The sequence below is a fragment of the Bos grunniens genome, chromosome 7 (genome assembly GCF_055505025.1).
Source record: "Bos grunniens cultivar Pamir isolate PY7600 chromosome 7, Bosgru_T2T1.0, whole genome shotgun sequence".
NCBI classification, from domain to species: Eukaryota; Metazoa; Chordata; class Mammalia; order Artiodactyla; family Bovidae; genus Bos; species Bos grunniens.
The window spans coordinates 109,453,144-110,029,859 of NC_141171.1; the positions used below are offsets into that span (position 1 = coordinate 109,453,144).

Sequence of the window (576,716 nt, forward strand, 5' to 3'; positions counted from 1 at the left end):
GAGGCGTCCATCCAGCCCCTTCCTTGCAGAAGCTGCAATGGCATCTCTGGGTCACCCTGGATAAAGAGGATGAGGAGTCTTCCTGAGGGCCCGCATCCTTCCTGTCCAGCCCAGGGCAGCTCGCCCTGGCGCTCAGGGCTCTTTCCGTACCCCTCCCACACGTTCATGTCAGGACACATCCCCACAGAAGAAACAAGAACACCTGGATTGACCTCTTTACAGAAGAAACAGAACACCTGGATTGACCTCTTTACAGAAGAAACAGAACACCTGGATTGACCTCTTTACAGAAGAAACAGAACACCTGGATTGACCTCTTTTCATATCAATGCTTTTCTTTTTCTTTTCCACCTTTTCCAGGGGTTGGTGGTGTAATGTCGACTTTCTTCCTTTTTCTATCAGTAAGAGGCATCCCCTTTCTTTTTCCTTCTTGACTTGATATTCAGCACGTTGTATATAGCGGTAGACATTTGGAGTCCAGAGGGGCTTCCTGGGTAACTAAAAGGGTAAAGAACCCGCCTGCAATGCAGGAGACCTGGGTTTAATCCCTGGGTCGGGAAGACCGCCTGGAGAAGGGAATGGCAACCTACCCCGGTATTCTTTCCTGGAGAATCCCATGGACGGAGGAGCCTGGTGGGCTACAGTCATTTATACACAGAGCCCAGAATTTACCATCTTTATCATTATAAGCATACAGTACAGGAATGTTAAGTATATGCACTGTTGTTCAACAAATCTCAGGGAGTTTTTCATCTTACAAAACGAAATCTCTGTACACAGGAAACAACAGCTCCCTATCTTTCCCTCCCCTCCGGCCTTGGCAAACACCATTCTGCTGTTCCTATGAATCTAATTAATTTTCTTGGTCTCACATATGTGAAATCATACAGCATTTGTCTTCGTGTCTGACTTCTTCACTTAGCATAACGTCTTCAAGGTTCATCCGTGCTGTAGCATCTGACAGAATCCCTTCCCTTTTCAATCCTGAATGCTCTTCCACCAGATGATTAAGCCTCAGTTACTCATCATCAATAGACAGCTGGGCTGCCTTCACCTTTCTGCCATTGTGAATAATGCTGGTATAGACGAGAGCGTTCCCTCTTCTCTTTGAGTGCCATGCTATTTAGATGATGACAAAGGAACATGGTATGTAGGGGAGAATGAAATCCACAATCTGTATTAGTTGAAAACGTTCAAAATATTATTCTTGTTACATCTTGTGTCCCACCTCCTTAGTGCTTTGATCTCAGAGACACAGAAAGAAGTTGTCAAAACATACTCAGTTTTCAAGGATATTCATGCATACATGAGAAAGAATGGTATCTGTCAATTCCTCCCACAGAGGAATATGATTTTAACATTAAAAACACAAGTCAATAGAAGAACTAATTACATTTGATGCCGGAAACATTGTTTTATACTTTTTCTTACAGCAGGAAGTAATTGGGAATTCAACCCTGAACAATCCCATCTCTTGAAAATATTATAAGAGGAAAACTGCTGCCAAATCTAATCAAACCTATTTTCCTTGCCGCTGATACGGCAGCTACAAACGAATGGGAACTGCCGAAACACCTACACGGATACACTGTAAGAGCTCCGCAGGGCCCTTACTCCAATTTCCACATCTCTGCTGGGGCTGAAGCAATCGTGGCCACTGACATGTTGAGCATATGCTTTTTATTGAGGAAAAAAAAAAATATCAAGGCTGCTGTATCAGATTCAAAATAAAAATAAAGTGGCCAAACTTTTTTCTGAACAGAACAAGAAGAGTATCTTTCTGTAGCATAAAGCTCTGCATATTTTTATTTATAGAGCACCCTTTGCTAACAAAATTTTAACACAGCTGAGTAAATTTTAATAAGTTTTTATTAAAGTTTCTTTTAATTTTACTTTTGACAAGTTAGTGTCATACTTTCCATAAATTCCTGAATGTTTCCAATGGAAAGATACTTAGATCCATTCTTGTTTTGTGTTATAAAGTATTCAAGGTATAAAGTTGAACCCCTTTCAGCTCCTAAATCACAGTTGTATCATTTGTTAAGTTCTAATCAAAGCATATTAAACTTCTGGCACATAGAGTATCAATTCAAAAGAAAGATGTCATCACGTTTTTAACATAAGTTTCAAAGCACCACAGATTAGGCTAAGAGTGCTGGGTGTTCCATCATCCCCTAGTTTCCATCATCCCCTAGTTTCCATCATCCCCTAGTTTCCATCATCCCCTAGTTTCCCATCATCCCCTAGTTTCCATCATCCCTTAGTTTCCCATCATCCCCTAGTTTCCCATCATCCCCTAGTTTCCATCATCCCCTAGTTTCCCATCATCCCCTAGTTTCCCATCATCCCCTAGTTTCCCATCATCCCCTAGTTTCCATCATCCCCTAGTTTCCCATCATCCCCTAGTTTCCCATCACCCCCTAGTTTCCATCATCCCCTAGTTTCCCATCATCCCCTAGTTTCCCATCACCCCCTAGTTTCCATCACCCCCTAGTTTCCCATCACCCCCTAGTTTCCCATCATCCCTTAGTTTCCCATCACGCCCATAGAAAGTCCAAGTCTGGAACCATAGCTCACATACTTCTACCTCATCTGGTCCCCATTCACCCATTATCTCCTTCTTATCCCTCTGGGATCATCTCTTTTCCAGCCCCATGGATGACTAAACTCACTTCTATCACACAGGATAGGCTGTTATTCTGTAGTAACAAATTAACTCCAAGTCTCAAATGCTTAAACCTAAAGGCTTTGTCTTCTTGGTTCCATCATTTTTATTGAAAGCCAAGGGAGATAGAAGACTCAATAATTTTTTTGTTGTTTTTAAAATTTTGTTTATTTGTTTTAGGCTAAGGGTGTTCTTAAGGTTGGGCTTTTCTTTATAGCCACCTTTTGATTTGGTCTTTCCCTAGGGACTGGTAAAACAGCCATTTATAAAGGGAGTTCTTTAAAATTTTCCAGTTTAGAAGTTTTTCCAATTTAAAGGATCCTTCATTTGGCCACTGATGACTAGCATCTTTTCCTAAAATTTTTACTTTATATTGAGATATAATTGATTAAATTGTTGTGTTCAGGTGTACAGCAGAGTGATTCTGTTTCAAATTCTTTTCCCATTTAGGTTATTAGCATATTGAGCAGAGTTTCCTGTTCTATACAGTAGGTCCCTGTTGGTTATCTATTTTTTTTTTAATTATTGAAGTACAGTTGCTTTAAACTGTTGCATTAGTTTGGCTCTTTATTTTAAATATAGTAGTGTGTGCAGGTCAACCCCAAACTCCCAATTTATCCCTCACTCTGCCTTTCCCTTTTGGTAACCATAATTTTGTTTTCTAAGCGTGTAAGTCTTTCTGTTTGTAAATAAGTTCATTTGTATAATTTTTTTTAGATTCCTCTTAAAAGTGACGTCATATATTTGTCTCTCTCTGTATCATATGCATTGTCTTAATATTGAGGTGCTCATATGTTGGGTCCATAAACATTTACAGACTTTACATCTTCTTCTTGGATTGACCCCTTGATCACTGTGTAGCGCCTTCTTTGTCCTGTGTAATAGTCTTTCTTTTAAAGCCTATTTCCTCTAGGAGTATTGCTACTCCAGCTTTCTTGCAATTTCCATTTGCATGAAATACTGTTTTCCATCCTTTCACTTTAAGTGCGTATGTGTCCCTGGGTCTGAAGGCGATCTCTTACGGACAGCATGTATACGGGTCTTTTGTTTCTGTATCCATTCAGTCAGTATATATCTTTTGGTTGGAGCGTTTAGTCCACTTATGCTTAACATAACTATTGATATGTACGTTCTTATTGCCATCTTCTTGTTTTGCGTTTGTTTTTGCAGGCATTTTTACCTTCCCTTTTTCATCTGTTCTCGTGTGATTTGGTGACTAAACTTAGTGTTGCGTTTGGATTCCTCTTTCTCTTTGTGTGTCTGTCTATTGTATATTTTCAGTTTGTGGTTCCCATGAAGTTTTGAAATAGTGGTCTGCAAATAAACAAGACTGTTTTAAGTTGGTGGTCTTTTCATTCCAAATGCATTTCCAAAATCTTGCATTTGTCCTCGTCTCTTCTTGGACAAGACCCTGATGCTGAGGAAGATTGAAGGTGGGAGGAGAAGGGGATGACAGAGGACGAGGTGGTTGGCTGGCATCACCGACTCCATGGACATGAGTTTGAGTAAACTCTGGGAGTTGGTGATGGACAGGGAGGCCTGGCGTGCTGCAGTCTGTGGGGTGGGAGAGTCAGATATGACTGAGTGACTGAACTGAACTGAACTTCTTATACTTGCTGGTTTTGATATCATATTTGTGTGTGGATGGTTTCCTCCCATTTGTCTAGTTGTGGCCTTCTGTTTTCTGCCTAGAGAAGTTCTTTTAACATTTGTAACAAAGCTGATCTGGTGGTGCTGGATTTTCTTAGCTTTTGCTTGCCTATAAACTTTTTGATTTCTCCACTGAATCTCAGTTAGAGCCTTGCTGAGTAGAGTATTCTTGGTTGTAGGTTCCCTTCCATCACTTTAAATATATGATGCCTTTGCCTTCCAGCCTGCAGAGTTTCTGCTGAGAAATCAGCTGAAAACCTTTTGGGGGTTCCCTTGTATATTATTTGTTGCTTTTAATATTTTTTAATTTATCTTTAGAATTTATCATTTTGATTACTACGTGTCTCGGCATGTCCCTCCTTGGATACGTCCTGCCTGGGACTTTCTGTGCTTCCTGGACTTAGGTGACTGCCTCCTTTCCCATGTGAGGGAAGGATTCCCACGATCTCCAAATATTTTCTCAGGTTCTTTCTCTTTCTCTTTTCCTTCTAGAGTCTTGAAAGTGTTAGTTGCTCAGTCGTGTCTGACTCTTTGCAACCCCATGGACTGTAGTCCGCCAGGCTCCTCTGTCCATAGGATTCTCCAGGCAAGAATACTGGAGTGGGTAGCTGTTCCCTTTTCCAAGGGCTCTCCCCATCCCAGGGATCAAACCCAGGTCTCCCGCATTGTAGGCAGATTCTCTGTGGTCTGAGCCATGAGGGAAGACTTTTCCTTCGAGAACTCCTATAATATAAATGTTGGTTCATTGAATGTTTTCCCAGGGGTCTCTGAGACTGTCCTTATTTCTTTTCATCCTTTTATTATTATTATTATTCTGTTCCATGGCAGTGACCTCCACCATTCTGTCTTCCAGCTCACTTATTCATCCTTCCGCCTCAGTTATTCTATTACTGACTTTTTCCAGTGTGTATTTCATTTCCATTATTGTATTGTTCATCTCTTGTTTGTACCTCATTCCAATTTTGCTGAAATCCCTAGAAGGATCATCCCTATTAACCCTTCCTAAAACAGTCCTTTCCTCCTTACTCCTGCTTTATTTTTATCCTTCACTTACCCCTATCTGAAATTATATTGTGTTGTTGATTTTATGCACACAGACACACACATTATTATTATTTTTAATGTGTAGAATGCTATCTTTTCTGTCATGTTCATTGTTTCATTGATATATCCCCAGTGCCTAATAGAGTTTCTGGAACTCAGCAGGAAGTCAATAAATGTTAGTTCAATGAGTGAATAAATGAAGGCATATATCAGGATGATGAAGAGCTGTTTAGACTACCTCTCCATCAATATCTATGTGTTGAAGTGTCTATTTCATATCAGTGCTACAGGATATAAATTTTGTTTTATACAACATTTAATTTAAAAGTTTAGTTTTTGAGGCTGTATAAATCCACTTGTATCTGTTTCATTAAGCCTCCTCTACTGGTTATCTTGGGACAGGGCAAAGAAAAAGCTCATTGCTGTTCAGTTGCTGAGTCGTGTCCAACTGTTTGCAAACCCATGGACTGCAGTCTGTCAGGCCTCCCTGTCCATCACCAACTCCCGGAGCTTATCCAAACTCATGTCCATTGAGTCGAAGATGCCATCCAACCACCTCATCCTCTGTTAAGCCCTTCTCCTCCTGCCTTCAATCTTTCTCAGCATCAGGGTCTTTTCAAATGAGTAGGCTCTTCGCATCAGGTGGCCAAATTATTGGAGCTTCACCTTCAGCATCAGTCCTTCCAATGAATATTCAGGACCGATCTCCTTTGGGATGAACTGGTTGGATCTCCCTGCAGTCCAAGGGACTCTCAAGAGTCTTCTCCAACACCGCAATTGTGTGTTAGTCTCTCAGTCGTGTCTGACTCTTTGTGACTCCATGGACTGTAGCCCACCAGGCTTCCCTGTTTATAGAATTCTTCAGGCAAGAACACTGGAGTGGATTGCCATTCCTTTCTCCAAGAGGAACTTTACAACCCAGGGATCAAACCCTGGTCTCCTGCCTTGCAGGCAGATTCTTTACCACTTGAGTGACAGGGAATTCTTCAGTGCTCAGCCTTCTTTAGGTCCAGCTCTCACATCCATACCGCAACAGCTGGAGTGGTATTATTTGCACATCTGAGGTTGTTGATGTTTCTCCCAACAATCTTGATTAAAGCTTGTGAGTCATTCAAGTCAGCATTTCACATGATGTACTCTGCATAGACGTTAAATAAGCAGGGTGACAATGTGCATCCTTGATATACTCCTTACTCAGTTTTGAACCAGTCTGTTGTTTCATGTCTGATTCTAACTGTTGCTTCTTGACCTGCATACAGGTTTCTCAGGAGGCAGGTAAGGTGATCTGGTATTCCCATCTAAGAATTTTCCACAGTCTGTTGTGATTCAAACAGTCAAAGGCTTTAACATAGCCAATGATGCAGAATTACATGTTTTTCTGGAATTCTCTTGCTTTTTCTATGATCCAAGGAATGTTGGCAATTTGATCTCTGGTTCTTCTACCTTTTCTAAATCCAGCTTGAACATCTGGAAGTTCTTAGTTTCCGTACTATTGAAGCCTATCTTGAAGGATTTTGAGCATTACCCTGCTAGAATGTAATGAGCTAGCAACTGTATGGTAATTTGAGCATCCTCTGGCATTGCCTTTCTTTGGGTTTGGAATGAAAACTGACCTTTTCCAGTTCTGTGATCACTGCTGAGTTTTCCTAATTTGCTGGCATATTGAGTGCAGCACTTTTGTAGCATCATCTTTCAGGATTTGAAATAGCTCAACTGGAATTCCATCACCTCCACTAGCTTTGTTTATAGTAATGCTTCCTAAGGTCCACTTGAGTTCATAGTCTATGATGCCTGGCTCTAAATGAGTGACCACACCATCATCATTATCCAGGTTATTAAGACCTTTTTTGTACAGTTCTTCTGTGTGTTCCTGCCACCTCTTCTTAATCTTTTCTGCTTCTGTTAGATCCTTGCCATTTCTGTCCTTTATTTTGACCATCTTTAGATGAAATATTCCCTTGGTATTTCTAACTTTCTTGAAGAGATCTCTCAGTTCAGCTCAGTCAGTCAGTCGTGTCTGACTCTTGTGACCCCATAGACTGCAGCACACCAGGCCTCCCTGTCCATCACCAACTCCTGAGCTTGCTCAAACTCATGTCCATCGAGTTGGTGATGCCATCCAACCATCTCATCCTCTTCCCCTTCTCCTGCCTTCAATCTTTCTCAGCATCAGGGCCTTTTCAGGGTCAGCTCTTGGCATCAGGGGAACAAGTATGCAGCTTCAGCTTATGCTTGATGCTGACTTATTGACAAAGACCCTGATGCTGGGAAAGATTGAATACAGGAGGAGAATATAATCAATCTGATTTCGGTATTGACCATCTGGTGCTGTCCATGTGTAGAGTCATCTCTTGTGTTGTTGGAAAAGGGTGTTTGCTATGACCAGCATGTTCTCTTGGCAAAACTCTGTTAGCCTTTGCCATGCTTCCTTTTGTACTCCTATTATTCCAGGTATCTCTTGAATCCCTACTTTATTTCAACTTGATTTTAAAATTCTCCAAATCTTGGAAATCAAGAGAGTATTTAAATGTTAATTGGTTTCTTTTTGATAATTGCTCTGAATTACAGTTGCCCCCATCTCCAATTCTCTTTTCTCAGATGCTATTTGATGTGGAGGATAGAGAGGTATGACCTATGTAAAGCCACAGAGGGAAGACTGGGTCCTCAGATCTCCCCAGTGTCCTCTGGATCCTCCGCGGCTTCTCCTGTAGGTGGATGAAAAGGTGTGCTTGCTGCATTAACGTGCCTGAGGTTGATTTAATCGTCTCTAGCAATTTGGACTTGGTGTACTAACTCCAGATGCCTGCTTTCCCACTCAGCGCATGCCTGCATGTGTCCTTAGAGATAACTGCGTAACCTCCCCTCCATCTTGCTGGCTGAACAGTCCTGGAGCCATGCAGGACTTCATGCCCCTGACCTGGTGTGTGTGGGCTCTTCATCTCTCAGGATGCTTATAACCACTGCCTTATAACCCTTATAACCACTGCCACCCCTCGATCAAGCACCCTTAACTCTATCCCGTCTAACTCTCTTGGGAGCCTACAGTCTCTGCTTGAAATAGGGTTGGGCCTTCTCTTTCTCGAGATCCTTCTTTCCTCTTCTCTAGGGACGTACAAATTGCCAACATCCGCTGGATCATTGAAAAAGTAAGAGTTCCAGAAAAACATCTATTTCTGCTTTACTGACTATGCCAAAGCCTTTGACTGTGTGGATGACAATAAACTGTGGCAATTCTGAAAGAGAGGGGAATACCAGACCACCTGACCTGCCTCTTGAGAAATCTGTATGCAGGTCAGGAAGCAACAGTTAGAACTGGACATGGAACAACAGACTGGTTCTAAATAGGAAAAGGAGTACGTCAAGGCTGTATATTGTCACCCTGCTTATTTAACTTATATGCAGAGTACATCATGAGAAACACTGGGCTGGAAGATGCACAAGCTGGAATCAAGATTGCTGGGAGAAATATCAATAACCTCAGATATGCAGATGACACCACCCTTATGGCAGAAAGTGAAGAGGAACTCAAAAGCCTCTTGATGAAAGTGAAAGTGGAGAGTGAAAAAGTTGGCTTAAAACTCAACATTCAGAAAACAAAGATCATGGCATCTGGTCCCATCACTTCATGGGAAATAGATGGGGAAACAGTGGAAACAGTGTCAGACTTTATTTTTTTGGGCTCCCAAATCACTGCAGATGGTGACTGCAGCCATGAAATTAAAAGACTCTTACTCCTTGGAAGGAAAGTTATGACCAACTTAGATAGCATATTCAAAAGCAGAGACATTACTTTGCCAACAAAGGTCCGTCTAGTCAAGGCTATGGTTTTTCCAGTGGGCATGTATGGATGTGAGAGTTGGACTGTGAAGAAAGCTCAGCGCCAAAGAATGGATGCTTTTGAACTGTGGTGTTGGAGAAGACTCTTGAGAGTCCCTTGGACTGCAAGGAGAGCCAACCAGTCCATTCTGAAGGAGATCAGCCCTGAGATTTCTTTGGAAGGAATGATGCTAAAGCTGAAACTCCAGTACTTTGGCCACCTCATGTGAAGAGTTGACTCACTGGAAAAGACTCTGATGCTGGGAGGGATTGGGGGCTGGAGGAGAAGGGGACGACAGAGGATGAGATGGCTGGATGGCATCACTGACTCGATGGACGTGAGTCTGAGTGAACTCCAGGAGTTGGTGATGGACAGGGAGGCCTGGCATGCTGCGATTCATGGGGTTGCAAAGAGTTGGACACGACTGAGCGACTGAACTGAACTGAACTGAGGGACATAAGTCTCATGACCGAGGGATCATGTTGGAGTGTGTAATTAATGTATGTGTCTTCTAGCCTTTGCTTTTGATTAGGAAGCTTTTGGGTTGGAAAGTCAAATGACAAATGAGAACTAGAGATGGATGGGATTTAGTATATCAATATAAAAAATATATGCCAAAATATGCCATTACTTACAATCCCTATAAAAATTCATTTTCTAAAGGTTTTAGTATGCTCACAAAATAATTTATATGTAAAGAAAAAGCATAGCAGACTCTGTTAATGAAGCTGAGGTCAGGCAACCTGTGAGTTGCATTGTTTTCTAGATAACCCAGATGTGTCTTCTTTCTCATAACATTTTCCCCACCCCTGCCCTGACTCCAGTATTATAAACACTGGCTTTTATGCCAGTTACAATGAGGCTAAAGTATGCTTTATTTTGCATATGTTATGTATGATATGCAAGCCTTTTGAACCTATAATAGCTATTAAAGCAGTGAGCAGATGGTAATCCCCATGAGAGTAGGCTCACCTTTACAACCACAGCACAACAAAAGGAACCCGCTCCTTTAAAACCCAGTTTCTATTTTTGTACAAATATCTTGAGTACTTTCTAAGGTCATTCATTCACCCATTCATTTCATTATTGCAGAAACACGATGTTGAGGACTTGCTGTGGACTGGACGCTGTTTTAAGTTCTGAGCAATACACAATTGAGTAACACACATTCTTTGCTCTTAAGAAGTTTAGTCTCATTCTGTTCATCATCCTCGTGACTGTTACCATTTTCAATCTTAGCTAAACATGCTGATACAATTGCATACTCACTGCAGCACAGCGCTCAGGAGGGCATGCCTGGGAGTTAGACAAGGGCGCTTCAAAAAGGTCTACTTGCGAGCTGTTTATCTTGAACGAGTTCACTGGCTCTCTAAGCACTGGCTCATCTGTACAGTCCATGGGATTCTCCAGGCCAGAATACTGGAGTTGGAAGCCTTTCCCTTCTCCAGGGGATCTTCCCAACCCAGGGATCAAACCCAGGTCTCCCACATTACAGGCGGATTCTTTACCAGCTGAGCCACAAGGGAGGTAAGGGGGTGTTAAAAATTATGAGTTACATTCATGCAGAAAGGTTACAGATGTAAGAATAGGAGTTTGGAAAGCTAAGTTAAAATCCTAGACGTGCCTTTTAAATCTGGGGGGCCTCATATCTAACTGCAACTGTTACCAACGCCCTCTTTAAACCTGATTTTCTCCAAGGTTCAAATGCTGTCTAGTCGACAGATACCGTGTGTCAGTGACACAGACTCAAGGAGCAGGAAATGGCCTCCCTTTGCCTGAACTGGGCGACCCTGCAAGACTCAGAAGTGGCACAACCAAAACTTTCCTCACTGGCTACACCTCTGCTTCCCGGGCATAACTCACTCTTACCAAACCATCAGAGGCCTCGCTGTGCAGTTGAATGGACAGAGAGGAGCATCTTATTATGCACTCCTGAATGATCTCTAAAATCAATCACGATTTCATATTTCATAAATTGTCAGACTTGTTAAGAACTTTTCAATTCTTTTGAGTGCTCATCTAAAACTGCACTATCAATTCAACTTCATATACTTCCATTTTCACTTTGGTATTGTTGAACGTGAAAATGCTCAGTTGTGTCTGACTCTTTGAGACCCCATGGACTGCCCGTGGAATTTTCCAAGCCAGAATACTGGAGTGGGTAGCTATTCCCTTCTCCAGGATATCTTCCCAACCCAGGGATCAAATGCAGGTCTCCTGGATTTCTGGCAGATTCTTTACCAGCTGAGCCACCAGGGATACCCCCTGTGTTGTTACTGTATGTTCATAAATGGCATTACATGTTTGGACAAAGAGAGTCTCAGAGTGGCATCATGGTATTGTTAGCAGAATGCCAAGCTAGGGCCCTGAGTTCCATTCCTGATTGCTACTATGTTGCAAGTCTCTGAGGGACCTTAGTGTGGTGGGTAAGAACCACAGGCCTGCATTGTTCCTTACCTGACATTGTAACACACCGTGCACCCTCAGCTGCTGGATCATGTCCTTCTCTTTGTGACCCCACGGACTGCAGCCCATCAGCCTCCTCTGTCCATGGAATTTTCCAGGCAAAAATAATGGAGTGGGTTGCCGTTTCCTACTCCAGGGAATCTGCTCGACCTAGGGATTGAATCCATGTCTCCTGCCTTGGCAGGTGGATTCTTTACCACTGCAGCACCTGGGCAGCCCTGGTTTACTTAACTTCTAAAAGTCTCTGTTTCCCTGTGATTCAGCAGAAATAACTATACCTAAGTCACAGTTTAGCTGTATTGAATAAATGAATATTTCATGTTTCGCTTGGTGAATTGGAAGTGCTCGATATTCTCATCTGTAAAATGAAAGCATTAGATGATTTATTCTAAGAACTCTTCAAGGACTGACATCTAAGGAGCTATCTTATTCCTCTCGTCATCTCCCTATTTTCGTAAGAAAGGGCTCCCCCAGGGTGGTATTAAATGATTGACTTTCAAGCTCTTCTTCAAGGGACTTCAAACATTTATTATTTGGTAATTAAGAATAATTAGGTTTTAATTTTCTTTTCACCCTCCTCCCACAACCAGGTCAGGGGAATGATTGATAGTTGTTTAACTTAACTGAAAGACTATTTCTGAGAGTTGCATTTTTCTTTCTTTGACTTGTGACTGAAGTGACTCTACCAGGAGCTATCTATGGTCAGTCTTCCTGAGAACTTAGCACTTATTCAAATTCAGTTTTCCAATGAAATAAAGTTATGAACGTCCTGAAAAAGAAACTTGAAAGTAGACAGTTGAAGCATCACTGGATTTCTAATAGGATGACTGTGTATTTTAAAAGTTGCACTTGTGATTCTAAAATGTTTAGCATCTGTCCTGTTCATTAATTCATAAAAGGGGATCTCCTTTTCCAAAACAGAGTCAACTTGGGAAAATTCACTGGAAAGGTGGATACCACAATGATCTTCCAACTAAAAAATGCTTTGGAAATTCATTTATTTTTGTTTATTTTTGGCTTTGCAATGAAGCAGGAATTAAAAAAAAAACAAAACTAGGCACTAGGTATTATGTAAACTGCTCCCTTAGCTAGAACGATTGGAGGAAAAAGTGAGACTGAGTAACACTAAAGCCAAATTATCCTTGGAATCTATGTCACCATGAAAAATGCATGTAGCTCAGAAGTAACCAAATCAACGAAATTCACAAAACTGTAAGTATATGAATCTGTGTTATAGAAGATGATAATTCAAAAGGAGTTTTACTCTAAGTTTCCAAACACACACTGCATGTCAGAGAAAGTGGCTAGAATTAGTATAAGGAGCCTTACAAACACTTCGGTCTCAAGTGGCCAGCCTAAGGCTGGAGAACCCAGTGTGGGCTGAATTCATTACTAGGCATGTCTTTCCTACACAGGCATTGGCAGAGCAGGTTTTCATAACTTCCTGTCATTGTTTATACTTAGCCTGCGGGCAAGATGGTGAATATCGTTGATTAATCACATAGGAAACAAACAGGGATGCTCTTTTCCAAGTTGCCAATTCAGCAAACGGAGAAGTAAGGAGGGATAAAGAGGCTTCATGAGACCCATGGTGATTCTGAGAGTCACTGGCTGACCAGAAGCAAGCGCTCAATGTGCGAGGAGTGGGATGAAATCTGGAAGCAACCGGGAAACATCACTAAGAAATTAAGCTGCAAATAGGGAAGTCAAGCTTGATGAGAGGACAGAGCCTTCAGTCTCCATCAAGAGCAGTGTTGCCCCTCGGGGCACTCTTGGCTGTCAGGACTCACAGCGGACGAGGGATGGGCTGCTATTGCTATCTGGAGCTTGCAGACCAGGGGTGCTACCAAACATGTTTTAAACGCCCCAAATGCCGCCATATTAAATAGTTCTCCAGCCCCCAGTATTAAAAGTCCGACTGTGGTAGAAACCCTGCTATAGACGCTTGTGGAATGAACTCAGTGAGATGGATGCGATGTTATATGGGAAGAACGGCCTGTATTTACTAATTAAGGAGTTTAAGCAATTCAAGAATTTATAGATGATACACTGTTACTTTCTTTGGATTTTTTTTGAAGTATAATTGATTTAAAATATTGTGTTAATTTCAGGCTCACATCCAAGTGTTTCAATTACATATATATATGTATATATGTGTGCATATTTGTACATATATTTAATTATTCTTCATTATAGCTTATCACTTGAAGAGCCTGACCAGAGTTCCCCGTGCTAAAGAGTAAATCCTTGTTGCTTATGTATTTTACATATAGTAGTTTTTGTCTGTTATACCCGTACTCCCACTGTCCCTTTCCCACTTGGTAACCATAAGCTTGTTTTCTATGTCTGTGAGACTATTTCTGTTTCGTATATAGATACATTTGTGTTTTTTTAAGTATAGTTCATTTGCAATGCTGGGTTAGTTTCAAGTGTACAGTAGAGTGAATCAGTCGTACATATACATATTTGCACTCTTTTTTAGATTCCTTTCCCAAATAGGTCAGTACAGAGTACTGAGTAGCGTTCCCCGTGCTATACAGCAGGCCCTTATTAGCTGGTGGTGCTAGTGGCGAAGAACCTGCCTCCAGTGCAGGAGACACAAGAGACCGGGTTCGGTTCCTGGGCTGGCAGATCCCCTGGAGAAGGGCACGGCCATCCACTCCAGTATTCTCGCCTGGAGAATCGGCAGGGTGACAGTATACAGCCTTGTCGTACTCCTTTCGCAGTTTGGAACCAGTCCATTCTTCCATGCCTGGTTCTAACTGCTGCTTCTTGACCTGCATACAAATTTCTCAAGAGGCGAGTCAGGTGGTTTGGTATTCCCATCTCTTGAGGAATTTTCCAGTTTGTTGTGATCCACACAAAGGCTTTGGCACACAAATAAAGACACACACTAAAGCAGCCATAGATGTTTTTCTGGAACTCTCTAGCTTTTTCTATGATCCAACAGATGTTGGCAATTTGATCTCTGGTTCCTCTGCCTTTTCTAAATTCAGCTTGAACATCTGGAAGTTCTCAGTTCACATACTGTTGAAGCCTGGCTTGGAGAATTTTGAGTGTTACTTTGCTAGCGTGCGATATGAGTGCAATTGTGCGGTAGTTGGAGCATTCTTTGACATTGACTTTCTTTGGGATTAGAATGAAAACTGACCTTTTCCAGTCCTGTGTGGCCACTGCTGAGTTTTCCAAATTTGCTGGCATATTGAGTGCAGCACTTTCACAGCATCATCTTTTAGGATTTGAGATAGCTCAACTGGAATTCCGTCACTTCCACTAGCTTTGTTCATAGTGATGCTTCCTTTCAGCATATACGTCTTTTGGTTAAGTTTATTCCTAAGTATTTTTTAAATGTGACTTTTAATGGGAGTTTTTTAAAATTTATCTTTCTGACATTTCATTGCTAATATAAATAAATACAACAGATTTCTGTATATTGATCTTGTCTCCCAATGCCTTACTGACATCATCTATTAGTTCTAATAACATCTGTGTGGAGACTTTAGGGTTCTCTCTAAACAGTATCAAGTCATCTGCAAATAGGGTAATGTTACCTCTTTCCTTTCAATTTGGATGCCTTCTTCCTTTTCTTGTCTGGTTGCTGTGGCTAGGACTTCCAATACTATGTTGAATAGATGTGGTGAGAGTGGGCATCCTTGTATTGTTCCTGAATTTAGCAGGGAAGGCTTTCAGCTTTTCACCTTTTAGTATTATGTTGGCTGTGAGTTTGTCATAAATGGTTTTTGTTATGTTGACATAATGTTCCTTCTATTCCCATTTTGGTGAGAGTTTTTATCATGAAAATATACTGACTTTTGTCAGATGCTTTTTCTTCATCTGTTAAGATGACTATGTGGTTTTGGTCTTTTCTTTTGTTAATGAATCACATTGATTGATTTGTGTACATTGAACCATCCTTGTGACCTTGGAATGAATTTAACTGGATCATGGTCAATGATGCTTTTTTATGTATTGCGTTCAGTTTGCTTATTTTTATTGAGAATTTTGCATCTTATATTCATCAAAGTATTGGCCTGTAGTTTTCTTTTTTGTAAGAAAAAATCTGGCTTTTGCATCAGGATGATGGTGGCTTCAAAGAATCCCTTTGAGAGTGTTCCTTTTTCTTCAGTCTTTTGGAATAGTTGAGAAGATGAGGCATAAATTCTTCTTTGTATGTTTGGTAGAATTATCTGGCAAAGCCATCCAGTACTGGATTTTGTTTGCAAAAAAAAAGATTTTTTACAGATTCTATTTCAATTCTAGTGATCAGTCTGTTCAAATTATCTATTTTTTAATTCAGTTTTGGCAGGCAGTATGTTTCTTGAAACTTGTCCATTCATTTTAGTTTTTCCAATATGTTGGTTGTAACTGTTCATAGTATTCTCTTAGGATTTACAATTTTCTCTGGTATTAGTTATTTCTGCTCTTTCATTTCTTATTTTGTTTATTTGGATTCTCCCTCTCTTTCCTTTTTGGTGAACCTGGATAGTATTCTGTATAAATTTATTTACAAATAAAATTTTATATTTAATAATTGATAAATATATTTATATCACAATATAATTATTATTTATTAATTTATTTATGTTATCATTTACATTATAAATACAGTGAATAGTTAATAGAAATATTTAATTTATAAATAATATATATTATTATATAAATATTATTTATATAAAAATAAATTTCTTCATTTTATAACTAAAGTATAAATTTTATCTATACTTAAAAAAATCAGCTCTTAGTTTTATTGGTATTTCTTATTGTTTTCTATCTATATTTTATTTTCTTTCTAATCCTTAATATTTTCTCCTTTCTGCTGAATTTAAGTTTTGGTTGTTCTTCTCATTCTTTTAGGTGGTAAGTTAGATTGTTAATTTGAGATTTTTCTTTGTCTTTTTAATTCATATTAAGCACTTGTTTTTAATTGAACTATGGTTGGCTTACACTGCTGTGTTAATTTCAGGTGTATAGCAAAGTGCTTATATACATGTAATTATAGGTGTGTATTTATATCTTTTATTGTGGTTCTTCATGCTTACTATTTATTGTACCTATTAATTGTACTTATAATTGCATTTACAATTTTTGATGGTTTTTAAAGATTTTTTACTGTTTTGTTAAGCGGTCTTCAATCCTTTTACATATTTGCCTCTCCTATTCTGATTTTCCCTTCTCTATAGATTCTTGTTTCTTTTCTGTACAGAGAACCTTATTTCTCTTAGGGTGGGACTAGTATTGCTGAATCACTTTGGTTTCGATGGGAAGCCCTGTGTAGACTGTGTGGGCCCAGAGTTTTTGGCCTTTTCTAATTATTTACCCTCCTTCTATTCTAAATGGTAATCTTTCTGAGTAGAGTATCCTAGGTTGCAAGTTGTTCTCTTTCAAGACTTTGAATATATTTTGCCACTCCCTTCTGGCCTGCCATAATTTCTTTAAATGTATTTTCAGTTCTCCTCTGTCTCTCTTCTCCTTCTGAAAACACATTATGTGTAGGTTGGCATGTTTTACACTACCCCACAGAACTCTTACGTTATTCTCCTTTTCATCTGTCTGTCTGCTGTTCTGACTGGGTACTTTCCATTATTCTGTCTTCCAGGTCACTTATCCTTCTGTGTCATTTAGTCTGCTATTCATTGCTTCTAAATTGGTTTTTATCTTAACAACTGAATTGTCTCATTTTGATTGGTTCCTTCATAGTTCTACTTCTGTTATATTTATTTGCATTTCCATCAATAATTTTCCTTAATTCATTTAGCATTTTTAGTACCTTCTTTTTGAACTAAGGATCTAATAGACTGATGAGGTTAGTTGTTCTTTCAGGGGATTTCTCTTATTCTTTTAATTTGGTGTAGTTCCTCTGCTTTTTAATTTTATTTCAGTTCCTCTGCCTCTATCAATTAGGAGAAACATTTATCTACTGAAGTCCTGAATGGATGGTTTATATGGGAACATCCCTGTGCAGACTGTGTGAGTCCAGTATTTTGGGCTCAAGGGCTGGTTTCTGTACGGATACCAGCAACACCTTTCCCCAGAGCGCCCTGGCCATTATCTCCATGATAGGGGGTGTGGTTGGATGTCTAGATCTGACACTGGAAGTGGGGTACCCTTGACAGCACACCCTGCCCCACAGGAGGTGACCACTGAAGCCTGCGAGGCCCATGTGGTCAGTGAATATCTGAGCCACCTGTGTGGGTGTCCACAGTTCCACCCAGACAGCCCGAGGCTGCATCTCTCTTTCCGGCGTGTTCATCCCAGACCTTGTGCTGAGCTGTGGCCACAGGAGCTGCAGTGGCTGTGCCGCTGTCGGGGAGCTGGACTGCTCTGGGGCAGACCTTGCCCAGAATCTGTCCATCCTGGATCAGCACAGAGTGGGCAGAGCTCGAGGGCTCCTACTGGGGAAGGAAATGTTGCACACTCCTGCCCAGGGTGGGTCCAGCCAAGACTTGGCGCCCAGAGGTTGTGTTTCTGTGGTGCCCTGGCTGCATGTGCTGACAGCGTCTGCTGCAGCTGCCCGCCACCCCATGCCTGCTGCTGTGTCCACTGCAGGGGTCTCCACACCGCCCAAGGACCACACTCCACGCCCTCTGGGCTGCTCTCAGGCTCCTAGATTGAGTCAGCCAGGTCTACCTGCCTGAGACTCAGAGCTTAACTGCTGCATGTCCTGTTGATGCTACTGGTGTGCAGGCTGACAAGCCTGCCCCGTTCACTCAGTCACTCCCATGTGTGAGCTGACTGTGGTCTCCATGGTCTGGCCAGGATCATACTCAGGGGCTCTGGTCCGTCTGCAAGTAGACGGCTTCTCCACTCTGATTTCATGCCAAGCTGCAACGTGGAGCACGCGGGGCTGCATTTCCCAGTCCAGGGGTTTCTCCTCTTGGGATCTGGGAAATGTGTCAAGACGCCAGTTTCCCTCTGCCCTGCATGGGCACACTCCCTGAGAACAGAGTCTAGGTTTCTCCAGACCCTCCATCTGCCCAGAGGATTTCCCAGCAGGATAGGGTACTTCCCAGGTCGAGGGTCTGCCCGCGTGAACCTTCTCTCCCTTACAGATCCTTCCCAGGGGACACCAGTCCCGTCCTGACCCTATTTTATTTTCTGTTCTACCTGGATTCATGGAGATCGGTCTTGCAGCTTTGGTTGTATAGGAGGAGATCTTCTGCCCTTTTCCAGACAGTGTTCTGTGAGAACGGTTCCACATGCAGATGCATTTTTGGCGTGCTTGTGGGGGGAGGTGAGCCCCACACCCTCCAAGTCCATCATCCTTCTGATCTCTGTGTCCTTTGAATTTTTTGATATGATAATTATTTTAATTAGGAAGGTCATTCAAAATCACCTAGTGGACAATTACAGTCATATGTCCCAGAGAGGATTTTTTTCTGGTAAAACCAGAAGAATCCATTACTTGAATGGTAATTGTAAACATACTACAGAGTTTTCCAAATTGTTGCTGTCGATTTCCTTTTAAATTATTATTAAATTACCTCTATATACCCCTCTTTCCCAAACAACCACTCACTAATGTCAAAATTAGTGACATTAGTGAAATTAAATATTTGTTCTGCATATTTTCTTCCTTAAACTTTCTGTCATGCCCTAAAAACCCTGTAAATCTTTTTATTTTCCTTTTTTAAATGCACTAAAAGAAGTGCTTATTTTTATGTTTCTGTTACTGAAAGTTTACTATTCCTCTTTTCTGTCTCCTCCCCAATATGTCTTTTAATTTCAAACACCCTGGTGAGACTAGCTAACATTCCTATAAATATTTCATTCTCTATAAGGTAAAAGGCCTACGGGTAGTTTGTGTGATAAAGAAGTTGCTTTGGTGGTTGCTAAGAGAAATCCTTTAGAGAATTCATAATAAATGAATGCAGGAAGACTTAAATTTGTTCTTTCAAAATAAAAGTCTGCAAAGAGTATAGAGCAGCATAGGAAAGAGGCTAAAATGGAAATTCTGAGCTAAGATAGGTTAACACTTCCAAATGGTAGCCTCAGAGATAAATGAGAGTTGTAAGAGATGTAAAGGGAAGTAGAGTGGAGTACCTTTCTTGTTCTCTTCCTCTTTCTCAAAGTGGGAAGACTAGGAAAATAAACCACTAAGACTGAGCAACACAAGAGGAGCTGGAATAATCCACCTGCTGTAAAACCCATCCTGAAACTCACAGAACCCTTTGTGAATGCGGAGACAGAGTTAATATTGAGCAAATTACAAAGAACCGGTTCAGTCAGTTCAGTTCAATTCAGTCGCTCAGTCGTGTCCAACTCTTTGCGACCCCATGAATCTCAGCACACCAGGCCTCCCTGTCCATCACCAACTCCCGGAGTTCACTCAGACTCATGTCCATCGAGTCAGTGATGCCATCCAGCCATCTCATCCTCTGTCGTCCCCTTCTCCTCCTGCCCCCAATCCCTCCCAGCATCACAGTCTTTTCCAATGAGTCAACTCTTCACATGAGGTGGCCAAAGTACTGGAGTTTCAGCTTTAGCATCATTCCTTCCAAAGAAATCCCAGGGCTGATCTCCTTTAGAATGGACTGGTTGGATCTCCTTGCAGTCCAAGGGACTCTCAAGAGTCTTTTCCAACACCACAGTTCAAAAACATTAATTCTCTCGTGCTCAGCTTTCTTCACAGTCCAACTCTCGCATCCATACACAACCACTGGAAAAACCGTAGCCTTAACTAGATGGACCTTTGTTGGCGAAGTAATGTCTCTACTTTTCAATATGCTATTTATGTTGGTCATAACTTTTCTTCCAAGGAGTAAAGAAAGAAAGTGAAGTGAAGTGAATTCGCTCAGTTGTGTCCAACTCTTTGTGACCCCATGGATTGTAGCCTACCAGGTTTCTCCATCCATGGGATTTCCCAGGCAAGAGTACTGGAGTGGGTTGCCATTTTCTTCTCCAGGGGATCTTCCCAACCCAGGGATTGAACCCAGGTCTCCCACACTGTAGGCAGACACTTTTACCATATGAGCCACCAGGGAAGTTGCTCTTCTCAAGGAGTAAGCATCTTTTAATTTCATGGCTGCAATCACCATCTGCAGTGATCTGGGAGCCCAAAAAAATAAAGTCTGACACTTTCCACTGTTTCCCCATCTATTTGCCATGAAGTGATAGGACCAGATGCCATGATCTTAGTTTTCTGAACGTTGACTTTTAAGCCAGTTTTTTCACTGTCCTCTTTAACTTTCATCAACAGGCTCTTTAGTTCTTCTTCACTTTCTGTGATAAACGTGGTGTCATCTGCATATCTGAGGTTATTGATATTTCTCCCAGCAATCTTGATTCCAGCTTGTGCTCCTCCAGCCCAGCATTTCTCATGATGTACTCTGCATAGAAGTTAAATAAGCAAGGTGACAATATACAGTCTTGACGTACTCCTTTTCCTATTTGGAACCAGTCTGTTGTTCCATGTCCAGTTCTAGCTGTTGCTTCCTGACCTGCATAGTTAAATTTGTTTAAATGAAGTACTTATTGAAAGAACTAAAGGTTTGTAATAAAGATGATGTTATTCAGTCACTAAGTCATGTCTGACTCTTTGCCAACCCATGAATTGCAGGATGCCAGGCTTCCCTGTCCTTCACTACGTCCCAGAGCTTGCTCAAACTCATGTCCATTGTGTCAATGATGCCATCCAACCATCTTATCCTTTGTCACCCCCTTCTCCTTCTGCTCTCAATCTTTCCTAGCACCAGACTCTTTTTTAATGAGTTGGCTTTTTGTATCAGGTGGCCAAAGTATTGGAGCTTCAGCTTCAGCATCAGCCCTTCCAATGAGTATTTGGGGTTGATTTCCTTTAGGATTGACTTATTGGATATCCTTGCAGTCCAAGGGTCTCTAAAGAGTCTTCTCCAACACCATCATTCAAAGGCATCCATTCTTCAGTGCTTAGCCTTCTTTATGATCCAACTCTCACATCCATACATGACTACCGGAAAAACCATAGCTTGACTATATGGACCTGTGTTGGCAAAGTGATGTCTCTGCTTTTTAATATGCTGTCTAGGTTTGTCATCAAGAATGCCAGGAGAAATATCAATAACCTCAGATATGCAGATGACACCACCCTTATGGCAGAAAGTGAAGAAGAACTAAAGAGCCTCTTGAAAGTGAAAGAGGAGAGTGAAAAATTTGGCTTAAAACTCAACATTCAGAAAACTAAGATCATGGCCTCCAGTCCCATCACTTCATGGGAAATAGATGGGGAAACAGTGGAAACAGTGGCTGACTTTATTTTTCCGGGCTTCAAAATCACTTCAGGTGGTGACCACAGCCATGAAATTAAAAGACGCTTACTCCTTGGAAGGAAAGTTATAACCAACCTAGATAGCATATTGAAAAGCAGAGACATTACTTTGCCAACAAAGGTCCGTCTAGTCAAAGGTATGGTTTTTCCAGTAGTCATGTATGGATGTGAGAGTTGGACTATAAAGAAAGCTGAGCACCAAAGAATTGATGCTTTTGAACTGTGGTGTTGGAGAAGACCCTTGAGAGTCCCTTGGACTGCAAGGAGATCCAACCAGTCCATCCTAAAGGAGATCAGTCCTGAATATTCATTGGAAGGACTGATGTTGAAGCTGAGACTCCAATACTTTGGCCACCTCATGCGAAGACCTGACTCATTGGAAAAGACCCTGATGCTGGGAAAGATTGAAGGTGGGAGAAGGGGACGACAGAGGATGAGATGGCTGGATGGCATCACCAACTCAATGGACATGGGTTTGGGTGGACTCTGGAAGTTGGTGATGGACAGGGAGGCCTGGCGTGCTGTGGTCTATGGGGTTGCAAAGAGTCGGACATGACTGAGCGACTGGACTGAAATAGGTTTGTCATAACTTCTCTTCCAAAGACCAAGCATCTTTTAATTTCATGGCTATAGTCACCATCCACATTGTTTTAGGAGCCCAAGAAAATAAAATATGTCACTGTTTCCAGTTCTTCCCCTTCTATTTGCCATGAAGTGATGGGACTGGATGCCATGTTGAGTTTTAAACCAGCTGTTTTACTCGCCTCTTTCACTTTCTGTTAGAGTGGTATCATTTGCATATCTAAGGTTTTTGATATTTCTCCCAGCAATCTTTGGAGAAGGCAATGGCACCCTACTCCAGTATTCTTGCCTGGGAAATCCCATGGACATAGGAGCCTGGTTGTCTACAGTCCATGGTGTTGCAAAGAGTCGGACACAATTGAGCAACTAAGCACACAGCATCAGCAATCTTGGCAAAGAATAAATGTAGCAAAAGTTTCTTTTAAAGTAACTTACCTTAACTTAAAAGGGAAAACTAGGAGAAAAAAAAAACACCAGAAAAGAGGACCTGACATGCCAAAGAGAAGCAAGGAATAATTTCATTGTTGGCCCAACTGGCTCTTGGCATTGAGTTACACACGTTTTCCCCACCATTTAGCTCTTGCCCTCCAGCTCCTTTCGTCCTTCCCTCTGCTCTCTGATGCTGGAGCCTGGTGCGCTCAGGGAGGGCTCTAGGGAGCGGAAGGAGGGGCTCACCCCTGTCCTGCTCCTCCTGGCGGCCTGGATCAGCGGCCAACAGTTAGCCCAGTGTCCTTTTCACCCCTGTGGGTCCCCAGAGCTACTTCCCTGTCCCGCTCAGAGGGAGCGGCCAGAGCAGGCTGGGCTCTCCTCAGAGGGCTGAGCCCCGCCGTGCGTCCCCTCACGCTTCGAGAGTCGGTCATCCAGCCCTCTCCTCTGGTCCTCTGGCTCTGGAGCTGGTAGTAGCCTCCTATTTCTGTGTCATTTTATGTTGCCTTCACTTTCTTAGTTCTGTAACACCATTTAAAACAGTGCCTTACGTTAAATTCTCTCTGTTCAAAATGACTAAGAGGTCTATGTCTTCCTGATTATCTTCTGAATGATACTACTCTTTGCATGAATTAAGTTGTAAATTAATTTTTCTTAATAAATAACTGAAGCTCAATTAGGTTCAGTCATGTGCTCAGTGTTTCACAGCTGCCAGGAGGCGTTGCCAGAAGGTGAACCCAGAGCTACAAGCTCCAGTCTGTCCTCATATTCTAGGACGCAGGGGGAAAACCATGAGAGATGTGTGCTCCTGAATTTTAAGGAATAACTTAAGTATAAAAAATTTAGAGAATAATTTAAGAATATAGGTATTTACCTATCTACCTGGGTGATTAATCCCAATCCTTCTTATACCTTTATTTATATATTCTTAAATTTATATATTCTTCATTTATTTATGCAAGTGTATATGCATATTCTTTTTAAGTTCCTTTCCAAATTTCCACCACTGTGATAGAAAAAGGGTTTTCTTAAAAGATATGAATCCTTAAGGAGGGTAGATAAAAAGCACCCTGGAATACTAAGACAACCGTGGATGTCAGAAAGCAGGAGAACAAGTGGGAAGAGATGAGCAGAACAGGAAAGAAACACCCAAGCCTGCAGTTCAGAAGGCAGGTTCGCTCTTGCCTCAGAACACAAGAGTGGCGCAGAAATTGCTGGCTCTGGGCTTCTCAAAGGTGATTGTGATAGGGCAGGATTTTATAAAATTCTTACAGGTAGCCATTGGATCTCCAGAATCCTTTCCCCACAATTTCCAGCCCAGTGACTCCATCTCTTTAGAACCCAGAGGAAAGATTAGAACTCTAAATGGCACTTAGAGCTCGGTAACGCTGAGCACAGTGCGGAGAGCAGGGTCGTGGAAAACCGAGGCCTTCATCGGTAGCAGCGAGCAACCTCAGTGAGTGCGCGTGCTCAGCAGCGCAGTCGTGTCCGAGTCTTTACGACCCCGTGGACTGCAGCCCGCCAGGCTCCTCTGTCCGTGGGATTTCCCAGGCAAGAACACTGGAGTGGGCTGCCCTGCTCTCCTCCAGGGGTTCTTCCCGACCCAGGGACTGAGCCGTGTCTCGTGTACTGGCAGGCAGACTCTTTATTGCCAGTGCCGCCTGGGAAGCCCGAGAGACTTCTGGGGAGACAGCAAACGGCGGAGGAAGAGTTTCCATGGGACAGGATTCCGGGAAGAGGGCTGGCTGGCCTCCAGGGAAGGGACTGAAGAGATTTCTTCCTCACACGTGAGAAAAGCAAAGCTTGATGAGAGTATTTGGAAAGCTGCCTTGGGAGATATTATTTCTGAGAACTTACATATTCTCTGTGTGAGGAGAGAAGGATGAGGAGCAACATAAGTTTGAATCCACTTTGAAGGAAATCAAAAGAGGAACACCCTTCCCCGCATCCATTTCTACCACACGTTATTGTTACCTTAAAGGATGATTTTATAAATTCACATAATGCAGGTCACAGACTTATGACCCATGTGTCAAATTCACCTCAAAGGGATGTGATTTTTTTTTAATTGGCTGCCAACATTTTGAAATTTAGTAACTTATTTTTAAAAAGACCGAGGGCATCTTTTTTAAAGAACAGATGATCCTACAACATGTTGCAGAGTCCAGTGAGGTGGTGGCAAGTTTCTTAGATGGAGTAGATATTCTATAGTCCGTCACTAAATATGTGACCTTTCTGACCTGGAAGCCATTTGAGTTTGACATCCTGATAAAACATCTGTCTTTTGAGCATGACTAAGTCACTTGTGCAAAACTGTGGTAGGGTTATTTATCATTTTTAGATAAGTAGTGTAATGCATCATAAAAGCCCCACTCTGTTACTCTACCCATAGCCTGGGAGTGTTGGAAGAAGTGAAACGACATTTAGAAATGACTCCTGACGGGATGAATCCCTCCAGTTAGTGCTTCTAGGACCATGCAAGTCCATTCTCATAGCCTCACCTGGCAAAGTAAAATCACCATCACGCAGAAGGCTCCCGTGGTATCTCTTAGAGATTATGTTGTCCTGATTGCATCCAAGCTCCCCAGGTGGCAGTAGTGGTAAAGAGCCTGCCTGACAGTGCAGGAGACATAAGAGACGTGGGTTCCATCCCTGGGTCGGGAAGATCCCCTACAGGAGGGCATGGCAACCTACTCCAGTATTCTTGCCCGGAGAATCCCATAGACAGAGGTGGCTGGCGGGCTATGGTCCATAGGGTTGCAGAGTCTGACACAAATGAAGCGACTTAATATGCATATAACACAAGCTTCTGACACGTGGTTTGACTTGGCATAGATTGACTATGAAATACAAACCCAAGCAGGAGCCTTACATATTTTATTAGTGTTATAGTCATTATAGGAGTACTGATTGATGTTCATCCCATTTTAAGAAATAGTTCTTATTTGTGACTCATTAATAATTTGCATAATCATTATATGCAATATATGATTATATGCAATAATCGTGTCTATCTAACTCTTCAGTGAATTTCAATACTCTGAGAATCATTATGTGTATGATCATGAGGTAAGAGTCAATTAGCTCTAGCCACATTCTTGAAAACATTTAACTAGGAAAACATGTCACTCGAATGTGATCAAGCGCTAACTGTTCTTTTAGGACTAAGCTATGACTATTAAAGAACCTGCACCAGGATAAACTCCTTTCTAAGAAATTACATTTAATTAAGAACTTTTTTCCTAATCTGTAGCTTTCTTGGTCTCTTTCATGCAACGAATTCTGGCATATGGACCTCAGTTGCAGGGTCATTTTCTTTCCTAAGGAAACGTCTTAATCCTAGGAGGAAGCTCGTAAGGTTTGGTTTGCTTGTGTAGCTTCTCTTCTCTTCTCTTCATTATTTCTCTCAAGCGATTTTGCTCCTGTAACTCCTTATCTTTCCGTTCTTCAGCCTCACATATTGCGTCTTCTTCCTGCCGCATCTTTTGCTCTTCCTGCCACTGTTAGAGAGAAGGTGTCGTTTACATATGATTTCCCATGAAAAAGGCCTATCAGTTCACTCAGGTGTTCAGTCACCGCACTGCAGAGCGGCAGCAGCGTGCAAGGTACCTGCGTGTCTGCTCAGCAGTTCAGGATCTGTCCTGTGCCTTGCACATCAGGGACACTTGATAAAATTCAGCGGGCTCGGCAGGACACTTACTGCAGCAGCTGTGTGCTTCGGTTTATTGTCAGTTCTACGGACTCCACCTTCCCTCCCCTATTCACGTTTGTAATTTTAAGACAAGAAATTGAGCAATTATGAAAAATTGACCAGAAAAGTATAGTCCAGAGATCTCGATTTGTATGTAGACTCAGTCATTTACTATCTTTAAACCTTGAACAACTAACTGAATCATAAAGCTACATTCTTCTTATTGGTAAATGTTTTACAGACTTGTTGTAAGGATTAAATTAACTACTGTAAGAGCATTTGTAAAGCTTGAGATATTAGTACAAAGCACTATAGTTATAGCTATTCATAGGAAATGTATATTGATGAATACTTTTAAAAGATGTGATATTCGGAGAAACTTCGATAAACCTCTACAAGTTAGTACTACCAAACTACTATTTGATTAGGCCAGCCACAGATCAAACAATCTGGACCCTATCCATTCTCAAACATGTTTTCCAGAAAGGATGGCTTTGCCTGTCTATAGAAAAATTGATGGCAGTGAATGCTTAGATACTGCTTATACCCTTGGAAGGAAGAAAAGATGATGGCTCTTAGGAGGCATTTCCTAGCCTCCTCTCTATCACTCAAAACAGTGTCCTCTGCCTCTTTAGGTCAATGTGTTTAATCACAGAGTGATTAAAGTCTTTTGACTCTTTCAAGGGTACAGAACGATAAGGCAAAAGATTTTTATTCTGTTATTAAACCTACACTATATATGTGTGTATATATACATTGGCAACCTGCTATCTTCTGTAGTACAGTCCAGATAATTTAATTTAAGTGAATGGTAAAATTATAGCTGTTGCAATTGATGAGCTATTAGGAATTTTTGATAATGCCTTGTACATATGATATATTTGTTTAGCATAAATGTTATTAGTGAATAAAACAGCAATACTATAGCTCTCATTTTGTAATTCTAGGATATCATTCAGTTTCCAAACCCCAATACTTGTGGCTGTTGCTACAGTGGCTTCAGTATTGACTCTGTGAATAAATAACTATTTAGTGGGATCAGTATATGAAATAATCACTTATTCTTTCTCAAAATATCACTAATAAAAGGAATGTAAAAAGTAAACCATGGGAATATAAACACAATCTGAGAAATAATATACAACTGGTGATAAAATTAATTTAAGCACATTCTACATAGTATTGAATCCCTATTATATTAAAAGAAAAAACAAAATATAAGTATTCTACTTATATAAGTAACTTATAAGTATATAAGTAACTCTATTCCTAAAAAGAAGCAGTCATAAATGATTTGGCAAGAAATCACTGATTATATATAGTTCAGTAGATTAAAACCTGTTCAGTGGCCTTGCCTTGTTACTGCTTGTTTAACTGATACCAAGAACAGAATGATTAAAGTCTTTCTAATACTTCAGGAGTAAAGAATGGTCACTGAAAAAACTGAGTCAAAAGATTTTTGTTCTTTCATTAAAAATACACTACAGAAGAAATCAGTGTTCAGTGTTCAACATCAGATTCCTATCACACACTCACAAAAATCGGTACTAACTCAGGAAACAGAATAAGGCTAGTATTTTATAAATGAAAGAAAGCCAAACCTTCTGTACCCCAATGAAGGCACTGAAGTATATAGACAGTACAGTGAGATATAATTCAATTTGGCAAATCTCAATCAAAACGCAATCTACTTTTGAGTTCCATGATCAGTGTTTCCATCTCAGAACTACACTTTCTGATTAAAAATGCCTTTAAAGAACAAAGCTTTTCCTGCTCCTTTAAGAAAATCAAACTTACGTGATGGTCAACGATTCTTGCCAACTCTCTGTCCGCCCTGGTGAAAAAATCTGGATATGGAAACAAAGGCGCTTCTGCCACAGAAGAATATTCCCTTCAAAAGAGCACAAGAACAGATCCAACGTCAGGTACAGACACTCTTCCTCCCGGGAGACACAGATGTGCAAATTTCCATTGTTAAGCATTTTGATTCTATATTGCTAACATGGAAGACTTAATCTGTAGAGAAAATTAAATGTTAGTTTTTAGTTTCTGTAAACCATTTGGGTTATTAAAACTGACAATTTTGAGGGTAAGGTATGGCATACAGAATGAGAACAAGAAGATAATAAAAAGGCAACCGCTCCTAGGAGATATAAATACTTTAGCTAGTCAGTAGTGAATGAGATATCCACTCCAGTGTTCTTGCCTGGAGAACCCAAGGGACAGGGGAGCCTGGTGGGCTGCCGTCTCTGGGGTCGCACAGAGTCGGACACGACTGAAGTGACTCAGCAGCAGCAGCAGTGAATGAGATGCTATGAAAGGCTTCAGGAAGCCTGAAGTAGACTGTGCCCACTGGGGAGATGAAAATGCCCATCCCTGTACACAGCCCCATGACCCTGAAAGTTTTGGTGGAATTCTAAGCCTAAGAATTTGATCATAGAGCTACTAAAAAAAAAAAAAAGCTATAACTTCAATATTTCTTTCAAGTCTTTGTATTACTAAGGGTAGAACTGTAGTAGACTTTAGCAACAACTCAGTGGAAGTGCTGGCAGTACAAAGCTGGGCCCTCGACTGGTGGAGATTTCACATTAAACATTCCACATCATAATTATATTATTGAATTTATTATCAAAAAACTATTGTGAGTGCAGAAATATGTTATGCAACAAAATGGTGGTAGAGAATATGGTTTGGAAGGAGAGAAAGTAGGTTTAAAGGAGAAGCTCTTAGGAAAGGGTCTACGGAGAGATATAGCTGGTGAAAATTTCCATATTCAAAACGCCTGACCAGTTTTTAAGACTATAATGTCTAGTAAGCACTTTTTCAAGTTGTTGCCTCTACCCTTTGTGGCATCCTTCTCTCCTACCTGGGTTGCTTGATGCCGCACTAGACGTTTCTCAAATCCTTCCATTTATCTTCAGCTCCACTATTATTTTCCTTATCTAAGCACTTATGTCTTACCTGGATTAAGACCTCCTTGTTTATAATCTCTACATCCACCATGCCTTACTCTTTTTATTCTTGTCTCTATAAAGTAGCCAGAATTTTTTTTCCAAAATACAAAATGGATCACGTCAATCCCTGGCTTCAAACTCTTCAGTAAATCCCCAGTAGCTTTAGAACGAAGATTACATCTCTTGGGACTTCCTGGTGGTCCGGTGGCTAAGACTCGATGCCCCCAGTGCAGGGGACCCGGGCTCAATCCCTGGTTGGGGAACTAGATCCCACATGCCGCAACTAAAAATAAGATCCTGCATGCTGCAACGAAGACCTGGCACAGCAAAATAAAACTAATTTTATATTTTTTAAAGATTGTATTTCTTGTTGAAGAAGGCTGAAGCAGACTGTGCGTTTGTTTCAGTGGCTTGCATGGCTTCTCCAGACTTACTTCTCTCCCTTCTTGGCCGAGGTCCATGTGTTCCTAACACATGGGCTTTCTTTCAGTTGCTGCAATGTGTTCTGCTCCACCCGACTACTGTTCACTTGTACATGCTGTCGCCCCTTTCTGCAAAGTCCTTTCCCTCCTCTTCCTCTCTGCTGCAGTGCTCAGTTCAGTTCAGTCGCTCAGTTGTGTCCGACTCTTTGTGACCCCATGGACTGCAGCACACCAAGCTTCCCTGTCCATCACCAACTCCCAGAGTCCACCCAAACCCATGTCCATTGAGTCAGTGATGCCATCCAACCATCTCATCCTCTGTCGTCCCCTTCTCCTCCTGCCCTCAATCTTTCCCAGCATCAGGGTCTTTTCCAGTGAGTCAGGTCTTCACATCAGGTGGCCAAAGTATTGGAGTTTCAGCTTCAGCATCAGTCCTTCCAAGGAACACTCAGACTGATCTCCTTTAGCATGCACTGGTTGGATCTCCTTGCAGTCCAAGGGACTCTCAACAGTCTTCTCCAACACCACAGTTCAAAAGCATCAATTCTTCAGCGCTCAGCTTTCTTTATGGTCCAACTTTCACATCCATACATGACCACTGGAAAAACCATAGCCTTGACTAGACAGACCTTTGTTGGCAAAGTAATGTATCTGCTTTTTAATATGCTCTCTAGGTTGGTCGTAATTTTCCTTCCAAGAAGTAAGCATCTTTTAATTTCATGGCTGAAATCACCATCTGCCATGATTTTGGAGCCCCAAAAATAAAGTCTGCCACTAATTCTCCATCTATTTGCCATGAAGAGATGGGACCAAATGTCATGATCTTAGTTTTCTGAATGTAGAGCTTTAAGCCAACTCTTTCACTCTCCTCTTTCACTTTCATCAAGAGGCTCTTTAGTTCTTCTTCACCTTCTGCCATAAGGGTGGTGTCATCTGCATATTTGAGGTTATTGATATTTCTCCCGGCAATCTTGATTCCAGCTTGTGCTTCATCCAGCCCAGTGTTTCTCATGATGTACTCTGCATATAAGTTAAATAAGCAGGGTGACAGTATACAGCCTTGACATACTTCTTTGCCTATTTGGAACCAGTCTGTTGTTCCATGTCCAGTTCCAACTGTTGCTTCCTGACCTGCATATAGGTTTCTCAAGAGGCACATCAGATGGTCTGATATTCCCATCTCTTTCAGAATTTTCCACAGTTTATAGTGATCCACACAGTCAAAGGCTTTGGCGTAGTCAATAAAACAGAAATAGATGTTTTTCTGGAACTCTCTTGCTTTTTCCACGATCCAGCAGATGTTGGCAATTTGACCTCTGGATCCTCTGCCTTTTCTAAATCCAGCTTGAACATCTGGAAGTCCACAGTTCATGTATTGCTGAAGCCAATTTGGAGAATTTTGAGCATTACTTTACCAGCATGTGAGATGAGTGCATTAACTAGCTGCAGTGCTAGTTAATGCTTACTTATCCTTCATCTTCTCAGTTCAAGCCCAGTAACCACAGCTGTCAATCCACCATGGGCCTCTCCTTCATCATACTGATCTCAGTTGTAACTTCACATTTATCTGTGTGCCTCTATGAGTTTTATTTTCTTGACTAAATATGAGCTGCATGATTGTGGACACTATTGCTTGCTAATCATTGTCTCCACAGTGCCCAACCCAGGCCATAAAGATGAGTCTACCACACAACACTCTATGTTGGCAGAACAGTGCCCAGTACAGCGAGAAGATGGCAATCTCAGGAGGTAAGGCATCAGAGTAGAGCTAATAACAGGGATTCATAGGAAGACAACTAATGTGACAGGTGACCAGGGAAAATATATGGAAACCTCTCCAAACTCATAAGATTCACAAGTATTGTGGAGCAGAAGAGCAGAGAGCTTCGCACTTCCTGTAGGATAGAGGTCCTCATCATTCTATTGAAATATTAAAGGAAAATGTGATTCTAGAATACTGGTGAGTTAGAGGGAACCTGGGGGCTGAGACGTGGGTTAACTATATATATCCAGTAAAATCTGGGCACTTCAGATATTCAAAGAATTGTGGTAAATGCTGTGAAGACATAAATGAGACAAAACTTTTTAAATCATTAAATGTACTCAAGTAAGTTGCCTCAAATTCCTTCTTGGATTATAACAGTTTAAAGAGATGCATAACAATATAGGCAATGTTAGAAAGTCTTTAAAATGGGAAGATTAGATGAATAGGCTTGTGCATCTGTGGTTTCTAGTTACCTCAGTTGAATAGTTTGTACTGGAAAAGAAAAATGCATAAAAAACTATAATACAGCATGAGACAATACAATGCAAGTCAACATGAGAGATAAGAGAGATAAATATTCAATGATATAAACAGAAGAATCCAGTAAAATTGTTAAGAAACAGGTTCTGCACTCAGATCTCTAGGCAAATTTTCATCTTGCCACTTAGTATTATTTAATCACTGTTCCTCAGTGTCTCCATTTTTAACATAAAAAAATAGTGCCTTCTTTTTATGTATTATTAAGATTAAAATGGAATAATGCATAAAGCACCTATGACAGAGAAAATACTAAACATGTTTTGGCTATACCATTCTCTGGTAATGTCATTATCAGAAAAATTGAGGGGACTAAGCCATGGTTTTTCGATGATACTGAAAGAGAAGAGAATAAAATAAGAGAAAAAGTAATGGAAGGTAAAACAATTAGTTCACTTCAGTTCAATCACTCAGTTGTGTCCAACTCTTTGTGACTCCATGGATTGCAGCATGCCAGGCCTCCCTGTCCATCACCAACTCCTGGAGTTTACTCAAACTCATGTCCATTGAGTCAGTGATGCCATCCAGCCATCTCATGCTCTGTCGTCCCCTTCTCCTCCCACCTTCAATCTTTCCCAGCATCAGGGTCTTTTCAAATGAGTCAGCTCTTTGCATCAGGTGGCCAAAGCACTGGAGCTTCAGCTTCAGCATCAGTCCTTTCAAAGAATATTCAGAACTGATTTCCTTTATGACTGACAGGTTTTATCTCCTTGCAGTCCAAGGGACTCTCAAGAGACTTACCAACACCACAGTTCAAAAGCATCAATTCTTTGGTGCTCAGCTTTCTTTATGGTCCAACTCTCATGTCCCTACATGACTACTAGAAAAACCATAGCCTTGACTACACGGACCTTTGTTAGCAAAACAATGTCTCTGCTTTTTAATATGCTGTCTAGGTTGGTCATAGCTTTTCTTCCAAGGAGCAAGCATCTTTTAATTTCAAGGCTTCATTCAGTCACCATCTGCAGTGATTTTGGAACACCCCATAATAAAGTTTCTCACTGTTTCCATTGTTTCCCCATCTATTTGCCATGAAGTGATGGGACCAGGTGCCATGATCTTCATTTTTTGAATGTTGAGTTTTAAGCCAATTTTTTCACTCTCCTCTTTCACTTTCATCAAGAGGCTCTTTAATTCCTTTTCACTTTCTGCCATAAGGGTGGTGTCCTCTGCATATCTGAGGTTATTGATCTATCTCCTGGCAATCTTGATTCCAGCTTGTGCTACATCTAGCCCGGCATTTCACATAATGTACTCTGCATATAAGTTAAATAAGCAGGGTGACAATATACAGCTTTGAAGTACTCCTTTCCTATTTGGAACCAGTCCATTGTTCCATGTCCAGTTCTAACTGTTGCTTCTTGACCTGCATATAGGTTTATAGATGGCAGGTCAGGTGGTCTGGTATTCCCATCTCTTTCAGAATTTCCCACAGTTTGTTGTGATCCACACAGTCAAATGTTTAGCATAGTCAATGAAGCAGAAGTAGATGTTTTTCTGGAACTCTCTTGCTTTTTTTCCATGATCCAACAGATATCGGCAATTTGATCTCTGATTTCCCTGCCTTTTCTAAAACCAGGTTGAACATCTGGAAGTTCACGGTTCATGTACTGCTGAAGCCTGGCTTAGAGAATTTTGAGCATTACTTTACTAGTGTGTGAGATGAGTGCAATTGTGTGGTAGTTTGAGCATTCTTTGGCATTGCCTTTCTTTGGGATTTGAATGAAAACTGACCTTTTCCAGTCCTGTGGCCACTGCTGAGTTTTCCAAATTTGCTGGCATATTGAGTGCAGCACTTTCACAGCATCATCTTTCAGGATTCGAAATGCTTAACTGGAATTCCATCACCTCCACTAGCTTTGTTCGTAGTGATGCTTTCTAAGGCCCACTTGACTTCACATTCCAGGATGTCTGGCTCTAGGTGAGTGATCACACCATTGTGATTATCTGGGTCATGAAGATCACTTTTGTATAGTTCTTCTGTATATTCCTGCTACCTCTTAATATCTTCTGCTTCTGTTAGATTCAAAATGCTTCTGTCCTTTATTGTGCTCATCTTTGCATGAAATGTTTCCTTGGTATTCTAATTTTAAGATTATACAGTGGAAGTGACAAATAGATCCAAATGATTAGATCTTGTGGACAGAGTGCCTGAAGAACTATGGATGGAAGTTCATAACATTGTACAGGTGGCTGTGATCAAAACCATCCCCAAGAAAAAGAATGCAAAATGGTGAAATGGTTGTCTGAGGAAGCCTTAGAAATAGCTGGGAAAAGAAGAAAAGTTAAAGGCAAAGGAGAAAAGGAAAGATATATCCATGTGGATGCAGAGTTCCAAAGAGTAGCAAGGAAAGATAAGAAAGCCTTCCACAGTGATCAATGCAACAAAATACAGGAAAACAATAGAATGGCAAAGACTAGAGGTCTCTTCAAGGAAATTAGAGATGCCAAGGGAACATTTCATGCAAAGATGGGCTCAATAAAGGACAGAAAACAATTAAGATGAGGCTTAAATGAGATGCACACTTCAAATGTTTGGAATTTAATGGGAAGTACTGAAAACCCTATCTGGAAAGATGGTGTCCTGAAATCCTAAGCTTGTCAAAACAAAGTGGAGTAAATTGGCAGTCTTAAAATTGGCATTTTCCCTGGTATACTTCATGACATCTGGTCCCATCACTTCATGGCAAATAGATGGGGAAACAGTGGAAACAGTGACAGACTTTATTATTTTGGACTCCAAGATCACTGCAGATGATGACTGCAGCCATGAAATTAAAAGACATTTGCTCCTTGGAAGTAAAGTTATGACCAACCTAGATATCATATTAAAAAGCAGAGACATTACTTTGTCAACAAAGGTCCATCTAGTCAAAGCTTTTGTTTTTCCAGTAGTCATGTATGGAAGTGAGAGTTGGACTATAAAGAAAGCTGAGCACCGAAGAACTGATGCTTTTGAACTGTTGCTTGTGTGATGTTGGCGAAGACTCCTGAGAGTCTCTTGGACATCAAGGAGATCCAACCAGTCCATCCTAAAGGAAATCAGTCCTGAATATTCATTGGAAGGACTGATGCTGTAGCTGAAACTCCAATACTTTGGCCACCTCATGTGAAGAACTGACTCATTTGAAAAGAGCCTGATGCTGGGAAAGACTGAGGGCAGGAGGAGAAGGGGATGACAGAGCATGAGATGGTTGGATAGCATCACTGACTCATAGGACTTGAGTTTGAGTAAACTCCAGGAGTTGGTGATGAACAGAGAGGCCTGGCATGCTGTGGTCCATGGGGTCCCAAAGAGTCGGACATGACTGAGTGACTGAACTGAACTGAACTGGTATACTTTATTTTCATTTTGATGTTCAGCCTGGATAATGATCTTCAAAAAAGGCATGGATATATGACCTTTCACTGATTCCAAACTTGTCCCAGTAATTCTATATTTTTTCTTTTTGGAAGTTGAAAGTTTCATTATTTGATTACTAGAATACTCTTTAAGCCGTTCCTTCCTCAAAGACTTCCTCGGTTCCACTGCAGTTTCTTCTTTCTCTTTCAGCTTTATTGAGATATAACTGACATATAACATTGTATAAATTTAAGTTGTACCACATAATTTAAGACAAATTATATTACAAAATGATTACCAAAATAAGGTTAATTAACACCTCCATTATTTCACATACCTAACTCTTTTGTATGTGGGTAATGAGAACATGTAAGATCTACTCTCTTGGCAAGGTTCAAGTATTTAATACAATATTGTTAACTACAGTCACCAATGTGCACCTTAGAGCCTCAGGACGGGGGCATGTTAAAATTGGACGTTTGTACCTTTGACTAACACGTCCCATCTCTCCCTTCCCCAACCCTCAACAAGCTCCTCTGTTTCTGTGAGTTCTGCTTTTAAGAGTACACATATAAATGGAGTGATACAGTGCTTGTCTTCCTCTGTCTGACTTATTTGACTAGGCATAATATTCTCTAGGTCTATAAACCCTGCTGCAGATGGTAATATTTTATTTATTATTATTATTATTATTTGATTTATTTTTGTGGCTGAGTGCTATTCTGTTATCCATTATTTTGCTGAAGTTCAGTTAGGTTGTTTTCATGTCTTGGCTATTGTAAGCGATACTGCAATAACCACGGGAGTGCAGATATCTTTTCAAGATGTTTATTTTGTTTCCTTTGGATATATACCCAGAATTCGAACTGCTATTTACATGTTAGCTCTATTTTTCATTTTTGCAGACCCTCCATACTGCTTTCCATAGTGGCTTCACCAATTTCCATTTCTACCAACAGTGCACAAAGGTTCCCCTTTCTTGACATCATTGCCAACACTTCTCTCTTTTGCTTTTTGATAATAACCATTCTAACAGGAGTGAGGTGATGGCTTATTGTGCTGATTATATGCATTTCCCTGATGATTAGCAATATTGAGCACTTTTTGTACCTGTCAGCTGTTGTATATCTTTGAAATAATGTCTATTCCAGTCCTTTGCCATTTTCTAATTTGATTATTTGAATATTTGCTGTCAACATGTAAGAATTCCTTATATATTTTGAACATTAACTCTTATCTCATAGACGGTTTGGGAATATTTAACTCCGTTCCGTAGGCTGCCTTTTCATATCTGTTTCTTTTGCTGTGGAGAAGCTTTTTAGTTTCATGTACTCCTGCTTGCCGATTTTAGTGTCAACTTCATAAAATCATTGCTAAGACCAATGTCAAGATGCCTTTCCCTTATGCTTTCCTCTAGGAATTTTATAGTTTCAGTTCTTACATCTAAGACTTAAGTCCATTTCAGGTTAACTCTTGTGAGTGGTATGAGATAGGAGAACAGATTGCATTCTTTTACAAGTGAATGTTCAGTTTTCCTAGCACCAATTATTGAAGACACTGTCTGCTCCCCAGTGAGTGTTCCTGGCTCCCTTGTCAAATGTCAGTTACCCACATACACATGAATCTGTTTCTGGCTCTTTACTCTGCTCCACTGGTCTGTGTGTCTGTTTTATGCCATCACCATGCTGTTTTGATTACTCTGATTACTGCGTGTTAGTCGCTCAGTCGTATCTGACTCTTTCCAACCCAACTGACTGTTGCCCACAAGGCTCTTCTGTCCATGGAATTCTCCAAGTGAGAATACTTGAGTGGGTTGTCATTTCCTTCTCCAGGGGAACTTCCCAACCCAGGGATTGAATCCAGGTCTCCTACATTATAGGCAGATTCTTTACTGTGTGAGCCACCAGGGAAGCTTGATTACTACAGCTTGATTATACATTTTGATATTGGGAATGTGATGCCTGCAGTTTCTTTCTTTCTTGGGACTGCTTGAACTAATTGAGGTCTTTTGGGGTTTTATACAAATTTTAGAATTGTTTTTTCTATTTATGTGAAAAATGTCATTGAAATTTTGATAGGGATTGCACTGAATGTATAGATCATGTTAGCTTGTGGGAACACTTTAACAATATTAAAATCTTCTGATTTATGAGCATAGAATATCTTTCAGTTTATTTGTATATCCAATTTCTTTCATCACTAAATTCAAGTGATGACAGCACGGAACTGTCATCTCCTTAGTTAAATTTATTCCTACGTATTTTATTCTTTTTGACAGTATTATTAAAAGATTGCTTGCTTTATTTAAGTTAGATCATTGTCAGTGTCTAGAAAAGCAGCTGATTTTTATATGTTGATTTTTTTTTTTTAATCCTGCAACTGTACTGAATTCATTTAACAGTTTTAACTTGGTGGGCTCTTTTGAGTTCTCTGTATGTAAAATCACATCATTTGCAAAACCATTAAAGTCTTTCTACTACTTGCTATCACTAGGAATTTCAGTACTATGTTAAGTATGAACAGTGAGGGGGGCAACTTTCTCTTATTTCTAATATCAAAGAGAAAACTTTCAGCTTTTCACCACTGAGTAAAATGTTAGCTGTGGGCATATTATTTATGTCCTTTGTTATGCTGAAGCATGTCCCTTCCATACCTAATTTGTTGAGCGTTTCTAATCATGAAGATGTAATATAATCACATCTACTGAAATAATATGGTTTTCATCTTTCATTCTATTAACGTGGTGTATCACATTTATTGATTTATGTATTTTGAACCACACTTGCATTCAAGGGGTAAATCCCACATGATCATGGTGTGTGATCCTTCTAAAGTATCCATTTTTTGAAAATTTGTATTTTTAAATTAAAAAATTTATTGATATATTTGATGCACAATATTATATAATAGGTTATAATAGATTTATAATTTTAAAGGTTATACTCCATTTATAAATATTGATATTTCATTTATTAGATAATATATCCTTGCTACTTATTTTATACAAATTAGTTTATACCTCTTTATCCCCTATTCCTGTCCTGCTCCTCCCCTTCCTATGGTAATGACTAGTTCATTCTCTGTATCTGTAAGTCTCTTTCTGTTTTGTTATATACACTAGTTTATTGTATTTTTTAGATTCCACATATAAGTGATATCGTAAAGTATTTGTCTTCCTCTGTCTGACTTGTTTCACTTAGGATAAGATCCTCCAAGTCAATCCATATTGCAAATGGAAAAGTTTCATTCTTTTTATGGCTGAGTAGTGTTCCATTGTACATCTATACCACACTTTCTTTATCCATTCACCTGTTAATGAACATTTAGGTTGCTTCCATATCCTGGCAATTGTAAATAACACTGCAACGAACATTGGGGTGCACGTTTTTTAATTAGTGCTTTTTCTTGTTTGGATATGTACCTGGGAGTGGAGCTGCTAGGGCATACGGGAGTTCCATTTTCAATTTTTTGAGAAATTTCCAGAGTTTTCCACAGTGGCTGCACCAGTTTACATCCTCAACAAAGGTGACAGCACTGTATGAGGGCCCTTTCCCCACACGCCTGCTCACACTTGTTATGTGACAGCACTGTATGAGGGCCCTTTCCCCACACGCCTGCTCACACTTGTTATGTGACAGCACTGTATGAGGGCCCTTTCCCCACACGCCTGCTCACACTTGTTATGTGACAGCACTGTATGAGGGCCCTTTCCCCACACGCCTGCTCACACTTGTTATGTGACAGCAGAGTATGAGGGCCCTTTCCCCACACGCCTGCTCACACTTGTTATGTGACAGCACTGTATGAGGGCCCTTTCCCCACACGCCTGCTCACACTTGTTATGTGACAGCACTGTATGAGGGCCCTTTCCCCACACGCCTGCTCACACTTGTTATGTGACAGCACTGTATGAGGGCCCTTTCCCCACACGCCTGCTCACACTTGTTATGTGACAGCACTGTATGAGGGCCCTTTCCCCACACGCCTGCTCACACTTGTTATGTGACAGCAGTGTATGAGGGCCCTTTCCCCACACGCCTGCTCACACTTGTTATGTGACAGCACTGTATGAGGGCCCTTTCCCCACACGCCTGCTCACACTTGTTATGTGACAGCAGAGTATGAGGGCCCTTTCCCCACACGCCTGCTCACACTTGTTATGTGACAGCACTGTATGAGGGCCCTTTCCCCACACGCCTGCTCACACTTGTTATGTGACAGCACTGTATGAGGGCCCTTTCCCCACACGCCTGCTCACACTTGTTATGTGACAGCACTGTATGAGGGCCCTTTCCCCACACGCCTGCTCACACTTGTTATGTGACAGCACTGTATGAGGGCCCTTTCCCCACACGCCTGCTCACACTTGTTATGTGACAGCACTGTATGAGGGCCCTTTCCCCACACGCCTGCTCACACTTGTTATGTGACAGCAGAGTATGAGGGCCCTTTCCCCACACGCCTGCTCACACTTGTTATGTGTCAGCAGTGTATGAGGGCCCTTTTCTCCACATTCCTGCTCACACTTGTTATGTGTGTTCTTTTTGGAGAAAGCCATTCTGGCAAGGCTGAGGTGATATCTCATTGTCATTTCAATTTGCATTTTCCATATGATAATTGATGTTCATCATCTTTTCATCTGCCTGTTGGTCATCTGCGTGTCCTTTTTGTAAAAAAACATCTACTCAGATCTTCTGCCCTTTTTAGAAACAGAGCTGTTTATTGTTTTTGATGTTGAGTTGCATGAGCTGTTTATAGATTCTGGATGTTAACCTGTTATTGGTCATACCATTTACAGATATTTTTCCCCATTTAGCAGGGGTTTTTTGTTTTGTTTTGTTGATGGTTGCCTTTTTTTGTGCAACAACTATTAAATAGGTCATAGTTGTTTATTTCTTTTACTATAGCAGAAAGAGCCTCCCAGAATGTCAAAACAGGTTAGCCTATGCATTGCCCTAGGAGTTTTTGGTCTTACATTTAGAACTTCAATTTTTACACTTAGGTGTTTAATCCATTTCGAGTTTATTTTTGTAGGTAGTGTTAGAGAATGTTCTGCTGTCTTTCTTTTACATGTAGCTGTCCATCTATCCCAGCACTACTTTTTAAAGATACTTTATTGTATACCAATGCTCCTTGTCATAGATTAATCTACTATAAGTGTGTAAACATTTCTGGATTCTCTTCTGTTCCATGCAGCTGTGTGTCTGTTTTGGGGCCAGTACCATACTGATTTTCTTACGAGGCAAAGCTTCTTCTTTTCTCAAGATTGTTTTACCTTTGGGGTCTTTTGTGTTTCTGTATACATTTTAAAATTATTTGTTCTAGTTATGTGAAAAATGCCCTTAGTATTTTGATAGGGATTGCCCTGAATCTGTGGACTGCCTTGGGTAATTTGGCCATTGTAACAAATTTCTTACAATCCAAGAACACGGTTTATCTTTCCATCGCTTTATGCTGTCTTCAGTTTCTATCATTGCCTTAAACAGTTTTCTGGCTATAGGTCTTTTACCTCGTTAGGTAGGTTTCCGTCTTGGTATTTTATTACTCTGATGCAGTGGTAAATGGGATGGTTTCCTTAATTTCTCTGATAGTTGTTAGTGTATAGCAATGCATCATATTTCTGTGTATTAATTTTGTATTCTGCAACGTTTATCAAATTCACTGACGAGCTGTGGTGACTTCAGAATTTTCGATGTGTAGTATCATGTCATCTGCAAACAGTGATGGTTTCACTTTCAAATGTGGATTCCAATGTGGATTCCTTTTGTATCCTTTTTCCCTCCAATTACTGTGGCTAGGGCTTATCTTTTGTGTATCTACTGAAGGTTTTTGCTTTGTGGTTTCCATGGGACTTGTATAAAGCATATCATTACTATAATAATCTATTATAATAATCTATAATATCTATTATTATTATAATAACCTTACCTCAATTGCATACAAAAATTGGCTCTTAAATAGAACTGTCCATTAATACTCCAGGAGCATTTTTCCCCAATTCCATTTTAATCCATTCTTAGGAAACATAAATCATTTTTTTAGGAAACATGCATCATTCTGGAAACTGAATGTATCATGTCCTCAGAGATACATTTAAACATAATTTTCATACTCACAACCCAACTTCGTCATATTAAATCTGCCATACATCTTTAAAGCAGGAGGTTTAAAAGTAATTTTCTGGGCACATGAATGAAAAAATTTTAACTCAATGTTAATTTTTCATTTTGGAAGAGTGATTGTTTCAAGTAGCAAATTGCATCTGAGTATGCTTGCACCATTATTTTTATTTTCTTTCACTATAATTACTTTGCCCAAATAACAGAGCCTCAAGATCACAGCTTCCTAGAAGGGACAGGATTTAAAGCACAGATATTTACAAGAAAGTTTTCCAAAATTAAAAGAAAAAAAAACAACTAACATCAAATAAATCTCCTTGGCTACTTTTAAAAAGTAGGTTAGTAAAGAAAGAGTTTGTTTTCAACTTGACTATAACCATTACTTGGGCCCACATTAAAAATATTTGGAACCTATTGAATTGCTATTGCTTTGTAGTTCCTGAATTTTAAAATACCCCATGGATATTGTCTGCTCAGTGACAGTTAAAAAATTGTTCTGCTCTCACCCATCCAACACCTTCATCCTGGGTAGTGATCCTGTTTCTTCCAGGCATGAAGAACTGCCAGTCAGTGAAGGCTCCAGGGTCTAGGCTTCTGCCATTCCCAGTGATATCGTCTGTCTCAGACATCAGACTCTACCGTTTCAGTCTCACTTTCCCTCGTCAGCCAGACTATTGATCTAGTGGGTCCCCTACACACTGCACGCTGGGAAGTTTTAGGTGTCACTTTCACACTGAACAGAGATTACAGTGCAACTGAGGAGCTCAAAGTCATGGATTGTTCACTTCTTTTCAGTCCATTGAGTGAAAACGGACGTGTACACTAAAACAGTTCTTCCTGCATTTCCAGATACAGTATTTGGTAGGATATTGAGCCATGGATGGCCCGCTGGTACCCCAGCGTTGTGGAACCATCTTCTATTTCAACTTGTCTACAATCTCCTAAATATTTGGTAGGATACTGAGCCACGGACGGCCCACTGATACCCCAGCGTTGTGGAACCATCTTCTATTTCAACTTGTCTACAATCTCCTACATCAATTTAGTCACTAGAGCCTGGAGTCTGGTCATTAATCTAGTTTTAAACACTTAATCTGTGTGGTTATCACAACAGGATTGTGATGTGATTGAAAGTTGCCAAAAGACATAGCAAAACAAGATTAAAATTCTTTAAGGACAGCTTATGGAAACTTATGGAGTTGATTTCATGAAGCAGGGGAAAGCACAACATGCCCCAAGGCAGAGGGAGATTCCAGAAAACTTTAAAACCAATCTGGAAGGATGAGTATGAGGTAGTGTAGTGTGATTTAGAATAAAGTTTCCTAAAACTTAACTGAGTCTCATAGAGCCCTTTCAGGGACATAGGTTGGATGGAGAATAAGTGAGGACTTCAGTTTTGAACATGTTACATTTAAGTGTCTTCTTACACCAGCTGGAACCTGGTAGGCTCCCATCACAGTCATCCTGGGAATACTCCTGACCACTGGTCTCTGTTAGGGCCAGTGTTTTCTGAATTCATTGTTGACTGTTTCTTACCCTTGATTTATCCCTTCATTTGGGAGGAGACTCTTAAGAAGATGATGATTAAAAGGTAAATAATATGAAAATGCATTTATTCTACCCTTATATTTAATAATGTAACCTCATGGACCGTAGCCTGCCAAGCTCCTCTGTCCAGGAAATTCTTGCCAGAATACTGGAGTGGGTAGCCTTTCCCTTCTCCAGGGGATCTTCCCAACCCAGGGATCGAACCCAGGTCTCCCGCATTGCAGGCAGATTCTTTAACATCTGAGCCACCAGGGAAGCCCATATATTTAATAAGTTGAGGCAGGGATAAATTCATGTCATTTGTTATTTGAACTCTACCCAAACTAAATAACAGCATGCAGTTAGATAAAGTTTTATATGAAATCTTATCTGTTTCCAAACATTATAAACCAAATATATTTAAATACCAACAGATACTTATCATTCTAGAGTAGGTATCGTTGTCCCTCAGTGCACTGGGGGAACTGCTCTGCTGCCTTCTAGGTTCTGAGGCTGGCTTTCATGGCATCTGATGCCATCCAGATTCCCAGGCATTTGTGTAGACTGTTTATTCTTTCTGAAACTGTATGATTTATTTATTGCTAATTTTCTCAATAGACAAATGCTGAAATCAGAACTAACAAAACAAATGTTTACTTCTTGCTTCCATAAACTCTGATATAATTCATTAGGAATTCTCCATCTGGTGACCTGGGAACTCAGGGTCTTTCCGTCGTGTAATGCCACCATTTCAATACGTGGCTTTCAAGTTCACTTTGACAGAGAAAGACTTGAGAGGAAAGACGCTAGTTTTTAACTGCTTTGGCAATTAAATTAAATCGTGTCACTTCTGCTCATGGTACTCGGCAAAAAACAAGTCATTCAAACCCAGGGTTTCTAAATTTCGACCATATTGACATGTGGACTAGATACATTATTCTGCTGGGCTGGGGTGGGGGGAGGCCGTGGGGGGTGGTTGTCTTACACATTGTGGGATATTTAGCAACATGTCTGGCTTTGTCCACTAGATAGCGGTGACACCCTCGACTGTGACAAATGTCTGTTAGCACTGCCAGGGTCTCCTGGGAGGCAGAATCACTCCTGGTTAAGAATTACTACTCATCTAACTGCAAGAAAGTCTTCTGGGAAAAATAAAGAAGCACATGAAATGTTTTATGACTGCTAATGGTTCTCTCTATCACAGGAAGTTTTAAGCTTCCTTTTTCCCTAGTTTTTCAATTTTCACAAAGAGTGTGACAGATTTTCAAGAAGGTCCCCAGTAGCCCCCACCTCCTAGCACTCATGCCCCATGTACATCTCTCTTGAGGATGCAGCTGATGCAATGACTTGTTTCTAAGCAACAGAATATGACAAAGGTAATGGGTATCACTCCTATGATTAGATGTGATTTTTGTCTTACTGGAAAATTCTCTTTTACCTTCTTGGCATTTATGCTTTGGCAAATCATGTTGCCATATTGCAGAGGTCTACAAGACAAGAGCTAAGGATGGGCTGTATCCAGAAGGCTGCAAGTTGTTGAGATGCTAGTCTCGTAACCACAAGGAACTAAATCCTGCCTAATTTGTGAGTAATCTTAGAAGATGAGCCTTCCCTGCTTTGCCTGCAGATGAGACCCTAGTTTTAACCAACACTTTGATTGCAGCCTTGTGAGAGATTCTGAAACAGTAGGCCCAACTAAGTTATTAATATGTTTGGATTCTTGACCCAATGAAACTGTAAGATAATGTATAGTTTTGTTTTCTTTTTTTTTTAATTTAATTTAATTTTATTTTTTTAACTTTCCAATATTGTATTGGTTTTGCCATATATCAAAATGAATCCGCCACAGGTATACATGTGTTCCCTATCCTGAGCCCTTCTCCCTCCTCCCTCCCCATACCATCCCTCTGGGTTGTCCCAGTGTACCAGCCCCAAGCATCCAGTATCGTGCATCGAACCTGGACTGGCAACTCGTTTCATATATGATATTATGCATGTGTCAATGCCATTCTCCCAAATCTCCCCACCCTCTCCTGTTTTGTTTTCTTCAGAGTCATTTATTACAGAGCAATGGTAACTAACGGGCTTCCCGGGTGGTGCTAGCGGTAAGGAATCTGCCTGACAATGCAGGGGACATAAGAGACACTGGTATGATCCCTGGGTCAGGAAGATCTCTTGGAGGAGGAAATGGCAAGATGGCTGAGTGGGTACTCAGACATTCTTGCCTGGGAAATCCCATGAACAGAAGCCTGGAGGGCTACAGTCCACGGGTCGCGGAGTCGGGCACGCTGAGCACCAGCGGTAACTAACACAGGCTCCCCAGGTGGCGCTGGTGGTGAAGAGCCCACCTGCCAGTGCAGGAGACAAGAGAGGGGCAGGCTCTACCCCTGCGTCAGGAAGATGCGCTTGGAGGACGTGGCAGCCACTCCAGTATTCTTGCACGGAATCCCATGGACAGAAGTCTGGTGGGCTATAGTGCATAGGGTTGCAGAGGGTCAGACATGACTTAAGCGACTTAGCATGCGAGCAATGATAACTAATACAAAATGCCTTATGGTAAGTCTTTTCAAATTTATTTTTTGAGCACTATTTGGGCCACTTAAATGTATAAATGTGGGTTTAATTTTTCAAATTTCATTGATAAATAACTCCCCTTTGTCTTCTTTATATCTCCTCCATGCTCAGGACTCCCTTTATTCAAATGTTAGACCTCCTGAATTGTGTCTTTAATTTTATCTTTTTGTTCCCATTTTTCCTTTGTCTTTATTATACTTTCTAGAGATCCCATGAACTTTATCTTCCAAACCTTCTGTTGCATTTTTAGCTTCCATTATTACATTTTTAGTTTCTGAGAATAGTTTCTTTCTCACACTGCTCTTTTTCTATAGCCTCCCTTTTTCATGGATGAAAACATTTTCATTTATTTCTCAGAAGATAATTATTATAGATTAAAAAAATTCCTTCTATCATTTTGCACTGTTTCAGTATTCTTTGAGTTTTATTTCTTTACATTTTATTTTTACATTATTTTTTTACATTTCATTCCGTGTCTATTATACTGGAGTTTGTTTTTCAAATTTTGGTTTATCCTATATATCTGTCATATTTTAACAGCTTTATTGAGGTATAAATAGCAAATAATAAGGTATGTGTGCTGTGTGTGTGCTAAGTCACTTCAGTTGTGTCTGACTTTTTGCAACCCCATGGACTCTAGCCCGCCAGGCTCCTCTGTCCACGGTGATTCTCCAGGAAAGAATACTGGGGTGGGTTGCCATTTCCTTCTCCAAAATAATTTAATACACTATGATATATATATTATGCTCATGGAACCATCACTATTTTTGAGAAAATTAACCATCATTCCCCAAATAGTCTTCATGCCCCTTCTCAATTATTCATGACAAAAGGCAAAAGAGTAAAAAGGCGAGGGGAAGCCACGGATGGGTTGTTGGGGCTTATTAATTAATGGGCCTCATCTTGGAGAGATTGGGAAGTGATTATATTAATGATGTTACTGAATAACACAGTACCCCTAAACAAGCAGCTTAAAGCAACAAACACCCATCATTTCCGTTTTTCTAGGTCAGGGATTTGGGCCTGGCCTTTGGCTCAGGGTCTCTCAACGCGCCGCTGATCAAGACGCTGGCAGAGTCTGCAGAAAGTTCCTGCAGGGGGAGGGTCCAAGCAGATTCTGGTGAGCGTGGGTGAGCCCCAGGCCTCACTGCTGTTGCCTGCTTGACATTCAAGACGCGCACTGGGAAAACGCGGTAGTTCATTCCCCTCAGGGTTGCTGAGCGTGAGAGAGAGTCTCTAAGACAGAAGCCCCTGTCCTTTGTAACCTAATCTTGGAAATGACATCTCCTTACTTCTGCCGTACTCTGTTCGTTGCAAGTGCATCACTAAGTCTAGTCCACACTCAAGAAAAAAGAAGCAGGCACACTCACGGGCTCTGACGGCGGGGGCTGGCCGCCACTGCGGCTGCGTGGGACTGCGGAGGCCGCGTCCGCCCCTCGGCGGCCGGCAGGAAGCCGAAGGTCAGTTTGCGGGCTCCAGGCACGTGAACCGGAAGCCTCTGGAGGGCTGCTGTTCGGCCTTGCGCGCTAGGTGACCCTGGATTAAAATTACCATGCGGGAAAATACGAGGAGGCAGGAGACAAGAGGCGTAGAAGGACTCAGAGCAGGCGATGGCACCCCACTCCAGTACTCTTGCCTGGAAAATCCCATGGACGGAGGAGCCTCGTGGGCTGCAGTCCATGGGGTCACTAACAGTCGGGCCCGACTGAGCGACTTCACTTTCACTTTTCACTTTCATGCATTGGAGAAGGAAATGGCAACCCACTCCAGTGTTCTTGCCTGGAGAATCCCAGGGACGGGGGAGCGTGGTGGGCTGCCGTCTGTGGGGTCGCACAGAGTCAGACACGACTGAAGCGACTTAGCAGCAGCAGCAGCGGCAGAAGGACTCGAGTGAACCTCCTCTCAGGAAAACGCCAACCTCACGACTAACTTTTGAGGAGCCACTGACAACTAAAAAAAAAGAAAGACTCAAAACTACCTAAAAAGGCATTCTACGCCCAAGGAGAAGCCCCGATGAGTCAGAGGAGCGCTCTGAGCCCCACGTCAGGCCCCTCAGCCGGGCATCTGATGTCAGAAGGAGGAGGAGCCCCCGAGCATCTGGCTATGAAGGCCATGGGGCTCCAGGGGGAGCTCCAGGGATTGGGGGACAGAGACTCCACTCTGGGGGAGCGCACAGATGTTACACACGCCGAGACCCAGGGCAAAGCACTGGGACTCCTGAGGAGTCACGGCTGAGCCGACCGCAGAGCTCGGGGGTTTCTCCAGGGGAGGCAGGCGTCCGCGGTGGCTCACTGCAGAGGCAAGGAGACCAGTGACGAGGCTCCCAAAGCATTCACCTGCTTGAGCTCTCCTGAGGTCACCACTTGGGCCCCACCCAAAGCATGCAAGCTCCAGTGCTGGGATGCCTCAGGCCGAACAATGAACAGGGTGGAACCACAGCCCCATCTATCAGCAGACATGAAGCTGTCCTGACCCCACAGCCACCTATAAACACCTCGCTTGACATGGCCTGCCAGCAAAGGTATGCTCTCGTGCCTCTGCACATCCATCAGTAAGTGGGCAGCCACTAGTCCCTCCCGCCAGGACGCCTTCACAAGCCTCTGGACCAGCTTCACACACCAGGGGGCAGACCCTGGAAACAAGAACTGCAGTTCCCTGCGGAGTGGAGACCACAAACAAAGAAAGTTACACAAAAGGATGGCAGAGAAATATGTTCCAGATGAAGGACAAAGGCGGAACCCCCAAAGAACAGCTAAGTGAAGTGGAGATGGACATCTATCTGAAGAAGAATTCAGAGTAATAATACTGAAGATGATCCAAGATCTTGGAAAAATAATAGAGGCACAGACTAAGAGGATACAAGAAATGTCAAAGTCCCTGGTTCAATCCCAGGTTTTAGCAGCTGTGTTTGGGCATCTCTTGTGGCTCAGATAGTAAAGAACCTACCTGCAATGCAGGAGACCTGGGTTCCATCCCCGGGTTGGGAAGATCCCCTGGAGAAGGGAATGGCTACCCACTTCAGTATTCTTGGCTAGGAAATCTCATGCATGGAGGAATCTGGAGGGCTAGTCTATGGGGTCACAAAGAGTTGGACACGACTGAGTGACTCACACACACAGAAGCTTTAAAGAACAAACAGAGATAAACAATAACTGAAATGAAAAATACACTAGAAGAAATCAATAGCAGAATAAATGAAGCAGAAGAACAAATAAGTGAGCTGAAAATAGATTGATAGAAATCACTGCTGCAGGACACAATAAAGAAAGAAGAATGAAAAGGAATGAGGACAGTCTTAGAGACCTCTGGAACAACATTAAACTCACCAGCATTTGCATTATAAGGGTCCCAGAAAGAGGCAAGAGAGAGAAAGAACCTAAGAAAATATTTGAAGAGCTACTAGAGGAAAAGCTTCCTAACATGGGAAGGGAAACACTTGCAAGTCTGGGATGCGTGAGAGTGCCATACTGGATAAACCCAACACACCTGTTAATCAAACAGACACATGTTATCAGATTGACAAAAATTAAAAACAAAGGCAAAGCATTAAGTAACATACAAGGGAATCTCCATAAGGTTATCAACTGATTTTCAACAGAAACTCTGCAGGCCAGAAGGGTGTGGCACAATATATATTTCAAGTGATGAAAGGGGAAAACCTATAACCATGAATACACCTACCCAGCAAGGTTCTCATTCAGATTTGATGGAGAAATCAAAAGCTTTACAGACAAGCAAAAGCTAAGAAAATTCGGCAGCACCCAACCAGCTCTACAAGAAATCCTAAAGGAACTTCTTTAGGTGGAAAAGAAAAGGCCACGACTAGAAACAGGAAAATTAAAAGTGATAAAGGAAACAGAAAGTAAAGTTGGGAAATCATTCAGAAACAAATATGATACCATATTTAGCATACAGTGAAGTAAGAGAGAAGGACAAATATCTAAAGAAATGACACAAACTTATTTACAAAATAGAAACAGACTCACAGATTTCAAAAACAACCTTATGGTCATGAAAGGGGAACGATGGTGCAGAGGGAAAAATTAGGAGGTTGGGATTAACATATACACATTACTATGTAAAGTATATATTCAGTAAAGATCTACTGTATAGCTCAGGGAGGTCTACATAATACTCTGTAATAACCTAAATGGGAAAATAATCTGAAAAAGAATGGATATGTATACATGCATAACCGAATCACTTCACTGTACACACAAAACTAACACAGCATTGTAAATCAACTACAACATAAAAATTAAATTTATAAAAACAGTAAAAAAAAAGGGGGGGGGAGTATACAAGGGCATAAACATCAAGAAGCAGGGACCACTGGAGGCTTTTTAGGCTCTGTCTAGCACAAAAGTAAAGTCATTTCCTTGGGGAACCCCCAGATATCTATAGGCCTTTTCCTTAGTATCAGACAGGGACATAGCCCGGACTCCTACCTGAGGTGTCATTCTGGCTCCTAGAGAGAGAAAGGAGATAACAGGTGGAAAATAAGGACTCTGAATTTTACCGTTCTGTGTGAAGACATTACCTTCATTCATTACAACATCCTTGCAGTCTTTGAAGGTCTTTAAGCGGTGAAATAGTATGATCAAAATTCTGTTTCAAAGGTATTACTCTGACAATTGTGCAGACTGAACAAGAAATACTTAATGATGTGGGACTATTTCAATAGGTATTGAAACAGAATAGTCAGAGAATATCAAAGACTGGAAGAGGTGTCTTACCAGAGGAGCAATTGATTTCCATAGCAACATACAGATATGGGGATGGGCTAATGGGGACATATAAGATAATATATTTTTTCCCTCACTTTTCTACCTCTGAATGACTCAACCGTTGCTGGTTAGAAAAGATAATAGGATAGGACTTTAGGCTTGAGGCTAAACTACTGAAAGTGAGAGGCGCTCAGTTGTGTCCGACTGTGACCCCATGGACTATACAGTCCGTGGAATTCTCCAGGCCAGAATACTGGAGTGGGTAGCCTTTCCCTTTTCCAGGGGATCTTCCCAACCCAAGGATAGAACCCAGGTCTCCTGCATTGCAGGCAGATTCTTTACTACCTGAGCCACAAGGGAAGCCTATTCTATTCTAGTTCTCAACTATGGTTTCTTAACATGCTGGCATGTTTACATAATTGTGAGGTATATTACAAATAATTTGGTCTTCAGTCAGTTCAGTTGATCAATTGTGTCTGACTCTTTGTGACCCCAGGGACTGCAGCACACCATGCCTCCTTGTCCATTACCAACTCCTGGAGTTTACTCAAACTCATGTTCATTGAGTCAGTGATGCCATCCAACCATCTCATCCTCTGTTGTTCCCTTCTCCTCCTGCTGTCAATCTTTCGCAGCATCAGGGTCTTTTCCAATGAGTCATCTCTTTGCATCAAGTGGCCAAGGCATTGGAGTTTCAGCTTCAACATCACTCCTTCCAATGAATATTCAGGACTGATTTCCTTTAGGATGGACTGGTTGGATCTCCTTGAAGTCCAAGGGACTCTCAAGAGTCTCCTCCAACACCACAGTTCAAAAGCATCAATTCTTTGTCACTCAGCTTTCTTTATAGTCCAACTCTCACATTCATACATGACTACTGGAAAAACCATAGCCTTGATTAGATGGACCTTTGTTGGCAATGTAATGTCTCTGCTTTTTAATATGCTATCTAGGTTGGTCATAACTCTTCTTCCAAGAAGTAAACGTCTTTTAACTTCACGGCTGCAGTCACCATCTGCAGTGATTTTGGAGCCCCCAAAAATAAAGTCTGCCACTATTTCCACTGTTTCCCCCTCTATTTGCTACGAAGTGATGGGACCAGATGCCATGATCTTAGTTTTCTGAATGTTGAGTTTTAAGCCAACTGTTTCACTCTCCTCTTTCACTTTTATCAAGCGGCTCTTTAAGTCTTCTTCACTTTCTGCTATAAGGGTGGTATCATCTACATATCTGAAATTGTTGATATTTCTCCTGGAAATCTTGATTCCAGCTTGTGGTTTATCCAGCCCAGTGTTTCTCATCATGTATTCTGCATACAAGTTAAATAAGCAGGGTGACAATATACAGCCTTGACATACTCCTTGTCCTATTTGGAAACAGTCTGTTGTTCCATGTCCAGTTCTAACTGTTGCTTCCTGACCTGCACACAGATTTCTCAAGAGGCAGGTCAGGTGGTCTGGTATTCCCATCTCTTTCAGAATTTTCTACAGTTTATTGTGATCCACACAGTCAAAGGCTTTGGCATAGTCAATAAAGCAGAAACAGATGTTTTTCTGAAACTCTCTTGCTTTTCCAATGATCCAGCGGATGTTGGCAATTTGGTCTCTGGTTCCTCTGCCTTTTCTAAAAACCAGCTTAAACATCTGAAAGTTCACGGTTCATGTATTGTTGAAGCCTGGCTTGGAGAATTTTGAGCATTACTTTACTGGTGTGTGAGATAAGTGCAATTGTGCAGTAGTTTGAGCATTCTTTGGCATTGCCTTTCTTTGGAATTTGTTGTTAATAATAGCTAAAAGGACCAAATTCTGAAAATGATTCATATCTTTAAAATACACTAATACTAGGTTTGCAGTATCCCTAAGCACCAAAGAATTGATGCCATCGAATTGTGATGCTGGAGAAGATTCTTGAGAATACCCTGGACTGCAAGAAGACCAAACCAGTCAAGAAATCAGCCCTAAACATTCATTGGAAGGACTGATGCTAAAGCTCCAATTACTTTGGTCACCTGATGCAAGGAACCAGCTCGTTGGAAAAGATCCTGATGCTGGGAAAGGTTGAAGGCAGGAAGACAAGGTGGGGAGGGGCAGGGGACAGAGAATGAGATGTTTGGATGGCATCACTAACTCAACAGATGCTAGTTTGAGCAAACTTCAGGAGATAGTGAAGGATAGGGAAGACTGGTGTGCTGCAATCCATGGGGTCACAGAGTTGGACACAACTGAGTGACTGAACAGGAACACTCTCACTCTAATCAATTATAATATATTCTTGATTGGGATATGATTGGGGAGGACACAGAAAAGTGGAGCATAACCCAGAATCTATATTACCATGAGGCAAGCTTTGGTGACATACGAGTCATTGGAATTGGATTTCAAAATGCAAGTGAGGACCCACCAGTACGGTTCAAATGGAAACAGATGGAAATGCTCACATGGGAGGAGACAGTCCTGATTCTATAACAATTTGCTCCCAAGGTCTTTACCAGCCATCAATGCTGCTGCTGCTAAGTCGCTTCAGTCATGTCCGACTCTGCGACCCAAGAGATGACAGCCCACCAGACTCCCCTGTCCCTGGGATTCTCCAGGCAAGAACACTGGAGTGGGTTGCCATTTCCTTCTCCAATGCATGAAAGTGAAAAGTGAAAGGGAAGTTGCTCAGTTGTGTCTGACTCTTAGCGACCCCATGGACTGCAGCCTACCAGGCTTCTCCGTCCATGGGATTTTCTAGGCAAGAGTGCTGGAGTGGGGTGCCATTGCCTTCTCCAGCCATGAATACAAGCACTGATTTTTGCAGCACTTAGAGAAAGGCACTTTCCCTCTCCCATTATCATCTCTCCCATACATACAGTTAGCTCCTGTAGATCACAAAAAAATAATTTAAAAATTGGTGGGCAGGATTATATCATATCCTACAAAGGTTACTTACCACAAATGAAATTCTACTGGGGGCAAGGGTAGCGGAATCTTGCAGATTTGGGAAGGGCCCTGCTTCCCAAACAGACTGAGGATAACAGCACTGTTTAGAGTTTAGAGATCTAGGTAGAATGGATAGGAAAATAAGCTCCTCACATTCCAATGTAGCCACATTAGAAAAAAGCCTGGTGGAGACTGGGAACCATGCTGGCACTCTGGCTATCAGTGTGCCACCAGGCTGTGGATCTCAGTGAGGCTTCCACTAGCATGCGGATGTGTAAAGAGGGACACCAGGATCATCTGTAAATCCAGTCTGTTTGGAAATACTAGTCCTATATAGAACTCTCTTTAATACATGGCAAGTTGAAGAGAACTTCCAAAAGAATCTCTAAACTGTTGGGAGGCAAGAAGAATGATACACCATCCCGTATATGCAGAAGAAACAAAACTTAAAAAGCTGACAGCTTTCCCTCTAAGATCAGGAACAGACAAGGATATCCACTACTGTCACGTTTATGCAACATAGTTTTGGGTCCCAGCCATGACAATCAGAGAAGAAAAGGAAATACAAGGAATTCAAACTGGAAAAGAAGAAGTCAAACTGTCACTGTTTACAGATGACATGATACTATACATAGAAGATTGTAAAGAAGCTACCAGAAAACTACTAGAGCTAATCCATGAATCTTGTAAAATTACAGGGTACAAAATTTATACACAGAAATCTCTTGCATTCCTATATAGGAACAATGAAAAATCAGAAAGAAAAATCAGAAATTCCATTCACCATTGCAACAAAAAGGAAAAAATACCTAGGAATAAACCTACCTAAGGAGGCAGAAGACCTGTACTTTGAAAAGTATAAGACACTGATGAAAGAAATCAAAGATAACTCAAACAGATGGAGAGACACAGCATGATCTTGGATCAGAAGAATCAATACTGTCAAAATGACTATACTTCCCAAGGCAATCTACACATTCAATGCAATCCCTATCAAATTGCCAATGGCATTTTTTAACAGAACCAGAACAAAAAAAAATGTTTTAATTCGTATGGAAACACAAATGACCCCAAAGAGCTAAAGCAATCCTGAGAATAAAAAGCAGAACTGGAAGAATCCCGCTCTCTGACTTCAAAAACTGGAACAACACCGTAAATCAACTATACGCATATAAAGTTTTTTTAAAGTTAGATAGGGACGTCTCTGGTGGTCCAGAGGTTAAAGATCTGCCTGGCAATGCAGGGGACACAGGTTCAGTCCCTAGCTGGGGTTCCAGGATCCTGTGTGCTGAGTAGCAGCTGAGCCCTCCACCACCATCAGCGTCTACGTGCCCTGGTGAGAGACCCCGTGTCACAACACAGATCTCGTGTACCACAGCAAGACCCACTGTAGCTAATAAATGAATGCCAATTAGTTTTAAAAGTTGGATAAAATTAGAATGCTGCTTTAAGAGAAAATATTTAGTAAATTTAAATACTATTATGAAAGTGAAAGTCAGTCAGTTGTGTCTGACTCTTTGTGACCCCCATGGACTATATGGTCCATGGAATTCTCCAGAACACTGGAGTGGGTAGCCTTTCCCTTCTCCAGGGGATCTTCCCAACCCAGGGATTGAGCCCAGATCTCCTGCATTGCAGGCGGATTCTTTACCAGCTGAGCCACCAGGGAAGTATTATATGGATCTCAAAATACACATTATAGTTTTAAAATGTGAGAAAGCTGAGTAAAAAGAAGTAAATGTGTGTTACATTCTCCCTCTCATATGGAGTGGGGAAATGATCAAAAGGGAGATATGGTGCAAAACATATATTTTACTATTGCCTTTGGTAACCTTTGACATGTAGCATTTCTTGAGAACTGTGAATGTACTCATGAGAATAATTAAAGCCAGAATACGTGCCTTCCTAATAATTGAGGCAAATCAAAAGAGAAATAACAAACTCTAAATAGTATATAAAACAAAGAGAAGGCAAGACACCCAAACTGTAGCAATAAAAGTAAAGGCCACTAGTTCTACAGAAGCCAAAGAAAAAACTAAATGTTGCTTACAAGAGACTATTGAAACAAAATGATGTTAAAATTAAAAGGAATAAGAATGATTTGTTAGGAAAATCCAAGCATTAAAATATCAGGAGTTTCAGTCCTGTTTTCAGACAAAGTGGAATTTAAGGCAAAAACCATTATATAGCTTAACAAAGGTAATTTTATATTGCCAAACGGTGCATTTGACAACTGATGCATTTTCCACTGACTAGTTCCAAATAGTTAAAGTAACCTTAAGGAAATATGCCAAATTTAGCAGCAGTTATTTCAAAGAGATGTGATCATAGACAATTTGTACTTTTATAATATATACTGTTTTATTTCCATGTCCCTAAAGTTTCATAAATAAAGTAAAAACCATTTACAAAATTGTTAAAAATACAACTGTTTTTTAATCTTTAATTGTAAAGTGAAATGATTATTTTTTGTTCTTAACAAGTCCATGTCACAGAATGTGCCTAACTAGCCCTTTTTAAAAATTCTCTATTTGGAGACATTTTTTTCTATCTTCTGAGACTTTTTTTTTCTTTCCATTTTCCCTCTTCCATCTGCTGTGTTTATGCTTTCTCTGAATTTTCTTTCCCTCTAACTAAAGGGATTGTTCCAGAGTTTTCTCTGCTTGCCATCACTCTGTTCACTGTAATCATGGAGACTTAATGACACTTCTCCCTAAGAGGATTTGCAACTAATAAGTGGACATCTCTACTTGCATATTTTAGTGACACTAAAAGCTCGGTATATCTAAAACTGAAATAATTTTTAAAATTTGTCATTAATTAAATGAATATTTCTGGAGCACTTACCAAGTACTCAACTCTTATCAGATTCTGGAACTACAAAGCAGATTCTTGCTTTCAAAAGGCTAATGAGCCTTCTAAAATGTGTCCCTTTCCCTTGTTCCCTGTTTTCATAAAAGCGCCATCAACCTCTGAACCACCTAGACTCAGCATCCCCGGCTTGCTCTAGTTACTTTCCTTCCTCTCTTGCTCTTCACGTCCAAATAGCTTCCTGAAGCTGTGTTTCCAGGTTTTTGCTTGGTTTTCATCTCCGTTGTCTACGCTCTAATCACGTTTGACACACTCACATGTACTTTTTATTACCCCCAAACCTCTGAACTTTTGGTCCATCTTGTAACCTGTCGCTTGTTCAATCTCGCTAAAGTAGATCTCCTGGATTCACCCTCGCGGTTTACCCTCACAAGTGCAGGTGGAAACTAATCACAAGATTCAACAACAATTTAACACAAGCCCTAGCCAATGAGAACAGGTGTCAGACAGGTTCTAACTGAGAAGATGGAAGCAAGGAAACCCGGCTATACCAGGCTCTCCCACGTTCGCGGGGCTCCGCACCCCAGCCCCGAGCCAGACTGGTTCTCTGGCAGAGGCTCCTTCGCGTCCAGCGGCGCTCACTGCGTGGTCTCGGACACACAGCCCACAGGCCCATCCTCTTGGTTCTCATCTGACTACGGGGTGCGGGAGCCGAGTCGGGAGACCCTGCCTCCCCGGGACCACCGCACCAGGGCAGTGAGCTGGGGGGCCCGGGGCAAGAGTGCCTGCGCGGGTCACCTGGGAAGGGGCCACAGCTGGAACTGATGAAACAGGAGAGAAGGGCCACTGGTAATTCTAGATCTTCTTGTTTCTGGAGCTGAAAGTGTCCTCTGACATCATTTTCCCCTCTGTTTCCTTCCTACCCTGCTCTGTCAACCTTCACAGGCTTTTTATTTGCACATCAAACGGCAACCCACTCCAGCATTCTTGCCTGGAGAATCCCATGGACGGAGGAGCCTGGTAGGCTACAGCCCCACCGGCTCACACAGAGTCGGACACGGCTGAGTGATTTCACTTTCTTTTCTTTCTATCTCTTCCTTTAAACTCAAAATCCCTTGAAAGCAAAGATACTCCCTTTTATCTCCAGAACATAGCATATTTTCCTGAAGTTAAAGACATTCTGAAAATATACCTTTTAGATAACGCTTTTATGACTAAATCCTGTTATTTAATGATGTGTTTCCATAGCCCTAAAACGATGGCTCCTCGTAGCTTAAAAAGCAAAGCTGGGGAGGGGGGCGGTCTGCAGGGGTCACCATTATCTGGCCATAGCAGTCCTGTTCCACCTCATCTTTCATTGTTTCCTCATGCAGTGAGTGCCTAAATTTTCTAGTCACTGTTTTCAAAATTTCCCGTAATCCTCTCCTTCAATGAACTTGTTTATACTGTTCTTTTCACATATAATTTTTTTCCCATGTGCAAAATCTATTTCCTCCTTAAGGCCTAAGTTAAGTGACTTACTATCAATTAAACACTTCCTAATTTCTTCCAGCATGAATTTTGCTTTCCCTTCTAGGAACTCATATCCCTTTACCTTGTTAACAGTATTACTATATTAATACTTAATATTATAAGCATTTATGAACAGCATTTATTGCACATTTGGTATTTAAAAAGCTTAATAATATATTTCCAAGTATGAGATCTTTTTCTAAATACAATGAGAAATATACCTTTTTATAGTTCAGCAATTTACTTAAGGGAAAATGTGTTTACAAGCAAGTGCTGAAATACTGAGAGAAGTTCCAACCGCTATTTTTGTTGAATCTGGCTAAATAGCACAGCATGTTCTAGCAAAGTAAACTACTATAGACCTCTATTCAATTTAGATTGATTCTTTCACCTCTTACTTCTAAAGTAAAGCTGGCTACAGAATTTTGGCTCTAAGAAATAATTTGCTACAACCTTTACAACTGGAGTAGAATAACAACTGTCCCTCTTGCCACAAAAAAACAACATATACTTAAAAGAAATATAATGCTATTTGATTTGATTTTTTGGCAATCACTGCAGATGGTAAAAAATAATAATTAGACATTAGGTGGGGCAAAATGTATCTTGCATCACAGACAACTGATGCAACTCTTGACTAGTTGGTGGGTTGAACTCTTCCAGCTTCTTCGTTGCGCCTCAGTGCCCCTCTCAATTTTGAACAGTACAACCCTGAGTACACTTTTATTTGAAGAACCCATCCAGGTTGCTTAAATCCCCTTGGGATTGATTTTGCAGTATCTGAAGCACAGGTAGTAGTCGGTTCTGTGTGCACACAGAAAAAAATCTTGAATTGATTTAAAATAAACCAGGTCAGTGTAGATCAATTTAAGCCATGACAACCCATGAGGAGATGTAAATTAGGATTCTCCTACTGAGACGGAAAAAGATTCCATCAAATCTTCTCTGAGAAGATTCTGAAAATGTATCTTAAAAGGGATAGCTGTAAAAAATCTCAAGATTCCTGTAGCATTTTGAATAAGAGGAAATGAAAGAAAGGGTAGGGGATAAAAAAACATTTCAGCAACGGATTTCCCAGTATGTAGCCTGGCGTCTTCATTTTCTGTATTAGTCTGTTTAGGGGGAAAGCAGCACTGGAAAAGCGAATTTAAAAAGCAGTGTACTGTGACTTTACGACAACTGCATTTGTCAATCATAATTTCCCCTCCCAAAGTGATAGAGGACAGTGTTCATTTCCAAAAAGGGTGGAAAGTACTGTACTTGAATTCACACATATACTCTTTTCAATGTGTGACATGCTTACTAGACAGCTTGTTAGTCAAACCTGGAAAACCATAAAGTAACAGCAAATCCATGAAGCCAGTGTCCCAAAACCTGGAGCTGTCTCTGGGGGCCCCACTGCTCCTGAAAAGTGACTGCTTCACTGATGGCATAAGAAATCGCTGTGCCTTGTCAACAATCTCATCTTAGAGAATATGGACACTGACTTTACGACTTCCTTTGATCCACTTCCCTGCAGCACAATGAGCTGTTCCCTATAATTTCTCTTACCAAACAAAAGTGAATTCCCCATTCTGAGGACCTCAGGAATAAGCGACCTGACTTTATAACTCTACTGTATAAGTTTAGGACCATTAGATTGTAAGGAGCTCATTCAGGGCAGATCCATTGGCAGGCTGCTTTTCACTTTCGTGGAACTAGGGATTACCCAGGGTGAGGACGCTAGCCTGGCTCTGCCACTAACCAGCTGGGTGTCATACGGCTTCCCGGGCCTCAGTTTCCTCATCTCAGCCTCACATTTGAGCCTCTGTTGCCTGGTCTGAACTCACTAAGCCCTGGTTTCCTTACTTGAATTATTCATCATAATCAGCCTGCTCAGTTCTTCAACTGTTTCACTTTATAACAACTAACACAGTTTTAATTCCATAAGCCAAGAAATAAAGGCCAATTATAAAACATAAATACCTCAGGCAATGTGACATAGACTTCAGAACAAGGAATATTATGAGAGCCAAAAATAACATTCAATTCACGAAGAATAAAAAACAATCCTAAGTGTCCATGGACCTAAGAATACATGAAGCAAACAATAATGGAACTGAAAAGAGAAAAAAGATAAATCCATAATTTGGGTTTGAAGTGCCCATAATACCTAGGCATTTCAGCAATTCTTTTTCAGTAATTATTATGACAAGTAGACAGAAAATCAATAAGGATATCAGAGCCTAAAACAGCACTATCAACCAACTCTATATAATTAACACATTTTCAGATGATACCACTCTAATGGAAAGCAAAGAGGAATTAAAGAGCATCTTGATGAAGGTGAAAGAGAAGACTGAAAAAGTTGGCTTAAAACTCAACATTCAAAACACTAAAATCATGAAATCCCATTCCATCACTTCATGGCAAATAGATGGGGAAAAAGTGGAAGCAGTGACAGATTTTTTTCTTGGGCTCCAAAATCACTGCAGACGATAACTGCAACCATGAAATTAAAAGATGCTTGCTCCTTGGAAGAAAAGCTATGACCAACCTAGACAGCATATTAAAGAGCAGAGACATCACTTTGCCAAGAAAGGTCTGTATCAGTTCAGTTCAGTTGCTCAGTCCTGTCCGACTCTTTGCGACCCCATGAATCACAGCACACCAGGCCTCCCTGTCCATCACCAACTCCCGGAGTTCACCCAGACTCACGTCCATCAAGTCAGGGATGCCATCCAGCCATCTCATCCTCTGTCGTCCCCTTCTCCTTCTGCCCCCAATCCCTCCCAGCATCAGTCTTTTCCAATGAGTCAACTCTTCACATGAGGTGGCCAAAGTACTGGAGTTTCAGCTTTAGCATCATTCCTTCCAAAGAAATCCCAGGGCTGATCTCCTTCAGAATGGACTGGGTGGATCTCCTTGCAGTCCAAGGGACTCTCAAGAGTCTTCTCCAACACCACAGTTCAAAAGCATCAATTCTTCGGTGCTCAGCCTTCTTCACAGTCCAACTCTCACATCCATACATGACCACAGGAAAAACCATAGCCTTGGCTAGCTGGACCTTTGTTGGCAAAGTAATGTCTCTGCTTTTGAATATGCTATCTAGGTTTGTCATAACTTTCCTTCCAAGGAGTAAGCGTATTTTAATTTCATGGCTGCAGTCACCATCTGCAGTGATTTTGGAGCCCAGAAAAATAAAGTCTGACACTGTTTCCACTGTTTCCCCATCTATTTCCCATGAAGTGATGGCACTAGATGCCATGATCTTCGTTTTCTGAATGTTGAGCTTTAAGCCAACTTTTTCACTCTCCACTTTCACTTTCATCAAGAGGCTTTTTAGTTCCCCTTCACTTTGTGCCATAAGGGTGGTGTCATCTGCATATCTGAGGTTATTGATATTTCTCCCGCCAATCTTGATTCCAGCTTGTGCTTCATCCAGTCCAGCATTTCTCATGATGTATGTACTCTGCATAAAAGTTAAATAAGCAGGGTGACAATATACAGCCTTGACGTACTCCTTTTCCTATTTGGAACCAGTCTGTTGCTCCATGTCCAGTTCTAACTGTTGCTTCCTGACCTGCATACTGATTTCTCAAGAGGCAGGTCAGGTGGTCTGGTATTCCCATCTCTTTCAGAATTTTCCAAAGTTTATTGTGATCCACACTGTCAAAGGCTTTGGCTATAGTTTTTCCAGTAGCCATGTGTGGATGTGAGAGCTAGTCCATAAAAAAGGCTGAGTGCCGAAGAATTGATGCTTTTGAACTGTGATGTTGGAGAAGACTCTTGAGAGTCCCTTGGACTGCAAGGGGATCAAGCCAGCCAATCCTAAAGGAAATCAACCATGAACATTCATTGGAAGGACTGATGCTGAAGCTCAATACTTTGACCAAGTGATGCAAAGAGCTGACCCATTGGAATAGACCCTGATGCTCGGAAGGATTGAGGGCAGGAGGACAAGGGGGCGACTGAGGGTGAAATGGTTGGATGGCATCACTGACGCAATGAACATGAATTTGAGCACACTTCTGGAGATAGTATAGGGCAAGGAGGCCTGGAGCACTGCAATCCATGGAATTGCAAAGAGTCAGATGCGACAGTGATTGAACAACAACAAGATTGTAAAAATCATAAATAGCTTATTCTAAGTTAAATCACTCAGTCGTGTCTGACTCTGCAACCCCATGGACTGTAGCCTAGGGATCCTCCATCTAAGACTACCAAAGTAACCCTTAAATTAGAAAGCAGCAGCAAGGATATTAAACTATATACTCTAAAGAACCCATGGGTCAAAAGAGGTAGTCACATGGGTAATTTCAATTGAAAACAAATAAAATGTGTAGAATGCAGTTAAAGCAGAGCTTAGAGGGAAATGTGTAACATTAAGTGCTTATATCAGAAAGCAAAATGTCTCAAATTGATGAGCTAAGCTTCCACTTTAAGAAACAGGTAAAAGAAAGGAAAAATTAAACCCTAACAGGTAAAAGAAAGTATAAGTATATGCACAATAATCAATGAAATTGAAAGTGGAAATAACACAAGAGTAAATGGAAACCAAATGCCTTGTGTTCTTTGCAAAGATCAATAAAAATGATGAACCTCTAGACAGACTCACCCAACAAAAATTAAAACAAAAAATGGAAGATACAAATTGGTAACATCAGAATGAAAATGGAAATATCACAGATTCTACAGCAATAAAAAGGTAATAATCAAGTAATACAAAAAATTTAATGCTCATAAATTCAACAGCTTAGATGCAAAAGGCAAATTCCTTGAAGTCAAAAACAGTAAATATCAAAGTTCATTCAAGAAGAAATGAGTACAATATGACTACTCAAATAAACGCAAAGGAATGGAATTTCATAGTTAAATCTTTTCCAAGAAAGGAAATACCCCATGAATTCATTAATTAATTCTCTCCAACCTTTATGGAAGAAATAATGCCAGTTCTACAGAACTTCTTCATGAAGTTATCATTTCCCCATGTATATGACAATGCTATGGCAGTGAGCCTGGATATGACACCCAGCTCATGTAGGCTGTTTTTATTCCTTGATATCCCCAGTGTAACCAATCCCATGGAGTCTCTACCATGCTGAGCCTCACTAACTTCTACTCATTTCTTTTGTGGTTTTGACTTATGAATATGTTTTTCTTGTTTTTTTTTTTTTTTGGTTTGAGTATAAATTTTTTATTTTAAAAACTATTTTTATATCCTTCCTATGTGTTTGGAGCAGTTAGAAGAGATGACATGCTCTGGATCTTAAAACATGACCTTGCTGTACTGGCTTGGTTAGAAGTCTTGTATATAAAAAACTCTAAATAAACATTTGCTAGACTGACTTGCATAAAGTTGCATCTGATGTGAAACACTATAGTTATTCTACTGAGTTCTTTTTTCCCCCCTTACTTTCAGCTTTATGTTCTGCATCGAATCAAAACGCATCTCTCTGTGAGAGTAATAATTAATTTAGAGGCAGGATCTTCAGGCATCTTTGAGTAGACAAAATTTCATGGCATTTTGGAAACTGATCTTGGCACATTTCTTTTCCAGTCTTGTTATTTTGTTTACATACGTCCCTGTATCAAATACACATATTAAAGACCACAATTTATGCCATGGCCTTGTAAATATCAACTTTCTCCTGTTCTCAACTGGATCAGTTGCATTTCTTGCCTCCTGCTGCTAGGCGAGGTAAAACTCTCTTTAGACTATATGAGCCAACCCTTATTTGCACTAAATAAAGCTTTTATTCTCTGATCCTTTAAAAGATTGATGTCTCTTAAGGGAAAAGGTGCAAAAAGCTTCAAAATATATAGCACGGAGTTTGATCTTAAAAATATAAAATCAAAGTATTTTTAAATCTTAGAAATAAGTCCCGCTTTTTATCTAATATCAGTAATTTAAAATATTACCAGCTCATGCCTCCCCGCCACTGATACTAAAAATAAGTAGCTGTGAAGTAGGACTCCCAGATGTCTTTCAAAGTACTTTTCTTGGTAATACCCCATGAGTCCTTGATTTCTTAATGGTTTCTAAAGATAATTTTCCACTAAAAAAAGACAGGGTTCCTTGAATAAATAGTTAACTTCAGAAATGGGGCTGGAAAGATGTAAGATGAGAGTATTTTGTTCCAGAAAGTATGGAAACACTTTTTTAAGAATCAGGATTATAAGAATGACATAGACGCCTAACTGAAGGGGCTCCTATTGGCAATGCTGGGGCTGGGCAGTGTTGAGGGTGGTGCTAATAGATTAAAACTGAAGAGAAACGCGAATCAGTGAAACCACAGCGACACAAATAAATGAATAAGTAAATCAGTAAACAAGGAGGTGGGGGAGGCTTTTTTGGAAGAATGCTGACTCATAAATGTGGTAGAAATGACAGAGGTAGAAAATCACAATTTTGCAGCAGAGTAGCTAGGCAAGTAATATCAATGGATACTTAAACTAGTGGGTAAAGGTTTAAAAGGGAACAAGACATTTGGATAGTATCAAAATGTTTTCCCATAACTTAAATAATTCCTAACAGAATGTAGTCTAGTCAAGGCTATGGTTTTTCCAGTGGTCATGTATGAATGTGAGAGTTGGACTATAAAGAAAGCTGAGTGCAGAAGAATTGATGGGTTTGAACTGTGGTGTTGGAGAAGACTCTTGAGAGTCCCATGGACTACCAGGAGATCCAACCAGTCCATCCTAAAGGAGGTCAGTCCTGGGTGTTCTTTGGAAGGACTGATGCTGAAGCTGAAACTCCAATACTTTGGCCACCTGATGCGAAGAGCTGACTCATTGGAAAAGACCCTGATGCTGGGAAAGATTGAGGGCAGGAGGAGAAGGGGACAATAGAGGATGAGATGGCTGGATGGCATCGACTCGATGGACATGGGTTTGAGTGGACTCCAGGAGTTGGTGATGGACAGGGAGGCCTGGCGTGCTGCAGCCCATAGCATCACAGAGAGTTGGACACGACTGAGTGACTGAACTGAACGGAACTGAACAGAATGTAGAGTAACTCTGTGGTGGAGAAATCTATTAGACACTCCCTTCACCAGCAGATGAAAATTAAGATCACCAGTAATGGAATAAACCAATATCATCCTTAACATGACACACTGAGAAGCACACGTCACGTCTGTGCTATTCTTGCCAAAGAACAAACAACCTGAAGCTGATCATGAGGAAAAAGTCAACTCAAGTTGAGTTTGGTTGTTCCACAGTGTAATTTCCTGGAGTCTGTAAAAATGTTAAGATAAAGAAACAAAGAATGGTTCCAGACTAAGTCAGACAAAAGAGACATGACAGCTAAATGCAACGCGTGAACCTGGACTGGATCCTGGATCTAGGGGGAAAATAGCTATAAAAGAAATTACCAGGACAACTGGAGAAATTTGACTATGAATTGGGAATTATAAAATAGCATTGTATCACTTTCAACTTCCTGATTTTGATCATTGTTCTATGTTTATATAAGAGAATGTTCTTGTTTGGGAGATACACTGAAGTGTTTAGGGATAAAGGGGCATGATGTCTGAAGTGGTCTCTCAAATGGTTTGGTAAAAATATATATGTATGTGTAACATATGTACATCATATGAGTGTTCATTTGTGTGAGTAGATGGATGGATGGATAATAGTAGGGACTGAATGATCTGTGATCTAGAAAAAGGATACATGGTTCCTTTTGTACTACCCTTGCAAATTTTCTTATATTTGAAATTGTATCAAAACAAAAAGCTAACCCCCAAAGTACCTGCATTAGGAGGATAAACCTTTATTCCAAAATATTACAAAAAAATCATTATTTTTGCTTGAATCATTTTCTAAATATTTAAAAATTTCTCTTTAAGGTTATTTTGCCACTTCTCTCCCACACACAAAGGCCACTGTGCATGTCGTGACTGAGCGTTTAGTAGACACCTTACGTTTGTATGTCCCAAGCATATTATTCTTGCCCATTTAGCCCCATCTTTTCCCTGATCTCACTCCAAACCATTCTTATTCTGGTTAAATGACAGAATTCTTCCTGTTGCTGAGTTCAGACCCGTGGGACTCATTTCAAAGCCCTCTTTCCTCCGCCTGTTGTGTCTCCGATTCACTGGTGGACACTGTCAGTCCTGCTGTCAGAACATGCCGCACTGTCTCCTCCCAGCTCCTGGCCCACGGCTGCAGCAGCCGTGAAGAAAGGCCCCGCGTCCAAGGGGGAGAAACCCAGGTAAGACGGTGGCACTGAGAGAGGGGATTACGGGGCAGACAGACTGAAACTACAGTCACGACAACTAGCCAATCTGATCACATGGACCACAGGCTTGTCTAATTCAGTGAAACTAAGCCATGCCATGTGACGTCACCCAAGATGGATGGGTCATGGTGGAGAGTTCTGACAGAATGTGGTCCACTGGAGAAGGGAACGGCAAACCACTTCAATATCCTTGCCTTGAGAACCCCATGAACAGTATGAAAAGAAATAAGATAGGACACTGAAAGATGAACTCCCCAGGTCAATAGGTGCCCAATATGCTACTGGAGATCAGTGGAGAAATAACTCCAGAAAGAATGAAGGGATGGAGCCAAAGCAAAAGCAATACCCAGTTGTGGATGTGACTGGTGATGGAAGCAAGATTCGCTGTAAAGAGCAATATTGCATAGGAACCTGGAATGTCAGGTCCATGAATCCAGGCAAATTGGAAGTGGTCAAACAAGAAATGGCAAGAGTGAATGTTGACATTCTAGGAATCAGTGAACTGAAATGGACTGGAATGGGTGAATTTAACTCAGATGACCATTATATCTACTACTGTGGGCAGGAATCCCTTAGAAGAAATGGAGTACCCATCATGGTCAAAAAAAGAGTCTGAAATGCAGTACTTGGATGCAATATCAAAAATGACAGAATGATCTCTGTTTGTTTCCAAAGCAAACCATTCAATATCACGGTAATTTAAGTCTATGCCCCGACCAGTAACCCTGAAGAAGATGAAGTTGAACAGTTCTATGAAGACCTACAAGACCTTCTAGAACTAACACCCAAAAAGATGTCCTTTTCATTACAGGAGACTGGAATGCAAAAGTAGGAAATCAAGAAACATCTGGAGTAACAGGAAAATTTGGCCTTGGAATACGGAATTAAGCAGGGCAAAGGCAAATAGAGTTTTGCCAAGAGAACACACTGGTCATAGCAAACACCCTCTTCCAAAAACACGAGAGAACATTCTACACATGGACATTACCAACACCAAAATCAGATTGATTATATTCTTTGCAGCCAAAGATGGAAAAGATCTATACAGTCAGCAAAAACAAGACTGTGAGCTGACTGTGGCTCGGATCATGAACACCTTATTGCCAAATTCAGACTGAAACTGAAGAAAGTGGAGAAAACCACTAGACCATTCAGGTATGACCTAAATCAAATCCCTTATGACTATACAGAGGAAGTGAGAAATAGATTTAAGGGACTAAATCTGATAGAGTGCCTGATGAACTATGGATGGAGGTTCGTAACATTGTACAGGAGACAGGAATTTAGACCATCCCCAAGAAAAAGAAATGCAAAAAAGAAAAGTGGCTGTCTGAGGAGACCATAGAAATAGCTGTGAAAAGACGTGAAGCAAAAAGCAAAGGAGAAAAGGAAAGATATACCCATTTGAATGCAGAGTTCCAAAGAATAGCAAGGAGAGATAAGAAAGCCTTTCTCAGCGATTAATACAAAGAAATAGAGGAAAATAATAGAATGGGAAAGACTAGAGATCTCTTCAAGAAAATCAGAGATACCAAGGGAACATTTCATGCAAAGATGGGCTCAATAAAGGACAGAAATGGTAGGGACCTAACAGAAGCAGAAGATATTAAGAAGACAAGAATATACAGAAGAACTGTACAGAAAAGATCTTCATGACCCAGATAATCATGATGGTGTGATCACTCACCTAGAGCCAGACATACTGGAATGTGAAGTCAAGTGGGCCTTAGAAAGCATCACTACGAACAAAGCTAATGGAGGTGATGGAATTCCAGTTGAGCTGTTTCAAATCCTGAAAGATGATGCTGTGAAAGTGCTGCACTCAATATGCCAGCAAATTTGGAAAACTCAGCAGTGGCCACGGAACTGGAAAAGGTCAGTTTTCATTCCAATCCCAAAGAAAGGCAATGCCAAAGAATGCTCAAACTACCACACAATTGCACTCATCTCACACACTAGCAAAGTAATGCTCAAAATTCTCCAAGCCAGGCTTCAGCAATACACGAACTGTGAACTTCCTGATGTTCAAGCTGGTTTTAGAAAAGGCAGAGGAACCAGAGATCAAATTGCCAACATCCAATGGATCATGGAAAAAGCAAAAAAGTTCCAGAAAAACATCTATTTCTGCTTTATTGACTATGCCAAAGCCTTTGACTGTGTGGATCACAATAAACTGTGGAAAATTCTGAAAGAGATGGGAATGCCAGACCACCTGACCTGCCTCTTGAGAAACCTGTATGCAGGTCAGGAAGCAACAGTTAGAACTGGGCATGGAACAACAGACTGGTTCCAAATAGGAAAAGGAGTTCGTAAAGGCTGTATATTGTCACCCTGTTTATTTAACTTATATGCAGAGTACATCATGAGAAACGCTGGACTGGAAGAAGCACAAGGTAGAATCAAGATTGCCGGGAGAAATATCAATAACCTCAGATATGCAGATGACACCACCCTTATGGCAGAAAGTGAAGAGGAACTAAAGAGTCTCTTGATGAAAGTGAAAGTAGAGAGTGAAAAAGTTGGCTTAAAGCTCAACATTCAGAAAATGAAGATCATGGCATCCTGTCCCATCACTTCATGGATACAGATGGGGAAACAGTGGAAACAGTGTCAGACTTTTTTTGGGTGTGCTCCAAAATCACTGCAGATGGCGACTGCAGCAATGAAATTAAAAGATGCTTACTCCTCAGATGGAGAAGGCAATGGCACCCCACTCTAGTACTCTTGCCTGGAAAATCCCATGGATGGAGGAGCCTGGTGGGCTACAGTCCATGGGGTCGCTAAGAGTCGGACACGACTGAAGCGACTTAGCAGTAGTAGTAGTACTCCTCAGAAGGAAAGTTATGACCAACCTAGACAGCATATTAGAAAGCAGAGACATTACTTTTCCAACAAAAGTCCAGCTAGCCAAGGCTGGTTTTTCCAGTGGTCATGTATGGATGTGAAAGTTGGAGTATAAAGAAAGCTGAGTGCTGAAGATTTGATGCTTTTAAACTGTGGTGTTGGAGAAGACTCTTGAGAGTCCCTTGAACTGCAAGGAGATCCAAGCAGTCCATCCTAAAGGAGATCAGTCCTGGGTGTTCATTGGAAGGACTGATGTTGAGGCTGAAACTCCAATCCTTTGGCCATGTCATGCGAAGAGCTGACTCATTGGAAAAGACCCTGATGCTGGGAAAGATTGAGAGCAGGAGGAGAAGGGGATGACAGAGGATGAGATGGCTGGATGGCATCACCAACTCCACAGATATGAGTTTGAGTGAACTCTGGGAGTTGGTGACGGACAGGGAGGCCTGGCGTGCCGCGGTTCATGGAGTCGCGGAGAGTCGGACAGGACTGAGCGACTGAACTGAACTGAACTGTACCTGGCCCACTGTTTCCTCCCGACTCCTGTTTCCTCCCAGCCCGTCGCGCTCCATCAGCCCCGCAGTTCCTTCCCTCCACCCACCTTGCCCGCGTCTCCTCTCATCTCAAGTTCTCCAGTCACCTGGCCTTCCTTCCGCCCCTCTCACGGGCCAGGCCGCCCAGTCCTCACCCAGGGCCTTGGCGCTTGCACTCCGAAGCAGGCATCCTCCAGGCCTTAGCTCCATTGATACCTCTCCTGACCACGCTCCACAAGGAGGGAAGCCCCAGTCTGACCAATTTTCCAGGGCAGTATTTGAACTCTATTCGTGGAACTTAGGACTTCCCTGGTGGCTCAGACTGTTCGCAATGCAGGAGACCTGGGTTTGACCCCTGGGTCGGGAAGATCTTCTGGAGAAGGAAATGGCAGCCCACTCCAGTACTCTTGCCTGGAAAATCCCATTGACAGACGGAGCATGGTAGGCTACAGTCCATGGGGTAGTAAAGAGTCAGACACGACTGAGTGACTTCACTCACTCACTCATGGAACTTAACTACACAGTGACTTAACGATAATATAGATACTTTTATCCCCCCATTAAAAGAGCCATAGAGGAGACAGTTGCCTCTTTAATCCGTCTCAACAGAGTACAGTGCCTGCTGAATTGTACGTGCTCAGTAAGAATTTATTAAACAGGTGACAAATGAACAAAAAACTACACAGGAAATACAGTCTTGTAATGTCGTTTCTACTCAACAGTGCTATCCTACTACTCAGCGCGTGTGACGATGTTGATGCTGACTGAATTGTGAAAGAGCCAGGGAGAGGAGTGCAAGGGGAAACGCTCAAGGCCGGGTGAGCCGTCACTCGACCAGACTGAGTCTGGGGTCTGGACTTGCACTGCCAGTTTGCTCCAAATGCTGTTCACTGACAGGCGGCTGCAAACGGAAGCCTGCGGCAAATGATTTTAAACAGACGCCTGGGAGTCCAGCCCTCCTAGTGCCCGGGATGACCCTTAAGCTCGGATGTATGCAGGTGAACCTCAAGCATCAGTCAGGATATACAGTTCTCACATTTAGGGACATCATCTTTATACAAGAGAAATCATTCCATATAAAAATAATTGAATAAAAAAAGTAATGAGATCATACGAATCACCATACCATTTGGAAACACCTGGGAGTTGAACCTGTATATGCCAGGAACTAACCGAATATTATATACCATGAACCTACTCTAAAATCCCTTGCTTCCAAGAGAACTAAACTGCAAGTGTTTGCCAAGGACCTTGGCATGACACAGCAAAAGCGGAGCCTACTGGTGCCTGTCTGGGTAATGCTCACGCGGGAAGCCAGCAAAAGCCTGGGACTGGCTGGCCCAGGTCAGCACATCCTTATAAGCAGACAGCTTTCCTGAAGAAAAGTGAGGCCATCCAACAGATCACACCAAGGAAAGCAGTACCAATGCAGATGCAGAGTGAAAAGCTGTCTTCTTTTTTTCCGTGACTGCATTAGCACATTGTCAAATAATAGCAAAGACGGGCAAATCTGGGTCAAGATCGGCCTGCTGGGGAAGCTGTCTTGATAAAATGTTATATCAGTGAGGCATCAAACTGGGAGTTCCTTGGAGCTGTGGTGTTGTCCAGCTTTCTATTTGTCACTGGGACCTCCACCTGACAGCTGTCACATTCAGCTTCTTAAGCCACTCTGTCAGGGTCATCTGTGATGGGTGGTTAATGTTATATGACAAAGCAGAGTCCATGAGAGGGCGGTCTGGAGCCCAGTCCCTTTTCCAGCCCTGAAGTCAGCCTGCCAAGCATTGCAGATGGGTCCAGTTTCAGTATAGGGGTCTGCATGTACCAGAATATTATGTTATAAGCCTCCCTAGTATATCGTTTATTTAATGAAATAGAGGTGGTGGTTGTGCTTTAGTCACTAAGTCGTGTCCGACTCTTGTGACCCCATGGACTGTAGCCTGCCAGGCTCCTCTGTCCATGGGATTTTCCAGCCAAGAATTTAATGAAGACTTTCATATTATTCATTTATTATTGACTAGCATCTCAGTATTCTGGCATGTAAATAAAATTTTAAACTTCTGCTTCAGCAGTCTGACAATCCAAACAATTTAACACATACACACAACCATTAACTTAGTAACTTGAACTAAATAAAAAAATAAAATGTGTCCAATCATGTATCTACAAATTCATTCATTACTGCACTATTAATGAAAGTAAAACATTTGGAAATTAACTGAATGACCAATGATAGCGAATTGATTAAATGAGCCATGATTCCTATATGCCATATGATACTCAATACTATTTATTGATTACAAAAAGAATAGTTCACTTATTGACACATTTCCCCAATATTTACTGCATCAGCTTTTGCTCTAGTAACGCAATAGGCCAAACAACAGACAGAAAAATCCCTGCTCTCATGACGTTTTTATTTATTTATTTTTTTTGACGTTTTCATTCTAGAGGGGTTTGATAAGTTGGGAGAAAATTTCACATTATATAAATAACCAAAAAGAGAAGATCAAAAAATATATATACAAAATAATCTCAGTTATGTAGAATAAAAATCTACTTAGTAAGTGAATACTGCTATTTGAATAGAAAGCATTTGTGGAGAGATTGGGTGTTCCCTGAGACAACACAATAGTTCCTGACAGACCGCCACAGTTTTGTTACCTCAAGGCTTCCCTCATAGCTCCATTGGTAAATGGAGCCATGGTAAATGGAGCAATGCAGGAGACCCCCGTTTGATTCTTGGATCAGGAAGATCCACTGGAGAAGGGATAGGCTACCCACTCCAGTATTCTTGGGCTTCCCTTGTGGCTCGGCTGGTAAAGAATCCGCCTGCAATGTGGGAGACCTGGGTTTGATCCCTGGGTTGGGAAGGTCCCCTGGAGAAGGGAAAGGCTACTCCCTCCAGTATTCTGACCTGGAGAATTCCATGGACTGTATAGTCCATGGGGTCACATAGAGTTGGACACGACTGAGCGACTTTCACTTTCACTTTCTTTCACTTTCAGTATGTCTGAGACACTGCAGGTTACATCTCTGAAGGAAAGTTGATCACTCTCTCATATAAACTCATACAAGCCAAATTTTTAAAAAATAGATGTACGAAACAAAACGCCAAGATGTTGATTTAAAAAGAAAACTAATTTAGCAATATAATCTCTCTTTTTTGGCAAATCCACACATGAAATCAGTTTTTTTAAGTGTGTATATGAGCAAAAGATCAGAGGAAAGGAAAATAGAAGACAGTTGATTTCTTTAGTGCTAAGTTTTATCTACTTCCACTAGGGATGATTGGCCTCCTAAATTTATATCTTTTTTTCAGTTGAAGTATAGTTGATGTATAACAAGTGTACAATATAGTGATTCACAATTTTTAAACATTACACTCCATTTATAGCTATAAAATATGGGCTGCAACCCCATGTTGTGTACTATATCCTTGTAGCTTATTTTATACCTAATAGTGTGACCTCTCAGTAGAGGGATGGGGATTAAGAGGTACACGCTTTTTTCTTTTTTTTAATTTTATTATTTTTTAAAATATAAACTTATTTTAATTGGAGGTTAATTACTTTACAATATTGTATTGGTTTTGCCATATATCAACATGAATCCGCCACAGGTATACACATGTTCCCCATCCTAACATGTTTTTTCTTTAGATGAGTTTATTCACTCAGAGTTAAATAACTTGATTGAATGAGGACCTTTTGGTATGCATAATGTCTCTCCGTATCCATTAATGGACTTATTTCTAGGTTTTGAAGCTTGTGGGACAGTGATGGCATCTGAGTGCTGGTTAAGGTGTGGTGTATGTGTCGTTACTGGATACACTACCCCCAGAAAATAGATCTGAGGGGAACGTACTAAAGTAGTGATAAAGATTACCTAAGGTTGATAGGAAAAGCGGTAACTGAGGGCTTACTTCCTTTTCCCAATTTTTATGAAAAATATATATTATGTTTATAACTAGAGTAACAGTTAAAGAAGGTAAGTGACAGAACAATATTCTCAGCACGAAGTTGGGGAAAACTAGCTTAAATCGTTCACCTAGTGCTGCTAAAACAACGGAGACCGGGAAAGAAAGAACAGGCCCACAGGGAGGTGGGCTGACACTGTGCATACGCCATTTGTCCAGGGAACTTGCCAATTCTGAGCACAGATGTAGAGACTAAAAATCTAGGTTTTGCCTGGGTAGAGGCCTACTGGTGGGGTGGGGGGAGGTAGGCAGGGGCAGAAAAATGAGGGGAACTTTTGGTGGTCTTCTAAGACTGGAGAGAGAAAACAGAATAACTGATGGGCTTCGAAGTCCAGCCCGTTTTTCTGTAGAGGTGTGGCCAAATGCCGGAGCTTTGCAGCAGGCGACGCTCGCACACCAGCAGAAAGCCCGCAAAGTCGGAGCAGCATTTGTAGCCTGGTTTCAAACTAGGAAAGCCCTCAGTTCCACACCTCATGAAATATTTCAAAAAGCTTGCAAACAAAAGTAAGGTAAATACAAGGAAAATAATACACAGGCATATCATGTTAAACCTGGTGAAAACAAAAGATGAAAATCTCCAAACAAGATCCGTATTTGTTTGCTGGGGTTGCTATAAAAACATCATTGCCTCTAAGTGGCTTGAACAATCTGAGTTTATTGTCTCACAGTTTGGGAGGTTAAAGACAAATCGAGGTGTCAGTGGGATTGTTTTCTTCTGAGAGCCACGAGGGAGGCGTGTGCTCTGTGGCGCTTGCTGAGCTTCGGTGGCGTTCTGGCCATCTCCAGAGCTCCTTGGATTCGGCTGCATCATGTGATAGCTGCCTTTATCTTCACATGGCATTCTCCCCGTGTGTGCATACGTGACCACATTCTCCCTTTTTATAAAACCATTAGCTATACTGGATTACAGGCCCACTCTACTTCAGTATGAACTTATCCTATCTGATTCTGTCTGCAATATCCCCATTTTAAAATAAAATACTTAGTACTCACATTCTGAGCACTAAGGGATAGGGCTTTACAACATTAACTTGGGGGAGAAACAAGTGAACTTGCACTTCACAGGTGCTGCAAGTGGTAAAGAGTGCATTAGCCAATGCAGGAAACGTAGAGACATAAGAGACTCGGGTTCAATCCCTAGGTTGGGAAGATTTCCTGGAGGAGGACACGGCAACCCGTTTCAGTATCCTTGCCTGGAGAGTCCCACGGACAGAGGAGTCTGGTGAGCTATAGTCCACAGGACCACAAAGAGCTGGCCACAACTGCAGCGACTCAGCACTCACGCACAAATGAACTCATAACAAATGATGCCTTGCTGCTAAGTCACTGCTGCTAAGTCACTTCAGTCATGTCCGACTCTGTGCGACCCCATAGACAGCAGCCCACAAGGCTCCCCCGTCCCTGGGATTCTCCAGGCAAGGACACTGGAGTGGGTTGCCATTTCCTTCTCCAATGCATGAAAGTGCAAAGTGAAAGTCAAGTCACTCAGTCGTATCTGACTCTTAGTGACCCCATGGACTGCAGCCCACCAGGCTTCTCCGTCCATAGGATTTTCCAGGCAAAAGTACTGGACTGGGGTGCCACTGCCTTCTCCGTAATGATGCCTTAAATAAATTTATATCTTTAAACATCAATGTAGCAAACAAAGACTAATAATAACAACATTCTTTATGAACAAGGATATAATAATGCTAGTGAAACATTAGCAAATCTATTTGAGTGATATATAAGAACCAAAATATATTGTGGTCATATGGGTGTAATATCAGAAATATACAAGTTTAATTGATTAGAAGTCAAAAGTCAGTTTAACTCAATTCAACGGAAAAGAGGAAACTATATGATTGTTTTGATACATGCATTACATGTTTGAGAAAGCCCAAGATCTTTTCATAATGAAAAAAAGAAGTCTTAGCAAATTAGGAATAACAGTTACTTCTTAACTTGATAAAGATGATTTTCTAAAACCTGCAGCAAGTCCTACACTTAATGGTGATTTACTGACACCTTTATCCATGGAACTGGGAAAGATTCAGGAAATGCATACTATCATCACTTCTATTCAGGGATAAATTGGAGGTCCTAGCCAATGTAATGAGAAGAGACAAGTGCATAAAAACCATCAGAGCTGGGATGGAGGAAAGAAGAAAAGCGGCATTATCCTTAGTAACTTTTTTTTGGCCGCACCGCATGACTTGCTTATGACTTGCCTGACCAGGGATTGAACCCAGACCCACAGCATTGAAAGTGCCAAGTCTAACCACTGGGCCACCAGGGAACTCCCTCTCGGTGACTTTTACACACGGAAGATAAAGATATCCACAGATAAGTTTTAGACTTAATATCTATATTTAACTAGCCAGCTGTATACACAGCCAATGTACAAAAGCACTGTCATTTATTTAGAACAAATAGCCAATGAAATTTTGAAAAGATACCATTTACAAATATAAAAAAATCAAATGTCTAGACATGATGCTAAGAAAAAATATTTCAGACTTCTATACTGAATATTATCGGAAATTAGGGAACATCTCAATAAATTCAGGAACATAGTATGCTCATTCTCTAGTTAATTCCTATGTTCAGCATTCATAAACTGATGCTAAGACTTGTGCAGAAATTAAAAGGACCTGAAGAGACTTCAGGCAATCCTGAAGTAGAAGAATAAACCTTTTAATCAAGGTGTTACAGAAATTAAAAAGTTATAGAATTTAAAAAGATATTAGTTAAAGATAGTAAGGTAGACCAATGGGATGAAACACAGTATGAAGATGACCACTATCCACAGGTATTTGATTTATGACAAAAGTGGTCCCACAGGCAATGAGCAAAGGCTGCCGTTTTTCTCCTTTTTTCAATCACTGGCTGGATTCATTCATGTACAAAGAAAAGTTTCGATACTTATGACACTATTCACACCACTCAAAATTCCTCTCCTTATAGATTGTAGCTTTAATAAGAATGACAGCTTCCAGGCAAGACGAAGTAACAGCCCTTCATTTACACTCTTACCTAAAAATTGTTTTTTTAAGGCAGAAGAAAAAATAGATATTTTTAAAACATGAGCGTCAAACTACGACGGACAGTCATACCCAACGACAGGAAGGGACGAGGCCAAGCGATCTAACTTACTGCCCAGCGAAAGTCAGCAGACGGTGGCGTCGGAGAGCAGAACCCAGACAGGACTCGGCGGCCTGCTGAATTGAGGAGAGGGACCGGGGTATCGTGAAGACCAAAACCGTTGGAGTTCACAGGGCAAGACACCAGAGAGGAGAGAGCGAACAGAGACAGAGCTCTGGGGACCTCCCGGGGACCCCTCAGGCGAAGGCGGATCAGCACGTGCATTTGAGGGCACCGCAGGGACTGGAAATGAATTAGAGACACCAATCCTATTAGAGACACCAATCCTTGGTGCTCACGCTGGGTCAGAGGTAGAAAAACACTCGTATTTCACGAGCTTCACATCAAGTCCTTTTGCCTCAGTAGTGGGAAAAAATTAGCCCCAGTTTAAAAGCAGGTTAAACGTCTTCCCTGACAAAGCTTAAAACTGAGACACAAGGGCTTCCCTGGGGGCCCAGTGCAGACTTGCGTTCTCGCCCTGATCCTGGAAGACCGCACGTGCCACGGAACAGCCGAGACCAAGCACCGGAACTGAGCCGGGGCTCTAGCGCCGGGAGCCCCGGCCACCGCAGGCCACACGCCCAGGGCCCGGGCGCTGCGCCGGAAGGAGCGGCCACCGTGAGAAGTCCACGCGCCACAGCAGACGGCAGCCTCCGCCGCCGCACCGAGAGGAGACTGTGCGGCAGCAAGGGCCCAGCACAGCCCCAAACAAATCATTTAAAAGATAGAATAAGGCTGAGACCCCAGAGGATCAAACTCCAAGTCACTTCACTATGTACCAGAATAAAACTTAACAATAAAATAAAATTTACCATTTCTGGCATCAAATAAAAAAAAATTATGAGGTATGTAAACAAGCAGGAAACTGCATCCCATTATAAGGAGAAAAATCAATCAAAACTGATCCAATGACGACATAGGTTATAGAATTAGTAGACAAGGACAGTAAACGTTATTGTGAGCATACCCCATACATTCAAGTTGCTGAGGGAAAGAATGGACATACTACAAAGAAACCTGGAGGACAAAAGTGACCGAAATCAAGCTTCTGGAAATAAAAAGTCCAGGGATCTGAAAAGCCATTTTCTGGGATTAATGGGATAATAAACACTCCAAAAGAGAAGGTCTAGTAAATTTAAAGATTTATCAATAGAAACTTAACACAGAAACACAGAGGGGAAAAAAGCCAAGATGAGCATACCTTCATTTCAGGACACTGTGGAAAATTTTCAAATGGCTGAACATGGAGAAAAGGAGAAACGGAGGGGAAATAAAAATAAATAAATAATGGCCAGATTTTTTTTCAAATTGTTGAAAACTACTAATCCAGAAATCCAATAAGCTCAAGAAAGCCTAAGCAAAGAAATAGAAAATTCACCAAGGCATAACAAAATTACGCCAAGGCGCAACACCTTTGCAAATCACCTTGCAAATGCGATACGCACGACATGCAAATACCTAACACACCTGGCGATATGCCTTGCAAATCACCAAGCGTAACGAAATTACTGAGAAGCAAGTGATAACGAGAAAGATAATAAAAGCGAAGAAAAAAATATAGAGTATGTACAGAGAAACAAAGGCAATGACGACAGCGGGCCTTACCTAAGCTACACAGCTCGAGCAACACAGAAAAAAATGAAAGATGGAGGTCAGGGGAACATGTTTAAAGTCCTGAAACGAAAAACCAACACAAAAAAAGCCCTGTCAGCAAAGACTTCTTTACCCACAGAAAATATCTTTCAAAGTTCAAGACAGAATAAATAATTTTCCAGACTTAAGAAACGTTAAAGAATTCATCACCAGAAGGCCTGCCTATTTTGCATCACAAGAGATATAAAAAGAACTTCTTCAGGTAAAAGGAAAAGGGTGCCAGACAGAACCCTGGATTTCACGAAGGAATTCAGAGCACCAGAAACTGCAGCAGCACGGGCAAATGCGAAATCTGGCTGTCCTCGGTGGGAGAAACCACCAGCCTGTGGCTGGGCACCACGGTCGCCAGAAAGCCTAACGTCCAGACAAAGGTCAGTGTGAGCAGGGCGCCAGATGGGAGCGCATCACCACGTTCTCCTCTCCTCCTTTTCATTACTCTGCTTTCATGGTTGGACCTGCAGCAAGCAGTGATCGTGTTTTCATCTTTTGTTACAACCTACATTATATTTCAGCTACTGTGTAGAAAGAGCTTTTACCACTGATGGGGCAGGATGCTCAGAACCGAGGTTCAAGAGGCCACAGTCTCCACAGTAGCATCTAGTCTGGCCGCACCCAACCCACTCTATGTCAAACGATGATCCAAATATAACAAGACGCTGACATTTTACCAGGTCAGTACCTGTCTGTAAACTATAACGTGCACTCTTTCAGGAGTGAAGAGTCTGCCTGCCAACGCAGGAGCCTCAGGAGACCCGGATTCCATCCCTGGGTCAGTAAGACCCCCTGGAGGAGGAAATGGCAACCCACTCCAGTATTCGTGCCTGGATAATCTGATGGACAGAGGAGCCTGGCGGGCTACAGTCCATGGGGCTGCAGACAGTTGAACACCACTGAAGCTGCTGAGCATGCATGCAGGCAAGCACTCTTTCCACAGCCTTACCTGGGAGCAGAGAAAGAGGCTACTGTTACAGTTGTTGTTGTAATTAAATTCCTTTATCTTGATGATTGTCAGAAGGCCTAGTTAGCGCATCAAAGGATGCTTGAAAGCAAGTTTCTTAGAAGAAAGGTGCTTTTATTTAGAAAATACATGTCAGGACTTGACCTTTTATTTTCGAATAAGAATTTGAAATTATTAAAATGAAATTGGCTCTTGAGGTAAAGAATTATTTTTCTCTAGTAATGCTATTGAGTGTATAAATGCCTTAATGATAGGCACTATTTCACGAAACTCTTATGTGGAACACATAAGGCAGACAGCATTACTCCGATTTCATATTAAGAAATTGAGGCTCTGAGGTAACAGGCCCACTGCTTAAACATACATAGCTAATAAGTGATTGAACCAAAACTGGAACTCAAGTTTTTCAATAATAATTAAAGTATCATTAATGCTATATTGCAGCTACTACATGACATATACTGCTAATGAATTTAACCTGAACAATTGACTCTTATGTGAAAATCATTTTAAAAATTATAATTCTTTAAATTTAAAGGGGAGTAACAGAGAAAAATGTTGGCTTATTCAGTATTGATTTTAATGTCAGAATCATGGTCTCTATTTAACTATCAAACTATTTCAGTTTTCCAGACATGTTAACCTAATTGAGTTGCCGTTCGTTAAATTTAATCAAAAGCACTGGGGAAAACATTTTTCATTCTTGTAAAGACTGAAATCATGATTCAGTGGCTCACTCTTTCAAACAAATTTGCTCCAGTATGATATGTCTCCTACTTTTTCAAAATAATTTAAAGTACTTCAAATTATAATTACTTGTATCCTTAAAGGAATCATTTTTGCCAGGAGTCCCAATTTAGCCCTATTAATAAATCAATTAGAATGCTTGTTGAACATTTATTTCCAGATTAATGCATAAAACATAGGAATAAAATATATTATCCTAGGTTTTAACAGACTGACAATCTAAAGTTGGATATAACACAAGGGAAATATTGGCTTAAAAGGATAAGGCGATGATAAAGAAAAATTAACTTTTAACAATAAGGAGTAATAACAAAAGGTAATAAAATTATCAGCATACAAGCCATATTAAAACATTCTAGGTCTAAACTATAGAACATGCATGGACATGAATTTGAGCAAACTCCTAGAGATCGTGGAGGCCAGAGGAGGTTGGCATGCTGCAGTCCACCGGATCAGAGAGTCAGAGACGACTAGCAACTGAACAGTAGCAACAGAACTACAGAGCTACTCTGTAGTAGTAAGTGCTAAAGGCTAAAGGCAAGTGCTAAAGGCAAGTGCTGTGAGGCTCCTGAGTTGGGAAAATTATGGGGGCTAGGATGTCCAGCAGCCATCATGGACTCCAGGAATTACTATTCAAATGGACATTGCCTGGGTGACGGATAAATTAGGGCTTTTTTAACCCTTGGATAGAGATATTCTTATTATCATTGTAGAGATCCATAATATGTCAAGATCCCCTCTACTTCTCTACTCAGGAAGAAAGGGTCTCCTCATCGGTAAATCATTCATTCAGTGAGGTAAAATATTAGGTTAACAGTAAAGCATAGTCTGGATTGATTACCAGGATGAAAGATGATGATGACTTGGGAATAACAGTAGGGATGGACATATATGGATGTACACTAGTGTATTTTGTATAGAAGTCTGCTACTGAATTGAATATACTGCTAAGGAGAAAACTTGAAGAGGAAAATCAACATATACTATTTAGCTGTATTGTTCATTTGAGTAATTCAAGTTTCATAGCTTCAAATAGCAAAGACCTTCCTTTGTATATTTCTTCATTTTTCCCCTTCCATTTGATTTATAAGTAAAGAAGAGTGTTAATTATTAGCAGTTTGGACCAGAGACAAAGTTTTAAATATCTTTTCATTAAGGAAGCTACAGAATACCAAAGTTAGGATTTGGAATGTACTCAAAAAGAGGAGAATAAAAAAGGGGGAAAGACTCAGGATCAATAATCGATCAAATAAAATTCATAAAACCTAAAGTTAATTTTAAATAATTTTAAGGTACTTATTGGAGAAGGAAATGGCAGTCCACTCCAGTATTCTTGGCTGGAAAATTCCATGGACAGAGGAGCCTGGCGGGCTATAGCCATGGGGTCGCAAGCGTTGAACACAACTTAGCGACTAAACCACTGCCAAGACACTTATAAAAATCAATATAGAAACGTTAAGATAATTATTACAGCTCAGTTCAGTCACTCGGTCGGGTCACTCTCTGTGACCCCATGGACTGCAGCATGCCAGGCCTCCCCATCCATCACCAACTCCTGGAGTTTACCCAGACTTATGTCCATCGAGTTGGTGATGCCATCCAACCATCTCATCCTCTGTCACCCCCTTCTCCTCTTGCCCTCAATCTTTCCCAGCATCAGCGTCTTTTCAAATGAGTCAGCTATTCACATCAAGTGGCCAAAGTATTGGAGTTTCAGCTTCAACATCTGTCTTTCCAATGAATATTCAAGACTGATCTCCTTTAGGATGGACTGGTTGGATCTCCTTCCAGTCCAAGGGACCGTCAAGAGTCTTCTCCAACACCAGAGTTCAAAAGCATCAATTCTTCGGTGCTCAGCTTTCTTTGTAGTTCAACTCTCACATCGATACATGACACTGGAGAAACCATAGCTTTGTCTAGACAGACCTTTGTTGGCAAAGTAATGTCTCTGCTTTTTAATATGCTGTCTAGGTTGGTCATAGCTTTTCTTCCAAGAAGCAAGCATCTTTTAATTTCATGGCTGCAGTCACCATCTGCAGTGATTTGGGAGCCCAAGAAAAAAAGTCTGTCACTGTTTCCACTGTTTCCCCATCTATTTGCCATGAAGTGATAGAACTGGATGCCATGACCTTAGTTTTCTGAGTGTTGAGCTGTAAGCCAGCTTTTTCACTCTCCAAGTCTTTCACTTTCAGCAAGAGGCTCTTTAGTTCTTCTTCTCTTTCTGCCTTAAGGGTGGTGTCATCTGCATATCAAGGTTATTCTAAAATAATTATTTAGAAAAACTAAAATTATGTGAACATTATACAATCTATGATCGATTTTGCTGTGAATCTAAAACTTTTCTAAAAATGTATTATGAAAAAAATTAATAGCATGACCCAGAATCTAAATAATCAGTTTACTCCTAACAAAAATATGGGAGGAGTGTTTGGAGAGGAAAAAAATTAAAATAATTTAATTTTTAAATTATATTAAGTTACAAATAAGATAGGTAATAGGTATTTAAAACAGCTATTATTTATTGAGCATTTATTATATAGCAGGAACTATTTTAAATACTTAAACTTCTTAAGTAGTAACCTGTTTTAAATGTTCTTCAAAAAAATTAAAGGAAAAGGTTTTAAACACTATAAAACTAAAAAATCACTTAAACAATTTGGCTTAAAAAATTAATAAAATAATAAGTAAAAGATCATATTTGATTCTCCTAAAGAAAAAAAATATGCAGGTTACTAAGTTTTTCTGTCTCTCTCATGTATAAACATTATTATATTTTTTGTGTTATTTCCTCCTATTAATTTGTCTAATGTCATTTAATCCTTAGGCCAGCCAGAAGAACCTGGAATGGAAGAGGAAAATTTTTTTCTTTCCCCAGCTGGTGATGAGGATGGGATCAAGTTTACTGCTTGGACAGCACCTGCCCCAAGCCTGGTGCTGTTAAAAGATCCTGGGACCTCTGACAAAAGCAGAAGGTGAGAATTCTTATCAAATCCATCTCCAGGACCTCTGCCTGCAGGGTACGTTGAAAACAAGATGGCAGGAGTTCTTCTTCCCTTTTCTCAGTTTAGGTTGGCAGGAGAAAAGGTTTGTGGGGCTAGCTCCTAGAGTAAGCAACTCTTGGGGAATTTGGTGGCGCACTCTTGGTCTGTTGCTCTTTTACTTCTCAGAAATGGTTCTTACTTTTCTTGTCTCTATCTATTGTGTCATTTGTTGTAGAAGGAAATTCCACAGGGTAAGATGCATGCACAGGTTTAAAAGCCTGTTGTCTGTGCCAACCCCACAGGCTGGTGAGTTTGTGAGGGTCAGATACCAGTTTGCTGTGGTTAGCATAGCATGAGGTACAAAGTTTTTCCTAAGGGATATGCTGGAAGCCACAATCACACCATCAATGGGCACAGATGAAGGATTTAACAGTCACTGGAGCACTTGCCACCTTAAAAAGGCACCTATGAAAGGACAGAGTGGTCACAGAACACGGTAGATCACACTAGGTCACTCACCAACCTCAAAATTCCATGCCATGAGGTACTCTATAAAACAACACACAAGCATCAACCTCATAGCACAACCCTCTTAGGTATTCATTTAGCTGAAAGGAACCCAGAGTCGGGGTAGTTTGTCATAAGGGAATAAATCCTTAAGGGGGCTTTTCTGTCTTAGTCTTCATTGCTTCTGCCCATTCACTGACAACCTTTCTTTCCGAGACCATCACTGGGAGTGAACTCTCTGGATCTGGTGAGGGCTGCACCCTTTGCCTTCTCTTGCAGGGATGCCTTTGGCATCTGATTCATTAGAATGCTATTAAGGTCCTACTTGTCAATACCCAGATGATGGATCCTTTGAAGTGGAAAAACTTCTAACTTATTGAGGCAAATTTTGAGAGAACTCTCATCCTAAACAATTGTAACCACTTTAACTGGTAGGCAGAAGCCCCAGACAGTTTTAAATTCCAAAACAGCTTCATTGAAGAATGTCGGGAAAGCCTATGAAAAATTAAAAATATGAAGTGTACCTAAGCACAGCAACATAAGGCTGATGTATCTCCTATTGCTCTACTCTATCCTCCTTCATTTGGGTGCTCATTCTAGTAACCTGTTTGGATTTCCTTTAAATTCTGAAGCGACAATTAAACTATTGACTTTGGAAATGGGATCACCTGAGGTTATGTCCTATTCTCTTCATACTGAAGGCCCAACCGAGGTGATAATTTTTAAATCTCCTGGATTCAGCTGGCAAGACGATGGAGTAGAAAGATGTGCGCTCACCTCTTCTTACAAAAACACCAAAACCACAAAAGTGGAAGTGAAAGTTGCTCAGTCGTGTCCGACTCTTTGCAACCCCATGGACTGTCCATGGAATTCTCCAGGCCAGAATACTGGAGTGGGTGGCCTTGCCCTTCTCCAGAGGATCTGCCCAACCCAGGGTTTGAACCCAAGTCTCCTGCATTGTAGGTGGATTCTTTACCAGCTGAGCCACCAGGGAAGCCCAAGAACACTGGAGTGGGTAGCCTATCTCTTCTTCAGTGGATTTCCCAACCCAGGAATCGAACCGGGGTCTCCTGCATTGCAGGCAGATTCTTTACCAACTGCACTATCAGGGGAGCCCTCCAAAAACCCAACTTACTGCTAAACAACCAACAAGAGCAGGAGCAGCAAAAAACCATGCTGGAACCCACCAGAAAGAGACCCTACATCCAAAGACAAAGAAGAAGCCAAATGAGACAGTCAGAAGGGCACAATCGTGATAAAATCAAATCCTGTACATGTCAGGAGGGCAATGCACAGACTGGAAAATAATTACACCACAGAAGTTCTCCCAGTCTGGAGCCCCACATCAGGCTTCCCAGATCGGGGTTCGGAAATGGAGGAGGAGCCTCCAGAGGATCTGGCTTTGAAGACCAGCAAGGTGTGACTGCAGGAATCCCATAGGACTGGGAGAAATGGAAACTCTACTCTTGGAGGGTGCACACAAGGTCTTGTGCACACCAGAACCCAAGAAAAAAAGCAGGGACCTCATAGGAGCCGAGGGCGGCATTAGAGGGTCTCCTGTGGAGGCAACACACAGCTGCGGCTCACTGCAGGTCAGACTCTGGCAGCAGCAGTTCTGGTGATTACTCTGGTGTGAACCCTGCTGAGATCAGTATTTCCTTGCCGAGACCTAGGCCCATCCAACAGCCTGTAGGCTCCAGTGCTAGGACACCTCAGACCAAACATCCGACAGGGCAGGAACACAGCCCTGCCATCAGCAGGCAGACTACGTAAAGTCTTCCTGAACATGGCCCTGCCCACTGAGGGACAAGACCAGCTCCACCCGCCCGTGGGCAGAAACTCCCATCAGGAAGCCTGCACAAGCCTCTTAGACAGCCTCATCCACCAGAAGGCAGATAGAGGAAGCAGGAACTACAACTTGGCAGCCTGTAGAATAGAAAACATGCTCTCAGAAAGTTAAGACAAAATAAGATGGCAGAGGAGTATGTCTGAGATAAAGGAACAAGATAAAACCCCAGAAGAAAAACTAAGTGAAGTGGAGACTGGCAATCTACTGGAAAACGAATTCAGAGTAATGATGGTAAGGATGATCCTGAGTCTTGGAAAATAGAGGCAAGGATCAAGAAGAGGCAAGAAATGTTTAACAAAGGACTGGAAGAAATAAAGAACAGAGATGAAAAATACAGTAACTGAAATGAAAAATACATTAGATGGAATCAGTAGCAAAGTAACTGAGGCAGAAAAACAGATAAGTTAACTGAAAGACAGAACAGTGAAAATCACTGCTGTGGAACAGAATAAAGAATCAAAAGAATACATTTGAATCAGTTCTAATGAGGTGGATGAAACTGGAGCCTATTACACAGAGTGAAGTAAGCCAGAAGGAAAAACACCAATACAGTATACTAACGCATATATATGGAATTTAGAAAGATGGTAACAATAACCCTGTGTACGAGACAGCAAAAGAGACAATGATGTATAGAACAGTCTTATGGACTCTGTGGGAGAGGGAGAGGGTGGGAAGATTTGGGAGAATGACATTGAAACATGTAAAATATCATGTATGAAACGAGATGCCAGTCCAGGTTCGATGCACGATACTGGATGCTTGGGGCTAGAGCACTGGGAGGCCCCAGAGGGATGGTATGGGGAGGGAGGAGGGAGGAGGGTTCAGGATGGGGAACACATGTATACCTGTGGCGGATTCATTTTGATATTTGGCAAAACTAATACAATTATGTAAAGTTTAAAAATAAAAATTAAAAGAAAAAAAATTAAAAAAAAAAGAATCAAAAGAAATGAAGACAGTCTAAGATACTTCTGGGACAACATAAAGTACACCAACATTCCAATAACAGGAGTCCCAGAAGGAGAAGAGAGAGAGAGAGAGGAGAGAGAGAGAGAAAGGACCTGAAAAAATATTTGAAAAGGTAATAGCTAAAAACTTCCCTAACATGAGGAAGGACTCCTGCAGGTGCTGGATATAAATAAACCCACGGATGAACACACCCAAATACACAGGAATCAAACTGACAAAAATTAAAAAAAAAAAAACATTAAAAGCAGCAAGGGAAAAGAAACAAATAATATACAAGGGCACTCCCATAAGGTTATCAGTTGATTTTTTCAGCATAAATTCTGCAGGCCAGAAGGGAGTGGCACAATATACTTCAAGTGATGAAAGGGAAGAACCTACAGCCAGCAATCTTCTACCCAGCAAGATTCTCATTGAAATTTGACAGAAATCAAAAGCTCAACAGAAAATCAAAAGTTAACAGAATTCAGCATCACCAGACCAGCTTTCAACAAATGCTAAAGGAACATCTCTAGGCAGAAAAGGCCACTACTAGAAAAAAGGAAAATTATGAATGGAAAAGCTTACCTATAAAGACAAACATAAAGGAAATGTAGGGAATCACCTGCATACAAATATGATACCAAAACCAGCAATTGTGAGGAGAGCACAAATGCAGGATACTGGAAATGCATTTGAAATTAAAGGGCCAGCAATTAAAACTATTTTTTAATATAGACTAATACGGAGCTTGTTCTTTAACTCAGGAAACTATCAGTCCAAAATGGCATCAAAAAAATAAACGTAATACTGAGACTTTAGAAGAAATCTCCTTCTGTTTTTGAGAAAAAGGTAAGATCTCATTATCCTAACTTTTTTCCAAGATAACCTAGACATCCTAGTCTAGACATAGGTAAAGAAATAGGTATATATTTATAATATTGTTATTTATAGGTTACATGATGTATACCTAGACACAACAAGAGAATCTACCATCTATCAAGACTATTAAGAGAGTTTAAATATTTTATGGGAAACAATATTAATACAGAGGGATCAATAGTTTGATGCAGTATCTAGCAAGAAGTGCTTTAAGAAATTTATATAATTTCATTGAAGAATGAAAAATCTAGATAAAATAGAGACTTATCATGGAGATCAAAAATATTCTTAATTGATTGACAAACCCATTACAAGTCAAATAAAATTTCCAGCAAGACTATTTGTAACCTAAACAGACATTTCTCCAAAGAAGACACACAGATACCCAACAAACACATAAAAAGATGCTCAACATCACTCAGTATTAGAGAAATGCAAATCAAAACTACAATGAGGTATTCTCTCACATCGGTCAGAATGGCCATCATCAATAAGTCTACAAATAATAAATGCTGGAGAGGATGTGGAGAAAAGGGAACCCTCTTCTACTGTTGGTGGAAATGTAAATTAACATAGCCACTATGGATAACAATCTGGAGGTTCCTTAAAAAACTAGGAATAAATCATACATATGATCCAGCAATTCTCCCACCAGACATATACCCTAAGAAAACCAAAATTCAGAGAGACACATGTACCTCATTGTTCACTGCAGCACTATTTACAAAAAGCAGGACATGGAAACAACCTAGATGTCCATCAACAGACGAATGGATAAAGAAGATGTCGTATGTGTATACAATGGGATATTACCCAGCCATAAAAAGGAACAAATTTGAGTGAGTTGAACTGAGGTGGGTGAGCTAGAGCCTGTGATACAGAGTGAAGTAAGTCAGAAAGAGAAAAATAAATACTGCATATCAACACCTATATATGGAATCTAGAAAAATGCTGCTGATGAATGTATTTGCAGGGCAGGACTAGAGATGGAAATGTAGGCAACAGACCTGCAGACACAGGGGTGGCAGGAGAAGGCAGGGTGGATCGAGGGAGCAGCATCAGCATACACACACCGCTACGTGTAAAGCAGTGGCCAGCGGGGAGGGAAGCCTCTGCACAACGCAGGGAGCCAGCCTGGCGCTCCGTGAGATGGGAGTGGGGAGGCATGGGAGGAGGCTCGAGAGGGAGGCAATGTGCACACTCATGGCTGATTCATGTTTGTGCACAGCAGGAACCAACACGGCATTGTAAAGCAATTATCCTCCAGTCTCAAAAATAGACTATTTGTAGGACTGGACACATTGATCCTAAGATCCATGAAAGAAGTGAAGAATCAAGAAAAGGTAAAATGTTCTACAAGAAAAACTAGAGAAGAGGATTTGTCCTATATACTCAAAGACTCATTACTAAGCTATTAGTATGATCGTTAAAGCAGTGAGTATTTCGGAAAGAAACAGAAAAACAAAGCACTAAATAGATAAACAAACCATATGTGTATGGTGTATGACAGACACAAATCTGTTGCAAAAGAATAGACTATTCAATAAAACGAGGCCAAGATGATTTGCATTCCATAAGGAAAAATGATGAAAATAGATCCCTTATACTGTGCACAAAAATAAAATATTCCAGATGGGTTAAAGACCAAAATGTGAAAAACAAAACTGTGAACATTTCTCAAGAAGATATGGGAGAATATTCTTAGGATATCAAGATAGGGAGGGATTTTTTGAATAAGATACAAAAATGCAGAATTATAAATTGAATTGAATTATAAATTATAAGCTGAATACACTAAACTTAGAAAATTTAATACATGAAAAGATATTCTAAAAACATTACCAAAAAATGTATATTTTTGTGAACTATCCGAGCAACATTTAAATTTAAAAATTGCATTAATGAAAACAATTTCAAACAACGGTAGAAAAATGACACAGGCTGTGGTCATGGTTTTCACTGAAGAGGATTCCAAGTAGCTAATCAACCTATTAAGAGCTGCACAACTGAAGGAATAGCAGGAGAATGCAAAGCAGAGCGGCACTGGGACACCATTCATCACACCGGTGGTGAAATTTGAATCTCTTTTACTTAGGTTTTGGCAAAAATTTGGATTAGCATGAATTCTTACACACCGTTCTGTAAATTATACAATCACTTTGGAGAATAATTTGGCAATAGCTGGCAAGGCTTAATAAAGCACGCTTGTGAAAGTGTTGGTTGCTTGGTCATGCCCAATTCTTTGCGACCCCATGGACTGTAGCCCACCAGGCTACCGTGTCCATGGAATTCTCCAGGCATGAATATGGGAGTGGGTAGCCTTTCCTTCTCCAGGGGACCTTCCCAACCCAGTGATCGAACCCCGGTCTCTTGCATTGCAGGCAGATTCTTTACCATCTGGGCCTCCAGGGAAGCTTCCTTCCCCGGGTGGGCAGAAGACAAAGGAGCCTGGTGGGCTCTAATCCATGGGGTCACAAAGAGTCGGACACAACTGAAAAAGCCACACTTGTGTGACTCAACAACTCCTCTTCTACCTGTGCTCTTACTCAGGGAAGCTCTGACTCATGTTCCCAGAAAGCGTGAGCTAGAAAATTCATCCTAACTTTAGTTGGAGTTGAAAAATAAAAAAGTTGGAATTACCTAAATATTCATTTTTAATAGAAGAGATGATCTAAGGTTTAGTCACACATCTGTATACTAGACAGCGGTTAAAATGAATGAACTAGATCTATGAACAACAGCATGCTGCTGCTGCTGCTGCTAAGTCGCTTCAGTCGTGTTCGACTCTGTGCGACCCCATAGACGGCAGCCCACCAGGCTCCCCCGTCCCTGGGATTCTCCAGGCAAGAACACTGGAGTGGGTTGCCATTTCTTTCTCCAATGCATGAAAATGAAAAGTGAAAGTTAAGTTGTTCAGTCATGTCCAACTCTTAGCAACACCATGGACTGCAGCCTACCAGACTCCTCTGTCCACGGGAGTTTCCAGGCAAGAGTGCTGGAGTGGGGTGCCACTGCCTTCTCCAACAGCATAGGTAGTTCTAAAGTTTATAATGTTAGGGGAAAAAAATCCCCATGTTAGTGAATTTCAAAAACACAATATTGAGTAAAAAAGCATATTGAAAATACATAGACATATTAGAAAAATTTTAATAAAAATTTAAAGCCCTACAGAAAGGCAGTAGATTGCTTATTGACATCTAGGATAAGTAATAGACACTTGGACATGAATAATGCCCTGAAACAGAATAGTGATTAGTTCTGAAGAAAAACGGAAGGTAAATAGATGGAGAATGTACTTGCAACTATACATTTTGTTAAAGAGAAAGAAATAATATGAACAAAGAGAATAAAATGCAGAAAGAGCTCAGGTGTCCTCAAGCTGGGCACACTCGTGCGCGTGTTCTATTATCTTTGATACTTAGTTCATGTTTGGCAATTTTTTTTACATATATATTTTTTACTCTTTCAATAGGCTGCTTTATTTCATTAAATCAATTTTACTTTTCTTTTTTAAATTGAAGTTGGTTTATAATGTTAATTTCTGCTATACAGCAAAATGATTCAGTTATCCGTATATATACTTTTTAATATTCTTTTCCATTCTGGCTTATCTCAGGATATTGAATATAGTTCCTTGTGCTATACAGTAGGGCCTTGTTGCAATGCTTTAATTACATTTAGATATAAGATTTAAATATATTAATAAATATAATTGTATAAATGTAAAAAGAGCCTTCTAATTTTGATACCAAAGACAGAGAAAAATGCAGGGTAATGATGACTCGTTTGACTAGAGAAAAACTGAAAATTAACTGTCTGTATGGGTAATACAACAAGAAAGACATTTAAATATACAGTTGATCCTTGAACAGCTCAGGTCTGAACCGCACGCACCCACTTATACACGGGCTTCTTTCAGCAGCAAATCCTCCAGTGCTGCATGGTGACGCAGGGAGTTGGATCCTTGCGTGTGGGACCGAGCATATGGGGAAATCACACACAGGGAAGGCTGACTATAAGTTACACAGAATGTTTGACTTCAAGGGGGGTCAGTGTTCCTACCCCCCTCGTTGTTCAAGGGTCAGATGTAAATGTTTATCAGAGGAATATAATATCAACATATGGGACAGTTTAGAATTTTTAACGTATCAAAAGAATTGTGAATCATTAGAAAAAGATATATAAATAGACTATCTTTTAAAAAATGGCCAAAAGACAGGAGGCCAGTAAATTAGAAAATGAAAATGTCATCATGCAAATCAATTAGCAAAAACGTCACACTTGCAGCTCCATAGTAATCAGAGATACGCAAATTTCAGCAATCATTATGCCATGCTTTGTACTTTAATTTTGGAAAACAATAACACTGTGCATTAAAAGTTAATAATGCAGAGAGTGTGGGGAATGGCACATGATTTACTACTGGTGGGAAGGACAAACTGGTTAAAGATTTCTGAATGGTGGTTTGGAAGTACTTAACAACTATTAAAATACACGCCCTCTGGGAACCCTCCTACACTGTTGGCGGGAATGTAAACTGATGCAACCACTATGGAGGTTCCTTAAAATAATAAAAATAGAATTACCATGTAATCCAGCAATTCCACTCCTGGGCATATCCTGGAAAAAGATAAAAACTCTAATTTGAAAAGATACATACATCCCAGTGTTCATAGCAGCACTGTTTGCAATAGCTAAGATATGAAAGCAACCTTAATGTCCATCGATGGATGAATGGATAAAAAGATTCAGCTTATATATACAATTATACAACATGTGTACATTACCCAGACATAAGGTGGAAGGAAATAATGCCATTTGCAGCAACATGGATTTATACCAAGTGACGGGTGTCAGATACAAATATCATATAATCTATATGTGGAATCGAAGATCATGGCATCCAGTCCCATCACTTCATGGGAAATAGATGGGGAAAGAGTGGAAACAGTGTCAGACTTTATTTTTCTGGGCTCCAAAATCACTGCAGATGATGACTGCAGCCATGAAATTAAAAGACGCTTACTCCTTGGAAGGAAAGTTATGACCAACCTAGACAGGATATTCAAAAGCAGAGACATTACTTTGCCAACAAACGTTCGTCTAGTCAAGGTTATGGTTTTTCCTGTGGTCATGTATGGATGTGAGAGTTGGACTGTGAAGAAGGCTGAGCACCGAAGAATTGATGCTTTTGAACTGTGGTGTTGGAGAAGACTCTTGAGAGTCCCTTGGACTGCAAGGAGATCCAACCAGTCCATTCTGAAGGAGATCAGCCCTGGGATTTCTTTGGAAGGAATGATGCTAAAGCTGAAACTCCAGTACTTTGGCCACCTCATGCGAAGAGTTGACTCATTGGAAAAGACTGATGCTGGGAGGGATTGGGAACAAGAGGAGAAGGGGACGACAGAGGATGAGATGGCTGGATGGCATCACTGACTCGATGGACGTGAGTCTGGGTGAACTCTGGGAGTTGGTGACCGACAGGGAGGCCTGGCGTGCTGCGATTCATGGGGTGGCAAAGAGTCGGACACGACTGAGCAACTGATCTGATCTGATATGTGGAATCTAAAATATGATACAAATGAACTTATTTACAAGACAGAGAAAGACTCACAGGCAGAGAAAACAAGCTTATGGTTACCAAAGGAGGAAGGAGGGAGGGGAAATTGGGAGCTTGAGATGAACAGATGCAGTCTACTGATAAACAAGAATCTGACTGTACAGCACAGAACTCTATGCTCAGTATCTTGTAATAACCTATAATGGGAAAGAATCTGAAAAAGAATATATATAAAATGGATTCACTTGGCAATAAACCTGAAACACTGTAAATCAACTATACTTCATTAAATTCTTCTTAACTGTGCATCTCTGTGACCACAAGTCCATGCTTATTACACTCTTGTTCTAAGTAATAAAGAAAGACGCTCACTACTTATTCATTATAAGGATATAACTTTAGCAAACACTAATTTAAACATGTATGAATTTAACAAAATATAAATGGCCAGCAAGAGGGAAATAGTCAAATGAAATGAGTAACTAATCAAGGGTTTTTTGAAGTAATTACAAATAATGCTGCAGAAAAAAAATACTTGATCATGATATGCTGCTAAGTCACCTCAGTCGTGTCTGACTCTGTGTGACCCCATAGATGGCAGCCCACCAGGCTCCCCCATCCCTGGGATTCCTCAGGCAAGAACACTGGAGTGGGTTGCCATTTCCTTCTCCAATGCAGGAAAGTGAAAAGTGAAAGGGAAGTCGCTCAGTCGTGTCCAACCCTCAGTGACCCCATGGACTTCAGCCTTCCAGGCACCTCCTTCCATGGGATTTTCCAGGCAAGAGTACTGGAGTGGAGTGCCATTGCCTTCTCCAGATCATGGTATATAGATAAATGAAAAATGCACATATACATGCTCAGTCATGTCTGACTCTGCGACCCCATAGACTGTATGTAGCCCACCAAGTTCCTCTGTCCATGGTATTTTCCAGGCAAGAATACTGGAATAGGTTGCCTACTCCAGGGGATCTTCCCCACTCAGGGATCGAACCTGCGTTTCTTGCATCTCCTGCATTGGCAGGCTGATTCTTTACCACTGCACCACCAAGAAGGCAAGCTGTAAAACTCTAAAACAGTGTGTCAAATACAGCCCCACTTTTTATATGTACAGACTTCATGGTGAGTGTAATTCATTGTGTATATTTAATAGTGTGTTATATTTGGTTCGTGTGTGGGTATTTGTATACATAATGTTGAAAGAACAGAATTCTGCAGTGTATAAAAAATATATCACTTTAATTCCCTCCAGGCTCTCCTTTCCAACTGGTTTTTAGCTGGATCTAGATCTCTCCAGTATCTTAGATCAGGCCAGGCCAGGCCAGATCTAGTGCTTTATGATCACTTTAGAAAAAATATTTCTTCAATCACTTTAGTTTTAGCTTCAGTTATTAAAATAGTCAAATTTAATGGGCAAACTTCATTAGATCACTATTGCTTAGCTTGGAAGCCGCTAAGGATGGTGGGCACAAATGACTTCTTTCTCTCCAGAAGCCTTCGCTTGCTGACCCTGGCTCCCTCCCAGGGTGGGCGGACGGAAGTAGCGGAAGTGGGGAGAGGAGGGGAAGGTCAGAACGATTGCTGTTGCCCGAGCTACCCTGCCGCGGCACAGCTGCCCTCGGAGCCTGTCCGACTCTTTGCGACCCCGTGGACCGTAGCCCGCCAGGCTCCTCCGTCCATGGGATTCTCCAGGCAGGAACCCTGGAGTGAGGAGCCATGCCCTCCTCCAGAGAATCTTCCTGACCCAAGGATCGAACCCCGGACTCCCGCGTTGCAGGCGGTGCTTTCACTGTCTGAGCCGGCAGGGACGCTCCCTCGGAGCCACAGGCCTTAAACGTGCTTCCTGGAGATCCTCGGAGGGCAGGACCTCCACGTGGCTCCTCTAGCTCCCGAGACCATCGCTGCGCCGCTCAGCCGCTGCCTTCCTGCAGTCCTGCCCGCTGAACGCCTCACTCCTGGACGGCCCTTCTCTCGACCCTGAAAAACACTGTGTGTCCTCCCGGCCTGACGCCTTTCACAAAGTGCCGAGAACGCTAAATGAGCCCCCTGCCCTGCCCTCGCGATGACGCCAGAGCAGACTCTCCCGAGAGGGCGGACACAGACCGCAGCCTCCTCCAAAGGCGTCGCGCCCCCCGAACCCCTCGTGGCTGCTGTTCAGTCACTACGTCGGTCCGACTCTGTGCGACCCCGCGGACTGTAGCCCTCCAGGCTCCTCTGCCCATGGGACTTCCCGGGGAAGAACACTGAGTGGGTTGCCATGCCCTCCTCCAGGGGACCTTCCTGACCCCCCGGGACCGAACTGGCATCTCCTGCACTGCAGGCGGATTCTTTACCGCTGAGCCACCGGGGAAGTCCAGTCATTGGCGACTAGTAATCAACCTTACCTTTAGCTAGTTCTCAAGAAGCCCTGCATAGTAGTTCATTTCAGCATGTACATCCTTTTGGAGCCTTGCTGAATCTGAGATAGACTTACCTTCATATTTATATGGATTTAATATACACACATATTTAAATATACCTAAATGTTAGCAGGCTTATTTTACAAATGTTGTTGCCAGTTATCACCAGGAAGCAAAATTAGGACTGTTGCTTGGATATTTAAAATTTTTCTTGTTAAGCTGAAGATATAGGTATTTCTTGGTGATGGGTAAAACAATCCTAAAGAAGGAGAAATTTATGTTCAGAGAACTACGGTGCAGAAAGTGAATAATATAAACACACCTCCTGGCTTGCACACCCAACTACTGAGAATTTACAGTCTATTTGGAACTAAGTATATGTCAAATGTTCATAGCTCTTCCTTTGCCTCTGAAACTCAGATAGGAAACAAGATAGATGTTTAATGAGAAAGAATGTGCAAAACTCCACCTGGATTTCAAGACAGTATAATTTTATTTCCTTTCTATTTTCTGCTCAATGGTTTTGGCTGGTCGCCATGTAATAAAATCTTTCTTAAATCTGTTTGGCAGTCATATTTTAAGATCTAGTTTTATGTACACTAAAGAATAATATTCCTAAGGTGTCTCTTGTCATAATCGAGAGTATTTCTCATTAGCAATAATCTCAGGTATAAAATATCTAAATCACAGCTCTAAATGTACAAGTGACTTGCAAATTATTTCGTCCGTCCATCCATCCAACTATCACTTCCTTAATATTTATCGAGTGCCTAGGCCCTGTGGTAGGTTTGAGGTGTAATACATACTTACATGAAACATGGTATCTTTTCTCGAGAAACTTATTCCTCGTAGGAAAGATAAGAACTAGCATAGAAGGCATTCAGTTCTCAGAGAAATACTTCGTCAACGTACTGTCACACCACGACGATGCACTTGGGGCTGTGGACAAAGCTTCCGAAGAATGAAGATGACAGAGCCCTCTCGACACAAACTCTTTTTTCCACGCTTTTTAAAAGCTCATATATTATTACGGTTTTCTAGCTTCAGTTTTCTTTTTATGTGTAATACTAAAATTCAAGAGAAATCTTATTAATATGTGTTATGAACCAAACTGTGTCCCCCACGTTCATATACTGCAGCCCTAAGCCACAGCAACTCACAATGTGACTGTATTTGGAGATAGAGCCTTGAAGAGGTAAATAAGATGAAAAAGAGGTCACATAAAGTGAAAGGCACTCAGTCGTGTCTGACTCTTTGCGACCCCATGGACTATACAGCCCATGGAATTCTCCAGGTCAGAATACTGGAGTGGGTAGCCTATCCGCTTCTCCAGGGGATCTTCCCAACCCAGGGATCAAACCCAGGTCTCCTGCATTGCAGGCTGATTCTTTATCAGCTGAGCTACCAGGGAAGCCCAGAGGTCACATGGATGAGCCCTAATCCAATCCGAAAAAATTCCAACACACTAAGAGACATCAGACATAGAAGCCCACGTGAGGTCATAGTAAGAAGGCAGCAGCCTACAAGCCACGGAGAAGACACGCCTTGCTGAGCTCTTCATCGTGGCCCTGAAGTCTCTGGAACTGCCCCCTCCCAATCTGTGGTCTTTTGTGATAGCAGCCCTACGTGGTATGTGATCATAAAAAATAGACTTCATAATAAAATGACCATAAAAAGCAGATTTGTGATTAACGTAGAAGAAATATGGTTGTGATGATTCCCGATCTTTTCACACAAAGAACTGAGAATGGATGGCCTGTGATGCAGTGAACAGCCTAATGACAAGGGTATGACAAGGGTCATGAAAGAGTGTCTTGGGCTTCCCTGGTGGCTCAGTGGGAAAGAATCCGCCTGCCAGTGCAGGAGACACAGACAGGTTGGATCCCGGATCTGGGAAGATCCCTCATGCCGCAGAGCAGCTAAGCCTGTGCACAACGGCTGAGCCGGTGTTCCAGAGCCCAGGGGCTCAGCTACGGAAGGCCCTGCGCCTGGGGCCCGTGCTCTGCAAAAGAGAAGCCGCATTGTGAGAAGCCTGAGCACTGCAGCTAGAGAGGAGGCCCTGCTCATTGCAGCTGGAGAAAGCCCGCGCACAAAACCGAAGACCCGGGGCAACCAAACATAAATAAGCAAATAAATGAATAAATGTTTGAAATGCTAAAAAAAAAGAGAGTATCTCAACTCCGTGAGCATTTTCCAGATGTCACTCTTATCCCACTTTGGCCATGTTGATATTTTTCCTTAATGGCCTTTCCTTCTATGGGCTAGATGATTTGCATTTTTATGAAAAAGAATAGCTTTTAGCTTTTTAAGTTACCTTGCTTGCTGTATTTTGAAGATGAAGCTTTTAATTTTCAGATTTGTGGGCCTTATACCACCAAGAGACAGACAGTGGGAACATAGATGGCCTTCAGTTCAGTTCAGTTCATTCGCTCAGTTGTGTCCGACTCTTTATGACCCCACGGACTGTAGCATCAGAGAAGGCGATGGCACCCCACTCCAGTACTCTTGCCTGGAAAATCCCATGGATGGAGGAGCCTGGTAGGCTGCAGTCCATGGGGTCGCTAAGAGTCGGGCACGACTGAGCCACTTCCCTTTTACTTTTCACTTTCATGCATTGGAGAAGGAAATGGCAACCCACTCCAGTGTTCTTGCCTGGAGAATCCCAGGGACTGGGGAGCCTGGTGAGATGCCATCTATGGGGTCGCACAGAGTCAGACACAGCTGAGGCGACTTAGCAGCAGCAGCAGCAGCAGCAGCAGGACTGTAGCACACCAGGATTCCCTGTCCATCACCAACTCCAGGAGCTTACTCAGACTCATGTCCTTTGAGTTGGTGATACCATCCAACCACCTCATCCTCTGTCATCCCCTTCTCTTCCTGCCTTCAATCTTTCCCAGCATCAGGGTCTTTTCAAATGACTCAGTTCTTCCCATCAGATGACCAAAGTATTGGAGTTTCAGCTTCAGCATCAGTCCTTCCAATGAATATTGAGGACTGATTTCCTTTAGGATGGACTGGTTGGATCTCCTTGCAGTCCAAGGGACTCTCAAAAGTCTTCTCCAACACCACAGTTCAAAAGCATCAATCCTTCTGCACTCAGCTTTCTTTATAGTCCAACTCTCACATTTATACACGACTACTGGAAAAACCATAGTCTTGACTAGATGGGCCTTAGATGGCAAAATAATGTCTCTGCTTTGTAATATGCTGTCTAGGTTGGTCATAGTTTTTCTTCCAAGAAGGAAGCGTCTTTTAATTTCATGGCTGCAGTCACCATCTGCAGTGATTTTGGAGCCCAGAAAAATAAAGTCTCTCACTGTCCCCGCTGTTTCCCACTTATTTGCCACAGTCTTGTCTGAGTCTGTTCAACCCTAAGGACTGTAGCCTGTCAGGCTCCTCCGTCCATGGGATTCTCCAGCCAAAAATACTAGAGCAGGTTGCCATGCCTTCCTTCATGGGCTCTTCCTGACCCAGGGATTGAATCTTGGTCTCCTGCATTGCAGGCAGATTCTTTACCACTAAACCACCAGAGAAGTCCCATAGATGGCCTCAGAAATACAAAATGGACCTATTTTAAGATAGTCAATAAACATAAAAAGGCAAGTGAAATCAGATCTACCTTTGAGAACAGTAAATTAACTGCAGTGGTTTGGGTTCATTAAAAAAACTGGAAAAGGTTCTCAAAGCAAACTTGAGGCCTCTTTCAGATATAAGGAACAAATACTTCTATATGGAATATAATATTCTAAACACAGTCAATGGAATAGATCCAACTGTTTTGTCATTATGTATTTTCAAAGAGAAGAAACAAGAAATTAGTTTTCATTTTCCATTGGGAATAATGCTTGGTTTGGCTTAGATGGTTAAGCTTCCATAAGAACCTTTAACCTATCCTGCACAATGGGCCTTTGTTGTATTATATAGCAGTACTTAGAAATACAGAATGGTACTGTTATCTAAAGACGTCAGCTGTTTTGCAGTAATCATTATTCAAAGTAACAAAGATAGTTTTGTAAATGACTTAGTAAAGCATTCTGAGCAGAAATTCAAATTTCGATGTGTCATTGTGATTTTTTTGCTCAAATAATTTTATTTAATTACTATGTTTTACTTGTCAGCAAATTGAAATGTGGAACTATGCTATTAACAGTATTATTACACAAACCTTTTTTGAGTAAGTCAATCATACTGTCCCTCTTTTGTTATATTAACTATTACTTTCTTAGGGAAAACCAATCTCCAGCTAGTCAGAAATTTCTATTACCCCTGAACCTGAAAGTTGTTTCCTAAAACATTTATATTTTCTTTGATAAATTGCCTTCAAGGATAAAACAATTTCATAATGATGATAAACCACTGTCAATTTACAACATCAACATACATCAAGTGAACTGATTAAATCTACATGCTCATTTTATATAATAGAAATACAATCACTGCAATAAAACACTGTCATGGGATTAATGTCTTCTACTCTGAAAATGTAAGTCTTGCCTTTGGCTTGGTATTTTATGAAGCAGCAGGAGACCATTATCCTGTGACAACATTTTATTTCATTGACATCTCAAATATATTCTTAATATCCTTTATATTTATGTTCAGTTTAAAATGAGAGGATTAGACTAGGTATTATTATCCTGGAAAGGCATTCATTATTATATTCTGAATAGCATTACCATGTGACAAGTCTCAGCCATAAGATTCTCTTGGCAAGCATTGCATCTTTTATCCTTACGTATTCAAAGCAAAGCTGACTATATTCCATGCTATGAATTTTTCCTGTGTTAATCATCAGTATTCACCCACCTTTGCTGCTATATGGTACTCAAATTATGGAAATCAATCTGATCAATAAAATGTTCAGTTCAGTATCTCAGTCATGTCCAGTTCTTTGTGACCCCAAGGACTGCAGCACGCCAGGCCTCCCTGTCCATCACCAACTCCTAGAGTTTACCCAAACTCATATCCATTAAGTTGGTGATGACATCCAACCATCTCATCATCTGCCGTCTCCTTCTCCTCCCACCTTCTATCTTTCCCAGCATCAGGGTCTTTTCAAATGAGACAGTTCCTCCCCTCAGGTGGCCAAAGGATTGGAGTTTCAGCTTCAGCATCAGCTCTTTCTTCAGCATCAGCCCTTCCAATGAATATTCAGGACTGATTTCCTTTAGGATGGACTGGTTGGATCTCCTTGCAGTCTAAGGGACTCTCAAAAGTCTTCTCCAACACCACAGTTCAAAAGCGTCAATTCTTTGGTGCTCAGCTTTCTTTATAGTCCAACTCTCACATCCATACATGACTACTGGGAAAACCAAAGGTTTGACTAGATGGACCTTTGTTGGCAAAGTAATGTCTCTGCTTTTTAATATGCTGTCTAGGTTGGGCATAGCTTTACTTCCAGGGGTTAAGTGTCTTTAATTTCACATCTGTATTCACCATCTGCAGTGATTTTGGAGCCCAGAAAAATAAAGTCTGTCACTGTTTGCATTTTTTCCCCATCTATTTGCCATGAAGTGATGGGATTGGATGCCATGATCTTAGTTTTCTGAATGTTGAGTTTTAAGACAACTTTTTCACTCTCCTCTTTTACTTTCATCAAGAGGCTCTTTAGTTCTTCTTTGCTTTCTGCCATAAGGGTGGTGTAATCTGCATGTCTGAGGTTATTGATATTTCTCCCAGCAATCTTGATTCCAGCTTGTGCTTCTTCCAGCCCAGCGTTTCTCATGATGTACTCTGCATATAAGTTAAATAAGCAGGGTGACAATATACAACCTCGATGTACTCCTTTCCTGATTTGGAACCAGTCCATTGTTCCATGTTCAGTTCTAACTGTTGCTTCCTGACCTGCACACAGATTTTTCAGGAGGCAGGTCAAGTGGTCTGGTATGCCCATCTCTTGAAGAATTTTCCACAGTTTGTTGTGATCTACACAGTCAAAGGCTTTGGCATAATCAATAAAGCAGAAGTAAATATTTTTCTGGAACTCTCTTGCTTTTTCGATGATCCAATGGATGTTGGCAATTTGATCTCTGGTTCCTCTGCCTTTTCTAAAACCAGCTTGAACATCTGGAAGTTCATGGTTCATGTTCTGTTGAAGCCTAGCTTGGAGAATTTTGAGCATTATTTTGCCAGCATGTGAGATGAGTGCGATAGTGCAGTCGTTTGAACATTCTTTGCATTGCCTTTCTTTGGGCTTGGAATGAAAATTGACCTTTTCCAGTCCCATGGCCACAGCTGAATTTTCCAAATTTGCTGGCGTATTGAGTGCAGCACTTTCACAGCATCACCTTTTAGTATTTGAAATAGTTCAACTGGAATTCCATCACCTCTACTAGCTTTGTTCATAGTGATGCTTCCTAAGGCCCACTTGCCTTCTGTTCCAGGATGTCTGGCTCAAGGTTAGTGATCACACCATCATGATTATTTGGGTCCTGATGATCTTTTTTGTATAGTTCTTCTGTATATTCTTGCCACCTCTTCTTAATATCTTCTGCGTCTGTTGCTGCTGCTAAGTTGCTTCAGTCGTGTCTGACTCTGTATGACCCCAGAGACAGCAGCCTACCAGGCTCCCCCTTCCCTGGGATTCTCCAGGCAAGAACACTGGAGTGGGTTGCCATTTTCTTCTCCAATGCATGAAAGTGAAAAGTGAAAGGGAAGTCACTCAATCGTGTCCAACTCTTAGCGACCCCATGTACTGCAGCCTTCCAGGCTCCTCAGTTCATGGGATTTTCCAGGCAAGAGTACTGGAGTGGGGTGCCATTGCCTTCTGCTTCTGTTAGGTCCATACAATTTCTTTCCTTTATTGTGCCCATCTTTAGATGAAAAAATCTGAGTTAAATTCCCACATTCCAGTCCATTTTAGTTCACTGATTCCTAAAATGTCAACATTCACTCTTGCCATCTCCTGTTTGACCGCTTCCAATTTGCCTTGATTCATGGACCTAACATTCCAAGTTCCTATGCAATATTGCCCTTTACAGCATCGGACCTTGCTTCTATCACCAGTCACATCCACAACTGGGTGTTGTTTTTATTTTGGCTCCATCCCTTCATTCTTTCTGGAGTTATTTCTCCACTGAGCTCCAGTAGCATATTGAGCACTTGCTGACCTGGGAGTTCATCTTTCACTGTTCCACCTTTTTGCCTTTTCATACTGTTCATGGGACTCTCAAGGCAAGAGTACTGCAGTGGTTTGCCATTCCCTTCTCCAGTGGGCCACATTCTGTCAGACCCCTCCACCATGACCCATCTGTCTTGAGTTCCATCTTGGGTTCCAAATAGGAAAAGGAGTATGTCAAGGCTGTATATTGTCACCCTGCTAATTTAACTTTTAAGCAAAGTACATCATGAGAAACTCTGGGCTGGATGAATCATAAGCTGGAATCAAGATTGCCGGGAGAAATATCAATAACCTCAGATATGCAGATGACACCACCTTTATGGCAGAAAGTGAAGAAGAACTAAAGAGCCTTGATGAAAGTGAAAAAGTTGGCTTAAAGCTCAGCATTCAGAAAACTAAGGTCATGTCATCCAATCCCATCACTTCATGGCAAATAGATGGGGGAACAGTGGAAATAGTGGCTGACTTTATTTTTCTGGGCTCCAAAATAACTGCAGATGGTGACGGCAGCCATGAAATTAAAAGATGCTTACTCCTTGGCAGAAAAGTTATGACCAACCTAGACAGCATATTAAAAAGCAAAGATATTACTTTGTCAACAAAGGTCCATCTAGTCAAGGCTATGGTTTTTCCATAGTCATGTATGGATGTGAGAGTTGGACTTTAAAGAAAGCTGAGCACCAAAGAATTGATGCTTTTGAACTGTGGTGTTGGAGAAGACTCTTGAGAGTCCCTTGTACAGCAAGGAGATCCAACTTGTCCATCCTAAAGGAAATCAGTCCTGAGCGTTCATTGGAGGGACTGATGTTGAAGCTGAAACTTCAATACTTTGGCCATCTGTTGCAAAGAGCTGACTCATTTGAAAAGACCCTGATGCTGGGAAAGATTGAAGGTGGGAAGAGAAGGGGACGACAGAGGATGAGATGGTTGGATGGCATCACCGACTCAACAGACATGAGTTTGGGTAAACTCTGGGAGTTGGTGATGTACAGGGAGGCCTGGCGTGCTGCGGTTCATGGGATCATGAAGAGCTGGACGTGACTGAGTGACTGAACTGAACTGAACTGAACCTGATGACATGTTCCCTGGCATCACTAATTTTCTTGAAGGGATCTTTAGATCTCTAGATCACTAAAATGTTAATGAAATATTAAAAAGAGAAAGTTTTCTGACTTTAAGCCAAAATTATAACCATAAATTCAAATTCTTACTGCACTTTAAAATAGATTCCTTCCTTTCATTTTGAAATCACTGCCCTCAGCACTTTCCCACACTCTGAATTCTAAGGATTTGCCTGTGCACATCAAATACAGAACTATAATAATTATCCTAAAACTCAAACTAAGAGAAATACAACTTCATCTGAAATATGTAGGAGCTGAGGCCACTAATTTGGTTTGGATTATCCAGAAAAATGACTTCAATTCTCTACCATGTTTTGCATGTGTAAATATGGAAGCAGATTCAGGTAATAAAATGCAGAGCAATAAATGCAAAGTGCAAGACAGATAAGACCTACTGAAAATTCATTTGGGGGCCTCAGTGTTGAAAGTCTGTAAGCAGAACACAGCAAGTTAACACAATTTTCAAGATGTTAATATCACAAGACAGTGGTTTGAATTTATTGAGCTTTAAAGGTGCCAAATTTGCCTTGTCTGTGTTAGAGCACCCCTGTAACCGCATTTCTTCCAGCTAATGGTATTCTAAACACTGTAACCGTATTTCTTCTAGCTAATGGTATTCTAAACACTGTAACCGTATTTCTTCTAGCTAATGGTATTCTAAACACTGTTTTGTCCATGTATTTTATAGACATAGAAGTGTTTTGATTAAGAGCAGATGAAGGTGTTGATTTTGTTTTCTCTTTGCGGTTCAAGAATAAGATAGTAAAAACCCATAGATGATATCCTTAGTTCAGACTCTAACTGCCAATAAGTCTATGGTTAGGGCTATAAAACTGTGCTAGAACTAGAAATTCTGAAAAACATTAACTGACTCTAATACACCATGGTCAAACTGCATGGCTCTGTGACTTCCCTTTTCCCCTAAAATATACAAGAATTCATGAGTCATAGCAATTTCTTTAAAGCCTAAGGTATTAATTTAACTGATTTATTTTTTAATTTAAAAAATCATCATTTTCTTTAGCTCAACATTATTTTGCATGCAATAATATTCCTTTCATTTTTATCATTATATAACATTTGATTATTAATGACTATACCAGAGCTTACTTGTCTGATCTCCTAGCAATGAGTATTTTGGATTTTTTTTATATTCAGTTCTTATTGGAATAGTCTACCAGTGTATTTTGTCATCCTTTATTTAGATCCAAATGCAAGCCTCTGAGCAACTCACCCTACTAGTGTGAATAATTTAGAGATATTTCTTCTCCAAAGAAAGTAGAGTGTGATAATGAAAATGAAAAGTTACAGAATTCATATTAAGCTACTGACCACACCTAAGTAGAAGATTCGAGTTATGTTTTGTTCACTTGTTTTTTAAGAGAGTACATGGGAAGCGCTTCTCCCAGTTCCCACATTTGCCTAAGGAGTATAATGCTTTTAATGCAATAGCAGTTGTCTCTCACTCATTTTGTTTGGTATTTATAAACTCGCCTTTAACTGGTTCTCTGAAGTATGGTGCGACATGCAAAAAATAATCAACCTATTTCACAGTAGCATATACACTGCGAGTGAAGTGAAAATCGCTCAGTAGTGTCGTATTCTTTGAGATCCCCTGAACTGTAAGCCTACCAGGCTCCTCTGTCCATGGAATTCTCCAGGCAAGAATACTGGAGTGGGTAGCCTTTCACTTCTCCAGCAGATCTTCCCAACCCAGGGATCGAACCCAGGTCTCCTGCATTGCAAGTGGATTCTTTACCATCTGAGCCCCCAGGGAAGCCACTGTACTTGCATGCAAAGTCTCTTCAGTCCTGTCTGACTCTGTGCAACCCTATGGGCTGTAGCCTGCCAGGCTCCTCTGTCCAGGGAATTCTACAGGCAAGAATACTGGAGTGGGTTGCCATGCCCTCCTCCAGGGAATCTTTTTCTGACCCAGGGATCGAACCCAGGCCTCTTAGGTCTCCAGCATTGACAGGCATGTTCTTTACCACTAGCGCCACCTGGAAAGCCCAGCATATACACTAAGAAGTGTCTTTTCTCTAGCACTGAAGATTGGTCAGTATGGCAAGTTAATTAACAGTTTATTTTTCATTCAAATACCTTTGATTTATACTTGTTTTATACTTGAAATTAAAAGGTTGCTATATGCCATTTTGTCTTATGTAACTAATTAATATGCATTTAGTAGCTGTTACCTTTTAATTACTAATAAATAACTCATAATTATTTAGTAAATACATACATCTGTTCTAAGTTGGCACATGGGACTTAATTAATAGTGAATCTTAGACCTTGTATTTGTATGCAAAATTATATCCTTCATGTGATTTCAACTGTGGATTTAAAGTGTTTTTAGAAATTCATTAGAACTTCCTATTTTGCTTATAATATAAGCCTTCCAATGTTAAATTTCATTGTTCTATATATGAATGGAAAAAAAAAAAACCTTTCCAGATTATTGTTTCATTGGAAAGACCAACATATACCTGGGGGAAAGCAACAGAAGTCAAGAAAAAACCCACCTGCAATGCAGGTGACTCAGGAGACACAGATTTAATCCCTGGGTTGGGAAGATCCCCTGGAGGTGGAAATGGCAACCCACTGCAGTATTCTTGCCTGGAGAATCCTATGCACGAAGGAGCCTTGCCAGCTACCGTCCACAGGGTCACAAAGAGGCAGATATGACTGATCACAGCACAGAACACAGAAGTCAGAAAAATCAAATTTCCCTTCTTAGACCTCTTACCAAAAAGCTAAACATTCTTATATAAAACACTTTTCTTTCAGCTATAGATTTTATATTTATAATGAAGACATTGCCCACCGGTTTATGGTGGTAAGATAAGGTACAGTCTTCCTCTTCCCTCTTTCTTGCCAAACCCACGAAAATATATAATAGCCCCTACTACACACACATGCACACAATAAATATGTAATTTTACGATTTTGAAAACAAAACGGGATGCATTTTGATCAGTCTATGAACTGTGAAAGTAGACATTAGCAGACTGAAGCAGAAAGCCAGCCAAAGTCCTACGTCACTGGAGTACACTTTCTTCAGAAGAAGGGACTAGCGCCTGGTGCGACTGCATATGAGAGTGAGCGAGAGATGGTCCCCGAATAACGCCTGCCAGTGGCACCCACTCCAGTACTCTTGCCTGGAAAATCCCATGAATGGAGGAGCCTGGTGGGCTGCAGTCCATGGGGTTGTTAAGAGTCGGACACACCTGAGCGACTTCACTTTCTCTTTTTACTTTCATGCATTGGAGAAGGAAATGGCAACACGCTCCAGTGTTCTTGCCTGGAGAATCCCAGGGACCGGGGAGCTTGGTGGGCTGCTGTCTATGGGGTCGTACAGAGTCGGACACGACTGAAGCGACTTAGCAGCAGACATACTTTTCCTTAAAATACTGTAAAGTCATTATTTATCAATTATAAATGAAATAATATGATGTTAGGATTTTGCCTCAAAATAGACTGGGGTTGGCAGGAGAGAATGTGCAGTAGGATACATAAAGCAAGATTACCAAAATTAACAGCTACTGAGGCTAGAGGTTGTGTAAAAGGGGACTAATTATACTATTCTCTCCACTTTTCTATATGTTTTAAATTTTTCATAATGATAGTTTGTAAAACTATATCCACAATAGTAAAAAAAAAAGTCTAGAATTAAAGCCAACAGAAGATGAAGCAATATTTATGCTAGAAATTTCAAGACTTTTTGAAAATTATTTTGAAATCCCTGATTAAATGAAAATGTATACTATATTCATAAAGGGTATACTTAGTATCATAAAGGAATAAAATTCCCCAAATTGATTGATAAACATAAAAATCTAAAGCAAAATCCCTAGAAACTAACCAACTTAATTCTAAAATTTACACAGAAGACTACAGCAAAAGCAAAAACATTGCTAAAGAAGAAAGTAGGAGGAATTGGCTCAAAAAATGTAAACACTGGCTGAATTTGTAGTAAGTAACTAAAATGACATATTAACAAAGGGATAAATTCACAAATGGAATAGATCAAAAGGCCCACATAAATTTATTGTCTACATGGAAAACTGATATCTGTTTAACATACATTGGAGAAGGCACTGGCACCCCACTCCAGTACTCTTGCCTGGAAAATCCCATGGATGGAGGAGCCTGGTGGGCTGCAGTCCATGGGGTTGAGAAGAGTCGGACACGACTGAGCAACTTCACTAATATACAGCAGAGCTGATAGTGTGAACGGAACAGCATTTTTGATAAATGGTGTATGAATATTGGCTATCCAAATGGGAAAAAATCTCTAGATTCCTACCCCACACCATAACCACAAATTCTTTAATGACTTAAATACAAGACTTTTTAAACCTTTGGTAGAAAATACAGCAGCATAATTTTTATTATATAGGTGTGGGGAAGCATGCTTTATTATAAGGAATAAATTCAAGCTCAATAAAATTAAGAATTTATGTTAATTACTAAATAACATAACAAGTATGAAAAAGCAAACTACAATTCAGCCAACAAAATGTATACACCAAAAGAAAAATGGGCAAATGATAAGAATAGCCATTTCAGAAGTTATCCAATAGATAAATACACAAAAATAAGTTAAAATTAAACCCATTAACAATTACTATAGTGAACTTCTGTCATCTGTTGGTGGTGGTGCTAGTTTGGTCGCTAAGTCATGTTCAACTCGTGGACTGCAGCCCATCAGGCTCCTCTGTCCATAGGACTTCCCAGGCAAGAATACTGGAGTGGGTTGCCATTCCCTTCTCCAGGGGCTTTTCCAGATCCAGAGACTGAACCCAGGTCTCCTGCATTGCAGGCAGATTCTTTTCCAACTGAGTCACCAGGGAAGTTCATTTACTAGACTGCCCAAAATAAAGAAGTCTGAGAGTAGTTAAGTGTTGGTGAGAATGTAAAGCAGGGGGGAGTCTTACAACTGAGTACAAGTCAGCACAACCACTGGGGAGCAGGGAGGCAAACAGCAGTATCCTTAAAATGAGACATGCACATTATCCCATGACCTACTCCTAGTCACACCCTAGAAAACCAGGCCCATGTGTGCACCAGGAGACGGTGCAAAAGTGTGCACAGCATCTTCATTTGTAATAGGAAGAATTAAAAAGAAGGAATCCTGAATGTCTACTGACAGAGGCATTGAAAAATGCACACTGTCATATTCTATCATTCCATGAAACATAATGCTGTGAGCTCCGGGAAATCAGTACAGACACTGCTGAGCTACTACAGGGATACACAAAATGAACATCATTCATTTAATGCCAGATTTGCAACCATTATATTTACTTCGTTGTTGTTCAGTCGCTTAGTCACGTCCGACTCTTTCACAAACCCATGAACTGTAGCTCACCAGGTTCCTCTGTCTATGGGATTTCCCAAGCAAGAAACATTACAATGGGTTGCCATTTCCTTCTCCAGGGAATCTTCCTGACCCAGGGATCAAACCCACGTCTCCTGCATTGCAGGCAGATTCTTTACAATCCGAGCCACCGGGGAAGCCCATCATATTTATTAGCACCAAAATAAAAGTAGGCTGGTCTTTTTGAAAGAGTGATGACTCTATTATTAAGTATCAATTGAATGAAATAAATAGTTGGTCAATTTTTTAAAAGGACAAACATATGTTCTCTTCGCTAGTAAAGACACAGCAAATTATAAAGGGAATTAAACATTTCAAGCACAGAGGGAGCTATCTTTTTGGCATTATTTTTGAAGTCAGATATAATTATTTGCAATTTAATGCTGTGATTTCTTAATAATACTGCACTGAAAACACAAAGATACAACAAAATATTTTTATTTACCAATTGCTATTGGAAATTTAAGAGGTTTTGTTAAAAAAAAAAAAACATTTATATCACCTTGATAATTTTGTTTTGTAGTTCAATTTCATTCTTTTCTTTTTTTGGCCATGCCATGTGGCTTGTGGGATCTTAGCTTCCTGACCAAGGGTCAAATCCAGGGCCCCAGGAGTGAGAAGGCAGAGTCCTAACCACTGGACCACCAGGGAATCCTCCAAGACTTTCGTTTTTAATATACTAAAAATTAGATGAATACATTTCATTTACTTGCAGTGTAAATATTTAAGCTCTTTAACCATTTAAATTGATGATGAATACAATTTTATTTCATAAAAACAATTGCTACCTTTTTCATATCAGGTACTGAAAAAAGAAGGTACAAATAATTTTCATGAACTGAAGCTTATCATAATATAATTCATCTAGGTCTTTGGATTAGACAAGCTTAGGCTTTATATATGCAGAGCCTTATGCTTTTACTTCAGCATAGACTCACAGAAATTGATTTAGGATGCCATCCTGTGGTATAATGACTAAGTCAAAAGGCAACTGCATACTAGAGTGTAATATTTATCTATTATAGCATTGCTACAATCATCTTAATAAAATTCAATTCTGCTTAAGAATTTAAGACAGAACAGATAGCTCAGATTATAGGAAAATTCTATTCTTTCACAACCAGGATACTTCCCTGTCTTTCAGGCTCATAAGAGGAAAAAGGTACTTTAAAATACAAGCTGACTAATAATATTCCTCTTTTCCAAACTTAAGGAATTGGATGAGGCTATCAGACACTCCCAATCTCAGGGGAAAGATATTTTTATCTCTGGAGCTGAAGAATCTGATTCCATGTCACTCTGCCAGTCTAAGAAGAAGAACATAGAGGAAGAAACAAACAAAAAATGCATCTGTGAGAGTGAATGGGAAAGTACCTTTTCCTAAATCTATTGAACGTAGTGTCTTTGGCGGAAAGAGAAACATACAGGTGGTTTAGACTCCTGAGACTTGGCCATTAGCTTACACACTCCATCACTTTTAACTAACTGAGCTTTAGTTTCCTCACCTGTCAACTAAAGGGCTTGGATTGAATATATCTATGATCTCCTCCAAATCAATAATTCTCCTAAGTTTCACCTTCCCTCACAGTTTTTTAAAATGAATTAATTTATTTATTTGGCCACAGGGCATGTGGGATCTTAGTCCTCAACCAGGGATCGAACCCACGACCCACTCCCACACTGGAGGCACAGAGCCTTAACCACTGGGCAAATGGGGAAGTCCCGCCCTCACACTTCTAAAAATCTCAGGGCCCACTGTTAATCAACTATGAAGGTGAAAGTGTTAGTCACTCAGTTGTGTCTGACTCTGCGACCCCAGGGACTGTAGCCCACCAGGCTCCTCTGTCCGTGGGCTTCTCCAGGCAAGAATACTGGAGTGGGTTGCATTCCCTTCTCCAGGGGATCTTCCCGACCCAGGGATCAAACCCAGGTCTCCTGCACTGGAAGCAGATTCTTTACCATCTGAGCCACCAATCAACTATGCTGTGCTATGTGCTATGCTTAGTTGCTCAGTCGTGTCCAACTCTTTGCGACCCCATGGACTATACAGCCTGCCAGGCTCCTCTCTGTCCATGGGCTTCTCCAGGCAAGAATACTGGAGTGGGTTGCCATGCCCTTTTTCCAGGGGATCCTCCCAACCCAGGGATCAAACCCAGGTCTCCTGTATGGCAGGTGGATTCGTTACTGTCCGAGCCACCAGGGAAGCCCAAGAATACTGGAGTGGGTGGCCTATCCCCTTCTCCAGGGGAATCTTCCCAACCGAGGAATAGAACCAGGGTCTCCTGCATTGCCGGTGGATTCTTTACCAGCTGAGCTGCCAGGAAGCCCCTGGTAAATTGGTACCAGGGGAGCCCAATAAACGATACTCCAATAAAAAATGAAAAGTTCCATTGATGGATGAATGGATAAACATGTGGTTGTGTATTGTATAAATAATGGGATACTACTCAGCCATAAAAATAACAATATTTTGCCATTTTCAGCCACATGGATGGACTTGGAGGATATTATGCTAAGTGAAATAAGTCAGAGAAAGAAAATTAATGTACGATATCACTTGTATATGAAGTCTAAAAAATACAACAAATTTGTGAATATAGCAAAAAAGAAGCAGACTCACAGATACAGAGAACAAACCAGTGGTTGCCTGTGTGGAGGGGCGATTTAGGCTTGGGGAGTGGGAAGTACAAATTGCTGGGTGTAAGACAGGCTCAAGGACGTGCTGTGCAACACAGTGAAGATAGCCAATATTTTGTAATGCCTGTAAGTTGAAAGTAACCTTTAAAAAGTGTACAAAAAAAGAAAAAGGGTAAAGAACAAGAAAAAAGCATGTGCATCAACACCAACCATAAATTATAAAATTAAATTGAAAAACTATGGGAGAAATAAAAGACACTGGGAATTGAAGCACAACTCCTAGGGTACAAAGACAGCAAAATTAAGTCGTAAAATGTTTTCTAAGACTGTAAATACATAGACTTCTCATCAGGGGAAATGAACAACAAAGACTGAAGACTCGCAGCAGCTCTATGAGGAGAGGGGACTTGAACTGAGCGTAGACAAACAGGTCTGGGTAGGTGGGCCTGGGGCAGCATTCTGAGGGCGCGAGGGGGAGTGTGCCAGTGCAAGAAGAGCCAGCCTTGGAAACAAACAAGCAGGGAGAGACAAGCCTCTGCACAGGCATCGCTGTGGACTGAACGTCTGCGCCCTCCCCTAATCCACACAGTGGCATCCGCAGCGGGGTGACATTTGGGGACGGGACCTCTTGGGGGCGGTTAGGTCATAAGGCCAGAGCCCGCGTGAATGGGATCTGTTCTCTTGCATAAGAAACCACACAGGGAACCTTGCCCTTTCTGCCACGTAAGGACACAGTGAGGACCTCGCTGGCTATGAACCAGGAAGCAGGCCCTCACTATACTCTGAATTTGCAGGCTTCTTGATCCTGGACATCTTAGCTTCCAGAATCATAAGAAATAAATGTTTGTTGTTTAAGCCACTCAGTCTCTGTGGCACTATTACAGCAGTCCAAACTAAGACACCAATCAAACATGTTTGATTTGACCTGAAGGCTATGTTAATAACCAGGAAATTTCACATAGAAATTCATATTTACAGTTTCTCTTAAAAGTGGAAGTTCTGGCAATGCTGCTCCATAGACTTCCTACATCACAAAAGCTTTTAAGTTTGACCTTTCAGATAATGCATGCCTTCTTCAATTTGCCTCATTCTCTAAAATTCTCTAATGTTTCCCCATGTTGGCCTAATTCACACATCAATTTTATTTTTCTAGGCCTGCAGGCATTAATTGGTTGACTATGTAACTCCTGGATATAGAGTCATATAAGCCACCATGGAGGGGAAAAGAACAAAGGATAATCAGAAAATAAGTGAAGAGTGGGTACTTTTGGTGTTTAGTAACTATTTAAATGTAACTATTTTATGAAACCTAAGTTAAAGAATCTTGAAATAAGCATGGGAAATTATGTAGAGTAGATATAAAATAAGATATCCCCAAATCTGGAAACTTTTAAACTCCCTAATCTGATAAAATAGATTTCATATTAAAGCAAGAAAAAAACAATCATGTCTGCTTTACTCAATAAGCTATGTCTCTATAGCCACATCATTTGATTCAACATAAGAATAAGGAAGCTAAGGATGGAACTGATTTAAAAAGACAGGCTGATCATCTCAGTGTACAGAATTTGTGTATATCTAAATCATATGACTTGCCAAGCCATGTGTGGCTCAGAATCTACCTGGACTATTTTTATAAGGAAGCCAAAAAAGAATCATTTTTCCAATTCCAGTTCTGAGAATAATGGAGTAGTTTAATCTGAATTCCTCTCCCAAGGTGACAATCATAATAAACTCTGGATAAAATTTAAAATCCTATTTAAAGCCCTAGAGACCAATCAAAAGCAGGCAACTGAAAGAGTTCAACTTTCAAAGGAAAGGGAATAAAACTGGATGGTAGAAATACTATGTTTCTTCTCTTGAGGGCACATTCCAGTTTTCCCAGAGTCAGAATGACTAATGCTCAAGCAGAAACCTTTACTAGTATTGCTGAAGGTGTCAGAGGATGGTGTCCGAGGCTCCAGAGGGGCTGGGAGGTAACAGAGGAAATCTCAGGAGGCAGCACCATAAAGGACAAAGCAGAAAATCTGCACAAACCTCCCTGCACTCCTTGGGCTCCCCGGGCTCAGCTGGTAAAGAATCCACCTGCAATGCGGGAGACCTGGGTTTGATCCCTGGGTTGGGAGGGACTGACCCTGGAGGAGGGAATAACTACCCACTCCAGTATCCTGGCCTGGAGAATTCCATGGGCTGTATAATCCACGGGTCGCAGAGAGTCGGACACGACTGAGTGACTTTCACTTTCACTTTGGATGGCCTGTATGCATGTGGAAGAGATTCTGTAGAACAGAATGAGAAGCAGCAGCTGGCAGGCTAGCGAGCTAAGCAGAAAGGCGTGCTGGTGAGCACTGCAGGAAAGAGAGTCTGGGATTTACATCCTGCTAAATCTGAGGAACTTGGTGCAAACTGTTAAACTCCATTAAATTCCAAAAAGCACACTTTAGAAGTGAAGAATACATCCCAGGACTAAAGAATTTTTCTTAAGACTCAGGCCAAAATGAAACAGTCCCTCCTAATAGTGAAAACCAAACCTTCTCAAGTTCAATGTGATCAGTCAACAACTAAATCGCTAACAATCACAAAAATAAAAACTCTTTGCAGGCAGTTTCCAGAATGCTCTTCCATTTCACAGTAAGTGACACAATACTAAGGAGATTTTGATACATTGAAAAGGCATATTAAAGCACCTTAAACAACCACCAAATCGTATAAAATAAAACTGTGACCCCAAAATGGCCAATAGATGATATAAAATTAAATAAAAAAACATATTTCATTAACCCAAAATAAGACTGGAAGGGACAAACAGAAGGGGAGAGCAGTATGCAGCATGTGGAAAAAAACAAATAAAAAATTAGTAGCTCTAAATGCAACAATAACATGTTTACATTAAATTAAAGTGGATGAAAGATTTCAATTAAAAGACAAAGAATGCTGAACCAGAAGTTTTTAAATGACCTAACTATATGCTGTATGCAAAAGATTATTTAAATGAAAAAACAGGAAGATGAAAGGAAAAGAGTAGGAAAAAATACAGAAATATATATATGAAAAAGCCAAGCATTAGAAAATGTTGTGGAAATATTACTATTAGACAATTCAAATTTTCCAGATAAGAATGATTAACCAGAAGTAAAGAGGAATATTTCATAATATTAAAAGGGTCAATTCCTCAGGAAAACTTTAAAATGATAAATGTATGTGTGCTTAATAGGAGAAAGTCTATCAAAATAAAGCAAAATTTGGCAATGAAAAGGTGATACAGTCACACCTGCAAGTATACTTGGAGACTTTTACACCCCTCTCTCACTACAGGTAGAAAAAAAAAAAAACAGTGAAAAAAATTTGTAAAGATGAAAAAGATTTTAATTATATCGAAACCATGTTGAGCTAATTTTTCATTTACAGAACACAACACTACAACTCCAGAATTCATACTATTTTCAAGTGCTCTGGAGTGTTTAATAATATAGACCAAGTACTCAATCAAGTCTTAGTAATTTTTAAAAATTCAAAATATAAATTACCTTCTGTAAAATACAGTCAGTGAGAACTTGCTGTATGACACAGGGAGGTCAAAGCCGGGGCTCTGTGACAGCCTTCAGGGGCAGGATGTGGTGGGAGGTGGGAGGGAGGGTCAAGAGGGAGGGGACTTATGTACGCCCACGGTTGGTTCATGCTGACGTGTGGCAGAAACCAACACAGCATTGTAAAGCAATTGTCCTCCAGTTAAAGATATAATAGAAAAAATTTTGAAAAAAATCAAATTTTACAAAGTATGACCTCTGTTAATAAAGTTAAGTTCTGTATGAATAAAATGATGGTTATAAATTCTCCCACATATTTGGAAATTAAAATCATAGTTCTAAATAACCATGATTCAAAGAAGAGATTACAAAAACAAGAAGGAAACATTTTGTACTGAGTCAGAATAAAAACACAACTTGTCCTCTCAACGCACTGTACAAAGGAAATTCATAGTTTTTAAGACATATCTTGTAAAAGAAGAAGAGTTTTAAAATCAATGATTGAAGTCTCCACCTACAAAAAGCTTTTAAAAAAGGAAACAAAATAAATACAGAGAGAAAAAATAAAATCGACAATAATCTAAGAAAAACAAACCAAAAAAACCAACAGTAAAAGGATTATGACACCAGATCATCATAGGAAGTACTCTGAAAGAGAAAGGACAGGCTAGAGTAGAATCTCTATTCAATTTGAGCATAGCAGGTTCACCGCCCCATCCTGGCGCTGAAAAGGCCACCTGGGGAGCTGAAACCCCCAGATAAACGGTGTTGTGAAAATGCGAGGGTTTCTAGACATATAAGTACTTCTTATATGTGCAAACAACTTTTGACCACTTTACTAAATCCTCATGAACTGGTCAAAACACAAGATACGGAGTGGTGTCATTTATTTACAAATCTTCCTCACCTGTTTTACAGGAATATGCATTTTATTTCTGAAATAAATCTACTTATTATGCACAAATTGGTGTAATAAGTGATTCCAAACACCTTTTACTTGGTCACTGTGGAACAGAAGAGAAAAATATCTGCCTTCTCTTGTACTCTGCTGTCTCAAATTAAAATGCTAAAGAAGCACTAGAGCTAAAAATAAATCATAATCTAAAGCATTAAACTCTTTGAAGACAAAATATTGACATCTAATCTATTAATTAGCTTCTGTTTGTAAAGGTTTTGTGAGAGAAAAGTAGGATGTAAATACCAATTTGTCTTATAATTAATCACCATACTGCTTTATCCTTGTGGTAATGTTATATAACCCTTAGTGGGAATTATGATGACATTTGAAGGATATCAAGGATAAAAAACTTTTGAGTGCCTACGTTACAAAGTTATAGGATAACTTTTCATGAGAGAAATTTATTTCAGGCAGGTGTAGCCTTAGGATGAATGCAGCCTAAGAGTTCTCATGGCGGGTGTAATTTAAGGAAAGAAAGATTTTCCAGATCCAAGTAGCTCCACAAGACTTGGCTATGTTCCTGGAATTTCCCCCATTAAAAATTCATTCTGTAGGGTCAATAGCTCTGGGGCCTAAAGGGACCTCCATGAAATTTTCAGCAACTGTTGGAAGAAAACCCCATAAGACATTGTAAACTAACATCTCAAAAATCGCTGGTTGGAACCAGCCATGTGTACAAGAGGCAGCTGTGAAAAATGAGCGCCACTGGAGGTGGAAAAGAGCATGACCAATTTGCTGAGGTCTAACATGCATGGAGACCGCCGCAGGGAACTTCTCTGTTTTGTTTCTAAAGGAGCTCGACTGAGACTTGGAGAACAAGCTTGTGGCTGCCTGTGCACGCTGCTATGTTTAAAATGGATAACCAACAAGGACTGATGGGGCAGCACAGGGCACTCTGCTCAGTGTTCTGTGGCAGCCTGGACGGGAGGGGAGCTTGGGGTAAACAGATACAGGTATAAGCATGACTGAGGCCCTTTGGTGTTCACCTGAAGTGATCACATTGTTACCTGACTATACCCCAACACAAAATTAAAAGTTAAAAAACAAAACAAACAACAACAAACAAGCTGCACTGAATTATTCTATAGCCAGTAGAATAACCTGAGAGCCTGAAGTGTAACAAGTATGTGTAATATGAAGTGAAATCTACAATAGAAATTGCTATCAAAATGGGAATTTTCCTTGCTTATTGCTTGAAACCTTGTTATAATAGAAAAGAGATGAGTACCATAGAAGTGCACAATGCTATTGTCATTGTTGGGATGGCAACCATCATAGGTATAAACATTAATAGGGGCGAGGGTGTAAATTATTTCCTACATTTTTGTGTGTATGTGTCTTTATTTTGTTTATGCTATAAACTCCCTATAGAGTGTGTAAATGTATGATTTTCAAACAAATTAAATACATGCAAATATCTACATTAAAGCAAAATACCTAAAATTAAAGACCGATTTAAAGAGTCTGACCTTTTGGGACCATAATAATTCAAAAACATCTAATTGTTCCATAAATACTATTCTATTCTTATTCTCATGCCAATCCCGCTGAATGAATTGTTCAAATGTTGCCCTCATCAGGCCAGAAGTGGTTTACCAGTGAATATCTACAATTGCCATGGGCTGAACTATGGAGAAGGAAATGGCAACCCACTCCAGTATTCTTGCCTGGAGAATCCCAGGGACAGAGGAGCCTGGTGGGCTGCCATCTATGGGGTCGCACAGAGTCGGACACGACTGAAGCGACTTAGCAGCAGTAGCAGCAACAGAACTATGACCAAAGAATACAGTTGCAGATGCAAACTCAAATCACAGTAAGTGACTGGGAAGGATTGGTCCCAACAATGAAATTTTCAACAGGCATTGCATATAAACCTACCTACCTATTATTTTCAAGACCAGTTTTAAATCTCGAAAAGGAGATAAAAGGAGTAGGAGAAATGTCAATTCAATTCAGTGTTCACCTTCAGATCATAATTTGCTCTCTTTAAAAAGTAAATTGTCTTTATTAAAACCTTCCGATGACTTCCGTTTCTGATAGACTAAAACTGGAATCCCTGATCTGGATATTCAGCCCAGTAAAGTCTGGCCTAAGAGACAGCTTCCCCTCCTCTCACTGTGCCCTATCAGAGCAGCCACACCAATCACCCAGAGTAAGCACACCCTGAGTCCTTCCTTTCCCTGGTTTGTCTCCCTGTGCCCCACCTCTCCCCGCCCCCCCAACACCCACACACACGCACTCTTTCCAGGCAGGCTCTTTCCCCAGGAGGTCTCGGCCCAAAATCACCCCCTCAAAGGGGTCCTGCCTGCCTATCTAAAGTTCAATTCAGTTCAGTTTAGTCGCTCAGTCGTGCCCGACTCTTTGCAACCCCATGAATCGCAGCACGCCAGGCCTCCCTGTCCATCACCAAGTTCTGGAGTTCATTCAGACTCACATCCATCGAGTCAGTGACACCATCCAGCCATCTCATCCTCTGTCGTCCCCTTCTCCTCTTGCCCCCAATCCCTCCCAGCATCAGAGTCTTTTCCAATGAGTCAACTCTTCACATGAGGTGGCCAAAGTACTGGAGTTTCAGCTTTAGCATCATTCCTTCCAAAGGAATCCCAGGACTGATCTCCTTCAGAATGGACTGGTTGGATCTCCTTGCAGTCCAAGGGACTCTCAAGAGTCTTCTCCAACACCACAGTTTAAAAGCATCAATTCTTCGGCACTCAGCTTTCTTCACAGTCCAACTCTCACATCCATACATGACCACAGGAAAAACCATAGCCTTGACTAGACGGACCTTTGCTGACAAAGTAATGTCTCTACTTTTGAATATGCTATCTAGGTTGGTCATAACTTTTCTTCCAAGGAGAAAGCGTCTTTTAATTTCATGGCTGCAGTCACCATCTGCAGTGATTTTGGAGCCCCCCAAAATAAAGTCTGACACTGTTTCCACTGTTTCCCCAACTACTTGCCATGACGTGATGGGACCAGATGCCATGATCTTCATTTTCTGAATGTTGAGCTTTAAGCCAAATTTTTCACTCTCCACTTTCACTTTCATCAAGAGGTTTTTTAGTTCCTCTTCACTTTCTGCCATAAGGGTGGTATCCTGCATATCTGAGGTTATTGATATTTCTCCTGGCAATCTTGATTCCAGCTTGTGCTTCTTCCAGCCCAGCAGTACTTCCATCCAAGAAATGCAGTACTTGGATGCAATATCAAAAACGACAGAATGATCTCTGTTCATTTCCAAGGCAAACCATTCAATATCACAGTAATGCAAGTCTATGCACCAACCAGTAATGCTGAAGAAGCTGAAGTTGAATGGTTCTATGAAGACCTACAAGGCCGTTTAGAACTAACACCCAAAAAAGATGTCCTTTTCATTATAGGGGACTGGAATGCAAAAGTAGGAAGTCAAGAAACACCTGGAGTAACAGGAAAATTTGGCCTTGGAGCATGGAATGAAGCATGGCAAAGGCTACTAGAGTTTTGCCAAGAGAATGCACTGGTCATAGCAAACACTCTCCTCCAACAACACAAGAGAAGACTCTACACATGGACATCACCAGATTGTTAACACTGAAATCAGATTGATTATATTCTTTGCAACAGAAGATGGAGAAGCTCTATACAGTCAACAAAAACAAGACCAGGAGCTGACTGTGGCTCAGACCATGAACTCCTTATTGCCAAATTCAGACTTAAATGGAAGAAAGTAGGGGAAACCACTAGACCATTCAGGTATGACCTAAATCAAATCCCTTATGATTATACAGTGGAAGTGAGAAATAGATTTAAGGGACTAGATCTGATAGATAGAGTGCCTAATGAATTATGGAATGAGGTCCGTGACATTGTACAGGAGACAGGGATCAAGACCATCCCCAAGAAAAAGAAATGAAAAAAAGCAAAATGGCTGTCTGGGGAGGCCTTACAAATAGCTGTGAAAAGAAGAGAAGTGAAAAGCAAAGGAGAAAAGGAAAGATATAAGCATCTGAATGCAGAGTTCCAAAGAATAGCAAGGAGACATAAGAAAGCCTTCCTCAATGATCAATGCAAAGAAATAGAGGAAAACAATAGAATGGGAAAGACTAGAGATCTCTTCAAGAAAATTAGAGATACCAAGGGAACATTTCATGCAAAGATGGGCTCAATAAAGGACAGAAATGGTATGGACCTAACAGAAGCAGAAGATATTAAGAAGAGGTGGCAAGAATACACAGAAGAACTATACAAAAAAGATCTTCATGACCAAGATAATCACGATGGTATAACCAGTCACCTAGAGCCAGACATCCTGGAATGTGAAGTCAAGTGGGCCTTAGAAAGCATCACTATGAACGAAGCTAGTGGAGGTGATAGAATTCCAATTGAGCTATTTCAAATCCTGAAAGATGATGCTGTGAAAGTGCTACACTCAATATGCCAGCAAATTTGGAAAACTCAGCTGTGGCCACAGGACTGGAAAATGTCAGTTTTCATTCCAATCCCAAAGAAAGGCAATGCCAAAGATTGCTCAAACTACTGCACAATTGCAGTCATCTCACATGCTAGTAAATTAATGCTCAAAATTCTCCAAGCCAGGCTTCAGCAATACGTGAACCATGAACTTCCAGATGTTCAAGCTGGTTTTAGAAAAAGCAGAGGAACCAGAGACCAAATTCCCAACATCCGCTGGATCATGGAAAAAGCAAGAAAGTTCCAGAAAAACATCTATTTCTGCTTTATTGACTACGCCAAAGCCTTTGACTGTGTGGATCACAATAAACTGTGGAAAATTCTGAAAGAGATGGGAATACCAGACCACCTGACCTACCTCTTGAGAAACCTATATGCAGGTCAGGAAGCAACAGTTAGAACAGGACATGGAACAACAGACTGGTTCCAAATAGGAAAAGGAATATGTCAAGGCTGTATATTGTCACCCTATCTAAAGTGAAAGTGAAAGTGAAGTAGCTCAGTCGTGTCCAACTCTTTGCAACCCCATGGACTGTAGCCCACCAGGCTCCTCCATCCATGGGATTCTCCAGGCAAGAATACTGGAGTGGGTTATCTAAAGTGGAATCCTCTTCCAATTCTTCAATTTTATCACCCAGTTAATTTCACTCATGGGGTTAAAATAAAGTAAAGTTACTCAGTTGTGTCCAACTCTTTGCGACCCCATGGACTGTAGCCTACCAGGCTCCTCTGTCCATGGGATTCTCCAGGCAAGAATACTGGAGTGGGTTGCCATTTCCTTCTCCAGGGGATCTTCCTGACCCAGGGATTGAACCCGGGTCTCCAGCATTGCAGACAGATGCTTTACCGTCTGAGCCATGGGATTAAAAGCAGTCTGCAATTACCTCCCTCGCTTCCTGATTTATCTATTCTCTGTTTTGGATGATACCAGCATATCTGTCTGGTTCCCTATGTCGCCAGTACTTAGCAGAGAGCTTGGCCTACAGAGAGATTTCAGATGTCTAGCTTCCTACTGTTTTCACATTATTGCAGAGATTCACCAAAGCCGCTTCCACAGCTAGACTGTCCTTGCCCCTAGTGCCAATTTGTTTTCTTCTCTTTTGAATCAGGTGGAAACAGCAGTGAAAGATTTTGGAAACATTTTGAAGGTAAAGACAATCTTGTCCTACAGATTAAGCATGGAATGTGAGTGAAATAGAGACAGATGATTTGAAGGTCTGATTCAATGGAAGGATGAATTTTCTATTTACAGAGAAAATAATGGAAAGGGTATTTTGGGGTCAGAGGGAGATTAGTTCAATTTGGATATCCTAAATTTGAGGCAATTATGAGACCATCTAAATGAAAACACAAAGGGGGTGGTTGTTTACTTGAGTACAGAATTCAAGGGAAAAATCAGGCTCCTAAGGAGCCAAGGGACATGGAACAATGGATTGGTTCCAAATTGGGAAAGGAGTATGACAAGACTGTATATTGCCATCCTGCTTATTTAATTTCTATGCAGAGTACATCATGTGAAATGAGGGCTGGATGAAGCACAAGCTGGAATCAAGATTGCTGGGAGAAATATCAATAACCTCAGATATGCAGATGACACCACACTTATGGAAGACAGTGAACAGGAATTAAAGAGTCTCTTGATGAAGGTGAAAGAGGAGACTTAAAAAATCTGGCCTAAAACTCAACATTCATAAAATGAAGATCATGGCATCTGATCCCATCAGTTCAGTTCAGTCACTTAGTCATGTCCGACTCTTTGTGATCCCATGAACTGCAGCACGCCAGGCCTCCCTGTCCATCACCAACTCCCAGAGTTCACACAAACTCATGTTCATCGAGTCGGTGATGCCATCCAGCCATCTCATCCTCTGTCATCCCCTTCTCCTCCTGCCCCCAATCCTTCCCGCATCAGAGTCTTTTCCAATGAGTCAACTCTTCGCATAAGGCATCCAAAGTATTGGAGTTTCAGCTTTAGCATCATTCCTTCCAAAGAAATCCCAGGACTGATCTCCTTTAGAATGGACTGGTTGGATCTCCTTGCAGTCCAAGGGACTCTCAAGAGTCTTCTCCAACACCACAGTTCAAAGCATCAATTCTTCGGTGCTCAGCCTTCTTCACAGTCCAACTCTCACATCCATACATGACCACTGGAAAAACCATAGCCTTAACTAGACGGACCTTTGTTGGCAAAGTAATGTCTCTGCTTTTGAATATGCTATCTGGGTCATAACTTTCCTTACAAGGAGTAAGTGTCTTTTAATTTCATGGCTGCAGTCACCATATGCAGTGATTTTGGAGCCCCCCAAAATAAAGTCTGACACTGTTTCCACTGTTTCCCCAACTACTTGCCATGAAGTGATGGGACCAGATGCCATGATCTTCATTTTCTGAATGTTGAGCTTTAAGCCAACTTTTTCACTCTCCTCTTTCTCTTTCATCAAGAGGCTTTTTAGTTCCTCTTCACTTTCTGCCATAAGGGTGGTGTCATCTGCATATCTGAGGTTATTGATATATCTCCCGGCAATCTTGATTCCAGCTTGTGTTCTTACAGCCCAGCATTTCTCATGATGTACTCTATATATAAGTTAAATAAGCAGGGTGACAAGATACAGCCTTGACGAACTCCTTTGCCTATTTGGAACCAGTCTGTTGGTCCATGTCCAGTTCTAACTGTTGCTTCCTGACCTGCATACAGGTTTCTCAAGAAGCAGGTCAGGTGGTCTGGTATTCCCATCTCTTTCAGAATTTTCCACAGTTTATTGTGATCCACACAGTCAAAGGCTTTGGCATAGTCAATAAAGCAGAAATAGATGTTTTTCTGGAACCCTCTTGCTTTTTTGATGATCCAGCAGATGTTGGCAATTTGATCTCTGGTTCCTCTGCCTTTTCTAAAACCAGCTTGAACATCAGGAAGTTCATGGTTCACGTATTGCTGAAGCCTGGCTTGGAGAATTTTGAGCATTAATTTACTAGCATGTGAGATGACTGCAATTATGTGGTAGTTTGAGCAATCTTTGGCATTGCCTTTCTTTGGGATTGGAATGAAAACTGACATTTTCCAGTCCTGTGGCCATGGCTGAGTTTTCCAAATTTGCTGGCATATTGAGTGTAGCACTTTCACAGCATCATCTTTCAGGATTTGAAATAGCTCAATTGGAATTCTATCACCTCCACTAGCTTCGTTCATAGTGATGCTTTCTAAGGCCCACTTGACTTCACATTCCAGGATGTCTGGCTCTAAGTGAGTGATTACACCATCGTGATTATCTTGGTCATGAAGATCTTTTTTGTATAGTTCTTCTGTGTATTCTTGCCACCTCTTCTTAATATCTTCTGCTTCTGTTAGGTCCATACCATTTCTGTCCTTTATTGAGCCCATCTTTGCATGAAATGTTCCCTTGGTATCTCTAATTTTCTTGAAGAGATCTCTAGTCTTTCCCATTTTGTTGTTTTCCTCTATTTCTTTGCATTGATCATTGAGGAAGGCTTTCTTATGTCTCCTTGCTATTCTTTGGAACTCTGCATTCAGATGCTTATATCTTTCCTTTTCTCCTTTGCTTTTCACTTCTCTTCTTTTCACAGCTATTTGTAAGGTCTCCCCAGACAGCCATTTTGCTTTTTTTTCATTTCTTTTTCTTGGGGATGGTCTTGATCCCTGTCTCCTGTACAATGTCACGAACCTCCATCCATAGTTCATCAGGCAGTCTATCTATCAGATCTAGTCCCTTAAATCTATTTCTCACTTCCACTGTATAATGATAAGGAATTTTATTTAGATCATACCTGAATGGCCTAGTGGTTTCCCCTACTTTCTTCCATTTAAGTCTGAATTTGGCAATAAGGAGTTCATGGTCTGAGCCACAGTCAGCTCCTGGTCTTGTTTTTGCTGACTTTATAGAGCTTCTCCATCTTTGGCTGCAAAGAATATAATCAATCTGATTTCGGTGTTGACCATCTGGTGATGTCCATGTGTAGAGTCTTCTCTTGTGTTGTTGGAATAGGGTGTTTGCTATGACCAGTGCATTCTCTTGGCAAAACTCTAGTAGCCTTTGCCGTGCTTCATTCCGTACTCCAAGGCCAAATTTTCCTGTTACTCCAGGTGTTTCTTGACTTCCTACTTTTGCATTCCAGTCCCCTATAATGAAAAGGACATCTTTTTTGGGTGTTAGTTCTAAACGGCCTTGTAGGTCTTCATAGAACCATTCAACTTCAGCTTCTTCAGCGTTACTGGTTGGTGCATAGACTTGGATTACTGTGGTATTGAATGGTTTGCCTTGGAAACAAACAGAGATCATTCTGTCATTTTTGAGATTGCATCCAAGTACTGCATTTCGGACTCTTTTGTTGACCACGATGGCTGCTCTATTTCTTCTAAGGAATTCCTGCCCACGGTAGTAGATATTATGGTCATCTGAGTTAAATTCACCCATTTCAGACCATTTTAATTTGCTGATTCCTAGAATGTCAACATTCACTCTTGCTATCTCCTGTTTGACCACTTCCAATTTGTCTTGATTCGTGGCCCTAATATTCCAGATTCCTATGCAATATTGCTCTTGATAGCATCGGACCTTGCTTCTATCACCAGTCACATCCACAACTGGGTATTGTTTTTGTTTTGGCTCCATTCCTTGATTCTTTCTGGATTTATTTCTCCACTGATCTCCAGTAGCATATTGGGCACCACTGACCTGGGGAGTTCCTCTTTCAGTATCCTATCATTTTCCCTTTTTGTACTGTTCGTGGGGTTCTCAAGGCAAGTGGTTTGCCATTCCCTCCTCCAGTGGACCACATTCTGTCAGACCTCTCCACCATGACCCGCCCTTCTTGGGTGGTCCCACACGGCGTGGCTTAGTTTCATTGAGGGAAACAAGGCTGTGGTCCATGTGATTAGATTGACTAGTTTTCTGTGATTATGGTTTCAGTGTGTCTGCCCTATGATGCCTCTTGCAACACCTACCATTTTACTTGGGTTTCTCTCACCTTAGACGTGGGTTATCTCTTCATGGCTGCTCCAGCAAAGCGTAGCTGCTGCTCCCTACTGGTCCCATCACTTCATGGCAAATAGATGGGGAAACAATAGAAACAGTGACAGACTTAATTTTCTTGGGCTGCAAAACCACTGTGGACATTGACTGCAGCCATGAAATTAAAAGACATTGCTCCTTGGAAGAAAAGCAATGACAAACATAGACAGTGTATTAAAAAGAAGAGACATTACTTTGCCAGTATAGTCAAAGCTATGGTGTTTCCAGTAGTCATGTATGGATGTGAGAGCAGGACAATAAAAAGACTGAGTGCCAAACAACTTATGCCTTTGAACTGTGGTATTGGAGAAGACTCTTGAGAGTCCCATGGACTGCAAGGAGATCAAACCAGTCAGTCATAAAAGACATCAGCCCTGAATATTCATTCTGGAGAAGGAAATGGCAACCCACTCCAGTATTCTTTCCTGAAGAATCCCATGGACAGAGGAGCCTGGCGGGCTACAGTCCTTGTGGTCGCAAAGAGTCAGTCATGACTGAAGTGACTTAGCACTGAATATTCATTTGAAGGATTGTCGCTGAAGCTGAAACTCCAATCCTTTGGCCATCTGATGTGAAGAGCTGACATACTGGAAAAGACCCTGCTGCTGGGAAAGACTGAAGGCTGGAGGAGAAGGGGATGACAGAGGATGAGATGGTTGGATGGCATCACCGACTCAATGGACATGAGTTTGAGTAAACTTTGGGAGTTGGTGATGGACAGGGAGGCCTGGTGTGCTGCAGTCCATGGGGTCGCAAAGAGTTGGACACAACTGAGTGACTGAACAACAAAGGAACCAAGTCAGTCAGTTCAGTCATTCAGTAGTGTATGACTCTTTGTGACCCCATGAACTACAGCATGCCAGGCCTTCCTGTCCATCACCAACTCCCAGAGTTTACCCAAACTCATGTCCATTGAGTCGGTGATGCCATCCAACCATCTCATCCTCTGTCATCCCCTTCTCCTCCTGCCTTCAGTCTTTCCCAGCATCAGGGTCTTTTCCAATGTGTTGGCTCTTCACATCCGACAGCCAGAGGATTGGAGATTCAGCTTCAGCATCAGTCCTTCCAATGAACACCCAGGGCTGATCTCCTTTAGGATGGACTGGTTGGATCTCCTTGCTGTCCAAGGGACTCTCAAGAGTCTTCTCCAAACCACAGTTCAAAAGCCTCAAGGGACCAAGAGATCAACATAAAAATGGCTATAAGTTATGAACCTCACTAACAAATAAATTGTATGAGTTATTTCACTTTTCACCCAGCTGCTTCAGCTATATGCCTAGATTGCTCTGGTTTTCCTAGGCTGAAAATCTGCAGGATAAAATCAGTCAAAATATTTGTCCTTTTCCATAAGCCCATTATTCTAGCCCTGGAATTCGAAACTACACAGCAGGACCCAATCTTTCCTGCTGAATGCACAGCGAATGTTTCTCTTTCAGGTTATCTTCTGCTTCAAAAATACTAGTCTTGGTGGCTGTCAAATTAAGTATTGAGTATTAAGTGGAGCCACGCAACTTTTTAAAGAGGAAAATGATACTAAGAGTTAAGGAATCAAGTATGCAAGGGATTGACTCTTAAATAAGAGTCATGTTCTTATACTCTTGTATAAGAACGTGGGATAATCAGTCCTTTATATGTGTCTATTTTTTCTTCATTCTCCCTATGTCTTATTTCCAAGTCATACACTCCATTCCTTAGACTATCTTGGCCATTTATAAGCCTAAATCAATCAGGCAATTTGTAAGCACAAAACAGGGTGCATGTGTTCAGCTATGAATGAAAATAGCTAGCTATTTATCTATCTTTAGATATAATAGTTAGTTTAGGTAGTACCATTTCAATTATGTAGTGTAGATTTTTGTGCTAGTTTTCATCTTATGATGTGGACGTTTTACTGTCTGTGCTGTACACGCTCAGTCCTGTCCGACTCTCTGTGAGCCTGCGGACTGCAGCCCTCCAGGCTCCTCTGTCCGTGGGATTGTCCAGGAAAGGGCACTAGAGTGGGTTGCCATGCCCTCCTCCAGGGGGTCTTCCCAACCCAGGGATTAGACCTGCATCTTTTGCACCTTCTGCATTGGGAGGTGGGTTCTTTACCACTGTGCCACCTGGAACATTACTACCCTCTATTAAAATTCTCCTTTGAGATGCAAAGCTATAGAAGACCAATCAGAAAAAATAAATACAGAGGACACATTTTAATACAGCTTCTTGAGCAGAGGAAAGCAGTTTCTTCTAAACTTAAAATGCTGGACTTTCAAAGAGAGATGCTGGTGTTGGTGTAGGGGAAAGCCTAGCTGTACCATAACAGATAACTGAAAAATTGCCACATAAATATGATGAGGCATTTATTTTCATTCAACCAGTCCATTCTGAAGGAGATCAGCCTTGGGATTTCTTTGGAAGAAATGATGCTAAAGCTGAAACTCCAGTACTTTGGCCACCTCATGTGAAGAGTTGACTCATTGGAAAAGACTCTGATGCTGGGAGGGATTGGGGGCAGGAGGAGAAGGGGACGACAGAGGATGAGATGATTGGATGGCATCACTGACTCAATGGACGTGAATCTGAGTGAACTCCAGGAGCTGGTGATGGACAGAGAGACCTAGCATGCTGCGATTCATGGGGTTGCAAAGAGTCAGACATGACTGAGCAACTGAATTGAATTGACTGAAGAATTCCTAAAGATTTTAGCTCTAGAAATTTAACAAATTTTAGTCAAATCCTGTTCATGTGCCCTTAAAAGAGTCTATTTCAACTCTTAGAGTGTTGCCACCTTGATATGAAGGGCTTCCCTAGTGGTTCAGTGGTAAAGAACCTGCCTGCCAAGCAGGAGACATGGTTCGATCCCTGGGTCGGGAAAGTTCCCTGGGGAGGAAATGGAAACCCACTCCAGTATTCTTGCCTGGGAAACCCCATGGACAGAGAGGAGTTTTTCACATATAGAAGAGACAAGAGGCCTTCAATACCCCCAGAGGTTCTCAAATGGGTATTCTGAGATTCACATAATTGCAGAAAATAAAACCATCCTCCTTTTGTTACTCTGTTCAAATGCCTACCAGAATTTAAGCAGTGGGAGGGGAGTGATGAAGACTAAAGGAAATACGGGAGGAAGAGGGATCTGGTTGGTATGACAATGCTACCCACTTATGTGACCAAATCAGACTGAGTTTCTTGATCATTAGAATATAGAGAACATTCATTGTTCTGGGCTAGTTTCACCCTCAATGACTGCCTAACAGTAACCTGTTTTCTACCAAGGCAGTGCCAACCATAGTCATCTTTTGCTGTCCCAGCTGCACAAAACAACAAGAAGTACACTTTCTATCACAGCTTATAGGCTCCAGTTCGTGTTAAACTGACCTATTTTTTCTACCCAACTTACATTGTTGTTGTGATGGCGATGATGATCTTTTGTTTTGTGTTTGGTGCCTGTCTGCTTTCCCTGAGATTGCTGTCTAGTTATTTTGAAAATCTACTTGAACTTGAAAGTAGCAATATATTTTAGCCTCAATTTTACCTCTCATCATTTTAGCCTCCCATATAATCTAAATGCAAGTAGGCTGAGTAAAGTATTGGAGGTGGCTGTCCACACACTGGAGGGAAAATACACCTATGATCCCATTGCTGTGAGTCACTGAGACAGCCCAATAGGAGCATTCAGGTCCTAAAGGGAATTTCAAGGGTCTGAACTGCCACCTTTGAATGTCTACATCAATCAAATGAACTATCCAATTCTCATTCACATGGTACCATAGAGCCACAACTGAAGTGGAACAGCTTTCTGACAATGAGGCTTGCTCAGTCACATAGCATATGAATGGGAATAATTTCCATTTCTGATTACTGGAAGTCCCATTGAGTCATGATTAGATTAGATGCATCCCTGCCTATGCAAAGAAAAGAAAGAAAACACATTCTTGAGAACTCTTGGAGTATCTTCTTTCCCAGAGTGTCCTGTCTGTAGATTCTCCCCACAAACCATTCAGATCAGATCAGATCAGTCACTCAGTCGTGTCTGATTCTTTGCGACCCCAAGAACCGCAGCACGCCAGACCTTCCTGTCCATCACCAACTCCTGGAGTTCACTGAGACTCATGTCCATCGGGTCAGTGATGCCATCCAGCCATCTCATCCTCTGTCGTCCCCTTCTCCTCCTGCCCCCAATCCCTCCCAGCATCACAGTCTTTTCCAATGAGTCAACTCTTCACATGAGGTGGCCAAAGTACTGGAGTTTCAGCTTTAGCATCATTCCTTCCAAAGAAATCCCAGGGCTGATCTCCTTCAGAATGGACTGGTTGGATCTCCTTGCAGTCCAAGGGACTCTCAAGAGTCTTCTCCAACACCACAGTTCAAAAGCATCAATTCTTCAGCGCTCAGCCTTCTTCACAGTCCAACTCTCACATCCATACATGACCACTGGAAAAACCATAGCCTTGACTAGACGAACCTTTTTTGGCAAAGTAATGTCTCTGCTTTTGAATATGTTGTCTAGGTTGGTCATAACTTTCCTTCCAAGGAGTAAGCGTCTTTTAATTTCATGGCTGCAGTCACCATCTGCAGTGATTTTGGAACCCCCCAAAATAAAGTCTGACACTGTTTCCACTGTTTCCCCATCTATTTCCCATGAAGTGATGGGACTGGATGCCATGATCTTCATTTTCTGAATGTTGAGCTTTAAGCCAACTTTTTCACTCTCCACTTTCACTTTCATCAAGAGGCTTTTTAGTTCCTCTTCACTTTCTGCCATAAGGGTGGTGTCATCTGCATATCTGAGGTTATGATGTTTCTCCCAGCAATCTTGATTCCAGCTTGTGTTTCTTCCAGTCCAGCATTTCTCATAATGTACTCTGCATAGAAGTTAAATAAGCAGGGTGACAATATACAGCCTTGATGTACTCCTTTGCCTATTTGGAACCAGTCTGTTGGTCCATGTCCAGTTCTAACTGTTGCTTCCTGACCTGCATACAAATTTCTCAAGAGGCAGGTCAGGTGGTCTGGTATTCCCATCTCTTTCAGGATTTTCCACAGTTTATTGTGATCCACACAGTCAAAGGCTTTGGCATAGTCAATAAAGCAGAAACAGATGTTTTTCTGAAACTCTCTTGCTTTTTCCATGATCCAGCGGATGTTGGCAATTTGATCTCTGGTTCCTCTGCCTTTTCTAAAACCAGCTTGAACATCAGGAAGTTCACGGTTATATGCTTCTTTTTCACATCTTCTAGCCAAATCACCATGACTTGGGGCTTATCACTTTATCATACTCCTGAACGTATCTGAATGTATCTGACCTCGTGGCAACACAACTCTGAAATATATGCTAAAGTGACTGCTTCTTGAGCCGGGAGTGAAAAGAATTTATAATACTAGTACTTATTTGCCAGTCCTGTCTGGGACCATGCGTAAAATTAATGGACATTCTAGCATCAAGAATTTAGAGATTTTCATACACTGGGATCACTAATAGAGTAGTACACGGAATGAAACAAGAGAAGGGGTCAAGGAAACTTGTGAATTGCTTTATCTGACATCTCCCATTGTATGCACACACTTGTCACTTCCTCTGTCTCTGACATCAGGATGCTCACCGTGGGGGTGATTCTCTGGCCAGCTGTGTTTAGAACTCTGTGTGACAGCAAAGTGCTTGGCGATGACTGAGGACAGCAGATGAATATAGAAATGTGGGTAGCTTTTCTAAAATGAAGCAGAGGGTCTTGCTGATTTGAGAAGCCTGGGCCTGTCCAGTGGGTTTTGGTTTTACAGCTGCTCCTGCTGCCACTTCCGCTGGTCCCTTAGCTCCTCCACCACCACTGCCGTGACAGGCTGACAGGCTGACATGCCGGGGAAGACTCTTCAGGGTCCCTGGGACTGCAAGGAGATCCAACCAGTCCATCCTAAAGGAGATCAGTCCTGAGTGTTCATTGGAAGGACTGATGCTGAAGCTGGAAGCTCCAATACTTTGGCCAGCTGATGGGAAGAGCTGACTCATTTGAAAAGACCCTGATGCTGGGAAAGATTGAAGGCAGGAGGAGAAGGGGATGACAGAGCATGAGATGGTTGGATGGCATCACCAACTCAATGGACATGGGTTTGAGTAAGCTCCGGGAGTTGGTGATGGACAGGGAGGCCTGGTGTGCTGCAGTCCACGGAGTCACAAAGAGTCGGACACGACTGAGAGACTGAACAAGAGTAACAACTTGACTAAAATGCCTCAGAAGTCGACAGGCAGATGTTGACAGGTGCTGCCCAGATCCGAGGTAATGATCTGCCCAAAGGCCATGGGCCGGGTCACTCCCCAAGCTTCTCTCCTGACCAGATGCCGTTGTGTCAGGGAAGTCGTCCGAGTGCCAGATGGAATTCACTAGTCATTGTCCTTCTTCCAAGGTATATTCTTCCGTGACATATTTTATCCATGGACAGAAGGTGAGCATTACAGGAATAAAACCCATAGGTTTTTGGGAAATCTGAGGATGAGTACGTCTTTTTTTTTTTTTTTTTTAATCTAATGCTTGTCCTTTAGACAGGGACTCCTGAACAATCATACTAGCTGTAACGTATGCTATTTACAGCCCAGCAAGAAAAGACACTACAGAAAGCATTACATGTGGCTTTTTTTTTTTTTGCTATAATTCACTTATCACAAGGTTTCCCTGCTAGATATCAGTATGCTAATCGGTGGTTGATTTGTCAACCAGCTGTGCTTAGACTTCTGTGTGGCAGTGCTGGTTTGCTTGTATAAATGGTCTAGTAAAGTTTTAATTAAAGATAGGATTTTTTCTTGGAATAGCTTGATGCAGGAAAAGATAAAACAGAAGGGACCAATCGACATGAGTTCTAACTCGACAAGACTCGGGTTAGTGAACTATTGTGAACAGCCAAGAATTTAATGACATATCACTTCAGATATGATGGATGCTTAGCAATTACCGATCTTATATTGCAGTGACAGAGTTGGTGGTGAAGTTGGAAGCTGTTCAGAATGATAAATGGATATGACAATTTATTAAAGACATAAAGCATGATTAGTATTGAATATGGATGCACTCCTTTAAGAAGGAGGCAGAAGATGAAAGAAAAAAACACGAAAAGAGGAATTTACAATGTGAAAGTTACGTTTTGGTATGAAAAACACAAGCAACACACACCAAATGTCTGAACAAACGCGGGAAGTCTAGAAACGTAGCAGCACTGTAGTTTCGGGATAACGAAGACACGCACGAAACAGATGTGTCACCCACTTTCACATATTCACAGCCCGTCTCTCACTCTCCTGACTGATCTTCCTACAGAACATCCGGGACCCGTGTGCAGGGCCTTTCGAACCTGCCCTGAGACCTCGATTGCCCTGCAGTCCTCGGCATGAACTGCACACAGTCTGCTTAGCTCATTTGGTCTGAGTTTTACTTTCCCAGTTGAAAATGGAGGACCTGAAGTCCTGGACCTAAAAGCATGATAAGGACAAATTAATCTCTTAAGTATGTATCTTTGTCTTTGGTTGTTGGATAAGCTGATGGAAGAGACACACTGTGCCATTGTTCATGATATAAATAGAGCATTAATGAATCTAAATTTTTTTTTAAATGGAAAGAGTGGCAAAATTTTTAAAAGGCCTTATAAACCCATGAAATAACTAGAAAGACCATTAAGATTTGTTTCTAAGTGATAGTCTCACTTCATTATTTCTTGGAATTTTGATACATGTAATTATTTCTTTAGAGGTTAGAAATCCATTTCTGTCAAAGATATACATATATACAGTTGAAAGTATTACTGCCCTTCCTGACCAACAGATCTCATCTACAAACTTGAAGAGTTTCATGCACTGGTTTGGCACTTACCTTTTTCCTCATTAGGTAGATACTGCAAGGTCTTTGGAAGTATGAGTCATCAACTTTGCAATTCTTTTGTCATCTATCTGCGTTTGTATTTTTTGTGTAGTGAGCAGAAAGCGATGCTCAGGGATACTCGGAGAGAGAGATTCTATCACTGTCTAGGTAGATTATTTTGAAAATTCTCCTCTATCTTTGAAATCAACATCTCCATACACTTAACTTTTTAAAGCATTATTACATACTAATTGGGTTTCCCAGGTGGCTCAGTGGTAAAGAATCCATCTGCCAGTGCAGCACCCACAGGAGACGTGGATTCTGTCTCAGGGTCGGGGAGATCCCCGGAGAAGGAAATGGCCACCCACTCCAGTATCCTTGCCGGGTAATCCCAAGGGCAGAGGAGCCTGGTGGGCTACAGTCCAAGGGTCGCAAAGAACCCGACGCGACTAAGCGACTGCGCATGCGCACGTGTACTAGTTATCGGAACCTTCCATAAATTTTTCTCAAGTTGTTACAAGTCATCCACGCTCTCTGGCTATATCTAAGGTTTGGTTTGCTGTGCGTTTTGCTGTCACCCTCTTCCTTCCAGATGTTAACAGGTGGCATTCCTCAAAATTCCACCCCAGATCCTCCTGTTCCTTCATGATGTGCTTTACCACGGCGGTCGCTTGCGCCCGTGACATTAGTCTTCACCCTCACCCAATGACTCAGCCCAGACTTCGTCCCTGAATCACACACAGAACTGTGAAACTCACGGCCTGTGTGACTTCTCCACTTAAAGACGTCAAGAGCATGGCTTCCAGTTCAGCATCTTCCCTTACCCCAAGCACACCTTGCCTCACCCATCGCTTCTCGCTTCAGTGAGCCACTCCGCTAGCGGACTTGGTGTTCAGCCTGGAAAAGACATTTTCCTCCCCACACCTCCTGCCACTCTGTTCTTTCTAATCATCATCAAATTCTACTGCTTTTTCTACCAAATCCCATGCAAATCCATCTTCTTCCTTTCCATTTGAATTGCCACCAACCTAGTGTGTGCTATATTGCAAAAGTGACCGGTGCACTTTTCCAACGTAACAGAGCCAACAATGGAAATAGTGACATTGGTTATGCTACGTAATCAAATTAATATACTTAGGGACTTCCCTGGTGGTCTCGCGGGTAAGTGCATGCTCATGATGCGAGGGGCCCAGGTTCAATCCCTGGTCAGGAACTAGATCCAGCATGCATGTGGCAACTACTAATAAGAAGCTCTCGTGCTGCTGTGAAGATCCCATGAGCCACAGCTAAGGCGCAGCACAGTCAAAATAATAAATATTTTTGAAAAATTATGGACGTGAGTCTGAGTGAACTCCAGGAGTTGGTGATGGACAGGGAGGCCTGGCGTGCTGCGATTCATGGGGTCGCAAAGAGTCGGACACAACTGAGCGACTGAACTGAACTGAATATATTGATCAACAATATATCAGCAAATTTATTATATTTATAATTATGCCACTATACATTTGCTGCTGCTGCTAAGTCACTTCAGTCGTCTCCGACTCTGTGCGACCCCATAGACGGCAGCCCACCAGGCTCCCCCGTCCCTGGGATTCTCCAGGCAAGAACACTGGAGTGGGTTGCCATTTCCTTCTCCAATGCATGAAAGTGAAAAGTGAAAGTGAAGTCACTCAGTCGTGTCCGACTCTTAGCGACCCCAGGGACTGCAGCCTACCAGGCTCCTCCATCCATGGGATTTTCCAGGCAAGAGTACTGGAGTGGGGTGCCAGTGCCTTCTCCATTCCTATAGTACTTGACCACAAAATGTTCATTATAATATACAAATAATATACAAATAATGAACATTTTGTGGTCAAGTACTATAGGAAGCACTTTTAATTGACTACCTCATTAATTTCTCATCAGCACCAACAAGAAAGGTGCTATAATTACCCTCATTTTCTAGACAAAGACACTCAGATTCAGAGAAGTCGAGCAACTTGCCCAGGGCACATCACACCTATGATCATGTCACAACCTCAAACACATACGCACATAAACTCCACCCCACTCCCTGCTCTGCCACATAACACACATTCAGTGCCTTCTTGTGGCTCCTAAGCTAACATTGAAAACCCTGAGCGACTCTCCAGCTTCACCCTCCTGGTCTCAGTGACCCGGCTGCACCAGTGTTCTAGTTCCTCAAACGCTCTGCGGTCTATTTCACCGGCGGAGGCTCGGCACGTCCTGTGCCCTTCTGCTAGCATTAGTCAGTCAATAATTATTTATTAAAGTCTAATATAAGTCAGGTATACTGAATTGTATTGAATAACTGAAGATACAGAAAATAGAAAACTGTGAGTGCAAAGTTCCACATGTCTTTACGGTGGAAATCCAATATGGTAGAAACACAGTCGTCATTCTGAACAGGAAACCATCTATTACACTCTTCAGCAGAGTTTGTCTCTGTCTTCCTAGTGCCTAGCAGTGCCTGCATGCAGAGATGCCCAGCTGATGCTTCCTGAAGGGCTATACCACCTGTGTTAGGAGTTCTGCATTCTCCCAACCATTTAAATCCATACCTAGAGACAGCCTAGGAAAAAACGGGCTAGTTGGGGAGGAACACTTGCTCTGACAGGTAGACAGAAAGCACCTGTCCTGGGTAGTAAGATTTTCAGAGTCATGTGCCTGATCAAGTACTTGATCCTATCAAGGAGACATTTAGAAACTGGGGAAGATTAAACCCTTTAACTGATTGACTTCATATTTTCTGAGAATCTAAAAAGTGGGAAGACTACCCCAATTCAATTAATGTCAAACCCAAGTTTATATTCTGATTAAAGCAGGTAATACACACCTGCCAACCACTGCAAAGGAAGTTCATCATAAGCTGAACAATATTGCCCTTTTCTTTGAAAACAGCAAAGTGCACATGTAAAACAAAACACAAAAATTCCCGTAGATTTTGTTTCCTGTTGTACAACTTTTGTCTTCCCACTGGGTTGCCATTTTTTATTCTAGTTGATCTGTATTTGAAACATAGTATGTTTTTACATCTCACCCAGGTCATTTGAATAACTGTGCCACTTTTTAAGACTGCATCACATCATGTTCCTGTGAATGGAGAACTCTTGAGCTGATGATCACATTAAAGCTAGGCACCTGTCTTTTAAGCACAAAGCCACTGCAGTGAAAGTGACTGGTAAAGCTATGGCCCCATTGATAATACCTAAAATTCCTGTTCAGACCAAGGCTCCACTGGAAAGGCAAAAAAGAAGAGGAAATAACCTAAGATAGATGGGGACTGACCTATCTCCCAGGAAAGACCAGAGGTAAACCAAGTCGTATGGGCAACGGATAACACTAAGCACAGTCCTGTCACTGGCGATTGGACCTCACTTCCAATAGGGCACTGGAATCATAAAAAATCATAAAATAAAAGCACGTTCAATGAGCTACCTGAGGGCTTCCCTGGTAGTTCAATGGTTAAGAACCCACCTTCCCATGCAAGGGTCATGGGTTCCACCTCCAGCTGGGGAATTAAGACCCCACAGGCCTTGGGGCAACAAGGCGTGCACACCCACAACCAGAGTAAAGCCTGGGTGCCAAAAGGAAGGGCCTCGCACCAGTCCAGTACAGCGGGAAAGAGATTAAGGTGAGCTGATCATCCAATCAATATTTTAATAATAAAATGTGTCACAGAAGTTCAGAATATAGGTGCCCATCTCTGAAGACCTACCCATGCTCTCTATTTCTCTCCAGCTGAAAACTGTCAGCAGCCAAGGGAACCATCGAGGTTCCATCCATAATGGGTCTTGGCACTGGACCCTCAAAATGCAGCCGGATCTGAATTGTGTTTGAATTCAAAAAGTAGACAAAAGAAGGGAACCAAAACATAGCCAAAAGCTAAAAATTAAGGAAAGTGGATGTTCTCTTTGAAAAGTTGCTATCAATAATTCATAGATTTCTGTAAATTTTTCATCTATTATTTATTACAATTACATTAATGAATATATTAGGATGAAAACAAATGTTTTTTAAAATCTACTAAATGAAAGAACAGTAGGATAAGGAGCTATAACACGTCCGGGCTCGTTACGCACATTCTCTCCTTCTCTCCTAAGGACTAGGCCGAGAAGAATGCACAACTTTCACATTTTTAAAGATTAGCAGCCTTAGGCTCAAAGAAGTTAAATAACTTACTCTAAATCAATCAGGGAAAAAAAGGCTTTAAGATAAACATCCTTGATATTCTATAAAGGAGGCACAGACATTTTTCCCTGCATGAAGCAGAACATGGTAATCCACTCCAGTGTTCTTGCCTAGAGAATCCCATGGACAGAGGAGCCTGGGGGCTACAGTCCATGGGGTCGCACAGATTCAAACACAACTGAAGTGACTTAGCATGCACTCATGCACGGCCACCTCAGAGACTTGGCAACTGAACCCAAATGTTTATCTCTTCCTTGAGAAGCTAATTTTCACTCTTATATTAAAAGGTAGAGTAGCAGTCATGCAGTGTCTCTCCCCTCAAAATGCAAATCCAGTCGAATGTCCAGTTGCTTCCCCAGACTTGGCATCCCTCCCGGGGACAGTGAGAGATGGGAACCAGGTGCCCCTCTGCGCTGCTCACTGCTGGTCTCTCCAGTTCAGTCAGTCCAGTCGCTCAGTTGTGTCCAGCTCTTCATGACCCCACGGACCGCAGAACGCCAGGCCTCCCTTTCCATCACCAATCCCCAGAGCTTACTCAAACTAACTCATGTCCATTGAGTCGGTGATGCCATCCAACCATCTCATCCTCTTTCATCCCCTTCTCCTCCCGCCTTCAATCTTTCCCAGAATCAGGGTCTTTTCCAATGAGTCAGTTCTTCACATCAAGTGGCCAAAGTATTGGGGTTTCAGGTTCAACATCAGTCCTTCCAGTGAACACTCAGGACTGATTTCCTTTAGGGTGGACTGGTTGGATCTCCTTGAAGTCCAAGGGACTCTCAAGAGTCTTTACTGGTCTCTCCAGTAAAGCCTCTCCAATGCGACATTGCAGTACCCTTCTTTTCCCACCTTGTGTCTATTCAGTAAATGTTAGCTCCTCTGAGTTCCCCTACCTTGGAATTGCTCCTCTAATAAAGGAGGCTGCAGAGGAAATGCAGTAGCCTTTGGAAGGACTGCTCTGTTGAGGAAGTCAGCTATGTAAAATGTCCTGCCTGTATACCTATGGATGTTCTTGGCACATTCTTGTGAGTTTCACCTGGGCTCTCTTCCAGGTGCGGGTCTTATGAATGAAGTCTTCTGATATAAAACTGGTGAGCAAACTAAGCCTAATCAGAGACAAAGTTTTAAGTTAATATTCTCCTAGTCTTTCAGTTCAGTTCAGTCGCTCAGTCGTGTCCGACTCTTTGCGACTCCATGAATCGCATCACGCCAGGCCTCCCTGTCCATCACCAACTCCCGGAGTTCACCCAGACTCGCATCCATTGAGTCAGCGATGCCATCCAGCCATCTCATCCTCTGTCGTCCCCTTCTCCCCCTGCCCCCAATCCCTCCCAGCATCAGAGTCTTTTCCAATGAGTCAACTCTTCTCATGAGGTGGCCAAAGTACTGGATTTTCAGCTTTAGCATCATTCCTTCCAAAGAAATCCCAGGGCTGATCTCCTTCAGAATGGGCTGGTTGGATCTCCTTGCAGTCCAAGGGGCTCTCAAGTGTCTTCTCCTAGTCTTTACATGAGTGCAAATAATTACTGGTTTGTGAATTTTTAGGGATTCAAGGCAGAAGCTTAGAAAACACACCTCCAAGAAACCTCAGAAGCCAAAAAGTGTAAATGTAGAGACTGGTTTTTGAAAATTTGATCTTCAGAGTTCTGAATTCTCAGCCTTAAGGTAGACTGAAGATAGTTTTACTGACAAAGAAAAGGAGACAACAACAGCAACAACTATATTTTGAAGTCTAAGCATCTATGCCTCGGTTTGGGGCTGCTGTTTTTATAGTAAAGAAACATAATGATTTTCTCATTTTTTAAAAAACGCTGAGGGGAAGAACAGCATGTACCACGAAAAAGCAAAAACCCCCAAATTTAATGGACAGAAGCAAAACAATGAATTTTCTTTTGAAAAGTTTTGTAAAGGAAAGAAGTTAAATCTGTATCATTCAAAGCAATATATATAGCTTTATAAATGTGTAAACAAAGAATTCCCATTTAAAGAGAATTTTACAGGCTAAGAAGACAAGTGAGGAAAAATATTTTAGGAAATAAATTATAGGTTGTCAGATATACTGGACGCTTCAGCAATAAGGAAACTCCTATTTTCTTCTTACTAGTAAACATTCACATTGAAATAAGTATACTTTAGGACTCCGAAGCAATAAAGAAACATGCTTTTAAATTTCCCAACTTCCTGCCTCTTCAATGTGCCCCATCTTCTATAGGAGTCCTGAAATGTTGGCCTTCTTATACATTGCTATTTGATGAAAACACAAAATAGAGATTTCTAGGAATACTTGGTGAGGAACGGATGATATGACTATGCAAGAAGACCTCTCAAAAGCTGAAAAAGAGCTAAGGATACCTTAGGCTTCAAATTGTGTCTTTGTGATTGACCTGCAGGATTCCGGCATGCTCGATAGTGATTGCATTAATTCCGGTCTGCGGACCTGAACGTAGGAGGAGGCGGGGAAACAGGAGGCCCGATTGCCACGTAACCGCTGACTCAACGGAGAAGCAAGCAAACGGAAGAAACGACGTTGCCCGCGGTTAATGTCTAGTGGGCCAGAGCCATTTTTTCAACGCACAGCTAAGAGTTAAACTTGTTTTTCAGCCACTTCTTTAAAAGCAGGCCTATCCATACCCCTAATAGACAGTAAGGACTATTCAACCAGGCCTGACCTAGCCTTCGTCTTGAAGTCACTGAGCTACAGTCCTGTTCCGCTCACATCTGCTGCACCCCGGGATGAGTCCCCCGCTAACTGGAGCTGGCAATACGCACAGCTCCAGGGGGCACTGTGCCGTGCTCTGTTGCAAGAAGGGTGCCATGTGAGAGGCGCCCTGTGCCACCCTGAGGGGCCTCTGCTAGAGGGCAGCTCGGCTTTCATTCTGGTCAGAGACTGATTTTTAGAGGCTGTAATCAGCTGTGGAAAAATAAAAATGCATAAAGGAGATGGTGTTTTCACAGGTCAGTGATGAATGAGTCTCACTTGTGTAATGAACCATGGGCTCTGAGAACAGCGAACGCCCCAGTCCTGCGGTACCCACGGGCTCTGGGGTCCTAACCCGGCCCCACGTCTCTCGTCTCTGTCTCTGACCCGGCGGAGCCTCCTCCCAGTCCCCAGCCCAACGTATCTCTTCCCGCTGTGCTTTCCATCCTCAGCTCAGCTTGCCCCTTACTTGCATCTTCTCCCTTTGCCTTCAACCTCTTTCCCCTTCCTTCCTGCTCCTACTTTTCCTTTCAGTTCTGCCCTTTTAAGCATCCCCAACATGCTTCCCTCCCTCTCTAGCCCCTTCCTTACTGTGTCCCAGCGGGTGCATCCCCATCCGCCTTTTCACTGTCTCTTTACCTTTCCCCTCACTGTTCTTTACTATTCTTTAAAGTAATTTTAAAATTACTTTAGAACATAGAAAAAGAAAATAAATGGGCATTTCATATATTATAGACATTTAACATCAGGAAAAATGTTGACAGCAGATAGATTACTCAAAAAACATTGTTGGGACGTTAAATAATCACATGGATCAACACTTCACATCACATACAAAAAAAAAAAAATTCACATGATTAAAGTGTCCAAAATAAATCCTTAAAAGTACTAGAAGATTCCATATCCCACTCCTAAAATTGAGAGGAAGAAACTCCAAGAGTTCAATTTCTATTAAACTATTGAAAAGATATGCTATTTTAATATTATCTCTGCTACATCACCACCACTTTGACTTACCTTCACGTCATTAAAACATGTCTGAAAATATAGAAAATATAGGCCAGTGGAAGGAAACTAGAGCTGTTAATAAAAATGTGAGAGTCTAAATCAGGGAGTACAAACCATAATCCATGTTTAAATGTCAGAGCACTCTCAAACACTATTTGTAAGTGTAGCTTAACTGGAATTAATATCAAGACATCAATTTTCTTAAAATGATAACACTGGAAACTCCGGTATCACACAAGGTGTCATCGTCACCTGGATACTGATTTATCAGAAGAAGGCAGGGTGCCCTGTAGTGTTTCCACAAGTTTATCTGCAGCTGAAACCATGGTTAGGACATGGTGACCACAAGGAATGTTACTTGAAATGTTAGAAAAAGATTTTCTTAAAACAAAAATTTCTAACTAAAATTCAAATGCACCTTGAAAATAATTATTTTTAAGAAGAATAACAAAAAGAATAGAAGAAAACTTTTGAGGCAATGAATAGACTTATGGCATAAGTGCTATAATGGTTTCCCAACTGCATACTTATCAATTTGTAGGCATTAAATGTGTACAGCTTTGCACGTCAGTCATACCTCGGTAAGGCATTTTTTTTTAAAGGGAAAAGTAAACACTAGGAGAAATGTGACAATATTTTAATCTCAAAATGGAAAGAATTTTCCTAAACAGACTTAAGAAATCCATAAACCACAATCAAAAATGGAGAGAAAATTTAAAATGTACTCATTTCTTATATTAACATTTTATAGACCTTGGAAGGACACACAGTGGTTATAACAGGGAGAAATAGGGTGAACTAGGCAAATGTAGGTCACTATGGAGGAGAAGCTTTCACTTTAATAAAACAGAGATGTATATTACACAATAATACCTATTTTAAGCACGAGGAAACACTTTCCGAGAAAGGAATACTTGCTTATGATAGAATATCTAGATAAAATATCTAGAAGGTGATGAAGCCAAGATTTGAATCAAAAAAGGTAAACTGAGTTAAAGTGGCACATGATTATGGGTAATTCATAGGATTCCAAAATGTCGTGTTAGAATAACAGAAATATTTTGAATAGTGTGTCAGCTTACCTTACAGTAAAACGTAGGACTCTCTTCTTCATGGAACCCTGCGTTTTGTTCACATCTCTCCTTTGATACCGTTTCATCAGTGGTCTTTTCAGAGGAAGAACACAGGCATCGACGGAAGGGAAGAACAGTTTGGAAAGCACGCTGGCAATTCTCCAGCCTATATATTTGGAGAAACTTTCATCCCCTATATTTGATGAAACTTTTGTACTATTACTTGTGAAAGGATCAGTTGGGTCATTTATCTCCGCCTGTTTAAAGAAAAAAAAAAGTAACAACAAAGAATTAAATGAGAGAAAAAATAATGTGTTATTAAATAAAAGGTAAAATATATTTTTATTTTCTTTGACTAGGAAAGAAATAGTCTTCCTATTAAATAAAAATAAGATTTAAAGGAGAAAAATGCATTTTCTCAAAAGATTTTAAAAATCGTAGCAAGAATTTTCAACCAAAAAAACTATTAAGCATAAAGGAAATTAGTCTTGAAAATTTTTTAATGTAATTATATAATTTCTATTTTAAATCTATATACTTCCCATACAAGAATTTCATAAGCATTTATAATACTTAACAAGAAAGTAAGCAATCAGTTGAAGCATTGATAGTATAAATGTTTTATTAGGTCAGACTTTCATTTCTCTCTGTGTAATCTAAACTTTCCTTGAAGCCAACAGAAAATTTCTATAGCATGAAATCTGAGTTAAGTAAAATACAAAAAGGGCTTTATAGTTAGCTTGTATTGGAAATGTTACAGGGTTTAGATTTATATTGAATTATGTCCTAATATAGAAACACACACACACACACACACACACACACACACAAAACTCAAGAATATATAAGCAATTTTTATTCGGGTAAGAGCAATTTTCTGAATTTTCTTATTCATGTCCAATAATATCCATGACTGATTTTTAATTATACCTTCTTCTGAAACAGCTAAAGGTACATTTTCTTCAAATAAATGAAGATGTAAGTTTCACAATGTCATGTATTATGTTTTTAGTGTTCACAATAAGTTAATATTAAAAACTCTTTCTCATAACTAAGTTAGGTACTACCTCCTTTTATTTGTTTTTACAGTTTTATTTAATATTATCCATCTTCGGGCAGCTCATTATTAGTCACGCAGGATTCGTTTTAAATATCTGTAGATCCTTCGGTAGAAAATGAAGAATGAAAAATGTTTTTCTTCATATGAACATCTAAATAACCTCTTTAGGATTCCAAGATTAGGGCTAGCACAGTGAAATTACTATTTAAAGACTAACTATTGCGTTATCTCAGCTTCCCTGATGGCTCAGTGCGTAAAGAATCTGCCTGCAATGCAGGAGACACAGGAGACACAGGTTTAATCTCTGGGTCAGGAAGATCCCCTGGGGGAGGAAATGACAACCCACTCCAGTAGTTTCTTGCCTGAATAATCCCATGGACAGAGAAGCCTGGTGGGTTACAGTCCAAAGGGTCGTAAAGAGTCAGACATGACTGACTGAATGATTTCATTATCTAGACAAAATTACAGTGGAAAAAATGAGAACAATCTTATGATAAAGACTGAAAAAGTAAAGGTTTAAAGCAATGAGGAAAACAGAAAAAGGCAAAATAAATAATACATAAGACTGAAAGGATAAGAAAGAATAACAGGCAAATACATGTAAAAAGGGTGTGGTGAAAATCACGCATGTAAGCATCAATATAATGAAATGAAGACTCAAAGGAGCCTCAAAGTGCTAGATATTACACTGACCCTTAAAAAGAGGGCTACATTTTCACTATTTCAGAAAAAGAACCTTTTCACCGGCCCTTATTGATATATACCTACTCTTAAATATCTTTGATTTCCATTATCTCTGGATATTGAAATCAGTATACAGTTCCATTTATTCTATTCCCAGTTGTGTATCTTGCTTATTAACCAGGTCAAGCTCATGGAAAGAGCATTCAATTCGAAACAAGAAGTTAAATGTGCCTAGGACACTCAATAGCTGTTATGATTTTTAGGACATTAAGGTGTCAAAGTCTGCATGTCCCATCGATAAAACGGTAATCACAATATCTGGGTTATTTATTCTGCTCCATTTCTGTGGATTAATTTTTTCATAAGAAAAGGTAGTTCAGAATCAATAACACCATATAGTCGTACAAACATGTTACTAAGAGTTCTTCCGTTGCTGACAGAATATGAATGAATACATGTCTGAGTGAATGAATAAACCAACCAAAACAGTGTCTTCTCACCACGTAATTTCTGGTAACCACCTTGTTTCCAGGGGAGCGCTGCTGAGCATCACAGAATCTGCACGCCCTCCTCACTCCGTCTCGCTTGGCTGTGCTTTGCCTTCTGCCCTCCTGGATGGGTCATAGACCCAGAGGCCAGCTCCCTCCCAGAGCAGCATGAAGACAGTGCCGCAGCCTCCTCAGTGGTTCCCTACTTGAAAGCTCAGGTCAGTTTTCCTTCCTCAGTGATTCCCAAGGCATTCAACTTATGGAAAAGTAGTTTCACATACTGGTCAAATGCATATTGGCCTTATCTATAAAAGGTTTTGTTCGTTTTCCTGCAGGAAGAAGTCAGGAAAGAAGATGGACTTTGCAGTTAGAAAGATCTGAAATCAGGTCTAGCTATTAAGGATGCAACTTGCAGAACTGAGTTAACCTCTCCCGGTCTATGCTTTGGGTTCAGTTTGGTTCCACCGTGTTTTTCATTTGTGATGTAGAGATAATAATAGCCACTGCTTAGAGCTTTGTGAGGGTTCACGTAGACAACAGAGATGACCTGTGTCGCCAACAGTGAGACGCTCAACAGGCACCAGTGCTTTCGGGGGTGCCCCAAGACAGACGCGATGCTCGAGCTTTCATGAGCTGCTCCCACCACCGACCTAGAGAAGCCTTGATCCACCTCTTCAGCCAAAGACAAGTTTGCTACATAGTCACTTTTATATTAGCAAATTTATCAAATAAGATTATAATTATATTTCCAGAGTAATCTCTAAGGAATCTTCTTTCTTCATGAGCTATTATCCCCCCTTTTTTTTTTTTTTTTACTACAACGCAGGGCATGTGGGATCTTAGTTCCCAGACCAGGGATTGAACCCATGCCCCTAGCATTGGAAGCACAGAGTCTTAACCACGAGGCCACCAGGGAAGACCTATTATTCTCATTTTAAAATTCAGAGACTGAATTTATTTATGCCAATGATACATTAGTATGAATCTATACATCTTAGAAGTAAATTTACCAAAAACATTAATGACCACTTTTAAAAGTAGACTCTGAAATCAAGAAATTACTATTTAGTCTGCCAGTGAGTATTATCCCAAATTCCATCTTTATACATTAATATTCTTATCATGTGTCCCTATTTTTTAACAATGCCATGTAGGCTTTAAAATTCAGGATTCTTCTTATTGGCTTGTTGAAACTTGATACTTTTTATTAAGAAACATGGCAATTTTTGATTACCTATGCTAATTTTACTGATTTAGTCTTAAAATTGGAAAAGTGGTACTCCTGAAGAATATTTCTCTCACACACAGATTGCAGCCACATGCAAGGTCAGATTTTCATTCTTCTGTCTTTATTTTGGGCATAATGATGGTAAAAATCATGATTCATTTAGGCTGGCAAGAAGATAGATAACTCAGAGCAGGTGAAATTACCCAAAGAATTGTGAGGTAGTAGCAACAAAAAAGAAAAGAAAACCCTGTCCAGAGTTCTGCATTTTCCATCAGTATTTAGGGAACTGTAGTAAACACACTAAAATTCAAGCTAATTCACACTACACTTGACATGAGAGAATAAAAGGGAAAGAAATAGGGTGTTAGGGCACTGCAGCACAGCCTGCACCAGTACTTCTCCATCTCTTCGTCTCTGTTTTTGGCCTCCACTTCTCCTTAAGTAGACTCAGAGCTGAGAACATTTAACTTATTTGTGAAAAAATATATAATTTTTCTTCAAAGTTAAAAATTTTAATGTTTTATAGTTTTCTATATATAGGTCTTTAGTTTCTTTAGGTAGATATATTCCTAAGTATTTTATTCTTTCCGTTGCAATGGTGAATGGAATTATTTCCTTAATTTCTCTTTCTGTTTTCTCATTATTAGTGTATAGGAATGCAAGGGATTTCTGTGTGTTTATTTTATATCCTGCAACTTTACTATAGTCATTGATTAGTTCTAGTAATGTTCTAGTGGAGTCTTTAGGGTTTTCTATGTAGAGGATCATGTCATCTGCAAATAGTGAGAGTTTTACTTCTTCTTTTCCAATTTGGATTCCTTTTATTTCTTTTTCTGCTCTGATTGCTGTGGCCATTGAGGATAATGTTTGCTGTGGGTTTGTCATATATAGCTTTTATTATGTTGAGGTATGTTCCTTCTATTCCTGCTTTCTGGAGAGTTTTTATCATAAATGGGTGTTGAATTTTGTCAATGGCTTTCTCTGCATCTATTGAGATAATCATATGGTTTTTATTTTTCAATTTGTTAATGTGGTGTATTACATTGATTGATTTGCAGATATTGAAGAATCCTTGCATCCCTGGGATAAAGCCCACTTGATCATGGTGTATGATCTTTTTAATGTGTTGTTGGATTCTGATTGCTAGAATTTTGTTAAGGATTTTTGCATCTATGTTCATCAGTGATATTGGCCTGTAGTTTTCTTTTTTTGTGGGATCTGTGTCAGGTTTTGGTATTAGGGTGATGGTGGCCTCATAGAATGAGTTTGGAAGTTTACCTTCCTTTGCAATTTTCTGGAAGAGTTTGAGCAGGATAGGTGTTAGCTCTTCTCTAAATTTTTGGTAGAATTCAGCTGTGAAGCCATCTGGACTGGGGCTTTTGTTTGCTGGAAGATTTTTGATTACAGTTTCAATTTCCGTGCTTGTGATGGGTCTGTTAAGATTTTCTATTTCTTCCTGGTCCAGTTTTGGAAAGTTGTACTTTTCTAAGAATTTGTCCATTTCTTCCACGTTGTCCATTTTATTGGCATATAATTGTTGATAGTAGTCTCTTATGATCCTTTGTATTTCTGTGTTGTCTGTGATCTCTCCATTTTCGTTTCTAATTTTATTGATTTGATTTTTCTCCCTTTGTTTCTTGATGAGTCTGGCTAATGGTTTGTCAATTTTATTTATCCTTTCAAAGAACCAGCTTTTGGTTTTGTTGATTTTTGCTATGGTCTCTTTTGTTTCTTTTGCATTTATTTCTGCTCTAATTTTTAAGATTTCTTTCCTTCTACTAACCCTGGGGTTCTTCATTTCTTCCTTTTCTAGTTGCTTTAGGTGTAGAGTTAGGTTATTTATTTGACTTTTTTCTTGTTTCTTGAGGTGTGCCTGTATTGCTATGAACTTTCCGCTTAGGACTGCTTTTACCGTGTCCCACAGGTTTTGGGTTGTTGTGTTTTCATTTTCATTCGTTTCTATGCAAATTTTGATTTCTTTCTTGATTTCTTCTGTGATTTGTTGGTTATTCAGCAGCGTGTTGTTCAGCCTCCATATGTTGCATTCACCATTGCAATGAAAAGAATAAAATACTTAGGAATATATCTACCTAAAGAAACTAAAGACCTATATATAGAAAACTATAAAACACTGGTGAAAGAAATCAAAGGGGACACTAATAGATGGAGAAATATACCATGTTCATGGATTGGAAGAATCAATATAGTGAAAATGAGTATACTACCCAAAGCAAATTATAGATTCAATGCAATCCCTATCAAGCTACCAAAAGTATTCTTCACAGAGCTAGAACAAATAATTTCACAATTTGTATGGAAATACAAAAAGCCTCGAAGAGCCAAAGCGATCTTGAGAAAGAAGAATGGAACTGGAGGAATCAACCTACCTGACTTCAGGCTCTACTACAAAGCCACAGTCATCAAGACAGTATGGTACTGGCACAAAGACAGAAATATAGATCAATGGAACAAAATAGAAAGCCCAGAGATAAATCCACGCACATATGGACACCTTATCTTTGACAAAGGAGGCAAGAATATACAATGGATTAAAGACAATCTCTTTAACAAATGGTGCTGGGAAATCTGGTCAACCACTTGTAAAAGAATGAAACTAGAACATTTTCTAACACCATACACAAAAATAAACTCAAAATGGATTAAAGATCTAAACGTAAGATCAGAAACTATAAAACTCCTAGAGGAGAACATAGGCAAAACACTCTCTGACATACATCACAGCAGGATCCTCTATGACCCACCTCCCAGAATATTGGAAATAAAAGCAAAAATAAACAAATGGGACCTAACTAACCTTAAAAGCTTCTGCACATCAAAGGAAACTATTAGCAAGGTGAAAAGACAGCCTTCAGAATGGGAGAAAATAATAGCAAATGAAGCAACTGACAAACAACTAATCTCAAAAATATACAAGCAACTCCTACAGTTCAACTCCAGAAAAATAACTGACCCAATCAAAAAATGGGCCAAAGAACTAAATAGACATTTCTCCAAAGAAGACATATAGAGGGCTAACAAACACATGAAAAGATGCTCAACATCACTCATTATCAGAGAAATGCAAACCAAAACCACTATGAGGTACCATTTCACACCAGTCAGAATGGCTGCGATCCAAAAGTCTACAAATAATAAATGCTGGAGAGGGTGTGGAGAAAAGGGAACCCTCTTACACTGTTGGTGGGAATGCAAACTAGTACAGCCATTATGGAGAACAGTGTGGAGATTCCTTAAAAAAACTGGAAATAGAACTGCCTTATGACCCAGCAATCCCACTGCTGGGCATACACAATGAGGAAACCAGAAGGGAAAGAGACACGTGTACCTCAATGTTCATCGCAGCACTGTTTATAATGGCTGGGACATGGAAGCAACCTAGATGTCCATCAGCAGATGAATGGATAAGAAAGCTATCGTACATATACACAATGGAGTATTACTCAGCCATTAAAAAGAAAACATTTGAATCAGTTCTAATGAGGTGGATGAAACTGGAGCCTATTATACAGAGTGAAGTAAGCCAGAAGGAAAAACACCAATACAGTATACTAACGCATATATATGGAATTTAGAAAGATGGTAACAATAACCCTGTGTACGAGACAGCAAAAGAGACACTGATGTATAGAACAGTCTTATGGACTCTGTGGGAGAGGGAGAGGGTGGGAAGATTTGGGAGAATGACATTGAAACATGTAAAATATCATGTAAGAAACGAGTTGCCAGTCCAGGTTCGATACACAATACTGGATGCTTGGGGCTAGTGCACTGGGACGACCCAGAGGGATGGTATGGGGAGGGAGGAGGGAGGAGGGTTCAGGATGGGGAACACATGTATACCTGTGGCAGATTCATTTTGATATTTGGCAAAACTAATACAATTATGTAAAGTTTAAAAATAAAATAAAAATTGAAAAGAATTTTTAAATGAAAGTGACTCACTGGTGGTCTCGAAAGATTATTTCCTCCAGGAGTTATAAAATCTCACAAATGAGGACAGCAGTTACTAAAATCGTGGTCCTCAGACCATGATTATTGTCATCGCCTCGGGGCATGTTATAAATAGAGAATTTCAGGCCATACTCCTAAATGTATTAAAGTTTAAAACCCACTATTACAGTAGACTAAGAAAAGGACTAGATGGGAATATCCATTTTCCCACTTTACAAATTGAGTGACCTTGCACAGATCACTTAGCCGCTCTGAGCATGCTTCTTCATTCCTAAAATGGAATGATAACACTATTCTCCTCCCTGGGCTCCTGTAAAAGTTAAACACAAGAACTGAATGTATTTTTTAGCATAGTGTCTGACACACAGAAGTTCTTCAATAAATGCGAGTTTCTTGTTTCTATCTAATTTTAGAGGCAGGATGGCACGGAACCTTTAGGTTCAGCTCACTCACAGGTGCCTCCACCACTGCTCACTCATTTTAATCTTGCTTAGACTCAGGTCCTTACCTGTATGAGTGCTGATGGCGGTGGGAATTATGAGGTTTAGATGAGTTGCGTTAGGTAAGATACTTAGCACAGCGGCTGGTGCATTGTAAAATCTCTGCAAATATTTTTGTTTTCTTAAAACAATGTGTCTGTTACACTGGAATTCTATTGATAAGTATTTAAGGAAACTATATGCTGCCAAAAATGCATCTCCCTTTCCCCACTCAAGAGTTTCCATTTATGTCAGAAGAATAACCACATGTGGGGGAAGAGAAAGAGAGGTACTGAGAGGACAGGGAAAATACTGCTGCTGTTCTGCTTTGCTGCTCTACAGAGCGCATTAGGAGTATGGAAATGTCGTAAAGAATAAAAACAAATTTTATTTTAAAGATCTCACCAGGAAATGTTAACCACCAAGTGCTTACCTAATGAGTCAAAGGTACTCTGAATAAAATCGTGTATTCGTTTTAGCTGTACATATTTCCTTTTGATATTTTAGGTCATGTAACAGATGGCAGAGAGCATTTACACATGATGACTTTTCCTAGGCGTGCCAACATATGCTGCTGAATTGCCTATACAGCGGAGCCTTGCTCATTGCAAGTCTCCCTGGAAGTATTTCAAACAAAGCACATCAATTAACATTTGTTTATTATGCCGCTGTGAGTATATGACAGTTTTTGATTTCTTTCCCAAATACTCAGGCAACAGTTGGGTTTATATTGAATTTGTCAGATAAAGGGCTCATGTTTAGGGATCTATTTAGAAATGTTTTTCACTTCAAACATGCTACTAAATATCTCACTTCTCATCTAACCTCCATTAGGCATCAAATTTTCTGAACAGATAAAAAAAGAATTACAGATGATAGAACGTTATTATGGATTAAAAAAAATACAAGCCATCAAAGTATACAACACAGCGAAGGATTTACCAGTGATGTAGATAAATTCAGGTATTAAATATAAACCTTAAATTATCGAATTCAGTAGATTATCATATGAATTGCATATATATTTTTAAAGTATAAAAAGAATCTCTCTTAATTCCATTATTATATGGATTATCATATGAATTGCATATATATTTTTAAAGTAGAAAAAGATAAAATCTCTCTTAATTCCATAAATATACAAGTATCATAAATCCTTCTGAAATAAATCCTTCCCACTCTAATGTAGCCTATAATTAATGTGATTCACCCTGTGTAGGTAATATGATGAATACCTTTCATGAAGCAAGTATCTGGGAGAAAGGGAGTAGGAAGGAAAGAATAAACAAAGGTTTTCTATAATCACACTTGTTTGCATTAACTGAAGTAAGAGTGGGATAAACATTTTAGATCAAAGCATCTGAGGTGCAAGGCTTCACTGTATAGTTTTGTTTTTTGGGTTTTTTGATATGTTCTCTGTTCACGTTGAGCAGTGAGGAAAGATCTGAAGACTAACAGAATGAGCAAGTTCCTATTTGATGCTATAGAATTTGTCCCCCAAAGTGAAGGTGAAGACAAAGTGACAGTGTTAGCCACTCAGTCGTGTCCAGCGCTTTGTGACCTGTGGACTGTCCACGCTTTGGGACCCCATGGACAGTAGCCCGCCAGGCTCCTCTGTCCATGGGATTCTCCAGGCAAGAACACTGCAGTGGGTTGCCATTTCGTTCTCCGGGGGATCATCACGACCCAGAGATCGAACCGGGGTCTCCCTCATTACAGGCAGATTCTTTACTGTCTGGGTCACCAGGGAGGCCCCAAGAATACTGGAGTGGGTAGCCATCCCTTTTCCAGGGCTCGAACGGAGGTCTCCTACACTGCAGGCAGATTCTTGACCATATGAGCCAGCAGGGAAGCACCAGGACAGTAATGTAAGTGGGTCAATAGAATGTGGGAACTAGTGACTAATTTTTTAAAACTGAGGACATTTAGGAATAAGTAATTAACCTTTTTATTTTATTTCTGTAAATCTGTTTGCCATTATAGGGCCAAAGGAAAGGAAAGAAAACCTTGATTATATCATGCTTATGTTCTACTGTAAAATTAAACCTATAAAGATGTATAGTGTAGAAAGTATTCAGACAAGACAGTACAATTTTAATAAATTCAAAATATTTGCTTTAACATATTACACTTATAGACCAAATGTGCTCATTCTTTTGAAATCATCTTGCTTTGTTTTATTCATATATGTGATTTAGTTGTTTAAGTTATTCCACAGTATCATTATTAACTTGCTTAAGAACAGGCAGGCTTTTAAAATATAAAATAAATGAGTATCATTTCCCCAGAAAAATTAAGTATAAAAGGGAGCTTCAGCTGCAGAATTTAAGGAAGTTAGAAGATCACAGAGGAGTAACGTAAGAACAGAGTGCTGCCCGGGGATGGCAGAGAGAAAACCTGAAAACAGCATAGATGCCAATCACTTTGGGCTCCAAAATCACTGCAGACAGTAACTGCAGCCATGAAATTAAAAGATGCCTGCTCCTTGGAAGAAAAGCAGTGACCTAGACAGCGTATTAAAAAGCAGAGACATTACTTTGCCAACAAAGGTCCGTCTAGTCAAGGCTATGGTTTTTCCAGTGGTCATGTAGAAATGTGAGAGTTGGACAATAAAAAAGGCTGAGCACTGAAGAAATGATGCCTTTGAACTGTGGTGTTGGAGAAGACTCATGAGAGTCCCTTGGACTGCAAGGAGATCCAACCAGTCCATCCTAGAGGAAATCAACCCAGAATATTCACTGGAAGAACTGATGCTGAAACTGAAGCTCCAATACTTTGGCCACCTGATGCGAAGAGCTGACGCGTTGAAAAGACCCTGATGCTGGGTCTTGAAGACTGAAGATTGAAGGGGATGGCAGAGGATGAGATGGTCGGATGGCATCACTGACTTAATGGACATGCGTTTGAGCAAACCCTGGGAGATGGTGAAGGTTGGGGAAACGTGGGGTGCTGCAGTCCATGGGGTCGCAAAGAGTTGGACATGACTGAGCGACTGAACAGAACAGCAATCACTTTGATCTTTTGAATAATTAGCTTTGGAGAATTTAAAGGAGTTAGTTTAGACACTGTTAGTACTGAACCTAGTACAGACATGTTAATATGTAGCTTGACATTAAAATTGTACTACCTTGAGGCTTCCCTAGTGGTTCAGTGGTTAAGATGCCACGCTTCCATTGCAGGGGCCTGGGTACAATCCCTGGTCAGGGAACCGGATACCACATGCTGCAACAACAACAAAACCTCACGTGCACAGTGAAGACTGGAGATCCCACATGCGGCACAGCCACACAAATACACAACAACAACAACAAAACCTCATGTGCCTCAGTGAAGACTGATCCCACATGCGGCACAGCCACACAAATAAATATTTTAAAAATTTATATACTAGCTAAAAATAAGTTGGAAAAATTTGATGACTAAAGTCATAAAAATGATGCAAGGAAAAACATTATATAGGAAAAGAATAAACAGCAATGGATTAGACACTTTGTCCTATCCATACTAAAATAGATTCTTGGCCAACAAACCTTTAGAATCAAATTGAATAAAACCCTTCTGTCAGTGAAAACTGACAGAATTAGCCACCAGCCAACGCTCATGAAAAGAATATGAAAGGATTTTCTTTGAGCAAAAGAAAAATAATCCCGTATAGAAGGCCAGCAATTCAAGAAGAAAAAGTAAGGAAAGAAACAAGTAAATATATCAGTAAAGCACAAGTATATTGAGTGTATAAAACAACATTAATATGTTGGCATCTGTAAACAGACACACAAGCATACAGCATACACATATAGAAATACATCCAAGAAACACAATTTAAATGCTCAACAGGAAAAGTGTACAAAAGAAATAAAAGTTGTTAAAGTATTATAAGACCATTTTATGGCCCAGGAAAACATAAATCCCCCTACATTAGAATGAGATAATGAAGGATTCATTTTGAAACATTGGAGTAACAAATAAAAGACTGCGTGACTACAAAATAAACAAGCAGAAAGGCTAGGAGGCAATGGTATAATGAGAAATCTTCCTGAAAGGGCACACAACTAGTTTTAAAAAAAGGATAGAGGAGAACCAGAAAATAAGTAACAAAATGGCAACAAGTACATAACTATCAATAATCACTTTACATGTCTACAGATTAAATTCTCCAATCACAGCACATAAGGTAGCTGCTGCTACTGCTGCTGCTGCTGCTGCTAAGTCGCTTCAGTCGTGTCCAACTCTATTCGACCCCATAGACGGCAGCCCACCAGGCTCCCTCATCCCTGGGATTCTCCAGGCAAGACCACTGAAGTGGGTTGCCATTTCCTTCTCCAATGCATGAAAGTGAAAAGTGAAAGTCAAGTCGCTCAGTCGTGTCCGACTCTTAGCGACCCCATGGACTGCAGCCCACCAGGCTCCTCCATCCATGGGATTTTCCAGGCAAGAGTACTGGAGTGGGGTGCCATTGCCTTCTCTTTAAGGTAGCTGATTGGATTAAAAAAAAAAAAAACAAGACCTATCTACATGTTGCCTATAAGAGACTCTACAGCTAAAGACAAATGCAGACTGAAAGTGGGGACAGAAAAATATGTTCCATGCAAACAGATGTGAAAAGAAAGCTAGAATAGCAATAATCATATCAGAAAAGTAAACTTCAGAGCCAAAGTCTATAATAAAAGACTAGAAAGGACGTTAGATAATGACAAAGGGATCAATACAAAAGGATATAACATCCGTAACCATGCACGCGCCTAAATACAGGGGCCCCTAAATACACGAGTGAGTGTTAGCAGACACTGAAGGAGAGACTAACATGACAGTAGTGGTGAGTGAGCTCCGGGAGCTGCTGACGGACGGGGAGCCCTGGCGCGCTGTGATCCATGGGCTCGCAGAGTCGGACACGACTGAGCGACTGAACTGAACTGAACTGAAGAAACCTTGACATCCCACTTACATCAATGGACAGAGATCCAGACAGAAAATCAGTAAGAAAGCACTGGTCCTAAATGACAGACCGGTTGAACTTAACACAGATATTTCAGAACATTCGTCCAAAAGAGTCACACACGTACTGGACGCAAGTGCATATGGAGAGCTCTCCCAGACAGGTCGTGTACGAGGTCTAAAAACAAGTCCCAACTAATTTTAGAGGATAAAGCTTACGTCAAGTGTCACTTTTTACCATAACAAATAAATCTAGAAAACAATTGTAAGAAGAAGAATGGGAAAAACACAAGCACACATGGAGACTGGGCCACGTCCTACATGCTGACAAAAAACAGTAGCTCAACCAAGAAATCAGAGACGATCAGAGTACACCTTCAGACAAATGAAAAGCAACACAGAACTTTCCCAAATCTATCGCACATAGCAAAAGCACTTCTAAGAGAGAAGTGTTTAGCAATAAGGCCTACTTCATGAAGCAACACAAATCTCAAATAAAGGAGCACCTAAACAAATTAGAAAAAGAACAAACAAAGCCCAAAGGAGGCAGAAGAAATAAAATAATAAAGGTAATAAGAAAATAAATAAAATATAGACCAATAAAACAACAGGAAAGATCAATGAAACCAAGAGCTGATTTTCTTTTGAAAAATAAACAAATTTGATAAGCCTGTAGCTAGGCTCATTTTAAAAAAAAGACAGGATACAAATTAATAAGAAATGAAAGAGGAGAAATAGCAAATAATAAGAGAAAAAATCATAGGAGAATACTATAAATAGTTATATGTCAACAAATTGCATAACCAAGAACAAAGGGATAAACCTTTAGAAACATATAACCTATAATCTATCAAGATTAAATCAGGAGGAAATAGACAATCTGAACAGACTGATTACTAGAAATTAAATTGAGTCAGGAATCAAAAATCTTCCAAAAAATTCCAGAAACAGACGTATTCACAGGAAAATTCTACCAAATTTAAAAAGGATAGTTAATACCTATCCTCAAACTATTCCAAAAAACTAAAGAGGAAGGAACACTCCCAAATTCATTCAACAAGGCCGCCATTACCTCATATCAAAACCAGATACTACAAAAAAGAAAAGTACAGGTCCCTGTCTTTGATGAATATGGATATAAGAATCCTCAACAAAATATTGGCAAACTTAATTCAACAAACATAAAAAAGACCACACACCATGAACAAGTGAGACTTTATTCCAGGAAAGCAAGTATAGTTCAACTTAAGCAACTCAATCAACGTGATACCCCACATTCACAAGATGAAGGATAAAAATCAACTGATCATCTCAGTAGACACAGGGAAAGCATTTGACACAATTCAACACCCATCCATGATAAAAATTCTCGACAAAGTTGGTACAGAGGGAAAATATCTCAACAAGATAAAGGCCATTTATGAAAACCCATGACTAACATCATACTCAATGGTTAAGAAAAGAAAGCCTTTCCTCTAATACCAGGAACAAGGAGGCCCACTCTCACCGTTGCTCTTTACCATAGTACTGGAAGTCTTAGCCATAGCAGTCGGACAAAATAAATAAAAGGCATCCAGATTGGAAGGGAAGAAGTGAAACTCCCATTGTTTGCAGGTGCTGTTGTTTAGTTGCTAGGTTGTGTCTGACTCACTTGCAGGTCACACAATACTATATATAGAGAAACCTAAAAGTACACACACACAATTCAAACTAATGATTGAATTCAGTAAAGTTGCAGACGACAAGATTAATATACACAAATCTGTTGCTTTTCTATACACTAATAATGAACTATGTGAAAGACAAATCAAAAAAAATAATCCCATTGAAAACTACATCAAAAAGAACAAAATACCAATGAATAAACTTAACCAAAGTGGTGAAAGACCTATACTCTAAAAACTATAAGACACTGGTGAAGGAACTTAATAAATATGATATGAATACATGGAAAGATAGCCTGTGAAAATGGATTGGAAGAATATTGTTAAAATTTCCATCCTACCTACTCAAGTTCTATTCAGTTAAGTCGCTCAATCGTGTCTGACTCTTTGTGACCTCATGAATTGCAGCATGCCAGGCCTTACTGTCCATCACCAAATCCCGGAGTTCACTCAAACTCATGTCCAATTGAGTCGGTGATGCCATCCAGCCATCTCATCCTCTGTCGTCCCCTTTTCCTCCTGCCCCCAATCCCTCCCAGATTCAGAGTCTTTTCCAATGAGTCAACTCTTTGCATGAGGTGGCCAAAGTATTGGAGTTTCAGCTTTAGCATCAGTCCTTCCAATGAACACTCAGGACTGATCTCCTTCAGAATGGACTGGGTGCATCTCCTTGCAGTCCAAGGGACTCTCAAGAGTCTTCTCCAACACCACAGTTCAAAAGCATCAACTCTTCGGCGCTCAGCTTTCTTCACAGCCCAACTCTCACATCCATACATGACCACAGGAAAAACCATAGCCTTGACTAGACGGACCTTTGTTGGCAAAGTAATGTCTCTGCTTTTGAATATGCTATCTAGGTTGGACATAACTTTCTTTCCAAGGAGTAAGCGTCTTTTAATTTCATGGCTGCAGTCACTATCTGCAGTGATTTTGGAGCCCAAAAAAATAAAGTCTGACACTGTTTCCTCTGTTTCCCCATCTATTTCCCATGAAGTGATGGGACCAGATGCCACGATCTTCGTTTTCTGAATGTTGAGCTTTAAGCCAACTTTTTCACTCTCCTCTTTCACTTTCATCAAGAGGTTTTTTAGTTCCTCTTCACTTTCTGCCATAAGGGTGGTGTCATCTGCATGTCTGAGGTTATTGATATTTCTCCCGGCAATCTTGATTCCAGCTTGTGTTTCTTCCAGCCCAGCGTTTCTCATGATGTACTCTGCATAGAAGTTAAATAAGCAGGGTGACAATATACAGCCTTGACGTACTCCTTTTCCTATTTGGAACCAGTCTGTTGTTCCATGTCTAGTTCTAACTGTTGCTTCTTGACCTGCATACATATTTCTCAAGAGGCAGATCAGGTGGTCTGGTATTCCCATCTCTTTCAGAATTTCCCACAGTTTATTGTGATCTGGATAGTCAAAGGCTTTGGCATAATCAATTAAGCAGAAATAGATGTTTTTCTGGAACTCTCTTCCTTTTTCCATGATCCAGCAGATGTTGGCAATTTGATCTCTGGTTCCTCTGCCTTTTCTAAAACCAGCTTGTACATCTGGAAGTTCATGGTTCGCATATTGCTGAAGCCTGGCTTGGAGAATTTTGAGCATTACTTTACTAGCGTGTGAGATGAGTACAATTGTGTGGTAGTTTGAGCATTCTTTGGCATTACCTTTCTTTGGGATTGGAATGAAAACTGACCTTTTCCAGTCCTGTGGCCACTGCTGAGTTTTCCAAATTTGCTGGCATATTGAGTGCAGCAGTTTCACAGTATCATATTTCAGGATTTAAAATAGCTCAACTGGAATTCCATCACCTCCACTAGCTTTGTTCATAGTGATGCTTTCTAAGGCACACTTGACTTCACATTCCAGGATGTCTGGCTCTAGGTCAGTGATCACACCATCATGATTATCTGGGTCATGAAGATCTTTTTTGTACAGTTCTTCTGTGTATTCTTGCCACCTCTTCTGAATATCTTCTGCTTCTGTTAGTCCATACCATTTCTGTCCTTTATTGAGCCCATCTTTGCATGAAATGTTCCCTTGGTATCTCTAATTTTCTTGAAGAGATCTCTAGTCTTTCCTATTCTGTTGTTTTCCTCTATTTCTTTGCATTGATCACTGAGGAAGGCTTTCTTATCTCTTCTTGCTATTCTTTGGAACTCTGCATTCAGAGGCTTATATGTTTCCTTTTATCCTTTGCTTTTCACTTCTCTTCTTTTCACAGCTATTTGTAAGGCCTCCCCAGACAGCCATTTTGCTTTTTAGCATTCTTTTTCCATGGGGATGGTCTTGATCCCTGTCTCCTGTACAATGTCACAAACCTCCGTCCAAAGCAATCTACAAATTTAATCCAATACCTATCAAATTATCAGTGATATTTTTCACAGAATTGGAACAAATAATTCCAAAATTTGTATAGAACCATGGGAGACCCCAAATGGCCAAAGCAGTCTTAAGAAAAAAGAACAAACCTGGAGGTATCATGCTTCCTGACTTCAGACTATATTACAAAAATGTTAGTCGCTCCATCATGTCAGGCTCTGCGACCCCACAGACTATTGCCAGCCAGGCTCCTCTGTCCATGGGATTGCCCAGGCAAGAATACTGGAGTGGGTTGCCATTCCCTTCTCCAGGAGATCTTCCTGACCCAAGGATTGAACTGGGGTCAGTAATCAAAACAATATGCTAATGGCAGGAAAAAAAAAAAAAAAAAAACAGACATACTGATCAATGGCCAGAATAGAGAACCCAGAAAGAAACTATGCACAGATAGTCAATTAATTGATAACAAAGCAAGCAAAAATATGCATGGAGAAAAGGTAGTCTGTGAAAGAAGTGGTGTTGGAAAAAATTGGAAAGCTATGTAAAAGAATGAAATTTGAACATTTTCTTATACCTTATTCAAAATAAACTCAAAAAGAACTCTAGACCTAAAATGTAAGTCTAGAAACCATAAATCTCCTAGAAAAAATATAAGCAATACACTCTTTGATGTAAGTCTTGGCAGTGTTGCTTTGGATCTGTCTCTTCAAGCAAGAGAAACAAAAGTGAAATAAACAAATTGACCAAATTACACTTACATGCTTTTGCAGAGTGAAGAAAGACAACAACAAAACAAAAAGACAACCTACTGAATGGGAGAAGATATTGGCAAATGACGTGTCTGATAGGGGTTAATATCCAAAATACATAGAGTTCACAGCAGTCAGCATCAAGAGAAGAACTCAGTTAAAAAATGGGCATCAGATCTCACTAGACACACACACACACACACACACACACACGGCCAGCAGGCACATGAGGAGATGCTCAACATCACTAATCATTAGGGAAACGCAAACCAAAACCATGGTGAGATATACCTCACACGGGTCAGAGTGGCTGTCTTCAAAGAGGCAAGACATTATGAACACCAGTAAAGTTGTGGAAAAAAGGGAACCCCAGTATACTGTTGGTGGGAATGCAAATTGATAGTCACTATGGAAAACAGTATGAAGGTTCCTCAAAATATTAACACAACCACGAGCTATAGTCAGGCAATTCCACTTGAGTATACATCCCAAGAAAACAAAAGCACTAATTCAAAAAGATACAGGTATTCTAATGTTCATGGCAACATTATTTACATTAGCTGAGAACTGGGAGCACCCTAAGTGTCCATCAACAGATGAATGGATAAAGATGATATGTATATATATATATATATATATAATATATTTTTCAGAGTGAAGAAAGACAACAGCAAAGCAAAATGACAACCTACTGAATGGGAGAAGACATTGGCAAATGATGTGTCTGATAGGAGTTAATATCCAAAATACACAAAGAGTTCACACAACTCAGTATCAAGAAAACAACTCAATTTAAAAATAAATATATATATTATATGTAATACATTCATATATGTATTAGTTATAGAAAAGAATGAAATTTTGTCATTTGCTACAACACAGATGGACATGAAGGGTATTATGCTTAGTGAAGTAAGTCAGAGAAAAACGAATACTGTATATTTTCACTTGCATATGAAATCTAAAAATTAAAACAAATAAATGTAAGAAATTCATCCTTATAAGAAATATAAGAAACAAATAAGCATATAAGAAAACAAACGGACCTATAGAGAATAAACGAGTGACTACTAGTCGGCAGGAGAGTGGGGCAGGGGCAAGAGAGGGGAGCCGAAGAAGAGGCACAGACTACCAGGTATGAAATAAGATACAAGGAAAACCTTCACAGCACGAAGAATGCGACCAGTATTTCAAAGTAACTTTAATGGGATATAATTTATAAAAATATCGATCACTACGCTTCATACCTGAAGTTAATATAGCACCATAAATCAAATCAACTTCAATAAAAAAGAATGGAATTGAAAAGCGGGGTGGAAAGGAGAGCCAGGAAGAGGAAGTAAAAATAGAATAGTAAATAATAAGATGTAGCAATAAACACAACTACATTCTAATGGCATTAAGTGCAAATAGAATAAGGATTCAAATGCAAGGTCAATAATTTTCAGGTTAAAAAAAAATACTGCTTCTCTAAAGATACATACATATAAGATTCAGAGAGCTTGAAATTTAAAAAAGGAAACAGATACTCCATGCAAATACTAGCCAAAAGGACCCTAATAAAAGAAAGGTATATTCATAATAGAAAAGATACAGTTTTTATAAAGAAGACCATTTCATCATGATGAGACTATTGTCCCTGAGTACACAATTAAACTAGAAATCAAAAATCATAAATATAACAACAAATCTCTGCAAAAGTAGCCATTAAAAAATCTTCAATAATCAATGGTTCAAAATAGAAGTAATAAGTATCAGTATCAAAAGAATCAAAACTTGTTTTTCATAAACTCTTGGCACGATGGACTAAAAAGAGAACAAAAGAGACATCATCATGACAGGTTCTAAATATGTTAAATATCACAGAAGGATATCTTGAACAATATTATAAAGTATCTTTAAAATGGAGATGGCATAGATAAATTCTTAGGAAGGAAAAAACCAACCAAAACTGAAGCAAAGAAAAATAAAGTCTAGGAAGACATACACCTGAAAATTTATTCTACAAATTAAAACCTTTTCTATAAGTATCCATGATCAAATGTCCTCACTTGGAAATTCTACAAAATTACTAAGGAATAAATCATGACAATAAGACAAAATTCTTCCAAAGAATAGAAAGAAAAAAAAAAGGATAACAAATTCCAAATACATTGTATTAGTTCAGCATAACTTTACTTATAAGAAAACATGATAAGAGAAACATTATGGGTGCAATATATTAAGCAAAATAATATCAAAACAAATACAGCCATATTAAAAACATTACTACAGCATCAACAAGTGTTTTTCTTACAGGAATGCAGTGACTATTCAACATAAGAAAATCAAACAATATAATCTGCACCAGTATCCACAGTCAAGTTACTTTACCTTTTGGGAAGCTTAAATGTCCTTATTTAATATAATACTTTCTTCATCAGTAAAATCAAGATTCAGCTCAGTTCAGTCGCTTAGATGTGTCCAATTCTTTGCAACCCCATGGACTGCAGCACGCCAGGCTTCCTGTCCTTCACTGTCTCCCGGAGTTTGCTCAAACTCATGTCCATTGAGTCAATGATGCCACCCAGCCATCTCATCCTCTGTCATCCCCTTCTCCTCCCACCTTCAGTCTTTCCCAGCATCAGGGTATTTTTCAGAGTCAGTTCTTCGCATCAGGTGGCCTAATATTGGAGCTTCAACTTTAGCATCAGTAATTCCAATGAACTTTCAGGACTGATTTCCTTTAGGATGGACTGGTTGGATCTCCTTGCTGTCCAAGGGACTCCAAAGAGTTTCTCCAACACCACTGTTCAAAAGCACCAACTCTTCAGTGCTCAGCTTTCTTTATGGTCTAACTCTCACATCCATACATGACTACTGGAAAAACCATAGCCTTGACTAGATGGACCTTTGCTGCCAAAGTAATGTGTCTGCTTTTTAATATACTGTCTAGGTTCATCATAGTTTTTCTTCCAAGGAGCAAGCATCTTTTAATTTCATGGCTGCAGTCACCATCTGCAGTGATTTTGGAGCCCAAGAAAAAAAAAGTCAGCCACTGTTTCCACTGTTTCCCCATCTCTGCCATGAAGTGATGGGACCAAATGCCATGATGTTTATTTTTTGAATGTTGAGTTTTAAGCCAACTTTTTCACTCTCCTCTTTCACTTTCATCAGGAGGCTGTTTAGTTCTTCTTCACTTTCTGCCGTAAGTGTGGTGTCATCTGCATATCTGAGGTTATTGATACTTCTCCCAGCAATCTTGATTCCAGCTTGTGCCTCATCCAACCCAGCATTTCCCTTGATGTACTCTGCATCTAAGTTAAATAAGCAGGTACATCCCTGAAACTCCAGTACTTTGGCCACCTCATGTGAAGAGTTGACTCATTGGAAAAGACTCTGATGCTTGGAGGGATTGGGGGCAGGAGGAGAAGGGGACGACAGAGGATGAGATGGATGGATGGCATCACTGACTCGATGGACGTGAGTCTGGGTGAACTCCAGGAGTTGGTGATGGACAGGGAGGCCTGGCGTGCTGTGATTCATGGGGTCGCAAAAAGTCGGACACAACTGAGCGACTGAATTGAACAGCCTTGACGTACTCCTTTCCCAGTTTGGAACCAGTCTGTTGTTCCATGTCCAGTTCTAACTGTTGCTTCTTCACCTGCATACAGATTTCTCAAGAGGCAGGTCAGGTGGTCTGGTATCCCCATCTCTTGAAGAATTTTCCACAGTTTATTGTGATCCACACAGTCAAAGGCTTTGGTATTGTCAATAAAGCAGAAGTAGATGTTTTTCTGGAACTCTCTCACTTTTTTGATGATTGAACAGATGTTGGCAATTTGCTTTCTGGTTCCTCTGCCTTTTCTAAATCCAGCTTGAACATCTGGAAGTTGTCATTTCATGTACTGTTGAAGCCTGGCTTGGAGAACTTTGAGCATTACTTTAGTATTGTGTGAGATGAGTGCAATTGTGCAGTACTTTGAACAATCTTTGGTGTTGCCTTTCTTCGGGATTGGAATGAAAACTGACCTTTTCCAGTCCTGTGGCCACTGCTGAGTTTTCCAAATTTGCTGGCATATTGAGTACAGCACTTTCACAGCATTGTCTTTTAGGATTTGGAATAGCTAAACTGGAATCCCATCACCTCCACTAGCTTTGTTCATAGTGATGCTTCCTAAAGCCCACTTGACTTCACATTCCAGGATGTCTGGCTCTAGGTCAGTGATCACACCATTGTGATTATCTGGGTCATGAAGATCTTTTTTGTACAGTTCTTCTGTGTATTCTTGCCACCTCTTCTGAATATCTTCTGCTTCTGTTAGGTCCATACCATATCTGTCTTTTATTGTGCCATCTTTGCATGAAATGTTCCTTTGGTATCTCTAGTTTTCTTGAAGAGATCTCTAGTCTTTTCTATTCTGCTGTTTTCCTCTATTTCTTTGCATTAATCACTGAGGAAGGCTTTCTTATCTCTCCTTTCTATTCTTCAGAACTCTGCATTCAGATGGCTATATCTTTCCTTTTGTCCTTTGCCTTTCATTTCTCTTTTTTTCTAATAAACCCCTCAGGTCTCTCTCTCTCTCTTTTTTTTCTCATAAACTCTTTTTCCCCCCACTTCTCTTCTTTTCTCATTCTTTTTGAATTTCCTCTTTTCTCATGAAGTTCTTTTCTCATGAATTCCCCAGGTTGGTAGGTACTCAATATGCTTCCAGAGAAGAGTGGAGAAATAGCTCCAGAAAGAATGAAGAGGCTGAGTCAAAATGAAAACAACACCCAGTTGTAGATGTGACTGGTGATGGAAGTAAAGTCTGATGCTGTAAAGGGAACAATATTGCATAGGAACCTGGAATGTTACATCCATGAATCAAGGTAAATTGGAAGTGGTCAAACAGGAGATGGTGAGAGGGTAACAGGCAGGAAGGCCAGGGGTCTCCAAATGGAGGAAATAGCCTGCAAGTGTCAGACATTTTTATCTCTCTTAAGTGGCAGGAGGAAACAAACTAATGATATTTTTTTCTTCTCTATACAAATTTAAAAGGAGGTTTCAGAGGGATGGTATGGGGAGGGAGGAGGGAGGAGGGTTCAGGATGGGGAGCACATGTATACCTGTGATGGATTCATTTTGATATTTGGCAAAACTAATACAATTATGTAAAGTTTAAAAATAAAATAAAATTTAAAAAAAATAAAAAAATAAAAGGAGGTTTCTCTTAAAATACTGTGTTGCCATAATAACACCTGTTTTCACCTGAAGTTAACTATTCTCAAACCTAAAAATAACTAATGCATTTTTCTTATGGAAATGTTTGTCTTAAGCTATGCTCATGTGCTATGCATTTACCCCAAACTCTGTCCTCAAGTCGGTTCCGCCTAATGGCTCAGAACCTACTTGACAAACCAGTATGTTATACTCAGATATTGTTTCCTTAATCTATGTAAATGAAACTGTATAGTAGTCTGTCCTTCTGCAAGATTCAAGTTAATCATTTTATGGCCTGGGATGAACCTTTTGGTGCCAAGATTATCCCAAAATGCATCTTATGGGTGAGAGGCCTGGTGCCATTCTGAGTTTTAAGACATTCCTTTCTTTCATTAACAGACTGCTAGTGAGTTATATTGGAGAAGGCAATGGCACCCCACTCCAGTACTCTTGCCTGGAAAATCCCATGGATGGAGGAGGCTGGTAGGCTGCAGTCCATGGGGTCGCTAGGAGTCGGACACGACTGAGCGACTTCACTTTCCCTTTTCACTTTCATACATTGGAGAAGGAAATGGCAACCCACTCCAGTGTTCTTGCCTGGAGAATCCCAGGGACGGGGGAGCCTGGTGGGCTGCCATCTTTAGGGTCGCACAGAGTCGGACAGGACTGAAGTGACTTAGCATAGCATAGCATAGTGAGTTATATAACATCTAGCTGAAGACTAGCAGGGGGATACTCTTTCTGCCCCCTTCTGATGCCTATGTCAGAAGCTTTCTGTATCTCCTTTATACTTTAATAAAACTTTATTACACAAAAGCTCTGAGTGATCAAGCCTTGTCTCTGGCCCTGGATTGAATTCTTCTCCTCTGGAGGCCAAGAATCCCAGTGTCTTTTCATTCAGCAACAACCTTTCAATGGCAAGAGTGAACATCGACATTTTAGCAATCAGTGAACTAAAATGGACTAGAAAGGGTGACTTTAACTCAGATGATCACTATATCTACTACTGCGGGTAAGAATCCCTTAGAAGAAATAGATAGCCATCTTAGTCAACAAGAGTCTGAAATGCAGTACTTGGATGCAATCTCAAAAATCACAGAAGGATCTCTGTTTGTTTGCAAGGCAAGCCATTCAATATCACAGTAATCCAAGTCTTTGCCCCAAACAGTAACGCTGAAGAAGCTGAAGTTAAACAGTTTTATGATGACCTACAAGATCTTCTAGAATTAACACCAAAAAAGATGTCCTTTTCATTATAGGTGAGTGGAATGCAAAAGTAGGAAATCAAGAGATACCTAGAGTAACAGGCAAGTTTAGCCTTGGAGTACAGAATGAAGCAGGGCAAAGGCTAGTAAAGTTTTGCCAAGAGAACACACTGGTCATAGCAAACACCCTCTTCCAACAACACAAGAGAAGACTCTAAACATGGACATCCCCAAATGGTCAACAGCAAAATCAGACTGATTATATTCTTTTCAGCCGAAGATGGAAAAGCTCTATACAGTCAGCAAATCAAGACTGGGAGCCGACTGTGGCTCAGATCATGAACTCCTTAGTGCCAAATTCAGACTTAAATTGAAGAAAGTACAGAAAACCACTAGACCTCTCAGGTATGACCTAAATCAAATCCCTTTTGATATACAGTGGAAGTGACAAGTATATTCAAGTGATTAGATCTGATAGACAGAGTGTCTGATGAACTATGGACAGAGGTTCATAACTTTGTACTATAGGTGCCTATCAAAACCATCCCCAAGAAAAGCAATACTGTAACAATTTATACATCATATGAGGCTTTTTTGAGGATTAAATAATGAATGCATGTAAAGTGTTTAGCACATAGTACACAGGAAATGCCCAACAAATCTTAGTTATTACTACTAGTGCCTTTTAAGAAATAATTATGAAAGGAGACTTCCCTGGGGGTCCAATGATCAAGAATCTGTCTTGCAATGCAGGGGAAGCAGGTTCCATCTCTGGTCAGGGAACTAAGATTCCACACACTGTGGAACAACCAAGCCTCCATGTTCTGAGCCCACAAGTTCTGGAGCCCATGCAAAACAACTAGAGAGTCTGTATGCTGCAACAGCTGAACCTGCGTGCCACAACCAGAGAGTCCGTGTGCTGCAATGAAACAGCCACTTAACGCAATTAGATCCCACACACCACAGCTAAGACCCAGTGCAGCCAAACAAAATAATTAAATACTAAAAAATAAGTATGAAAGAAATAACATTTTCACTGAACATTGTAGAAGACTCAAATCTCATTTATTTAGTGCTCAATTAGAAAACTCCTACTACATTAGGAAAAAAAAAAAAAACACCACTCCAAAACTTAAAGGCTTAACACAAACATTTGCTTAGTTCCCCGGTGCCAAGGCCAACAAGTAGAGCTGGGCATGGCAGAATGTGTCTTCTGCTCTCATGTGTGTGTCTGTGATCCGTTGTTAGGTCAGGTTGTTGTTCAGTCGCTCAGTCGTGTCGGACTCTTTGCAACCCCATGGATGGCAGCACGTCAGGTTTCCTCTCGTTTGCTGTCTCCGGAGTTTGCTCAAATTCATGTCCATGGAGTCAGTGACGCCATTCAACCATCTTGTCCTTGTCGTCCCCTTCTCTGTCTGCCTTCAATCTTTCCCAGCATCAGGGTCTTTTCCAGTGAGTTGGCTGTTCACATCAGGTGGCCCAAAGGATTGGAGCTTCAGCTTCAGCATCAGTCCTTCCAATGAATATTCAGGACTGATTTCCTTTAGGATTCAGTTGTTTGATCTCCTTGCAGTCCAAGGGACTCTCAAGAATCTTCTCCAACACCATAGTTTGAAAGCATCAATACCTTGGTGCTCACTCTTCTTTATGGCCCAACTCTCACATCCATACATGACTACTGGAAAAATCAGCTGGCCAGGGACCAGCTAGTTTTGAGATGGGGACATTGAAAAACTAGGATGGCTTGTCTCTCTGCCATGTTGTCTCACATCTACCTGGTTAACTCTGACTTATTTACATATCAGTTACAGGGTCCCAGAAAACAAGAAAGGGCAAGCACCAATATATAAGCATTTTTCAAATCTCTACTTATGTAACATTCAGTTCAGTTCAGTTCAGTCGCTCAGTCGTGTCCGACTCTTTGCGACCCCATGAATCGCAGCACACCAGGCCTCCCTGTCCATCACCAACTCCCGGAGTTCATTCAGACTCATGTCCATCGAGTCAGTGATGCCATCCAGCCATCTCATCCTCTGTCGTCCCCTTCTCCTCCTGCCCCCAATCCCTCCCAGCATCAGAGTCTTTTCCAATGAGTCTTGTTTAAATTAGGTCACCTGGTCAAGCCAAGAATTTGAGTGTGGAAAGAAGGATATGATATAGCGACCCTTGAATAAACTGGGGACAATTACTCTAACAGTGTTCCACAAGTTCCAAAGCAAAATTACCAAACCATTAAAATCCAGTAAGAACAACCTATTTTCTCCTCAAACGGTTTTCTTAAGATCTCCAGTTTTATAAAATCATCCTTTAGTCCCTAAGACCTTACCTTGGTAACCCAAACATGCCTTTCAAATTTAATGCCTAATATTGCCCAGTCCAAACTTTCTTCCTCAACTAGAGAAAGTAAGCCAATGACTTTCTCTTAAAAGGTCCTAATTTATTTTTGGCTCATACCATTTCCTTATCTTAAAGATGTCCTTTGACCCTCTCCCTTTCGATCATTTCATGTAACTCATCATTTACGTTTCCAGCTCATATACTACTTAAACAATAATGTGTTCCTCATTAATATAAGAAAAAAGAGACCAAACATTTATGTGAGCTTCCGTTCATGCCATGAACTTTTACGGAGCCAGTCACGCATAGAATGTTCCTTTTGTACTACTCCTTATCTTCTAAAGAATAGGTATTCTGGATGAAACATAAAATTTACTGTGTAAAGGTTATTTATTGGACATCCTTGCTTCTTCCATAGAATTTAGTATGATAAAATTAATTTAGTAAGTACTCATATTTGCTTCATATTTTTTACTGTTCTTAGTGAGAACTTTTATATAATTTCTCACTTTACATACTCATATATCTCAATATTAAATAAGAGAATCAAACTAAATTAAGTGATATTTAACCAACTAGATATTTTCTAATTTATCATTTATATCATTACTTATATTGTTTAATAATTCAAATCTGTCTAGCTGTCTCTAGTTAACCTATATATGAAACAGGTCTATAGTAAATTATTCCTTTTGTTAGACTACCTAATACAAATTAAGCTTGTTTTATATTAAATATGTATTACACATAAATTGATATAACTGCTTTTACAAATCTTTAATTTAGATTTTTCTGTAGGGAAAGCGTGCCTTCCTCACATACTGACTATTTAAAATGAATGAAAGCATCCCTTGGAAGTCTCACTAAGCACCGAAAACTAATTAGCACATCTAGCGGTTAAGCTTTTGTTTATTCCTTTATTCTCAGAACTGAATGCTTGAGTAATAAGGTCTTCACTTGGATCTAGCATCTAAAAAATATTTGCCATGTCTGATTAAGTGACTTACGAATTTCAAATGTAATTATCTATAGAAATTTAGTAAAATTTTGAAGAAAGAAGCTATCTTACACCAAGTGATTGGCCTTGAAAACAGGCTTATAAATAGAATTCTAATTCTAGAAATGACAAATTTGAGTTAGCTCACTCATGTAGTTACAATATAATTCACTGGAGATATGAAATGGCATGTGAAAATAGGTACAAAACCAGATAAGAACATAAGTAACTGAAAGAATCATGGAAGCAGGAAAAAAAGAAAATAATAAGACCGAATAAGATGCATTGATCATCCTCTATTTCTCTTAGAAAATGGCTAAAAATTTGACTATTTTTTTAAGCTTCAGTAAGTATCTTATACAAAATAAAATCAATAATAAGGTTCAGAAAGCACATGGAGGATTTATTTCCTATAACCCAGTAAAGAGAATACTGGGTGATACAGTGGTCATCACTGTAATAGGTACGATGATTTTCTCTGTTTCTCTTCTCTTTTTTCTGTGTTCCTCACTCCAAAACCAAGGAAAAGCTAAAGCAAACTGCATAAAAGCAAGTCCATGAAATCCAAAACAATGTAGCTTAAAAGGGCAGCAATTTGATTGGCTTTTTCCTCGAAAAAAAAAAAAAAAAATTAGAAATCTAGAGAAAAGAATGGACTACATGTTTTCATATTGTCCTCCATAAAGATCATTACTCCAAATCAGATGTATAATTCAAAAACAAAGAGTTTAAGGTTTTGTTTTCCACTAAGGATCTGGCACCCCACTCCAGTACTCTTGCCTGGAAAATCCCATGGACTGAGGAGCCTGGTAGGCTGTAGTCCATGGGGTTGCGAAGAGTCGTACACGACTGAGCAACTTCACTTTCACTTTTCACTTTCATGCGTTGGAGAGGGAAATGGCAACCCACTCCAGTGTTCTTGCCTGGAGAATCCCAGGGACAGGGGAGCCTGGCAGGCTGCCATCTATGGGGTCGCACAGAGTCAGACATGACTGAAGCGACTTAGCAGCAGCAGCAAGGATCTGAAGTGTAGATATTCTGTATTGTGATAATGGCCTACTCATACACTTGGACAATCAATTAAGCAGAGTGAATCATTATTTGCTTTTCTTGTTAACATCAACACACCCTTAATTATTAGAAAACAGGATATGAACAGTGTTAGGAATAATCATATCTGTGAAAGCTAGAAAGAACCAGAACTTTCAGGGACAGAAAAACAGTATACTTTAGGATAACAAATTAACCTGTTTCAAAATAAGACATGAAGAGGGGGGGGAAAATTTGATGGAGTTTTGAAATATCATAGGTATCACATGCATTAAAAAAATCACTGGAAAATCATATTCGTATTTTATGAAGAATGGATAGCTAGTTTCAAAGTGATTTTACATATATATTCAAACAGAATGGAAAAACCAAGAATTTGTAAAACATATTTTTAACTTTAAAGAAAAAGACATTAGATGTAGTGAGTCCAAATTTGTGACTTATATTGTCTGATGCTGGAAAGGTAAACTTATAAATTAAGAAAACTAAATAATTTATTATCCAAATTGAGACACTTTTAAGAATGAATTAATCCACTACTAATAAGAAAGCTGGAAAATTAGGCATAGAGCCAGGCTAACCTCGACAAATTAGAATGTACAGGCAGCCTAGTTAGAGTTGTGTCTTGAAGTCACAAGCCCAAAGCAGAACAATTACTCTTTCCCAAAATTAACTCCTTTCTTGAAGCTGCTTAATCAGAAGACTGCCAACTCTCTTCTTTAACTAAAATTAGGTCAGTATTAAATTTTGTAAATTGTGTTCTCAATTGTGAATCACTGATACACACTGATTATGGATATTCAGAGATAAAGGACAAATGCTTCCTGGTGATAAAATTTCCTATTGATTACCCAGCGTATTATCTTACTTGAGCAATATTTACTGCATTACAGATTCGCCCATCTTTCTCACGATCCTTTGTTTTCTGTAACATTTGCCATATTTTGTTCCTAAGTCCATCCTGCTCTTTATCTCCCCGAAGTTCCCATGACATTTTCACCAGGTTGTACAGTAGGCCATAGCGTCCAGCCCATTTCACTTGGTCACCTGTTTAAAAAGAAACATTTTGGGGGGAAGATGTTTTATTCATCTTACTAATGCATGTTATTGTGAAAAAAGAAGACACTTAACTTTATTAATATTTTAAAGTTTTAAATTCTGAGCTTTGGAATTTTTTTTTTACCCATGATTACTTTTACTCCTTTAATTTTTTTTATTTTTTTTTACTCCTTTAATTTTAAAACATCTCACAGATGATTTAAAAACTTCTAACCATATGAAAAGTTACTTACACCTAACTAATATTATACCTCATAAATTAAAAAGTTAAAAGATAAACTCTTAACTATGTACTGTAAACACACTTTTGGAATTCAAATAAAGAGGAATTAGTTTAAGGCAATATAAATACAGACCACCATGGTGAATTTTTTAATAAATCAGTGAAATAGGAGAAAAATCCTGCCTGTTATAAAAATGATCAAACTCCTTGAAATATGGCATCTGAATCAAGAAAAAAGCTTTAAAAGTAATGTGAAAAGCACACAAAAACTACTGATGTAATTATAAGCTGGAGATTTTTTTAAGTAATAGATACATAAATCAAATGAAATAGGGGAAGGGAGTAATTAATTCAGAAGAGGTTTTTTAAAAGTCTAATACACTTCTCCTTCTAAAAATTATATACCAATTAGCAATTTAAATAAGTTACCAAGTTCTGCTTTTAAAATATGCATTTCTCTTACAGAAAAGAGGACGAAGTTTCTCTTTATCTTAATTATATCTTACCTAGATGATATATTGCTATGAAATACTACTCAAGAAAAGAGAACCTAATTTAGATAGTGATGGGATAAATAAATTTAGAGAATAATGCATGTCTCAAATGGTATATGAGCTTAAGTTAGCCAAAGAGCACCATGAGGGTATTGACTATACGTGAAGCAAGAAAGAGGAGTAGGAGGAAGAAAAGGTTCAGAGAGAGAGATGGAAGGTATTCGGGTGAGAGCTAGTCTGACTCTGAAATCATCAATCTAAAGAGATAAACACACTGAAAAGTCATAATCTTCAACTTTTCCTAATTCAATCTGGATTTCATAACCAGGTTAATAAAAACTATTACTGTTATGATAAATAGAAAACCTGGGAGTAAGTATCCATATTCTAGTTACTCATTACAATCCTGCTATGAAGATTATATCATACTTAGAATAATAGAAGGGAACGTAACATATGAGCCTCAACTTGGATAAAAATCCCTGTAGCATCACACACAGGGTGTATATTGTCACCGTGGTGACTTAACTTATATGCAGAGTACATCATACGAAATACTGGCCTGGATGAATCACAAGCTGGAATCAAGACTGATGGGAGAAATATCAATAACCTCAGATATGTAGATGACACCACACTAATGGCAGAAAGTGAAAGGGAACTAAGGAGCCTCTTGATGAAAGTGAAAGAGGAGAGTGAAAAAGTTGGCTTAAAGCTCAGCATTCAGAAAACTAAGATCATGGCATCTGGTCCCATCACCTCATTGCAAACAGGTAGGGAAACAATGGAAACAGTGAGAGACTTTATTTTGGGGGGCTCCAAAATCACTGCAGATGGTGACTGTAGCCATGAAATTAAAAGATGCTTGCTCTTTGGAAGAAAAATTATGGCCAACCTAGATAGAATATTAAAAAGCAGAGACATTACTTTGCCTGGAAAAGTCCATCTAGTCAAGGCTATGGTTTTTCCAGTGGTCATGTATGGATGTGAGAGTTGGACTATAAAGAAAGCTGAGTGCCGAAGAATTGATGCTTTTGAACTGTGGTGTTGGAGAAGACTCTTGAGAGTCCCTTGGACTGCAAGGAGATCCAACCAGTCCATTCTGAAGGAGATCAGTCCTGGGTGTTCTTTGGAAGGACTGATGCTGAAGCTGAAACTCCAATACTTTGGCCACCTCATGCAAAGAGTTGACTCATTGGAAAAGACTCTGATCCTGGGAGGGATTGGGAGCAGGAGGAGAAGGGAACGACAGAGGATGAGATGGCTGGATGGCATCATATACTTGATGGACATGAGTTTTAGCAAGCTCTGGGGGTTGGTGATAGACAGGAAGGCCTGGCATGTTGCAATTCATGGGGTCACAAAGAGTCGAACACGACTGAGTGACTGAACTGAAACACAACATCTCATTGAACAGATACAGCATTAGTCTTTTGCTCAAATGTCTACCATTTAACCTGACCTCATTTATCTTTTATTTTGCCTTACCCATTTCTCAGATGAACTCTCTATGGTAGCTCCATTTAAGATCCTCTCTATCCTCCTCTCTTCTCACAGCTCCCTCTCCACTTGGGGTCAGTTGACCTGTTACTAGGGGACCTAACTGGGCCTGGTTCCTGTGGGTCCCTGAACGAGTGGGAGCATCTCCAGGATCGTGTGGAATGGGCTGGAGCTGGTCATGGGACCATGGCTGGGTCCACAGGTCTCAGGCCTGTTATCGAGTACGAATGGATTGAGCTCCTCTATGTCTGTGTGTGTGCTCCTGCGAGGTCCCTGGGTGGGTTCCTGGGTGCACAGAACTGCTTCTGGAAGAGTGAGGCTAGAACCAGGTCTCAGAGATGCTTCAGGATTCACCGTCAGGCCTCAGTCAGTAGGCCCAGGACTCAGGGCACAGCAAGCATGGCTCCTCTCAAGTCCTCTGGTGGGTGGGGCTAGTGGCAAGACTGCAGACAAGCAGGGGAGGAGCTGAGTTCACAGGAAGACGGTGGAGCTTCTAGGTCCACAGTTAGACCACTTGACAGGCTGGCTACCGAAGTCCAGCCTGCCTTCTTGAAGAGGCTCTCCCGAGTCTTGGGTTGCATTTGTGTTTTACAACCTATTACTTGGGTTCCCAGGTCCTCCCAAAGGTGCTTTTGTTTACGGATGTTTGCCAAGTTATTTTTTTCCGTGAGAGGATGAAGGCCAAGGAACTCCTGTTCCACCATCTTACAGACATGACTTCCCATATATAATTTCAACTATTGCAGTATACTGATTTTAATTGGCAAAATTCTTATGAGGGGAAAACTGTATTTTCAGAAGAATCTGCTGCTTAACTTAGCCTCTTGATTGCAACTTACACTTTCTCTTCTCAAATATCAATTTTAGATAGAAGCCTTCCTCCTCTCATTTCTAAACTCATTTCTTTTCTGTGTTCTCTTACCTTCTACAGCACCTTCCTTTCCTGTGAATGGAATAGAAGGTGAGATTGTAAAGAAAAGGACTTTTCTGAATTGAAGAGGCCACACTTCATGGAGTAAGATTATTCCAGTCTTCACCTCTCTCATCAGCTCTCATCCGCAGTGTGAAGCTGTTGTTCTCCAGTCATTAAGTCATTTCTGACTCTTTGCAACCCCATGGACTGCAGCATGCCCAGGCTTCCCTGTCCTTCACTGTCTCCCCGTGTGTGCAAACTCATGTCCAGTGAGTTGATGGTGCCATCCAACCATCCAATATTTTTCACTCTCCTCTTTCACTTTCATCAGGAGGCTCCTTAGTTCCTCTTCACTTTCTATCCTAAGGGCGGTGTCATCAGTACATCTGAGGTTATTGATATTTCTCCTGGCAATCTTGACTCCAGCTTGTGCTTCCTCCAGCCCAGTGTTTCACATGATATACTCTGCATATAAGTTAAATGAGCAGGGTGAAAATATTCAGCAGTGATGTACTCCTTTCCCAATTTGGAAACAGTCTGTTGTTCCGAGTCCAGTTCTAACTGTTGCTTCCTGACCTGCATATAGTTTTCTCAGGAGGCAGGTCAGGTGGTCTGGTATTCCCATCTCTTGAAGAATTTTCCACAGTTTGTTGTGATCCACACAGTCAAATGGTTTGGTGTAGTCAATAAAGCAGAAGTAGGTGTTTTTCTGGAACTCTCTTGCTCTTTTGATGGATGTTGGCAATTTGCTCTCTGGCTCCTCTGCCTTTTCTAAATCCAGCTTAAACATCTGGAAGTTCATGGTTCACATACTGTTGAAGCCTAGCATGGTGAATCTTGAGCATTACTTTGTTAGCGTGTGAGATGGGTATAAATGTGTGGTAGTTTGAACATTCTTTAATGTTGCCTTTCTTTGGGACTGGAATGAAACTGACCTTTTCCAATTCTGTGGCCACTGCTAAGTTTTCCAAGTTTTCTGGCATATTGAGTGCAGCACTTTCACAGCATCATCTTTTAGGATTTGAAATAGCTCAGCTGGATTCCATCACCTCCACTAGCTTTATTCATAGTGATGCTTCCTAAGGCCCACTTGACTTCACATTCCGGGATGTCTGGCTCTAGGTCAGTGATCACACTGAGAGAGTCATTTCCTAGGCAGGTTGATAGGGAGTCTAGGGGTCCCCAAGGAGATAGGGGTCTGGAATTCTCAAGGAGGAAGAAAGGACAAACTTTTTTTCTTTCTCCACATTCCTTAGGATTATATAACAATAATGTATCCTGCCTAAGGACAGTCTTTGGATTCAACCTTCTGTTATCTTAAAATGTTAATTATGGGAGTAGACCTGGTCTTTACAAGGATGTATCTTGCCTGAGGACAGTGTTATCTTAAAATGTAAATTATGGGAGTAGGTCTGATGAGGTCTTTACAACCTCCAGATATTCTTTGGATTATATAACTTCATTGTTAACACTAGCAAGCGGGTACTCTTCCTGCCCCCTTCTGATGCCTATGTCAGAAGCTTTCTCTATCTCCTTTACACTTTAATAAAACTTTATTACACAAAAGCTCTGAGCGATCAAGCCTCGTCTCTGGCCCCAGATTGAATTCTTCTCCGGGGGCCAAGAATCCTGGTGTCTTCGCGTGATTCAACAACAACCTTTCAACACCATCGTGATTATCTGGGTCATGAAGATCTTTTTTGTATAGTTCTTCTGTGTATTCTTGCCACTTCTTCTCAATATCTTCTGCTTCTGTCCTTTATTTATTATACCAAAGAAATTTTCACACTGTTAAGAAATGTTATGTCTATTCAAGCAATAAACTGGGAAACCAATATGGGAGTTTAATGAGGTCATCTAGGGCTTTGCTGTCATGAGCAGTAGGAGACTGCAGAGTAAAGGGCAAAGCTAAGACATCGTGGAATAGGTCTCATTAGACTTCTATGCTATGGAGGAGAAGGACATGTACATGTTCAGACTCAGGAAACAAACGACAACGAAACCAGTTGCAGAAATTAGATTATAAAGAAAAGCCAGTTTGGAGAGAAAGGAGATAAATTAATGTGGCATGATGATGGGTGAGGGGAATCCGATATTCAGGGTTCTGTAGCTTTGTGCAAAAACAGAGCTATAATTCAAGTAAAAGAACAGAATTGAAATTATGGATTTGTGAGTCATTAGCATAAAAATAAGGCCTGAACTCAATATAAGTAGAGAAACAATTATGAGCTTTTAATGAATAATTCTGGAAGTGTAAACCTCAGAAATAAAAAAAGCAGTTTTTTAGCAAGATGATAAAGTATGCTGTAGATTTTAACCCATTTATAAATTTATTTCTAAACTCCTAGATTCTTTACATTAAGTACCGTGATCAACAGAAACACATGCAGATTACCTTCCTTCACACACTTTAAATTATTGTTTTTTGAGAAACAATGTTTTAGAACCTTAAAATCTCTGAACTGAATATGATATGTTTCCACAGTGACAAACCATAAAATACATTATGATAACTGTTCTCAAAACTCAGTTTTCAAATGCCAATGATGACTTTAAAAGTAAGCTGTTCACCTGTTGATTTAAGCAACAGTGAAGTGTTGCTTATAGATATTTGTAGGGAGAATCTGTGACATCCAACTGACTGACAGTTAATGAAGAAGAAAGTTCTTATCAAGACAGATAGGATGTGCTACAACTGTTTTGAGAAACAAAATGCACTCTCACATGGACGTTCAGACACTGGCTGAGAAGCATGCCTGCTCTGAAACTTCTCATCCAAGGACAAGACCGCAACACAGGGCATTTTTCTGTTCTGCTTTGAGTGGCCTGTGGCAGCTGTCAAAGATGCTGCCATAAACGCACTGAGAGAGAGTGCGTCTCTGTCTGCAGCTAAGCAGACAGTGTGCTAGGAAATCAAACTGAAGCAAAACAAAATTCTTAACAAACCTTGAAAAATTGAGAGATTATACCATTTGAAAACCAGTATTTTATGAACCTTTCTTTGTAGCAATGCTTTATTTCAGTGTTTGGACTCTTTGGAAGCCTTTAACTGCAGTCTAGGTATTTATATGTCACATATTCAGTGAATGTGAAATATGAATATTTCTACTCATATGAACGATTATAAAAGAATACAGCCTTTGAAATTTTGACAAATATAACTTGGCATCACAGAATCAAATGTGTCACTGTAGGGTAAACGGAATGCAAGATCTAGTTTAAAACATTGTCTTTATAAAATTCCATGTAGCATGGAAGGAACTAGATCAATGCCAAGAAACAACAGAAGAACCAGCGAGTAAGCAGCCACTTGTTTAATATGCATTTACTGAGTCAACGCTGTGTGTTAGCACTGCTCTCTGTACCAAAGATAAAGACAGCGCTACTGCCCTAGGCAGCCACTTGTTTAATATGCATTTACTGAGTCAATGCTGTGTGTTAGCACTGCTCTCTGTACCAAAGATAAAGACAGCGCTACTGCCCTAGGGACACTTAGTTCCAGCGGAGAAAGACAGATACCAAGAAAATAAACAGAACAATATTATTGTAAAAATAATAGATGCTAATGACACCAACAATGACTAGGAAAAGAGAACTACTGCTGTCAGAGGGAGAGAAAGACCTCCATGAGGACACAATATTCAAGCCAAAATGTGATGGGATAAAGAAAGAAGAGCTATCCATCCAAGCAGCTGGTGGAAAGTGTTCCCAGCGGAAGAGATGGAAAGTGCAAAAGCTACAGACCTGGAGTAGCTTGAAAGTTTAGAGAAACAGAAGAAAGGCCAGAATGGAGGAGGACGAGATACCAGAGGTTCCATCAGACAAGACAGGAGAGGGAGGCACACTCTTTGCAGAGGCACACTCTCAATGATCACGGACAATTTGTAAGCCACGGAAATGAGCTTGCATTTAATTCTTAGTGTAATAAAAAGCTAATAAAGAATTTAAGGGCAAAAAGGGAACTGACCTACTTTATGTTTTTAAAAATCTTTTTGGCTTATTGGTGAAAAGAAGGAATGTAAGGAAGGCAGGAAGATTTTTACCTTTTTGCAGTTAATCTATGGGCTTCCTTCATGGCTCAGTAGTAAAGAATCTGCCTGCAATGCAAGAGACCAGGGTTCAGTCCCTGGGTAGGGATGATCCTCTGGAGAAGGAAATAGCAACCCACTCCAGTATTATTGCCTGGCAAACCCCATGGAGAGATGAGCCTGGCACGCTATAGTCCATGGGGTCACAAGGGGGTCGGACATGACTCAGAGACTAACCACACAGCTAGCCTATGAGCAAAGTGACAAGTCCGCAGACTTGGGCTTCGTAAAGTGCTCAGTGACCTCTCCCCGTGGCTTCTGGGAGGCCACCTCTGATACCTTGGAATGTCCTGTCAGATAAGAATGTTTCAACTTGGCCTTTGGAAGGGCCAGAGCCTGGGGATGGCCACATGTATGTAACTAAATTTTAATAAAAACTGTGGATACCAAAGCTTGGTGGCCTTCCACGGGTGACAATACTCTGTGCGAATTGCCATGCACATTTCTAGGAGGAGGAAATGCCATCCATACAGCTCCCCTGGGAAAGGGCCATGGCCAGCTCTGTGCCTGGAACTCTCCTGAGCTCTGCCCTGTGCATCACTTCCCTAGCTGATTTTAACCCTTTCACTATTTTAAACCATAACATGAGTAAAATGGATGTGCTGAGTTCTGTGAGTTCTTCCACAAATCTTGAAACCTGAGGGTTGTCTTGGGGACCTCCAAACTCGCAGGTAGTTTCAGAAGTGAGGGTAGTCTTGGCAACTCCTGTACTTCAAAGGAGTTAAAAATAGAGATAGAGATGAGGAGAAAATTTGAGATATATTTTGGACGTGTGGTAGAATAAATACAAATTCTAAGCCAACTCTTTCTTTCCAGGTGCTACACTGTAATGATAATGATGTGTTTATCACTTTAAACACACACACACATTAAATACGCTTCTGTGTGTGATCATAAGGGATGACAGAGACGAGATGCTGGAGCAGAAGGACGTGAACTCGTCTCTTCTTACTAAAACACCAGAATGACAACTAAATGCTGAGCATCCATCAACAGCAACAACAAAAGCTGGAATAGCTGGAACCTACCAAAAGAGATATCCTATATCCAAAGACAAAGAAACCATGACATGGTTTCATTGAACAACTGCAATAAAACCAAATCCCAAACATACCAGGTGGACAACCCACAAACTGGAAAATATTTATACCAGAAAAGTTCTCCCACAGAAGTTAAAGTTCTGAGCCCCTGGGGATCTGGCATGGGAGGAGAAGGAGCTTCTAGAAAATCTGGCTTTGAAGGCCAGCAGGGTTTAACCACAGGAATTCCACAGGATTGGAGGAAACAGAAACTCCGCACTTGGAGGGCACACAAAGGTCTCATAAGCATCTAGATGCAGGGAAAAAAGCAGTGACCTCCTAATAGTCTGGGATAGACCTAGCAGCTAACAATGGAGGGTTTCCTGAGGCGGCAGGGGGCATCTGTGGCTCACTGTGAGGACGAGGACACTGGTAGCAGTAGTCCTGGGGAGCACACACGGTACTCAGTCCTCCTAGAGGCCACATTTTCTCATCAAGACCTGGCCCCACCCAATAGCTGTAGGCTCCAGTGCTGGGATACCTCCAGCCAAACAGCTGACAGGACAGGAGCACAGCCCTACTCATCAGCAGACAGGCTGGGCAAAGTCTTCCCAAGCACACAGCTGCCCAGTAAACACAACGTTTGACATGGGCCTGCCCATCAGAGGGACAAGGACCAACTCCACTCACCAGCGGGCAGGAACCAGTCCCTCTTAGTGGGCACAAGCCTCTCAGACAGCTTCATCCACCAGGGAGTAGACAGCAAAAGCAAGAAAAACCACAATCCTACAGTCTGCAGAATGGAAATCACAACCAAAGAAAATCAGACAAAAAGAGACAGCAAAAAATATGTCCCAGATGAAGGAACGAGTAATGCCAGTAGAACAACTAAGTGAGGTACACAATCTACCTGAAAAAGAATTCAGAGTAGTGATAGTGAAGATGATTCAGGATCTTGGGGAAAAAAACAGTGGCAAGGATCAAAAACATGCAAGAAATATATAATAAAGATCTAGAGGAGCTAAAGAGCAAACAAACAGAGACGAACAATACAATAACTGAAATGAAAAATACACTAGAAGGAATCAATAGCAGAATAATTGAGACAGAAAAGTGGATATGTGAGCTGAAGACAGAGTGGTGGAAACCACTGTTGCAGAACAAAAGGAAAAAAAGTCAAAGATATGAGGATAGCCTAAGAGACCACTGGGACATTAAATGAACCAACATTTGCATAATAAGGGTCCCAGAAGGCCCACTAAGCATGGGCGGCTGTGACCCGCACACTAAGCGTGGCCAAGAGGAGCTACCCCACGTCCGAGGTCAGGGGCAGAAGCCGGGAGGACCCCATGCCCGAAGGGCGGTGGCCAAGAGGAGTTACCCCATGTCCGAGGTCAGGGGCAGCGGCCGAGAGTGCCAGGCTGCGATGGCGCAGAAATGGCCAAGAGGAGCTACCCAAGTCTGAGATCAGGGGCGGCGGCCAGGAGGAGCTACCCCATGCCCCCACGCCCGAGACCAGGGGCGGCGGCCGGGAGGAGCTACCCCCCATCCAGGGAGCAATGGCTGCATGGGCGCAGGAAGGCCTAGAGGAGCTATCCCACGTTGAAGGTCAGGAAGGGCGGTGGTGAGGAGATACCCCTCGTCCAAGGTAAGGAGCAGCAGCTGTGCTTTGCTGGAGCAGCCGTAAAAAGAAACCCCATGCTCAAGGTAAGAGAAACCCAAATAAGATGGTAGCTGTTGCAAGAAGGCATCAGAGGGCAGACACACTGAAACCATACTCACAGAAAACTAGTCCATCTAATCACACTAGGACCACAGCCTTGTCTAACAATGAAACTAAGCCATGCCCATGGGGCAACCCAAGACGGGTGGGTCATGGTGGAGAGATCTGACAGAATGTGGTCCACTGGAGAAGGGAATGGCAAACCACTTCAGTATTCTTGCCTTAAGAACCCCATGAACAGTATGAAAAGGCAAAATGATAGGATACTGAAAGAGAAACTCCCCAGGTCAGTAGGTGCCCAATATGCTACTGGAGATCAGTAGAGAAATAACTCCAGAAAGAATGAAGAGATGGAGCCAAAGCAAAAACAATACCCAGCTGTGGATGTGACTGGTGATAGAAGCAAGGTCCGATGTTGTAAAGAGCAATATTGCATAGAAACCTGGAATGTCAGGTCCATGAATCAAGGCAAATTGGAAGTGGTCAAACAGGAGATGGCAAGAGTGAATGTCGACATTCTAGGAATCAGTGAACTAAAATGGACTGGAATGGGTGAATTTAACTCAGATGACCATTATATCTACTACTGCGGGCAGGAATCCCTCAGAAGAAATGGAGTAGCCATCATGGAGTCCGAAATGCAGTCCTTGGATGCAATCTCAAAAACGACAGAATGATCTCTGTTCGTTTCCAAGGCAAACCATTCCATATCACAGTAATCCAAGTCTATGCTCCAACCAGTACTGCTGAAGAAGCTGAAGTTGACTGGTTCTATGAAGATCTACAAGACCTTTTACAATTAACATAAAAAAGATGTCATTTTTATTATAGGGGACTGGAATGCAAAAGTAGGAAGTCAAGAAACACCTGGACTAACAGGCAAATTTGGCCTTGGAATACGGAATGAAGCAGGGCAAAGACTAATAGAGTTTTGCCAAGAAAATGCACTGGTCATAGCAAACACCCTCTTCCAACAACACAAGAGAAGACTCTACACATGGACATCACCAGATGGTCAACACCGAAATCAGACTGATTATATTCTTTGCAGCCAAAGATAGAGAAGCTCTATACAGTCAACAAAAACAAGACCAGGAGCTGACTGTGGCCAGATCATGAACTCCTTATTACCAAATTCAGACTGAAATTGAAGAAAGTAGGGAAAACCACTAGACCATTCAGGTATGACCTAAATCAAATCCCTTATGATTATACAGTGGAAGTGAGAAATAGATTTAAGGTCCTAGATCTAATAGATAGAGTGCCTGATGAACTGTGGACTGAGGTTCATGACACTGTACAGGAGACAGGGATCAAGACCATCCCCATGGAAAAGAAATGCAAAAAAGCAAAATGGCTGTCTGGGGAGGCCTTACAAATAGCTGTGAAAAGAAGAGAAGAGAAAAGCAAAGGAGAAAAGGAAAGATATAAGCATCTGAATGCAGAGTTCCAAAGAATAGCAAGGAGACATAAGAAAGCCTTCCTCAGCAATCAATGCAAAGAAATAGAGGAAAACAACAGAATGGGAAAGACTAGAGATCTCTTCAAGAAAATTAGAGATACCAAGGGAACATTTCATACAATGATGGGCTCGATAAAGGACAGAAATGGTATGGATCTAACAGAAGCAGAAGATATTAAGAAGAGATGGCAAGAATACACAGAAGAACTGTACAAAAAAGATTTTCACGACCCAGGTAATCACGATGGTGTGATCACTGACCTAGAGCCAGACATCCTGGAATATGAAGTCAAGTGGGCCTTAGAAAGCATCACTATGAACAAAGCTAGTGGAGGTGATGGAATTCCAATTGAGCTATTCCAAATCCTGAAAGATGATGCTGTGAAAGTGCTGCACTCAATATGCCAGCAAATTTGGAAAACTCAGCAGCGGCCACAGGACTGGAAAAGGTCAGTTTTCATTCCAGTCCCAAAGAAAGGCAATGCCAAAGAATGCTCAAACTACCTCACAATTGCACTCATCTCAAATGCTAGTAAAGTAATGCTCAAAATTCTCCAAACCAGGCTTCAGCAATATGTGAACCGTGAACTTCCTGATGTTCAAGCTGGTTTTAGAAAAGGCAGAGGAACCAGAGATCAAATTGCCAACATCCACTGGATTGTGGAAAAAGCAAGAGAGTTCCAGAAAAACATCTATTTCTGCTTTATTGACTATGCCAAAGCCTTTGACTATATGGATCACAATAAACTGTGGAGAATTCTTCAAGAGATGGGAATACCAGACCACCTGACCTGCCTCTTGAGAAACCTGTATGCAGGTCAGGAAGCCACAGCTAGAACCGGACATGGAACAACAGACTGGTTCAAAATAGGAAAAGGAGTATGTTAAGGCTGTATATTGTCACCCTGCTTATTTAGCTTATATGCAGAGTACATCATGAGAAACGCTGGGCTGGAAGAAACACAAGCTGGAATCAAGATTGCTTGGAGAAATATCAATAACCTCAGATACGCAGATGACACCACCCTTATGGAAGAAAGTGAAGAGGAACTATTAAGTCTCTTGATGAAAGTGAAAGAGGAGAGTGAAAAAGTTGGCTTAAAGCTCAACATTCAGAAAACGAAGATCATGGCATCTGGTCCCATCACTTCATGGGAAATAGATGGGGAAACAGAGGAAACAGTGTCAGACTTTATTTTTGGTGGCTCCAAAATCACTGCAGATGGTGACTGCAGCCATGAAATTAAAAGACACTTACTCCTTGGAAGGAAAGTTATGACCAACCTAGATAGCATATTCAAAAGCAGAGACATTACTTTGCCAACAAAGGTTCATCTAGTCAAGGCGATGGTTTTTCCTGTGGTCATGTATGGATGTGAGAGTTGTACTGTGAAGAAGGCTGAGCGCCGAAGAATTGATGCTTTTGAATTGCGGTGTTGGAGAAGACTCTTGAGAGTCCCTTGGACTGCAAGGAGATCCAACCAGTCCATTCTGAAGGAGATCAGCCCTGGGATTTCTTTGGAAGGAATGATGCTAAAGCTGAAACTCCAGTACTTTGGCCACCTCATGCGAAGAGTTGACTCATCGGAAAAGACTCTGATGCTGGGAGGGATTGGGGGCAGGAGCAGAAGGGGACAAAAGAGGATGAGATGGCTGGATGGCATCACTGACTCGATGGACGTGAGTCTGAGTGAACTCCAGGAGTTGGTGATGGACAGGGAGGCCTGGCGTGCTGTGATTCATGGGGTTGCAAAGAGTTGGACACGACTGAGTGACTGAACTGAAGTGAACTGAACTGGTCCCAGAAAGAGAATAGAGAGAAAAATGACCTGAGCAAACATTTTAAGAGATACCAGTCGGAAAGGAAATGGTGTCCAAACTCCAGGAAACACAGAGAGTCCCAGGCAGGATAAATCTAAAGGAGGAACATACCAAGACTCAGTAATCAAACTGATAAAAATTTAAAGACAAAGAAAAAATATTAAAAGCAGCAAGAGAAAGGCAACAAATTACATATTAGTGAATTCCAATTTTTCCAGTAGTCATGTATGGATTTGAGCATTGGAGTATAAAGAAAGCTGAGCACAGAAGAATTGATGCTTTTGAACTGTGGTGTTGGAGAAGACTTGAGAGTCAAGGAGATCCAACTAGTCCATCCTAAAGGAGATCAGTCCTAAACATTCATTGGAAGGACTGATATTGAAGCTGAAACTCCAATACTTTGGCTACCTGATGCAAAAAGCTGACTCATTTGAAAAGACCCTGATGCTGGGAAAGACTGAAGGTGGGAGGAGAAGGGGATGAAGGAGGATGAGATGGTTGGATGGCATCACCGACTCGATGGACATGGGTTTGGGTGGACTCTGGGAGTTAGTGATGGACAGAGAGGCCTGGCATGCTGTGGTTCATGGGGTCATGGTGAGTCGGACACAACTGGGTGACTGAACTGAACTGACTGAATTCCAATAAGGTTATCATCAGATTTCTCAACAGAAACTTTGCAGGTTAGAAGGGAGTGGCATGATATATTTAAAGTGATGAAAGAAAAAAACCTACAACCAAGACAACTTTACTTAGCAAGGCTCTCATTCAGATTCAGTGGAGAAATCATAAGTTTTATGAACAAGTGAAAGCTGAGAAAATTCAGCACCACCAGATCAACTTTACAACAAATATCTCCAGAGGAATGCCACCAAGTCTACAACAAAGGAATGTCTCTAGGTAGAAAGAAAAGGCCTCAACCTGAAACAAACAAATTATGAATGGAAAAGGTCACTGGTAGAGGCAAACACAGAGCAAAGGTAGGAAATCGTCTACACACAAACACATCATCAAAGCCAGGAATGGGAGGAGAGAGTATGAATGCAGCACACTGGAAATGCAATGAAAATCAAGAGATCAGCAACTTAAAGCAACTTTGCTATAGACTGCTATATCAAAACCCCAAAGGAACCAAAAACTGAAAATCTACAATAGACAATACACAAACAGAAAAGAAAAAGGAATACAAGCACTAAAATTAAGTCATCAAATAAAAAGAGAAAAAAAGGGGAAGGGAAGAAAAAAGGCCTTCAAAAACAATCCAGAACAATTAGCAAAATGGCAATGAGAATATACATAGTGATAATTACCTTAAATGCAAATGGATTAAATTCTCCAACCAAAAGACACAGACTGGCTGAATGGAGACAATAACAGGACCCATATACGCGATGACTACAAGAGACCCACTTCACATCTAGGGACACACACAAACTGAAAGTGAGGGGATAAAAAAAGGTATGCTTTGCAAATGTAAATCAAAAGAAATCTGGAGCAGCATACTCATAGCAGACAGAATAGACTTTCAAATAAAGACTGTTACAAGAACCAAAGAGAGCACTATGTAATGGATAAGGGATCAGTCCAAGAAGAAGATGTAACAATTGTAAATATCTATGTACCCAACACTGGAGCACCTCAGTACATAAGTAAATGTTAACAGCCATAGAAGAAATAAACAGCAACACAATAGTAGTGGGGGACTTTAACATTCCACTTTCAACAGTGGACAGATCATCCAGACAGAAAATCAATAAGGAAACACAGGCTTTAAAGGACACCTCAGACCAGAAGGACATAACTGATAGTATAGAGAATTTCAACCAAAAGGAGAAGACAGATTCTTCAGGCATACATGAAACACTCTCCAGGATTGATCACATGCTTGGCCACAAAGCAGGCCTCAGTAAATTTAAGAAAATCGAAATCTTTTTCAACCACAACACTATAAGATTAAAATCAACTACAAGGGCTTCCTTGGTGGCTCAGTGGTAAAAGAATCTGCCTGCAATGCAGGAGAAATCAACTACAAGAAAAAAACTGTAAAAACCACAAACATAAGAAGGCCAAACACTACGGTATGAAACGACCAACGCAACAGTGAAGAAATCAGAGAGGGAACAACAACACCCAGAAACAACGGAAACCAAACAGGATAATGCAGAATCGATGAATGCAGCACGTGTGTTTCTAATAGGGAAGTTTAGAAAACACAATCCTACCTCAGGAAATGAGAAAAGCCTCAAATGGACAACCTAAACCCACACACAAAGCAGCTAGAGAAGAACAAATAAAACCCAAAGTCAGTAGAAGGAAAGAGATCATAACGGTCAGAGAAGAAATAGAGATGAAGAAAACAATAGAAAAAGCAAATGAACTAGAAGCTGATTTTTAAAAAAGAGACAAAACTGATAAACATTTAGCCATCAAGAAAAGAAGGAGAGGACTCAAAGCAATGCAATTAGCAATGAAGAAGAAGAAATCACAATGAACACTGCAGAAATACAAAGGATCATGAAAGACTACAAGCAACTATATGCCAATAAAATAGACAACCTAGAAGAGATAAACAAATTCTTAGAAAAGTGTACTCTGGATCAGGAAGAAACAGAAAACTTGAACAGACCAGTCATGAGCACTGAAATGGAAACTCTGATTAAAAGTTCAAAAAAGAAAAACAAACAAACAAACATCTCCCAACAAAAAATAAAAGTCCAGGATCAGGTGGCTTCAAAGGCAAATTTTATTAAACATTTAGAGAAGAGCTAACCCTGACTGTTCTGAAACTATTCCAAAAAATTGCAGAGGAAAGAACAATGAAAAACTCATTCTATGAGGCCACCATTAACCTGATATCAAAGTCAGACAAAGATACCACAAAAAAACAAAATTACTGGTCAATATCACAGATGAAATAAAACACAAAAATTCTCAACAAAATACAAGCAAATGGAATCCAAAACGAAAGTGAAAGGCATTCAGTCGTGTCCGACTCTTTGTGAACCCATGGACTGTAGCCCAATAGGCTCCTCTATACTTTGAATTCTCCAGGCAAGAACACTGGAGTGGGTAGCCTTTCCCTTCTCTAGGGGATCTTCACAACCAAGGGATCAAACCCAGGTCTCCTGCACTGCAGATGGATTCTTTACCATCTGAGCCACAAGGGAAGACCTGAATCCAACAATTCATTAAAACATTAAAAGGATCACACATCATGCTCAAGCAGGATATATCCCAGGAATGCAAGGATTTTTTCAATATTCACAAATCAATCAATGTGATATACCACATCAACAGACTGAATAATAAAAACCATAGGATCATCTCAATAGATGCAGAAAAAGCTTCTGACAAAACTCAAACCCATTTATGATTTAAAACACACACACACACACAACTATCCAGAAAGTGGGCATAGAAGGAAACTACCTCAACATAATAAGGGCCATATATGACAAACCTACATCATAGTCAATGGGAAAAAGCTGAAAGCATTTCCTCTAAGATTAGGAACAAGACAAGGATGCCCCCTCTTTCCACATTAATTCAACATAGCTTTGGAAGTCCTAGTCATGGCAATCAGAGAAGAAAAAGAAACAAAAAGAATCCGACTTTTAATCCAAGAAGTCAAACTGTCACTGTTTGCAGATGACATGATACTATACACAGAAAATCCTAAACATGCTATCAGAAATCTACTAGAGCTCATCCATGAACTTGGTAAAATTACAGGATAAAAAATTAATACACAGAAATTTCTTGCATTCCTATACTCTAACAATGAAAAATCAGAAAGAGAAATTCAAGAAATAATCCTACTTAACACTGCATCAAAAAGAATAAAATACTTAGGAATAAACCTGTCTAAATAGGCAGAAGACTTGTACTTCAAAAACTCTAAGAGTTGATAAAAGAAAGCAAAGATGACACAGATAGAAAGATATATCACATTCTTGGATTAGAAGAATCAATATTTCCAAATGACTATACCACCCAAGACAATCTACAGATTCAATACAATCCCTATCCAAATACCAATGGAATTTTTCATAGAACTGAAACAAAAAATTTTTAAATTTGTATGGAGACACAAAAGACCCCAAAGAGCCAAAGCAATCTTGAGAAAGAAAAATGGAGCTGGAAAACCAGGCTCCTTGACTTCACCCTGTACAACAAAGCTACAGTCATCAAAAGAGTATGGTACTGGCACAAAAACAGAAATAATTAGATCAATTGAACAGGACACAAAGCTCAGAAATAAGCCCATATACCTGTGGTCAATCAATCTACAACAAAGGAGGCAAGACTATACGATGGAGAAAAGACAGTCTCTTCAATAAATGGTGCCGGGAAAACTGCGAGCTACATGTGAAAGAAAAAAATGAAAACATTCTTTAATATCATACACAAAAATAAACTCAAAATGGATTAAAGAGCTAAATGTAAGACTAGATATTATAAAACTCTTAGAGGAAAATACAGGCAGAACACTCTGACATAAATCACAGCAAGATCTTTTTTTGACTCACCTCCTACAGTAAAATAAATAACCCCCCCAAAAAAAATGGCAATTAAACTCAAAAACTTTTGCACAAAGGAAACCATAAACATAATGAAAAGACAATCCACAGAATGGGAGAAAATATTTGCAAATGATGCAAGCAACAAGGGATTAATCTCCAAAATATAGAAACAGCTCATATGACTTAACAACAACAAAAAACAACCTAATCCAAAAATGGGCAACAGACCTATGTAGACACTTCTCCAAAGAGGACATACAGATGACCAAGAGGCACATGAAAAGATACTCAGCGCTGTTAATTATTAGAGAAATGCAAATCAAAACTACAAAGAGATATCACCTCACACCAGTCAGAAGGGCCATTATTAAAAAAGGTTACAAACAATAAATGCTGGAGAGGTTGTGGAGAAAAAGGAACCCTCCTCCACTATTGATAGGAATATAAATTAGTACAGTCTCTATGCAGAACAGTATGGAAGTTCTTTAAAAAACTAAAATAGAATTACAATGTGATCTATTCCTGGGCATAAATCCAGAAAAAAACTATAATTCAAAAAAAATAATAATACATCCACCCCTATGTTCATAATAGCCAAGATATGGAAACAATCTAAAGACCCATCAATATTTGAATGTATAAAGAAGATGTGCTACATATATACAATGGAATATCACTCAGCCTTTAAAAGGAATGAAATAATGCCATTTTCAGCAATATGAATGGATCTAGAGTTTCCTAAGGGAAGTAATTCAGACAAAGACAAATATATGATATTGCTTGTATGTGTAATCTAAAAAAAAATGATAAAGAGACACAGATGTATAGAACAGTCTTTTGGACTCTGTGGGAGAGGGAGAGGGTGGGATGATTTGGGAGAATGGCATTGAAACATGTATAATATCATATATGAAACAAATTGCCAGTCCAGGTTCAATGCATGATACAGGATGCTTGGGGCTGGTGCACTGGGATGACCCAGAGGGATGGTATGAGGAGGGAGGAGGGAGGGGGTTCAGGATGGGGAAGTGTACACCCGTGGCGGATTTGTTGATGTATGGCAAAACCAATACAATATTGTAAAGTAATTAGCCTCCAATTAAAATAAATAAATTAAAAAAAATAAAGATATATCAGTTGGGAAAAAAATAAATTAAAAAAAATGATACAAATGAACTTATTTACAAAATAGAAACAGACTTAGAGAATGAACGTATTGTTACCAGAGGGGAGGGGGACAGACTGGGAGGTTGGGACAGAGACACACACACTGCTATGTTTACAACCGATAGCCAATAAGGACCTGCTATACAGCACAGGCTGAGCGCCGAAGAATTGATGCTTTTGAACTGTGGTGTTGGAGAAGACTCTTGAGAATCCCTTGGACTGCGAGGAGATCCAACCAGTCCATTCTGAAGGAGACCAGCCCTGGGATTTCTTTGGAAGGAATGATGCTAAAGCTGAAACTCCAGTACTTTGGCCACCTCATGCAAAGAGTTGACTCATTGGAAAAGACTCTGATGCTGGGAGGGATTGGGGACAGAAGGAGAAGGGGACGACGGAGGATGAGATGGCTGGATGGCATCACTGACTCAATGGATGTGGGTCTCAGTGAACTCCGGGAGTTGGTGATGGACAGGGAGGCCTGGAGTGCTCGATTCATGGGGTCGCAAAGAGTCGGACACGACTGAGCAACTGATCTGATCTGATCTGATACAGCACAGGGAACTCTACTCAATATACCATAATAATCTATATAGGAAAAGAACTTGAAAAAGAATAAATACATGTATAACTGAATCACTTTGTTGTACACCTTAAACTAACACAACATTTTTAATCAACTATACTCCAAAGTAAAATATATTTTTTAAAAGTATGTGACCTATAAGCATAGAGGCTAATATAACATATAATAACAGAAACTTAGAATATATTTGATTATGCAAGTCCTTCAGCACATCTTCCACAAGTCCCTCAAGCAACAAATGACAATCAGTTCAGTTCAGTCGCTCAGTCGTTTCTGACTCTTTGTGACCCCATGAACTGCAGCACGCCAGGCCTCCCTGTCCATCACCAACTCCCTGAGTCCACCCAAACCCATGTCCATTGAGTTGGTGATGCCATCCAACCATCTCATCCCTCAACAAAAGGCAATACCAGTTTATAAATAAAGTAAATACTGGTGGTGGAGGTGGTTTAGTTGCTAAGTCGTGTCTGACTCTTGCATCCCCATGGACTGTAGGCCCCCAGGCTCCTCTGTCTATGGGATTTCCCAGGCAAGAATACTGGAGTGGGTTGCCACTTTCTTCTGCAGGAGACTTTCCCAACCCAGGGATCAAACCCACATCTCCTGCATTGAAAGCAGATTCTTTACTGCTGAGCCACCAAGGAAGCCCAAATAAATTTAGATCAAAGAGTCATTACACATTTTAAGCAAGTATCCAACAGAATAAACCAAAGAGAACCAAAGTATTACTAATATGCCCTCTTTTGTTATAAGTACGATAAAAAACACAAAGCAAAAGTTAGCTTTTGCTTTTATTAGTGTATGATAGTTAATTGAAATGTAATGACAAGTAGGATGCCAAAATGTTGACAAATATTTAAGGAACTGATTAGAACCCATCTTCCTTAAATTTCATTATCTTTTCCCACAGTCAATTACAGAACTCTTTCATTAAGAATAACTATCTTCTGGAGTCACAATTGGGAACCAAAGAAGAAAGTAGTTCATTTGTTTGTCAAGAATGTTCATGATTCATATAATTAAAGAAATACCAGACTTCTCATTCTCGGATTCACTTTCAATTGCATTCAATTAAATGGACTATCTCAATGGAAGCAGTTAATCCTCATAGGGTTTTGTATCTGAAAGGCAACAACAAAAAAGGAAGGAAACAGAAAATATCTTTTTTTGAAAATAAAAAGAAATAATGACAAAGTTTATGAGCATATTTCATGCAAACATTCTTAAAATCCATAATCTTGAGGAAACTAAGATTCTGAGAAATAAATCAAGCTACCTAATGTCATCTAGAACTTCACAGCTGAGATGAGAGTAACCCCAAATATCTGACACCAAGTCCAGACCAGTGAACTTTTATTCATCTGCAACTGAACAATTTTGGTGCTGTTTTCCCTCATCTTCCAAATCTCTCACACTTCACTCCACATGGGGATCTTTTATAATTCTTTCCCGTAAGCAGCTACTTGAGATGTCCTGAATGAAATTACTACACACTCAAAACCTTTAAGAAATACCTGGATCTCACACAGAATTAATGTGTAAGATTAAATCAGGGATTTCTGTACCCATGAACATACTATCAGGCTACTCTTGATGGATGGGAGAGCTGCGTGAAGACGACAGTGACTCTATTATTATTTCTGGACACGATTAAACGGTAGAAAAAAATGGTCTGAAGCACTCTGCAAGAGCTTAAGATAATTCTAACTGCTACAACCAAGGAAGTTATAAGTACCTAGTTTTTTTTTTAAATTTTCATTAATGTATACACATTTGCTTCCTAATTAAATTTGGATAGGGAGCCAAAATATAACTTATTTTTTTGTCTTCTGCTAAGATATATTAGATCAGCCCTCGGATTTCTTTGGAAGGAATGATGCTAAGGCTGAAACTCCAGTACTTTGGCCACCTCATGTGAAGAGTTGACTCATTGGAAAAGACTCTGATGCTGGGAGGGATTGGGGGCAGGAGGAGAAGGGGACGACAGAGGATAAGATGGCTGGACGACAGCTTGATGGACGTGACTCTGGGTGAACTCCGGGAGTTGGTGATGGACAGGGAGGCCTGGCGTGATGCGATTCATGGGGTCACAAAGAGTCGGACATGAGTGAGCGACTGAACTGAACTGAAGATATATTATTACAAAATTGATTTTTAAGATGGTACTTTGGAATATACTTTAGCACCACAAACACTTTTGAAAATATTGCATGATTTCTTGCTACTATGTTCAGCTACAGATGGATCATAAACCACTGGATCAAACTGGATACATCTTTGTATTTATGATTTAAAAACATGGGAGATGTTTCCTTGAGAATCTCAGCACCTTTATTTGGATAGCTAACGATTTTTACATGGTCGAAGGTTTTTGTTTAAGAAGTCCAGCAGGTGTTTTAGCCGTTGCAACCAAAAGAAACAGTAGCAACCATACTAGGCAATAAAGAGAATGAGACAGTAGGAATCTTTTAGTTACAGGTACAGGACTAAATGAAGATACATTTGTAGAAATGAGAGCAAAACTTCCTGAGAAGAGCAATAACACTTTTTAATTTTCAAAAATTATGATAATGTTTTATTGTGTTTGGGGATTTATGAAGATTCTCATGCAAATTTAGAGGATGAGGTCTCACTTCCACAATGAATTATTTTCTACAGTTCATACAGAGTAAGCTTTGATTGCTATAAGCAGTGTTGACAAGGAAGAAAATGGTTAGCTTTCTCCATTTTTATCAGACAGGGAGGCCTGGCGTGCTGCGATTCATGGGGTCGCAAAGAGTCGGACACGACTGAACGACTGATCTGATCTGATCTGATCTTAAATTCAGAGAAGGCAATGGCGACCCACTCCAGTACTCTTGCCTGGAAAATCCCATGGGCGGAGGAGCCTGGTGGGCTGCAGTCCACGGGGTTGCTAAGAGTTGGACACGACTGAGCGACTTCACTTTCACTCTTCACTTTCATGCATTGGAGAAGGACATGGCAACCCACTCCAGTGTTCTTGCCTGGAGAATCCCAGGGACAGGGGAGCCTGGTGGGCTGCCGTCTATGGGGTCGCACAGAGTCGGACACAACTGAAGTGACTTAGCAGCAACAGCAGCATCTTAAATTACAAAATATAATGCATATCTGAAGTTTGCAAAATGGAAATACAAGTAGAAGTACAAGTCTCAGAATACTGGATTGCAGGGACCCTTCGTCTTGTACCTCAGACCTGAAATTTCTGCTTCTCCCACGTTCCAGACAGAAGCCACCCTCTCCCCTGCAGCGGCTCTGCCCGAGGCAGCAGACGGAGGAGGCCGGGCGCCCCCGCGCTTCCCGCGGCTCCCCGGGCGGATCTGGGCGTCCGGGTCCGGGAACACGTTCTCTTGTCGTGTTCATCCCCACCTTGAAGCACTAACGTGAGAGAGAAAACGGAAAACATCCCGCTGCACCCGAGAGCTCTGGTTTAACACTGGATGTGCAGACATTTCCTCTGAGAACATTTGTAGCTTTAGGAGACTGTGTTTGAAGTTGCAAACTACGGATTTACGCAATAATCACAAGGGAAGGCAGCCAGAGAAGGGAAAGAAATGCAAACTCAGTCTTGGTCCAGTTGTGGCCATCTAACAGGTTCTGAAACCACTGAAAACTGAAGATGGCAACAGTGATGACAAATGATGTTTCTTTTTATTATTATCTCTGTCTCATATGGGCTTCCCTGATGGCTTAGTGGTAAAGAATCTGCCTGCAATGCAGGAGACCTGGGTTTGATCCCCGGGTTGAGAACCCTTGGAAAAGGGAACGTCTACCAACTCTAGTATTCTTACCTGGAGAATTCTCATGGACAGAAGAGCCTGGTGGGCTGTACAAGCATCATATATATTCGTATATTATATTATATTAGCATTATAGATTATATATATTATATAAATATTATATGTTTTATGTAGTTGTCTTCCTATCATGACTTTCATGCTTTATGACTTCTGTGTTGTTTACCAAATGCTTTCCTGCTTGAAAGTTACAAAACTACTACACCGTATTTTCTTCCAGTTATTTTAAAGGTTTTAATTCATGTGGAAATTACTTTTTGAACTTATTATGTGAGATTATGGTGTGCAGTACTTAAACTTTAAAGAAGCCAAGTGTGTAATTATTTATCAAAACATAATTTGTTGATAGTTCATTCTTAACCCACCTTACCACGTTACCTACTCATTGTATTTATACAAACACACACACATAAACACACACACTTACACAAATGTATAACAAGTATTTTTTTTTTACATCAAAAACATTCTTGATGTGAATCAGACATGGGGAGCCAAAAGCCAGAGATGTTTAGCAATGATTTCATTTAAATCAGAGCGACACAAAGCAGTCTAGACCTTCACATCCTATTAGCAGATTTAACAAAAATAGTAAGAATTTAAACCACATAAGCAGAGGTAGGATTTGTGTTACTCCTCATAAACTTTTATATTTAGATTTATCATTTTACTTATCATTTACATTACTTATTTATCATTTACAATTTACTATTGCCCAAGGCTCAGAAGCATTGGGATCAAGTCTAACATTCCCCAAAGAACACAGTAATTGAGCTTCTGAGTGATTTTTTTTTTTTTTCCAAAAACCAACCAAGAAAATATGAACTTGGAGCAAATGAGAAAGCAAAACAATTTCACTGGTAAAATTGTAAAGTTATCACAAAAAGAGAAATTGAAAATATAGTATTAGACAAATATAACCGAAGTTATTCAGTATTCCAAAAAAGGACAACTCATGAGTTTTCAATAATAAGGACAGAAGTTATCAATTAATTTAGGGGATCAACATAAAGAAAGGAGTCTCATATTTGTTAAGAATATATGTACAACATATTTAGGTCAAAACAAAAATAGCACAAAATATATAAGTAAATGTAAAAGCAGTATGTTTTACAAGTTTTTTACTAATGTGAACAAACTAATTTTCAACTTTCATAAATACCAAACAAAGGCAAAGCCCATCTGATGTTGGATATGTAACCAAACAAGACAGTAAGCTCAAAACAGTAGAGACTACGGCCACACAGACTGCTCACACTATGACTATTAAACTTGCAGACGATAAAATAATGCGTCGTGTCGGCATGTTGTGCTGACTGCACAGACTTGCCAGCTTTTCTACTTCCTAGGAAAGTCATTAGATAGTTGCCTGCCTACCTACACGCTATACCTGGCAACCCTTCCTTCAAAACAGAAACCTATTTTGTACCCAGATCTTGGGAATGAATTCTCATGAGCCATTATAAATGTCTCTCTCCCTACCAGACATTTACTTTTCCAACCTTCCTTGTAGCTAGTGGTGACAAGGGTACCCAGGCCTGACAATTTCACACACGGGTTAGTCTTTTGACATCCTTCGGGAAGGTTTCCATTTTATAATAAGGTAGACGAACTCAAGAAGAGAGTCAGCGTCATTCCATTTCTTTCCTTCTGCTTTGCATTTCTGTGGGTCTGTGATGTCTACAGCCCAAATGCACCTTTTAACAATGCAGTAACAAGCATAGGAATGAAAATCCAACATCCTGAGCTATCAGAATACAATGATGTCAAGAAACAGAATCTTGATGACATCTTTGAGCAACAAAAGCCTCCCTTTTCTTAATTAAGATAATAAATCCATAAAAATTTTACTTTTTTTTTTTTTTTTTGCAGCACCATATGGGATCTTAAGATTCCTGACCAGGGGCCAAAGCTGTGTGCCCTGCAGTGGAAGTGCAAAGTCTTAAACACTAGACCACCAGGGAATTTCTAATACTTTGCATCTTGATAAGTGATATCTGTTTACCCCAGTCTAATGTAAACATTGAATGAATGAGAAAGGAATAAAATTGCAGTTGTACTTGTACATGTATTAGACTATTGAAGAAACCTGTCTTCAAAACAGAATGGTTGAGAAGAGTATTATTACCGACCAAACTAACCAGCAAATTTCTCCCCTAGAGGTGTCAATCAATAAGGCATGTAAAGGAGGGATGAGTGAGACAAATAAATGCTGACTCCAATTTTTAAAGTCAGAGTATAACAGAAGAGACCTACAATACTACTAAAATTAGTGTGTGTTAAATGTCACCAAGGGGAGTAAAACAGTTGTTTTTTCTTTTTTTTTTAAAAAAAAGAATTGTTCTTAAATGGAATCGGAGATGTCCTCAATAGTAACAGGCCTCTTCATGGCTCACAGCCTTATCACGGTGAAAAGGCTTTCAGTGAAGCTGTGAACCATGTCGTCCAGGGCCACCCAAGACGGACGGGTCAGAGTGAAGAGCACTGACAAACCGTGGTCCGTCCACTGGAGGAGGGAACGGCAACCCACTCCAGTACCCGTGCCTGGAGACCCCCTGGACAGTATGAAAAGGCAGAAAGATATGACACCGGAAGATGAGCCCCCCATTTTGGAAGGTGTCCAACATGCTACTAGGGAAGAGCAGAGAGCGAGTCTCAGCATAACTCCAGAAACAGCGAAGTGGCTGGGCCGCAGGGGAAACAAGGCTTGATTATGAACGTGTCTGGTGGTGAGAGCAAAGTCCGATGCTGCAAAGAACAGTACAGCACAGGAACCTGGAATGTTAGGTCCATGAATCAAAGTAAACTGGATGTGGTCAAGCAGAAGATGGCAAGAGTGAACATGAACATCTTAGGAATCGGTGAACTAAAATGGACAGGAATGGGCAAATTTGATTAAGATGACCATTATATCTACTACTTTGGGCAAGATTCCCTTAGAAGAAATGGAGTAGCCCTCATAGTCAACAAAAGAGTCTGAAATAAAGTACTTGGGTACAATCTCATAAAAGACAGAATCTCCCTTGATTTCTAAGGCAAACCATTCAATATCACAGTAATCCAAGTCTCTGCCCCACCCACTGACGCTGAAGAAGCTGAGGTTGACCGGTTATGTGAAGATCTATTAATACAACACCTTCTAGAACTAACATCAAAAGAGGTGTCCTTTTCATCATAGGGGATTGGAATGCAAAAAAAAAAAAGAGAGAGAGAGAGAGAGATAACCAGAAAAACAAGCAAGTTTGGCCTTGGAGTACAAAATGAAACAGGGCAAAGGCTAACAGAGTTTTGTCAAGAAAACATGCTAGTTATAGCCAACACCCTTTTCCAACAGCCCAAATGACAACTCTACACATAGACATTACCAGATGGTCAATACCAAAATCAGATAGATTATGTTCTTTGCAGCCAAAGATGAAGAAGCTCTATAGAGTATGCAAAAACAAGCCTGGAGCTGACAGTGACTCAGATCATGAACTCCTTATTGCAAAATTCAGGCTTAGAAATGGAGAATGTAGGGAAAACCACTAGGCCATTCAGGTATGATGTAAATCAAACCGCTTATGATTATACAGTGGAAGTGACAAATAGATTAAAGACATTAGATCTGGTAGAGAGAGTGCCCGAAGAACTACGGACGAAGTTTGTAACATTGTATAGGAGGTGGTGATCAAAACCATCCCAAAGAAAATGAGATGCAAGGAGGCAAAGTGGTTGGCTGAGGAGGCCTTACAAATAGCTGAGAAAAGGAGAGAGGGAAAGATATACTCAACTGAATGCAGAGTTCCAGAGAACAGCAAGGAGAGATAAAAAGGCCTTCTTAAGTGAACAATGCAAACAAATAGAGGAAAACAATAGGCTGGGAAAGACCTAGAGATCTCTTCAAGAAAATTGGAGACATCAAGGGAACATTTCATGCAAGGACAGGCATGATAAAGGACAGAAATGGTAAGGACCTAACAGAAGCAGAATAGATTAAGAAAAGGTGGCAAGAATACACAGAAGAACTGTACAAAAAAGGTCTTAATGACAGATAACCACAATGGTGTGGTCACTCACCTAGAGCTGGACATTCTGGAGTGTGAAGTCATGTGGGCCTTAGGAAGCTTTATTACAGAAAAAGCTAGTGGAAGTGATATAATTGCAGCTGAGCTATTTCAAATCCTAAAAGACTAAAGTGCTGCTAAAGTGTTGCACCAAATTTACATCACCAAATTTGGAAAACATAGGACTGGAAAAAGTCAGCTTTCATTTCAACCCTAAAGAAGGGCAATGCCAAACAATGATCCAACTACAATATAGTTCAGTTCAGTTCAGTCACTCAGTTGTGTCCGACTCTTTGCGACCCCATGAATTGAAGCACTCCAGGCCTCCCTGTCCAACACCAACTCCTGGAGTTCACTCAAACTCACATCCATCGAGTCCGTGATGCCATCCAGCCATCTCATCCTCTGTCGTCCCCTTCTCCTCCTGCCCCCAATCCCTCCCAGCATCAGGGTCTTTTCCAATGAGTCAGCCCTTCACAGGAGGTGGCTAAAGTACTGGAGTTTCAGCTTTAGCAACTACTATACAAATATCCTCATTTCACATGCTAGCAAGGATATGCTGAAAACCCTTCAAGCTATGCTTCAGCAGTATATGAACCAAGAACTTCCAGATGTACAAGCTGGATTTAGGAAAGGGCAGAAGAACCAGAGATCAAATTGCCAATATTTTTTTGATCATCGAGAAAGCAAAGGAATTCTGGAAAAACATCCCCTTCTGCCTCATTGACTACATGAAAGTCTTTGAGGATCACAACAGACTATAGAGAATTGTTAAAGAGATGAGAAAATTCTTATCTGTCTCCTGAGAAACCTGAATGCGAGAAAGCTCAGGAACCAAGAGCAGAACGGGACATGGAACAACGGACTGGTTCCATATCGGGGAAGGAGCATGCCACAGCTGCATTCTGTCACCCTGCTTATTTAACTTACATGCAGAGTACATCATGCGAAATGCCGAGCTGGGTGAATCTCAAGCCGGAATCAAGATTGCTGGGAGAAATATCAACAATTTCAGCTGTGCAGATGATATCACTCTTATGGCAGAAAGTGGAGAGGAACTAAAGAGCATCTTGATGAGGGTGAGAGAGGAGAGTGACAGTCAAAGAGCTATGATCATGGCACCTAAACAGACGCCACAGCTAGAGAAGCCGCGTGCCACCATGAGGAGCCCTGTGCACCATGACGAATACCCGGAGCAGCCAAAAATACACAGACAGTCAAAACTGAAGTCAGAGTCAAAGGGAAACCCTGGTTTGGTAACATATCTCTTCACTGAATAACTGAGCAAAGAATTCCAAAGAAAAGAAAAGAAAAATCTCCAGAAACAAATCTCAGTGAGACAGCACTATATGATTTACCTGACAAAGAACTGAAAATAACTTTCATAAAGATGTATCACCATGAACAAAGGACTTCAACAGATATACAAATGGTCAATAGGTAAAAGAAAAAAAAAGAAATGCTCAATGTTAAGAGTCATCAGGGAAATGCAAATTAAAACCACAGTGAGATACTACCTCACACCTGTCAGGATGCCCATTATCCACAAAAAGCAACTACAACATGTGTTCACTCAATTATTGCTGGTGGGAATGCAACATGGTAACTGTTCAGTTCAGTTCAGTTGCTCAGTTCTGTCTGACTCTTTACGACCACAGTTCAAAAGCATCAATTCTTCGGCACTCAGCTTTCTTTATAGTCCAACGCTCACATCCACACATGACTACTGGAAAAACCATAGCCTTGACTAGATGGACCTTTGTTGGCAAAGTAATGTCTCTGCTTTTTAATATGCTGTCTAGGTCAGTCATTGCTTTTCTTCCAAGGAGCAAGCATCTTTTAATTTCACAGCTGCAGTCACCATCTGCAGTGATTTGCCATGAAGTGATGGGATCAGATGTCATGATCTTAGTTTTCTGAATTTTGAGTTTTAAGCCAGCTTTTTCACTCTCCTCTTTCACTTTCATCAAGAGGCTCTTTAGTTCTTCTTTGCTTTCTGCCATAAGGGTGGTGTTATCTGCATATCTGAGGTTATTGATATGTCTCCTGGCAACCTTGATTCCAGCTTGTACTTCATCCAGCCCAGCATTTCACATGATGTACTCTGCATATGTTAAATAAGCAGGGTGACAATATACACCCTTGACATACTCCTTTTCCTATTTGGAACCAGTCTATTGTTCCATGTCCGGTTCTAACTGTTGCTTCTTCACCTGCATACAGATTACTCAAGAGGCAGGTCAGCTGGTCTGGTTTTGCCATCTCTTGAAGAATTTTCCACAGTTTATTGTGATCCACACAGTCAAAGGCTTTGGCATAGTCAATAAAGCAGAAGTAGATGTTTTTCTGGAACTCTTTTGTCTTTTCAATGATCCAATGGATGTTGTCAATTTGATCTCTGGTTCTTCTGCCTTTTCTAAAACCAGCTTGAACATCTGGAATTTCTTGGTTCATGTACTGTTGAAGCCTAGCTTGGAGAATTTTGAGCATTACTTTACTATCATGTGAGATGAGTGCAATTGTGCAGTAGTTTGAGCATTCTTTGGCGTTGCCTTTCTTTGGGATTGGAATGAAAACTGAACTTTTCCAGTCCTGTGGCCACTGCTGAGTTTTCCAAATTTGCTGGCATATTGAGTGCAGCACTTTCGCAGCATCATCTTTCAGGATTTGAAAGAGCTCAACTGAGATTCCATCACCTCCACTAGCTTTGTAGTGATGCTTCCTAAGGCCCACTTGACTTCACATTCCAGGATGTCTGGCTCTACAAGAGTGACCACACCATTATGGTTATCTGGGTCATTAATACCTTTTTTGTACAGTTCTGTGTATTCCTGCCACCTCTTCTTAATATCTTCTGCTTCTGTTAGGTCCATACTATTTCTGTCCTTTATCGAGCCCATCTTTGCATGAAATGTTCCCTTGATATCTAATTTTCTTGAAGAAACATGGTAACAGGTGCTATGTAAAAGTTTGAATGTTCCTCAAAAAGATAAAAATAGGGTTAGCATGTGGTCCAGCAATCCCACTTCTGACTATATATCCAAAGGAAAGGATACACAGTTCTTACATTTAGTACAGAGATTTTCGCTCTTATCTTTAGTACAGCACTGCTCACAATAACCGAGAGATAGGAACAACTTTAATGTCCATCAGGAGATGAGTGGACAAGGAAACTGTGGTACATTTCTGCAGTGGAATACTATCCAGCTTTAAAAGTGAAGGAAGTTTTTCCATATGTAACAACACATATGAATCTTGGGGACATTATTTGAAACAAAGTAGGTAAGTCACAGAAAGACAAAATATTGCATGATTTCATTTATAGGAGGCATATTAAATAGTCCTATTCATAAAATCAAAGAGTGAAATTGTGGTTTCCAGGAGGCAAGGGGAAGAAGACATGAGGAGTTACTAATCAAGAGACTTAAAGTTTCAGTCAAGCAAAGTGAATAAGCTCTAGAGAACTGGCTTACCATGCTGTACCTATAGTCAACAATAACACATTGTATATGTAAAATTCTAAGAAGGTAGGTATCATGTTAAGTGCTTTTCCCACAATAAAATAAAGTAAAAAATACAAATAGATAGATTTGTCTAACTGCCTTACATATATATTAATATAACCACTACTATAATTATAATTTTATATTTGTCTGAATTTGATGGCTAACCTGTACTTGGGTTATTAAAGGAGTTAAATACTTTTCATGTATAAAAACACAACCGTATTACTGAGTATTTTTGTGGATAACCTTCACCAAGGTAAGAGGTATATTGAAGATTTAATAGAGTATCATTAAAAGTTTCAATTGGTTCTAAGATTCCAATTAACTTTCATTCACTTTTTAAAAAGGAAATATTACTCTGTGCTAATGTTTTTTCCCTAAGTCAAAATGAATCAAAATGCAGCATACAAGGTTATGTTACAACTGTGACCTGTACTTCATTCACTAGCATCACTGTAGAACCAGCTTAAGAAAATAATTCTCAACAAAAGAACGAAAGGCAAAAATGTCATATTCACTTTTTTCTGTTCTGAGACAACATTGAATGGAAAAATACTTGGGACCTACGTGTCTTCACCTCGTACTTTAAACTAGGATAAATTACTACAAATTCAGACAAAATTAACAACACTACCACCTTCCAGCAAATGTATGTTAATTATAAACCATATTTAAAATACCCTTTTCATTCATTACAAAAAGTTAACATAGGAACTTGGCAGTAAGCAAAGACATACGATTAGATGAGAGAGTGGAGGTGAAGAAAGAGAACGAAAGCAATTATCTTCAAATATCGGAAGGACTTGCGTGTGAGAAATGGAACAGACTATTTTTGGTTGCCTCTGGGAAGCAAAATTTAAGCAAAAGTTTGGAAAACATGGAAAGGTAGATTTCACTGTAACATAAGGAAGAATCCTTCGCAGGGTTCAAAAGTGGAATGACCTGTTTGGGGAGACAGGGAATTCAAACCTCAGCTGACTTCTGAGTGGAAGATGGCCAAGCACTGTTGCGAATGGTCTAGACGTGCACCAGATGAGGGCTGCGTGACTGATGAGGTGCCTGCTACTCTGTGGTGTCTTGATTCTGTCGCTCATTGTCTGTTAATTCTATGAGACACACTAAACCGGGGTCTGCTGCCAGTCTCTCACCAGATAGATTATCTTCAAGTTTTACTTTCATAGAACAGATTTCAGATAATCAAGGCTTGTTTAAAAGGTATTCTTTTATTACTCTAAAAACCAAAGTAGAAACATAGAAGATGGTGTATATAGTATATACGCTAACACTATATTCAAACAGTGTGTAACACAGAGCTGGGTTTCCCTCATTGTAATGTTTTATATAAAGCATAAGCTATAAGGACTAGCTGGCTGCATGTAACAAGTAGGAAAAGCCTTTTCCTCTGACAAGGACATTTTACCACCTTGTCATAGACCAACAGACTGGTTCCAAATAGGAAAAGGAGTACGTCAAGGCTGTATATTGTCACCCTGCTTATTTAACTTCTATGCAAAGTACATCATGAGAAATGCTGGCCTGGAAGAAGCATAAGCTGGAATTAAGATTGCCAGGAGAAATAACAATAACCTCAGATATGCAGATGACACCACCCTTATGGCAGAAAGTGAAGAAGAACTAAAGACCCTCTTGATGAAAGTGAAAGAGGAGAGTGAAAAAGTTGGCTTAGAACTCAACATTCAGAAAACTAAGATCATGACAAATAGATGGGGAAACAGAAACAGTGGCTGACTTTATTTTGGGGGGCTCCAAAATCACTGCAGATGGTGACCACAGTAATGAAATTAAAAGACACTCCTTGGAAGGAAAGTTATGACCAACCTAGACAGCATATTAAAAAGTAAAGACATTACTTTATCAACAAAGTCCATCTAGTCAAGGCTATTGTTTTTCCAGTAGTCATTTATGAATGTGAGAGTTGGACCATAAAGAAAGCTGAGTGCCAAAGAATTGATGCTTTTGAACTGTGGTGTTGGAGAAGACTCTTGAGAGTCCCTTAGACTGCAAGGAGATCCAACCAGTCCATCCTAAAGGAGATCAGTCCTGGGTGCTCACTGGAAGGACTGATGTCGAAGCTGAAACCCCAATACTTTGGCCACCTAGAGTGAAGAGCTGACTTATTTGAAAAGACCCTGATGCTGGGAAAAATTGAGGGCAGGAGGAGAAGGGGATGACAGAGGATGAGATGGTTGGATGGCATCACCAACTCAATGGACATGAGTTTGAGTAAACTCTGGGAGTTGGTGATGGACACGGAGGCCTGGCGTGCTGCAGTCCATGGTGTCGCAAAGAGTTGGACATGACTAAGCGACTGAACTGAACTGAACTTACAGCAAAATACATAGGCTATGTTTTCTCAAAATATAGTGTCAGAAGTGGTTTAATAATACAGATTATTCCTGGATTCTACTTTTAGGATTTTCAATGCAAATTTCTGAAACAAGGTCCAGGAGTTTATCTTGGCCATAAGGACTCACACAGTAGAAAGTCTGAAAATGCTTTTGTAAGCATTGCTGTAGGACAAGGACTGTCAGACAGAAGTTCTCAGTCATCTTTTTCATATTCTTCAACATGCAAATGGGTTGTTTTTCTTTTTTTCACTTCACTCAAAAGGTCAAATAGCATAGTTAGCACAGCACAATGAGGTCATTGTTAGTGCAGGTCCTGAAGACAGAGTGCCTAGGTGAAGTCTCACCTGTGCCGTTTACTCACTAAATTTCCTTGGAAAAATGAACACTTAGTGCGTCGGTTTTCTTATCTATCGAAAGGGGATACTATGAATATCTACAATCCAGTCTCCTTATAATGATTAATATGTTAGGTGATGCATGCTGCATGCCCAGAACAATGTCTGACACATAGTAAGAGCTTCGTAAATGTCCATTATGATTATTACTCTGTTACCCATCAGGACAAAGTGTTTTTCAAAGTCATAATTTCAATAGGCAAAACTTCTGTGTGTTTAAATAAATTAACATTTTTCAACTTCCCTCATAGTTTTCCAGTTCAAAACTGTCTTTTCTAGGTAGATGCTGCAAAACCTTTGTTCCAATAATGACCTTCACACTTGCCAACAGCTGAACACCAAGGGGAAGTGCATTAGTCTGCTTGGGCTGCCATAACGAAGTGCCGTAGACTGGAGGTCCTAAACAATAGAAGTTTATTTTCTCATGGTGTTGAAGGCTGAGATGTCTGAGATCAAGGTGCCATCTGACTGTGTATACGGTGAGGGCCTTCTTCCTGGCTTTGGGACGGCTTGCTTTCTCACTGTGTCCGACCCAGCGGAGAGTGAGTTCTCTGGTGTCTTTCTTATAAGGACACTGGTTCTGTCACATCAGGGCCGCAGCAGCATGACCTTATTTAGTTACCCCCTTGTAGGCCCTATCTCTAAATACACTCACGTTGTGGGTTATGATTTCAGCATATGAATTTTGAGGCTTGAGGGGCACAGTTCAGTCCATAGCAGAAGGTGTAGAGGATGGTCCTCCATGAAGGGAATCCTCCAAGTCAGACACTTGGAGTTTCAACCAGATGTTAAATTCAGAGGTGGTATTTACAATCATACATAGAAATTTCTATTCAACCCAAATCGTGAAAGCTCAGCACTTCTGTCACTGGCCAGAGACCTCAGTCTAGAATTAATAGATATCTGACTCTATGATAAGTGTGTCTGACATAAAACCCTAGAATAAAAAAGGCACATGCTAAGTAGACATCCATTCCTCTAAATGTTTCAGGTTCTGCACCTGCACCAGGTAAGATCGACAGGAAGTTACCTTAGTGGAAGTTATTAGTTTCCTATAACATTGTCCCCACCAAACCATGATTTGAAGAGTCTCTTTATATTAAGGGCTTTACACAAAAATGGCCCATAAGAATACTGCCTGATTCATTCATAAGAGGGCCATTGATAATATTCCTAAATGTTTTCCAGTGTCATTTGTATATTTTAAGTAAATAAAATAGAATTCCCAGATAGAAAGTGTACAAAGGAGTAAGCATTAGGAAAAAACCCTTCCTCACTGACTTCCCAACATCATTAACTACACCAGCAACTGAAAACCTATTAATATCCATTGGACCTTTGCTATCCGTGAGTTACTATGCCAAGTATGTATGTTTCCATAGTTTTTTTCTTACAAAAAGCCTCATGATAAGAATAGTATTTTTATCTTAATTATGGAGCCAATAAATCCAATCAAAAGATTAGATAATTTGACCTAGAATTTTGAGATACAAGTGACAGAATTAACATGCAATTCTGTATGACTCCAGAATTGATTTTTTTTCTCTAAACAAAAAATATACTTACTCGAAGGGAAAATTATGAGAAAAATCATGTCATTTTCAATTAAACAAAGAAGCACTCCTTGTTCTCTGTGTCACTTTCCAAAAAGACAGTCCTATCCTCTCCAGCAATCATGCTGACAAGGTCTGCACAGATGACATTCCTTCCGGAGGCATCCATTTTAAGTGATCTGATAGAAGTGGTGATCGTTATCGATGATCATGCAACCAGGACAACCCAGACAGAATCATTTTCCCTCTGTGGGAAAATCAATCAGCGATGCTACAAAGAATCAAGTTATAATGAAACACATCAACAACAATAGTAAGCCCTATCCCCTGGTGATATATTTGACTATGCACACGAACAGCCATGTACAGCAATGACTTTTCACCATGCTGACTGACGCAGGAAGCCCAGAAATTCAGTGCGAGCACAAGGAAGAGACCTAAACCTTATGTCCAGCAGAAGTACATTCTCTGGTTCTGATAGAGACGAAGAAAATCACAGGATTTTCTGACACTCTTGAGACATCTGTAGCAAAACAATCATCATCAACATACCTTAAACACTCCCCACAAGAAATCACAAAGATGCTTGAAGTATTGATGATTTCAAAATACTCAGAATCGTTAAGGAGGCAAACACCACAGTATTATTTATGGCTTGTACAACTTTGATGCCAAAGAAAATGTATCGACTTTTGACTGCAGAGGAAGCAACTTTGGTATGTCGCTCCTCTTTACTGCTGATAGAATCTTTAAAGGCTTTCCACAGCTTGAAACATCTGTTTTCCCACTTGGGTTGAGAAAATATTGATAAAATGCTGTTTAATTATTTCAATGCTAAGTTCAAGTATAAGCGTAAGAAAAACATCAACGAAAGCAGAAGAGTCATCCATGGCCTCAGGGCATCTCCTTCAGACCTCAGTCTGTTAGAAACTGCCTTCTCTCTCTCTATTTTATCGCCGTTTAAGAATAAATGCTGACTCCGTGTGATCTGTAGAGAAGGCTCTTTGATCCATAACCCTACGGATGGATAGACCCACCACTGTACATTATTCCAACAATGAAATTCAGAAATCCCTACAGCAGTTGTTCAGGATGCAATTAAGACATACACCTTCAGGAGACTATCCGTTACAGTACAAGTATGCAGGCAGCGATGTCACCGAGGCACACAGGACCAAACCTGCTGTTTCTGGGATGTCATACTTTTCCACTGGTTTGAGTTCATACCAACCAGAAACAAGCGTGGTTATTCAGATTTATAAAGAAGAGAAAGCAATGACCAAGGATGACTAGACCTCTGCAAGTCCAAGCTCACGGATCGTTCTCTATAAGCACTGCTTAGAAGAAAAAAAGCACAAATCACTGCCAAAAAAAATCTCAATAGGTCTGCTCTCGGTAGAGAAACGATTATAGGGGCCATGACCAATATTTGAGCTAGGAAGATTTGGGGTGTGTTGCTCAGGGGGATGAGGAATATGAAGCTGTAAATAATAAATGGAAAAGCGAAATCTCTTCCAAGAAGTCACCCATATTCTATTCCTATGCTATCAAAGTCATTGGGAGATGATAAGAAGCTTCAAGGAAAGATCAACAATGAACAAATAAATGCACTGAAACCATCAATCTGGTGAAAAAAAATAAATCAGATTGCCAAAAAAGAAGAAAACTTCTAGGATCCACAGAAACACGCAACCCTATCACTGTGAGGTTTTACCAGAGCGCAGGGGTCATGGTCAGAGGGAGGCCAAGAAGCTTCCAGGAGCACAGATCCCACACATGGAAGGCTGTCTCCTGGACCCATCACTGAACAGAGCAGTGAAGGAACAGAAAGAACTATTCTGCACAGCTGGGAAAAGACTGAAGGCCCCAAAGTTTTACATAAATCTATGCAGGGGCAAGTTAAAAATCATTTGTTGAGCTGCTGCTATATAGGAAGACTTCTGACCATTCTAAATATTTCAAAAAATGTGAATAGCAAGAGAAGTGAATACCTGTTCACTTGATCAATACCATAAACAAGGGAGAAGTATAATTTATCTGTTAACTAAAAATCTGTTTAAAAATGGCACTAGTAAAAAATAAGCATCATCTTCTTAAAAGGTGGGCAAAAGTCAATAAATTACACTTCAAAGTTTCAATCTACTGTTTAAACCAGAACTATATTGAAAGTACTTTTAAAATAGCAAGCAAATTCTTGAGAAAGAAACTATCTGTGACTAAGGTCTTACTGTTTAAAACTATATTCACATATGTTCAAAATCAATGAATTTGCCTCCTTATCTTGCAATTATCTTTGAAATTCAGTGATTTATTTAATTACATAATAAACTCACTATCACTATTGCCCACCTGCTGCTGCTGCTGCTGCTGCTGCATCACTTCAGTCGTGTCCAACTCTGTGCGACCCCATAGACGGCAGCCCACCAGGCTCCCCCGTCCCTGGGATTCTCCAGGCAGGAACACTGGAGTGGGTGCCATTTCCTTCTCCAATGCATGAAAGTGAAAAGTGAAAGTGAAGTCGCTTAGTCGTGTCCGACTCTTAACGACCCCATGGACTGCAGCCCACCAGGCTCCTCCATTCATGGGATTTTCCAGGCAAGAGTACTGGAGTGGGGTGCCATCGCCTTCTCTGATTGCCCACCTACTATGTGCTAAATACCATGGTAAATACTGGGTTAATACGAATATAATTCAGACACGATTCTCCAATCTCGATTATCTGAAAACTTAGTGGAAGTGAGAGACATATATCTAAAAGACTATAATAACATGTAGACTGTAGACCACATGATATTCTTAAAGAAGAGTTGTAGCTAACCTGAAAGGACACTTTTGAATTATATTGTCCCTGACATGCCCTTTAAAAACAGAAGTATCTTATTCTAATAATATGCATAGGCAATAGTAGAAAAATAAACTGTCTTGAGACACAAATCAGGTACATTTTAAGCATAAAGTGCGAGATGTGAAGAGTGTACTATAATATCTGAGTGATTAAAGAGAAACGCTCTGGGGTCTGGGAAGAACAAGAGAAACAGTAAATGCAAATGGAGAAGATGGATGAGAAGGCCTAATGGAACAAGAGTAAAAAACTTTACACACATTTTACAAGTTTTCCTAAGGTCATCTCCTGTTTCCAAGGAATATAACTTGAATCATAAATCAACAGACTCTAGGGTACATTTCAGCTGTTTTAAAATTATTGACCAAAAGTTTCCACCTCATAAAATAGACTTCCTAAATTTGTAGAAAGTTCTAGTGAATTTGAAATTACCTTCCCACTTCAAAATGTTAACTTTTTGTACATAAAAAAGCTTATTATTATATATATAGAGATATCTTAAAAATATTTCTCAAGTTGAAAAACAATTTACTTACAACAATCTGATGTTTCTGAAGAGAAATATTCCAAAAGACCTGAAATACTTGTTTCCCTCAATTCTGGCTCTTCTTGTGATTTGTCCACAAGTAAAATATCTTTCTGTGAACTTTTACAGTCACAGAAACCAATTAAAGCAGTCTTTCTCAAAACAGAATTGGTCGCATATAAGCAGATTTCTGCAAGAATTTTTATGTATATGGTGACTACATTCTGGGCCCAGGAAAAATCATCTACCTCGCAGCTTTTATCCTAAAATGAGAAAATAGCTATTAGAGAATCAAAGTATGTTCTGTCATAATGAGAACTACATACCATACTTATAAGAAATATCTTCAGTTTTTATTAGAAACTAATATTTCTAAAATGTGCTCTTTTTTAAAAGCAAGTATTCCGTGGGTAGATTGCATGAGACAAGGTTCAAAAACTAAAAAATTACTAAAAAGTATATAAAGTACAACATTTCAATTTCGTACAACAATACAATTTCAATGGATTGTCAATTAATCCAATGAGATACTATTCTCCATTTCGTATTGTAAAAGAATCTGTTTTGTATATAGCTCAATTTGTATGTACACTTTTATATATTTTTTCATAGGAAAGCAAGAAAGTTATATCTTCTGGAGAGGAATTTGAGCAGCTGTTGTAAGAGTATTAAAAGAAAGTATAGAGTCTATCATTTGGTAACAAATCTATTCTAAAGAAATATTCATAAATGCACGTAAAGATTTCTTTTGTATGAGAATATCAGTTCAATATTATTTGTAAATAACTGTGAATTGTTGTTGGTGATGGACAGGAAAGCCTGGCATGCTGCAGTCCACGGGGTCGCAAAGAGTTGGACACGACTAAGCAACTGAACTGAACTGTGAATAATGCAATTAACTGAATTAGAAATAAGCTCAAAGTTCAACAACAGAGAAACAGTTACCTCATCCTCACTAAAATGTATTAATAAATCTTAATAATATGTAATGACCAATTTTTATAACTAGGAAACTAAACCATGACTATCTGATCCCATGTTTGCTAATAAAATTTAAAGTTCCTCCTGTGTGCATGCATGTGTGCATGTGACTATAATATACTATCTCTGTGTCTCTATCTATATATTTATACTGGGATATATAGAAAACATGCTTTAATTTCACATTTAACTAAAATTATTATTACAAAATCAGGCTCATTATAGGTGCTTCCCTGGTGGCTCAGACAGTAAAAAATCTGCCTGCAATGCAGGAGACCTGCATCTGATGCCAGGTTGGAAAGATCCCTGGAGAAAGGAATGGCTACCCACTCCAGTGTTCTTGCCTGGAGAATCCTATGGACAGAGGAGCCTGGCGGGCCACAGTCTATGGGTCCCAAAGGGTCAAACATGGCTAAGGAACTAACATTTTCACTTTCTTTCATGATCATTATAAGTCCTAATATAATGTACAATTAAAATAGGATCAGAAGTAAAATTTGTTTCAATTTAGGTCTTTTTGTGCACCTTCGTTAACAGTATACTCTTACCTGATTTTGAACAGACATAATGCTTAACAGAAAATCTCTCATTAGGTCCATGAACGCTTTCAAACAAGTCATGTTTAATCTGGCAGCCTCCCCAAGAACCAACAAAGCCAAGGCTAAATCCAACCTGGAAATTTTATGAACAAAACAAAGAGTTTAGTTTAAAATAATACGAAATAATCCTTTAATGAAAAAGGTAATAGGCTGGGAGAAGTGACTGCTGTGGACGACTAGATACATTTATTTTCAATAAAGACTACTGCTCTTTGCCATTGGTAAATGCTTACTGAAAAGGGCCACATTGGGACAGATGCTGAGTTCACAGTAGTGCTCTGACAAAACTGAGAGTAAAAACTATTACAAATGATCACTTTATAGATCCTGCATAGCAAGCAATTGAAGGCACCGGTTTCAGAGTGTCCCCAAGATCTCACAATACGTTTTGATTTTTAACCTTTTTACAACTGATTCCAACAGGTGAATTTCAAGAGAGAGTTTTATTCTCAAAAGAGAGAATTTAAAAATGGTCTTTCTAACTACTCTGAAAGCTCAGTATTTTTATAAAAGGTGCAATTTCTCAAAATAAATTTGTATTTCACATTAAATGGAAGACTGTCAAGATTTGAAATAATTATACAACTAGGAGGGCTTCCCTGGTGACTCAGATGGTAAAGAATCCGCCTGCAATGTGGGAGACCTGGGTTCGATCCCTGGGTTAGGAAGATCCCCTGGAGCACCCACTCTGGTATTTTTGCCTGGAGAATCCCATGGACAGAGAAACTTGGCGGGCTATAATTCATGGGGCCACAAAGAGTCGGACACGACTGAGTAAGCGCGTGTGCGCGCACGCACACACACACACACACACACATACAACTGGGAAATGATAAGAATTCATTAACCATAAGTGTACATATATTCTAACAGTTTCAGGAAATTATACATTTAGTGTTATTGTTATTCAAATTTCAAAGAGCTGATTATGATGTAAATATAAAATTATCTCTGCCTAGAGCTACATACTGCCTTGATTCATAGGCCATTAATCAGTTAAATCATCCCACATGGTCAAAAAAAGAGTCCAAAATGCAGTACTTCGGTGCAGTCTCAAAAACAATAGAATGAACTCAGTTTGTCCTTCTCCAAGGGATCTTTCTGACCCAGGGATTGAGCCCAGGTCTCCTGCATTTCAGGCATATTCTTTACAATTTGAGCCACCAGGGAAGCCCCTACAGTAATCCAAGACTATGCCCCAACCACTATTGCCAAAGAAGCTGAGATTGACTGGTTTTATGAAGACCTGTAAGACCTTCTAGAACTATCACCAAAAAAAAGGTCCTTTTCATCACAGGGGATTGAACGTAAAGTAGGAAGTCAAGAAATACCTAGAGTAACAGGCAAGTTTGGCCTTGGAGTACAAATGAAACAGGGCAAAGGTTAACAGAGTTTTGCCAAAAGAACATAGCAAACACCCTCTTCCAACAACACAAGAGAGGACTCTACACATGGACATCACCAGATGGTCCATAGCAAAATCAGATCGACTATATTCTTTGCAGCTGAAGATGGAGAAGCTCTACACAGTCAGTAAAAACAAGACAGGGAGCTGACTGCGGCTCAGATCATGAACTCCTTATTGCAAAATGCAGGCTTCAATTAAGAAACTAGGGGAAAACCACTCGACCTAGTGGCATGACCTAAGTCAAATCCCTTATGATTACACAGCACAGGTGAAAAATAAACTCAAGGGATTAGATCTGGTACACAGTGTCTGAAGAACTATGAACGGAGGTTGGTAACACTGCATAGGCGGTGGTGACCAAAACCATCCCAAAGAGAAAGAAATAAAAGAAGGAAAAGTGGCTGTCAGAGGAGGCCTTACAAACAGCTGAGAAAAGAAGAGAAGTGAAAGGGAATGATATACCCAACTGAATGTTGAGTTCCAAAGAACAGCAAGGAGACCTAAAGTCTTAAGTAAACAATGCAAGGGAATAGAGGGAAACAATAGAATGGCAAAGACTAGCGATCTCTTCAAGGAAATTGTAGACACCAAGGGAGCATTTCATGTAAAAATGAATACAATAAAGGAAGAAAATGGCAAAGACCTAACAGAAGCAGAAGAGATTAAGAAGAGGGGACAAGAATACAGAAAAGTGTTAAAGTGTTAATCACTCAGTCGTGCCCAACTCTTTGTGACTACATGGACCTTAGCCCACCAGGCTCCTCTGTCCATGGGATTTTCCAGGCAAGAATACTGGAGTGGTTTGCCATTTCCTTCTCCAGAGAATACACAAAAGAACAATACAAAAAAAAAAAAAAAAAGGCCTTAATGACCTGAAAAACTACAATGAATGTGGTCACTCACCTAGAGTCAGACACCCTGGTGTGTGAGGTCAAGTGGGCCTTAGGAAGCATCACTACAAACAAAGCTAGTGGAAGTGATGGAATTCCAATTGAGCTATTTCAGATCCTAAAAGATGATGCTGTGAAAGTGCTGCACTCAATATGCCAGCAAATTTGGAAAACTCAGCAGTGGCCACAGGACTGGAAAAGGTCAGTTTTCATTCCAATCCCAAAGAAAGGCAATGCCAAGGAATGCTCAAACTACCAAGCACTTGCATTCATCTCACATGCTAGCAGGGTAATGCTCAAAACCCTTCAAGCCAGGATTTAACAGTATACGAACCAAGAACTTCCAGATGTACAAGCTGGATTTAGAAAAGGTAGAGGAATCAGAGAGCAAATTGCCAACATCCATTATATCAGAGAAATAGCAAGGGAATTAAAAAACTACTTCCACTTTATTGAATACACTAAAGAGTCTGACTGTGTGGATCACAACAAACTATGCAAAATGCTTAAAGTTATGAGAATACCACACCACCTCACCTGTCTTCTGAGAAATGTGAATGCAGAACAAGAAACAATAGTTAGAACTGGACATGGAACAATGGACTGGTTCAAAATAGAGAAAGGAGCACATCAAGGCTGTATGTTGTCACCCTGCCTGTTTAACTTCTATGCAGAATACATCATGCAAAGTGCTGGGCTGGATAACTCACAGCTAGAATCAAGATTGCAAGAGAAATATCAATAACCTCAGGTATGCAGATGATACCACTCTAATGGCAGAAAGCAAAGAGGACATAAAGGGCCTCTTGATGCGGGTGAAAGAAGAGAGTGAAAAAGCTGGCTTAAAACTCACCATTCAAAAAATGAAGATCAATGGCCTCCAGTCCCATCACTTAATGGCATATAGAAGGGGAAAGAATGTCAGACTTTATTTTCTTGGGCCCCAAAATCACTGCAGATGGTGACTGCAGCCATGAAATTAAAAGACGCTTGCTTCTGGAAGAACAACTATAACAAACCAAGACAGTGTATTAAAAAGCAAAGACAGCACTTTGCTGGCAAAGATGCATGGAGTTAAAGCTATGGTTTTTCCAGTAGTCATGTACAGATGTAAGAACAGGACAGTAAAGAAGGCAGAGGGCAGAAAAATTGATGCTTTTGAACTGTGGTGTTAGAGAAGAATCTTGAGAGTCCCTTGGACAGCAAGGAGATCCAACTAGTCAATCCTAAAGGAAATTCAGTTCAGTTCAGTTCAGTTGCTCAGTCGTGTCCGACTGTCTGTGACCCCATGGATTGCAGCACGCCAGACCTCCCTGCCCATCACCAACACCCGGACTTTACTCAAACTCATGTCCATCGAGTTGGTGATGCCATCCAGCCATCTCATCCCCTGTTGTCCCCTTCTCCTCCTGCCCCCAATCCCTCCCAGCATCAGAGTCTTTTCCAATGAGTCAACTCTTCACATGAGGTGGCCAAAGTACTGGAGTTTCAGCTTTAGCATCAGTCATTTCAAAGAACACCCAGGGCTGATCTCCTTTAGAATGGACTGGTTGGATCTCCTTGCAGTCCAAGGGACTCTCAAGAGTCTTCTCCAACACCACAGTTCAAAAGCATCAATTCTTCAATGCTCAGCTTTCTTCACAGTTCAACTCTCACATCCATACATGACCACAGGAAAAACCATAGCGTTGACTAGACAGACCTTTGTTGGCAAAGTAATGTCTCTGCTTTTGAATATGCTATCTAGGTTGGTCATAACTTTCCTTCCAAGGAGTAAGTGTCTTTTAATTTCATGGCTGCAGTCACCATCTGCAGTGATTTTGAAGCCCCCAAAAATAAAGTCTGACACTGTTTCCACTGTTTCCCCATCTGTTTCCCATGAAGTGATGGGACCAGATGCCATGATCTTCGTTTTCTGAATGTTGAGCTTTAAGCCAACTTTTTCACTCTCCACTTTCACTTTCATCAAGAGGCTTTTTAGTTCCTCTTCACTTTCTGCCATAAGGGTGGTGTCATCTGCATATCTGAGGTTATTGATATTTCTCCTGGCAATCTTGATTTCCAGCTTGTGTTTCTTCCAGCCCAGCATTTCTCATGATGTACTCTGCATATAAGTTAAATAAGCAAGGTGACAATATACCACCTTGATGTACTCCTTTTCCTATTTGGAACCAGTCTGTTGTTCCATATCCAGTTCTAACTGTTGCTTCCTGACCTGCATATAGGTTTCTCAAGAGGCAGGTCAGGTGGTCTCGTATTTCCAGAATTTTCCACAGTTTATTGTGATCCACACAGTCAAAGGCTTTGGCATAGTCAATAAAGCAGAAATAGATGTTTTTCTGGAACTCTCTTGCTTTTTCCATGATCCAGCAGATGTTGGCAGTTTGATCTCTGGTTCCTCTGCCTTTTCTAAAACCAGCTTGAACATCTGGAAGTTCATGGTTCACATATTGCTGAAGCCTGGCTTAGAGAATTTTGAGCATGACTTTACTATAACTTTGAATATTCATTGGAAGGACTGATGCTGAAGCTGAAGCTCCAATGCTTTGGCCACCTGATGTGAAAAGTTGACTCATTGGAAAAGACCTTGATGCTGGGAAAGGCTGAAGGCGGGAGGAGAAGGGGATGGCAGAGGATGAGATGGTTGGATGGTGTCCCTGACTCGATGGACGTGAGTTTGAACAAACTCTGGGAAATAGTGAAGGATGGGAAGCCTGGAGTTCTGCAAGTTCACGGGGCTGCAGAGAGTCAGACATGACTTAGCAACTGTACAACAACAATAAATCAGTTTAAATAGTCAAAATATTTTAAAATTATATTGGAATTTACAACTGTGATACTTCAGGTCAGCAAGGTAAGTTCATCATGATTTTCAAAAGGAAACACCTCTAAGTGTGGGAAAAAGATAATTCTTTGCATTTGAATGATGCTTTACAGATCTCAAAATTTTTCACAATTTACCTCCTTAATCCAAACCACAATTTTTGACACATTGAAGAATTTTTTTTAAATACTTTAAAAATATTTCAAAAATTGAGTCAAACAGATCTGGAAAATCTGCCCCAGTTCATGTTTTAAGCTAGGTTAACTAATAATTTAAGTCTTATCCCACCCTTGTGTTTTTCCTATTTTTTTTCAATTTTGCTTTTCTAAGCCATTATTTAAATACTTTAATGTTTAACCTTAGTATTACAATGCTGCCTATTGCACACCTAGTTTGATTTGTCTCCTTCTTCCTTTCAGAACTAAACCTCAATTTTGTTCAAAATGGCAAAGTGATCAGTTAATATTGCTTCAACAAGATGGAAATCCTTTACATCTTGATTAAGGTAGTGATTACACAGGTGTATGCATCTGTCAAAAGCCATAGATCTGTATACATAAATTGTTTTAATTTTGTTATATATAAATTATATCAAATACATCTAATTTTTAACAAATGACTCCCCAGACTCCTTTGGAATGGCGTTAAGTATAGGTTTGGTCAGTGAGATATAAGAGGAAGCATATTATAAAAGCCTTCCATAGAAGCTAATACTGGTTTTAAATTCAGATAACAGGTTCTCCCTTCTCCTTTGCTCATCCTTTTCCTGGGAATTCACACCTGACAGCAGAAGGTAGAGCAGCCGTCTTGCAACAAGGAGGATAAAAGTCATTCTCTAAGGACGGAATAAAAGGGAGCTAGGAGAGGCTTGGCTCCTGAGGATCACTGAAGCATTTGTCTCAGCAGTGCTGTACTTGTTATGTGTGATAAATAGAGCCCTATTTGGTAACGCAATTGTAGTCAGGTCACTGTTACATGCAGGAGGACTAAAGCCTAACCAATGCATCTAAACAATATTTATAAGCATGAAATTTATGGTAGAAAAATTAGAGATGGAATCTTAGCTCTATCACTAACTAGATATATGGCATAGGGCAATAGTCATACCTCAGCTAAATCTTAATCTACTCATCTATAAAGTAAATGTAGCAAAACTTACTTTTCAGAGACTATTATGAAATTTAAGGGAAATACTCTATACAAAATGTCTGGATTCAAAAGGCTGAACTGAACTGAATCACAGCAATACTATTATTTCAAAGTCAATAGATATGAGTTCAGTAACTTTTTTTTATCTATGATGACTGAAGGGAAAGGTCTAGATGCTCGCCAAGATGAACGAAGACTGAGTCCTTCCCCAGAGTTCTCATGGCCCCTGCTTCACAATAAGGTCAAGTGAAGGAGGGGATAGTCTCAGACTTCACAAAACTTCACCCAGGAATATACCTCACAGTCATACGTTTTGTTTCTCCTGTTCCCTTTTAAGTCTGGAAAACTGTAGCTAACGTAGGGCAGTTTCACCAAAATACAAATTGAAAAGAGATTCATCAGTGTTGGTCACCTATGGTTTTAAGAAAAAATGCTTTACCAGAAACATACTATTTTCAATCAATGCTGTTGATCGCAAAATCTTCAATAAGGGAAAATGCCTTTGACAAAACTGAAGTTTGTTAAAAAATCAAAACTGGTGAGGAGGAGCTAAGATGGTGGGGGAATAGGATGGGGAGACCACTTTCTCCCCTACAAAATCATGAAAAGAACATTTAAACTTCAAAATGCAGGCCCAACCGAGTCTGCGCCTCTGAGGACTACCAGAGTGCCTGAACCTGAGTGGCTTAGACCTGGGAGGTGCATGCAGCCCAGGGCCGGCCTCGGATGGTTCCTGGCGGAGCAACCTAGAGCCTGAGCAGTGTGGGCAGGGAGGCTACACGCGCCGTGAGCAGGGGCTGGCCCAGTGTGGCTGAGGCACTGTGAGCACACGCCAGTGTTATTTGTTTGCAGCGTCCCTCCCTCCCCACAGCACAACTGAACAAGTGAGCCTAAAAAAAAAAGTGTCCACCACTGCCCCCTTTGTGTCAGGGAGGAAATCAGACACTGAAGAGACCAGCAAACAGAAGAAGCTAAAACACAGGGAACCACCTTGGAAGTGACAGGCAATAGATTAAAACCCTGGCGTTAGTACCGACTACATAGGAACGGTCCTATAGATCTTCAGAAATATAAGCCAGACCAAGGAACTAGCCAAAAATGAACTGACCCCACAATACCCACAACACCACCAGAGAAAGTCCTAGATATAGTTTTACTATTTTTACAATCATCTTTCTTTCTTTTTTTTTAATTAAAAAAAAATTTTAAGTCCTCTATTACTCCTTTAATTTTCACTTTTATAACCTACTATTACTTTGCAAAAAAAAAAAAAAAAAAAGAAGACCCTCTTTTTTTAAAAGCAAACTTCATATATATATATTTTTAATAATTTTTGTGACTTTGTTTTTTTCTTTTCTTTTTTCCCTTTTTTTCCTTCTTCTCTTTAACATTGTATTTTTGAAATTCCAAATTCTAGATTTTTGATTTTTGCTTTTTGTTATCAATTTTGTACCTATATTTTTAAAAATAATTTTTGTGACTTTTTTTTCCTCTTTCTTTTTCTTCTTCTTTTCTTTAACATAGTATTTCTGAAATTCCAAACTCTAGATTTTTAATTTTACTTTTTGTTATCAATTTTGTACCTATATTTTCTTTATAATTTTTGTGACTTTGTTGTTGTTTTTTTTTTTTTTTTTTCTTTTTCTTCTTTTCTTTAACATTGTATTTTTGAAATTCCAAACTCTACTCTAGATTTTTAATTTTTGCTTTTTGGTATTTGTTATCAATTTTGTACCTTTAAAAACCCAAGCTTCAGGACCCATTTTTACTTGGGAGTGAGATTACTGGCTTGACTGCTCTCTCCCACTTTGGACTCTCCTTTTTCTCCACCAGGTCGCCTGTGTCTCCTCCCTAACCCCTCTCTGCTCTACCCAACTCTGTGAATTTCTGTGTGTTCCAGATGGTGGAGAACACTTAGGGAACTGATTACTGGCTGGATCTGTCTCGATCCTTTTCATTCCCCCCTTTTATCCTCCCGGCCACCTCTGTCTCCTTCTTCCCTCTTCTCTTCTCTGTATAACTCCGTGAACATCTCTGAGTGGTCCAGTTGTGGAGTGCACATAAGGAAGTGATTACTGGCTAGCCTGCTCTCTCCTCTATTGATTCCACCGCATCTCATTCGGGTCACCTCTAACTTCCTCCTCCCTCTTCTCTTCTCCATGTAACTCTGTGAACCTCTCTGGGTGTCCCTCACTGTGGAGAAACTTTTCATCTTTAACCTACATGTTTTATCAATGGTGCTGTATAGAAGGAGAAGTTTTGAGACTACTGTAAAAACAAGACTGAAAACCAGAAGCAGGAGGCTTAAGTCCAAACCCTGACTCCAGGGAACATTAATTGACAGGAGCTCATCAAACGCCTCCATACCTACACTGAAACCAAGGACCACACAAGGCCCAACAAGTTCCAGGGCAAGACATACCAAGCAAATTCTCCAGCAACACAGGAACACAGCCCTGAGCTCCAATATACAGGCTGCCCAAAGTTACTACAAAACCATAGACATCTCATAACGCATTACTGGACACTTCATTGCACTCCAGAGAGAAGAAATACAGCTCCACCCACCAGAACACCGACACAAGCTTCCCTAACCAAGAAACCTTGACAAGCCACCTGTACAAACCCACATACAGTGTGGAAACTCCATAATAAAGAGAACTCCACAAACTGCCAGAATACAGAAAGGACACCCCAAACTCAGCAATATAAACAAGAAGAAGAGACAGAGGAATACCCAGCAGGTAAAGGAACAGGATAAATGCCCACCAAACAAAAGAGGAAGAGATAGGGAATCTACATGATAAAGAATTCCAAATAATGATAGTGAAAATGATCCAAAATCTTGAAATCAAAATGGAATCACAGATAAATAGCCTGGAGACAAGGATTGAGAAGATGTAAGAAAGGTTTAACAAGGACCTAGAAGAAATAAAAAAGAGTCAATATATAATGAATAATGCAATAAATGAGATCAAAAACACTCTGGAGGCAACAAATAGTAGAATAACAGAGGCAGAAGATAGGATTAGTGAATTAGAAGATAGAATAGTAGAAATAAATGAATCAGAGAGGAAAAAAGAAAAACAAATTAAAAGAAATGAGGACAATCTCAGAGACCTCTGGGACAATCTTAAACGCCCCAACATTCTAATCAAAGGAGTCCCAGAAGAAGAAGACAAAAAGAAAGACCATGAGAAAATACTTGAGGAGTTAATAGTTGAAAACTTCCCTAAAATGGGGAAGGAAATAATCACCCAAGCCCAAGAAACCCAGAGAATCCCAAACAGAATAAAGCTAAGGCGAAATACCCCAAGACATATATTAATCAAATTAACAAAGATCAAACACAAAGAACAAATATTAAAAGCAGCAAGGGAAAAACAACAAATATCACACAAGGAAATTCCCATAAGAATAAGAGCTGATCTTTCAATAGAAACTCTTCAAGCCAGGAGGGAATGGCAAGACATACTTAAAGTGATGAAAGAAAATAACCTATAGCCTAGATTGCTGTACCCAGCAAGGATCTCATTCAAATATGAAGGAGAAATCAAAAGCTTTACAGAAAAGCAAAAGCTGAGAGAATTCAGCATCACCAAACCAGCTCTCCAACAAATGCTAAAGGATCGTCTCTAGACAGGAAACACAAAAAGGGTCTATAAACTCGAACCCAAAACAATAAAGTAAACGGCAATGGGATCATACTTATCAATAATTACCTTAAATGTAAATGGGTTGAATGCCCCAGCCAAAAGACAAAGACTGGCTGAATGGATACAAAAACAAGATCCCTATATATGTTGTCTACAAGAGACCCACCTCAAAACAGGGGACACATACAAAAGCGAAGGGCTGGAAAAAGATTTTCCATGCAAATAGAGACCAAATGAAAGCAGGAATAGCAATACTCATATCAGATAAAATAGACTTTAAAACAAAGGCTGTGAAAAGAGACAAAGAAGGTCACTACATAATGATCAAAGGATCATTCCAAGAAGAAAATATAAAAATTATAAACATATATGCACCCAACATAGGAGCACTGCAATATGTAAGACAAATGCTAACAAGTATGAAAGGGGAAATTAACAATAACACAATAATAGTGGGAGACTTTAATACCTCACTCACACCTATGGATAGATCAACTAAACAGAAAATTAACAAGGAAACACAAACTTTAAATGATACAATAGATCAGTTAGACTTAATTGATAGCTATAGGACATTTCACCCCAAAACAATGAATTTCACCTTTTTCTCAGGCACACACGGAACCTTCTCCAGGATAGATCACATCCTGGGCCATAAATCTAGCCTTGGTAAATTCAAGAAAATTGAAATCATTCCAAGCATCTTTTCTGACCACAATGCAGTAAGATTAGATCTCAATTACAGGAGAAAAACTATTAAAAATTCCAACATATGAAGGCTGAACAACATGCTGCTGAATAACCAAAAATCACAGAAGAAATTTAAAAAAAATCAAAATTTGCATAGAAACAAATGAAAATGAAAACACAACAACCCAAAACCTGTGGGACACTGTAAAAGCAGTCCTAAGGGGAAAGTTCATAGCAATACAGGCATACCTCAAGAAACAAGAAAAAAAGTCAAATAAATGACCTAACTCTACACCTAAAGCAACTAGAAAAGGAAAAAATGAAGAATCCCAGGGTTAGTAGAAGGAAAGAAATCTTAAAAATTAAGGCAGAAATAAATGCAAAAGAAACAAAAGAGACCATAGCAAAAATCAACAAAGCCAAAAGCTGGTTCTTTGAAAGGATAAATAAAATTGACAAACCATTAGCCAGACTCATCAAGAAACAAAGGGAGAAAAATCAAATCAATAAAATTAGAAACGAAAATGGAGAGATCACAACAGACAACACAGAAATCCAAAGGATCATAAGAGACTACTATCAACAATTATATGCCAATAAAATGGACAACGTGGAAGAAATGGACAAATACTTAGAAAAGTACAACTTTCCAAAACTGGACCAGGAAGAAATAGAAAATCTTAACAGACCCATCACAAGCACGGAAATTGAAACTGTAATCAGAAGTCTTCCAGCAAACAAAAGCCCAGGTCCAGACGGCTTCACAGCTGAATTCTACCAAAAATTTAGAGAAGAGCTAACACCTATCCTGCTCAAACTCTTCCAGAAAATTGCAGAGGAAGGTAAACTTCCAAACTCATTCTATGAGGCCACCATCACCCTAATACCAAAACCTGACACAGATCCCACAAAAAAAGAAAACTACAGGCCAATAACACCAATGAACATAGATGCAAAAATCCTTAACAAAATTCTAGAAATCAGGATCCAACAACACATTAAAAAGACCATACACCATGACCAAGTGGGCTTTATCCCAGGGATGCAAGGATTCTTCAATATCTGCAAATCAATCAATGTAATACATCACATTAACAAATTGAAAAATAAAAACCATATGATTATCTCAATAGATGCAGAGAAAGCCTTTGACAAAATTCAACACCCATTTATGATAAAAACTCTCCAGAAAGCAGGAATAGAAGGAACATACCTTAACATAATAAAAGCTATATATGACAAACCCACAGCAAACTTTATCCTCAATGGTGAAAAATTGAAAGCATTTCACCTAAAGTCAGGAACAAGACAAGGGTGCCCACTTTCACCATTTCTAGTCAACATAGTTCTGGAAGTTTTGGCCTCAGTAATCAGAGCAGAAAAAGAAATAAAAGGAATCCAAATTGGAAAAGAAGTAAAACTCTCACTGTTTGCAGATGACATGATCCTCTACATAGAAAACCCTAAAGACTCCACCAGAAAATTACTAGAACTAATCAGTGAATATGGTAAAGTTGCAGGATATAAAATCAACACACAGAAATCCCTTGCATTCCTATACACTAATAATGAGAAAACAGAAAGAGAAATTAAGGAAACAATTCCATTCACCATTGCAACAAAAAGAATAAAATAGGAATATATCTACCTAAAGAAACTGAAGACCTATATATAGAAAATTATAAAACACTGGTGAAAGAAATCAAAGAGGACACTAATAGATGGAGAAATATACCATGTTCATGGATCAGAAGAATCAATATAGTGAAAATGAGTATACTACCCAAAGCAATTTATAGATTCAATGCAATCCCTATCAAGCTACCAACGGTATTCTTCACAGAGCTAGAACAAATAATTTCACAATTTGTATGGAAGTACAAAAAACCTCAAATAGCCAAAGCAATCTTGAGAAAGAAGAATTGAACTGGAGGAATCAACCTGCCTGACTTCAGGCTCTACTACAAAGCCACAGTCATCAAGACAGTATGGTACTCACACAAAGACAGAAATATAGATCAATGGAACAAAATAGAAAGCCCAGAGATAAATCCACGCACATATGGACACCTTATCTTTGACAAAGGAGGCAAGAATATACAATGGATTCAAGACAATCTCTTCAACAAGTGGTGCTGGGAAAACTGGTCAACCACTTGTAAAAGAATGAAACTAGAACACTTTCTAACACCATACACAAAAATAAACTCAAAATGGATTAAGATCTCAACGTAAGACCAGAAACTATAAAACTCCTAGAGGAGAACATAGGCCAAACACTCTCTGACATACGTCACAGCAGGATCCTCTATGACCCACCTCCCAGAATATTGGAAATAAAAGCAAAAAAAAAAAAAAAAACAAATGGGACCTAATTAAAATTAAAAGCATCTGCACAACAAAGGAAACTATTAGCAAGGTGAAAAGACAGCCTTCAGAATGGGAGAAAATAATAGCAAATGAAGCAACTGACAACTAATCTCAAAAATATACAAGCAAGTCCTACAGCTCAATTCAAGAAAAATAAATGACCCAATCAAAAAATGGGCCAAAGAACTAAATAGACATTTCTCCAAAGAAGACATACAGATGGCTAACAAACACATGAAAAGATGCTCAACATCACTCATTATCAGAGACATGCAAATCAAAACCACTATGAGGTATCATTTCATGCCAGTCAGAATGGCTATGATCCAAAAGTCTACAAGCAATAAATGCTGGAGAGGGTGTGGAGAAAAGGGAACCCTCTTACACTGTTGGTGGGAATGCAGACCAGTACAGCCACTATGGAGAATAGTGTGGAGATTCCTTGAAAAACTGGAAATAGAACTGCCTTATGACCCAGCAATCCCACTGCTGGGCATGCACACCGAGGAAACCAGAATTGAAAGAGACAAGTGTACCCCAGTGTTCATCACAGCACTGTTTATAATAGCCAGGACATGGAAGCAACCTAGATGTCCATCGGCAGATGAATGGATAAGAAAGCTTCGGTACATATACACAATGGAGTATTACTCAGCCATTAAAAAGAAAACATTTGAATCAGTTCTAATGAGGTGGATGAAACTGGAGCCTATTATACAGAGTGAAGTAAGCCAGAAAGAAAAACACCAATACAGTATACTAATGCACATATATGGAATTTAGAAAGATGGTAACAATAACCCTGTATACGAGACAGCAAAAGAGACACTGATGTATAGAACAGTCTTTTGAACTCTGTGGGAGAGGGAGAGGGTGGGATGATTTGGGAGAATGGCATTAAAACATGTAAAATATCATATATGAAATGAGTTGCCAGTCCAGGTTCGATGCACGATACTGGATGCTTGGGGCTGGTGCACTGGGATGACCCAGAGGGATGGTATGGGGAGGGAGGAGGGAGGAGGGTTCAGGATGGGGAACACGTGTATACCTGTGGCAGATTCATGTTGATATATGGCAAAACGAATACAATATTGTAAAGTTAAAAAATAAAATTAAAAACAAATCAAAACTGAAAATTGATGCACATAGAAAATTTCCAAATTGATTGAGGTTAGACATTTAAATATAGCACTAGCTTTTTGTGAACTCATTGCAGTACACCAAGTCTCAATAACCAATATACTGACTTACTTCCACAATGCCATGAAATTAAACATGTATAAAGTAATTTATAAATATTATAAATGTCCATCTAAATATGTAAATAAAGAAATGGAGGCAGAAGTTTACTGGCTTGTCTAAAATAACATAGTCACTTGATTCATTTTACTTTCTAGCTTTTCCTTTTCAACTTTTTTTCTTCTGTTTTTAAATTTTTTATTGGAATATAGTTGATTTACAATGTACAATGTTGTGTTAGTTTTTAAAATTAACGTTTAACTACATGGAGTTAAACATGACCAGACCAGGACTGGACTTCAGCGAGTCTGACTCCAGTCTAGTTTTCCTTCTAGACTAATATAAACCAACTAACATATAATAACCAGAGACTTCATAAAAAGATACCCATCTGAATGCCAGCTTATAGAAAGGTTAAAAACATCAGCATTCGAATTTTTGCCTAGGTTCTTATTCTTCTATGACCCAGTTATTATTTTAAAGGAGAGAATTAAAATGTCTCCATGTTGCAATCCTTACAAAGAGTTACTTGAAACTTTCAGTAGATATTACGAGATGCCAGTCCAGGTTCAGTGCACGATGCTGGATGCTTGGGGCTGGTGCGCTGGGAAGGCCCAGGGGGATGGTATGGGGAGGTTGGGAGGGAGGAGGGTTCAGGATGGGGAGCATGTGATTTAAAAAAAAAAAAAAAAAAAAACATGGACAATGTCAAAAATCCACACAACTCTGAAGATGGGAAATGAAAAAGATGTCACTATCTTACAGGGAACTTCCTGTATGATATAAAAACCATAATATTTATGGAGCTGGAATAAGAACGGCAAGGAGGTGTAGCCACACACCACTTCCATAAAACTCAGCAGTCCTGATTCCCAAAAGTAAGTTAAAAGAAAAAACTTAAGGAAAAACATTATCTTTACTGTTTATCATGTTTTTCATGGAAATAAGAAAAGCACAGCCAATCCTATACTTGGAGATACTGAATTTCAAAGGACTCACTATTTCTATGCTTCTTTATCCTCATCTCTCAGTATTTATGCAGAGACAGCAACCTTCAGAAGACAAAAAGTACCGAAAACAGTGCTCGTGGGGATGTGTGTGTAGGACGGGGACAGAGCGTGCTGTGAGTGCATCGTCTCTCAAAGCTTGACCAGAAGGGAGCAGGAGAATGCGAGGGGCCCTGGGGACATTCGCCTTTAACCTCTGTAGTGTGCATGGTGAACACAAACCTCTTGTTTTAAAAATAACAAATGCGTATGATTTTGTCCTAGTTCTGAGACAAGTAAAATAGAAAATGGAAGAGGAGGCCCTACCTGAGACCAGAAAAAAAAAAAAAAAAAACATTACAGCAAGGGCTAGAGAGAAGGTCAGTCTGAATACTAAGGGATGATCATGCTTCTGAAAACGATTTCTTACAGGAGCCGGAAGACATTTTTACAAGACTCTTCAGGCATCTTCAGTAAACCCTAGGAAGAAACAATAATGAAAAGCCTTGATACTGAGGTGAAAGGTGCAGTAGTTAAAAAAAGAGAGCGCCAAAAATTAAAATTATAAAAATATAATTCAAATTCATAATGAAGGCAGTTAAGCACCAAAAAAAAAAAAAAAAAGCAGTTAAAAAGGGAGCAAACTTGAAAAATTCTTCAATAATTTAGAGGAAGACAACCCCTGGCAAATTGAGATCCATTAATATCGAATTCCTGTTGAAACAACCAGATGTAAAGAAACAAAAATCTGTAGTACCACACACAAAAAAGAGAAACTTTAAGGATTTTTAAAGCTATAAAGAAAATGTGACCCAAATGAAGGAAAATGCCTCCAAAGCCAAGAGGCCCAAAATTTGATTTAAAATGTAACAGTAGGCACATATGTGTGAAAGAAAAACCCTGGGCAGAGAGAGGCAGGCGTTAGGAACACACGTGAAGATGAGTAATCGGTGGAAACCCTCCTGAAATGCAGACCAGCGGCCACAGCCTCACACAGCGGGGGCGTCTCTCCAAGGAAAGCGGAGAAAGCGCCCGACGGCTTCCTAAGGGGCTCAGCGAGACGTCAGAGGAGGCATCCACCTCCTTGCTGCAAACCACAAAGATATTCCTAAAAGGTTCTGGATTGAAAATAAAACAGACAAAACAAAAGGAGGCAGACGGGCTTTGGCCATCTCATAACAAGGACACGGTAGGGAACAACATGGCAACATTTAGACATTTCAAGAGGGGATTAATTAAAACAACTACGAGCATAGTAACCTGTCGCCACACAAAACGCACTTACACTTCTTCGGGGGAAAATACTGGCAACCGTTACACTCAGCCAAGGGTTGCGTGTAACCAGGGGCTCTCCTAATGAAACAGGTCACCTACATCCATACTTAGAACTCTACTCGAGCCAGCCAAGAAAGGAATCACATTTAACAGCTTACGAATGGAAAATCCTAGAATTAAATGACTGACAGTGAGTGGCAAGGGCACATTTTAGTAAGTCAACATTATTTTATAAATAGGACCTAAAAATTAAATACATACACCATTCTTGGAGAAAAACAAACATTTTAAGTAATGATTTAACCATGACATTATTGGACACTAACGACCACATTAATGGGCTAAGACGGTGAGCATTAGCATAAACAAACCAGTCTCATCTCCACCGCACACGGAAAAGAGAGCAATCAGAATCTCTCTCCTGATTTTGACCACTTAGGAAAGCTTGTTTAAAGAACACATTTCTCTTGCCAATGCCTGATTTCTGATACTCAGAAGAGATGAACTACAGAAAGATCTGGTCGTTAGCCTGTCTGCTAAAAGGGTTCTTTCTTCTGCGCACAGAGCTTCAGTCCCGGCATGCCAGGGAAGGAAGTCGGGGGAATGAAGGGATGAGTTGTCGACAGACCACGACGGCTGTTTCATCCGAGCGGGCCTCGGTGCTCCCTAACTGCCTGCTTCCATCCCGTCGGTCAGACACGTGGTCTGCCTGTGTGACAGGCTGGTGGTAATTAACCCCAGCAGCAAGGTCTTTCTTTCAGTCTTTGCGTTTGCTCTTGTTTTCTTTCTTTTCTTTTTTTTATTAATCATTGCAAATTAAGAGACCCTGTTTGGAGCTGCAACCCCCGTGCCATGTAAAAACAGTCCTTATTAAATAATTTGAAGCTGGAGAATGGTATAATCATATTTATGCTGTAACCCTAGCAGCAGAGCATGACAGATTACTGAAGAGAACACACAGGTGAAGAGACCAGTTAATAAGCTAGCAGAGTCATGACAGTAAGGGCCTGAAGCCCGGTGTCACAGTGGCGGGGGAGAGCGCAGGAAACGGGCCTGAAAGGGAGTCCGGGTGTCCAATTTGGTTAACTTGAGGAGAGGACATGTGTCAGGCATGGAGACAGAAATTCAGTAGGTAGGAGTCTGGGAAAAAAATTAATTCAGGTCTGAACTAGCCGGAAATGAAGGATTAGGGGGAGACTCGGTACAAAAAGTATCTTCATGTTACTTACCTTTCTTTGTGATGGCTATTACCTCTGTTTAACATGAACAGACGCTGTTCATGGAGGTTATGTGACTCAATCAAAATTAGACAGGTAGCCAGAGAAAAAACTCAGTCCTTACGATTTGAAGCTGAATGTTTCTCTCACTGTGCCATTAGGGAGCAAAGCATAAATTGTATATTTATCTTTGATACAGATAAATGTTTATATTTAGCTCAGAGGATTAAAGGATCAATGAGAAACCCAGGAAATGAGTCAGAAGACTGAGGACCTAACCTGACATCTCAGCTCATGAAGAATGAAGAGGATTAGTGGTGAAAACTTGCATCTGGATGGTTCTGGTTAGACTGTCACATGACATTATAATCACCAGGGTTCAGGGAGACAGACACTGTGGAGGTCAGCAACGAGGCCAGAAGTAAAGGCCTTGCTGGGCAGGGCTTTCTTTGTTCAATTTATTTCAATGCAAACACGAACACTCTACGTCTGGAAAACACTTGCCATGTTGGTGTAATTTTAAATTGTCAAGCATTTTCGGAATATGTTCACGGTGCGATTAGATCGGCTATTTTGCTTTGGGAGATATAATTTTATAGGTTACATCGCTCTTTTGAAATGCCATGCTGCATTTCTCAGCAGTCCTCATTGGCTAATAATTCAATTATAAACACAATTCATTATTTTCATGTTGGATGAGAAAGCCTTTTGTGCTGGCTTGAGCTATCTCCCCAGAGCAAGTGGTGCAGTTTGTAAAAGGCCAGACCACAGGGTGGAGCATTCAGAGTAAGAAGCGTCATGCGACGTTTAAGCATATTTCATGGAACGCTGCCTTACAGCAGCTGATCTGCAGCACAAGCCAGCCAAACTTCCGACGTGAAGGCTGGTGTGGGGCACGGGGAGGGGCTCACGCATTCCTGTTTCTCTAGTCTCCACCCTGCTTTACAAATCACTCTTCCTCGTGCATTTCCTTTCCTCAGTTTCCTCTGTCGCCCCCTGATCAGAGGTTGCTCTAAGAGTCTCTCCTGGGGCCTTTTCACGCATCTTGGGCCTGCTCTTCTCCAGTCTCTGCTGAAACCACTCATTTCTGTGTCTTTCCTTTTGTGTAGTATGATCTTTACAAAGGGGGTTATGAGAAGTCGGGTGGGAAGCCGTGGGATGAATTACCTGTTGACGGACAGCATCAGAAATGGGCAGATGAGAACCACCAGCATTGGCCTGAGCACTTTAGCCACTATTAATTAAGAAATTTCTTCTGATCCATCAGTTAAACGGTCTCCCTCTGCATTTTACACCTCTGATCATTTTTCTACTGTGTGATACTGTACAGACATGCATGGAAAATGAAATGGCTTGTGTTACTCCTTGTAATAGTCACTTGCCATTGAATTTCAGGCCCTAACCAAAGATATCCTCTACCAAGTGTCCCAGTTCTAAGGCCCAGCAAATACTCAGTTCAGCTCAGTCACATCCGACTCTTTGCAACCCCATGGACTGCAGCACGCCAGGCCTCGCTGTCCATCACCAACTCCCAGAGCTTGCTCAAACTCATGTCCATCAAGTCGGTGATGTCATCCAACTATCTCATCCTCTGTCGTTCCCTTCTTAACAAAGTCCTAATTTACTATCAGGGTCTGAAGCCTCAGTATCTTTGTATAATCCTAAATATGTTTAGTCCACTTTAAAAATTTTTCACATGTACCTAAACTTCAGAGTAGACAAAATGAATAATAAAGTTTCTCCAGAAATACAAAAACATTTCTGGTTTGATTTTGGTGATTATATCACAGGTTGTTTGGTTTTGTCTGGAATTATAACTTCTTAAAAACTACATAGGTGGTCACATAAATAACAAATACTTTTAAAAAGAAAAGTTTTTTTTTTTAATACGTGGTATAATGTTATCATTATAATTAACAGAAAACTTGCCTAATAGTCAAATTGCTAAAAAGACAAAAATTTTCAATGTCAATGTGTTATTTCTGTTTACTAGGGACATCATTTAAAAGGAAAGATTAAATTCTTTTCTTAAAAAAACAGTAAATAGGACTTTCCTTGTCGTGCAGTAGATAAGAATCCACCTGCCAATGCAGGGAGCACAGGTTAGGTCCCTGGTCTGGGAAGATGACACGCGCCATGGAGCGGACGAGGTGGGGCACCACAAATACTGAGGCACTCGCCGCAGTGAACGAGCCCCCTGCGGCAACTACCAGAGCCTCAAAACCCTCCAAGCCGGCTTCAACCATACATGCACCAAGAGCTTCCAGATGTTCAAACTGCATTTAGATAAGGCAGAGCAACCAGAGATCAAATCGTCAACATCTGCTGGATCATCGAAAAAGCAAGAGAGTTCCAGAAAAACATTTACTTCTGCTTTATTGACTATGCCAAGGCCTTTGACTGTGTGCATCACAGCAAACTGTGGGAAATTCTTCAAGAGATGGGAATACCAGACCACCTGACTTGCCTCCTGCAAAATCTGTATGCAGGTCAAGAAGCAACAGTTAGAACTCGACATGGACCAACAGACTGGTTCCAAATTGGGAAAGGAGTACGTCAGGGCTGTATATTGTCACCCTGTTTATTTAACTTATATGCAGAGTACATCATGAGAAACACTGGGCTGGAAGAAGCACAGCTGGAATCAAGATTGCAGGGAGAAATATCAATAAACCTAAATATGTAGATGACACCACCCTTATAGCAGAAAGCAAAGAGGAACTGAAAAGTCTCTTGATGAAAGTAAAAGAAAAGAGTGAAAAAAGCTGACTTAAAACTCAACATTCAAAAAACTAAGATCATGTTATCCAGTCCCATCACTTAATGGTAAATAGATGGGGAAAAAGTGGAAACAGTGACAGACTTTATTTTTGTGGGCTCCAAAATCACTGCAGATGGTCACTGCAGCCATGAAATTAAAAGACACTTGCTCCTTGGAACCTAGACAGCATATTAAAAAGCTGAGACATAACTCTGCTGTCAAAGGCCCATCTAGTCAAAGCTGTGGTTTTTCCAGTGGTCATGTATGGATGTGAAAGTTGGACCATAAAGAAAGCTGAGGACCAAAGAACTGATGCTTTTGAACTGTGGTGTTGGAGAAGATTCTTGAGAGTGCCTTGGACTGCAAGGAGATCCAACCAGTCCATCCTAAATGAAATCAGTCCTGGGTGTTCATTGGAAGGACTGATGCTGAAGCTGAGACTCCAATATTTTGTCAACCTGATGTGAAGAGCTGACTCATTGGAAAAGACCGTGATGCTGGGAAAGATTGAAGGCGAGAGAAGAAGGGGACGACAGAGGATGAGATGGCTGGATGGCATCACCGACTCAATGGACATGGGTTTGAGTGAACTCCAGGAACTGGTGATGGACAGGGAAGCTGGTGTGCTGCAGTCCATGGGGTCGCAAAGAGTCGGACATGACTGAGGACTGAACTGACTGAAGCCTGTGGCCCAGAGCCAGGGGCCACAATAAGAGAAGCCATAAGAGTGAGAAGCCCCAGCACAGCTGGAGAGTAGTCCCCATTCTGCAACTAGAGAAAAGCCCCATTGCAATGATGACCCAGTGTAAATAAAATTAACAAATAAATTAATTTTTGAAAACAATAAATATAAAAAACAAAACTATTCAGCAGTGCTCTTTTAAACAATTACCTTTTCCATTCCGTTACAGTCACTGGGTCTTACTATTTTTTTCAATGTACTCTGCTCATTCAGCACTGTCTGATTGTTGCCTTGCCCTCCCACACTTGATTTCCACAATGTCCTCCCAGAAAAAGAAAAGTCAGGATTCAGTGTCACGATGCCTCCAGTCTCCTAAGTAAGGCAGCCAGAATGAAAGCAGGGAAGTCAGGATTCAGTGTCACGATGCCTCCAAAGTCTCCTAAGTAAGGCAGCCAGAATGAAAGCAGGGAAGTCAGGATTCAGTGTCACGATGCCTCCAAACAGCCTCCTAAGTAAGGCAGCCAGAATGAAAGCAGGGAAGTCAGGATTCAGTGTCACGATGCCTCCAGTCTCCTAAGCAAGGCAGCCAGAATGAAAGCAGGGAAGTCAGGATTCAGTGTCACGATGCCTCCAGTCTCCTAAGCAAGGCAGCCAGAATGAAAGCAGGGAAGTCAGGATTCAGTGTCACGATGCCTCCAGCCTCCTAAGTAAGGCAGCCAGAATGAAAGCAGGGTGATACACCGAAGAGAGTGCTGCTCTGGGCCCTGAGACCTGGTTCCCGTCACCACGGAGTCTGTGAACTCAGCCTTGGTTTCTTCATCTGTGAAGTAAGAATAATCGTGTATAATCCCCCAAACCCCTAAATTTATAAAATACTAAGTTATTTTAAAAATCTTAAAGAGAAATCCCTGAGGGCTTCCCTGATAGCTCAGTTGGTAAAGACTCCAACTGAAATGCAGGAGACCCCTGTTCAATCCTTGGGTCAGGAAGATCCGCTGCAGAAGGGATAGGCTACCCACTGCAGCATTCTTGGGCTTCCCCTGTGGCTCAGCTGGTAAAGAATCCGCCTGCAATGCGGGAGACCTGGGTTAGATCCCTGGGTTGGGAAGATCCCCTGGAGAAGGGAAAGGTTCCACTCCAGGATCCTGGCCTGGAGAATCCCATGGACTGTAGAGTCCATGGGGTCACAAAGAGTTGGACACGACTAAGCTACTTTCACTTTGAAAGACAAATCACTGAAAAATTAAATTAAATATTGATAATATAGTGAAAATGAAGATTGGTAAAAGAAATAATTTCTTGACTTTCAAAATTAGATTCTTAATCAGCCACTGCACTTATCTAAACATGTTTAGTTGGAAATTATTAGAATATTTTGAAAATAAACTTGACAACATTACACAATATTTACTTTTATATTGAAATATAATTTATTTTTATATCAAGTTAGAGTCTTCCAAGACTCTAAAATAGGCTATTTCAAGGAAATTAGACAAGCTTTAAGCTATTCTCCAGAAATCTTTACTTGATCTAGAATCCCCAAAAACATCCAAATGAAACTGGGAAAATAGTTTTTGTCCATAAGAAATGGACAAAATTTGTACGAATTGGTTGACATAGAGTGGGCCTGCCAGAGGCTTAAAAACTGTAATTAATTTTAAGAAAAATTTATGAATTTGCAAGTTGCTATAGCATGACATATTATTGACTGTTAGTAGTGGAAAAATAATTCAAATTCTCTGGTCAGCCTCCAGTACTGAAAGAGATATCCTCTGATCAATTTCCTCAGAAATACTCCTTTAAAATTCTTCTTTCCACAGTTGAACTCGTGCCCTCTTTGATAGTAATTTAAGACCTTTTTATCCCTTTTCAAATTACCATATGTAGAGGAGGAAACTAAGGCTTAACAGTCACTTCTGTTACGCTTTACGACTAAGGCATAAGGAAACAAACGGAGTCATAGCACACTCCCCCATGGGTAATAACTGTGCTTCACTGCTGTTAGATAACTTGAAAAGGAAAAGATGCTTAAAATTGTGGGAATGAAGTTATCAATAACAAATTTCCTTCGATAAAGACAAAAGGCAATACAAGTATGCTCATCTAGCCAAAAAAAGGTGAGAACAATTTATTGATGAAATGAACTAATACAAAATATAGAAACTGCCCTTGTCTTTGGAACTGAGATTATAAATTTTTTTCATAGTCAACTAAGGTGTGATTAACATTTAAGTACAAAGGTTATTTAACATTTAAACACAAAGGTTTCTCCATGAGTTACTCTGGATTTATAGGATCCCACTTACCAGGATTTCTTCTGAAGCTGTGTTTTACGAGAGATGAGATGTTCAAGCACCTTATTTAACTGGGGACTGTTCTTCTGAACACAAGTCCAGGCAGAAACACAGTGCCAGAGCAGGTGGCTAATTTCATATCCTTTCTCATTAAGTTGCAAATGTTCCTGGAAGTGAAATATGAAAATATGTCTGAGAAAGAGTTCTTTGACTTGAATAAACATGGAAATAAACTTTAAATGTTTTTTTCTACATCATGTTACATCAAGTGGAACAATTTACTCAAACACATTTTTAAAAGAATATGCAGTTGATCTGAGCTTCATATGTTTATTTTCACATGGATCCCTTGTGTACAGTGTTGTTCAGTCGCTCAGTCGTATCCGACTGTGACCGCGTGGACTGCAGCACTCCAGGCCTCCCTGTCCATCACCATCTCCCGGAGCTTGCTGAAACCATGTCCCCCGAGTCAGTGATGCCATCCAACCATCTCATCCTCTGTCATCCCCTTCTCCTTCCACCTTTAATCTTTCCCAGCATTAGGGTCTTTTTCAATGAGTCAGCTCTTGGCATCAGGTGGCCAAGGTATTGGAGTTTCAGCTTCATCATCAGTCCTTCCAATGAATATTCAGGACTGATCTCCTTATTGGCTGGTTGGATCTCCTTGCAGTCCAAGGGACTCTCAAGAGTCTTCTCCAACACCACAGTCCAAAAGCATCAATTCTTTGGTGCTCAGCTTTCTTTATAGTCCAACTCTCACATCCATACATGACCACTGGAAAAATCATAGCTTTGAGTAGACAGACCTCTGTCAGCAAAGTAATGTATCTGCTTTTTAATATGCTGTCTAGGTTGGTCATAGCCTTTCTTCCAAGGAGCAAGTGTCTTTCAATTTTATGGCTGCGGTCACGATCTGCAGTGATTTTGGAGCCCAAGAAAATGAAGTCTGTCACTGTCTCCATTGTTGCTCCATCTATTTGCTATGAAGTGATGGGACCAGATGCCATGATCTTAGTTTTTTGAATGTTGAGTTTTAAGCCAGCTTTTTAACTCTCCTCTTTCACTTTCATCATGAGGCTCTTTCTGCCTCATGCCATAAGGGTGCTTTCTGCCATAAGGGTGGTATCATCTGCATATCTGAGGTTATTGATATTTCTCCCAGCAATCTTGATTCCAGCTCGTGCCTCATCCAGCTCCACATTTCACACGATGTACTCTGCATATAAGCTAAATAAGCACTCTGTGACAGGCTGAAGGGTGGGATGGGGAGGGATGGGAGAGAGATCTGGGAGGGAGGGGACATGGGTGTACCTGTAGCTGATTCTTGTTGATGTTTGACAGAAAAACAAAATTCTGTAAAGCAATTACCCTTCAATTTAAATATATATATATATATATATATAAATGTGTGCCACAATTGGAGAGTCTGTGTGCCCCAACAGAAGGAAGATCCCGAGGGCCCACAACTAAGACCAGACTCAGCCAAATAAACAAATAAATAAATTTTTTTTAATGTGTATTTTCACTCTAAGGACCAAAGTATTGCCTAACTGGACATGGTCAATGTCTGCTAAGAAACGATTTTAAAAGCCTACAAAATCAGAATGCGAATGAGTTATTTGTTTTTCTCTTAAAATGCTTCCCAACAGTTTCAAAGATTTAATTGATCTACTAAAGTAATTGGTACAAAGAAACAGATTTGTGTGTGTTTGTGTCCGTTTATTTTTATTTTTTTAATATAAATTTATTTATTTTAATTGGAGGCTAATTACTTTACAATATTGTATTGGTTTTGCCATACATTGACATGAATCCGCCATGGGTGTACATGTGTTCCCCATCTTGAACCCCTCCCACCTCCCTCCCCATCTCATCCCTCTGGGTCATCCCAGTGCACTAGCCCTGAGCACCCTGTATCATGCATCGAACCTGGATTGGCGATTCGTTTCACATATGAAAAGAAACAGTTTTTAGACATAGCACTCCTATTGAATTTTTGTCAACAGTAAAGATTCAAATACACATCCTGTGATATGTACTCAAATCACTAATTTAGCTGGTATTTTATTCTTTTATGCACCAAAAAAAAAAAAAAAAAAAAACACATTTAAAGAGATTCCAAACAGTTTTATAATTCTCATTTACTATTTGAAATGGCATCAAGACTACAACTTAAGTTTTCATATTGTGCACTCATAAGAGAGAAGGCCAGAAGTTCATACATAAATTTTAAACGAAGACGTTTTAGTCTAGTCAACTGTTTAGTTGAGTCTCACAGATGTGGATTAATCTGCATTATGTCTGGGACGTGGGTGCTGGTAATAAAGGCAGGAGGAGGATACAGTCTGTGCAGGAGCGTTACTGCCTCAGGGAACCATCATCCACAGGAGAAGGGGAGACCAGGGGGTGCTTGGAATATTAGAATACCCTCAAAAAGCCTGTTCTAAAATAACATGAGACATCAGACTAAGATGTGTGGACTCCAGTTAATATACATATTTCATCCAAATAACTCAATGTTCTGCTTTGTGGTAGAGTCTCCCCCCAAACATGGAGCCCACATAACTGAAATTCTTTTCCCAAATCGCTCTAGAAGTCTCAGCCTGGACGCCTGACAACCCTCACGTGGCAGACACTCTGAATGCGTGTGTAGGCACATACGTTTTGAAACTTGTGAATGGCTTGATGAACAAAAACAATCAATACTTTTTTTTTTTTTCAAATCATGTACATTGTGTGGCTAGAGACTATTCAATTAAGTCAAAAATTCTCTTTAACAAACTTATGTACCATCATCAGAGGAAATTTGCAAAAGCTTTTGGTAAAGAAATGATCAGGATTTAGATCCTGGAGATTTCAGCTTGATTTTCAATTTTATAGGACACCATTCTCACTTATCACTAAAATTGAAAAAAGAAGCCTCTGACTTCTGGAACTGAGCTGACATCAGTATGACCACAAACTGGTCTGCTGCTCACAGGCAGGTCATTTTACTCTGCTGGACATAAACTCACAGAATATCAACCTCAGACAACACTACTCTGATATATAAACAAAACCACTTGATTTTTTTTTCTAAGCACACACAGAAAGTCACTGTGCCCCCTACAAAACACCCAACCAGAACTGCCCCTACATCTGCCAGCATCCAATCTAAAGGGAACTCCTGTTTCCCTAGGGCCTCCCCCAACCTGCCATACCTGGAAATTTTCCAGATAAGTGAGGCTTATCTCTTATCCTTATGTGTTAAATCCTTCTATAATTCAAGCATTTACATGGACATCTTGCTAAAGTTTCTTCCCTGCTTTTATACTTTTTGCAAAAGAAAAAATGTATTTGAAAAACTAGAATGAATTAATATAATGATGATGATGTGATTTAATACCATCATCACGTATATCAACCACATAGTAGACGAAGAGGAAGCAGCGCTCTGAGGGCCGTAGGTGGTGTAGAGTTCTTTGCGTTTACACCAGATCAGTCCCATCCAAGGTGCGGTTGGCTGATAACTCCCATCTGCAAACAAACTGCTGACTAGAGTACATAAATAAAAATGTGTATTTTAAAACATAAAATTTAGCTGTTAATTTTATTTTCAGTCCAATTAGAAATGAATGCCTATACATAGATTTCTTTTTAATTTTTGTAATTCATATTATTGTAGTTTTAAAAAGTATCAGGCACGGAGCACTGCATTGAATGACTCCCAGAGAACTGGAACTTTGTCTCTCTCGGGGTCAGTGTGGTTTTACGGCCACGTCCAGTAGTTCCTTCATTTCCCCCTGCCTGCTGCCCAGCTTTGGGCTATGCTGGTTTGCAGACTAGCACCCATACCCAAGGACAAGGGGAGTGATGCTCGAGAGGGAGGCCGGCCCCTGTAGGTGGGCAGGTGGCAGCTTTAATCAGCAGGGAAGCGTATATTCGAGGCTTCCCTTAGGAGGCTGCATAGATCTCCACACCTGCCCTCCAGAACCTTATGGTTAGGACTTCCCGGGGGGGTAAAAATCCACCCAGCAATGCAGGGCAGGCAGGTTCAATCCCTGGTCAGGGAACTAAGCTCCCACATGCCACGGAGCGACTAAGTCACGTGCTGCGAGTACTGAGTCCACATCCCCCAGCTAGAGAGCCCCTGTGCGCTAACTCCTGAGGCCTGTTCGTCCCAGAGCCCCTGCCTCAGCCAGAGTCTGTGTCCTGCAGGGAAAGACCTCACATGCCACAGCACAGACCCAACTCAGTACAGATATAAAGCCCACCTACCAAAGTGCTGCCAGTATGCTGTTGGCTGAGAATTCAGATAACCACATCAGCTTGAATTTTGTGCAAATCTGAGAAGCTCTGAGTGTCTGACCAGACTTTTTGATAGCAAAAATGAACTCTGAAGCACGGGCTCTATTGTGACTGCTCAAAGACAGCATTTGGAGTTTTATCATTGCTTTCATGCATTTGGGAGATGGTTGTCACTGCCATGAAAGGACCTCTCAATACAAATGTGTTACCTAATAACAGGACGTGAATCACAGGGTAATGCTCCTAATTGTAAAGAACCTGTGTTTCAGTCTAACCCAATTCCTAGAAACCATTTATAATTACAGTACAACACAGAATGTTCCAAATTTAGACAATGCTTTCGGCTTACTAAGTACTTAAGGCCCTGGAGGATGAGACTGCGAATACATTTGAATGTAAAGCCTGTGTCTTTCGAAGGTTTCGTGAAACTATTTGTGCTTTAGGATGGATGCACTTAGTTAGTAAATGGTCTACTGCATGTTAGTTGAATTTGAATCTACCTTCTCCAAAGAACCATGTTATTATTCTCATGTGACAACTGTGCTTAACAAATTCAGCCTTGCTGGTGACCAAAGGACAGAGTGGAAAACTCAATCCAGTGTTCTGGCTCTGCAATCCACAGAGCCAATTAAAGTGCACCATTTGTCAAAGTCAATGGAAACCCTGTGTCTGGATCAGCTTGAAAGACATTAAAAGGAGAAACAGGTTCCAGCAGCAGGGGAAAGGAAATTTCCTATTTTTATAAAGAACCAACACCCATATTGTGTGTATCCTAATGCTTATATCCCACAGAATTCCTTTTTTAAGTGATTTTTTAATAGCTCTTCGAAAACAAATAGTTTCTACTCCAATGCTTATAAAAATATTAAAAATAAAGTATTTTACAGTGGCCGAAATATGTTATCATGGGCCCTGTAGCATTACTGGAGGATAAGAGCTGTAAAAATAACTCCACAAATCCTCTGCTATAGCATATGAATAATAAAGAAGAGAGACAGGATGAATACAGATGTTACCTTTTATATTCCCAGTTTTCTCCCTTCTTCCCCCCTTTTGTTCCCCAGAAGTTGAGACAGATGAGTACTGAATGGGTAAATACTCAACTGAAGTGGGGAGGCTGGGTTACACTTACACCAGAGAAGCTGGGCGGACCCTGGGCGACAACACACGCCATCAACCACCGAATCCGCTGAACCCGCGACTCTCAGCAGCGCTGTGGCTACACGACCTTCTACATTCTTTACATTAGGAGGAAATGGGAGCAGGAAAAGGAGGGCAATAAGTCTGATAGGCTAAAATCTGTTATACTCTCTCCATGGAATCTCACACATGGAGCTGAGATAGTATTTAAAAAGACTGAAACTACACCGTCTGTTCTAAAATGCGGAAGAGCGCAGAGGCTTAGAGACTTGTCCCATCGTAAGCAGACAACGTTCTTTTCATGTGCTGACGTTCTTGCCCCTTTCAGCTCATCGAAAGCTGGATCTGAACTGCCTGAAAACAGTAGGCCTCCATGTCCTTTTGTGTGTCCTGCCGAGGCCGACAACAGCAGCCTGACTTAAGGAAAAGCAGCATCAGCCCTGAAAGTCGTGCACCTCACGACTGTAACATGCAGGCTCTCAAGGTTTCAGTTTCTTAGTTGATTAAAGGAAAAACACTCAAATCACCACCACATTAGGGTTAGCACAATTAACTACATAATTAAGCACAATTATTGTCAGCATAATCATGTCCTTAGATGAGAATTATTATATTTAACTGCCTAAGTGAGTTCTTAAGTATATTTTTCAATAACTAGTCTACATTTGCACGGCTCTTACTAATTTATGAGCACATGCTTTTTTGCAGTCTTCACAACAGCCCTGTAGATTAGTTAGGGCAAATATGATGATGAAGATAGTATCTTTTTTTAAAGGTCAGCAGACAGGGATTTAGAGAGTTTAATGGAACAACAGACTGGTTCCAAATAGGAAAAGGAGTAAGTCAAGGCTGTATATTGTCACCCAGCTTATTTAACTTAATGCAGAGTACATCATGAGAAACGCTGGGCTGGAGGAAGCACAAGCTGGAATCAAGATCGCCAGGAGAAATATCAATAACCTCAGATATGTAGATGACACCACCCTTATGGCAGAAAGTGAAGAAGAACTAAAGAGCCTCTTGATGAAAGTGAAAGAGGAGAGTTAAAAAGTTGGCTTAAAACTCAATATTCAGGAAACTAAGATCATGGCATCCAGTCCCATCACTTCATGGCAAACAGATGGGGAAACAGTGGAAACAGTGGCTGACTTAATTTTGGGGGGCTCCAAAATCACTGCAGATGATGAGTGCAGCCATGAAATTAAAAGACACTTACTCCTTGGAAGGAAAGTTATGACCAACCTAGACAGCATATTACAAATAGAGGCATTACTTTGCCAACAAAGGTCTGTCTAGTCAAGGCTGTGGGTTTCCCAGTGGTCATGTAGGAGGTCATGTGAGAGCTGGACTGTGAAGAAGGCTGAGAGCCGAAGAATTGATGCTTTTGAACTCTGGTGTTGGAGAAGACTTGAGAGTCCCTTGGACTGTAAGGAGATCAACCAGTCCATCCTAAAGGAGATCAGTCCTGGGTGTTCATTGGAAGGACTGATGCTGAAGCTGAAACTCCAATACTTTGGCCACCTGATGTGAAGAGCTGACTCATCTGAAAAGAGCTTGATGCTGGGAAAGATTGAGTACAGGAGGAGAAGGGGACTACAGAGGATGAGATGGTTGGATGGCATCACCAACTCAATGGACATGAGTTTGAGTGAACTCCGGGAGTTGGTGAAGGACAGGAAGGCCTGGCGTGCTGCAGTTCATGGGGTTGCAAAGAGTTGGACATGACTGAGCGACTGAACTGAACTGAACTGAACTGAATGGACCTACTCTGGACCACACAGTCAGTTGGTGAGTAGGTCGTTCCTTTTCATCGTCAGTACTTTCTCTGTTGCTCAATGTCTTAGGTTATATATTTAAATTATTAAAATATATTTTAAACTGTAAAACAAGCTCCTTTTATGCATGAAGCAAACTATGTTCATTAGTAAGAATAACCAAATGGTTCAAAGGGCTTAGTGTATGTCTGCGGGGAGCTGCCCGTGAGAACGGGGTCCTTTGTCCAAAGGACACAGCTCTGGGAGCTGCCTCAGTCCTTGAGGGTTTGCTTGCAAACATAGCTCTCTGTCCCCCCACCCCAGAGATTAGGCGCTTATTTACTGCAGACACCTGGAGTTCTGTGCAAACTTCTCACGCACAGGGAAATGTTATCTGGTGTAAGAAATAATAACAGGGAGCCATTCCCATGCTCTCAAGATTTCTTGTGACTGTTTGTAAGATGTATAGGCCAACCAAGAAAAAATGTCAACTGTCTTGTCTTTCTCACGCTCTTCTGTATAAATATAAGATGCTGAATAAAGTTGGTGTCAGACTGCGTCCCTTCGTGGAGACGTGTCTGAACCTCTCGACCCCATCTTTGTTGTAGTCTCTTGCTTTAGTTTCTTTCTTAGCCCTGCCGTGCACATTCTCGGGACCTGATCAACTTTGCCAGCTGGCACCAGCATATGTCATTGTTTATATAAATGGTCCTCCACCAAGTTATGAGCCAAAGAGAAAACACTAACTCCTAGAAAAATCTCAGATAGATGTGGTTGAATGTTTTTCCTTATACACTTAAATTTTAGGTAGTTTTAGGAAGGAACCAAAGGAAGCATGGGGAAACTATGAGGCAACTCAAAAGCAAAACTATTTAAGAAAATTTTTTTTAAATTTCCTTTGTTATTCCAACTAGCATTACGTTAAATGTATTTTTCTCTTTTTTAAGAATTGGAGAAACAGAATTTCTATTTATAAATTATAAAATAGTAGGTATATGTAACAAAAAACAATCAAGAATCAAGAATTAAAGGTCTGAAGTGTTCGCTGCTTTCTTTCAGAATATATGCGAGAAAGGGAAATAGAGGCATTGCAAGTCACAAAGACTGAAGTTTGTCTTTTGAAGTACATCAGTCTATAAGGGACAAGAACACTGGAGTTCTGTTTGCATAAGACATAACTCATTACATACCAAGGAATTATATACAATTGGGACAGACAGGTTTTCCTAATGTTGATCACTAATTTCTGAGTTGGAAAGTAAAAGTTTTGTCATATACCAAGGATTATTTTAAGTCCTCAATTTTGAACCATTTAAAAGCTTTCAGTTGGTTTTAATAGCATATTAAATATTATTACACATGAATTATGGAGCATAAAAGTATTACACTTGCTTTCATTAACAGCCTGCACTTTATACACTCTCCCTTTAATAAAAATGTAATACCATAAAATGTTCATTTAAAAGTCAATCTAAATTAAGTTGCGATTTTTAATTAATCAGCTGAGATGGACTCTGTAAGGAAGAAGGTAGGAGGGCGTCACTCCATCTAAAGCAGCAGCGGGGGAGACTGACTTCCACCGCGGTCCTAACTGCGATCTAGGAAGCGAGCCTCGGTTGCGCGGCCTCAGTGTCTGTACTGTTCATGCCTCTCCCCAGCTAAGTTCATCTTCAGCCATGTTACTGAACTGTTAAGCAGTGATTTTTAATCACAGTAATGTGACCTGATCTGCCACGCACTGGGATACACGTGGGCCTCGCACGTAGCGCTGGTAGAGACCCCGCCTGCCGGTGCAGGAGACTCAGGCAACCTGGGTTCGATCCCTGGCTTGGGAAGACCCCTGGAGGAGGGCGCGGCAACCCATCCGGGATTCTTGCCTGGGCAGTCCCGTGGACAGAGGAGCCTGCTGGGCTATACAGCCCGTAGGGTGGCAGAAAGTTGGGCACGACTGAAGCAACTTAGCAGTTAGCGCGCATGGGATATACTCACCATTGCAGAATCTGTATTCTTGTCCTCCACAGGCCTAAAAATTGATTCAGAAGGGAGTTCTCTTTTACATATGATTTCCATGATTTTCAGAATGCACTGCACATTCGAAGAGATGTTTGGATACATCCAATATAATTCTTTGGAGCAAGAAAGTGCTAGTGTAAGAAAAATAATTTGTGAGAAATATTTCATTAACATCTCGCACTGTGTTTCATTTGTCTTTTCACTATTAAAATATAATTAAATTCAGTACTGAGAGGCTGAAACTGCTGTATATTTCCCCAACTACTGAAGATTAACAATGTTATGTATGACCCCTAGTGGTATAATAGAAAACTACAAGGTAAAAAATTCATACATAAGAGTTCATATAATTCAAAACAGCAATTACATAATGGTTGAATGCCCAATTAAGTATAGTTACTATACAACAATGGTGGAAACTTCCAGCTGAAAATGAATCAAGTCAGAATATATACTCTTCATAATGGGTATTTTGAAATTGCAATCGATGTCATTGCTTTTAAACCAATATTCCAGTTTAATTCTTTTCAAGATGTTGTTGTTATTGATTTTTAAAGTATATAGTTTAATGACAGCAATGATTATGCCATTTCGCATAAGACGATGTGGCATTTAACAGAAATATCTTTGTGTTGTTCTTTTTACGAACTTTTAAACAACCTTTGAGTTTCAGTCCATTAACACAGTGGAAAAATTAGTAATGACCACTCTTTCGTTGGATGGCAACATGGGTAGAGAGCAGTAACTCACAGCCTCAGGTAGGAACCCACCTGCTTCTGACGATGAACACGCCTAAGCAGGTCTCCACCAAACAGCACGTGATAAGAGGGCGGATAGGGGATTCTATCCTTATACGAAACAAAAATGCTGGTGTTCTTGAGATAGATCAACATTAAAAAGCTAATATAAGAACTTGAGGTTTCATATAAATAATTTTTCAAAATGTGTTTGCCACAAATATCTGAATAGCTGGTGAATCACTACGCTAACCACTGTGGAGTTAAGAGATTTATAGTGAAATGAAGGAGACAAAGCAAGTGATACAATAGACATGGATTTCTGTACTGCCGATCTACAGCTGCGCGTGTCTCGGTTTCAAAACTAGTATCCACACACTTCGACTATTACTTTCTCCTCCCTTCTCTACGGCCTCTCGCATCAAACTTTACTCCCTTTCTTGTATCCTGAGTCTCTTGATTTCTTATCCTACAACATACTAATCTCCTCTATTCACCTTGTTTTTCATCCAAGCTACTGACACATTTCTTCTTCTTTCACAGCTAAGCTTTTCAAAACAGCTCACCATTTTGTCATTAAACTTTCCCTCCACTCTGCTTCCCTCCAGTCTGAACTGCGCTTCCGCTGGTGACTGCGCCCGAGAACAGTGACTTTCCAACTGTAGACACGCATCGCCGCTTTCAGAGCTCCTATTGCTTAACACTTTTATAGCTCTCGATAATGGTGACCTTCCTGAATCTCTCCTATTTTGATTTCTATATCACTCCCTCCTGTTTCTCTTAATTCTCCTCTCCTAGTTGATATCTGTCACTCCAATCATCTATTAACTATTTACTTTCCCCAAGACTTTATTCCTATAGTAAATGTCTCCCCCCCTCCCCCGCCGCCACACCTCCCATTCCCGGTGTATCTCATTCACATTAACAGTGATGACTGTTAAATGATCCATGTTAATAAGTGAAATAAGTGAATCACTCTGAAATAAGTGATTCCCGGGCTTGACTCATTCCCCAATTTCAAACATGCTCCCAACTGGGTATATACACCTGAGGGACCTCCAAATTCAATATGTCCAGTGTTTCTCCAGAACCTTTTCAGTTCAGAGTGCCATTACCTTGACCTTACTAGTCAGTATGTAAAACTTGAGATTCATCCTAAATTGCTCACTTTCCCTTATACAGCTTAGATCCACGTGATCACCAAGTCCAATTTTTCTTTATCTTCCAAATACTTTTCAAAATTATTTTACTCTATCTGTCCCCATTGTAGAAGCTCATACCTTTAATCTCTTGCCTGTTCTAACATCATAGCTAACGGACCCCTGCGTCCACCCTCTCCTTTCTCCAGTCCGGCATCTACACCACCGCTAGGGTTACCTAAGATACGAATTTAACTTTTGAAATTCAGATGAGAAAACTGAGTCACAGACAAGGTCAGATGCTCAGTTAAGTAGGAAATTTAAACATAAAACCCATGCAGTCTTGCCCAGAAGCTGTCCGCTTCAATACCGCACATATCACCTTTCACAAAAAACAAAATACAGCTTATACTCTTTAGAGTGATAGTCTGAGCTTCTCAAAATATAACATAAAACATTTATAAGTATAGAAAATAAAAGACAGCCTACCGTATAAATATGGCTGAAGCCTAAGTAAATGTTGTTTAAAATTTTCCAGGTGACCGTGAAGGAAATATATAAAAAGTCGTAAGAAGACCAAATAGCCAATCTGTCAAAAGAGAAAGAAAAAAGATTTTTGTGTTACCTCAATAAATGTTTAAAAACCATAAGGAAAACAAACCATTTTATTATTACTGTTGCTTTTGATGAAACAATTTCAAATTCACTTGAGATCATGTGCTTTTGAAATAACTTTAAAACATTTATATCAAGGTCGAAATACTGGCACAGCTAAAAAAAAAAAAAAAGTTTATAAATCATTTCTCCATTACATATAATGACCAGTACTGAATGCTGTTTTGTTCTATATCCTTTAGAACAGTATCTTTCAAATTGCAAGTCATGCCCCTTAAGTGAGTCATGAAATCAATGAAAGGGGATTTTAAAATAAGAGGAAATGCCATGGTGCCCTGCACAGAGCCTTGTTTCAGTCCAGATATGAATGTGCATTATGTGTGTGCTGGACTGCAACAGCGTTGAGAAATATTCTCCAGTGCAGAGTGTGATTCCCTCATAAAATTACACACAAGCACACACACACACACAATGTCATTACTAAATGAACAATTTAGTATCTTCTGTGAAGTTTAAAATACATGTATAGCTAAAACTGTTTTACACAGACAATAGAATTGAAATATCTACAAAAAATATGTAAGATTTCATGAAAAGTAAGGAAAAAAAAACACAGACTATAGTAATAAATGGAATATAAATGCCTAAATCGTTAAATCATAAGATTACAGGAAAGGACCAAATAATAATACCTACCCTTATATCACTATCAAGACCTTATATCAAAGTCCTCTTTGCCACGATGCAGGGCAATATTAGATCCACATGTGAAAAATAAAATTAAACTCAAAAGGTGATCCTAACAAGTTTCAGTGCTTCCACAAGATTATTAAGCAAATGAGCAGCATCACTGGGCTCTGAACCCAGGACTGTGTGTATTGCATCAAAACACACAAACTTCCAGTTACAGCAGTGATTTCCAAATATTGTTATCAAATTTTTCGATCATTAAATTTTGAGAATGTATCATGAATGTTTATAAATGTATCCATAACTTATAAACATGCATGATTTACAGTATATGTTCATAAATAAATAAAATATTTATGTCATGCCAAGGGATCTCTTCATATAAAGCACTCTGATATAGTACTATGCTTCTCCAAAAGACTGACGTTAGATACGAAGGAAGTGGAAATCAACAGACTATTCAAAAGAACACTGCAATAGCCTAAGTGAGAATATCAAAGTCAGAAAAAATAAATTCACCAGAAGAAGAATAATCTAAGATTTTGAAGGGACCAGAGAAGGATACTGAAAACAAGACTTTAAAAATTTAACATGGGTCAAAAGAGAAAAAAACATGATCGACAAACATATCAGCCTGCATAACTGCTGGATTATACAGCAATTTGATCATGAGTTTCCCCTGATACCAAAGCAAAACTTTATATGACTATACTTGGAAAATGGTTTTTAAAAGCTTTCATCGGCAATATTCTCAAAAGCGAGGCTTTCATTGCCATGTCTTTACCTCTGAAGAACTCTGAACTCCCTGTGCATGTGTGCTCATGTTTCACTGGTGCACGCACTGTCTCTGCAGCTTGACAACTTAAGCTTTGCCTCCTAGGGTAAATTTCTGCCTGTCAATTTCTCTCTCTGCCTGCCCATCTCTTCCTTTGCTCTTTAATCCCCTTTCCTTCTCTTTTCATCCCTTATCTTCATTTCTCTGTTATCTAATTGTGAAATAGAAATGGTGAATAATATTTATTATGTATTACATTTTAATAGTTGGTTATGTGTTTCATGTTCTTTATAGAAGCTTGAAGAACACTGTTCATATTCCTGTCTAAAACATTTAAACTGGACATTCCTGGTGGTCCAGTGGTTAAGAATCCACTTGCCAACGCAGGGGACACGGATTCAGTCCCTGGTCTGGGAAGGTTCTGCGTGCTGTGGGGGCAACTAAGCCCAGACGCTGCAACCACGTAGCCCACATGCACGAGTACTGAGGCCAGCCACCTGAGAGCCCACGCTGGGCAACAGGAGAAGCCGCCACAGTGAGACCCTGCACACCGCAAGCAGAGAGCAGCCTCCACTCACGCCGCTGGAGGAAGTCCGTGCAGCAGCGAGGACCCAGCGCCAAAGCGGAAGTGCTAGCTGCTCAGCTGTGTCCATCCTTGCAACCCCATGGACTGGAGCCCCTGCCAGGCTCCTCTGTCCATGGATTCTCCAGACAAGAACACTGGAGCTGGTTTCCATTTCCTACTCCAGAGGATCTTCCCAACCCAGGGATTGAACCTGCGTCTCCTGAATTGTCAGGCAGACTCTTTACCGTCTGAGCCACAAAGAAGCCCAGAACCAACGTACCCAAAAATAGATGGATAAATAGCAATTATGTGAAAAAATACATTAAACTATAGTTTATATATGGTTTATATATATGTATATAGCTTGCATATATATTAAACTAATGATACTTTAATAAGCAGACTCCAGTAGTTAAGATTCTACACTCAGATGAGGGAAGAATATGCACAAAATGTAAAAATAAGTAATACTAGGAATCAGGTGTTTCTGTCTTTTCCCAAGCATGAGCTATATATTTCTTTGTCGAAAGAGAAACAAAATGCTGTGTGTGAAGGTGAGCAGTGACTCCATGGCAATATCCTTAAATAGACCGTTCTGTCAACAAGAAAAACATCAAAAGCACCCAACTGACTAGTAGATATACAGTGAAACTCCTGCAGAGAAAAGGTGGGCGACTGAAATGGCTTCTTGTCTGAAATCAAAGGCACTTACAAAGCTGCTGCTTTCTCCTAGCTAGTCTATATTATCTAGAACAATGAAAAGCAAGCATTCAAATCGGTAAATCTGATAGGCAAGTAGGTTCAGGTGCTCAGTCGTGTCTGACTCTTGCGACTCCATGGACTGCAACCTGCCAGGCTCCTCTGTCCATGGAATTCTCCAGGACAGAATACTGGAGTGGCTTTCCATTCCCTTCTCCAGGGGATCTTCCTAAGCCGGGGATAGAACCCGGGTGTCCCACATTGCAGGCAGAGTCTCCCTGCAGCTGAGCTACCAGGGAAGCCCTAGTAAATCTGGGAGCCCAGGTAAATGAGTAGAATCATGGCTGAGAGTCCATGAGATCCTGGGTTTCAAACTCTTCTCTGCTGAGATCTTGGGTAAGCAACTTAGAGTCTCTTTGCCTAGTCTGTGGAATGGTGGTTAATAATAGCACCTACCTTTTAGGATTATTGTGATTAAACAAGTTATTATGTCTAATACATCTAAAGCACCAATTATTGTGCAATGCAAATAGTCTAACCACTCACCTGAGAGGATATAGGAATCTTTTTAAATTAAATGAATCCATGGTATATGTAAATTATAAGCAATATACACAATGACTAAAACTTTATTTTATAGCCATTTTTATTGCTGGCAAAAATATAAAAGGCAAGAAATGGGAAAAGGCCACCAAAGAGGATGAGAAGGAAAGGAGAAAAAGCTACACACACTTGACCTATGTTTTTCCTCCATTCTTTTCCTGTCATAAACTAGCCCTAATGCTAACTCTTTTTATATAAGTAATGCATATATTATATTTTGAAATCCCAAAATAATTATATAAATAGAAGCTCTTAGGTATGGTTATAATGAACAGTTTGGGAAATAAAGAAAGAAGAAAAGGACATTGTAATTTTACTTGTCTCTTTGCCCCCAGCTGTTCTGTGCAGAGCCTCAGTTCTTTGCATGTTCAGTTTCTATTATGCTCTGTTTCTTGCCTGGTGTCCATAAATCTTTTACCCCAAACGTATCAGACACGATCTGGACTTAATCTGTAAGGTCTGAAATACAGCGTCTTCCAAAACGCCCTGGATGACCCATGAGTATCTTCATGCACACTTTCTAACATAATCAAAATCTCATAATCAAAAGTAAAGAAGGGAAAATACATTTTTGCAAATAACACTGTACTTAATTTCAAATGATATGTATATACATATATGTCAACTAAAATATATACATACAGATATATTTTCTTTATTCATAAAGAAATTATTCTTCTGGTTTTTCTTTGCAATAAAACCACTAGTTAAGCCAAATTTCTTTGACTAATAATAAGTTTGGCAGCAGGCAACCTGATCATTACAGAAGTGGAACGCTCTGTCTTCTAGGACCTTATGAAACATGAGCTGCATGAATATAGTTCCCATCTTACAGCTCTAAAATGACATAGAATACTGAGATAACAATCTATCTTCTGAAATCGGGCCACATTTTAAGAGTATACCAGTCAGCATTTTCAAATGGAAAACTGGCATTCAGCAACCCTTAAAATAGACAGGAGGGGAAATAAGTACAAACTTGATTCTTAATCAAATGTTATTTTCTTACCTAGCTGGCAAAACTGTATTTTCTCCAACCATCTCCATTTGCATATCAAGTAATAATGTAGTGTCCACATTTAGAGATTAAAATAAACTACCAAACAAGAGAATATTCTGTAATAAAACCAAATGGCCTGTTTGGATCCTGAAACAGGTATCGTGTGGCCAGATGTAGTGCATGTGGCAATTAAAATACATTGGAATCACGTTAAAACATACCTTTGCCAGCTTGATTTCAACTGAGTATAAGTATGCCTTTTGGAATGCATCACAGCAGAGTCTGTATAGAACTGATTCCGCAACAAAAAATAAGGCAGGCAGATGATCGCAATCAAAGACAGCATGGTCCAGGGAAGCATAGAGCATATTCAAAGCTTCTGAAATATTGACAAGTAGAAACATAATTTATAAATCATTTTTTTCTATAAATCATTTTTTGCTGTTTTTCTACACACTACGATTAAGTCTTATAATCAGTCACCAAGACCACATTGTGGCTTTAAAATACTCACAGCCTTGGAGTCCCTCCCATCAAGAGGTGAGGTCTATGCCCTGCTCCCCTCGAGCCTGAGCAGGGCTCGTGACTGCTTCAACCAATAGTAAGGGCCATTCAGTGACGCTGTGTGACTTCAAGGCTAGACCAGAAAAGGTAATCGAGTCGCCCCCTTGAGACTACAGAGGAGGGGAAGGGCAGGAGAGAGGCGAGGAAAGAGAGAGAAATGCCCTAGGAAGGCGTTCCAGCTCTTCCAGCCAACAAAACAAATCGCCAGTCCAGGTGTGATGCAGGATACAGGATGCTTGGGGCTGGTGCACTGGGATGACCCAGAGGGATGGCACGGGGAGGGAGGTGGGAGGGGGATTCAGGATTGGGAATATGTGTACACCCGTGGTGGATTCATGTTGATGTATGGCAAAACCAATACAATATTGTAAAGTAATTAGCCTCCAGTTAAAATAAATAAATTTAAATTAAAAAAAAAAAAGTAGATCAGGGCACATATGTGCGTGTGCTGTGCTCAGTCGGTTAGTCCTGCCCAGCTGTTTGCAATCCTGTGGACCGCAGCCCACCAGGCTCCTCTGCCCACGGGACTTTCCAGGCCAGAGCACTGGAGTGGGTTACCATGCCCTCCTCCAGGTTTCTTCTCAACCCAGGGATGAAACTCACATCTCCTAGTCTCCTGCATTGGCAGGCAGGCTCTTTACCGCCAGCATCATTACATAATAGTGGGGAAATCGGACAGAACTGGATGACAAAGAAGTGCTATAAACAGAAAAGCAGAGGGAATAAGGCCAGTGGAGCTGAACAAGGAAGAATGTAAAGCTAAGGCCCTACAGAAAACTGCACCTCACGTCATTACAGGCATATTTCATTTTACTTATTGTGCTTTGCAGGTATTGCGGATTTTCTTTTTTTTAGTTGAAGGTTTTTAGTAATCCAACATCTAGCAAGTGTAGCAAGTGCCACTTTTCCAAAAGCATTCTTTTTTAATTAAGGTATGTGCATTTTCCAGACAAGCTATTGCACAGTTGATAGACCGTAATATAGTATAAATATAGCTCTTAAAAGCACCATGAAGCAAAGAACTTCATGTGACTCACTTCATTGAAATATTTTCTTTATTATGGGGATCTTGAACCAAACTCACAATCTCTCCAAGAATGTACCTGTACAAAGATTTTGAACAGCTGTTACGAACAAAACTGAGGTTACGTGACAAGGAAGAGCAAGCGGTTGCTGGTGAGTCAAGACTGCTTACCTCAGTATCACTTAAAACATTTTACAGACCCAGGCTGTAGACCGCACTGTGATGGAAGGCCCTACCGGCAAGTTAGATACAGAATCATTCTTACTCTCCGTACCGCTTGAGAGCTCCCAGACAGCACTGCTGCTGCTGCTGCTGCTGCTAAGTCGCTTCAGTCGAGTCCAACCCTGTGCGACCCTACAGACGGCAGCCCACCAGGCTCCCCCATCCCTGGGATTCTCCAGGCAAGAACACTGGAGTGGGTTGCCATGTCCTTCTCCAATGCGTGAAAGTGAAAAGTGAAAGTGAAGTCACTCAGTTGCGTCCAACTCTGTGTGACCCCATGGACTGCAGCCCACCAGGCTCCCCCGTCCCTGGGATTCTCCAGGCAAGAACACTGGAGTGGGTTGCCATTTCCTTCTCCAATGCATGAAAGTGACAAGTGAAAGGGAAAGTGAAGTCGTGTCCTGACTCCTAGGGACCCCATGGACTGCAGCCCACCAGGCTCCTCCATCCATGGGATTTGCCAGGCACGAGTACTGGAGTCGGGTGCCATTGCCTTCTCCACCCAGATAGCACTACAAACCTCAATTTACGTGGGGAAATACTCTCTGACCTCATCTGGATACCATTCTAAACTCATTTTAAAAGGCATACACATAAAATTTAAGTTAATGATAGAAGGAACTTTATTTCCTATAAAGTAATGTTTCTTAATTTCTTTTTTAGATTGGTTGGAGGGGGGTTTAAGAGGCAACACGGAAATAAGAAGTGATAAATGAAAAGGTAATGAGTAAAATGGCTGTTTAAAACAAGTGAAGAAATAAACGGCCATTTGGTTAATGTCTTATGAGTAAGAGTTATAAAATGCCAAAACAAGTTTCTCTAAAGCATAATGCCTATTGTAATTGAAAATCACTAAATGACATTTTATATTACTTTTTAATTAGTTACTAATTTTAGAAAAAAGCAATAACGACTCTACTGAGAAAAAGTTTTTAGAACAATTTCATAATTAGAGAGTTGAGCAGCCAAATTCATAAATTCAAAATTACAAAAGGAACTTTCATAATGAAACATTGTCAGATATTTCAATACAAGAAAGGCAAGTTTTCCTTGGCTCCTGCAGTGTCTAAATATTACAGCTACCAAATTATGCCTTCACTGCTAATGCAAATCACTTAGAGTGACTGAGCAGAGCTCGGCCAGTAGACGTACCATCCTGGACTTCTCCTCTGCACTGAGCCAGGTACACCACTTGGGTCCATGCATCGGGAAGGTGCACGTGCCTCCCCATCCCTAAGGTCCTGAGACCCAGTTTTCTCTGTTATTGGGAAGACAAAAGAAGCAAACAAAAATATACGGCTTTTAAATTTTAATACAGTTTTATTTCCGTTGTCTACATTTTACTAATTTATTCATACTTTATCATTTACTTTTATTGAAGTAGAGTTGACTCACAATATTCTTTTGCTTTCAGGTATGCAGCCAAGTGATTTGGTTACACGCACACATCCATTCCGTCAGACTCTTTTCTATTATGGGTTATAATAGGGTATTGAGTGCAGGTTCCCATGCCCTTCAGTAAGTCCTTGGTGTTCATCTATTTTATATGTGTGTCTGCGAATCCCATGCTCTTTACCTCTCCACACCACTTTTCCCTTTGATAACATTAAATTTGTTTTCTATGTCTGCCTCTGTTTTGTAACTGAGTTAATTTGTGGGTTTTTTTTAGATTCCACACATAAATGTTATTGTAAGATATTTGTCTTTCTCTGCATGACTTAGGTGATAATCTCTAGGTCCACTCATATTGCTGAAAATGGTATTCCTTCATTCCTTTTTCTGGCTGAGTAATACTCCTAATCAAAGCAACGGAGTTGACATGCAGAGCCCCCGTGGTGCCCTGCTCGGCCTCTCGGCGTTTAGTTCGATCAGGCCACCACGGCGGGCGGCGCCCTTGGCTTGGCTCTTGCTGCGGCTCGCTCTGGTGTCCCTGCATTTAGTTCGTGCTGCTGACCGTCGGTCTCCGGCTTCTCACTGAGTTCATCTCCTGCTGAGTCTGTGTATTCGGACCACGGTGACATCTTACGGAGATCCTGGACTCTTTGCATTTGGATTACCTGGAAAAGTGGTGCTGGCAAGCACCATAGTAATGGAGAACATTTTGGAGCTATGTCATCTTCTCTTTTAATCATTAAAACAGCTTCCTGCTATTTCAGATTTTTTATCTGGAGACTCTGGTGGGTCTTGGTACCTTGATGGAGAGACACTAGTGGTCATTCATGTTGGCATGGTGTTCTCTCTCACACTTCTTCCTAAGATAGGCCTTCTTGCTACACAAGTAATTTATTGTTTTCTTCATGGTCTCCTTTGCCCTTGTGGTAATAATTTAAAATGCTCCCCCCCTTGCCCTTTAACATAAAATCATGCAGAACAGTGCTACAGATGATTGTAAACCAAAGCTCTTTCATTTCTCCAAAGAGAATGCTTATGCCATACCAACCGTGACGTTTCATTTCCCTGCACACCTCAGTCTGCCCATATACTGAGAAGTTCAAAGCCCTTCGAAGACACGGATGCAGGATGTAACCAGTACAGCGATTGCTTTAAGTTTTCTCACTTACTTTATACCTGCGCTCTTTGGTACTTCAGTTTTTATGACGATGTAGCATCAGAATTACTACAAGGTTACAGTGAATACTTGCCACGTGGTGTCCTTATGACTGTGAAGTTACGCATACCATTTTCTGCGCTTCTGATGGTCCCTCTAATCCACTTCCCTGCAAGGAAAGCTTTAATGATGTTTTCCCCAATCTTCCATTCTCAAGGATTCACAATTCTTCAATCACCCTGGCTCTCAATATTATCACTGTCTTACTTGCAATATGTGTTCGTCAGATTAGGAACTCATTTGGTATAGTTGGTTCCAGTACATCAGTGTGTTTGATTTTTGTGTTCCCGGGACTCTTTTTCTCTTAAAAGGAGCAGAGAGGATTTCCTCTCGTGGAAAAAGTGGGGACCTTTGTCTTGCTCATCTTTGGTATTTTGGTTAGTAATTTTAGTTTAGCACTCATTATTTTTAATTGGATTAACAACTGAAGGAAATATTTTCCCACTTTCTATGAAGAATACTTTACCTTCACAAGCAAAAAGGAACTACTCTGGAAGGCACCTTGGATTACTCCTCTTTATATAGGTTAACATTTTTGTAAACATTAACAGAAAAGCAGAACAAAAAAGGAGTGGGCAGGGGAAAGTAGGTTCAGCAGTTTTAATCAAAATAAGAAACAAACTCAAAATGCCCCTAAATGTGTTGAATACCTTTTGTTCATGAGGTTAATTTTTGGAATAAGCAGGGGAGTTTTAATGCTTACAGAGATTCCTGAGCAGAAAGTCCAGAGTCCTCATGTATTCCCTCATTCCAGCACAAGCACAGTTTCCCATATTACTAACAGCTTGTTTTAGTAAGGTGCATTTGTTTTACTTGATGGGCCAATATTGATATGTTATCATTAATTGAAGTTCATCCTTTACATTACGGCTCACTTCTGATGCAAGCATTGGCAACCTCTGATCTTTTTCCTGTCTACATAAAAACCATGAGTCTTTTCCCATGAGCCTTTTCTAAAGTGCTGTTTGGTGGATTTAGGCAGCATTGAATCTTTCAGACTGGCTTCTATCACTTAGCAAAATGTGTTTAAGTTTCCTCCATGACTCTTCATGGAGGAAGATAGCTTGATAGCTCTTTGTTAAATCACTGGTAATATTCCATTGTAGGGATGTACCACATTTTGGGGCTTCCCAGGTGGCGCTAATGGTAAAGAATCTGCCTGCCAATGCAGGAGATGTAAGAGACGTAGGTTCGATCCCTGGGTCCAGAAGATCCCCTGCAAGAGGGCATGGCAACCCACTCCTTTTCTTGCCTGGAGAATCCCTTGGACAGAGGAGCCTGGCAGGCTACAGTCCACAGTGTTGCAAAGAGTTGGACAAGACTGAAGCGACTTAGCGACACACACACATACACACACGCACACATATATATATACACACACACACACACAAATATATCACATCTTCTTTATCCATTCATCTATCAATGGGCACTTAGGTTGCTTCCATGTTTTGGATATTGTAAATAGAGCTGCTGTGAACACTGGGGTCATATATCTTTTTGAATTAGATTTTTCATCTTTTCCAGATACATGCCCAGGAGTGGAATTGCTGGATTATATGGTGACTCAATTTTAAGTTTTTAAGGAAACTCCATACCATTTTTCACAGTGGCTGCACCAATTTACTTACCTACCAACAGTGTAGGAGGGTTCATTTTCTTCTACTCTCTCTCCTGCATTTGTAGACTTGTTGATGAAGATCATTCCAACCAGCATGAAGTGATACCTCATTATGGTATGGATTTACATTTCTCTAATAATTAGTGATGTTGAGCATCTTTTCATGTGCCTGTTGGTCATTTGTATGTCTTCTTTGAAGAAAAGTCTAGTTAGATCCCTGCCCATTTTTTGATTGGGTTTTTTTTTTTAAACAGCTTCATGAGCTGTTTGCATATTTTAGAAATTAATCCCTTGTCAGTACTCCAGTACTCTTGCCTGGAAAATCCCATGGACGGAGGAGCCTGGTGGGCTGCCGTCTATGGGGTCGCACAGGGTCAGACATGACTGAAGCGACTTAGCAGCAGCAGCAGCAGCAGTTACATCACTTGCAAACATTTTCTCCCAGTCTGTAAGTTATCTTTTTCATTTTGTGAATGGTTTCCTTTGCTGTGCAAAAGTTTTTAGGTTTGATTAGGTCCCATTTGTTTGGTTTTGTTTTTCTTTCTATTGCCTTGGGAGACTAACCTAAGAAAACACTGGTGCCATTTATTTCAGAGAATGTTTGTCTGTGTTCTCTCCTAGGGCTTTTGTGGTGTCATGTCTTATAGTTAGAAGTCCTTCATGTCTTATATTTAAGTATTTAAGTCATTTTGAGTTTGCTTTTGTTTATGGTGTGAGGGTATGTTCTAACTTTGTTAATTTACATGTGGCTGCCCAGTATTTCCAACACACTTGCTGAAAAGACTGTGCATTGTATAATTATTGCCTCCTTTGTTGAAGATTAACTGTAGGTGTGTGGATTTACTTCTGGGTTCTCTCTTCTATTCCACTGATCCATCTGTCTGTTTTGCAAATAACACACTGTTTTGATTACTATAGCTTTGTAGTATTGTCTAAAGTCTGCAAGGGTTATACCTCTAGCTTTGTTCTTTTTTCCTCAGGATTACTTTGGCAATTCTGGGTCTTTTGTGGTTCCATATCAATTTCAGGATTTAGTTCTAACTCTGTGAAAAATCTCATGAGTAATTTCATAGGGATTGCATTGTATCTGTATATTGCTTTGGGTAGTATGGCTATTTTATCAATACTAATTCCTCTAAACCAAAGCATTGGATACTTTTCCATTTCTTTGAATCATCTTCAGTTTCCTTTACCAACGTTTTATAGTTTTCAGCATGCAAGTCTTTAATCACCTAGGTCATGTCTATTTCTAGGGTAATTTTTTTTATACACAATTTTAAACGGCTTTGCTTCTTTTCTTTTGTTTTCTCTTTCTGATATCTCCTTGTTAGTGTAAAGAAAGGTAACAGATTTCTATATATTAATCCTGTATCCTACCACCTTGCCAAATTCATTTATCCATTCTGGTAGTTTTTGCGTGGTGGCTTTAAGGTTTTCTGTATAGAGTATCAGGTAATCTGCACACAATGAGAGTATTATCTCTTCTCTTACAATTTGGATACTTTTTACTTCCTTTTCTTGTCTGACTGCAATGTCTAGAACTTCCAACACTATGCTGAATAGAAGTGGTAAGATGGACAACCTTATTGTGTTCCAGAATTTAGGGATAAGGTTTTCAGTTTTTCACCACTGAGTATTACACTGACTGTGAAAGTGAAGAGCGAAAGTCGCTCAGTCGTGTCTGACTCTTTGCAACCACATGGACTGTAGCCTGCCAGGCTCCTCTGTTCACGGGGATTCTCCAGGCGAGAATACTGGAGTGGGTAGCTGTTCCTGTTTCCAGGGGATCCTCCCAACCCAGGAATCGAACCAGGTCTCCCACATTGCAGGCGGACTCTTTACTGTCTGAGCCACCAGTGGGCTATCATAAATGGCTTTGTAATATGTTAAGATATGCTCCCTCCATACCCACTTTGGTGAGAGTTTTAATCATGAATGGATGTTGAATTCTTTTTTTTAATCAACATTTTCCATGGATTTTTAAAAAATTAAATATATGGTAAACCACGAATAAAATACTGGGAAATAACTGCAACCAAAAAAGATGGCTTAATTTATTCATTTGTTTTGTGCAGTTTTTCATTTCACCAGTCATTTAGTATTATAGCAAAATCATGTGCATATTATTTCTCTGTCAAAACTTAAATGGTATCTAATTAAGAAAAGGTAAAACAGAGATTTATTTTACCTTCTATTCTGTTTTGATATTCTTTGAAAATTTGTGAATTAATGATATATTCTTAAAGAATGTATTTAACAGGCTAGGTGAATAGTTTGTTACAGAGAAAGAACAGAGTCCTCTGTGCATGTATAGTGAATGTTTAGGAGGCCTTTCTGTCCTTTTTTTTAAAAAAAAAAAAAAAAAAGATATGTTTGTTAACATTTTTTTCAGTCAAATGTAGAATTTTCATAAATAAATATTTATTACCAGCCTTTGATATTTTGATGTGAACTCTTGGACTAGAGTCAACAGCTGTATTCCCCAATAATTTATGAATAATTTTCATCCAAAAGCCATTTGACATCGAATAATTTGGTCATAATCTTTAACATTAATTTGTACTTAGTATTTTTAACTATGTCTACTTATAACTAAAGAAATATGTATCCTTATTTTTTCTTTCAACATTTTAGAACATGTAATCATCCACCAACTGGAAGAGAAAGTTCACACACTAAGTAATCAAACAGCCATTACCTTACATTTGATAATGTTTTTTCTAGCTATGTCCAACAGTTCTTCCTCCTCTTTTGGATTTTTTGTTTGATTGAATCTCAAGATGAATTCTTTTGTGATTGAAAATGGTGGCCTAAACCAGAAAAAGAAAAAAAAAAACAAACAGTAATTATAGCTATGACTTCCAAATTTCAATTAATCAAACTTCCAGCGGCTAAGTATTAACTGTTTCCTTAAAAATTACCTTAATGAGAAAGTCTCACACACACAAAAATCAGTAAAGTAATATATCTATGCAGATATATGTAACATATTATTTATATATATATATCTATATATCTCCAGGCCTCCTAGATTAATCTTATCATACTCTTGGTTGAGAAACATAATTCTCATAATATCAAAGAAATTTTAGCCCCTTGAAAAAGAAAACCCTGTATCATAGCTGCCAGAAGTCATACTGGTATATGTCTTCTTTATAGGTAAAATCCAGCATCGCGTCATTATGCTGAAAACTAATTTATCTCCTCACATATTTCAGTGTTGGTTCAATTTAAACTAAAACATTATTCCCTCCAAGAAAGTGGAAACAGCCTGACTACGGCTGAAGAAAAGTAGGCAGGAAAGAAAAGATGCATGTAGCAAGGTCAGAGAGGCAGCAGTGAGCCCGATCAACTCTGGGTGGGACAGGAAGCCGCGGCAGGCTGTTGATAAGCGGAGTGGCGTGATCCAACTTACGTCTTAACTGGATCATCCTGATGCTGTGCTGAGAGCCTGGAGTTTGGGCAGGTAGCAAGAGAGCACACATAAGCTTAGGTGAGAGGTAATCTGGCTTGGATCAGAATTAGAGAAAATAATTAAAGGGGAGAGTCCAGATAACGGGTATATTTTGACATTAACTCCAACCAGACTGCCCAATGAATTAGAGATAGGCATAAGAGGAAAAGCAAAAGGAGTTATGACTGAACTGAATAACTGAAAGGACGGAATTGCTATTTACCAAGATGGGAAAGGTTGCTGGAGGAACAGATTTGGGGTGAGGGCAGAGAATAAGTTCAGCACTGGACGTGTTTTGAGGTGACCATGGCCATCCAAACGAAGATGCAGAGCAAGCAGTTAGACATAGGAGTCTGAACCCGGGGGGAAGGTTCAGGCTAAATATATAAATTTTGGGTCATTAGCACACATAAGGTATTTAATGTCTTTTGAATGGGAAGCACCCCATGGGCAAAGTGTAGAGAGAGTAGACAAGTATTTTAAAGAGAAGTGAGGAAAGCTGAAGCTGTATGCAAGAGAATGAATAAAGTGATTATAATGATGTATCACAGAGTTTAAAACAGCATGGGATCAAAGTGATATCAGAGGAACAGAAAATTGATAGTAGAATCAATGAGTTGCTTGTGTGATAAAATAATTGTTGGAGTCATACTATTAAAAGCACTGATCTGAGAGAATAAAACACATTTTTCAACAACCTACTGTATTTATAATTTTCTGAATTAATTGTTCTGTGGGATATAGAAAAAAACATGAATAAAAATCAGATTTTTGCCCCTGAGTGACTCACAGTCCTATTGGGAAGACAGATGTATGTGAAAGTAATCACAGTGTTGCACAATCACAGGATAAGCAGAGATTTTAAAAGCATGGTGCTCTATAAACTAGAACCAAATAGATAACCCGGTGAGGAACAATTAAAGAAATGACAAACTCCTTAACTACCACCCTAAAATACACGTTTATTCAATCAGTCAGCAAGCATTTACTGTCTCTGTTTCAAGCACTAACCTTGGAACTAGGATCCATGATGAAACCAGCAAACAGCCTTGCCCTCAAGCACGTAGTAAGACAGCGGAAGAGTCGAGGCGAGGAGCGCACGGAGTCTACTGGAGTCGGGAGGAGCGCACAGAGTCTACTAGAGTCGGGAGGAGCGCACGGAGTCTACTAGAGTCGGGAGGAGCGCACGGAGTCTACTGGAGTCGGGAGGAGCGCACGGAGTCTACTGGAGTCGGGAGGAGCGCACGGAGTCTACTGGAGTCGGGAGGAGCGCACGGAGTCTACTGGAGTCGGGAGGAGCGCACGGAGTCTACTGGAGTCGGGAGGAGCGCACGGAGTCTACTGGAGTCGGGAGGAGCGCACGGAGTCTACTGGAGTCGGGAGGAGCGCACGGAGTCTACTAGAGTCGGGCACGCGAAAAGGACAGCTTCATTCTTGACTTTCTATTCTCGTGCTCTTGGAAATATGTGCTTTGATAGACATGGTAAAGGTTGGCTGAAATCTCTCAACAGTCATCTGGGATGACGTGTCTTTGATCAACATGGACCTACTCTGCATGAAGAGTCCAAAACAGCTTTAATTTTCCCCTTTGTACAGAGGGGTATGGGAATAAAAATAAGATAGTCCCTTTATCCATTGAAATTTTTCTAAATTTCATTAGAAATTAGATTTTTTAAAAGTATTAATGCAACAGTGTTGTTTATAACAAACTGAACATTGAGGGGGGCCTCCCAACATGACTGTCTCCAACTCTACCCATCAGAAACAGCCAAGATCAATGCTCACAAACAAACCAAGCTGTGTGACTCTTTTTAACAAATAGAACCATGTAATTAACACTGCAGCATGTTTTCTTCATTAAATTTTTCAGACATTACTCAAGTTCATCTGATCCTAATATGCAGTAGTATGGATGTACACAACAAATAACAATTTCTTTGACAAATTCCCATTCCTTCCATGCTAAGTGACACTGTAATTTCTTAAAATTCTTGTACATAAGCCTGGTATTTGGTACCTGCACACTGAGTTATCAATCTCCACACTATTTTCAACAGTTAAATATTTGATTACCACCTCTACTTGTAAGCATATTTATAGACATCATAAGAGAATTAAAAGGCAAAACTTCAAATGGTAGAACATATTTTCGAGACACGTAACTGACAAAGGGCTCATATCCATAATATAACCAGACTACAAAAGGAACTCCCAAGCAATAGAAACAGAAGTCTTAAACAGATAACTAACAAGAGAAGAAATCCATAACTGTGTGAAACCATGGTCAACATCATAAAATAGGGAAACTCAAATTAAACCATCTCATTTAAGCAGATTTCCCTACCGACAACCACAGAACACAGACACACACATAGACAGTATCTAGGGGTTTCAAATACAAGTTAAAAATATACTTTTTGAAATTAGGTATTTATCTCACCTTTTATATGGGCTCTAAGGAAAATGCATTTTTGTAATTTTACTTCTAAAGCACAGTAAAGCCTCAGGAAGAAAATATCCAATTCAATTTCTATGCTTAGATTATACTTTTAAATAATTTTAGTTTTATCAATTATTTTTCAATATGGCTGTGGCCTGTAATGAATCATTAAAAATATGGAAAGCTAATGCTTCCCAGCTTTCTATACAGATATTGAGTACTTTAATTGGTCTCCAACAGCTCATGTCAACAAATATTTAATAGGAAATAAATACAACTGTTTTAACTATTCATTTTCCCATTACAAATAGAGGTTCTTATACAAATGAATGCTTATTTAATGATAAGCACAACCCATGATAAGAAGCAAAAGAAAACTTGATAAAGTAAATATGGGCATTTTAAAGGAAAATACATCTTAGTTTCATACATTCCAATTTCTTCAAAACATCAAAGAATTTCACAAAGACAAATGTAGTTGACTAAGTGTGTAAGCACAGTCCTGTGGAGCCACAGGTCATGAGTAAGGTCATCTCGCCAGTTTTCAATTGACTAAGTGTGTAAGCACAGGCCTGTGGAGCGACAGGTCATGAGTAAGGTCATCTCGCCAGTTTTCAATTGACTAAGTGTGTAAGCACAGGCCTGTGGAGCGACAGGTCATGAGTAAGGTCATCTCGCCAGTTTTCACATAAAAGAAACATGCTGAAGTCTTCAGACTGCATGGATATCCAATCCAAACGGTTCTTCATTTACATTATCTGTGAATTTGGAACTTTTTTTAAGCTGACAGTTCATTTGTTCAGTAAATATTTAATGAAACCCTCTCACATACAAGATATTTTGCTAGACACAATGAGGGCTAAGAGAAGAATCAGACCTGGGCTCAAGAGCTCACAGTCCAGGAAGGAACTGAGACAAATCACAAATGATGCAACATAAAGGAGATGCCCAGGACTCCACTCAGGAGACACAATCCTGAGTGCAGCTCAGAAGTACAGATCATGATTCCAGTACCCCTTGTGGACATAATCTTTGCTTACCCATTTAATCTGTGTGAGCTATAGTTTTCCATCTGTGGAAATGAGGACAAGACTGGTAGAATTTTGAAAAGCGTTAAAGTGGAACACATTGTCTAGTTTCTGGCACAGATTCAGCTCTGGATAACTATTAGTTATAAGAAGCACGGTTTTTGGTTAAACGTTCAGAATGAGCTTCTTTGCAGAAATGGCACTCGAGCTACCTTGATGTGCAGACAGGTACCAGAACATGACAGAAGGGAAGCTGTCTTTTCAAAATCTTGTCTACGCTTCCTCCTGGTCAGATGACTGTCCAGCTAGTGCCTATATTCCCAGTCTTTCTGGCAGCTGGGTATGGCCACAGGACCAAACCAGTAGGTGGTGAGCAGATGCAACATATGCAAATTTCAGGTCACCTCTAACTTAAAGACAGGCCACTTTCCCTAGAATAAACCATTTCCCCCTTCCAGTGGACTAGAAGACAAAAATGCTGCTGACTGGCTTTGATTAGGAAGATGAATACAACCATGAAATAATGAGGGTCCTGAGTTTCTCACTGACCCTAAAAGCAGAGTTATCCAGTCAGCCTAGACCCACTGGTTCACATGTCAGATAAAAACCCTTCTATCAGACTTGAGCCTCTGAAATTAGAGACTTCCTTTTATAGTTACTTCAAATTTACCCTAACACAATTAGAAACGAAAAAGAATGATTTGAACCTAGCATAGAGAGACAGAATGCTTAAAATCAAGATAGGTAATGAAGATGGAAATGTTAGGTTGAGACAAATATAAATGACATTGAATGGAGTCTGTGGTAGACTTATAGTTCCCTACATCAATGTCTGTTCTCTTTCATGCAGTTTGACACACACATATATCTAGGTTTCAGCTAGTAAAAATCAGTTCTGGGAAGCCTCTTGAAAATGCATACAAACCCTTCCTCTGCCTTTCCTCTATTCTGGCCGCGTGAAGCACAACTCTGATCACCGAGAGTCTCAGCAGCCATGATAGAACATGAAAGGCCCCTAAGAGTAAGTCATATGCATCAGACCAGCTGGTTAAAAGGACTCTAAGTTCTAGATCACCATACCGGCTCTAGACTGACAACAGTCAGACAAATAAACTTCTGTCATTGATAGATTCTCTTAGTTGCAGTGGGTACCAATTCTACATTTTACAGAGACTTCTGAGCCTTATCTGATAAACAAGAGAATTATTCAGCAGAAGAGTGACGAGATTACAGCAATGGTTTAGGATGACTAAACTGAAAGTCGAACCTTGTATGGTCTGGAGTGAGGAGTGGCTACTGGTAAACAGTTGGGCAATTATTTTAACAATTTAAATAAGAAGTCATAAAGATCTGAACGGCAGTCTGGGAAACAGTAATGAGGAAAAATAAGTGAATGTGAGAAATGAGTTGGAAGCTAAATCAAAAGGGCTCAATGACTAATGAGACGTGAGAAAAGAAATTTTGAGGGTGAACATAGAGATAACCTTAAGGCTATGAGTCAACATGATTAGTAGTAGAGAGATGGCATCAAGACAATTAGATGGAAACATTTGGGCAAATAACCTGTGCCATTCTGGACATATATCCTCTCTCCTGTGGGACACCGAGTGGAGAGGTCTATAATACAACTTGTGAAGCAGGCTTTAGGAAGTGGATGCTGCTGCTGCTGCTGCTAAGTCGATTCAGTCGTGTCTGACTCTATGCAACCCCATAAAGGGCAGCCCATCAGGCTCCCCAGTCCCCAGGATTCTCCAGGCAAGAACAATGGAGTGGGTTGCCATTTTGTTCTCCAATGCATGAAAGTGGAAATTGAAAGTGAAGTCACTCAGTCGAGTCTGACTCTTAGCAACCCCATGGACTGCAGCCTACCAGGCTCCTCCACCCATGGGATTTGTGAGGCAAGAGTACTGGAGTGGGTTGTCATTTCCTTCTCCAAGGAAGTGGATAAGACCTGGAAATAAAGATTTTGGGTTCACCTATGTATTCAAAGCCATGACATTTCAAGAGGAAGAGTACTGGGGGAAAAAAAAAGAATCAACGGAGATCTTTGGACAAATCCCATGGGTGGGAGGCAAGAGGGAAAGTGATAAATATGATAGGAGATTCAGGGAAATAGTACAGTGGAATTCAAACAAGTATACAACTTGGGGTGTTAGCTCTATGAGAATTGTCCATTACTCACAATCCCTGCTCAGCCAGGGGGTCCAACTTCTATATTAGCACTATGGCTCCATCCTCCCCTGCCCAGGCCTTAGCTCACAGAGTCACAATAGATATTTGACTCTCGCTAGGCCAACTGAAGGGCTTCCCCAGTGGCTCAACTGGTAAAGAATCTGCCTGCAATGCAGGAGATCCCGGCTTGATTCTGGGTCAGGAAGTTCCCTGGAGAAGGGATAGGCTACCCACTCCAGTATTCTTGGGCTTCCCTGGTGGCTTAGTCAGTAAAGAATGCACCCACAATGCGGGAGACCTGGGTTCCATCTTTGAGTTGGGAAGATCCCCTGGAGGAGGGCATGGCAATCCAGTCCAATAATCTTGCCTGGGGAATCCTCATGGACAGAGGAGCCTGGCAGGCTACAGTCCATGGGGTCGCAAAGAGTTGGACACAACTGAGTGACTAAGTACAGCACAGGCCAATTAAACCCTCTCCAGGGATTTGAAATAATTAGCTAATACCTTCATTAGGTGATGTCAGAGCTGAAAGTTTATGTACAGCCATGAGGTAGCTTTTGTTGTCATTCAAGACAACAAAATACCGCAAAGCACAGAGCTACTTGTTTGCCATTGTAACCTTGATCCATGTTTGTTGGACTATTTGCTCATATACAGCCTGAGTGTATAGCCTCGTATAGCCAGAGACTGTGTCTGTTGACCATTTTATCTCCAATGTCTCTTGGAGAACACATACTAACTAGTGAATGAATGAATGAGGCCTGGCTATAGCTTCCACTCTCACATTCCACAAAACAGCCCGGCATTCTTTCACTGGATTTTTCTTTTGCTTAAGTTGGACAGGTGCCTGTTCCTTGCAAACAAACAATATTAGACTGAGATACCAAAGAAGAATAGACTGAAGATGAAAACCATGATCAAAAACGTACATCTTGCAGAGATGAAGACTAAGGGTGAATGAACATATCACCAGAGATAACGTTCAGGAAGTCAGTGGAGGTTTTTAAGAGAGTAGTTTGACTAGCTGAAACAGTATGCTTGGACGTCCCCAGGGGTCCAGTGGTTAAGACTTCATGCTTCCAGAGCAAGGGGTGTGGAAATGACCCCTGACCTTGTAACTAGAACCCACATGCCACAGCTAAGAGTGGGCGTGCTGCAGCCAAAGATCCCACATGATGCAATTCAGACCCAGCACAGCCAAATGGACAAATAAGTAAAAACAAATTAAGAAAACAAACCCAGAATCTAGATTTCATGGTGCTAATAAACACTGCATGCTTTAAACATAGTGCTAATAAAATCAACAAACAATCTGACTATACTTTTGGTAAGCTTGGTGTTTTGGGAAGGTAAAGAAAATGGAACTGAAATTTTAAATAACAATTAACCTGGCTGATGCTTCCTAAAACCCATAAGTACCAGCATAACTAAAGAATGGTCTGGCCCTTTCAGGTATGTATATGATACAACTAAATGTATAAGGGATTCAGGAACAGTTTGAGTAATCTGAAGGGCATAAATAGAGAGTTGGGGATATGGGCATATATTTAGATTTATTCTATAAATATCTTCTGCACATTTGTCAGCCCTGAGGCACTGATCTTGAATCTGGACTTTTGAAATGAGACACTGAAAATGCACTTGGTCATTTCTGATGCCTGTGTAACTGATTACAGAACCTTCACAGTGTGGATGTGCAAGAGGCTTTACGGTATGAGGCTGGAAATATAGGCCTCAGATCCACTTCTAAAAATATCTATGGTTTGATATGTTTGTATTAAGTCCTTGTTTTTCTTTAGGTCTTAAAGTTTGATTCAGTCTCAGCAAATGGAATACTGTCTTAAGCCTTGAAAACACAAACCCTCCTCCTTAATAGTTACTAATAAAGAAAATGCCAAACAGGTGAGGGGCAAGGGGGCCGTTAATACAGAGTTCTGAGCAGAAAGCCGTTTAGAAGAAACTGACGGCTGAAAACTATTCACAAGAACAAAAACCTAATTCCTTTTCTAAATGAACGCTCCTCTATTTATAACCATTCTATTCTGCATTTGTTAACACTCAATGGTCCTTTCAAGGTTGTCTGTAAGAAACATCTAGACTTCTAAAGTTTATTAAATGTAATTAATAATACCAAAAAAGGATTAATTAGCTGGCATTGGAGACCCAGGAGATACTGGTTCGATCCCTGGGTCAGGAAGATCTGCTGGAGGAGGAAATGGCAACCCACTCCAGTGTTCTTGACTGGAGAATCCCATGGACAGAGGAGCCTGGCACGCTACAGTCCGTAAGGGTCACAAAGAGTCAGACACGACTGAGCGGACACACACAGATACACACAGGTAACAGTACTCAAGCTGACATATTTAACTACTACAGATAGACAAATGCTGCCTATATTCCTTTGCTTGGAAAAGAACTTCGAACTTTATCTCCGTCCTTTCTCCTATTAGCCAAAGAAAAGCAAAAATCAATGACTGATACATGCATGGTTTAAGATGAATCTGACTTTTCCTTTGAAAATGAGTTAATCTTCCTCTGATGCCACAAATAATGGTTTAATGAAATCAAGGACACTCGGGAAGATCTCACCAAAATTGTAAGGGCAAAAGAATCTCCCAGAAGGAAATGGATAGAACCACGGCAACACTCATTCACCTTCTATAACTTGGATGCGTGTCTGCCAGAAAACCCTAAGAACCAGCTGATTCAAGTGGAGACAGAGATGCTAGGGCCTGTGATCAGCAAGTCTGAGGGAACAAAGTGGGGGGTCAGTGAAGGAATATTAATGGCAATGTTTCAGTACTGTACACAAGCAAGGGAATGATTCACTACGTTTTACAACAGTCTCCCAGGATGCTGGCATTGTAGCCAACTCTTCCCTACCTATCCAACTGGATCAAGGCCTAAAAACAAATTAATTCTTGTTAAGTTGCACAGTAAATTAGTCATCTGGCAATAGAAAAAAGCTGACATGAAACCGAAGCTATGGAGCACTGCTTGGAGGCTTTGTTCTAGAAAATTCAACTGAAGAAACACCTAAAAATATTTATTTCAAGGGTAAAGAAACCAGTTTAACTGTTAGAAAAGTGCAAAATAATGATAAATTAATCAAAATAGAACCTTATTTCTCTTTCATGTGGCAGACCATGATAAGGAATTAGGGCTTAATATGGCAGCTCCAAGGAATTGGAAATTCTAACTTTTTACCCCTGGCTAACCTTCTTTTCTCAACATACACCTTTTATTTCATAGCCTAAGATGGCAGAAAGTGAAGAGGAACTAAAGAGCCTCTTGATGAAAGTGAAAGAGGAGAGTTAAAAAGCTGGCTTAACGCTCAACATTCAGAAAACGAAGATCATGGCATCTGGTCCCATCACTTCATGGCAAATAGATGGGGAAACAGTGGAAACAGTGTCAGACTTTATTTTGGGGGGCTCCAAAATCACTGCAGATGGTGATTGCAGCCATGAAATTAAAAGACACTCCTTGGAAGGAAAGTTATGACCAACCTAGATAGCATATTCAAAAGCAGAGACATTACTTTGCCAACAAAGGTCCATCTAGTCAAGGCTATGGTTTTTCCAGTGGTCATGTATGGATGTGAGAGTTGGACTGTGAAGAAAGCTGAGCGCCAAAGAATTGATGCTTTTGAACTGTGGTGTTGGAGAAGACTCTTGAGAGTCCCTTGGACTGCAAGGAGATCCAACCAGTGAGAGAGTCATTTCCTAGGCAGGTTGATAAGAAGTCTAGGGGTCCCCAAGGAGAGAGGGGTCTAGAATTCTCAGGGAGGAAGAAAGGACAAACTTTTTTTTCCCTCTATAGTCCTTAAGATCATGTATCCTGCCTGAGGACAGTCTCTGGATTAAACCATCTGGCTAATCCTGTTATCTTAAAATGTAAATTATGGGAGTAGGTCTGGTGAGATCTTTACAACCTCCAGACATTCTTTGGATTCATTGGAGACTATATAACTCCATTGCTAACACTAGCAAGCGGGTACTCTTTCTACCCCCTTCTGATGTCTATGTCAGAAGCTTTCTCTATCTCCTATATACTTTAATAAAACTTTATTACACAAAAGCTCTGAGCAATCAAGCCTCATCTCTGGCCCTGGATTGAATTCTTCTCCTCTGGAGGCCAAGAATCCCAGCGTCGTTGCGTGGTTCAGCAACAACCTTTCACCAGTCCATCCTAAAGGAGATCACTCCTGGGTGTCCATTGGAAGAACTGATGCTGAAGCTGAAACTTCAATACTTTGGCCACCTCATGTGAAGAGTTGACTCATTGGAAAAGACCCTGATGCTGGGAGGGATTGGGGGCAGGAGGAGAAGGGGACGACAGAGGATGAGATGGCTGGATGGCATCATGGAGCTAACTAAACTTAAGTTTTTGCACACCAAAGGAAACCTTATAAATGAGATGAAAAGACAATCCTAAGAATGGGAGAAAATATTTGCAAACTAAGCAACTGACAGGCTTCCCCAGTGGCTCAATTGGTAAAGAATCTGCCTGCAATGCAGGAGACCCGGGTGTCATGCCTGGGTCAGGAAGATCCTTGGAGAAGGAAATGGCAACCCACTGGAATGAGGAGCTGGGCAGAGAGGAAGGGCTTAATATCCAAACTATAAAATAGCTCATGCAGCTCAATATAAAAAGAACAAACAACCCAATCAAAAAATGGGCAGAAGGACTTCCCTGGTGGTGTAGTGGATAAAGGGGAAAAGTTCAAGTTTATTAACATTTCAGAAAGCTTTGAAACCTATAGGACTATAACTCCCCAGATGTAGAAAAAAAAAAGTCCAGCAGCTTCTATGATACCGATGTAAAATAATCTAACAATTTGACTAAATCTTCCTAATGTAAGATTTATATTCTTTTTAATTTTTTCCAGTCAGCTAATAAATGTGTATAGTTGATACAAGTCTTCAAAATCTTTTGGTCTTTTCCATGTCTAAAATGAAGGAGAAAGCGCAAAAGACCATAGTCCACCTTGATAAAACATTTCTTAATTATAAAAGAAAATAGTAACAAAATAGTATGTTCTGAACCAGTAATTCACGGCAAGATTGTATGCTCCTCTTTGGTCCAGAAATGTGTGGACTTCAGCACCTCACTTTAAGGATTTACATGGAGCCCTACATGCATTTTTTAACAGATGCCACACTAAGCCTGCAAAGCTCTTGTTTCTAGGACAAATAAGTGAAGCAAATACAGTATGAGGTCTGACAATTCATGCAACATATTAAAAAAAAAGGTAAAATCCCTTCACGCAACATAGGTCTCCACCTCATCTCAAAGAGCTGGTCCCAGGGGGAGACTCTGGTTTACTTTGATACAAGAGGCCACTGATACAAGACAAACTGTTTTCTAACTGACTGCACGGTAAAAAAAAAAAAAAAAAAAAATCCAGGATTTTCAAGGTGCTGAGACCTGAAACTGAGACTTGTGGAGGAGACTCTCTCCACATTGTCTGACTAAATATCTGAGGTAAGAGCAGTCAGGACGAATCCTAATCTCTTCTTCCAACCTCAGGGAGCCGTAGAGAAAGCCACCTTGCTGCTCAGCTGAGAAGGAAAGAGAAAGAAAAAAAAAAATATATATATATATATATATATATGATCAATCTCAACATAGATTCATACCTCAGTCTTAAGACTTATCAACAAATTATAAAACCATCATACTTATCTCCACAATATGCTCAAAAATATGTGCTGGCAACCTGAAACTATAGGTCTACATAGAAGATTTGAATAAAGATAAAAGAACTGCTAGAAGTTTAAAATATATTTTCAAAAACTCAGTGGATACATTGGTAACAAGAGAGAATTAGTCATGTGGAAAACAGAGCATATATCAAAATAAATTATTCAAAATACATTAAAAAAACCAAAAAGATGGAAAATGAGGACAAGAGTAAAAGACATGAAATATAAAATGAGAGGGTCTAATATGCACTCAATCCAGTGTCTCACAAAAAGAGAAAGGTAATAACTGAAGGAACGATATCTAATCTGTTTCAGGGATGATGAAAGAGACACAGTCCACAAACACAAAGGGTACAAGAAATCCAGTAGAATATATTTTTTTTAATAATTTATCACATCAGAGTAAAACTGCAGAATACAAGGGAAAAAGAAATTTTTTAAGGCACCCGAAGTTGGGGGAAACAGATTAACCTTTAAAGAAATAGCATCAAAACGCCAACTAACTTCCCCACAGCACAAATGAAAGCTGTGTGGAATGATACCAGCGTCCGGGAAACAACGGAAGTGGTAACAGACCGAGGATAATGTCATGCTCAGTTTTAAACTTCTTTCGGAAATAACATTTCTTTCAAGAATAAAATAAAGATACATTCAGACTAACAACAACAAAAAATCTCACTAAAGAAAATTCAAAAAGTTATACATCTGGTAAAAGAAAAACCAGTCTGAGAAGTAGCAAATAATGAAAAAGAAAATAATGAGCCATAAATAAAATACAAAGGGAAATTAACTGTTTAAAATAGTAATGAAGCCTATTTAAAACACACACACACACACACAAAATACAACTTAAGTGTTAAAGTTTGAAAAAAATCATGCTTAATCACAAAATGTTTAAAGCATTCCTTTAAAATCAAGACTGTGATAAATATGCTTAGAATTAATGAGGGAATTTAGCGGTATCTCTAGGTAAAAATCAATACACAAAAATCAATTATCCTTCTAATGGCAATAGCTAGAGAAAATATATTTTAAAATGTGCATAAAACTTATAATAGGATCAAAAATACCAAATACAAAGGAATAAATCTAAGAAAAGACAGACAGCACTTCTATAAAAAGAAAATCTAACTAAGAATGTAGAACACCTGTATTGGAAATATATGACACTGATGGAAGAAATTAAAGACAACACAAACATAAACACATACTGTGTTTATAGATCAGAAGAATTAATATTGTGAAAATGACCATACTACCCAAAACAATCTACAGAGTCAATGCAACCCATATCAAAATGCAATGGCAGTTTTCAATATTAGAACAAATGATTTTATTTTGCATGCAGATACAAGAGACCTTGGATGGCCAAACACATCTTGAGAAGGAATAGAGCTGGAACTGCCACATGATCTGATGTAGACAAAAGCCACGTGTAATCAAACCTGCATGGTGTTGGCACAAAAACAAACACACGGATCAATGGGAAAGAACAGAAAGCCCAGAAACGACCCTGTACACTTAGGGCCAACTAATCTACGACTAAGGAGACAAGAATATACAAGGGGAAAAGGTAGTCTTTTCAGTAAGTGGTGCTAGGAAATCTCGACAGCCACATTTAAAAGAATTAAATGTTTTCTTACACTATAAACAAAATTAACTCAAAATGGATTAAAGACCTAAATGTCATACTGGAAATAAATAAATAAAGCTCCTAGCAGAGCACTTCCCTGGTGGTACAGTGGATAAGAATTAGCCTGCCAATGCAGGGGACACCGGTTCGATCCCTAGTCCAGGAATATTCCACACACCTTAGGCCAACTAGGGTTCCCTGGTGGCTCAGACGGTAAAGCGTCTGCCCGCAATGCGGGAGACCCGGGTTTGATCCCCGGGTACGGAAGATCCCCTGGAGAAGGAAATGGCAACCCATACCAGTATTCTTGCCTAGAAAATCCCATGGATGGAGGACCCTGGTAGGCTACAGTCCGTGGGGTCGCAAAGAGTCGGACACGACTGAACGATTTCACTTTCGCTTTCACTTGGGCCAACTAAGCCCTTGTGCCTCAGCTACTGAAGCCCCATGTTCTAAAGCCCATGATCTAGAGCTGCTGCAAGAGGAGTCACCACAAGAGAAGCCACGGCGATGAGAAGCCCATGCGATGCAGTGAAGGGTAGCCCTGCTCGCTGTCACTAGAGAAAGCCCATGCCCAGCAAAGACCCAGCACAGACAAAAGTAAAAAAAAAAAAAAAACCTCCTAGAAGGAATCATAGAAAACTCTTCAATGTAAATTATTGCAAATGTCTGTTGGATATTTCTCCTAAGGCAAAGGAAACAGAAGCAAAAATAAACAAATGGAACCTAATTAAATGTAAAAGCTTCACTTAAGAAAGGAAACCACCAACCAAGTGAAAAATAATCTCCTGAACAGGAGAAACTGACAAGACTGATAAAGGATTAATAATCAAAATTCACAAACAGCTCATATAACTCAATATCAAAAATAAACAAGCATCGTGATTAAAAAACAGGCTGAAGACCTGAGTAGACGTTATTCCAAAGAAGATATACAGGCCAACAGGCACATGTAAAGATGCTTAACACCACTCAACAGAGAAACGCAAGTCACAACCACAGTGAAATGTCACCTCACACCTGTCAGAACGTCTATCATCAAAAAGACCACAAATAATGAACGCAGATGCAGATGTGGAGAAAAGGGAATCCTTGCACAACGTTGATGAGGATGTGGAGAAAAGGGAATTCTTGTACAATGTTGCTGGGAATGAAACTGGTGCAGCCATGGTGCAAAACAATGTGGAAGTTCCTCATGAACTGAAAAAGAATTACCACACGATCCAGCAATTCCACTTCTAGGTACACATCTAAGAAAATGAAAACACTAATTTGAAAAGATTAAGCACCTCAACATTCACTGGCAGCATTTACAACAACCAAGATATGAAAGCGATCTAAGTGCTCATCAACAGATGAGTGGATCAAAAATGTGACATAAACATTAAGTGGAATAATACTCAGCCATAAAAATGAATGAAACTTTCCTATTTGCAACATGGACCCGGAGGTTATTAGGCTTACTGAAATAAATCAGATAGAGAAAGACAAATATTGTATGTTGCCGCTTATATTTTGAGTATAAAAAATAAAGTAAAAAATATAAATGTAACAAAACAGAAAGAGACTCACAGGTAGAGAGAATAAACTAGCAATTACCACTGGGGAGAGGGAAAGAGGTGGGGAAAGGTCGAGGTAGGGTATTAAGAGGGACACACTACTATGTATAAAATAAACAAGCCACAAAGATATATTGTACATCACAGGGAATATAGCCAATATTATAATAACTTTGAAAGTAGTACAGTTTCCAAAAACTTTAAATCACTATATTCTATGCCAGCAACTATTATTTTGAACTACACCTCAATAAAATAAAAATTTTAAGTAGAAGTAATATGCAGGATTATTACTGAAGAAGAAATTTGGAAAATGTGTCATATTGACTATTAAATATTATCACTAAATGACAGTGATTAAAGCAGCTTGGTATTAATATAAAAAGGGACAGGTAATTCCCCAACAGTCCAGTGGTTCAGACTTGGTGCTTTCACTGCAAGGTCCCAAGTTCGATCCCTGTCCAGGGAACTAAGTATCCACAAGCTGCACAGTGTGGCCAAAATAATAATAATAATAAGGGACAAACAGACCAGTGAAATAGAAAAGAGAGCCCAGAAACATACCCACTATGTGTGGACACGATTTATGTAATAGTTGTGCTAGAAAAATAGTGAAGAAAGATATTCTTTTTGATACATAGTACTGATCAAGTATGCACACAAAAATGAGGAATTGGACCTTCACTTATCATTAACAAAAGTCATTTCCATATATGTTAAAAGAAAAAACAGGAAGATTAAAAAAATAATTTATAACAATATCCACCTGATCTTGTGGTATAGACAGATTTTTTTTAACCAAATTACAAAAATGACTAGTCACTAAAGACAGAATTAATAATACAAATGAACTTACTTACAAAACAGAAAGAGACTCACAGACTTAGAAAACAAACTCTTGGTTGCCAAGGGGATGCGGCATTAAGGACTTTGGGAAGGTCATGTACACACTGCTATATTTAAAATGGATAACCAGCAGAAACGTACTGTATAGCACATGGAACCCTCAGTGTTACGTGCCAGCCTGGATGAGAGGGCATTTGGAGAATGGATGCATGTGTGTGCATGGCTGAGTCCCTTCACTGTTCACCTGAAACTATCACTAGACTGTTAACTGACTATGCAGCTCAGTCGTGTCCAACTCTTTGCGACCCCGTGGGCTGCAACACACCAGGCCTCCATGTCCATCACCAACTACCGGAGTTCACTCAAACTCATGTCCATTGAGTCAGTGATACCATCCAACCATCTCATCCTCTGTTGTCCCCTTCTCCTCCCACCTTCAATCTTTTCCAGCATCAGGGTCTCTTCAAATGAGTCTGCTCTTCAGATCAGGTGGCCAAAGGATGGGAGCTTGAGCTTCAGCATCAGTCCTTCCAATGAATATCCAGGACTGAATTCCTTTAGGATGGACTGGTTGGATCTCCTTGCAGTCCAAGGGACTCTCAAGAGTCTTCTCCAACACCACAGTTGAAAAGCATCAATTCTTCGGTGCTCAGCTTTCTTTATAGTCCAACTCTCACATCCATATGACTACTGAGAAAAACATAGCCTTGACTAGACGGACCTTTGTTGGCAAAGTAATGTCTGCTTTTTAATATGCTGTCTAAGTGGGTCATAACTTTTCTTTCAAGGAGCAAACATCTTTTAATTTCATGGCTTCAGTCACGATCTGCAGTGATTTGGAGCCCCAAAAAACAAAGTCTCTCACTGTTTTTATTATTTCCCCATCTATTTGCCATGAACTGATGGGACTGGATGCCATGATCTTAGTTTTCTGAATGTTGAGTTTTAAGCCAACTTTTTCACTCTCCTCTTTCACTTTCATCAAGAGGCTCTTTAGTTCCTCTTCACTTTCTGCCATAAGGATGGTGTCATCTGCATATCTGAGGTTATTGAGATTTCTCCCGGCAATCTTGATTCCAGCTTGTCTTTCTTCCAGCCCAGCGTTTCTCATGATGTACTCTGCATATAAGTTAAATAAGCAGGGTGACAATATACAGCCTTGATGTACTCCTTTCCCAATTAGGAACCAGTCTGTTGGTCCATGTCCACTTCTAACTGTTGCTTCTTGACCTGCACACAGATTTCTCAGGAGGCAGGTCAGGCGGTCTGGTATTCCCATCTCCTGAAGAATTTTCCACAGTTTGTTGTGATTACACAGTCAACGGCTTTGGCATAGTCAATAAAGCAGAAATAGATGTTTTTCTGAAACTCTCTTGCTTTTTCAATGATCCAATGGATGTTGGCATTTTGATCTCTGGTTCCTCTGCCTTTTCTAAAACCAGCTTAAACATCTGGAATTTCATAGTTCATGTACTGTTGAAGCCTGGCTTGGAGAATTTTGAGCATTACTTTGCTAGCGTGTGAAATGAGTGCAATTGTGCAGTAGTTTGAGCATTCTTTGGCATTGCCTTTCTTTTGGATTGGGATGAAAACTGACCTTTTCCAGTCCTGTGGCCACTGCTGAGTTTTCCAAATTTGGTGTCATATTGAGTGCAGCACTTTCACAGCATCATCTTTTAGGATTTGAAACAGCTCAACTGGAATTCCATCACCTCCATTAGCTTTGTTCATAGTCATGCTTCCTAAGACCCACTTGACTTCACATTCCAGGATGTCTGGCTCTAGGTAAGTGATCACACCATCCTGATTCTGGGTTGTGAAGATTATTTTTGTATAGTTCTGTGTATTCTTGCTACCTCTTCTTAATATCTTCTGCTTCTGTTAGGTCACTACCATTTCTGTCCTTTATCGAGCCCATCTTTGCATGAAATGTTCCCTTGATATCTAATTTTCTTGAAGAGATCTCTAGTCTTTCCCATTCTATTGTTTCCCTCTATTTCTTTGCATTGATCACTGAGGAAGGCTTTCTTATCTCTCCTTGCTATTCTTTGGAACTCTGTATTTAAATGGGTATATCTTTCCTTTTCTCCTTTGTCTTTAGCTTCTCTTCTCAGCTATTTGTAAGGCCTCCATAGACAATCATTTTTGCCTTTTTGCATTTCTTTTTCTTGGGGATTGTTTTGATCATGGGGCTTCCCTCATAGCTCAGTTGGTAAAGAATCTGCCTGCAATGCAGGAGACCCGAGTTCTATTCCTGAGTTGGGAAGATCCCCTGGAGGAGGAAATGGCAACCCACTCCAGTGTTCTTGCCTGGAGAATCCCATGGACAGAGGAGCCTGGCAGGCTACAGTCCATGGAGTCAGACATGACTTAGCGACTAAAAGAGAGAGAGATCACTTGATCACTGCCTCCTGTACAATGTCACGAACTTCTAGCCATAGTTCTTCAGGTACTCTATCAGATCTAATCCCTTGAATCTATTTGTCACTTCCACTGTATAATCATATGGAGAAGGAAATGGTAACTCACTCAAGTACTTTGCCTGGAAAATCCCACAGATGGAGAATCCTGGTAGCCTACAGTCCATGGGGTCGCAAAGAGTCAGACACAACTGAGCAACTTCACTTTCACTTCCACTGTATAATCATAAGGGATTTGATTTAGGTCATACCTGAATGGTCTAGTTGTTTTCCCATTTCTTCAATTTTACTCCAGTACAAAACGGTTTTGGTGTTTAAAAAAAAGGAAGAAAAAAGACAGAATTAACATGTTCTGTTTGACATAGTCAATAATTACATCCCTAGGTATGTACTTTAGGAAATGGAGTGGAAAATATAATCTTATGTATCTTCTTATCTATTAAAGTGAAAAAGTGAATGGAAATAATATATGCCACAATTATAATTGGAAGGACATGTGGTCAAAGCGGTTTATCTGCTATCTGCTGCTGCTGCTGCTGCTGCTGCTAAGTTGCTTCAGTCGTATCCAACTCTTAGCGACCCCATGGACTGCAGCCCACCAGGCTCCTCATCCATGGGATTTTCCAGGCAAGAGTACTGCAGTCGGGTGCCATTGCCTGCTCTGTATCTGCTATCTATTCTTTGTTAATTAATTAGGGCTTCCCAGGTGGTGCAAGTGGTAAAGAACCCACCTGCCAATGCAGGACATGTAAGAGATGTGGGTTCCATCCCTGGGTGCAGGGGGTGGGGGACGGTCAGGAAGCTCCCCTGGAGAAGGAATGGCAACCCACTCCAGCATTCCTGCCTGGAGAATCCGATGGACAGAGGAGCCTGGTGGGCTACAGTCTACAGTGTTGCACAGAGTTGGACACGACTGAAGCAAGTTAGCACACATGCATGCATTCTTTATTAAAGAAAAATATTTGAAACAAACAGAAATACATCAACACATACGTTTTATTACATACTCTATTGTGCTCTTTAAGTTCTTATAAACTTCTTGGACTTCCTTGGTGCTACAGTGGCCAGGAGTCCCCCTGCCAGCACAGGGGATGGAGGTTCAATCCCTGGTCCAGGAGGACTCCACATGCTGCAGAGCGACTGAGCCCACGTGCCACAGCTACCGAGCCTGAGCCCTAAGCCCAGGAGCTAGAGCGACTGAGCCCACGTGCCACAGCTACCGAGCCTGAGCCCTAAGCCCAGGAGCTCGAGCGACTGAGCCCACGTGCCACAGCTACCGAGCCTGAGCCCTAAGCCCAGGAGCTCGAGCGACTGAGCCCACGTGCCACAGCTACCGAGCCTGAGTCCTAAGCCCAGGAGCTCGAGCGACTGAGCCCACGTGCCACAGCTACCGAGCCTGAGCCCTAAGCCCGGGAGCTAGAGCGACTGAGCCCACGTGCCACAGCTACCGAGCCTGAGCCCTAAGCCCGGGAGCTAGAGCGACTGAGCCCACGTGCCACAGCTACCGAGCCTGAGCCCTAAGCCCGGGAGCTAGAGCGACTGAGCCCACGTGCCACAGCTACCGAGCCTGAGCCCTAAGCCCGGGAGCTAGAGCGACTGAGCCCACGTGCCACAGCTACCGAGCCTGAGCCCTAAGCCCGGGAGCTAGAGCGACTGAGCCCACGTGCCACAGCTACCGAGCCTGAGCCCTAAGCCCGGGAGCTAGAGCGACTGAGCCCACGTGCCACAGCTACCGAGCCTGAGCCCTAAGCCCGGGAGCTAGAGCGACTGAGCCCACGTGCCACAGCTACCGAGCCTGAGCCCTAAGCCCGGGAGCTAGAGCGACTGAGCCCACGTGCCACAGCTACCGAGCCTGAGCCCTAAGCCCGGGAGCTAGAGCGACTGAGCCCACGTGCCACAGCTACCGAGCCTGAGCCCTAAGCCCGGGAGCTAGAGCGACTGAGCCCACGTGCCACAGCTACCGAGCCTGAGCCCTAAGCCCGGGAGCTAGAGCGACTGAGCCCACGTGCCACAGCTACCGAGCCTGAGCCCTAAGCCCGGGAGCTAGAGCGACTGAGCCCACGTGCCACAGCTACCGAGCCTGAGCCCTAAGCCCGGGAGCTAGAGCGACTGAGCCCACGTGCCACAGCTACCGAGCCTGAGCCCTAAGCCCGGGAGCTAGAGCGACTGAGCCCACGTGCCACAGCTACCGAGCCTGAGCCCTAAGCCCGGGAGCTAGAGCGACTGAGCCCACGTGCCACAGCTACCGAGCCTGAGCCCTAAGCCCGGGAGCTAGAGCGACTGAGCCCACGTGCCACAGCTACCGAGCCTGAGCCCTAAGCCCGGGAGCTAGAGCGACTGAGCCCACGTGCCACAGCTACCGAGCCTGAGCCCTAAGCCCGGGAGCTAGAGCGACTGAGCCCACGTGCCACAGCTACCGAGCCTGAGCCCTAAGCCCAGGAGCTAGAGCGACTGAGCCCACGTGCCACAGCTACCGAGCCTGAGCCCTAAGCCCAGGAGCTAGAGCGACTGAGCCCACGTGCCACAGCTACCGAGCCTGAGCCCTAAGCCCAGGAGCTAGAGCGACTGAGCCCACGTGCCACAGCTACCGAGCCTGAGCCCTAAGCCCAGGAGCTAGAGGGACTGAGCCCACGTGCCACAGCTACCGAGCCTGAGCCCTAAGCCCAGGAGCTAGAGCGACTGAGCCCACGTGCCACAGCTACCGAGCCTGAGCCCTAAGCCCAGGAGCTAGAGCGACTGAGCCCACGTGCCACAGCTACCGAGCCTGAGCCCTAAGCCCAGGAGCTAGAGCGACTGAGCCCACGTGCCACAGCTACCGAGCCTGAGCCCTAAGCCCAGGAGCTAGAGCGACTGAGCCCACGTGCCACAGCTACCGAGCCTGAGCCCTAAGCCCAGGAGCTAGAGGGACTGAGCCCACGTGCCACAGCTACCGAGCCTGAGCCCTAAGCCCAGGAGCTAGAGCGACTGAGCCCACGTGCCACAGCTACCGAGCCTGAGCCCTAAGCCCAGGAGCTAGAGGGACTGAGCCCACGTGCCACAGCTACCGAGCCTGAGCCCTAAGCCCAGGAGCTAGAGCGACTGAGCCCACGTGCCACAGCTACCGAGCCTGAGCCCTAAGCCCAGGAGCTAGAGCGACTGAGCCCACGTGCCACAGCTACCGAGCCTGAGCCCTAAGCCCAGGAGCTAGAGCGACTGAGCCCACGTGCCACAGCTACCGAGCCTGAGCCCTAAGCCCAGGAGCTAGAGCGACTGAGCCCACGTGCCACAGCTACCGAGCCTGAGCCCTAAGCCCAGGAGCTAGAGCGACTGAGCCCACGTGCCACAGCTACCGAGCCTGAGCCCTAAGCCCAGGAGCTAGAGGGACTGAGCCCACGTGCCACAGCTACCGAGCCTGAGCCCTAAGCCCAGGAGCTAGAGCGACTGAGCCCACGTGCCACAGCTACCGAGCCTGAGCCCTAAGCCCAGGAGCTAGAGCGACTGAACCCACGTGCCACAGCTACCGAGCCTGAGCCCTAAGCCCAGGAGCTAGAGCGACTGAGCCCACGTGCCACAGCTACCGAGCCTGAGCCCTAAGCCCAGGAGCTAGAGCGACTGAGCCCACGTGCCACAGCTACCGAGCCTGAGCCCTAAGCCCAGGAGCTAGAGGGACTGAGCCCACGTGCCACAGCTACCGAGCCTGAGCCCTAAGCCCAGGAGCTAGAGCGACTGAGCCCACGTGCCACAGCTACCGAGCCTGAGCCCTAAGCCCAGGAGCTAGAGGGACTGAGCCCACGTGCCACAGCTACCGAGCCTGAGCCCTAAGCCCAGGAGCTAGAGCGACTGAGCCCACGTGCCACAGCTACCGAGCCTGAGCCCTAAGCCCAGGAGCTAGAGGGACTGAGCCCACGTGCCACAGCTACCGAGCCTGAGCCCTAAGCCCAGGAGCTAGAGCGACTGAGCCCACGTGCCACAGCTACCGAGCCTGAGCCCTAAGCCCAGGAGCTAGAGCGACTGAGCCCACGTGCCACAGCTACCGAGCCTGAGCCCTAAGCCCAGGAGCTAGAGCGACTGAGCCCACGTGCCACAGCTACCGAGCCTGAGCCCTAAGCCCAGGAGCTAGAGCGACTGAGCCCACGTGCCACAGCTACCGAGCCTGAGCCCTAAGCCCAGGAGCTAGAGCGACTGAGCCCACGTGCCACAGCTACCGAGCCTGAGCCCTAAGCCCAGGAGCTAGAGCGACTGAGCCCACGTGCCACAGCTACCGAGCCTGAGCCCTAAGCCCAGGAGCTAGAGGGACTGAGCCCACGTGCCACAGCTACCGAGCCTGAGCCCTAAGCCCAGGAGCTAGAGCGACTGAGCCCACGTGCCACAGCTACCGAGCCTGAGCCCTAAGCCCAGGAGCTCGAGCGACTGAGCCCACGTGCCACAGCTACCGAGCCTGAGCCCTAAGCCCAGGAGCTAGAGTGACTGAGCCCACGTGCCACAGCTACCGAGCCTGAGCCCTAAGCCCAGGAGCTAGAGGGACTGAGCCCACGTGCCACAGCTACCGAGCCTGAGCCCTAAGCCCAGGAGCTAGAGCGACTGAGCCCACGTGCCACAGCTACCGAGCCTGAGCCCTAAGCCCAGGAGCTAGAGCGACTGAGCCCACGTGCCACAGCTACCGAGCCTGAGCCCTAAGCCCAGGAGCTAGAGGGACTGAGCCCACGTGCCACAGCTACCGAGCCTGAGCCCTAAGCCCAGGAGCTAGAGCGACTGAGCCCACGTGCCACAGCTACCGAGCCTGAGCCCTAAGCCCAGGAGCTAGAGCGACTGAGCCCACGTGCCACAGCTACCGAGCCTGAGCCCTAAGCCCAGGAGCTAGAGCGACTGAGCCCACGTGCCACAGCTACCGAGCCTGAGCCCTAAGCCCAGGAGCTAGAGCGACTGAGCCCACGTGCCACAGCTACCGAGCCTGAGCCCTAAGCCCAGGAGCTAGAGCGACTGAGCCCACGTGCCACAGCTACCGAGCCTGAGCCCTAAGCCCAGGAGCTAGAGGGACTGAGCCCACGTGCCACAGCTACCGAGCCTGAGCCCTAAGCCCAGGAGCTAGAGCGACTGAGCCCACGTGCCACAGCTACCGAGCCTGAGCCCTAAGCCCAGGAGCTAGAGGGACTGAGCCCACGTGCCACAGCTACCGAGCCTGAGCCCTAAGCCCAGGAGCTAGAGGGACTGAGCCCACGTGCCACAGCTACCGAGCCTGAGCCCTAAGCCCAGGAGCTAGAGCGACTGAGCCCATGTGCCACAGCTACTGAGCCCGCGCTCTAAGCCCACGAGCTGGAAGGACTGAGCCCTCAGGCCACAGTGACTGAAGCCCACGCACTCCAGGGCCTGTGCTCCACAGAGAGAGAAACCCCTGCGGCAGAAAGAAGCCACGCGCTGCAGTGAAGAGAGCCCCACCCGCCCGCCGCAACCAGAGAATGCCTGAGTGCGGCAACGAGAACCCAGCACACCTAAAGAAGCTCTTAAGTTTCTCAGAATCCCAAACCATTTTTAAATTAACAAACTTTAGTCTAGTCACTTACTTCACTTCAGAAACCTATCCCAAAGAAATACTTTGAAATGCAGAAAAATATTCTACTGTGGCTTACTTCGAAACAGCAAAGGGCTTAGAAATAACTAAGACGCGTCATCATTCAGCAGTTATTGAACAGTCTCTTATGCGTTTCATGGGTTAGTACAGCAACTTAAAGTTTTTGAAATATATGATCTTATAAAAAATCATTACAAAGTTATTACTTTATAGAATAGTAAACCTTAACATTTTTATTCTTTGTCATTTAACTTTGAGGGATTCCCTGGTGGCTCAGTGGTAAAGAATCTGCCTGCTGATGCAAGTTTGATTCCTAGGTCAGGAAGATCCCCTGCAGAAGGAAATGGCAACCCACTCCAGTATTCCTGCCTGGATATTCTTGCCTCCAGTAATCCCATGGACAGAGGACCCTGATGGGCTACAGTCCATGGAGTCACAAAACAGTTGGACATAACTTAAGGCCTAAACAACAACACTGAATTATGAGCAATTATATGTTAGTGGTCACAGTTTTCTGTAACTTTCTAAATTCTACAATATATATATGGGTCTACTACTTTAACAGTATGAAGTTTTCTTGCAAACTTACTTTGATTTTTCATAAGAGGAAGATACTACTTCAGATTTGCCAATCACAGGTGATTTGTTAGGCATGTTCACAGATCATAAACCTGAAGAGAAATATTAAATTTTATATTAGAATACAAATGCACTGACAGCACCCAGTAATACATTTCATGCAAATTCATGATTTAATGGGAAAAGGGTGGCAAGAAGGAAAATCAGGCTTAAGAATAAAACTATATTAAGGAAGAACTTAAATTTAAAATTCAGACCTAGGAGTCAAACTCAGCTTTGAAGTCCATGTTATTTATATTATGTCACTATTATAAACTGATCCTTTCATATAACGCTCAGTCTTTGTTATACCTTAGCAGTTTAATTGGCAAAACCGTTAAAAGAGCAGCACAGGATAGTAAAGAGAACACAACCAGACTCACTGATTTACTGAATTATATCTGCCTTCTCATTTGCACAGTGGGAATAGTACCTCCTTATAGAGTTTCTGGAAGAAATAAGTCAAAATACATATATTGCTTAGAAAAGAGCCTGGCATATAGTAAGCTTTATCTAAGTGCTTGTGATAATCATTAGATTACTATGCTTTCTGTTTTTTGTTTTTAAATCACTTGTAAAGTTCTTTTTATGTCTGTTTTTTTGCCATTTAGATGATGCTTTCTCTGCTGACTCTCACACCCACATTTATTCCCCTTGTGAAATATTTCTGAGCACATTTATTAGTGTATGACCAAAACTAGGTCACAGTATTTTGTGTTTAGTGGAGTAGTCAGACACATAATGAAATAATGAAACGGATAGACTTAAATTATCTTGCATTTCATTTTTTAAGATAGCTAATTTTTTAAATTGGGTCATTAGTCAAGGTTCTAGCAGGAAGTGGACAGCACCCTTAAATGGGGTTACTGAATAAAGAGATTTTCCAAATGTGTGAGCAGAGTTATTCAAGTGAAAAATAAAGTTTAGAAAAATCCAAGATGTGCCATTCTCAGGGGCTGGCAAGAAGAGAGGGAACCATGACTATACTCAGGACTGAGGCGCAGAAGGACCCAGAATGAACAGCTGTAGGAGGACGGTGCTCGAGGAACATCTTTGGCCTTTGATGGAGAGATGTAACTGACCTGAGCCTGCCTGCCAAGAAGGAGCCCCCAGCACAGCACTCCAATCATCTATCTGCACTTCCATCTGCTAAACTAACCAGACGCCAGAAGGTGCAGGGCAAAGTGGAGAAGGGTAGAAGGCAGACCTGGAGGCGCAATTGGGAAATATACAGCAAGAAATATGTATCATAAACAGAAAATATCATTATCTATTACTGCTTCTAATAATCCATGTCCATTAGAACATACAGCAGATGTATTTTTAAGTCAGCAACTGTGCTGAGCTACAGGGATGTCATTCAGAGTTGCTGCTGCTAAGTCGCATCAGTCGTGCCTGATTCTGTGCGACCCCATGGACAGCAGCCCACCAGGCTCCCCTGTCCATGGGATTCTCCAGGCAAGAATACTGGAGTGCGTTGCCATTCAGAGTTGGCCTAACTTTAACATAAAATATAAGTTATTTCCAAGTAGGATTGATATATTCAGGAATTTATTTTTTTAAAACAGTTAACATCTCATTGACTATTTCCACCTTAAAAGGCACTTAGAGAAAAAAATAATTTATAAGAAAGTGAATTGAAGACAAATGGATCTTAATCTGCTTGTGTTGGGCATATTGCTGTCTAGTCGCCAAGTCGTGTCTGACTCTGCGACCCCATGGACTCAGCACACCAGGCTCCCCTGTCCTCTACTGTCTCCGAGTTTGCTCCAACTCATGTCCATTGAGTCAGTGATGATACTAGCTAACCATCTCATCTTCTGCTGCCCTTTTCTCCTTTCCCTCAATCTTTCCCAGCATCAGGGTCTTTTCCAATGAGTCGGCTCTTGGCATCAGGTGGCCAAAGTTTTGGAGCTTCAGCATCAGTCCTTCCAATGGCATATTAACCTAGAGCTTCTACCTGTTTCCTTATATATTTCACAGGACCAACTAGGATTAGTCATAATTTTTGAAACTGCAAAAGTTAGAGACTAATTATTTTAGAAATTCTCCCTTGATCGCTGAACCTATTGTCCAGAGTCCTCACATGGTGGGTATTCACGCCATCTACTCAGCATGCAAGTTCCATAACACACTGTTGATGAGACCTCCTCAGACTGGATGCGTAGAAAACACCAAATTGCTATAAAAGACATACTTACTCTTGGGAGCACATACCTTGGTAGTAAAAGTCCCTGACCAACACTAGTTCATGAGCCACTATTTGAATAGTACTGTGATACATGAGAGAGATAAGACTCTCTATTTTATTATCATTCTTGCTTTTAGCTAAAACAAGAAACAGTAACCAAATAATCTCAAATCTCCAAAAAGAAAAGAGGAATGTCTTCAGAAATGTCTGCCATGGAGATGGTGCAATTACACCCTCAGGCAGGTAAATAAACAAAGAAAATAAGATTTAAAATGACTTCCCTTCTAGACCCCACAAAAAACTCAAAAAAATGAATATAAAAATGTCATCAACTTTCACAAAATTTTCCTAAGAATATTCCTCAAATTCTCAGTATCTTCTAAAACCTGAAGTCATCAACAAGGAGTTCTTGCTACTATTATTATATGTACAACAGGGCTTTTTGCACGGTATTATTATAACCAGAGTCACACATATTAATCATTCAGTTTAGTTCAGTTCAGTTCATTCCCTCAGTCGTGTCCGACTCTTTGTGACCCCATGAAGCATGCCAGGCCTCCCTGTCCATCACCAACTCCTGGAGTTCACCCAAACTCCTGTCCGTTGAGTTGGTGATGCCATCCAGCCATCTCATCCTCTGTCGTCCCCTTCGCCTCCTGCCCCCAATCCCTCCCAGCATCAGAGTCTTTTCCAATGAGTCAACTCTTTGCATGAGGTGGCCAAAGCATTGGAGTTTCAGCTTTAGTATCACTCCTTCCAATGAATACCCAGGACTGATCTCCTTCAGAATGGACTGGTTGGATCTCCTTGCAGTCCAAAGGACTCTCAAGAGTCTTCTCCAACACCACAGTTCAAAAGCATCAATTCTTTGGTGCTCAGCTTTCTTCACAGTCCAACTCTCACATCCATACATGACTACTGGAAAAACCATAGCCTTGACTAGATGGACCTTTGTTGGCAAAGTAATGACTCTGCTTTTGAATATGCTATCTAGGTTGGTCATGATTTTCCTTCCAAGGAGTAAGCACCTTTTAATTTCATGGCTGCAATCACCTTCTGCAGTGATTTTGGAGCCTCAAAAAATAAAGTCTGACACTGTTTCTACTGTTTCCCCATCTATTTCCCATGGAGTGATGGGACCAGATGCCATGATCTTCATTTTCTGAATGTTGAGCTTTAAGCCAACTTTTTCACTCTCCTCTTTGACTTTCATCAAGAGGCTCTTTAGTTCCTCTTCACTTTCTGCCATAAGGGTGGTGTCATCTGCATATCTGAGGTTATTGATATTTCTCCTGGGAATCTTGATTCCAGCTTGTGCTTCTTCCAACGCAGCGTTTCTCATGATGTACTCTGCATAGAAGTTAAATAAGCAGGGTGACAATATACAGCCTTATTAATCATTAGTCAAGCTAAAACAGTCAATGTCTAATACACTATTTGATAAAAAGGATTTTCAAACCATTTATTAAAACCTACATGGGAGATCTGTACCTTTTATGCCTCCACAAGATGGCTACATGCAGTGATGGTGACTTGTGAATTGTATGCTGCTAAGTCGCTTCAGTCATGTCCGACTCTGCGACCCCAGAGATGACAGCCTACCAGGCTCCCCCGTCCCTGGGATTCTCCAGGCAAGAACACTGGAGTGGGTTGCCATTTCCTTCTCCAATGCATGAAAGTGAAAAGTGAAAGTGAAGTCGCTCAGTCGTGCCTGACTCTTAGCGACCTCGTGGACTGCAGCCTACCAGGCTCCTCCGTCTATGGGGTTTTCCAGGCAAGAGTACTGGAGTGGGGTGCCATTGCCTTCTCCATGAATTGTATAGAAAGAGACAAACAGTGGCTTCTCTCACGGTCTTTAGTAACCTGGATACCCTTCACTGGAGAGCTTGCAGCTGGACAAACATGTCCTTCAGCAACAGAATACAAAGCAACTATAAGGGACTAAAAATAACTGCGTGACACACAGCTGGGGCACATTATGAACCATTAGATAAAAAAAGGCCACAAATAAACTATCATCTGAGGAGCAGAGGGGAGAAGCATGTGCCTGATCCCTGCCCACAGCACAACCACAGGGGTGGGCGGACCTAAGCTGCCCGAAGCCTGCTGCACGTGTCTGCCTTCATGGTCGCCGCACGGAAGGGATCAGCCCGCCCTCTGCAGGGGTGAGCAAGGCCACCTGTTTCTACTTTGATTTCCTCCTGCTGCCTGAGTTCCTCATCCGGCCTCTTACCTATTTCTACCAGTTAGAGAGTCCAGGGACTAGAGTCAGCAACACCCAGACCACCTTAAAAGACGAAGAGAAAATGAAAATGAAGCCACGTAATTTTGAGTGTTCTGCTATCAAATACAAAAACTCACTTGGTTGACTCTGCTGGGAAATCGCAACAATTAAATGCAGAGATTCAAATGGACTGCTAAACTGGATTTTTCCACATTTAGATCATTGTCAAGGAATAGCCATCATTTTTTCCTGAATCAGCAAACTGTGACATAAGAGTAAAAATGAGGTTTTTTTAATAAGCTAAATAGAACTTTAAGATTTAAATATCCTTTTATTCTCTGCTGCTGCTGCTAAGTTGCTTCAGTCATTTCCAACTCTGTGCGACCCCATAGACCAAAGCACACCAGGCTCCCCCATCCCTGCAATTCTCCAGGCAAGAACACTGGAGTGGGTTGTCACTTCCTTCTCCAATGCATGAAAGTGAAAAGTGAAGGTGAAGTCACTCAGCCATGTCTGACTCTTAGCGACCCCATGGACTGCAGCTCACCAGGCTCCTCCGTCCTTGTGATTTTCCAGGCAAGAGTATTCTCTATGGTACCCCAAAATGCAGAGTACTGACTGAGTTTGTGGACTGAAATGGAAACAAAATCTTAGGTGAATAAAACTGAGCTTAAAGGCTAGATCAGAAGACTTTGAAATTGATTTTTAAAAATAAAGTCTTAATTCTGAAATGAAAGGTTAAAAAAAAAATCATTACTGACATCAACTATTTCGAAGACCTGCTCCCGCCTCCACTCTTGATACAATCTCTTGGCGTATCCAGCACCCACTACAGAGTATCATCTGCAACAAGGCACGTATTCTCTACCACATTCCAGAGATGATTTTCAATAATTTAAATAGACTCTGAAAATTTATCTTGCATATTTATCTGAAGTGGGCAAGTAAATAGCCTGTTTTTACCTTCTACTTCAGACATGATTTTTATATTAAATGATATCTACCCTTAAATTTATTTTAGTTCACAAAACATCTGCAATCTAGTTTCTGTTATCCCCACCCTGAGGCACTCTTTCCAAGGCTGACAATGATTTCCAGATGGACAATTCCACTATCAGTGTTTCTGTACTGGTCTCCCTGATCCCTGCTCTATAGTTACTGATTTCACCATTCCTTCTGGAAATAAGTCTTTCTCACTCCTCACGTTTCTCCCTTGGCCTGTCTCCCTGCCTCTGTGCCGTCTCCTCCTCAGACGCTTGCCTGGGGTAGTGGATAAATGTGCAAGTGCAGGAATCAGCTAACTTTAAGTTCTGTCTCCAGTGCCACAGACTGAATCTGTCACAGTGCAAACTGCCTACCTTGCAGCCGCCTCAGTTTCCTCATATGTAAAGTGTCTTCTGCTAGTGACTCACTAGTCAAGGGAAGAGTACAAGTCATTAGTGCTTGTTCTGTGTGCAATACTCTAACTAATCACATACATACAATAAAGACCTTACACATAAAGAATTATATAATTAATACACCACATGGTACGGATAGAAATGATAATTGTTAAATCTGGGGTCATAAGAAAAGGAAGATTCATCTACTATGCTCTCAACTCTTCTGCATGATTAAAGCTTTTATAGTCATATATGCATTGTGCTGTGCTTAGTCACTCAGTCACGTCTGACTCTTTGTGACCCTACGGACTGTAGCCCACCAGGCTCCTCTGTCCATGGGATTCTCCAGGCCAGAATACTGGAGTGGGTTGCCATGCCCTTCTCCAGGGAATCTTCCCGACCCAGGGATCAAACCCAGGTCTCTGACACTGCAGGTGGATTCTTTACCATCTGAGCCACCAGGAAGGCCCATGTGATACACACACACATGTACACACACACACACATATATACATACATGTGTATATATATTTTGGTCACAGCAAGTGTTTTACAGGATCTTAGTTCCCCTTCCAGGGATTGAACCGTGGACTCTGGCAGTAAAAGTGCCATGTGCTAACCACTGGACCACCAGGGAATTTCTTATAATAAAAATTTTATAAGTACTGATTGACAATCACATATATTTAATCATTTTTTACAGCATTTAATTAAAAATTACAAAGTAACCATAGTTACATAGATACAGTATATATCTATTTCTTTAAATGCTAATAAACCAAAAAAGACATAATATCTAACTATTTCAATACCAAAAGAATAACCCTCACACTTGAACAAAAACTATTTTAAAAATTCTAATAAAATTATTTAGTTTATCATTTTCTTTTTTTTTAAGTTTATTTAGAAAGTAGCATAGTGTAAACAAACTGTACCACTTTGATTTTCTTTTAAAACAAGACTCAATGCAAAGCTGAAGCCACTCATGAGGACTGTGCTTCTCTAGAAAGTTGGTTTTTTTTTTTTAAAGAATATCATTTTCTTTTATTCTTATGCTCATTCTTTCTCTCCAGAAAACCTTTATGTGTTTATAAAGTTACCGCTTTACACCTTTTTAAAATTTCCACAGTCTTATCAGATCTTATATAAATACATTTTAAGACTGCCCAAGGTAGAGGATTTGGGTCTGTATGAGAAAATAAATTCATAGGGAGATCTCACCTGTAAGAATCCTAGATGAAACTATAAGGAAACCAAATCCAACACCACCAATAAAAATAAAAGTTCTTTATAACTGAGAAAGGTCAACCTCAAAAGAGCAAAGATAATGTAATACTATAAAATCTATTGTTATAAGCCATAACATTGATGGATTTTAGGTGAAAAAGAAAATATTTTTTATATGACAAAGAATAGTTCAATTAAATCCAGTTTTCACTCATGGTTATAAAATAGAAACTTTACAAGTCAGCAGCTTTACTCAATTTAGTTAAAGGTGTCTAGGAAAATCTAAAAGAAACATGATAATTAACAGGAAAAATTTAGAAGCTTTATCTAAAAAGCCAAGAACAATACAAAGATATCCATATTATTGCCACTCTTCAAAATTTTATAGTTAGTCCTAATCAACAAATGGAGGAGGAAATGGCAACCCGCTCCAGTGTTCTTGCCTAGAGAATCCCATGGACAGAGCAGTCTGGTGGGCTACAGTCCACGGGGTCAAGAGAGTCGGACACGCCTGAGTGACTGACACACAGCCAACAAAAATAAAAGGAAAAAAGGGGCATAAACATGGGGAAAGAGGACAGTATGTGTGAAAAAGAGTTACATAAAAATCTCAAGAATACATGTACAAAATGTAGATTACTACTACTACTACTACTACTAAGTCGCTTCAGTCGTGTCCGACTCTGTGTGACCCCACGGACTGCAGCCCACCAGGCTTCTCCATCCATTGGATTCTCCAGGCAAGAACACTGGAGTGGGTTGCCATTTCCTTCTCCAATACATGAAAGTGAAAAGTGAAAGTGAAGTCCCTCAGTTGTGTCTGACTCTTAGCGACCCCATGGACTGCAGCCTACCAGGCTCCTCCATCCATGGGATTTTCCAGGCAAGAGTACTGGAGTGGGGTGCCATTGCCTTCTCCCATTCAATTTTAAAAGACGAATCAATAAAAATTACTGATAGGGGTTTCAGTTTCAGAAAAGATGACTAATTAACATAGACTTAGGATCCTGTCTTTTAAAGCAACTTTGTAGGACTAAGAAGGAAACTTGAAATCTAAGAAAAAAGGGAAAACACCCTGAGCTAATCTACAGGGGGAAATGAATTACTAGGAACTGGTTGTATATGTGTAGACAAAGAAGTAGTTAGCCAGCGTGGCTCTGAGAAAATAAATTAGCAAAACATAGTGTAAGCTATGCTTTAACTGTTTACAAGTCCAGTAGGAAACAAAAAGAAAACCAGCAAAGGTACAGAAGATGTAAACAATATATGATGGACACAGAGGATTCCGCATTTAATCAGAGAATATTATCTTTCCCAAGCACAAGTACAATTTTCTAAAAATTCTAGCCTAAAGCAAGTCTTAAATTACCAAGAATAGGTAATTTATGAGTAGATAATCCTGACATCAAAACACAATCAAATTAAAAGTAAAAAAAATTAATTAAAACTCTATGTTGTGGAGGTTGCAATTCTAAGTCACCTGTGGGACAAAAATAATGGAATTCAAGAACACTTAAAACTAAATGATAATAAAAATATCACACATAAAAACTTGTGAAATGCAACAAAAGTAGCTTTTACCTCAAACAAAGAAAAAGCTAAAAAATTAGCTCACCTAAGATATAAGAAAAATAAGAAGATATACTCCCCAAAAGTTGAAGAGAATTAAGAACAAAAATTAATGATATACAGAACAAAATCTTAGAGGAAAGAAAAATCAACACGTATACTCAAAATCATTAATCTTCAAGAATATTCAAATTAGGCCCACAATTATATTTTCTGTTCAAATAGGACTAACATTTTTTAAAAATTAACAATATTAGGTTTTGTGATGTGTAGAACAATGGAACTCTCATACGTTGCCACAGGAGTGAAAATAAGCCGTAAACATCTTGGAAATCCATTTCCATCTTAGAAAGGTAATCATACACCTGTCCCTTGACCCAGAAAGTTCACTCCAAAAGAAATGTTTCAAAAAGATACGTATGAGGATGTTTACAGGATTATTATTCACAACAGCTTCAAACTGGAAACAATTCAAACATCCATCAGTAGGAGAATGGACAAGCTTGTGATCTGTTTATGTGATAGGATTCTTCCCCCAGTAATAATAAAAAAAGGATTGCAACAGGCAACAGAAGTAGATTACGTCGCGTGGAAGAAGGCAAATACAGAAGTGCACATAGTGCACGATGCCTTATACAAAGTCCAGCAACAGGCAAAACCGTGTCATGGTTTGGATCCAAGGGCGCGTGAGAATGGGGCTAGAGGAGGGACTGAACAGACATGTGAAGCGTTGGGGTAACATGGGTGGACGCACGTATCAAAGCGGAATGCAGTTTTCAAAATGGTACAACGATACCTCCCATACTGAGTACTGTCCTGCGCGTAACGTGGCTGGTCGCTGTCCCAAAAGAGATGGAATCGAATCCACTCTCCCCACACCTCTGGGCTTCACACAGGGACTTGACTGACACAGCAGAGCAGAATACTACTCTGGGACACCCGACCTTAGAGAAGCCCTTGCAGCGTCCTCCTCGGTCTCCTGGCTGTGCTCTCAGAGCCCAGCCCACAGGCTCAGAGGCCAGCACCATGCGGAAAGCACGCGCAAGCCGGCGGGCCACAGCTCTCCCCGCAGGCCCCGCAGGCCCGCCGCTGACCGCACACAGGAACCGCAGGCAAGGCAGCGAGCCTTCCATCCTGGTCAAGGCCTCAGGAGGCCGAGGCCTCGGCTGACATTTAGGTGAAATCACAGGCCAGAGCCCACGTAAGACTCACCCAGCTGCAAACAACCAACTCCAGGACCGAAACTCGGGAAAATTTCAGCCCCTGAGTTTCAGTGATGGTTGCCAGCAACCGGCACCCAAGTGCACTCACTGACGTGTACAACGAACATTAGTGCACTTCACGATATGCAACTTTGACCCCAGTGAATGATGGTAAGAGAGTACATTAGAATTAGGTTTAGTGACGTTTAACAGGAGTAAAATGACAACGTAAATGAAATGACAGGATAGAGGTATTTCTCCCCAATGTTAAAAAAAAATTAAGTCTAAATCTACACAATTTAGGATCTGTCTGTCAGTTTCACAGCTCTAAGAAACCAAGCTCCTGTAAACAGGCCTGTCATGGAGACTGTTAGGCCTACCTTGCTTCAGCTTGTTCCCCAGTTCAACCCAAGTGTCAGTCACCCAGTCATGTCCGACTCTTTGCGACCCCATTGACGGTAGCCCACCAGGCTCCTCTGTCCATGGGGATTCTCCAGGCAAGAATACTGGAGTGGGCTGCCATTTCCTTCTCCAGGGGATCTTCCCCACCCAGGGATCAAACCCAGATCCCCCGCATTGCAGGCAGATTCTTTCCCAGCTGAAGCACCAGGAAGTTCATGCAGCATCAAGTCACTGGGGAGGCACCACCAGTCACTCTACCCCTTTCTTCAAGGGAGTGCTGCTAATCCAGGCTCCTTTGCATCCCTCCTCCTCTTCTCCTAAATCGGGATGCCATTATCTTTGTCTTAAAGGAACACAATGGCTGCTTACCTCCCAGTCTCCTTTGGATTTCTTTTCCTCTAGGCTCACCTTCTACGTGACTGCCAGAGTAACTATTCCAGACATAAATTTCCTGATCATTTTTCGCTTCTTCCATCCCCACTGCCGTCAAACCCAAGTGTGTGCGCCCTGTGCACAGTGAGGCCACACTGAGAAGCTTGATTTTGGAGCAGAGAAAGGCTGATCGCAGGCCCCGGGCACGGGGAGCAAGCCTTCACACTCGCCTAATCAGCACCTCCCTCGGTCTGTGCCTCAGAAGCCAGAGAGGTTGAGGACGTGAGAAGCCTTTTTCCTGCCAACAAGAAATGGGGGACACAGACAGGCTTTGTACCCAGGAGGGTCCCATAGCGTCCTGTCTGGTTTTAGCATGAGGGAAAAGGGAGGACACGTAAAGCACGTCCCTTTGGAACTAGTTAAGAGATTAAAGACGTTTAATTTGTAAAAGAGAGTATGGGTGGTGGGGCATCCTTGATGCCTTTCTCTCCCATTTAGTTGGTACTTCTCTATGCTGAGGAAATAAGTAATGCTTTTCCCTTTCTTTGTTATCTGAATATCTCCAAGGCAGAAAGGTGCAACTGCCTGAAGGCACTGGCTTTTTCCTTACCTAAACACACACGCACACAAAGTTAGTCCCTGAAGAGCTTGCATGGGGTACCCTGTAGGAGGAAGAAGGCTCCTGGAGATTGTGGGGACCGTGGCAACGCCACAGAAAAGAGACCCACACGGACACAGAGGCTGCACTTCTTTTCCTACACGACAGTGGGTTCATCAATGCTCACCGACGTACTTCATACCAGAAACTAAGAGACGGCTGCATAAACCACAGAGCCAGCCTGGGCCAGAAAAGCCCAAGACAGCGACAGTACACTGACCCGAAGCTTTTCCAGCGGACCCCAAGGGCAGAGTCCTCCCACATGAGCGCCAAAGGGTGGGCGCAGGGCCTCCGCTTCAAGACGGCGTTCAGCTCTCTGCCCAGAGGGCTCCCTGCGATGCTGGGCACCCTTACCACAGCTGTGAAGGAGCTTAAGAGCCCGCGCACGCTCTGGCTGTTTCTGAAACTCACCGCCCCTTTGCCTGAATTCTGATGACTACCCACCTCTCCCCAGGTGGGTTCGTTAGTGGTCGAGAACCTGCCTGCCAGTTTGGGAGATGTAAGAGATGTGGGTCTGATCCCTGGGTCAGGAATATTCCCCTGGAGGAGGGCATGGCCACCCACTCCAGTGTTCCTGCCTGGAGAATCCCATGGACACAGGAGCCTGGCGGGCTGTGCTCCACAGGGTCGCAGAGTCAGACAGGGCTGAAGCGGCTCAGCACTCAGCACACACACCTCTCACCTTTCAGAAAGCTTCCAGCTTCCTCCATGAGGGAGAAGAGGTCTTTAGGGCATGATCTCTCCCATCCCCATTCCTTGACCTATGAACAAATTTTCTGCTCTGCTTTGCCAAACCTGGTCTTCTTCAATAGGCCCGAATGACACCAGGCAAGGAAGACCCTTGAAAGCTGAAACTCCAATACTTTGGCCACCTGTTGTGAAGAACTGACATTAGAAAAGACCCTGATGCTGGGAAAGATTGAAGGCAGGAGGAGAAGGGAAGGACAGAGGATGAGATGGTTGGGTGGCATCACCGACTCAATGGACATGAGTTTGAGCAAGCTCGAGGAGTTCGTGATGGACAGGGAGGTCTGGGCTGCTGCAGTCCATGGGGTCACAAAGAGTCGGACATGACAGTTACTGAACCGAACTGAAGGAAAGACCCTAATTGGAGTCTACCTGATCCGAGAGGGTCAGTAACAGAAAGATGTTTCCTGAGACTGGAATGGAGGTTACAGGTCATTCAGAGCAACTCCTTTATTGTAGCAGCACCGCCAGGAACACAGAAGCAGCACAGAAGCAATATCTGGCCACTGAGTATGGATGGACTGGACCCCACAGCACAGCAGGGTTAGGAAAATCTTCTGCTGGCCTCGCTGTGGTTCAGAAAAGACGACAAAACAGAGGAGACACTCTGGATGCAACATGTGGCCAAATGTTCCGTGGTGCCCCTCCAGTGCTTTGCTGATACAAGAGCACCCAGGACTTTTATATAACCCCAGGGGAGAGACAGGCTTAACAGAAACTAAGACTGAATATCCAGTCAGAATAGAGGTTTGGAGGGTATACAATCAATTCAAGTATGGGAACATTTCCCACACACGTAAGTCCCTCAACTATGATTCATAACTACTTCATGTCTTTTTATCTTAGTACCAGTAAATAAAGTACTTGACACTTTCCCAGAAATAATAAATAAATATAATCCATAATTAACATGAAATAGTAATATTCAAAACACTGAAAACTGAAGTGGTTAAAGTATTCACATATGATTTAGAAAGCCTTGGGCAATGAGGAAAATGAAGTGAAAGGTACCATTAAGGTCTAAACACGAACCATTCTCATTCACTTCTCATCAGTCATTTATTCAGAAAACCTGCAGTGAACTGACATTTAAATGACAGTCTTGTTCTGACTTGGTTAAATATCTTAAATCTCAGTTATTCACTGAAGGGATTTCGTTCTAAAAATGAAACCAGAGAATCTCATACATGTGCCTTCAGGAAAATAAGACTTAAGAACTGAGAGACTGTTTTCTCATAAATGCCCAACTGACATAAAATCAGAACTTGTCTTCTGATCAATGAATATCCACAAAGAATCTTTCCCCCATTCTCAATCCATGAATGTACTGATCAGACTCTGGCTGGACTTCCCCCTCTTTGGACTCTTTCCACAAAATATACAGCCCACGCCAAACCCTCAGTAGACTCCCCTGTAGCTTGCTATGGTTTGCATTTTCCGAATTACAATTCCTCTACCATTCAATAAAGTCAACTGCTGGCAATTCCAGCTTGCATCAGTTTACCTCTTTATTTGGGATAATACCCAATATAGGAAGCCATTTGGCTTTGATGCAAACTACTCACATGATGAATAGTTTGTGGAAGAATGGCAAAAATGGATATAATTGTCCCTGAATTATTGTATTGGATTTCCGCTGTGTGCCAGCGCTCTATAAACATCATTGACACTGGACTGAAGCTGAGCGGAGCCTTGTGGGACCCCAGGCACCGAGGCCCTTTTGGCCCCTGTTTCTTGTAGGCCCCTGTTTCTTGTTTTCTTGTAGACTCCAGCCCTTAGGACCTTCCCTGAGTTTCAAAGGGCAGATTCAACAGTTGCTGATCAAGGAGGACCAGCCAAGAAACCACCTGGAGCACGATTAAAGGGACCAGAGAGGTTCATCAAGATTAGGAGACCAGACCTCCTGAGATGAGACCAAGGGCCTGCAAGCCCTGGTGAAGCTTCAAACCTTTGCCACCTGATGTGAAGAGCCGACTCACCGGAAAAGACCCTGATGCTGGGAAAGACTGAAACAAAAACAGAAGAGGTGGCACAGGAGGAGATGGTTGGATGGCATCATTGACTCAATGGACATGAGTTTGAGCAAACTCCAGGAGATAGTGAAGGACAGGGAAGCCTGGCATGCTGCAGTCGATGGGGTCACAAAGAGTTGGACATGACTTAGTGACTGAACAACAACAAAGCCCTACTCAAACCCTAATCTTGTTAGAGACCCCATCTTTGAACCATCATTATAGAAGCCTTCATCAAATCCTCCTGGGTTGAAAAACAGTTTTTCAAGGCAAGAGCCGGCTGTGCCCCCACTTTGCCTGGCAAAGTAATAAAACTAGCCTTTCTACTTCACCCAAAACTCTTGTTTCCGATTTGATTGCTCACCCATGTACAAGACAGGCTGAGCTTTCAGTAACAGGATCTACAGAACATATTTAAGTATGAATTCGATATGCTTTGTACCTACCGATCTGGCATAGACTCGGAATTTAAGTTTTTAACATTAATCCCTAGTGTATTTTTTTTAAGCTCCAATTGAAACAAAGTTGGAAAAGTATATTTTAAAAAACAATTTCTGAGAACTATACAAAATTACAGTAAGGCTTTGGCTTGGTAACCTACACTAGAAAACACAAGATTTAGACTCTAACCTTAAGAAATAAACAGTGGTTATTGACCAAAGATAACCAAAAAGATAGAATCCATTCAGATACATTGTTGAGATAAGGTTACAAAGCAGGGGGGAAGGAAGATACTACCATTACCTTGTGTGTTAGTTGCTCAGTCCTGTCAGACTCTTAGCAGCCCCATGGACTGTAGCCCACCAGGCTCCTCTGTCCATGGGGTTCTCCAGGCAAGAATACTGGAGTGGGTGCCATCTACTTCTCCAACCATCACCTTACCTCTTCCTGGAAATTTTTCCTAAGAGATAACTTGTGCTCTTTTATCAAGATTAACTGCTTTTTAAAAAATCCTTGCATCTCACATTCTCAAGGATTTTTCCCTGGACCCTTACTTGCCAAACACTTGAAATTTTTTGAAATTTCGAAGTCTGCGAGAGGGGAGGGGAGCGCATCTCGCCAAGTCTGTAAGGACTTGGAAACTGCCCAGAGTGGAAAGCAGGATTCAAAGCTAAGGATTCCCGCAGGACAAGGAAGTCCGAGTGCAGAGGAAACGAAAAGAATTCCCCGATTAACAGCAACGGGAAAGCTGCCCAGCATAAAGCCACGTCCCCATCCCCAGCCTATCCGCTCTCCCTGCTGCAGGGCTCCCCTGGGTGCCTGGGGGCTCAGATGGTGAGCCTGAGCGGGAAGCGCGGCAGCGAGCTCCTCCAGACAGCAGGGCCAAGGAACCCGAGGGGGAAGGCTCGGTGCCCCGACCTGTGGACTTCCGGGCGGCCGGGGTGGCGGACGCGGCTATAACCTCAGCTCGCGAGTGATCAGAAGCAGCTCACCCGGGGCTCGCGCCTGCGCGGACCGGCGGGTTGCTAAGGACGCGGTAGGAAGCACTCAGAGCCGGAAGGCCGCCAATTTAGAAACAGGTGACCAGGCTTAGCCAATCAGCGCCCGCCGGGGAAGGCCGACTTCTTTAGGGTCAGCTGACCACCGCTAGCCAATCAAGGCTCGCCAGGGAAGGCCGGCCCCTTTAGGGTCAGCTGACCAGGGCTGGGCTGGAGGAAGGGAAAGGTGGAATCAAAATTGCTGGGAGAAATATCAATAACCTCAGATATGCAGATGACACCACCCTTATGGCAGAAAGCAAAGAACTAAAGAGCCTCTTGATGAACGTGAAACAGAAGAGTGAAAAAGTTGGGTTAAAGCTCAACATTCAGAAAACTAAGATCCTGGCATCCGGTCCCATCATTTCCTGGCAAGTAGATGGGGAAGCTGTGGAAATAGTGCTGACTTTATTTCGGGGGGCTCCAAAATCACTACATATGGTGGTTTTAGCCATGAAATTAAAAGACGCTGACTCTTTGGAAGAAAAGTTATGACCAACCTAGACAGCATATTAAAAAGCAGAGATGTCACTTTGTCAACAAAGGTCCCTCTAGTCAAGGCTATGGTTTTTCCAGTACTCACCTACTGATGTGAGAATTGGACTATAAAGAAAGCTGAGCACTGAAGAACTGATGCTTTAGAATGGTGGTGTTGGAGAAGACTCTTGAGACTCCCTTGGACTGCAAGGAGATCCAACCAGTCCACCCTGAAGGAGATCAGTCCTGGGTGTTCATTGGAGGGACTGATGTTGAAGCTGAACCCCCAGTACTTTGGCCACCTGATGCAAAGAGCTGACTCATTTGAAAAACCTGATGCTGGGAAAAATTGAGGGCAGGAGGAGAAGGGGACGACAGAGGATGAGATGGTTCTATGGCATCATCTACTCCATGGACTTGGGTTTGGGTAAACTCCGGGAGTTGGTGATGGACAGGGAGGCCTGGCGTGCTGCAGTCCATGGGGTTGCAAAGAGTCAGACACGACTGAGCGACTGAACTGAACTGAACAGGGCTAGCCAGTCAGAGTCTGCCAAGGAAGTTTGGTTCAATTCAGAAGCTCAGGCCTGTCCAACTCTTCGCAACCCCATGGACTGCAGAACTCCAGGCCTCAATGTCCATCACCAACTCCCGGAGTCCACCCAAACCCATGTCCATTGAGTCAGTGATGCCATCCAACCATCTCATCCTCTGTCGCCCCCTTCTCCTCCCACCTTCAATCTTTCCCAGCATCAGAGTCTTTTCAGATGAGTCAGTTCTTTGCACGAGGTGGCCAAAGTATTGGGGTTTCAGCTTCAGCATCAGTCCTTCCAATGAACACCCAGGACTGATCTCCTTCAGATGGACTAGTTGGATCTCTTTGCAGTTCAAGGGACTCTTAAGAGTCTTCTCCAACACCACAGTTCAAAAGCATCAATGCTTCTGTGCTCAGCTTTCTTTATAATCCAACTATCACATCCATACATGACTATTGGAAAAACAATAGCTTTGACTAGACGGACTTTTGTTGGCAAAGTAATGCCTCTGCTTTTTAATATGCTGTCTAGGTTGGTCATAACTTTCCTTCCAAAGAGTCAGCGTCTTTTAATTTCATGGCTGCAGTCACCATCTGCAGTGATTTTGGAGCCCAAAACAGTAAAGTCTGCCACTGTTTCCCCATCTCTTTGCCATAAAGTGATGGAACCGGATGCCATGATCTTAGTTTTCTGAATGTTGAGCTTTAAGCCAACTTTTTCACTCTCCTCTATCACTTTCAGCTAGAGGCTCTTTAGTTCTTCTTCGCTTTCTGCCATAAGGGTGGTGTCATCTGCATATCTGAGGTTATTGATATTTCTCCTGGCAGTCTTGATTCCAGCTTGTGCTTTATCCAGCCCAGCATTTCTCATGATGTACTTTGCATATAAGAATCCTTCTCAGTTAGGATCATGGATTTTAAAGAAAGGTTTCCAGGTGGTTCTATACATACTAACTATAAGGGGGAAATTTTAAACACAAAGAAATGCCTAGTTTTAAATGTAGTATCCCTCCCAAAAAAGAAATTTGTATATTTATAAAAATTTCTATGTCTAGTAATGGGTAAACAGTTTAAAATACTCTACTAAATTTCACAAGGGTTTTACTAAGAGCAATTCTGATTCAATTTAAAGCTAAGGAACAGGGATTGTCCTAGTGAAATAAATTGCCTTAAAAAATTAAGAACTTCCAAAGAAAATGCAACTAATCCTGATGAACTACATCAGTCCTGAATTGTTTCTGTTCATAATAGGCACCAAATAAGTCTTTTAATGTTTTAAACTACATTTTGATTCTTGAAACAAAAATTATTGGTCCAAATCCATAGACTGCCTCGAGTGAACTCTAATATAAACTATCAACTTTGGATGATTATGATTATGATGTGTCAATATAAGTTCATCAGTTGTAACAAATTACGACTCTGATTGGAGCATTCATGGGGGTGGCTCTCCATTAGGGGAAGTGATGAGTGTATATGAGAAATCACTCTACCCTCCTCTTAATTTTGCTGTGAACCTAGAAACACTAAAAATAGTAATACTACAGACTGCAAAAATAAAGTATTTGCAAACAATAACTTAAAAGCAGTTCTGATCCCAGGCTTCTCAGAAACACATCCTCCTAACAGAGCAGTAAGTTGAGGATAAGAACAAAAGTGAAGTTGAGAGAGACTGTAAAGGGTATTTCTTAGCAGATTCTGGAGTGCTAACTCAGTTTCCAAAAGAGAGAAAATATAAATAATATTTAAAAATTAGTATGGAGGAAACTTATTTGAGACAAAAAAAAAAAAAAACTTGAAATAGCGATGTGTATGTGTGTGTTTTAGGAGTGAAAAATGAAATGATTTTAAAGTTCATTTGGAAAACTAAATGGCAAGTTAGCCAAAAAGGTTACAAAAAGGAAGCAAGCACAGAAGGGCTTGTCTTCAGTTCAGTTCAGTCACTCAGTCGTGTCTGACTCTGCGACCCCATGAATCGCAGCATGCCAGGCCTCCCTGTCCATCACCAGCTCCCAGAGTTCACCCAGACTCACGTTGAGTCAGTGATGCCATCCAGCCATCTCATCCTCTGTCATCCCCTTCTCCTGCCCCCAATCCCTCCCAGCATCAGAGTCTTTTCCAATGAGTCAACTCTTCACATGAGGTGGCCAAAGTACTGGAGTTTCAGCTTTAGTATCATTCCTTTCAAAGAAATCCCAGGGCTGATCTCCTTCAGAATGGACTGGTTGGATCTCCTTGCAGTCCAAGGGACTCTCAAGACTCCTCCAACACCACAGTTCAAAAGCATCAATTCTTCGGCGTTCAGCCTTCTTCACAGTCCAACTCTCACATCCACATACTATAACTTACTGTGAGAATGATTTATTAGTCCACATAATACATTAGAAATAAAATATTTTAAATATCTTCAGATCCCATCCTCAAAAATGGTAGCTGCATCACAGTACCTAATTCAGTGACTCAAACATAGTACATGCTTAATAAATAGTGTTGGGTGAATTCCTGAATAGAAATGTAGATGATTTTCATTTCATCCTGTGAGCCAAATTTATTGACTGTCAGAATTTCTGAGTGAAAATACTAATATAAATGAATAACCTGTTTGTTCTATACTTTTGTTTAGCAGAATATTTTTCCAACTCTTGAAAGTTGTCAAAATAGTCTGCTAATCTTCACTTGTATTTTTACTCACATCTAAGTGAATTAAAAAAAAAATTAGTTTCTCAGTCCTGTCTGACTCTTTGTGACCCCGTTGACTCTAGACCACCAGTGTCTTCTGTCCATGGAATTCTCCAGGCAAGAATACGGGGCTGAGTAGGCATTCCTTTCTCCAGGGGATCTTCCTGACCTAGGGATCAAACCCAGGTCTCCTGAAATGCCAGCAGATTCCTTACTCTCTGAGCCACCACGGAAGTTCCAGGTGAATAATAATTGGACTCAAAATATTTATTAAACTATTTCATGGTTTAAATATTTCTATCATATGATTATTTTCCAAAAAACAAATCCTTCACATCTATTTACTAAGGAAGAAGGTAAAAATTTTAATCTATATAATTCTATTAATGTTTGTGTGAAAATGTTCCTAATTATTAATGTTTAGTGCTTACAATATCTTCTATCCATTACTTGTTATATGATGGTTTAAATGTTGTGACTTCAAAATATGAACATGAATTGTTTGATAACCCTCCCTTCTAAAGAGGAAGCCAGACCCCTTGCCCTTGCATTGGATTTAGTGACTCACTTCTGGATAACAGAATGCAGCAGGAGTGATGAGGTGGGATAAGGTCATAAAAGACTGTGTGGCTTCGTCTCTGTTGTCTTGGATCACTTGCTCTGAGAAGGAGTCAGCTGTCTCGTTACGCAGACACTCAGGAAGTTCTATGGAGAGATGCACCGGGCAAGATATTCAGAGTCCTCGTGATATCAAACCGGCAAGAATTCCATAATTAGCCGAGCAAGCTATCTTAGAAATGGATCCTCCTGTTCCAATCAAGCCCAGTCAAGTCTAAGATGACTGGACCCCAAGTTGAAGTCTTGACAGCAAATTCGTGAGAGACCCTGAGCCGGAACTACTAATCTAAGCCACTTTCAGATCGTCAAACTACAGAAACTCAGTTCAGTTCAGTTCAGTCACTCAGTCGTGTCCGACTCTTTGTGACCCCATGGACTGAAGCATGTCAGGCCTCCCTGTCCATCACCAACTCCCGGAGTTTACCAAAACTCATGTCCATTGAGTTGGTGATGCCATCCAACCATCTCATCCTCTGTTGTCCCCTTCTCCTCCTGCCCTCAATCTTTCCCAGCATCAGGGTCTTTTTTCCAATGAGTCAACTCTTCTCATGAGGTGGCCAAAGTACTGGAGTTTCAGCTTCAGCATCAGTCCATCCAATGAACACCCAGGACTGATCTCCTTTAGAATGGACTGGTTGGATCTCCTTGCAGTCCAAGGGACTCTCAAGAGTCTTCTCCAACACCACAGTTCAAAAGCATCAATTCTTTGGCACTCAGCTTTCTTTATAGTCCAACTCTCACATCCATACATGACCACTGGAAAAACCATAGCCTTGACTGGATGGACCTTTGTTGACAAAGTGATGTCTCACTCCAGAAACTACAAGACAATAAATATTTTAAGCTGCTTTTTTGGGGAGTAATTTGTTTTGACAAAACAGAGAACCAATACAAATATTACACTGATATTCTCATAAAAGACATATTGGCCATTCTTTTTAAATGCTACAGAGAATTAAGTACATTAATTTCTGAGTGATGTCTTTCTTAAACTAGTTTGAAGACTTGCATTCTGTACCTTTTCAACATTATTATTTTAGAAAGATTTTGAAGAAATATATGATGGAAGGGCTTTATTAGTGCTTTGCACGCATGCTGAATCGCCAGTCATTTCTGACTCTTTTGACCCCATGGACTGTAGCCTGACCACCAGGCTCCTCTGTCCATGGAATTCTCCAGGCTAAAATATTGGAAGTGGGTTTCCATTTCCTCCTCCAGGAGATCTTCCCAACCCAGGGATGGAACCCGAGTCTCTTGCATCTTCTGCATTGGCAGATGGGTTCTTTACCACTGAGCTGCATGGGAAGCCTGGTAGTGCTCTAGAGACTGTTGATTAACTGCTATGGACAGATTTAATAATCTAAAAAATTTTATTGCTGTGTCCCATAACTAAATCTAGTGTATCTATTTTTTCTAAAATAAATTTTTTTCTTAGCAAAAACAAAAACCATAAAATGCTATCTTAAAACAATTAGAAAGTGGAGAATAAAAAAATAAAACATAAGTAAACCTACACCCAGACATAACATATATCCTTTTATTGTGTATCTTTATTGTTATTTTTACAATAGTGAAATCATATCATGCACAATAGTTTTAATCTAACAGGGACACATTAACTTGTCATTTACGCTGTACCTGTGATGTAATCATTTAACATGCTGCCTCCAGCCCTTCTCAGCTCCTTCACCACTATCGCTCTAGATCAAATTACTACTATCGCTTACCTCAGCAGCTCGAAACATCCTGCCAAGTAGAAGAGACTTTCACCTTTGCCCCAAAAGGAAGCCAGGTTTCTCCTTCTAGAACATCATTAAGGTCACCCCCCTCTACTCTTCAGTTCAGTTCAGTCGCTCAGTTGTGTCTGACTCTTTGCGACCCCATGAATCGCAGCACGCCAGGCCTCCCTGTCCATCACCAACTCCCGGAGTTCACTCAGACTCACGTCCATTGAGTCAGTGATGCCATCCAGCCATCTCGTCCTCTGTCGTCCCCTTCTCTTACTGCCCCCAATCCCTCCCAGCACCAGGGTCTTTTCCAATGAGTCAACTCTTCACATGAGGTGGCCAAAGTACTGGAGTTTCAGCTTCAGCATCATTCCCTCCAAAGAAATCCCAGGGCTGATCTCCTTCAGAATGCACTGGTTGGATCTCCTTGCAGTCCAAGGGACTCTCAAGAGTCTTCTCCAACACCACAGTTCAAAAGCATCAATTCTTCAGCGCTCAGCCTTCTTCACAGTCCAACTCTCACATCCATACATGACCACAGGAGAAACCATCGCCTTGACTAGACGGACCTTTGTTGGCAAAGTAATGTCTCTGCTTTTCAATATGCTATCTAGGTTGGTCATAACTTTCCTTCCAAGGAGTAGGCGTCTTTTAATTTCATGGCTGCGATCACCATCTGCAGTGATTTTGAAGCCCCAAAAAATAAAGTCAGCCACTGTTTCCACTGTTTCCCCATCTATTTACCATGAAGTGATGGGACCAGATGCCATGATCTTCGTTTTCTGAATGTTGAGCTTTAAGCCAACTTTTTCACTCTCCTCTTTCACTTTCATCAAGAGGCTTTTTAGTTCTTCTTCACTTTCTGCCATAAGTGTGGTGTCATCTGCATGTCTGAGGTTATTGCTATTTCTCCTGGCAATCTTGATTCCAGCATGTGCATCTTCCAGACCCACGTTTCTCGTGATGTGCTCTGCATAGAACCTGAATCACTGTCTGTCACCAGCAAGGCCCTGTCCAACTTGAGCCCTGCACCCCTTTCCGCTCTCAGTGAATCCTTGCTCACTGGCTTCCTAGTTTTCATCAGACCTTATAATTGGCTCTACTTTGAAAATTTTTCTCCAAGATAGTCACACATGGCTTATTCTTTCACGTATGTCTGTTTAAAGATTATTTCAAAGATTATTGGCTTCCCTGACCAGGCAATCTAAAAATTCTGCCTCTATCCTTTAATTTTCAAAATATAATACACGTCATTATCTGACATTGTAGATGTTTGTTTCATTATTTGATATGATAAATTTACCTGTTATTTGCCTCCCAATAAGAATGTCAGTTCAGCAATGTAGGGACTTCATCTTGTTTATCTATTACTCTGTCCACATTGCTTAGAATAGTACCTGGTACAGTTAGGTGCTCAATAAATATATTTTGATTAAAGAACCATATGGATGCACCATTTTAATTATTAGTAATAATTACTTGATATTTGAAATCCTAACAATTTTTCCTATTGTGAGCAATTATATCATGAATATGTCCATAAGTAAATATGTACACCCTATGTTTGTTTCCTAAGATTTAGGAGTCAAAAGCTATGGCTATTTTTGTATTTTTTAAATATATACTGCCAAAATGCCCTCTGTGGAAAAGTTGTTATATTTTAGGACTTCCCTGGTGGTGCAAGGGCTAAGACTCTAAGCTCTTGATGCAAATGGCCCAGGTTTGATCTCAGGTCAGGAAACTAGCTCCTGCATACCACAACTAAAAACCCTGCATGCCTCAGCAGAGATCAGAGACCCCACAGCCCACAAGTAAGACTCAGAACAGCCAAATACGTTTAAAAAATACATAAGTTATTTTCTTGCCTGGAAAATTCTATGGACAGAGGAGCCTGGTGAGTACATGGGGTCACAAGAGTTGGACAAGACTGGACAACTGAGTGTGCACACACACACGTGCACACATGCACACACACACACCACATAAAGTTTATATTTTATACTCCAGAAATGAATAAGAGTTACTTTTTTCTCACTTTGCACAATATTGTGTATTGCCCTTTTAAACATAGTTTTTATAGAGGAAAAATGGTTATTACTCAAATTTGCCTTTCTCCAGTTACACAGATACTTGTTCATTTAACTATTACCCATTTGCATTTCTTTAAAAATAAATTGCCTCTTCATGTCCTTTGCTTATATTTCTACTGCTTTTCCCTTACTGATAAAAGTTCGTTTTTACAATAAAGTAACCCATTGTCCAAACCATGTTAAAGTGTCATTTTCCCAGTTTGTGGTTTGTCTTTAAATTTTGATTATTGTGTTTTTACTTTTTTATCTCATGTAGAAATTTAAATTTTGTATGGTCAAGTTGATTACTCTTTCTCTACACTGCTTTTGACTTTGCTGTCACCTTCATAAAGTTTTCCAATCCACTATCTGAAAAATATTCGCCAAGTATTTTCTTCCAGTATCCAATCTTCAAAAACAAACAAAAAAGAAAGCAATATATTACAGCTGGAATTCATTTAACAGTAGGTTGTGTGGTGAGGCTGTTGTTTCTTCCTCTCAAGTGGCTACCCAGTTATCCTCCTTTTAATAAGGCATCCTTTCTCCAGTAACGTAGACGTGAAATTGTGAGCTGCCTTTGTTTTTATATGAAAAGTGTATATATACACACACACACAGGACTTTTTATCCTCCTTTTAATAAACAGTAAGCTTTGGACCTGAGCCAATCCCAATCTTGAGCCATCATTCTTAAGGAACACGGATATATCTTTATTACGTTCAGTAACTGGATATTAGATATTCAGTAATTAGGTACTAGCATTGGAGTAATACTTAATACACTTACTAAGGAAAAGAATACATTTTCCCAGCTACATTACAACTGAAGAATGTCAGTCCACTCAAGATGAAGCTGATGATTACTTTGAAAAAAAGGTTCGCCTGTGGAAGACTGAGAATAGCGCGTCAGAGTTCTCCTCTGAAAGCCCTCAGAATCCTGGGCGGCCGGGGGAAGACAGGACGGAGGAAGAACCCATGCTGGGCTCGTTGAGATCCAAGGAGACACATGCTACCAAAAGAGCCCATGGAGCTAATAAAAACAGGTAGTAGATAACTCTTTAGAAGTCCTCTTAATTTTTCAACTAGGTCTCAGTTTTGAAAAGTATCGCTTGGGATTTAAATATGCCCCTGACTGATTGAGAAGTACAAGGGGGGAAAAAAAAAACTACAGTAAACTATTCAAAGTCTTTGTGGCCCTTAGAAAAGGAAGATGCTTAATTCCCAAGTCCTGGAGAACAGTTTGTATTTTTGGGGTGGAGCCAGGAGGGCAGGAACAAGGGCTTTCTCCCGCGACCTTCTATTCTAAGGCTTGCTCCAGCCGCCCACAGACTTCCGGGTTCACTGGGCCGAACCAGGCATCTCAGTAGATTTCAGTCAGAGCGCCAACTACGGCAGGGAAAGCCAGGTGTGACCTTGCGGACACCGGCAACTGGAACCTCCAAGAGCAACTTCGTGCCTGGCGGGGAATTAGCGAGAGAAATATAGATCTCGGGCCCCTATGTGGGGCGAGGCACTTCCGGCTGGGACGCCCAACCGCGTCGTCTAGCTGCAGGCTCCTCTCGCCTGACAACTGGTTTCCCTCCAAACCCCTAGCACCTCCCACCTCCCGGCAACCTCCTACCTCCCGGCAACCTCCCACCTCCCGGCATCCTCCCCGCGGGCCGCCGCTCCGTGTGCCGTAGCGTTTCCTTAGCAACCGCGCCTCCCGCGGCCGCAGGAAGCGGTAAGGTCACGTGCGCCCTGCACGTCCGGGCTGGCGGCGTGACTTCCGGGTGTCAGGCTGCCCGGGCGCCGCGGCTGCTGAGGAGAGGTTGTGTGGCCCGGGTGGCCGCGGGCTCCGGGGCGGGCTGGCCTTATCCTGCCCCCGTGCGCGATGCATCCGCGGCGCCCGGACGGGTTCGATGGCTTGGGCTACCGGGGTGGGGCCCGAGACGAGCCGGGCTTTGGCGGAGCCTTTCCGGCGAGGTCCTTCAGCTCCGCGTCGGACCTGAGCCGCTGGGTGACCTCTCCCCCAGACATCCCGGGGAGCCGCAACCTGCACTGGGCCGAGGAGAGCCCGCCCCGCGGCGCGCCCGCCCCCTGCACGCCGCCCGAGGGCCCGGCGGAGGGGCCCTGTCCCGGCGGCTCGGGGCGCAGCGGTGGTGAGGGCCTGGGCGGCGGCGGTGAGGGCCTGGGGGCCTCGGGGGGCTGGAGGGGTGGTCCGCGCGGAGCGGCAGGGAGGGACCCTGGGCGCCGGAGGGGCGGGGGGAGTGATCGGCGGCCCGGGCCCCGCAGACCCCGGAGCCGCGCGGGGTCGCGTCCCCCGGACCCGCCGCGCCGCCCCTTGGCGCTCCTTTCGCCCTCTGCCCCCGGAGCAGGCCTCCGCCCTGTCCCTACTCGGGTGTTATCTGGAGAGGCTTGCCTTAGCCTTGGCGTGGCAGCGATCACGGAAGGTTTAGGCATGCTACCTCCCATGCCCTGAATCCACAAAGGAGACTGGTTTGCTGTTTATCGAGACTCACGTGAGAAATAGCTGATTGACCGGCCGCTGTATCACCTTCATTCCATTAATCAGTGGTGGCTTTGTGCAAAGAACTTCCTCCGAGACCATAGGCGGTCTTGGGCTCAGAGCTTTCTCTACCACTCTTAAAAGCTGAGACTTTCTTAACCTCTGTGTTCTCTTGCTTTCCTCAACTTTAAGATGTATAGAAGAATAATTCAGGGTTTTGTAAAAAAAAAAAAAAAAAAAACCAACAAACATAATGAGGTGTCAGTAATGCCTGATAACAGTGTGGACCACACAGTAGGCTAAAAGTCAATCTTTCTTTTTTCCGTGTAATCATAGGAGTTGTGTTTGTGTTCTAGATCCCAAACTACTCCTTTATTTTCCCACCTCCTCCTTTCTTTTTTTTTACTTAAAAACTCCACTAAAGAATGAAAAACACTTAAGACATTTTCAAGATAAGAATTTGGAATCAAGACATAATTATTCTGTGCAATGTCAGAAGATCAGTTCAGTAGCTCAGTGGTGTCAGTCTGCGACCCCATGGACTACAGCACGCCAGGCCTCCTTGTCAGAAGATAGAGACGCTTTAATTGCAGCCCTGTGTAATCTAGATATTTTCAACATCGTCTGGATTCATAAAATGGAGATAATGGCTGCTGCATGTTCTCGTTCTCCTAAAAGTGTTAGAATAATTGATCATATCCTTAAATATTATGTACATTCTAGACATAAATTTTAGTCTCATTTATTTGACTAGGAAGTACAGTAACATTTATCTGGTTTGGGTTACGGGGAGGAACAGACTACTATCATCCAGTGAGGATAGATGGAGGATCAGTGACTTACTCAGTGTTATATATACAGTTAGATTTTCACTCTGTCTAGCGCTGTTTTTTCCCATAGGTCCCAGAAGAAGTACTGGAAAGTTATAAATTATTCAAAATGCATATGTGATTGCCTCACAGTTACCTTCTCAGGCAGTAAAGCTGACATTTTATCTTTTCATAATTTATGCGTTGATGGTTACAATGAGGAGATGTTAATATCCAGGGATTTGTTGGGGGTGTTTTTCAGCAGTTAAGAGGCTGGTGAAAAACGCTGCAAAGAGGATAGAAGCCTGGGAGACTTAGTTACTACTAGTAAGCCTTCCTGCCACCGTCCGGAGAACGTCAGTGGTGCTTTTTGTTAGTTTATTGGATGGCCTATACAGACACAGAGGGAAAGATGAAAGGGGGAAAGCATCTTCATTGGGCAAAAGGAGCCTCTGCCCTTGCACATTTTTCAAGGCAATGGTGGTTTCCCCAGAGACTGTTTGCATGGTCTTGTTCTGTCTCTCAGGGAACAGTGAGGGCATTACTTCATTAAAAAGAGCAGAGATGAGAGGGAGGGATTGGAGAAGAGGGGAGCGAAAAGCGAATGGGAGAAAAATCCCTTGTGAATATTATAGCTGAAATTTAATGTCTAGTCTCTCAGGGTTTGATATTTCATCTTTATGATTTTAAGTTTTTCAGTTAGGGAAAAAAAAATTTGTTTTCTCTTTTGAGACGGGTAGAAATTTTCCAGCTGTAAACCCTCCTGATCAGACTATAGCTGTGCCATGAGCAGCAGCACGTATGTGCACAGTAGTGTATCACAGAGACCTGATGCAGCTGCGTGTTCAGTCACTCAGTCATGTCCGGCTCTTTGCAGCCCATGGACTGTAGGGGGTCAGGTGGCCTCTGTCCCTGGGACTTTTCAGGCGAGACTATTGGAGTAGGTTGCCATATCCTTCTCCAGGAATTAAGCAGCTATTATCAAACTATTCTGGAGAAAAATGGCAACCCACTTCAGTATTGCCTGGGAAATCCCATGGACAGAGGAGCCTGGTGGGCTACAGTTCTTGGGGTCACAAAAGAGTTCGACAAGACTTAGCAACTAAATAACAACACATCAAAGTCTTTAAAACTTTGAGAGAGAGAAGAGAGCCTCTTTTTCCCATTTCAGCTACCCTAAGTGCTCTTTCAACTTAATCATATTCATGGGATGTTTTGCTTGCAACTGTTGGTGTAACACAGATACTTTCCACCAGTCTCAGTGAATGATTACAACACAGGAGGTATGGTTGATGAAAGTTATCAATCAGAGTCTTCACTAGAAAAAAAAAAAATTAGTCGGAAGTTGAAAACTAGTAGCCCTTGGCATCTACCTGCAAACGTGTTTGATTTGGTCTACATGGAATTTTAATCCTTTTTAAAATAGTTGCCAATATTTTAAAATTGGAAGATACTATATAAAAATGAGAATATCTGTTTAGAAAAATTACACCTTTGAAAGCCTGGACTCAGAGCTCCATGTGGCAACAGTGAATTGGAGCTGAAAAGCAGTTAGGGAGTCTACCCCTTGCAACTTGCCACAAACCCCAATGGAGCTCTTCACTCGTTCAAATGACCTTTCTGGCCCCTGTCAAAATTTGATTTGGGGACATGGAGTTTAAATGAATGTCATGTTAGTAAAAAAGATATTTTTTGTTCTTTTTTATGGTAAACCCAAATAATGGTTATGAGTAATCTTATTTCTTCTATTTTAGAGCAGTTGAATAGATTTGCTGGATTTGGTATTGGACTTGCAAGGTAATGTTTTATCTAAAGATTTTTAATTCAAGTTTTATTTAAAGTTTTTTTCTTTAATTTATAATGTTAGATAATTAGTGTTACTTCCTTTAGATTGATTTTTGGAGAAGTAGTTAAATATTAAAAAGTTTCTGTGCAGAAAAAAATATTTAAAACCTATAATTTCCCCCCATAAGGATAGTGAAAATTTGTTCAATTTTATAAACACAAAATAATTTAAAGGAATATTGTAAGAACTTTATATTGTGTGTGTCTGTCCAAAAAATAAAATGTAATCTTATCTCCCCCTCCAAAAACAAGTAATTTTGCATTGAACTTTTTTCCTCAACATCAGAATTATGACAAGATATTTAGCAGCATAGCATCTGTAGAATCAACATTTCCATATGTTGTAAAATATTGTGTAAATATAATTTTTGAGATGCCTTTAGTGTTTATTTTGTGACATTTGATTCAACTAGTGTTGATGTGATAAAGAATTGATGTTAGAGAGGAAGAAAGAGCATAGCATCTAGGTTTCACCTAATATGTTCATTAAAACCCCTATAACTAAAGTGCAAAGTACATCCACACCAAAATTTATAGGATAGATGGCTCCTCTGATAAGAACTTTGTTCACAGCACATCCTCTGAAAGAAAGGGGAAGGGGCATTTAAATTGTCTAGGAAGTAAGTTTTCCCTATCAGGCCTACAAGTGCATCGATAATTTCATCTTTATACTGTACATATTAATATTATATGTTGTTTCTTTGCTTCAGTTCAGTCGCTCAGTCGTATCCAGCTCTTTGCGACCCCATGAATCATAGGACGCCAGGCCTCCCTGTCCATTACCAACTCCCAGAGTTCACTCAGACTCACGTCCATCGAGTCAGTGATGCCATCCAGCCATCTCATCCTCTGTCGTCCCCTTCTCCCCCTGCCCCCAATCCCTTCCAGCATCAGAGTCTTTTTCAATGAGTCAACTCTTCGCGTGAGGTGGCCACTTACTGGAGTTTCAGCTTTAGTATCATTCCTTCCAAAGAAATCCCAGGGCTGATCTCCTTCAGAATGGACTGGTTGGATCTCCTTGCAGTCCAAGGGACTCTCAAGAGTCTTCTCCAACACCACAGTTCAAAAATCTGACTTTAGTTTTTTTTTCATATTGAATCTTGTTGGTACAGTGATTTGTAAACACATCTAAACATTTGAAAACTCTATTTTTTTACTTTTAAGAATAATGTATCACTTAAGTAATACATGATTCTTTAAGAATAAATTACATGTGTTGTACATATGAATTGTCCTTTTATAGTCTTTTTACAGAGAATGTACTGGCCCATCCCTGCATCGTTCTGCGCCGCCAGTGTCAGGTAAGTATACTTTTTGTGGTTTTCTAAACAGTGACCCTAACCCTGATTTGACATATAGGCCTCAGATAAATGGCTGAGACCATGTAACTATTATTCCATGTGATGTATACCAAAATGTATAATATATCAGTTCTCAAACTTTTTGGTATTTGAAAGCTAAATCTTAAAATTTATTGACATCCCCAAAGAACGATTGTTTATATAGATTCAGTTCAGTCGCTTAGTCGTGTCCAACTCTTGTGACCCCATAGACTGCAGCACACCAGGCCTCCCTGTCCATCACCAACTCCTGGGAACTTGCTTAAACCCATGTCCATTGAGTCGGTGATGCCATCCAACCATCTCATCCTCTGTCGTCCCCTTCTCCTCTTGCCCTCAATCTTTCCCAGCATCAGGGTCTTTTCCAATGAGTTGGTTCTTCACATCAGGTGGCCAAAGTATTGGAGCTTCAGCTTCAGCATCAGTCCTTCCAATGAACACCCAGGACTGATCTCCTTCAGGATGGACTGGTTGGATCTCCTTGCAGTCCAAGGGACTCTCAAGAGTCTTCTCCAACACCACAGTTCAAAAGCATCAGTGTTTCAGCACTCAGCTTTCTTCACAGTCCAACTCTCACATTTATGAATTATATCTACCAATATTTGCCATTTCAGAACCCCAAACTGGGAAAATTTATATATATATATATGTTTAATTCATTAAAATAACAATAAATTGATGAGGTATTAGCATAAATAACATTTTATGAAAAATCACTATAACTTTTTTGAAAATATCTTTAATGCCTGGCATAATAGAAGGCAGCCAGATTGTCACATCTGTTTCTACAATCTGTTGCAACACCTGGTTTTTGAAAGAAACAAGAAAGCCTAGCCTTATATACATATGTATTTAAAAATGGGAGTTTTATATCTTTTTAGATAATTGGCAGATAAAGTTATTTGCAATGTGAATCTGAAACCACACAGATCAAATTTTTTTATACTCTTTTACATTAAAACCTATTGATCTGTCCTTCACGTTGAATGGGTTTCTTTTTACCCATGTGTGATTCTGTTACATCATGCATTGATTAATTGAAAAATAGTGATTTACTGATTATATAGATCTTCTAAATGTTATGACATTTGCTTTTACTGTATTAAAATACCACCATCATTACAATCACTATAAATCTCACCAGAAAAGTGTTTGAGTTTTGGTAGGTTCATGATAGTGGATGTAGGGTTTCCAGATTTCTAATTTTTGCTCATAGGCTCAAATTTATCATTGGCAACTAATATTCTTATTTTCTAATCAATGAGCCACTTTGTTCAGTTTTAAAAACATGTTTGTCCCAAGTAACTATATTCTTGTTAGTTTTTCCAGAAAAAAAATGGTGTTCATGGAAAAAAGTGGCTATTTTCAGACTCACTGCTCCATCAGAAAAGTTCTTTTTCTTATGACAGCATATTCATTATGCAATAACAAAATATTAAATTAGAAAGATGATGTGTACTCAGGAGTCAAGATTCTATAAAATTAGTATATCTTACTGCTCTACCAAGGGCATCTTTTGGGGAAAGTGGCTTTGCCTCTTCACATGTGAGTCAGATGAAGAATATGATATGTACAAAAATACGTTTTGGTGCCATTGCCTTCAGTTATGCCAGAGTTAGCAGTTTTACCCACTATTGCTTTTGCACTATTATTGAAAATGTCAACACAGTAACAAAGGAAATGATGCCTTAGTATCAAGAAAATAATTTTGAACACGTCTGTCCCCTGAAAGGATCATGAGGCTTTTGAGGGCTAGTGGGCCACACTGGTGAAAGCACCTATAGTATAACAGCATCTTTGAAAATTGAGTTAGAAAAGATAAACTGGTTTTTTTTTTTTTTTTTTAAAGTTTTTTATGCTTAGCACCAAAACGTAAGGATGTAGAGAGAGTTCAATATTTAAATAGTACGAACAGTGTATGTGCCCTAGAAGAGTGGATTTTAGCCACATTTTTTACATTGTGACAATACTGCATCGTGATCCAGTGTATACATATGTGAGTGATGTTTAAAAATGTTTATAAAGTAATACTTGCAGGGTGTATGATGCATTCTGGCACTTTTTTATTATGTTACTTAATAAATATTATTTCTGATCCCCTATACTGATTTCATGATTTCCCAATTGTTTATAGCTTGTTACTGCTTGCCATGGAAGACAGAAATCTGTCCCCAGAGTTCTTCATGGTTCCTATGTGTTAAATGGCATGAGCATTTTGCCACAGTAAATTTCATGCTGATGTTTAAGGAAACATAAATATCAAACAACAAAGCCTTCTTTATTATATATTTTATTGCAGGCAGAGTCTTTACCAACTGAGCTATGAGGGAAGCCCAGATATATTATACACTGGTCTTTCAGGGTTGTGTGTGTATAACCACATGTTCTTTACTTTTAAGTTATTTAAAGCATTTTTTAAAGTAATTTTGCTTCTGTATAATTCATGCTGACTTTACAATTGAACTTTTGTTTATGCTATGACTCCACTGTGTATCTTTCATGCTCTTATTTCTTGGCAAAACAATAATAGAAAATAATCATAAATCTCTTTTTCACAGGTTAACTACCATGCTCGGCACTATCATCTCACCCCGTTTACAGTCATCAATATTATGTACAGCTTCAACAAAACCCAGGTGAGAAATAATCTGTCCATTCTATTAAAGTTATTTATAATGTACCATTTGGCCTTAGTAACAGTTAAACCAACAATAATTCCTTTTAATTTAGTTACTGAAGATATTATAACTCTTATGCTAAAACAAACTTAACTGGGTAATGATATGTTTTGATACCACTGAATAATCAGTAACTTCACACCTTTGCCAAAATTAATTAAATATTAAGGGTATTTAATCCATATTAGAGATAATTAATTTGGAGTGTTTATCTTGGCCTAAATTTAGGTCACCCAACAAATATTAAAGAAAGGAGGTAATTTACTTGTCATTCTCGACTAAAATGTTCTTAGAATAATGTCTTACTGGAAAATAGCAGAAAACATTTAATGTCAAGTTTTGTTAAGAACTTTTGTGTTTCCTTTTTAGGCATTAGCAGAAATAATAAATTTTGTTCATTTTAGGGACCAAGGGCCCTTTGGAAAGGAATGGGAAGTACATTTATCGTGCAGGGAATCACACTTGGAGCAGAGGGAATAATCAGTGAATTCACACCTTTACCAAGGTACCTTTTTGGCATTTTTCATTATTAGCTTCATAGTAAAAATATGAAAAAATGATAGTTGCTAAAAATACCTTGAATTTGAAAACTTGCCTAAAGTAGCTAAGAGAAGAAACAGAATAAATAATTGTCTTATGGAATTGGTATGTGATAAAGAAAACCCTTCCTGGTCTAGTATCTGTTGAGATACGTCTTTCAGCTCCTACTGCTACGTATTCAGTTCAGTTCAATCGCTTAGTCGTGTCTGGCTCTTTGCAACCCCATGGACCGTAGCCCGCCAGGCTCCTCTGTCTGTGGGATTTCCCAGACAAGGATACTAGAGTGGTTTGCCATTTCCTTATCCAGTGGCTCTTCCCGACCCAGGATGGAACCCGGGTCTCCTGCACTGCAGGTAGATTCTTTACCAACTGAGCTACGAGGGAAGCCCACATCATGATTCATGCTATAATTAAACAAACCCCTTTCGGAGTCCACAGGACACTTTGCATGGATTATCGGCAAAAATTCTTTTTAAAACCTGAAGTCTGAGCTAGATCTGGAATTATGAGTAGGAGATAACTTGGCAGAGTAGGAGAGTCGAGGTGACAGCGTCCACAATTTTATGGAAACTGGAAGGTCTGAGTGGTAAGAATGTCTTGTGCTTAGAATATTGGGCGTGTGTGGAGTAGCATAAGACGAAAAGCTGAGGTGCTAGACTGAAGCGTGGTTCTGCCTGTAAGTGACTTAGGTTTTATTGTCTGTGGAGTTGGAAATCTAATGTGGGGGATTGTTTGCTTTTTTTTAATATACAGGTTATTCTATCAAGGATATATTCAAGTGGCAATGTTTAGAAAAAAGGACTGATGCAGACAGAGACCTATGGAAAACTGTTAGGGTAATATAGGCCAGATTGAGAAGGGTCTCAACTGGAATAGAACAGAAGCTGGACAGACATTTCTGAAGTATAATTGATAATATTGGGAATGGGGTTGTAGGAGAGTGATTTAGCAGCAGTGACAGATTTCTCGATTGGAACTGAGTTGGAGAATTCATAAAGAAGAGTAAGCTGGAGTGGGAAAGATAAGGAAGGCAACTCTCAATAAATGAAGTCTGAGACATCCAGGGGGCATGCCTAGAAGAGGCTGGAGCTGTGGCTCAGAGTCCATGGAAAATTTGAACCTGGAGGCGTGGCTTTGAATGTTCAGCTGAAGCTTGAGGATGGGTGAATTTCCCTAAGGAGAAAGTGTAGATTAAATGACAGAGTGAACCAAGGACAGAATCCTGGGCTCTGTGTGGGGATGGGTGGGTGGGTGGATGTGTAGAAAGAGAGGCTAACGGAACAAATTGGCAGTAACAGTAAGCTAGAGGACAGTGGTGGCCTGGAAGCCAAGAGGGGAATCAGAACCGTGGATTCTTCCAGAGGGAGGCAGTAGCAGTAAGCTAGAGGACAGTGGTGGCCTGGAAGCCAAGGGGAATCAGAACCGTGGATTCTTCCAGAGGGAGGCGGTAGCAGTAAGCTAGAGGACAGTGGTGGCCTGGAAGCCAAGAGGGGAATCAGAACCGTGGATTCTTCCAGAGGGAGGCGGTAGCAGTAAGCTAGAGGACAGTGGTGGCCTGGAAGCCAAGAGGGGAATCAGAACCGTGGGTTCTTCCAGAGGGAGGCAGTAGCAGTAAGCTAGAGGACAGTGGTGGCCTGGAAGCCAAGAGGGGAATCAGAACCGTGGATTCTTCCAGAGGGAGGCGGTAGCAGTAAGCTAGAGGACAGTGGTGGCCTGGAAGCCAAGAGGGGAATCAGAACCGTGGATTCTTCCAGAGGGAAGTGGTAGGAAGGTTCAGAATGTTTGCTTATGGATCTCTCTTCTCTCTGAAACAGGATGAGGTGAAAGAATGATGAGCATGGGGGTCAGAGTAAAAGAGTGTAAGACTAGTGACAGATGTTTGGGACAGTCACAGCTCTGAGTGACAGAAGGGGAACTTTGCAAGGAATCTATGGAAATAACGTTAGGAGATAATGTTGGCGATCCCATAAATTTGTTTGGGTGCTGTTTAGCAGTACTCTGATTTTCTCTATCAACAGTAAACCCCAGGAGTGGAGTTAAAGACCAAATGGTTTGTTAATCCAGAAGTGGCCCTTGGCAGGGTTAATTTTTTGGATTGACAAGGAAGTGAGGGAGTTGAAGGTGCAGCCACTAGCATCTCAGACTTGAGATTCAGTCTTCATAGGGAAGGAAATAAAGACAGAAGAGACTGATATCAGGCTGTTTGCCACTGTGAGTGCTTTCAAAGGACCACATAACCTTGAAGTTCCTTTAACATAGCTTTGCTAACTGTTGCAAAGAAAAACGTTTCATCAGCTAAAAGTTGCTCCTCTCATACTTTAAAAAAATGTGAATTTCTAACCTTCAATAATTTTACCCCATTGCTTTTTATATCACACGTAAGATCAAAATGTAGTACTTGTCATCAAACGTCCTTGACCTTCTCCTACAAACACAAAATTCAATTCGTCATTATTCATTCATTAGTGGGATTATTTTATTTTAACATGTGTCCCTTACACTAGGTCCCAACCTTTAGGGTCACAAATTCCTTCTGTTTCTTCCCCTTACTGTATACCTGATTTTGAGCACATAGTAGGGATTCAGGAAATATGAGCTAAATAAAAATTTAACAAAATTCAGTGATTTCTGTATTATAAAGTATAAAGAATTCTGTATTTGCAGTCAGAATACTGTTGGTCCTGGCTGTACTGCTTTTGGGCTTCCCCAGTGGCTCATTGGCGAAGAATCTGCCTGCATTGCAGGAGCCACAGGAAACATGGGTTTGATCTGTGGGGCGGGAGATTCCCTGGAGAAGGGAATGGCTATCCACTCCAGAATTCTTTCCTGGAGAATCCCACGGACAGAGGAGCCTGGTGGGCTACAGTCCATAGGGTTGCAAAGAGTCACACACGCCTGAATCAGGAGACTTGGCACGCACATGCACGCACGCATACTACTTTTTAGTTCTGGAACCTTCGGGACGTAACAGCATTTCTCTAAAGCAGAGATGAAGTAGTAACTTTAACTTCAGGTTAAGGGAAGGGAAAAGAAAAATGGGAATGAGGAGACAGAATTTTGTTATCTCACTTTCTTATTCTCTAGGCATGCAGACACATCAGTTGTGTGGGTATATATTTTCTCCTGGTCATTTTGAATCTTATTAAAGAAGACACAAAAGGTTATCTTTGAGATATTCTACTTGGGTTAAGTTTTGTTGGTAAATCTCACTCATCACTTCATCTATTTATTTAGCTCATATTTCCTGAGTCCCTACTGTGTGCTGAATCCTCACTAAAATCAGGTATATATATAGTGAGGAGAAGAGACAAAATGTACCTTTGACCAGGATGCTTGGGATCTAGTGTACGTAAAATAATCCCCCTAATGAATGAATAATGACAAGTTGAGATTGTTCTCTAAAGGAAAAGAATACGGTTCCATGAGCATGTTAGAGGGTTAGGAACAGTGTCACTAATAAAGTGACACTTAAGTTGAGATCCAAATGGCAGTCAGGAGACACGGACTAATTTGTGCAGAGTGTGGCGGGGGGAACGTGAAGAATTCGTGTGACTGAGGGAATGTGTGTTAGTCGCTCAGTCCTGTCCGACTCTTTGTGACCCATGGACTGTTCCCTGCCAGGCTCCTCTGGCCATGGGATTCTCCAGGCAAGAATACTGTAGCTGGTCGCCATGCCCTTCTCCAGGAGATCTTCCTGACCCAGGGATTGAATGCAAATCTCCTGCATTGCAGGCAGATTCTTTACCACCTGAGCCAGCTGGGCAGCCCTGGTAATTGAGGGAAACGCTCATAGAGTTTGAACTCAGAGCAGGATGGAGAGCAAGAGCCGGTCTGCGCTTGACCTTGTAGACCACGTTAAGAATATTGGAGTTTTAAGTAGGCGTCAGTGACATAATCGATGTATGTTTTAAAGGGTCATTGTAAGTGGAGATGAAAAGATCGCAGGAGGACCAAAATAGATACAAGGATCCGCGTTCATAAGCTATCACCACCTAGGAAAGAAATACGGCAATTAGGACCAGGATGGTATCTTTGAGATGGGTGTAAATGGATGGCTTTGAGATATATTTAGGTAAAATTGATTGAACTTGGTGATGGATTAAAGGTTGGTCAGTGATAGACAAGGAGGTGTCAGGGTGACTTCTAGGATTTGGGGTTATGTAACTGGATGTCAGGCTTCTCTGGTGGCTCAGTGGTAAAGAATCCGCCTGCCAATGCTGGAGATGTGGGTTTGATCCCTGGGTCAGAAAGATGCCCTGGAGAATGAAAAGCTACCAACTCCAGTCTTCTTACCTGGGAAATCCCATGGACAGAGGAGCCTGGTGGGCGACAGTCCATGGGTTGCAAGAGTTGGACACAACTTAGTGACTGAACAACAACAATTAGATGTCAAATAAAGCCATTCTTAGAGTATAAACCTTTTTTCTGTTTTTTTTAATTCTGACTGCTTTGGACATGGTTGACTTTTCTTGGGGGAAAACAAAGTCATAGCAGACGAAGCATCAAAGCGGTAAGAAGTAGTAAGCCAAAGCATCTCACAGAAGTCAGCATTTGAGGACGGGCTCTAGGGTCTTCGAGACTGAGATCTTGAATTGCATGGTGATCACTAGGTGAGACAGTACGGATTCACCAATATTTAGTCTTTTTATACTGATGATGGTCACATCTGAGAGAGAGAATAAATCTGTAATGCTTATTAAGTTACCAAACTTAGAGTTTCTCAGTATTTATTACTTCTAAAAAAAAATGACTATAACGCTGGGTCATCATCTGTGATCTTTGTCTACTGCCCAGATCCGTGCCAGTCCTTCCCCAAACCTTCCCGGAGGCAGAGTCAGTCAGACTTCGTGTTGCTCTGCCCTGAAGTGACCTTTCCTTTTCTGTGGCATTTCTCAGATCACTAACATACGGAGCACCCCTCCCAGGGCTACCTGGGTAGTTCAGTCTCTCACAGAATCCATTTGGCCGAACTCCACCTTAGTTTGACTCATCTCACATGTGTAGTTGTACATTTTACTGTTTTCTCCTCCTGTTGTCTGTTTCTCCTCATGACTCCTCTGAATTCACTGACTTTGAACACATTCCATTTTAAGTACAATGAAATCTTTCTCCAGTTCAGTAGATTTCCTTTCGGATTAACAGTTCTCAACTTAGGGAACACTGAAAGAGTCTAAGAAAGAAAAATCATAAGTTTGATTTTGGACAAGTTCATTCTGACACAGACAAGTCTAAACTGAAGACAACAGATTTGGGAGGTTCTGAAGCGTCCTGTGGGATGAGGTTGCCTGGGGAAGGAGTATAACATATAAAGGAAGAAAAGAAGAGGGCTTCCGCCTTGAGGAACTCCAGCGTAAGTCACTGAGTTAAGAAAAATGCCCCTGCACAGGAGTCAAAAGTAGAGACCAGAAGAGAGGAGAAAAGCCAGAAGAGTCTGGGGTAGTGGAATGCGGGGGAAGGGAGGGCTTGCGGAAGCAGCGGGGAACACAAGGGCATGATGGCTGCTGAGAGGTCAGATAAGGCACAGCCTCGAAAATGCCCGTTTGATTTAGTGATGTGGATGGAGGCCATGGAGACCTTGGCTTGGCAGGAACTGTTTTTGTCAAATAATAGGGCAAAAGCCAGTTTGGAATGGGTTCAGTGATGAGTGGGAAGTTAGGGCATGGAAACAGCAAGTTTAGACAGTCAGCTGAGAAGAGGAGAGAAAAGGAGCTGGAAGATGAGGGGCTTGAATTAGATGGTTTTTTTTTTAAAGAGGGTAGCTCTTTGATCATGGGAAAGTAAGAAGCAATTGAAAGTGAAGGCTGGGGGCTTCCCTGGTGGCTCAGTGGTAAAGAATCTGCTGCCAGTGAGGGAGACTCAGGTTCGATCCCTAGCCTGGAAAGAAGATCCCACATGCCGTGGAGCAGCTGAGCCTGTGCGACACAACTGCTGAGCTGGTGTTCTAGAGCTGGCGAGCCGTGACTGCCGAGCCGGTGTTCTAGAGCCGGCGAGCCGCAACTGCTGAGCCCGTGTTCTAGAGCCACTGAACCACAACTGCTGAGCTGGTGTTCTGGAGCCGACGAACCACAACTGCCTAACCAGTGTTCTAGAGTCAGCAAGCCGGTGTTCTAGAGCTGGCGAGCCAGTGTTCTAGAGCCGGCGAGCCAGTGTTCTAGAGCCGGCGAGCCGCAACTGCTGAGCCCACGTGCCCTAGAGCCTGTGCTCTACTGCGAGGAAAGTTGCTGCAATCAGAAGCATGTCCGCCACAACCAGAGAAAAACCAGTGCAGCAGCCAAGACCCGGCACAGCCATTAAATAAGTAATAAATTATTTAAAAAAAAGTAAAGGCTGCACAAATACAGCGTTATTTCAAAATTCTGTTGCTTTTGTATATTGATTGTGCATGGGAGTGTGTGTATATCAAATAGAAAGCCTGATAAAAAGCAAGTCACTTCTCTTTAATTTTGTTGCTCATTTGAAGGGCAGTGTTGCGTGTGAAGATAGTGAATTAAAAATAGCTACATATTCTGGTACTTGGTGATGAAATATAAAAAGGTTTAATCAGAAGTAGAGTTTTACACTACCCTCTTTCGTGAAGCATTTAAATGTGCTAGTTTAAATTTCTAGAGCTGTGGCAGTAAGTTTTACACATTTTATAAAGGAATACCAGCTACCAGGAACAGTGTCTCAATCATTTTTTTAATACTTGATTTTAAATTTCTCTTCGCTCTTTTTACCTTAATCCTAATGATCTGAAGAACTGGCAGCAGTAATTAATATTCAGTGAGTCTGAGCAAACTCCAGGAGATGGTGAAGGACAGGGAAGCCTGGCCTGCCGCACTCCATGGGTCACAGAGTCAGACAAGACTTAGTGACTGGACAACAATTAGTGCTCAAAGCAAAGGTGTCCCAGTCCTTACAGAAAGGCAGGCTACAGACCCACGTATCCATGTTAACGAAATGCTCAAAATGAACATCATAACAACCTGTGGTAACCCTGTTTGAGGCCGTATAAGAGAATAGAGGGCTTCCCAGGTGCCGTTAGAGGTAACGAATCCACCTGCCAGTGCAAGAGACATAGGAGATGTGGGTTTGATTCCTGGATCGGGAAGATCCCCTGGAGGAGGGCATGGCAACCCCCTCCAGCATTCTTGTCTGGAGAATCCCATGGACAGGAGCGTGGTGGGGTGCAGCCCACAATGTCACAAAGCGTCGGACGCGACTGAAGCAAGTTGGCACAGACGCGAGAGTAATGGATTTACAAACCTTTTAGCATATTTTGCTTTATAATCATAAAGTTACTGTCAGTTAGATAAGTAGCCTAGTCTTTTTTACAATTTTTGTTGTAATCATTAAACGTCATTCCAGCTATTTTTCTACAATTACTCAGAGCTAGTATAGTATTCTGGTAATAATTTCATCAGAATATGACTCAGAACATTCTCTAAGGTCTTATAAATCAGAGAGGGTTGTTTTGTTTTCCCAAAGTGTCTCTGCAGACCTTTCAGTTTCTAGAAAAATGTAGAAATATTCATGTATCACACATGCCGTAAGTGTACTGACTTGGTTTTTAGAGCACTTATATTATTAGTGGTTTCCTTGACCTTTCCTCTGTCTCCTTATGTCATATTCACCCGTCTCAAGCAGAGAATGTTTCTCACGGGCTCCTGCTCTGGCTCTGGTGGGGTGTGTGCCTGTGGCACCGCCGAGCTGCTGCAGCCAGTCTCCACTCAGTTCTGCGTTTCCCTTTTCTGTCGCTCCACCTCCCTCCCTCCCCGCTCTCCCATCCTCTCTGTCTGCCTTTTCATTTTTCTCTGCCTCCTTTTTTGATTTCCCCTTTATTCTCCATATTTGCTCGTTTTTGACTTTTGATGTAACTTTCTCCCTTTTTGTTTTTCATTCAGCTTGCCGCTCTTCTCTTCGGGTTTCCAAAAGTCACCTAAATCGCAGGAAGCACACAGTCCTAGACCTTGGTCCCAGACCTGGCATTCTGTCCTTCTCCTTGGAACATATCCCTGTGATCCTTTTAACCTTTCTCTCATAAGTAAAAGGCAGTATTTTATTATAGGTGTTACAAGGCAGTAAGATATACAAGGCAATATCTGTTTATCTCAGAGGAGTCCTTCTTGTATCAAGTGAGATGAGAGGCAGATAGTATAGACTCAAGTCATATGACCAGGGTTTAGACCCAGTTCTGCCACTAACTAGTTGCTTGGCTTTGGGTAAGTTATGAACTATCTCTGAGCCTGTTTCCTCATGTATGAAATGAGGGTTATAGGTTCATTGTGAGGGTTAGAAATAATTTATGTGAAGCACTTTGCACAATGTCTGGCATATAGCAGGAGCTTAAAAAGATAATAGAATAGAATAAAAAAAAATCACAAAAGTAATGCCATCTTAATAAGTAGAGGCACTTGGGTGCTACCCAGATGCGTGTGTCGTCCAGCGCTACAGTTAATTAAGCTTTGCTTCCTTTACTCTCTCTTCTGGTCTGCCCTTCCCTTCCCCATCCGTTGTTTTCCTGTCTGCCTTTTTTTTTTTTTTTTTTTTGTGGCCACACTGCATGGCTTCTGGAATCTTAGTTCCCAAACCAGGCACTGAACCCAGGCCCTCGGTAGTGAAAGCACGGAGTCCTAACCTGGGCTACCAGGGAGCTCCCCCGTGTCCATTTCTATCATCAGTTATAACGCTTCCTCCTTTCTCAGCGCAGACAGAAAGACTGCCTGAGTTTTTCCTCTTTTCAACCCACTGTGATTGTTTGACAGGTCCCAGAAAGAAAATTGTTCACCATTAGAATATATTTCTCCTACAGATTAAAAAAAAAAATTAAAAATTGATTACCTTTTTGAAACTTGGGCTAATTCAGGATGTTTTAAATAGCATGGCTTTTGTTTTATTTATTTTTTAGGGAGATTTCACATAAATGGAATCCTAAACAAATAGGAGAACACCTTCTATTAAAATCGTAAGTATCAAAAGCAGCATTTGTATTGAAATTTAATCAGTTTTTATAGTGTTAGAACTTAAAAAAACTTATTAAATAAAAGTTAAGGAAAATAAGAGCAAAAGAAGTATTTGTGGGACTAAAACTTAGTAAGAAAATTAACAAAGTTTAGAAATAAAATCCTGAAATATATGTTATCTTTCAAATCTTTCTCATGTAGAAGGCTGAAATCACAACTTAATTTTTCTTTGTGTTCTTAGGAAGTTAGCAAGGATTGTCAACTTGTTAAATGTGAATTGCCAGGAAAATTATTATTCTTATAATTATTATCATTATTTTATTGGTAAGCAGACATACAAATTCATTTGTATGGTGATGAGCAAACTCAAAACCTTAGTGTCATTAAACTGTAGTCCTAAAGGCACTTGGTGACATTGCAACACTGACCGTTTTCATAGATTAGAACTTTACTCTTCACTGTTTAATTTTTCTTGAAGATTGTGAATTGGAAACCCCCCAGCTTGCTGGCTCCCTCTGTGGGACATTCCAGCACATTATTACTTAGTGATGTTCCATTCACCTTGAAAACCACTACTTGCCAGGACCTGGCCCATGGGGTTAGGTAAGTCCCACCTTGACATTATTTTAAGTGACTATATTTTGCAGGCTTGCAAAGTTGTATGTCTCAACAGTGGCAATAGGAAGCAACTTTGCAAAGCTGTACAATATTGTTTTTTTAATAATAAAAGGGGACTTCACTCACCATGGAAGACTGGCTTAGCTCTGCTGGGTGGGAAATCTGGGAATGAATAATGATAATAGATAGGACCATAGCAGAACAGTAGCCTTGTTCAGATGTCACTAAAAAGGCAAGCAATGGAGTGGATCCCTCATCCTAAATTTGAAGTATCCAATTCGTAGGTCACGTAGTGAATCATAAACAAGACCACGTTTTACTCCAAAATAAGTTATTTTCTTTGCAGGTTCCCCCTGTGTTATTTTAATACACAGTTTTTCATCTCTAATTGTTGAGTAAAGCATCTTATGTTATAGGTCTCCGAAATATCTTTAGGCTATAGGTATTAATAGTTGAAAACCTTGAAATTGTTATTCAAGCTTGAATGTAGATTATGTTGATACATTAAAGTAGATATTAAAAAAATGAGTGTAAATTTCTTGTTTCAGTGTACTGATGTTTGTTTTAATTTCTACAGCCTAACTTATATAGTGGCAATGCCTTTTTATTCAGCAAGTCTAATTGAAACAGTACAGGTGAGCTATTTTTCATTGTCATTTTTTCATTAAAAATATCTTTTGGAATATTCAGTATATTGTGTATGTCTAATAGTGTAATAAAAATTTAAGACAATATCCTTCTAAAAAAGCTTTTTCACCAATACATACATATATCAGAGATTATATACTGGGTACATTGCCAGTGTGTCAGTTTTCTTTGCAAATTTACTTTACACCTGTAGTGTTAATTCTTTTTATCCCTTACGACAGGCAGCTGTACTCTCCATTCAGATGTCTCAGAACCCAGCCTATGACTGGCTCTGAATAGAAAAAAATCTATAGGGTCCCGCCCAACTTTTTAAGACGCTTATGTATAACTCAAATGGTTATGGCTTATCAGATAATAAATGACTGCTTGAACGTGAAGCAGTGAGGAGAGTAGTTCCCATAGCTAGCTGACTAGGCAGCATTGCGTTTGATGCTAGGACTGCAGAAGCTGCCCCGATCACTGCTCACATCTGACGTTGTTTCATGTCGCTCACCGCGCGGTGGCGCTGCAGGTGCACTGAGCTCAGAGCCCTTCTCACGCGCCGTTGCTCCACTTAAAACTGAGCGGGCCTCCTTGACCCTCCGCACCGTCCACTGTCTGCGTCCCGCCGCCGCCCCCACCCGCGCCGTCTGCTGTCTCCGGTGGCAGGTGCTCTAGCGTATTTCTGTCTTTGGCGGTATGAGTTTTCTCTCTATAAAAGCCTCAATGGATCAGCGTTACCTCTTCAAATTACTCTTTTTCCACTCAGGTGCTTTTCTGGCCACATCGTTGATTCTATATGTATTTTGTAGAATTATTATTTGACATTAATGTCTTGCTACCCAGGTATTTCCTCTCCCCTTGCACTTGACAGTGTGAAAATGATATAACCTTTGTATGGGGCTGCAGTTTAAAGAGTTATCACTGTAAGATGACATCATTTCAAAGATAAGGAAAACAACAGCAGGAAGATAACGAAGGAAAAACAAGCAGGGCGATATGTTGGGGAAAACAAGTGTTAGCTTCAGACAGCCCCGTGTCAAATCATTTCTCTGCTTAAATTAGGTGTGTGACTTAGAGCTGATGCCTTAGCCCTTCTAAGTCTTATTTTTCTCATCCATAAAATTGGAACCATATTTTATGAACTGAATTATAAAGATTAAATGAATTATTTGTGTAGAGTTCCTAGCTCACTAGCTGTTCATTCTGATTTTTCTAACCCAGTATCTCCGATGTCTTTCCTGCCTGGGCTCGCTCCTGCCTGATCTCCTGGCTCGCTCTCCTCCTCCTCAGATCTCTACTCTCTCGAGTGCCCTCCCTGCTTTCAGTGCCATCTTGACCGCGTCTTCTCTGTGCTCCAGGGCACAGGCCGTGGCCCTCACTGCTCTGTATCACAGTCACTGTCCAGGGGAGCTCATGTACCCCAGTGACTCCTTTCAACTCTCCCATCTCCACGAGTTTAAAAATTAGGGAAGTCTTGCTTTTTGTATTTCTTTCATCCTTCATAACTAATCAGTCATCCTGTCTTCAGTTCTGACTTCAGGGAGTATCTGAGATGGTCTTCTCCTTCCCACCGATAGGCCCCCATTCCCAGCCCTTCATGTCACATAGCTGGTTTCTTCCTAGTTCATGGGCAGGGTGTGGGTTTGCTCGTCTGGGGAGCTCAGATCTCTTTGAGAACAGTCTTTGCCTTGAAAATCACACATTTATGCATAGATCTCCTAAAGAACACTTCCTGAAGCTCTTAAATATCAACTTCCTAGTGATTTGTTGTCTTTTACTAAGACCCCTTGTTCTATTTCCTGGATTTAAAGGCCATTCTACATACTCATGCAAGGTTAGTGTTCTTACGTTGCAATGCTCATATCCTTTTGCTGAGTAAGGATCCATGTTGACTTATATTCTCTGAGATGAATTTCAGACTTCTCAGCAGAGTAAACAAGATAAATAAAAGGATACTTCATGGTACTAAGTGCCAAAGAGAATAAAAATAAAACAAGGAAATTAAGAGGTGTAATGGGTACAGAGAAGTGATTACTATTTTTTTAAGATCCGGAAAGTTCTCACTCAGAAGCAAAAGCCCTTTGAGTAAAGGTGTGAACATAAGAACTACACGGGTATTTGGGAGCAGAGCGTTGTAAGCAGAGACCCTGCGAGAGGCTGGCATCCAGCGTGTGTTGCAAAGCAAAGAGGAGGCCAGTACGGCTGACGCTGACTCAGGACGGAGAACAGGAGGAGCTGAGGTCTGAGATGGAAAAGGGCGAGCGCGCACACAGGGCGCCAAAGATCACTGTGATGGTTCATCTTTGCTCTGGGGGGTACAGGAAGTCGGTGGTGGGCTTGAGCAGGAGGATGACATGATCTGACTTAGGTCCTGAATAGGATCTCTTTGGCTGCTGTATTACAATAGGCTGGAGTGGGAAGGGAAACAGGCAGGGAAATGACCGAGGCTAGGTGGGCTCATCTTAGTCTCATGGTTTAGCTTTACTGAAAACTCGCACATTTATGTGTCCGGCTCCGACCTTTTCCTTTTAGTCTAGACTGTAAAGTGCACTTGGAGCTCACAGCCTAGACTCTGCATTTCTGAACTCTGGATCCCCCGACCGTTGCTGGCTGGCAGTGCGGCCCAGCTCCACAAGAGGACTGCTGTCCCTCCAGCGCCTCTGACCGGCAGCTCTGAGCTCATCCTTGACTTCTCTTTCCCATGACCCACTTCCCGTCCACCAGGCATTCCTGCTCGCTGTAATTTGGTGATAAAAGCCCAGTTGAAGCATTTTATTTCCTTTGCTGTGTGCTATTCCAACCCACCGTCACATCTTTAACTGGTGTCTCAGCCTCTGCTCCCATGCTCCTCTGCAGGACAGCCTCTGCAGCACAAATTACATCTCACCATCTTATGCTTCAGACCAGCTGGTCATTTCCCATCTGACTAAGGACCAGAGTCTGCATGGTGGCATGCTGTGGCCCAAGAACACCACTTGAGCTTCACTTTTCTCTCTTCTCTTCAGCCTCTGCTGTGGCCAAATGGGCCTCTGTGTTGTTCTTGTTGTTGTTTAGTCGCTAAGTGTCCAACTCTTCTGCAGCCCCGTGGACTGTAGCCCACCAGGCTCCTCTGTCCATGGGATTCTCCAGGCAAGGATACTGGAGTGGGCTGCCATTCCCTTCTCCAGGGGATCTTTCTGATGCAAGGATCAAACCCTTGTCTCCTGCGTTGGCAGGTGGGTTCTTTACCACTGAGCTACCAGGAAAGTCCTTTTCTGCCTGTCTGCTCCTCTGTAACCAGTGTCACAACTTCTTACACACATCTCATACTTACAAAAAGTAGAGACATTGAGGATGATAGTGACTTAACATCTCCTGAGGCTTTCTGTGCACCAGCCTTCTTGCATTTAATGCTCCCAGCAGCTCTGTGCATAAGGGTAGGTCAGCCTAATCCCACTTTTGTAGAATAGTAAGCTCTTAGAAGTAAAGTCACGGGTGCCCATGATCACAGAACCAGCAGGTCCATACTGGAGCCAGGGGTAAAGCCATGCTTTCAATCAAGCCCTGTGCCTCCTCGTGTAGGGTAGTTGCTGCTTTTCAGGATGAGTCCTGGGGAGCTTCTTGAGGCTGGGACACCTGGTGTGTCCCCCGCCACGTCTCTTCCCCAACTGGAATAGCTCCCAGCTTCGCTGCTGTTCTGTGAAATTTTATTTGAAAAAAAATCTAATACCTAGATAACATTTTACATTTGGAACCCTTGATGTTTCTCCCCTTTAGTCAGAACATTAACTTGAAAGGGATTTAAAGGGACCTAAAAAGAATCGTCCTTTGTGGCGGAAGAAGCAGATGATGACTTTTACTCTTTTCCTCCTTTTCATCTCAGAGTGAGATAATCCGAGACGGCGCGGGGATTCTGGAGTGTGTGAAGGAGGGGATTGGCAGAGCGATCGGCCTGGGCGTGCCTCACAGCAAGCGCCTGCTGCCGCTCCTGTCCTTGGTCTTCCCCACGGTGCTGCACGGGGTTCTCCATTACGTCATCAGCTCGGTCGTCCAGAAGGTCGTCCTGCTCATCCTGAAGAGAAAGGCTTATGACGGCCACCTCGCCGAGGGCGCCAGCCCGGTGCAGAGCATGCTGGATGCCTACTTTCCGGAGCTCATCGCCAACTTCGCGGCCAGCCTCTGCTCTGACGTCACGCTGTACCCGCTGGAGACGGTTCTGCACCGCCTGCATGTGCAGGGAACACGCACGATCATCGACAACACAGACCTGGGCTATGAGGTGCTTCCGATTAACACGCAGTACGAGGGCGTGAGAGACTGCGTCAACACCATACGGCAGGAGGAGGGCGCGCTCGGCTTCTACAAAGGGTTCGGAGCAGTGGTCGTACAGTACACGCTGCACGCGGCTGTGTTGCAGATCACCAAAATTATTTACTCCACGCTTCTTCAGAACAGTGCTTGAGAGTCAGAGTCCTGGTTAGTCTGAAAGACATCCTCTGGATACTTTGTTATGAAGTTATGAAGGACAGAAGTGAAAAACGGGGGTTCAGAACGGATAAGAGCTGAAACTGGCAGGAACAGCCCATGATGATTATATTGACTCTCCACTTTTTAAAAAAGGCATAGATACATGTTTTGGATTCAGAGTATTCCAAATTTGAAAACTCAGTAAAAACACTCGTATGAATTAAATTCTAGCTAGTATAGCACTAATGTCAAACTAAAAAGAATCTTGGGAAGAAGCAAGTATTTGTCAACAAACTGAAAACCAAATTTCACAGAGCTAAATTTATTTCATCTGACTTTAATATTTATTACACGTTTATTTCACCTTCTGGACTGATATTGGTATGTCATTCTTACAGCGTATAGTAGCAGGAGGTCATAGTTTAAGCAAATTATGTTGTCAGTAATAAAGACAAGAAGGATTAGATTTGGCAGTCTGTAAACAGAAGCTGAGAGTTTTAAATCGCACTGTCCCTGTAGAACTTCAGTGGCCATACATATATTATCATGAAGCCATTTGTATGCATGCACATAACTTGGAATTTCCTTCATCCCTACATGTTTTCCACTCTTAGATCAGCTTACTGTATAAAATGAAGTTAGGCACTTTCTGCTTGAATATCAGAACAAAGCACTAGAAGCCAAGGTACCCAGAAGATTAAAGGCAGACGGCATACTTGTCCATATCAAACCCACCACTTCAGTGCCAGCAACTTATAAACTTGTCATACGTTTATAAAGTTTGATTTGCTTACCTAGTTTTATGAATCATCAGACTGTTTTTAGAGCCACTGTTATTAACAGACAGAAAATAATGATGACGACAATTCCTATTTCCACATTTACAAAGTGTGTACTAAAGGGAATGTCACTTGCCTTTCATTTCTGAATGACCTGTCTTAGAGAAGTCAGGTTAAAATTTACCTGGGAATTTGTGCCTCATGCCTTTCATAGAGTCACCATTAAATAATGGCTTTAATTTTTATTTGCTTCTAGTTTTTGTCCGTAGTTGTGTTCTCCAAACTAGAGATACGTAAAGGGAAAGGCGGGTTTATCACCCTTTATTGAGACTTGTTTGGATGGATACTGATGAAAAATAGAAACTTTAAAGGAAATTTGTCCTTGCTTTTTATGGGTGAAGAAAAGAATTTCAACAAATAATAAGCAAAAATGTTGGTAATCAGTTTAACAAAAAAAATTCTGTCTGTTCCTAAATTGAATTTGGTGGGTGAGGCTCTTTGTGTAGTAAAATAATATGTATTTGATTGATCCATTTAGCAAGCTGGAGTATGGTTACTGCACTGATGTTGTCCAACCTAGAATGCATACAAACTGAGATCTGTTTTACTTACTGAATGTCAGTGAAATGGTTACTTTTTGTGATTAATAATGTTGAAACCAAAAGATGATATCCAAAAGTATCAAATAGTATATATGTGGCAACTCTCTCAACTGTCATGTGAATGTGTTTTGGGTTTTTTTTTTTTTTTTTTTTTTTGATGACTAGAGCACACAGGTTTTCCATTTTCCTGTTCCACCGAGAGGGGGAAAATAAAATTAAGCATAGGTGATACACTTTCAGATAATGATTTGTCTAATTTGCAGCATATAAATTGTTTTCCTTGCTGTTGAATTACTAAGTAAATTTTTAGATGTTTATAATATGTCCAACTTCCTAAAAACCTTTCATTTTTATTATAATCAAAGAAGATGGTTTCAGGAAAGAGTAAACTTCTGAAAATTACAGGTTTTAGAAAATTTATAGAACAGAATCTGAATGGAATCAAGTATCTACTAGTGAAAATCTAGGAACCTTTATCTAGCTAAGAACTAGATATTTCAAGATTATTTTATGATGTTATGAAGATTCAGTTATATAGTCTGTCTGTGGAATCATTATAAGACTGAAAGGCTGAACCATGCACAAGTAGGTTGGTCTTATTTTCTCTTTGGAGAAAGAGTTGTACTCAATATTAAATTAATATTAAAACTTAATATTAAAACTAAAGTTGAAATGTGGCAAGTAAAATAGTAATTTTTTATTACCATTCCAAATTAGTTGAAATATAAAAAGAAATCTTTAAAACTGAAGCACTTAAATGTTGGCCAAATATGTTTAACTGAATTTAGAAAGGAATAAGCAAAATAAACATTAGACATGTTCTTTCCTTTTTAAAAATTGCTTTGTTTCTTTAGATGCCGAAGTCAAATACCCATAGGCTATAGTTCTTAATATGATAATACCTTAGGACAACATTTTTAATTCAGTGTGATTAATAGTATCATGAATAATATTCTATTAAAAACATTTCACAGTCCCAGTGGTCCCCTTACATAAGCTAGGTTTTGCCGTGGAGCTGAAGCGTGACATGCTTGCCTTACATTGTTGGGTTTCTTAAGTCATATAGTCTGAAAGCCATGGAATTAAAAACTGAAACATCTGGTTAATATTACTTAACTGTGTTAAGTGAGTTTATGAACCGGTTTACTAAATCTGTTTCTAAATCTCTTTCCTTTGAGGGACTCTTTATGGTTTCTTGCAAAATAATCTCTAGGTGTAAATAATGTAAGTCTTTAAACTCCAGCACTAGATGTTATGAGTCAAAACAAACTAATTCCAAAATGACTGGACTGTGGGGTTTAATAGTGTTTTCAGAAATAAAACTGAGAGGCAAGAGGTCTTACTCGTTTTTGCAAGGTATGCTTGCCTGTTCACAGCTGGCTTTTCAGCACTGGGCTTGTTAAAGCGGCACAAAACCTTCACTTAACTGACTGGGCACAGACACTTCAGTCTCTCCGTGTATTCATGCATCTGCTCAGCAAACAACGCACACTGCTTGGATACTTGTTTTTTCAGCTGACATTGTGGACAACGTTTGCCCTTTAGTTTGCTTCCCAGATCTTACGGGGAAAAAATGAACAATCTGCCAGCTCTTGAAAAGATAGGTTTGAATTCGTTATTTTCAATAATATATATGGAAATAAAATCCCGTTGGTAACAACTCACATTGCACTAGAATTTAAGTGATACTTAACTTTGGCATTTCTGGTTTCTCTTCTCTTTCAAGTAGTTGTACATTTCTCTCCTTTTCTCTCTCTCTCATATAAACTGGATATATAATGTCTTTCTTTTGAATGACTGAGTATCATTGATATGCTTCCAAGTTGTATAATTGAGTAACAAAAACTTGTGATTTGACAATGAATCTTATGCAGTATACCTCAGCTAGAAGAGGTATTTGGTCTGTGTGTTTTTTGTTTTTTAAAGTTGTTTTTGTCTCACTGGTATTTTAAATGTTTTCAGCAAATTGTGTAATATGAAATGGTTAAATAAAACGTTGAAATAAAATACTAATTTTCTCTTACTCATGCTAGAAAACTACTAAGTCTGGTGGTGAGGAAGTTCAGAATATGTCCCCCCAAAATATGTGATGCTGGCATATTATTTTGAATTAAAGGTACTTGAGGATAGCTAGTGCAAAAGGATACTCAGAGCCTTCCTTGTTCCGCTGAAAGCCAGTTGCTCGTGTGAAAGTCATCCCGCCTGCGCCAGCAGAGGGCACTTAAGGCTGAGGAAGCTGTATGAATAAACCTGTCACCCCTTCACCACTCACCACCCCTACACAAACGCCTCCGCCTGCCAGTTATTCATAACTTGTTTCGTCTAAACATTTTTAAAGCTTTTAGCTCTGGTTCCCTCCTTTAAGGCTCATTGTATGGGGCTCCTGCATGTATGAAAACTTTTCTCCTGTTAATCTGTCTCGTGTCAGTTGAGCTATGAGACCAGCCAAAGAGCCAGAAGGGAAGGTTGTCCCACACCTACAGTCAGCAGAAGAAGTTACACTTCTGTAGGTACAAATGAAGATCAAGAAAAGTATCTGTAAAGTTAAACATTTTTGCCCATTATTTAACAAATTATTCCAATGTCTGTGATGTGTGCAAAACAAATATACTTCTTACATAAAATTGCCTATGTATGGTCGTTGGTTCTTACAGAGACCCATATTTGATCCTTAGAGCTGTCCTCAGGCAATTTTCTGAGTAGTGCTGTTTAGGAAGGAAATAGATACAAGTGGTGGCCATTGCTTGAAAATAGTAAAATAATCAGAAAAACCAACAGCTACCAAGAGCTAAGAATTCACTGAACCCTGTGAGAAACCCCACTAAGACATGGAGGAACAGTTACGGAGGCGGTTTCTTTGCAAAGTTTGGGCATTTGAAAGTGGTTATGTACACGAGGGAATTTAGAAAGCCACTTACATGCCCAGGAAAGGACACGTGCTCAGAAAAACACTGAGAAGACTCTTAGTTTTCACTCCTGGCTGATCTAAGAAGTCAGTGCAAGCAGGAAGTGAAAGCTGAGGCAAAATTGTGAAGAGCCTGGGCTAAGGATTAAAGGGTTACCCCAGTACAGAACCAGCCCACCATATTAAGAAACAAACCAAATACTAAGCCAGAAATCAGACCTAGGGCTGATGGTCTAGTTCAGTGTCCTACCATAACAGGCCCTCTCAGAGTTAGGCAGAGTAGACGGTCTAATAATATCTGCCCTTTAGGAAAAGAGTAATGACTAACATTTACTGAGCACTCAGTATCACAGCCTGATCATTAAGAACTCAAATGCATTATCTTATATATTACCGATAGTAACCTTATGAGTGAAGTAGTTATGGATAGTATCTGCACTTTATAAATGAAGGAACTGAAGCTGGCAGTTTTAAGCTTTGCTCAAGATCATTTCCTTACAGCAAAATTCAGACTTAAATTGAAAGTGGGGAGAACCACTAGACCCTTCAGGTATGACCCAAACCAAATCCCTTAGGATTATACAGTGGCAGTGACAAACAGATTCAAGGGACCAGATCTGGTAGACAGATGCCTGAAGAACTATGGACAAGGGTTCATGACATTGTACAGGAGGCAGGGATCAACACCATCCAAGAAAAAGAAACGCAAAAAGGCAAGATGGGTGTCTGAGGAAGACTTTACAAATAGCTGTGAATTGAAGAGAAGTGAAAGGCAAAGGAGAAAAGGAAAGATACACCCATCTGAATGCAGAGTTTCCAAAGAATAGCAAGGAGAGATAAGAAAGCCTTCCTCAGCGATCAATGCAGAGATACAGAGGAAAACAACAGAATGGGAAAGACTAGAGATCTCTTCAAGAAAATTAGAGATACCAAAGGAATATTTCATGCAAACATGGGCACAAAAAATGACAGAAACAGTAAGAACCTAACAGAAGCAGAAGATATTAAGAAAAGGTGGCAAGAATGTACAGAAGAACTGTTCAATAAAGATCTTCATGAACCAGATAACCACGATGGTGTGATCACTCACCTAGAGCCAGACATCCTGGAATGTGAAGTCAAGTGGGCCTTAAGAAGCATCACTATAAACAAAACTAGTGGAGGTGATGGAATCCCAGTTGAGCTCTTTCCAATCCTGAAAGATGATGCTGTGAAAGTGCTGCACTCAATATGCCAGCAAATTTGGAAAACTCAGCAGTGGCCGCAGGACTGGAAAAGGTCAGTTTTCATTTCAACCCCAAAGAAAGGCAATGCCAAAGAATGCTCAAACTACCTCACAATTGCACTCATCTCACACGCTAGTAAAGTAATGCTCAAAGTTCTCCAAGCCAGGCTTCAACAGTACATGAACCAAGAACTTCCAGATGTACAAGCTGGATTTCGAAAAGGCAGAGGAACCAAAGGTCAAATTACCAACATCTGTTGAATCAAAGTAAAAGCAAGAGAATTCCAGAAAAACATCTGCTTCATTGACTACGCTAAGGCCTTTGACTGTAGATCACAACAAACTGGAAAATTCTGAAAGAGATGGGAATACAAGACCACCTTACCTGCCTCCTGAGAAACCTGTATGCAGGTCAAGAAGCAACAGTTAGAACTGGACATAGAACAACAGACTGATTCAAAATTGGGAAAGGAGTACGTCAAGGCTATATATTGTCATCCTGTTTATTTAACTTATATGCAGAGTAAATCATGAGGAACGCTGGGCTGGAGGAAGCACAAGCTGGAATCAAGATTGCCGGGAGAACTATCAATAACCTCAGATATGCAGATGACACCACCCTTATGGCAGAAAGTGAAGAAGAACTAAAGAGCCTCTTGATGAAAGTGAAAGAGGAGAGTGGAAAAGCTGGCTTAACACTCAACATTCAGAAAACGAAGATCATGGCATCTGGTCCCATCACTTCATGGGAAATAGATGGGGAAACAATGGAAACAGTGACAGACTTTATTTTTGGGGCTCCAAAATTACTTAAAACAGTGACTAAATCCATGAAATTAAAAGATGCTTGCTCACTGGGAGAAAATCTATGAAAAACCTAGATAGCATATTAAAAAGCAGAGACATTACTTTGCCAACAAAGGTCCGTCTAGTCAAGGCTATGGTTTTTCCAGTGGTCATGTATAGATGTGAGAGTTGGACTATAAAGAAAGCTGAGCACCGAAGAATTGATGCTTTTGAGCTGTGGTGTTGGAGAAGACTCTTGAGAGTCCCTTGGACTGCAAGGAGGTCCAACCAGCCCATCCTAAAGGAGATCAGTCCTGGGTGTTCATTGGAGGGACTGATGCTGAAGCTAAAGCTCCAATATTTTGGCCACCTCATGTGAAGAGCTGACTGATATGAAAAGACCCTGATGCTGGGAAAGATTGAGGGCAGGAGGAGAAGGGGATGACAGAGGATGAGATGGTTGGATGGCCTCACCGACTCAACGGACATGAGTTTGGGTAAACTCCAAGAGTTGGTGATGGAAGGGGAGGCCTGATGTGCTGCGGTCTGTGGGTCTCAAAGAGTCAGACATGACTGAGAAAGTGAGCAACAATGAAGACCATTAGGTTAGCATAAGTAGCATGGCTCAGACTTGACTTATACCTCGCTCAGCCCCAGGCTAGTCACCGGGCCAAAGTTTGCCTTGCTTTGAATAATTCTCAGTTTAATCTGCACTGGGGTCTGCACTGGAAGGCTCCTGAGAGCTCTTTGCTGGGTCTTCCACCCTCCTCACTATTCCCCTCCCTTCTCCAGGATGAAAATAACTTTCTTCTTTTTGTCTGAGCTTTCATAGGCAGCCTCTTAATTCTTTCTTGTAGGGTATGAACTTTCTAGCTTATAGTTATCTGTGAACATCTCTTAAATTCTCTAATTTTATGCTGGAGATCATTCTTTCTCCCCAGTCCCACTACACATAGACATAATAAATTACGGAGGCACAGTAGACATTGCATGCATTCAGGAATGTTGTAAACTCGCGTACCTAATCTTGTCTATATATTTTGAAGCTTACTCTCTCTTAGCTTAGAGTGTCAACACTGAGCGTGACCTTTGGAAATCATCTCAACTAAACCTCTCATTTCACAAATTTACAAACCGAGTCCTGGAGATGTTTGGTGATTTTCCTAAGGTCACAGGAAAACAGAGCCGGTGCTGCAGCCCGCATCGCCCCTTCACAGGCTTGTCAGCTTCTCTGGCACCGCCCTCCACTTAGCTTCACTTCCCACTGACTCTCTCCTTCCCTGCTACCTCTGTGCAAACAACACCCGAGCCTCTTAGAGCTCCATGGCACTTGGTAGACCCTACTTCTTTTTACTTATACATTCCTTATTTCATTTGTTAGCTGTTTTTGCTCCAACTTTTGTCTTCTTCACCGATTTCAATTTCTAGTCTTGTCTTTAGGATTTTCCTGACCCTTTTCTATGACTTTATTATTATCATCACTTCTTTTTTGGCCTCGAGATCTTAGCTCCCCAACCAGGGATCAAACGTGGGCCCCTGCGGTGGAAGCAAGGAGTCCTAACCACTGCACCACCAGGGAAGTCCCCAGGCTTTCCCTTTCCCCCCCGACTTCCCGAGGTTTCTGTGCGGCCCTCGTTTGTTCTCTGAACTCCAGACCCACATCTATTTCATACATATTGGCACTTGCGTTGTCTACTGTTTTTGCAGATATAATCAACTGAGAGCTAAATTCAGTGTTTTTTTGCAAACTGCCTCTCTGTTTTCAATAATGTTAACATTTTCCCAGTCATATGCAATCAATCTGAAACCTTTAATTTCTTCCTAGATATTTCAGTCAATCAATTATTTAAAGCCTATCAAAAAGAATAAGCCTTGGAGCCTGGAAAACTGGCTCCAAGCCTGGCTTTGAACTATGGTGCCATGGCATATTAATGCACTCTCTGAGCCTCAGTTTCCTTGCCTGTGAAACCAGGAAAGACATACCTCCCTGAAGGCTAAATGAAACAGTGTCTGTAAATAACCTGAAATACTGCAAGGTTTCCCCTCTCCAATCTCCTTTCTACCCCTGGAGTTTTCTTCACTGTCTCACATGTGTGTAGCAAGCTTTCCTTACAGCCTCACGTTTTAAGAATTCTACAAACAACGAGCAGAGAAGGCAATGGCACCCCACTCCAGTACTCTTGCCTGAAAAATCCCATGGACAGAGGAGCCTGGTAGGCTGCAGTCCAGGGGGTCAGAAGAGTCTGACACGACTGAGCGACTTCACTTTCCCTTTGCACTTTCATGCATTGGAGAAGGAAATGGCAACCCACTCCAGTGTTCTTGCCTGGAGAATCCCAGGGACGGGGGAGCCTGGTGGGCTGCCGTCTATGGGGTTGCACAGAGTCAGACACGACTGAAGCAACTTAGCAGCAGCAGCAGCAGCAAGTCCTCCAAGCATGTTTTTATCGGGTAACTACTCTGACCCAGGACTGGAGCAAGGATGAGACACGGTCACGCACAAGGGGCTTTCAGCAAGGCTCTCTCAGGCTGATCCTGCCCTTCCTGAAGTCTCACAGAAGTGTTATTCAGTCACTAAGTTCTTTGCAAACCCATGGACTGTAGCACACCAGGCCCGTCTTCCTCCACCGTCTTCGAGTTTGTTCAAATTCACGTCCATTGAGGCAGGGACGCCGTCTCACCATGTCATCTTCTCCCTTTGGCGCCTCGTCTCCCTTTGCCTTCAATCCTTCCCAGCATCTCAGACATCACCACCTTTACTTTATCTCTGGCAGGTATCATGGGTTTCTTATTTAATGACTATGTTTATTATGGTTTTGACAAGACTATGATCTCCATTGAAATAATGGCTAATTTTTACTGAGGGTTGGATATATACCAAACACTGTATGAAATGCTTTACAAATCTTACTTATAAATGTTACAAGTGTTATCTCATCTAGTCTTTCCTGAGACCCCATGAGGGTTATCCTCCCCATTTTATTTTTTATGCAATTAAATAATTATTATGGTAATATAATTTAATAACAATTATATCAATATAACTATTCATAATATATTAATACACCATATATTATTATTATATCATTTTCAGTAGGAGAAAATTGAAGCTTAAAAATACCCATAAGTTGGCCAAAGTCACACATCTGTCGAGCACTTGAGGCGGCAGAAGCCCTGGCTGACTCGTCACAGACCCCTTACTCTCACCACCTCCCAAACATCTCAAGTGAGAAATAATTCACTGCTCTGTCCCACTCCAGCACCTAGCATGTCTCTTAGTACATAGAAGTGCTCAAAAACACAAATTGTATTTACTACAAGCACATAGCTTGTTAAGATCATAATTTTACAGGGTAGAAAAGGCCTTTTGATAATCAAATTCTCAAATCTAGAAAGTGAGTTCAGAACTCCCACAACTGCCCTGAAACCCAGCCCTGGGGCTAAGGGCCATCCGCAGGTCTACCTTGATGAATGGCTCACAGCCTCAGAACAAACCTAGACTTTTAAGACTACTTAAAGAATCTCTGTACCCCCAGATGGACTCTCCTGGGATCTATTGAAACTATTCGTAAACAGAAGTATAGCGTGTGCTAAACAAAGCCCATTTCTGGCTGTTGTAAAATCTTATTCGCCTGATCTAACCTGTTGAGAGAGGAAAACTTTCCATGACCCCCTTTGACACCAGTGCTCAGGGAAAATATGTGTTTGAAATAGCAACTTCTTTGATTACTGGTTTAGTCACAAGATTCCTGCCTCCAACAATGGAAGCAGAGGGCTCAAGTACATTTTATTTCTTTAAAAAGACTATGATCTGCTGCAGCTACTGAGCAGATACTTCTTTGGACTGGCTGAAGTACTTCTGAGCCAAGCAGAAAAGAAAGATCTGTGGCCTGGGAAAGATAAACTTGGCAGGGTCAAGCCTTGAATAAAAAAGGAGGCCCATTCTCTGTTAAAACATCTGCCAAAATAGCTACTGGAAAATTCACAACACTGACATCATTCCCAACCTGCTGTAAGTCAAGAGGAAGACCTTTCCAACGTGGGTCACCACACCAAACAAACAACTCTTGCACACCAGCAGAGCATCGGAGAATTCAACTCGATTCTGATGCTTTTCACCTGGAAATAGCATCCGATGCCACAGGTTAAGGATGTACCCCACAAGCCTGCCCTCTGCACCACACACATCTACATGTAGACACCAGTCCAAAGCCAAGGTTGTTACCTGCTTTTCTCACCGATCATCGACAGGTTGGGGGTGCCTGTGACCTTCTCCTTGGGTTGGGTTAATTTGCTGGAGCAGCTCAAAGAGCACAGAGAGCTGGTTTACTTACTGGATCACTGGTTTACCATAAAAGGATGTAGCTCAGAAGCAGGCAGATGGAGGTGCAGAGGGAAAGGTGTGTGGAAGGGGCATGGAGCATCTGTGCTTTCTCTGAGGACACCACTCTCCCAGCGCCTCTGTGTTCAGCAGCCTGGACGCTCTCTGAATCCTGTCCTTTTGAATTTTATGGAGGCTTTATATCAAATGAGTCCTGACTGATTAAATCGTTGGCCATTGGTAACTGATTCAACTCTTAGCCCATCTCCTCTCCCCAGAGGTGAGGGGGCAGGACTGCAAGTTCCAATCCTCCCATCACATGGCAGGGGTTCATGGCAACAAGACCCCATTCTTAGGTGAGCTCCAAAAGCCACCTCATTAACAGAACAAGATACCTTAAAGGCTCTCATACCTTAGGAAATTCCAGGGGTTTTAGGAACTCTGTGCCAGGAACAACGATAAGGACCAAACACATATTTATTATAAACCACAATATTATAGATGGTAAGTACAAAAGTTTTGTTAAGTAACTTGGGATGTAGCATTTTCTTGAATGAGATTCAAGCTAAATTATACTCTTTCCAAAGACAATGAAAAGACTCTGTTTGTGATGGCTCTGTAAAATATCTAATCCCAATTAAAACTGGAATGTTTACAGGGACATATATCTATGTAGATAGTATAGCCAAAGAGGGCAAGTTTTGATAAAGCTGCTGATTTCTGCTTTTTTATTGAAATATATACCTTGAAAAGATAAGATAAAAGATAAACTAGAGACTTGGAGGAAATACTTACAAATATATATCAAATTAAGAACATATATTTGAAATATACAAAGAACTCTTGAAAGTCAATAAGAAAATACACAACCGAATTAAAAAGTGGGCAAGAGATCTGGAGACACTGAGACATCTCAGAATCAACATAGTAAATATGAACATAGTACCAAGGCAATCTACAGATTCATTACAGATTCTTCAAATTACCAATAACTTTTTCATGAAATTAGAACATAAATTTACAATTTGTATGGAAAATATCCTCAATAGCCAAAGTAATCTTGAGGAAGAAAAACAGAGCTGGAGGAAACAGCACCCTGATTTCAAGCTATACTACAAAGCTGCAATAACCAAAATAGTATGATATTGGCACAAAGACTGGCTCTAGGTGAGTGATCACACCATCGTGATTATCTGGGTCATGAAGATTTTTGTACAGTTCTTCTGTGCATTCTTGCCACCTTTTCTTAATATCTTTTGCTTCTGTTAGGTCCATACCATTTCTGTCCTTTATTGTGCCCATGTTTGCATGGAATGTTCCCTTGGTGTCCCTACTTTTCTTTTCTTTTTTTTTTACTTTTATTTATTTTTTTATTTTTTAAATTTTATTTTATTTTTAAACTTTACATAATTGTATTAGTTTTGCCAAATATCAAAATGAATCCACCACAGGTATACATGTGTTCCCCATCCTGAACCCTCCTCCCTCCTCCCTCCCCATACCATCCCTCTGGGTCGTCCCACTGCACTAGCCCCAAGCATCCAGTATCGTGCATCGAACCTGGACTGGCATCTCATTTCATACATGATATTTTACATGCTTAAATGCCATTCTCCCAAATCTTCCCACCCTCTCCCTCTCCCATAGAGTCCATAAGACTGTTCTATACATCAGTGTCTCTTTTGCTGTCTCGTACACAGGGTTATTGTTACCATCTTTCTAAATTCCATATATATGCGTTATTATACTGTATTGGTGTTTTTCCTTCTGGCTTATTTCACTCTGTATAATAGGCTCCAGTTTTATCCACCTCATTAGAACTGATTCAAATGTTTTCTTTTTAATGGCTGAGTAATACTCCATTGTGTATATGTACCACAGCTTTCTTATCCATTCATCTGCTGATGGACATCTAGGTTGCTTCCATGTCCTGGCTATTATACACAGTGCTGTGATGAACATTGGGGTACACGTGTCTCTTTCCCTTCTGGTTTCCTCAGTGTGTATGCCCAGCAGTGGGATTGCTGGATCATAAGGCAGTTCTATTTCCAGTTTTTTAAGCAATCTCCACACTGTTCTCCATAGTGGCTGTACTAGTTTGCATTCCCACCAACAGTGTAAGAGGGTTCCCTTTTCTCCACACCCTCTCCAGCATTTATTCTTTGTAGACTTTACTTTTCTTGAAGAGATATCTCATTCTATTGTTTTCCTCTATTTCTTTGCATTGATCACTGAGGTTGGCTTTCTTATCTCTCTTTGCTATTCTTTGGAACTCTGCATTCAAATGGGTATATCGTTCCTTTTCTCCTTTGCCTTTCACTTCTCTTCTTTTCACAGCTATTTGTAAGTCCTCCTCAGACAACCATTTTGCCTTTTTGCATTTCTTTTTCTTGGGGATGGTCTTGATCCCTGTCTCCTGTACAATGTCACAAACCACCATCCATAGTTCATCAGGCATTCTGTCTATCAGATCTAGTCCCTTAAATCTATTACTCACTTCCACTGTATAATCATAAGGGATTTGATTTAGGTCATACCTAAATGGTCTAGTGGTTTTCCCTACTTTCTTCAATTTCAGTCTGAATTTGGCAATAAGGAGTTCATGATCTTAGCTACAGTCAGCTCCTGTCTTATCTTTGCTGACTGTATAGAGCTCCTCCATCTTTGGCTGCAAAGAATATAATCAATCTGATTTCAGTGTTGACCATCTGGTGATGTCCATGTGTGGAGTCTTCTCCTGTGTTCTTGGAAGAGGGTGTTTGCTATGACCAGTGCATTCTCTTGGAAAAACAGTGTTAGCCTTTGCCCTGCTTCATGCTATACTCCAAGGCTAAATTTGCCTGTTACTCCAGGTATTTCTTGACTTCCTACTTTTGAATTCCAGTCCTCTATAACAAAAAGGACATCTTTTTTGGGTGTTAGTTCTAGAAGGTCTTGTAGGTCTTCATAGACTGTTAAGCTTCAGCTTCTTCAACATTACTGGTTGGGGCATAGACTTAGATTACTGTGATACTGAATGGTTTGCCTTGGAAACGAACAGAGATCATTCTGTTGTTTTTGAGATTGCATCCAAGTACTGCATTTTGGACTCTTTTGTTGACTATGATGGCTACTCCAATTCTTCTAAGGGATTCTTGCCCACAGTAGTAGATATAATGGTCATCTGAGTTAAATTCACCCAATCTAGTCCATTTTAGTTTGCTAATTCCTAAAAATGTCAATGTTCACTCTTGCCATCTCCTGTTTGACCACTTCCAATTTGCCTTGATTCATGGACCTAACATTCCAGGTTCCTACGCAACATTGCTCTTTACAGCATCGGCCTTTACTTCCATCACCAGTCACATCCACAACTGGGTGTTTTTTTTTTTTTTTGCTTTGGCTCCATCTCTTCATTCTTTCTGGAGTTATTTCTCCACTCTTCTTCAGTAGTATACTGGGCACTTACCGACCTGGGGAGTTCATCTTTAAGTGTCCTATCATTTTGCCTTTTCATATTGTTTGTGGGGTTCTCAAGGCAAGAATCCTGAAGTGGTTTGCCATTCCCTTCTCCAGCGGACTACATTTTGTCAGAACTCTCCACCATGACCAATCTGCCTTGGGTGGCCATCTTTCAATGAGTTAGACAAAGCTGGGGGCTATGTGATCAGATTGGTTAGTTTTCTGTGATTGTGGTTTTCTTCAGCCTTCCTCAGTGATCAATGCAAAGAAATAGAGGAAAAAATAGGACTGGAAAGGCTAGAGATCTCTTCAAGAAAGTGAGAAATACCAAGGGACCATTTCATGCAAATATGGGCACAATAAAGGACAGAAATGGTATGGACCTAACAGAAGCAGAAGATATTAAAAAGAGGTGGCAAGAATACACAGAAGAACTGTACAAAAAACATCTTCATGACTGAAATAATCACGATGGCATGATCACTCACCTAGACCCAGATATCCTAGAATGCTAAGTCAAGTGGGCCTTAGGAAGCATCATTACAAACAAAGCTAGTGGAGGTGATGGAATTCCAGTTGAGCTATTTCAAATCCTGAAAGATGATGCTGTGGAAGTGCTGCACTCAATATGCCAGCAAATTTGGAAAACTCAGCAGTGGCCACGTGACTAGAAAAGGTCAGTTTTCATTCCAATCCCAAAGAAAGTCAATGGCAAAGAATGTTCAAGTTCAGTTCAGTTCATTTCAGTTGCTCATTTGTGTCCGACTCTTTGCGACCCCATGAATCGCAGCACGCCAGGCCTCCCTGTCCATCACCAACTCCCAGAGTTCACTCAGACTCACGTCCATAGAGTCAGTGATGCCATCCAGCCATCTCATTCTCTGTCATCCCCTTTTCCTCCTGCCCCCAATCCTTCCCAGCATCAGAGTCTTTTCCAATGAATCAAATCATCACATGAGGTGGCCAGTTACTGGAGTTTCAGCTTTAGCATCATTCCTTCCAAAGAAATCCCAGGGCTGATCTCCTTCAGAATGGACTGGTTGGATCTCCTTGCAGTCCAAGGGACTCTCAAGAGTCTTCTCCAACACCACAGTGCAAAAGCATCAATTCTTCGGTGCTCAGCCTTCTTCAGAGTCCAACTCTCACATCCATACATGATGACAGGAAAAACCATAGCCTTGACTAGATGAACCTTTGTTGGCAAAGTAATGCTTCTGCCTTTGAATATGCTATCTAGGTTGGTCATAACTTTCCTTCCAAGGAGTAAGCGTCTTTTAATTTCATGGCTGCAGTCACCATCTGCAGTGATTTTGGAGCCCAAAAAAATAAAGTCAGCCACTGTCTCCACTGTTTCCCCATCTATTTCCCATGAAGTGATGGGACTGGATGCCATGATCTTCATTTTCTGAATGTTGAGCTTTAAGCCAACTTTTTCACTCTCCACTTTCACTTTCATTAAGAGGATTTTGAGTTCCTCTGCACTTTCTGCCATAAGGGTGGTGTCATCTGCATATCTGAGGTTATTGATATTTCTCCCGGCAATCTTGATTCCAGCTTGTGCTTCTTCCAGTCCAGCATTTCTCATGATGTACTCTGCATAGAAGTTAAATAAGCAGGGTGACAATATACAGCCTTGATGGACTCCTTTTCCTATTTGGAACCAGTTTGTTGTTCCATGTCCAGTTCTAACTGTTGCTTCCTGACCTGCATACAGATTTCTCAAGAAGCAGGTCAGGTGGTCTGGTATTCCCATCTCTTGAAGAATTTTCCATAGTTGATTGTGATCCACACAGTCAAAGGCTTTGGCATAGTCAATAAAGCAGAAATAGATGTTTTTGTGGAACTCTCTTGCTTTCTCCGTGATCCAGCGGATGTTGGCAATTTGATCTCTGGTTCCTCTGCCTTTTCTAAGACCAGCTTGAACATCAGGAAGTTCACGGTTCACATATTGCTGAAGCCTGGCTTGGAGAATTTTGAGCATGACTTTACTAGCATGTGAGATGAGTGCAATTGTGCAGTAGTTTGAGCATTTTTTGGCATTGCCTTTCTTTGGGATTGGAATGAAAACTGACCTTTTCCAGTCCTGTGGCAACTGCTGAGTTTTCCAAATTTGCTGGCATATTGAGTGCAGCACTTTCACAGCATCATCTTTCAGGATTTGAAACAGCTCAACTGGAATTCCATCACCTCCACTAGCTTTGTTCGTAGTGATGCTTTCTAAGGCCCACTTGACTTCACATTTCAGGATGTCTGGCTCTAGGTCAGTGATCACACCATCGTGATTATCTGGGTCGTGAAGATCTTTTTGTACAGTTCTTCTGTGTATTCTTGCCACCTCTTCTTAATATCTTCTGCTTCTGTTAGGTCCATATCATTTCTGTCCTTTCTCGAGCCCATCTTTGTATGAAATGTTCCCTTGGTATCTCTAATTTTCTTGAAGAGATCTCTAGTCTTTCCCATTCTGTTGTTTTCCTCTATTTCTTTGCATTGATCGCTGAGGAAGGCTTTCTTATCTCTTCTTGCTATTCTTTGGAACTCTGCATTCAGATGCTTATACCTTTCCTTTTCTCCTTTGCTTTTCACTTCTCTTCTTTTCACAGCTATTTGTAAGGGCTCCCCAGACAGCCATTTTGCTTTTTTGCATTTCTTTTCCATGCTAGCAAAGTAATGGTCAAAATTCTCTAAGCCAGGCTTCAACAGTACATGGACCATGAAATTCCATATGTTCAAGCTCGATTTTGAAAAGGCAGAGGAACCAGATATCAAATTGCCAACATATGTTGGATCATTGAAAAAGCAAGAGAGTTCCAGAAAAACATCTGTTTCTGTTTTATTGACTATACCAAAGCCTTTGACTGTGTGAATCGCAATGAACTGTGGAAAATTCTTAAAGAGATATGAATACAAGAACACCTGACCTGCCTCTTGAGAAACCTGTATGCAGGTCAGGAAGCAACAGTTAGAACTGGACATGGAACAACAGACTGGTTCCAAATAGAAAAAGGAGCCTGTCAAGGCTGTATGTTGTCACCCTGCTTATTTATCTTATATGCAGAGTACATCATGAGAAACGCTTGGCAGCATGAAGCACAACTTGGAATCAATATTGCTGGGAGAAATATCAGTAACCTCAGATATGCAGATGACACCACCCTTACAGCAGAAAGCAAGGAAGAACTAAAGAACCTCTTGGTGAAAGTGAAAGAGGAGAGTGAAAAAGTTAGCTTAAAGCTCAACATTCAGATAATTAAGATCTTGGTATCTGGTCCCATCACTTCATGGCAAATAGATGGGTGAACAGTGGTTAGAGTGACAGACTTTATTTTTGGGGCTCCAAAATCACTGCAGATGGTAACTAAATCCATGAAATTAAAAGACGCTTGCTCTTTGTTAGAAAAGTTATGACCAACCTGGAAGCATATTAAAAAGCAGAGACATTACTTTGCCAACAAAGGTCTACCTAGTCAAAGCTATGGTTTTTCCAGTGGTCATGTATGGATGTGAGAGTTGGACTGTGAAGAAAGCTGAGCACCAAAGAATTGATGCTTTTGAACTGTGGTGTTGGAGAAGACTCTTGAGAGTCCCTTGGACTGCAAGGAGATCCAACCAGTCCATCCTAAAGGAAATAAGTCCTGAATATTCATTGGAAGGACTGATGCTGAATTTGGAAGTCCAATACTGTGGCCACCTGATGTGAACAACTGACTCATCTGAAAAGACCCTGATGCTGGGAAAGATTGAAGGCGGGAGCAGAAGGGGATGACAGAAGTTGAGATGGTTGGATGGCCTCACTGACTCAATGGACATGAGTTTGAGTAAGCCTCAGGAGTTGGTGATGGACAGGGAGGCCTGGCGTGCTGCAGTCCATGGGGTTGCAAAGAGTCAGACATGACTGAGTGACTGAAGCGACTGACTGACTGAACTGTTCAAAGACAGAAATATAGATTAATGGTGTAAAATAGAAGGGCCAGAGATAAACCCTTGCATCTGTGGTCACCTAATCTTTGACAGCGACCGGCGCACTAAGCGCGACGGCGGCTGCGACCGGCGCACTAAGCGCGACGGCGGCTGCGACCGGCGCACTAAGCGCGACGGCGGCTGCGACCGGCGCACTAAGCGCGACGGCGGCTGCGACCGGCGCACTAAGCGCGACGGCGGCTGCGACCGGCGCACTAAGCGCGACGGCGGCTGCGACCGGCGCACTAAGCGCGACGGCGGCTGCGACCGGCGCACTAAGCGCGACGGCGGCTGCGACCGGCGCACTAAGCGCGACGGCGGCTGCGACCGGCGCACTAAGCGCGACGGCGGCTGCGACCGGCGCACTAAGCGCGACGGCGGCTGCGACCGGCGCACTAAGCGCGACGGCGGCTGCGACCGGCGCACTAAGCGCGACGGCGGCTGCGACCGGCGCACTAAGCGCGACGGCGGCTGCGACCGGCGCACTAAGCGCGACGGCGGCTGCGACCGGCGCACTAAGCGCGGCCGAGATGAGCTACCCCACGTCCGAGGTCAGGGGCAGAAGCTGGGAGGACCCCATGCCTGAAGGGCGGTGGCCAAGAGGACTTACCCCACGTCCGAGGTCAGGGGCAGCAGCCGAGAGTGCCAGGCTGCAACGGCGCAGGAAGGGCAGAGAAGAGCTACCTAAGTCCGAAGTCAGGGGCAGCCGGGAGGAGCTACCCCACTCCCCCACGCCGGAGGCCAGGGGCGGCGGCCGGGAGGACCAACCCCAGTCCAAGGAGTGGTGGCTGCGCGGGCGCAGGAGGGCCTGGAGGCGCTATCCCACGTTGAAGGTCAGGAAGGGTGGTGGTGAGAAGATACTCCTCGTCCAAGGTAAGGAGCAGTGGCTGCACTTTGCTGGAGCAGCCGTGAAGAAATACCCCCTGTCCAAGGTAAGAGAAACCCAACTAAGACGGTAGGTGTTGCAAGAGGGCATCAGAGGGCAAACACAATGAAACCATACTCACAGAAAACTAGTCAATATAACCACACTAGGACCACAGCCTTGTCTAACTTAATGAAACTAAGCCATGCCCGTGGGGCAACCCAAGACGGGCGGGTCATGGTGGAGAGATTTGACAGAATGTGGTCCACTGGAGAAGGGAATGGCAAACCACTTCAGTATTCTTGCCTTGAGAACCCCATGAACAGTATGAAAAGGCAAAATGATAGGATACTGAAAGAGGAACTCCCCAGGTCAGTAGGTGCCCAATATGCTACTGGAGCTCAGTGGAGAAATAACTCCAGAAAGAATGAAGGGATGGAGCCAAAGCAAAAACAATACCCAGCTGTGGATGTGACTGGTGATAGAAGCAAGGTCCCATGCTGTAAAGAGCAATATTGCATATGAACCTGGAATGTTAGGTCCATGAATCAAGGCGAATTGGAAGTGGTCAAACAAGAGATGGCAAGAGTGAATGTCGACATTCTAGAAATCAGCGAATTCAAATGGACTGGAATGGGTGAATTTAACTCAGAGACCATTATATCTACTACTGTGGGCAGGAATCCTTCAGAAGAAATGGAGTAGCCATAATGGTCAACAAGAGTCTGAAATGCAGTACTTGCATGCAATCTCAAAAACGACAGAATGATCTCTGTTGGTTTCCAAGGCAAACCATTCAATATCACAGTAATCCAAGTCTATGCCCCAACCAGTAATGCTGAAGAAGCTGAAGTTGAATGGTTCCATGAAGACCTACAAGACCTTCTAGAACTAACACCCAAAAAAGATGTCCTTTTCATTATAGGGGACTGGAATACAAAAGGAGGAAGTCAAGAAACACCTGGAGTAACAGGCAAATTTGGCCTTGGAATGCGGAATGAAGCAGAGCAAAGACTAATAGAGTTTTGTCAAGAAAATGCACTGGTCATAACAAACACTCTCTTTCAACAACACAAGAGAAGACTCTACACATGGACATCACCAGATGGTCAACACTGAAATCAGATTGATTATGTTCTTTGCAGCCAAAGATGCAGAAGCTCTATACAGTCAACAAAAACAAGACTGGGAGCTGCCTGTGGCTCAGATCATGAACTTCTTATTACCAAATTCAGACTTAAATTGAAGAAAGTAGGGAAAACCACTAGACCATTCAGGTATGACCTAAATCAAATCCCTTATGATTATACAGTGGAAGTGAGAAATAGATTTAAGGACCTAGATCTGATAGATAGAGTGCCTGATGAACTATGGAATGAGGTTCGTGACATTGTACAGGAGACAGGGATCAAGACCATCCCCATGGAAAGAAATGCAATAAAGCAAAATGGCTGTCTGGGGAGCCCTTACAAATAGCTGTGAAAAGAAGAGAAGTGAAAAGCAAAGGAGGAAAGAAAAGATATAAACATCTGAATGCAGAGTTCCAAAGAATAGCAAGAAGAGATAAGAAAGCGTTCCTCAGCGATCAATGCAAAGAAATAGAGGAAAACAACAGAATGGGAAAGACTAGAGATCTCTTCAAGAAAATTAGAGATACCAAGGGAACATTTCATGCAAAGATGGGCTCGAGAAAGGACAGAAATGATATGGACCTAACGGAAGCAGAAGATATTAAGAAGAGGTGGCAAGAATACACAGAAGAACTGTACAAAAAAGATCTTCACGACCCAGATAATCACAATGGTGTGATCACTGACCTAGAGCCAGACATCCTGAAATGTGAAGTCAAGTGGGCCTTAGAAAGCATCACTACGAACAAAGCTAGTGGAGGTGATGGAATTCCAGTTGAGCTCTTTCAAATCCTGAAAGATGATGCTGTGAAAGTGCTGCACTCAATATGCCAGCAAATTTGGAAAACTCAGCAGTTGCCACAGGACTGGAAAAGGTCAGTTTTCATTCCAATCCCAAAGAAAGGCAATGCAAAGAATGCTCAAACTACTGCACAGTTGCACTCATCTCACATGCTAGTAAAGTCATGCTCAAAATTCTCCAAGCCAGGCTTCAGCAATATGTGAACCGTGAACTTCCTGATCAAGCCTGTTTTAGAAAAGGCAGAGGAACCAGAGATCAAATTACCAGCATCTGCTGGATCATGGAAAAATCAAGAGAGTTCCAGAAAAACATCTATTTTTGCTTTATTGACTATGCCAAAGCCTTTGACTGTGTGGATCACAATAAACTGTGGGAAATTCTGAAAGAGATGGGAATACCAAACCACCTCATCTGCCTCTTGAGAAATTTGTATGCAGGTCAGGAAGCAACAGTTAGAACTGGACATGAAACAACAGACTGGTTCCAAATAGGAAAAGGAGTCCATCAAGGCTGTATATTGTCACCCTGCTTCTTTAACTTCTATGCAGAGTACATCATGAGAAATGCTGGACTGGAAGAAGCACAAGCTGGAATCAAGATTGCCGGGAGAAATATCAATAACCTCAGATATGCAGATGACACCACCCTTATGGCAGAAAGTGAAGAGGAACTAAAAAGCCTCTTGATGAAAGTGAAAGAGGAGAGTGAAAAAGTTGGCTTAAAGCTCATCATTCAGAAAATAAAGATCATGGCATCCGGTCCCATCACTTCATGGGAAATAGATGGGGAAACAGTGGAAACAGCGTCAGACTTTATTTTTGGGGGCTTCAAAATCACTGCAGATGGTGACTGCAGCCATGAAATTAAAAGACGCTTACTCCTTGGAAGGAAAAGTTATGACCAACCTAGATAGCATATTCAAAAGCAGAGATATTACTTTACCAACAAAGGTCCGTCTAGGCAAGGCTATGGTTTTTCCTGTGGTCATGTATGAATGTGAGAGTTGGACTGTGAAGGCTGAGGGCCGAAGAATTGATGCTTTTGAACTGTGGTGTTGGAGAAGACTCTTGAGAGTCCCTTGGACTGCAAGGAGATCCAACCAGTGCATTCTGAAGGAGATCAGCCCTGGGATTTCTTTGGAGGGAATGATGCTGAAGCTGAAACTCCAGTACTTTGGCCACCTCATGGGAAGAGTTGACTCATTGGAAAAGACTCTGATGCTGGGAGGGATTGGAGGCAGGAGGAGAAAGGGATGACAGAGGATGAGATGACTGGATGGCATCACTGACTCAATGGACTTGAGTCTGAGTGAACTCCGGGAGTTGGTGATGGACAGGGAGGCCTGGCATGCTGCGATTCATGGGGTTGCAAAAAGTCGGACATGACTGAGCTACTGAACTGAACTGAATCTATGACAAAGGATGCAGAAATATACAACGGAGAAAAGAAAGCCTCTTCAGTAAGTGGTCCTAGGAAATGGACAATACCATTGTCCGACATATGGACAGCTGCACGTAATAGAATGAAAGTAGAACACTTCTAACACCACACACGAAAATCAAGTCAAAATGGAGTAAACACCTAAATGTAACACCAGATACTATCGAGCTCTTGGAAGAATATATAGGGAAATCACCCGTTAATATAAACCACAGCAAGATCTTCTTTGATCCACCTCCTCAGTTCAGTTCAGTTCAGTTCAGTTGCTCAGTCGTGTCCGACTCTTTGCGACCCCATGAATTGCAGCACGCCTGGCCTCTCTGTCCATCACCAACTCCCGGAGTTCACTCAGACTCACATCCATCGAGCCGGTGATGCCATCCAGCCATCTCATCCTCTGTCGTCCCCTTTTCCTCCTGCCCCCAATCCCTTCCAGCATCAGAGTCTTTTCCAACTCTTCGCATGAGGTGGCCAAAGTAATGGAGTTTCATCTTTGGCATCATTCCTTCCAAAGAACACCCAGGGCTGATCTCCTTCAGAATGGACTGCTTGGATCTCCTTGCAGCCCAAGGGACTCTCAAGAGTCTTCTCCAACACCACAGTTCAAAAGATCAATTCTTCTGCACTCAGCTTTCTTCACAGTCCAGCTCTCACATCCATACCTGGCCGCTGGAAAAAGTCATAGCCTTGACTAGACAGACCTTTGTTGGCAAAGTAATGTCTCTGCTTTTGAATATGCTGTCTAGCTTGGTCATAACTTTTCTTCCAAGGAGTAAGCACCTTTTAATTTCATGGCTGCAATCACCATCTGCAGTGATTTTGGAGAGCAAAAAAATAAAGTCTGACACTGTTTCCGCTGTTTCCCCATCTGTTTTCCATGAAGTGATGGGACCAGATGCCATGATCTTCGTTTTCTGAATGTTGAGCTTTAAGCCAACTTTTTCACTCTCCTCTTTCCACTTCCTAGAATAATGAAAATTAAAAAAACAAAAATAAACAAGTGGAACAAAATTAAACTTAAAAGGTTTCTCACAGTAAAGGAAATCTTAAACAAGATGAAAAGACAACCCTCAAAATGAGAGAAAATATTTGCCAATGCAGCAACAGATAAAGGATTAATCTCCAAAATATAGAAACAGCTCATGGAGCTTAATGTCAGAAAAATAAACAATTCAATCAAAAAATGAACAAAAGACCTAAACAGACATTTCTCCAAAGAAGAAATACAATAGCCAAGAGGCATATGAAAAGATGCTCAACATTGGTAATTATCAGAGAAATGCAAACCAAAAGCGCAATGAGGTACTACCTCACACTACTTCACACACACTGCTACTTCACAGACACCACCCTTGTGGCAGAAAGTGAACAGGAACTAAAGAGCTTGATGAAACTGAAAGAGGAGAGTGAAAAAGCTACCTTAAAACTCAACATTCAAAAAACTAAGATCATGGCCTCTGGTCCCATCACTTCATGGCAAATAGATGGGGAAACAATGGAAACCATGACAGATTTTTATTTTCTTGGGCTCCAAAATCACTGCTGATGGTGACTGAAGCCATGAAATTAAAAGATGCTTGCTCTTTGGAAGAAAATCTTTGACCAACCTAGACAGCATATTAAAAAGAGACATTACTGACAAAGGTCGATATAGTCAAAGCTATGGTTTTTCCAGTAGTTATGTATGGATGTGAGAGTTGGACTATAAAGAAAGCTGAGTGATGAAGAGTTGATGCTTTGGACTGTGGTGTTGGAGAAGACTCTTGTGAGTCCCTTGGACTGCACGGAGATCCAACCAGTCCATTCTAAAGGAAATCAGTCCTGAATATTCAGTGGAAGGACTGATGTTGAAACTCCAATACTTTGGCCATCTGATGCAAAGAACTGACTTATTGGTAAAGACCCTGATGCTGGGAAAGATTGAAGGCAGGAGGAGAAGGGGATGACAGAGTTTGAGATGGTTGGATTGCATTACCAACTTGATGGACATAAGTTTGAGCAAGCTCCAGGAGATGGTGATGGACAGGGAAGCCTGGTGTGCTGCAGTCCATGGGGTCATAAAAAGTCAGACACGACTGAGAGACTGAACTGAACTGACTTCACATGGGCCAGAATGGCCATCTTTAAAAAATCTACAAACAGGAATCACCAGACTTCCCTGGTGGTTCAGTGGCTAAGATTCTGCACTCCCAATGCAAGGGGCCCAAGTTCAATCCCTGGTCATGGAACTAGACTCCACTTTCTGCAACTAAGAGTTCACATGCCAAAACAAAAGATCCTGCATGCTGCAACTAAGATAAATAAATAAAATAAATATTTTAACTAAATATTTAAATAATAAATATTTACTTAAAAGAATTTATAAATAACAAATGCTGGAAAGGGTGTGGAGAAAAGGGAACCCTCTTAAACTGTTGGTGGGAATGTAAATTGGTACAGCTATTGTGGAGAACAGAAGTTCCTTAAAAAATGAAACACAGAACTACCATATCATTCAGCAATTCCACTACTGGGCATATTTGTACATATATGTATACATGGCTGATTCACATTGCTGTACAGCAGAAACTAGCACAACATTGTAAAGCAATTATACTCTAATAATAAATAAATAAACTCTTATTACAAAGAACCTCCAAAAAAAGTTTTTGAAAAATCACACTAAGATACATTTCCCAAACATGAGGAATAGCAATATTAAAAAGGGTGACAACATCTTTTAGCTAAATACTGCAGAAACAGACACTCTCATGCATTTCTGGTGGAAATAAAATGGTTGCACCTGTTTTGGAGGAGAATTTAGCAATACCTAACAAAAAACTAAATATATATTTACTATGTAGCTCAGCAATCCCATCTTTAGTAATTTCCTGCAAAGATACTTCTGTCACAATGATTGCTTGTTGATAATTATATTAAAAGTCACTAAATGCTTCTACCAAGGAACATGCTTGAGTAAACTATGGCATGTCTTTATGACCTCTATACAGCTGTAAAAAAAAGAATGATAAAGTACTCCATCTGATTTTCACATATATTATTATAACAGCTCAGTTGTGAAAGGAAAGGAGAATGAACATGCAGAAGTAGAAAAAGAGAAACTGCTTGCTGTTACGATGATTTGAGATATGCCTCTTCAGCTGTTTCACAAAGAGCCCAAGCTCTACCTGCTCTATGTCTCCAGGCTGGCTGTGGGTGCCTCTAGGTACTGAGCCAATTTCCTGTCCTGCCTCCTCCGGGAAGGCTCACATGGGAACAGTCTTGATATTTTCACTGCTTCTCAAGCATCTCCCTGGAAATTGGGAAATTGAAGGGCATTACCTGGTTCTAATTAATGATTAGAGGGAAGGAAATAATCAACTCGGTCTTTATTTCTTTATCTATAGCCAGCTTCTGCAGAAAGAAATATCTATTAAGTTTCTCAAGAATTATCTATAAAGTGTTTTATAAAGAAGTCCAACAGAAGGGAGCCCTCTTACACTGTTGTGTGCTTAATTGCTCAGTCATGTCTGACTCTTTGTGACACCATGGACTGTAGCCCGCCAGGCTCCTCTGTCCATGGAATTCTCCAGGTAAGAATACTGGAGTGGGTTGCCAGGCTCTCCCCCAGGGGGATCTTCCCAACACAGAGACCAAACTCAGGGCTCCCACATTGCAGGTGGATTCTTTACCAACAGAGCCACCAGGGAAGCCCAAGAAAACTGGAGTGGGTAGCCTTCTCCAGAACATCCTCCTGACCCAGGAACTGAACCAGGGTCTACTGCATTACAGGTGGATTCTTTACCAGCTGAGCTACCTGGGAAGCCCCCTTACACTGTTAGTGGGAATGTAAATTGGTACAGCCACTGTGGAGAATAGTATGGAGGTTACTTAAAAAACTAAAAATAAAAGAGTTACCTACAATTCCACTTCTGGGCATATATCTGGAGAAAACTATAATTCAAAAAGACACATACAACCCAATTTCATTGCAGTACTATTAACAATAGTCAAGATATGCTGCTGCTGCTGCTGCTGTTAAGTTGCTTCAGTCCGACTCTGTGTGACCCCATAGACGGCAGCCCACCAGGCTCCTCCATCCCTGGGATTCTCCAGGCAAGAACACTGGAGTGGGTTGCCATTTCCTACTCCAATGCATGAAAATGAAAAGGGAAAGTGAAGTCACTCCGTCGTTTCCAACTTTTCACGACTCCCTGGACTACAGCCTACCAGGCTCCTCCGTCCATGGGATTTTCCAGGCAAGAGTACTGGAGTGGGGTGCCATTGCCTTCTCCAGATACAAACTACTATGTATAAAACAGCAAGATCCTACTATATAACACAGGGAACTATATTCAATATCTTGAAATAACCTACAAGTAATCACTTTGCTGTACACCAGAAACTTACATATTGTAAGGTTACATACTGTAAGGTTATTACATATTGTAAGGTTGATGTAAATCAAACTTACATATTGTAAATCAACACTTCAATTTTTTAAAAAAGAGACAATTCCAACAGAGAATTTCTGAATTCAACATATCATATAAATTACATACCAATATTCATATATCTATATATATCAATGATATCTATACCATATATCTATCTATACAATAATCTTCTTTGATGTATAAGTGACTTATGAGGATATTTTTCCCAAAGATAGTTCTTACCTCAAGCTGCTGTCAACTCTTAAAATAAAAACTTTGTTTTGTTTCATATAAATACAGAATATAAAAACTTGTATCAAATAGAAATTTCAATTTCCTCTTGGTTGCCCTGCTATTTAGAACTTGAGATAAGGTCCAAGAGAGCTGGGAAGTAATAAATAACGCATATAATTGTATAAACAAAGTAAGCTTCTCTATGGATTATTCAATTTTCAAAGAAATGAGAAGAAAAATATTTAATCAGAGATACGTTCTGTTACAAATCTATGAAGTGTCATAAACATGCCCTACTGAGAGATGACAAAAAAATACCATGCCAGTGGATAGATACTTTTGTTGTTTCTTCCAAAGTTAACGTTAATTTCACTGTCAGAGCTTAAGCTGTTGGAACAGACTAAGAATAATCAGATGTTTTTGGTAAGGAAATGTATCAGAATCACAGTGAGATCTAATTAGATTTTAAAAGCTTTTGCACAGCCAAAGAAACCACCAACGAAATGAAAAGACAACCCTGAATGGAAGATATTTGCTAATGATCCAATCGATACAGTGTTAATATCAAAAATATACATACAGCTAGTATAACTCAGCATCAAAAATACAAATTGCTCAATTAAAAATGGACAGAAGAGTTGAATAGACATTTTTTTTCAAAGAAGACATACATATGGCCAACAGGTACATGAAAAAATGCTCAAAATGACTAATTATCAGGGAAACACAAATTAAAACCACAGTGAAATATCACCTCACACCTGTCAGAATGGCTGTTATCAAAAAGAATACAAATAACAAATGTTGGGGAGGACTTAGGAAAAAGGGAAGTTTGTATACTGTTGGTGGGAATGCCCATTGATGCAGCCACTGTGGAAAATCATATAGCAATTTTTCAAAAATCTGAAAATAAAACTATGTATGACTCAGAAATTTTACTCCTGGGTATATATCTGAAGAAAATGAAAACAATAATTCAAAAATATACATGCACATCAATGTTGACAGCAGCATTATTGACAATTGCCAAGATATGGAAACAACCCAAGTGCCCATCAACAGATGAACAGATAAAGAAGCTTTAAAAATATACACAGCAGAGGGAGGAGCCAAGATGGCGGAGGAGTAGGACGGGGAGAACACTTTCTCCCCTACAAATTCATCAAAAGAGCATTTAAACGTCGAGTAAATTCCACAAAACAACTACTGAATGCCGGCAGAGAACATCAGGCACCCAGAAAAGCAACCCAATTCTTCGAAAGGAGGTAGGAAAAAATATAAAAGACAAAAAAAGAGACAAAAGAGGGAGGGACGGAGCTCCGTCCTGGGAAGGGAGTCTTAAAAAGAGAGAAGTTTCCAAACACCAGGAAACCTTCTCACTGCCGAATCTGTGCCGAGCTTTGGAAGCACAGAGGGCAACATAACAGGGAGAAAAAATAAATAAACAATTAAAACTCGCAGATTGCGAGCCGTACGGTAACTCCCCCAGTGGAGAAGCAGCGCAGACGCCTGCACACGCCATTAGCAAGCGGGGGCTGGGCAGGGAGGCGCGGAGCGGGCTGCATCGCTCAGAGTAAGAATATGGCCTGAATACCCTGAGCACTATCTGAGCGAAATAATTTGGGCTAGCAAACCAGACTGTGGGATATCTGCCACGCGAAAAGCCAGCCCCAACCTAAGACATTGCCAGGCCCGCGCACGAACAAAGGACTGAACAGAGATAGCCGGCTGCAGACCTTCCCCCTCCGGTGACAGGCAGCCAGAGCCGGATGGGGGCAATCGCAGCCCCAGAGAGACATTATCTATAAAACTGTAAGCAGGGTTCTTTGCTAACTAAAACTTCTTGGGGGTCTGGACGGTCAACATTTGCCTGAGAAGGTGCGCCAGTTTTACACCCAGATAACCGAGTGGCGGGGAGGCGATAAGTCGCAGCATTGGCGCTCGTCAAACACCTCATCACCTGAGCTGCTCGGACCTGGGAAGAGCACAAAATGCAGGCCCAACTGAGTCTGCACCTCTGAGGACTACCCGAGTGCCTGAACCTGAGTGGCTTGGACCTGGGAGGTACATGCAGCCCAGGACCAGCCTCGGATTGTTCCCGGCGGAACAACCTAGAGCCCGAGCAGTGTGGGCAGGAAGGCTACACGCGCCGTGAGTGGGGGCAGACCCAGCGTGGCTGAGGCACTGCGAGCGCACGCCAGTGTTATTTGTTTGCAGCATCCCTCCCTCCCCCTCCACAGCGTGACTGAACAAGTGAGCCTAAAAAAAAAAAAAGTTTCCCCCACCGTCCCCTTTGTGTCAGGGCGGTAACCAGACACTGAAGAGACCAGCAAACAGAAGAAGTTATAACAGAGGGAAACGCCTTGGAAGCTACAGGCAATAGATTAAAACCCTGTGGTTACTACGGACTACATAGGAAGGGGCCTATAGATCTTGAGAAATATAAGTCTGACCAAGGAACTAGCCAAAAATGAACTGAACCCACAATACTCACAATAAAACCAGAAAAAGTCCTAGATATATTTTTACTATTTTTATGATCATTCTTTCTTTCTTTCTTTTTTTTTTAATTTTTAGAAAAAAAATTTTTTTAAGTCCTCTATTGTTCCTTTAGTTTTCACTTTTATAACCTATTACTTTGCAAAAAAAAAAAAAGATCCTATTTTTTTTCTTCTTCAGCAAACTCCATATATATATATTTTATAATTTCTTGACCTTGTTTTTTGTTTTTTTTTTTTCTTCTTTTCTTTAACATTGTATTTTTGAAATTCCAAACTGTACTCTAGTTTTTTAATTTTAGCTTTTTGGTATATGTTATCAATTTTGTACCTATAGTTTTTTTTATAATTTCTGTGACTTTTTTTTTCTGTTTCTTTCTCTTCTTCTTTTATATAACATTGTATATCTGAAATTCCAAACTGTACTCTAGATTTTTAATTTATGCTTTTTGGTATTTGATATTAATTTTGTACCTGTATTTTCTTTATAATTTTTGTGACATTGTTTGTTTTTGTTTGTTTGTTTGTTTTCTCTCTTTATGTCTCTTCTTCCTTTTTTTTTTAACATTGTATTTTTGAAATTCCAAACTCTACTCTAGATTTTTAATTTTTGCTTTTTGGTATTAGTTATCAATTTTGTACCTGTATTTTCTTTATAATTTTCGCGACCTTGTTTGTTTTTCTTTGTTCGTTTTTTCTCTCTTTCTTTCCCTTCTTCTTTTCTTTAACATCGTATTTTTGAAATTCCAAACTCTACTCTAGATTTTTAATTTTTGCTTTTATGTATTTGTTACCAATTTTGTACCTTTAAGAACCCAATCCTCAGGACGCATTTTTCACTAGGGAGCGAGATTACTGACTTGACTGCTCTCCCTCCCTTTGGACTCTCCTTTTTCTCCACCAGGTTGCCTGTGTCTCCTCCCTAACCCCTCTCTACCCAACTCTGTGAGTTCCTGTGTGTTCCAGATGGTGGAGAACACTTAGGGAACTGATTACTGGCTGGATCTGTCTCCCTCCTTTTCATTCCCCCCATCCTTCTGGCCACCTCTGTCTCCTTCCTCCTCCTTCTCTTCTCTGTATAACTCTGTGAACATCTCTGAGTGGTCCAGTTGTGGAGTGCACATAAGGAAGTGACTACTGGCTACCCCACTGTCTCCACAGTTGATTCCACCTCATCTCATTTGGGTCACCTCTAACTCCCTCCTCCCTCTTCTCTTCTCCATGTAACGCTGTGAACCTCTCTGAGTGACCCTCACAGTAGAGAAACTTTTCATCTTTAACGTAGATGTTTTATCAATGGTGCTGTATAGAAGGAGAAGTTTTGAAACTACTGTAAAAATAAGACCAATAACCAGAAGCAGGAGGCTTAAGTCCAAACCCTGACCCCAGGGAACTCCTGACTCCAAGGAACATTAATAGACAGGAGCTCATCAAATGCCTCCATACCAACACTGAAACCAAGCACCACACAAGGGCCAACAAGTTCCAGGGCAAGACATACCAAGCAAACTCTCCAGCAACAAAGGAACACAGCCCTGAGCTTCAAGATACAAGCTGCCCAAAGTCACCCCAAAACCATAGAGATCTCATAACTCATTACTGGACATTTCATTGCACTCCATAGAGAAGAAATACAGCTCCACCCACCAGAACACCGACACAAGCTTCCCTAACCAGGAAACCTTGACAAGCCACCTGTACAAACCCACACACAGTGAGGAAAAGCCACAATAAAGAGAACTCCACAAACTGCCAGAATACAGAAAGGACACCCCAAACTCAGCAATTTAAACAAGATGAAGAGACAGAGGAATACCCAGCAGATAAAGGAACAGGATAAATGCCCACCAAACCAAACAAAAGAGGAAGAGAGAGGGAATCTACCTGATAAAGAATTCCGAATAATGATAGTGAAATTGATCCAAAATCTTGAAATTAAAATGGAATCACAGATAAATAGCCTGGAGACAAGGATTGAGAAGATGCAAGAAAGGTTTAACAAGGACCTAGAAGAAATAAAGAGTCAATATATAATGAATAATGCAATAAATGAAATTAAAAACACTCTGGAGGCAACAAATAGTAGAATAACAGAGGCAGAAGACAGGATTAGTGAATTAGAAGATAGAATGGTAGAAATAAATGAATCAGAGAGGATAAAAGAAAAACGAATTAAAAGAAATGAGGACAATCTCAGAGACATCCAGGACAATATTAAATGCTACAACATTCGAATCATAGGGGTTCCAGAAGAAGAAGACAAAAAGAAAGACCATGAGAAAATACTTGAGGAGATAATAGTTGAAAACTTCCCTAAAATGGGGAAGTAAATAACCACCCAAGTCCAAGAAACCCAGAGAGTCCCAAACAGGATAAACCCAAGGCGAAACACCCCAAGACACATATTAATCAAATTAACAAAGATCAAACACAAAGAACAAATATTAAAAGCAGCAAGGGAAAAACAACAAATAACACACAAGGGAATTCCCATAAGGATAACAGCTGATCTTTCAATAGAAACTCTTCAAGCCAGGAGGGAATGGCAAGACATACTTAAAATGATGAAAGAAAATAACCTACAGCCCAGATTATTGTACCCAGCAAGGATTTCATTCAAGTATGAAGGAGAAATCAAAAACTTTTCAGACAAGCAAAAGCTGAGAGAATTCTGCACCACCAAACCAGCGCTCCAACAAAAACTAAAGGATATTCTCTAGACAGGAAACACAAAAACGGTATATAAATTCGAACCCAAAACAATAAAGTAAATGGCAACGGGATCATACTTATCAATAATTACCTTAAACATAAATGGGTTGAATGCCCCAACCAAAAGACAAAGACTGGCTGAATGGATACAAAAACAAGACCCCTACATATGTTGTCTACAAGAGACCCACCTCAAAACAGGGGACACATACAGACTGAAAGTGAAGGGCTGGAAAAAGATTTTCCATGCAAATAGGGACCAAAAGAAAGCAGGAGCAGCAATACTCATATCAGATAAAACAGACTTTAAAACAAAGGCTGTGAAAAGAGACAAAGAATGTCACTACATAATGATCAAAGGATCAATCCAAGAAGAAGATATAACAATTATAAATATATATGCACCCAACACGGGAGCACCGCAGTATGTAAGACAAATACTAACAAGTATGAAAGGAGAAATTAACAATAACACAATAATAGTGGGAGACTTTAATACCCCACTCACACCTATGGATAGATCAACTAAACAGAAAATTAACAAGGAAATACAAACTTTAAATGATACAATAGACCAGTTAGACTTAATTGATATCTACAGGACATTTCATCCCAAAACAATGAATTTCACCTTTTTCTCAAGCACACATGGAACCTTCTCCAGGATAGATCACATCCTGGGCCATAAAGCTAGCCTTGGTAAATTCAAAAAAATAGAAATTCCAAGCATCTTTTCTGACCACAATGCAGTAAGATTAGATCTCAATTACAGGAGAAAAACTATTAAAAATTCCAACATATGAAGGCTGAACAACATGCTGCTGAATAACCAACAAATCACAGAAGAAATCAAAATTTGCATAGAAACGAATGAAAATGAAAACACAACAACCCAAAACCTGTGGGACACGGTAAAAGCAGTCCTAAGGGGAAAGTTCATAGCAATACAGGCACACCTCAAGAAACAAGAAAAAAGTCAAATAAATAAGCTAACCCTACACCTAAAGCAACTAGAAAAGGAAGAAATGAAGAACCCCAGGGTTAGTAGAAGGAAAGAAATCTTAAAAATTAGAGCAGAAATAAATGCAAAAGAAACAAAAGAGACCATAGCAAAAATCAACAAAACCAAAAGCTGGTTCTTTGAAAGGATAAATAAAATTGACAAACCATTAGCCAGACTCATCAAGAAACAAAGGGAGAAAAATCAAATCAATAAAATTAGAAATGAAAAGGGAGAGATCACAATAGACAACACAGAAATACAAAGGATCATAAGAGACTACTATCAACAATTATATGCCAATAAAATGGACAACGTGGAAGAAATGGACAAATTCTTAGAAAAGTACAACTTTCCAAAACTGGACCAGGAAGAAATAGAAAATCTTAACAGACCCATCACAAGCACGGAAATTGAAACTGTAATCAAAAATCTTCCAGCAAACAAAAGCCCAGGTCCAGACGGCTTCACAGCTGAATTCTACCAAAAATTTAGAGAAGAGCTAACACCTATCCTGCTCAAACTCTCCCAGAAAATTGCAGAGGAAGGTAAACTTCCAAACTCATTCTATGAGGCCACCATCACCCTAATACCAAAACCTGACAAAGATCCCACACAAAAAGAAAACTACAGGCCAATATCACTGATGAACATAGATGCAAAAATCCTTAACAAAATTCTAGCAATCAGAATCCAACAACACATTAAAAAGATCATACACCATGACCAAGTGGGCTTTATCCCAGGGATGCAAGGATTCTTCAATATCCGCAAATCAATCAATGTAATACACCACATTAACAAATTGAAAAATAAAAACCATATGATTATCTCAATAGATGCAGAGAAAGCCTTTGACAAAATTCAACACCCATTTATGATAAAAACTCTCCAGAAAGCAGGAATAGAAGGGACATACCTCAACATAATAAAAGCTATATATGACAAACCCACAGCAAACATTATCCTCAATGGTGAAAAATTGAAAGCATTTCCTCTAAAGTCAGGAACAAGACAAGGGTGCCCACTTTCACCATTACTATTCAACATAGTTTTGGAAGTTTTGGCTTCAGCAATCAGAGCAGAAAAAGAAATAAAAGGAATCCAAATTGGAAAAGAAGAAGTAAAACTCTCACTGTTTGCAGATGACATGATCCTCTACAGAGAAAACCCTAAAGACTCCACCAGAAAATTACTAGAACTAATCAATGACTATAGTAAAGTTGCAGGACATAAAATCAACACACAGAAATCCCTTGCATTCCTATACACTAATAATGAGAAAACAGAAAGAGAAATTAAGGAAACAATTCCATTCACCATTGCAACAGAAAGAATAAAATACTTGGGAATATATCTACCTAAAGAAACTAAAGACCTATATATAGAAAACTATAAAACACTGGTGAAAGAAATCAAAGAGGACACTAATAGATGGAGAAATATACCATGTTCATGGATTGGAAGAATCAATATAGTGAAAATGAGTATACTACCCAAAGCAATTTATAGATTCAATGCAATCCCTATCAAGCTACCAACAGTATTCTTCACAGAGCTAGAACAAATAATTTCACAATTTGTATGGAAATACAAAAAACCTCGAATAGCCAAAGCGATCCTGAGAAAGAAGAATGGACCTGGAGGAATCAACCTACCTGACTTCAGGCTCTACTACAAAGCCACAGTTATCAAGACAGTATGGTACTGGCACAAAGACAGAAATATAGATCAATGGAACAAAATAGAAAGCCCAGAGATAAATCCACGCACATATGGACACCTTATCTTTGACAAAGGAGGCAAGAATATACAATGGATTAAAGACAATCTCTTTAACAAATGGTGCTGGGAAATCTGGTCAACCACTTGTAAAAGAATGAAACTAGACCACTTTCTAACACCATACACAAAAATAAACTCAAAATGGATTAAAGATCTAAACGTAAGACCAGAAACTATAAAACTCCTAGAGGAGAACATAGGCAAAACACTCTCTGACATACATCACAGCAGGATCCTCTATGACCCACCTCCCAGAATATTGGAAATAAAAGCAAAAATAAACAAATGGGACCTAATTAACCTTAAAAGCTTCTGCACATCAAAGGAAACTATTAGCAAGGTGAAAAGGCAGCCTTCAGAATGGGAGAAAATAATAGCAAATGAAGCAACTGACAAACAACTAATCTCAAAAATATACAAGCAACTCCTACAGCTCAACTCCAGAAAAATAAATGACCCAATCAAAAAATGGGCCAAAGAACTAAATAGACATTTCTCCAAAGAAGACATACAGATGGCTAACAAACACATGAAAAGCTGCTCAACATCACTCATTATCAGAGAAATGCAAATCAAAACAACTATGAGGTACCATTTCACCCCAGTCAGAATGGCTGCGATCCAAAAGTCTACAAATAATAAATGCTGGAGACGGTGTGGAGAAAAGGGAACCCTCTTACACTGTTGGTGGGAATGCAAACTAGTACAGCCACTATGGAGAACAGTGTGGAGATTCCTTAAAAAACTGGAAATAGAACTGCCTTATGATCCAGCAATCCCACTGCTAGGCATACACACTGAGGAAACCAGAAGGGAAAGAGACACGTGTACCCCAATGTTCATCACAGCACTGTTTATAATAGCCAGGACATGGAAGCAACCTAGATGTCCATCAGCAGATGAATGGATAAGAAAGCAGTGGTACATATACACAATGGAGTATTACTCAGCCATTAAAAAGAATACATTTGAATCAGTTCTAATGAGGTGGATGAAACTGGAGCCTATTATACAGAGTGAAGTAAGCCAGAAGGAGAAACACCAATACAGTATACTAACGCATATATATGGAATTTAGAAAGATGGTAACAATAACCCTGTGAACGAGAGCAAAAGAGACAGTGATGTATAGAACAGTCTTATGGACTCTGTGGGAGAGGGAGAGGGTGGGAAGATTTGGGAGAATGGCATTGAAACATGTAAAATATCATGTATGAAACGAGATGCCAGTCTAGGTTCGATGCACGATACTGGATGCTTGGGGCTAGTGCAGTGGGACGACCCAGAGGGATGGTATGGGGAGGGAGGAGGGAGGAGGGTTCAGGATGGGGAACACATGTATACCTGTGGTGGATTCATTTTGATATTTGGCAAAACTAATACAATTATGTAAAGTTTAAAAATTAAATAAAATTAAAAAAAATAAAAATATACACAGCAAAATACTACTGAGCCATAAAAAAAGAATGGAATTTTGTCATTTGCAACATGGATTGCCTTGGAGGGTCTTACGCTAATGAAATAAGTCTCTCCCACTCCAGCTAGGGGAAGCCAGCTGCCATATCATAAGGCCATGGAGGGGAAAGGACCTTATACTGAGAAATTGTGTTATCTGGTCAGCAGCTGCAAAGGATCCAGGGCCTACTAACGACCATGTGAGAGAATCTGAAACTAGATCCTTTAACTCTGGCCAAACACTGTCATGCATGCAGCCCTGTCTGAGAGCCAGCCTGTGGCTTCCCAAGACATCCTGAGCCAGAACCGCCAGGTAAGCTGCTCCCCAATGCCCGACACTCAGAAATTATGTGAGATAATAATGGGGGTGATTTTGTCCAACTGCTAAGCTTTGTGATGGTTTGTTACATAGCAATAACTAACTCATATTTTTAGTTAGTGATTTTGCAGTACCTTGATGGAGAGTATTCACTGATCAAGAAAGAAGGATAAAATGAAGTCATTCATGGCTAATCATGGAGAAGGCAATGGCACCCCACTCCAGTACTCTTGCCTGGAAAATCCCATGGATGGAGGAGCCTGGTGGGCTGCAGTCCATGGGGTCGCTAAGAGTCGGGCACGACTGAGCGACTTCACTTTTACTTTTCACTTTCATGCTTTGGAGAAGGAAATGGCAACCCACTCCAGTGTTCTTTCCTGGAGAATCCCAGGGATGGGGGAGCCTGGTGGGCTGCTGTCTATGGGGTCGCACAGAGTCGGACACGACTGAAGCAACTTAGCAGCAGCAGCAGCATGGCTAATCAAGAAAATAAAAAAGCTAGTATCTTATAACTACAGTGTCTTTTCACATTAAGCACCAAGCTTCAATCTCACCCTTGTTAGAAGCAGAGATGGCAGGGTCATCAGTTCTCCTTTACAGATTTGGAACCTGGTAGGTCTGTCTTGTCAAGGCTATGGTTTTTCCAGTGGTCATGTATGGATGTGAGAGTTGGACTATAAAGAAAGCTGAGAGCCAAATAATTGATGATTTTGAACTGTTGTGTTGGAGAAGACTCTTGTGAGTCCCTTGGACTGCAAGGAGATCCAATCAGTCCATTCTAAAGGAGATCAGACCTGGGTATTCATTGGTAGGACTGATGTTAAAGCTGAAACTCCAATGCTTTGGCCACCTGATGCGAAGAGCTGACTCATTGGAAAAGATTCTGATGCTGGGAAAGATTGAAGATGGGAGGAGGAAGGGTGGACAGAGAATGAAATGGTTGGATGGAGTCACAACTCAATGGACATGGGTCTGGGTGGACTCCGGAAGTTAGTGATGGACAGGGAGGCCTGGCGTGCTGCAGTCCATGGGGTCGCAAAGAGCCGGACACGACTGAGTGACTGAACTAACTGGACTGAGGTACAGACAGGCCTGCTGTCTGTCCAATGTTGTACAACAAGTCAGCCAGACCTGACCTGGACCTCACCTCTCATAACTCTCCTCCCAGAGCTCTTCCCGTCAGACTCTGTGGCCTCTGTTTACTGTTTCTATCCAACAGTTGGTGGCGCCCAGCTAAATAAGGAAGCAGGGGAACATTCAAGAGTTTAGCTTTAGGTTGCAACACCCAATATAAGAGTTGGAGGTGTAATGAGAGCTACCAGCTGTTACATCACTTGTGTTATATTAAACCAGATAAATTGTCATATTACGTATAACCCAGTACCTAATTGGCAGATCTCCCATCAACTCTTTATGTATCAGAGGCTTGATTAAAAACTGTTTAATTTTTTTCCCACCGCTCTCAAGATATAATGTATATACAGCTCTTTTAAGTTTAAAGTGTATAACACAATATATTACATATATCATGAAATAATTACCAGAATATGTTTAGTTAGCTTCCATCATTTCTCGTAGATATAAAAATGAAGAAAAATGTTTTTTCCTTGTGATAAAAGCTCTTAGCACCCACTCTCTGAACTCTGAAGTGGACCCTACAGCAGAGTGACTGACAGTCACATCACATCCCTGCTGCTTGTAAAGGAGAAGGTTGTACATTTTGTCACTCTCACGCAGTGCTCCCTCCCTCCACTCCCCATCGCTGGTGTGGACTCAGAAAATATTCACAACCTAAAAGCTGAGAGTTACGTGTTATTCAGTGGGAATTTTAGGACTTAAAGCCCAGGGGCAGCATCCCAGGTGACCCGAGAGAACTGCTCTGAGGGGGCGAGGGGAGGAGGCAGGTCACAGGGAAGTTTTGCAACAAAGGACGTAGTCTGAACATCAAAAGGTTACTGTGAATTAAAGAAATTCAGATATCTCACGTTAAGGAATTTAGCACTTTTCTTTGTGTGGGAACACGCAGGACTCTGGCTCACTGAAACCATTCCTTCAAGATGCTTATCACCTATGCGAGGCCGGGATCCTGTGTTTTCATATCCTGAGTTTCCTCTGGGCTCACCAGCTCACATGACTGTGATATCCTCTGTTTACTGATATGGCAGGAAATAGTCCACTTCTCACTGGTAACCACAAATCTGATCTTTCAAGAGTCTGGGGCTTTTTAAAGATTCCACATGTAAGTGAGTTCATAGGGTGTTTAATCTTACTGCGTGTTAATAAAGGTTCTTAGGAGTGAGGTGAAATTATGTTTTCACAGTTTCTTTAGTGTTTTAGAAGGATCATTTGGGGCTCATATATACAGATCATTTAGAAGAAATGAAAAGCTTCTGAAAAAGGCTTATAAACAACCAAGATGCCCTGGCTTCCATATTCAGGAATACACTCAATCTATGGAAGGATGGGTTGCTGCTGCTGCTGCTAAGTCGCTTCAGTTGTGTTCAATTCTGTGCAACCCCATAGACGGCAGCCCACCAGGCTCCTCCGTCCTTGGGATTCTCCAGGCAAGAACGCTGGAGTGGGTTGCCATTTCCTTCTCCAATGCATGAAAGTGAAAAGTGAAAGTGAAGTCACTCAGTCGTGTCTGACTCTTCTCGACCCCATGGACTGCAGCCTACCAGGCTCCTCCATCCATGGGATTTTCCAGGCAAGAGTACTGGAGTGGGGTGCCATTGCCTTCTCCGGGAAGGACGGATTAGTATTTGGTTATCTGGGATCTATGCTGATTTGTGATTCACTAAAAATACTTTTGCGTGACATTAGTTTTAGTCATGTCTTTAGATGTTTGGGGAAAATAAGCATGAAAACTTATCATGAAACTGCAGCATCTTATGAACTGGGAAAAACGTTTGGGAGAACATTCTTCTTACGCTAAAAAGTATTAAAATAGTCATTGCAAAACAAATATTCTGTTTTGTTTTGTGGTTTTCAGTTTATTTATGATGAATACTCCACGTCTGTGACCCTGTCCAGTCAGAAGTTCTTTGAGACCATGCCTTCGGCCTTGGTCGTCTGAGAACAGAGTCCTCCGACTCAGCCATCCTGCGAATGGCCCCGCAGACAGCACAGCAAACTGGCCCTGAGCCTGCCTGTCACTGCATCAGCCTCGGCCGGGTCCATCTGGGGGTGCGAGGTGCTCAGAACTGATGTGTGGGTTCGGGACTGCGCTTCTGTGGCCGGCGCGGGTCCCTGAGATCTCTGGGGTCTTTCAGCGTGTTGAGGCGAGTCTGGGGGCTCCACCACGAGCAGAAGCACAGAAAGGCAAAGCAAATAGTCTCAGAGCAGGTTGCTCTACAACTTCCAATTCCTTGACTTGCAGTGTTTAAATCACCTGAAATTAGCCTGGTTAGGGTGGTGATGCCACCCCCAACTAGCTATGTGGTCCTTCATTAAAGTCGATGAACTTCAGTCTCTTTACTAAAAAAATAGGTCATTAATGCTACCTTACTCATGACACTTCTGTTGTTCCTGTTGTTTAATCTATAAGTCCTGTCTGACTCATTTGACTGTAGTCCACCAGGCTTCTTTGTCCATGGGATTTCCCAGGCAAGAACACTGGAGTGGGTGCCATTTCCTGCTCCAGGGGATCTTCCTGACCCAGGCATTGAACTTGCATTTCGTGCATCTCCTGCATTCATAAGCAGATTCTTTACCACTGCACCACCAGGAAAGCATGTAAAGAGAATTAATAATTTAATATCTGTACATTACATAGTATAATGCCTATGACATAATAACTTTCAGCAAATGAGGTGAAAACGTTATTTACTTAGTAATAATTTCTTAAATGATAACAATTAGGCAATGGAACCTTGCTTCTCCTACTTGCCATAAAGTTCTGGAGAATAAAGCAAGGAAAATAATAGTGAGTGAGAAGGAACAGAGGCTACAAAAGTAAACATAAACTAACTTATAATTTGGTAATTTTAATTCACATTATCTAGGAATAGATCATATCAAACTTTGGGAGAAAACTACGTATTTATGAAGTACATATCAAGCATTTGAAATAGTTTTTTAATCCATTAAATATATTTTCCAAAACATTCATCTAGCATTTAACCTGCACAGTTTTAAGACCTAGTAGCCTTATTTCTTCATTTAATTTGTAAAATACACAACCATAATTTCCTAGGTGATGCTCTGAAATATTATTTCATATTTCACTTTGAAATGTGATTACCATACACAGAAGAACTATACAAAAAAGATCTTTACCACCCAGATAATCATGATGGTGTGATCACTCACCTAGAACCAGACATCCTGGAATACGAAGTCAAGTGGGCCTTAGGAAGCATCACTATGAACAAAGCTAGTGGAGGTGATGGAATTCCAGTTGAGCTATTTTAAATCCTCAAAGATGATGCTGTGAAAGTGTTGCACTCAATATGCCAGCAAATTTGGAAAACTCACCAGTAGCCACAGGACTGGAAAAGGTCAGTTGTCATTCCAATCCCAAAGAAAGGCAATGCCAAAGAATGCTCAAACAATTGCACTCATCTCACACACTAGCAAAGAATGCTCAAAATTCTCCAAGCCAGGCTTCAACAGTACGTGAACCGTGAACTTCCAGATGTTCAAGCTGGATTTAGAAAAGGCAGAGGAACCAGAGATCAAATTGCCAATATCTGTTGGATCATGGAAAAAGCAAGAGAGTTCCAGAAAGACATCTACTTCTGCTTTATTGACTACCCCAAAGCCTTTGACTGTGTGGATCACAATAAACTGTAGATAATTCTTCAAGATATGGGAATACCAGACCACCTGAACTGCCTCCTGAGAAATGTATATGAAGTTCAGGGAGCAACAGTTAAAACTGGACATGGAACAACAGACTGGTTCCAAATTGGGAAAGAAGTAAGTCAAGGCTGTATATTGTCACCCTGCTTATTTAACTTATATGTGGAGTACATCATGAGAAATGCCAGGCTGGATGAAGCACAAGCTGGAATCAAGATTGCCGGGAGAAATACCAATAACCTCAGATATGCAGATGACACCACCCTTATGGCAGAAAGTGAAGAAGAACTAAAGAACCTCTTGATGAAACTAAAAGACGAGAGTGAAAAAGATGTCTTAAAGCTCAACATTCAGAAAACTAAGATCATGGCATCTGGTCCCATCACTTCATGGCAAATAGATGGGAAAATAATGAAAAATTACAGACTTTATTGGTTTTTTTCTCCAAAATCACTGCAGATGGTGACTGCAGCCATTAAATTAAAAGATGCTTACTCCTGGGAAGAAAAGTTATGACCAGCCTAGACAGCATATTAAAAAGTAGAGACATTACTTTGCTGACAAAGGTCCATCTAGTCAAGGCTATGGTTTTTCCAGTAGTCATGTATGGATGTGAGAATTGAACTATAAAGAAAGCTGAGCACCAAAGAATTGATGCTTTTGAACTGTGGTGTTGGAGAAGACTCTTGAGAGTCCCTTGGACTGCAAGGAGATCCAACCCGTCCATCCTAAAGGAAATCAGTCCTGAATATTCATTGGAAGGACTGATGCTGAAACTGAAACTCAATACTTTGGCCACCTGATGCAAAGAACTGACCCATCTGAAAAGGGGATGACAGAGGATGAGATGGTTGGATGACATCACCAACTCAATGGACAAGAATTTGAGTAAACTCCAGGATTTGGTGATGGACAGACAGGGAGGCCTGTCATGCTGTGGTCCATGAGGTCACAATGAGTCAGACATGATTGAGCAACTTTCACACTTTCTCATCATGTAGATCAGATAAAATCTTCAGTAAAGCTTTACTCAAATCCTTCTGGCAAAGGCAGCTTTTTCTCTTGGACTTCTCCAGATAATGTTCTGCAACTATTCCTGTTATAATTGCTTTCTAAACATTTATTTACATACTTCTTTCCTCCACTAGATGGCAAGCAGATCAGAAATACAAGCTAAAACTTTTCTTTTTATTTCATCTTTTGCAGAAAGGGGATACATAAATAGTAACTGAGTGAGTGATTAAAGGAATGAATTTGATTCTTGTGGCGTGCAATACATAGAAATAGTCTTCTGAGATCTGTATCTATATATCAATTAGATATCAGTAAAATGCATAGTATTTAAAAATAACAATGGTCTTAGCCTTATGCCAGACCCTTGGGTTTACTTGTAATGGTATAATGCCAGCCAGCATGCATGCTCAGTTGCTTCAGTCATGTCCGACTCTGTGACTCCATCGACTACGGCCTGCCAGGATCCTCTGTCTGTGGGATTCTCCTGGCAAGAATACTGGAGTAGGTTGCCATGCCCTCCTCCAGGGGATCTTCCTGACCCAAGGATAGAACCTGCATCTCCTGGGGCTCTTGCATTGCAGACAAATCTTTACCACTGAGCCACCAGGGAAGCCCCATAATGGTATACTAAAGATGGCTAAATAAAAGATGAAGGAGAACTTTAAGAAACTCAACTCTGCAAAAGAATGTTCAGCAGTTCTGAGATCAGTTACTGGTATCTTGTATCTTATTATCCAAAAGCAGGTATTAATTCCCCAGGAGTACACAACAGGCCACGTGTAGATCACCTGTGAACCAGACTCTCCAGCTACCAAGAAATGCTCTGTTGTGGTGGTGGGTTTTGCCCCCTGAGTAAAAGGATTTAAAACTAAACCCCAGTTTAGATGGGGGGTAGGAAGGAAGAGGGCAAAGGCTTTTTGGCTCCCAAAGTGGCTTCTGAGCTGCAGCTCTGGTGATCGTCCCTGGCAGGTCACCTGGCACAGGCTCCCACCGCTGCCCCTGCCTGCAGGGCTTGTCTCTGACTGGCAATGGCAGGCAGTCCTGCCCTTGGACCTCCCTGGCAGCATAGCTCCTCCTGTCTCGGGGGTGCCACCCCCCTACCGTCTCTTGGAACCTGGTGCCTGCTCTCAACACCATTTCTAGGGCAGCTCACAGCACCATCCAGGGTGCTTGGGACAGTTTCAGAATGAGGCTGTGCTTTTTGAGGGACAAGTTCAAAAGTATGAAGGTAAAAACCCTGAGTTACAGATCTCAGTGCTGTACCCTCTGTAATTCTCCACAGTCCACTCAGCACCCTGTCAGGGTTCGGATTCCCTCTTTGGAGTCATAGCTGCTCAAGGACACCACCCTGACCCTCAGGGGCTGGTGGACACAAGCCTGGTGGAGATTTTGCTGCACACGTCTCCCTCTTCTTCTGGTGGTTTTTAGAGGATGTTTCCCTTCCCTAGCTTCAGTGCATGTAGTTGAGGTGAAGATGGATAATATCCATTATCTCTTTCATTCAAGGGGTTGATTGGTTATGCACTATGTTCTGTGTTGCAGAGATTCTATGCTGAGCCAAACAACAAAAATCCAGGAGTGTTATCTATGTATGAAAAAAGATAAATTGCTTTTCTGATGGCCTTGTGAAAGATACAAGATTATGTAACCTTTAGCTACTACTGGCAAGTACGGGGAGATGGGGTACATGTGAGAAAGTGTGTACGTGTGAGAGGAGACAGAGACAAAGAAAGACGTAGAGAGAGAGGATCATGAAAATGATGTTTGAATTCCTAAATGTAACCCGACTGACCTAAAACTGCTCATGTTTTTTAATGCAGTTCAATAAATTACTTATTTATCATTTGCAGTAAATTAAGTTTGAATTAAGTTTCTAAAACATGTAATTAAAAATGGCTCAACTAACTGATTAGAAAACTAAGGGACTGATGAAAGGTCCCAGTCTCACTTGCTCATCTTTCCCTAGACAGCAGCTACATAATCAGGTCACCAGAATTCCCAGGACAGTTTCACTTCAAATGTGTGCTCCTATTTTCCCTATGAATATATTTTTACATTTCATACTTTATCACTTTTTTCCAGAAATAAATGGTAATTATGCTCATGGGGCAAAAGGACACCAACGAAAACCAAGTTCCCCCACAGTTACCTTGGCCCTTTTAGTATTCTTTTATAAACCTTACATTATAAAAGGAGTTAATGATAGCTGCTCTCCACAAAGAAATATTGTGAAGATTAGTTCACATTTGTAAAAATAGAAAGGTATATACATCAAATAATAGTTTATCAGTTTGCATAGCATATAAAATAGAAAGAGTATACGAATGTGTGGTTTAGCTGTCACGAAACAGCTTTCAGAATTAATTTGATAAAACACCATGGTGGTAAGCTCCTGAGAGCAAGTGGTGGAAAGTTCTGAGAGAAACAATGAAGAGCGATGAAGCTTTATCCAAGGAATTAGCTTCCCCCCACAAGCCCCGCACTCCACCACATTCAAGGACCACTACCCAGAGACCTGTCTGTGGTGGGCGGAGGAGCAAACACCGAGGATGCTGGAGGCTCTGGGCTTCAGAGCTGCCTTGCTCACCAAGGTTTGATGTGGCACTTCTGGAGCAAGGGGAATCCACTTGCGGTTGCCACTGCAGTGCGGCAGTGGCCACAGACAGAAGTCCAGGGCAGCAGGCCCCCGTGTGGAAGGAGACAGTGCATTTGGGATTTCCTGGCGTGAAGTGGAGTCCCGCTGCAGGTGCCACTCGCCGATTGCACATTTGGTGGTGACTCACGATGCTGGTTTTTCTATGAAAACCTCACAGTGACTGAGGTGCTTGTGTTTGATCATGTCTCCCCATAACACGTGTAAGCCTTGGAAACAGTGTCCTTGTCCAGACAGTAGTTAGCAAATTTTCTGATGCATGTGAAATGCTCTTTGTGGGCTTCTTGTTCTGGGTGTGATCCTCAGGAAAGTTCTAGTTGAGAACACTTTACTAAAATCTGGTCCCTACATGGAAGGAAAAAAATGAAAGCTATTCACTCAAATAATTCAACTCCCTCAAAAAATATAAGAAAATTTCCGGAGAAATGAGGTATATTATAGGAAGAGTAGTTAATTGCTTTGCATTTTTGTGTCATATTATAAATGCAGATGTACTTAACACTTAGGTATATGGTTAGAATTCCATGATAAAGCCCCTATTTTCTCAGTGTCTAGGATGTAGGGTTGAGAAAAGGCAGTCATTTTGGAGTGGAGTGGAGTCATTTACTTACTCATGAGTGAGTTGGAGTGCCAGGAAACAAGATTCGGTCTTTCCTGGCAAGGTTCATCACTCCTAGAAAGAAGACTGTGAGAAGGTAAGAACTTGGAGAGCACCCGTTTCATCCTCTATTTTTGTAAATGAACAAGCTGAGCCTCAGGGAGTGTTGCGGAAGACCTGGTGCTCATCTGATGCCATAACCCATCACCATTCTCTGTCACTCATGCCCAGTGCCGCTATGCTGAGGGCACACAGCAGGCTTTGGGGAGACACAGACAGGCTTCTGTTTCACAATCACACACTCAGCCCATTGTATATTTAAAAACTGCAGCTAACAATCAAAGTTGTGATTTCAGAAGTATTAGTACTTAGAACAAGGATAAGTTAAAAATCATAGAGTTGGTTTAAGGCAGGGTTAAAGAAAAGTAAAACATATGAGAGATATGTGGTTATGACCAAATTTGAATGTAACATTTTTTTCCTGACATGTAATGTGATCAAATAAGTGCACACATATATTATGTTGCAGGAAAAATTCTTACAAAAATTTAAACATGAAGTAATTTTCTTGTACCTTGAACAATTAATTGTATTAAAAATAATAGAAGTGCCTGAAAATAAAAAACAGAAAATATCCATTAATTCAAGTTATCTATTTTACAAATTTTCTAATATTCAAGTTTAATTTTTCAAGAATTTCATTTTCTTAAAAATTCTTAGTTCTTTTTTTCTACCTTGTCTCAGCAAGAATAAATAAGTTGTGTGGATAATTGAGAGAAATTAAAAGTATCCATTAATTAGTGATGCTTTTTCTATTAATTTTTTCATTTAAATTTTGATTTAATTAAATTCAATTAAATTCATTTGAAGTTTTCATTTCATTTATTGAGGGATCCTCACATGCTGGATACTATTCTAGACACTGGTGATACAGCCATGAAAAGCAAAAGTATTTGCTGTTATCGGGTTTCCATTAAAGTGGATGAAGAAAGCAATAGTGAATGGTTATATGTTAAAAAGTGATAAGTGCTATCATGAAATGCAAAGCAAGGCAAAGTAATAAAGACTAACCAGATGGGGACATCTGTAATAAGGAAGTCTCTGAAGAGATGAATGAGCAGCAATCAGGAGGAGGTGAGAGGGTGAGCTTTATGAATATCCTGGGAAAGAATTCTGGGCAGAAGGAAAGGCCAATATTCAGAAGAGCCAGCTCATTTCCTGAGGTAGGAGCAGGACCCAGAACCAGACACATGATCAGAACAGACCCGAGAGGACCACAGGCTCGCTGCTCTGACAGACCTGTGTGCTCTGGGCTCTGTTCTCTGCCCGTAGACAGAGGCTAGGGCAGAGGGGCGCAACCTGGCATGCGAGGAAGCAGTAATGACTCAGAGCTGCAGAGACTGAGACAGTATGTCATTATCATCCTGGTTCCAATAAAGAAATCTGTCAGGTTACTGACTGACAAATAATGAGCAAACTCTAGTGCCCAAACACGACACCGAATATAGTCTGATCAAAAGGACTTTGGAAATGTCACCAAACAATTGGATGGCTGCAGCCTTCCATGATTAATAGCAGAGAACCCTGGGGCAGAGAGAGAATTTTATTTCCAACATTATCACATGCTAATATTCAAAATGCCCAATTTTAAAGAAAAAAAAAAAACTCACAAGACATACAAAGAAGCAGTAAAGTACAACACTTTCAGAGGAAAATGGAAGTTGATCGAGCTGCCCTGAGGAAACCCAACATTAGACTTACTAGATAAGAGTTAAATCAACTGCATTAAATATATGCAAAGTGATGAAGAAAACCACAGACAAAGAACTAAAGGAAATCTTAAAAGTGATATGTGAGCGAAATGAGAATATCAGTAAATAGAAATCTTACAAAGGGACCAAATAAAACTCAAGATAAACATACAGTAACTAAAATAAAATAAAATTTAAAAATTTCCAAGGGATTCAATAGTAGGTTTGAGCAGGTACAAAGGCTCTGTGAACTTGAAAATAAGTCAACTGAAATTATCCAGTCTTAGGACCAGAAAGAAAAAGAATGAAGAAAAGTGAGCAGGATCTGAGGGACTTGCAGGACACCATTAAGCAAATCAACATATGCTTTGCAGAAGTACTAGAGGAAGAGAGATAAATATATATATATGAAGAAATAAGACTTCCCTTGTGGCTCAATGGTAAAGAACCTGCCTGCCAATCAGGAGACATAAGAGACATGGATTCAATTCCTGGATCAGAAAGATCCCCTAGAGGGGGCATGGCAACCTGCTCCAGTATTCAAGGACAGAGGAACCTGGTGGGCAGTTCATGGGGCAAGAGTTGGACACAACTGAAGTGACTTAGCATTGGAAGAAACATTGGCTGAAAACATCCCAAATTTAAGGAAACATATGAACCTACATACACAAAAAAAATCTCAACCAACTCCAAGTAGGATAAATGCAGAGATCAACACTAAGACATGTAAATCGAATGAAAGGCAAACAGAACATGTTGAAAGCAGGGAGAAGTGACTGATCATGTATAAGCAATTCTTAATAAAATTAACATCAGAAACCATGGAGGCTAACAGGCAGTGAAATGACATGTTTAAAATTGTTTTTTTTATAAAAAGCTGTTAAGCAAGAATTCTATATTTGGCAAAACTATCCTTCAAAAGTGGCAAAGAAATTAAGACATCCCCAGATTTTTTAAGTTGAGAGTTCTTTGCTTTTAGACCAGACTTTACAAGAAATGCTGAAGGAAGCTTTAAGTCTTGAAATGAAAGAACACTAGACAACAATTCCAAGTCACAGGAGGAAGTAAAGAGCATTGGTAAGGGTAAGGATGTAGATAAATTTAAAAGCCATCTGGTTTGTAACACTTTTTAAAATTTTCTACATGATTTAAAAGACAAATTCATAAAATTGTAATTACAAGACTATATTCGAAAACACACAATGTATAAAGATATAATTGTGATAAAATTTAAACAGGCTAGTAGATGTCTTAGTCCCTGGTTATCTCCTAAAAACTAGTCAACCTACAGTTTATTCTGTATTTTGAATCTCTTTCCCATTGCCTTTCATCATAACCTTCACTGTTCTTTCTTTCAGCTTGAACCTCTCCATGCTCTGTTTCAAATGAAGTCAGTTTTGCAGGGAAGATACTAGGAGTTATCTGTTTTATGATGTGCTTCTCCACTCAGGAAAATTTCTGAGACATGGATCTGGAGCTGGGAGAGTGGGGACAATGGTGAGCTTCTTTCTGAATGACACGCTCATGCTAGACGCTAAATGCCTGGTGTCAGTCGGGGAAGCCCATCGTTTTGGCTGGTCTCTTCTGGTATGTAACCACCACTGCATGAGTTGAAAGGATAATCAGATCCCAATGCTCTCAGGATGCTGTGTCCACGATAGAGGCCCATTCTACAAATCAAAGCTTGGTGGGGAAAGGCTCTCATATCTCAACTGTACTCACCACAGACTTAACCTCAGGAGCAACAGGTGGCTGTTTTTGAAAGACAAGTGATTATTTAAATAAAATATAATATTATATTGTGGGATTATATACATAAAGGTAAAATAAATGAAAAGAGAATACAGAATGGGAGGATTAATGCATTGTTTCTATCATAATTTTTTTTTTTTTTAGTATCATATCAAGTCTAAGCAGACTGTGATAAGATAGTAATGGATACTGGAATTCATAGAACAATTATTTTAAAAAACTGTACAAACAAATATAGCTAATATCACTAGAAAAAATAAAATGGTTTGTAAGTAGGAAAAAGAGAACAAAAAGAAGATGAAAAAACAGAAAATAAATAGCAATATGGTAAATCCAAAACCAGCAATATATATGTTAGGTTTAAATGGGTTAATCACACCAATAAAAACACAGAGATTGACAGACTGGATATAAGAATATTAATAGCCAAGCTTATGGTTTCTACACTCTATATACTTTAATATAACGACATAAACATGAAAAGCAAAAGGATAAAAAAGATATATCATGTAAGCAGAAGATTAAGTCAGTTGATATGGTGTTATCAATATCAGACAAAGAAGGCTTCAAAACATAAAGAATTACCAGAGATAGAAAAAAAAAATTCATGACAAATGTGAAATTTCTTATGAAGACACAGAAATTCTAAACAAGTATAGAACTAAAAACAGAGGTTCAAAACTGGAAATATAAAAAAGGGTTTTCAATGAAAGAATAGATTTGTTTGATGAAGGTTCAAAAGCAATTCAGTGAAGGAAGGATAGTCTTCCAGTAAATAGTACTGAAACAACCGAGTATCATAGACAAAAATATAAAATTTGACTTAGACTTCATATTATGTATCAACATTAATCCCAAGTGTGCTATGGATTTAAACATAAAGCAAAACTATGAAACTTTTAGATTAAAAAAGAAAGGCAGAAGAACATCTCTGGGACTGAGGGCGAAGATTTCTTAGACATGAAATCAAATGCATGATCCATATAAGAAAATAATCAAAAGTTGGACTTACTCAAAATTTTTGCTCTAGCTTTTTAAGAGGATGAAAAGATAAACTGTACATCCAGGAGGAAATATTTGCAAACCCCATATTCAACATATTTTTATATACCTAGACTAGATAAATAACCCCCCAAACTCAAGAGTAGCACGGAGATAACAAAAATGAACAATTCTGTTATAAAACGGGTAAAATACACGAATGGACATTTCATCACAGGAATAACATGGATGGCAAACAGACATGTAAAAAATGCTCAGTGTACTAGTCCACGTCACGGAGACGCAGAACACCCTAGTGGCTGCCCAGGGACAGCAACTTGGAGTGGGTGGAGGCAGCTGAGAATACAGAGGTACTATGAAGGAGCTCTTTGTCGTGATAGAACAGCTATATACCTTGATTGTTTGGGTGGTTACATGCATTATACATGCAATAAAATTGCACAGAACTATACCCACAAGCACATAAAAACTGAAATTTTAAAAAGCAGTAAAACCTGAATAAAGTCTGTAATCTGGTTTAACAGGAATGTACCGATATTAATTTCTTTCTTTTGATACTGTACTAAATTCTATTATATAAGAGGTCATCATGTGGGAAAGCTGGGTGAAAGGTGCATAAGACTCTATACTATTTTTACAGCTTCTATTGAGCCTTAAATTTCCAAATACAAAGTTCAAAAATATACCAGTCTCCCTATGTAAAAGAATGCAGACCCATTTTCTGTAGTGAAAGATCATGGTAAAAAGGGGGAAATGATGAACCTACAGGGTACTTAAAGCATAAAGAAATAGATAGTATAAATAGATAGGTGGATCAAAGGCAGGATGTAGTATTGTTTCAATTTTTGATTCTAAAACTAGAACTAAAGAGTAACCTCAGTGAATAATCAAGAAGACAGTGCCTTCTTGCCTTCTACCAAGATAAGATTACCCTGTTTCCCACATGTGTCCCTAATCTGTCTGTATAAATCTCTTATGAACTATTTTGAGCCTCTGATATGCATCAATCTCAGTGGCAGGAAAAAATAGTGGCATAATTTCGGAAGACTGCAAGGGATTACTAGTCCCCAGAATGTCTGGATTGAGCAAGACTTTTTCCTAATGTTGGGAAACAGCTGAGTAATACAACTTTGAACACTTGTCACAAGTTTATGTGTGCATTCCTGACTTAGCTGGATAAGCAAAGAGTAAAACACAGTTCCCAAGAAAAGCTGACCATCCTGCTTGCCAAGTGCCCCTTGACTGACGTCGCCTCATTGCTTGAGCCAACAATAGAAACTGAACTTTCACTATTCACTTCCAGATCCTCCTCGATGCAGTCCTGTTGCTCCTGCTTCCACCAACTCATTCCCTTAAACCTCCTTAAATGGAATTGTCTCTCTACTTTCTTATAGTATACACATTTGCTTTAGTTTTCTTTATTATCTCTTCTAGGATTTTGCTTTATTCTTTAAAAAAAAAAATCCTCAGAGCTAAAATAAAAGTTATTTATCAAGTATTTTGTTAATAAGATTGTAACTCTTGAGATGGAGAAGGAAATGGCAACCCACTCCAGTACTCTTGCCTGGAAAAATCCCATGGATGGAGGAGCCTGGTAGGCCACAGTTCATGGAGTTGCCAAGAGTCGGACATGACTGAGCGACTTCATTTTCACTTTTCACTTTCCTGCATTGGAGAAGGAAATGGCAACCCACTCCAGTGTTCTTGCCTGGAGAATCCCAGGGACAGGGGAGCCTGGTGGGCTGCCGTCTATGGGGTCACACAGGGTCGGACACGACTGAAATGTTTTAGCAGCAGCAGCTCTTGAGATGTCTTGAAGTTATACACTGAGAGAAATGAGACAGAGATATCTTTTTAAAAGCCAGAAGGTAGTGGAGGGAAGGCACACACAATCTGATTAAATCCATGGAATATTCTGCTGTTTTATAGATACTGTGATGCTCACTGATTCATAAGACACAAGTTATAGGTCTATCCCACCTAGTGAAAGGTTGTTGTTGAATCATGCGAATACACCAGGCTTCTTGGCCCCCGGAGGAGAAGAATTCAATCCGGGGCCAGAGACGAGGCTTGATCGCTCAGAGCTTTTGTGTAATAAAGTTTTATTAAAGTATAAAGGAGATAGAGAAAGCTTCTGACATAGGCATCAGAAGGGGGCAGAAAGAGTACCCCCCTGCTAGTCTTTAGCTGGATGTTATATAGTCACTAGCAGTCTGTTAATGAAAGAAAGGAATGTCTTAAAATTCAGAATGGCACCAGGCCCCTCACCCATAAGATGCATTTTGGCATAATCTTGACACCAAATGGTTTATCCTGGGCCATAAAATGATTAACTTGAATCTTGAACAAGGGCAGACCACCATACAAATAGTTTTATTTACATAGATTAGGGGAACAATATCCATACTGGTTTGTCAAGTAGGTTCTGGGCCAAGAGGCAGAACCGACTTGGAGACAGAGTTTGGGGTAAAGGCATAGTACATTAGCATAGCTTAAGATGAACATTTCCATAAGAAAAAGGCATTGGTTATCTCTAGGCTCGAGAATAGCTAACTTCAGGCGAAACCAGGTGTCATTATGGCAACACAGTATTTTAAGAGAAACCTGCCTTTAAATTTGTATAGAGAAGGAGAAAATATTGCTAGTTTGTTTCCTCCTGCCGCTTAAGAGAGAGAAAAATGTCTGACACTTGCAGGCTATTTCCTCTATTTGGAGACCCCTGGCCTTCCTGCCTGTTACCCTCTCACTAGCTTAAAGACAAACATCTGCTAAAAAAAAAGTCAGCAATTTTAGTAACTTTACATAGTTGTAAAGTTTGCAAACATCCTCATAGCCTCTTTTAACAAGGCATTACATGAATTTTAGAAAAATAACATTTAGCATTACCAATGTTATTGAAATTTCAATACTGACTCTAAAAGTTTGATTTGAGTCCTCATCATATTCATGGTCAATAGATGAAGTGGACACCAACATTACATAAGTCATCATCACTAATCTGGGGAAAGCCACTTTAAAGCTGGAGTCCACCACTAATTCAATTAGAAGCATCTGAACACACGTATAGTTCATAACCTAAAGGCACATTCTGAGGTCAAAGTAGATATAGACGTTCGAATGGAAACAGGTCAGATTAAAGAAACTACAGGTATTTGCTTAAGTGCATGGAGTTAGTGTCATTTGTTGTCAGCTTCCCAGGTGGTGCAAGTGGTAAAGAACTCGCTTGTCAATGCAGGAGACATAAGAGATGTGGCTTCGATCCCTGGGTCGGGAAGATCCCCTGGAGAAGGAAATGGCAACCCACTCCAGCATTCTTGCCTGGAGAATCGCGTGGACAGAGAGGCCTGGCAGGCTGCAGTCCATGGGGTCCCAAAATGGTACATGACTGAAGTGACTAAGCACGCATATGCCTTCTTTAGTAGCTTTCATACACAGCAAACTTACTAATCAAGAATTAGTCAATTATTCCCTAATAAAAGGAGGATGATACTCATTTTACTTCTAAACACTTTGATTTCTCTTTGCTTCTCCATCCCCTTGTTTACCATTGTCTGCATTAATAACATTCTGATAAGCCTCTCAGTGGATAGCATGGCACCGAAAACACTATATTGCGGTATATTCTTGTTAACTAAACTAGACCAAAACAGCAGTTATACACATAGAACATGGCTCATGCTGCAAGCCCTTAAATGAAAAGGGGAATGAGCCATGAGAGATCTGAGAAGGAGGTGCCCTTTGGTGAAAGTGGGAGTTGTGAAGGTATTTGTGGAAAGACTGAGAACATGAAAAAAACTGAGTAAGCTATGAGTGAAGCCAGCTAATGGTGTCCTTGAAACGCAGGTTTAAGAGCTGTGTGTTTCTTCTTTAAGTACTCAGAGATGATGAAGTTTACAGATGCACTGTCAAGTGAAAACATGTTTTTTTTGTTGTTGTTGTTTGTTTCTTTTTAATGTTGCTTCTTATATAAAAGCGCCTGGTTCACTTGGTATACTCAGGAATTTATTGTTTCACTTCCCTGTCCACTTTCATGTTTCTTGATGAGGATAATCCAAGGTGATGAAACACAGGGATGAAACTGTAATACTAGAATGCCTTCCTTGGAAAGGCAAGTGCGGGAGCAAGCCTAAGGTGCGCACGGGAAGCCAGATACTGCACTTCATTCCCTTCACTTATGTAAACGCTGAAAAATACATGGCTGCTTGTTTGGAGTTGTGTGGGGAGACCTCCTCAGGACTTGCAAAAAATACCGAGGAGACAGCTTTGCAGCCCAGGTCTTTACATTGTTTAGGAATGGCATTTGCTCCTTTTGTTAAAGAGTAAATGTTTCATTATCCAAATAATACAAAAATAATACAAGTGGTGGTTTGTGGGTCTCTGCTGTCCCCAGTTCACAGCCCTTCATCAGCTATCAATCTCCTTCCCATGCTCTGTCTCCCAGACTTACTTTCTCACAGGCTTGCAGTTCTACCATTGTCTTAATCAGTTTTAATGTACATGTTAATAATGTGCTACATTTCCTGAATTATTCAAGTTTAAGGCACACCTGACCTGCCTTTTGAGAAACCTATACGCAGGTCAGGAAGCAACAGTTAGAACTGGACATGGAACAACAGACTGGTTCCAAATAGGAAAAGGAGTCCGTCAAGGCTGTATATTGTCACCCTGTTTATTTAACTTATATGCAGAGCACATCATGAGAAATGCTGGGCTGGAGGAAGCACAAGCTGGAATCAAGATTGCTGGGAGAAATATCAATAACCCCAGATATGCAGATGACACCACCCTTATGGCAGAAAGTGAAGAAGAACTAAAGAGCTTCTTGATGAAAGTGAAAGAGGAGACTGAAAAAGCTGGCTTAAAACTCAATATTCAGAAAACTAAGATCATGGCATCCAGTCCCATCACTTCATGGCAAATAGATGGGGAAACAGTGGAAACAGTGTCACACTTTATTTTTCTGGGCTCCAAAATCACTGCAGATGGTGACTGCAGCCATGAAATTAAAAGACACTTGCTCCTTGGGAGAAAAGTTATAACCAACCTAGACAGCATATTAAAAAGCAGAGACATTACTTTGCCAACAAATGTCCGTCTACTTAAGGCTATGGTTTTTCCAGTGGTCATGTATGGATGTGAGAGTTGGACTGGGAAGAAAGCTGAGCGCTGAAGAATTGATGCTTTTGAAGTGTGGTGTTGGAGAAGACTCTTGAGAGACCCTCGGACTGCAAAGAGACCCAACCAGTCCATTCTAAAGGAGATCAGTCCTGGGTGTTCATTGGAAGGACTGATGCTGAAGCTGAAACTCCAATACTTTGGCCACCTGATGTGAAGAGCTGACTCATTAGAAAATACCATGATGCTGGGAAAGATTGAGGGCAGGAGAAGGGGACGCCAGAGGATGAGATGGTTGGATGGCATCACCGACTTGATGCACATGAGTTTGGGTGAACTCCGGGAGTTAGTGATGGACAGAGAGGCCTGGCGTGCTGCAGTCCATGGGGTCACAGAGAGTCAGACACGACTGAGCAACTGAACTGAACTGAAGGCACTCTGTCCCTGTTCCACAACCTGCTCTCATTATTACTGCCTGAATTTTGCCATCCCACAAAATGTAGAACCATCCCACATTTAAAATCTTGTTCTGGAAATTTTCTTTCTCCTTTAAGGAAAGTAACGATTGATCATCATAGAAACTTTGAAAATGCTCATAATGCTATCATTCAAAGCTGTGTCGGAATTCCTTGGTGCCCCCCCCCCCCCCATCTTCCCGACGTGGGGATCTGGTGGTGAGCCTGGGCATGCCTCCTGTTGCCTCTCACCTCCTTCTTGAGATTGAAGTCTGGCTTTGGCTGGTTCTACTAGCTCAATTCTACACTCATTTTTCATCTTCCCAAATTTTTGATGTCTCTTTTTCTGCCGTACCTCCTCCTTTTGATCTTCGTAGGGTCATATTTTATTTCTTTCAGTGGCTCTTGGAGGGAGTAGAGATAAACAAATGTGTTCAGTCCACCGTGTTAAACTTCCTAGCTACAGTCAGTCTTGTTGCATGCTCACTCAGCCTTGCTCACTCCCTTACCTAACCACCTCATGCCATCTCCTTCACTCTCATTTTTCCCACCCCACATACTAATCCCTAACTGTTTATTCATCTCCAGACATGTGCATCCTTTGATACTATACATAGGGAATCAAAAACTTCAAAAAGCCTAAGGAAATCTGTTACCACTTGCTTCTGGTCTCAGCCACATCATTTGGTGTTGCTGTTCAGTCGCTAAGTCGTGCCCGACTCTTGGCGACCTCCTGGACTGCACCATGCCAGGATCCTCTGCCCTCCTCTGTCTCCTGGAGTTTGCTTAGATTCATGTCCTTTGAGTTGGTGATGTTATCTAACTATCTCATTCTCTGCCACCCCCATCTCCTTTTGCCCTTAATCTTTCCCAGCATCAAGGTCTTTTCCATTGAGTTGGCTCTTCAATTTTCTGAGGCTTTCATCACTTTCCTCTTAGAATTCCACAACAGAAATTCTAAGCCTTTATCATGCTTTTCAGGTACAGTTCTGAGGCGGTCTGTTTGCCCAGGTTTGCAATCTGCCACCCAGATTAATCTTGAACATGGTGCATAAGCCTACTGTGTTTAAAATCCCTCATCTATAAAATCAGGATGATGATAACATTTCTTAATAATATAGTTACAGGCATAATCATATTAATCACAGGATTATTATAATGATTAAATAGACATAAAGCTATTAATAGACATAAAGCTTCCAGGAGAGTTCCTTGTACATAAAAAAGTACTATGCCCTTTTTCCTTCAATAAATGGACTAGCACCAACTCAGAGGAAACCAAAGCTACTTATTTTTAACTTCATTGCCTTATCACAAACTTCACAAATGTCTGTACTGACATACACATTTCTTTTTCCTTCTTTCTTATTTCAGAGGAAAATAACACATAACATGGACCAGGCAGTATCTGCAGAGAAAAACTGGAAGTGCCTGAACCATCCTATCACCCGCAGAAGGCCTTCAGGAAGAAGTGACATGGCTGGGTTTCAGGGATAAATATGAGCAAGATGATGACAGTGAGGGAGGCATTTGAGGCAAGAAGTCTGCTGTATACAAACATATGGGCATGTGTGCAGTTTGACATTCTGGGAACTATATCCATATTTAATGGAGCAAGAATTCATGAGTGTGTACAGAGTATAAGCTGTTATGTGGGAATCGGGATTTTCTCTTACTTATACAGCACTTGTGAATGTTTTATTAGCTGAGTTACATCATTGTTCATTCATTTTCAAGTTTATATCATCTCCTGAGGTAGGATATCTCATGCAGATTGGAATGCTGTCTTATACTTCTCCTAACTGCTTCTATCATACACCACAGTGCTAAATGTGTCATAGTGAAAGTGAAAGTCATTCAGTCGTGTCTGACTCTTTGCTACCCCATGGACTATATGGACTATACAGTCCATGGAATGCTCCAGGCCAGAATACTGGAGTGTGTAGCCTTTTGCTTCTCCAGGGGACCTTCCCAACCCAGGGATCCAACCCAGGTCTCCCACATTGCAGGAGGATTCTTCAACAGCTGAGCCACAGGGAAGCCCAAGAATACTGGAGTGGGTAGCCTATCCCTTCTCCAGCAGATCTTCAAGACACAGGGATCCAACCCAGGTCTCCTGCATTGTAGGCAGTTTCTTTACCAGCTGAGCCACCAGGGAAGCCTAAAATGTGTCAGAGTTCAGTTCACTTCAGTCGCTCAGTCATGTCCGACTCTTTGCGACCCCATGAATCACAGCATGCCAGGCCTCCCTGTCCATCACCAATTCCCGGAGTTCATTCAAACTCATTTGATGCCATCCAGCCAGTTCATCCTCTGTTGTCTCATTCTCCTCCTGTCCCCAATCCCTCCCAGCATCAGAGTCTTTTCCAATGAGTCAACTCTTCACAACAGGTGGCCAAAGTACTAGAGTTTCAGCTTTAGCATCATTCCTTCCAAAGAAATCCCAGGGCTGATCGCCTTCAGAATGGACTGGTTGGATCTCCTTGCAGTCCAAGGGACTCTCAAGAGTCTTCTCCAACACCACAGTTCAAAAGCATCAATACTTGGGCGCTCAGCCTTCTTCACAGTCCAACTCTCACATCCGTACATGACCACAGGAAAAACCATAGCCTTGACTAGACAGACCTTTGTTGGCAAAGTAATGTCTCTGCTTTTCAGTATGCTATCTAGGTTGGTCATAACTTTCCTTCCAAGGAGTAAGCGTCTTTTAATTTCATGGCTGCAATCACCATCTGCAGTGATTTTGGAGCGCAAAAAAATAAAGTCTGACACTGTTTCCACTGTTTCCCCATCTATTTCCCATGAAGTGATGGGACCGGATGCCATGATCTTAGTTTTCTGAATGTTGAGCTTTAAGCCAACTTTTTCACTCTCCTCTTTCACTTTCGTCAAGAGGCTTTTTAGTTCCTCTTCACTTTCTGCCATAAGGGTGGTGTCATCTGCATATCTGAGGTTATTGATAGTTCTCCCGGCAATCTTGATTCCAGCTTGTGTTTCTTCCAGCCCAGTGTTTCTCATGATGTACTCTGCATATAAGTTAAATAAGCAGGGTGACAATATACAGCCTTAACGTACTCCTTTTCCTATTTGGAACCAGTCTGTTGTTCCATGGCCAGTTCTAACTGTTGATTCCTCACCTGCATACAAATTTCTCAAGAGGCAGATCAAGTGGTCTGGTATTCCCATCTTTTGAAGAATTTTCCACAGTTTATTGCGATCCACACAGTCAAAGGCTTTGGCATAGTCAATAAAGCAGAAATAGATGTTTTTCTGGAACTCTCTTGCTTTTTCTATGATCCAGCGGATGTTGGCAACTTAATCTCTGGTTCCTCTGCCTTTTCTAAAACCAGCTTGAACATCAGGAAGTTCACAGTTCACGTATTGCTGAAGCTTGGCTTGGAGAATTTTGAGCATTACTCTACTAGCGTGTGAGATGAGTGCAATTGTGCAGTAGTTTGAGCATTCTTTGGCATTGCCTTTCTTTGGGATTGGAATGAAAACTGATCTTTTCCAGTCCTGTGGCCACTGCTGAGTTTTCCAAATTTGCTGGCATATTGAGTGCAGCACTTTCAGAGCAGCATCTTTCAGGATTTGAAAGAGCTCAAATAGGAATTCCATCACCTCCACAAGCTTTGTTCGTGGTGATGCTTCCTAAGGCCCACTTGACTTCACATTCCAAGATGTCTGGCTCTAGGTCAGTGATCACACCATCATGATTATCTGGGTTGTGAAAATCTTTTTTGTACAGTTCTTCTGTGTATTCTTGCCACCTCTTCTTAATATCTTCTGCTTCTGTTAGGTCCATACCATTTCTGTCCTTTCTCGAGCCCATCTTTGCATGAAATGTTCCCTTGGTATCTTTAATTTTCTTGAAGAGATCTCTAGTCTTTCCCATTCTGTTGTTTTCCTCTATTTCTTTGCATTGATCGCTGAGGAAGGCTTTCTTATCTCTTCTTGCTATTCTTTGGAACTCTGCATTCAGATGCTTATATCTTTCCTTTTCCCCTTTGCTTTTCTCTTCTCGTCCTTCCACAGCTATTTGTAAGGCCTCCCCAGACAGCCATTTTGCTTTTTTGCATTTCTTTTCCATGGGGATGGTCTTGATCCCTGTCTCCTGTACAATGTCATGAACCTCCATCCACTCTATCAGACCTAGTTCCTTAAATCTATTTCTCACTTCCACTGTATAACCATAAGGGATTTGATTTAGGTCATACCTGAATGGTCTAGTGGTTTTCCCTACTTTCTTCAATTTCAGTCTGTATTTGGCAAGGATTTCATGATCTGAGCCACAGTCAGCTCCTGGTCTTGTTTTTGTTGACTGTATAGAGCTCCTCCATCTTTGGCTGCAAAGAATATAATCAATCTGATTTCAGTGTTGACCATCTGGTGATGTCCATGTGTAGAGTCTTCTCTTGTGTTGTTGGAAGAGGGTGTTTGCTATGACCAGTGCATTCTCTTGGCAAAACTCTATTAGCCTTTGCTCTGCTTCATTCCGCATTCCAAGGCCAAATTTGCCTGTTACTCCAGGTGTTTCTTAACTTCCTACTTTTGCATTCCAGTCCCCTATAATGAAAAGGACATCTTTTTTGGGTGTTAGTTCTAAAAGGTCTTGTAGGTCTTCATACATCCATTCAACTTCAGCTTCTTCAGCATTACTGGTTGGGGCATAGACTTGGATTACTGTGATATTGAATGGTTTGCCTTGGAAATGAACAGAGATCATCCTGTCGTTTTAGAGATTGCATCCAAGTACTGCATTTCAAACTCTGGTTGACCATGATGACTACTCCATTTCTTCTGAGGGATTCCTGCCCACAGTAGTAGATATAATGGTCATCTGAGTTAAATTCACCCATTCCAGTCCATTTCAGTTCGCTGATTCCTAGAATGTCGACGTTCACCCTTGCTATCTCCTGTTTGACCACTTCCAATTTGCCTTGATTCATCGACCTGACATTCCAGGTTCCTATGCAATATTGCTCTTTACAGCATGGGACCTTGCTTCTATCACCAGTCACATCCACAGCTGGGTATTGTTTTTGCTTTGGCTCCATCCCTTGATTCTTTCTGGAGTTATTTCTCCACTGATCTCCAGTAGCATGTTGGGCTTCTACCGACCTGGGGATTTCCTCTTTCAGTATCCTGTCATTTTGCCTTTTCATACTCTTCATGTGGTTCTCAAGGCAAGAATACTGAAGTGGTTTTCCATTCGGTTCTCCAGGGGACCACATTCTGTCAGACCTCTCCACATGACCTGCCCATCTTGGGTGGCCCCACAAAGCATGGCTTAGTTTCGTTGAGTTAGACAAGGCTGTGGTCCGTGTGATTAGATTGACTAGTTTTTGTGATTATGGTTTCAGTGTGTCTTCCCTCTGACGCCCTCTCTCAACACCTACTGTCTTACTTGGGGTCTCTTACCTTGGACGTGGAGTATCTCTTCACAGCTGCTCCAGCAAAGTGCAGCCACTACTCCTTACCTTGGACGACGGCTATTTCTCACCACCGACCCTCCTGACCTTGAACGTGGAGTAGCTCCTCTCTGCCCTCCTGTGCCCATGCAGCCACTGCTCCTTGAATGTGGGGTTGCTCCTCTTGGCCAAAAAATGTGTCAGAAGTCCTCAGTAAATAATTATTAAATAATTGTTTGGAATTCAAAAAGACTTCCACTGTTTGCAGTCGGTAATTTTTCTAGTAATCAAGATAACACTCATCTAAATAAAAACGTTTTTAAATTGACATAGACATGTAAACATGAAAGACATTAACACAAGTTGGAGCTTTTCATTATGCCTACAGTTAATAGAAAAAGTGTATGAGTGTATGTAGGGGACACACTGATTTTATATGCATTTATGCTAAAGTGATAACCCATGCTAAGATGCAACTGAAGAAACGGATACTTTAAGAAAAGATCTCCCTGTATTAAATGCAGCTATGCTTACAAAATTTTGGTGTGTTTTTAACAGGCAATGTTAATCAGTGGTAATGCTTACATTAAACTGAGTTGCACAATTATTATGGAGAAAAGTCTGTCAGAGCAGCTTTTACATATCCCCCTTGCTAGTGCAGCTCTGTATAAAGCTGGAGAGTCTCCAAAGTACATCTTCTGCATCAAGAGCTCCCCGCTCTGCATTTCTCCCTGCTGCTCCATGGTGGTAGCGTTCCTCTTCTCGCTTTAAGCACCCAGCACCCTTCTACCCAGTGTATCACATCCTGCTATTGAAAGGTGGAAATGCACTAATGCAATTTGGATATGCTTTTATTAATGTTTCCAGCTTTTCACAACATAATATTGGTACTTCTACTACATTTTTTCAGTCGCTCAAAGCCCTCCTCCTGAAAATTTTCTTCATGGCCAAACATGAAATTATAGTAAAATGAGCCATTTACATGTGATGAGTTTTGACAAGTTGCAATTTAATATGAAGACGTTTGCGTCAACATGTTCCTTTAGACAGGATTTACATATTAATTGATATTTTTCTCTGATGATGATATGGAAGATTTTCAGTTCTATTTAAGGAATTTAAGTTTTCAGCAAGCAAGTGAAGACATTTGTAGCTTGTGTTGTTCAGGGATGTTCTGCAAAGCATGGAGCTGGAACAAAAGATCTAGTAAGACAAAATCCTGTGAGAAGTTACTTGTTTGGTTTTGTCTCAGGGACACCCAAAAAAGCATAATGGTCAGAGATACTACATTCACTTCACGTGCTTGACAGCACTTATTTATCTTAGAGCTTATGGAAATAGAAAAATAAATATTAATCATATATAATTAACCATTTTTCATAATACCCTGATAAAACCATAAAAATGCATGGCGTTCTGGCCAATCTCTTACTGGTTCAGTTTTCTACTGGACTCTGTGAATCTCCTTTGAAATCTCCTACTGCATTTTAACTTATGAGCATAATTACTTGCTTCCTTGAATCAAGTGTTTTTAAACTAGTTGCAGATGATTCTCAACCTCTGCTAAAGCAATTGTCAAATAACCCTTTAAACATAATGCTTATCAACTGATTTACAAAAACAACTTTCTTCTGAAAATTCTGGTTGCCTATTTAACTTCCCAATGTCATTTGCTAGTAGCTCCACTTTGCCGTCTGAGTGGTCTGTGTTTGGTTCCCCACAGCTGCTCGGTACCAATTGTGTTCCGTGCTGTGATAATAAAACAAGCATGTAAGCCTAGTTGGAACAGTAAGAGTCTCTTCTTCACGGGGAACTATGTGGGGGAAAAGTAGATCTTCCATGAATAGGAAGAAGGGCATAATGCCTTATTCTTGTTTCCCTCATTCCCCTTTCAACACAGTTTCTATTGGGAGAAAATGTTTTTCTTCTACTATTTTAGGTCAGAATAATTGGGTGACTGCAAATTAACAAACAAGAGAAGAACAGGAGAGAACACAAAGTTTAGTCATGTGCATACAGAAGAGCCCTCAGAGACAGAGCATATCTCCTACATCAGCAGGTAGATTCTTTACCACTAAGCCACCACGGAAACCCTTTATCCTATAGTTTATTTCAAAATGCAGCAGAATCTGGCTTTAACCCCACAATCCCACCCAAAATTGCTTTTGCTATGCTCCGAAAAACTAACTTGATATTAAATTAGAGAGATTTTCAACAGGGTCCTTTTTTACATTTGATATTTTGTTACCAATTCCCTCTTGGAAGACTCTTCTCTTGTCTCTGAAGATACTAATCTCTTCTAGTTTCTAGCTATCATTCTGGCATGTTCTATTCAATTCTACAAGTACACGAAATCACCAAAATCATAATTACGTGTAGAACAACCATAGATTAAAAAGATTGGAGCCTATCAGAAAAGCTCTTCTGCAACTGAAGGCATAATGAAGGAACCACAGCAAGATGAGTAGGAGGCATGGGCTCGTGATATAGTGAAGGCCCATACTAACGGGGTGACCCACAGACTGGAGGATATAGTCCCGAGTTCCTCCTAAAGCAGACCTTTGAACTGCAAGTCAGGGTCCCAAGCCCAGGGATCCTGCAGTGGGAAGAGATACAGCCAGAGCATTTGGCTTCGAAGGCCAGCAGGTCTTATTTTGGGGAGTCCCAAGAACTGGGGGAAATAGAGATGTCACTCTTAAAGAATGCACACAAAATCCGACATGCTCTGAGACCCAGGGCAAAAGCAGTAATTTCACCGGAGCCTGAGTCAGACAGCTTGGTGCTGGTCTTGGAGCCTTTCCAGGAGACACAGGAGTAAACTGGAACTCACCCTGTGGACACAGGCACTGGCAGCAGCCATTCTGGGAGCTCCTTCCACCACAGCCCTTGGCGTCAGCAGGTACCATTGTGAAAGCCTCCTTCCAGCTGTTTAGAGCCAAGGCCTGGCACCACCCAGAAGCCTGTAAGCACCAGTGCTGAGATGCCTCAGGCTAAGTGAAAGGTTGCTGCTGACACATGCAAAGATGCAATCTACAGAGTCAATGCAGTTCCTATCAAAATAACATCACCGTGATACCAAAACCAGACAAAGATACCACATAAGAGAAAAGTACAGGCCAAGATCACTGATAAACATAGGTGCAAAAATCCTCAACAAAATACTAGCAAACTGACTCCAACAATACATTTAAAAGGATCATACACCTTGATCAAGTGGGATTTGCTCAGGAATGCAAGCATTTTTCAATATCCACAATCAGTCAATGTGATACACCACAATAAAAGATTGAAGAATAGCTGTAGAGAAAGCTTTTGACAAAATTTAACATCCATTTATGATTAAAAAAAAAAAAAAAAAAACCTCTCTAGAAAGTGGGCACATAAGGAACATACCTCAACAAAAATGAAAGTCATATAAGACAAACCACAGCTAACACCATACTCAATGGTGAAAATTGCAATGGTTTCCTCTAAAATCAGGAGAAAGACCAGGAAGGCCACTCCTGCCACTTTTATTCAATACAGTATTGGAAGCCCTGACCACAGAAGACAAGAAAAGGACACAAAAGGAATTCATATTAGAAAGGAAGAAGTAAAACGGTCACTTTTTGTAGATGACATGATGATATTATGTAGAAAATCCTAAAGATGCTACCAGGAAATTACTAGAGCTCATCAATGAATTCAGTAAAATTTCAGGACACAAAATTAATGTACAGAAATCTGTTGCATTTCTGCACACTAACAACAAACTACCAGAAAGAAAAATTAAGAAAACAATTTTATTTACCATTGCATCAAAAGGAATATGATACCTAAGAATAAACTTACCCACTGAATATGACACGAATTGATGGAAAGATGTACCATGTTCTTAGGAAGAATTGTTAAAATGGCCGTATTACCTAAGGCAATCTACAGAGTCAGTGCAGTTCCTATCAAAATAACAAGGGAATGCTTCACAAAATTAGAAAAAAATAATTTTACATAAGGAAGCAAAAGACTCCAAATTACCAAAAGGATTTTGAGAAACAAAAATGGAGCTAGAGGAACCATGCTCCCTGACTTCACTTCAGACCCTGATGCTGGAAAAGATTGAAGGTGGGAGGAGAAGGGGATGACAGAGGATGAGATGGTTGGATGGCATCACAAACTCGATGGACATGAGTTTGAGTAAACTCTGGGAGATGGTGATGGACAGGGAGCCCTGGCATGCTGCAGTCCATGGGGTTGCAAAGAGTCGGACAAGATTGAGTGACTGAACTGAACTGAGCTGTATAGTACAAAGCTACAGTAATCTAAGCAGTGTGCAGCACAAAAACAGATATCTAGATCCGTGGAAGAGGATAGAAAACCCAGAAATGAACCCACACACTTATGGTCAATTAGTCTACAACAAAGGAATATACAATGGAGAAAAACAGACCCTTCAGGGGATTCCCCTTGTGGTCCAGTGGCCAAGACTCCATATTCCCAGTGCAGGGTGCTGGGGCTTGATCCCTCGTCAGGGAACTAGATCCAACATACTGCAACTAAAGATCCTGCGTGCCACAACAAAGACCCAGCACAGCAAAATAAGTAAATAAACACTAAAAAACACACAGTCTCTTCAATACGTAGTGCTGGGAAAACTAGAACAGCTATATGTAAAAGAATGAAATTAGAACATTCTCTGACACTATATAAAAAAACAAATTTAAAATGGGTTAATTACCTAAATGTAAGACTGGAAACCATAAAATACCTAGAAGGGAACATATACACAATACTCTTTGATGTAAATTATAGCAGTTTTTTTTTTTTTTTATAAGATCCTAAAGCAAAGGAAATAAAAGCAAAACTAAACAAATGGGACCTAATCAAACTTAAGAGCTTTTACACCACAAAGAAAACCACCAACAAAACAAAAAGACAATCTACTAAATGGAAGAAAATATTTGCAAATGATTTGACGAACAATAAGTTACTATTGAACATTTATAAACTGATCATATGACACAACAACAGCAAAAACAATTTTAAAATGGTCAGAAGACCTGAATAGACATTTTTCCAAAGCAGACATGCAGATCGGCAACAGGCCCATGAAAAGATGCTCTACATTGTTTATCGTCAGTGAAATGCAAATCAAGAGCACGAGATATCACCTCATATCTGTCTGAATGGCTACCATCAAAAACAACACAAACAACAAATGTTAGTGAGTGTGTGGAGCAAAGGGAACCCTCACACCCTGTCAGTGGGAATATCAGTTGGTACAACCACTGTAGAAAACAGTATAGAAGCTTCTCAAAAAGTTAAAAATAGAACTACTGCATGATTCAGCAATTCTACTCCTGGGTAAAGATCCAAAAAAATGAAAATGCTAATTCAAAAAGATACAAGTAACCCAATGTTCACAGAAACATTATTTACAATTGCTAAGATATGGAAGCAGTTTAACTCTCCATCAATAGATGACTGGATAAAGAAGCTATGGAATATATACACAAGAGAATACTACTCAGTCATAAAAAAGAATGAAATTTTGCCATTTGCAACAGCATGGATGGACCTGTAGAGCATTATCTTGAGTGAAATAAGTCAGATAGAGAAAGACAAATATTATATTATTCATATGTGGAATCTAAAATAATACAACAAGCTAGTGAAGACAACAAAAAAGAAACAGAGTCACATATATAGAGAAAAACTAGTGGTTACCTGTGGGGAAAAGGAAACAGAAGAGGGGCAATATCAGGGTAGGGGATTAAGAGGTACAAATTATCATGTGTAAAATAAGCTACAAGGACATATTGTGCAACACAAGGAATATAGCCAATATTTTATAATAACTGTACATGAACTACAACCTTTAAGAACTGTGAATCATAATAGTGTGTATCTTTAAATTATATAATATTGTACATCAACTGTATGTCAATAAAAATAAATAAAGAAGAAAAACAAGTCTTTATCATCTTATGCATAACTTCTCCTCTTCCAGGGTTGTATAAACTCAGTCACTTGCTCATGCTAGAAAACAAGAAATTGCCTTCACTAACTTAGAAGTAATACATTCAGAGACTCCTGTCCATAATATGTCCCCTTTTAATATCTTTATCAATTCCCTTGGTTAGACCATCACCATTTCTTATTAAACATTTGACAAAATACAAAAACCGATGTCCTCCCTGCTTGTGGTCTTACATTATCTAGTCCATCCTTCATATTCCAGCCAGCATGTCTTTCCTGAAATAGAAATATTAATACAATCATGTGTCTTTCTTCCTCAAATCCTTCAATGGCCTCTCACTGTTCTTAGGAAAAGCTTTAATCTTCTTATCAGTTTACAAAACCCTCTATGATTCAATGCTAGCTTACTTCCATTTTAATCTCTGATCAACTTTCAATTATTTGCTCCAACTATATAAAGAACTTCTCAGTTTTCTGAACACACCATCTGTCCCCTAACTATTGTGGATGTCTTTGTCTAGATTTTGTTGGTCATCTCTTCTCTACTTTACTTTAATAGGCTCATATCTATCCTTTGATATTAAATATCACTGTCTTCAGGAAGTTAAATGTCTCTCCTTTGTGTCAATATTCACCTTATCATAGAACTTATCACATTATTATTATTTTTTTTGACAATAACTCAATGCTTATGGGATCTTATTTCCCTGAACAGGGATTTGAACCCAGACTACAGAAGTGAAAATGCAGAGTCCTACCTAACCACTGGACTGCCAGGGAGTTCTCAGTAAATGCTTCTGTTTGTATGATCTTTACTCTTTTGTGTTTTATGACCCAGAATATGATCCATTTCATTGAATGTTCTTTCTCTGTGAGTTTGAGAAAAAAGTATATTCTGCTGTTGTTCTATGAAGTGCTCTATAAATGTCAATTAGATCCAGTTGATTGATGGTGCTGCTCAGTTCAACAACGTTCTTACTGATTTTCTGCCTACAGGACCTGAAATTATTAATAGAAGGATGCCTCACCTATAGTTAGAAGTTTCTGACTATTCTAACAGATTCATCTATTTCTTCACCTATTTTGATGCTCTATTATTAGGCATATACACATTGAGAGGGTAACAGGCAGGATGGCCAAGGGTTTTCAAAAGGAGTGTCAGGGGAGCATAATCTCCTCAGTTCTGTCTCATCACAACCAAGATTTGAAGCGACAGATGTTAAAGCCCTTGGCGCATCACAGCTCTAGGACAGTCCGTGTTATAGTTCTCAGACAGATTGGTTTTATTTAGAAAATAAAGGGAAATACATCCTCGAGGTGTGAGGGCATGCCGACCCAAAAGACGCGAAGAGAAGAGAGAAGGAGAAAGAGAGACAGAGAGAGAGAGTGCCCAAACGAGAGGGACCCCTGGCCCTTTGGCTCCTATTTTCATATGTATTTTCACCCCCTGGGCCTATCCTATGTAAATTGGGCTAGCCAGGAGTGCTGTTTGTTCTACCTGAGGTCCTCACTCCAGTCCTTGGACCTTCCTTTGTTCTATTTTCATGGGCTTTTCCCTTCCTTGTCTTTTAGCCACCGCCATTCTGGACTCCTGTTTCTTATTCTACCTACCTAACATTCCCCCCTCAAGAGATGGGGGGCCCAATTCTTTGGGAATAGGGGTGTCAAGGTCTTTCTGGCTACTCCCTGCTGAACTTGGATGGCGAGGGGTATTGGGCCTCCCCCTCTTGCTCGTCGTCTCAGGCCTCGAAGTCCGCATAGCAGTGTCCATCTAAGGGTGAGTGGTGTTTTCCATGGTCGGCTGTAGTTTTATATATCCTTGTTGAACTGGCACTGCATGTTGTAGCTTGTTGACCTGGGCAGAGACAAAATGGGTTAGAAAAGTGATACATGGAGCAATCAAAAGCAGCATCAGTATGGCATAACAAGGATTAGTAGGGGCATTAGCCAACTCCAAATTCCCATTGCCAGGATCCCTCCTTGTTCAGGGAGCAGAAGATCTATCTCCTGTCTGCTTTGGAGTACAACCCCTGCCAAGCTGTGTTGGCTCTTTAGAGCTGTCCTGAGAAATCTTATCCTCAGAAACCAGATTTTGGGGGTGTTCATTAGAATGGTGCTCATTTGTAGTCCTGAATAGGTATTTAAGATCTTCCAGGGCTCACAGGTGTATTGAGTGTCCTCTTCTGTTTTCTTCCACAGCTTGACTCATGAGTAGTGAATCCAGGAGTCATGTCCTGGTACCTTGACTGCTGTGCGGGTAGAAAGTATTACAGGGTAGGGGCCCTTCCGTGTGGGCTGGAGTTGAGCCTTTGGGGACCCATCTTTCCAGACTTTAATTAGGACTTGGGTCCCTGCAGCATATAGTGATGACTCCCTAGACTCTTTTGGGTCCTGGTTCATACCCCACAAGCGTATATCCTCTTGGAATTGACAAATGGCAATGGTATAAGACTGGAGGGTCTGAACCTCTGGATGTAGGAAGAGGTCATTGACATAAACAAAAGGTCTCCCATGTAGCATCTCATAAGGACTAAGATGAACCTGTTCCTTAGGGGCAATACAGGTGCAGAGGAGAGCTATTGTAAAGCCTCCTTCCATCCCAGGGAGGTCTCCTGGGTTATCTTTTCTATCACTGATTTTAAGAATTGGTTGGCTCTACTTTTCCTGAAGACTGAGGCCTCCAGGCACAATGGAGATGATAAGTAATGCCCAGTGCTTTAGAGACCCCTTGGGTGACCTTAGAAATAAATGATGTCCCATTGTCACTTTGTAATGACCTGGACAACCAAATCTTGGAATGATTTAATGGAGCAGTTTTTTTTTTTTTTTTTTTTTATCACCTCCTCAGCCTTCTCAGTCTGGGTGGGAAAACCTTCAATCCATCCTGTGAATGTATCTATCATGACTAATAGGTATTTGTACCCTTGAGAAACTGGCATCTGGGTGAAGTCTATCTGCCAGTCCTCTCCTGGGTAGGCCCCACATCGTTGGATGGGCTGAGTCAGCTGGGGTCTTCGAGTTCCTTGGGGGTTGTTTAATTGGCAAGTGGGACAAGAGGAGACCACTTGCTTTACAGTTGTTTGGAGGCCTGTTACTCTGAAGGACATTTCTAGTAATCTTTGGAGGGCCTTCTTCCCTAAATGAGCAATGGCATGTAAGGAGTTAATCAAATTCCATTGGAGGTTCCCAGGCAGAAAAAAGAGCCCCTCGTTTTGGAACCACCCCATATGATTTTCTTGAAAGCTCTCACTCTTAGCTTTAAGAGTCTCACTTTCAGTATATGAAGGAGTTTCTGGCAAATTAGTCTGTGGAACTAAGGTTCAGTTCAGTTCAGTTCAGTCGCTCAGTTGTGTCTGGCTCTTTGCAATCCCTTGCAGCATGCCAGGAATCCCTGTCCATCACCAACTCCTGGAGTTTACCCAAACTCATGTCCATTGAGTCGGTGATGCCATCCAACCATCTCATTCTCTATAATCTCCTTCTCTTCCTGCCTTCAATCTTTCCCAGCATCAGGGTCTTTTCAAATGACTCAGCTCTTCACATCAGGTCGCCAAAGTATTGGAGTTTCAGCTTCAACATCAGTCTTTCCAATGAACACCCAGGGCTGATCTCCTTTAGGATGGACTGGTTGGATCTCCTTGCAGTCCAAGGGACTCTCAAGCATCTTCTCCAACACCATAGTTCAAAAGCATCAATTCTTCGACACAGTTTTCTTTATAGTCCAACTCTAACATCTGTACATAACCACTGGAAAAACCATAGCCTTCACTAGATGGACCATTGTTGACAAAGTAATGTCTCTGCTTTTTAATATGCTGTCTAGGTTGGTTAAAACTTTCCTTCCAAGGAGTAAGCGTCCTTTAATTTCATGGCTGCAGTCACCATCTGCAGTGATTTTGGAGCCCCCAAAAATAAAGTCAGCCACTGTATCCACTGTTTCCCCGTCTATTTGCCATGAAGTGATGGGACCAAATGTCATGATCTTACTTTTCTGAATGTTGAGTTTTAAGCCAACTTTTTCACTCTCCTTTCACTTTCATCAAGAGGCTCTTTTGTTGTTCACTTTCTGCCATAAGAGTGGTGTCATATGCATATCCGAGGTTATCGGTATTTCTCCTGGGAATCTTGATTCCAGCTTGTGCTTCATCCAGCCCAGCATTTCTCATGATGTACTCTGCATATAAGTTAAATAAGCAGGGTGACAATATACAGCCTTGACGGACTCCTTTTCCTATTTGGAACCAGTCTGTTGTTCCACATCCAGTTCTAACTGTTGTTTCCTGACCTGCATACAGGTTTCTCAAGAGGCAGGTCAGGTGATCTGGTATTCCCATCTCTTTCAGAGTTTTCCACAGGAACTAAGGTGGCAACCCCTATTAGGCCATTTTTCTGTAATGCTTCTCTCTTAGCGGCCTGATAGGCTGCTTGGTTCCCTCATGCCACTTCCATGCTCCCTTTTTGGTGTCCTTTACAGTGGGAGACTGAAACCTCAGAAGGCAGATGGACTGCCTCAAAGAGCCTAAGGATTTGATCACCATATTTGACTGAGGACCCTCGGGTGGTCAAGTGGCCTCTTTCTTTCAAAATAGGAGCGTTTGCACGTAGCACCAGAAAGGTATACTTGGAGTCAGTGTAAATAGCTATTCTTTTTTCCTTTAGAGCCCTGACTCTAAAGCTCGAGTCAGGGCTATTGGGCTTCAGCTAATTGGGCTGAAGTACCTGGTGGCAGAGGCTTAGCCTCCATGGTCTCAAAATAGGAGACTACTGCATATCCGGCTCTTCTTTTTCCATCCAAGACAAAGCTGCTTCCATCAGTGTATCAGATTTCCTCAGGATTGGTGGGAGGATCTTCTGACAATCCCTCTCAGGGTTTTGTCCAGTGGTCCAAGGTCTCTAGGCAAGAGTGAAAGGGGAGAGAGCCCTCGGGGGTAGGCAGGAGGGTGGCTGGGTTAAGAACCTCACAGGGTGATACAGCCAGGTCTGGATTTTCCATCAGCACTACTTGATATCTGAGGATTCCTTGATCAGACATCCATAAATGGCCTCTCCCATTTAGGAGATGTTTCACTTGGTGGCTGGAAAAATAGTTAGATTGACCCCAAAGAGAGTTTTAAAGCATCTTCTATCAGGATTGCAATAGCTGCAAGATTTCGAAGGGAGGAGGCCAGCCTCAGGCAGTTGGGTTGAACCTCTTGGATAAGTAAGCTACAGGCTGGGGCTCAGATCCCAACCTTTGAGCTAACACTCCCAAGGCTATTCCCTCTCTTTCGTGGACATAAAGTTGGAATGCTTTTCCTGGGTCTGGCAACCTCAAGGCAGGTGCCTGAGTTAAGGCTTGTTTTAGTGTAGCCTCTTCCTTCTTTGGAGGAGTTTCCCATATCAGTGGGATTGAATCATCCCGTCCCTTTAAGCTTTCACGTAAGGGCTGGGCAATTAGACCATAGTTGGGTATCCAGATTCTACAATACCCAGTTAGCCCCAGGAAAACTTGTAGTTGTTTTTGAGTCTTGGGGGAGGGCAACTGGAGGATTCCTTGTACCCGATCAGAGGACAGCCTCCTGGATCCGTGTGTAATCTGAACTCCCAGGTAAGTGACTTTTGTCTCGACCAACTGTGCCTTAGCATGGGAGACTTTATATCCCCTCTCTGCCAAAAAGTTTAGAACCTGAATTGCATGTTATTGGGCATTTTTCTCATCTGGAGAGCAGATTACTAGGTCATCAAAGTATTGTAATATTTTCCCATTAGGCCCCAGGTCCAGATTTAGGAGATCCTGGCTAAGGCCTGTCCAAACAGGTGGGGGCTATCTCTGAACCCCTGAGGTAATACTGTCCAAGTTATCTGCTGGTGTTTTTCTCCTGGGACCTCCCACTCAAAGGCAAAAAGATACTGGGATTCTTTAGCCAGTTCAGTTCAGTCAGTTCAGTCACTCAGTCATGTCCGACTCTTTGCAACCCCATGAATTGCAGCACGCCAGGCCTCCTTGTCCATCACCAACTCCCAGAGTTCACTCAAACTCACGTCCATTGAGTCGATGATGCCATCCAGCCATCTCATCCTCTGTCGTCCCCTTCTCCTCCTGCCCAAAATCCCTTCCAGCATCAGAGTCTTTTCCAATGAGTCAACTCTTCACATGAGGTGGCCAAAGTACTGGAGTTTCAGCTTTAGCATCATTACTTCCAAAGAACACCCAGGACTGATCTCCTTTAGGATGGACTGGTTGGATCTCCTTGCAGACCAAGGGACTCTCAAGAGTCTTCTCCAACACCACACTTCAAAAGCATCAATTCTTTGGCGCTCAGCTTTCTTCACAGTCCAACTCTCACATCCATATATGACTACTGGAAAAACCATAGCCGTGACTAGATGAACCTTTGTTGGCAAAGTAATGTCTCTGCTTTTGAATATCCTATCTAGGTTGGTCATAACTTCCCTTCCAAGGAGTAAGCATCATTTAATTTCATGGCTGCAGTCACCATCTGCAGTGATTTTGGAGCCCCCCAAAATAAAGTCTGACACTGTTTCCACTGTTTCCCCATCTATTTGCCATGAAGTGATGGGGCCAGATGCCATGACCTTAGTTTTCTGAATTTTGAGCTTTAAGCCAACTTTTTCACTCTCCTCTTTCACTTTCATCAAGAGGCTTTTTAGTTCTTCTTCACTTTCTGCCATAAGGGTGGAGTCATCTGCATATCTGAGGTTATTGATATTTCTCCCAGCAATCTAGATTGCAGCTTGTGCTTCTTCCAGCCCAGCATTTCTTGTGATGTAGTCGCATTAAAGTGAAATAAACAGGGTGACAATATAAAGCCTTGGTGTACTCCTTTTCCTATTTGGAACCAGTCTGTTGTTCATGTCCAGTTCTAACTGTTGCTTCCTCACCTGCATATAGGTTTCTCAAGAGGCAGGTCAGGTGGTCTGGTATTCCCATCTCTTGAAGAATTCTCCACACTTTATTGTGATCCACACAGTCAAAGGCTTTGGCATAGACAATAAAACAGAAAAAGATGTTTTTTTGGAACTCTCTTGCTTTTTCTATGATCCAGCAGATGTTGGCAATTTGATCTCTGGTTTCTCTGCCTTTTCTAAAACCAGCTTGAACATCTGGAATTTCACAGCTCACATACTGCTGAAGCCTGGCGTGGAGAATTTTGAGCATTACTTTACTAGTGTGTGAGATGAGTGCAACTGTGCGGTAGTTTGAGCATTCTTTGGCATTGCCTTTCTTTGGGATTGGAATGAAAACTGATCTTTTCCAGTCCTGTGGCCACTGCTGAGTTTTCCAAATTTCCTGGCATATTGAGTGCAGCACTTTCACAGCAGCATCTTCCAGGATTTGAAATAGCTCAACTGGAATTCCATCACCTCCACTAGCTTTGTTCGTATTGATCCTTTCTAAGGCCCACTTGACTTCACATTACTGGATGTCTGGCTCTGGGTGAGTGCTCATACCATCGTGATTATCTTGGTAGTGAAGATCTTTTTTGTACAGTTCTTCTGTGTATTCTTGCCACCTCTTCTTAATATCTTCTGCTTCTGTTAGGTCCATACCATTTCTGTCCTTTCTCGAGCCCATCTTTGCATGAAATGTTCCCTTGGTATCTTTAATTTTCTTGAAGAGATCCCTAGTCTTTTCCATTCTGTTGTTTTCCTCTATTTCTTTGCATTGATCGCTGAGGAAGGCTTTCTTATCTCTTCTTGCTATTCTTTGGAACTCTGCATTCAGGTGCTTATACCTTTCGTTTTCTCCTTTGCTTTTCGCTTCTCTTCTTATCACAGCTATTTGTAAGGGCTCCCCACACAGCCATTTTGCTTTTTTGCATTTCTTTTACATGGGGATGGTCTTGATTCCTGTCTCCTTTACAATGTCATGAACCTCTGTCCACAGTTCATCAGACACTCTGTCAGATCTAGTCCCTTAAATCTATTTCTCACTTCCACTGTATAATCATAAGGGATTTCATTTAGGCCACACCTGAATGGTCTAGTTGTTTTCCCTACTTTCTTCAATTTAAATCTGAATTTGGCAAGAAGGAGTTCATGATCTGAGCCACAGTCAGCTCCTGGTCTTTAGCCAGTGGTATGCAAAAAAAAAAAAAAAATGCATCTTTGAGATCCAAGACTGTAAACCACTTGGCACTGGGTGGGATTTCTCCCAAGATTACATAGGGATTGGGTACTGTGGGCTGGAGGGGGGCTACAACTTCATTTATGATCTGGAGATCTTGAAGCATTCACCAGGTTCCATCTTTTTTTCCTTTACAGAGAGGATTGGGGTGTTACATGGCAAGCTGGTGGGGATCAATAGCCCACAAGCAAGGAATTTGTTTATTAAAGGCTGTAGTCCCTCCCAGGCCTCTCTTTTGAGGGGATATTGTTTCCAATTAGGAAGCTGAGTGGCATCTCAGAGGACAATGATGACTGGTTCAGTTTGGTGGGTTCATCCAAGAGTCTCCTGGTCCCACACCTGGGGGTTAATTTTGTCCTCACACAGTTTTTGGTCCCTCTCTATTGGAGAGGGTGTAATGGGTTCTTTGTAGTATCCAGAAGCTGTAGGGCTCTAGGGGCTGAAAAGCTTCCCATCACAAGGGTGGTCCCCAGTTTAGTGAGTATATCTCTTCCCAATAAGGGAGTAGGACGCTCAGGGACCACCAGAAACTGGTGGGAAGATATTTGTCCATTCCAGCAACAAGGAAGTGCTTGGGTGAATCTTTTAGTAGTTGTTTTTCCTGTAGCACCCAAAATGGTACAGGTTTAGGAGGAGAAGGCTCTGGAGCAGGATGTCAGGACAGAGTAGGTAGCCCCTGTGTCAACCAAGAAATTCTCGGACCTACCTGCCACATCCAGCGCCCTTGGCTCCAGCCCCGTGATGGTTATCTGTTACAGGTGGGCTGGCTGGAGTGGGCTGCTTCAGTCCTCTTGAATCATCGTGAGGGAAGGCTTGGTGCTTGACCTTGAGTCTCTTGGGTCCCAAGGGCAGAGGCCACCCAATGTCCCAGTTGATGGTGCTTGTAGCAAGACGTTTTAGGAGACTTGTCACTCTTTGGCCCAATGCCCCACCTGTCTACAGATTAGGCATTTGCCTTGTGCCTTGTCCTTCAATGGCTCGGGGTTTGCATAAGGGTTTCCCATGAGGGCGGCCAGCATCTGGGCATGTCTTGTCTCTTTCCTGTTCTCCCTCTCCTGGGCCTTGGCCTCCTTCTCCTGTTCTCTGTTATAAAAGGTATTGGTGGCTCTCTGGACCATCTCATCTAAAGAGGAAGCAGAGTCCTGCTGCTGTAACTGTAGTAACTTTTTTCTGATGTCTGATGCACGTTGGGACAGGAATTTGTCCTTCAAGATCACCTGTCCCTCATAAGAGTCTAAGTCCAGATTGGTAAACTTTTGGAGGACCTCTTTTAGACTTTCCAGAAAGGTAATGGGGTTCTTGTTGGGCTCCTGAGTTATTGTTGAGACTGTGCACTGTCCCACAAGTAATAGGCTTCCTATTACCTGGGACCCCTGGACTGGCGGATCCCTGAGCAGGTTGAGACGTGATAACCCTTTGAGGACCAGATCCCTAGGCAGGTCAAGGCAGGTTGACTTCCTGGGACCACCGGACTGGAGTTAGGCATCCGCAAGGTCTCCAGTGTAACCAGTGCTGGGTAGGAGACAGTTCATTTCAGTTCAGTCACTCAATCGTGTCCGACTCTTTGTGACCCCATGAACTGCAGCACGCCAGGCCTCCTTGTCCATCACCAACTCCTGGAGTCCACTCAAACTCATGTCCATTGAGTCAGTGATGCCATCCAACCATCTCATCCTCTGTCGTCCCCTTCTTCTCCTGCCTTCAATCTTTCCCAGCATCAGAGAATTTTTAAATGACTCAGCTCTTCACATCAGGTGGCCAAAGCATTGAAGTTTCAGCTTCAACATCAGTCCTTGCAATGAACACCCAGGACTGGTCTCCTTTAGGATGGACTGGTTGGATCTCCTTGCAGTCCAAGGGACTCTCAAGAGTCTTCTCCAACACCACACTTCAAAAGCATCAATTCTTTGGCGCTCAGCCTGCTTCACAGTCCAACTCTCACATCCATACATGACCACAGGAAAAACCATAGCCTTGACTAGATGAACCTTTGTTGGCAAAGTAATGTCTCTGCTTTTGAATATGCTATCTAGGTTGGTCATAACTTTCCTTCCAAGGAGTAAGCGTCTTTTAGTTTCATGGCTGCAGTCACCATCTGCAGTGATTTTGGAGCCCAGAAAAATACAGTCTGACACTGTTTCCACTGTTTCCCCATCTATTTCCCATGAAGTGATGGGACACGAGGCCATAATCTTCGTTTTCTGAATGTTGAGCTTTAAGCCAACTTTTTCACGCTCCTCTTTTACTTTCATCAAGAGGCTTTTTAGTTCCTCTTCACTTTCTGCCATAAGGGTGGTGTCATCTGCATATCTGAGGTTATTGATATTTCTCCCAGAAATCTTGATTCCAGCTTGTGCTTCTTCCAACCCAGCGTTTCTCATGATGTACTCTGCATAGAAGTTAAATAAGCAGGGTTACAATATACAGCCTTGACATACTCCTTTTCCTATTTGGAACCAGTCTGTTGTTCCATGTGGTAAACATTTCATTGTCATAGACCCACTTTAGGTAATAACAGAAGTAATGACAAAGGAGTGGGTTATCTGGCCCTGTTAGGGGCATTGCTGCTGCTAAGTCACTTCAGTTGTGTCCGACTCTAAGTGTTTTAATAATAGGCTGGGTATAATGTTGCCCACAATGGGGCAGGGTCCTAGTTGTAGGAGTTAGTAAGTGGCTTAAGAACAAATTGGTAAGAGACAACAGACCAGATGTTCCATAAAAGTGGAGTGGAGATTTGATCCAGGGATGTGTTTGTAACTTTGAGAGAAGGGTGGTAAGGGTTTGGGCCCAAATGGCCTGCAGGGCTAACTCCCAAAGTGGCAAACGTTAAACAAAGCCCAATTGCCTTTGAAGGGATGCCAATTGACAGACTTCTAGCAGACACTGTGTGCCTGTCGCCCGCCCTAGCGGGTTCACTGAGAGATGCTGATGTTATCGGAAACATGGAAGATGAAGGCCTGAATGTCTAGAGGGGTTGGATATTAAACAGTATTTCCCTCCCAAGGGCCAGCTATTGTCTGGTTGTCTCTCTGAAGATTGTAGAGGCAACACTGTGGGCCTGGACTGGGCTCAGGAAAAGAGCATGAAACAGGAGTGAAGGGGGCAGGGCACAACTTTTGAAAGAGTGGCATAGAGCAACGGCATAGCATAAACTGATTAAAATCAGTTGGGTCCAAGATGACAAGTCAAATTCAAGCAAACCTTAACCCCCAATCTGTAAGCTAAATGACACACCCAGAGGTGGCAGGACAGCTCCAAGGCACTCCTCAGACAGAGCAGTGGGTGGTTCCCCAGTGGTTGGGATGATCTTCCCACTCATTAGCATATGAATTCACCCAGCTAGCAAAACCTAGCCAGACCACATTCCAGGGCCCAAGCTCTTGCCCTCGGCAATGGCCCACACCCTGCAGAGTGTGCTTCTCTCTGAATCCTAACAAATCCACCTCTTGCCTATCACTTTGTCTTTCAGTGAATTTTTGCAATGAGACATCAGAGCCTGAGCTTCATTAGGTCCTGAAGCCAGGCATCCTGGGTTTTGGCTGGGTTCAAGTCTTGGGAGAGAGAACTGAAGGACAGGAGGAAAAAGCAGTGGGAAAAACGTACCAAGGAATCCCCTTCATGGCCTGCTGGAAAATCTGCTAAATACCTGATGTGTGCTCACAGTTTTCATTGGCCTGATCCTTGGCACAAGAAGATTAAGGACAAAAGAACCCCCACCGGCTTGGGCAACAGCTACTGGGGCTCTCAGCAGAGAGTGCCTTTGGGACATACTGAGGAGTAGCCTCTCCAGAGTCCCTCAGCTGCATCCATTGCTGCTCGCCTGTTCGCAGGGGGTTCCAAGAAACAAGAAATGAGAGATTGTAAAGGAATTAAGATTTTGTTAGGCCTATGTCCCTCCAGCCATAGAAGCGAGGACCTCCTACCTTAACCGGAGGTCTTTTGGAATCTGAGACTGAGCCGCGTGAGCTTTCTGCTGAGTTCATTTTTCGCTGTCCTGGTTTCCAGCTCGATGGGCTTCCTGTCACTTCTGCTGCTGCTGCTGCTGCAAAGTCGCTTCAGTCGTGTCCTACTCTACTCCTGCGTTGGGTTTTATTCTCATTCCGCGGGAGTTTTCGTGAGTTGGGCTCCTGCTGTGCTGGGCCTCCTCCATGCGGGGCCTCGCTGAGGTTGTTTCAGCCAGGTTAAACCCCGAGTCAGGGCACCATAGCTATCAGGGGAGTGTAATCTCGGTTCTGTCTCATCTCAACAAAGATCTAAAGTGACGGACATTAGAGCCCTCAGCGCATCACAGCTCTTGGACAGTCCATGTTATAGTTCTTGGACAGATCAGTTTTACTTAGAAAATAAAGGAAAATACATCCTTGAGGTGTGAGGGCATGCCCACCTAAAAGACGCTAAGAGGAGAGAGAAAATGAGCGTGTGAGAGGGAGAAAGAGAGACCCCTGGCCCTTTGGCTCTTCTTTTTATATATTCCACCCCACCTCCTGGGCCTGCCCTGTGTAAATTGGGCCAGGGGTGCTGTTTGTGCTACCTGAGGTCCTCACTCCGGTCCTCGGACCTTCCTTTGTTCTATTTTCATGGGCTTTGCCCTTCCTTGTCTTTTAGCCCCCACCATTCTGGACTCCTCTTTCCTATTCTAACTACCTAACAGGAGTTAGAATAGTTCAATATCACAGTAGTCAAAGTCTATGCCCCAACCAGTAACGCTGAAGAAGCTGAAGTTGAACAGTTCTATGAAGACCTACAAGACCTTTTAGAACTAACACTGAAAAAAGATGTCCTTTTCATTATAGGGGACTGGAATGCAAAAGTAGGAAGTCAAAAAACACCTGGAGCGACAGGCAAATTTGGCCTTGGAATACAGAATGAAGCAGGGCAAAGGCTAATAGAGTTTTGCCAAGAAAATGCACTGGTCATAACAAACACCCTCTTCCAACAACACAAGAGAAGACTCTATACATGGACATCACCAGATGGTCAACACCAAAATCAGATTGATTATATTCTTTGCAGCCAAAGATGGAGAAGCTCTATACAGTCAGCAAAAACAAGACCAGGAGCTGACTGTGGCTCAGACCATGAACTCCTTATTGCCAAATTCAGACTGAAATTGAAGAAAGTAGGGAAAACCACTAGACCATTCAGGTATGACCTAAATCAAATCCCTTACGATTATACAGTGGAAGTGAGAAATAGATTTCAGGGCCTAGATCTGATAGATAGAGTGCCTGATGAACTATGGAATGAGAGTCGTGACATTGTATAGGAGTCAGGGATCAAGACCATCCCCATGGAAAAGAAATGCAAAAAAGCAAAATGGCTGTCTGGGGAGGCCTTACAAATAGCTGTGAAAGGAAGAGAAGTGAAAAGCAAAGGGGAAAAGGAAAGATATAAACATCTGAATGCAGAGTTCCAAAGAATAGCAAGAAGAGATAAGAAAACCTTCTTCAGTGATCAATGCAAAGAAATAGAGGAAAACAACAGAATGGGAAAGACTAGGGATCTCTTCAAGAAAATCAGAGATACCAAAGGAACATTTCATGCAAAGATGGGCTTGACAAAAGACAGAAATGGTATGGACCTAACAGAAGCAGAAGATATTAAGAAGAGATGGCAAGATACACAGAAGAACTGTACAAAAAAGATCTTCATGACCCAGATAATCACGATGGTGTGATCACTGACCTAGAGCCAGACATCCTGGAATGTGAAGTCAAGTGGGCCTTAGAAAGCATCACTATGAACAAATCTAGTGGAGGCTGATGGAATTCCAGTTGAGCCCTTTCAAATCCTGAAAGATGATGCTGTGAAAATGCTGCACTCAATATGCCAGGAAATTGGAAAACTCAGCAGTGGCCAAGGGACTGGAAAAGGTCAGTTTTCATTCCAATCCCAAAGAAAGGCAATGCCAAAGAATGCTCAAACTACCACACAATTGCACTCATCTCACACGCTAGTAAAGTAATGCTCAAAATCCTCCAAGCCAGGCTTCAGCAATATATGAACTGTGAACTTCCTGATGTTCAAGCTGGTTTTAGAAAAGGCAGAGGAACCAGAGATGAAATTGCCAACATCCGCTGGATCATGGAAAAAGCAAGAGAGTTCCAGAAAAACATCTATTTCTGCTTTATTGACTATGCCAAAGCCTTTGACTGTGTGGATCACAATCAACTGTGGAAAATTCTTCGAGAGATGGGAATACCAGACCACCTGACCTGCCTCTTGAGAAATTTGTATGCAGGTGAGGAAGCAACAGTTAGAACTGGACATGGAACAACAGACTGGTTCCAAATAGGAAAAGGAGTTCATCAAGGCTGTATATTGTCACCCTGTTTATTTAACTTCTATGCAGAGTACATCATGAGAAACGCTGGACTGGAAGAAACACAAGCTGGAATCAAGATTGCCGGGAGAAATATCAGTAACCTCAGATATGCAGATGACACCACCCTTATGGCAGAAAGTGAAGAGGAACTCAAAAGCCTCTTGATGAAAGTGAAAGAGGAACGTGAAAAAGTTGGCTTAAAGCTCAACATTCAGAAAACGAAGATTATGGCCTCGTGTCCCATCACTTCATGGGAAATAGATGGGGAAACAGTGGAAACAGTGTCAGACTGTATTTTTCTGGGCTCCAAAATCACTGCAGATGGTGACTGCAGCCATGAAATTAAAAGACGCTTACTCCTTGGAAGGAAAGTTATGACCAACCTAGATAGCATATTCAAAAGCATAGACATTACTTTGCCAACAAAGGTTCATCTAGTCAAGGCTATGGTTTTTCCTGTGGTCATGTATGAATGTGAGAGTTGGACTGTGAAGAAGGCTGAGCACTGAAGAATTGATGCTTTTGAAGTGTGGTGTTGGAGAAGACTCTTGAGAGTCCCTTGGTCTGCAAGGAGATCCAACCAGTCCATTCTGAAGGAGATCAGCCCTGGGATTTCTTTGGAAGGAATGATGCTAAAGCTGAAACTCCAGTACTTTGGCCTACTCATGCGAAGAGTTGACTCACTGGAAAAGACTCATGCTGGGAGGGATTGGGGGCAGGAGGAGAAGGGGACGACAGAGGATGAGATGGCTGGATGGCATCACTGACTGGATGGACGTGAGTCTGAGTGAAATCTGGGAGTTGGTGATGGACAGGGAGGCCTGGCGTGCTGCGATTCATGGGGTCGCAAAGAGTCGGACACGACTGAGCGACTGGTCTGATCTGATCTGTCTCCAAGTAAGTTCTGCCTAAAGGCTCAGAACTGACTTGGCAAACCAGTATGTTATACTCTTATATTGTTCTCCTAATCTATGTTAATCAAGCTATTTGTATGGAAATCTGCCATTCTTCAAGGTTGTGTCAATCATTTTACAGCCCAGGATGACTCATCTGGTGCCAATGTTATCTCAAAATGCATGTTGTGGGTGAGGCGCCTGGTGCCAGTCTCTGAGTTTTGAGACATTTCCTTTCTCTAATTAGCAGCCTGCTATATAGGAGAAGGCAATGGCAACCCACTCCAGTACTCTTGCCTGAAAAATCCCATGGATGGAGGAGCCTGGTGGGCTGCAGTCCATGGGGTCTCTAAGAGTCGGACACGACTGAGCGACTTCACTTTCACTTTTCACTTTCGTGCATTGGAGGAGGAAATGGCAACCCACTCCTGTGTTCTTGACTGGAGAATCCCAGGGATGGCAGGGCCTGGTGGGCTGCTGTCTATGGGGTCAAACAGAGTTGGACACGACTGAAGCGACTTAGCAGCAGTAGCTATATAACATCCAGCTAAAGACTATTGGGGGCACTCTTCCTGCCTCCTTCTGATGTCTATGTCAGAAGCTTTCTTTTTCTCTTTTAAACTTAATAAAACTTTATCACACAAAAGCTCTGAGCGATCAAGCCTCGTCTCTGGCCCCAGATTGAATTCTTCTCTGGAGGCCAAGAATCCCAGTGTCTTTCATGGTTCAGCAACAACCTTTCAGCATTAAAGTTTTATTGGAAACTTGACTCCTATATCCTTATGTAATGCCTCTCTTAATCACTGACAATTTTCCTTATTCTGAACTCTCCTCTGAAATTAACATAGCTACTCCAGCTTTCTTTTTATTTGTGTTATCATGGTATGTCTTTTTTCCATATGGGCTCTCCAGAGAGCTCAGCTGGTAAAGAATCCTCCTGCAATGCAGGAGACCCCAGTTCAATTCCTGGGTGGGGAAGATACCCTGGAGAAGAGATAGGCTACCCACTCCAGTATTCTTGGGCTTCTCTGATGGCTCAGATGGTAAAGAATCTGCCTGCAATGTGGGAGACTTGGGTTTGATCCCTGGGTCGGAAAGATCCCCTGGAGGAATGTATGGTAACCCACTCCAGTATTCTTGCCTGGAGAATCCCCATGGACAGAGGAGCCTGGCGGGCTACAGTCCATGGTGTCGCAAGAGTCAAACACGATTGAGCAACTAAGCACAGTACAGACATCTCTGAATGGGCAAAATATGTGAAGAAATTTGTGTTCTACATGAATGCTCACCAAAGAGTGACCTCTGCAGAGGAATGTATTAATAATCAAGTGGATAGGATGACTCATTCTATGAACATCAGTCAGACTTTCTCCTCAGCAACCTCTGTCATCTCTCGATGTGCTGATGAACAAAATGGCCATGGTGGCAGGGATGGAAGTTTTGCATGGGCTCAGCAACCAGGACTCCCGTTCTCCAAGGCTGACCTGCTATGGCACCTCTGAATGCCCAACCTGGCAGCCACAGAGGCCCACACTGATATGGTGCCCCTTCTCCAGGTGATCAGCCAGCTCTCTGGTGGCAGGGTAGTTACATCAGACCACTCCCATCTGGATATGGGTTTGCCTTCCCTGCATGCAGTGTTTCTGCCCAAACTACCTTCCATGAACCTACAACCACCATTACAGGATTTTTAGATAGCATTTTTTCTGATCAAGGAACTCACAGCAAAACAAGTGCAGTTATGGGCCCATGCTCACCAGTCTTACATATACGCTAAAACCTCGATCCTGGACTTCCTAGCCTCCAGAACTGTGAGAAAATAAATTTCTGTTATTTAAACCACCAAGTCTGTGGTTTTTCATTATGGCAGCCTGAGCTGACAAAGCCAACCACTAATTTTCATGAGTGTTATAAACTAACAATTACATTAAATTATTTTCCTATATTGTATTTAATTACTGAAAAAATTCTCTTCCCACTGAGTTGGAGTGGCATCTTTGTTATAAATCAGGTCACTGTATATGTATAAATCCTCTTTTTTATCCTTTATTTCCTTTGGTATTATGTTTATTTCTGCATCAATATGTCAATTGCTATGAATTTACATTAAGACTTAAAATGTGTTAGTGTAAGTCCTCAGGTTTGTTCTTGTTTTTTCAGATACTTTTGAATTCTAAGTCCTTCGTATTTCCATACTGAAACTAGAATCAGCCTGTCAGTTTCCACCAAGAATAAAAAACTCCTGAGATTTTTTTAAAAACTGGGGTTGGATTGTGTTTGTAGATTATTTGGGGGGAAACTGACATCTTAATAATATATTTCATGATCATGACAGAGTTATCCATTTATTTAAGTCATCTTGAACTTTTCTCAGCAATGATTAGTAATTTTCTGTATAGAGGTCTTGAACACTTTCACTCCAAAATTAAATGCACCTGGGAAATGATGTGTTCCTATGCTAACAGTAACATGAGAACTCACTTACTAAAAGCATTTGTTGCTATATGTTTTGAGGCTTCAATTATCCACAGGTAATACCAATTAATTATGTCAAATAATCATTAAAAATCATTAAGCATATGATTTGAAACAAAGGTCAAGAAGAGCCAATTATTTTATTTTCTTCTAAACCTCTTTTGTATAGCTAAGGTAAGAAATTATTAGTGGTAAACAGATGATTTAATCCTATTGAGACATGAAACAAGCACACACATGTGCACAGAGGCATGTATGTGCATGCACACCACACACAGCAACCCTTAGAAATTCAGAAATAATTTCTAGCAAAATTAATACAGATCTAAATTTATCAGCCCAATTCTGAGAATAAATATGTCTCAGTCAGTGAAGTAAGGCATATATTATAATTGACAGAAGCCTGCTTTGGGAGTTACTAGTTTTCAGGACAAGGTGAATAAAAGTTAACCTTATCACAGTAAAACAAAAAACGCAAAGTGAAGGAAAGCAACCTAATCATATGCTTTTTTGTCCCATTAGATTTAGATTATGCAAATAGGATGAGAAAAAACTAATTCTTCCAAGTTGTTAAAATAATAATAATATTATTACATTGCCAGCCAATAGTCTAAACACTTAATATACATTGACAATTAATATACAATTAATTGTATATACAGTTTTCACAGCAACTACACTGGTTACTATCAGTTCTACTTTGCAGTGCTAGACATAGGATTGGAACTAAGAAGTGGGCTCCAGAGACTACACTCTGAAATAGGTGTTGTACCCAAAGTATTTAACTTGAAGAACTAAAATCAACTCAAAAATAATATATGCATGTCTCATTCTTTTCTTGCAACCAGATTTTTATAGATTTTTTTTCCCCTTGCATTCTCAATTTACCCACATCTTTGCACAAATCCTCTGAGGTATTTAATCAAACATATTATATATTTAAATAAAACACCATCTCCCAAATTTTGCCTTATATTGATATTCACTGTTAATCTCTCCCCTTCAAAATGTTCTGAAACACTTACAGACACTGTGTTATAGCTCTTACATGATCTTTCAGAACTATATCCTTAGTTACAAAGAAAAATTCCACTCACTTTTCTACTAAAAATCAACATTATCTTTAGGGATAGTATGGCAGAGTTTAGCTTACTAAACAAGACAACTTCAGACAAGAAGGAAATCAGTTTAGAAAGGAATGGTTTGCATTGCTCTTTTGATGATTACAAGAGGAGAAGACAAAAAACATACAAAGTTTAGTCTTAGGCTTTTTCTTTCTTGTTGATAAACAGACATACTGTACTTTTTGAAGTCTCTATCAAAAATGAACTTTAGAATTGTTCTTGTCAATGAAATTATTCAAGTCACAGCTATATTACTTCATGCATCCAGGGAGCTATAAAGGTGGGCAAAATATAGAAAGATGAGCAAGTAAGAGATCTATTTGGTAAGTATTTCATAAGGACAAATACATCTGGATTTGTTGCCAGTGAGCACCAAATCTCAGGCATCTCAGCACCAAAGACTCACGAGATCAAAGATAAGACGAAGTTGTGTCATACAGCAAAAGCATGGGCTAAGATACTCATTAACTGACTCCAATTTTGTCATTATCTCCCTCCCACACCCATCACCACCCCAAACCACAGTGCAAGGAACAAGAGAAATATCCAATCGGAGGCTGGGCTTGGCCAGCATTTCTGTGTTTGCATTATGAGGACTATCAGCACGGCTCACAGTGAGTCAGTCGTCACTCAGGCTGTAGTAAAGACCAGCATGTAACAATGCTGGCTGTGGTATGCAGTACTGGTTGTTACGGGCTAAACTGTGTTCCCCCAAAATCCATATGCCAAAGTCCTCAATACCTCAGAATGTTATTGTATTTGGATATAAGGTCTTAAAAGTGGTAATTAAGTAAGCCAAGGAGAGATGAATCAGAAGAAACTAACCTCGTTCACAGCTTGACCTCAGATTTCTAGTCCCCAGAATTGTGAGGGAAAAAAAAAAAATACTGTTTCAACAATCCAGTCTGTTCTGGATCATTTAACATTTAAAAGCACATATACTTGACTGGCATTCAACAGATTTGGATGCTGAGTCTTAAATCTTCACCCAAAAGCTGGCTGTCCCTGTTTATTTATTTTCACTTCAGTTCAGTTCAGTCACTCAGTCGTTTCCGACTCTTTGTGACCCCATAAACCACAGCACACCAGGCCTCCCTGTCCATCACCAACTCCTGGAGCTTGCTCAAACTCATGTCCATCAAGTCGATGATGCCATCCAACCATCTCATCCTCTGTCAACCCCTTATCCTCCCACTTTCAATCTTTCCCAGCATCAGGGTCTTTTCAGATGAGTCAGTTCTTTACATCAGGAGGCCAAAGTACTGGAGTTTTGGCTTCAGCATCAGCTTCATTATACATTTTAGTTGTTCAAGATTCCCTTGTTGCCTTTTCATACTGTTTACAGGGTTCTCACAGCAAGAATACTGCATCACCATCTCAATGTACCTGAATTTGAGCAAACTCCAAGAGATCGTGGAAGACAGAGGAGCCTGGTGTGCTGCAGTCCTTGGGGTCACAGAGACTCAACTGAACATCAACAGCTGCTACTAAGATTACCCTAGTAGAGATCAACATAGAGTCTCTACTGCTGTCTCTCCCTAGGAGTTTCTATGTCAGCACTTTTACATTCCTGTCTCCAGTGGCCACAGGACTGGAAAAGGTCAGTTTTCATTCCAGTCCCGAAGAAAGGCAGTGCCAAAGAATGTTCAAACTACCGCACAATTGCACTCATTTCACACTCTAGCAAGGTAATGCTAAAAATTCTACAAGCCAAGACTTCAACAGTATGTGGGCCATGAACTTCCGGATGTTCAAGCTGGATTTAGGAAAGGCAGAGGAACCAGAGACCAAATTGCCAACATCTGTTGGATCATCAAAAAAGTGAGAGAGTTCCAGAAAAACATCTACTTCTGCTTTATTGACTATGCCAAAGCCTTTGACTGTGTGGATCACAACACTGTGGAAAATTCTTAGAGATGGGAATACCAGACAACCTGACCTTTCTCTTGAGAAATCTGTATGCAGGTCAGGAAGCAACAGTTAGAACTGGACATGGAACAACAGATTGGTTCCAAATGGGGAAAGGAGTATGTCAAGGCTGTATATTATCACCTTGCTTATTTAACTTATATGCAGAGCACATCATGTGAAATGCCAGGCTGGAAGAAGCACAGGCTGGAATCAAGATTGCCGGGAGAAATATCAATAACCTCAGATACACAGATGACACCACCATTATGGAAAAAAGGGAAGAAGCACTAAAGAGCATCTTGATGAAAGTGAAAGAAGGGAGTGAAAGCTGGTTTATAATTCAACATTCAGAAATCTAAGACCATGGCATCTGGTCCCATCACTTCATGGCAAATAGATGGGGAAACAATGGAAACAGTGACAGACTTTATTTGTGTCGGCTCCAAAATGAGTGCAGATGGTGACTGCAGCCATGAAATTAAAAGATGCTTGCTCCTTGGAAGAAAAGCTATGACCAACCTAGATAGCATGCTAAAAACCAGAGTCATTATTTTGCCAACGAAAGTCTGTCTAGTCAAACATATGGTTTTTCCAGTATCATGTATGGATGTGAGAGTTGGACTATAAAGAAAGCTGAGCACCAAATAATTGATGCTTTCAAACTATGGTGTTGGAGAAGACTCTTGAGAGTTCCTTGGACTGCAAGGAGATCCAACCTGTCCATCCTAAAGGAGATTAGTCCTGAGTGTTCATTGGAAGGACTGATGCTGAAGCTGAATCTCCAGTACTTTGGCCACCTGATGCAAAGAACTGACTCATTTGAAAAGACCCTGATGCTGGGAAAGATAGAAGGCAGGAGGACAAGGGGACGCCAGAGGATGAGATCATTGGATGGCATCACCGACTTGATGGACATGAGTTTGAGCCAGCTCCATAGTTGGTAATGGACAGGGAGGCCTGGCATGCTGTGGTTCATAGGGTCGCAAAGAGTCAGACACGGCTGAGCAACTGAACTGAACTGAACTCCAATTACAGCTTTTGTTGTTGTTCAGGGCTCATTCGTGTCCAACTCTTTGTGACACAATGGACTGCAGCACACCAGGTTTCCTTGTCCTTGACCATCTCCTGGAGGTTGCTTAAACTCATGTCCATGGAGTCGGTGATGCCATCCAACAATCTCATCCTCTGGTGTCCCCTTCTCCTCCTGCCTTCTATCTTTTCCAACATCAGAGTCCTTTGCAATGAGTCAACTCTTCCTATCAGGTGGCCAAATTATTGGAGATTCAGCTTCAGCATCGGTCCTTCCAATGTTTATTCAGAGTTGATCTCCTTAAGGATGGACTGGTTGGATCTCCTTGCAGTCCAAGGAACTCTCAAGAGTCTTCTCTGACACCATAGTTTGAAAGCATAAATTATTCAGTGCCCAGTCTTCTTTATGGTCCACCTCTCACATCCATACATGACCAGTGGAAAAACCATAGCTTAGACCATATGGATCTTTATCAGCAAAGTAATATCTCTGCTTTTTAATACAGTCTAGGTTGGTCATAGCTTTTCTTCCAAGGAGCAAGCATCTTTTAATTTCATGGCTGTGGTCACTATCTGCAGTGGTTTTGGAGTCCAAGAAAATAAAGTTCTATTGTTTCTATTGTTTCCCCATCTATGTGCCATGAAGTGATGTGACCAGATACCATGATCTTCATTTTTTGAATGTTGAGTTTTAAGCCAGATTTTTCACTCTCTTTTTTCACTTTCAGCAAGAGGCTCTTTAGTTCCTCTTTCTTTTCTGCTATAAGTGTGATGACATCTGCATATCTGACCATGTTGATATTTCTCCCGGCAGTCTTGATTCCAGCTTGTGATTGATCCAGCTCAATATTTCACATGATGTATTCTGCACAGAATTTAAATAAACAAGGCAACAGTATACAGCCTTAATATACTCCTTTCCCAATTTGGAACCAGTCTGTTTTTCCATATCCAGTTCTAACTGTTGCTTCTTGGCCAGCATACAGTTTTCTCAGGAGGCAGGTAAGGTAGTCTGGTACTCCCATCTCTTGAAGAATTTACACAGTTTGTTTTGATCCACACATTCAAAGGTTTAGCGTAGTCAATGAAGCAGAACTAAATGTTTTTCTGGAATTCTCTTGCTTCTTCTATGATCCAAAGGATGTTGGCAATTTGATCTCTGGTTCCTTTGCCTTTTCTAAATCCAGCTTGTACACCTGGAAATTCTCGGTTCTCATACTATTGAAGCCTAGCTTCAAGGATTTTGAGCATGACCTTGCTAGCGGGTGAAATGTGTGCCATTGTGCTGTACTTTGAGCATTCTTTGCCATTGCCTTTCTTTGGGATTGGAATGAAAACTGACCTTTTTCAGACCTGTGGCTGTTGCTGAGTTTTCCAAATTTGCTGGCATATTGAGTGCAGCACTTTAAGAGTATCATCTTTTAGGATTTGAAATAGCTCAGCTGGAATTCCATCACCTCCACTAGTTTTTATCATAGTTTTGCTTCCTAAGGCCCACTTGACTTCACATTTCAGGTTGCCTGGCTCTAGGTGAGTGGTCACATGATTGTTTAATTCAACAAACATTAATTATCTTCACTGCTTTGCTAATGTTTTGATAGTGTAGAAGCAGAAATGTATGCACAAGCATAAGTACACCCCACATACCAACACACTTCACGACTGCAAAGCCCCAGGGAAAATCAATTACATTTGCAAGCATGTAGAGATTCCTACTGAAGACACCTGGGTCAAGGACCCCAACTGGGTGTGTCCCTTTGTCACATTTCAGAAGTCAGCCTCTTCCTTGATATTTCTGGCTGAGCTGGACAAAACAAAGAAACCTTCTTGTTTACCCAAGCTACCCTGTTATTCAAGGATTCCCAACACTTTCTTTAAAAATGAACTGAGCTGAAACAAATACTTCCTCACATTAATGTGATTGGATTTCACTTAAATCATCTGTCAATGAAGTTAAAGTTTAGCTTTTGTTTAGGTTTAGTATCTTTTCCTCAGGTTTCTCTGCTTAATCTGTGACTGTTATTTCATCCTTTCACTTTTTATTATGCAAACAAATTTGTTATATTGAGTTGAGGTTTTCCTAGAAGTAATTTTTTTATACACCTGTCATGTATTTCCTCAAAGGATTTTCTTTCCAGAGTATTGATATTAAATGTACTGGACTACCTAGCTAGTCAACTGCTATTTAAGACTTGCAACCAAATAGATACATGAATACATATCACTCATCTGTTATTCATTCAGCAAACATTTAATGAGCACCCCTACTATTCACCAAGTCCTGGGCTAATATTTAGGGATTCAACAGTTTGCTATAGATTTGTGTCAGCCTTCATGGAGTTTAAAGTATTGCTAAAAATATGGAAAGTAAGTAAAAAATTATAGTAAGTGTGGAATTAATAGAAACAAAAGTTAAATCCACAAAACCAAGTATAATGTTCATCGCAAAACTAGTTTTAGTATCCAAAAATAAAACATGCTAACAGGTTCAACAAGCTAAATGAAAGAAATAACATTTGATATGTCTAAGCTGGGACATACTCTGCATCCAATAAAAACAATGGGATTAATCTATATGTCCTGACTAGAAAAGATGTTCTTAGCATGTGCATATGTACAAGTTGAGATACAGTATAATCATATAATAAAAATTGCCTTATCTCCATCCAGCTATGTACCATGAAGAATTTGGAGGTAGTGAAAATATATAAATCATTGAGAATAATTCATGATTTGACTGAACTGAGTAGAAGCCATGAAATACATGGTCCAGTGACTAGAAAAGTATAACTGGAGAAGCCAGCTATCTCATGACATTATTCCTCCCAAAGACTGATGATGTGAGTAAGATTAAGAAGTGTTTCTGTGTATTAGTTCAGTTCAGTTCAGTCGCTCAGTCGTGTCTGACTTTTTGTGACCCCATGAATCGCAGCACACCAAGCCTCCCTGTCCATCACCAACTCCTGGAGTTCACTCAGACTCACATCCATCGACTCAAGGATGCCATCCAACCATCTCATCCTCTGTTGTCCCCTTCTTCTCCTGCCTCCAATCCCTCCCAGTATCAGAGTCTATTCCAATAGGTCAACTCTTCACATGAGGTGGCCAAAGTACTGCAGTTTCAGCTTTAACATCATTCCTTCCAAAGAAATCCCAGGGCTGATCTGTTCAGAATGGACTGGTTGGATCTCCTTGTAGTCCAAGGGATTCTCAAGAGTCTTCTCCAACACCACAGTTCAAAAGCATCAATTCTTCAGTGCTCAGCCTTCTTCATAGTCCAACTCTCACATTCATACATGACCACAGGAAAAACTATAGCCTTGACTAGATGGACCTTTGTTGGCAAAGTAATGTCTATGCTTTTGAATATGCTATACATTTTGGTCATAACTTTCCTTCCAAGGAGTAAACGTCTTTTAATTTCAAGGCTGCAGTCACCATCTGCAGTGATTTTGGAGCCCAGAAAAATACAGTCTGACACTGTTTCCACTGTTTCCCCATTTATTTCCCATGAAGTGATGGGACACGATGCCATGATCTTCTTTTTCTGAATGTTGAGTTTTCAGCCAACTTTTTACTCTCCTCTTTCACTTTCATCAAGAGGCTTTTTAGTTCCTCTTCACTTTCTGCCATAAGGGTGGTGTCATCTGCATATCTGAGGTTACTGATAATTCTCCTGGCAATCTTGATTCCAGCTTGTGTTTCTTCCAGTCAGCATTTCTCATGATGTACTCTGCATAGAAGTTAAATAAGCAGGGTGACAATATACAACCTTGACGTACTCTTTTTCCTATTTGGAACCAGTCTGTTGTTCCATGTCCAGTTCTAACTGTTGCTTCCTCACCTGCATACAAATTTCTCAAGAGGCAGGTCAGGTGGTCTGGTATTCCCATCTCTCGAAGAATTTTCCACAGTTGATTGTGATCCACACAGTCAAAGGCTTTGGCATAGTCAATAAAGCAGAAATAGATGTTTTTCTGGAACTCTCTTGCTTTTTCCATGATCCAGCAGATGTTGGCAATTTCATCTCTGGTTCCTCTGCCTTTTCTAAAACCAGCTTGAACATCAGGAAGTTCACAGTTCACATATTGCTGAAGCCTGGCTTGGAGAATTTTGAGCATTACTTTACTAGCATGTGAGATGAGTGCAATTGTGCGGTAGTTTGAGCATTCTTTGGCATTGCCTTTCTTTGGGATTGGAATGAAAACTGACCTTTTCCAGTCCCTTGGCCACTGCTGAGTTTTCCAAATTTCCTGGCATATTGAGTGCAACACTTTCACAGCATCATCTTTCAGGATTTGAAAGAGTTCAACTGGAATTCCATCACCTCCACTAGCTTTGTTCATAGTGATGCTTTCTAAGGCCCACTTGACTTCACATTCCAGGATGTCTGGCTCTAGGTCAGTGATCATACCATCATGTTTATCTGGGTCATGAAGACCTTTTTTGTACAGTTCTTCTGTGTATTCTTGCCACCTCTTCTTAATATCTCCTGCTTCTGTTAGGTCCCTATCATTTCTGTCCTTTATCGAGCCCATCTTTGCATGAAATATTCCCTTGGCATCTCTGATTTTCTTGAAGAGATCCCTAGTCTTTCCCATTCTGTTGTTTTCCTCTATTTCTTTGCATTGATCGCTAAGGAAGGCTTTCTTATCTCTTCTTGCTATTCTTTGGAACTCTGCATTCAGATGTTTATATCTTTCCTTTTCTCCTTTGCTTTTCACTTCTCTTCTTTTCACAGCTGTTTGTAAGGCCTCTCCAGACAGCCATTTTGCTTTTTTGTATTTCTTTTCCATGGGGATGGTCTTGATCCCTGACTCCTGTACAGTGTCACGACCCTCATTCCATAGTTCATCAGGCACTCTATCTATCAGATCTAGTCCCTTAAATCTATTTCTCACTTCCACTGTATAATCATATGGGATTTGATTTAGGTCATACCTGTATAGTCTAGTGGTTTTCCCTACTTTCTTCAATTTCAGTCTGAATTTGGCAAGAAGGAGTTAATAATCTGAGCCACAGTCAGCTCCTGGTCTTGTTTTTGCTGACTGTATAGAGCTTCTCCATCTTTGGCTGCAAAGAATATAATCAATCTGATTTTGGTGTTGACCATCTGTGATGTCCATGTGTAGAGTCTTCTCTTGTGTTGTTGGAAGAGGGCGTTTGCTATGACCAGTGCGTTTTCTTGGCAAAACTCTATTAGTTTTTGCCCTGCTTCATTCCGTATTCCAAGGCCAAATTAGCCTGTCACTCCAGGTGTTTCTTGACTTCCTACTTTTGCATTCCAGGCCCCTATAATGAAAAGGACATCTTTTTTGAGTGTTAGTTCTAAAAGGCCTTCTCATGGAACCGTTCAACTTCAGCTTCTTCAGCGTTACTGGTTGGGGCATAGACTTGGATTACTGTAATATGGAATGGTTTGCTTTGGAAATGAACAGAGATCATTCTGTTGTTTTTGAGAGTGCATCCAAGTACTGCATTTCAGACTCTTTTGTTGACCATGATGGCTACTCCATTTCTTCTAAGGGATTCCTGCCTGCAGTAGTAGATATAATAGTCATCTGGGTTAAATTCACCCATTCCAGTCCATTTTAGTTCCCTGATTCCTAGAATGTCGACATTCACTCTTGCCATCTCCTGTTTGACCACTTCCAATTTGCCTTGATTCATGGACCTGACATTCCAGATTCCTATACAATATTGCTCTTTACAGCATGGGACCTTGCTTCTATCACCAGTCACATCCACAACTGGGTATTGTTTTTGCTTTGGCTCCATCCCTTGATTCTTTCTGGAGTTATTTCTCCACTGATTTCCAGTAGCATATTGGGCACCTACTGACCTTGGCAGTTCCTCTTTCAGTATCCTGGTCATTTTGCCTTTTCATACTGTTCATGCGGTTCTCAAGGTAAGAATACTGAAGTGGTTTGCCATTCCCTTCTCCAGTGGACCACAGGCGGCTGGGAGGAGCTACCCCACACCCAAGGCTAGGGGCAGCGGCCGGGAGGACCAACCCCACGGCGGAGACCAGGGGCAGCGGCTGCGAGGACCATCCCCTCATCCAAGGAGTGGTGGCTGCGCGGGCGCAGGAGGGCCTAGAAGAGCTATCCCACGTTGAAGGTCAGGAAGGGCGGTGGTGAGGAGATACCCCTCATCCAAGGTAAGGAGCAACGGCTGCGCTTTGCTGGAGCAGCCGTGAAAAGATATCCTATGCCCAAGGTAAGAGAAACCCAAGTAAGATGGTAGGTGTTGCAAGAGGGCATCAGAGGGCAGACACACTGAAACCATACTCACAGAAAACTAGTCAATCACATTAGCACCACAGCCTTGTCTAACTCAATGAAACTAAGCCATGCCCATGGGGCAACCCAAGATGGGTGGGTCATGGTGGAGAAATCTGACAGAATGAGGTCCAGTGTTAAGGGCCTAGATCTGATAGATAGAGTGCCTGATGAACTATGGAATGAGAGTCGTGACATTGTACAGGAGACAGGGATCAAGACCATCTCCATGGAAAAGAAATGCAAAAAAGCAAAATGGCTGTCTGGGGAGGCCTTACAAATAGCTGTGAAAGGAAAGAAGTGAAAAGCAAAGGAGAAAAGGAAAGATATAAACATCTGAATGCAGAGTTCCAAAGAATAGCAAGAAGAGATAAGAAAGCCTTTTTCAGTGATCAATGCAAAGAAATAGAGGAAAACAACAGAATGGGAAAGACTAGGGATCTCTTCAAGAAAATCAGAGATACCAAAGGAACATTTCATGCAAAGATGGGCTCGATAAAAGACAGAAATGGTATGGACCTAAAAGAAGCAGAAGATATTAAGAAGAGGTGGCAAGAATACACAGAAGAACTGTACAAAAAAAGTCTTCACGACCCAGATAATCATGATGGTGTGATCACTGACCTAGAGCCAGACATCCTGGAATGTGAAGTCAAGTGGGCCTTAGAAAGCATCATTATGAACAAAGCTAGTGGAGGTGATGGAATTCCAGTTGAGCTATTCCAAATCCTGAAAGATGATGCTGTGAAAGTGCTGCACTCAATATGCCAGCAAATTTGGAAAACTCAGCAGTGGCCACAGGACTGGAAAAGGTCAGTTTTCATTCCAATCCCAAAGAAAGGCAATGCCAAAGAATGCTCAAACTACTGCACAATTGCACTCATCTCACACGCTAGTAAAGTAATGCTCAAAATTTTCGAAGCCAGGCTTCAGCAATATGTGAACCGTGAACTTCCTGATGTTCAAGCTGGTTTCAGAAAAGGGAGAGGAACCAGAGATGAAATTGTCAACATCCGCTGGATCATGGAAAAAGCAAGAGAGTTCCAGAAAAACATCTATTTCTGCTTTATTGACTATGCCAAAGCCTTTGACTGTGTGGATCACAATCAACTGTGGAGAATTCTTCAAGAGATGGGAATACCAGACCACCTGACCTGCCTCTTGAGAAATTTGTATGCAGGTGAGGAAGCAACAGTTAGAACTGGACATGGAACAACAGACTGGTTCCAAATAGGAAAAGGAGTTCGTCAAGGCTGTATATTGTCACCCTGTTTATTTAACTTATATGCAGAGTGCATCATGAGAAATGCTGGACTGGAAGAAACACAAGCTGGAATCTAAATAGCTGGGAGAAATATTAATAACCTCAGATATGCAGATGACACCACCCTTATGGCAGAAAGTGAAGAGGAACTCAAAAGCCTCTTGATGAAAGTGAAAGTGGGGAGTGTTAAAGTTGGCTTAAAGCTCAACATTCAGAAAACGAAGATCATGGCATCGTGTCCCATCACTTCATGGGAAATAGATGGGGAAACAGTGGAAACAGTGTCAGACTGTATTTTTCTGGGCTCCAAAATCACTGCAGATGGTGACTGCAGCCATGAAATTAAAAGACACTTACTCCTTGGAAGGAAAGTTATGACCAAAATATATAGCATATTCAAAAGCATAGACATTACTTTACCAACAAAGGCCCGTCTAGTCAAGGCTATGGTTTTCCCTGTGGTCATGTATGAATGTGAGAGTTGGACTGTGAAGAAAGCTGAACGCCAAAGAATTGATGCTTTTGAACTGTGGTGTTGGAGAAGACTCTTGTGAGTCCCTTGGACTGCAAGGAGATCCAACCAGTCCATTCTCAAGGAGATCAGCCCTGGAATTTCTTTGGAAGGAATGATGCTAAAACTGAAACTCCAGTACTTTAGCCACCTCTTGCGACGAGTTGACTTATTGGAAAAGACTCTGATGTTGGGAGGGTTTGGGGGCAGGAGGAGAAGGGAACGACAGAGGATGAAATGGCTGTATGGCATCACTGACTCGATGGACATGAGTCTGAGTGAACTCCGGGAGTTGGTGTTGGACAGGGAGGCCTGGCGTGCTGCACTTCATGGGGTCGCAAAGAGCTGGACATGACTGAGCAACTGATCTCATCTGATCTGTGTATACATACTCTCAAATGCTTAAATTGGGCAACAGCCCCTATGATTATATTTAAATTGAGAAAAATTTATATAGAGTGAAATGCACAGATGATAATTATACAGTTCAGTGAGTTTTAACAAATATATTCACCTAAGGACTGAACATCGCAGTCAAGGTATGGAACATTTTCTGCACTCTGGACATTTCCATCATGCCCTCTTCTAATCAAGTTCCTCAACTTATGACACTATAATAGCAATCAATGTACTATACTACCACCAGAGGGCTTGTCTACAAGCATTATGTAAATGGAACCACTCAATTTATGCCCTTTTGTGTCTAATTATTTCCCTCAGTATAGCATTTTTGTCATTCATATTGTGTGTATGAGTAGTTTGATTTCTTTTATTGCTGAAGAATATTCTATTACAACCAGTATTCTACAATTAGCTTATTCATTCTCCAAGCAAGGGATATCTGAATAAAGTTGCTATGATATTTTTGTAAAAATAATATATATAAATACACATATTTTATTTATAGCCTTTGATGGGTGTATCACAACAAACTGTGGAATATTCCTAATGAGATGGGAATACCAGTCCGTATTACTTGCTTCCTGAGAAACCTGTATGCAGGACAGGAAGCAACAGTTAGAACTTAGAACAACAGACTGGTTCAAAATTGGGAAAGGAGTGAATCAAGGCTGTGTATTTGTCACCCTGCTTATTTAACTTATATGCAGAGTTTATCATGAGAAATGCTGGACTAGATGAAGCACAAGCTGGAGTCAAGACTGCTGGCAGAAATATCAACAATTTCAGATATGCAGATGATAGAACTTTAATGGCAGAAAGTGAAGAAGAACTAAAGAGGCTCTTGATGTAGGTGAAAGAGGAAAGTGAAAAAGTTTGCTTAAAACTCAACATTCAAAAAACAAAGATTATGGCATCCAGTCCTATCACTTCACGGCAAATAGATGAGGGAAATGTGGAAATAATGTCAGATTTCATTTTCTTGAGTTTCAAAATCAATGCACATGGTGAATGCACCCACAAAGCTAAAGACACTTGCTCCTTGGAAGAATAGCTATGACAAACCTAGACAGTGAGACATCACTTTGCTGGCAAAGGTCTGTATAGTCAAAGCTATGGTTTTTCCAATAGTCATGCATGAATGTGAGAGTTGGACTATAAAGAAGGCTGAGAATTGATGCTTTTGAACTGTGGTGTTGGAGAAGACTCTTGAGTCCCTTGGACTGCAAGGAGATCCACCCAGTCCATCCTAAAGGAGATCAACTGTGAATATTCATTGGAAGGACAGATGGTGAGGTTGAAGCTTCAGTACTTTGGCCACCTGATGTGAAAAGCTGACTCATTGGAAAAGACCCTGATGCTGGGAAAGATTGAAGGCAGGAGGAGAAGGGGGCGACAGAGGATGAGATGGTTGGATGGCATCACTGATTCAATGGACATGAATTATAGCAAACTCCAGGAGATAGTGAAGGACAGGGAAGCCTGATGTCCTGTAATTTATGGGGTTGCAAAGAGCTGGACAGGACTTAATGACTGAACAACAACAACAACATATTAGATACCTAGAAAAAACTGCTTGGTTCCAGTGATACAAAAATTCCAGGGATTTATATCCTTAACAACATTTGGTTCAGTCAAATTTTCCATTTTTTAAAAAATTAAAGCCATTCTTGTCAATGTTCAGTGACATCTCATGGTTCTAATTGTCATATCCCCAGTGACTACTGAGAACCTTTTCAAGTATTTATTGGTTTTTCAAATATTATATTTCATAAAGTGTCACTCAAAACCTCTGCTCATTTTCAAGCTGAGCTGCTGGTTACTTTTAAGTTGAAAGAAATGTTTATACAGTTTGGATATAAGACCTTCATCAAATATATGTATTATGAATCCTTTCTGCCAGGATTTTTCATATCCTTAAGAGTTTCTTTTGATATGGAATAGTTTCTCAATTGAAGAAGTCCAATTTTATCCATTTATCTTTTATCTTTACTGTTTTTTGACCACTCCAAAGTTGTGAAAACATTCTCTTATTTTTCCTAGAAAATTCTATACTTTGGCTTTCACATTAAGTCTATAATGCCTCAAAAATAGATTTTTATATATGGTATAAAGTAGAGGTTAAGATTAATTTTAAAAATAATTTTAACAACTTTAACCAGTTTTTCCAGATATCCTTTTCTGGATAATTTATTGCTAAAAAGATATGCTTTCTGCACTGAATTGCATTGGCATCTCTGCCAAAAGTCAATTAACTCTATATATTGAGATTCTGAACTCTATTCCATTGATCTCATTTCCTATATTTATGCCAAAATTACACTATCTTGATTACTGAAACTTCACAGTAACTGTTGATTTTAGATATTGTGAGTCCTCAAAATTTTTTATTCTTTTGCAAGATCAATTTGACTGGTGTAGTACTTACGCATATCCATATACATTTTAAAAATAGCTTGCTGACTTACACAAAAAAATCTGATTAATGAGATTTCAATTGGGATTGTGTTCAGTTGATTGCTAAATTTTGAAGAACTGACATCTTAATAAATCTGAGTCTTCTTTTCTATGAACATGATATATCTTTCCATTTACTTAGAACCACTTTCATTTATCTCCATGATGTTTTGTAATTTTCAGTTTAGTGGAGTTGGATTTTGTTGTCATTGTTCTTAAATTCGTCCCTAAGTATTTTAAGTTTTCAGATAGTACAGGGCTGTGATCCTTGAGAGGAGAAGCACACAATCTAGCTTCAGGTTTGCTCTAGTTTTCTGTCTAAGGATCCTTTTCAGACAGGAGTTTAGAGAGATAGAAACCTCTGTAAATGGTACTTTTAAATGGTATTTAACATTTTTTAAAATTTCTTCTATTACTGCTCTACATAAAATATTTCTTTGTTCTATAGCCTATTTTAAGATTTTCTCTTTATCTTTGATTTTCAGTAGTTTGTCTATAATGACCACACATGTGATTTTCTATGCATTTATTCATATTAAGGTTTGCTGAGCTCCTTGGATTTTTAAGTTGGTATTAATCAACATATTTGAGAACTTTGGGCTTCCCTGATAGCTCAGACAGGAAAGAATCTGCTGGCAATGCAGGTGACCTGAGTTTGATCCCTGGGTCAGGAAGATTCCTGGAGAAAGGTATGGCAACCCACTCCAGTATTCTTGCCTGGAGAATTCCATGGACTAGAGGATCCTGGCAGGCTACAGTCCATGTGGTCGCAACGAGTCGGACATGACTAAGTGACTAACACTTGAGAACTTTGGGCCCATTATTTTGACAGTATTTTTGGCCTTATTTTCTGTATCTTCTTATGGAACTAAAATTACAGCTCTATAGATTGCTTGATATTGTCCCATTGTCATTAGGGCTCTGTTAATTTCTTTCTCTTTTCTCTTTGGGTTAATTTCTATTGACCTATCTTAAGGTTCACTGATCCTTACTTCTGTAGCACATAATCTTTAAGTCCATCCAGTGAATTTTTTATTTTACATTAATTTTTTTATTTCTATAATTTTTATTCAGTTCTTTTTATTGTTTGAATTTCTGTATTAGAATTCTAGAATTTAATGCATTTTTTTCTATACCATCTTTTAAATTCTTGAAAAGATTAATATACTTGTTTGAAATTTCTGTATGCTAATCCCAACATTAAGGTTATCTTAACTGCATCTAAATTTACTGCTTTTAATCTTGGTCATGGGACCCATTTTCCTGATATTTTGCATGTATAGTAATCTTATATATTATTACAGATAATGCAAAATAGGTAGGGAATCTAGATTGATTTCCTCTATAAACAATATTGGTTTAGATCTGAAAAGTAGTTAAATTAATGGCTGGTGATCCTGCTTCCATGAAGATTGGCTTTGGGCATGTGGTCGTTTGTCTTAAAGTACAATTATTTGAGGGTCACATTATGTTTTGAATAGTGCCCTTCCCAAATTTATATGTTGAAGCCCAATCTCTAACGTGACTGTATTTGGGAATAGAGATTTTTAAGATCAAATAAGATTAAATGAGGTCATAAAGGTGAGGTTGTCATCTGATAGTACTAGTGTAGTTGTAAGAAGTGGAAGAGACAACAGGTTGTGTGCGTACAGAGGAAGGGTTTTATGAAGACGCAACAAGAAGTCAGCCGTCCATAAACAGGAGAGAGGTTTCACCAGAAACCAGTCCTGCAGGCACATTGAGCTTGGACTTCCAGCCTCCAGCACTGTGAGAAAGCAAATCCGTGTAATTTAAACCACCCACCTGTGGTATTTTGTTATGGTAACCCAAACAGACTAATATAGGTCTTTAGCTTAGTCACTTCAGTTGTGTCTGACTCTTTGCAACCCCATAGACTGTAGCCCACCAGACTCCTCTGTCCATGGGATTTCCCAGGCAAGAATACTGGAGTGGGTTGCCATTTCCTTCTCCAATATAGGTCTTAATGGAATGCTTAATAAACTCAGTGAGGTCTCTCTGCTCCGACTGATTGAAATATTCAACTTTTACCACCATTGTGTGACTACTGGTATTTGCTTTCAGCTGTCTGCCCATCATTAACCACTTTCTGCTATACTTTATGGGGTCTTGTATACATACATAGCTCAGTTCATGACAAAAATTCTGAAGGAAAAAAAGCCACAAGGACTTTTGGAACTTGTCTCTTCAGAGTTCCCTTTTTGGAGATACCATGCTGCTTCAGCTGGCTGAACTCCAGCCTTCACCACCTCATTTCAGTGGCACCATCATCTTCCAGTTTGATTTCTACCTCCTCAAATTCTGGTTTGGAAAGTACCATCAGGCAAAAAGCTGAAGGAATGTGGGGCTCACCTTCTGTGTTACACCTTTCTTAAGGATCACAGTCCTGCATGGTCTAAAGAGTCACCACATAAACTTCACCCAGGTTTAGAGTTGTATATGGTGGGAGGGTTAAGTTCAACAGCAGCTATTCCAACACATTTAGAAATGGTGACTTTTTAGGAATTTTCTGTTTAAAGGTCATATCATGTAAAATATAAGAGATGGTGTAAACGTTCTTACTATACCTGGCAGCTCATCATCACACCTGGGAGGTTGAACAATATGTCAGAATTACTTGGCAGTTCTCACTGGTGCACACAAAAACACACACACGCACGTGTGCGTGCACACACACACACACACACAGACTTTACAAACTAATTTATACAATACTATACATAGAAAAATATATATAATACAACACAATTTTTCAATTTTAAGCAACTTTCACAGTCCTTATAAAAAATAGCCATCACAACTAGATTTAATCTGCAACCGTAATTCAGCTATAGTAATCCAGCATTATTAAGATTTTAGACTTTAAGACTTTAGATTTTGTTTTAGAATTTAAATCATTTTTTCTTATTTCATGTGGATAGTAGTAAATATTTAATTTATGAAGGAGAGAGGCACAGTGAAGGTGGTATAAATCTTGGTGTCAATATATATGAGTTCAAATCCTATGAATTTATACCTTTCTTCTCTAAACTTTGTGACCTTGGAACAGTTACTGGACCTTACTGAGTTATACTTTTTGCATTTCTGAAATGGGGTAATAACCCTAGAAGGATTGTTTTGAGGCCAAGTGAGTATCACAGGTAGAGAAGGTGATAGGCACTCAATCAGTTCCGTCCGGTCACTCGGCCACGACTGACTCTGTTGGTCCCCATGGACGGCAGCACGCCAGGCCTCCCTGTCCATCACCAACTCCTGGAGTTCACTCAGACTCATGTCCCCATGGACGGCAGCACGCCAGGCCGCCCTGTGCATCACCAGCTCCTGGAGTTCACTCAGACTCATGTCCCCATGGACGGCAGCACGCCAGGCCGCCCTGTGCATCACCAGCTCCTGGAGTTCACTCAGACTCATGTCCCCATGGACGGCAGCACGCCAGGCCTCCCTGTGCATCACCAGCTCCTGGAGTTCACTCAGACTCATGTCCCCATGGACTGCAGCACGCCAGGCCTCCCTGTGCATCACCAGCTCCTGGAGTTCACTCAGACTCATGTCCCCATGGACCGCAGCACGCCAGGCCTCCCTGTGCATCACCAGCTCCTGGAGTTCACTCAGACTCATGTCCCCATGGACCGCAGCACGCCAGGCCTCCCTGTCCATCACCAGCTCCTGGAGTTTACTCAGACTCATGTCCATCAAGCTCATGATGCCATCCAACCATCTCATTCTCTGTCATCCCCTTCTCCTCCTGCCTTCAATCTTTCCCGGCATCAGGGTCTTTTCAAATGAGTCAGTTCTTCACATTAGGTGGCCAAAGTATTGGAGTTTCAGCTTCAGCATCAGTCCTTCCAATGAATATTCAGATTGATTTCTTTTAGGATGGACTAGTTGTATCTCCTTGTAGTTGAAGGGACTCTCAAGAGTCTTCTCCAACACCACAGTTCAAAAGCATCAATTCTTCAGCACTCATCTTTATAGTCCAACTCTCACATCTGTACATGACTACTGGAAAAACCATAGCCTTGACTAGATGGACCTTTGTTCGCAAAGTGATGTCTCTGCTTTTTAATATGCCACCAACAGATCTTAGTTGTGATGTGCAGGATCACTACAACTAAGACCTGTTGTGTAGGCACTCGATAAATAAGCCTTAAATTAGAAATTAGAAAACTAGCAGTTGATGAAGGCAGGTTCTCAGCTTCCTAGAATCTTAACACAAAAATCCACTCTGTTCAGTGTTCTGCCGTGAGATTAAAAACAACTGCTTTAGAGAAAACCATTATACCTATTTTTTAAGACCCGAGGAAATGTCTCATGGGTTCCCTAACAAGGCTGTCAGACTACAAGCCATGCTTGGCTGTTCAGAGAATAAATAGCAGGCTTTTAAAAGGAAGAAAGCCTGTACAGAAACATTTAATGAAACTTTGAGCAACTGGGATAAATTCAAGGGGTTGCATTCTAAATATAGCAAATATAAGAAAAACTCATGAAAAAATTTTCAGTACCATCTCTGGAATATGTGCAGGTGCTCATTCAGTTCAGTCTCTCAATGACAACTACTGTTTAGAATAACCAACTACATCTTATTGAAAGCATGCAGTTAGGATTAACAAAATGATTTACAAACTCCCCAAAGCATCTGACTAGAATGTAAAATTCAGGTCTCATTGTTTAAAAGTGAAGATGGAATGCATTCAAATTATAATTTATTTCCCTGAAGCAGGGTCAGTAGCATGACTTGTCTTAAGCAGATCGGTGTTTTATCAGAGTTGGAATGTTTCAAACTATGAAATGCAAGTTTAGCTAACTATGGAGGTGGTTCTGAAATGTAAAGTTACCAATAAACACTGAACACCAGCTGCGAGAAAGGGGAAACTTATAGGTTCAGGTGATAGGTGTTCATTCGTTATCACTGTGTAACAAATTGCCCCAAGACTCAGTGATTCAAAACAGCCACTGTTTTACTCAGTCTCATGATTCAGCCGGCCAGGGCTGGGCTGGATGGCTTGTACTCCACATGGTATCAGGTGAGGTCATTCAGCTGGCGGCTGAGCAGATCTAGAAGGCCTAACACATTCTTGAAATTTATCTTCAGTTTAATGGTATTACAGCATAGAAGGGCTTCACCAGTGGCTCTGCAGTAAAGAACCCGCCTCCAGCCTGCAGGAGACACATGAGGGTAACAGGCAGGAAGGCCAGGGGTCTCTAAATGAAGAAAATAGCCTGCAAGTGTCAGACATGTTTATCTCTCTCAAGTGGCAAATTTAAAAGTAGGTTTCTCTTAAAAGACTGTGTTGCCATAATGACACCTAGTTTCACCTGAAGTTAACTGTTGTCAAACCTAGAGATAACCAATACATTTCTCTTATGGAAATGTTTGTCTTAAGCTATGCTAATGTACTATGCATTTACCCCAAACTCTGTCTTCAAGTCAGTTCCGCCTCTTGGCTCAGAACCTACTTGACAAACCAGTATGTTATACTCAGATATTGTTCCCATAATCTATGTAAATGAAACTATTTGTATGGTGATCTGCCCTTCTTCAGGATTCAAGTTAATCATTTTATGGCCCAAGATGAACCATTTGGTGCCAAGATTATCCCAAAATGCATCTTATGGGTGAGGGGCCTGGTGCCATTCTGAGTCTTAAGACATTCCTTTCTTTTATTAATAGACTGCTAGTGACTATATAACATCCAGCTGAAGACTAGCAGGGGGGTGCTCTTTCTGCCCCCTTCTGATGCCTATGTCAGAAGCTATCTCCTTTATACTTTAATAAAACTATTACACACAAAAAATTTTTTTAAAAATAAGCCTTAAATCTAATAAACAAAACAAAGAACTGTAATCTTTGAGTATTTAAACATTTTTTAAAGTTAAAAAGTAAAGCTAACTTGTAAGCCCTTCTGTTCATAGTGGAGCCCAAAGAAGCATTTAATTAACTAAAATAGTGAAAGTGATGACTCACATCTAAGTGATTCATACCTTCCTCTCTAAAAGGAATTTTAACAACAATGAGCTAAGGAATGTATTGAAATTCATATAGAAGTTTCAACAGGCTCAAAGTATTCTGATAAATGTATGTGCTTACTTTCTCAGGGAAGTGGTTGTACAGAAATACATCAGAAGCTTAATGCCACTAATGTCTGGCTTGTGACATACCACTGTGTCATGATTAACTTGTTCTTTTGGAAATAGCAGATATATTGTCTTAGATTTTCTGGGTTGATGGTTTTACTATTGAGTTCTGAGGAATCCTAGAGCTGTGAAGATGTACTTTAGAGGTTAAGTGTTAGGGTCCTACATATGATTTCAGTTAAAGAAGGAAGACAGGAAGGGCGGGAAAGAGGAAGGGAGGGAGGGAGGTAGATTGAAAGAATTATTGCTCTTGCAAAACTCTGTGATATGATCTGATATTAACAATAGCAACATCAAGCTGTCATAGTTATCAAGAACTTAAATACATTCTCAAAAAATTCTATGAGGACAATCTTATCCTCATTTTATACATGAAGATATTAAGACTTAGGCTGTCCAAGTTGCGAAATTGGAGCTGAGCTAGGATTAAAATAAGCATGTCTGATTTCAATATCTGTTCTCTTTCCAACATGCTGCACTGTCCCTGGTTGTAGTGGCTTTCATGGGAGGTAAGCTGCATAATGCAAATTAGCAAGGAAAAAGCTTATTAAGGAATGCTCTTGGAGTCACCATTTGTGAAGAATGAAGCAAAATAGGGAAGAGGGGAGAAGCTGGGTTGGAATGAAGTCATAGTAATGCCTCAGATGACCTTGAAACATCAGGTGATGTTGGAATGGCCCATTAGTCTGAGTCTAATGAGGGTCAGCCTCTTACTCATGTGCCAATAAGTCAATGAAAATGGTCTGCCCTGAGAAGGGGACTCGAACTTGGGCAAGGAAACTCTCTTCAGAGAAGCAACTTCCAAAAAGGGCTGAAGGCTGAGCTGTCATTCAGCGACATTACAAGGAGCTGGGAAAGAAGTCCTTCAGAGTGAAGGGGCGCTGGTAGCACAGCAGAGCAGATGGTGTGCTATTTCCTCAAGGTACTTGTTTCCAAATGCAGAGTCATCATTTGCATCCTGACAAAGAAATCTCTGTCTGGAGTAAAAAAGCCTGTATTCAGAACAAAAAACTAGTGAGATCTAAAAGAATTTAGTTGTTTTTATATAGAAAAGGAAGCTTCAGAGGACATACCCACATGGAAGGTAACAGGTAATGATAATCAATTAAAAAAAAAATTCCTAGTAGAGAAAGCTTACTTTTTAAAAATTATACCTAGGCACTTTTTAAAGTCTTATAAGTAAGTAAAATAATACAGAACACCTGTGTACTCATCACCTAGCCCTGTTAATTTGAAATATTTTGTTCTTTACACTAAATATTTAAGGTAAATATTCAAACAAATAGACTGTTGGATCAACTTGTATATCCCTCCAAGATTCCATGTTGCTCTTTGCTTTAGTATGATTTTTATAAACATTGGAGCCCTCAGCAAAGCTTCTGTGCTCATGGGTTACTGAGAATTGCAATCCTACAGCAGCCAGAGCAAAGGAAAAAGAGCCATGGGCCTGGCATGGGGGAAAGGCACATACACAATATTTTCATATTGCCCCCAATTATTTTTAGAAATCTTCTGAATCTGTAGTTATATTCCATTTTCATTTCCATTATGATTTGTGCTCTTTTTCTTTTTAAATTTTTTTTTGGTTCATAGAGTAGGAAATCTGTCAATTTTATTAGTCCTAATCAAAGAGCACATATTTGGTTTTACATTCTTTAGCTTATCTTTTTACTCTCACTAATTTATGCTGATTATTTTTATTCCTTTTAAAATTCTTTTGTTTTACTTTGTTGTTCACTTTTTAACTTCTTGAGTTGAATACTACTAATTTTAAGAGTTCTTTTCTACCATGAAATTTACAGCTATAAATGCTCTTCTATATACAGCTATAGCTGCACTTCATACTTCTTCATATGTATTATCTTAACTATGACCCAAGGCATTTTAAAATGCTTTTGCACTTGCAGAGAGTTCTCTGTAAACTATCACAATCCTTCTGTATAAGGCTTTTCTCTTTATTATTATTTTGCTGCTTTCAACTCTACTCCTCACTCCAGCCACTTCTCCCTTAAGGCATCCACTCTAGTGTGTTGATATTTGTCTTTTAATATGCATGTATCTTTGGATAGAGTGTTTGTAATTATAGTTTTTATTTTACATAGGTGATTGTCGCTCAGTCATGTCTCTTTGTGACTCCAAGGACTGTAGCATCCCAGGTTTCCCTGTCCTTTACTATCTTCTGGACTTTGTTCAAATGCACATCCATTGATGCCACCCAACCATCTCATCCTCAGTTGCCTCCTTCCTCTTGCCCTCAATTTTCCCTAGCATCAGGGTCTTTTCCAATGAGTTGGCTCTTCACATCAGGTGCTTTCTAATATGCTGTCTAGGTTTGTCATAGGTTTTCTTCTAAGGAGCAACTGTTTTTTAATTTCCTGCTTGCAGTCACTATCTGCAGTGACTTAGGAGCCCAAGAAAGTCTCACTGTTTCCACTGTTTCTCCATCTATTTCCCATGAAGTGATGGGACCAGATGCCATGATCTTCATTTTCTGAATGTTGAGCTTTAAGCCAGCTTTTTCACTCTCCTCTTTCACCTTCATCAACAGGTTCTTTAGTTCCTCTTTGCTTTCTGCCATTAAGATGGTGTCATCTACATATCTGAGGTTGTTGATATTTCTCCCAGCAATCTTGACTCCAGCTTGTGTTTTTATCCAGCCCAGCATTCCACATGATGTACTTGGCATAGAAGTTAAATAAGCAGGGTGACAGTATACAGCCTTGACGTACTCCTTTCCCAGTTTGCAAGCAGTCTGTTGTTCCATGTTCAGTTCTCACTGTTGCTTCTTGTCCTGTATACACTTATCTCAGGAGGCAGGTAAGGTGGTCTGGTAGTCCCATCTCTGTAAGCATTTTCCACAGTTTTTTTGTAATCCACATACTCAAAGGCTTTAGTGCAGGCAATGAAACAGGAGTAGATGTTTTTCTGGATTTCTCTTGCTTTTTCCATGATCCATTGGATGCTGGCAATTTGAGTTCTGGTTCCTCTGCCTTTTCTAAGTCCAGCTTGTACATCTAGAAATTCTTCGTTCAAATACTGTTGAAGTCTAGCTTGAAAGATTTTGAGTATTACCTTGCTAGCTGGCTCAGATGGTAAAGAATGTGCCTGCAAGGCAGGAGAACTGGGTTTGAGCCCTGGGTCAGGAAGATCCCCTGGAGAAGGGAATGGCTACCCACTCCAGTATTCTTGCCTGGAGAATAGCATGCACAGAAGGGTCTGTTGAGCTACAGTCCATGGGTCACAAAGAGTCCAACAAGAGACAGGTGGTACTCTATAAACGCTATTCTCTTTTATTTTTTTTTCTCATATCTTATTTTTAAGATCTCTGTATGGTGCTTTGTGAGTGTCCAGTTAATTTTTTTCTCCTATGGAATGCGTCTACCACATATTATTTAGCTATAAAATTATTTAGCCTGAAAATGAAGACAACTAGATTTCTTTCAACTTTCCACTACCACGGGGGTATAGAAGTAGTGTACTGATAAGATTTGTGCTGTTAGAAGAAATAATAAATGTAAGATGCTTAGAGTTGCCTGCTACCCTGTAAGAGCAAAATGAATGGCAACTATTAATATTACTCTTCTTTTAAGCTGAAAAATGTTTTCAATAGACCTTCCAAGCTTTCATGACCAAATGTGCCTATAGTTGAAAGAAGTGGAGAGCAACATGAAGAATTACATCCCGAACACTCCCCAACTCTGTATTGAAGCTTCTTCTCCTCTAAGACGCCGAGCTTCAGATGGGCCCAGAGCACACCATGCTATGGCTTGCAGCCCACACTTGAGTTAATTCCATCAGGAGGTCATGTTCCTTTCTGATTTGAGAGAAGAAGGAACTAGACTCTCTTCAAACAGGTTGCTACAGATCCTCTCCTGGCAGCCAAAGTGTAGGCATCCAGGCTGCTGCTGAGCTAACCCAGAGTACACCAGGGAACTAGCAAGAAACAACATGAAGGAAATAAACAATTAGCAACAGCAGTCAATGTGATAAAGCAAAAGAAATGTCAATTCCAAATTCTGCTGCCTACAAACATATTACACAAAATATAATGAAATAAACAGTGGATTGATAAAGTGAATCTGCTGTGTTTTCTGGGGCTCTGGAACCTCAGTGGTGTGATCTCTGACACTTCACATGCCTCCTTTGGCTCACAGTTTCCGTATTAGTTGCATGAAGACTTTAGATAAGATTTTCTCTATCTTCCTCAGCCTCAGCTTTTCTTTATTTTGAGGAAATACGTTTTATGATCCATACTTATAAAAATGATGCCTTTCTTCTTGCTTTCAATTAGCATTTTTCTATTAAAATTGAAAGAAGAAATGAAAGGATAGTCACAGATGGATGCAGATAAATAATGGTCAGCTAACACATGATGAAGCCTGAATCAGTCCCAAAACACTTCTTATGCAAGATTTATATCTCAGAATGTGGAGGCTGAAAAATTTTAGATCATCGAGTCTAACCTCTTCATCTTACAAATGGAAAGAATATGAGGTGTGAAGCAGTGAAAATACTGCCTTTATAATGACTGGTTAGTTAGATAAAGGACAGCATGAAACTCCAGATTATCTGAATGCCTAGCTGTAGCATTACTGCACTCATTACTGCACTATCTCTGGGAAAGAGTCAATATCAGATCTGTGTTGAATACCAAGATGACTCAGACTAGCTTACCTTTTATTGGAGAAGGAAATGGCAACCCACTCCAGTATTCTTGCCTGGAGAATCCCAGGGATGGGGAAGCCTGGTAGGCTGCCGTCTATGGGGTCGCACAAAGTTGGACACGACTGAAACGACTTAGCAGCAGCAGCTTACCTTTTAGGGGGAGACTGAATCAGATCAGACATTACCTTCTCACGTTCCCCTGGAGAATATGCAAATTGGTACAAACTTTCTGAAGGGCAAACACACCATATCTATTAGAAGTCAAAACACCCATACCTTATGACCAAGCATAATGTATCTACCCATAATGTAACTACCTACCCTTCAGAAATACCAGCATATGTCGACAGAGACTTGCACAAGAATGTTTGATTATAGCTTCATTTGTAAGAGCCAAATTGGAAAGAACATCCTAGCTTTGAGTTTTGGTGATATCAGTGGAGGACAAATCAGTGGAGGATGAATTCAAAATCAATTCATCTAATAGAATTAGTCTATTTTGATGAACACATTTAACAGGATGTGCTGAGATAAAGGTGATGAGATAAAGGTGGGGGAATCCTTGATCTCAAGCATCTTTGAACACAGGAGAATGGAGTTGCAATTTACTGAGATGGGGAAATCTGTGGTTAGAGTTCATTTGAAATCAGTGGTGGTAGTAGGGAGGAATCGAGTGCTAGTTTTTGGACGAGTTGAATCTGTGATGCTTGTTATATATATGCATAGGGATGTCAAGTGGATGAGTCTGGAGTTCAAAAGAGAAATCTAGGCTAGTGACAGAAATTGGGAAATAATCTACAAAAGATTATTTTTTTTCACACCTGAGTTGGATGAGTGCATCTAGGAGTAGATGTAGAGTCTCAGAATTTAGAGGACAGAAATATAGGGAAGTCAAACAGGGAGGAAACGCAAAATAGCAGTCAGGAAAAGTGAAAATTCAGGAGATGTGATTATCTTGGAAGCCAAGTGCAGGATGAGGTACAAAATGGGAGTGGTCAAGTGTGTTAAATCTTAAAAATGATGTTCAATGCTGTGTCAGATTTTGAAAACTACTTTTATGTTGGGTTTAGGTAAAAAAAAAAAAAAAAATGTTTTAAGTTCTACTATGAGTAAAGAATCTGAAAAATCTAAAACATTAAGTAGGGGAACCAAGCCATGTGGCCTATGGCCTCAGCAATTTCCCTCCTCACAAAGCAAACTCTGTTGCTAGAACTTTATTAGGGCACTTAGAAAATCCAGAACGTATTATGAAGACAAGAAAAATATTCTTTTCATAGGTTTTCATATAATTCTAGTAATCTTAGATTAGACTCAAGTTTCCAGTTTAGTTTTTCAGAATGGTTATAAGAATAAATTACTGACATGAGTAAACATGCTTCTTAGATACTTGGGTGAAATTCGATTATCAGCAGCTACAGAGACATTTTTGAAAGCCTTCCAATTTACCTGAATTTGACGTGCATTTACACATGTCAGTAGGTAGTCAGTTCATACTTTTTTTAAGATTATGATCTCATGCCAGCTACTCAGACACTGATGCTGGGAAAGAGTGAAGCCAAAAGGAGAAAAGGGCGGCAGAGGATGAGATGGTCAGGTAGCACTACTGACTCAATGAACATGAATTTGAGCAAACCCTGGGAGATAGTGAAGGACATGGAAGCATGGCGTGCTGCAGTCCATGGGGGTCACAAAGAGTTGGACATGACTTAGTGAACAACAACCAACTACTCATTTGCTCATTGCTACAGGAGAAAACAATGAAGCTTAATGGCTCTGTAAATTCTTATTCTCCAACTCTGGCTCGATTCTTGATGCTAGGAACACTTCCTGGTTTTCCAAATAAGTTTTTGCTTCCATTTTCGGTGGTCTTCATCAAATTCCTTGATATCTCCTCTATTACTTCTCAAAATTAATAAAAGTCATCTTATGCAAACTTCCTGCCCTACCGGATCTATGCAATTTCCTCCATGCATACCACCCATTCTTCTTTTTCTCTTGCTTATGGAAATGGTCTTCCTCTTCTATATAAGGTGTCCTCTGACAACTATAGTCTGAATGCCCCCTCACTCAGACACCTCATCTACCACCTGTTACTTTTCTTTTCTGTGTCTTCAACCTTTTCCTCTTTATTGGTTTGGTTAAGTCTCTATCATCTTAAAACAAAACACAAAACCAAATCTGTCCATGACTCTGCACTCTCCTCTAGCGACTTACCTATCATTCTCCTTTCTTCTCAGACGAAATTATTATCAACATTGATTCTCCAAACCACCTGCCCCTCAGTCGTACAGTCCACTTCTGCTCCTGCCACCCTACTGAAATTTGTCTTGATGAAACACCAATGACTTCTTTATTCCTAAACCCAATGAATGTTTTCTCTTAACATAGTTGAATCCTTTAGACCACTTTATATTTTTAAATGAAATATTCCATCCTTTGTCTTCAGCTCACGTCTCTAGTTTGCTTCCTATCTACTTGGCCATTTCTTCTCCATTTCTATGCTGTCTGCCTTCCCTTTAAATATTGGTCTTCCTGAGAAGCATCACTCAAGCCTGCCTTCCTTTTTTCATGTCATACATTCTTCCTGGGGAGTCCCATCCATTTTTGCAGTTTCAACTATGATGCCATAGTGCCATTTATCTTTCAGGCAAAAACCACACTAAAATCATAACTACTACCACTAGTAATAGAGTACAAACATTGTGGGGAAAGTGTTGAATTAAAAGATAAGAGATCATGATTGGCCGTAAACATTATAACATAATAGCCTGGACAGGTTTGGGCTCTTTTCAAACTGTACATCTGTTATTTCCACCCTCTTTATTGTCACAGTTGCCATCTCTTTGTACCTACAAGAATGGGAGTGGTGGACTATATGAGGGCATTGCAGTGTGGTATATAGTTATCATTATCCCACAGCACAATCCTAATCTTCACATCTGTTGATTCTTTGTGGTCCCTCTCGGATGCAGTTTGGTTTTCATTTCTGCTCATATAAGGAATGGCTACTTCATTTGCTTTATGCCTCCAAACTCTGTAGTCTACTGATGTCTACACTTCCTGTTAATTCTATTGGGGTTTTGTTTCCTTCAGTGCATTTTCATGCCTCTTTCAGTGAGATCCAGTGGGGAGGATCAATAAATGTGTGCTCCATGGGTCATGAAGAACTAGAATCCAAACCAATGTCTTTTCAAAGACATAGACACTTAACTGTTTCAGGAAAGCATTTGCTTAGGGTTCCTTATTTTATCATTTGTTATTTAAAGTGGTCTATTAGGAAAACTTTGAAGTGCCACTTAAATTCTAAAAATCAATATCATACGATACCATATTATGATAGGGAGGCAAGTAGGATCATAAAAGACATCTAACCGGGTTCATCATTTTTAGGTTTTGCTCTTTTCTTTACAAGTAAAAAATAGTATGAGTAACTCTATGTTCTTGATTTTTGTATTTTTAGTTGAAGTTCATATCAAAATGTTATGACATTCTAATTTTTTACTAGATTCCAGTGCAATTTGGTTAAAGGAGTCCAAATCAGAAAATGAAACTACCAAATGGCTCACACTAAATAGGTCACATTCCATAGTTCCTTACAGGAAGGCAGAATGCAGCCACATTTGAATATATGAATGCTTAACAGGAAGCAGTATAAAATGCATTCCTTTACCTGATTATGATAGAGAAGTCATTTGGAATTTTTTTTTTTTTTACTGAATATCAGTCAGATTTATTTGAGCTTACTGAAAATATTAGCTAATCTTCCAGTTATTTGAACCCTCTCAAAGTGCTATCAGAGACTTATAATTGATCTATAAGAATAATACAGTAATTTAAATAGATAAACTTTGATGTAGGTTAGGAAATCCAGCCCACATCACTGTTGCTGTTGTTCATTTGCTGAGTCATGTCTGACTCTCTGAAACTCCGTGGACTGCAGCATGCCAGGCTCCTCTGTCCTCCTCTATCCCCTGAATTTCCTCAAACTCATGTCCATTAAATCAGTGGTGCTATTCACCCATCTCGTCCTCTGTGGCCTGCTTCTCCTTTTGGTTTCAATCTTTCCCAGCATGAAGGTTTTTTCCAATGAGTCAGCTCTTTGCATCAAGTGGTCAAACCTTCAACATCAGTCCTTCTAATGAAAATCAGGGTTGATTTCCTTTCAGATTGACTGGATTGATCTCCCTTCAGTCCAAGGGACTCTCAAGAGTCTTCTCCAACATCACAATTCAAAAGCATCAGTTCCTTAGTGCTCAGCCCTTTGGTGCTCCGTCTTTTGTATGGTCCAACTCTCACATCCATGCATGACCACTGGAAAAACCATAGCTTTGACTATACAGACCTTTGTTGGCAAAGTGATATCTTTACTTTTTAATACACTGTCTCGGTTCATCATAGCTTTCCTTTCAAGGAGTAAGTATCTTAATTTCATGACTGCACTCTCCATCCACAGTGATTTTTGAGCCCAAGAAAATAAAATCTGTCATTGCTTCCACCTTTTATTTGCCACTCGTTTTTCCCCCCATATTACTTTAGTCTTAGAAATTTTAACACTTATTTGTCCATTATAACTTAAAAGTTCTAAAAATGATTATTATTTTCCTTCTGCTTTAATTAAGTTAATATTAGACATTAAATACAGCTTTATCCCCCAACAAAAATATGATATCTTGAAGCAACTTGAGCAACCCAATTCACCATATAAGAAAAGTGTCTGGCTCCAACTTTTCTCAAGTAAGACGAAGATCAAACTACTATTGAAAGACAAAGACTATGATAAGTAATAATTAATATAATAGAATTAAAAACCAATGATATTTTTTACTAAAGAAATAAGCATATTGGTTGTGAGTTTTGCCTGAATCCATAGACTAAACTGCCTGGTTCTGAACCTCAACTTTGCCATTACTAGTTGTGTGTCCTTAGGCAAAGTTCTTAACATTTTCTTGCCTCATTATACTCATCTTTTAATTGGGGATAATATAATAATAATACCTAAGTCCTAGGGCTATTGTGATGATTGCATGAGCTAATAAAGGAAGCATTTAAAATAAGGCCTGGAATGGTGAGGAGTGCACAGTAAATGTAGCTGATTATCATGATGCTGTAGTGATGAAGACCTTATTACATTTTTAAATGTAAACGTTATGAAATTTTACAGTTTTAAATGTTAAGCATATTAATAGAATCTTAAAGATTTAGATATGTTTTGGGGGCCTGATATTGAAGAGTTGAAAATAAAGTTGATGATCATGACACAAGTACCCATGAATTCAGATGTGGACTATGGGTATTATGTAGGCAACCACTGACCTTTCGTTACACTGATCACATCCCAGGCTGGGAAATGCTAGTTTTTTAAAAATTGTTTCAAAATACCTCATCTTCTTTGGCCATTTGGCTGCCATTTTAATTTGGGGAGAATGAGAAAAACTCTTGCAAAGAATATACTGTGTAAAAGCAAACTTGAAGATAAGGTGGGTTTTCTGGACTATTTAAGTTCAAACCTCAATATCTCTATTTCATATAAATAAGTTGAGGCTGTGAATTATACTGATCCCACTCTGTGTATTAGTAGTCTTAGAAATAGTATTGATTACTTAGGAAGTTATCTTTCCCGAAGTGGCCATAAATTAAAATCCAATCTTTTTCTGGGAAAGATGAAAAATTGATGCTACAAAACTTACAGATTATAAAATACTTGTGTTTAGGTACTGGGTATTACTCATTTAATAAGTATTAAGCACTTTGTTTACAGCACTGGAGCGGCAAGCAGCGGCTCCTCAGAGCTGGAGCGAGAAGCAGGGCGAGAACTACCCCCACGTCCAAAGTAAGGAGCACCAGCTGCGCTTTGCTGGAGCAGCCGTGAAGAGATACCCCATGTCCAAAGTAAGAGAAACCCCAGTAAGACAATAGGCGCTGAGAGAGGGCATCAGAGGCAGACAGACTGAAACCACAATCACAGAAAACTAGCCAATCTGATCACGCGGACCACAGCCTTGTCTAACTCAATGAAACTAAGCTATGCCATGTAGGGCCACCCAAGATGGACGGGTCACGGTGGAGAGTTCTGACAAAATGTGGTCCACTGGAGAAGGGAATGGCAAAGCATTTCAGTGTTCTTGCCTTGAGAACCCTGTGAACAACATGAAAAGGCAAAAATATAGGACACCGAAAGATGAACTTCCGAGGTAGGTAGGTAGGTGCCCAATATGCTACTGGAGATCAGTGGAGAAATAACTCCAGAAAGAATGAATAGATGGAGCCAAAGCGAAAACAATACCCAGTTGTGGATGTGACTGGTGATAGAAGAAAGGTCCCATGCTGTAACGAGCAATATTGCATAAGAACCTGGAATGTCAGGTCCATGAATCAAGGCAAATTGGAAGTGGTCAAACAGGAGATGGCAAGAGTGAACATCGACATTCTAGGAATCAACGAACTAAAATGGACTGGAATGGGTGAATTTAACTCAGATGACCATTATATCTACTACTGTGGGCAGGAATCCCTCAGAAGAAATGGAGTAGCCATCATGGTCAACCAGAGTCCAAAATGCAGTACTTGGATGCAATCTCAAAAAAACAGAATGATCTCTGTTCGTTTTCAAGGCAAACCATTCAATGCCCTGACCAGTAATGCTAAAGAAGCTGAAGTTGAACAGTTCTATGAAGACCTACAAGACCTTCTAGAACTAATACCCAAAAAAGATGTCCTTTTCATTATAGGGGACTGGAATGCAAAAGTAGGAAGTCAGGAAACATCTGAGGTAATAGGCAAATTTGTCCTTGGAGTACAGAATGAAGCAGGGCAAAGGCTAACAGAGTTTTCCCAGGAGAATGCACTGGTCATAACAAACACCTTCTTCCAACAACACAGGAAAATACTCTACACATGGACATCACCAGATGGTCAACACCAAAATCAGATTGATTATATTCTTTGCAGCCAAAGATGGAGAAGCTCTATACAGTCAGCAAAAATAAGACCAGGAGCTGACTGTGGTTCAGATCATGAACTCCTTCTTGCCAAATTCAGACTGAAATTGAAGAAACTGGGGAAAACCACTAGACCGTTCAGGTGTGACCTAAATGAAATCTCTTATGATTATACAGTGGAAGTGAGAAATAGATTTAAGTGACTAAATCTGATAGAGTGCCTGATGAACTCTGGACAGAGGTTCATGACATTGTACAGGAGACAAGAATCAAGACCATCCCCAAGAAAAAGAAATGCAAAAAAGGCAAAATGGCTATCTGAGGAGGCCTTACAAATAGATGTGAGGAGAAGCGACAAGCAAAGGAGAAAAGGAGAGATATACCCATTTGAATGCAGAGTTCCAAAGAATAGCAAGGAGAGATAAGAAAGCCCTCCTCAGCGATCAATGCAAAGAAATAGAGGAAAACAACAGAATGAGAAAGACTAGCAATCTCTTCAAGAAAATTAGAGATACCAAGGGAGCATTTCATGCAAAGATGGGCTTGTTAAAGGACAGAAATGGTATGGACCTAATAGAAGCAGAAGATATTAGGAAGAGGTGGCAAGAATACACAGAACTGTACAAAAAAAGATCTTCATAACCCAGATAATCATGATAGTGTGATCACTCACCTAGAGCCAGACATCCTGGAATGTGAGGTCAAGTGGGCCTTAGGAAGCATCACTACAAACAAAGCTAGTGGAGGTGATGGAATTCCAGTTGAACTATTTCAAATCCTAAAAGTTGATGCTGTGAAGGTGCTGCACTCAATAAGCCAGCAAATTTGGAAAATTCAGCAGTGGCCACAGGGCTAGAAAAAGTCAGTTTTCATTCCAATCCCTAAGAAAGGCTGTCAGGACCCGCGTTAGGCATTACTGACAAAATAGAGGCACGGCCCTAAACCCCTCCCTTTGTTCCGTAGGCACGGACCCAGAATGAAGGAGTTAGCATGATTCTGACTTGTTTTTCCCTTTCCTCGGCTGAGTTGACTGAAGAGAATATTAAGGTGCTTATTGTTTTTGAGAGGAGCATGAGAAGGCATAAAGCCTTCTGCAGCTCTGCTCAAAGAATAATTCATAAAGTTAATCACTGACATTTGTTCAAGGACTTTTACAAAAAAGCGTTCCAGGGTGAGCACCCAGGCAGCAGCTTGAGGCCATGGGAGGGATTGCTATCTGAAGCCCATTTGTGAGAAAAGTTTATGGCAAAGAGTTTGCTGAATTTAGGGCTTAGGAATAATTAAGATAGTTAGAAGCTAAAGATTTAAGGATTTCTGTAATGTTAACATATTCTACTATAGCTTATAGAAATTAGGGACTTTAGAAATATTATTAGGTAGAAGCCCTTTCTAAGAAATAGTGAGCTGAGGATACTAGGGGCAAACAGTACTTAGAAAGATAAGAATTAAACTGAGGAATGTGGTATGCAGCCCAGACATTAGCATGAGTTACAGTGTATTCACAAGGACACATGAGAAAAAGTAGATAAGAGAATCGCTGAGGAAGGAACTCCTTTTGAGGAGCAACAATGGTTTTTGGAGAAAAATAAATCTGGGTCCATGGAAACTAAAAATATCAAACCTCTGAGTTAATGCTTTTGTAAAAGTATAAAAGAAAATCATAAGCTTGAAATAAACAGGCAGTCCAAGAAAACTGAGAGGCTGCCTCAGTTTCTCTCTCACCGACACCGCTCACCCCTTCAGATTGAATCCCTGGCTGCTGGAGCTGGACTCTGGCAAAAGGCAATGCCAAAGAATACTCAAACTAACACACAATTGCACTTATCTCACACACTAGCATAGTAATGCTCAAAATTCTCCAAGCCAGGCTTCAGTAATATGTGAACTGTGAACTTTCATATGTTCAAGCTGGTTTTAGAAAAGGCCGAGGAACCAGAGATCAAATTGCCAACACCCTCTGGATCATTGATAAAGCAAGAGAGTTCCAGAAAAGCATCTATTCCTGCTTTATTGACTATGCCAAAGCCTTTAACTGTGTGAATCATAACAAACTGTGGAAAATTCTGAAAGAGATGGGAATACCAGACCACCTGACTTGCCTCTTGAGAAATCTATACGTAGGTCAGGAAGCAACAGTTAGAACTGGACATGGAACAACAGACTGGTTCCAAATAGGAAAAGGAGTACGTCTAGGCTGTATATTGTCACCCTATTTATTTAACTTATATGCAGAGTACATCATGAGAAACGCTGGGCTGGAAGAAGCACAAGCTGGAATCAAGATTGCTGAGAGAAATACCAATAACCTCACATATGCAGATGACACCACCCTTATGGCAGAAAGTGAAGAAGAACTAAAGAGCCTCTTGATGAAAGTGATAGAGGAGAGTGAAGAAGTTGGTTTAAAGCTCAACATTCAGAATATGAAGATCATGGCATCTGGTCCCATCACTTCATGGGAAATAGATGGGGAAACAGGGGCTGACTTTACTTTGGGGGGCTCCAAAATGAGTGCAGATAGTGATTGCAGCCATGAAATTAAAGGATAATTGCTCCTTGGAGGAAAAGTTATGAACAACCTAGACAGCCTATTCAAAAGCAGAGACATTACTTTGCCAACAAAGGCCCGTCCAGTCAGGCCTATGGTTTTTCCAGTGGTCATGTATGGATGTGAGAGTTGGACCATAAAGAAAGCTGAGTGCCAAGGTATTGATGCTTTTGAACTGTGGTGTTGGAGAAGACTCTTAAGAGTCCCTTGGACTGCAAGGAGATCCAACCAGTCCATCCTAAAGGAGATCAGTCCTGGGTATTCATTGGAAGGACTGATGTTGGCCACCTGATGTGAAGAGCTGACTCATTTGAAAAGACCCTGATGCTAGGAAAGATTGAGGGCAGGAGGAGAAGGGGGTGACAGAGGATAAGATGGCTGGATGGCATCACTGACTCAATGGACATGAGTGATGAACAGGGAGGCCTGGCGTACTGCAGTCCATGGGTCACAAAGAGTCAGACACGACTGAGTGACTAAACGGAACAGAACTGAACTGAACTTTGTTTACATGGTTTTTTAGGCATAGAGAGATAATCTAAATGATAGGGTCAGAGAAGAGTGAAATCAAGGATTACCAAGTCCAGAGAGACGAGGAATGAAGCTTGAGCTATGCTTCAGAGTATGGGTAGGTAGTTGTAGAGATAGTTTACACAATTGTAGAGACCCAGGGATGAAATGTGAGATCTTGGGACCAGAATAAGTAAAAGATCTGACTACAAGGAACAGTGAGATGCCTACGGAGAGTTTGGGATGGTGTCTAAGTGAGGTGATGAGTAGACACTGAGATTCTGGATCTGATGCTACAGGCAAGTCAGAGCCACACAAGGGATTAGAAAGATGAAATAAAACATTTAAAAAGTATTTCATTTGGTTAACTGAGTAAGCAAGCAACCAAGAATAAGAAGTCCAAGAATGAGAATCCTATCAAAAGTATGGAAACCTTAAAGTCTTTGGGTGGGCTAGAAAGGGAAGGATAGAGAGGCTGCAGGAGGAAATAGAGAAACGTGTTAGTTAACTAACTATTAAAGGAACTGCTGAGATTTGAGCAGAGTTGTTACTGGCGGAAGTGGTACCATTTAGGAAGATAGTAAGATAGATAGTGAGCTCTTTTTTAAATTAAATAAATTTTAGGTGACATATGCTTATTGAAATATGGATATGCTGAAGACAAAAGATTTTTTTTCTTATCCTGCTCAGCATGTATTAATAGTTTAAAGCTACATGTATAAGAAGTACTTAGATGATATTTATTTTTAAAAACTTATTTGAAGATTTTTGTTTGAAATGTGACATTCTGTCATTATGTGTTTAGCATAATTTGCATCATTTAAATGAATTTCATTTTGCATAAAAACTGAGTAGCTTGTAAATGAGTATGCCACTAAGGAATCAGACATTTAATTCCATATCTTATCAGATTGAGCTTCTGCCATACTCTTTATATGAGATAATTTCCAGAGGCATCACAATTTACACCTACATTCAAGATTCTAAGGTTGCATTCTAACTATTTCACTTTTGACCATGAAAGAGTAACCAGTTAAGTGCTGGATTTCACTGTCTCAAATAAACAATTCACTAAATAATTTATGTGAAAGTCTCTCAGTTGTGTCTGACTCTTTGCGACCTGCCAAGTTCCTCAGTCCATGAAATTTTCCTGGCAAGAATACTGGAGTGGGTAGCTGTTCCTTTCTCCAGGGGATCTTCCCAACCCAGGGATCAAACCCAGGTCTCCCACATTGCAGGAACCATCTGAGCCACCAGAGAAGCCCAAATAATTTATGACATGTCTTAACTGTCTAGACAAAAAACTGTTGCAATGCCAGTTTTTGGATTCTAGATTGTTTTCTTGTAATACTTCTTAGGACATGACTTTTAACAACTATGTCTCAACAAAAATCAGATAAGATAGAAATTGGACTGTGAAGAGATTATGGTGATAACAGACTGTCAGACTCGATACAGTGGTAGAACTCTACATAAAGTTCTCTTAAGAAGCAACCTGTCCTCTTGCCAGCATGCTGATGTTATATATTACTAGTAGTCTAAATTTGTAGTATATAAGTCCTTTGATTTATTGTTTTTGGCTGCACTGCAATTAGCTTAATAATGCTAAAGAATATAAATTATTATCATACAAAAATGTAAATGAGAATCTAAAACTTGTCACTGTATGTTAGGAAAACTTTCCAATAATTTCATGTCTAGACAACACATATCATAAATTGTTTGGTTAAGTAGGCATAAATCTCACAGTGATGCAAAGAGTAAAATGCCATATGAAAAAAAAAAAAAACAACTTGACAAATCTTTTCTATTATTAACATTAAGGAATAGACGTGTGTGTGTGTTCAGTTGTGTCCGACTCTTTGCAACCCCACAGACTGAAGCCCACCAGGCTCCTCTGTCCAAGGTATTTCCCAGGCAAGGAATTCCTTCTCCAGGAAGGAATTGATGACTTATCCTAATATATCTGGAACTAAAGTTTAAAGCACAAAGCCATTAAGCCACTGCTTTAAAACTGTCTAATTAGAACAATTTAATCTGACCTTACATAAGTGCTTAAGAATATACACATTAGAATGTGATTTAGACCCATGTACATTTGGACCAAACAGTATCTGGCCAATACTAAGCTCTGGTGCACGGATGTTCTTCCTGATGACAACTTTTAATGAGGTGTAACTCTGATTCTTTTAAAAGGCTGGCCCTTCCGTTTGTAAATTTAGCAAAACATTTTAGTTGATGCAAACAGTTTAGTTTATACTCATTCTTGGATCAATTATTTTCATTTGCTTATTATTTGAGAAAAATAGCCCTTACTTTCATCAGTTAGATTTACCTCACTTCAGTTTCAAATGCTGTTTCTTTGAGTCTGGAAGCTTCTGTTCACTTTATCCACCTTGTTATTTGAGACGTCTGAGCTTCCCGTCGTGATGCCCTTCCCAGGTTGTGGCTATTGTACTTGTCCATCTACCATCACAACTGGACAGGGTGGTATGAAGAATAATTCTGCTGATAACTTTGTGGATTATGCAGCCACAATACATATGCTTCCCTGCTCCCGTTGTGTAAAAGCAGCCCTACTTCAGGGTCACTATTTTAATGTCAATTACTCTGCCAGCCTGGAGTCTCCTTTAACGACCAACATTCTTGAAGTATGTAATGACCAAGCATCATGAAGTATTAAGACCCATGAGATCTGCAACTTATTTTGAAAGAATTCAGGAAAACAAAAATTTTTTTCTATTTTCTCTTCTGTAAAGTTGTGGTTGTTTCTCTTTCTACATCACACACACACACACACACACAACTGCACATGTATATACAGTATACATGTATATACAACTGTCTGTGTACACGTGTGTGTTTGTGTGATGTAGAGAGAGAAACCCATCTTGAACAACATGGGTTTGAACTGAATGGGTCCACTTATACATTTATTTTTCTGAATAATACATATTGGTAAAATTTTTGAGATTTCCAATAATTTGAAAAAACTCACAAACCTCATAGCCTAGAAACATAAATTAATAAAAAGTTATGTATGCCATGAAAACATAGACCATATGTCGACACTAGTCTATCATTTATTACCATAAAATATACACAAATCTATTACAAAACTTAAAATTTATCAAACTTATGCACACAAACATTTACACACTGTATATAAAGTGTTTTACAATAGAGACATGCAAATGAATGTAAAGGTGCAATATTAAATGATAACTTCATAAAATTAACTGTAGTATATACTGTGCTACTGTAATAATTTCATAGCCACCTCCTGTTGCTATTGCTATGAGCTTGTGTTGTAAGTATGTGCTTAAAACACCATGTGATGCTAATCAACCAAGTGAGAAGCTCATCTCCAGTAAATTATGTGTGGCATTAAAAAGTGATTTCTCACAGGTTTCACAAATTTTTCATAGTATTTAGTGCAACACCATAAACCTTAAATAACCCTGTGGGATCCATATGAAACGACGCTAGTGATGCTGGAAGTGCTCCTAAGAAGCAGAAAAAGTCGTGACATTACAAGCAAAGGTTGAACTGCTTGATGTGTACAGTAGATCGAGGTCTGCAACTGTGAAATATCTTTTTTATCTATGTTGAAAATGTAGTTTTTATGTGAGTGCAGGATTACTAAAAGAATGGCATACCTATAGACTAAAATATGATTCAAGAAGAAGTGAAGTCATATGACAACTGAAAGCAAAAGGAAGGTGAAAGATCTAAAGCTAGAGAATTTAACACCAGCAAAGGATGGTTTTATAGTTTTAGAAAGAAGTTTGCAAAACTAATACAATATTGTAAAGTTTAAAAATAAAATAAAATTTAAAAAAAAAAAAAGAAAGAAGTTTGGCTTAAAAAATGTCAAGGTAAAAGGAGAACAGTTCCCAGATGTCATTAAAAAAGTCATTGAGGAAAAAAGATATCTGCCTGAATAGGTTTTTAAGGAAGATGAATATGTTCTATCTGGGGGAGAGGGTGGGGAGGAAGGTCACAAAAGACATTTATTAAGAAGGAGTGAGCACCAGGATTTAGGGAAGACAGAGTCTGTGTTTGGTGCAACTGCGGTTGGCTGTCTGATCAGGACTCCCCTGATCTATACAGCTGCTAATCCCCAAGTCTTGAAGGGAAAAGAAAAGCACGAGCTGCCATTTTCTGGTTACAGTGAGGAGGCCGGGACAATGGGTACCCATTTTCTGAATTGGTCCCATCAGTGCTTTGTCCCTGAAGTCAGGAAGTACTTTGCCAGTCAGGGGACCGCTTTTTGAAGTTTTTTTAAAAATTATTTTGGATAATGCCACTGGTCATCCAGAACCCTATGAGTTCAACACTGAAAGCCCTGAAGCGGTCTTCTTGCTCCCAAACATAGTATCTCTAATTCTGGCCTCTAGATCAAGGGGTCATAAAGTGCTTTAAAGCTTGGCACGCATGGTCCTCTGTGGAGAGACTGTTAATGTACGGAAGAGAACTCTGGTAGAACACTGTGAAAGTCCAGAAGGATCGTACCACTGAACACATTATATTTGTTACCAAAAAAGCTGTGAAAGCCCGCAAACTCCCAACAACAAAATTATACTCAAGAAAACTGTCCATATGTTGTGCATAATTTCACACAATTTACAACAGAGCTGTCAAGGGAATTATGAAAGAGATTATAGATATGCAGGGGGATAACAGTGGGGGACGGGAAGGGTTCAGGACATAAATCATGGAGAAAGTCAAAAGCTAAAAGAGGTCATACCAGAGGACTTGACCAAAGGCAACTTGATGGTCTGGGGCTTCCAAACCAGGGTCAGACGAGGAGGAAGAAGGTGCAGAAGTAACAAGTTGACCACACAAACTGACACTCGACCGTCTGGTAGAAGGACTCAAGACTGCTTTTGGCTTCTACAGCATGGACCCTTTTTTGACATGGGCAGTGATACGAAAGCAAACAGTGGGAGAAGAATGGGTATGATACAGAAAGACTTTTAAAGAAATGAAAAAGCAGTAAAGTGCCGAGGTCCAGCCCCGGTGGATCCAGGGAATTCGAAGCGGGGACGGCGTCGGTGAGGATCAGGAAACAACTGCTTAATTAAACGTTAATTAAGGATATAAAGAGTGGCTAAATAAGGATAGCTCAGTGAGAAAATTTAGTGGAGAAAAGAGGCTGAATAATTCAAAAAGAACAACATGGGGAGACCAAGCTTCAGTGAACAAGGCCCGCACTTTTTTTTCCAAAGTAGTTTTTATACCTTAAGTTATGCATAGAGGATAATGGGGGAAGGGGTAGAGTCATGCAGCAAGCCAGGCGTTTTTCCTGCAAACTTATCATATGCAAAAGTTTAGGTGATTTGCATCATCTTCTGGCCCGGAGGCCTGTTAACATATTAAGACCCTTTCTTCAGAAAACTTATTTTTCTCTAAAGGTGATTGGTCAGGAGCCACCCTCCAAAAGCATTAGATAAAGTTGCATTCCTATAGAGCAAAGGTGTGGTGGGCTATAACAAGAATTAACCCAAGGGTCCAAGGTTACAAACATTAAAGCTACTACTTACACCACTTATATTAATCAATACACTGCCAGGGACACAGTAGGTAAGGGATATGGAGACTTAGCAGCAAACATTGGCCCAACAAGTGAAAAACCCTTCACCAATACAATTTCTAATCAATCTTTTAACTGCTCAAAGGAATCTGTATGTAGACAGTTTAGAACATCTCATGCCTCTCACAGTTGGGAGGCTCTGAACAATCACACGTGGCCAGAAAAACCTATTCAGGCAGGCTAGAAGATTTCCAAAGGAGTTTGTAGGTTGAAACACTGTCACACGCAGGAATTATTAACTGGAGCTGTAAGCTAACTCTTTTTTCAGAGAGAGGTAGTGGGGGACAGCCCCCCGTAAAGTCAGAGGTGTAGGTGAAAGCACAAAGCAGAAAGTAGGCAGACTCTGGTTTGGGGGGTAGATGCTCGAGAATTTCCAGGGGAAACTCTTGAGGCTCAATCCCACCTTTGCGTATGCAGATCCTCCTTCCTCATGACCTTTGCCATGGGCGGAGTCCTCACGCTGGTCCCGGCATCTCCCCCTTTTTATTTGTTAAAACAGCCAGATGCAGCTCAGTCGCGAGCTTCTGAATGTTCTGCCGAAGAATCCTGACAATACAAGGAAGAATGATTATGAGTTTAGACAGAATGTTTTTTCCAGAAATAAAGTTAGAGAAGGTGTGAAAAAAGTCATTAGCTGCTCCAGCGGTGGTAAACTCCAGTCGAGAGTGTTCCAAGGTCTGTATTTGATTATGAAGTTTCCCTAAGTCCAGGCCAATGTCAGAGCTGTTCCAAACACCTGAGATATGATTTTTGATTTTTTCCCATTCATAATCTGTCTTATTTACCTTTAAAGATGTCACGCATATCCACCGGTAATCAGCGTGGCATGACAGAGCCATTTTCACTTTTAAAGCCTGTAACTCAGTCCCAACATGCATTATTGCCTCTTCCAAGGCATCTACCCTCATCTCCAACTTTCTATCTATAGCTTCCTGTGTTGCTAGAGTTAGAGAAACATTTTTAGACATGGTATCAACATAGTGGGCAGTATGCACTCGTTGAGTCAATGATATTGCTGCCATAGTAACAGAAGCAGTTGCTGCTATTAAAGCTGCTATTCCCAGGATAAGCAAGCCCACAAACCATTGCGATCCCATTAAATCCTGAAGTTGTTGTAATACAGCAAGACTATAGTTATATCAATAAGTGGTTACATCATAAGATAAGATTGGACGTTGTAACACTACAAAGGAGCAAACATTATACTGAGGGTTTAAACAAGATGAGAGCACGCATTGTTCACAAGTCACTACATTGGGTCCACCAGTGAAAGTCACATGTACATTAAGTTTTCCAGAATCGTTGGTAAAGAGAAAAACATAAGGAGAGGGTAGACGAGCCAAAACAGAATAAGTAGAATTAGTTTCTGGTTGGAGTTCCCACTGCAGCAGCCCCGTCAGTCTCGCTGGGATCTCGATGTTTATCTTGCTTCCCCTTCCTGCGGGTGCCGCCCCGGCTCCCTTGCTGAACCGGCCTCAGGCTCAGCAGTGCCAACCGAGCTCAAACGGACGCTGGCGGGGCTATCTGCTGCAAGCGCTGTGCGCTGGGCCCCGCAGCCAGGCTGGTCCGGCCCGCGGCTCCTGACGCGCGGCTGTTCTGTGCAGAGGAGTGCCCCTCCTCTTTTGTGATCGAAGCAATGGGGGAACTGGATGTCTGGGGGACTGCAACATGGCGAATCAGCTTGTCTCAGATCTAAATTGGAGAATCTGCATCCTGTGGAAAAATACAAGCACATCCTCGACCGCTAGTTAATAATGGGTCAGGACCCTTCCATTGTCCTGAGAGGTGGTCCTTCCATTTGACTAATGGTTTTGCATTCAGTTGCTCTGGGCACCAATGGCGAAGCATTGCAGTAGTTCCGGCTGAATCAGTATTTAAAATATTTATTACGAAAAGAGCATGTTGCAAGATTTGATGGGGAGAACTATACTTAAACTCCCCTTCTTTTAATTTTTGAATTTGGATATTTAATTTTTGATGTGCTCTTTCCACAATGGCTTGTCCCTGTGGATTATAAGGGATGCCTGTATTATGTTTAATTTGAAACTTTATATAAAATTCCTGAAAAGATTTAGAAGTGTAAGCAGGAGCATTGTCAGTTTTCAGAGCTTTTGGCAGGCCCAAATATGAAAAACAAGTAAAGAGATGTGTCACATCTTTAACTGCCTCTCTGGTATGAGCAGTTGCAATAACATGAGAAAAGGTATCTACAGTTACATGAACAAAGGACAGTTTTCCAAATGAAGAGACATGAGTTACATCCATCTGCCAGAGTGCATGGGGCTTAAGATCGCGAGGATTAACTCCCATAGGTAGACTATCATAAACAGTGGGGCAGTGTAAGCACGAACGCACAATCTCTCGAGCAGCCTCTCTGGGAATTTGGAATTGATATCTTAAAGCAGTAGCATATTGATGATGAAGTGAATGAGAGGCTCTGGCCTCCTCAATCACAGTAGCCACTGTATTTCTGGTTAACAAGTCAGCCAAATCATTAAAGGCATTTAAAGGGCTGGGCAATCCAGAATGAGCCCGAATGTGTCCAATGAAAAATATTTTATTTCTTTTCCAAATTTGTTGCTGTAGTTCAGTTAACAAATGAAATATGGTAGTTTTATTTTCAGGCAAAACCACAGTTTCAATGTGTGGAAACAGCCTGACAATATACTGAGAATCAGAATAAAGGTTAAATTCTTCATCTGCAAACATAGCAAAAGCCTCTATGACTGCTGTTATTTCAGCTCTTTGAGCTGAAGTTTCCTGTGTTTCTAAAACCTTTTGGTGATTTTTAGTAACTATGGAGGCTTTACCATTTGCTGACCCATCAGTAAAAATTATTTGAGCATATGGAACAGGAGATTGTTTACATCTGACAGGAAAAATAACTGGATGTCTGGATATAAAATTCAGCAAAACATGTGAAGGTAAATGATGCAAAAATTTGACCAAAATAGTTTCCTATAGCAATCTGCCAATCATCATCAAACATTAGAAGAGCATCAAGTTGTTCCTTATTATATGGAATTACAATTTCTAATGGCTCTTTACCAAATAATTCAATGCTCTGCTTTTTTCCTTTAATATCAAAGTAGCTATCAATCCTGGATAAGAAGCCACTACTTTTTTAGTTTGAGTGGGAAGATGGGCCCACTCTAGGGGGCCATTTTGCCATAAAACCAATTTTTTGTCTAGCTACCCCAATTACACCTATGGGGGTTTTATGGCAAAGGAATTGTCAAACATTTGTCAATTTAATTTTTTAAATTTTTAAAATTTACATTTTAATAACATAAATTTAGGGATATGTTAATTTAGGTCTAATGTTTAGTTTAGGTCTCTGTATAAATTTAAATAATAAATGTATAACCTCCTTATCTCATTTTGGTATACAGATATACCTAAATGCAAAATATATTTATATATGTATTTATATATGGCAACAAGTATAAACTTATTGACATATAATATATATAAATCAATATACTTGAATTAATCTTTATAATTAATATATTAATTAATATATATTGCAGCAATACGCTGTATACCACGGCTAATACCAACCAACACAAACCAATGTAGTACAATAATACATGTCACACATATGAAATTATACAGTATATAGAACATATATCATCACAGCACATCAATCCATACCAATTAATATCAGCCACACACACATTATATTACTGCAATATATATTTAATTATACTGTATATATAATATGCATATATAGTATATATATTAATTTATATACAAATTAATTAAGTATAGATCCATAAATAGAATTAGGTATACCTTTATTATATTTTATTTATACCCATACCTAATTAGGCAAACTGTAATTAGGCAAATATATTTATATTATGTATTTATAATAATATATAAAGTATTGTTAATTGTACCGCCTGTTGATAACTAAGAAATTGAGAAAACCCTTCTCTGAGTATCTCCTATTTGAGACAACACGTCCATCCCCCATAGGGTAAAGGGGAGCATAGGAACTACATAGGGTTGGGAAAGTTCCACAGGTATCCTCAAACTGCCAATCTAACTTTTTGAACTTTTAACCACTGTGGGGGCTTGAGGGCAAATGAAACAAAATTTGACCCCTGAAATCTATCAGGGCAACTTGCCAATCATCACTACTTTGTAAAAGACTTGTAGTTGATCCTTATTGAGTGGAATTATTATACTTGCTACTTCTTTTCTAAAAAGTTCCACACTTCTTTTTTCCTCCTTTTATAATTAATTCTGCCGCCAAGCTGGGATAAGATAAAACTATTTTTCTTGGGGTCACTGGTAGATGGAACCAATGGGCCTTTTTGTCACAAGCACCCTGTAGGTGTATGTTTTGTGGCAAGAGTAATTTAATCTCACCTTTTGGTAATATTAATCCTAATTAACTGATCACTTAAAGTCTCATCTACTTAAACAAGAGCCGACTCTGTCTCATTAGTCAACTTTCTCGTAGAACTGGAATTAGGATCGCTTTTTAAGCAATCAAACAAAGGCTTTAAATCTGCAGTCGTGAGTTTTAAATGTGGGCTTATCCAATTAATGTCCCCTAATAATTTTTGGAAATCATTTAAAGTTAGTAAACAATCTCTCCGCAGCTTCAAAAGGGCATTATCAGTTTTCAAAACTTTAGGCAGACCTAAATATGAGAAGCAGGTAAACAGGAGCTGCACAACATCTTTATAAGCTTCTCCAGTTACCGTTTTGTGAACTAAATCTGGTCTACAGCTTTTTAGATGACAAGCAACCATCTAATCTTTGCTTGAATACTTCCAGCAACGGGGAACTCACTACTCTTCAAGGTTTTAAACTCTCCCTCACCTTTTTCTCTATGGAATGAGGTTCATGACATTGTACAGGAGACAGGGATCAAGACCATTCCCATAGAAAAGAAATGCAAAAAAGCAAAATTGCTGTCTGGGGAGGCCTTACAAATAGCTGTGAAAAGAAGAGAAGTGAAAAGCAAAGGAGAAAAGGAAAGATATAAACATCTGAATGCAGAGTTCCAAAGAATAGCAAGAAGAGATAAGAAAGCCTTCTTCAGCGATCAATGCAAAGAAATAGAGGAAAACAACAGAATGGGAAAGACTAGGGATCTCTTCAAGAAAATTAGAGATACCAAAGGAAAATTTCATGCAAAGATGAGCTCGATAAAGGACAGAAATGGTATGGACCTAATAGAAGCAGAAGATATTAAGAAGAGGTGGCAAGAATACACAGAAGAACTGTACAAAAAAGATCTTCATGACCCAGATAATCACGATGGTGTGATCACTGACCTAGAGCCAGACATCCTGGAATGGGAAGTCAAGTGGGCCTTAGAAAGCATCACTACGAACAAAGCTAGTGGAGGTGATAGAATTCCAGTTGAGCTCTTCCAAATCCTGAAAGATGATGCTGTGAAAGTGCTGCACTCAATATGCCAGGAAATTTGGAAAACTCAGCAGTGGCCACAGGACTGGAAAAGATCAGTTTCCATTCCAATCCCAAAGAAAGGCAATGCCAAAGAATGCTCAAACTACTGCACAATTGCACTCACTCACATGCTAGTAAAGAAATGCTCAAAATTCTCCAAGCCACGCTTCAGCAATATGTGAACCATGAACTTCCTGATGTTCAAGCTGGTTTCAGAAAAGGCAGAGGAACCAGAGATCAAATTGCCAGCATCCACTGGATCATGGGAAAAGCAAGAGAGTTCCAGAAAAACATCTATTTCTGCTTTATTGATGATGCCAAAGCCTTTGACTGTGTGGATCACAATCAACTGTGGAAAATTCTTCGAGAGATGGGAATACCAGACCACCTGACCTGCCTCTTGAGAAATTTGTATGCAGGTCAGGAAGCAACAGTTAGAACTGGACATGGAACAACAGACTGGTTCCAAATAGGAAAAGGAGTACATCAAGGCTGTATATTGTCACCCTGTTTATTTAACTTATATGCAGAGTACATCATGAGAAACGCTGGACTGAAAGAAACAAACTGGAATCAAGATTGCCAGGAGAAATATCAATAACCTCAGATATACAGATGATACCACCCTTATGGCAGAAAGTGAAGAGGAACTCAAAAGCCTCTTGATGAAAGTGAAAGTGGAGAGTGAAAAAGTTGGCTTAAAGCTCAACATTCAGAAAACTAAGGTCATGGCATTCGGTCCCATCACTTCATGGGAAATAGATGGGGAAACAGTGGAAACAGTGTCAGACTTTATTTTTTGGGGCTCCAAAATCACTGCAGATGGTGACTGCAGCCATGAAATTAAAACACGCTTAGTCCTTGAAAGGAAAGTTATGACCAACCTAGATAGCATATTCAAAAGCAGAGACATTACTTTGCCAACAAAGGTTCGTCTAGTCAAGGCTATGGTTTTTCCTGTGGTCATGTATGGATGTGAGAGTTGGACTGTGAAGAAGGCTGAGCGCCGAAGAATTGATGCTTTTGAACTGTGGTGTTGGAGAAGACTCTTGAGTGTCCCTTGGACTCCAAGCAGATCCAACCAGTCCAATCTGAAGGAGATCAGCCCTGGGATTTCTTTAGAAGAAATGATGCTAAAGCTGAAACGCCAGTACTTTGGCCACCTCATGCGAAGAGTTGATTCATTGGAAGAGACTCTGATGCTGGGAGGTATTGGAGGCAGGAGGAGAAGGGGACGAGAGAGGATGAGATGGCTGGATGGCATCACCGACTGGATGGACGTGAGTCTGAGTGAACTCCGGGAGTTGGTGATGGACAGGGAGGCCTGGCGTGCTGCAATTCACGGGGTCGCAAAAAGTCGGACAGGACTCAGCGACTGGTCTGATCTGATCTGATCACCTTTTTCTCTACAGCATTCCCACCCCGCATACCACTTTCTCTAATCCCAACTCATTTTCAGTAGTATGTGTTGGCCAGGAGCTGGGTCAGTCTTTCCCAGCAATGTTAAGAGACGTCTGTTCCTGCGCCTAATAGCCCTGACATTTTATTTTCTTGAATTGGAAGATCTTTTAAAGGTCTTGGAGCTGTAATTTCCTGCACCCAAAAGGCTAGATCACTAGATCTAAAGGCTCTGTGGCTCTTAGCTTGAGAAGTCAAGTTTTTTCCTGTCTGATAAGGTAAAAGCAAAAGCTGGGTTACTCTTAGACCTTTATTAATTTGCACAGTTTTGGTAGGGGGCGAGATCAAAACTTTAATTTCTTCAATATAATCAGAATCTACTGCACCATGCACCTTGAAAAGAAAGGGAGCTACGCCCTAGCACAAGTCCTACAATGCCCTCAGGCAGGGGGCCAGCCACTCCCATTGGAACCGGCATGTCAGGGGTTAATATTGTTGCTAAATCCCCTACCGGTCCTCTTTTTTCTTAGCCTGAGTGAGACCCCGCTGAGGGGGTTTTATCCAAGGAGCACGCTCTGCATATTGTGCACGCAGTCTTAAAAGCTCCACTGTTCAAAAAGCTTTTTATCTTCCTCTAGCTTAGGCAACACTTTGAGAGGCTTTGGGGGCAAAGTGGGGAACTCTTGGGTCCTGGAAGGCGCAAACGGAGGTGGCGGCGATCGGATCGCCTTAAATCACAAAGTGGTGGATAAGTTTTTTTTTTTTTTTTAAAGGTTTGCGCAGAGAGGGAGGGAGCGCTCCAGGGCGCCTGGTCACAGCGTCTCTTACCGTCTCTCTCTCTCCCTCTCTTCCTGCCTTTCTCACTTTTCTCTCCCCCTTCTTTTTTCGCTACCCTTCTCTTTCCTTCGTTTCTTTCCCTTTACCCTCTTTCTCTCTAACTTTTTCTTCCCTCCTCCCTCTCTTTCTCTCTGTATCTTTTTCTAACTTCCTTTCTCTATCTTGCTGCGTTCCCTGATTCCTTCCTACTCCGTTCCTCTCTCCTTTTCACTCTTTAGCTCTTTCTCTATCTTTAGATCTTTCTCTATTTTCTTTTTCACTTTTTTTTTCTTTTTTCTTTTTATTTTTCTCTCCCTCTCTCTCTTTTTTTTTTTTTTTTTGCTTGGGTGAGGCCCCCCTGAGGGGGGTTTCTGCAAGAAGCACACTGTGTATATTGCGTATTCTTTAAAAGCTCCTTTGTTTAAAAGAAAACTTTTTTTTAATCTTTTTCAGCCTTAGGCAATGCCCTGGGAGGCTTTGGATGTAAACTGGGGAATTCCTAGGCCGTGGGAGGTGCAAGCAGAGGTGGGGTAGCCGCCTTAAATCAGAAATTGTTGGATAAATTTTTAAAGGTTTGTGTAGAGGGGGAGGGGGCTCGCCAGGGCGCCCGGCCGCAGCGTCCTGTAAGCCCTCTCCTTCCTCGGGAGGTAGAACACAGTCCCCCTACTTTTCTTCCTCAATGGCAGAAAATATGATCTGCGCAGAAGGTGGAGACCCACTACCATCCACCGCTATAGCCTCTCCCATAGGCTATCCCACAGCCTCATGACGAGGGTCCAGAACATTTTAATCATATTTATAGGATAAGTTTTTAGTTGTTGTTGTTGTTGTTTTTACCTTCACCCAAGTATCTAAATTAACAGTACCCTCTTCTGTAAACCAAGGACACTATTCTTGTACAAATAAAAAAAATGATTGAATGGTAGATTTTTTAACTTTGATTCCTCTCTTACTTAATAACTGCAAAATTACTCCTATAAAGAGCTGTCTTTCATTTGATTCAGTGTTACCCATGTCAGAAAATTTAGTAGAAGATATAGTTTTAGTTTTCAAAGATCAGGTTTTCCTTCAACCTTTTAACTCTAGAAACCAGGTTTTCTCTCTAACCCTTTTACACTTTCAATACTTCCCACTCCTCTCGCCCTGTCTATCCTACAGGGGGGTCCGCGGCACCCTGAGTGGGGTCTTAGCCATCCCGAAAACTCAACACAGGGGGAACAATAGGGCTGATGACCCAGATTGTTCCGAGGGGGGAGCAATAGGGTTGATGACCCTAATTGCTCTGAGGGACCTACCTTCGAAAAGCCTGTCCAGGCACCACTTGCTGGGGTCCAGCCCCGGTGGATCCAGGGAATTCTAAGCGGGGATGGCGTCGGTGAGGATCAGGAAACAACTGCTTAATTAAACGTTAATTAAGGATATAAAGAGTGGTTAAATAAGGATAGCTCAGTGAGAAAATTTAGTGGAGAAAAGAGGCTGAATAATTCAGCCAGAAGGTGAGAAAGAACGACATGGTGAGACCAAGCTTCGGTGAACAAGGCCCGCACTTTATTTTCCAAAGTAGTTTTTATACCTTAAGTTATGCATAGAGGATAATGGGGGAAGGGGTAGAGTCATGCAGTAAGCCAGGCTTTCTTCCTGCAAACTTATCATATGCAAAAGTTTAGGTGATTTGCATCATCTTCTGGCCCAGAGCCCTGTTAACATTTTAAGACCCTTTCTTCAGAAAACTTATTTTTCTCTAAAGGTGATTAGTCAGGCGCCATCCTCCAAAAGCATTAGATAAAGTTGCATTCCTATAGAGCAAAAGTGTGGTGGGCTACAACAAGAAAAAGAATTAACTCAAGGGTCCAAGGTTACAAACATTAAAGCTACTACTTACACTAATTATATTAATCAATACACTGCCAGGGACACAGCAGGTAAGGGATATGGAGATTTAGCAGCAAACATTGGCCCAACAAGTGAAAAACCCTTCACCAATACAATTTCTAATCAATCTTTTAACTGCTCAAAGGAATCTGTATTTAGACAGTTTAGAACATCTCATGCCTCTCACAGTTGGGAGGCTCTGAACAATCACATGTGGCCAGAAAAACCTATTCAGGCAGGCTAGAGGACTTCCAAAGGAGTTTGTAGGTTGAAACACTGTTACACCCAGGAATTATTAACTGGAGCTGTAAGCTAACTCTTTTTTCAGAGAGAGGTAGTGGGGGACAGCCCCCTGTAAAGTCAGAGGTGTAGGTGAGAGCACAAAGCAGAAAGTAGGCAGATTCTGGTTTTGGGGGTAGATGCTCGAGAATTTCCAGGGGGACTCCTGAGGCTCAATCCCGCCTTTGCATATGCCAAGCCTCCTTCCTCATGACCTTTGCCATGGGCGGAGTCCTCACGCTGGTCCCAGCAGTAAAGTCAGACAGAAATTATAATGTGTTTCCATAAAGCTACACCACCCTTATGGCAGAAAGTGAAGAACTAAAGAGCCTCCTGATGAAAGTGAAAGAGGAGAGTGAAAAAGTTGGCTTAAAGCTCAACATTCAGAAAACTAAGATCATGGAATCTGTCCCATTACTTCATGGCAAACAGATGGGGAAACAATGGAAACAGTGACAGACTTTATTTTCTTGGGCTCTTAAATCACTGCAGATGGTGATTGCAGCCATGAAATTGAAAAATGCTTGCTCCTTAGAAGGAAAGTTATGACTAACCTAGAGAGCATATTAAAAAGCAGAGACATTACTTTGCCAACAAAGGTCCATCTAGTCAAAGGTATAGTTTTTTCCAGTAGTCATGTATGGATGAGAGAGTTGGGCCACAAAGAAAGCTGAGCACCAAAGAATTGATGCTTTTGAACTGTGGTGTTGGAAAAGACTCTTGAGAGTCCTTTGGACTGCAAAGAGATCCAGCCAGTCCGTTCTAAAGGAGATCAGCCCTGGGTGTTCGTTGAAAGGACTGATGTTGAAGCTGAAACTCCAATACTTTGGCCACCTGATGCGAAGTACTGACTCATTTGAAAAGACCCTGATTCTAGGAAAGATTGAAGGTGGAAGGAGAAGGGGACAACAGAGGATGAGATGGTTGGATGGCATCACTGACTCAATGGACATGAGTTTGAGTGAACTCCAGGAGTTGGCAATGGACAGAGACACTTGGCGTGCTGCAGTCCACGGGGTTGCAAAGAGTTGGACACGACTGACTGACTGAACTGAACTGATAACCAAAAATAACTGAAGCATATCCTTTTTATGTAGCTATGTCATCTGAAAATGTATTAAAATATGTAACAGGAGACCTAAGTAAATGGAGAGAGATGTAATGTTTATAAATGAAAAAACTCCATATTTTAATGATAGAAATTTTTACCAATTTTATCTATCAATATAATTTTAACCAAAAATGTTGTGTGTGTGTGTGTGTGTGTGTGTAATATAAGATGATCCTAGAAGGGCAAGATCAAGATGGCAGAATAGAAGGGTGTGGACCTCACCTCCTCCCACAAATACATCAAAAATACATCCACAGGCTCATCCACAGTTGGTAAAGAATCCGCCTGCAATGCAGGAGACCTGGATTCAGTCCCTAGGTTGGGAAGATCCTCTGGAGGAAGGAATAGCTACCCACTCCAGTAGTCTGGCCTGGATAATTCCATGGACTGTATAGTCCATGGGGTTGCAAAGAGTCGGACACTACTGAGTGACTTTCACTCTCACTCTTCAAGGAACAATCTTCACAGAACACCTGCTGAACGGTGCCAGAAGATCTCATAAATCCAAAGTTGCAAGAAAGATCATCATGTAGCTGGGAAGGATGAAAGGAAAAAAGGAATCAGGATAGGACCTCCATCTCTGGGAGGAACTTGTAAAAGAGGAAAAGTTCCCTCACCCTGGAAGGTCCATTTACCAGCAGAGAGACCAGTCAAGATATCAGAAAAACTAAGTAGACATTTATCCAAAGAAAACATAAAGATGGGCAGCAGGCACATAAAAACATGCTCAAATGCTTAACCTTACTAAATAGTAGAGAAATGCAAACCAAAACTTCAATGAGGCACCCCCTTACACTGGTTAAAATGGCCATCATAAAAAGTGTACAGATAACAAATGCTGGAAAGGATGTGGAGAAAAGGAACCCTCCTACACTGCTGGTGGGAATATAAATTAGTGTAGCCACTATGGAAAACAGTATGGAGGCTTCTTAAAAAAACTAAAAGTTGCCATATACAGTGTAAGAGGGTTCCCTTTTCTCCACACCCTCTCCAGCATTTATTATTTGTAGACTTTTGGATCGCAGCCATTCTGACTGGAGTGAAATGGTACCTCATAGTGGTTGGAATGCAAACTAGTTCAGCCACTATGGAGAACAATGTGGAGATTCCTTAAAAAACTGGAAATAGAACTGCCTTATGATCCAGCAATCCCACTGCTGGGCATACACACGGAGGAAACCAGAAGGGAAAGAGACATGTGTACCCCAATGTTCATTGCAGCACTGTTTATAATAGCCAGGACATGGAAGCAACCTAGATGTCCATCAGCAGATGAATGGATAAGAAAGCTATGGTACATATACACAATGGAGTATTACTCAGCCATTAAAAAGAAAACATTTGAATCAGTTCTACTGAGGTGGATGAAACTGGAGCCTATTATACAGAGTGAGGTAAGCCAGAAGGAAAAACACCAATACAGTATAATAACACATATATATGGAATTTAGAAAGTTGGTAACAATAACCCTGTGTACGAGACAGCAAAAGAGACACTGATGTATAGAACAGTCTTATGGACTCTATGGGAGAGGGAGAGGGTGGGAAGATTTGGGAGAATGGCATTGAAACACGTAAAATATCATGTATGAAACGAGATGCCAGTCCAGGTTCGATGCACAGTACTGGATGCTTGGGGCTAGTACACTGGGACGACCCAGAGGGATGGTATGGGGAGGGAGGGAGGAGGGTTCAGGATGGGGAACATATGTATACCTGTGGCGGATTCATTTTGATAATTGGCAAAACTAATACAATTATGTAAAGTTTAAAAATAAAATAAAATTAAAAAAAAAAAAAACAACAACTAAAAGTTGCCATATAATCAAGGGACCTCAGTCCTGGATGTATATCCAAAAACTAAAATTTGAAAAGATAGATGCACTCCTATGTTCATAGTAACACTATTTACCATAGTCAAGACATGGAAGCAACCTAAATGTCCATCAACAGATTAATGGATAAGTGGTATGGTATTGTACACAATGGAATACTACTCAGCCATAGAAAATAATTGAGTGATGCCATTTATGTCAACATGAATGCCTGTGCCTAGAGGTTATCGTACTAAGTGATGTCACAAAAAGAAAGATAAATACCATATGACATCATTTATAAGTACAATCTAAAATATGATGCAAAAGAACTTATTTATAAAACAGAAACAGACTCAAAGACATAGAAAACAAACTTAGGGTTACCAAAGGGAAAATAGGGGGAGGAAGGGTGAATTAGTACATTGGATAGGGGTCCACCTGCCCATGCAGGGGATGTGAGTTCAGGCCCTGGTCTGGGACGATTCCACAAGCTGTAGAGCAACCAAAGCCCAAGCACCTAGAGCCTGTGCTCTGTAACAAGAGAAGTCACCGCCGCAAGGAGAAGCCCATGCATCATAACAAAGGGTAGCCACCACTCGCCGCAACTAGAGACAGCCCATGCACAGCAATGAAGATCCGTTGCAACCAAAAACAAATAAATGAATAATTAGACATATTGCAAAACAAGATTTGATATGGGAAGACTTAAGCATCATGAAGTGGAAACAGTGACAGATCTTATTTTCTTGGGCTCCAAAATCACTGTGGACGGTGACTGCAGCCATGAAATTAAAAGACACTTGCTCCTTGGAAGAAAAGGTATGACCAACCTGCTGCTGCTGCTGCTAAGTCGCTTCAGTCATGTCCGATTCTGTGCGACCCCATAGACGGCAGCCCACCAGGCTCCCCCGTCCCTGGGATTCTCAAGGCAATCACATTGGAGTGGGTTGCCATATCCTTCTCCAATGCATGAAAGTGAAAAGTGAAAGTGAAGTCGCTCAGTCGTGTCCGACCCTCAACGACCCCGTGGACTAAAGCCTTCCAGGCTCCTCTGTCCATGGGATTTCCAAAGGCAAGAACACTGGAGTGGGTAGCCATTTCCTTCTCTAGGGGATCTTCCCGATCCAGGGGTTGAGCCCACATCTCCTGCATTAGCAGGTGGATTCTTTACTACTGAGCTACCCGGGAAGCCTTTTTATTAGGAGACTATCTAAGATCAGATTAAAGCAGAGGAGTCCCCTGATCCTGATCAGCAGCCCCACCCTTGAGTCACTGCTGTATAGTTCAGTCTTGTGGCACTCCAGCCCTACCCTTCAGCTCTATTTGTTTTTCTTCCTTTTGTTTCCAAGACAAAAATCTGTTTTGTTGGCTTAGTGCTTAGGTCCCCTCCCTCCCTCTCTGAAGAATTTAGGCCCTGGAACTCAGGAAGCTTTTTCCCACTGGCTCCTGTTCCTCTTCTTGACTCATCGAAGCTCACCAACATTTTTACTACTCCTACAACCTCTCCTACTTATCTAAGAGGCTTGTAAGTATTAAGAAAAAACAAACAAACAATTTTTCTGTCTTTTAGGACACAAAGACACCTTCCTACAGGGAAGTTGCCTTTCTCCTCCTATGCTTTTGAAATGCAAATGTCCTACCTAGTCTTCCAGAAACCTTAACTTCCCATCTTTTTCAAAGTGAAATTATGAAAATGGGGTTCAGTTCAGTTCAGTCACTCAGTCCTGTGGGACTCTTTGTGACCCCATGGACCGCAGCACACCAGGCCTCCCTGTCCATCACCAACTCTCGGAGTTTACTCAGACTCATGTCCATCAAGTCAGTGATGCCATCCAACCATCTCATCCTCTGTCGTCCCCTTCTCCTCCCGCCTTCAATCTTTGTGAGCATCAGGGTCTTTTCCAATGAGCAGGCTGTTCGCATCAGGTGGCCAAATTATTGGAGTTTCAGCTTCAGTAGCAGTCCATCCAATGAACATCCAGGACTGATCTCCTTTAGGATGGACTGATTCTTCTCCAACACCACAGCTCAAAAGCATCAATTCCTCAGAAAAAGTGGGGTAAATAATTTAACACTTGAGCTGTCAAAGTCAAATACAAATTTTAAGTGTCTTTTCTTAAGTTTGCTAATCAGAAAATGCTAATATAATAGTTCAGTTACTTGTTTCTCAGTCTTGTTAGGGTCTTGTAAAGTTTAAAAAATTATAATACATAATTAAAGCTGCTAAATGATAAGGGAAGCATTTCAGTGTTTCAAACTATTAGGATATGTTGTCCTTGAGAGAAGGTATGTAGACTAGAGATACTTTTGTTTAGGAAAAAAGAGTTTGTCCTATAGCTGGTTGCCTGTGTGCGTGTGCGTGTGCATGTGCGTGTGAGTGAGTGTCCTCAGTCATTCAGTCATGTCGGATTCTTTGTGACCCCGTGGACTGTAGGCCACCAGGCTCCTCTTTCCATGAAATTTTACAGGCAAGAATACGGCAGTGGGTTGCCATTCCCTCCTCCAGGGGATCTTCCTGACCCAGGGGTCCAGCCTGCATCTGCCGTCTCCTGCATTGCCGGAGGATTTTTTACCCATTGAGCTATCAGCTATTGGGAAACCCTATGCATGGGGAAAAGCTAGGACAAATTAATAAGGATCCAGAAAGTAAAGACAATTTGTGAAAAAGGAACTTTGAGGAAAAAATCTGTACATTTTCAAGATTAAGACTAGATTGAATTTAATTAGGTAATTGAATTTTGTTATTAATAATGAGCTAATACAATGCTGGAATTTGACTTTTTTTTTCTCTCTGTTAAGAGAAGGAAGTTTTTCTTGACACTTCTATGAAAAGATTAACCCCTCATTGTCAGACTTTTGCCATCCTGATGTCCTTGTAGCATGGCAACAGTCTACTCCTAAATCAGAGAATTTGAATGTGTAAACAAGAACTGTAAATCAAATAGCCAGGGGTATGGGAAAGCCAAGATGGCCACTTCGCTTGTCCAGGCTCCCTGGCAAACTTCGTTTATTTATTTGATGAGTTAAAGCCTTCCTTGGCTGTAGGGCTAATAATGTGAGAGTCAATCCCTAGGCAACTTGATAAGAAGTCTGGGGTCCCTGAGGAGGAGAAAGGGGTCCCAAGCTCTCAAGGAGGAGATAGGGGTCTGGAGTTCTCAAGGAGGAGAAAAGGACACGCTTTTTCTCTACATTGCTTTGTCTTAGTCAATATAACAAGGTATCTTTTTTTTTAAATATTTATTTATTTATTTATTTATTTCTGTCTTAGTTGCAGCATTTGGGATCTAATTCCCTGACCAGGGATGGAACTCAAGCTCCCTGTGTTGGGAGCACAGAGTCTTAGCCACTGGACCAGCAGGGAAGTCCCCACAATGTATCTTGTTCAGGACGTGTTTCTCCTTAACAACAGCCTTCTGACTAGGGTAGATCTGGTGAGGTCTTTCTATTGTTAGTTTCAATGTTAATTTAAGATGTATGTTGTGGGAGTGGATCTGGTAAAAGTATATAAAACCTTGATAAGACTAGTGAGGGGGGCACTCTCCATTCCCCTTCTGATGTCTGTGTCAGAAGCTTCTTCTGTCCCTTTTCTTCCTTTAATAAAACTCTGCTACACAAAAGCTCTTGAGTGATCAAGCCTGGCCCCTAGTCCCAAAGGTACATCTTCTCCTTCGGAGATCACGAATCCAACACCATTCACTGGAAACTATCAATGCCCTCACACAGAAAAAGAAATAGCTAGAAAATATGTTTTCCACTTGGGGTGTACTTTCTACAATCTCCAGTGATCAAGGTAACCACTTCACTGGGCCAATTACATAAGCCTTAACAAAAACCTCACAAAGTTCTTAAAGTCATCACTGTCTCTATCATTCTCAATCACCAGACAAGGTCAACAAAACTAATGGAAAAACTGCACTCAAAGAGAACAAAAATTAACGACATGGGATTAAATGAATTGCTAAATATGATTATAATTTTTATGACTTTTGTCTTACATAGCTAGACAAATTTAGGCATCTAACCATGACCTTTGAGTTTAGGACCCTTCCCAACATTTGAGCTCAACTTTTTTTCCAAGATGGATTCTAGCCCCAAAGGCCTATGGGATCACGAATTAGCATCACATATTATGAGGTGTGCCCCCTCCTGTCTCCTGAGAAGCCTGTATGCAATACAAGAAGCAACAGTTAGAAGCAGACATGGAACAATGGACTGGTTCAAAATCGGGAAACGAGTATGTCAAGGCTGTATATTGTCACCCTGCTTATTTAACTTCTATGCAGAGCACATCATGCAATACCCTGGGCTAGATGACTAACAAGCTGGAATCAGTATTGCAGGAGAAATATCAATAACCTCAGATATGCAGATAAAACCACCCTTATGGCAGAAAGTGAAGAAGAACTAAAGAGCCTCTTGAGGAGAGTGAAAGAAGAGAGTGGAAAAGCCGGCTTAAAACTCAATATTAAAAAAAAAAAACAAAAAAAAAAACTAAGGTCATGGCATTTGGTCCCATCACTTCATGAAAAATAGATGGGGAAAAAATAGAAACAGTGACAGATTTTATTTTCTTTGGCTCCAACATCACTGTGGATGGTGACTGCAGCCACAAAATTAAAAGATGCCTGCTCCTTGGAAGAAAAACTGTGACACACCTAGACAGCATGTTAAAAAGCAGAGACATCACTTTGCCTACAAAGGTCCATATACTCAAAGCCATGGTTTTTCCAGTCGTTATGTACAGATGTGAGAGTTGGACCAGAAAGAAGGCTGAGAGCCAAAGAATTGATGCTTTCAAACTGTGGTGCTGGAGAAGACTCTTGAGAGTCCCTTGGACTGCAAGGAGATCTAACCAGTCCATCCTATAGGAAATCAACTCTGAATATTCATTGGAAGGACTGATGCTGAAGCTCCAGTACTTTGGCCGCCTGATGTGAAGAGTTGACTCATTGGAAAAGACCCTGATGCTGGGAAAGTTTGAACGCAGGAAGAGAAGGGGATGACAGAGGATAAGATGGTTGGATGACATCACCAACTCAATAGACATAAGTCTGAGCAAAGTCCAAGAAATAGAGAAGGACAGGGAAGCCTGGTGTGCTGCAGTCTACAGGGTCACAAGGAGTCAGACATGACTTAGGGACTGAACAGAACCCCTCCTTTTCCATCCTCAAGAAGCCTTTCTTGTTGTTCAGTCACTAAGTTGTGTTGGGCTCCTTGGACCCCACGTGTCTCCCTTGCCCCAAGCATGGGAAACGTATGACCTCTTAATCCTTTACTCAAACGAGGGTTAGCCCCTCTTCACACCTGGCATAACTGTTATCTTAAGGTTTCTGTATGAGACAAAACCTGACTATTTACCCTTCTTTAGTTGTTACTTCCATTTTGGAGAGCAAACAGGAGGCTGGTTGTAAATATTTAACCTGGGGCCCACCTATCTCCTGTTTCAGGAAATACAAACAGGAGTCTAGTTACAAGTGTCCAGAATAAACTATCTTTTTCTTGCCCCAAGAAATGAAAACAGGAGGCTAGTTGTAAATGCCTAGCCTTGCGTCTATCTCCTGCTTCAAGTTAACCTGGATGGACCACTTTCTCTTCTGCCTGGTTGAGGGACTAAAACAATGTAAAGTAAATATAAACAAGGTAAATGTAGACTAAAACCTGTTAATTACAGGCAACCGGCCGCTATAAACCAAGGACCACAAGGAAATCTCACCACCTACAACTGAGCGAGAGAAGTACTCATAGAGTATATTAATTTGGATTATTGACTGCTTCATCTCATGGGCTGCCCAAGACATAGGAGGAAAATACAAAAGATGACCTTGGGACCAAACATTGCCTCCCCAGAGCTCCTTAGGGCACCCATCTCTGTACAATGGAGACAGGAGAAGGAGAGGGAGAAGGAGAAACACAAGGATAAAAGGCAGGCCCAACTGTTGGCAACATTATAAGCCTGACACTCAACTCCTGGGTGCCCACAGAAGGCTCCGTCGGCAAGAGCCATCCCTGTGGGAAACCGGGTCACTGGAAGACAGATCGGCTGGAGACTTAGAAGCCCTGTAAGCCATGGCGCCAAACAAGTTCAGCCCTTGGAAGAGAGACTGTCCCTTAGTCTAAAGGGACCTTGGGTCAGCCACTGACTGAAGGCTGGCCTTGAGCTGAAGTGCCCCTCAGCTCTGGCTAGCTTCCTAATCAAGGACCATCATCATGAGGACAGAGCCTGGAGCAACTTTGGATGTAGCAGGCAATGACTTCAGATGGTCCTCAGTCAAGGGTATTGGTCTATCAACACCCAAGAGACAACATCATTCTATGTGGGACCGTGGATCAGCCCCTAGAACAAGTGGACAGGGACCCAACAGTCACAAGAGGAGCGACCCTAAACCCCTCTACAATCCTTTTCAGCAGGAAGTAGACAGAGAGAGACAACATTCACCTTCCCAAACATATTAGGGTCCCAACTCCCGAAGGGAGATTACTAAGTAGTTAGTCAGACATAAGCAGGTCCTGCCCTTTCTTGGATAGGGTCATCTTTCCCTCCCCTACATGGACACTCATGATCAGAACATACCCAGAGACGTCCCGTTGTGGCTGAGGACCACCACTAAGTTTGCAGCCATAACAGGACCAAGCAAGATAAAATCACCAGGACAGGTTGGTTCAGGTGCATCAAGGCCTAAACGGTGACTCAAACCTGGGGTTCCTTTACCATATTTGTAATAAGTTAGCCTTATGGTTTTTGCCCCCCATCCAACCATTGGTTTCACTTGGGTGCTTATGGATAAGCACCTGTGCACTAGGAGAAAAGTTATACAATATAACCTAAAGTTATCAATCAAGTTGTCAGTCAAATGAAACAGGACACAGGAAGGGACTACCACTCTAAAAAAACCCAATCCTGCCCCACTGCAAGGCTGCTTCTCATTTCTATACAGCCCACTCCCATCCTTTCTCAGGAGCATACCTTTGCTTTGCTTAAAACTCTTGCTACCTAAAATTCTTCTATGTTTCTCATCTGAATTCTTTCCCTCAAGAGGACAAGAACTGAGGAAATCACCATTCTACTGATGACATTAGCACTGCTAATTTTAAGCTTATAATGTAAAAAAGAAATACTCTTACTTTCAAATGTAAATATTCAAACCATCATCAAGAATATTTGTATACAGTAATTTGAGGAGTAAATTGCATTGCAGGGTGATAAAGAAATCACCCTTTCAAGTGCTCATTTCTACACCCCAGGGTTTCCCTGGTGGCCCAGACAGAAAATAATCTGCCTGCAATTCAGGAGACCTGGGTTCAATCCCTGGGTCGGGAAGATCCCCTGGAGAAGGAAATAGCAACCCACTCCAGTATTCTTGCTTGGAGAATTCCTTGGACAGAGGAGCCTCACAAAGAGTTGGACATGACTAAGTGACTAACATACACACCATGTAATAGCTCCCACTGTGCTATTATTTCTCTCTCTCTTTCTTATATTTGTGGTTTACACACACAGAGGAAAAAAAAAATACTTGAGAATGAGTCAGCTGTTAACAATATATCAGAATGAATGAACTTTGGTTTACATTCAGCCAGTTGTCCCTATCAAAAAGTGAGAAATTTTATCCTGGCATTAGTGGAGATGGTGAATCAGCCAGTTAACCGGAGCACTGATTAAACAGTGATCTAAAACTTACTGTGTGCATATACAAACTCTTTAGACTTGACAACAAGATTTGTTAAAAAAAACCTTTTCATTTTCATTTTCAAAGAAAAGCTACATTTTTAAAAATTATAAGAGAAATACTTTTAAATCCACAGGTAGTATGAATAATTCAGGTTTTATTTAAAAAATAAGTGAAGTCAATCACCAAAGTTACAGAAATGTTGGTCTTTTTCCTCCTCACAAGAAATCCTTACTTCAGATATTTTCCAGAACTCAACTCTTGCAGGGAGTTTCAGAGGGAAGTGATGAGAGGGTATTAAAAAAAAGAAAATCCCTCCATTGTTTTGAGTCAAAATTGTTTAGTTGGTGACAGAAACCATTATTTCAGTGAAAAATTGAAATAATATGGGATACTCCAGGCAAGAATACTGGAGTGGGCTGCCATTTCCTTCTCCAGAGGATCTTCCAGACCCAGGGATCAAACCTGTATCTCTGCATTACAGGTAGATTCTTTACCGCCTGAGCCACAAGCCAGGTAATAATATTACTAGTTATATTTAATGAAATACAGTGAAAGGTGGAGTGGGTAAATTAGCTTTCTAATCCTTCTTACAAAGTCTATGTGTTACCAACTCTGTTGCTTTGCCATCATGCGCCTCCCTCAAATGGAAACCAATTGCTTTTATCTAAGTTTCAGGAGGAAGTTGCAAAGAGAAAAACAAGAATTAGTTAGAATAATGAAATTAAAAGACACTTGTTCCTTGGAAGAAAAGCTATGACAAACCTAGACAGCATATTAAAAAGCAGAGACATCACTTTGCTGACAAAGGTCCATACGGTTAAAGCTATGGTTTTTCTAGTAGACATGTACGGATGTGAGATTTGGCCCATAAACAAGATTGAGTGTCAAAGAATTGATGCTTTTGAACTGTGGCACTGGAGAAGACTCTTGAGAGTCCCTTGGACTGCAAGGAGATCCAACCAGTCCATCCTAAAGGAAATAAGCCCTGAATATTCATTGGAAGGACTGATGCTCAAGCTGAAACTCCAATACTTTGGCCACCTGATTCGAAGAGCCTACTCATTTGAAAAGACCCTGATGTTGAGAAAGATTGAGGGCAGAAGAAGAGGGAGACAGAGGATGAGATGTTTGGATGGCATCATTGACTCAATGGAAATGAATTTGAAAAAGCTTTGGGAGATAGTGAAGGACAGAAAAGCCTGGCATGCTGTAATCCATGGGGTCGCAAAGAGTCAGACATGAATGAGCAACTGAACAACAAGAAGTTAGAACCAAATCCAAGGTGGCAGAAGATCTGGCTTCCATTAGATTGCATCCTCATTATGCACTCATTGTAATAATGTGAGCATGCTGAAGAGGCATCCACCAGTGCCATAACGGTTGGCAATTGAATCCATGACAACCGGAGAAGCTCACACAAAGACTGAAGGGTGGTGCTGCGTCAGTTCCAGGTCCAAACCACACTTCTGTTCTCAGATAGGTCATGAATGCTCCTCCCACTCTTTCCAGTTCCCTTTCCTTTATCTTGACCCTCATATTCATGCAGTACCTCTATCCCAACTGAATTGAGAAGTTAATTTGCAAACTAAGTTTCTGCTTCAGCATTCTTTCAACATTGAATAAAACTTGTGCTGTTTCAGTCTCAGCATTCATTTCATTACTGGCTGTGTGAATCTGAGCAGAAAAAGAACCTCCATGGCTGAAACAAGGGGTCTCAGCCCTGGTTAGGTCCCCAGCACAGGTCCAGGCAGCTAACTCAGTAACATTTCTCATGTGTTTCTGTTTCTTGCTGGGAGGAAAACACGTTTGTTAAATGCTGTCTCTGCAAGATTTAATAATTTTAATTATTAGACTGTAATTACCAATGGAAACAATAACTTGTCTACTCAATGAAAAGTTGAACATTTCTTATTCCAAAACTTATACTGTTTGACATTTCTCCAAAGAAGACATACAGATGGCTAACAAACACATGAAAAGATGCTCAACACCATTCATTATCAGAGAAATGCAAATCAAAACCAAAATGAGGTACCATCTCACGCCAGTCAGAATGACTGCTATCAAAAAGTCTACAAACAATAAATGCTGGAGAGGGTGCGGAGAAAAGGGAACCCTCTTACACTGTTGGTGGGAATGCAAACTAGCATGGCCACTATGGAGAACAGTGTGGAGATACCTTAAAAAACTGGAAAGAGAACTGCCATACGACCCAGCAATCCCACTGCTGGGCATACACACCGAGGAAACCAGAATTGAAAGAGACACATGTACCCCAGTGTTCATCACAGCACTGTTTATGATAGCTAGGACATGGAAGCAGCCTAGATGTCCATCAGCAGATGAATGGATAAGAAAGCTGTGGTACGTATACACAATGGAGTATTACTCAGCCATTAAAAAGAACATATCTGAGTCAGTTCTACTGAGGTGGATGAAACTGGAGCCTGTTATACAAAGTGAAGAAAGTCAGAAAGAAAAACACCAATACAAAATTTTAGCACATACATATGGAATTTAGAAAGATGGTAGTGATGACCCTGCATGGGAGACAGCAAAAGAGACAGAGATATAAAGAACAGACTTTTGGACTCTGTGGGGTGTCCAAGGCAAGGGTGGGGTAATTTGAGAAAATAGTATTGAAACATGTATATTACCATATGTGAAATAGATCACCAGTCCAAGTTCGATGCATGAAGCAGGGCACTCAAAGCTGGTGCACTGGAACAACTCTGACAGATGGGATGGGGAGGGAGGTGGGAGGGGGTTCAGGATGGGGGGCACATGTACACCCGTGGCTGATTCATGTCAATGTATGGCAAAATCTACCACAATATTGTAAAGCAATTAGCCTCCAATTAAAATTAATTAATTAAAAATAAAGAAATGTACTGTTTGTCATCTCCCTTGTTCTATGAACTTAGTAATGTTGTCCCCCAAAATTCCTTAACTACAATCACCTATTTCAGTTAATTGAAATTATACAGTCATTCCAGCTATAAGCTCTGTGCCTTTTTAAAATCATTTCATCTTTATTATATACTACATGGTTTTTCCTGTGGTCATGTATGGATGTGAGAGTTGGACTGTGAAGAAGGTTGAGCGCTGAAGAATTGATGCTTTTGAAATGTGGTGTTGGAGAAGACTCTTGAGAGTCCCTTGGACTGCAAGGAGAGCCAACCAGTCCATTCTGAAGGAGATCAGCCCTGGGATTTCTTTGGAAGGAATGATGCTAAAGCTGAAACGCCAGTACTTTGGCCACCTCATGCGAAGAGTTGACTCATTGGAAAAGACTCTGATGCTGGGAGGGATTGGGGGCAGGAGGAGAAGGGGACGACAGAGGATGAGATGGCTGGATGGCATCACTGACTCGATGGACGTGAGTCTGGGTGGACTCTGGGAGTTGGTGTTGGACAGGGAGGCCTGGCGTGCTGCGATTCATGGGGTCGCAAAGAGTCGGACACGACTGAGTGACTGAACTGAACTGAACTGATATACTACGTTTCCAAAGTCCATTAATTATTCTCTTTTCCATATACCCAGTTCCAGACCCCTTAAAAATACTCAAGTGCATCATTAAAATTATCTTGTAACTACCCACTCTTGCCAGATTACCCCTATTCAAAAGCCTCATGCTGCTTCTAAATTGTCCAACTATGATGTTCTTGATTAGGACACCCTGACCTGAAAGAAAAAGGAAAGTGAACAAACAACAGCAACAGAAAACAGACGGTTCCTGATGTTACCTACAGAGTAAGAATCGAAAGCTCCTCACTGAGTGGCCGAAAGAAAGAACATTGGTTTTATATTATCCTTCTAGTATTTATTAACTGATTATTCTTAGAGAAGTTAAACTTTCTGAGACTTAATTTCTTCAAAAAGGCTGCTGCTGCTGCTGCTAAGTCACGTCAGTCGTGTCCGACTCTGTGCGACCCCATAGACGGCAGCCCACCAGGCTCCCCCGTCCCTGGGATTCTCCAGGCTAGTAACACCTAAAAAAGCTGCTGTGCTAGTAAAGTGAGACTGTTCACATGAGACTGTTCAGTAGAGCAGAAAATCCAGAGATCAGGCTTTCTTCTTTCTTTACTCAGAGTAGTCCCAGACTGCTTTTTAGATAACTTCTTGCCATGCCCACTCCCTTGCAATTTGAACTCAAACATTCCAGTTTCTCAAAAACATGTGCATACCTATGTCTCATTTCTTCTTCTTGGTGTTCATCCCACTTGGCCAACTTCTCATCTTTCAAGATGTAGTTCAGGTGTTACCTCTCCTGTGACAGTTGCCCTAAGCCACCCGTACTCCATAAGCAGAAGAAATTCCTGAGTCCTCTGAGCTGACAACAGCACATTTCAGAGTTTTCACATGCTCTGTGCCAAGAACTGTGAATTTTTATCTCCTCTCAAGCTCACAAGTTGGCCTGTCAGTTTCATGCTGGCAGAAGACAAGAGAGTCCTGGATTAGAGACAATGACTTCATTAATCACAGCACAGCAAGCAACCCAAGATTGATGTTCAGATTGGTTCTCCCTGCTCCTCAGTCCCAAGCTGTGGAGGCAGAGCCCAGGCGGATACAGAGCAAGCAGTGGAATCCGGAGTACAGAGAATCTGAGTCTATTGATGGCCTCAGAGCAAACCTGACAACTTTAGCCCCCAAGGGAAGCGCTATCTTTACACAGGACAATAAACAAGCCCATGCTTTGCTCCACGTGGAAACGCCAATGCTGTCTTAAGGCTTTCCCTCTAAAATGAGAATGAAAGGGCAGTTAGTTCTGCTTGTGAATTTTGCAGAAACCCAAGAGCTCCATAGGGAACTGTCTCCCGACACTTGCATGGGAGTTTTCCCTCTGTTTCCAAGTTGAGGGAGGACAGACATTGGACAGTGTCCCATTCTCACTTTATACGACCTCAGTGCCAATAAAAGGGACATCTGTTAAAGAGAGGCTGATCCAATCTCGTTTTCAAGGTAGAAAATCTCCAAAGAAGAGCAAATGAAGGTGACAATACAAAGTAGGCAAGGTAAGCCCAAGTTGAGAGAGAGTTTCAAATGTACATATTTTTCATTTTAAACTGGGGTGACTATAAATTATCTAAGGATATGCTTTTGACTCTAGTAACATCACAAATCCCTAAATTTTTTCTTTTATTTTTTTGTTGGAAAAGTATTGGCTTCATTTTGTTGTTGTTGTTCAGTCACCAAGTCACTTCCAACTCTTTGAAACCCCATAGACTGCAGCACACCAGGCTTCTCTGTCCCTCTCCATCTCCTGGAGTTTGCCCAAGTTCATGTCCATAGCATCAGTGATGTCATCCAACCATCTTATCCTCTGTCGTCCCCTTCTCCTTCTGCCTTTAGTCTTTCCCAGCATCAGGGTCTTTTTCAATGAGTCAGCTTTCCAAGTCAGGTGGCCAAAGAATTGGAGCTTCAGCTTCAGCATCAGTCCTTCCAAAGAGTATTTAGGGTTGATGTCCTTTAAGATTGACTGGTTTGATCTCCTTGCTTTTCAAGGAACTCTCAAGAGTCTTCTCCAGTACCACAGTTTGAAAGCATCAGTTCTTCAGCACTCTCCCTTCTTTACGGTCCAGCTCTCATATTTGTACATGACTACTGGAAAGACTGTAGCTTTGACTGTATGAACCTTTGTCTGCAAAGTGATTTCTTGGACTTTTAACACACTGTCTAGGTTTGCCATAGCTTTCCTGCCAAGAAGCAATAATTTTCTAATTCCATGGCTGCAGTCACCATCCACAGTGATTTTAGAGCCCAAGAAGAGGAAATCTGTCATTGCTTCCACATTTCCCCCTTCTATTTGCCATGAACTGATGGGATTGGATGCCATGATCATAGTTTATTCAATATTGAGTTTTAAGCCTACTTTTTCACTCTCCTCCTTCACCCTCATCAAGAGGTTCTTTAGTTCCTCTTCGCTTTCTGCCAGTAGAGTGGTATCATCCACATATCTGAGGTTGTTAATATTTCTCCCAGCAATCTTGATTCCAGCTTGTAACTCATCCAGCCCAGCATTTTGCATGATGTGGTCTGCCTATAAATTAAATAAACAGTATGATAATAAACAGCCTTGTCATACTCCTTTCTCAATCCTGAACGAGTCAGTTGTTCCATACAGAGTTCTAACTGTTGATTCTGGACCTGTATTCAGCTTTCTCAGGAGACAGGTAAGGTGGTCTGGTATTCCCATCTCTCTAAGAGTTTTCCACATTTTGTTGTGATCCACACAGTCAAAGGATTTAGCGTAGTCAATTAAACAGAGGTAGATGTTTTGCTGGAATTCCTTTACTTTCTTTATGATCCAGAAAATGGTGGCAATTTGATCTCTGGTTCCTCTACCTTTTATAAACCCAGCTTGAACATCTGGAAGTTCTTGGTTCACATAATGCTGAAACCTAGCTTGGAGAATTTTGAGCATAACCTTACTAGCATGGGAGAGGAGTGCAATTGTCTGGTAGTTTGAACATTCTTTAGTACCACCTTTCTTGGGAACTGGGTTGAGGATTGACTTTTTCCAGTCCTATGGCCACTGCTGAGTTTTCCAAATTTGCTGACAAATTGAGTGCAACACTTCAATAGCATCATCTTTTAAGATTTTAAATAGTTCTGCTGGAATTCCATCACCTCCACTAGCTTTATTGGCAGCAGCGCTTCCTAAGGCCCACTTGACTTCACACTCCAGGATGTCTGGCTCTGAGTGAGAGACTACACCATCTTAGTTATCCAGGTCATTAAGATCTTTTTCATCCAGTTATTCTGTGTATTCTTTTTATCTCTTCTTAATCTCTTTTGCTTCTATTAGGTCTTTACCATTTCTTCCCTTTATTGTGCCCATCTTTGGATGAAATATTCCTTTGATATTTCCATTTTTCTTGAAGAGGTCTCTGTTGTTTTCCTCTATTTCTTTTTACTGTTCATAGAAGAAGACCTTCTTGCCTCTCCTTGCTGTTCTCTGGAACTCTGCATTCCGTTTGGAGTACCTTTCCCTTTCTCCCTTGTTTTTCCCTTCTCTTCTTTCCTTGGTTTCATATCTACCCAAACTTCTGCTATCAACTGTGAGTAGCAGCCATATCTTAATGGTACCTACTGTGAGCCTCATCATTCATCTACATCATCTCTAATGCTTATACAACCATGTGAGGAACTTTCCATATTCCAAATTTTTGGAATGAGTACTTGCATTATCCAAAGTGACAGAACTAAGAAGTGGAGGACCTGTTTTTCAAGCCCAGTCTGTTTGTTTCCAAATTCTATGAACTAAACTTCCTCATGACAATGCTCTTCTGTGATTACCTTCCCTCCAGGACCAACAGCTAAGACAAGGGAAGTGGAGTTAATTCTGGAAGCTGGCCCAGACTCAGGTTCCGGGTGACCACATGGATGGTGCTAAGCAGAGGCCGCCAAGTGCGGAGATGGAGAAGGCCCTGAGTCCCACTTTGCCTGCCTTTGGGTTTAACTAAAGCCCATCCTAACTACAGAAACAGGGGAGCACAGTGTTTCTCTTTTCACTTCATAGGAAGGTTGGGGCAACCTCTCTTTGGCACAAGAGACAGGAATGCTTCAAAATGCAGACCAATTTTATAAAGATTCCTGTTAGCATTTCTAGTTCTCAGATTAGCATTGTCCATAAAGTCCCAGATGGTTCCTGCTTCTGCTACTTAGAAGATAAATTATCTAACCTCTCCAGGCCTCTGTTTCATTGTATGTAAAGTGAAAAAGTACTCCCTATAAAAGCAAAGAATAAAAGCAAAAAAGTCTGTCGGTTGTCTAACAGAGTGCCTGAATCATGAATGGTGGCCCCTGTCTCTCTCAGACATTACAAGGCTGAGATTATTATGTGCTACTTGTAGAAGACTAACAGATATCATAGATAAAGAAAACACCAGTCTCAGAGAACTTAAATATTTAATTTTAGATGAAGCTGACTGCATGCTGGATATGGATTCTGGACCAGAAATAAAAATCTAATTTCCTGCCCAGCAATTGAATGAACATCAAACCCTTATGTTCAGTGCAGTTTTCCCAGAGGAAATTCAAAGCTTGGCTGAGGGGTTTTAGAAGTTAAACTATTTGTTTGTGGCTGTTGGATAAGCAAGTAGAGCAAGAGACCATTCTCCCAGCTGGCTAGTACTCAAAATAAGAAAAACCTGTAGAAATTCTGTAAAACATAGGTGATTAAAAACAAACAAACAAACAAAAAAAAACTATGGCTTTTGTTGAGACTGAGAAGAAAGAAGATTTTACTGTAACTTTTCTTTGCCAGGAAAAAGCAGCAACCATACATATTCACGGTGGTCTGGAACAGAGAGAGCAAACTTGGGGATTTTCATTGTGGAAAGTGCCCAGTTCTTGCAGCTACTACAGCAGCTGCCAAAGGGCTGGATATTGAAAGTATCTGATTTGTTATCCATTCTGATGATCTATTGATGAATGTGTTCATTGAATCTGGTGTACTGGTCAACGTGGGAACCCTTGCAGAGCTATTTCCTTTTTTGATGCTCAGATAACCACGCGGCACAGCCTCCAATGAAAGTACTTCCAGAAGCTCATCAGGGTGCTCTGAACGGCTGGAAGAACATGCCTTGAGCACAAGTGTTCCTGGCTTCAGTGACATTACAAGAGGAAATATGTTTGCATCCAATGATATGGAAAAGAATTATCAGGGCATAAGCACTCTGAATGTAGCAAGATTTTCTTTTTCACAAAGTCCCAATCCAATCCATGATGAGTCATGGGATTAAAGCTAAAACACATAAGTCTGTAGTATAGTTTTGCTGCAAAGAAGGAAACAATTTTAAGTTTTAATTCAAGTGTGAAGTCTGACATTCTATATTTCCTGTCTTCCTGTTCTTACTCAGACCCTCAAAAAAATAAATCTTTACTGACTAATGTGTGATCTAAAAATATTATACTTACTGATACAAATGATGTTAACTGGAAAGATTAAAGCACTCATCTTGAAAAAAAAATTTTTTTGAAAGCAGCTTACAGTTTCCATAGACTCCCCTGGTGGCTCAGATGGTTAAGCGTCTGCCTACAATGCGGGAGACCCAGGTTCAATCCCTGGGTTGGGAAGGTCCTCTGGAGAAGGAAATGGCAACCCACTCCAGTACTCTTGCCTGGATAATCCCTTGGATGGAGGAACCTGGTAGGCTACAGTCCATGGGGTCGCAAAGAGTCAGACATGACTGAGCGACTTCACTTTCTTCCTTTCTACAGTTTCCATGGGGAGAGAATAGAGAGTAACAAGAATAGATGACAAAATGTTTTTTAAGTCACAGATGGAAAAAAATTTTCGTGCAATGGGAATATAAAGGTCTTACTTCCAGTCTGTGACACAGAACTCTGCTAACATGAACTTGCCCCTCCTGAATCCATGATAACGGTCTGGGAGGTGTCCTTCCCTTAGTATGAACTCGCCCTTCCTGAATCCTTAGGAACAAGCTGTGAGGTGTCCTCCCCTCCGTCTAGTTTACTTGACCCCTCTTGTCCTGTTCACTGACCTCAGGATGATCACAGAAAGACGAAACATGTGGAAACAGGCACAACTCAAGAGAATCAACTTTCTTTGCCCTTTCTAGAAAGAAAGGTGTTTTCCAGCGAAAGGTATGTCAGTTTTCCACCCAAACATCTACCTGTGATTTTGCTTGGCCTATCTGTGGTATTTGTCTAACTTTCCTTAAAGAAAAATTGCACATTGCCTCCCAACTAAGGAATACTAAGATCTCTTAGTAAGCAAAATTGAAGCAATGAATGTTGGCTAGACCACTTAGCATACCCGCTAAAATGCACCTTGCTTTTCTCACTTAATATTCAGCCCCTCCCATGTTAGTGCAAACCTCATTATTACAAATGACTTTTTGGTATTCTATTGTATGAATGTCCCACTATTTTTTTTTTAACAACTCACCTGCTGAGGCACATATCTATGTTTTAACTTTCTGAGTTGTGCTAATGTAAGCATCCTTCATTCCTAATTTTATAATTGTAAATTTGTATTTATTTTCTTATGAAGAGTGCCTCTTTCTGAGGCTTGTGTAAGTTTCAAGCCTCACAACACCTAGGATTTATTCTTAAATATTTGACAATATCCATATTTCTACTGCTTTCTAAATTTCTGAGTTAATTTATTTGATATTTTAATTGTTGATACGTCACATTATCCAAAGAAGATATAACGATCATTATTAATAACAGCTAATACATATAATTAAGTACTGGGTATTGTTCTACATGCCTTAGTGTAGAAATAACTTGGTCCTTACAAAGATTCCATGGAATAGATACTGTTATTATCTATATTTTACAAATGAAGGAACTTATATGTGAAATGATTAAGGCATTAAAAAAAAAGGCCAAGGCATAAGGCCAACAATTTAGTGGCATAGTCATTTTCTTCAGTTTTTGTTTCCCTAAAATCCTAAGTATAACTCCTTGTCCAATATAATAGAATATTAAAAATGTGTTGACAGACATATAGAACAGATCTGTGGTTTCCAAGGGGGCAAGGGATGGGTTGGGAGTTTGGAATTAGCAGATGCAAGCTATCATATACAGAACGGATACACAACAAGGTCCTGCTGTATAGCACAGAGAACTATGTTCAATATCCTGTAATAAACCACAATAGGAAACATGAAGTAGAATATATATACATAGAACTGAATCAGTAGAAGTTTAAAAAAATTAATTTTTATTGGAGTATATTTGCTTTACAATGTTGTTAGTTTCTACTGTACAGCAGAATGGATCAGCCATTTGCACATGTATATCTCCATCCTTTGGCATAGTAAATAAAGCAGAAATAGATGTTTTTCTGGAACTCTCTTGCTTTTTCTATGATCCAGCGGATGTTGGCAGTTTGATCTCTGGTTCCTCTGCCTTTTCTAAAACCAGCTTGAACATCTGGAAGTTCACGGTTCACATATTGCTGAAGCCTGGCTTGGAGAATTTTGAGCATTACTTTACCAGTGTGTGAGATGAGTGCAATTGTGCAGTAGTTTGAGCATTCTTTGGCGTTGCCTTTCTTTGGGATTGGAATGAAAACTGACCTTTTCCAGTCCTGTGGCCACTGCTGAGTTTTCCAAATTTGCTGGCATATTGAGTGCAGCACTTTCACAGCATCATCTTTCAGGATTTGGAAGAGCTCAACTAGAATTCCATCACCTCCACTAGCTTTGTTCATAGTGATGCTTCCTAAGGCCCACTTGACTTCACATTCCAGGATGTCTGGCTCTAGGTCAGTGATCACACCATCATGATTATCTGGGTCGTGAAGATCTTTTTTGTACAGTTCTTCTGTGTATTCTTGCCATCTCTTCTCAATATCTTCTTCTTCTGTTAGGTCCATACCATTTCTGTCCTTTATCGAGCTCACCTTTGCATGAAATGTTCCTTTGGTATTTCTAATTTTCTTGAAGAGATTCCTAGTCTTTCCCATTCTGTTGTTTTCCTCCATTTCTTTGCATTGATCGCTGAAGAAGGCTTTCTTATCTCTTCTTGCTATTCTTTGGAACTCTGCATTCAGATGTTTATATCTTTCCTTTTCTCCTTTGCTTTTCACTTCTTTCCTTTCACAGCTATTTGTAAGGCCTCCCCAGACAGCCATTTTGCTTTTTTGCATTTCTTTTCCATGGAGATGGTCTTGATCCCTGTCTCCTGTACAATGTCATGAACCTCATTCCATAGTTCATCATGCATTCTATCTATCAGATCTAGGCCCCGAAATCTATTTCTCACTTCCACTGTATAATCATAAGGTATTTGATTTAGGTCATACCTGAATGGTCTAGTGGTTTTCCCTACTTTCTTCAATTTCAGTCTGAATTTGGCAATAAGGAGTTCATGGTCTGAGCCACAGTCAGCTCCTGGTCTTATTTTTGCTGACTGTATAGAGCTTCTCCATCTTTGGCTGCAAAGAATATAATCAATCTGATTTTGGTGTTGACCATCTGGTGATGTCCATGTATAGAGTCTTCTCTTGTGTTGTTGGAAGAGGGTGTTTGTTATGACCAGTGCATTTTCTTGGCAAAATTCTATTAGTCTTTGCCCTGCTTCATTCCATATTCCAAGGCCAAATTTGCCTGTTACGGTTTTTCCTGTGGTCATATATGGATGTGAGAGTTGGACTGTGAAGAAGGCTGAGTGCCAAAGAATTGATGCTTTTGAACTGTGGTGTTGGAGAAGACTCTTGAGAGTCCCTTGGACTGCAAGGAGATCCAACCAGTCCATTCTGAAGGAGATCAGCCCTGGGATTTCTTTGGAAGGAATGATGCTAAAGCTGAAACTTCAGTACTCTGGCCACCTCATGCGAAGACTTGACTCATTGGAAAAGACTCTGATGCTGGGAGGGATTGGGGGCAGGAGAAGAAGGGGATGACAGAGGATGAGATGGCTGGATGGCATCACTGACTTGATGGACATGAGTCTGAGTGAACTGCAGGAGTTGGTGATGGACAGGGAGGCCTGGTGTGCTGCGATTCATGGGATCACAAAGAGTCGGACGTGACTGAGCGACTGATCTGATCTGATCTCCACCCTTTCAGACTTCCTTCCCATCAGGTCACCACAGTGTGCTGAGCAGCGTTCCCTGGACTATATAGTACACTATCACCAGTTATCTACGTAATACACAGTGTTAAAAGTGTATATGTGTCACATATAAAAGAAATTGACACAATACTGTAAATCAACTATACCTGAAAAAACTAGGGTTAGGGTCTTTCAAGTAGCGTCACGGTATCAGTCAGGGGCTCCGGTCTCATGATGCCTATCTCTCTTCTCTTCTGTGGCCCCCAAACCAAGAAACAAGAATACTTAGAATTGTGACTATCATAGACATCAGAAAGTAGGCAAGTCCATGAGCTTTCCATTGGGCTTTATAGTAATTTGGAGGCAACTATCCCCAAACCTCAGAGGTTGTTGTAGTTAGGTTGGACTGCGATAACAACGTATCATAGAATGGGTAGTGTAAACAAGGACAGGGTTCAGGAGGCTGGAGGTCTGCGAACAGGCTGCCCGCATGGCTGGGCTGTAGTCAGAGCTCTCTGTCCAGGGCCCCCTTCTTGGTGTGCGGACAGGCACCTTCGTGTTGGGACTCACACTTAAACCACACCCCAGTTCTTAATCAGATTGCTTATATTCAGATAAAAGTAGAATTGGTAAATTAGTAAATTGGGGATTGGGCAAAATTATCATAGAATTAAACATCTTCTCCCCCATTCCACTCATTTTCTTTATTGTCTCTAAGCCACCATGAGTAAATTCTGGGATTCAGTGATGGACAGGGAGGCCTGGCGTGCTGTGGTCCATGGGGTCGCCGAGAGTCGGACACGGCTGAGCGACTGAACTGAGCTGAACTGAAGCCACCATGGTTTTACATTTGTTAAGGAGGAAAAACAATATTTCCTTTTCAACATAATTATGAAAATAAAATGAGAAATATGGTAATGTTATTTTATTTACTTTACTGTGTTTACAAAGCATTGTGGAATGCTTTGCAGTTAACAAGGTATCTTTATACCCATTTTCTCATTTTATGTTCATAATTATGTTGAAAATAAAATGAGAGAGAGTTCCAGAAAAACATCTATTTCTGCTTTATTAACTATACCAAAGCCTTTGACTGTGTGGATCACAATAAACTGGAAAATTCTGAAAGAGTTGGGAATACCAGACCACCTGATCTGCCTCTTGAGAAATTTGTATGCAGGTCAGGAAGCAACAGTTAGAACTGGACATGGAACAACAGACTGGTTCCAAATAGGAAAAGGAGTTCATCAAGGCTCTATATTGTCACCCTGTTTATTTAACTTATACGCAGAGTACATCATGAGAAACACTGGACTGGAAGAAACACAAACTGGAATCAAGATTGCCAGGAGAAATATCAATAACCTCAGATATGCAGATGACACCACCCTTATGGCAGAAAGTGAAGAGGAACTCAAAAGCCTCTTGATGAAAGTGAAAGTGGAGAGTGAAAAAGTTGGCTTAAAGTTCAACATTCAGAAAACGAAGATCATGGCATCTGGTCCCATCACTTCATGGGAAATAGATGGGGAAACAGTGGAAACAGTGTCAGACTTTATTTTTCTGGGCTCCAAAATCACTGCAGATGGTGACTGCTGCCATGAAATTAAAAGACGCTTACTCCTTGGAAGGAAAGTTATGACCAAGCTAGATAGCATATTCAAAAGCAGAGACATTACTTTGCTAACAAAGGTTCGTCTAGTCAAGGCTATGGTTTTTCCTGTGGTCATGTATGGATGTGAGAGGTGGACTGTGAAGAATGCTGAGTGCTGAAGAATTGATGCTTTTGAACTGCGATGTTGGAGAAGACTCTTGAGAGCCCCTTGGACTGCAAGGAGATTCAACCAGTCCATTCTGAAGGCGATCAGCCCTGGGATTTCTTTGGAAGGAATGATGCTAAAGCTGAAACTCCAGTACTTTGGCCACCTCATGCGAAGACTTGACTCATTGGAAAAGACTCTGATGCTGGGAGGGATTGGGGGCAAGAGGAGAAGGGGATGACAGAGGATGAGATGGCTGGATGTCATCACTGACTCGATGGACATGAATCTGAGTGAACTCCGGGAGTTGGTGATGGACAGGTGTGGGGAGCGAGCTCCGCCCCTGGCAAAGGTCATGGGGAAGGAGGCTTGGCATACGCAAAGGCGGGATCAAGCCTCAGGAGTCTCCCTGGAAATTCTCGAGCAATCTACCCCCAAAACCAGAGTCTGCCTACTTTCTGCTTTGTGCTTTCACCTACACCTCTGACTTTACGGGGGGCTGTCCCCCACCACCTCTTTCGGAGAAGGAGTTAACTTAGAGCTCCAGTTAATAATAATTCCTGGGTGTGACAAGAGTGTTTTAACCTACAAACTCCTCTGAAGGAGGCCTGGCGTACTGTGATTCATGGGGTCACAAAGAGTCGGACACGACTTAGCAACTGATCTGATCTGATCTGATATTGTATATGGAGATTATCATACTAAGTGAAGTAAGTCAGACAGAGAAAGGCCAGTATCATATGATATTGCTTATATCTGGAATCTTAAAAAAATGGTACAAATGAACTTATTTGAAACAGACTCACAGACGTAGAGAAAGAACTAATGATGACCAGAGGGGAAGTAGGGTAAGAGATTGGGAGTTTGGAATTGATGTACATGTTGCTATATTTAAAACAGATAGCCAACAATCATCTACCATGTAGCACAGGGAAGTCTGCTCAATATTCTGTAATAACCTAAATGGGAAAATAATTTGAAAAGAATAGATACATGTATACATATAACTTAATTAGTTTGCTGTACATCCAAAACTAATACAGCATTGTTAGTTAACTACACACCAATATAAAATAAAAATTAAAAAAGGCAAAAATGCATTCAAGGTTACCAAATATTTTGAGACTTTCCTAAGCAAACCGCATTTTCTGTATGCACCGTACATGTGTAACTGTCTCACCAATATTTACATAGAAAGGATTCCTGATGTTGGACACATGTTTATCTTGGAAAGTTTGTGCCCAAGAAAGATTGGCACAGAACACATGTGGAACTACTGTGGCTTCTACATAATGTCAGCCAAATCTGGGGATTAATCACAGCAAGAAATGTGAATCTTACAAGAAACATTTAAGAAGACAGTAAGGAAAACAAAAATCTGCTACCTCTGTACACATATACTGTGCCAATGCCAAATTGTTGGTTTTTCCATTGTAATTATGAAAGACGGAACCACTGGGGAGGACTGGGTCAAGGGTATATTAGAAACACCTTTGAACCTATAATTATTTCAAAATAAAAGAGTAAAATAAATTCTACTACCTCAAAAGGAAAGAAGCTGGATCAGAAAGAACAAGAATTGGGAAACAAACTATTGATATCAGCTTATGTAAAAGTAGAGACAAGGAGCTGACTCACATTCTGGCTGTTACCTCCTGATGGGACTTGGCTTCCAGTGGGGCAAAATTGGGCCACCTCTCAGGTGCTAAGAGGTGATGCCAGCTGTGGTTCACGAGCTCCACTCATGCAGCGGTTTCCCAGGGGACACTCCCAAAGAAAAGTCATTGCTCTTTGCCCTTTTCCCTCCTTCCATATGGAATGTGGGAAAATGCTATGTAGCAACTATTCTGAAGTCTTGAGGTAAAAAGCATGTAGGCAAAAGCAACAAATAAGGATAGAATTAGAAAGACAGAAAAAGCCTGGGCCCTTCACAGCACTGCAGACTTCCTGGCAGTCTTGGACATTTTACTATTTGATGAAAGCAAATGCTTAAGTGGTTAATTTATTTTTGAACTTTAAGCTCAAATTAAATCCTGATTTTATATATATATATATATAAATAATATATATATATATAAAACGTATAATATATATATTAGAATAAAATCACAAAGGAAGATGTAGATATGTGTGTAAAATGGACTGGAGAGATGACCAGCAAACTTGGAAGTGTAGTTACCAGTTAGGAAAGAAGCTGGGCATGAGAGGGAAAGTCTCCACTGTGTTCAGTATATGTTGGACACTATTCTAATCTTTATTTGAATCTTCTACAATGAATGTATTTATAATTTTAAATCAAGAAATGAACACGTTCATGTGTGTGTGACAGCGCATTCTGCTTTTCCAGTTATCGCAGGGAAAACAGGTGAATGACTTTGGAAACTCAGGGTATGATCTTCGTATGATTTTAAAGGTGAGCACTCAAGCCAAAAATAATATCTTACTTTTCCTTACCCTCAAACCTTCACTGCTGGAAACTCCACCAAGCAAGCATGCTCTCTCACTGAGCCGGCTGATGAGACCCAGCCACCCCGGTTTCTGCGGCTGCACCCAGGGCCACCCAGAAATGACTGCAGCATCTGGGATCAGTCACACACTGGTCTCCTCTCCAATGCTTCTATTGGGAATAAACAGGTGTAAGTCATTATCAGAAACAGCTTTCAAGGGAAAAGCCCGGCTAAATCACACGTGTGACGAATTCTTTACAGATAAGAGTGCTGAGTTGTAGAGCCAAGCTGGCAGCCTGGGATCTGACTTGGAAAGTCAGAGAGTGTTAAGCGTCCTTGCAATCCATGGGTAGGTTGCTGCAGCCCTGGGTGAAGCCGCTGACTCTACAGGCTAACAGCATGGTCAGCTCTAGCTTTAAAAGAAAATGCTCTCCTCCAAAATCAATCTCAAGCATTCAATAAACCAATAGACACAAGCTGAATACCTATGATGGCCCAAGCACTGGACTAGACTTTGTGTTAAGAGCATGGGGTGAAGAGGTGGGGAAATTAGTGTAATAACCCTCAAGACACATTTCTCCATAGGTCTCTCTAAGCCATGAAAGTGAAAAGTGAAAGTGTTGGTCGCTCAGTTGTGTCTGACTCTCTGCAACCCCATGGACTGCAGCCCACTAGGCTTCCCTGTCCATCACCAACTCCCGGAGTTTACTCAAACTCATGTCCATTGAGTTGGTGATGCCATATAAGGAAGAATAGAAAAGTACTCAGAACTTTGGGGCCAGATCCTGGAAGGAATTAAATGCCCTGAAGAATGCCTTTTACACAGAGAGCAATGGTGAGGTCTCCAGGAGATTTTTAAACCAGAAAGAAACTGAACTGTGAAGTGACTGTTGGGTGCAGGGTCAGGAAGAAGAAGAAGCTGAGGCAAAGGGACTAATCAGGAGGTGACAGCAGTTCAGGGAAAATACTCAGGGCCTGTGTGAGGGTAGAAAGTGAAGGGACAGGGAAAAGGACTGTTATGGGACATTTGTGTAAGTAAGTATAGGCAGGCCAATGATTTGGATCTCTTTCACTTGTTCCTTGGAAGAAAAGCTATGGCCAACCTAGACAGAGTATAAAAAAGCAGAGGCATTACTTTGCCAACAAAGGTCTGTCTAGTCAAGGCTATGGCTTTTCCAGGAGTCATGTATAGATGTGAGAGTTGGACCATAAAGAAAGCTGAGCACCAAAGAATTGATGCTTTTGAACTGTGGTGTTGGAGAAGACTCTTGAGAGTCCCTTGGACTGCAAGGAGATCCACCCATCCATCCTAAAGGAGATCAGTCCTGGGTGTTCATTGGAAGGACTGATGTTGAAGCTGAAACTCCAATATTTTGGCCACCTGATGCGAAGAGCTGACATCTTTGGAAAACACCCTGATGCTGGGAAAGATTGAAGGCAGGAGGAGAAGGGGATGACAGAGGATGAGATGGTTGGATGGCATCACCGACTCAATGGACATGAGTTTGAGCAAACTCCAGGAGTTGGTGATGGACAGGGAGGCTTGGTGTGCTGTGGTTCATGGAGTCGCAGAGAGTTGGACATGACTGAGCAACTAAACTGAACTGAACTGAATTAACTATTTAGTATTTCTATTTACAAGTGGTACAGACACACATCACATTTTTAATAGACTATTTTTTAGAACACTTGGAATTACAGAAAAATTACTATTTTGAATATGGTACAGAGAGATTGCATATAGCCTGCCTCAGTTTCCCCTACTAACATCTAACATTAGTATGGTACATTTGTTACAATTAGTAAACCAATGTTTACATATAACTATTAATAGAAGTCCATATACACTGCATAGTTCCTTAGTTTTTATCTAAGGTCCTTTTTTTGTTCTAGGGTCCAGGATACTGCATTACATTTAGTCACCATATCTTCTTAAGCTGTGACATTTCTCAGACTTATTTTTAAAGACCTTGACAAACGTGAGGGGTACTGGTCTCATATTTTGCAGGATGTCCCTCAACTAGAGTTTGGCTGATGCTTTTCTCATGATTAGGCTGGATTTGGGTCATGATTAGAAGGAAGGTCATGGAGGTAAAATCCCATTTCTCATCACATCAAGGGCACCTGCTGTCAACCTGACTTGTCGCCGATGCTGTTAACTTTGACCACCTGGCTGAGAAAGCTGTTTGTCAGATTTCTCCACTGCACATTTAACTTGTTCTCACCCTTTTTGTGATCTTCTCTTTAAGAGGAAATCACTATGTAAACACAAACATTGGCAAGAAAAGAAACTTTCTCCAGTTCAGCTCTAATGGCCACTTAGATACCTCTTTCAGCCACACAAGTCCAGAAGTCATTTAAGTCTACACAACTCAGAAGTCACTTTAGCAAGCACCTGCTATGACGTGTGCTGGCTCTTGGGGGGTCTCACTCCTAACCAGGCTATGGTCAGTTTCAGCCACAAGCCGTGTTCTCCCCAAGGTCAGCAGACACAGACACCTTCCCTCTGGAACTGCCCGCCTTTTCAGCCATCCTTCAGTCCCAGTAGCAATGGAAGGCCCTTGGAGATGGACTCCTCAAGTCACCTGGCCATGGGACCCAAGCGAAGCCCGAATCCTTCCCAGCAGCCCGCCCCACCCCCCGGACACCCCACCTCTGATGTTACACCCCAGAAAACTGCCGTCTTTCCAGCCCCAGGTCCACGTCGCAGCTGGAGAGTGTGATCAAACCCCCACTGCTGCCCTGCCCTGTGACAACCCTATTTTTAGGCCACAGCTGAATCAAGAGAGAAGAGATTCAAATTCCTCTCCCCCATATCCTGGGGATATGGTAGGGTTTCTTTTTCCTTGGCACACTTGAAGCAAATTGGGCCCACATCCATTTTTGCCTTGACGATCATCCAAAATATAAACTCCACTCAAGTTACAGTGAAACTTTCTGTTTTAGTTTCAAGGTGCCAATTCATGTAGGTGTATGTCATGGATCAAATGCAGGGTGAGACAAATCCCCACATGCAAAGTTTACAAAGGAAATGTGTCAGAACCATTGCATAACTCCAGGAGCCCACGGCCAGTTTGAGGCTATCAGCAGGCTTGAGCATGGGGAGAGGGGAAGGTGGGCCAGGGGATATCTTTAGAGACAGCTGCCTTCCTGTTGAGTCCCACCCCTCTACCCCACTCCCACCTGGAGCTTTGTGATGCGGACTTTCCTGGGGTCACATGGAGAGTTTTGAAATATGTTCTACATAGTGGAGGGATGCAGCATACACGAGCTTGACTCTTGGAAGAGAAAACTAAAAAGTGCTTCAGCAACAAAACAAAAATAGTGCAGGAGTTTGACCTGTTCTCACAGAGCCTGCAAATGGCTATGGTGGCCAAAGATGATCACAATTATTATTTTTTTTTAACAGTCCTCCCATGGAGAGACAGAGATAGTTATATGCCTTCCCTTTGAATTCTGGTAAGCTCTGTGACCATTTTGGGACACAGCAGGAATAATTCAGTGCCAATTTCTGGTCCATTTTATCTCTTCTAGAACATTCCTTGGAAGCCCTGCCTGTAATAAATTGTCCACCCTGAGACCACCAGCCTAGAGAAGCCCTGGGCAAACACTCTGGATAACAGCCAACTTCCCAGTCAAAGCACCCAACATTTAAGTCTTAGACACAAGACCTGCCCATCCTCCAGTTGCAATGAGTGACTTCCACCAATGCCAAATAGAACAGAAGCACCCAGTGAGCTACTCCTAAAGCCCTCCTGCAAGAAAAGAAAAAGTAAATTATAAGCAAAGAGTTGCTGCTTTAAGCCATTAGATCTGGGATAAATAGTTATGCAGCAGTAGGTAACCAGAGCAGTGGCAAAGGACTGTCTCTGGTGGGTAATTCGGAGGGCTCCCAGAAGAGAGCTGCAGCGCAGTGCAAAGATCAGGGTTTGAGACATGCCCAGAGCTTAGCCCTGTCCAGGGGCCTTTCTAGAGATGCTGGTGGACCATCAGGAAGTGAGAGGTGAACCAGACAACTCAGGGCTATGGAAGAGGTTGAAAACGCCCACCCAGAGCAGAGATTTGCCTGTCTCAGTCAAGGACACTGGGATGGGTTTAGCAGTGGATTATGAAACAACCATGAAAGCATTCCACGGAGGAAGCTCTGGCTTCTAGACAGGAGAATGCGGCAGAAACAAAACAGAAAAACTCAATGGCCCAAAGCGTGCAAAGAGAGTGATTTGCTAATACATCTGTTATGGTGTTCTTGACGGACCAGAACCTGGGGACAGGAGTCAATGAAAAGAAGGTGAAGAAAAGAAGGGTGTGGGAGACCCAAGTTTCTAGTGGCACTAGGGTGCTTTATTCATGGCAGTGTGTGCTTATATATTGTAATACAAGGAAGCTTTAGGCAAAAAATAGTAAAGTGAAAAACACCATAACCAGATGCATAACAATAGTAACTAAGGGAATAACAATAGTCATGGGGCCAGAAGACAATCCATGTATTGGAAATAGGAACAAGACTACGTAGTTTTACAGAAAAGTAAAAGGTTACTGAAAGGAATCTAAGTATTTGTTCTGCCTCATGACCTCAGTCCTGAGAACTGCGTGCAGCTCTGTTAGTTCCTGTTTTCCAGGAACTGATAAGGAACCGAGGGCCCTTGAGAACCAGGAAACAACATATAGGCTTCCTTAAAATTAAACGTTCCCTGACAATCCCCCCCTTTTTTATTATTTTTGTGAAAAAGGCCCTGACCAATTGAATTTGTTTAGTGGGAACAATTTATGTTGAAAGGCATCCTTATGCAACAAATATAATTACCAGGACAATTACCAATGTTACAGCATCAGACCCAATACTATGAGTAATACTTTGGAACCATCTTTGAGGATCTAGCCCAGATAATTGATCAGCTAGCTATTCAGCTAAAATTTCCAAATTATTGGAAGAGGGAAGACTTTTAGAGAACGTTTCAAAGATGTTCTTTTGCAATAATTGTACATTTAGGGAAGCATTATCATGTATGTCTTGCAAGTGAAATTTAATTTGTTCCCAGTTGTAAGCACTATAGTTGAACTGAACAGGAGTGATACAAAATTGTGTAGAATTCAAATCACATTTTAGTATTACTTGTTTTTGTAAATCTATTAATGGATCTCTGACTCATTGGATGGCTGTTTTTAGTTCTTGTATTTCATCTTAAATTTCCTTATCTGAGCCTGAGTGGCCCACATAATATGAGCATCTTTGGTCCAATTTTGAATAAAGTTTTGTGTTTGAATTTAGGTTTGTAAAGTGATGTCTGCAACAACCGCAGTAATACAAATTGCTATTAATCCCAAAATGCCAAGACTTAACCATCAAATGAATTGTTTAGATCGCCAGAATAATTTAGTGAGTAGCTGGGAGGCAAGTCCTGCCATGGGACCCTCTTTCCAGGGATTCATTTTTCAAAGAAACAGAGGAATTAAGACAAGTATACATTTTGTAATCTATACAAGTCACAAAGCTTAGAGTCTTATTAAATTGTAAGTTCTCTATAGCTATAACAAAAGGAAGAGGAACACAAGCTTGTATAAAATATGAGTGATTATAATGAAAGGAGTAGTTACTATGAGTTGAGTAGCAAGCCCAGCAGAGCTGTACCAGCCGAAGTCATGCCCGTCAGGGACCAGCTGTTGAAGCGCTCCTGGCCCTTTTGGCTCTCGGTGGTTGTATTGTTTTCACAGAGTTTCACAGAAGTGTCCCAGCCGCCGTTCTCCTGGATCCAAGACTCTAGGTGGTCATTTAGGTAGGTGGCCATCCAAGTTGTGCTTTGACTCACCAATACTTGTGTCTCCTTGTCTATGCTTTCCATGCATAGTGCCCCACTGAAGGAAAAAAAGGCCACAATGCGACCCCAGTTCACCCCGTCCTGGAGGAGTTCATACATCATCTGTTCAAAGCTCTGATATGCTGTCCCTGGGGTGATGTGGAGCTGGGACGTCTGGTCGCTGAATGCCTGTTGCTACCTCAGTTCAAACTCATTGCCTGCCTCCCTCAGGGCTTGCTTTTCTGTTGTCACGGGGATCACTTTCCAGGCGTCCAAGCTTCTGCTGTGGCCAGTGGCTCCATTCACCACAGGGCTATCCTCCAGGTGCCAAGATGGGTTGTCATTGATGGCATTGGGGTTTCCATATCTGATTTTGTCCCTTCCGAGGCCTCAGTTCTGTTCTCTTCCACATCATTAAATCGACTCCAGCTGTATCCTTTCTGGGAAAGCTTGTAAGAGAGAAAGTCAACCACCAGCCGTCGGTTGCTCTGAGACATTTTCATAATAAAGATGGGTTTCACCAGTCTATTGTCTAAAATACCTGTAGTAAAAAAGGGGGTTATGTATATAGGTCCAATAAATATGATTAATTAATTCAGCTTGAGTGGGGGAAGCAAAGCAAGCATAGCAACAAAAATATTTCTGGAGGCATTCCCTGTTGAGAAACCAGATTTTTAGCTTGATTGGTAAGGGTTTTTGTTTATCCCTAGGTAAGGAGATGATAAGGTCGATGACATTGAGGGTGGTGTTTCTTGCAGGTTTTTTAGAGTCGCATGGCTTGTATTGGAGTTTTTTTCTTCCCAGGAATTTAGCCATTTTTTCCCTCTATTTTGAACACCAGATGCTCCCCTGGGGCAGATCTTTCAAAGAGAAAGCCAACTGATTTCGTTGGATCTATCTGGAGAAATATAAGCATACCCCTTTCCCTGTAAGATAAATTTCCTAAATTTCTATTGTTTAGTTAGCCCATCTTGATACCAACCAGGCAGAGGAAGAGAAGTGTCTTTCAATTCTAAGAAATGTTTTTCTGCTTATGTCAAGATACCTCCTTGTGATAAGTTTTAAAAAATTTAAAACAAATAAAGCTATATTAACAATAGTTATAGGATTAAAGAATATCTTGCGTTTGGAATCTAGTGAAGTCTGCTCTGGATAGAGAAGATAGAATTGTTCCTGTTTATTCCTCCTTTTTTAATGTTTTTATTTGTAGTTTCAGTGTGTGAAATGGGGGAGGTGTTGTCCCTAATAATAGATTGTAATTCAAGAAAAAGTTGTTGAATACTAGATTGATTAGAATTTATGGTAGAAGTTTTTATATTTTTTAAATACAAAAACTGAATATGAGGAGTCAGAAATTATATTGATAGGATAAGGATGTAGGTGAATAACCTGAATAAGAGCATATAATTTATTTTGTTGAGTAGAATGAAATTTAGTATAAAAGACTTTATATTTTTTGAGAGACCAAAATGCGGCTTTGGTGTTTTTAGTCGCATCTATATAGAAAACATCAGCTTGAGGTATAGGTTGTGATGCAACAATGTGAGAGATAATAAATGTAATATTTTTGAAGAAATTTCAAAGTTTATTAGAGGGATAATGAAATGAAATTTTTAAAAAATAGTCTGAGAAGGCTATTTGGAAATTGGTAGAAGTTTGTAATGTATTTTTAAATTCAGCTTTATTAATAGGCAATATAATTTGGTGAAGATAGGAGCCAATTAAAGTCTTAGTTATATATTTTTTGTTGATAATTATTAGAGCGATCAAATCAAGATAGGGCATAAGTGACTTTGTCTCTTCAAAATGGGTATGCTGCTGCTGCTAAGTTGCTTCAGTCGTATCCGACTCTGTGCGACCCCATAGATGGCAGCCCACTAGGCTCCTCTGTCCCTGGGATTCTCCAGGCAAGAATACTGGAGTGGGTTGCCATTTCCTTCTCCAATGCATGAAAGTGAAAAGTGAAAGTGCAGTCGCTCAGTCATGCCCGACTCTTAGTGACCCCATGGACTGGAGCCTACCAGACTCCTTCATCCATGGGATTTTCCAGGCAAGAGTACTGGAGTGGGGTGCCATTGCTTTCTCCCAAAATGGGTATATATCCGTTTTATTGGGTGTTCTTGTTGGGCAAGAAGTCTTGTGGGAGAATGGAGAGAGAGGAGTATAAACAACTCTAAAGGTAATTCAAGTCTAATATGAATAAGAAATTGTTTTTGTATAATTTATTTTGTATTAAACAGAGTTTGTGTGTGTGTGTGTGTGTGTGTGTCTTGTGAAAGTGAATGAGGGCTATTTAAATCAGGATCTCCTTTTAAAGTATTTGGTGGCTCAGATGGTAAAGTGTCTGCATGAAATGCGGTAGACTCAAGTTTGATCCCTAGGTCGGGAAGATCCCTTGGAGAAGGAAATGGCAACCCACTCCAGTACTCTTGCCTGGAAAATCCCATGGACCGAGGAGGCTTGTAGGCTACAGTTCATGGAGTTGCGAAGAGTTGGTCACGACTGAACGACTGCACTTTTAAAGAGGGTCTAGTCCAGTTTATATTGTCTAAAAGGTTTTGAAAATCATTCAAGGTTGATAATTTGTCAACATGAATCTGTGTTAGTTGGGGAGTAATATGTTGTCTATTAACAATATATCTTAAGTAATGGTAAGGTCTAGAGGTTTGAATCTTTTTAGGGGCAATTATTAATCTAGAATCTTTTAAGCATTGTTGAGCTATGTCAAACATTTGTTGAGTTTTTAAAACAGATGGAGCCAAAAAAAAATATGGTGAAGTCACTCAGTCACGTCTGACTCTTTGTGACCCCGTGGACTGTAGCCTACCAGGCTTCTCCATCCATGTGATTCTCCAGGCAAGAATACTGGAGTGGGTTACCATTTCCTTCTCCAGGGGATCTTCCCGACCCAGGGATCAAACCCGGGTCTCCTGCATTGGAGGCAGACGCTTTAATCTCTGAGCCACCATCATCTATATAATGAATAACAAGAAAGTCAGGAAATTGTTTTTTCACAGGTTCAAAAGCTTTGGCTACATAATATTGACATATGGTAGAAGAATTCACCAGTTTTTAAGGCAATACAGTCTATTGATATCATTTATGGGGCCCAACATGATTAGGAAAAGGAAGAGAGAAGGCAAATCTTTCTTGGTCTAGAGGGTGTAAAGGTATAGTAAAAAAGCAACTCTGTACATTTATAATAACACTACGTCAGTTTTGAGGAATAAAGGTAGGTGATGGAATTTTTGGCGGCAATGTACCCATAGGTTTTATAGATGCATTAACTTTTTGAAGGTCTGTTAAAAGATGTCACTTGTCAGTTTTTTTTATTACAAAAATAGGAGAATTTCAAGGAGAACAAGATTTTTTAATATGTTTTAATTTTAAATGTGTATCAATAAGCTTCTTAGTAGCTTTTAGTTTCTCTTTTTTAAGGGGCCATTGTTTTGTCTAAATAGGCTTGTCACCTTTTCAAGTTATTTTAATAATTGTATTGTTTGTTAAGTGAGCAGTAGCCCCTAGGGAAAATGTGGAATGCATATTTGAGTTTGTCATTACACAAGTAAATCTCTTTATTAAATTAAGAGGTGCATCTATAATGTAGGGTCATAATGCTGTAGGCTGGCCTGTTGGTCCCTCATATGGATAAATTTGGACATTTTGATAAACCTCTTGTATTTTGGCTTGAGAAACTCCTGTAATTTGGCAAGAAATTTTCTGTATAGGCCAAGATTTGGGACATAAATGTTTGGAAATAATAGTAATATCAGATCTAGTATCAAGGAGACCAGAAAATTTTTTGCCATTAATTTTGATATTTACATTTGGTTGGGTATATTCAGATATTATTGATGTCCATAAGGATTGTTTTTGATCTGAATTGTCCAATCCATCTGTCTGTACATCATTAGAGGAGTTAATAGAAATGTAAGATAAAGGAAGTAATTGAGCAATTTTGTCTCTATTTTTGAATTGTCATAATATCTGAGATGACATCATAATTTGAATTTCTCCCTTATAATCTGAATCAGTTACTCTAGGGTGAACAGTATTGGACAAATAAAAGACCGAAGTTTTGTGGGGGTAGGGGTCCAAAAAGTCCAGTAGGTATTTTAGTAGGGACTCCATGAGCTTCCTGATGTTCAAGCTGGTTTTAGAAAAGGCAGAGGAACCAGAGATCAAATTTCCAGCATCTGCTGGATCATGGAAAAAGCAAGAGAGTTCCAGAAAAACATCTATTTCTGCTTTATTGACTATGCCAAAGCCTTTGACTGTGTGGATCACAATCAACTGTGGAAAATTCTGAAAGAGATGGGAATACCAGACCACCTGATCTGCCTCTTGAGAAATCTGTATGCAGGTCAGGAAGCAACAGTTAGAACTGGACATGGAACAACAGACTGGTTCCAAATAGGAAAAGGAGTACATCAAGGCTGTATATTGTCACCCTACTTTTTAACTTCTATGTGGAGTACATCATGAGAAACGCTGGGCTGGGAGAAGCACAAGTTGAAATCAAGATTGCTGGAATAAATATCAATAATGTCAGATATGCAGATGACACCACCCTTATGGCAGAAAGTGAAGAGGAACTAAAAAGCCTCTTGATGAAAGTGAAAGTGGAGAGTGAAAAAGTTGGCTTAAAGCTCAACATTCAGAAGATGAAGATCATGGCATCCGGTCCCATCACTTCATGGGAAATAGATGGGGAAACAGTGGAAACAGTGTCAGACTTTATTTTATGGGGGCTCCAAAATCACTGCAGATGGTGACTGCAGCCATGAAATTAAAAGACGCTTACTCCTTGGAAGGAAAGTTATGACCAACCTAGAGAGCATATTCAAAAGCAGAGACATTACTTTGCCAACAAAGGTCTATGTAGTCAAGGCTATGGTTTTTGCAGTGGTCATGTATGGATGTGAGAGTTGGACTGTGAAGAAAGCTGAGCGCTGAAGAATTGATGCTTTTGAACTGTGGTGTTGGAGAAGACTCTTGAGAGTCCCTTGGACTGCAAGGAGATCCAACCAGTCCATTCTGAAGGAGATCAGCCTTGGGTGTTCTTTAGAAGGAATGATGCTAAAGCTGAAACTCCAGTACTTTGGCCACCTCATGCGAAGAGTTGACTCATTGGAAAAGACTTTGATGCTGGGAGGGATTGAGGGCAGGAGAAAAAGGGGACGACAGAGGATGAGATGGCTGGATGGCATCACCGACTCGATGGATGTGAGTTTGACTGAACTCTGGGAGATGGTGATGGACAGGGAGGCCTGGCATGCTGCAATTCATGGGGTCGCAAAGAGTTGGACATGACTGAGGGACTGAACTGAACTGAACTGACATACATCAACTTCAAAATTGCAAAATTACACACACCTGGAAACTCCAATAAATGACTGGAACTACTGTTTGTGATTAAAGTGACTATTAGTAAAAAAATCAGCACAAGTCTATTCTCTATGTCTGTTTCTTCACTCTTGCCCTGTAAATGGGGAGAGGGGAGGAGAGGGTGAGATGTATGGAAAGAGTAAGAGGGAAACTTACATTACCACATGTAAAATAGATAGCCAACAGGAATTTGCTATGTGGCTCAGGAAACTCAAACAGGGGCTCTGTATCAACCTCCAGCAGTGGGATGGGTGGGGGGAGATGGGACGGAGGCTCAAAAGGGAGGGGTTATATGTATACCTAAGGCTGACTCATGTTGAGGTTTGACAGAAAACAGCAAAATTCTATAAAGCAATTATCCTTCAATAAAAAATAAATTACAAAAAAAAAAAAAAACAAACAGCAGAGTTCATGAGACTGTCAGCATTTTCCTTTAGTGTCAAGAGACTTATACTCCTTTCAGTAAAGTTTAAGAATTTGGAGAGAGATAAAAGTTGTATTCTGTTTGACTAAATTACTGGTTAAGCTTTGCAGTAACTGAGTTATGGATAATTAGCTCATTTATGTCATGCAATCTCTTTGGCATATATAGTATTTCAGAACTAGATTATTATATAACATACATTTGTAAGCAGCAGTGTTTTAAAGCTAAGTGTCTTTAGGTGCCTTTTGGTAACATATGGTCTCAGGGCCCTAAATGTACACATTTACCTCAATTTGTCTAAGGAGAACTAAAGTTTTCCCACAAATCCTGTGAGTGATAAATCTGATAACATTTCCTTGATTGTGAAGAAAGAGCTAAATTTAATGCTATACTTCCCCTTAACATACTATATTTTATGGTATTCATTTTGAGTAATAACTTTAGTTTTGGTTCCACTTTATCAAAACATGCTTATTTGTGCTTTCTAACATTTTATCTTTCTATCTGCCCTATTTCTCTGAAAACTTCCATATATACATACAGTGGAGCTTAAGTGCCTAGGCTCTAGAGACAAAGAGCCTTTGTTCACTCCCAGCTCTGCCTCTTACTGTGTAACTTTTAGACCATAGCCTTCTCGTGTTTGTTTTCTCATCTGTAAAACATAGATTTTAAGAGGATCTTCATAGGGTCATTGAAGGCTTAAGTTATAGTGGTGCATGTAGAACAAGAACTAGCACTTAGTTATAAGTATTAGCTACTAATCAGACTTTATTTTTTGGGGCTCCAAAATCACTGCAGATGGTGATTGCAGCCATGAAATTAAAAGGTGCTTACTCCTTGGAAGAAAAGTTATAACCAACCTAGACAGCCTATTCAAAAGCAGAGGCATTACTTTGCCAACAAAGGTCCATCTAGTCGAGGCTATGGTTTTTCCAGTGATCATGTATGGATGTGAGAGTTGGACTGTGAAGTAAGCTGAGCATCGAACAATTGACGCTTTTGAACTGTGGTGTTGGAGAAGACTCTTGAGAGTCCCTTGGACTGCAAGGAGGTCCAACCAGTACACCCTAAAGGCGATCAGTCCTGGGTGTTCATTGGAAGGACTGATGTTGAAACTCCAGTACTTTGGCCACCTCATGCGAAGAGTTGACTCATTGGAAAAGACCCTGATACTGGGAGGAATTGGGGGCAGGAGGAGAAGGGAATGACAGAGGATGAGATGGCTGGATGGCATTACCTACTTGATGGACATGAGTTTGAGTGAACTGCAGGAGTTGGTGATGAACAGGGAGACCTGGCGTGCTGCAATTCATGGGGTCGGAAAGAGTCAGACACGACTGAGTGACTGAACTAACTGACTGACTGACTAATAATAATGACAATTTTACACTTGTTGGATATCAACAATTAAATGAAAAATAGTAAAAACTAAAATAACAAATAAACTGAGATATTTGGAAATAAGCAAAACAATAGAATGTTGTTAAATATTTAGGGATGGGTTTTAAGTGTCATGAGATCTGACACTTATAGAATTTTTATTAAAAAGAAATTACAAATGCAAAATCAGAAATAAAAGTAGGTGCAATTTGCTAACTTGTCTGAAAACTAGTGACAGGTTGTTTGTTTCTTTGTTTGTTTGTTTTAACAACAGTGAAATAATACTGTCTCAACCTTGCTCAGAGATAATATTATCTGGCTGCAGTGATCTACATTATAATTTATTTCAAAGTTTGAAAATAAAATTACTTTCAGAGATTTTAAATTAGCATTAGGACTTATGTTGGTTTGTTCATAAACTTGTAGCTTTCATTTTGACAGGCATAGTGACTTTACTGTAGTCAGATCTGTTGGATAAGGAATGAAAATTGCTGTCCTCTCTTCCTTACCTCTTTCATTTACTTATTTTTCAATGAAAGATAGTTGCTTTACAATGTTGTGTTGGTCTCTGCCTCACAGCAATGCGAATCAGCCATAAGCCTATATACGTCCTCTGCCCCAAACCTCCCGACCCCGTCCCACCCGGCTCCGAGGTCCCGGAGCACAGGGTTGGCCTCCCTGGGTTGCCCAGAAGCCCAGCCCCGACTGCATCCCTTAAGGTGACACGTGTTTCAGTGCTACACTGTCGGGCCATCCCGCCCTGTCTTCCCCCTCCGCCGAGCCCAGAGTCTGTTCTGTATTCTGCGTCTCTATTTGTGCCCTGAAAATAAGTTCATCAACAGCTTTTTCACCAATGTATGTACCGCCGCCACTTTGCAGAGGCAACTGAGTCCATGTACACCATCAGATCAGATCAGATCAGTCTCTCAGTCGTGTCCGATTCTTTGAGACCCCATGAATCACAGCATACCAGGCCTCCCTGTCCATCACCAACTCCCGGAGTTCACTCAGACTCATGTCCATCGAGTCAGTGATGCCATTCAGCCATCTCATCCTCTGTCGTCCCCTTCTCCTCTTGCCCCCAATCCCTCCCAGCATCAGAGTCTGTTCCAGTGAGTCAAGTCTTCGCATGAGGTGGCCAAAGTACTGGAGTTTCAGCTTTAGCATCACTCCTTCCAAAGAAATCCCAGGGCTGATCTCCTTCAGAATGCACTGGTTGGATCTCCTTGCAGTCCAAGGGACTCTCAAGAGTCTTCTTCAACACCACAGTTCAAAAGCATCAATTCTTCGGCGCTCAGCCTTCTTCACAGTCCGACTCTCGCATCCATACATGACCACTGCAAAAACCATAGCCTTGACTAGACGGGCCTTTGTTGGCAAAGTAATGTCTCTGCTTTTGAATATACTATCTAGGTTGGTCATAACTTTCCTTCCAAGGAGTAAGCGTCTTTTAATTTCATGGCTGCAGTCACCATCTGCACTGATTTTGGAGCCCAGAAAAATAAAGTTTGACACTGTTTCCACTGTTTCCCCATCTATTTCCCATGAAGTGATGGGACCGGATGCCATGATCTTCATTTTCTGAATGTTGAGCTTTAAGCCAACTTTTTCACTCTCCACTTTCACCTTCATCAAGAGGCTTTTTAGTTCCTCTTCACTTTCTGCCATAAGGGTGGTGTCATCTGCATATCTGAGGTTATTGATATTTCTCCTGGCAATCTTGATTCCAGCTTGTGTTTCTTCCAGTCCAGCATTTCTCATGATGTACTCTGCATATAAGTTAAATAAACAGGGTGACAATATACAGCCTTGATGTACTCCTTTTCCTATTTGGAACCAGTCTGTTGTTCCATGTCCAGTTCTAACTGTTGCTTCCTGACCTGCGTACAAGTTTCTCAAGAGGCAGATTTGGTGGTCTGGTATTCCCATCTCTTTCAGAATGTTCCACAGTTGATTGTGATCCACACAGTCAAAGGTTTTGGCATAGTCAATAAGGCAGAAATAGATGTTTTTCTGGAACTCTCTTGCTTTTTCTATGATCCAGCGGATGCTGGCAATTTGATCTCTGGTTCCTCTGCCTTTTCTAAAACCAGCTTGAACATCTGGAAGTTCACGGTTCACATATTGCTGAAGGCTGGCTTGGAGAATTTTGAGCATTATTTTACTAGCATGTGAGATGAGAGCAATTGTATGGTAGTTTGAGCATTCTTTGGCATTGACTTTCTTTGGGATTGGAATGAAAACTGATCTTTTCCAGTCCTGTGGCCACTGCTGAGTTTTCCAAATTTGCTGGCATATTGAGTGCAGCACTTTCACAGCATCATCTTTCAGGATTTGGAATAGATCAACTGGAATTCCATCACCTCCACTAGCTTTGTTCGTAGTGATGCTTTCTAAGGCCCACTTGACTTCACATTCCAGGATGTCTGGCTCTAGGTCAGTGATCACACCATCGTGATTATCTTGGTCAGGAAGATCTTTTTTGTACAGTTCTTCTGTGTATTCTTGCCATCTCTTCTTAATATCTTCTGCTTCTGTTAGGTCCATACCATTTCTGTCCTTTATCAAGCCCATCTTTGCATGAAATATTCCCTTGGCATCTCTGATTTTCTTGAAGAGATCTCTAGTCTTTCCCATTCTGTTGTTTTCCTCTATTTCTTTGCATTGATCGATGAAGAAGACTTTCTTATCTCTTCTTGCTATTCTTTGGAACTCTGCATTCAGATGCTGATATCTTTCCTTTTTTCCTTTGCTTTTCACTTCTCTCCTTTTCACAGCTATTTGTAAGACCCCCCAGACAGCCATTTTGCTTTTTTGCATTTCTTTTCCACGGGGATGGTCTTGATCCCTGTTTCCTGTACAATGTCATGAACCTCATTCCATAGTTCATCAGGCACTCTATCAGATCTAGTCCCTTAAATCTATTTCTCACTTCCACTGTATAATAATAAGGGATTTGATTTAGGTCATACCTGAATAGTCTAGTGGTTTTCCCTACTTTCTTCAATTTCAGTCTGAATTGGCAATAAGGAGTTCATGTTCTGAGCCACGGTCAGCTCCTGGTCTTATTTTTTGCTGACTGTATAGAGCTTCTCCATCTTTGGCTGCAAAGAATATAATCAATCTTATTTTGGTGTTGACCATCTGGTGATGTCCATGTGTAGAGTCTTCTCTTGTGTTGTTGGAAGAGGGTGTTTGTTATGACCAGTGCATTTTCTTGGCAAAACTCTATCAGTCTTTGCCCTGCTTCATTCCGTATTCCAAGGCCAAATTTGCCTGTCACTCCAGGTGTTTCTTGACTTCCTACTTTTTCATTCCAGTCCCCTATAATGAAAAGGACATCTTTTTTGGGTGTTAGTTCTAAAAGGTCTTGTAGGTCTTCATAGAACCATTCAACTTCAGCTTCTTCAGCATTACTGGTTGGGGCATAGACTTGGATTACTGTGATATTGAATGGTTTGCCTTGGAAACGAACAGAGATCATTCTGTCATTTTTGAGAGCTGTAAGAAGGCAGTTAGCAACAAGGACTAGCAGCTGGGTCCTCAACCAAGTGGACTGTGGCAGACTCTGGCCAGGCCTACTGTACTGGAATCAGTAGATTGAAGGGCTCAATAAGAAATAAAACAAAACAAATTTAGTTAATAATCACTACTCTGTGAGAGTTACATAGCTATGCAGTTTGGCCCCCTAGAAGAGCTATGAACCCAGATTCCAGATTGGGGCACATGGCTTAAGTTGAATAAAGTCACAGTTTCTGTCGTATTGGTACCAATCCTTGAGGACCACATGCTGCGTCACCATTCCCATCTTACAAACTGTAATAAAACCGTAAACGTCAGTGACCCCAAAGTCTTAGGTGCCTCTAAGTGGATCTATCACTCTAAGAAGACAGAAAAGCCTGCTGAACTTTCACATGTGCTTCCATTGAAGTTCGTGACATTGTACAGGAGACAGGGATCAAGAATATCCCCATGGAAAAGAAATGCAAAAAAGAAAAATGGCTGTCTGAGGAGGCCTTACAAATAGCTGTGAAAAGAAGAGAAGTGAAAAGCAAAGGAGAAAAGGAAAATTATAAGCATCTGAATGCAGAGTTCCAAAGAATAGCAAGAACAGATAAGAAAGCCTTCCTCAGCGATCAATGCAAAGAAATAGAGGAAAACAACAGAATATGAAAGACTAGAGATCTCTTCAAGAAAATTAGACATACCAAGGGAACATTTCATGCAAAGATGGGCTCGATAAAGGACAGAAATGGTATGGACCTAACAGAAGCAGAAGATATTAAGAAGAGATGGCAAGAATACACAGAAGAACTGTACAAAAAAGAGCTTCACGACCTAGATAATCCCAATGGTGTGATCACTGACCTAGAGCCAGACATCCTGGAATGTGAAGTCAAGTGGGCCTTAGAAAGCATCATTATGAACAAAGCTAGTGGAGGTGATGGAATTCCAGTTGAGCTACTTCAAATCCTGAAAGATGATGCTGTGAAAGTGCTGCACTCAATATGCCAGCAAATTTGGAAAACTCAGCAGTGGCCACAGGACTGGAAAAGATCAGTTTTCATTCCAATCCCAAAGAAAGGCATTGCCAAAGAATGCTCAAAAACCAGTCATCAATGCACCTAGAGCCTGTCAATAAACGCTTGTGTCAAATCTGAACACCTAATTGCCCATTCTGGCAACGGATCAGGTTTATGACCTATACAATAAAACTGATCTACATAATACACATCGATTTCATCAGTCTTCAACTGTAACATCCTCAGTAGCAGTTATTGGGCCAAGCACTTCTCTCTTATTACCTTCCCGTGTATTACAGCATAGTTATCAGTTTAATAATGGAAACGGTGTAGAAATCATTAGCTTCTGTCAATTACAGACTGAGGTACATCACATGCAAGAACTCTCCCCCATGGCAGGCTGCCCTCCTTAGAGAAGGCATTATTGTGACTACTTGGGAAAGTTTTCGACACATTTCTAGGAAGCGTAGGGGTTTTTCACTTTGATGTAAGAGATGAAGCAGGTATGAAAGGCAAACAGGGCAATACAAGGGAATACCTCCTTCTGCTTCAGGGGACCCTCCTTGGCTCTTTTAATCTGAAAGATTCTACATGCACTGTATGGTTGAGAAGTCCCATACAAAGTGATCAAAACCCAGAAAAAGACACAACACAAATTTCTTGTTCTAAGGGCCTTAGCAATGTTTGGAAGCAGCACAGGCTCTGACTTGCTCAGTGTATTTGTTGCACATTAAGAAAAGCATCTTAGAGGTATATCCAGCATGTTTCTGGGGATGTTTTTTTAATAACATGCAAAATTAATAAGGAAGTATTAGTTTTTCACATTTAGGGGTTTAATCATAAACAAGTTTGGGGCTTTATTTTAATGCCAATTATCACACTATTGGTTCTACCCGTCCATTTAGTCAGAAATTTTTGGAAACCCTTTGTTCACTGTGAAGCATTAGTCAGGTGATATAGTTCCATCCAAAACATCTAACAATAACACCTCTTATTTTTTCAGTAGGGTCTCCATGGCCTTGTGAGCAAAACGTATAAATGTACAAATCTTATAAAACTTATAGACAGAGTTCATAAGTAGGAGAATTAGAAGTATTTATGTGTCTTACTAAATCAATGAGTAGTAATTAACTTTTCTTCTAGATACTTTAGGTTTAAAAACATTTTCCTTAAGGTTTTTATGTCAAAGCCTCAGGTAATGTTTAAATCATTTCTGAAGAATTTCTTGATAAAAGCCTCTTGATTTATTTTAGAAATCAATGTTATCTTTGCCTTGTCCTTCAGCACTTGGAAATTGACATTATTTTACAGTGAAAGAGAAAGTGGTTTGGGACCAATCATCTTTAACAAACTTTATTCTGAAACAATTTTTTATTTGCAGAAGAATCACAAGGACAGGTCCCATATACTCTTCACTCAGTTTCTCCTAAGTTAAAGAACCATGACACATTCATCAAAACTCAGAAATTAACTTTAGTACAATACTATTAACTAAACTGCAGGCTTTATTCTAATTTTGGTATTTTTTTCCACTAATGTTCTTTTTCTGTCCCAAGATCCAATCTAGGACTGCCTGTTGATTTAGTTACCACGTCTCCTGTCTCCTCCTCTGAGGGAGATTCTTGGTCTTTCTATGTCTTTCATGCCCTTGATGGTTTTGAGTAGTTCTCATCAGGGAGCTTGTAGACTGTCCTTCAGGTTGTGTTCGTCTGATGTTTTCCAATGACTGCTGCTGCTGCTGCTGCTACTAAGTCGCTTCAGTTGTGTCTGACTCTGTGGGACCCCATAGATGGTAGCCCACCAGGCTCCCCCGTCCCTGGGATTCTCCAGGCAAGAACACTGGAGTGGGTTGCCATTTCCTTCTTCAATGCATGAAAGTGAGAAGTGAAAGTGAAGTCACTCAGTCGTGTCCGACTCTTCGCGACCCCATGGACTGCAGCCTACCAGGCTCCTCTGCCCAGGGGATTTCCCAGGCAAGAGTACTGGAGTGGGGTGCATTGCCTTCTCCTTCCAATGACTAAACTCAGGTAATGGGTTTGGGGGAAGAACACCACAGAAGTGAAGTGCTTTCCCCACTGTACCACTTCAGGGGGGTGTGTGCTATCAATGTGACTTACTTCAGGTGATATTAACTCTGACCGCTTGATTAATGTAAGTGCCCAGGGCTCTCCACTCTACAGTTATCTTTCTTTTCCCATATTCTCTTCCAACCCACCTGCAAGAGGAAGGGAACCAACTCAATTTCCCAGAGTGAACAATATCAAACAATTTGTGGGCATTAATAAAATGATAAACTAATAAATATTTAGAGGAAATATCTTGAGGTTATGCAAATATTCTCTTTCTTCTTAAAGTTGCATCTACTAGTATTAGCATTTATCAGTGGATCTTGCCTGCAGCAGTTATGACTATGGTGTTATAATGGTGATTTTCTATTTCCTTCATGTCTTCTGCATTTATTAATTGGAATTCATCTGTAAGGGTCCAATATTTTGGTCATCTGATGCAAAGAGCTGACTCTGGAAAAGACCCTGATGCTGGGAAAGATTGAGGGCAAAAGGAGAAGGAGGTGGCAGAGGATGAGACAATTGGATGGCATCACCACTCAATGGACATGAATCTGAGCCATCTCTAGGAGACAGTGAAGGACAGGGGAGCCTGGCATGCTGCAGTCCATGGTATTGCAAAGCATCAAACACAACTTAGCGACTGAACAAAAACAAAATCTGTAAGGAATATCCCTTCCTCCCCATCTATTTGTTCATTAATTATTCAGTTACTCATTTATTTAAGTAGGAACTTAGGCATGTTTATTTCTCTAGGTTATAATGCCATACTATTTTTATTTATTATGCTGCTCAAATTATTCTGCTTTAGCCATCCCATCTATTTTATACTGGTTCCTGTGTCCTTTTGACATACCCCTACCTTTGTTTTTTGACTTTTTCTCCTTTTTTGACCTTACTTTCTGGAACTATATAAGATGCTCCAGAATCTTACACTTCATTGCCCCCAGACTGAGAGTCAGCCTTTTCTCTAGGGAGACTTGATCCCTTTTACTGAAGAATAGTATATAGAAGCCAAGATCTGGGAATTAGATATATCTGTTGTGACTGGAGTGTAACTCTTTCTAGGCTCTCTTAGTAGACAGGTCTAAGAAAATCTATGTATGTATACCAGCCTACATACACACATACCTGTATTTATTTCTTTATTTATACTACATAGCATTAAAATAAGTGAGCTCATTATAATATTACCAACTCTAATCTAGCACCATAGGGTTCATGTTAGGCTTTTCCTTGACCTCTCTAATGCCTCTGTAACTTCCTTCTCTGGCAGTGAGAAATCTGGCTTTCATTATCTGCATAGTTCATCCCTAGTATATAAATAGTGTAGTTTCAGAATTGCTGAAATACTGCTGTAAGAAACAAATCTACCAATCAGAGTACTGCTTGTAAATAGTTCTTCTTTTGTCTTTAGAGTTAGATTATCCAACCAAAACACTACTTTCCAATGTTCTTAGGGTCAGCTCCTATTATCCATAACCCCTTCAGTGTAGTTAAGCCACACACTTGTTATATAGTTAAATTAATTTGTCACAGTTTTGGGTTCTCCCAATATCTTGGGTTCTCCTAACACAAAATTCTAGTTGATTTTTTTAATTTACATATAGTAAATTTCACTTTTTACAGTATACAGTTCAATGGGTCTTGACAAATGTATAATCTACCTAACACCATAGTACATACAGATCAAATTCATCATCTTAAAAATCACCCTTTGTCAGAGCCAACCCATTTTAAAATCCCTCTAATAGCTTCAGTCTTTTACTTGGACATACCTCACAGAGTTCTAGAGTAGCAAGCAAGCATCCCAGTTCAGTTCAGTTCAGTCACTCAGTCGTGTCTGACTCTTTGTGACCCCATGAATCGCAGCACGCCAGGCCTCCCTGTCCATCACCAACTCCCAGAGTTCACTCAGATTCACGTCCATCGAGTCAGTGATGCCATCCAGCCATCTCATCCTCTGTCGTCCCCTTCTCCTCCTGCCCCCACCCCTCCCAGCATCAGGGTCTTTTCCAATGAGTCAACTCTTTGCATGAGGTGGCCAAAGTACTGGAGTTTCAGCTTTAGCATCATTCCTTCTAAAGAAATCCCAGGGCTGATCTCCTTCAGAATGGACTGGTTGGATCTCCTTGCAGTCCAAGGGACTCTCAAGAGTCTTCTCCAACACCACAGTTCAAAAGCATCAATTCTTCAGTGCTCAGCCTTCTTCACAGTCCAACTCTCACATCCATACATGACCACAGGAAAAACCATAGCCTTGACTAGATGAACCTTTGTTGGCAAAGTAATGTCTCTGCTTTTGAATATGCTATCTAGGTTGGTCATAACTTTCCTTCCAAGGAGTAAGCGTTTTTTAATTTCATGGCTGCAGTCACCATCTGCAGTGATTTTGGAGCCCCCCAAAATAAAGTCTGACACTGTTTCCACTGTTTCCCCATCTATTTCCCATGAAGTGATGGGACCAGATGTTTTAGAAAAGGCAGAGGAACCAGAGATCAAATTGCCAACATCAGCTGGACCGTTGAAAAAGCAAGAGAGTTCCAGAAAAACATCTATTTCTGCTTTATTGACTATGCCAAAGCCTTTGACTGTGTGGATCACAATAAACTGTGGAAAATTCTGAAAGAGATGGGAATACCAGACCACCTGACCTGCCTCTTGAGAAACCTGTATGCAGGTCAGGAAGCAACAGTTAGAACTGGACATGGAACAACAGACTGGTTCCAAATAGGAAAAGGAGTTCCTCAAGGCTGTATATTGTCACCCTGCTTATTTAACTTATCTGCAGAGTACATCATGAGAAATGCTGGGCTGGAAGAAGCACAAGCTGGAATCAAGATTGCTGGGAGAAATATCAATAACCTCAGATATGCAGATGACACCACCCTTATGACAGAAAGTGAAGAGGAACCAAAAAGCCTCTTGATGAAAGTGAAAGTGGAGAGTGAAAAAGTTGGCTTAAAGCTCAACATTCAGAAAGCATCCTGAGGATAAAGTAAAAAATATTTTATAGGAATAATGGGCCACATTTGCTCAAAAATGAACTTTAGAATGTTATATTAGCATTGTTCTCATTTATTTGCAGAGCATAGAATGCAAACTGCTAAACAGAACTTTGTTTGCTATTTATACATTGAAAGAATCACCAGAAATAATGTCAGGAAGGAAAACTTTTCCGTTCCTTCCTTCTAGGTCCTTTGACTGGTCTAAGAATTAAATTGACAAAGACAGATTAACAGCAGAAAAGCAAATTTAATTTTCTATATACGGGATCTCCTAAAAATAGGAGACTCAAAGAAGTGACCAAAGCAGGCAAATTGTATACCATTTAAACAAGGAAACAATACATTTGTGAAGAAATGACAAGCAAAAGGGGTTTGGGCTTGGGGTAGTGAATGAATGGTTTGCTTACAAAGCAAAACATGGTTTGTTTTCATAGCCTGTCAGCCCTAAATTCTGTCTCCAGTGATAAGCATCTCTGTCTACTTCCTGGTACAGAAAAGGACCGTTAACAAGGGAGATCTAGGTCTTGTTTCTAGAGGGACAAAGGAAGACAGCTGTGTACTTCTTACACCAGCTGTTCTTTAAGTAACTTTAATTCAAAATAATCAACACGCCAAAGTGGCATACTCTGGGATGGCATGTTCTGCTTCCCTTTAATAATATTGAGATCGCTATCAGCTTTACCTATTAGGATCTGTCTGAGCTCTAGGGAAGTGACTTACAAAATCAAACTCTTCGATTTTCCTGTATTCCCATTTTTATTGCTTTGATTCAACTCCTTATCATCTCTCATCTAAATTATTAAAAAAAACTTTCCTACCTAGTTTCCCTCAGGCAGTGTCTCCTAACTGAAAAACCCCTGCCCACAAACTCTCTGAACATATCCTTCTTAAATCCAAATCTGATTATTTCTTCCCTCAATTAAAAACCCATGCTAATATACCTGGACAAAACTAATTCAAAAAGATACATTCACCCTTATGTTTATAGCAGCACTATGCACAATAACCAAGACATGGAAACAACCCAAATGTCCATCAACAGATGAACGGATGAAGAAGATGTGATACATATGTACAATGGAATATTGCTTAGCCATAAAAAGAATGAAATGATGCCATTTGCAGAAGCTTATCATACCAAATGAAATAAGTCGGAAACTGAAGGACAAATGCCACACACTATCACATACATGTGGGCTCTAAAACGTGGCACAAATGAGCCCATCTGCCAAACAGAATGGGACTCACAGAGGGAGAGAACAGACTTGTGGTTGCAGAGGGTAGGGAGGAGGTGTAGGGAGAGGGAGGGTCTGGGGTCGGGGTTAGCAGAGGCAAACTGTCGCATTTAGAGTGAAGAAACAAGGTGCTACTGTATAGCAACGGGAACTATATTCAGTCTCCTGGGATAAACCATAATGGAAAAGAGTATTGTAACATTGTAAATCAGTTACACGTCAAGGTTTTTTTTTTAATCTGTTTAAAAAAAACTCATTCCAGTTGCCAACAGGAAGAGCCCCAGCTCCTTAACATTGCAGCCCTGTGATTCACTGATCTTTCAGCCAAACCACGGCCTCCGACTACGGGAAGCGCCTCATGTTTCCCGCACAGACTCCCCGGCTTCCCCTCCGCCTGTCCACACTGCTCTCTCCTTGCGAACGCGAACCCGTCCTTCAAAACCCAATCAGATTTTACCTCCTCTGGAATCTTGCACTGTTTCTCAAAGTGAATTCACTTTTCTTTTTTTTTTTTCCTGCTTTTTGTGTTCCCATGGCCCTCTCATAGAATATTGTGCTGCTGCTGCTGCTAAGTCGCTTCAGTCGTGTCCGACTCTGTGCGACCCCATAGACGGGAGCTCACCAGGCTCCCCCATCTCTGGGATTCTCCAGGCAAGAACACTGGAGTGGGTTGCCATTTCCTTCTCCAATGCATTCAAGGAAAAAGTGAAAGTGAAGTCGCTCAGTTGTGTCCGACTCTTAGCGACCCCATGGACTGTAGCCCACCAGGCTCCTCCATCCATGGGATTTTCCAGGCAAGAGTACTGGAGTGGGTTGCCATTGCCTTCTCCAGAATATTGTGCTGCGTGGTACTTATTAATATTTCTCTTTTTTGTAAAGTTTGAGCTCCTTAAAGAAAGGATGCAGCCTTTCATCTCTGATAACATCCCTAAGACTTAAAACGCCAGACTTGTATGAATTCAGATAATGTGAATGTGAATTTAGACGATCATACCAAAAATAAAATGGCAGAACTCTCTGGAAGGCTCTCCTTGCCTGTCAGTCTCCTCTCTCCCCTCAGATTGCTTGCTGACTCACGGAAGTGAGAACTGGATGATGGGGGATAGAACAGAAAGGCGTCCAGATACACTTGGAACCACTCGAAAGGTGTGGTTGTCACAGTGTCTGTACAATGCGTCTGACAGGAAGCCAGAAACATGTACACTCATCACTCAGAGAAGCTCTCTCATGTGTGATTGTGGAACTATGTTCTGTCAAATTTACCACTAGCTATGATCATTATTTTAAAAGCCTTTTTGGCAATATATACTTTTTCTTTCTGATTAGATATAAGACACACTTTAGCATCATCGGCCACATTCTAAAACCATCTCTTAGGCTATTTTCAGGAAAGTTTCAGCAATGACTCATTTTGCATGTTTCATATTGATCCATACTAGTTTAAATAGAAAATCGTATTTTCCAATCTTGTCTCTCAGTTATATTAATACAACTGTATTGGGGTTTCCCAGAGAAGTGGAATCAATAGGATCAATATCCAACTATACACATATACCTAGAGAGAGAGGGAAATAGATTTTACCATAAAGAATTAGCTTATGTAATTATGGAGACTGAAAAACACCAAGATATATACTCTGAAGAATGGAGAATCAGACCAGTGGGATAATTTCCAGTCTGAGTCTAAAGGCCTGCAAACTAGGAGACTCAATGGTTTCAGCTCTCAGAGCTCCTAATTTAAAAGAATAAGAAGTTAAGTTCTAAATGAGAGGTTTGTCAGACCGCAGACTGCAAAGCAAATAGACCACTAGCACAGGAGGAAAATGAAGAATGCCGTGATGCAACCAGAGACTGATGCATTGAGAAACGATGTGCTTGACTTCGGGGGCTTCTAAAATGGTTGGGATTACTGCAAAATCACCACTGCCTCTGCTGAGACTGCTACACAGCAACAGCGCTTTAAATGAGAAAGTGGCACTGTCTGAGCCCTGAGTTGGTGGCTCAGAGGGTAAAGAATCCCCCTGCACAGCAGGACACCTGGGTTCAATCCCTGAGTCGGGAAGATCTCCTGGAGAAAGGAAAGGCTGTCCACTCCAGCATTCTTTCCTGAATCGCATGGACAGAGGACCCTGGTGGGCTACAAAGAGTGGGACACGACTGAGCAACTAAGCACAGCACAGACAGTACTGCTTATGTCATAGATCCTCTTCTTCAGATTTTGGAGACAGTTTGAAGGCAAGCAACTCACGCTTGTGCTTTCTACCTTGTCTCCGTTCTTTCTCATCTGTAGTTACTTAAGAACACTGCTATGTTCAAAATTGCTATCCGTTTTCAAGTAGGGTTTCTTAAACTGTCACAACTAACACTATGCCCATCTAATTTCCACCATTTGATGTTACAATCACCAATGTCATCGGCTTATAACACCTCTTCCATCATTGCTGGGTAAGACTTAAACATAATGTATATTAACTTTCCCTCCAGACAAAACCGGGTTGCAAATTATTGGAATAAAACACAATATAGTATTATACTCATTGTGTAGCCACAACAATCAAAATGGATCTAGCAGAGCAATAAAATATAGCGATTTGACAGTGATTTTTGAAGGGATGAACCAGGTAGGTAATTAATATGATCCAGTGGTTTTGTCTGGTATTGTTTCCAAGTGTCTCATGTTTTGTGCATTCACTTTGGGACAAACAAGAGGATATAGGAAAAAGACTGTCGTATTTATCATCTTCACACTGGGAGTGCCCTCCCTTCTTCACTAATCCCCTCCCTACAACACAGATTTCTGTGGGGTCACAGCATTCAGGGTGAGTAGAGTGAATCTTAAGGAAGCTCTGAATGGACATCAAGATTTGACTGTATCTTTTGCCCATTTAATCCTGGATCTTCAGATGAATCTGCATATCAGATAATCAGTTAAGTCGCTCAGTCATGTCTGACTCTTTGCGATCCCATGGGCTGCAGCATGCCAGGCCTCTCTGTCCATCACCAACTCCAGAAGTTTACCCAAACTCATGTCCATTGAGTCGGTGATGCCATCCAACCAATTCATCCTCTGTCATCCCCTTCTCCTCCCACCTTCAATCTTTCCCAGCATCAGGGTCTTTTCCAATGAGTCAGTTCTTCTCATCAGGTGGCCAAAGTATTGGAATTTCAGCTTCAGCGTCAGTCCTTCCAATGTACATTCAGGACTGTTTTCCTTTAGGATAGACTGGTTTGATCTCCTTGCAGTCCAAGGAACTCTCAACAGTCTTCTCCAATACCACAGTTCAAAAGCATCAGTTCTGCACTCAGCTTTCTTTATAGTCTAACTCTCACATCCATACATGATTACTGGAAAAACCATAGCTTTGACTAGATGGACCTTTGTTGGTAAAGTAATGTCTCTGCTTTTTAACAAGCTGTCTAGGTTGGTCATAGCCTTTCTTCCAAGGAGCAAGCATCTTTTAATTCCATGGCTGCAGTCACCATCCACAGTGATTTTTGAGCCCCAAATAATAAAGTCTGTCACTATTTCCATTGTTTCCCCATCTATTTGCCATGAGGTGATGGGACCAGATGCCATGATCTTAGTTTTATGAATGTTGAGTTTTAAGCCAAATTTTTCACTCTCCTTTTTCACTGTCATCAAGAGGCGCTTTAGTTCTTCTTCACTTTTTATCATAAGGATAGTGTCATCTGCATATCTGAGGTTATTGATATTTCTTCCAGCAATCTTGATTCCAGCTTGTGCTTCATCCAGCCCCACATTTCACATGTTGTACTCTGTGTATAAATTAAATAAGCAGGGTGACAATATATAGCCTTGACATACTCCTGTCCCGATTTGGAACCAATCTGTTGTTCCAGTTTGGGTTTCCCTTGTGGCTCAGCTGGTAAAGAATCCACCTGCAATGAAGGAGACCTGGGTTCAATCCCTGGGTTGGGAAGATCCCCTGGAGAAGGGAAAGGCTACCCACTCTAGTATTCTAGCCTGGAGAATTCTTGACCTGCACAGATTTCTCAGGAGGCAGGTAAAGTGGTCTGGTATTCCCATCTCTTTAAGAATTTTCCACAGTTTGTTGTGATCCACACAGTCAAAGGCTTTGGTGTAGTTAATAAAGAAGAAGTAGCTGGGAGGGATATAGATAATGTTAAAGGAGGGTGATACGAAATTCCTCAAATGAACAAAACTCTCCTCTAGGCAAGTTGCTTCCTGTGGGGGATGAAGTGGGGGCCTGCTGGCTTGTGAGTCTGTGGGGCAAGGAGTACATGGGAACCTCCCCTGTACCTGGCACCCTGTGCCCGTGGCGTTGCCACACTGTCTCAGTCCTTCGACAGTGTTCTCGAGGGCTGGCACGTTTGCTGAGTGTCGTCTGCTGTGTACAAACGTCTAACGGAGAAGCGACCTAGAGGTAAACGTGGACAGAGCAGCCTCTCGGTGGGCCTGCCGCGTCTGCAGTCTCCTGCCCTTCTCCTCACGGGTCCCTCTCTCTGATGCCCTGGGGCCTTTTGGGAAAGTACAACAGTCAACTATTTTGCTTTTAAGATGCATCTGATTTTCCCCTGCAATATATTCCTGCAGGTCTGAGTTATTCAGTCTGAAATAACAACCCAAGAGGTCTAGCCTTCTCTGCAACAGTAGCCGTCACAGAACTTGTCTCATTATTCTTCCAGTTTCTAACAGGGAGGTAGAAACACACACACATACCCCTCCAAAATAAAAATAGCAATTCTTAGAAAACAGCACAATCTCAACCTACAAGGTAGAAGATAAATATTTTTCTTACCAGCCACAGACTTTGCAAAACTATTAATAGCAATATCATAATGAAATATTTAACATCCTTATTTTGCAAATCAGTTCTAATTCCTTTCTTTCATCTCCAACTCTCAGTTTTACCCAATCAACCTGCTGGGACTGAAAAATAAACTCCTTGTCAAAATTAGTAGGTACTTGTTAGTAGCTGCTTGCATTTCTGTAAAAAGCCCCAATAGAAACTGTGAGACTTGTTTCTGTAAGGTCTAAAGTTAATTTTTGGTCAAGAGATAGTGTACTCACATTGTCTTTTTTTCCTTCATTTTCTTGGTGGGGTGGGGGATGGGGGAGGGCGGTACACACTTTCTTTCTTCCAATTACGAAATCATGTTTAAGTTTCAGTAAGTGGTCATGTTTTCTACCTCATGGAGAAAGCCAATCTGTAGACAGAGGGAATTAGAGGACAAAGAAAAAGAGTCCTGTAGGCATTGCTAAGCCTGGGGCTTGCTGCTCCCAAGGCCTGGCTGAATTTCTGCCCTTCTTAAACATAACCCAGTTGTTCTCCTCCTTGTATCTCACCAGATAACATCTTATTTCTCTTTCTTGTTCTCAGTTGCTCAGTCGTGTCCAGTTCTTTACAACCCCATGGACTGTAGTCTGCCAGTTTCCTCCGTCCCTGGGATTCTCCAGGCAAGAACACTGAACTGGGTTGCCATGTCCTTCTCCAGGGGATCTTCCTACCCAGGTATCGAATCTGTGTTTCCTGTGCCTCCTGCATTGACAGGCCCGTTCTTTACCACTGAGCCACCTGGGAAGCCCCAATTTCTTGCTAAATAAGACTTAATTCAAATTTTCTTTATATCACTTAAAAGCAAAGGAAATCTCACTAGTAGACCAAACTAACCAAAACAAACAGAGAAAAATCTTGTTCCAGATCACCGGGTCCCATTTAAGAAAAAAACAGACATGAATTCCGTCTTTATCATCTGCAGCAGTGTTACAGAATGCTAACTCACAATGTTCGTCTGGTTGCTTTCTATGCATGGCCCTCTCTCTTTTTGCTCATTCTTGCTCCTCCTCCAGCAGAACAGAAGCAAACAAACCTGAGAGGAGGCTTCTGAGATCTGAGCTTGCAGCTCCAGCTTCCTCACATGGAAGAGAGACGCCGGGGAGAGGCAGGCCAGCCAGGCCACAGCAGGCCCAAGACTCAGCGAGGACAGTCGGGAAAGGAGAAAAAGTAGTCCTTGTAGAGGGAAGAAGAGCACCTTTCGTCAGTTTTTCTCCTGGTCCCCGTGGGTTAAGGGATTCCAGCTACTCCCTGTTTGGTGTTGCCTGATTCACACTGATTTTTGTTCAAATAAACTCTGAAAAAAATATTTTTTTTAATCCACAAAAAAAAAAAAAAAGGAAACACCTTTTGTCTTAAATGCCAGAAAGTAGAATAGAAGGGATGACAGTGACCAAATGGACTCAAGAGTTAGCATCACTCCTTATCATCACCTCAGGACAACCTGCAATTCAAAACCTGGAAATTTCCTAGTCCCTCGACGTGAGGAGCGGTGTTTGGACATCTTGGGTGGGGACGGAGGAGTGGCGGGCGCACCTTGCCCCTGACGAGTGGTGGAGGAACAGAGCCAACCAGAGATGTGTCTACGTGACACACGCTGAGCACAGCGGCCCTGGCACAGGGGAAAGGCAGTGCTCGGGGCAAAGGAAGGACCCAAAATTTCAACCACAGCTCTGCAAAACTGAAACCTCCTCCAAGTGAGACGTCTGGGCTTACCCACGAAAGTGAGAGGGTAACAGGCGGGAAGGTCAGGGGTCGCCAAAGGAGGAAATGGGCTGCAAGTGTCAGACATTTTATCTCTCTTAAGTGGCAGGAGGAAACAAACTAGCCGTATTTTTTCCTTCTCTATACAAATTTAAAAGGAGGTGTCTCTTAAAATACTGTGTTGCCATAAGGACACCTGGTTTCACCTGAAGTTAACTATTCTCAAACCTTGAGTTAACCAATGCCTTTCTCTTATGGAAATGTTTGTCTTAAGCTATGCTCATGTGCTATGCATTTACCCCAGACTCTGTCTTCAAGTCGGTTCCGCGTCATGGCTCAGAACCTACTTGACAAACCAACATGTTATACTCAGATATTGTTCCCCTAATCTATGTAAACAAAAGTATTTGTGTGGTAATCTGTCCTTGTACAAGATTCAAGTTAATCATTTTATGGCCCAGGATGAACCATTTGGTGCCAAGATTAACCCAAAATGCATCTTATGGGTGAGGGGCCTGGTGCCTTTCTGAGTTTTAAGACATTCCTTTCTTTCATTAACAGACGGCTAGTGACTATATAACATCCAGCTGAAGACTAGCAGGGAGGTACTCTTTCTGTCCCCTTCTGATGCCTATGTCAGAAGTTTCACTATCTCCTTTATACTTTAATAAAACTTTATTACACAAAAGCTCTGAGCGATCAAGCCTCGTCTCTGGCCCTGGATTGAATTCTTCTTCTCTGGGGGCCAAGAATCCCGGTGTCTTTTCGTTCAGCAACAACCTTTCAAAAGCTTATAACTCATCCCAGAAGGAGGGGATAGAGACCCAAACAGGAGTTGGTTTCAAAATAGAAAGCTGTAAGTAAAAGCTGGTTTCTGCTTTCCGTTTCTCTGCTTTCCCAGCTGTCTCCACCAGCCACCATTCTGTGACAATTAGCTCTGATCTGAGTTTGCCAGTCCCAAGTCAAGTGCTACTTCCTTCCCCCATTCTGCCTTCCCTGGGATTTCCCAAGGGCGATTTCTTCTCCGTTTGTCATATCAAGGATCATTAATACAAACACAGGGTTTCGTGAGAACATTCCAATACTGTCCTCAGATTCACACCCTAAGAGCAGCAAAACCACATGGAATCTCCCCCATTTAAAAATACAAACTTGTTTATCTATGATCTATGTAATATGTATGTACAGTAAACAGGAGCTATGACAGCAAAGGTCAGCCTTGCCAACGTTACTGAGAGGCTTCTGTTTCAACATCCTAATTCATTAGTGGCAAGCTCCTTGGAGTTCCAGGTTTTATGCTGGACAACCCTGTTTTCAAAAGAAGACTTCTAACCTTTGTTTACCTCTCTTTTCTTGTGTATTTTTCTTGACCACCTTCCTCTTAGTTTCCTGGAACCCATCATTCCATATCAGCAATGTGCAGACCATGTTTCATTTCTTTCCCCAGATTTTTGGGGTGTTGGCAAGACAACTGAAAATAATGGGCCAGCTGACTTGATTTTTGTATGAGAAAATAAGAGAAGAGGTGGCAACAAACGGGGTTATTCCCCTGTTGTTAAGTGGGGCCTGTGGGAAAGCATCCTCCTCTCTGAGCTAGGAGGTGTGGGTTCTCTTCCTAAGTCTGCTACTGACAGCTGTGTGGCCTCCAGGAAAGGATGCACTATCCCTAATTATTCACAGAATCATATACAGTTTGAGCTAGAGTAACAACCAACCTCTCATTTCATAAGAGACTCAGAAGTCCGAAGTGACTTACCTGTACTAGACAGAGTACTAGACAAAGGGAGAATAAATTCGTGCAGAAACACTGAAGGACTTAGAGGTAAGAAAGGGTGTAACTCATTTGGAAAACAAAATTGTAATCCTTTGGGAAACAGTCCACCACCTGAAGTTAGACAGGATATGAAAGCCAGTCCTCCTGTGTATCAAAATGGGGATGATTTTGATTTTGTCACCTGCATTGCTGCCCGCGGTGACAGAAACGAGGGGCTTAATTCCTTGAGACATGTAATTTCAGGTAGAAGATTGACATTCAGGTAAAATCTCCTGGAGGCAGTGAGTAATCCTAGGTTCTAAGTGCTCATGAGAAAACTGAAACGCCAAAGTAAATATCACAGATTTAATAATTAGAATAAAACAGCAAACTGAACCATTAAAGAAAAGAGTTGAACAAGTCCAAGGTTATACTGAACTTTGATAGGTAGAAACAGAAGCTGTCAGGAAAACTAGAAGCAGTGACCACGGACGTAACGGAAAGGCCGTAACTGGAAGCGCACAGACCTGGAGAGAAAGGCGGGACGGCCGTTCGCTGAGCGGTCAAGCGCTATGCTCTGCATTTTGCCATCTTTCCGCATTAATTTTCAGAGCAGCCTAGAAGTACTTATTGTTCTTCTCATTTTACAAAGGAGAAATCTACAGTTCAGAGAGGTTAAATGATCTAATTCCAATCAGTAGAGCTTGCTCCAATTCAGATTAATCCAGCTGACCCCAAAACCAGGTGGAGTTTCCTTAACTCTCTCTCCCCTTCCACTTAGCTGTGACATGGTTTAGAGACAGAAAGACTTCCCTGGTGGGCCAGCGTTGAGGACCTGCCTGCCACTGCACAGGACATGGGTCTGTTCCCTGCTCCACGAAGGTGCCATGTGCCGCTGGGGGAGCAAGCCCGGCGCCACAGCTGCTGAGCCCGAGCTCCAGAGCCTCCGCCTGAGCTTACTGAAGCCCCTCCTGCAGCCCGCGCTCCGCGACAAGAGGCGCCCCTTCAGGGAGACTCCTGCGCGCCCCCACAGGAGAGCAGCCCCTCTCGCTGCACCTAGAGAAAGCCCAGGCGCAGCACCGAGGACGGCACAGCTGCAAACCAGGAAATGAATAATAAAATAAAGGCACATGTAAAATATCATGTAGGAAACGAGTTGCCAGTCCAGGTTCGATGCACGATGCTGGATGCTTGGGGCTGGTGCACTGGGACGACCCAGAGGGATGGTATGGGGAGGGAGGAGGGAGGAGGGTTCGGGATGGGGAACACATGTATACCTGTGGCGGATTCATTTTGATATTTGGCAAAACTAATACAATTATGTAAAGTTTAAAAATAAAATAAAAAAAATAAACAAACAAACAAACAAACAAAAAAATAAAGGCACAAAGCCAGAAGGAGCAGGCCTAGGAGCAACAAAATGCTGATTTAGTTCCTTGGATTTCTTGCTGATAACTTAATAGAAACGTCATACAGCTCATTTTCTCCCCCCAAAATATGTTTCTATATTTATACAAGCTTGCTTCTTTTCCTCATCTACTCTCCATCTCCCTAGAACTCACCTGCATGTCCCCAGCTTTCCTTCTGATTTCTCAACATCTTCCTCTGCAAATTGTTCCTTCTTTCTTCTTCTGTACATTCAAGGATCAGTAGCCAGGGCCTCATCCTGAGTGGAGAGGGACTCAAAGGTTTTAGGTGAAGGAGATCCTCTAATCAAGCTGACATGTTAGAAAGACCCATCATGAGAATTATAAAACAGCATTTCTCCCTGGGCTCGTCCTGAATGCGTTCCTCTCTGAATGACTGAGCTTTGTGTTCACTGACGTAAGTCCTGACCACAGGAGAGGCAGAAATGTCCACAGACCTGCAGTCTGGTTTTTGTTGTTCGCTTCTGTCACTGCCAGTCAGGTCTCTTCTCACCTGTGTTCTCTGTCAGGCCTCCCTGTCCATCACCAACTCCCGGAGCTTACTTAAACTCGTGTCCACAAGTCAGCAATGCCAGCCAACCCTCTCATCCTCTGTCGTTACTTCCCTCTTTATCTGATTGCTTTCTACTGTAAAAACTCCCCCTGCTAAACTCACCCCTCAGTCCTCCTTTGGGATCTCCCATTCCAAGATTATATCTTCATATGCTGCACTCAGAGTTTTTAAAATGTTTTTCATTTACTGAAATTGCACTCTCCCCAGGGGAAATGGATTTTCTGAACTTACTCAATCATTTTTCTATATTTCAATTACATCAAGATACCAGGATGATGCTGGAATCCTTGTAATTTCCACCACCACTTCTGGACAATTATGCTTCTTGCTCTCATGTTAAACCCTGCCGCCTACCCTTCTCTTCACTGTCACAGCCAAAAGCCATTCTTACTTCCTTTAACTCAAAACTTCTAGCTTTTATCTCATGCCTAACTCCTGTCATCACCCTGAGTGAAACAAAGCTAATTTATCTCAAATTTTTGCTTGTTAGATTTCATCACCTCCTTTTCCCTACAGACCTCTACTAAACTTTTAGGTCATGCACTCATTTCCATGGCTACATCCTGGGGGCTTGTTTTCAAATGCAGTTACTTCCTGCCTGAAATGATAAATGAAACTCCTTTAAAATGACACCTTCTTGCTTTTCCAGTTCACTTTGTCTATTACATTCAACCCAGTAGATCTTGCCCATCATCAAGATCTTGAGTTGATGAATTCCTCTAATTGTTTATCAGCCATTCTTCTCTTCCCTCACCATTCTCCTTAGATTGAGAGAGTTATGCTGACCAAAAGAAAGAAAAAAATATGTAAATTCAAAATGAATTTATTTCACTGGGAGATTACAAGTAATTTGGGAGCAAGCCCTTTGGTTTATCCCACCAAATGCTTAAAGCCATGAGCCATGGACTGTTAGTTGCTCTCTCCTGCGCAGTGTAAGTGTTGCACAGCTCCGTCTGTTCAGCTCTGACTGTTCCAAGGGCTCAGTGCCTATAATTACCTTTCCTCACTTTTGGTCGTCAATGTCTGCCTCCTCAGTAGGTCGGTCCCCACTACAACACCCACGATCTTCTCAGTGCCTATAATTAGCTTTCCTCACTTTTGGTCGTCAATGTCTGCCTCCTCAGTAGGTCGGTCCCCACTACAACACCCACGATCTTCTCAGTGCCTATAATTACCTTTCCTCACTTTTGGTCGTCAATGTCTGCCTCCTCAGTAGGTCGGTCCCCACTACAACACCCACGATCTTCTCAGTGCCTATAATTAGCTTTCCTCACTTTTGGTCGTCAATGTCTGCCTCCTCAGTAGGTCGGTCCCCACTACAACACCCACGATCCTCCGTTGTTCACCTTCAAAAATTCCATTAACATGTAATGCAGTTGACTCCCTTTATCTTCAGACAATCTCTGCTCATGGCTTATGTGACTGTGTTAGGTGTTCAGTCATGTCCGACTTTTAATCATCCCATGGACTGTAGCCTACCAGGTCCCTCTGTTCATGGGATTTCCCAGGCAAGAACCCTGGAGTGGGTAATCATTCCTTTCTCCAGGGGATCTTTCAGACCAAGGGATCGAACCTTGGTCTCCTGCATTGCAGGCAGATTCTTTACCATCTGAACTACCCAGGGAAGCCCAATGTAATATAAATTCCCTTCTATCCTCTTTGCTTGCATATTCTTCTACTCTAAGTGTTTTCAGTTCAGTTCAGTTCAGTCGCTCAGTCGTGTCCGACTCTGCGACGCCGTGAATCGCAGCCCGCCAGGCCTCTGCTGGAGCCTTGTGTCTGTCCTTGGCTCCCTTCTCCTTTTAACCTGCGGTCTCTCACTGGATAATCTCTTCCAGCCTCGTGATTACTAAAAACTCCCACAGCCATACCTCTAACCTCTGACACTTCCTTTTGGACATCAAAGAAGCATCTCAAACTTAAAGGTGTCAAATCAGAACTTTAGTCTTCTCCCTTCCCCTGAGTTAACAGTAAAAGGTTAACTCAGCAGGCCTGAACTGCCTAAACCTGCATATTCTAAAGGTCTTTAGAGTTGTCTCTTTATTGCTCTGGTAAGACAGTTCATGGGGCTTCCCAGGTGGCTCAGTGGTAAAGAATCCACTTGCCAAAACAGAAGACCTGGGTTTGATCCCTGGGTCAGGAAGATCCCCTGGAGAAGGAAATGGCAGTCCACTCCAGTGTTTTTGCCTGGGAAATCCCATGGACAGAGGAGCCTGGTGGACAACAGTCCATGGAGTCACAAAGATTTGGATACCACCTAGGGACTAAGCAGCAATGACAACTAAGACAGTACAGAGGTCAGTATCCATGGCACAGAACAGGTAGAAAAGGGAAGACAATGGAAGGAGGAATCAGAGCCTTTCATGGCCCTGCCTCACCTCTGCATCCTTAACATTAACGTCTCATCAGTTGCTGTGTGTAACTGATCTTCATGGCCCTGCCTCACCCCTGCATCCTTAACATTAATGTCTCATCAGTTGCTATGTGTAACTGATCTTCCTTTTTAAATACCCTCTTTAAAAATAAATCCAGTCTTTTCTTTGCAATTCTACTGCCAATACTCTTGTATACGCCCAGATTAATAACCTTCTAAACTATCGCCACTATTCTTTCCCTGAAAAAGTCTTTACCGTTATCAGATTAATTTCCTTAAAACTTCTCTTTATGCATGTCATTCCCTCTCTCAAACACTTTTACTGGTTTCCTCTGCCCTGTCTTCCTGTAATTCACCATCTCACACTAGTGTCTTTTTCTAATCTAAAGTCCCACTCGTAATCTACACGAGGGCTTCCCAAGTGGCTCAGTGGTAAAGAATCTGCCTGCCAATTCAGGAGATGTGGGTTCAATCCCTGGGGAGGAAGAACCCCTGAAGAAGGAAATGGAAACCTGTTCCAGTATTATTGCCTGGAGAATCCCATGGACAGAGGAGCCTGGTGGGCTACAGTCCATGGGGTCACAAAGAGTTGGACACGACTGAGCAACTAGAACAATCTAAATGAACAACAACATATACTAATTAATCACAATGTCCCAAACACTGTTCTAGGTACTGGAATGCAAAGCATCCTACTTCCATGGAACTTTTGTCAAGTAGGAAGAGAAAGACAATAAGCAAACACACAAAAATAAGTAAATTATATAGTATATTAGAAAGTAATCAGTGCACAGGAGGGTTAAGGAAAAAAGATGGGGTGTGTCAAAGAAGTCTCTAATTATAAATGAGTGATTAGGGCAGGTCTCATCAAGTGTGCAACATGTGAGGAAAGACTTGACAAGAATGTTGCAATACTGTCTAGAAGAATACACAGAATAAACAACTACGAGAAAAGTATTTGTAACAGAAGGAACAGCAACTACAAAGGTCTTTAGGATGAGGAAAAGATAAATGTGGCTGCCATGGGAATGAATGAGTTGGAGATGAGAGGAAATGAGGTCAGAGAGAGAACGGAAGGCAGACGATAGGGTCTTCCGGGCCATTATAAAGAACCTTCAACTCCAATCAAACTGGCCGCCACTTACATTTCCTACACGTACATTACCATTCTTATTACCACAGGTTTGTCTCTCTTGCCTAGGAGGATTTTCCTGCTTATCCAAAGCCTACCAGGCCCAGATTATCTCTCCCTCCCTTTAGAACACCTTCCAGAACTCTGGCGGCCTGCAGTGACTTTTCACATTTTATCATGCAGTCGATACTTGGCATATTTGTCTTTTTTACTGTCTCCCTGACTTGTCAATATCTTTGTAATAATATCTTATCTTGAGGATGATGACAATAATTATGTTAATTCAAAATGATGACCATGACTCTACTTACAGCTTTGATTGACAACAATGTTTGCTGTTGCCCCTCTGCCCCACCAGTGAAGGATAAAGCTATCCACACAGTTAGAGTTAATATATGCAAAGCATCTAACATCTAAAAGACACTCAATAAAGAGCACATTTTATTATTCATATCCTAAAATTAATTATTCCCATCAATGTTGTGTCTAACTGGTAAGTGAAGAAGGCCAACTATTTCATCATCAAAAGGATCTACTAAACATGAGCAATTATTGACCAACTCATGGTGATTACTTTCTCCTACTCCCTGCACGTCTGAACCACTTAAGTCTCTCTCGATCATGTGCAGTCTTGGTACATCTCCTCCATTTTTAATTTACCCTATTTTGTTTTTATAAATCTATCTCTTGTCTTCTCAACCAAATGACAGTCTTAAGGCAAAATCCTGTGTCTCATGCATTCTTGCACCCAGGTCACCCCTTCACACCACAAATATTGCAGAAAGGGTGGATCAAGAAGGAAGGTACTTTCTCCACGTATTTTTCTGTTTGTCACACACAAACTTCTCTGTTAAGCAGTAGCCCTTTCAGTGTACTCTAAAGCCTGGTAAAATTTAGGCACAGACTTGGTTTCAGTGCTCTGATCACTTGGTAATGTCAGTCCTCCTACTAAAGCCAAAGCTGGCTTCCTGCCAGGCAGGTCTCTGCAAGAACAGGCAGGTTCATGACCTTTTCTTGAAACAGTGTCTTGTCCTGCCTTAAGTTAGCTGATGGAAAGAAGAACAATTCCTCATTTCTGTAGGTCTTTTGGAAGGTGGGGCAAGCAAGTGCCAAGATTTTTCAAAACAACAAGAACAAATAAATATCCAGCTTTCCAATGAACCAAGAAGGAGAATTTCTTTATCTCAGACCCTTAGCACAATCTTGCTAAAAACATACTATAGAGATGGTTGTTTCCAACAGAGAAAACGAAGGCAGAGAGAAGTGAGAAGCTTGTCAGTGGGGCTTCCCTGGTGCCTCAGGAACCCGCCTGCCAATGCAGGAGACACAGGTTCGATCCTGGTCCGGGAAGATCTCGGATGCCATGGAGCATCTAAGCCTGTGCACCACAACAATGAAGCCTGTGCTGTAGGACCCTGGAGTTACAGCTACTGAGCCCAAGCACCCTAGAGGCTGTGTTCCGCGATGAGAGAGGCGCCCACAGTCCTTGCAACTAGAGAAAAGCCCGAGCAACTGCAAAGACCCAGCATGGCCAAAAGTAATAAATACTGAGTTTCTTTAAAGAAGCTTGTCAAGAGCAACCTGTGAGGAGGCCGCAGGCAGATGATGCCCACGGAGCCCCTGCTCAGTGTTTCTCCTGCGCTTCCTCAGTGTCCCGGGACAGACGGGGAGAGAGTACACGGAAAACACACCAGGTGGATTCAAAAGGTGTATTTTGCTAAAATGAGGCACATTGCACTACCTGAAATCACAGAAACTTGCAGTTTATGATAAGAATAATTTCCAATGATTTATTAATTTCCTTAAATTAATACAGACCTTCAAATCTCTAGCTAATCAATATATAGAATTCAGTTATTAAAGAAAATTAGGAGAAAAGACAACTTCCTTTTCAGACACCTTGGCCTTTGATGGTTTTCAAGTTAGTAAATTAGCTGGTAGTTAATTTGTATTACTCTATATCTTTTCTCTGTTAGCCTCATTGTCTGCCTTAAGCATTATCCAAATGGCTAACAAAAACCAATCATTCATGGGATTTACAAGAGGCTGGTGAGTATATTGTGTTATTAGTCCTCAGATGATAGCATCACTCTCCTTATTTTGGGAAACTTCTCTTAGTTCAGTTATTCCAGTGAGAAGCTTTTACCCCCCACCCCTACCAACTGTGCGAGATAAGCTGATCTCATCAGAGTCCCAGGACTATTGGCCCCAGTTTCAGACCACAGGGTAGAAGCTGTCCCAGACAAGTCTGAGAAACAGGAACAGATGAGGGCAGTTTTGGGGCTCCAAGACAGTGGCTGTCCTTCCCATTGTTCATGTAAATCAGCAAATCGCCGTTTCTTTGCCCTAAGGTAGTTTCACTTGTGTTTGAGTATTGTTGTGTTGAGTGTGTGCTAAGTCGTGTCAGACTCTTTGAGACCCCACAGGCTGTAGCCCACCAGGCTCCTCTGTCCATGGGGTTTCCCAGGGAAGAATCCTGGAGTGGGTTGTCATTTCCTACTCCAGGGGATCTTCCCGACCCAGGAAGATGGAACTTGTGTTTCCTGCATCTTCTGCATTTGCAGGGGGATTCTTTACCACTAAGCCATCTGGGAAACCCTTGCAAATAAACGAATGGAAACTTTTTACCAAAAAATGCCTTAAATCATAATTCCAATATCCTTGAAGACTTGAGCTGAATCTTCTTTATATTTTCATTGTTTTGTATTGGGGTACAGCCTGTCGTGATAGTTCAAGTGAACAGCAAAGGGACTCTGCCATACACACGAACGTTTCCATTCTCCCACCACTTCAGCCCCATCCAGGCTGCCATGTACACTGAGCAGAGTTCCATGGACTGTACAGCAGCTCCCTGCTGGTTATCCACTCTAAATGTAGCAGTCTGTCCATGTCCATCCCCTCCCCCATCCTCCCCCAGCGACCATAAGCTCCTTTCCTAAGTCTGTGAGTTTCTTTCTGTTTAGTAAGTTCATTTGTATCATTTCTTTTCAGATCCCCCACAGAAAGAATGTCATGCAATAGTTCTCCTCTACCTGACTTACTTCGCGCAGTATGGCAACCCCTAGGGCCATCCATGTTGCTGTACATGGCATTATTTCATTTTTTTAATGGCTGAGTAAAGTAATTGCTTTTTTAAGAGTACTTGTTGGTTTTCATTTTTTTTTTTAAGGTTAATCATTTGAGGCCTTGAGGCAGACTGGTGCAGACTTAGAGGAACAGGGGGTATTTTTGATCAGGAGGAAGTTGGTGTGTCCCTCAACTCATTCTGCATAAACAAGTTTTTAGCCACAGTAGTCCTGGCCCCCATTGGAAAATGCTAGACTTCACCAAATACAACTTACACTCAAAAATCATAATCCTATAAATAACAAGCTTAAGTATTATTAAATGGGCATAAACTTTCTCTTTTTAACTGCAACTGCCTAAGGTCTCAATGTCTTTACTAATTTGAGCATAGATATTTAGGCATTAATTAAGGACTTGTTCTAAACAGTAAATAAATATGATTTTTTATGATTTCTCTAACTAGCAATACACAGTCTGATGAACTAATGACCAGGAAACAGTCTCACTAGATCAAAACCTGAAGAGGTCAGTGACCACTGGCTAAAATGTGTTTACAGAAGCCATTTATGAACAGGATTTAGCTCCGGATCAACATCCTCAGCATCTGACCTTTATTCTTTCCTCATTTCAAAAGCCTGTATCCAGTACTTGGCTTCTTGGCTCATCACCAAAGGCATGATGACTTTCCAGAAGATAAACATAAGCCAAGCAAACACATAGGCTTTGCAGAATGCAAAAGGCTAAGAGTTAGACATTTCAATTTATAAATTTGCTGAGAGTTTCCAGAACTACTTTGAAAGACATAACCCCGGCCTCATAACACTTACGGACAAACAGAGGAGATTAGACAAGAACACATCTACTTCTTATCTACCAGAAAATGAGACCACAAATGTGAGCTGATGGGAAGGGTGGGCTGGGGGTCGAGTGGACAGGAGTGAGGGTATGCTGTACAATAACCATCATTTTCTGAGCAATCACTGAATGGCAAGTGCTATATGTTTCAACAACTTTGCAATGTATGTAGAATTGCCCTCACGGAACCAAAGAAAAAGCTGAGTGTTGCTAAGGTTAAGTGATGGACCAGAGGCCATGTAATTAGTAAGCAGCAGGGCTGGGATTCAATCCAGATACAGCCCAACTTTCAGTCCGTTTTTTATTTCTGTACTCCCTGCCCTTGGAACAGACAGCTGTGATTCCTTCTCTTGACCCCTGTGGTTTCAGTGTTCCACTTTGGATCTTTTAATATATAATTTTAAAGGCTGGATACTTCCTACTCATCACACACCTCTGGAATCCCAAATGTTTTCTAATTGAGCATAGGTCCCTTCTACTTTGTCTCTGAGATATCTCATCAAAATAGAAAGGGAATGGATTAAAGGAAGATAATTTGAAGTATTACATTATTCTTTAGTCTTCACCCTTTCATTCCACCATATACATTCACGAACATATACAAATACAGGGTCATACCCATCACCTCAAATGGTAGGACAACTTTTAGCTTCAGGAGACACAGCTAGAATAGCTCATTGATGGACCGTCACAGCTCCATCAGTCAAAGCACAGAGATCTGGGACCTCAGACCAGTCATCCTTCAAGGTCAGAAGCCTGGCTCCAATAGAATAAGGAGATGGACTAAAGTGTAGTTAAACTAATTGTTTCCCTCCTTGACCAATGACCCTCCTAACTGTCCATCAACTTGGTGCTTAAGACAGTACAAATAGAAGGTGCCTAATATATAGGTCACTTACTGCAGATGGTGATTGCAGCCATTAAATTAAATGATGCTTACTCCTTGGAAGAAAAGTCACGACCAACCTAGATAGCATATTCAAAAGCAGAGACATTACTTTGCCAACAAAGGTCCGTCTAGTCAAGGCTATGGTTTTTCCTGTGGTCATGTATGGATATGAGAGTTGGACTGTGAAGAAAGCTGAGTGCCAAAGAATTGGTGCTTTTGAACTGTGGTGTTGGAGAAGACTCTTGAGAGTCCCTGGGACTGCAAGGAGATCCAACCAGTCCATTCTAAAGAAGATCAGTGCTGGGTGTTCTTTGGAAGGAATGATGCTAAAGCTGAAAGTCCAGTACTTTGGCCACCTCATGCGAAGGGTTGACTCATTGGAAAAGACTCTGATGCTGGGAGGGATCAGGGGCAGGAGGAGAAGGGGACGACAGAGGATGAAATGGCTGGATGGCATCACCGACTTGATGGACATGAGTCTGAGTGAACTCCAGGTGACGGTGATGGACAGGGAGGCCTGGTGTGCTGCGGTTCATGGGGTCGCAGAGTTGGACACGACTGAGCGACTGAGCTGAACTGACAGACTAGGTGGGAGTAGCAGACGCAATCTAAACATATAGAATGGATAGCACAGGTAACTGCATTTGATAACCTGTGATAAATCATAACAGAAAAGAGTATGGAACTCCCTGTCCATCACCAGCTCCTGGGAACTTGCTCAAATTCATGTCCATTGAGTCGGTGATGCCATCCAACCATCTCAGCCTCTGTCGTCCCCTTCTCCTCCTGCCCTCAATCCCTCCCAGCATCAGGGTCTTTTCAAATGAGTCAGCTCTTCGCATCAGGTGACCAAAGTATTGGAGCTTCAGCTTCAGCGTCAGTCCTTCTGAAGAATATTCAAGACTGATTTCCTTTGGGATTGACTGGTTTGATCGCCTTTATTCTGTCTTTAAGATCCTTTTAACTACAACTCAATAGTGTTAAGAAGAAGGCATCATATGACAAATAATGGAGACACGATCAATTAACTCACTGATATGCAAGGAACCCAGCCCTGCAAGATGGCAGATTTGACCAGAGTTGGATTTTGACAAGTCTATTTTAATCATATAGGAGGTTCAGGTGAGTAGTCTCAAGAGAAGATAACTGACATAAATATCATGTAGTAAACTGGAAAGCAAAGTTAATTTTTTAATTCTCTGACAATATTTCTCAGTTTATCTTTCTCAGATGGTTTTCCCCAAATCAAGTCAGTTTTCTGACCTGTAATGGCATATAAAAATCTATTCTTCTGACCTTAAGTCTTTTTTTTTTAAAGGCTAGACCAGTCATTATCTTAAGTCTATGTGTCTATAGCACTGCCAACGATAGTATTTTATCCATGGAGACAGAACTGGGTTTTAGTGTCCCAGGGGAAAACCTGAAATCACGGTTTTAAACCAGGCTCAGAGTTGAAGGTTCCTACTCCAGTGGTAAGTCGGAATCACATCTCCTCAGGACAGCTGTCTGAACCCCAGGGCACAGGGCCCTCTGCTCTCTCCGCACGGACCCGCCAAGGCAGCACACCCGGTCCTGCACCTCCCCTTTGGAATGCCTATCGAGGCAACAGCGTGGCCTCTAAATGATTTCTGTTCATAACAGCAACAAATTCTTGCCTAACAAATCTGAAAATTTTTGTGTTTGGAAAGCACATACACTCTGCCCTCCACAAAGATGATGAGCTGAAGATGATGAAGGCTTCAGTGGCTAGAACAAGACAGCGCCAAGACTCCCGCAGCAAGCGAGGGCCAGGGCAGCAAGCAGCGACCCCGCCTCGGACAGGAGCTCAGAGGGGCGCAGCAGCGGTCCTGGTTCTCCACACTATCGGGGCACTTTTCCCGAGAGGCAGGCCTGGAGAAGGTGGGCAGTTGCCTGACCCCTCCTAGTCACTCTTATCTGGAGTAGACCCAGTGCAGATGATGAGGGGCTGAAACAGCTACAAGGCTGATGTTGAGGGGCTGAGTCACGCCGTCTCCCACGCTGTCCGCCCAGCACAAGGATCTCCGTGTCCAAACGGACGTGCCTCAGATGTGTCTGACCGGAAGTTAGGAGTGCACAGTTACGTCTATATTTCAAGCCATTCTGCTCTGTTCACACAACTGAAGATTTCACTACCGATCTGACAACCTGTAGATTCACATTGACTTTCCCTCCACCCAAATTCCCGTAGTTCAACCGAAAATACTGCTTTCAAAATAGTTCTTCATGATGGCATTAGGGATTTACATAATTCTGTTATATTTTAGAAAAGAAGAAAAGGAAGAGAAATATACAAGAGGAGAAGGGGAAAGAGCAACACAAGAGGTAAATTAACAACTTCCTTTCTATACAGGCTCAACACAAAGCTTTATTCACCTTGACTCATAAACAGCTTTACAGAGGAAATGAGTAAGACCTTATTAGATGAAGTTCCATAAGCCACCACCTGCTTTCACTATTGCCCAACCAGCCAACATAGGAACTTGAAAATATATCCTGAAGACTGTTTGAAAACTAGAAAATCAAAATATGTATCTGTTCAATAAAATTTAGACATAATCTCCTGGTTTACCACAGATATAAAGGAAGGATTCACCTGGAGGCATTGGAGAAGAGAAACTTCAGAGGAAGTATAATTCTCTTCAATACTCAAATGCTGTCATGAGGTAGAATATATAGACACCCATTCTATGCAGGTGCAGAAGCAGAATTACAAACAAGTAAATTCTGCTGAAACAAGGAAAATTTCTTTACATTTCAAACTATTCAAAATGTAGCTGGTGACTGAACTCTCCACCACCGGAAGTATGAAACAGAGCCTCGATATGAAGAATCGGGTAACAGGAGATTCCTGCCCATGTAGAAGCTCACGAAAAACTAGACGTAAGCCTTTCTCCCTCCCTGCCGTAGCCGAGAGTCTCAGGATTTATCTGCTCGGATTTGTAATCTTAAGGAGGGGTGTGTGTGTGTGTGTGTGTGTGTGTAACACTATAGATACATAACAGAACTATGAACAAGGTACCCTACCTCCAGAAGCCCAAAGCCTTCCCTGTTATTAATATTCTTCACCAGAGTGGGGACTTGTTACCTACCCTCTAACCACCTGAAGTGCATAGTTTATATTACTAATTATATGGATATGGACCAACATATAGTGACATGTTCCCATCATTATGGCATCATAGAGTGTTTTCACTGCCCCCAAAATCACCTGTACTCCGTTCGTCCCTTGCCTCACACACCACCCCTGGCAACCACCAATCATTTTACTGGCTCCATAATTTTGCCTTTTCCAGAATGTCAGTCTTTTCATTCATCTACTTGTGTGTGTGTGTGTGTGCATGAGCAGTCTCAGTTGCTCAGTCATGTACAACTCTTTGCAACCCCATGAACTGTAGCCCACGATGCTCCTCTGTCCATGGAATTTTCCAGGCAAGAATACTGGAGTAGGTTGCCATTTCCTTCTCCAGGGGATCTTCCCAATCCAGGAATCAAACTCAGATCTCTTGTGAGTCTGCACTGGCAGGCAGATTCTTTACCCCTGGAAAGTCCTTTCATTTACCTACGACTATACATTTAAAGTTTTTCCACATCTTTTTGTGGCTTGAAAACTCTTCCTTTGAGCACTGAATAATATAGCACTGCCTGGATGTACCACAGTTAATTTTCCATTCATCTACAGATGGACATCTAAGTTGCTTCTAAGTCTCTATAAATAAATCTGCTATAAGCATCCCTGTGCAGGTTTTCATGTGGATGTAAGCTTTCCATTTTGGGGGGGAAATACCAGACAACACAACTGTTGGATCATATAGAATGTTTCACCTTATAAGAAACTGCCAAATTGTCTTCCATAGTGGTTGTACCATTTTGTATTTCTATCAGTAACGAGAGAGAATTACTATTATACCACATCTTTCTCAGCATTTGGTGTTGAGTGTTCCAGATTTTTGCCATTTGGGTAAGTGTATAGTAGTATCTCACTGTTTTAATTTGCATCTCCCTTATGACATGGAGCATCTTTTTGTATATTTATTTGTTATCTGTACATCTTCTTTGGCATGTGTGTGTTAAAGTCTTTGGCTCATTTTTTAAATCAAGTTGTTTGGGGTTTTTTTGTCTGTTTTTATTTAAAGTATATTTTACTAGAAAATATTTTTATGCATCTAACCACATCATGATAAATTTGTCTATCAGACAGCTTATTATATTTACTTGGTATTTGTCCATTCTAATTGCCAAAAACATGGAGAAATGTTACTCAGGCGAAAATCTTGGAGTCTGCATTTTTTACCTCAAAATCTGCAACCAATCAAACATCAAATCTTATAGACTGGATTATCAAAGTACATCCAGAATCTGTCCACGTCTCACCCTGTCAGTTATTTATACTTCCATCCAGGTCAGCACCGTGTCTCACTTGGCTGGTGTGCAATAACTCTGCAACTGCTGCCTGCCTCCCATAATCCCCCTATTGCATATTCTCAGCACTGAAGCTAGAGCAATCAGTCAAAGTAATTATTGTTACCTCTCAGCTCCAAGCTATTCCATGATTTTCTTTTCCACACAACAGTGTCAGCACACATTTGGGCACTCAAAAATGTGTTGATTATATCCATTCAGAGTCTCTCCAGAAAGTTCTATAACAGAAACTTAAGAATCACTGATCTGGGGAAAAAAAGGGTTGCTTGGTGTAAAGAAGTTTGGGGTTAGACAGGCTGTGTACTCTATTAATGGGTTTAACGTATGCAGATCAGTAAACACCAGTTAGAACTGGACAGGGAACAACAGACTGGTTCCAAACAGGGAAGCAAGTACATCAAGGCTGTATATTGTCACCCTGCAAATTTAACTTATATGCAGAGTACATCGTGAGAAACGCTCGGCTGGATGAACCTCAAGCTGGAATCAAGATTGCTGAAAGAAATATCAATAACCTCAGATACGCAGATAACATCACCCTTATGGCAGAAAGTGAAGAAGAACTAAAGAGATTCTTGATGAAGGTGAAAGAGGAGAGTGAAAAGGTTAGCTTAAAACATTCAGAAAACTAGGATCATGGCATCTGGTCCCATCATTTCTTGGCAAATAGATGAGGAAACAATGGAAACAGTGACAGACTTTATTTTCTTGGGCTCCAAAATGACTGCAGATGGTGACTGCAGCCATGAAATTAAAAGATAGTTGCTCCTTGGGAGAAAAGCTATGACCAACCTAGACAGCATATTAAAAAGCAGAGACATTACTTTGCCAACAAAGGTCCATCTGGTCAAAGCTATGGTTTTTCCAGTGGTCATGTGTGGATGTGAGAGTTGGACTATAAAGAAAACTGAGCACTGAAGAATTGATGCTTTTGAACTGTGGTGTTGGAGAAGACTCTTGAGAGCCCCTTGGACTGCAAGGAGATCCAACCAGTCCATCCTAAAGGAAATCAATCCTGAATATTCATTGGAAGGACTGATGCTGAAGCTGAAGCTCCAGTACTTTGGCCACCTGATGCGAAGAACTGACTCACTGGAAAGGACCCTGATGCTGGGAGAGATTGAAGGCAGGAGGAGAAGGGGACAACAGAGGATGAGATGGTTGGATGGCATCACCAACTCAATGGACATGAGTTTGAGCAAGTTCCAGGAGTTGGTGATGAACAGGGAAGCCTGGCATGCTGCAGTCCATGGGGTCTCAAAGAGTTGGACACAACTGAGAGATGGAACTGAACTGAGTACCATGATACCAAAAAAAAAGAGTACAGAATATAAGTCTTATTAGGTCTTCTTTCAGACATATTCTCTGGTTTTACTTCTTGCTATCGTTTTCCTATAAAGTAATACAATTTTAAAAATGCCTTTTCTCTTTAAAAACATTTCTTAAACATCAAGAAAGTATATACATGCATTTAGAAATTTAAGACCCAAGGGACTGAGGAAAGACCTGAAGACCTGAAAGTCCTAAGGAAAGAGGAATCCAAAGGTGTAACTTGGCTATAATAGAGGGCAGTTTCGGGTCAACTGACAATGCTGGAATGTGGGAGGTAAAATAAGTTATCATCGTTGTTGTTGTTCAGTCACTAAGTCGTGTTCAACTCTTTTGCGACCCCATGGACTGTAGCCCACCAGGCTCCTCTGTCTATGGGATTTCCCAGGCAAGAATACTGGAGTGGGTTGCCACTGCCTTCTCCAGGGGGTCTTTCCAACCCAGGTCTCCTGAATTGGCAGGGAGATTCTTTACCACTGAGTCCCCAAGGAAGCCCTGAAATTGACAACTGTATTGTGGTTATGTAGACTAATATTTCTGATCATAGGAAATACTGAAATATTTAGGGATAAATAACTGTTATATTTGCAGCTTGCTCTCAAATATTGTGGATGTGAACACTTCTTGCATGTGTGTGCAATATTATGGCTACAGCCCCTTAAAGTAGGCATAGAATCAGACAGGGATGATGCCCACAAATTGAAGTAGGAGTCAGAGCAATGAGCATGATGGCTTAGCACATGCATTATGTCCAGTGAGTAGAGGGTCATGCAGAAAGTCTTTTTTCCTATCATCTAAGCAAAATATGTCTAATTGACTCTGAGTCCTAATTCTCCCTTTATTTCTTAATAACTGAAATGTAGATTTCAGTTGAACACTTTGTAAAGTATTTCCAATCCTTCTGCCTGCTCCATGGAAGCTGATTAGATTTATTTGAAAGCACAACACATATTTTTTTCCCCCTAAAAATACAGAGTGCTGTGGAAGATTCTGGGAACATAGGAAAGCAAGTAAGAGCAAGGACCCATAAAACATAAGTTATTATTTTTAATGTGGCTCTTTTTTTTTAAATCTCCAGAGATAAGTCTGGAGAAATTTAGTTTGTATTATAATAAAGTAGTCAGACTCTTGGATGTGACAGATATATATTTCTTCGTATCATCTGAGATAAATGTTTCTAATTGACTCTGAAAGTTCTCCATTTACTTATTTATCTATTTATTGGTGTTTGGCTCTGCTGGATCTTCCTTGCAGCTAGAAAAATATATTTCCTACCATCCCTTGTGGCTAGATTTAGCCATGAAACTTGCATTTGTCTAACAAAATAAAAGTGGAAACACTGTGTAAGACTTCTAGAAAGTCTCCTTAAAAAAATAGAATGTGATGGCCTGTGGTCCAGCTGCTATCTTGGGCCATAATGCAAGATGAAAATGAAGACCTGAGTAGCAAGAATGAAGGAGCCAGAGTTCTTGATGTCCAAAGTGAAAGTGAAACTCACTCAGTCATGTTTGACTCTTTGTGATCCCAAGGAATTCTCCAGGCCAGAATACTGGAGTGGGTAGCCTTTCCCTTCTCCAGGGGATCTTCCTAACTCAGGGATCAAACCCTGGTCTCCTGCACTGTGGGCAGATTCTTTACCAGCTGAGCCACAAGGGAAGCTCAAGAAGACTGGAGTGGGTAGCCTGTCCCTTCTCCAGTGGATCTTCCAGACCCAGGGATAGAAATAGGGTCTCCTGCATTACAGGCAGATTCTTTACTAACTGAGCTATCAGGGAAGCCCTTGATGTCCATGGACTCTACAATCCCGTGCTTCCTACATCCAGACTTTCAGAGAAATAAACTATTGATTATTTAGGATTTTTTTGTTACATGCAACTAAATCTCACCCTAAGTAGTACAGAATTCTTCACCATCACTAAATATGGGACACTTTTATTTTTCACAATCACAGGGTTTTTACTCATTCAGTGTGCTTGGTCCTACATGAGGGAATCCCCTTCAGGGAATGCGACAAAATTCTGCAGAAAGAGCTAGATCATACCATGCAAAGCATTTGCCCAAAACTGCTTTGGGGTCAACCAATTCACTGGAGTCTGCTTTGCAGTCCGTTCATATCAATCATCATCATCGTATATTTCAATATTTTTTTTCCAATTTCTAAAGTAGAATATTTTGAATTTCTTCCTTGGAGAAATATAATATCCACTAGAAAATATTTGCAAAGGTGTGGCTGGGTATCCACAATAGTTAATGTCCATGGGTAATTTTATCAAGTATTTACGTCATTATGAGTAGTAAATACCAAGAACAGGGTTATCAGACTTGCTGTAAACTGTGTTGCTTCTCAACAGAGTAACTAGTTTCATAATTTCCAAACCCATTCATGCAGAAGCCTGAGAAAATTAGAAGCCTTGCAACTGTAGCACCAGCTTAGAGAAGTGGAAGGTATCAGTAGGAGAAATAGGATGAGGAGAATCAGACTGGAAATGGAGACATAAACCAAGGTCTGCAGCACACTAGTGGCTCCCAAGTTCCAGTTTTCCCAGAAGCAGTACATCTGTGTGAACACCTGAATTTGTTTTCTATTTAATGATCTATTTCTTGCAGTCATAAAATAAATAAGGGAAGTCAGAGAGTCTACACCATTCCTTCTGAATCACTCCTGATCCAAATGTCATTGGTGGGGCTGTTAATTCAATATTTGAGTTAGACTAAGACACTGTTTAAATCCTATTTATCAGATTATGACTTGGTTTAGGGGAATTTAAAGGTCCCTGTGATAGCACAGCAGAAAACAAACTTATACTGCCAAGTAAAGGCAAACTACTGCTGGAAATTAAAATGTATTGTTCTTGGGATCCTCTTTACTGACTTCCCTGACTCCTTCTTTTATAGTTTTCTTTGGCTGAGATGTCCTCACACCACCTCCCAAGTTTGTGTTATCATAATCTCCAATTATTAATACCTATTCTCCATAAGAAAAGTAAGTATAAAACATACGAATTTCCTCCAGAGCCCCCAATTCTTAAGGAAACATATTTAGGGAAGTGTCCTTACCAGTATTTGCTAGCACCATAGTAGCAGACCTTGCAGAGGTCTGGCTGTCCATTAAAACTAGTTCTTGATAGTTATGATTCAGAGTCTCTGGTTTAAGTGAGGTAAACAAACTTCTATGGATATGACCTGCATGCTGCTTCTCCCCCTTAAGGAGACTTGCTTACTCACTTATAAACAACAATTTAGAGTAATTGAGTCTGATGACTCTTCCTTCATCATTAAGGCAAGAAATAGACTTCAAGAAATAGACTTCCATCAAAGGAGCAGTGGCTGTGCGGGCGCAGGAAGGCCTAGAGGAGCTACTCCACGTTCAAGATCAGAAGGGGCAGAGTTGAGGAGATACCCCTTGTCCAAGGAAAGAGGCAGTGGCTGCACTTTGCTGGAGCAGCCGTGAAGAGATACCCCACGTCCAAGGTAAGAGAAACCCAAGTAAGATGGTAGGTGTTGCAAGAAGGCATCAGAGGGCAGGCACACTGAAACCATACTCACAGAAAGCTAGTCATCTAGGAACACAGCCTTGTCTAACTCAATGAAACTAAGCCATGCCATGTGGGGCTACCCAAGATGGGTGGGTCATGGTGGAAAGGTCTGACAGAATGTGGTCCACTGGAAAAGGGAATGGCAAACCACTTCAGTATTCTTGCCTTGAGAACTCCATGAACAGTATGAAAAGGAAAAATTATAGGATACTGAAAGAGAAACTCCCCAGGTCAGTAGGTGCCCAAATGCTACAGGAGATCAGTGGAGAAATAATTCCAGAAAGAATGAAGGGATGGAGCCAAAGCAAAAACAATACCCAGTTGTGGATGTGACTGGTGATAGAAGCAAGGTCCCATGCTGTAAAGAGCAATATTGCATAGGAAGCTGGAATGTCAGGTCCATGAATCAAGGCAAATTGGAAGTGGTCAAACAAGAGATGGCAAGAGTGAATGTCGACATTCTAGGAATCAGCGAACTAAAATGGACTGGAATGGGTGAATTTAACTCAGATGACCATTATATCTACTACTGTGGGCAGGAATCCCTCAGAAGAAATGGAGTAGCCATCATGGTCAACAAAAGAGTTTGAAATGCAGTACTTGGATGCAATCTCAAAAACGACAGAATGATCTCTGTTCATTTCCAAGGCAAATCATTCAATATCATAGTAATCCAAGTCTATGCCCCAACCAGTAACGCTGAAGAAGCTGAAGTTGAGCGGTTCCATGAAGACCTACAAGGCCTTTTAGAACTAACACCCAAAAAAGACGTCCTTTTCATTATAGGGGACTGGAATGCAAGTAGGAAGTCAAGAAACACCTGGAGTAACAGGCAAATTTGGCCTTGGAGTACAGGTTAAAGCAGGGCAAAGACTAATAGAGTTTTGCCAAGAAAATGCACTGGTCATAACAAACACCCTCTTGCAACAACAAAGAGAAGACTCTACACAAGGACATCACCAGATGGTCAACATTGAAATCAGATTGATTATATTCTTTGCAGCCAAAGATGGAGAAGCTCTATACAGTCAACAAAAACAACACCAGGAGCTGACTGTGGCTCAGATCATGAACTCCTTATTGCCAAATTTAGACTGAAATTGAAGAAAGTAGGGAAAACCACTAGACAATGCAGTACAGTTCAGTTCAGTCGCTCAGTCATGTCCGACTCTTTGCGACCTCAAGAATCGTAGCACGCCGGGCCTCCTTGTCCATCACCAACTCCCAGAGTTCACTCAGATTCACATGCATCCAGTCAGTGATGCCATCCAGCCATCTCATCCTCTATCGTCCCCTTCTCCTCCTGCCCCCACCCCTCCCAGCATCAGGGTCTTTTCCAATGAGTCAACTCTTTGCATGAGGTGGCCAAAGTACTGGAGTTTCAGCTTTAGCATCATTCCTTCTAAAGAAATCCCAGGGCTGATCTCCTTCAGAATGGACTGGTTGGATTTCCTTGCAGTCCAAGGGACTCTCAAGAGTCTTCTCCAATACCACAGTTCAAAAGCATCAATTCTTAGGCGCTCAGCTTTCTTCACAGTCCAACTCTCACATCCATACATGACCACTGCAAAAACCATAGCCTTGACCAGATGGACCTTTGTTGGCAAAGTAATGTCTCTGCTTTTGAATATACTATCTAGGTTGGTCATAACTTTCCTTCCAAGGAGTAAGCGTCTTTTAATTTCATGGCTGCAGTCACCATCTGCAGTGATTTTGGAGCCCAGAAAAATAAAGTCTGACACTGTTTCCACTGTTTCCCCATCTATTTCCCATGAAGCCATGGGGCCAGATGCCATGATCTTCGTTTTCTGAATGTTGAGCTTTAAGCCAACTTTTTCACTCTCCTCTTTCACCTTCATCAAGAGGCTTTTTAGTTCCTCTTCACTTTCTGCCATAAGAGTGGTGTCATCTGTATATCTGAAGTTATTGATATTTCTCCTGGCAATCTTGATTTCAGCTTGTGCTTCTTCCAGCCCAGAATTTCTTATGATGTACTCTGCATGTAAGTTAAATAAGCAGGGTGACAATATACAGCCTTGACGTACTCCTTCTCCTATTTGGAGCCAGTCTGTTGTTCCATGTCCAGTTCTAACTGTTGCTTCCTGACCGATATACAAATTTCTCAAGAGGCAGATCAGGTGGTCTGGTATTCCCTTTTCTTTCAGAATTTCCCACAGTTTATTGTGATCCACACAATCAAAGGCTTTGGCATAGTCAATAAAGCAGAAATAGATGTTTTCCTGGAACTCGATTGCTTTTTCAACGATCCAGTGGATGTTGGCAACTTGATCTCTGGTTCCTCTGCCTTTTCTTAAACCAGCTGAACATCTGGAAGTTCACGGTTCATGTATTGCTGAAGCCCGGCTTGGAAAATTTTGAGCATTACTTTGCTAATGTGTGAGATGAGTGCAATTGTGCAGTAGTTTGAGCATTCTTTGACATTGCCTTTCTTTGGGATTGGAATGAAAACTGACCTTTTCCAGTCCTGTGGCCACTGCTGAGTTTTCCAGATTTGCTGGCATATTGAGTGCAGCACTTTCTCAGCATCATCTTTTGGGATTTGAAATAGCTCAACTGGAATTCAATCACCTCCACTAGCTTTGTTCATGGTGATGCTTCCTAAGGCCCACTTGACTTCACATTCCAGGATGTCTGGTTTTAGGTGAGTGATCACACCATCGTGATTATCTGGGTTGTGAAGATCTTTTTTGTACAGTTCTTCTGTGTATTCTTGCCACCTCTTCTTAATATCTTCTGCTTCTGTTAGGTCCATAGCACTTCTGTCCTTTGAAATGTTCTCTTGGTATCTCTAATTTTCTTGAAAAGATCTCTAGTCTTTCCCATTCTATTGTTTTCCTCTACTTCTTTGCATTGATTACTGAGGAATGCTTTCTTATCTCTCCTTGCTATTCTTTGGAACTCTGCATTCAAGTGGGAATCTTTCCTTTTCTCCTTTGCCTTTCACTTCTAATCAATCTGAATTTGGTATTTACCATCTGGTGCCGTCCACGTGTTGATTCATCTCCTGAGTTGTTGGTGCAGGGTGTTTGCTGTGACCAGTTGGTTCTCTTGGCAAAACTTTAGCCTTTGCCCTGCTTTGTTTTGTACTCCAAGGCCAAACTTGCCTGGTACTCCAGTTATCTCTTGACTTTCAGCTTTTGCATTCCAATCCCTTATTATGAAAAGGACATCTTTTTTTGTTGTTAGTTCTTAAAGGTCTTGTAAGTCTTCATAAAGCCATTTGACTTCAGCTTCCTCAGCATTAGTGGTTGGGGCATAGACTTGGATTACTGTGATGCTGAATGGTTTGCCTTCGATTTGAACTGAGATCATTCTGTCATTTTTGAGATTGTTCCCAATTACTGCATTTTGGGCTCTTTTGTTGACTATGAGGGCTACTCCATTTCTTTTTAAAGAACTCTTGCTCACAGTAGTAGATATAATGGTCATCTGAACTATATTTGCCCTGTCCCATCAATTTTAATTCACCGATTCCTAAAATGTTGACATTCACTTTTGCCATGTCCTGTTTGACCACTTCCAATTTACCTTGATTCATGTACCATACATTCGAGGTTCCTATGCAATGTTGTTCGTAATAGCATCAGACTTTACTTTCACCACCAGACATATCCACAACTATGCATCATTTCCTGTTTGGTTCAGCCTCTTCATTCTTCCTGGAGCTATTTCTCCACTCTTCTCCAGTGGCATATTGGACCTCCTGACCTGGGGAGTTCATCTTTCTTTGACCTATCTTTTTGCCCTTTCATACTGTTCACGGGGTTCTCAAGACAAGAATACTGAAGTGGTTTGCCATTCCCTTCTCCAGTGAACCATGTTTTGTCAGAACTCTGCACCATGACCTGCCCATCTTGCGTGGCCCTGCACAGCATGGCTTAGTTTCATTGAGTTAGACAAAGCTGTGGCGCATGTGATCAGATTAGTTAGTTTTCTGTGATTGTGGTTTTCATTCTAGAGGCCATGGGATTGAAGTTCTTACTTCTTCTGTCTGCCCTCTGATGGATGAGGATAAGAGGCTTGGGCAAGCTTATCCTGCTGGGAGGGACTGGCCGTGGGGAGAACTAGGTCTTCCTCGGTGGGCAGGGCCAAGCTCAGCAGACCATGAATCTGACTTTCTGCTGGTGTGGGTGCTGCAATCCCTCCCTGTAGGTTTCCCTGGGGCACCCGGTCCTGGAATCCACAGGCTCTGTGGTAAGACTAATGGTAACCTCCTCTGAGAGGACCTATGCCAACATACCACCCTCCCAACTGCTCTAGCCAGAGCCCCTGACCCCACAGCAGGCCAGTGTCAACCCACATCTCCACCAGAGACTCCCAGACCCCAGGCAAGGCTGGCTCAGTCTCCTGTGAGGTCACTGCTGCTTTCCCCTATGACCTGGTACACACAAGGTTTTGCTTGTGCCCGCCAAAAGTCTGTTTCCCCAGGACACTTGTGAAGTGAAGTGAAGTCGCTCAGTCATGTCCGACTCTTTGTGACCCCATGGACTATAGCCTACCAGGTTCCACCATCCATGGGGTTTTCCAGGCAAGAATACTGGAGTGGGTTGCCATTTCCTTCTCCAGGAGATCTTCCCTGCCCAGGGATTGAACCCGGGTCTTCCACATGGTAGGCATTGTAGGCAGACGCTTTACCATCTGAGCCACCAGGAAAGATCCTACACATAGCTAATTCACTTTGTTGTACAATATTGTAAAACAGCTATCTGTTCCGTTCAGTCACTCAGTCGTGTCCGACTCTTTGCGACCCCATGGACTGCAGCACACCAGGCCTCCCTGTCCATCACCAACTCCCAGAGTTTACCCAAACTCATGTCCACCGAGTTGCTGATGCCATTCAACCATCTCATCCTCTGCCATCCCCTTCTCCTCCCTCTTTCAATCTTTCCCAGCATCAGGGTCTTTTCAAATGAGTCAGTTCTTTGTATCAGGTAGCCAAAGTATTGGAGTTTCAGCTTCAAAATCAGTCCTTCCAATGAATAGTCAGGACTGATTTCCTTTAGGATGGACTGGTTGGATCTCCTTGCAGTCCAAGGGACTCTCAAGAGTCTTCTCCAACACCACAGTTCAAAAGCATCAATTCTTCAGTGCTCAGCTTTCTTTATAGTCCAATACTCACATCCATATATGACTACTGGGAAAACCATAGCTTTGACTAGATGGACCTTTGTTGGCAAAAACAGCTATACTCCTATTTAAAATGAAAAGAACCCATTAGACTCCAAAATTTTTATTTCAAAGTTTACTTGAAATATTTTAAAGCAGATGATGCTGAAACATAACACTTTTAATTTTCCCTCCAAGGAGTCACTTCTCCCCACCCCAGTTCTCACTAAGTTTGTCAAGGAAAATCTCACGTACACAATACAAAAAAAAAAAAACAGTTCATGAGTAAGATCATGTTAATTTGCTTATGATAAATTTCCACGCTTTCTTGCCTAATATAAAAATCTATTAATACATAAATTCGTTTCAGGCAAAATAAATTGCGTCACTCATGCTTTCAGCTCAGAATACAGAAAGTTTGGTATTTCAAAACATCCTGAATAACATGTTCAGAAGAAAGAACGGAATAAATTCTTGGAGGCAGGAAATTTGTCAGTAATGTCTTTATGTTTTTATAATAGAAAAGAAAGTAAGCCTTTGGCAAGAAACATGTCTCAAGGTTGAGGGATGCCAAGTAGGTGGAGTTTTTCAAGAATTTGAGCAGCTTTTCATTTGACTGTATTCTCAGAAACTACTTTCTCCCACCACCCCCAATTTTAATGAGATATAATTGGCATTAAATATCATATTAGTTTAAGGTATACAACACAATGATTTGATATATGTATATTTTATAAAATGATAACCATAATAAGTTTCGTTAACATCCAGAATCTCACATAATTAATTTTTTTCCCTTATGATGAGAACGTTTAAATTTTATTCTCTTGGCAATTTTCAAACATACAAATATTTATTGCTCACTTCCTGGTGGTCAGAGGGTAAAGCATCTGCCTACAATGCAGGAGACATGGGTTTGATCTCTGGGTCGGGAAGATTCCCTGGAGAAGGAAATGGCAATCCACTCCAGTATTCTTACCTGGAAAATCCCATGGATGGAGAAGCCTGGTGGGCTGCAGTCCATGGGGCCGCGAAGAGTCAGACACAACTGAACAATTTCACTTTCACTTTATATTCATCATGCTATACCTTACATTCCCCAGAACTTATTTGTTTTATGACTATAACTGGAAGTCTACACCTTTTAACTACCTTCATCCACTCCTTACCACACATTTCTGGTAACTACCATTCTGGTCTCCATTTCTGCAAGTTTGAGAAAACTTCTTTTCTTTTAGTGAAGGCAAATATAGATAACCTGGCATCTTTCTAAAATTTAGTGAAATATTCTGGTTTTGTTTACCATGATACTTTTAGCAAGTCTACAATTCTAGTTCAAATAAAACTGAAAAGATGGAACAGAATGCCTGTTCTGATCTTTTAATTCCTTAATAGAACTCTAGAGCTGGGAGTACTCCTACACTAAAAATCTGGGTCAAGTAAGCTTGAGAAGCACTGCATTATGGACTTTTTCCTTTTTTTTTTTTATTTCCTAGGGCACTTATCTTCTTAGGGATCCCTTGATTTCCATGCATACACATGCCATTATTATATTCATAATATTGACCCCAATATGAAAATAACTCCCTTTTTTAAGCTTATACATACACACACACATTTTATTCATTTTTTGGTGAGTAGATTTCACTGAAGAGATGAGGAGGGCAGGATGGGGTTATAGCCCATGCAAAAGGTAAGCAAGTTTAAAATTCACATACAGCCTTCCTCTTCTCCATATCCCTTTCCTAAAACTCTGTTCCCACTTCTGCAGTTCTGCTATGTAACATCTTGTATGCAGACTCCATCCCAATCCGTTACCTTCCACCATCGCGCTTTGACAATCCTCCTCCTCTCATCTGTCTGCTTTAAATCCTCAGTCTCCTAATATTTCCAGGGAGCTCTAGATTATTCCTCCTGGTGCAGAACACTTTTTCCCTACCTTTAATATCTGGTGACATTTGGAGTTCCTTGACAGACCCTATCTTCATCCAAGGAACTTATCAAAGCACTTAAAAAATAAAGGCATTCTATTCACCTAAAAGCATTCTATTTCAATCTGTGAAGATAATAACATTTAGTAATATTTTTATCTCTCTTTCTCTCTACACACAAACTCATTCCTTCATTTTAGCAAGAAAATGTTTAAAATTATTTTAGAGTTAAGAAAATATATACAGTTTTATACATTTCTGGATTTCATTTTTTCATTCAATTCTCTGCTCAAAGGTATTGACATATTTACTTCAGCTTGGACTCCTTATTACATTAATCCTAATACTGCTTTCTCCTGGCAAAATTTTCAAGAAAAAACAGGGTAACATGGATGCAAATGATACTACCTTGAGTACAGCAGGAGAAACGGGAGTCATGCTAATCATAGTGTTGACTATTGAACTAGAGGAACTTTTCTTTTATGAACTTTTCCCTCAAGTTTTACACCTAGATCTAGTGTTTACTGACACTGTATCTATTAATGACGACAAAGACTCAATTTATATTTTGCTTTGATAATAGATTGTGTCTTCCATTTCAGGACAATCCAAACACCAGGAATAATTCAGGTAGAGAGTACCTTCTATCATTTTTTACATTTTCAGAATGTTATATTCACAGAAATGGGACATTGTACCTTATGGGACACAGGATAGAAAAGGTTTTTCGCCTTCTGTTAGGGGAAAATAAATCAGTCAATTACAGATCTAAACTGATATAAGCTGGTTGTAATCACTTATCTTCAGGATTACTATAAAGTCCCTGGAAGGAAACATTAGAGGCTTATGCAAAGCAAGCTAAAATTCTACAGAAGAATTCACAGAGTAGCATAAAACTGCTACCATGTAGGACTTTAACTCCAAGAACCAAGACATAATAAGAGTTACAAAATTATTGTGATAAATTACTATGAAAAGCAAAATATAATGCAAATATAAGATGAACCATGCCAACAAGAAGCCCATTTTTAATTTATTTTTTAATTGAAGGATAATTGCTTTACCAAATTTTGTTGGTTTCTGCCAAATATCAACATGAATCAACCATAGGTATACATATGTTCCCTCCCTCTTGAACCTCCCAAGAAGTCCATTTTTCAATCACAAGTACATAACCAAAGACCACCAGGAGTAGACACTTTTGGGGGAGAATGTACAGTTGACAGTGATAACCTTTCTTTAATAACTGCTTCTTCCTGCTGTATAGGGTCTGTATCATATAACCCAAACTCCCTAGTTGCCACTGATTGAACCAGGCATGGACACCTATCTGAAGCTGGGTCACTCATAATCTCTCTTCTAGAAATTTAAAATTTGTGTTTTAGAAAAAGCTGATCACTTTGCATTTAACTCTTGAAAAGAGGAAACATAAACCTGCAAGCTGTAATGTGGACATTTCTGTGGAAAAACTCCAAAAATCAGGGTGAAAGAAGAAAAGAAGACAGAATAAGGAAAAAGAGATAGAGGAAAACATTACCCGAATATCTGACTTTTTCCACTTCTTATCTGTAATGGAACATTTCCTACCCCAGGATTTCTTGTTCTATCAAGGGAAGTAGACAGCTTAATCTACTGCCCTGGATACACATGTCATAATTTCAATTTCTCTGGCTTAAATTAACTTGAGTTATTGCTGTTTTCAGTTCAGTTCAGTCATATCTGACTCTTTGTGACCCCATGGACTGCAGCACGCCAGGCCTCCCTGTGCATCACCAACTCCCGGAGTTTACTCAAATTCATCTCCATTGAGTTGGTGATGCCATCCAACCATCTCATCCTCTGTCGTCCCCTTATCCCCCCTCCTTCAATCTTTCCCAGCATCAGGGTCTTTTCCAATGAGTCGGTTCTTTGTATCAGGTGACCAAAGTATTGGAGTTTCAGCTTCAACATCAGTTCTTTCAATGAACACCCAGGACTGATCTCCTTTAGGATGGACTGGTTGGATCTCCTTGCAGTCCAAGGGACTCTTAAGAGTCTTCTCCAACACCACAGTTCAAAAGCATCAACTCTTGGATTCTCAGCTTTCTTTATGGTCCAGCTCTTGAGAGAGTCAATTCCTAGGCAGGTTGATAAGAAGTCGGGGGATCCCTGAGGAGAGAAGTGTCGGTCTGAGGTTCTCAAGGAGGGGATAGGGGTCTGGAATTCTCAAGGAGGAGGAAAGGACAAACTTTTTTTTCTCTCTACATTCCTTAGTCTTAGTCACATAAAACGTTTTTTTCTTTAAACCCAGAACTGATGATTACACAACAAACAACTCAGTTTAAACTCTGTACTAGAGATTATATAACAACAATGTATCCTACTTGAGGACACTTTCTCCTTCCTGAAAACCTTCTGACTAATCCTGATATCTTAAAAGGTATATTATGGGAGTGGGTCTAGTAGGATCTTTCTATTATTAAGTTCTAATCCTGTTATCCTAAAATGTAAATTGTGTGTGTGGGTCTGGTAAAATTTTCACAAACTTGAGACATTCTTTTGATTTATTGTAATAATTAACTTAAAAGTATATAACTCTCTTGCTAACACTAGTGAGGGGGCTATTTCTCCATCCCCCTTCTGATGTCTATGTCAGGAGATTCCTCTGTCCCTCTTCACTTTAATAAAACTTTGCTACACAAAAGCTCTTGAATGATCAAGCCTGGTCCCTGGTCCTAAAGTTAAATCGTCTTCTTTGGAGATCATGAATCCAACACTCTTCACGGTAAGCTATCATCTTGGGGGCTCGTCTGGGATCCTCAGGACAAGGTAAGAACACTCAGAGCTCCAGCCTCTCTGCTTTCTCAGTATACACGTTTTCTGCCTTACTGACTCTTGGGTGTGCTTGTGTGCATGAATGACACACCTTGCATGAAGCAAGAGATGAGCCCTGCTCCGCGGTTTCATGGTGCCTCGTAATGACTAAAGGCAGCCCCCAAAAGGGGAACCTTGTCCGGGTTTATATACCGACCTACCAAGGCCAAGAGACACCCAGGTCCCTGCGAGGGGAGTGACCAGAAATGGGCGAAGCATGTGGACTGAACCTTGCTTTCTCAGTCAGCTTTTCTTGGTCTCTTTGACCATTCCATAATTGTATGGGAAATTAGAACTACTAACATAATCTGTTGGATCATAGACTTTCAATGGACTTATGATTCATGCCATTACTATGCACTTTTACTTGGACTCCAAGCTTGGTAGTCATGGTGTTAGGTAGTTAGAATAGGGAAAAAGAGTCCAAAATGGCAGTGGCTAAAAGACAAGGAAGGGAAAAGCCAGCAAAAATAGAACAGAAGAAGGTCAAAGGAAGGTCCAAGGACGGGAGTGAGGACTTCAGGTAGAACAGCACTCCTGGCTAAGCCCAATTTGCATAGGGGAAAGAAAAAAACATATAAAAGGAGGAGCCAAGTGCTCTCTCACTCTTTCTCTCCCGCATGCATAGGCTCTTTCTCTCTCGCTCTCTCTCTCTACCCGCCCCCCATCCCCACCACGCACACAAGCTGGCACGTTCCTCCACTCTCTTCTCTTCTTCGGGGATGGATTCTCCAGCTATCTTCTAAATAAAATAGAGCTGTAACACTGATTTGTCTAAGAGCTATGACACGGTTCGTTCAAGACCGGAGAGCTGTGATGCACCGAGGGCTTTAATGTCCGTTCCTCCAAATCATTGTTGTGAGGAGACAAGAACCGAGAACCATACACTCGCCTGACATCTCTGGTGCCCTGACTCGGATTTAACCTGACTGAAACAACCTCCACACAGCCCCTGCAAGAAGGAAGCCAAGCACAGCAGGAGCCCAACTCAGCGCGAAACGCAAAGAAAATCCAGTGCAAGGGAGCTGACAAGAGGCCTATCGTGCTGGAGACCAGGACAGCGAAAAACGAACTCAGCAGAAAGCTCACGCAGCTCTGACCTCCAGTTAAGGTAGGGGGTCCTCGCTCCTATGGCTGGAAGGATATGCCTAAACAAAATCTTAATTCCTTTACAATCTCTCGTTTCTTGTTTCCTTGAATCCCTGGCAAACAGATGGGCGGCAGTGGGTGCAGTTGAGGGACTATGGAGAGGCTACTCTTTGATATGTCCTAAAGGCACTATCTGCTGGGCCCCAGTAGCTGTTACACAAGCCGGTGGGGGGTTCTTCTGTCCTTACTCTTCTGTGTGCCAAGAATCAGGCCAATGAAAACTGTGAGCACCAGTCAGATATTTAGCAAATTTTCTGGCAGGCTATGAAGGAGATTTCTTGGCACGTTTTCCCCACTGCTTTTTCCTCCTGTCCTTCAGCCGGCCAAAAAGTAAGAGGTGGATTTGTTAGGATTCAGAGAAGCCCACTATTGAGGGTGTGGGCCATTGCCGAGGGGAAGGGCTGTGGCCATGGAATGTGGCCTGGCTAGGTTTTTCCGAGCAGAGGCTAATTCATATGCTAATGAGTGGGAGGATCATCCAAGCCATTGGGGAACCACCCAATCCTCCATCTTTTGACAGTGCCTTAGAGCTGTCCTGCCCACTCTGGGTGTGTCTGTTGGCTTATAGATTGGGGATTAAGGTTTACTTGAATTTAACTTGTCATTTGACCCAAGTGATTTTAATTGGTTTACCTTATGCCCTTGTGCTATGTCATTCTTTCAAAGGTTGTGCTGTGCCTCCTTCTCTCCTGTTTCATGCTCCTTTTCTCAGCCCCAACCGGGCCCACAACGTTGCCTCTACAATCTTCTGGAGGGACAAGCAGAAAATAGCTGGCCTTGGGAGGGAAATACTGTATAATATCGAACCCCTTAATCCTACACAGCACTGGTCACACTGGAGACCTTGGGGACGCCCAACCTCCAGTCCAGGGGTCCCAAGAAGTCATCACGCCTTGACTTGCCTAGGGATCTAGTCCTCGAATGGTTGTCATGCCTCAATCTGCTCGGGGATCAGCCAGTCCCAGGGGTCCCAGGAGGTCATCATGCCTCAACATTCCCAGGGTATCGATCTCTCAGATCAGATCAGATTAGATCAGTCGCTCAGTCGTGTCCGATTCTTTGCGACCCCATGAATCCCAGCATGCCAGGCCTCCCTGTCCATCACCAACTCCCAGAGTTCACCCAGACTCACGTCCATGCATGAGTCAGTCATGCCATCCAGCCATCTCATCCTCTGTCCTCCCCTTCTCTTGCCCCCAATCCCTCCCATCATCAGAGTCTTTTCCAATGAGCCAACTCTGCATGAGGTGACGAAAGTACTAGAGTTTCAGCTTTAGCATCATTCCTTCCAAAGAAATCCCAGGGCTGATCTCCTTCAGAATGGACTGATTGGATCTCCTTGCAGTCCCAGGGACTCTCAAGAGTCTTCTCCAACACCACAGTTCAAAAGCATCAATTCTTCGGCACTCAGCCTTCTTCACAGTCCAACTTTCACATCCATACATGACCACAGGAAAAACCATAGCCTTGACTAGACGAACCTTTGTTGGCAAAGTAATGTCTCTGCTTTTGAATATGCTATCTAGGTTGGTCATAGCTTTTCTTCCAAGGAGTAAGCGTCTTTTAATTTCATGGCTGCAGTCACCATCTGCACTGATTTTGGAGCCCAGAAAAATAAAGTCTGACACTATTTCCCCATCTATTTCCCATGAAGTGATGGGACCCGATACCATGATCTTCGTTTTCTGAATGTTGAGCTTCAAGCCAACATTTTCACTCTCCACTTTCACTTTCATCAAGAGGCTTTTGAGTTCCTCTTCACTTTCTGCCATAAGGGTGGTGTCATCTGCATATCTGACGTTATTGATTTCTCCTGGCAATCTTGATTCCAGCTTGTGCTTCTTCCAGTCCAGCATTTCTCATGATGTACTCTGCGTATAAGTTAAATAAGCAGGGTGACAATATAGAGCCTTGATGAACTCCTTTTCCTATTTGGAACCAGTCTGTTGTTCCATGTCCAGTTCTAACTGTTGCTTCCTGACCTGCATACAAATTTCTCAAGAGGCAGATCAGGTGGTCTGGTATTCCCATCTCTTTCAGAATTTTCTACAGTTTATTGTGATCCACACAGTCAAAGGCTTTGGCATAGTCAATAAAGTAGAAATAGATGTTTTTCTGGAACTCTCTTGCTTTTTCCATGATCCAGCGGATGTTGGCAATTTGATCTTTGATTCCTCTGCCTTTCTAAAACCAGCTTGAACATCAGGAAGTTCACGGTTCACATATTGCTGAAGCCTGGCTTGGAGAATTTTGAGCATTACTAGCATGTGAGATGAGTGCGATTGTGTGGTAGTTTGAGCATTCCTTGCATTGCCTTTCTTTGGGATTGGAATGAAAACTGACGTTTTCCAGTCCTGTGGCCACTGCTAAGTTTTCCAAATTTGCTGGCATATTGAGTGCAGCACTTTCACAGCATCATCTTTCGGGATTTGGAATAGCTCGACTGGAATTCTATCACCTCCACTAGCTTTGTTCATAGTGATGCTTTCTAAGGCACACTTGACTTCACATTCCAGGATGTCTGGCTCTAGGTGAGTGATCACACCATCGTGATTATCTGGGTCGTGAAGATCTTTTTTTGTACAGTTCTTCTATGTATTCTTGCCACCTCTTCTTAATATCTTCTGCTTCCGTAAGGTCCATACCATTTCTGTCCTTTATCGAGCCCATCTTTGCATGAAATGTTCCTTTCGTATCTCTGATTTTCTTGAAGAGATCTCTAGTCTTTCCCATTCTGTTGTTTTCCTCTATTTCTTTGCATTGATCACTGAAGAAAGCTTTCTTATCTCTTCTTGCTATTTTTTGGAACTCTGCGTTCAGATGTTTATATCTTTCCTTTTCTCCTTTGCTTTTCACTTCTCTTCTTTTCACAGCTGTTTGTATGGCCTCCCCAGACAGCCATTTTGCTTTTTTGCATTTCTTTTCCATGGGGATGGTCTTGATCCCTGTCTCCTGGCTAAAAGGAAAGGCTAAAAGAGGCTCTCCAAAAGTTTACCAATCTGGACTTAGACTCTCACGAGGGACAGGTGATTTTAAATGACAAATTCCTGTCCCGATGTGCATCAGATATCAGAATTAAGTTACAAAAGCTACAGCAGCAGGACCCTGCTGCCTCTTTAGATGAGATGATCCAGACAGCCACCAATACATTTTATAACAGAGAACAGGAGAAGGAGGCCAAGGCCCAGGAGAGGAAGAGAAGAAAAGAGACAAGGCATGCCCAGATGCTGGCTGCCCTCCAGGGAAGCCCTATGGCACATCCTGATTCTTTGAAGGACAAGGCATGAAGCAAATGCCTAATCTGTAGACAGGAGGGGCATTGGACCAAAGAGTGTCCAAACTGTGACAAGTCTCCTAGAATGGCTTGGCACAAATGCCATCAACTGGGACATTGGGCGGCACTCTGCCCTTGGGACCCAAGAGCCTCAAGGTCAAGTGACAAGCCTTCCCTCACGATGGTTCAAGAGAACTGAAGTGGCCCACTCCAGCCAGCCCGCCTGTCACAGATAACCATCACGGGGCTGGAGCCAAGGGTGCAACTGGATGCAGCAGGTAGGTCCGAGAATTTCTTGGTTGACACGGGGGCTACCTACTCTGTCCTGACCTCCTGCTCCAGAGCTTTCTCCTTCTAAACCTGTACCATTTTGGATGCTACTGGAAAATCATCTACTGAAAGATTCACTTGAGCACTTCTTTGTTGCTGGGGTGGACAAATATTTTCCCACCAGTTTCTGGTGGTCCCTGAGTGTCCTACTCCCTTATTGGGAAGAGATATACTCACTAAACTGGGGAACTGGGGACTACCCTTGTGATGGGAAGTTTTTCAGCCCCTAGAGTTCTATAGCTCCTAGTTACTACTGAAGAACCCATTACACCTTCTCCAACAGAGAGGAACCAAAAACCATGGGAGGACAAAATTAACCCCCAGGTGTGGGACCAGGGAATTCCTGGACAAGCCCACCAAGCTGAACCGGTCATCACTGTCCTCCAAGATCCCACTCAGTTTCCTAACTGGAAACAATATCCCCTCAAAAGAGAGGCTCGGGAGGAACTACAGCCTTTAATAAATAAATAACTTGCTTGTGGGCTATTGGTCCCCACCAGTTCGCCATGTAACACCCCAATCCTCTCAGTAAAGAAAAAAGACAGAACCTGGCGAATGGTTCAAGATCTCCGGATCATAAATGAAGCTGTAGTCCCCCTCCATCCCACAGTACCCAACCCCTATGTAATCTTGGGAGAAATCCCACCCAGTGCCAAGTGGTTTACAGTTTTGGATCTCAAAGATGGATTTTTTTTTGCATACCTTTGGCTAAAGAATCCAAAATCCTTTTGCCTTTGAGTGGGAGGCCCCAGGAGAAAAACATCAACAGATGACTTGGACAGCATTACCTCAGGGGTTCAGAGATAGCCCCCACCTGTTTGGACAGGCCCTTAGCCAGGATCTCCTAGATCTTGACCTGGGACCTAATGGGAAAATATTACAATACATAGATGACCTACTAATCTTCTCTTCAGATGAGAAATATGCCCAACAACATGCAATTCAGGTTCTAAACTTTTTGGCAGAAAGGGGATATAAAGTATCCTGTGCTAAGGTAAAGATGGTTGAGACAAAGGTCACTTACCTGGGAGTTCAGATTATACACAGGTCCAGGAGGCTGTCCTCTGATCGGGTACAAGGAATCCTCCAGTTGCCCTCCCCCACGACTCAAAAACAATTGCGAGCTTTCCTGGGGCTAACTAGGTATTGTAGAATCTGGATACCCAACTATGGTCTAATTGCCCAGCCCTTATATGAGAGCTTAAAGGGATGAGATGACTCATCCCACTGATGTGGGGAACTCCTTAAAAGAAAGAAGAGGCTACACTAAAACAGGCCTTAACTCAGGCACCTGCCTTGAGGTTGCCAGACCCAGAAAAAGCATTCCAACTTTATGTCCGTGAAAGAGAGAGAATAGCCTTGGGAGTGTTAACTCAAAGGTTGGGATCTGAGCCCCAGCCTGTAGCTTACTTACCCAAGAGATTCGATCAGACCACCCAAGGCTGGCCTCCCTGCCTTCGAAATCTTGCAGTTGTAACCATGATAGAAAATGCTTTAAAACTCTCCTTTGGAGGAAAACTCTTTTTACCAGACACCAAGTAAAACAACTCCTAAACGGGAAAGGCCATTTATGGATGTCTGACCAAAGACTCCTCAGATATCAAGTCATGCTGATAGAAAATCCAGGCCTCACTATATCCTCTTGTGAGGTTTTTAACCCAGCCACCCTCCTGCCTACCCCCAAGGGCTCTCTCCCCTTTCACTCTTGCATAGAAACCTTGGACCACTGGACAAAACTCCGAGAGGGATTGTCAGAAGATCTTCTGACCAATCCTGAGGAAATCTGATACACTGATGGAAGCAGCTTTGTCTTGGATGGAAAAAGAAGAGCCGGGTATGCAGTGCTGCTGCTGCTAAGTTGCTTCAGTTGTGTCCGACTCTGTGCGACCCCATAGACGGCAGCCCACCAGGCCCCGCCGTCCCTGGGATTCTCCAGGCAAGAACACTGGAGTGGGTTGCCATTTCCTCCTCCAATGCATGAAAGTGAAGTGAAAGTGAAGTTGTTCAGTCGTGTCCGACTCTTAGCGACCCCATGGACTGCAGCCTACCAGGGTCTCCTATTTTGAGACCATAGAGGCTAAGCCTCTGCTACCAGGTACTTCAGCCCAATTAGCTGAGCTCATAGCCTTGACTTGAGCTTTAGAGCTGGGAAAATGAAAAAGAATAGCCATTTACACTGACTTCAAGTATGCCTTTCTGGTGCTACATGCACATGCTGCTATTTAGAAAGAAAGGGGCCGTTTGACCAGCTGAGGGTCCCCAATCAAATATGTTGATCAAATTCTTAGACTCTTGGAGGCAGTCCATCTGCCCATTGAGGTTTCAGTCTCCCACTGTAAAGGACACCAAAAAGGGAGCCTGGAAGTGGCACGAGGGAACCAAGCAGTTGATCAGGCAGCTAAGAGAGCAGCATTACAGAACCATGACCTAATAAGGGTTTCCACCTTAATTCCACAGACTAATTTGCCAGAAACTCCTTCATATGCTGAAGGTAAGACTCTTAAAGCTAAGAGTTAGGGCTTTCAAGAAGATCATATAGGATGGTTCCAAAAGGACGGACTCCTTTTTCTGCCTGGGAACCTCCAATGGAAGCTGGTTAACTCCTTACCTGCCACCACTCATTTAGGGGAAAAGGCCCTCGAAAAATTACTAGAAAGGTCCTTCAGAGGAACAGGTTTCCAAACAACTATAAGACAGGTGGTCTCCTCTTGTCCCACTTGCCAATTAAACAACCCCTGAGGAGTTCGAAGACCCCAGCTGACTCAGCCCATCCAATGATGTGGGGCCTACCCAGGAGAGGACTGGCAGATGGACTTCACCCAGATGCCAGTTTCTCAAGGGTATGAATACCTATTAGTCATGATAGATACATTCACAGGATGGATTGAAGGCTTTCTTACTCAGACTGAGAAGGCTGAGGAGGTGGCAAAAAAAAAAAAAAAGCTGCTCCATGAAATCATTCCAAGATTTGGTCTGCCCAGGTCATTACAAAGTGACAATGGGACATCATTTACTTCTAAGGTCACCCAAGGGGTCTCTAAAGCATTGAGCATTACTTATTATCTTCATTGTTCCTGGAGGCCTCAGTCTTCAGGAAAAGTAGAAAGCGCCAACCAATTCTTAAAATCAGCGATAAAAAAAAAAAATAATAATAATCCAGGAGACCTCCCTGGGATGGAAGGAGGCTTTACCAATAGCTCTCCTCTGCACCCATATTGCCCCTAAGGAACAGACTGGTCTTAGTCCTTATGAAATGCTATATGGGAGACCTTTAGTTTATGTCAATGACCTCTTCCTAGATCCAGAGGTTCAGACCCTCCAGTCTTATACCATGGCCATTGGACAATTCCAACAGGATATACGCTTGTGTGGTATGAACCAGGACCCAAAAGATTCTAAGGAGTCACCACTATGTGTTCCATTGACTAAAGTCCTAATTAAAGTCTGGAAAGATGGGTCCCCAAAGGCTCAACTCCAGACCACATGGAAGGGCCCCTACCCTGTAATACTTTCTATCCCCACAGCAGTCAAGGTACCAGGACATGACTCCTGGAATCACTGCTCATGAGTCAAGCCGTGGAAGAAAACAGAAGAGGACACTCAATATACCTAAGAGCCCCTGGGAGATAGCAGGTACCTATTCAGGACTACAAATAAGTGCCATTCTAAGCAACACCCCCAAAATCTGGTTTCTGGGGATAAGATTTCTCAGGATAGTTCTAAAGAGCCAACACAGCTTGACAGAGACTGCCGGGGTCCAGCCCCGGCTGATCCAGGGTATTCGAAGGAGAGACAGCATAGGCGAGGATCAGGAAACAATTGCTTAACTAAACGTTAATTAAGGATATAAAGAGTAATAGAATGAGGATAGCTCAGTGAGGAAATTCAGTGGAGAAAAGCGGCTGAAATAAGGATAGCTCAGTAGGAAAATTCAGTGAAGAAAAGAGGCTGAATAAAATTCCAAAGCAGGGAATTAACGTCACCTACGAAGGCCGCAGGCGTCCTCCCATTCTCCCGAAGGAGAGGAGACACTAAGGCCTCCCCGGTCAGATCTTTGAAGCCCAGGCAAAATTAGTAGGCTTGATGAGCTTCCCCGCCTCAGAGGAAAAATTCAGCCAGAAGGTGAAAGAAAGAACGACATGGGGAGACCAAATTTCGGTGAACAAAAAGGGGCGTACTTTATTTTCCAAAGTAGTTTTATACCTTAAGTTGTGCATAAAGGATAATGGGGGAAGGGGTGGAGTCATGCAAGGACAGCAGTTCCTGGTTCTAATCGAAGCCAGGCTTTCAAACTTATCATATGCAAAAGTTCAGGTGATTTACATCATCTTCTGGCCAGGAGGCCTGTTAACATTTTAAGAAACTTATTTTTCTCTAAAGGCTATTATTCCAAAGTCAGGCACCAGCCTCCAAAAAAGCATTGGACAAAGCTGCATTCCTATAGGACAAAGGTGAGGTGGGCTCAATCAAGAAAAGAATTAACTCAAGGGTCCAAGGTTACAAACATTGAGGCTACTACTTACATTTCTATACACCCATTATATCAATCAATACACTGCCAAGGACACAGTAGGTAAGGGGTATGGAGACTTAGCAAACATTGGCCCAATAAGTGAAAAACCCTTCACCAATACAGTTTCTAATCAATCTTTTAACTACTCAAAAGAATCTGTGTTTAGACAGTTTAGAACATCTCATGCCTCTCACAGTTGGGAGGCTCTGAACAATCACATGTGGCCGGAAAAACCTATTCAGGCAGGCTAGAGGACTTCCAAAGGAGTTTGTAGGTTGAAACACTGTCACACCCAGGAATTATTAACTGGAGCTGAAAGCTAACTCTTTTTTCAGAGAGAGGTAGTGGGGGACAGCCCCCCATAAAGTCAGAGGTGTAGGTGAAAGCACAAAGCAGAAAGTAGGCAGACTCTGGTTTTGGGGGTAGATGTTCAAGAATTTCCAGAGGGACTCCTGAGGCTCAATCCCGCCTTTGTGTATGCCGAGCCTCCTTCCTCATGACCTTTGCCACAGGCGGAGCTCGCTCCCCGCAAGAGACTGTACTCTAAAACGGACAGGAGACAGATCTTCTGACCCTTGAACAAGGAGGGACTTGAGCCATCTTGGTGATGTGAATTTAGAATTGGCTAATGCCCCTACTAGCCTTTGTTATGCCATATTGATGCTGCTTATGATTGCTCCATGTATTATCAATTGTCTAACCTGTTTTGTCTCTGACCACGTCAACAAGCTACAACATGCGGTCCCAGTTCAACAAAGATACAAAACTACAGCCTACCATGGAAAATACCACTCACCCTTAGATGGACACCGCTATGAGGACTCTGAGGCCTGAGACTAGCAAGAGGGAGAGGCCCAATACCCCTCGCCATCCCAGTTCAGCAGGAAGTAGCCAGAAAGACCTCGACGCCCCTATTCCCAAAGAATTGGGCCTCCCATCTCTTGAGGGGGGAATGTTAGGTAGTTAGAATAGGGAAACGGAGTCCAAAATGGCAGTGGCTAAAAGACAAGGATGTAGAAGGCAATGGCGCCCCACTCCAGTACTCTTGCCTGGAAAATCCCACGGACGGAGGAGCCTGATATGCTACAGTCCATGGGGTTGCTAAGAGTCGGGCACGACTGAGCGACTCACTTTCACTTTTCCCTTTCATGCACTGGAGAAGGAAATGGCAACCCACTCCAGTATTCTTGCCTGGAGAATCCCAGGGACAGAGGAGCCTAGTGGGCTGCCATCTATGGGGTCGCACAGAGTCAGACACGACTGAAGCAACTTAGCAGCAGCAGCAGCAAAAGACAAGGAAGGGAAAAGCCCGCAAAAATAGAACAGAAGAAGGTCAAAGGAGGGTCCAAGGACTAGAGTGAGGATTTCAGGTAGAACAGCACTCCTGGCTGAGCCCAATTTGCATAGGGCAGGCCTGGGGGCGGAGGGGACATATAAAAGGAGGAGCCACGCACTCTATCGCTCGATCTCTCCCGTGTGCGTACGTGCTCTCTCTCTCTCCCCACCCCACCCCCACCATGCACACGCGATGGTGCACTCCTCCACTCTCTTCTCTTCTTCGAGGATGGATTCTCCCGCTATCTTCTAGATAAAATAGAGCTGTAACACTGATTTGTCTAAGAGCTATGACACGGTTTGTTCAAGATCTGAGAGCTGTGACACACCGAGGGCTTTAATGTCCGTCGCTCCAAATCATTGTTGTGACGAGACAAGAACCGAGAACAGTACAGTCTCCTGAAAATGGGAAGCCAGACTTGCTAGGAGTGTGTTTAGGAACTAAGTGGAACTAGTGAGTCCTTGTCATAGCTGTGCCTCCAAACTATATGGACGGAAGCGCTATTAGCCAGCATGAGGTTTCTAAGAACATAGGTCAGGAATCCCAGTTTGGGAGTACAGTGGGCTTCTTCCCTTGGTAGTAGTAGCTCTTAGCAGGCTAGATAATGCTCTCTAGTGGCTTACTGATGGGGCAATGATTCATTGCTTCTACTGCGGTCAGGACTGTACTCAGGAATGTGAATGGGCACACTTCCCCTAGTAGTACTAGCTTGGGAAACATTCCGGGAAACTACTCGGGCAAACCAAACAAAAAAAATCAATTCGGATGCCATTAGGTCTACCCCTGGTACATCTCCACCCCCCGCCTGGTAGAACCAGCAGGGACCAGTATGGTGCCTGCATCGGTAAGGGGCAGACTAAGTTCGACCAGGGAAGGGGAGCTTTGGTGGATATAGTCTGTCTGCACCCTCATTTAGAGCAGGAAAGGATGCTTCTGGTGGAAGGAAGCAAAGGTGCTGGTTGCTGCTTTTTTCTCTTTAACAGATGGGAGCTACTCAAAGTTCCAGACTCACACCCTTGGCTTTTATCCTGAAAAACTGGGATACATTTGACGCCCAGAATTTATAAAAGATATGCCTGATCTTCTGTGATACTCATTGGCCATGGTATCCTTTGGAAGATGGGGAACGCTGGCCTGTTAAAGGGTCTCTCAATTATGATACTGTTTTACAACTAGACCGGTTCTGTAGAAAACAAGAAAAATGGGTAGAAGTGCCATATGTGTTGCTCTGTATCTCTCTGTGAGACATGCCAGACTCATGTCCTGGGGGTGCATATTTGGGTGTGAAACCTTCAGCTGCATTCTGTTCTCTTACTTTGACCCTGTATCCGGGGCTCCCTCCCAACTGAACAGGCTGAGAGTCAGGGCACTCTTCCAGGAGGGGTTGCCTCAGTCTCAGTAGAATTTCCAACAGTCCCAATTGTAGTTGAGACCATTTAGAGGATCCAAAAAGTACACAGAAGACTTTATGGGACTAAGTTTAATTTATGAGCTTACTTGGAGAGATATAATGTATGTCTTGGGACAGACACTGACTTCTGACTTGAGAATTCAAGTTTTGGGGGAAGCTACTACTTTTGGAGATGAATGGCTTGAGGAAACATGAAATAATCCTGCTTCCTACTGGGAGCCAAGTGGTTTCAATAACAGAACCACTCTGCCGGATGTATTCTTGAAGGAAGCAAGCTTAAGCAAGCGCACGCCGAGACTTTAAATTATGCCAAGTTGGCTGACAGAACAGTGAGAGAAGGAAATTCTTGGTAAATTCCTAGGTAGACTACAGAAGGCTCTCCACAAGTTTACTGATGTTGATCCTGAAAGTCCAGAGGAGGAATAATCTTAAAAGATAGATCTCTCACTCGGTCAGCTCCAGATATTTGCCATAAGTTATGAAAACAGGCGTTTGGACCAAGTCAGTCTTTAAAAAACTGCCACAGCTGGCTCAGATGGTATATTACAGTAGAGAATATGAGGAGGGAAAACAGCAACAGAAAAGAACCAAAGAAAAGGCCCAGGCTCTAGTGATGGCTGTGAAAACTTCTACGAATCAGCCTGAAGAGAAAAATGCCCAGAGTAACACCGGTGAAAAGGGATGGGCTTACTATCACTGTGGAAAGGAGCAGCATCTCAAGCGAAGTTGCCCTCAGGCATCTAAACTGCGCCCGCTCTCCATCAGATCTGTAAGGGACCACACTGGAGGAGACACCGCCCTCAGAGGCACAGGCCCCAGGGGTCAGGCTCTCAGAACAATCAGGACTGAAGGTGCCCAGGGGTCCCCACACAAGCTCCCGACCTGATTACACCTGAGGAATCCCGTGTATTAATAACTGTGGGGGCCAATCCATAGATTTCCTTTTGGACACCAGGGTGACTTTCTCTGTGCTCACTGAAGACCCGGGCCCACTTTCTTCCTGATGCAGTACTGTAATGGAAGGACAAGCCAAACACTATTATTTCAGTCATCCTTTAAGCTGCAACTGGGACTCTGTGTTGCTTTCTCACGAGTTTCTGATGGTGCCGGGGTCTCCCTCACCCCTTCTGGGGAGGGATATACTCAGCAAGGTCCAGGCCTCTGTTTTCATGAATATGGAGCCTGCTCTTTCTCTCCCATTAATTGAAGAAAATGTAAATCCTAGAGTGTGGGCTGATGAAAAAACAGTGGGTCAAGCACAAAATGCTGTTCCTGTCACTATCAAGCTCAAAGACCCTCACCTACTTCCATATCAAAGCAGTACCCATTAAAGTCCTGGGTTAAGGAAGGATTAAAACCCATCATTGACAATTTAAAGGATCAGGGGCTATCAATTCCCTCTAATAGTCCATGCAACACTCCTATTTTGGGTGTGAAAAAGTCAAATGATAAACAGAGACTAATTCAAGATTTACAAATAATAAATGAGGCTGTGGTTCCTTTTACTCATATGCCAAAAACAAACGGATTTTCTTGCTTACAGGTCTGAGTAGACACTTACTGGATGGATTGAGGTCTTTCCCTGCCATAGTGAACAGGCCAAGGGAGTTATAAAAATTTTAATCTATGACATTATTCCCAGGTTTGGGTTGCCATGGAGTCTCCGGAGTGACAATGGCTCCACCTTTAAAGCTGCTGTAACTCAAGGGGTGTCAAAAGCTCTAGGAATAGAATATTGAAAAGTTGTTGCTGAACCACGAAAAGACACTGGGATTCTTGGCCTCTGGAGGAGAAGACTTCAATCCGGGGCCAGGGACGAGGCTTGATGACTCACAGCTTTTGTGTAATAAAGTTTTATTAAAGTATAAAGGAGATAGAGAAAGCTACTGACATAGGCATCAGAAGAGGGCAGAAAGAGTGCCCCCCTGCTAGTCTTCACCTGGAAGTTATATAGTTACTAGCAGTCTGTTAATGAAAGAAAGGAATGTCTTAAAACTCAGAGAATGGCACAAGGCCACTCATCCATAAAATGTATTTTGGGATAAACTTAGTTAAGTCACTCAGTTGTGTCCGACCCTTTGTGACCCCATGGACTGTAGCCCAGCAGGGGTTAATTCATCCTTCGTCCATGGGATTCTCCAGGCAAGAATACTGGAGTGGGTTGCCATTTCCTTCTCCAGGGGCATTAGAGGCAGACGCTTTAACCTCTGAGCCACCAGGGAAGCCTGAAAGTGAAGTCGCTCAGTCATGTCCGATTCTTTGCGACCCCATGGACAGTAGCCTGCACCAAGCTCCTCCATCCACGGGATTTTCCAGGCAAGAGTACTGGAGTGGGTTGCCATTGCCTTCTCCAGGGAATCTTTCCAACCCAGGGGTCGAACCCAGGTCTCCCGCATTGTAGACAGACGCTTTACCGTCTTAGCCACCAGGGAAGTCCGTAATCTTGGCACCAAACAATTCATCCCGGATCATAAAACAATTGACTTGAATCTTATAGAAAGGCAGATTACCATACCAATAGTTTCGTTTACGTAAATTAGGGGGGAAATGTCTGAGTATAACACAATGGTTTGTCAAGTCGGTTCTGAGTCATTAGGCGGAAACTACTTGAAGACAGAGTCTGGGGTAAATGCATAGTACATTAACATAGCTTAAGACAAACATTTCCATAAGAAAAATGCATTGGTGAACTAAAGGTTTGAGAATAGTTAGATCAGATCAGATGAGATCACATCACTGGCTCAATTGTGTCCGACTCTTTGCGACCCCATGAATCAAAGCACACCAGGCCTCCCTGACCATCACCAACTCCCGGAGTTCACCCAGACTCACGTCCATTGAGTCAGCAATGCCATCCAGCCATCTCATCCTCTGTCGACCCCTTCTCCTCCTGCCCCCAATCCCTCCCAGCATCAGAGTCTTTTCCAATGAGTCAACCCTTCCCATGAGGTGGCCAAAGTACTGGAGTTTCAGCTTTAGCATCATTCCTTCCAAAGAAATCCCAGGGCTGATTTTCCTTCAGAATGGACTGGTTGGATCTCCTTGCAGTCCAAGGGACTCTCAAGAGTCTTCTCCAACACCACAGTTCAAAAGCATCAATTCTTCGGCGCTCAGCTTTCTTCACAGTCCAAATCTCACATCCATACATGACCACAGGAAAAACCATAGCTTTGACTAGACGAACCTTTCTTGGCAAAGTAATGTCTCTGCTTTTGAATATGCTATCTAGGTTGGTCATAACTTTCCTTCCAAGGAGTAAGCGTCTTTTAATTTCATGGCTGCAGTCACCATCTGCAGTGATTTTGGAGCCCAGAAAAATAAAGTCTGACACTGTTTCCACTGTTTCCCCATCTATTTCCCATGAAGTGATGGGACCGGATGCCATGATCTTCGTTTTCTGAATGTTGAGCTTTAAGCCAACTTTTTCACTCTCCTCTTTCACTTTCATCAAGAGGCTTTTGAGTTCCTCTTCACTTTCTGCCATAAGGATGGTGTCATCTGCATACCTGAGGTTATTGATATTTCTCCTGGCAATCTTGATTCCAGCTTGTGTTTCTTCCAGTCCAGCGTTTCTCATGATGTACTCTGCATATAAGTTAAATAAGCAGGGTGACAATATACAGCCTTGACGAACTCCTTTTCCTATTTGGAACCAGTCTGTTGTTCCATGTCCAGTTCTAACTTGCTTCCTGACCTGCATACAAATTTCTCAAGAGGCAGGTCAGGTGGTCTGGTATTCCCATCTCTCGAAGAATTTTCCACAGTTGATTGTGATCCACACAGTCAAAGGCTTTGGCATAGTCAATAAAGCAGAAATAGATGTTTTTCTGGAACTCTCTTGCTTTTTCCATGATCCAGCGGATGTTGGCAATTTGATCTCTGGTTCCTCTGCCTTTTCTAAAACCAGCTTGAACATCTGGAAGTTCACGGTTCACGTATTGCAGAAGCCTGTCTTGGAGAATTTTGAGCATTACTTTACTAGCGTGTGAGATGAGTGCAATTGTACGGTAGTTTGAGCATTTTTTGGCATTGCCTTTCTTTGGGATTGGAATGAAAACTGACCTTTTCCAGTCCTGTGGCCACTGCCGAGTTTTCCAAATTTGCTGGCATATTGAGTGCAGCACTTTCACAGCATCATCTTTCAGGATTTGAAATAGCTCAACTGGAATTCCATCACCTCCACTAGCTTTGTTCATAGTGATGCTTCCTAAGGCCCACTTGACTTCCCATTCCAGGATGTCTGGCTCTAGGTCAGTGATCACACCATTGTGATTATCTGGGTCATGAAGATCTTTTTTGTACAGTTCTTCTGTGTATCTTGCCATCTCTTCTTAATATCTTCTGCTTCTGTTAAGTCCATACCATTTCTGTCCTTTATTGAGCTCATCTTTGCATGAAATGTTCCTTTGGTATCTCTGATTTTCTTGAAGAGATCCCTAGTCTTTCCCATTCTGTTGTTTTCCTCTATTTCTTTGCATTGATCGCTGAAGAAGGCTTTCTTATCTCTTCTTGCTATTCTTTGGAACTCTGCATTCAGATGCTTATATCTTTCCTTTTCTCCTTTGCTTTTCACCTCTCTTCTTTTCACAGCTATTTGTAAGGCCTCCCCAGACAGCCATTTTGCTTTTTTGCATTTCTTTTCTATGGGAATGGTCTTGATGTCACAATATCACGAACCTCATTCCATAGTTCATCAGGCAGTCTATCTATCAGATCTAGTCCCTTAAATCTATTTCTCACTTCCACTGTATAAACATAAGGGCTTTGATTTAGGTCATACCTGAATGGTCTAGTGGTTTTCCCTACTTTCTTCAATTTCAGTCTGAATTTGGCAATAAGGAGTTCATGGTCTGAGCCACAGTAGCTCCTGGTCTTGTTTTTGCTGACTGTATAGAGCTTCTCCACCTTTGGCTGCAAAGAATATAATTAATCTGATTTCGGTGTTGACCATCTGGTGATGTCCATGTATAGAGTCTTCTCTTGTGTTTTTGGAAGAGGGTGTTTGTTATGATCAGTGCATTTTCTTGGCAAAACTCTATTAGTCTTTGCCCTGCTTCATTCTGTATTCCAAGGCCAAATTTACCTGTTACTCCAGGTGTTTCTTGACTTCCTACTTTTTCATTCCAGTCCCCTATAATGAAAAGGACATCTTTTTTGGGTGTTAGTTCTAAAAGGTCTTGTAGGTCTTCATAGAACCGTTCAACTTCAGCTTCTTCAGCGTTACTGGTTGGGGCATAGATTTGGATTATTTTGATATTGAATGGTTTGCCTTGGAAATGAACAGAGATTATTCTGTCGTTTTTGAGATTGCATCCAAGTATTGCATTTCAGACTCTTTTGTTGACCATGATGGCCACTCCATTTCTTCTGAGGGATTCCTGCCCACAGTAGTAGATATAATGATTATCTGAGTTGAATTCACCCATTCCAGTCCATTTCAGTTCGCTGATTCCTAGAATGTTGACATTCACTCTTGCCATCTCTTGTTTGACCACTTCCAATTTGCCTTGATTCATGGACCTGACATTCCAGGTTCCTGTTCAATATTGCTCTTTACAGCATTGGACCTTGCTTCTATCACCAGTCACATCCACAGCTGGGTATTGTTTTTGCTTTGGCTCCATCCCTTCATTTTTTCTGGAGTTATTTCTCCACTGATCTCCATTAGCATATTGGGCACCTACTGACCTGGGGAGTTTCTCTTTCAGTATCCTATCATTTTTCCTTTTCATACTGTTCATGGGGTTCTCAAGGCAAGAATGCTGAAGTGGTTTGCCATTCTCTTCTCCAGTGGACCACATTCTGTCAAATCTCTCCACCATGACCCGCCCGTCTTGGGTTGCCCCACGGGCATGGCTTAGTTTCATTAAGTTAGACAAGGCTGTGGTCCTAGTGTGGTTAGATTGACTAGTTTTCTGTGAGTATGGTTTCAGTGTGTTTGCCCTCTGATGCCCTCTTGCAACACCTACCGTCTTAGTTGGGTTTCTCTTACCTTGGGCATGGGGTATTTCTTCACAGCTGCTCCAGCAAAGCGCAGCCATTGCCCCTGACCTTGGACGCGGGGTAACTCCTCTCGTCACCACCCCTGGCCTCGAGGCATGGGTTGCTCCTCCCGGCCGCCGGGTGGTGGCTGGAAGGAGCTACCCCATGCCCCCACACCCGAGGCCAAGAGAATAGTTAACTTCAGGTAAAACCAGGTATCATTATGGCAACACAGTATTTTAAGATAAACCTCCTTTTAAATTTGTATAGAGAAGGAAAAAAATATCGCTAGTTTGTTTCCTCCTGCCACTTAAGAGAGATAAAAATGTCTGACACTTGCAGCCTATTTCCTCCGTTTGGAGATTCCTGGCCTTCCTGCCTGTTACCCTCTCAATATCACTTACCTTGTTCCTGGAAACCCCAATCTTCAGGAAAGGTAGAAAAAGCTAATGACATTATTAAGAGACATCTGCATAAATTAACTTAAGAGATGCAGGACAATTGGCTTAAAGTTCTACCCATAGCTTTAATGAGGGTTCAGACTGCCCCTAAAAAGGAAGGACTGTCCACCTTTGAATGTGTCTATGGAAGACCCTTTTTATGCACAGACATTGTTATAGACCCTGAAGCCTTAGAATTAGCTTTGTGACTCAGCTTTCAGCCTTTCAAGAGACATTATGGAAACTCTGGGACATGACTCCTGACCCAACCTCTGAGTCAAGCAAGCCACTGTTTGAGCCAGGCAACAAGGCCCTGATAAAGACTTTGGGGTCTGGAGGACAATCTCTCGAGCCCCTCTGGGAAGGCCCTTACCAGGTTATTCTTTCTTCTCCCACAGCTGTCAAGGTGCCAGGAATTGATTCCTGGTGCACCGCACTTGAGTTAAAAAGTGGCACCCTGACCAAAACTAAACAATGTCATTTTTTGTCTTTACCCTCTATGCTTTCACCTTTTACTTTTCAGATGAGCCTGATCTATGTGAGCCTGCTTCTGTTGACTCCAAAAGTCCTGAGTCTGCCTTTTGACCCTCAAGACAATGCCTTCCTGTCCTGGCTTCATTCCTAAACTGCAGTTAGACAATCGGTCTAACTGCTGGGTCTGCACAGCACTCCCCTCTTCATCAGCTGAAGGCTTCCCATGGAGGGTTTCTCCACTTCAAGGGAAAGACTTTCCTCAACTCTGTAAATATTTTCACCAACAAAAATCACGTGTGATGCCTCTGTTTTA

The 576,716-nt window shown here is 41.2% G+C and overlaps 2 protein-coding genes, 1 long non-coding RNA gene and 3 pseudogenes across 27 annotated transcripts; 4 read left to right on the plus strand and 2 right to left on the minus strand.

The window, feature by feature from the left end:
* Positions 1–25,753: 25,753 nt before the first annotated feature.
* TMEM232 (transmembrane protein 232) lies at positions 25,754–300,016 on the minus strand. 21 transcript variants are annotated; one of them, XM_086413387.1, is made up of 16 exons: positions 299,810–299,924; positions 284,848–284,912; positions 284,436–284,517; positions 261,504–261,891; positions 259,737–259,848; positions 253,962–254,067; positions 251,221–251,378; positions 246,542–246,641; positions 244,153–244,307; positions 234,995–235,149; positions 211,488–211,611; positions 209,969–210,221; positions 171,200–171,378; positions 141,996–142,243; positions 28,382–28,475; positions 25,754–26,393 (listed from the first exon to the last, which is right to left on the minus strand). In XM_086413387.1, exons 6-16 carry the CDS (start codon positions 254,038–254,040, stop codon positions 26,214–26,216), a joined length of 1,725 nt encoding a protein of 574 aa, XP_086269513.1. In that variant the 5' UTR covers positions 254,041–254,067; positions 259,737–259,848; positions 261,504–261,891; positions 284,436–284,517; positions 284,848–284,912; positions 299,810–299,924; the 3' UTR covers positions 25,754–26,213. The 21 variants fall into 21 exon arrangements, with proteins under 21 accessions (XP_086269513.1, XP_086269528.1, XP_086269507.1 ...); XM_086413402.1 differs by lacking the exon at positions 284,848–284,912 and adding an exon at positions 91,608–91,641 and having other exon boundaries at positions 261,504–262,043; positions 299,810–299,874; XM_086413381.1 differs by lacking the exon at positions 261,504–261,891 and having other exon boundaries at positions 299,810–299,936.
* LOC147370104 (solute carrier family 38 member 6 pseudogene) lies at positions 254,284–255,845 on the plus strand (annotated as a pseudogene).
* Positions 300,017–309,769: 9,753 nt separating the features above from the next.
* SLC25A46 (solute carrier family 25 member 46) lies at positions 309,770–335,753 on the plus strand. Of its 4 annotated transcripts, XR_015168447.1 has the most exons (9): positions 309,772–310,191; positions 313,081–313,123; positions 314,415–314,472; positions 317,070–317,147; positions 317,594–317,694; positions 326,617–326,673; positions 327,150–327,274; positions 327,867–327,924; positions 331,782–335,753. XR_015168447.1 is itself a non-coding variant. In XM_086413405.1 (8 exons), the coding sequence occupies exons 1-8, from the start codon at positions 309,903–309,905 to the stop codon at positions 332,358–332,360; spliced, it is 1,242 nt and encodes a 413-aa protein (XP_086269531.1). In that variant the 5' UTR covers positions 309,770–309,902; the 3' UTR covers positions 332,361–335,753. The 4 variants fall into 4 exon arrangements, 3 of the variants coding, with proteins under 3 accessions (XP_086269531.1, XP_086269532.1, XP_086269529.1); XM_086413405.1 differs by lacking the exon at positions 327,150–327,274 and having other exon boundaries at positions 309,770–310,170; XM_086413406.1 differs by lacking the exons at positions 327,150–327,274; positions 331,782–335,753 and adding an exon at positions 328,449–328,580.
* Positions 335,754–368,803: 33,050 nt separating this feature from the next.
* On the plus strand, positions 368,804–376,707 carry LOC147370106 (uncharacterized). Its single transcript, XR_015168448.1, has 2 exons — positions 368,804–369,030; positions 372,029–376,707. It is a non-coding gene; the product is annotated as an uncharacterized LOC147370106 (long non-coding RNA).
* Positions 376,708–486,527: 109,820 nt separating this feature from the next.
* Positions 486,528–487,892, plus strand: LOC147370107 (putative ATP-dependent RNA helicase DDX4 pseudogene; annotated as a pseudogene).
* A 13,000-nt stretch (positions 487,893–500,892) lies between these two features.
* Positions 500,893–502,209, minus strand: LOC147370108 (bcl-2-like protein 1 pseudogene; annotated as a pseudogene). The gene has a single exon (XR_015168449.1). The product of XR_015168449.1 is annotated as a bcl-2-like protein 1 pseudogene (transcript).
* Positions 502,210–576,716: the final 74,507 nt, after the last annotated feature.

Coding starts and splice junctions, on each gene's coding strand:
- TMEM232 (XM_086413382.1), bottom strand. CDS start 284,500: ATGCCTAACAAATCACCTGTGATTGGCAAATCTGAAGTAGTATCTTCC. Junction 142,244..171,199: donor ATGCAGTAAATATTGCTCAA/GTAAGATAATAC, acceptor TTCTTTAAACAG/GCGGAGATAAATGACCCAAC. Junction 28,476..141,995: donor GTCCTACGTTTTACTGTAAG/GTAAGCTGACAC, acceptor GCTCTTTTGAAG/GGAATATTCTTCTGTGGCAG.
- SLC25A46 (XM_086413403.1), top strand. CDS start 309,903: ATGCATCCGCGGCGCCCGGACGGGTTCGATGGCTTGGGCTACCGGGGT. Junction 310,192..313,080: donor TGAGGGCCTGGGCGGCGGCG/GTGAGGGCCTGG, acceptor CTTCTATTTTAG/AGCAGTTGAATAGATTTGCT. Junction 314,473..317,069: donor TTCTGCGCCGCCAGTGTCAG/GTAAGTATACTT, acceptor TCTTTTTCACAG/GTTAACTACCATGCTCGGCA.